The sequence below is a fragment of the Fusarium solani genome, assembly GCF_023522795.1.
Source record: "Fusarium solani strain SB1 chromosome Unknown bctg00000008, whole genome shotgun sequence".
Taxonomy (NCBI): domain Eukaryota; kingdom Fungi; phylum Ascomycota; class Sordariomycetes; order Hypocreales; family Nectriaceae; genus Fusarium; species Fusarium solani.
Window position 1 is genome coordinate 1,554,274 of NW_027072148.1, and position 452,338 is coordinate 2,006,611.

Consider the following 452,338-nt stretch of genomic DNA (forward strand, 5'->3'; position numbering starts at 1 on the left):
GTCGTCTCCATCTGCATCTTACATCATTTCAATTTCAAGAGGCAGGCTTCATACCTGACTCGAAACCCAGCATTAGAGTGTCGCAAAGGCCGTCGGAGTTTCAGTAGACAGAACCTCTATAAAACTGATTGAAGGGGTTCACAAACATCGTGTGTCAATCACGCGGTGAAAGGAGAGTTGAGATAGGTTGACAAGTGTAATAATTTGTTGTGGCCAGATATTAGGTCCGTATTGGTAGCTGATTTCACATGTTTCGTCATTGGATGTTTACTGAACAACATAAAACCTGCTACAAAGCCCAACCCATTTTTTCCCTTTTAAACCTCAACATGCCTCTATCGCGAAACATCCTGTCAACTTCTCTCATCGTCAACCGTGGCCTTAACCGTGGCCGTGCCATGACACCTGTGGCCGTGCATCATTGTGGCGCGACGTTCATGTCAATTGGGTGCCGTAATAAATTAATTACGACCAGGCCATTGGACAGTCTGCATTTTTCTCATCCACGTCCCTGGTCCTAAAGACAGCCTTGCCGATTGAGTGCATGGACTCTCCAATTCGTGCCTCGAGAGGTTCTGTCGTCTTGGAATTGTCGAATTGTGCCATGCTGGAGTCTCGGGATGCAGATCCCACCCTTGGGCACCCAATTCCTCAATCGCCAACTCCCTTCGCTCCACGGGCTGCCATCTGACCTGATTGCCGGGGACCTGACGGGAATGACCAATGGAAGAAGTGGTCAAATAAGCTCGCAGGAACTACAGTGCGTAGAGACGTCAAGCACAGTCCATTTCTGTGCGGCCGCCCACCAAAACCAGCCCTAGACGACGCAATTCGCACGGCTGCCTCGTTCTGGTATAGCCGGGCCTTAGTCATCATCCCAAGGCCCTCAGCCCATCCTTTGCTCGCCCAAACATCTCTGCAGTCATCACCCGAGCCGACCCCCCCAGCTTGCTCACAAACCTCTAAATCGCCCTTTCGACGACCCATCGCCACTCTTCCCCCAGGAAACCAACTCCTCCCGTCCACAATGTCCGCCTTCCTCCGTGTCGCTCGCGGCGTCCGCGCCGCCTCCGTCCGCCCTGCCGTCCAGCCCCTTGTGGCCCGCTCGGCCGTCGCCCACTTTACCACCTCGATGCCCCGACGAAGCGAGCACGCCGAGGAGACCTTTGAGGAGTTCTCCGCCAGGTAGGAACACCCTCGCGGCCTCAATTGAAAGGGATATCAAGTTCTGGAGGCTTCGCAATGGGGTCCTGAGCCCGGCTGCTTTTGCGTGGTTCGCGCCCATGGGCAAAAAAGATGCCGCAAGATGCCGCAAAATGGGCCAGAGCTCTCCCCACGCGATTTTTCCCGAATGCCTTCAATGCGGCCGCACATTGTCTCTGCTTGGTTCAATGGCTAAACCACGACGCTCTACAGGTTCGAGAAGGAGTTTGACGGTGTCCAGGACGTTTTCGAGCTTCAGGTAGGCCCGCCCCACGGGCTTTGAGCTTCGACGCTCTCCGTCCCGCTTCCGAAAATGTCGTATGACTTTTTGGCTTATCACCAAACCATAGCGCAACCTCAACAACGCCTTCGCCTACGATCTCGTCCCCGCTCCCTCGGTGATTGCCGCCGCCCTCAAGGCCGCCCGAAGGGTCAACGACTTTGGCACTGCCGTCCGTATCTTCGAAGGTATGCTTTTCGTCAATTGAAAGCCAACCTCGCCGTCCGCCCGACCGTCCGGATCCACTTGATTCGTATCAATTGACCAACATCAACTGCTGGACCCGGAGAACGACGAGCGAGACGGCGGACGCGAGTGCAGCCTACGACGAGTTTCGAGTTACTGACTTTCCACAGGCATCAAGTCCAAGGTCGAGAACAAGGGCCAGTACGAGCAGTACCTCGAGGAGCTCAAGCCCCTCCGGGAAGAGCTCGGCGTGCCGCTGAAGGAGGAGCTGTACCCCGAGGAGAAGTAGACGATGACTCGGTCTCAGAGTGTTTGAGCCCCGGGCAAGCCCCGATCAAACCGGGCAAGCCCCGCGTGTACATGTTAGCCGAGACGGAAGGGAAGAAATCCAGTACAAGAGGTAGACGGGGGAGTTTGGTTGCGGCAGCCCCAAATCGATTGTGTTATAGCCCCAGGCGCGACTTGGCGACTCTTGCTCTTTGCTAATCTCCTCCAATGTTGAGAGTATTCTGCATCTTTGTATTACATGGTGACTGAGAGTTGATGTTGTACTACCATGATCCACGGCTCACAACTTGAGTTGAGAACTCGGCTCTTCGGGATGTAGTTGCGTTAATTCGCTTACAACAACCACCTTGATCAGACCACTTTTATATCCAGTAGACCATATGCCTGTTGCTTTAATCTCACTGTCAAGTCTCACACAACTCAACGCTCAAGCTCGCCAAACGGTTAATCGTTCATTAACGGTTCTCGCTGAAATGATGTATATATACATCCCTGTATCCCTTTATCCTCAGTCCTATTTCTGACTTTCCTTTCCTGCCTGCCTTGCTACCCCAAATGCTATCGCATCGCTTCCAAAACAAAAGTGGTATTAACACAAAAAGAATCTTGCTCGGCTCCTCATCATCTACCGTGACCAGCCTGCATGTGCCTCTAACTCAATCATCCCCTCTCCGACGGTCGTCAACCTGCCTAGTCTTGGAGATGATTACCCCATCTTCCGTTCCTAGATTGCTGGCCCATGAACTGGGCTCCGGGTCCCATGAAGCCTTCATGACTCGGCGCTGTAGTTGGGCTTGTCCCTCTGCTAGCAGAACCGGTGAATCCACCTCGACCTGGTCGTGGGCTCATCATGGGTACGCGAGGGCTCCGTGGCACGCTAGTCCCCCGAGTCTGCGGACGCCCATTCCGCAATGTTCGTAGCTCTTCGTGGGCCAAGTTCAACAGGTGCTCTCTCTCATTGACCTGAGCTGTGAGTTGTTTGATTTGCTCCTTCATTGCTTCCCATTGCTGGCTGGCGTTGATTTCTTGGATCTTTCTAAAGTTATCGGATGCTTTTGTCCGCAAGTCTTCGTGCCGACTCTTGAGCTCCTTGTTCTCCGTCGCCAGTTCTGTGGCTTGGCCATCGACCTCTTGGTAGCGGTGTTGATAAAACTCGTTTGTTGTTTGAGCGTTGCTCAGCCTCTTCGTCAGAAGCTCCACTTGACCCTGTTCCTCTCTGAGCATGTCCTCCAGTTTCGACGCTTCAGGGCTTGCTGTCAAGTGCGCGATCTTGGATTCGAGTTCCTCGATGTGCTTCTGTAGCTTCTTTCTCTCCCTCTCCGCTGTCTCTGCTGCTGCCTTTGCATTGCTCTCAGCCTTTTGCTTTTCTTTCTCAAACATTGTTCGATCTTGGAGGGCAGTGCGATTTGATCTTTCGATTTTGTTGACTGTCCGTTTGTAATCCTTGAGTTCTTTATCAAGCCGGTTGACGACGGACTTGTAATCGACTTCGATCCCTCGCCCCAAAGCAATTTGACGCTTGTATTCGTCGTGCTGTTCATGGTCAGCCCCTGACATCACCTGTTTCTTGTGCGCAAACTTACCTTTTCTCTGATCGACTCCAACTGCGAGATGGGTATCTCGATCGTGGAGTCGTTCTCCTTTCTTCCTTGCCCCCGAGGCGTGATGCTTTCGAGGAATTGCCGCATTGCGAGGGTCAGAGGAGGATCTCGAGTGTCAACTGGCAACTCTGTAAGAGGGAGCACGCGTGATCGCTTGGAATACTCGTCCTCATCATCGTCATCCTAAGACGCTGTCAATGGCCATAGTCTTCTTGCTTGGTGTCATCACTTACATGCTTTCGCTTGAGGTTGTTTCCAGATGTCAACCTGTCCTCAGGCAAGGATTGCGATTGGGAGTTGGTCGCAAAAACGTCAAGTACGTCGTCTGGTATGCCTTGAGGCTCCCAGTTCACTGCATCAGTAATGCCATTTAGATAATTCGAAAAGATCTCTGCGACTTGATGAGGGTCACCGTAACCGCGTTCTGGATCTTCTAGATAGCGCCTTGCAAGGATGACACTCGCCAGCAATGAATTCTTGCTCTCTAGTGTCGACATGTCTTGCGATTTCCGAAGCGCGATGTGCTCGATCGTGTGTGTCGTCGTAAGCAACAGCACGAGCGGTGGTTTTCGGACGTTTTCTTTTGACAACTGCTTGGCCATGGATGAACTGCTGAAGCCATAATCGTATCCGATGACAACATCGAATTTGTATGGATCGAACTCCTCAGTAGTTAGGGCCAGAGTGATTCTCGTCACTGATGGATAGTCGCTTTGCTTTCCAATGCTCTCTGCTGAACATTCGATGCCCACAGCTTCGGTGACGGCAAAGATAAGCCGCAGGAGTTCAGCACTGCGTGCAACAATCAGGATTCCCGTCTCCTTTTCTCCAAGGGCGGACAACAGTTCAAACAAAAAGTTGAACTTGGGATTGGCATCGCAGCAGTACTTGGCTAGGTCGGGGGAAGGGAGTCGTTCCAGGGGGGTTCCGACGATGTCCTGAGGATAGTCGCAAATGTTCAATAGGCGATTGAAAAGCTTGTCAATCTTGTCCTTGAGAGCCTCGCTAGGTTCTTCATCTATGCCTTCGGTAAACATCGAGCCGAACTCGTGGATATCATTCTTGTGATCCACGATGATCGCCTCATAGTATGGTCGCCGACTTGCATGCATTGGGAGAGTAACGATATGAGGCGAGGCATTTTCATACCGATGAGAAGACTGTGATGAGACATCGGATTCTTGCTCGTCAGGAACCTGCCCCATAGTGATCTCCTGCCCTGGACTTTCATCGATCCTTGAAGACAGTGTGCCTTGGTTTGAGAAGTCTAACGTATGCGTCGACTCAACCGCATCGACCGACCTGATGATAGCAGCCGGAGAGATGGTTCCTGGAGGCATCATTTCGGGTTCCTGGGCAATCAAGGACTGTGAAAGAGAGCCTGCCGAATCGCCAAATGACATGTTTACTATTTCTTGCATTCGTTCGACCGCAGACTGGTTGGGGTTGGCCATGATAGACGCCGGCGAGATGGACGGAGCTGGTTCTTCTGGTGTATTGCCCAGAACTTCTGCTTTCCATGGTTCCACCGAGTAGGCCGGCTGAGATTGCATTGGTAACTCGGAGGAGCTCACCATGACTTCCGGGACCGCCGTGGTAACCATAGGGTCTTCATGGTTCGGCGCCCCTGAAGATGTGGGAGGCTCTGCTGACTCTTCGGCTTGTGTCAGAAATGAATCCTTGCCAAAGTCTATGTAGCGTTTCAACTCATCGACTGCCGAACTCTGTCGCCGGCTGGGTGAGGGCGGATCCATTGTGTCGGATTCTGGTTGAGATGGCAGTGAAGGCCCACCAGACAGCGAGCGTCGGATTATAGCTTGAATAGGACAGGTCGTAAACTCTTCGTCTTCTGAAGCCTGTGCTCTTTCCGGTTCTTCTTGAGCCACCTGCGATGCTTGAGGAGTTTGAGGTTTGTCGGGAGACCGTACCCGAATCCCTGGACTAGAAGCAGGCCGTTCGGGCTCAGAAGGTCGAGAGGCTTGGGGAGAGTATGAGCTTGGAAACTCAGAGGAATGGCGCAGCGGCCGTGGTTGGGTCAAGAAGACCTGCGAGTTGGATGTCACGTTCGAGGCCAATGGCTGTTCAAGGTTCGCGGCTTCAGTCAAGGGTTGGGCGTCCAGATTTGTCCGATCACTTTCTGTTAAAGCTTGGCTCTCCACTGAACCTGACTGCGACTGATCGGGTTGATGGGATGGAATTCCCGAGCTGGTTGTCACGGAGTCTGGGACAACCTCGATCTGCGATGGGGCCGGGGTGACTTGAGGCTGTGACAATGACAATGAACCTTGACTCTGTGCAGCCACAAGATGCTGGTCTTGGGTGGTTAACGACTGGTCCTGGGAGTCCGGAATAACCAGAGAGTTAATCGAGACTCGGGAACTCGGCGTGGGTTGTTGTCCTGGCGCGGATGCTTGGGATGACAATAGCGATCCCAAAGGCGGAATTGCACCGGCTTCGTTGCTTGGCTTGGAGAAATGATTGTCGCCAGAACCTTCAGGGACTGCAGTTGATTCGGGCTTAGGCACGTAATCGTTCCCAGTATCCGGGTCTTCTTCAGGACAAGAAACTTGTGACGCACCCTGGGATTCAGCGTGGTCAACTGGTGAATCTTGTCTGTCCAAAGAGTCGTCAATAACCCTAGGGCTACGATCTCGGTTCGACTGTTGCTCCTGTACGTCTTGGCTCTCTTCAAGGCTCTGCTTCTCCTGGGAAGCTCGACTGGTATAAGCGCATGAGCTGTCTACAGGAGACTGGGTGTCCTGGGATCTACCGACGTCGGTATTTGTGTTTCCTTGGTCCTCAATGTCCTGAGTGTCGTCGTCGTCTGCAGGCTCTGGGTCGTCTTGAACAATTTGATTGTCTTCAGAGCTATCCTGATCCTGGGCAAGTTCACGTTCAGGGGCGATCTGGTCGTCTCCGAGATCTTGGCTGTCGACTGCAGTATCGTGATCTACCTGGGGGTCTCGATCATCCAAAGTACTCTCGATGTAAGAAGAGTCCTGATTGTCGAGAGCACTATCAACGTGTGTGAGCGCGGAATCGCCAGGAATGCTGGTGGTTTCTTCGATATCGGAGATTGTCGAATCGTCGGAGATGTTTTCGAGGTCCAGCACGATAGGGGAGTTATCAGTATCCTCGTCGTCCTGGCAAGCCTCGTCGTCCTGATAGTCTTGGTCGTCCTGGTTGTCCTCTTCAAGCAGAGGGCTGTCTTCGCCCTGCTGGTCCTCCTCAATGGCCTCGTTGTTGTTGGACAGGCCGTCGTCCAGTGTGGATTGACTCTCCTGGAAGGTGCTGGGATGGCTCGGACTTTCCTCCTGGCTGGGTACAAACGAGTCTTCGAGTTCCAAACACTCGCAAGGTTCAGAGGATGTGGGAGCTTGGTGCTGTTCGGGCGCGAGAGATCCGAGTTCAGGAGACGCGGGAGCCCCTGACTGGTCAACCTCTTCAGGAACAGAGGGAGATTTAGGCTCTGCGCGAGTCCACAGGTGACCGGAAAGATCTTGCGAGTCGGGGATGGTACCTTGGCTTAATTGCGACGCAAATGCGGCCCGCTGGTCGCTCTCCTCAAGTTCAGATACCTTATGGGAACTGGTCTGGCTGTTGCTCACACTCTGGTACTCGGAGGCGTCAAAGTTGTCGGGCTTAGTGAAAACAATGGCAAGTCTTTGAGCTTGGAGTCGAGCAAGATCTTCCTCAGTTAGAGAATATGTGCTTTCCGCATCCAGATCAACAGATGAAGCTGAAACAATGGACGGGACGGGTTCTTCAGACCCTGCGACTGCTTGCTCAGCCCTGACCTTCTTCGTTGGTCGCGGGTTGGGGTCAAAAGAGTCAGACCGACGTCGGGTCAGGGGTGAAGCATTTGCGCGCTCTGATTCCGTGGTTTCTGTGGTTTCCACCGAGGATATGGGCTCTTGGGTCCCCTGACGAGCCTTCTTCTTGTCCTCCCACTCCTGAAGAGCGTCGTCGGTCACTTCTTCAATCTATAAGCTGTTAGTATAATGCGCCAACATATCAGCAACACTGCGGAGGAACAAACCCAACTTGGAGGGAAGCTTTCCCCTGTATGAATTTCGTCCTCCCACTGAACCAAGTATTCGGCTTGTCCTGCTTTGCCAACCCTCTCATCAAGAACTTCGCGGATGGTCCACCAGCCTTCTTCCTCAGTCACTCTTCGCTTTCTGGACTTGGTCTTGGATTTCTGTTTCGGCTTCGGTTTTGGTTTGAGTTGGGGGGTGTTTGATTTCTTGGGACGTCCGCGCGGTCGGGGCATGGGCACTATCGTACGGCGTCCGTGGGAGATTAGTCGCGCGATGGAGAGAGGACGACAGGAGCTGTGGTCGCTGTCGTATAAGCCGCAGCCCAGGGCGAAGCTGCGGCGGGAGTTGGTCGTCGATGGGGGTCTCGCGACGACCAGGCTCAGCGATCAACGCTGGGTGTAAGTCGGGAGGTTGCGCGCGCGCGGCGACGGGCGATGATAACGAGGCTGCCAACGAGAGCTCGGCTGGCGATCTGGGGGGAGACAGGCGATCCAGTCCCACCAATTGCACGTGATTACTGCTAGAGTTCGCTGAAGCTCAGGGTCCAGTAGGGGCGATGGGAGGCAGTGGGGGCAGACTTTAGCGGGTGGGTGGGTTGTAAGGGAGCTTGGTGTGGTGATGTTGGTGGTAGAGAGCTTGGTGAGCGTTGATCAGCGAAAGAACTGTGAATTTGCTTTGGTTGCACAGAAGATGTCTGTAGGATGAAAGAAAGAAAAGTTAAGCAGAGGTCTTTCTTTGAAAAGAACAGAGATTTTTTATTTACCCGAAATGGATTTCTCCTTCTCGATTGTTCCTCACCTTGAAAGTGCCGTGCAGTGCACACGACCCCACCTCCTCCCGCCAGATTAGGAGCTCGCTCTTGAGGGACAAAGAACAATCATTTGAATGCCGGCAACCGTGAGAGAACTAGCGCATTGGGATTAACCCATTAAGATCCCTGCTCTGAGTTACAAGACTCGGCTGCGTGGTAAAGAGGCGCCTCGGAGCCAATGGAGATGCAGTATGATTGTTTGCTTGGGTGCATATATATGCTGTTGACCGACGACTAAGGCAGCCCATCCCATGCGTTTGACGTTGGCGGTATGTTGAAAGCGGGAATCAAGATGGCACAGTGTGTCAAGTAGTGGAGATCTTCATCGGAGCTGCAGTTTCACCTAATGATATTTCTACGGGATGGAAGTGAAGGGGTTCTGTGTAACAGAGCTCTATACCTAGGTATGGGCATTCTTCAACACCAGTCTCTCCAGCTTAACTAGATGCCAGTAGTCAACTAACACCATACCTAACCAGGAATTCTACAACACCGCTAGATATCCACTTCTATTCAAGGTTATTCTTCAGGTCCCCAGGGTGGTAACCAGTGCGGCTGATCATGGAACGCTGTGCCTGCAGCCACTTAAAACTGATGGCCCGCCAACTCGCTGCACGTCCCCGTAGCGTATTACCGTACATTCTGCAGCACCTGACCCTGACCGGCCGGAGCACTCGCGCGCCAGCTTCAGCACGTACATTCACATTCATCCATTCACACGCATCCTAGGAGAGACATTTTGTCGCCGCCAATTTCTTGTTGCAGATTCGGCTATCTCGATAGTGACAGGTTATATTGCCAAGTAACCCTTGCACCTTCAGTCTTGAGCCCTAATTGAACACGACATTGGCCGTCATGTCGGCGTCCTTCTCCATCCAGCCCATAGGCCGCTTCGCTGGCGAAAGCCAGGCTGTTAAGAGACCCAAGGTATGCATCTGTGTCCCCCATCTACTCACTAGGCTTCCCATATACTCGCATCGTCATTCAAAACCAATTACATGCTCACGTTCGCTAGGAATTTGCCTGCTTCTCCTATGACGACAACCATGAGTTCCACCTGGACGCTTCATCCCTCAAGTACTACTACACGCCACAGCTTGGCGCAGACCTCTCAAAGGGTTTCGACACCTTTCAGAAGCAGGATGATAGCGGTGATGAGCACCTCGACAGCTTGCTCAAGACCATCATCGCCCATGAAAAGGAGACGGGCAAGAAGATTGATGCCCATCTAGTCACTTGGAGAGGCATGATGACCAAGGTTTGAGTCTCAGCTCAGTTTCTCGAAAGTCCCCTGAAAGCTAACAGCCTCGCAGATCATGGCAGCACCTTTTGAAGATAGGGACGGGTAAGTCCCTGTTTCGTCAGTGACACGCAGTTCTCTGATTGACTGGCACACAGCTTCGAGATGAATGCCACGCTATATCAAGTATGCCCAAGATGACGACCTCTTCCTTCCTGTCTAGTTCAATCCACTGACATGTATACCTCATCAAGGACTGCATGTAAGAAACATCGCCCGGCCTTTGGCTGAGGTAAACGCTGACCCAACAGCTTTATTGAGGAAAATCACGCCTACAAGGCCGCCTCAAGGGCCAACGAGGGAAACGGCAAACGCAGAAGAGGCCCCCCTCTGGAGGTGATGCAGTTCTGGGGTAAGAGCTCCACCATTATCAACAGTTCTTTTGATCCATTTGTTGATGACTGTGTAACAGGATACAAGTTTGAGACGCTCTCAACGCTGCCAAGTCCATGGGCAGAGACTTCTCGCGAATTTATCGAAAACCGCGAGAACGAAATCGTCAACAACAAAGCCCAGTACTGTTCCGTTGTCCGTACAGGTATCGGCAAGACAGTCATGTGCCTTGGTGGTGAAGTCGATGCCAGTATGTTTCTTCTAGTTCCTTCCAATTCCCTGGGCCGAACACTCACTTACCCCTGACAGTCTGGGACTCAAAGCCCGAAGAGCCGGGCAAGCCTATCAATTGGGTAGAGCTCAAGACGTCTGCAGAGATCCGAAACCCAGGCGACATGGAGGGCTTCAACCGCAAGCTCATGAAGTTCTGGATCCAGTCCTTCCTCCTCGGCGTCCCACGAATCGTCGTCGGTTTCCGTACCCGCGACGGTGTCCTGGTCAGCACCCAAGACATAGAGACGCACAGGATCCCCGAGACGGTCAACGCCCAGCCGAACCCCAAGTGGAACGCCGACATGTGCGTCAACTTTGCCGCCACTTTACTCGAGTGTATGTCCCTTTCATCCTGCACAGACAACGCGTTTGCCGAACTAACTTTGTTTGCTAGGGCTAACACAGAACATCAACGACGAGGGCGTCTGGAGAATACAGCGTCGGCCACAGTCGCCAACTATCGAGCTGTTCAAGGTGGAGGAGACGGGCCACGGGGATATCCTGTCTGACGAGTTCAAGAACTGGAGGATCAAACTGGCTCTTGGCCCTAGCGATGAAACGTAACACAGCATTGAGCGAGCTTTTGCATCTCAAACAAGCAAACACATCACACTGTAAGACCAGCCCCCTTTAATCAAAACCAAGCCTACACTTGCACACTACTTATTCTCGTGCGCATTACATCTCAAACTTGATGTTCAGAGTACAGATACTCGATTTGTGATTCTAGATACTGCCTATATCTATCTATCTACTTGCCAAATTCCCACACCAATGCCCATGCCAGTAGAAACAATCAAAGCCAAATATGCCTCCCTCCCATCCCATCCCAGGTCCAAGTCCAAGTCGAAATGCAATGCCTTCGTAACGCCTCCTAACCTTGGCTCCAAAATAGCAGAAAACCGACAACATTTGCAAGTGGCAGAAGTGAGAAATAATAGGCCAACCCAGTAAGGCCGTCAAAGATGTCATGAGCGCCATGCGAACCCAGGATCCCCCGAGCCATCGAAATGAAGATGAAAATGCAATCAATCATGAATCAGCCTCGATGCCTCGCTTTTCCCTTCTCAGTGCAATTCCCTACTTGGAAAGCACAGCCAAATGCAAAATGGGGAGTACAAGTACCGTCGTACAAACATCGTACAACCAATCGGGTAGAGCACGAACCGTGACCAAGTCGTTCGTGCTGTGCCATGGCGTTATCTCATGATTCCATAAGGTGTGTGTGGTTCTGTCTTAGACAGCGGGCCACCGGACGTGAAGATTGTCCACCCAGCGGGAGTAGAGGACATCAGACAACTGCTTGCAGTGCTCCATGCCAGCTTTGGCCTCTTGACCAGGATACTTGGACTCGATGGTCCCCTTCTCCTGGTTAAAGTTCTTCTCGTACATGCTAGGCGTATCAGCATGGCGGCGTCGGTGGCTTCGAAGATGAGGGTTGTTGGAGCTCATCATCAGTTTTGACGGGCTGCTCACAGGGGTGGAGCTCTTGACAATCACAGTACCCTGAGGAGTGCCGTCATCGGGGATCTTTTGGGCAGGCTGACGGAGGAAAGCAGCGCTCAGTTTGTTATCCTGGGATATGGACGACATCATGCTACTCATGAGATGGTAGGCTCCCTCGGGGTCAACCGCGTCCAGGGCTGCAAAGGCATCCGACAACTTGGCCAGCGCTTCTCGCTTCTGCATCGCAGAAGTTTGAGCATGCAGCTCGGCGAGTGAGGGCTCTACAGCCTTGGTGTATAGTCGACGTCCGAGAACGGCCTCCTTGCCGTACGGCTCAACAGGAGCCGCCATAGAGGGCGGGAGGTTCTCATCGCAAAAGACATCATCTGGAGAGGTGGGCCTGGTGTGGTCTGAGCCGCCGGAGGGCACTCTTCGGAAAAGACGCATAGTCGATCCCGAGTTTCCGAAGGACATGTCCGGCTGGAGTGGTTTCTTGGGGAGGAGGGATGATCGGGGCGAGCCACTGGACCGCATCGATGTGTTCTGGGCGAGAGATGGTGTCCGGCGGACAGTCGACTTTCGAACAGTGGCCGGGGCGGGTGAAGTTCCTCCCAGAGGTCCGTCCTTGACATCCAACTTCCGCATCGCCTCTTCGGCAGAGAAGATGGACGACGGCTTTCGGTGGTGCTTGGTTGAGGGCTTCTTGGGTGGCGGCGCGATCGACTTGACCGTGTCGAATACCCACTCCTGTTGCTCGTCCTTGGGGGTCATGGTCTGTAGAGTTTCCTGGTAGTAGATGGGATGCTTCTGTCTGTTTTGGTTGGCCTCCCACATCTGGCGACGGGCAATCAGCTCCTGGAGGGCCTCGACCTTTCCAGCGTTGCGGATGAACCGGTGCCGTAGCAACTCCCTGGCTGTGGGTCGACGGTCATAATCCTTGGTGAGACATTGCGCAATGAAATCTTTAAACTCCTTACTGAAGTTGCCTTCCAGGCGAGGGGGCGAGTTCTTTGGAATGTGGAAGAGAACCTTCATGGGGTGAATATGGCACAGAGGGGGCTCGCCATTGGCCATCTCCATTGCTGTGATGCCGAGGGACCAGATGTCGGCCTTGAAGCTGTAGCCATCTTGCTGAATGACCTCGGGGGCCATCCAGAAAGGTGTTCCGACAAAGGTGTTTCGCTGCGACTTGATGTTGGTCAGCTGAGCGGCGACGCCAAAGTCGGCCAGCTTGACTTTGCCTGTCTCGGAGAGAAGGACGTTGGCGGCCTTGATGTCTCGATGGATTTTGCCCTCATTGTGCAGGTACTGGATACCGAGGAGAAGTTCACGGCAGACAATGGCAATGTGTGTCTCACTAAAGTTGGCGGGTTTCAACTATGCCTTGTCAGTAGCTGAGCTTCCTAGTCGCAGATCGGGGGAGACATACGAGATCCAGGCAGGATCCGCCACCGAGATACTCCATGACAATCCATAGCTTGTGGCCTCGAAGAAAAGAACCTTTGTATTGGGTGACGTAGGAGCTGGCGCAAGTGCTCAGCACAGCGATCTCGGCTTGAATATCTTGAATATCATCGTCGTTTGATTCGAGGTCGATCTAGAGGGCGCGGTTGTTAGTCTGACTGGTGGACCCGGCAACCAAGGACAAGAAGGACTTACATGCTTGATGGCAACAGTCTCGCCTGTCGCCTTCTCGATTCCCTTGTAGACGACACCAAAGCTTCCCCCTGGAGGCGAAATGTCAGTAAATGCAAAAGAAAGAGCCGGCGCTTAAAGACTCACGGCCAAGCTCCTCAAGCACCTGATAATGCTCAGCAACTCCCTCGTCGGCCATTTTGCATTGACGTCATGCAATACCCAGACGTTTTTATCGGTTTCGGCGCGGCTAAGAAACGGGCAGGGGCGCAAGCGGATGAGACGACGTCGAAAGAGTCAGAGGATGAAGCTGAATCCGGAAGATGCGAGAGAATTGATTGATCTTGTCTTGAAGGAATGAATCGAGAACCGTCGAGGCGCAGAGCGAGTGCAGCAAAGCTGGATCCTCCGTTTATTAAAGTCTGCGGGCACTCGCAATGTTAATGTCAAGGTAGCGACGGTTGTCAAGGACAGCGGCGCCAGGGTCCCCGGGAAGCCTGAAGCTAAGGCCCTCAGCGCTGGTTTGTTTACAATTAGCCCGATTGGGACAGCTCGATAGCGACGGGCGGACAGCTGGGGCGGGGGAGATTGGCAAAGGACGAGGCGATTGCGAATGATAGAATGGATGAAGATTTGAATGTTCAAGCCGATATCTTGAATTCAAGTTCAACGTAGTGTTCCAGGGCTTTTGGAGCGAATGCAGCGTCGTGGAGTCTATATACAGTCGGCGCATACCTCCAAGACGGTCCTCCCCAGGGCCCTGGGTTGAATGGAGGCAAGGCCCCATGACCTGTGCCGCTTGTGCTCAGAGAATGGAACTCGACCCCCAGTCATTTTCGCTACAGGCTGGTGGGGCATCCCCTGGCGCATTGCCTAGCGCTATGGAGCGCCTAATGTCCGTCCACTGGAGTCCAGACAATGGGCCGAATATGGGCAAACAATGACCTTGACCAAGTTTTGCTTGCGATTTACGAATAATCCATGTATAACTTGAGCTATCTCGCATCAAATGTGTCTCTCGATTAATGCGCAATGTTCTTTCACCGTTATCTATCGGCAATTGCTTAACCACCTGGATGCACCTCCCTTAGTAGGGGAAGTATCCGTCTTCACATAAGGCTGAGGTAGGTTGGTCCTAACCTGAACCACAAGACCCAATTGCCCCTTCAACCGCTTACTGCGCCCAACAATTGAGACTTTTGATGTCAACAATTGCTCAAGAAAGAAAGGCAAGTCTCAGAAGGGAAATGGACGAGAACACCACCGAGAGACGGGTCCATCAATGGTCAGATCAAAAGAAATAATACTCTCATCACTACTTGTCGTGGCGGCCGTCATTCTGCGTTGCCCCAAGAAAAGAAATAACTTCTCACAAAAAGTAACCAAGAGGAGACGCCCAAAATGCAACTCATTTTCGTGCATCCCGTGCAACATAATTCTCATCCATATCATCATCATTCCGCACTCGGCTCGTCAGCTGTCGTATCCCCTTGCCAGTCACCGTCATCCACCGCGAGAAGGCGTCCGGGTCACCCTGATTCATGCAAGGTCCCCGGCCGAGTCGCGATGGGGTCCGACAGGTGCTGCAGCAGCCTCACCTCCAGCTCCCAGGCACAGCAGGGCCAGCTTCCCGTCAGTTGCGCACTCGTCAGCCTCAGGCACGCCAGGCTCGAATATGCCCAGCCCAGCCCTCGGTTGGCTGCCCGCTAGACTGTCTCAGCGCATGTTTTAGCGCTCTAGCAGGTTAAAGCACAGCTGTCGTGGGCGGGACGACCGCTAGCGCTTGCCAGCCACCCCGGAAAACTGGCAGATCTTGCCCGTTGCCGTGGCGACTGCTCCCCTCTGTTTTGTCACTGGCCAGACTTCTCGGTGAGGCCAGAGCTCAGGGCCAAGACTCCAGCGCCTCGGCCGCCTACCGACTTTTTGACAGGCGAACTCAAGCCTCATCCCATCTATCATTTCTTCCCACCACCCGACGCTTCTGTATTTTCTGTCTCTCATCCCATCCTAACTGGCGCTTCATCACAAGGCCATTGTCTCGTCGCTGCATTCCTCCCATCGGTTCGCGACGACGCTTGCAGCTGCTTCAAATTCCTCGCCGTCCTCGGTCACCGCGAGACCCTGTCCACATCGACGCTCATTGTTTCCCACTCTTTTTTTGGTGTCTTAGCAGTTTGTGTGTCTGGACCAGCTTTGTTTGACATGCCTGTGTCTGTCGCCCTGTAAAGCTTCACCTCTGACGCGCCTCGATCCTTCGAGACAAGCCTTTGCGCCTTGTATCCTGTCTAGCTCTTGGCCTCATCTCTAGTCCTTCATTCTTTCACGATGCCGCCGGCTCCACCACCGTTGCCGACGCGGTTTCCATGCTGGTGTCGAGCTGTTTACTCTTGGGGAGGAGAGGTTTGTGCCATTTAACTCTCGATCAATCTGCCGCTGACATTACGCCACAGTCGAAACGCGATCTGGGATTCATCGAGGGTGATCTGATAGAATGCTTGAATGCTGGTGACGGTTCATGGTGGGTGGGCAGATTATATCGAGATCGAAGAACCGTCGGATCGTTCCCATCCAACTTTGTCGAGCTCCTCCCCTCCGAATTCAGGCCAACCACCAAGTCTGTCCCTTCGCCAGCAAGCACATCCCCAAGCAACGCGCCCACCAAGTCGAGGACGTTTCGAAAGCCATTCGAGGCATACGCCAAGGCTCCTCACTACACCAGCGCGAAGCAGCCCGAGGTCTTCAAAGAGACTCCCAAACCCCGAGTACGACAAGATTCAGGTGCTTCTTTCGCACATAGCACGCACGAGGTTGGGAGGGATCCATCGCCTGTTCCTCCTCCTCAAGGTTACCATTCACGAGGACCATCGCCTGCCCCCCCTCATGGATACGATCAGAGGGCCCCATCGCCTGCTCCTCCCCGCGGTTACGATCCAAGAGCTCCATCTCCCGCTCCTCCTCACGGTTACGATCCAAGAGCTCCATCCCCTGCTCCTCCTCGTGGATATCATTCACGAGGCCCATCTCCTGCGCCTCCTCGTGGATACGACCCCAGAGCCCCTTCTCCTGCACCATCACACGGCTACGGTTCACGAGCTCCGTCACCAAATCCAATGCACGGCTACCACTCAAGAGGCCCTTCGCCTGCGCCTCCTCATGGCTATGGCGCAAGAGGTCCCTCTCCTGCTCCTCCGATGCATCATAGCCATGGCTACGGTAGCTCCAGAGGTCCATCACCCGTCCCATCCTTCCATCGAATTTCCAGCTATCAAAGTCAAGGACGGGATAACTCTCCGCCCCCTCCAGCACCGCCTCCTCATAGGCAAATGACGCGGGCTGGGTCGAAGGATCTTCAGAGGACTTCTCTTGAAATGTCTCGCCATGGATCTAATGCCTCATATAACCACTTTGCTGGCTCAAGGCAAAACTCGAATAATTCCTACAGACCACCACCTCCCAACATGAGTCATAGGTCGCGGAATTCCTTTGACGATAGGTCCTATAGGGCGTACACACCTGGCGCTATGTCTCCCGCTCCGCCATCACCCGCAGGGGGAATGACCCCCTCGCCCCTCAGAGAGGCTATGGATGGAGTAATAGAGCAATTGGGTGTCCTTGAAGGTAACTCGAGAAGGCCTGGAGATCGCGGCTCCCCAGAGCCAAATCACGACCCCTGGTCCCCGGAACAATTCGACATGGTTTCAACTCAGCGTTCTAGCAGGAAGACGCAAGAACGTTCCAGACCTAGAACATCAATGGGTATAGCGCAACAAGACGAAGGCTATGAAACGTGGAGCGGAGAATCTTCACAGGAGGTGTCCTATCAGAGCGGCTCCCGTGATGAGAAACTCAGCAGCTACGTCGAGCGCATGGAGAAACAGTTTCAACAGCTGCACCGCCAAAGTTCGAGAGTAGAGGACGATATCGACGACCTTCCGCCTCCGCCGCCCCCTAAGAATGTGCCTTTTGAACGGCCCAAGTCGTCGATGGGACGGTCTGCCGATCCACCTCGAAAGTTGAGAGCTCGCAAGTCAGCCTATGAGATCGGTCGAGGCGTTGCCCGTACCCTAACAACCAAGACGAATTCGACCAACGCCTCCTCCGGAAACCAGAGCAATAGCAGTTCTTCCACCCAGAGCAGTTCCAGGACTCTGTGGAGTGGAGCCTCAGCAGGCGCCTTCAGCTCAACCAGCGCGGGAAGTCTTGCTAGGTCCGGGAACCGTGCCCAGAGTGCTTTGGGACTGAGAGAGCCGGACAATGATAGACCCGACTCACCCTTTACTGGAGTCACTTACCACAGCAGTCATGCCAGTAACGCCCCTGCTCAGCAATTGCAACGGCCGCAGACTCAGGTTGGCTTCCATGACGATCCTGCCTTGGGACTTGGAGGACTTGTCCAGCCGAAACCTCCCAAGAGGAATATCTTCCGCAAGATTTTGGATACTGCAAAGACCGGCGTCGCCAGCAGTCGAGGTGGACTTGTGTCAGGTGGAATGGGCATCGACTCTCCAAAGTCATCCCCCTTTGCCCGTTCGATGCCACCAGGATCCTCTCCCATGGGTGGTTTGGGCAGCACGCCTTCTAGCAGAGACATTGCAACTGAAATGGGCTTGTCTGGTGGTGTCGATTGGGTCCAGGTCCGTCGTGATGTGAACCGTTCGAACTCGCTCAGCACAATAGAGTTGACTGAGCGTCGAGAACGATGCCAAATGATGGACCACCCGGCTCTGAACCCTGTCGATGAGCTCTACGAGAGTGTCGAGGGAGACGAAGGCGTAGATGGAGAGCCGGTTCCCGAGCCCATCAATTATGGAGCCATCAACCTATCTCAGGTCGACAAGAACTCACGCTTCATTAGCGGCCTTCCTCCTGCCATAACGGCTATCCAGCTGGCTACCACTTACGTCTGCCGCCCATATCGAAGCGACGTACAGCGCCTACGGGCCATCTTCACATGGGTATCTGAAAGGATCTGCTGGGAGGAAGATTTCGAAGGAGAAATCGATACACGGCGGGTGATCCAAGCCAAGAGAGGGTGTGCTGAGGAGTATGCTGTTTTGGTTATGGAAATGTGTTCTGCCGTTGGCATTCACTGTGAGGTCGTGCGAGGCTATCTCAAGACTCCTGGAGAGGTGTCTGAGATCAACATTATGCCTCGACCCAACCATTGGTGGAACGCTGTCATGGTGGACAACGAATGGCGTATGATCGATTGCTGCATCGCCAGCCCTTCATATCCCCGGCGAGGTCTTTACTCGAGCGCCAGCAACAGCTCGGCTGACTCTTGGTGGTTCCTTACCAGGCCACTCGAGATCTGCTGGACTCACATTCCCGAGCATCACAGCCAGCAGCACATCGTTCCCCCGGTTGCGCATGAGACACTTCTCAACTTGCCGTGTGCGTGCGCGCCCTTCTTCCGCAACGAGATCGAGATGGTCGACTATAACACAGCTCTGACCCGAATCGAGGACTTGGAAATGGTGCATATCAAGTTCAATGTTCCATCTGATGTCGAAGTCGCAGCTGAGGTGGAGGTGCGAGGTTACTCGCGAGACTCTGACGGAGATGTGTTTGAGAGCGGCGACATTGTCAAGAAGAGGGCTCTGGCTCAGGCAGAGTGGTTCAACGGAATCAAGCGATATACCATCAAGGCCCTGCTACCAGGAGACGAGGGACAGGGTACTCTGAAGATCTACGCGGGCAAGCGAGGATTGATGCACAGCATCAAGGACATCCCGCACCCGATGGCGTTCGCGTTGCCCATCGTTCACACGGGTGAAAATCCGCCTTACGAGTTTGTCACGAGGCATCCTACTCCCCATGCGCAACGACACGACATCTACGTGGTTCAGCCACAATGTCAACGACTGGCACTGAACAACACGTTTGTGTTTGCCATCAGACAACATCCAAGCTCGCTATCGAATGGATCTGCCCTGACGCCCTCATCAAACCCAGGAGGCACAAGCCCCGTCCCATTTGCCCGACCTGGTTCCGCGCTGAGCATCAACGCCTCGAGTGCTAGTGGCTCGACTCCAAGCTCAGCTACGGGAACTGTGGCTGGGAAGAAGCCTGCTAAGCTCGCGATTCAGACGCCTGGAGGAAAGATCCTGCGCCTTATGAGAAAGGAGGATCGTAGGGGCATTCATGTTGGAAGCGGAAGTCTCTCGGGCGGCGGGACCGCTAGCGACGGCGGCACCTGGGAGACAATCATCAAGTGTTCAGAGAAGGGTGTATGGAGAGGCCTCGTGCTGGCAGATCGCACAGCACGGTGGTGTGTATTCGCTGAATGGGTCTGCATGGGTTGAGCGCGCTCTGGATGGAAATATGCTTATGATGGATGAGCAAGGCAAGACATTGGTGGAGTTTGCGCGTTTCTTTTCTTCTGTTTTATTCTAATACCCGATGGGGATGTTGCATGCCCTGGCGCTGGGGACGTTATCGAATATCTTGAAGATTTTCAAGATAGTATAGAAACGAGCATGGGCCTTGATTTTGTTGGTTTTGTTTGCATTTGGGGGTTCTTGATGAAAAGTAACATTCATGTTTGACGGCATAATAACAACGTATCTTTCAGCCAATGTTTGAGTACCTGTACAATGAGATTTAAATGTAAATTTGAGATGATAGAATTGAAGTTTGCATTTTCCTTTGTTGAGATGAAGAGAAAGGTACCCCTGATGTTGAGGCTGAGGTCACAACTCAAGTCCGTACCTATGCATAGTCTAAAATAGTCTCCCCAGCTGCCATTGAAATCCGACCAATCAGGATGCCCCGCGACACGACGGGATCCAACCCGTCGCACTCGTGTTTCCCGTCCTTCACGCCCGAAAACCAACCACATTCAAAGTCGACGAGACACGAGGCCAAGAGATCGAACGAAATCGAGTCGCGAATCGCAAGCCGACACGGTCCGACGAATCGAGGCGACGCACGCACGCACGAGAAACCGGGAGCGGGAGCCCGAAGGAGCAGAGAGGAACCAAGTAGGAGCGAGAGAGCGCCATGTCATGAAGCAGAATCGCGCCGGCCTGCGCCCCGCGACGACGAGACATATATCGGATGCTGAGAGACGAGGACAACTCTGCATCACGGAGAGCGAGAGGCCATGAGCTACAGGCCCTATCACGGTCAGGGCCAGCAGGGCCAGCAGCAGCCGCTGCCGACACAGGGCATGAATTCATCTCCGTCATACGTCGGCGGCGGCGGCGGATATCAACAGTTTTCGAGTCCACAACAACAGCAGCAGTTCTACTCGATGCCTCAGCAACAGCAGCAGGGGCAGCAGTCATATATGCCGACACACGCCCAGCAGCAGATGGCGCAGTTTGGGGGGATGCCCACGGCGGCGTATCAGGGATATGAGACCAACAACCAGGCGTTTGGAGGGCATCAGATGCAAGCAGCTGCCGCGCAGTATACCCCTCCGCCTAATGTGTGGCAACAACAGCAGCAACAGTCGCCTGGGGGTCAGGGAATGATGTTTCAGCAACAATTTCAGCAGCCGCATCATCAGCAGATGTATCAGCGGCCTGTCGCTTCGCCGCAGCAGCAGCGCTTTCAGCAACAGAGCCAGGTTCCTTCACCGCGACAGAGGACACCATCAGTTCCCCAGAGCCAAGGATATCGATTGCCGCAACCCCAACAGCAGACCCAGCAGTACACGCAGCAACAGCAACAACATCTGCAACAACAGCAGCAGCAACAGCGCCAGCAATATCAGCACCAGCAACAGCGACAGACCCATGTCCAGCAGCAGGCTCATATACCCGTCTCCCAGCCGTCGCCGCAACCTGCTCGAAAGCAATCTCAGCCACAAATACAACAGCAGCGGCAGCAACCCGTTCAACAGCCACCACCTCAGTCTTTTCAGCAGCAGCCACAACAAACTACCCAGCGACCTGTCCAAGATGCTGCTCCTGAGCCTACTCCCCAGCCTGTGCAGCATCACCGACCTCCCCAACCTGAACCACAGCAAATGCACTATGTGAATTTGCAGGATATTCAACAACTACCACCTCTCCCTCCAGTCACGATGGGAAACCTACAGAGCTCTTCAAGACATGAGCCCCCAAAAGCTCAGCCGCCGCAACAGGACACTATCACTGTGACACCCATGGAAGTGATGCTGGGAAGTCCACAGTCTCAACATCTCCCTCCGCCTCAACCACAACCTCAAACACACCAACAAAGACCCGGCGCTGCCACACCTCGAATAAAACCCAGCCCTCTTTCATCCGTTGGCAACTCCCCGGCTCTGACTGCACGCTCTCCAAGCCTCACCAAGAAGTCGCCAGCCACCACACCAAAGGCTCGGCCGCCTGAAACTGTCCACATCATGGTGGCGGTGGCCGAGGAGTGCTTCGACAAGGCTCGCGCTTCCGTCCACGATGTCGCCATGTCTCTGAATGATACCCACGTAGAGGAGTACCAGAAACTGATATCCACGGGCCTGGCATGTTTGGAGGCATCATTACAGGGCGGTCGGCTATCCCCCCGTCAAGAGGCGAGGATGCGACTACGATACGCTGCTGTACTGTTAGAAGAGACGGAGAATTTGATGGAGGCTGAGACAGCGCTCGCCAAGGGTATCTCACTGTGTGAAAAGGTGAGTACAGCCTCAACGTCCCAACTTGGCACCACTAACCGATGTGACAGCACCGCATGTCTGATCTCAAGTATTGTATGCAGTATATCCAGTTGAAGCTATTATTCCAGCGAACCCACAAGGCTGCCCTAACTGCCGTCGATCGTCATATCGCGGACTGCGAGACGTGAGTTGTCTCAGATAGCCACCCATTTTCTAATCTTCGGTACTAAATAGTTCTTCAGATACAAGCACGTACACTGGGCGTATGCATTCAGGCTACTGAAGAATTCGTTCTACATGGAAGTCGGCCAGACCGCTGACGCCAGTGCCCTCGAAAACATCCGCTCCATCCAGGTCCTGGCCAACTCGCGCGGCGACAATGCCATCAGTGCCTTCGCTTCGCTCCTCGAAGGGCTCACTCTCCTCAAGGCATCCAAAGATGGCAACATCGAAAAGGTGCAGCAGTGCATCGCCCAGGCGGCCAAGTTCCAGTTCGACCCGTCGGTTCACATCATGCAGCTCGACATGCTCATGTTGCTCCTCGACCTCGCCTCGAGCATCAACCATCAGAGCCCAGATGTGACGACCCAGAAGATGCGGGCGGTGCAGAATCGACTAGACGAGTGCGGCGACTGGCATAACGTGAAGTCGGACTTTCTCATCCCCGTCAAGAAGCAGCCCTCGACGGCGCACACCATCAGCAGCGATACGGCCGCCATTATCCGTCACGGAGATGGAGATGCTGGGCCTGTGGATTACTTGGTGATGTCGTTCATGACCAAGATTGAGCTGACTTCTCTTGTGTAAGTTGATCCTTGGACAGTCCTGCTTGTGTATGGCTAACTAGTAGTCAGTTTCACCTTCAGCGGTTTGGCGAACTTGCACAAGACATCTCAATCTCAACATGTTCGTCGACCCGCCTCCGATTTCTGGCGAGAGGGCCTGAAGATTCTCGATTCTTGTACGTGACATTCACGTTGAAAGCAATGAGCGGGCGCTAATCTTGACAGGGGACAACACTACTGCCGGAATTCGCTATGGTCCTTCTGTGTCACTACAAGAGGCCATTCAACAACGCGAATGGCGCACGGAGGCCCAAGCATACCTCAACATCTTGCTCGGTCTGTTTACAGCTAGTCACTGCCAATGGGACAAGGTGAAACAATTCATCGTCAAGCTCGAGACTCTTATTACTCCATCCACGCAGGGCATCCTCAGGCTACTAGCCATCTATCTATCTGGTGTCTATCACCAGGGCACAGGAGACCTCCAGACCGCCCTCGACATCTTCCGAGCCCCTTCGTTCGACATTGCTCAGCGCGGGACCGGCGTCAAGGCGGCGCATCGAGAGCTGGCCATGCTTGCCGGGCTCAACAGACTTTGGATTATGCAGCACCACTCGCAGCGGGATGACCAAGAGACCCTTGACTTGATGGAGCAGCTGCAGCCCCTTTGCTCTAGCCATCACAATGTCGATCTCCGCACGGCTTGGCACAACGTCATGGCTGCCGTCACCACGGATCCTCCGCAGCAGCTCAACCAACAGAAGCAACACATTCAAGCCGCCATGGGCGGGTCCAAGTCCACTAACAATGTGCTGGGCGCCGCCGTGACGCTTGCCATCATGCGAAACCGGCTGTTCGAGAACGTCATTGGCGAGCAGGCTCTCAAGAGCGCGCTGGCGGCAGCCAAGCAGGCGCATCGCAGCGGCAACGTCCTATGGCAGAGTGTCGCAGACGGCATGCTCGCGCAGTCGTACGAGGTTCAGGGCCAGCATGAGGAAGCGGCTCGAGAATGGGAAAAGGCGACGATGGAGGCAGGACAGGCATTTTCAGGGCGTTGCTGAATAGGGAGGGGGGTAAGAAGAGGAGGTTCAAAATCCGGCGTTGGAGCATGGTATATGGCCGCATTTTTTAAGAGAGGAAGGAATTCATTTTGATGATTTGTATACCAATTCGGGGGAGGGGTCTTTTTAAGGAGGTCTGTACGATACCTGACCATGGAAGTCCATGGTCTCTTCCTTTTGGTGGTTTAAGGGGTAATTAGATGTACGACGCGAGGTCGTTTGTTTGACCGTAACAACGGTCTGGTCAATGGAGTCTACGACTCGGACGAGTCTTTAAAGCTCAGATGAGAGAATATTATGCAAGAGAGATTGCTTGTGAGGTTTGTGGAGAGAAGTGTGTTCACCGACGGAATCCAGGAGGCGGCTGGAAGCCAGGGGGAGGCATGAAGCCTGGAGGAGGAGCACCCGGAGCGCCAGGGGCACCTTGTGGAGGAGGTTGAAAACCGGGCGGAGGAGCGGCCGGGTATCCTTGGGGCGCGGGAGATCCTGAGGGAGGTCGGAAGCTGCCGGGGTGGAAGTCGGCCGGGTTGGTGAATCCGGCTTGTGATTGAGGCGGCCGAGCAGGTAGACCGGACGGCGCTGGGGGTAGAGGGCCTGAGCCGCGAGGAGGTGCTCCCGGAGGTGGGACAGCACCAGCGTTGTACGGTGATGGACCGCGCTGCGGAGGAGCGAAGCCACCAGGCATGCCCTGTGGAGGAGCACCCATAGGCATCCTACCCATCGAAGTCGGATCGAAGCCAGCTGGGGGCGCGGGAGCTGCGGCAGGTGGTGGTTGAAGGAACGCTTGAGGAACGGGCTGAGCTTCGGGGACAATGTTGCGCTTCTTGGCCTGGGCGGCCAACTCTCGCTCGGCCTCGTCACCGTGTCTCTCTCCCTTTCCATCCTTCTTGAAGGCGTATTGCACTGACACCTCCTTGCTCAGGATATACTGGCCGTGCAGGTTCGATATAGCAGCATCACTGCTCTCAAAGTCGGCAAAGCTGACAAAACCAAATCCCTTGCTAGCACCCGACTCCTCCCTCGCGACCTTGGGCAAGCTCAGCAGCGGACCGAAGCGGCTAAACGTGTCATAGAGGATCTTCTCGTCCACCATGGGATCCAGGTTTCCGACAAACAGCTCGGCGCCGACCTCTGCAGCGCGCTGCTTGTCGGCGCTGGCCTTGTTGACGCGCAGCGACTTTCCGTACAGCTTGACGCCGTTCATGACGTTGGCCGCGTACTCTGCGTCGGTGGGCGTGCGGAACTCGACGAAGCCGAAACCCTGGTGCGTCTGGGTGACGCGGTCGCGCGGCATGTGGATGTTGTGGATGGGTCCCATCTGGAGCATGATCTCGTACACCATGGCCGACGTCGCGCGCTCGTCGATGTTGCCGATGTAGACGGTCGCCTCCTTGTCCTGCTCCCTGGAGCGCGTGTTAGCTCGAAGACTGTGAAGCCTTGCGACTGGGGGACTTACCAATGCCTATTTTGCGCCATGATGACGGTTTGTAACGAGGAGCTTACTCCTTCGCGATTCGTATAATCCCTGGATAAAAGAGCGCAAAAGCAAGAAAATCCAGAGTTTTTGATGATGGTGGTGAAGCTTGGTGTCACCTCTAATCCTGGGGAGCTTTCCTCTGGGGGAAATTTTGGCCAGAGGTTGGCATCAGCCTTGTCACCAGCCACAAGCCACAGCGAGGCAAAGGTTTTCAAGGTGTGGCTTGCCGAAGTTGACCCGCCCTGTCCGAAGGAAGTTCGGAGGTGGAACATTTTTCCAGGACCCGGCCGAAATTTTTGGAGAGGGAGAGAACGTCAATCCAACGCCCGCCGCTTTGCGATCCATCAGCCTCGAGCGTCTTTAAACGATTTCCCTGCGCCCATTGGAGATTTATCTCGTCCCCGCTTCCTTCAGGTTTCTACTCTTCGTTTCGACTATAGTCCGCTTTCAAGATGTTTGCCCTCTCCGAAGAGTCCAAGGTATGCGATAGCTCGAGAGTATGGGTATGAATGGATCGCTAATGGAGTTGTGCAGGAGCGCATTGCCAAGCTCATTGACATTTCTCGCGTCGCCATTCACTAGTACGTTGATCCTTCTATGGTAACTTGCAATGTTCAATATGACTGACTTGTCCTCCAGTGGCTACCTTCCTCTGATCCTCTACCTCGGTACGAAGACGCTCGAATAACGAACTACATTCATCTCGACGACAAGACTAACACCCCTCGATAGGCTACACCCGCAGCGAGCCTCGACCCTCAGTCATCCGGTATGCCCAAATCCCCACGAACCGTTGATATCTGAATATCCAGCTAACATATCCCGACCAGCCTCCTCTCCCCTCTCTCCTAAGCGCAGAGCAAACACCATAAACAAACCTTACATTGTACATTATCTTTTAAAGAAGAAAGGGTCTGAAGCAGCAAACCACCAGCATTCACGGGCGTTGGGGTTATGTCGTGTATAATCGATGGCCGGGAAATCCGACGCATGCTTGGGAGGGGGAAGAGGGGTTGATTGTACGAAATGAAATCCATGTATCATGCTGAGAGAAGGACCCGAGAAGTCCAGGACGAGAAGAGAGAAAGAAAAACCACTCTTAATTCTTTTACTTCCAAGTTCTTCTTGTTAATCGGCGTCTTGGTTCATGAAGCCGAAACAAGGCGCCTTGTGACGTCGAAGCTCGGCATAGCTTCCGTGATAGCTCCGCTCCGGACCGCAGAAAAAAAAAGATTATGTCAACCACGTCTAGTATCAAAAACTTGCCATCTTCAACAACAACGCTCTCTCTCTTTTGGTCTTGTTCATAAAATGTGACAGTCTCTTGTAGATTAAACTTGTCCCCTACTATATGCCCGACCTCAACCATGCGGGTCTCTCCCCCGCGGCCATCGAGTCCATCGCCGGCCTCAGTGCCGGCACCGTCGCGACGTTGGTAGTGCATCCTCTCGACATTGTCAAGACTCGCATGCAAAGTAAGGCCCTTCCCTTGTACATACATGAATATTTGTAACTAACAAACTCTCTTCAGTCTACCGCAGCTCTGCGTCTTCTGCCGTTCGCCCTACGACAGTCTCGCTCCTCCGCTCCTTGACGTCTAACCCCAGACCCCTCGCCTCTCTCTACCGCGGTCTGACGCCCAACCTCGTCGGGAATGCTTCCAGCTGGGCCTCCTTCTTCTTCTTCAAGTCGCGCTTCGAGCGCGCCCTCGCCGCCTGGCACAGCCGACCCGGCGGTCACCCCTCGGCGGGAGACTACTTTATCGCGAGCGCCTTGGCCGGCGCATCGACGTCGGCCCTGACGAACCCCGTCTGGGTCCTCAAGACACGCATGGTATCCTCTGACCGCGGCGCACATGGCGCATACCCTTCCATGATCTCGGGCGCCCGCTCCATCCTCAGCACCGAGGGCATCCGAGGCCTGTACCGAGGACTGGGCGTCTCGCTGATAGGCGTGTCGCACGGGGCGGTGCAGTTCGCCGTGTACGAGCCGGCAAAGCGGTGGTACTACGCGCGGCGACAGGAGAGGCACGGCATCCCCAGGGACGCTCCCATGACGCCCGAGGCGACGGTCGTCCTGTCGAGCGCGGCGAAGCTCGTCGCCGGCGCCGTGACGTACCCTTACCAGGTGCTTCGGAGCCGGCTGCAGAACTACGAGGCTGACGAGAGGTTCGGACGGGGCATCAGGGGCGTCGTGGTGAGGATCTGGAAAGAGGACGGGCTGAGGGGGTTCTACCGCGGGTTGATGCCCGGGGTCGTGAGGGTTATGCCTGCGACATGGGTGACGTTTTTGGTGTATGAGAATGTCAAGTATTACTTGCCGCGATGGGTTTAAGGATATGGTATGGTTTGGTATCCATGGTATGGCGTTGGGAGGTCTGTACAATATGGCATGGGTTTGGTCAACTGAAATGTCGCTTCATTAGATATAGACTGGAAGAAGAACTGGCCGTTCTCGGGACGATTACAACGCTCATAAGTCACTACAATCTCATCATTCATTCATCAAGTAGCCCATCCCCTCAGCTCGTACTGCATCCGGACTGCTCCATGGCATCCTTCTCAGCCTGCCTCTCCTCCTCCTCCTCCCTCTTTCTCCTCTCCATCTCGCAGACGATGCACTCGTCGGCGGGGACGTAGCTCGTCTCGTGCTCAAACTTGGCCTCGCATGTGCCCTTGCGGCCGGCCCTGACTCGCTCGCACTCTTCGATCCACTTGTCGTCTCGGACGCGGCGCTGGCACTTTGTGCAGTCGTACTTGCGGTAGATAAGGGTGCACATGGCAGTGTTTGTCTGTTGTTGTTCTGTTTGTCGGGTTTGCTGCTGGGTGTGGTGGGATAGATATGTGTGGTGTAGATGATTGATGATATCTCGAGTCAGGGGAGGAGAGCTGTTCTTCGGAAAGGTATAGGGCTTGTTGGATGTGATTCAGATATTGGTGATACCTTCGGTATTTCTATTGTCTCTTTTCGGCAATTCATCTTGCGCGTTTGCATCGTCATGTTGGTTACACCATGGATGAAGACAGCTTGTCAGACATGGTGTAAATGTCAGCTGGGAATTGACGTTCTCGATAGCAGCCTTAATGAATACGAAACAACACAAACTAGACACACATATATATGAATAACCATTACCCATAATCAAGCACCAAATCACTGTCCATCTCCTATCCCAGTGATCGAGTGTCAGTCATGATGCTATTCCAACCCGAACTCGAACCAACTACCCTATAGCCCCACCCCCACAAACAATCATGACCACGACAACTCATGATATCAATGAAATAAAAACCAGCCAAAACTCGGTTGTTTTTTGCCATTGGCTCTTCTAGACAATATCAGACATTCGACAACATATTACACAGTCCCCAAGACCCTATCTTCTTTCAATAACTCACCGTGGCTTACACTGTCTAAGCCCTCATCCAGCCCCATCGCCATCATGACCAAGCACTTACAGACAACGCATTACACATCAACCACGTCAGTTGAAAAAAACCCCAGCTTTTTCCTTCTCCAGCCGAGAGCAAGCAACCCCTGAGATCCAGATTCACCTATAGACCACTTGACTCTTAACACCCCCCCCTCTTCACTGCTCCTCAAAATCCCGACGCCCAGCAGAGTCACACCACAGATTGCCTGAGTCTCTTCCGATCTTCTCCGCTTGCTCGCCCTTTTCTGCTACACCAGACGAACCCGTTACATCCGCATCGTAGCCGCCCCTTACCCTGCCACGCGATATACCCCAGGACTTTGAAAAAACGGCCGTAGAATTTTTCTCCGAATTGGACTTCCCCTCTTTTTCTTCTAGACCAGGACCCGGCTTGACACAATTCCCGCCTCCTCCAGCTTCAGCTCCTGCTAGCCCCAGGGTCTTTGCCGCACGGGGACGCACATGCCCCCTTGAGGCCCCGACTCGTGAGCCATGACGAGAATCAGTCCATTCACATCCATCATGTAAAGAAGAGAAATCGGAGTGAAAGCCCTCTCTCGGGTCCGAGTGCCCTTGCTGAGCTGGACGTCAGTGTAACGCACAGCACAGACCAGAGTAGAGGAGACGATGGATATCCCCAACCTCTCTTGCCCCGTCTCTGCTTATACGTGTCCCTCGACCAAGACGTTTTCGTCCGCCAGCTTCAGTCCAAGAGCCGCAAACTATCGCAGAGCTCGTCTTCAAGTCCCGCAGCAAGGTCACCCCAGCCAGTAAAGGGGGCTGGCAGCTGAAGAGCTCGCCCTCAGGCCCAAGGAGAGGCCCGTCTCAGGGGCTGCACGTAGGCGGCGAGAAACTTTTCTGCGCCGTTGATGCGATCCATGACGCAAACGGCATGGCAGGTAAGCGCCGACTTCGACGACTCTCTGCTCTAGAACTGTCCGCTTGGCCCAAGCAATCCCGGCAATGTTGAGTGAAGGACCTGCATGTCGTTGAGCGTCGTGCGTCGTCCTCTGTCCTGTACGAGCACGAGCGAGGAGCAAGGCATGTAGTCCCCATGCTCCAGTGCGGAATTCTCGCCTGCCCTTGACCTGGCCTGACTCTGTGAGCATCAACCAGGAACTCATCCGGCAGAGGTTGAAGGAGGAGAGATGGAGGGTCCCACTGTGAGCATGGTTGGATCAGCGGTTCAGGTTCCCTCAAGAGGAATGCGTGCTGGGATATCACGGCCTTGTGATGGAGGGCGCTCGCTCCCGATCGATGTGATGTGAGGTAGCGCCGAGCATCCATGATCGAGCATGGCCAAGCGAGAGAGCATGATCACTCACAGTTGCAATTCTTCGCATAGAGTAGGGCTAGGGACGAGAAGTAAGTAATCAACCGGGACGTTGAACGGTCCCAGTTCCCCATTCCCAAGAATAGCCGACAGACTTTCGGCAAAGGATGCTGTCACCGGATGGTCAGGCCCCCAAAGGGGCACCACACCGGATCGCAAGAGGCAGAGCTTGCGAATTGGGAGACGGGACGAGCCGAAATATTGATAGCTCAGGCCCAAAGTCAGCGGCCGGCCTCCCTCCGCCAGAACTCCCCGGATCCCGAGTGCTCGGGCGAGGACAACGGCTGTTCAGGTTCCTGGCCATTGCCGGCCCTCCCCCTGGAGCTGGAGATTCCAGGGGCACAAGACCTTGCCCTGCGATCCTGTTGACGGGGTATTCGAGGCTGGAAGAGGAAGGCCGAAGGGGACAAGCGAGGAGGACGTTGGGCTTCCACTCTATCCTACTCTGATCCCGACGAGATGGGCGGAACAAGACCAGGGTCGTGAGAATCGAGGTGTTTGAACCATGCGATTTCAAAAGAGACAAGAGGAGATATCGCATATCGCATTATCGCGGCTCGCATCACAGCCTCGGCGTGTGTGCGGTGCGGTGCGGTGCGTCGAGTCGAGGTGAGGCGCGGCCCGGGGCACGCCTATGCCTACCCAGGCTGGACTGGGCTGGGCTGGGCTGGGTTGAATAGTAGGTGCAGACGTAGACGCAGGGGACCGAGTGACCCTCGAGAGGGCGGGGACGACATTCTCTCGGTGGGCACGATGTCACCTCGACACCTGCTCAGACCCTGGCTCGATGGGGCCGACGTCTCCCACAAGCTCCAAAAACGCACCTCCACAATCGAATCTTGCATCCGGTCTTGGGGAGAGGCACCAGTGGCTCTGTTTGGCGCGAAGCCACAGCACCCATCGGCCGCCGCAGCGTTGGAACCGAAAAAGAAAGCAAACGACAAACCACCAAGACCAACAAGAGATCTGACAGAGACCATCGGAGTCTCAATCCGTGACCGAGCCGAGACGACGGAGGGAGTCTGCATCTTCTCCTTGTCTTCCTCTCTCTTCCCTTCCCTTCCCGTGGCTTGCCCGTCTGCACATGGCCTATTCCGGCCCTGGTACACACCATCAACCCCTTGCGTCCCGCACTTGGTCGCCCGACGTCCAAGAACCTTCATCTTGCATCACATCGACGTCGGGAAGCAAGCAAGGTCTGGTAAGGATGGACGACACCGACGCTTTTCGGGCACTCCCTCCCATGTCCCAGGAGCGGCCCGGCTTTCTCTCTCTGTCGCATCTCACAAACGAGGATGCGCATCTTGCAAAGAGACCAGGGGTACCTTTTCGGTGAGCGGCTGGACCCTTTGGGACAGGCCGGATGGGATATCATCCGCCTTCCGCTGTGACGGGGAAAAGATGAGCGCTCACAGAGACAAGAGAGCGTTGCACATCATCCCTGAGGCTGTGTCGCCTCTGCCTGGGATCGTTACCATGGAGTTGGGTCAAGCGCTGCGGTCCTATCGTGAGAGTTGGGCTTTTATCGCCCCATGGTCATGGTCCATCGCCCTGCCCGTCCAAACCGTGCCGCACTTTCGCCCTGCCAAGACCGCGTAAAGGTCCCTATGACATGGGAAAGCAGAAGATGAGGCTTTTCAGGATTTCCATCCTGTCTCGGTCAATTGGCTGACACGCTGTCGATGTCGAGCCGCTGGGAATAAAACCTGAATCGGGTCATCGCATCGCATCACAGGAGTGCGTGGAAGCCACCATCGCAGCATGCCTGATCCTCGATTCCTCGTCTTCTTTTCGTTTGAGCAAAAGACATACGCCCCTCCTTGCTCAATCCCCCCCAAGCATCTCCTGGGAATGTGAGAAGTGATAGAGGGAAAAGAGCTGAGCAGTAGTGACTGTAGCAGAATTTAGCAGCAGCATTAGTTCCCCCGTTGGTCGCGGTTGATGAGGATGAGAGAAGAGACGAGAAGGCTTCTTTGTCTTTTTATTGGCCTCTGATTTTTCCCCTAGAGGTGCTTCATCCATGGACCGGGGGCAATCAGCCATGACTTGGGGTGTTTGAATCGCGATTCGACCTTTTGTCCGTCTCGTTTGTGGTGGTGCAAAGGGAAGGAGATGGCGCATCCATGTCTCTGGGTGGGCTATGGTGTGCATCAGAGACACTCAGTTTTTTTCACCTGTTGTTTCTTTTTGTGCCGTGTGTTCGCTTGCTTGCTTGCGTTGAGGGCACGTGTGGGTTGGGGGAGAGATTCGCAAACGCACTCCCTCGTCACATGCGGTGGCAGGTCCTTTCCTCGACGCGACTCGTCATTCTTGTGTCTTGCCGTCTCTTTTCGGAGAGGGGATCTTGAATGTGGGTTGGTTGGTTGGTGGTGACCCATGATCGTCGATGAGATGCGGGGCAGGGGACGTACTCGAGAGAGATCTCGCAGCCGATTTGAGCGATGGGATGAGATGGCACTCGAGATGCATCATCCAAGGCAGCCCTCTTTGCTCTGTCAAAGCCGCTGCCAGATCCAGCAGCAACCCGTCGATGGTGGAGGAGGGGTTTGAACCCACCTTTCCAGTCAGTTTTTTTCAGCTGGTGATGGTTTCCTGCTGTTTGTCTTTCAAACGGAGCGAGCACGGACGAGTCTTGGACGGATCTCTCTATGAAACACTGCGCCGCGTCTGAGCGATGAGATCTATCATCTTTGGGGGCGACCCACCGGGTATTTCTTGGCCGGTGGTTGATAAGATTGGTGCACGTCGAGAATGAAGTACGTATCGCAATGCACACGGCAGCTGAGTCCTGGGTGCATGACAACGTCAGAATGCCTGTGCGTACCTGCTCCTCCGAGTAAAACGATCCGAGTAGTTGAACAAACGAACAAGTGGGCGAGCCGTCCGTCTCGTCGGGCCGTGGATAAGGTCTGTGTGGTTACAGTAGTGTCGCCCTCTCAGCGATCGATCTCCCCCTCTCCGCTCCGTCGGCCTGGGAGATTAGGTGCAACCAGAGACGGCGCCGTGAGAGGCAGAGGCAGCCAGCCCAAGCAGGGCCCCCGGCGTGGTCCGCCCCCCTCCATCCTCCGTCTGCCGTGCGCCTCGTGCCGCTCTGGAGGGACGAACCGTTCCCCTAGGGGCCGTCCTCTGTGGCTCAGGGTGGCCTCTCAGCGCCACGGAGGGAGGGGGAAGGGGGACGACAACCCGGCCAACGTCTGTGTGTAAGAGATGCAACCACGGAGCTGGGGGAAAATCTCCATCCTACCCAAGGAAAAACCAAATAATCCCCCAGGATGGGATTTGCAGTACGCTCAGACTCTGCAATCCATCCTGCTGGGTTCGCTGGCGCTGCCTAGCACACCCGTGGTTCCCCCTTTTTTGCTTTTTTGTTGTTTTCCCAAGTCTGGCTCTGTCTTGCTTTATCGATCGAATTGCAGCGGCACCAGACGACGCCATCGCCACAGGTCGGGTTCGTCCACGAGCCAACTCAAGGGAGGCTGGATCTTAGGGGCACGGGATGATTACAGGCGCCCAGATTTACGGGATATATCCCACGAACGAGGGGGAGAAGCGGCTCACCCATCCTCTAGCTTTGACTTTCGGAAGCGGTATGGAACAGGGTGGTGACCCAGCAGCGTGGGAAGGGGTGCTACACATCATTTCGACCCAAGCTGACGGTTCATGGGACCTGAAGTGGCGGTGGTGGTGGTTGGGCAACTACTCTGTAATACGGAGGAATACTCAGCAGATTTGCTCTACCATTCAGCATCAAAGTACCTCCACCCCCTGTTTGATCAGCTGAAATAGACTTCACGTGAATTGAAACTCAAATCGCAAACTATTGAAACAACCAGACAACGAGCACTCTCTCATCTCATCCCTTGCCGTGGCTTGACAAAATGTCCATGTCCTGCGGTATAGTGTCCGCAAGCGCACAGTTCTCCTCCTGCGAACTCATGTTCATCCATGACCATGGATCTCAACGGGTTGGGTTCACCTCAGCCCAGACCTTTTGGCATCCCGCGTCCTCTGTAAGGCGTCATCAGACCCCCCGTGCTAACCATTATCCCACGCTACCGACCCTTTTGTCCCCCCATCTCTTTTTTCGTTCAAAACCTCCCGCGCAAGCTGTCAAAATCCCACGTCGAGTCTTGTTTAGTGCCCGTTTCTCCCGACCACCGGTGCGACGACGGCGTCTGCCCCATGAGGGAGATAAGAAAATTTCCCAGTATTAAAAACGCTCGGGGCAAATCCGAAATAGCAGTACCAAAAGAAAAACTAAACGGCTCGCGAAAAAAAAAACTCACAAGGTTCTCCGTTCTGTGACAAGGCCAAAAAGCAAAAGCACGCGCGGGAACGGCCACACGGCCCCAGAGTTAGCCGCCCGTTCCCGCGCCCGCCGCCGCGCCAGACATAAAAAAGGGCGCTGATAATCATCCAAAGAGCTAGAGTGAAAAAAAGGAGGTGAGATTTGTCTTCAATTTCCAGATTAATTTCAATCAGACATGAAAATCATGTCAACCTTGCAAATGCGAAAAGAGAAAACAAAAGAGATACCATCTAAAGAGGCAAGAACCGCATTTGTGCAGCTGAATAGCCGCGCCGCGCAAGACAATTACGGTAGTTGGATACAAATCTGCCTAGCCTCGTTTCGGAAATGCTTGCTCGCACTTTTCCCATTCTAAAATTCAAGGTTTACGGACAGGGCTAATCATGGGGGGAGGGGGAGTGTTTTATGGCTTGCAAGGCCCTATGCGACCTATTATTTGTCCATCTCGAGCCCATCTCATCTCCATGCCAATCTCTTCGACCCGGTAGGGTGGGCCGCAAGGGGTGTATCGTGGCTCGCTCTTGTGATGAGAATGATCTCCGATTACGGTACGCAGTAAATTGATGGGAAGTAAGGGGACGAAACACACACCGTGGGGAAGGGGAGAAAAAGGAGGCGAGATGGGTAGGGGCTGGAGGAGAAACAGCATGACATGGCTGTCTGTGTTGCGTGTTTGGATATGACTTATCGTACAAGGCTACCTACCACCAGCCACAGATACGAATTGCGACATGTTGTTGTCTCTGGTCCCAAGACAAGGCACGACATGGATCTTATCCTAGACAATAGGGGTCGTGGGGAGACGACGGTGTACCAGAAGAGGCAAACCCGTTGACCGTGACGCGGAACTAGAGCAAGCCCCAAGCCGCCTGGTTGGGCCTGATGACGAGCTATCATGACGGGCTCTCTTCTCGCATCAACAAAAGGACCCAGTAGGTGAGCACTACTGACGTGGACGGCCAACCAGAGAAAAACAAGGACCAACGTTGTCTGAGACGAACCATGCCCCAACCGTGTGCCCTTGCAGAATCGGTATCCGATCCTGCGCTCTCAAGCAACACACAAAGAAAGCATTCAAACATGTCCTTGCTTTTGAGCGATACCGAGGGCTACCCTACAACTAAGCATAAACACCAAAAGAAATAGATTGTGTGGGGGGTCAGACAGGCTTTCACTGCAAGGTACCACTGCAACCTGGTCCAGTAAGAAAATAATCTCCCGCGCCTGATGGTCGTCCCCAAAACCCACGCTGAGAATCAAAGGTCACCCACTGCCAACTGGTTTCCTTTGCTTGCGTGCGGCAATTGCTACGCTGCCCACCGCAGGGTTACATTGCGCCTGGTGCCCATCTTTGGAATCTCCGAGCGAAGATCTCAGATTGGGGGGACCCAGGAAGAGGGGCGTCGGGAATGACACATCGCAACAGAACCAGCTGCTTGGGCTGTGCTAGCCGGGGTTGTTCAGCTCTTCTCTCTGCTGATAGGACGAGAGAAGCGAAAAAGGGCAGGGCGACTTGCAGCGGGTTTTGAGAAAGATGAGGCGGAAGCTGGGCCATGACGACGACGATGGCCACATGGGTACTGTTCCTGCGCGGTGAGATGAACAAGGTAATGAAATGCGATAGCAGCAGGCCTCTTTTCTCGGTCTCGGTACACCGTCATTCATCTCTGGTCAATCTGGCATCTCGTAGACCACACCGACAGCTCTTGGTGTGCCAATCCTTCGATTGCAACGTCCAGGGTTGCTTCCATCGTCGTAATGTCGTCTCGAGACCAGCCTAGGTCGACTTTAACCAGAGTTGGTTGGTTCAGGTTGTGTTTGTTAGTTGGGCGAATTGAGTTTCCCCCTAGGCTCAGCCCGTGCCCGCCCGTCTCCCCGCGTTGAGCTTCGCTGTAGTTGCAGTCACAGTTACAGTTGCACCGACCGTTTCGCGAGCCGTGGAACCTCTCCGTTTTCCATTCCGTCTTTGACGAGGGCCGGTTCCCAGCCACCGCGGCGCGGTATCACCCTGACTTACCCTAAAACCCCCCTTGCACATTGCACAATGGGACTCGTAATGGCTTTGACCAAGTCGGCCAATTGATGTCATAGAACCCATTGAACCATCGCCGATGCTCCGCTTCTACTCTCCCAGATAGCGTAATCGCTATCCATTCGCACTATGCCTCTTTACCTTGGACGCACAGCTGTGCAGGCTCAGGTGTGAGGCCCCCTACACCGGCGGTCGGATAACGCGCCCTCCGCTGCATGTTCTCTGGCAATGCTGGAGATCGTCATTGCAGGGCGACCTCACCTCTGCCAGCCCAGCCCAGCTACCTGCCCTGCTGGGGGTTTGGTCCCGACGCAGCGGTGGAAGAGCATGGACCAAAGAGCGGCCTCAACTCACGATGCTACCTTGCTAAACAAACACCCGGACGGTCCAAATTAATCCCGACCGCCGTCCCGCTCCCGGGGCTCTTCGCGCGCACTGCGGAGAGGAGAGGGGAAAGTTCCAGTCCCAATGGAAGCCATGGATGACTGCCCGAGCCGCTGGGCTGGCTGAGCTCTAGCACGGCGCTGAGGGCACCGGACGCTCCCTGCTTATCGCCGACGACAGCCACCAGAGCTGGTGCCCTGTGCGGTAAGACGTAGAGGCGGCGCACAGCGCACAGAGTGCACACGGCCAATGGAGAGAGAAAAAATATTCCTTGATGAGAGGCTCGGTCCCTGGGGACGAACACTCCTTCACGGGCGCGGGGAGGGCCGTCGGTGAACCGCATTCCAAGCCCTCGCTCAACGGTGTCGCGCCAATTGATTCTCTGCCCATCGGTTCCGTCCGAGCTCCCGCTAGAAATCCATGGCCCGGCCCTTTGCCCGCCGCTGTGCCGAAGCCTCGGAGTAGGTTTTGACGGGGCTCCAGTTCAACGGCCCAAGAACACCCGAAGCTCCGTCCGTCCACACTCTCCCACCAGCCCCGACCCATCCCAGCCTGGACCATCAATTGACCACTGCCCTTTCGCAGCATGTATGTATGCACTGCAAACGGCGCATCACACACAGTCACCGCACTGACGATGACCCAAGGACGTGTGGCTGGGAGCAATCGCGGGTTGGGGCTGAAAGCACGGAGCATCGGTGGGTTGGTTCTTCAACGTTTGCTGTAGAAGCAAACATTTTTTGACGCTGTTGAGGGAGGGGCCGGGACAAATGGCGCACATGTTGTTCTCGTGGAGGATCGTCCTGGCCTCTCAATTCGTCCTGTGTCAGTCATCTAGCAGAGCGAGCATGGTTGAGAGAATACCGGTCGTGTCGCGGATTCTACGCCATCGGCAGTTTGGCCGCCTGGCGTCACACTAATTCCGGTCCCGAGACATGCCAGACGAACATGTGAGCAAGAGTGTAAGTGAATGATCAGAGTCAGAGTCAGTCGGTCTCGGAGCGAGGGGATGGGTGGAAAGAAGATGGAAGAGAAAGAGAAGGAAAAAGAACCGACGAGCAAGGGTCCTCAACGGCCGAGCAAGCCGCCTCCGACTCTTGTTGACACTCATCATTCTCGTAGTTCTCGTCGTCTGGCGTTCTCCGCCGCATTTCTGGTCTGACTCTTGCTTCTGCCATGTACAGGAGCTCCATCGCCCCGGTCTGGCCCTCTCCATCTCCATCTCCAGCGCGCGCGGTGGACTCCTCGTTTCCCTGGCCGGCTCCTCAAGGATGCCTGCCTCGTAAACTGCCTGCCTGCCTGCCTGCTTCTCCATTGTTCTCGGCGTCTGACCTGTCTCTTTTCCTTGCTTCTCGACCAGGCACAAGGCAGATGAGCACATGGCTCGAGGCCACAATATGGAGCCTTGCCTGGCGCCTCAACTACCTAGGGGGGTATAATAGACCGGGGATCGTGACAATGAATGGAGACCAACGGCCAGCCGACGGACGAGTAGGCGTTCCTGCTCCTTCTTTATTCCCCTGCATGTGCTTGGTGCCTGCGTCGGGGCTGTCCAGGCACAACGACATTTGCCATGGAGTCGTCCACTCAGCGAATCCTAGATCTCGCCGAACGCCGGCCCGCAGCCCTAAACATCGGATCAGAATAATTGCCACGAGTCAGGAAAAGGAAACAAGCAGAAGCGAGATGGCGGAGAAGAATGATGGAAGAAGAAAAACCAAGGTGAAGAAGAAGGAAAAAAAGCTTCAAAGTGGGGTGAGACGAGCATGAGAGAGAGCTGTATTGAAGGTCCTGCGTTAGGTTGGCCGACGCACATTGGAGATGCACTCGGTCCCGTCGTGCATATTCAATGCGAGAGCGTGAGGCTCGGTTGTTGGGGAGAACAGGGGGCCTCGAGGCTGACATAATTATTGGACAGAGGCCGCAGCATTTCTGCAAGCGAGCGTCACTCAATTAATGATGCTCCATGCAAGCATGACGGGTGTGGGTGTGCCTGGCCTTTGACGACAAGGGTCTTTTCTGGGGCGTGAGAATCGAGGAGAAATGTCGGGATTTAAACCTCATACCGACCCCTCATTGGCTTCTGGCCCCGGGACTTGATGCTGGGCATTATCCCCACGCGGCCGTGCTGTTAGTCACGGGTTTGAATTGATGATGAAGCTCTGCCTCGGGATTGGTGAATGCCACTGAGGGGCTCTGCGAAACTCTTCAACTCGTGATACACCAAAAAAAATTTGACGTGCATGCAATCTGTGTAAGTAAGACGACTGCCATGCCATGCTCAAGTCAATATCCATCCCTCCATGCATACCGGCCTGTCTATGGCCGTATTCGCATTCTCCATGGTAATCTCTGCCGGCAACCACGGATGAATGACATGAGGGTGTAAGTATGGAGGCAAGTCAGTCAGTGGCAATGCAATGCCATGCCATGCAAATCATCGGAAATATTGGCTTGCCCACGTCGTGCAACCGTCATCTGCCCGCACTGAGATTGACGACTCCTGCCCTGCACCATCAGTCCTGGATCGTCAGGGCTGAATTATCGTCAGTCTCGTCTTCTCTCGGCTTTGTTCTGGGATCATGGTCAAGGTCATGAGAACCCCAAACATCCACAGGCTCCATCTCAGCTCGCCTCCATCACGTTTAATAAACGTCCCTGTCAACAACATGGCAAAGATTAGCGAATACGCCATCTGTAAATCTTCGAGACTTCAGAAAGAGGGCCGCTGATGCGGGCTCAACACGCCCTCTTCATGTCCTTGATCCGCCTTTTCAGTGAGAAGTCAATCTCGAAATGGCATCATGGTCATGTCCGGATGCACTTGGCACCACAGCAGCCGCCCCGGGGTGTTCGTGTTGACTGCGTGCCTCTTACCCCAAACAGGTACGGCTGTCATCATCATGGCCTTTTACCCAGGAAGTTTGACGGGGCCATGTAATTCCCGGCGGCAGCCCCAGAGAATAAAACGGAATGTTGAAACGGTGGTGATGGTGGACGAGTGGCAGCAGCAGCATCATCTGCGGCCGGCAAGGGCGTGTATGAGCCAAAAGCCGTTGCGAGAACCTCGTGTAAACCCCTTGAGCCGTCGTTTCTGTGACTGCGGCATGCGCAGAGCCGTCGTACCTTGCATGGGAAAAGCTTCAAAACAGCCTTGCTTGCATCCGGGCTGAGACGGCATGGCGCCATGCTCCGAACCACCTGTGCCTGTCTCAAGATTACAACTGGAACCCGAAGGGTCGCCGGCTGGAAAATTTTCTGCTCGAGATGCGTATAGATCGAATGATCCGGAAAATTGACCGCCCACTGTCACGATAACGGGCATAAGGCGGAGTCTGGAGAAGGTTCAGGAAAAGAAACGCCCGTCGACTCGGGCTGCGCTCGCCGGCCGGTCTGAACGGGCTTGCGTAGGGACGAGAGACGGCCCCCGCCGTCCCCGTTTTCGGCTCTCTCGTCCCCGGAGCCCTCCTCCACCAGAGTCCACAGAGACCCCTGGAAAACCAGCACCCCTGTCTACCACCCAGTTTCTCGAGCTCTCTTTGCCATGTTTGCCTCTGAACTGCCTGTTCCGCAATTTATCGTGGTTGACACATCTGGAGGGTCCTTGGGTTGCACTCAATTCATCATCGCGGTCTCGATCTCCTTCAGACCTCGCAAGTCCCCCCAGTTTTCGACGTCAAAGCTGGAGGGTAAACATGGCAATTCATTTCCAAGGGTTTGGGTCCATGTACCTGGTTGCTTTGCAAGTGGGACGGCCAATCAGCCGGGGGATCGCCCATTCTCCCAGAACTCTGGAACTCAGCACCGTCCAATTCGACCAGGGCCTATTCCCGCTTCCAATCGTGAGCCTTCGTAAGCTTGGACCCTTGGCATTGCGGCTGGTGGTCGCGCGCGCGCCTTGGAGAGCAAACATCCAAAATAGACTGGGCATTCTTTGCCGCCAAGCATACGAATCCGTACTCGTTCTTGTTGGTTCTATCCCACCACCATCCTGTGATTGATGACATGCCAGTACCCTTGGAGGCCATGATGACTGGACCAGACAAGCACACGGGGACAGAAAAGATCCCACGACGCCGACGAATAAAAGCTATCGTCTCAAGTTGCCTGTGTGAGTGGTGGTCCTCTTGCTCCTCAGGACCAGGTTCAGAGCAAGCCTCTGATAGGCTGGCCATCTCCAGCTTTCCCGCTCAGCGCGCAGAGTCGCATTCAAGATTCGCGGCAGTCAAGGACGGAGGGCGTCTAACCAGCGCGGCCTTGACCCCCCGCTCTGTCATTACCGCCCCTGTCAGGCCCTGGCCTCGCCCTTGCAAACACCCATGATGTGCCCCCCTTGCTGGCCCCCAGTCGGTTTCAAGGGCTGTCTTTCTCGTTTCCCCAACTAAGGCAATCACAACTGAGACGCCTTTATCACATTTCGTCCACGCCGAGAGGGTCTTGAGGTGACATCCCCCCCGTAGGCCACGTCCACACATCGCCTCTTGTGGCTGTTGTCGTGAGAGAAGCTGAGAAATCAAGTTCCCGGCTACGTACTCCCCTGGCCGGTGCCGAAGATTCAGGTTGAAGTCCTGATCCCCAGCGTTGGAACATCTCGGCGTCATCAGCATGGTGCTCCCCCTGGCACGCGCGCTGCATTTGGCAGCGGCAGTGAGCCGCGCTCTGATGACGATGAGATGCCTTTGACAGGCGCCTTGTTGACTCTGTGACACTTGCCGGCTCAAGAGGCGTTGCCGCTTTGATCCGACAGTGTCCCTTCCTGGCTCAAGCTTGTGCGTGTTGGTAAATGCTTGCCGGTTAGTTGGGAGCACCGGCCCTCAGGCACCCTGCCATTGTCCGTGAGTCTGAAGCCGCCTGCAGTCTGCCTCTAGTCCTTACCATGGTACTGGGTCACCCTCCAATTCATGTATCCTAGTGGGAGAGAACTCTCCAATCCCCCCGTTCCTCCCCAACGGCGAAATTGGGGGTCAAACCCGAACACCAAGGTTGATCTCGCCTCGCCATCAAACGTCGCGTCGAGGGGGACGCAGATCGATCAAGAACTTGCCCCCCAGGGCTCTCTCGATTGTCCATCTGGAGAGCTGCATCCCAGATCGGGACGGCCCTCACCAAGAAAAGCAGGGTCAGGGCTGAAGAGCGACTGCACATGTGACCAAGGGCCGCTCTACCCCACCATTTGTGACAGATCAAGCGAGCGTCGTCTTGCGACTCTCGAGCTCGCCCTGCCCACGCCTCTGTAATAACACAGGTAATAACTCTATGCCTGGCAGTGGTGATGGGTGAGAACCCCACGAGGCAGGTGAGCTATTCGGCAATTCATGCCTCATCCAGTGTTCCGCTAGAAGCGCCTGCGTTGGGCACCGTGGGATCCCTCGTGCCCTCTTTCGTTTTCCTCTCATTTCCTTCCATGACCTCTGTCTTTGGGTCCCCACCACCCCTTCGATATACAGCACAATCGAGATTTTGATGCGGCGAGATCCAGGACTGCCAATGGCTCCTTCAGAGGTGGAAATCGTCGCCTGGATCCAGGTTTGGGGTGTTGAGATGATGTATCACTTTTGCTTGGGGACAATTTGAGAGGGAGGGTGAGATTATCCCGAAATAGATTTCATGGACACCCCTCCCTCCCGCACCCCAGAATGAGAGTGAGCTGGGGTGTCTGGCTAGAAAGCCATGTTTCCTCACTTGCCATCGGCCGAGAAAACAACACCGTCTCCGCTGGGGGACACCGTTATGAAATTGATATGCAAGTTCGTCATCCGTCTATGAAACCGTGTCCCGTGATAGCGTGGTGATGCTGGAAGCCTGAGACGTCTTGACCAGGGTGACCCAGACTGGGGCAGGCCCGACGCTTTTTGGGTTCCGCCATGAGCCTTGATTCTGTCTGCTCCCATCACGACGCAGGCCGAAATGTGACAGATTCCAAAATCGACGAGAAAACAAGACTTGGCGGGGAGATGTGTTGGAGATGGACTTGACTTACGGAGGGCTGCGAAACCACCGTAGCTTGAACCGTTGGAGCGACTCCGTTCAGGTAATGAAATGGGTCGTCCATTGCCCGACAATGCCCGGTGGCCCAAACCCGAACGCCACACGCGGCGTCACAGGCCGACCGTTGAGAAGCCGTGAAAATCTCTCGGAACGGCGCGTTGAGCGGCAGTCTGGTGTCGTGGACTCCATTCGCAAGAGGAGAGCAGGCGGGGTCTGTCAGGTCCGCAAGACAAGGGACATGACCATTCGCATCTCAAAACGACCATCAGAAACAGCTCTGGACATGGTCTTGGCGCCCGCTATCCCGGTCACATGGACCAAATGCCATAATCCAGTAGTTGGTTGCGCCGCGGCTAATCATGGCCAACCTAGCTTGACCCGCGAGAAGACGGTCTCTATCGAGGGAATCTGAGAAGCAAAAGCGGGATGTCAGGGCAATACTGTGGGGGTTTCGCTCAACCAGGCGAGCCTTGCCGGACTCAGTACGTACTTGGTGGTGGTCGAGACACCATTCGAGAAAGAGAAGAGAAGTTGCCAGCTAGTTGAATCTGTCTCCGTGCACCTCCGCATCCCGCCGTCCGCCGGCCTCCTGAGCACACGGGGTTTCCACCTCCACCACAAGAACTGTGCCGCCTTGTCCCGTTCAGGGTCCTGTCTGAGGATGATGTTCTTTCCGGTCCTCAAGGCCGTCGGCTGTCTTGCACCGGGCCGCCCAGTGTCTCAATCGGAGTTGGCGGAGGCTCACCAACAGCAACTAGGACCCTGAAGCGGCCATGGCCATGTATGCCCACCAGGTTTGACGAGAATTCTGGTGCCGATGACTCGACTTCACTAGGTCGTCGAGTGCCGAACTGGTCGCGGCATCATCCTAGGAAGCTGCCAGGATGAGGAGGGTTGGCATGGTCTGCGAGACGTGACGTGCCCGATGACTTTTATCGTCTTGTGAGGATGCTATCTTTTCCGAAGAGAAGCCCTGCCCTGCCAGTCAGGCACCGTATGCTAGGAACTGGTGGGCGGCATCGCGTGCATATTGTCGTGCTCTCTATTGGGATGCATGAATACGCTTGGGGATTGGCCCGGGTCTCAGTGCACAAGAAAGGCATCTTGAATCTGTGATTGAACAAATCGGAGATGCATGATCCTAGCTCGTGGGCCGTGAACGCAATCGGAATACCCCTTGTCGCTGACCCTCCCAAGCTGGCCAAAAGCTGCTTGTCGTCTACGGATAATAGCACTGCGGAAGAGGGACACGGGGATGACACGCCCTGTGGCTAAGCCACGCCCCTACCCTGGTCGACCTGAGAGGCGCATTCACACAACAACTTGTTGGATCAAGAGGCCTGCTGCTCAAGGCCATATGAAAATCGCAGGACGATAAAGGGCAATTTCGAAGACGCAACGGACAGGAGCTGACGCCGGATATTGGACGGGCAAGAGAAGAATGGGCACGCGCACCGCAGCCGGCCAAGGGTCGGGCGACTCTTGCACTGGGAAGCGTCTTGTTGATGCTAGGATGGGCATGGCAACGAATCTCAGCCGCTTTCCAACAGGCGATGTTTGGCAATGTTTGTTTCTCCAGAGAATCGGCAGCGGATTCGAGGGAGCCAGGGGTTGTGCTGATTGTGGACGACCTGACCCAGTTGGAAACTGCTTGGCTGTTGTTGGTAGTTCAGCTTCAGCTTGGAAACCAAAGGATGAGGAAAGGAGCAAGAGACAAAAGAGCTAAGCCGAATACAGGGTAGGCTTCACTCGACGTAGGAGAGGCAGGTGCAGTCCATGCCTTGTGGGTGTCGCTCCCATCACAGGCACGCAGTAGGGCTGCGCGGCTGGCGGGAGCCCGGTGCACGACAAGACTGGACGGAAGTAGCGAACGGTGGATGCAATGGGGCACCGTTTACACCACACTACATCCCGTCATGAACCAACCCAACTCAACGTTTACAAGGCCGAGGGATTTCAACGCCATTGGCTCCAAGACCCAATTTGGGGCCAGCTTTCACAATGACCGACTCTGCCGTTTTGTCTTGACTTGTCTTACAACAGCCGACTCCAAGCCTCCAGCCTCTAGCGCTGCGGAGCCAACGCTGGTTCAACGCTTGACCGTTGTGTTTGCGTCCCTCCTGAGGAGCCAGCTCAGAGCGAACTCATCTAGCGCCGCTCCTCAGCAGTCAAACAGGAGTCAGGGGGCTCCCAGAGGCGCTTCCAGCGGCCGCGCTGACTTTGCCATCGTGTCTCAAGTCGAGCCCTCTCCTCTCTCCAAGCACACAACGGACGACGCCTCACAACGAGGATGGAGTCGACTCCACGACGATCCACCGCCCTACAGAGGCTGAGTGAGGCGGTCGTGCGGCGCAGGTATACGCAAGGGATTCGGCGTTTGGTGGCCTCACAAGAGACACCCGTAGTGAAAGCTCCAGCGGCCTCCTCCTGCCCCGGAACAAGTCCGCATAGCACAACAGCACAGTTAGCACAACGGCTCTGTCAGTCCAAAACGGTGCCGGGCCAGAACTTGCTCGACGCCGGGCGACGGGATCATCGGGCCCGCACCGCCAGCAGGGTCTGTCCACAGCGGAAGCCGCCGTCATCTTGTAGGCGACGGAGGTCAACCAGGCTCGAGAACACGGAGCCGTCAAGCGGATCCTCCACCAGGCCTTGCGGCGGAGGCGATTTCCGAAGCAGCTGCCGCCGGTGGATTCGTCAATGGGATTCATTGATGACTGATTGAGGCAATCAATACAAGTGAGACGCCTGCCGCGACTGTGTGTTGCCCTGTGGTTCATATCAGCGCCGAACAGGAGCGAGACATCTCTCATACGGACCTCTGGCCGAGACATACAAAACGGACCTTCGACCTGGACTGGACTGAACAGACAGCCATATCCATGGATGCGATACGGTACGGAGGCAGCTGCCAACGTATGCCGAAGCCAACAACCGGCACCAACAGCCGGGTGCTGAAGCTCAAGCCCAACACCGGCACAGTCCGGGCTGGGCGAGGCCTTGATGGAGAGGGAAGAAAAATTTCGAGATTGGATCCCAGGCTCAGGGATGGCCCTGGAAGCTCATTGTCCGTGACTGCCCTTGAGGCCACACCCCCCCTCCACCATCGCCCAAGCTTCAAGCTCCCCCAGCACCGGCGCCTTTTTTAGCGTCTCAAGACCCTTGTCAAGATCCCGCGTCTCAATGCCACACCCACGTCCCTAAACTCGACTTCACATCTTTGAGATGGAAAAGAAAGCATCTCCAGACATGCTATTTTATAAGGGCTCTGCGCTGTCAGCGCGGCAAAAGCACACAACTGGGGAGCATCTGGTTCGTTCTAATTCGCAGAGGATGAATGACTCGCAGAAACGGCCCTGCTGCTGATGTCTTGCGCTCTCCAGCCAGGCGGCCGCCAGAATCGCCGCAACTGAGCAGAAGCTGGGCATTGAGAGAAGAGAGAGGTCAATTCAGCACTCTCGAGGGACTTTCCGGGGGAGGCCCCCCTGCCGAGATTTCCTCCCCAATGTCTCATCTGCGGCTATGAGGTCGCCAGACTCACTATCAAAAAAGACACAGAAAACAGCTTCTCGCGGTCCAGTATGGATGGAGGAGCTAGACATGGGTCAGCCTGTCCTCTTTCTCCCAAGAGCCAAGCCCTCTTGGTGACATTCTCTCACCCCCTCCTTTTGATCAACTTGCAGCGACCCAGAAACTCCATGTCGACCCTGGCTTTGCCGTCTTGACTAGGCCGACCTCCCAACCCACCCCCTGGCCCACGCCCGCTGCTAGGTAGGTGTTGCCCACCAGTGGGGGGGTTTTTGGAGCTTACAGTCGACGACCCAGGCCAGAATTATGACGAGACCTGGATCACCTTTCTCTTACATCCCGGAGCCTGGTCGCAGAGGTACTAGACTCTGCAGACCCGCCTTGGAGAGGATCTCCGAGCTTTACCGCTCGATTGGCTCCAAGAGATTTGACCCTTGTCGCACATCAGTGTGCCTTTCACTCCCATGGGATATATGTACTTGTGTCTCTCCTCCGGACTTCTTAAACATCCAGTCGATCCCGTTTCATTCACGACCTCTTCCTCAGCCACTGCCAAAGATTCTTTACTACGCCATCGCCTCTCTGCTCTGCTCTCACATACACATACACATCTTCTACTCTTTGCTTTGGTTACAACTTGTTCAACATTTGGTCGCACATCAGCACTTGACAACCAGTCCATCTCGTCAACAACCAAAGGCTTCATACACCAACACAGTATCACCTAGCTGTGTCTCCCTCTGGGAACCAATTCGACATTTCAACCCGTCGGTCTTGCTATCGAGGCAAGACTGACTTATCCGGCAAACTGGCTCTCGCAGCTCAACCCACGGCCAACCCCAACTGGGGACGTTGGCCCCAGCAACTCCCTGGAGAGTACACCATGATGGAGTCCCCATCTATGCTCCCCTTTGACTCTCGAACCGCAACCACTGCCCCTCTCCAGCGACCCATCATGGCTCCCTACATGGTGCCCAACTCGTACAGCTCGGCCCAGATGAACAGCCTCACTGCGACTCACTACCAGGCGCCCAACCCTTACCAGTTCAGCGGCTACCAGGGCCCGCCTACTCCTCCCCATCACTCTTCCCCCTTCAAGGTGGAATACCACGACCGTCGCCCCATGGGACCCGACAGCGACAACGGACGAGTTCCCTCTTACCACCGGGGCGCCAAGTACTCATACGCTGAGCAAGCGCCCTCTCCTGCACGAAGCGACTCCCAGGCCTCCACTGCTCGGTCCTCGGTCAACAACCCGACACTCTGCTCCAAGACTATCACCTCCAACGAGACTATCAACCCTGATGACCAGGTCAACTTCGAGACCGAGGTGGATGAGTTGATGAAGGCCATCCAACGCAAGGGAGAGAAGGAGCTGGATGTCGCACAACAGCCACTCACCCCAGGCATGTCGCCTGTCTCGGAGGCTAGCCTTGAGAACAACGGCACCCCAGCCCCTGCGGATTCCAAGACATCCAAGAAGCGATACGTTTGCAACGGCCCCAACTGCAAGAAGAGCTTCACCCAGAAGACCCATCTTGACATCCACCGCCGCACACACACCGGCGACAAGCCCTATGTAAGTCTGAACCACACTTGTGCAACATGGTACAGGGCTAACTGACACATCTAGACGTGCGAATTCCCTGGATGCAAGCTCACCTTCTCGCAACTGGGCAACCTCAAGACCCATATGCGCCGCCACACTGGCGAGCGACCCTACTCCTGTGGCAAGTGCGGTCGCAAGTTTGCCCAGCGTGGCAATGTTCGCGCGCACGAGCAGACTCACCAAGGTCTCAAGCCCTTCATCTGCCGCCTGGATGACTGCAACAAGACGTTCTCTCAACTTGGCAACATGAAGGTGAGCGACCTCGCTGCTCTTCTGGAACATGGTCGATACTAATGCCTCTCACTGCAGACCCACCAGAACAACTTCCACAAGAAGACGTTGAAGAACCTCACCATGAGGTTCGCTCAGATCCTCAACTCTGGAGAGGAGGTCCCCGAGGCCGAGCGTGAGCTCTTTGAGTACTTTGCTACCCACTACAAGAACAGCAACAAGGGTATCAAGGGCCGTGGAAAGGCCCGCACTGTCGCTGAGCGCAAGACGAAGCCTTCCCAGTCCCCTCCCACCAACCCCAACACAGTCACACCTCAGTACCCTCTTCCTCAGATCCCTCCTACCCAGCAGATTCCCTCTCCTCATCAGCATCAGCCTCATGGCCTGTCTCACCCTGGCAGCCTTGCAGCCTACAGCATGAGCCGCGGCCACCCCAACGTCATCAACAACATGCCTCGTGAGTCTCACGCTGGCGGTTATGAGATGTACGACATGCAGGGAGGACACCACCACGTCCAACCCTCCAACAACAACGGCATGTTGTATGAGGAAGAGCATGCGCGTGAGATGGGCTTCAACGAGCGCATGTACTGAGTGAGGGAGACGACAGTACAAAGAAAGAACAAAAAAGACATAGAAAAACGACAATGATGCAGCTTGGACGACTTGACAGCATTACGCGATTCATTTGACGAAAACTACAACAGAACCAACAAGGGAGGCAAAACAGCGATTTTTTTTCCACATCAAAAACTTTTTAAAACGACAAGTGTTTCAAACGGAGTCAAAGGAACGGTCTCGGAAAGAGACCAACTCGGGGGTTGAAGTTTTGCTTTCTTGGTTGGTTGTCTGAACAGAACACATTGATTGATGCAGGGGTATTATCCCAGAGGTTGAGCCTTTTTGCCTTTTTGCGGCTTTGATACCAATCATTTTTTCTCATTTTCATTTCCTTGCACTTTTCTTGCCCTTTTCTGTACAAAAGGAGAGACATGCTTATTATCCTTTTAATTGTTGATATTTGGGATGGAGCTTTTGTTGGATTGGACTCATGCAAGGGAGCAGAACGTGTGGGTGGCTCTGTCTGCAGTTTCACCAAGAGACTCGTCCATTGGCTTCTTGGCCTGGACTTGGTGCTAGAGGAAAAAGCGGTCTCACCCGCAGGAGAGGTTTTCTGAACATTTTTTTTTCACACATTTTTTTTTCATGTCATTTTCTTGGCTGGGATGGGATGGGCTGGTGGAGGGCCCAGGCGGGTGTCTCGGGGTCCATGAGGGTTTGGGAAAAGGATTTGGGTTGCATCACTGGTTTCTAGACCATTCAAAGGAGCGTTGGTGCATGGGTATCGGAGTTTCTAGACTCTCCAGGATGGGAGCCTCTGGGTTGAATCAATCAATGGAATGGGATGGGACATGATGGGGGCGGGAAAAGGCGAGAGTAGTCCCGGGCAGGGCGAAATCGGAATCTCTAGGCGTCGGAACAGAGTAGATCTGATTGAAATTCTAGCAAACATGTTCAAAGCAAAACACGAGTCTCGCCCGAAACCAGTGACTGGATGTGAATATCTCTATGACAAGTGACAGAGTCAAACTTGACAGGGAATACTCGGGTCAGCTTTGGCATCTTGTCGCCCCCCAACTCGGGCTTGTCTCCAGCCCTTCGGGATCAAACAGCCGGGTCTCTACACCACCAGAACAAGAGCCGAGAGGAGGTCTTGCGCGATAGGTAGCCAACAGAGCTAGCGAGGCCATCACGGCATAGCCCATCCAGCAAAAAGAAATGCCGCAAGGTTCTTTGGCGGCCTGTCATGCAAGCCTCGTCCGGCCACATGACGGGATGGCATTCTTTAACGGGTGGACTACACCATTGTTGGAAGAAGAACGGAACGCTACCTTTTGCCATTTCAAGGGGAATAGGTAGGTAGCTCACGAGATACCGGGGACGGGGCCGGCAGAAGTGATGCCCAAACTCCCGGGATACGTGAGGGCCTGATGAATGGGGCACTCGTATGTAACCCTGGCTTAGCCTTGATTACAAGCTTCCCTCATGCTACGTGATAGAGATGAGATTGGATCCGTTCCCTCTCTCTGGGTATCCTCGGTACATGCAGTCTGGTGCTGACATACTGGCGGTTAAACCCCCGTGGGGGTTCAGAGACTGAGCAAGTTGGCCGACCTGGAGAGGGGTCGACTTTGAGAGCAAACGGGCTATCAAGAGGCTGAAGATCTTGGAAGGAGGGGGGAGGAGGCGCTTCTCACGAGGACTCCAAGTGGGAATGGAGGAGTGACGTGAGGATGTCGTCGTCGGCCTATCTTAGGTCTCCATCTCAAGCCACGGAGCCCCGGCCCCCGTTTGCTCTCTCTCTGGGCAAGGCCGCCAAGATACGCAGCAGCGCAAGGCTTCATCCCATGTAGTCTCTGTATCTAGCAGCTGCGGCCCTTCTGTTCCCGTGGACTCGGGGCTTGCTGCATTTCCCCTCTTTCAGCATGGCATGGCCCGGTGGCTGCTTGGGATCGACGACGCCCCCTCTCACTCTTGGTCCCCAAGATTTCACCGCCCCTGGCTGGCTCCTGGAGACCTTGCTTGCTGAAGAAACGCCATGGGGGGAATAGACCGTGGACGAAACTGATCGACCATGCAGACTACAGCCTCGCTTTTTGGGGGAGGGGGATGTGGCTGTCTCGTTGGGATCTGCGCTGCTCACCGCCGCAAGAAGAAGAGCAATGATGCAGTGGACGGGCCGTTACGCCGCTTCCTTCCTGACAAGTTCAGTCATGCTCTCTTCTCTGAATCTGGGGGTAAACAGATAGATGCAGGCCTGGGCATTCATGCGAGCCAGCAGCAGTTTGCCCTCTTCCTCTCCACAAAAGTCTGTGTTTATGCTGTGCACGCACGTACATTGGATGCGTATGTACTATGTACTGTAGATGCAAGATGGGGTTCTGCTCAAACGCGATCGATTGTATCCGTATGTAATGCGCCAGACTGGATACCGCCCCCATGTCTGCCCCCTCCGAGCTAGCAGACGTACAAAAGGCAGCAGTACATACACACGTACATACATACATGTAGCCCTGTCAAACGGAGTCGCAGGGCTGGCTGAGGCGGGGCGCGCGCGTTGGGCCATGGGCATGGGGGGCGAGGAGAGGAGACGATAGCTTAGGGACGGCGGAGTCTCATCTGAGGCGGGCTGCGCGAGGCAGAATGGACGAGACGATGGAGAGACGAGAATAATGGTAAGGTAAGATGTTGGTGGTGGGCATCTCACGCCCAGGAGGGAGCGGATGCGCCGAGGGGCCCTGTACGTCGAGACCTGAATCCTGCCTGAGACAGGCTTATCGACTTTGGGGGAGGCCTGGATCGCGGCATGACGAGAGCATCTTGCATACGCTTCATCTCCCGGGTGCAGTCCTCCTCCTCACCCCCATCCCAACAACTTGATGCAAGGGAGCTTGATGCTGCTGCCACATGGGAGATCTCTAGAGAGACGCCGACAGACTGGCCGAGCCGTGGTATAGGTATACAATTCTAACCTCCGTGCAGAGTAGAGACAAACAAGATGCTGTCACCGCTCTGGAGCTCGTAGGCCTCCTCGCCCTCGAGCTCCCAGTCGGCATCGTTGATCAGAACCAGGATGCCTGGGCGACTGTTTGCCACCTGATCAGCCGCAGAACTATCGAATAAGGACGCGTATAAAACGAGCGTGGTGTCCCTGGACCCAACGCGACGAGACGAAACCCAGCCGGCACTTGCAGCGCGTGTAAAAGGGGAGTGGGGATAGTGACTATATCAGGATGATGAAGGAGAGGAGACATACAGGTGGTTGTCCAGAACAAAGAGGTCCTTCCGAGAGTCCTGCATGACGTTCTGACATAAATGGTCTATCAGATATGCAATGTTTGCAGGCTTTCCCTCCTGGGTCACTGCAGGTATCGAAAGAGAATGGTGCCGCTTGTCGGAGAAGAGCATCTCGAGGCCGCCACTGAGGTCGACAAGGTTAGCTAGTGACCCTACTAACAAGGAAGGAAAAAGCAACGAGGCCAAGGAGATTACAGAAGAAAAAAAAAACAGAGTTATCCGCGGGGCAAAAACAAGGTGGGAGATGAGAGAGTGTTGGCTTCAGGGACAGGCTTCCCAAAGCCCGGTGGACACTCGTGAAATGACGGGTGCATAGGGGTGGCTCGACGAGACGAGAGGTGAAGCAGGGGAGAGTGACAGATCATAAAGGCGGAGGAGGAGTGAAGAGAAAAAAAGCTAGGTGAAACTGACGAGAACTCGACCGTGATGGCGAGGCTAGACTGTTCGGCCATGGTGGCGATAGTCTGGAAGAGACGGTCTTGGCCTTGTTGCTGTCACGGATTTGAACGAAGGGAAACGGCCGGGGGCGACCGTTGTGCCTGGTGTTTTTTACTTTTTCGTATTTGCTTTTGTCGCGTGGAAAAAAAGCCTTGCTCCCACGATGTGTTTTGGTGATGGGTGTGTGGTGTTGCAAGGTAAGATTGGGCAACAACGACGTCTCGGACCGTTTATTTCCGCCTGAACTAAATTTGAGGTTCCCTCAACGGTTCATTCAGCCAGGAAGAGAAAAAGAAAAGCGAGGTAGAATTAAAGAAAAAAACGTGGTGATTTTTTCAAGGTGCCCACTTGAGCCTCCATGAGAAGAAACGTTGGTTATTTGCTTTTCTGTCGTCGTTTGTGGTGGTTGCTTGAGGGAGAAGCCACTCAAAGGCAGAGAAAGAAGAATTACATAAGCAGGCACGGCCATTTTTTCACCCAACCTCAACCTCTGGTGTCTACAGCCAATCAGAATTCGAGGAGCTCACACTTTTCAGACTCATTCCTCGCAATACCACAAGACGCTTCTGATCAAGATGGGCACGAGGCCAGTGTCGGTCGAGTACCTGTCATCGGGGGCCAACAGACAGACGGCCGTTGCTGACTGGAGCCGGAGTGGGATCCTTGCGTTTGGAGCTGATATTAATGTTGCTTTGTGGCAGCCCTCGGTGAGTACATGAGTCACCTTGACGTTGAAAGGCACATCTCATTGATTTTCCCTCTTTAAGGCGTTCTATATAATGTACTATTGCTAATACTTGTATTAATACAGCTGGATCCTCCAAAAGGAGTCAGTACGCTCTTGAGCGGACACAAAACTACCGTCAAGGCTGTGGCTTTCCTCCCTGAAACAGATGAGGACGCCAACACATACCTCATAACAGGTTCAGACGATAAGACCTTGATTCTATGGAAGGCTTCTAAAGCTGGATACGACTTTAAGCCCATCCAGACCTCTTCTGAGCATGCCGGTGCCATCAACTGCATCACCGTTCTCAGAGTCGAGGGGTCTCAAAGATGGCTGATTGCAACTGGAAGTGCAGATGCCTCCATTAAGATTTGGAACGTTGAAAACGACCAGCTGGCGTTGCTTCAGACCATCAAGACTGCCCCTAAGTACTTTCCCCTCTGTCTTTCACTCAGCCATGTCGACCAAGATGGAGATGTCCTTGTCCTGGCGTCTGCTGGCACACGAGATATCGTCCAGATCCTTACGGCTGAGGCCAAGGCCGAACAAATCAAATTCGAGGTTCAGGCGACCTTGACGGGTCATGAGGGCTGGATACGATCTCTGAGCTTCGCCAAGGAGACATCCGCCCCTGAGAGTGATTTGCTTCTCGCCTCCGCTAGTCAGGACAAGTACATCCGTATCTGGAGGATACACCAGGGCAAAGAGCTACCCGCCATGGCAGCCAGCGGCTCCGACCCATCAAGCGACGCCTATCTCCCTGGAAAATCTCCCTCAAACAAGGCTCACCGGCTCAAGTCTGCCGGAAAGGACTTTTCCGTCACTTTCGAAGCTCTGCTCCTAGGACACGAGGACTGGATCTACAGTGCCCGTTGGAGGAGGCAGGATGACGGCAAGCTGCAACTCCTGTCCACATCGGCAGATAACTCGCTCGCAATCTGGGAGGCGGACCCGAGCTCTGGTATCTGGGTTAGCATGGCGAGACTCGGCGAGATTAGCAGAGAAAAGGGCGCCACCACAGCTACTGGAAGCACTGGCGGTTTTTGGACAGGTCTGTGGTCTCCCGATGGCAAGTCTGTTGCTTGTCTCGGCCGCACCGGTAGCTGGAGGCGCTGGGAATATGTCCCTGCAGAGGATTCTTGGCGACCTTGCATTGCCATTACAGGACACACAAGAGCCGTCACTGGTATTACATGGGCCAAGAATGGCGACTATCTCCTGTCGACGAGCTCAGACCAAACTACACGACTTCACACTCGCTGGAACAGGCCAGGGCAAGAGACATGGCACGAGATGTCTAGACCCCAGATCCACGGCTACGACCTCAACTGCATCGATTCCCTCGGAGCCTCTCAGTTCGTGTCAGGGGCTGACGAGAAGCTCATGCGAGTCTTTAGCGAACCCAAGGCTGTTGCTTCGATGCTTAACCGTCTCGCAGGCATCGGTGGCGGTGTTGATGTCCAGAGCATGCCGGACGCCGCCAACATGCCTGTGCTAGGCTTGTCCAACAAGGCCATTGACGCCGTGGAGGATGACCAAGAAATCCAGCCCATCGACGACCGTGATCGTGATGCCATGGATCCAGCCTCAGTGGTCAAGAAGTCATACCTAGAGATTGAGCATCCTCCTTTTGAGGAGACACTCTCTCGACACACCCTTTGGCCAGAGACGGAGAAGCTCTACGGCCACGGCTACGAGATCTCGTGTCTCGCTGCCAGCCATGACGGATCTCTCGTCGCCAGCGCATGCAAGGCTAGCTCTACCAACCACGCCGTCATCCGCCTTTTCGAGACAAACCGCTGGACTGAGCTCCGGCCGCCCCTGACAGCGCACTCCCTCACGGCCACTCGTCTCCGCTTTTCTGTCGACGACCAGTTCCTCCTGAGCGTCGGCCGTGACCGCCAGTGGGCCGTCTTCGAGCGCGCCCCTGAGGACGAAGCAGCATACAAGCTCCTCCAGATCAACCCCAAGGGTCACACCCGTATGATCCTCGACGCCGCGTGGGCGCCCGCCCCGTCTACAGCACCCGTCTTTGCGACGGCCGGTCGTGACAAGCAGGTCCGCATCTGGGCGGCCAAGCCTGGCGATGACGGCAAGCTTAAGTTTGCACAAGCGGCCGCCATCCCGTGTGCTTCACCCGTGACATCTGTCGACTTTATCCCCCAACTTGTCAACGGGAGGTTTGCCCTTGCGGTTGGCACGGAGCTTGGCCGACTCAACCTGTACTTGATCAAGGAGGACGGGACAGATGCTGTTGAGAAGCCTGCCTGCGAAGCGTAAGAACCCTTTAAACTCCCTCCAGAGATGTGATTGCTAACTTGACATCTTAGTTTCTGCTTGCCCAAGGCTGTGCTTCAGCTTGCCTTCCGACCTGTCGCTAGAGAGGGTTCAGATCGGGCGTACGAGCTGGCTATCGCAGGAGAGGACAGCTCGGTCAGAGTGTACGCCTTCTCTCAGGAGTATCTTCAAGTGCCTAGTGACTCGTAGCAATAGCAATAATTGTTGCAATGTCATAAACAAATCGTGACTCCTCGTGATCAGCTGTCGATCAGGGGCTCGCTTCGTCCAACATGTCCACCCTCCAGCATGTTCGCACTTTGTTGCATTTCAGGGGCAACTTCATGCCCACAGTCGCAAATTGCACAAGCAACTGGGTGTAATGTGTATTATCATTAAGCCATCTATTGGCCAAGGTGTTGTAGATCCGTATCCATGATATCGTAACGCCAAACAAACATCCGCCGAGCGGGATCTCCATGCATCGTAGTCTCCAAGGAACGCATTTCCATCTCCTCACAAGACACTCTCAAGTAATCAAGATATGTCCGCACTTATAGCTCCCTGACCACAGTCTCGGCCGCCTCCTTGGTCACGTCGGCCGCGGTCCCCGACAGCGCGCTCGCCGAAATGTCCCTAACAACCTCGTGCATGGCTTCGGCGACGTCAATGTGCTCCCCGTTGATGTAGTACCAGGCGCGGCCGAGCAGGAAGGAGATGTGGTGCGGCAGGTAGAGGCAGGCGGCGATAAAGGTCAGGCTGAAGAGGAGGAAGACGATGGAGCCTTGGGGGTGGTTAGTTCATGATGCACGCGCAAGAATGGACAGCACTAGGAGTCATGCTGATAGGGAACCTACTGAAAAAGAACTTCTCCCAGGGCGTAAACATGTAGACGCTAAAAGTCACCTCGAGCTGGTACTGCTTGAGGCTCAACCACTTTCGGAACGCTCCAAGAACCGCCATGATGTCGAATTGGAAAAGGAAGGTCGAAGTTTATTTGCGCGTGCGAGTATTTATTTGTACCAAGGATCGTCGTCGTCAAGCGATTAAAATTCAATTTGTAGTCGTTGTCGCGGTTTAAATGCTTTAAAGGTCGAGGAAATGAAATCCAGGAGAAAGGGAATCGAATGAGGAAGGGAAGGGCCTCCACTCACCGCACCGACGCTCCTGAAATTTGGTTGCCTCTCACGTCCTGCGGAAGGAACAGGGGTGGGTGTGTTAGTTTCCTTCCCCGTGCACGGCGGGTGGCAGTGGCCGCGGCTGTGGCTTGCCTCGTGGCACAGGCGACGACGGGAAGTTGTGTGACGCAGCCTTGTCCGCCCACAGTCAACGTCGACTCAAGACGAACCCCTCGCTTTGTTAGCCGTACACAACAACATTGTTGAGGAATTGGCCTCTCTCAATTCTCTAGATTGATTACTAAAGAGCTACGAAATGGAATCATCATGATGTTTAGCACTCTTCTCCGACCCCTCCGCTTGGGCGCCGCCCTCTCGCCCTTCGGATCACCCGTCCGTACATTTACCATTAAGTCTGCGCAGCTTGCCAAAGCTCTCCCTCCACGACCGAAGCCTCCACCAGAGTCCGAGATTGAAGAATCATACGTCAAAGGGAGCGGTCCAGGCGGCCAAAAGATTGTACAAACGCCCACTATGCAACACCCTTCTCTACTCCAGCCCATGGGCCTTACCAGTAATCCAGTAACAGATAGCTAATATGTCACCGCTCATGATAGAACAAAACGAATTCAGCAGTACAGCTTAAACATATCCCTACCGGAATCGTCGTAAAGTCGCAAGCAACTCGCTCTCGCGACCAGAACCGAAAGCACGCCCGCGAACTCCTAGCCCAACGGGTCGACGAATTCCACAACGGTGACCAGAGTCGATCAGCAATTGTGGGCAAGGTTAAGAAGAAGAAAGCAGATAGCGCTTCCAAGAAGAGCCGGAGGAAGTATAGGAAGCTTGAAGAGGAGAAGGCCGCTGTTGCTGCCGCCGAGAACTTGGCCACGCCTGATCCTATAGATGGGGAGGGCACGTCTGCACATCATGCCCAAGCCGTTGACCATGTCTCAGAGCTACATGATACTCGAGACAAATCAACATGACGACTGCTCATGAGTGCTCCCTTCATGATAATTGATATCTACTCGTCGAACATGGATCTGCTCACTAGCCGGACACAGCACCATCATGTCATCACCTCGTTTGATTTCAACATTTCTAAGCGGAAAGTAAAAAAGTATTTGTATGATCAACCTCGGCTTCTACCCCTAGGCACGCATTACACGCGCAACTACACTGAAGGGGCCATCACATCTCTTCATAGCAAGCGCAACGCCCACCTTCTTGACCATGTCAAAAACTTTTCGTAAATATGAGATTCGACCATGATGCGCGCCAACCACCCAAGGCTCTGCACCGGCCGCCACCTCCATGATCTTGTCGTCGTTGCGCGAGTGGGAGGTTTTTGTTTGTCGGTCGTTTTGCTGTCATACCAGTCAGTTTACTGTCCGACGCCGCTTCCGCGAAATACACACCTTAGAAGCACTTGCGGTGAACGATCGAGGGACCGCTCTCGTCGTACTCCTGCTTGGAGATCCACATTTGCTGGAAGGTGGACAGGGAAGCAAGAATGGAACCACCGATCCAGACGGAGTACTTTCGCTCGGGGGGAGCGATGATCTTGACCTTCATGGAAGAAGGAGCAAGAGCAGTAATCTCCTTCTGCATACGGTCGGAGAGACCAGGGTACATGGTGGTACCACCAGACTGTGCAAGAGTTAGAAATGACCACCGATACCAATATTGCAAAACATACCATGACAATGTTGCCGTAGAGATCCTTTCGGACATCGACATCACACTTCATGATGGAGTTGAAGGTGGTGACGTGGATGCCACCGCTCTCAAGACCCAGGACAGAAGGCTGGAACAGAGCCTCAGGAGCACGGAATCGCTCGTTGCCAATGGTGATGACCTGACCGTCGGGAAGCTCGTAGGACTTCTCGAGGCTGGAGCTCTGGGCGGCGGTCTGGATCTCCTGCTCAAAGTCGAGGGCGACGTAGCAGAGCTTCTCCTTGATGTCACGGACGATTTCTCGCTCGGCGGTGGTGGAGAAAGTGTAACCGCGCTCAGCAAGAATCTTCATGAGGTAGTCGGTAAGATCACGGCCAGCCATGTCGACACGGGCAATGGCGTGGGGAAGAGCGAAACCCTCGTAGATGGGGACAACGTGAGTGACACCATCACCAGAATCCAGGACGATACCGGTGGTACGACCGGAGGCGTACAGGGAGAGAACGGCCTGGATGGAGACGTAGAAGGCGGGGGCGTTGAAGGTCTCGAAGACAATCTGGGTCATCTTCTCACGGTTGGACTTGGGGTTGATGGGAGCCTCGGTGAGCAGGACGGGGTGCTCCTCGGGGGCGACACGCAGCTCGTTGTAGAAGGTGTGGTGCCAGATCTTCTCCATGTCGTCCCAGTTGGTGACAACACCGTGCTCAATGGGGTATCGCAGGGTCAGGATACCACGCTTGGACTGGGCCTCATCACCAACGTACGAGTCCTTCTGACCCATACCAATCATGATACTGATCTCCGTCAGTTGCTGGCCACGGGAGGCGGCAGGAGGCGTCGCAAATATCAAACTTACCCATGGTGACGGGGGCGACCGACAATGGAAGCTGTAGTGCGAGGTTAGCAGGGCTGTTCGTTTTTGCGTGGTGCATGCGCCCAAGGGATGCGATATCAGGCCTTTGGGCGTGGCACACTTGGGAAGTGGGGTACTCACGGAAAACAGCTCGGGGAGCATCATCACCGGCGAAACCGGCCTTGCACATACCCGAACTAGCATCGAGTCAGCTATCGAGAACATTACGGCTGCTTTGAGCGAGTCTCCATCCGCGAGTCCATATGCATCGACGTCGAGGCCGTTGTCGGGCATCGGACGATGCGGTGGCATCTGGGCCAGGGGGAGAGAGGAGGCGGGGAGGTAGGCGAGAGGTCGGTGAGACAGGCGGGACACGCGGGGAGCTTACCCATTGTCGATGACGAGGGCGGCAACTTCTTCTGTACACGAGAAACAAAGTCAGCGACGGTCCAGAGATGACTCCCGCGATGCTCGTGCCGGATTGAACAGGCGCGGCGATGCAGCGGCGCGAACGTGATGCGACGTACCCTCCATGGTTGTGGATTACGGTGTGTGTATGGGAAAGCTGTCCAGAAACGGGATTAGCTCAGGCTCAAAAGAAGGCTCAAAAGCAGGCAAAAAAGAAACAAGAAGACAAAAGCGAGTCAGTAGGCTGCAAGATCGGAAGGCTTACGAGAAAAAAAGAGACGTTGATGAGAGGAGACGGAGGTCGGGGGGTAGAAGAGATGAGGAGAAGTAGTGGTTTGAATGGAATGGGAGAGGGAAGAGGATGGGACGGAGAATGAATGGGGGAGGGGGAAAGGAGACAAGTATCGCCGGGCGACGCTGTCACAAGAAAGTTGTGGGCGGGCCCCGAAATGCTGAGGTGGACACTTTGGGGACAAGGGGGAGAGACCGCCTGCCAGAAGCGGGTAGAGGACCTGGGCAGACGAGGCACGGCAGCCCGCTGGAGCCCGCTGGAGAGCTGGGAGGAGGGCGGCAGAAAAACCACGACGGCCAGGGAGTTGCTTGCCGCTTTTACTGATTGGTTCGTGGCGGCCGTAGCGCAGGTAGGTAGTGAGTGCGCTGGCCAGGTTGATGTGCTCTCAGCAGGTTGATCCAATTGCCAGTGGTTGTGGTTGCAGTGGACGTCCGGTCAGGTTGTAGCGGTGGCTGGGGGAAGCTCCCGTCTTGCGGTCACCACCTTGGGGGGGCACTGACGAGATGATGAAATGGATCTGGACCTACCTTCGCTTATGTGACGGTGATTGTGAGATGGAGATGGCTTCTATTACCAATGTTTCCAACAGCCTCGCATATGCTCGTCGTTCCGAAACCTCAACGGCCCGCCTTCCGTGGCCGGATCACGGTTTTTATCTCTGCTCGTTTTGATGCACAAGGTGACGTCGTCAGCACAACCTCGCATCCACCGCCACGCGGGCTGGATGGCGACGTCAGCTAGGGAACTTTTTAATGCTGCAGCCTTTGAGGCTTCTCTCTACCTTTCTTGGCTTCTCTCCCGGCGAGCCACCCGGAGCCTCCATGCGCCTTTGAAGCAGCCGGCTATTTGCACCAAACGATTAGCCTCCTCTATCACTCATCCGTCTCGTCAAGGAACATGCCAGCCAGCCTCTATCAGGCATCCGGGGAAAGATTGCCATGGCACCATTCTTAGCAGTCAAGACCGACTCAGCACGGGGGACGCCCCTAGTCAGCCCCAGCCACCACAGCCTCGAGCATCATCATCTCGAGCCTTGTGCTGATGGATTCCATCAGATATCAACAGAGTCCCAGCACAGCACCGCTCAGGACTGAAAAGGAGGCTGGACTCCGCAGGCCAAGGTCGAACCGGTTCCCGGAGAGCTTCCTGTTTCCGCGTTCCCACTCCATAATTAGCACGAGCGGCTAATTAACTGCAACCGCTCCTGGTCCTCCTCCTCCTCCAGGCCCCCAGTTACGCGGAGGCAGCTGTCTTTCTAATCCATACCTACCAACTGATATCTCCGCTGACGAACTACAAGCCACCCGAGAGAACGATGGAAGACGCGTGGATCTCGCCGTTCAGCTAATAAGCTCACCCACCCGTTCCGACTGGTTCAAGCAGGCATCCGAATTCCACTCCTGGGGACTCCCTCCTGCGGACAACCACAGATTGCGCGCCTCCTATTTCTCGAGTCCATCCGATCGATGCCTTCCTCATCGTGGCGGACTTCCGCTTATCTCGGGTCCTCTCGCGCATCATATCCGCCGAATTGAGCTCCCAGCCTTTGCCTCGCGTGCCGCCTGTTGCCCTGGGACGGCCTGTGCGTGATCTCATCTCTGTAAACAGCTTCACCGTCGTTCCATTGCCTCGCCCCCTGAGCTAGAAGCCCTTCGTCTTCTCTTGAGGCCCAACAAATCTTCCATTCCTCATTATGACCCCTGCATCGCCCCCTGACCCAGCCAACCGGGGAAATCCACCCTGCTGGTGGCCAGTCAGCTAGGCCATAAGACGGAATAGCTTCGCTCCTAGACAACGGTAACTCCGCTGGCCTCGGCGTGCCTTTGCGGTTGCGAAAATTCCCACCAGGCTGCAGTTATCCTCCACGGCTAGGACTACCCATCAGCTACAGCCTCGGGGACCCTTTCGTATTTTCCAGGCAGATGAATTGCTACCTATGCGCTATGCGATAGACGCGCGTCAACCCAGCCACCTACAGTCCTTGGAGTACGTCGAGGGTTGTGTGCGTCTCCAAGGTTGTATTTGCCCTCGCTTCTTTTTTTCTCTTGTGCTCTCGTTTCTCGTTTTCGCTTTCAGCTCACTCGAGCTCGGGTGCAAAAGCAGCGATGAGGGGCAACATGGCCAAGGTGGGGCAATTTGGCTGAGCTGGAGGGGAAGCTATGATGAAATCTTTCCTTGCCACGTTGGACCACTATCCCCTGAATTGCGTTGGCTCCCAAAACACTGATACTATGAGAGCCCTGGGAGCCTGAAAGTAGTCTTTGAGCAACACGCAAGAGCTATCGTGAGGTTATTCAAGCACTATGCGGTGAAGATATCAAGCCGAGGATCCCCAGGACTATCGGGGGTCGGAGAATCGAATCTTCCTGAAGCAAGCATTTTGCGCCGACGCTAGTCCTTTTACGGAATAGAGTCTTCTTGAAGATTCCAGAATGGGCAAATTCTAATCATCACGGTTGGTCAAGTTGAAAATCCCAGCAAAGATATTAAACACCAAGAACTCTGCATTTACAAGCACAACTTTTTCAAAAGCAAAAACAAAACAAACGTCTATACATCAACACAATCATGGATGACAAGCGCCTCAACGAGCTCCTCAAATGGAGCATCGAGAACTCCGACACAACCAGGGCCGATCCCAATGCCCCGCGGCCCACCACCGACCTCACCCCAGAGCTCATGGCCTCGCTCATGGGCGGCCCCTCGGACGCCGACCTCATGAAGGCCTCGATGGAGATCATCACATCGAACGACACCGAGCAGGTCACCCTCGATGACAAGCTCATTGCCTTTGACAACTTTGAGCAACTCATCGAGAACCTCGACAACGCAAACAATATTGCCAACCTCAGCCTGTGGACCCCGCTGCTCGAACAGCTCAAGCACGACGAGCGCGAGGTGCGCAAGATGGCCGCCTGGTGCGTTGGCACCGCTGTGCAGAACAACGAGCGCACACAGGAACGGCTATTCGCCATGGGCGGCCTGCCCATGCTCGTGCATCTGGCCACCCACGAGGACGAGCATCACGAGGTTCGACGCAAGGCCGTGTATGCCCTCAGCTCGGCGGTGCGCAACTATCAGCCTGCCATGGACGTCTTTTCCGAGGAATTGACCAAGAAGGGCCACGCCACCGACAAGATTGACGCCGCGAACATGGAGGCTGTTGACGAGGTCGTCAACGGCCTACGGGAAAAGATCAAGAAGGCGGCGTAAAGGACGCCAGCTATATCCACACATGATGAACGAAATGCATTTGGGACGGAGTTAGGCGTTGCATTAGAGCATCTCGCGGACGGGTAGATGCGGATAGATGGAAAGGAAGGTCGGAAAAGTTCAGAATAGTTCAGGCAATTGAAAACCGGATTTTGATGCCCTTATGATACATTTGTCTTGGTACATGGTCTATACTACATATCAACCATTCGGAGATGATGCTTGCCTCATAATTCAACATCCAACAGTGACTCCTTTTGTCGTGACTTAGTGTGTGGCCTTGCCGTAGAAAGGCAAGCCCAAGGCCTCCAGGAGCAGACGACCTTGCCTGTCCGAGGTTCCCGTCGTCTTAATGAAGATATCACAACCGGGCATCAGTCGTGCAGGGTACATCTAAGCCACAGATTAGACCATCAGTCAGAATAAGGGTTTCTCTCAGACTTACATCGTAGTTGAACTCGATCTCGGGGAAATACGCCATCCAAGCGGGACGCAGGCCAAACGCCAGGTTGCCCGCACTATCACCTGTGGTCGCATTGATACCAGGCCAGTCCTTGATCTTGGGCAGAACCAGAGTGATGAGCTTGTCGAGGAACTCATAGGCCGCACCACCACGGAGCGTCACCTTGCAACCAGTCTTGTCGCCCTTTCGGACACCCCACTGAACAACACCGTGCTTGACCCGAGTCACCTCAGGAAAAGCTCCCGAGATAGCCTGGACAACTGCTCGGCAAACGTGAAGGTACTCCTTGTTCTGGGCACCGAGGGGTGCAAACGAGTTGATGGTGACAGACTCGATCTCGGGGATGTTGTGCCAGGCAATTGGGCGCTCGATTATGCCCAATCTTGAAGAGCCGCCACCACGAGGTCCTCGGCGAGGTCGGTTCTCATGATAAGGTGAGGAGCCGTCCCATTCTCTCAAGTTACCCTTGTTGGAGACCGGTGGCTCAGTACCGGGAGGTGTGTGTTGGTATGTGAGGGTCATCAGATCCGGGGCAATTGTGCTGTCATAGGTGTGCTTTAGCCGGGGAAAGTTGAAAGGTCCAGGGACGAAGTCTCGAGCAGTCGGGTCGGAGGATAGAGGCATCTGGACGGGGTGGAGAGGTCCTCGGTAGTACTTGGGAGGGTGGTACTGGTATCTATGGAGGGGCTCTTAGTACATATTCCGAAGCCGCGGGGAGCAATTGAGGCACGAACCGGTTACCAGGAAGCTTCCTGTCCCTAGAACTAGTCTTCTCCTTCTCATTGAAGGCCTTGAGAGCCGCCTCATCGGGAGGGGCTGTCGCAAAGGACGACGCAGAGTCAAGGTCTGAAAGAGCAGATGAGGGCTTCTCGGCCTCTGTCGAGGCGAACCGCCTCGCACAGAGGGGGACAGTTCGCAGAGGGATCTGCCTTCGCCCCAATGAGCTCGCCAAGCGAGCTCCTTCTCGGACCGTGGCCATGGTGTCGGATTCGGCAGGATGGAATTGCTTGTCGACAGAGGTGGGAGTTTGTCGCGTGGATTGGAAATTTCCATCTAAGCGGCTAGCCGCAGTTGAGCCACATGTGGCTTGGTTTGCGGGAGGTGTGGCTGGTGTGTGTAACTGTGGCGTCGCCTCTTAAACCACCTCAAGGTCATCAACGGCTGCTGGCCAGGACGGGCAATTGCTTTTCACTGATACGCGTATCTCCAGCCTATGATCAATCATCTCGCTTGTCTAATTTATTCCCAGCTGAATGGTGGTTCGACTCGAGAACGTTGGCCCGAAGAGCTTTGGCAGCTCAGCCTTTCCATCTTGAATGTATTGTCGCACCATGTGACTTGAATAATCTGATCCCTCACTCTTGATCATCTCACCACTTTTCCAGATACCGATCTGCCCTCATTGACCCAGATCTAGGAACACAGCAAAAATGCAGGTTCTAGATGGTCAGTTTACGAAGCCACCAATCGACTCGTTCTGGACCAAAGCTTACACCCGACTGTACTGTACGAAAACTAGAAGGGTCAAGTCTCCTGAGCCCTCGCTAGTGTTGGTGCAAGTGTCGGGCCGTAAGAAACCCGCAGTCCGAAACAGCTCAATCGCTCTCATTCGGATTCCCAAACTCCGAAAAAGATGCTGCAATTGGCATGGGGTTATCACGGAGCGGACCCAAGCAGTTGGGCGCGGGATGTCCGCGGGTCCGTCGACCCAATTTAACTCCATCTCTTTTTTTTTTACTCAACAATACAGACCGACACAGACCGATATGATAGATAGAACTGCTTGGAAACAGCCCGATTCGGACGGACCAAGTAACCGGCCGGCTCATTCCCCGTCCCCGTTAACAACCGGGCATGGTTTCTACGGCGGCCCGACCACAGGAAGAACCATACGTTTATCGGGTGAGCGACAAGAACCCGGGTGTGCTCGTAACACTTTTGGGCGCGTGTTCTATCCTTTGCTCTGCAACATGAAATGTATTACTTTCTTGAAAACGGGCAAGTTATGGTGCCGATAGTAAGAACAACGTCGGTAGCTGATCTTGGTGACCTCACTTGATGCTATTGAATGTAAAACTTCGTCTGAAGGTATTGACCTCAGGTTACTTCAGAGGATCACTAAAGATCATGCGCAGAAGCACGATAGCTCTCCATTCCAAGTTTTCATCATAGGTAACAATCAAATAGGACAAATACTATCATATTACGCCAAAGTCCCCGGTTGGTACTGATGGGAAAGGAAGATGACGAGAGAGTTGGAGGAAAGCCGTCCTTCTTATAGGTACTGTAGGTTCGAGGTTCTCATGATGATCCTGACTGTCACAACTTAGCTTTCCCAGTGGAAACATGGGGCTTGGAAACCGTAGAGAACCTCGGGAGGCTAACCATGAAAGCAATTCATGCGACCTTTTTGTCAGGGACAATGTGCAAACGCGTGCAATATATCAGTACGCCTACGTCACCAGTACTCGCAGAGGCCATTTAATACCTTTCCTGTAAGTTAAGCTCATCAAGACCCTCAGTTTCCTGGACTAAACGTGCCCATGCTTTTACCTACCTATTGGGTAGGTATGTACTGGGTACATGCTGGCCCAACCCACTGGCATCAAGAACCATACGTTTATCGGATGGGCCTGGGAAACCCTCAACGGGGATAAACACCCGCGGGGGCGGTCTGGTCTGGTGATGGATGCGCGGATCTCGATGGTACTCGTAACCTCTCGTTGTGTGTGATCTTGCCTTGGCGTGCACGTACCATCTACGACAACCCAAAGGATGGGGACTCCCGCTGAACCGATAATGAACCTGATTCTATCGCCAAATTCTGCGAGTACGCTGCAAGGCCAGGCCGTAGTGGTGTGTGCAAGGGGTGGATGCAACTTGGATGGTGGACGGAGTTGCCGCCTGCCTAGCAGGCTTCAGAATTTTCTTCTCTTTGTTGGGGACGTTTTATTCCGGTAAATTGGCACAAGACACTCTGCATACGTGTCACAGTTACGAATTATAGATCCATTCTTGCTCGATTCAACGTCTGAATGCTGCGTGACTATCCTATCCCGGCCCAGGTCACAAGTCAAGAGTCCATGGATGATGACTGTCATGGCCAGGGTTGCACGCCCAGGCGGTAATAAACTGGACCCTGAAGATTGAAAGAGGGGCAGGATGGATGTCAGAGGCTCTGAGGGGCACGCAAGATGATGACGGTGGAATCAAGCAGAGCCCTCCCAAGGCAGCGTGGGGTTGTGATTGATAGTGAACGGGTGACGAAGGACGTTGCGTGGGCGTTTGAGTTCTTGTTCTTGTTAGACAAGGCAGAAACTACGAGATGCTGCCTTGCTGACTGACAATCAAGCAAAACAAACACACACAATAGCATCATGAAAAGTCAAAAGGCGGATTGCTTACTTACACCGCCGTGTCGGTACAAAGATTTTAAAGATTCTTTCCCATGCATGATGCTACGTCAAACCCGGACGGTCAAATGTGATGGATGACTCCCGCGAAGAAATCATCCAAGCAAATCACCTGGCAGCTTCCACGTTGGACATTAGCTCGTCGGACCCTGCGAGGTGGCCGTTTGGGAGGTTACGGGTTCGCTTTCGCTTCCCGATCCCACGAGCGCTTGTCGGAATGGTCAGGATCGCCCATCCAATCCATTCATGGCCAGCGCCGTTGGATTGTATTGGCACGCAGAGAGAGAGCTAGCGCGCTTGTCGGATGCCCTGAGGCCCGGCACCGAGACCCTCGATGGAAATGACTGCGATTGCGCCCCTAACCCACAGGGGCACTGCACCTCTGACGGAACCTGAAGTGAGGTGTGGATGGCACAGGCCACACAGCCTAACAGGGGTCGCCTGGGCTGCTGTACCGACAGGGGCCGCCGTCCCGCCCCCGCCACTGGGTCCTGGTCCTCGAAACCCTTCTATTTTGGTAGGTCAACCGGGCAGGTACAGGTACCTTCCTAACTATTCGGCCACTGACGCTTCGCTCCGAACCCGAAACCACGGCCTTTTTTGAGGTAGAGCTTCCCCCTCTTGCTTCCCGTCGTCGGGTCTTTCAGCTCACGCTTCGTTTTCTCTGCTTTCTTCTGCTTTGAATAACTCTTCCAACCTCTTCCTCGCCCGTCTCCTCTCGTCTTCGAGCGACCAGTACATTGACCGACTCATCTATCGCACCTTCACTACATTAACCTATCCATCTCACCGCGCGCGTCGCACCGAGCCGCCTCCCGTCCCTCCTCAACCATCGCCTGCGACTGATGCGCCCCCGATAATGAAGGCTTGTGGCCTGTTGTTACCTCGCTGAACCTCACGAGGCACCCGATCTTCTCTCACAATCACACCCTTCTTTTCTACTACATCCAGCAACCATGAAGGAGTTCCCTCGGAAATTCCTCAGCTTGCGCGACAAGAATGGCGCAGGCCGTAGATCTAAGTTGGCAACACCAGCGCCGCCTGTACCAGCAACCTCTGACAACGCCAACAAGAACAAGGTATGCTCGAGATGCCCTCAATGGCCATGTCTCGCGGCGGTGGACTTGGTCACGACGTCAAGCATGCCCAAAGCCACGGGACAAATCCTTTTGGACTCATTTGCTGACCAGTTGCGGGACAGCCTCGTCCACTTTCTGCAGGCGCCTTCATGGCCATGTTCAAGACAGACAATGCCAAGCCAGGCGCCAAAGCAGATGCAGAGAAGGAAAAGGACACAGCACGAGTACGGAACTGCCCCTGCGATTATGAGAGCCGATTCATTAACATCAATCCGTTAGGTCGAGGAGATTCTACGACGGCTTGACGAGCTCAACATAACAAATGTCACCGCTGACCACATCAACGACATCATGGCCACCAAGTTCGCCGACCACGACCCGAAAAAGACGGTTGAATTCATCGACATGGAACAGAAGGCGGCAGCTGGCATCATCACCCCTTACGACCCAAGCGTGGAAATGGTTGGTGCCGAGAATCGCGGCAACGTAACGTGTTACTTGGACGCCCTGCTCTTCTCCATGTTTGCCAAGCTTGACGCTTTTGAGTGCATGCTCAAGAATGAGTTTCCCGAGGAAGACAACCGCAATAAGCTCGTCACTCTCTTGCGCATGTGGGTAAACATGCTGAGGACTGGAAAGCTAGTACACACAGATCTGGTAGGCTGAGGCGCATCCCATCCCGCATGTTTAAATTAGACTCGGCTAACTCGTGCAGACCAAGCTGATCCAGGACGCCTTGGCTGACTGTGGCTGGTCAGATGCTCGGATGCTAGAGCAACAAGATACTTCGGAAGCTTTTGCTTTCATCACAGAAACTCTACAGCTACCCCTCCTCTCATTGCAGGTCGACCTTTTCCACCAAGGCAAGAAGGATAAGGACGACCACAAGGTTGTCTACGAACGTCTCCTGAACCTTGCCGTACCCCCGGATCCCGAAGATAAGGGAATCAAGTTGGAGGATTGTCTCGAGGAGTACTTCAACGCCCAGGTCGACGTCAAGCGAGACAGCGAAGATGGGAAGAAGCTCGGCGTGGAAGATAGGAGCTACAGCGAGCCACCAACGTTGAAGCACAGGGATACGATTCGGATCATCACCGAGGAAAGGGGCGAACCATCAACACCTATCACTGCCTCCCCGACGACTATCACTCCCATCGAGAGGACACCCACCGCCGAGAAAGGACCGATTTTTGGGGGTCAAGACGTCAAGATCAAAGATGGCGATATTCCTGATGATGAGGAGGTGGGTGAAGTCACCACCATCGAAATAGCACAGGAGCGCAAGCCATCCGTTCGCGCAAGGTCAACAAGTGTTATCCAGCGTGTCGTTCTCGATGAGCAGGGTCGTCCATCTACCCCTGACAATATCACGGTACTCCAAAAGGCCATGAGAAAGGGCTCGACTGTGGTCAAGGCCGTAACAATCCCTGCGTGGCAATTTTTCAGACTTATTCGTGAGTTTGCCTCCCTGTTTCCCACGATACAAGCACTGACAAGCATGGTAGCATGGCATGCGTTGACAAGCTCTGAGCCCCGAAACAACGTTGACGTTGCCCTGACCTTTGACCAACGACCAGTTGTAGGCATCTGCCTCAAACGTTATGCCATGACCGAGTCGGGTCACCCCAAGCGCCATAACACCTTCATCGATATACCTGACAGCCTCAGGCTCCCGCACTTTATGCTCGCTGACGAGATCAAGACGGAGGAGGAATCGAATGTCCTTAACATGGAGTACAAGCTCGTTCTTCAATCCGTCATCTGCCATCGTGGTGATTCGTTACAAAGTGGACACTACATCGCGTTCGCCAGAGTTGCCCCCAAGCTCCTGAAGGATAACCGGCGGCATAATTTCGATCCTCCCCCGGATTACGAGGAGGCTCAGTGGGTCAAGTTCGATGACCTACAGATCGAGAACCGTGTCACCTACGTCGACGACATCAAGAGGGCCCTGAGAGAAGAGATGCCGTATCTGCTCTTTTATCAGATCGTACCAATGGTCGACATTGCCCCTCCTTCTGTCGACGACACCGAAACTGAGCCGCCATCATATAACGAGTCCAAGGTTAGCATCGAGCTGCCTCCCACACCAACCCGAAGCAACCAACTGGGAATCTCGGGCCAGGACGAGAGCTACTTTGACAATACTCCAACCATTGAGAGCTCTCAGCTATATCCCAGCAAGCCACCGAGCATTCGACTCTCTTCAGACAGCGAACGCCCCCCTAGAAGGAGTGGTGAGGGTGCAGATTTCCACCAGGGATCTCTCCTCGGAGATTCTCGTCGCCCTAGCGTGGTCTGGACGGACTCGACTTCTCCAACCCCCAACTCTCACTCTCCAGCCGTGACACCCAACGAAGAATCTACGGCATCCAGGTTGTCTCGCGCGGCATCGAGGTTCGCCAAGGTCAACAGGAGTCGACCAAGCAGCCAGAACGGCGACAACCGTATCAGCTTTTCAATGAGCCGCTTGGGAGGGCTCATGCGGCCAAGCAAGGAGCCTTTGGTGGACCCCAGGGCTGACCCCAAGGCAGATCTCAAGGTGGATTCCAATCCTCTTGGGATGTCCTCGGCCAATTCCACAGGTGTTTTGACCATGGAGCTATCCAAGGAGTCCAAGAGCAGCACCGATGGAGCTGATGCATCTGCTGAGCCAGAGGCCGAGCCTCATCACCATCACCATCACCACCAGCATGGTGGGAAGCATGGCCATAAGCGAATCAAGTCCAAGGATAAGATCAAGAACAAGAACAACCCTCAACCAGAGCGAGAATGCACGGTGATGTAATCGTCGTGCTTCTTGATGACGGCAAACGACCCCGAAAAACATGAAGCAACAAGACATCAACACACACACGAAATCACGACTTTTTTTGCAATGTTTGAATACACACGCATAGGAACAGGAGTTGTCGGCTTAAAAAAGGAAACAGTGCAAAGGCCTCGGATGTGAATGGTTGCCAGCGAGCGAGATGACGCACCGCCCTGGTGGACTGTAATGGAGTTGGACAAGGCGTAAAAGGGGAGGAAAATGAGCACCAGGGTACGTGATGACTGAACGGACGAAAGAAGAGCGGAATTGCATTTTTCTCTCTGTTTTCTTGTTTGGCCGAGGACCTACATAGCCTGGAAGGAAGAAAAAAAGCCAAAAGATTCTAGCAAGGCATTTTGGATGGACGTGGTATCACAGGACATCTGTCTGTACTCATCGAAGGTTACCCTGAGAGGGTTGGTATAATGACGCACACGCACACACACACACGCACACATAGAGACAGACGCAAAGGCAATGAGAGAGGCGAGACTACAAGAGGCTCATGATCAGTTAATATGACTACTTGAACATGTTTCATTCCTCGTGATTGACCATTTCCCATGCTTCCACATCACATCCTTCGAGAAACTCTGTAGCATCACGTTTGTCTATTTCCTTATACACAGTTACATGAACAGGGAGGCCGTTTCCCAATAGCCCTCCCCGTGGGTAGATGCCCCATCCATCATCATCAACAGTTTAACTTGAAAACCACCGCCGCGATGAGCGCCAATGAGGTTATTCAGCCAAACATTTTAAAAAATATCAAGAACAAGTGAGGATTCCCCAGCTTTGTTTTCCTCGCCCTCTGCTGTGCGTCGCAGAAACAAATGACCGGCGCAGAACACCCACGACAATAATATACACAGATGCCCGGGATCCCGTGTCCCCCGGGGGTTTGGAACAAGCTGCTCCAGAGGATCAGACGAGAGATATATATGCGAGAGATCCCCCTAGGGGACGAGAAACCATGGCATCATCGGAGGCGGAAAGGACGACTAATAAGACATCAAGGGGGGTGGTGAATCGGGGGAGAGGGGTCGTGGCGTTTTCCTGGGCCGGTCAACGGTGGGCTACACTAGATTATTCCACCGGATGAGAGCGAGTCGTGGCTGGTGTCATTGGGAGTGCCTGTCGTATCCCAGAGCTTAAAAGGGGATGTTGGGAGGAGGCTGAGATCCAAGAGCCTCCTGCTGTTCTTGAAGCTCCTCGGGAGCAGCCTCGATAGAGACACCCAGTCCAATCTTGGCTTGGCGCTGTAGCAAAAAGTCAGTATCATCCAAGACGCCTTAAGATTGGGAATACAAACCGTAAAGTGATCAATGTCAGCGGCAAAGGTCATCATAACAGGGGGAGCAACACGCTTCTCAAGGACGCAGCTGAGCTTGCCCTTGGAGTCGACCTGAGCTCGGAAAGTAGACATGCGGAAGTCGTACTTGGCGCCAATGGTGGTGACGCCCTCCTTCTGCAGACCACCACCCATCATGCCGCCGGGAGAAGGGACGAGGCCGAGGCTCAGATCAACACCAGCCTGGACCTTATCGGAGAGTCGTCGCCAGTAAGAAGTGTTGAGAGTTCCCATGGCAGCCTGGAGCTGAGCGGTGGCAATCCAGTCGTTAGACTTATAACGGGCAGCGTACGAAACAGCGCACTCGGGGCCCTGAGTGAGGGCAGGTCGCTGCCAGAGAGTCTCGAGACCAAGAGCGAGCTTGGGAGTGACGGACTGGAGGTAGCTACCAATGAAGATACCAGTGAGTCCGCCCTCGAGGTAGGAGGGGTTGAGCATCTTGAGGGATGCGCTAAAGTCGTTGCCGGTGTACTCGTGCTCGAACTGCGCCATATCCTGACCACCAGGCGAGATGGAGAGCTGAGACTTGGAGACAAGCTTGTCGGACCATCGCCAGTTGAATCGCCCGGAGAGAGCGCCCTCGTTGTCGAGGTTTCCTTGGCAGAAGACCTAATGATGGGTTAGCACCCCGCCTATACCAATTTGTCATCGCGGTTAGCTACCTTGCCTGTGCCGTACATGGCGGCAAAGGTGTAAGGATTGATGCGCTCGCCCAGAGCAAACTGGTGGGAGACCTGGAAGAGGGGAGCCATGCTGAAGATCTTGGTCAGATCGGCGCGGATGCCGGTGAACATGTAGTTGTTGAGGAAGACATCGCGCTGGACCTCTTTGGCGAGGCTCTCAATGGTTCCGGGGTTGGACAGGCCGAGCTTCGCCCTCCGCTCGCTGAAGGAATTGAGAGCATCTCCTAACACATTTGCGATTGGGTTGGAGAAGAGGACCGCCTTTATGGGGTCCAATGCGGCTGAGGAGGCCATGGTGAGAGATGTGCGCCGAGGCGAAGCCGGAGGCAAGGTCGGAGCCGGCAAGACAAAAAAGAGACTCGGCGACGAAGATATCGACGAGGGCGCAACCGTAATGCGGGGGCCGGAGGGGAGAGGAGCAGAGCAGAAGAGGTTGCTGAGATAACCTCGATCGCGATTAAGTCCCGAGGCCTCTGAACGCCAGGATCGTGATGACGAGCACAGATGGCTTTGGGTGGTGTTGGGGAGGATGGAGAATAATTTTCATCTGGCTCCGGACAGCTCTAGTGAGGAGCACGAGCCACCAATGATGTCGAGTCGGCTGCCCGCGCGGTTTTTGTGTGGCGGAGGCAAGAATCTTCCGTGCTCCGTTGGGTCAAGCCACGAGGGGCAGTCGAGTGTGGCTGGTGATACCGAGGTTTATCCACCATCACATCTGAGCTGATGAGGGGCCCTGGAATGGGAAGGCGCCAAGGCTCTGGCTCAGATCGGCCCTGGGCTGGGGGCAATGCCGTGTCTTTGGTTGGCGACACAAGGTACTCCACAAGTACTCTGTACTTCCCACCAAAGGTCCACATGCACGACTTTGCACCACGTATTCGTGAATGATGTCCTGGTCAGTGGGTACCGATACTTTGATCGCTACCTGCGTCTGTCAATGAGTCCCCTCAACGCCGTTCAACACCAACGACTGCCATTTTCAATTCTCTAATGCTTCTTTTCTTCTTACACTTTCGCCTTCTCCATTACAAATTCTCCCAATCACTTGTTCTTTTCCCTCCTTGCACGACGTTGTTGAATGAGAGCGGTCAAGGCTTTTTATCTCTCGAGCCGACCCCGCCGATAACGCCCGAATTCTCTATCTCTCCCTTCCTCCGCGAGCTCATCCGTCGTCTCTGAAGCCGTACCACAAAAGGACCCGTTAAACGATTCAAGGCGCCAGTTGCAGATCACTACAGGCTCATTGACGCACAAAAAATACATCACCTTTTATCGACCAGCATCTCGCCCGCTCCACCGGCTTCTTTGTACCATTGAGCATCGCATCGCATCTGCACAGCCAGGGAGCCTCTCTTCACCCGTTCGGTTCAACTCTCGCCGGGCAACATCGCTAGTGGTCGCAATACTGTTTCGGTTCCCGTGCCTCAGAAATCTTCACTGTTTTTAGTCATACGCCAGTAATTTAACCCTCACGGGGAACGTATCTCATTAGCCTAGAAGTACCTTTGCCGGGAAGCCCTGCAGGGATACTCGAACCGACATGGATACTCTCTTGTAGGTGGGATTTCTCTTCTTCTCTTCCGTTGTTATTGTCTTCCATCCGCCTTTAGAATTTGAGGGCTACCTTCATCTTGAGACTTTCATAGACTCCAGCCTCAAACTGTCTCATATGAGTCCCTAGTTGAGCCGCTTGCCACGTTCCTGAAGCATCTCACATCATCTTGGCTTGTCGGGCGTCACCACAGGCTTCTAACGGAATCACCTGTGATCCTTTGGTTCTCTCCGTGGTCATTTCGTAACTAACAGTAAAAAGAACCGCTGAGATTGCGGCCAACGCTCCTCGCTACCGCCGCAAAAGCTCAACCTTTATCGATGGCATCCACGACATTACCGAGGGCCAAGATCTGGCCCCGGCCCAACTCTACAGTACTATGTCGGGTCGGCTCTTTCACTCTGGTCGTATAGCCATTGTCATGGTTGGACCGCCCGCTCGTGGAAAGACGTAGGTTCTGGTCTTTCAAGTGTTGGTCGAAGCTGACGGTTCTTGCAGGCACATCTGCGTCTCCATGGCGCGGTATCTTGGATGGCTTGGTGTCAAAACTCGCATCTTTCATCTTGGTGACTATCGCCGGGCAACTGTCGGTCCTGAAGGAGAGATCCCTGACGACTATTTCTTCCCAAATGCGTCGCCGGCTTCGGTTATCCTGCGCCAGAAGATCTTGAAGAAATGCCGTGAAGACATCTACGGCTGGTTGAACCATGATAACGGACAAGTGGCCATTTATGACGCTGTCAATCCGACTGCCAACGGGCGACGTTCGCTTGCTAAGGAGTTTGCGAAGCATGATGTTCAGGTAGGGAAGACATGATGCGCACTCTTGGACATGAACTAACAGTTCATGGGATAGACCCTATTCATCGAGTCGTTCGTTGACGACGAACGCATTCTTCGCGAGAATGCTCGTAACGTCAAAATCTCGTCCCCTGACGTGAGTGTACATGTGTACCCAAGTTGAGTAAAGGGGGCTAACTTTGATTAATAGTTTGCGGGCATGGATCCAGATGAAGCTGCCAAGCTGTATCTTCAGAGGATCGAGATGAAGATACCCGTCTTTGAGACCATGGATGAGAAAGAGCTCAACTATGTCAAAATGATCAACGCCGGAACCAAGTTCTTCTACAACAATGTCAGCTTCAACTATCTCTCGCACCGAATCGTCTTCTACCTCACCAACCTGCACATCAAGTCGCGCAAGACCTTCTTTGCCCGAGCCGGCACCACAGCAGAGGAAGATTCGTACAAGGCCGATGCCCCCTTGTCACAGGAAGGGAGAGAGTATGCTGAGAAGATGTCTGAGGCACTCATACGGCATCGTGAACAAGAGCGTCAGACGACCATCGCCGAGGGAGGTGCAGATGTGCCGCTGCCGCCCCTGACGGTCTGGACGTCAACGCGCATGCGTACTGTTCAGACATCAGATGCCTTGAAGGAGAAGGGCTATCGAGTCCGGCAGCGTTCCCAGCTCAGTCAGATAAACCCTGGTGTGTGCGAGAAGATGTCGGAGCGAATGATCCGCCAAATCTACCCCGATGAAGTTGAGAAGCACGAACTGGACCCATACCACCACCGCTATCCTCGTGCAGAGGTAAGTTGTCTAGCGAAAGATGCTTCATGTTAGTTGATGAGGATACTAATTCGAACAGTCGTACCACGACCTCGCTGTCCGGCTGGAACCCATCATCCTGGAGCTGGAACGAGAGCAGCATGATCTTCTCATCATCGCACACGAATCTGTGCTCCGGGTTCTATACGCCTACCTGATGCACTGTTCAACTATGGATATCCCCATGATCAGGTTTCCCCGCGACGAGATCATCGAGATCATCCCGGCTGCGTACCAGAACGAGGCCAAGCGCATCCACATCCCCGGCCTGGACCCTCTCATCGTGCCCGGCTCGCCACAGGACATCAAGATCCCTGTTCCGAGCAGCGGCTACGCGAGCGGGCAGTTGACGCCGATTCCCAGCGGTATTGGCACCCCGGTTGAGCATAGCGAGCGGCTGCCCGAGAAGGTCATCAGCACGGTCAAGGACCTGGTCGCGGACAAGGTGAACGATGAGGACTAGTCTCTTGCAGTCCCCGTGCTTCGGTTGAGGGCGTTGAGGCATCGAGAGAACCAAAGACTGATGAATCCTCGGACCCAACCCCTCTCAACGGAGAAGGACTACGATGATCTGCGGCCAAGGACCGGGGGTCATTTTAGGAGTGAGCAGGTTGAATACTATCAAAGAAAGAAATGATGCATCACTGATCACATGATTCGACGAGGTCGCATCCCAGACGCTGGCCGGTTACATCCAAAAGCATGCATTTTGATATGACAAGTCGAGCCATGAACCTCGCCAGGTAGCCTTCATCCTTGCTCCTTGCTTCCCCAAGTCCTCGGTTCCAGGGAGCCCAATGATTTCAAAGCCAGGTCATGCTACGCTACGGGGTCTCTCGTTTTACTCGGGTTGCAGAACAACGTGGAAAGCAACATGGTGGGAGGCTGTCAAAGGTTGGGCGGGCGTGCGTGAGTGAGTAAGTGAATGAGTTGAGTGAGTTGGTGGAGGGTAGGTAGCAATGATTGTCTGTGAGCAGGGGCATAACCGAGATAGCTCAGCACATCATCATTCCTTGGCTACCTACCTACAGTATGTACTCATGAATCCCATCCCATAGTTGGTTATCTACGAATTTGTCTTCCATCACGATGAGTGATGAATCAATGCCTTGTCCCCCCTCTCGGCGGCAAAGTGCAGAAGCCACAAGCACAAGTACAAAAAGAGTCAAACATGTCGCAAACCCAAAAGCAAGCGCCCGGCCCGTCTCTTGTGTCTCAAACCAAACCAACGAGTCCAATAAACCCCATTGGTTGAGTCCTCTCTTTCTGCCAACAAAAAGAAATAAGAGAAAAAAGTTTCAAGGCAAAGGGGACGCATCAACGGGCGGCGTGGCACGACGTTACAAGCTGACACCAACAAGTGGCTGGCGCAAAAAGAAAGATACAACTCGAGTACACTCATCCAGAACTCGGCCGGCCACAGGCACAGAGGTATCAACCAGGTCGCGCGAGCACAGCGGCCTCCCGGTGCCTTGTGCCTGGGGTGGGCGGCCGGGGGATGGACGTGTTATTTGCCGGGAGATGCAGGTCGCTGGATTGGGGAAGCTTGTGTGCACAGGGGGGTCATGTCAAGGATGGGTGAGTGGGCGTTTAATTGTGCTTTGCTGTTCTGTCCTGTGCTGTCCTGTGCTGTAGGAAGGAGTAGGACTGATGGACGGACGATACAGGATGTGTCTTGTTGGCTGAGGCATTACTGTCTCCCAGTCAGTCAGTCTGTCTGTCTGTCAGAGTTCCAACAATGGATCTGTAGCAAGTCAGAATGATCGTCATCTGCCCGTGGTTAACGAGAGGTCATCAAGACGGCAGACTTGCCATATCTGGAAGTCGAGCTCAACTGTAATCGACACAGCAAGCACTATTCCAGGCTCAAACCTCCCCCCGTCAAGGTCTTGTCTTTCGTCACATCATGAACAACAGCCTAGAGGAACGGCCCTCTCCCCCAGCCGGGGAGCATGGAAAAACCTCCGGGGCCACCAGTGTCATATATGACAGGCAGCGGACCATGTCCACTGATTACCTGCATATTTCGGCCATCCGCCACCTAGTCCAGGTTGCAAAGATCTTCCCCTCCAATGACCAAAGTAACGCCCGTAGGTAGACCTCAGTTCTGCTTGCTTGCTTGCTCGCTCGCTTCCTAGGCTTCCTCCTCACTATGCCCTGTGCGCCGCATGGATCCCTCTCGTGTCCGTGACCGGGTTATCACGGATCAAGCTCCGCGGCGACAACCTCCGACATGGACGGCCGTGTTTTCGAGGTCAGGTCTGGTCTGCGAACATGAAGATCCAGAGGGTTACCTCAAGGGCAGGGGTCCGAGGCCATGGATGCGTGACAGCGACAGCGATCATCTGTACATGTATGTCCGTACACACAAGAAAGAGACCCTATGTTGTCCCGTAAACATAGATGCCTTACCACGGCTGTTGAGTTTGCTCAGCAACAGAAGCTACTGCCATCTTGGTCAACATGGATTCTCTGATCTCGCTTGTCCCCGGTCCCCAACAAATAGGCGCATACAGGTGCCGATATGTTAGTTCAACGTCTGGCAAGTATACTTACTATACCAGCTTTTGTCCGGCATGACGAGTTTTGTGCCATGTTCCACAGCCTGCAAGGGAACACCGTCATGGTGATACATCAAGTGAGGACAGACCAGAATCCATTAATTCCCTTGTCCCCCCCGTTGCATCGTAGGCGAGACACGCCCCATGTATAAGTTGGCTATATCGATCACACTCCAATCGTAGCAGTAGCCGAAGCATAGTCCATCGTGAAGACGCTGCTGCTGCTGCTGTCAGGTATCGCCGTGCGCCATTAATCAGGCACATCTGCCGCCGGCAGAGGCTCTCCGATGCAATCGAGTGAGGAAAACGAACGAGCCATCTCATGATCTCCCGGCCCGAGACTGGCCGCGACGCCGACAAAGACAACTCGGGCTGCCATTGCATGTAAGCTGGCCATGCCCAAGCGTTGGGCACGACGGTGCCGCACCGCGGACTGGACTGGACCGGTCCTGACTTGGTGAAGGACGACTCGCAGCCACAGCCTCTATCCGTAAAAACGCAGCCGAGTCAAAGAGGCAATCGCCCTCTCACGGAAGCCAGGGGTAGGTCGCCATAGCCCTCCAGTTGGGTTAGAGGGCATGGAGGGGTTGAGATGAGGACGGGGTGTCACGGATCTCAGCTGGGTTGGTGGCATGGAACCATCGGATCCGACGAGGACCCTTGCCTGTGACCGTGTGTGCGAGATGTTGCCAAGGAAACTTGGATGATTGACTGGGTTGGGTGAGAAACAGGAGGAGCAGAAAACAGGCTGAGGCGATCATGGCCTGATCCAGTCTCGCCAGACTGATGCCACGAATATCACATCGCAGCCGTTCTGAGCATGTCAACACCAGCGCCGTCCTCCCAACCCCAGTTTGGAACCTTAAAGATAGCATCAAAGCCCAAGCCGGCTGATCTACACCCGTGCATGCATCGGGCCATAGTAAGAGCTTCCTCCATGTGCACGATATCCACAGACAGGGGCAGGAAAAGGCCCATGGATCATGGACCATGCCGGGGCCGCCAGCCGGAAGCCGCGCGTCTGATGACCAGTCTCTGACAACACTTTCAGCCCCCAAGACTTTGATTGGGGTCGCACAAGGAGGATCAGGAATGGACCCGTGAGGCATGCCATGACCAACCGACTGCCTCTTTCACCTTGTCTCGCTCGGTGTCTTCATATAAGCTACCCAGGCTGTGGCCTGTAGCCTCGCAGATTCATCTAACACCGATGTCGTCGGTCGTTGCCACATTGCTAGTTCCCGTGCGGTGAGATGCGATGCGATGCTAGCGAACTGACAGGGGAACAGACATGCTTGTTGACGTAAGGCAGGCGGGAAACGGCGCTCGTGTTGGAGAGCCAGCTGATTTCAAGGCTGTGAATAGTGGCGGATTTCGAGGCTGTCGAAATGGGCTGATGATACACCAACACCCCCCATGTAAGCCATGTGCATAGCATGCCTGCTGTCGCTGTCCTTCTGACCTCTCGTCGGCTTAATGACGTTTCACAAAAGCACCGCAGCCGTCAGTAGGTTGCCAGTGAATGACGGGAAGTGCCGTATCCAGTCAGTACTGTAATACTGAATAGCAATGTCTCACGATCCATCACAGGTGTTGTAAGTCTGATCGCTCTGTAGTAAGATTGTAGGCTAGAGTCGACGTGGAAACCTTGGTTTAGCCTTTGTGGAAATACCAGCGGCAAATTCTCCTCGAGTCAATGTCGCGTTTCGGTGCTAGGAAGTTGAGAAGAGCCTTGGGCCACTCGAGTACTGTCCCCTCGCTGGCAGTACATGTTCTGCAACAAAAGAGTTTTGGTCCAGGAGGGGATGTCAACTTACATATTTGCTGAGGCAGAGCCGAACAGCGAAAACCGGGGGAATCCATGGCAGATTGGACGAATTAACCTTAACTTCCGAGTTGAAATAAGAAAGGCTAGGGATGGAGCCGTCCTAACATGTATGCTTCTGCTGGTTTCTGGGAGTTGCATAGCCAACAACGGGCTATGCACGATTGCAACTCTCCATGCGCGTCGCCTGCTAGGCCTAGTTCGATCTGCACGTTCTGATTACACAGCAATTCCTCAGCTTGTCAGGCAACGTTGCTGTGTTGGATCGTTGAACCAGGATCACCAAGATCGAGTCAGGTGACATGAACCAGAGTCGCCCTCGGATTGTCAATGGCTCAACGTCGTGCGCTTGAACAAAAGAGGCTCGGACGTTTGTAGCCAGGGACGCCTCTAAAGTCATGCTGACATGCTTGATGGCGTCAACTTTCTCCTCCATGCTTTCGAGCCGCAGCCGGGAAGCGGGAGTCTGATCTAGACCTTCCACTATCACACTCCGGTACCGCCGCAATGCCGCAGGCCGCGGCGCGGTATGTTTTAGCCCAACCCCAACTCTGGTGAGACGCGCTTGTTGAGCGGGGTGAATGACTGGAGACTCGAAAAAAAGGCCATGCCTCCCTCTCGGTGCACATGGAAGTCTAGGTTTCACGATGTCAATTGGACTCTGGGAATATCAATTGACCTCGGATCGAAGCAACCCAATTCTTGGAAGGACGAAGAAGTAGACTTGCCCTGAATTTCGTGTCAGTTGACTCCATGAAAACGGGACTGCCATGGGAGCTCCAACAGCAGCGGCAGGATGGGTATTACTGCTCTCTTCCCCAAGTAACGTCGGCCATTGATCTCGTCTTTCATGGTTGGATAACTCAGCGACAAGGACCCCTTTTTCTCTCGAGTTGATCAGATGGGCCGTGTGCTTTTGCGAACCTAAATTCGGCCATTGTTATTAGCGTTGCATATGAGGGGTCTCATGACCATCTGCATTCCACAAAGTCCACCCACTTAGGACTACTTTCGCCCACCATCTTGATGGCTCCCCTCATCTCGTCGCCAGCTTCCGCGACTGGTAGCCTGTGAGTGGTCTGCAGCCGCCCATAGGCCCTGTGGTCAGCGGTGTTCGCGACGGGGACGGTGCCAGGGGCTTTGGTGGCCTCTGGGCTTTTCCCTCGTTCCTTGTTAGCGTCCAGATGCATCGGGGGAGGATGAGATGGGCGTGATGGGATGGAGACGATCGCTCAGATGCTGGCCATCTACCGTGGCCGCATCGGCTTTTGGGTCAACAGGCTGTCAGGCGTCGCCGAAACGGGATGCCCGTCCATCACCAATCGCCATTTCCGACAGCTCGTCTCTCGTGGCCTCAAGCACATGCTCGTGGCAGACCCAACCCAAGAAGCAATGGCCATGCATATTTCACAAAATGACGTCCTCACCATGACGTCGGGCCCATCCATTGGCCACAACCAGATTACCATTGGCGTTGACACTACTTACCCTGTGTCCACCTTGACCACCACTTTGATCACGCCCCTCGACACCACCAACCACCATCCAACCACCAACCGCTGACGACTCTAGGGCTTTTTAAAAGGGAAGAGCACTTGCCCACTGATGTGAGACTGAACCAAAAATATCCGAGTCGCAGGTTGACAGGCCAAGAGCCTCCAGGTGAGATTTGTTGGGTTGATCCAGTGGTTCGATAATCCAGTCTTGACAGGAATCAGGCCGTCGAGCTCGACAGTCTCTCGCAGGCGACGGTGCCCGGGCTCAACACCCAAATTTGGGAACGTGTTTTGTGGAGGCACAATTAGGGCACAACAATTGCAAGTGAAGTGTCTCGTACCGGCGCGTTGGACTCCTGATTCCTGGATCTCGAGTTCCAGAGCTTCAGACGTCAGGGATCCACCCAGCCTCACCGTGCCACGGCCCCGCAGGTGCATGTGCTCTGTGCAAAGCGTCGTCCATCGTCATCTCGACTTCTGCATCAGGTGGGAACCCAACCGGCGGAGGAACCCAGTCCTTTCGGACCAGTCTGGCCGGCAGGGGAGGGCAGGGGCGGCTGTCGACTCTTACCGGTCGAGGGCCGACAGCCCCTGTCGCCAACGTTGCTTTTGATCGATAGACGCTGGCAACGCTGGGACTGGGTGAAGATCCAATCCCTGCGCATGCGTCACGGTTGTAGCGACCCGGGTTGCCAGCGAGCGAATATGCTTCGGCAATTAAATGTCTCGATCTCAAAAACGGTAGCTTGTTGGGGGTCCTGGGCGTCGACTTCATCAAATGGGAAGGTCTGGACCGTCCTGCACTGGTCGCACATGGATGAAGAGACAAGCTGAGGCGATGCGAGATGAGACGAAACGGCGAGAGGTAAGGAGAGGTGAGATAAAGTGAGGTGACGTGACGTGACCTTGGGGTGGTTGTTGACGCATTGAACATTGGTCGGGCCACATTTGGGATATCATGTGAACTTCTTTGCTTGCTGGTTGGTGTTGGGGTCCAATATCAAGAAACCGCTCTCCAAACTGTGAGCGAGAAGGCATGAAACTGCCGCGTATGAAGAGGGGGTGAAAAGCCTATGATTGGCCTCGACAACTTTAAAGATGACAACCGACAGCTCTCTACAGAGTCTTGCATGCTCCTACTGTATAATCCGCTTCCGCTGTCCGGGTCAGCATCTTTTTGAGTCGCGAAATGTGGCTCCTTCGGGATCCTCTCACACCGGTGCCAACAGCGGGTCAGTGCTCCATTGCCGAATCCACCAGGGACCCAGGAATGGCACAAGCGTCCTGCTGGCGAGAACGGCTGGGAATCGGGCCCAGCAGGCGAGAAGCTCTAAAATGGGTGTCACCTCTCTCGATGGGTGGATTTGTAGATCTCGTGTGTCTTGGCCGTCGGCGAGGAGCCCGAGCCGTGAGGCTGGATACCCTTGCCTGTTGCCACGGCCTGCAAAGAGGCGTGCCAGCCCGGTGGGATTGGTCTGTTGATGGCAACTAGCTGGTTGGTGAAGGAGTTGACGGAGGTCAGCTAACAACAAACACCTTCTAGGGCCGTGTATTCCATCAAGCCCTTAGTTGTATATAGCTCTCCTAGGTCGATCCGCCGCAGGTCGACGCTCCATGCAGCATAGGCTGACGGGATGGTCAGTTGCTGACCAAAACGATTACCGCTGTTGGGAGATCCAGGAACGGGTGGTTGGTGGTGTAATTCAGGATTGGTAGATTTGGATGAAATGCGGCGGATGTGCGCGGTTACCGTTCCGCCTCACGACTCGGGTTGGGCCATGCGGCGTCGTACCTGCCTTGCAGCTCGTAAGGTAGCCCGTGCCTGCCTTTCCTGCCTGCCTGCCTGACCTCTCTGGAAGTTACAACCTGAAAAGGTATTCCAAGTCCATGATTTGAGGCATGACTCCGAGGTGCCCCCTGAGGATGCGCTTGCCTCACTGTTACAGCTGTGCCTATCACGGATACACCCATGAGGCTTATCGAATAATTATTCCCAGTCGCCAAGTGCCAGGGTCGAAGGGGTTCCTTGTGGTTCATTCAAGGTTGAGGCGAGTCATCTGGAATTGGATCCAATATCTGTCCGTAGAAGGGCTGGCAAGCAAGGACACGACTCCCTGTCCGGTTCCATTCATACCCAGAGCCAGAGGTACCTGGCTCCGCTGCAGAGAGGACAGAGGTCTCGCCTGTTCGCCTGCCGGGTTTTAGCGCGATGCCCGTCTCAAAATGAGCACATGAGCAAGCCCAATCCTGCGGGTCCTCCTTGAATGGGCGCCGGATGCTCACAAGACGTCTATTTCATTGCCTTTGGGTTACCTTGGACGGCAACACCCCCGTTGCTCGAATTATCCGTGACTTTATAAACACAAGATTTCCTAGTTGTCGCTGAATCACCGTGTTGAATTCCTTGATGGAAACCTAATAGTGAAAGTGAGTAACTGAAGTTTTTTGTATATCACGAAGCTGCCAATAAAGCTGTCTCTATTTCCCCTCCCCCGCCATCCTGCTCGGCGCAACTGGGTGAGCTGCTGCTCTGCCTCCCGTCGCCACGAAATGTTCAGATTTCCCAATCACACATTTCTGCCTTTTCGAACAATTCGCATCCTCGCACTCAGCATGTTCCTGTCGTTGAATCAGAGACATGCCTAGATGGCGCTGAGACAACAAAAAAAAGTGAAGCTCGTGTTGCCTGTCTCTCCTGCGTTGATTTAACCCCTCACCAACAAAGATCCATCCATCCCCCTCCCTCCTCCCCCAAGCATTTCGCATCTCGCTCAACGCAAAAGCCCAGCGCCCAGCCCAAGCTAACAGGGAGCGTTCTTTTTTTGCTGCGTCTAGGTGCTCGTTGACGTCTGCCCATGCCGTCACTCTGTGTCGACTAGGCAGAAAAGTGCCCCGCATCGCCGTCCCCGTGCTCCTCTCTGCAGGACCACTCGCAGGTCAAGGCCCAGGTACACAGCTCCAGAGTACCACCCAGCAACGCTGTTTTTGGGTGTCATCCCAGGTTCCTGCCTGTCCTCGGCCAGGTTCCCAGGTTCACAGAGGCTAGCCAGGTCCCGCAGCAGCCTCTCGTCTCTTAGCCCAAGGCCCTCAAGGCCAAGCCCAATTCAGAACAGCTTCCCAGCCCAGCAGAGCTCAGCGCCCAGTCCGAACCAAAGGCCCAGTCCAGCCCAGCTCAGCTCATTCCACCAGACGTCGAACATTCCTCCTCTGCCATCACCTTCGATTGACCCTCACTCACTGTCTCTGGTTTGTCTCCCGGACTTCCAGACTCCGTCCGGCCTAGGTTTCCGTTCCAGGGCGCTATCACATCGCATCGCATCGCGTCCGTCGCCCCGTCTCCCGCCTCCGTACCTGGCCTGTCTGTCTGCCGCACCCTCCCGTGCCTCGACGCCGACATCTGCAAAACCATCCTCCAACGGACTCGATACATCTGGAAAACGAGAGCCTCACCGTGCCCAAGTTTCCCCATCCTGCCAACCAGCCAGCTAGCCACCTACGGAATCAGACACGTTCTGTTGTGCCCCTGCTGCCCGCTGCACCACCACAGCCGCCGCCGACAGCACCCGTACTGTACCGCCGCACCGCACCGCACGCACAGGAACACATCCCCAGCAGCAACCACCCTGCCTTGCGTCAAGCCGTCCTGATTACCTACGTCTTTACGTTCCTCGTCAACAGAGAAACCCCCTTGTCGTTTCTCCCGTCAGCCTGGGACCCGAATCTTTTCACGATCGTTCGTGCTAGCCGCCGTGACTAGAACCGGAGACCACCACCGCGACTACCACCACCAAAACCACACCTACCATCGTCATCATTGCTTGCATCGCCTGTAGTAAGTCGTCGTCTTTTTTTCCATGACAACTACTTCACCCGCCCTACCCATGCATTCATTCCTGTTTTAATTCCCTTCCGTTTGTATCTCGACCTCGGACTTTGTTCTCCCCCCGTTTGTCTCCTCCGTAACGCCTTGTTTTCTCCCGCTTCCTCGCCTGGCCTTAAGCAGCATTCTGTCGATGGGCTGTCACGAGCGTGCTCCATCCAGCACCCCGCCCCTCCAGACCCGCCTGGTGCCAGCCTCCATCCATGCCCATTCCACGACACACTCCCTAGAGCACTCCCCTAGAGCTTAGAGCACACGCCTGGTGGTCGTCTTTCCATCACCCTGCCCTGTCCACTGCCCGAGAGCTTGCTGCCCGTCATCTTGTCCAACTGCTGTTGGATGGAGGGCCTGTCCATCAAAATTGGGACACGGATTTCCAGCCTCTCAATGTTGGCAGCGACGGCGGCTCCCTCTCCATCTTTCACTGCATGTGCCTGGCATCGACATCGACAACCCTCCTAGCTCAGGCACAGCAGAAGCGCGAGCGACGAGGAGAACAAGAAAAAAAAACTCATGCCGCTTGATGCATGCAGTGGCATAGCGCATCCTGCCACACACACGCACACATTCACATCCCTCTTTCACTCTCTACCTACCTCCCTCCGCCTTGCCTTGTCTCCTTCTCAGGCTCACTCTCACACATTGACTGGGCTGGTCCCCGCGCTCAGTCATCCATCGTCCTTGGAGACCTGACCCAACCCGGCCTGGCCGTTGTCCCTCACCTTCGTCGCCACCTCTACCTCTGCCTCTCCCGTTTTAGTACCTCAATCCATCCTAGAGCCCCGTCCCCGACGTCCTCTCTTCCTCATTACCGGCAGCTTTTTATACCCCGTCCCTTGCCCACTTTCCTCGCGCCCACCGTTCCCTTCCCTCCCCTCCCTTCCCCTCCGCCCCGCTCCCCCTCCAGCCTGTCCCGTGCCACCAAAACACCACCGATTCTCCCCCTCGATTTTCTCTTTGTTTCCCCAGATACCCTTGGCTTTGCCATTTTCGTGCGCATCGTCCTCGTCTCCGTCGTGCACTCACCAACAAGTCTAGTCCGTTCCAGACAGCCGACAAGCCCCCTCGTCAGCCAGAGACCCCGTCGGTTGGTTTGCTTGACGTTGCAGAAATAATCCACGAGTCGCTCGTCCGCGCCCGTGCCGATACCTCGACCGAGACATTACTCGCCCATCGCCTTTCAGCTGTCCTCCACCGGCAGCCACTGTCTTGTCTGCGAGTCTAGCTTCGCACTCAACTAGAGACCTCTGCTCCCAGCGTCAATTCAACCAAGCTCTGGTGCTGGATCGTCGTTTTCCCCTGCTACGGCCTCTGTTCGGAATCTTTGCATCAATTCTCCTCATTTATTGAGATCTACAGGCGCTGTTGCCTCTGCTTCGCTCACACACGCGCCTTGATTTGGACAAACGACGCCGAAAATGTCGGCTCATCGGCCAAACGCCTTCAATAGCCTGCGGATGGGAGGTTAGTTTTGCAATCATGCTTTATATCCTCCCCGTTCGACTTTGTCATGATGGGTTTCGCTTCGACACTGACACAATTGCAGAGGTGATCCGTGAAAAGGTTCAAGATGGAGTGACGGGCGAGACCCGAGATCTGCAGTATACCCAGTGCAAAATTGTCGGAAATGGTTCCTTCGGTGTCGTTTTCCAGACCAAGCTTTCTCCATCGGGAGAGGACGCTGCCATCAAGCGTGTTCTTCAGGATAAGAGGTTCAAGGTACATGATGTCGGCATTTGGCACCTTGAGCTGTTGGCTGACTTATTTCTCAGAACCGTGAGCTCCAGATCATGCGCATTGTCCGTCACCCCAACATCGTCCAGCTCAAGGCCTTCTACTACTCCAATGGTGAACGTGTACGCATACCTGATCATCCCCTTCTTCACTCCCCGTCTAATTCCCTCGCAGAAAGACGAGGTCTACCTCAACCTGGTTCAAGAGTTCGTGCCCGAGACTGTCTACCGAGCCTCTCGATTTTTCAACAAGATGAAGACCACCATGCCTATCCTGGAGGTGAAGCTGTACATTTACCAGCTGTTCAGAGCTCTGGCGTACATCCACTCCCAGGGTATCTGCCACCGAGACATCAAGCCCCAGAACCTTCTCCTAGACCCCAACAGCGGAATCCTCAAGCTCTGCGATTTTGGAAGTGCAAAGATCCTAGTTGAGAACGAGCCAAATGTTTCATACATCTGCTCCCGATATTACCGCGCGCCCGAACTCATCTTCGGTGCAACTAACTATACCACAAAGATTGGTACGATTTTGAACAAAGTTTGCTAGATGGTTCGATTCGCTGACCTGAGTTGATAGATGTGTGGTCGACAGGCTGTGTCATGGCCGAGCTTATGCTTGGTCAGCCTCTTTTCCCCGGCGAGTCGGGCATCGACCAGCTTGTTGAAATCATCAAGGTTCTGGGCACACCTACTCGAGAACAGATCCGGACCATGAACCCCAACTACATGGAGCACAAGTTCCCCCAAATCAAGCCTCACCCGTTCAACAAGGTCTTCCGGAAGGCGGACGCTAATGCTATCGACCTCATCGCCCGCCTGCTGGAGTACACACCAACTGAGCGACAATCGGCAATCGACGCCATGGTTCATCCCTTCTTCGACGAGCTTCGAGACCCCAACACCAAGCTGCCCGACTCACGACACGGTACTGGTCAGCTCCGCGAGCTCCCCGCCCTCTTCGACTTCACCCGCCACGGTAAGAGCAGACGAAGTGTCATGATGAAAAATAGATGAGCTGACCCACTTTTAGAACTCTCCATCGCCCCTAGCCTGAACCACAAGTTGGTCCCCTCACACATCCAACCCGTGTTGGCATCTCAAGGTCTCGACATCGACAACTTCACGCCGTTGACGAAGCCGGAGATGATGGCCAAGCTCGACTGAGATGGCTCCGCGCCGAGGTGAGGGGTAGTTGGCATATGCCGTACCCTTCTCAGGCTCTCCGCGGCTCTGGAAGAGACCTGCCTCGTCCACTCCCAGTACCGAGCTGAGCGAGAGTGGTTGGGAGCATGGCCCAGGCAAAGACCGGGCCAGGGGCGAGCAGGCACTATATAGTCCCGAGGTTGACAGCGTCGGTCCTTGAAACAAACAAGGCACGGCATGCTGGGCGCCGAGGGCCAGACGAGAAGGTGTGTTCTGGGGAGCGTTGGAGTCTTTCCCGGCAGGGAGGGGATTGGGCGTTTTGTGTGCCCCCTTACGAACCCGCTTTCGGATTTGCCGTGAGGCTAGTCACCAAGAAGGAGGACCCCATTCCATTGATGATGCATATCGCAGGGAATCACATTTTTAGACCACATTTCGATGCATGACAGATGATGGCTGGTGCTCTTTTTTCATTGTACGCGTCTCACGGGATGAACCCAATGCTGCGGCTATGGCTATGGTTGGCTTTGGGAATGGCGGGGATAACATTTGTTGAATTCTTTTTTCTGGTACCGCGTTCTGGCACTGCCATGCATGGTTGTTTTGGAGGGTTCCTTTTCGAAAAACCTCGAGGCTCGCTGGAGGCGCTGGAGTGAAGTTAAAAGGCAAGGCTCGGCCTGGTTTGGCCCGCGGAGGACAAGGCCCGGCACACGAAGATGTTCCAGATGCCGCGACGAAGTTATCAATTGAAGTGAAACTGGCCGTTGACGGTCTTGTGGCATACTACTTTCGCTTTCTCGAAGACGTGGGCTTTGTGTTTTGGCACGTTGTTGTTTACTTGGTTGTCATGGGCGGTCCAAGACGATACAAAAGAAGACAGGACTGGCAATTGTGCTGATCAAAAGGGACATTGAAACGCAGTTGGAGGGAGGTCTGAGAGGATCGAAAAGTGGCATGGGCGCAAAAGAAGTAACTGGAGCTTATGAATCTAGACCTAAATGCGCAAGTTGATCAACTACTCTATTGGTTGTGGGGGTTGAATCTGGTCGAGTCTTGGTGAATGGCTGTTTGTCAATTAGACAATAAAGAAGGATGAAACCCCATGAGCTCATCAATTGTTTGATCTCGATAGCTCCGGTTGCCTTTTTCCTTTAGACTCTCAGGTGAGGTCAGTGCCTCAGGCATCAGTTGAATGCAGGTGCTAGCCTCGTGGCACCTGGAACGCGCCCCAATTCCACTAGCTCAACCATACATTTGCTGCAGGCACCTTTTCCCGAGCTTTTAGCAGTGACGCAGCCTCGCCCTCGAAACCTTTAACTTTCATCCACCACGATCGTCTCCAACAAGTCATTGGCAACACCGAGCTCTTGCATCATCCACATTCGAGAGCGCATCATGGCCGACTACGACAGGAGACCTCCTGGCGGACACCACAACCGCAAAAGAAGATACCGAGGTGAGCTAAACCAAGCTTCAATTCCAGTCCAGTTGGGTCTCTGTCGCGTCTTGTTGATGGGCTAACACGGGACTCTTCTGCTAGACGATGACGACCACTACGATCGCCGCCAGCAGCGCAGGCGTATAGACTCGGCGCCTTTGCCTGTGCGCGTTCGCAGACAGCTTCTGGGCATCGCAGACTCCCCCTGCGCCGATGGGCAGAGGAGGTGCAATCCATCGCTCACATGGTGGCCGACAACCACGACGACGAAAACCTTCGCAACATGTTTCTCGACCTGGTCGTCCAGCTTCTACTCGAGCAGCCTCTCAAGACTCCCTTCGTCGCCGCCGTCGTCCTCATCATCAACACCCTGAAATCCGAGTTTGTAGACGATGTCCTTGCTCGTCTGGCGGAGGTGACCCAGGACAAGATCGCACAGGGCGCGTGGCGAGATGTGAAGCTCCTTCTCAAGTTTTTGGCCTGCCTACAATCTTTGCTGGAAGGCGACGGCGTTTTCCCGCTTTTGGAGGAGCTCTTCAGCCGAGCTGCTGACCTTCAGACGGCCAGCTCAGATGATGTGAGTCGTGTGGAAGCCAGCACTGGATCGCGTTTGCTGACCCGACATGACTAGACCATTGGAACCGAGATTGTTAAGATCATCCTTCTAACCATTCCTTACATCATGGTGTCGGCCCCCGGTCAGTTCCAAACTAAGGCTGCGGAACTGATGGAGAAGACCGACATTATTGCTTCAGAGCCCCATGCGCTCCAGGCCCTCGTCGACCCCTACCATGCCCAAGGCAAAGAAGCGAGCCCTGGAGCGTCGTTGAGCGTGTGCATGTTGCTACAGAAGCAGCTGCAGGCCGAGGCGGGCAAGAACTGGGAGCTGGCATGTCTGCCCCGGCCGTGGCAGATGCCCTTGGAGGATATCGAGGCCCAGGACAAGCTGGCGAATGCGCCCAAGCACACCCTCCCTTCCATTTCCATCCCCGAAACCGTCATCGCGGGACCTCGGCCTCTGTTCCCCGAGATCTACTTTTCCGTCTACTCCGACCAGGACGTGCCATCTGTCCCTGCTGTTACCGACATTGCGGCATCCCTGATCAGGGACGGTCTCCTCGATACTATCAACATTCTCGACTTCAACCGAAATGTGACAGCTCGCTATCTGATGGACCTGGACTGCTACTTTGCTGAAGGCACCTTTGTCAAGCGCGCGACGCCGTTCGATGAGTTGAGGAACATTGCCCCAGGCAAGTCTACATGGAAGCCTGAGGATGTCGCCGTGGACACAGTCTTTTCCCAGCTGTTCCAGCTGCCAACACCAGAACGAAAGCTCGTCTACTACCACTCGGTCCTTACCGAGGCCTGTAAACTTGCACCAGCAGCCATTGCGCCCAGCCTGGGTAGAGCCATAAGATATCTCTACAAGAATAGCCCGCGCATGGACCTGGAGTTGAGCTACCGGTTCCTGGATTGGTTCTCTCACCATCTCAGCAACTTTGGCTTCACCTGGAAGTGGGCAGAGTGGGCAGAGGATACGGATCTGCCCGACTATCACCCCAGCAAGTGGTTCCTCAAGGGGGCCCTGGACAAGGAGGTGAGACTTAGCTTCGCCCAGCGAATCCAGAAGACACTGCCAGAACCCTACCTGCCCCTTGTTGGGCCTGAGAAGGAGAAGGATGTCCCGGATTTTAAGTTCAGTAACCCAGGTTAGTCTTCTGCCGTGATCTGTCACATAGCCGCCCGAGTAGTGGTCACTAACAGTTGCCAGAAACCCCATTCGCAAAGGAGGGTCAAGAGATTGGTGCGCTCCTGCGGCGCAAGGCCCCCGATGAGGACTTCCAGCCCATCATCGATAGCATCCAGTCACAGGCCACAGAGCGGGCGCTGGATCCCTTGGTCGCAAGCGTGGATGTGTTTGTTACGGCTGTCTGCTGGGTTGGCTCCAAGTCGTTGAGCCACGTGCTCGCCTGTATTGACAGGACAAAGGGTCGACTTCTGGAAGCCGGCAACGCCTCTGAGGCGGCGCGGGCTCAGATCATCTCGGCGGTTATGGCTTACTGGCACGCTCACCCAGGAATTGCTCTCTCTATCATCGAGAAGCTCCTCAACTACTCCATCCTTACCCCCTTTACCGTTGTCGACTGGGCTCTTGTTGCCAGTACACCATCCAACGGCACAAACGGGGGTGATGCCCTCGTTCAGCCTCACATCTTTGAGCTCGTCTCCAACACCATCTCCAAGGTCACAAGCCGCGCCCGACAGATTCTCGTCTCTCCTGAAACCGACGAGGAGACGCGGTCCAAGGAGGCCAAGACGACGCAGGATCTTTTCCGCGCTATGAACGACGCACTTGTCAGCTGGGCCGGTGGTAGCAAGGACGAGCTGATGGAGGAGGGTGATGGGTCGAGTGATCGCGAGGCCATGATCCGTCGGTGGGGACAGCGGTGGCTGCGCGTATTTAAGCGGATGGGTGCTATCGAGGAGGCGTTTGCTCTGGAGGCTGGTAAGACTGCCGCCAGCAAGAAGGACAAGATGGTGACGGATGAGGCGGAGAACTAGAGGGTTCAACTCCAGGGATTCGGAGCCAGGCCTCAGTAAGGGGTTCCGGAACGTGTACAAGTAGAAGAGGATGAAAAACAGGGGATTTCTATAATTTACCTGAGGGTTATCTGGGTAGGGAAGTGCGTTTTCAACGCTGAGATGCTAATCAAAGATTTGAATGTTTCTAAACGTAACGTAAATGATTGAGCTGTGTGGTGCCATCGTGAGACAATGCCCAAGACTTGGCCTTGTTCATTTGTCTACGTTCAGCTGAACAAGTGCTCGTTTATGGCACTGACATTGGAGTTATGTCTGCACTCCCCCAACTACTGCATACGCGGATGTGAAATACGCAAGACGAAGTGGTTGCAGCACACGTAGTTACTTAACTTACACTGTCTCAGATTGGTTGTGTAATTTGACCAGTGTCAATTCAGTGGTCACATGCAAAACACCATCAGTGAGAGTTGACATGTCCCAATCTTGACTGGCATTTCTATGTAACCTGTAGCAATAGTACTTACATGTCATTCGTCCTTACACATCGCGGCATCCAAGAGAAGGGTTCAAGAGCGCTTATGAGACGACTTGGCCCATGTGCCGCCAACGCCATGTATCTCTAAGTTTGCCAAAACAATTCTCCACCCCCGCAGACGCCAAAACAAAACCCAGGGTATCATTTTCATCCTCCCCGCCGCATGAAGAAGCCAAACACAAAGCAAAGATATCGTGAAAGCTAGGGTAGATCTACCAGAGGGAGAGGCCCCCGAGTGTTCATCAGACAAGGAGGTTGCGCTTAATGCGCTGCGGGAGAGCGACTCCGTCGACAGCGAGTTGCTGAGCAGTCTCAGACTTCTCACCCAACTTTTTGAGCTTCTCCATAAGATGACTATTATTGCGATGTTAGCCTTGCGATCTTGTCTGAGACGGGATGGGGGCGTCTCCGGAACCGGCTGACAAGGGACTTGAAGTTGCCAGTTGTCGGGACGGTAGGCTCTGGTGGGTCATTGGGGGATGATGATGGCGGCTGGGGTTGGTAGTGGGTAATAATAGCTGAAGTGGTGGTGGTAGTGAATGTAGAGGAGGTGGTAGCTGTGGTAGTGGTAGTGGTGGTGGTAGTAGGAGTGTTGGTAGCTGGTGGTGGGGGAGGGAACTCAACGAGTATAAGAAAGGGGGAAAGTAAGCATACTTGATGGGTAGATGGCCTCGAGTGCCCTCTGTCATGGCTAGGCTGACACGATCCATTTGGCTCCCGTGCTCTTGGAAGTGTCTTTGTATGCGTTGTTGACATTCTTGCACGTCGCCGCCACGGACGACATAGCCGCAGTCTTCTTCCTCGCAGACCCATGTCTCGTTGGGACCATGTGAGACGGTTGAAGGAATCTTGTCGGCTCGGATGACGATCTTGATGGGTTCCTGCGAGGCTTCACGAGGCACTTCGTCCTCGGATGAGGTGGCCTGGGCATCGACTTCCATATCCTCATCTCCATCTGAGAAGTAATGAGATCTCTTTGGCCGCGACTCATCCTCCTCTGACTCGCTGTCTATATCAGAGTGCAGCCGCTTCTTGGATCCGGTCGTCAGACGAAGACTGGATTTCTTGCCAGAAGGGCGGCCTGGTCTCCTGAGGCTCTTTCCTGCCGGAGAGGACCGCGGAGTGCTAGAAAGATCGTCTTCTAGGCCTGAAGTGACAAGTCCTTGTGCTTCAGGGAGGGGTTGCGTAGCCTTGCTAGGACGAGGACGACTGCCTCGAGGTACAAGGCGATAGGGCAAATCGGAAGGCTTCAAAGCGACGGGCACAAATGGTCTTTCAGCTGCGGCCTGTAACCAAGAATAGAACTCGTGACCGCTATACTTATCCTTGTCGAGGACCTGAAGGAGCGCTTGGGCATTGTAATGCAGGAGCTCTTCAACTGGAATCCTGTGGCATCCGCTCTCCCCGTTCTTGAAGGTCGGAAACTTGTACGAGAAGAACAGCTTGTTGAGAGTGGACAGCATTATCATGCCCTTCTTCCCCTTGCCGATCTGGTCGTACACCCACTCGACGCCATTCACAACACTCTGGAACGGTGTTATCTCGTCGTTACTGACTGGTCCTCCCACCTCGCTGCTCGCTGGGGCGACTGAAGGTGTGCGTGTCACCGATTGCACACTGGGAGGCTGTCTAATAGCAGGGGCACTTCTTTGTGGCTGGGATGGAGCTGGCAAGTCGACCACACTGCTGGTCTCCCGCAGGGTGATCGAACGTGACCGGGTAGATCGGTGTCTCGGTGGACTATCTTGGACATCCATAAGCTCAGGCGTGGCATTGCTCCGGGCGACTGAGGGAGCTGAGGAGCCTGATCGAGTCCTTGAAGACAATAGTGATGGGGCAACCAATGCTGCGGCCGGTTTGGCCTCGACAGAAGGTGATCGTGCAACCGGAGGCGGGTTCTTCAGGCGCTCTTCTGCCTTTTCCACGAGTTCCTAGAGGAGTTAGCCAACGACACAGACTTGTGATAGTTCATGGCTGTCTTACTGGGTAGTTGTCAACCAACCACTGGTAGAAGGGGTTGCTACCCCATTCAAATACATCGGGTTCCTCCTGCATGCACTGTGAAATCAAGAACGATGCGTGCTCGTCGCACCGCTCAATGACTTCTTCGAGGGTTGAGCCATCGCCGATCAGGGTAGCATACTAAAAAACGTCAGTGGAGGCGCAAAAGAATCATATGGGAGAGCCGAACCTCGTGAAAGACAGAGTGAAGCTCCTTCAATTGATCCTTCTTCCCCTTCTTTGCCTTTTTTGGCTTCTTGGCCTTGTATATGTCCATGATCCGGTAGTAAAGCAAAGCGGCCTCGCACATCTTGTTGTAGATGGGGGCGTATGCAGGCGAGGGGTTGATCTCGTACCAAGCACATCTGCCCTCGACCCAGATGACGGGATTGCCCTCTCCAGCCTCTCCGATCGAGTATCTGTTGCATTTTGGAACCTGAATCGGCATCGAGTGTCGAACCCTCATGATCACTAGGCGGCAGGTCAGCTAACGATGTGACGACATGGGACGGGGCAAGACCAACGGTGCGTTTTCTGCTCAGGTTCGTCGATGATCAGAGTGCCACGGATGATATAAGGTCCTCGGGTGCCGACGTGAAGCGCATTCTCAAGGGTGTGGCCATCTTTGTTGAGTACCACAGCGTCCTGAAGCTCAAAGACTGGCTCTGGGCCGTGTATCTTGTCCACTGGGGCGGTTCTGAGGACTGATGTCTCCTGACGCCAGAGGATGCGGTCCTCGTCAACCGTCTCGACACTGGACGTAGACGCCCGTCTCGGGCGTCCAACCATGATGACGATTGTTCTAAAGCTGCGGGAAGACCATCGACTAAGGAACACCCGGTTTGGTATTGACCGTTGTGCAGTACGAGACGGAAAGTGGGTGATGGATCTCGGATTCGACTTCGGCGTGCGTGCAAGAGGAAGAGGGGTTCGGCGAAATAATTGCGGGGTAGAGTTCGAAAAAAGGTGAATTTCTAGAGCTCAGTTGACGTAAATCGAGGCCGTAAACATGCAAACGCTGCAAGACAATGAAAGAAGTAAAATGCGGGTATGAAAGCAGAGCTCAATCGGGAGGTATAGAAACAGAAGCGACAGTCCAACAGACGCAAACGCGGTCGCCATGGTTGTCAGTGCAGACACACGGCAGTGGCGGGGCAATGGCCACTAAACGCCCTCCAAACTCACAGGGATCGCTCACTGTTCAGGGTTTAGTTCCCCACCGAGACGCGCCCTTTAAGTGCCTGCGCGCCAATAAAATCTTCCTGATACAGCGCCAGGGGATAAGCTTTCAGTGGGGGATACTGCCGATAAGAGCGACGGCCCGCCAATTTTTTTCTCTTGCGGTCCAGCTGCTCAACCCTTCAGCGCAAGGTGGACGGACTTTGGCCAATTCTTTCCCTCCACCGAGACTCCCTCCCTCTCTCTCTCTCTTCGTCTTCAACTTCTTTCCTTCAGTGCTCGTATGCGAAGTCTCTCAAAAGCGTTCAAGATGGCTACGGACGTTGTCCGGGAAGGCGTTCTCGGTATGTGCCCTTCTCATGTCATGTCAGACAAGACTTGATGCGCGCTCTGCTCCTCCACGACTTTGCTCAGGCATTAACCATGGTCGCTTCCTTACAGCCATCAACAAGCCTTGCGGAATCAGCTCGGCGCAAGTTATCCGCGAGTGCCAAAAGGTGTTCAATCCCTCCAAGTTCTTCAAGCCAATGATCGACGCCGAGATCGCCAAGCGCATGAACGAGTCCGGCCAGCAGTTCGCCCGTCGCAAGCAAATCAAGAAGGCCTCGCAGGTCAAGATGGGCCATGGAGGAACCCTCGATCCTCTTGCCACCGGCGTCCTCATTCTGGGCATTGGATCTGGCACCAAGGTTCTGTCTCAGTTCCTCGAATGCACCAAGACTTACGAGACCGTCATCCTCTTCGGCGCAAGCACCGACACCTACGATCGAGTTGGTCGCATCCTTACCAAGCGGCCCTACGATCACATCACCCGCGAAAAGGTTGAGAAGGAGCTTGCGAGCATGAAGGGTCCCCTCACCCAGATCCCACCTCTGTATTCTGCGCTCAAGATGAACGGCAAGCCCCTGTACGAGTACGCGCGAGAAGGCAAGCCTATCCCTCGAGAGATTGAAGGCAGAGAGGTCGAGATTAAGGACATTGAGCTTCTCGAATGGTACGAACCTGGCAAACACAGCCACCGATGGCCAACAGAGGAGGCCGAAGCCGCAGAGCGGAACCTGGCCGAGCAGGTCTGGAGGGTCAAGAAGCAGCAGGAGACCAACAAGAAGCTGAGCCCCGAGGAGAAGGAAGAAGACGACCAGGCGATAGCGGCGCATGAGTCTTTCAAGCGCAAGTTTGAGCAGCGTCAGGACGAGCTTATTAAGGACGCCCCGGCAAAGCGAGCGCGACACTCCAAGAACCCCCCCATGATGTCGGGCGCTCTGGGACAGCTACCACAGCCCATCTACAGTGAGAAGGGCACTCATCTGGTTCCTGATGCACCTGACGAGAACACTCCTCCTCCCTGGAGCGACGAGGGCCCCCCCGCCGCCAGGGTGCGGTTGACAGTGACCTCCGGTTTCTACATTCGAAGCTTCTGCCACGACCTGGGCGCCAAGATGGACTCGGCCGCTCTCATGGCTGAACTGTGTCGGTCTCGACAGAGCGACTTTTCCATCGGCGGTGCCAACTGTCTCGAGTTCGATGACCTTTCCAAGGGCGAGGAGGTATGGGCTCCTCAAGTCGCCAGCATGCTGGAGCAGTGGAGCAACAAGAACAAGGATAAGGCACCTGGCCCGTCTCCCGCTACCTCACAGAGACCTCAGAAGAGGAAGCATGAGCATAAGAGCTCCAGTCCTGGCCCTGACTCTCCCAAGCACAAGCACCAGAAGCACCACCACAAGGACAAGGCAGAGAAGCGACGGCACTCCAAGTCCCCCGAAAGATCCCGTTCATCTCCCAAGGCAGAAGCCACCGAGCCCAAGGGCGATGCTAAGCAGGCTAAGGAGCCCAAGCCTAGCAAGAAGGAAGCCGAGCCTACGAAGGAGGAAGCCAAGCCTAACAACGGTACCAAGTCTGACGATGAAAAGTCTTGGAATGGTATCGAAGATTGAGCTGTGGCAAGTGTCGTTGAAGAGTGATGAAACAGGGGCTTTGCGAGGAAGGGCAGGACTGGACTCTGCCCACCGGCGATAGGTACATTTGTGATGATTGATCTATATATAACGTGGTTGAACGATGGCCAGATCAGGGGCTGGCCAACTGCACCCAGTCACGGCTAGGGGCATCCATACCTTGGCGAAGGGGGTGCATGTCAACTTGCATCCAGGGCGAGCGATGGATAGACCTAGAAGGTTCCGAAGCGGGCATGTATTGTCTTTTTGGCGTTGTAGGTTTTCAGGTCGAGAAAAAGTCATGATAATTACTTCAAATTTTCCATCTCGAATCTGTTCTGAGGTGTGCTTGGTGAACCTGTCTAACATCTTTCATTCCACGCTTTTAAAACATGGGAGTACACATTACACTATTATCCATTCAGTTCAAATGTGATCTTTATGTATATTGATCTTGATATCGCTCATAGGCAAACCGATTGATGAGCAGGCAGTATCTGCCATGATGCTATCCAATTCATATGCTCATCACCAACTTTTAATACGCACTTGTATGTATATATATCACTAAACTACTGCCCACTCCTCTCTCCCACCAATCCTCCCAACTCCTCCCTTGCGCCGTGAATGTCCTCTACCCGGATACCGCTCCGGTCACACATCCCGCGGAAGATGCCCCCCTTCTTCCACAAGGCTAGCGGCGTGTCCAGCTCGGCGATGCGGCCGGCATCCATGACGCAGATGCGGTCGTAGCCGATGATGGTGCGCAGGCGATGGGCGATGCAGAGTAGTGTCTTGCCGTGGAAACCTGTCGCCATGGTGGCTTGGATCTTGTCGTCCGTCTCCATGTCGACCGAGGATGTTGCTTCGTCACACACGATGATCTGGGCACCACGGACGAGAGCACGGGCGAGAGCCATAAGCTGGCGCTGTCCGAGCGAGAAGTTGAGACCATCCTCTTCGACTGTCGTGTCGAGGTGGATGCGTGAGGGATCGTGGTTGCGTCGAGCTTCCTCGGGGGATGCAGCGTCGGCGGAGACGAGATCGGCTTGACGGAGAGCAGACCAGAGTTCGAGGTCGGTGTGTTCATGGAAGGGGTCGAGGTTGCTACGGACTGTTCCACGGAAGAGAGTTGGATCCTGTGGGATGATGGCGAGTCGAGAGCGTAGGTCGTGGAGACCGATTGTAGAGATGTCGAGGCCATCAATGGTGATCTTACCACCCGAGATCTCGACGAGTCGGAAGAGGGTGCTCATGATGGAACTCTTACCGGCACCAGTACGGCCGACGATACCAATACGCTCACCGCCCTGGACATGCATGGACAGTCCCGAGAGCACGAGCGGGAGACCGGCGCGGTATCGCATCTCGACATTGTCAAAGATGATCTCACCCTTTTCGGGCCACGACTTGCGGACTTCGACCGTGTGGAGAGGAGCCTCCTCCTCGAGCTCGGTGCCGTAGTAGTAGAGACGCTCCACGGCATTCATAGCGTTCTCGACCTCGGCGAGCTGGCGGACAGAGAACTGCATCATGCCGACGATGGATAGGATGTAACTGAGGACAAGACCGCCGGTGGAAGGGTTGATAGAGAATCGCGATGTGACGACGAGGATGGCAGTAACAAAGACCAAGAGAGTACCGATGAGATCAATGCGGATTGAGAGCCATCGCTGGTTGGCAAAGGTGATGTAGTAGGCACCGTTCATATCGTCGATGGACTGTCTTAGCTCTCGGATGAAGCGATCCTGAAGCCCATAGGCCCTGATGGAAGCAACGCCAGTGAGACCCTCGCCGAACTTGGCAAAAACGTGAGATCTCAGGACAGACTCGTATCGCTTCACCTCACGGGCCGAGGCACGGTAGTAGACGGCAGCCAGGACGAACGCGGTGTAGAGCGGCACAAGGGCGATGACAAAGTAGTAGTAGAAGGCGATGATGAGGATGAAGACGGACGTGATCATGCCCATGGTGAGGAAGAACATGCGGATGGCGTCTGAAAGGTTGTTGTCCATGACATCCACGTCACGCGAGAAGCGGTTGGTGATGCGGCCGAGGGGCGTCGTGTCGAAGAATGACATGGGAGCACGCAGAACTCGCGTCACGGCGATCCTGAGCATCACCTTACTAGACTTTGTGCCTAGAATCGACAACACAACAGAGAAGGCGAACATGAGGAGAGCCTGCGCGACACCAAGGGCGGCATAGATGGCGATGTACACACCCGTCGAGAGATCGTACTTATCAGAAGTCCAGTATGACAGCCACAGACTAGTCATGATGTTGGCACCCTGGGAGAGGATGAGCAGGAAGACGACAAGGGGAGCGTTGAAAAAGGTGCCTGAAGCCTTGACGTATGCACCGTAGACGGACCAAGGCACACTCGAGGTGGCCTTTTCCTCCTGGGTCATGAGCGCACCGCCCTTCTTCTTCTTGCTCTTTTTCTCGTCCTCAGTAGGCTCCTCCTGATCGGGCTTCTTGGCCTCCTCGCGCTTCTCCTCGATGGCGGTCGTCTCCATGAGGGCCTGGAACCCGCGGTGCTCCTTCATGAGCTTTTCAAACGTATCGACGGCTTGGATCTTGCCGTTTTCCATCCAGATGATGCGGTCACAGCGGCTAAGCACCCAGAGCTGGTGAGTGGCGAGGATACGGCACTTGTCCTTGAGTAGACCGAGGATGGCGTTGTCAAAGATGTGGCGGCCGACGTGGGCGTCGACGGCGCTTAGGGGATCATCCATGAGTACAATATCGGCGTCAAAGTAGATGGCTCGGGCGATGTTGAGACGCTGCTTCTGGCCTCCGGAAATGGTGATACCACGCTCGCCAATCTCGGTCTGATCTCCGTTAGGGAGCATGTCCAGATCGGCCTGGAGGGCACAACTATCGTTGAGGGTCAGTATATGGACACAGTAGGGTGGCTTGGCGGTTAAGACTTACGCTCGAACAACCTCATTATACCAATCCTTATCCAGGGGCTTTCCAAACACAATATTGTTCTGAAGTGTCGTGTTCTGAATCCAGGCATACTGAGGGCAAAAGGCTCTTGAGGCGCCAAAGGTCACATTACCCTCCGTCTTTCGCATGTCTCCAGCAAGGGCAGAGAGCAGCGAACTCTTGCCGCTACCAACCGATCCAATGACTGCAATGAGTTCGTTTCGCTTCACCTCAAAGTTGAGGTCGTGCAGCTTGAAGGGCTCTCGCTCCTCCACCAATGTGCTGGCCGTGTCGTCGCCTGAAGAGTCTACCTGAGGAGTCTTGGCGTTGGCGCCCTTCTTGTCCTTCTTGCCCTCCTCTGATTCATTCGAGTGAGTCTTTTCCCAGGTAAATGATGCTCCTTCCAGTCGGATCGCATCGTCGCCAGTCGTGTCAACCGTCATGTCCTCGAGCATCTCCTCTTGAAGCAAAAACTCCTGGATACGTTGCACGGATCCCCAAGCATCGACGACCTGACCAAGAACGAGGGGCAGCAAGTTGAGAGGGATTCGCAGAGAGTTGAACAAGGCCAAACTGCTGAAAACCTCGGCGGGCGAAAGTCCGTGATGGGTTAGAGAGTACGTTATGAAGGACAGCATGGAGGCGAAGATGGGCAGAGACATGCTCACGGCGTTGAGAGCATTTCGAATCGCGAGAAGAATCTGGATCGCGTAGATCTCCTTGTTCCTGAACTCGCCGAGGCGTTGAAGGAAGGCCTTTTCCCAGCCAAAGTACTTGACGAAGCGGACTGACTGCAAGATCTCCTGAGTGAGCGACACACGCTGATCCGTGATCTTGTTGATGGCCCGTCGACGGTGGAAGAGACTTCGAATCGCCTTAGTAAGGAAGGGCATTCCAATGACGAGCAGACCAAAACCAGCCAGGGCGCTGTAGGTGATGTTGACAAGGAGAAGGGCGAGGGTGACGAGACACAGGACGGGCGAAGTCCATGTCATGTGGAACAGAGCACAGGCCTGGTCGATTCGATAAGTATCGACACTCTGTAAGGCAGTGATGCGACCATTGCCCCAGCCGGTGCCATCAGAAGCGTCTGGCTTCCCCTTCTTAGCCTTCTTGGGCTTCTTCTCATCCTGTCCCTTCTCCTCGTTCTTTGCCCCTGGAGCGTCACCCTGAAGAGCACCGCCAGCCTTGGCTCGTCCGGAAATGACCATTGACTTCTCATAGATGAGTCCGATCAAGACACCTCGCGCCTGGCCGCCGACCGTCATACCCCTGTAGATGTAGTGGTTGGTTCCCAGACTCTGAGTGACTTGCATGAGCGTGATGCCAATAGCCAAACCGATACCTTTGCCAATATGAGGAGGAGGTCCGCCAGTCTTGTTCGCTTCATACGCATCGGCCGCGAACTGAATGAGATACCGGAGCGTAAAGGGACTGATGACCTGGATAATGCTGGTATAGAGCGCACAGATGCCGCCGATCCAAAACTCAATCTTGAACGTCTCGTGCATGGCCCAGAACAGAGGGTTCTTGTCACCCCTCTCAACCCTCTTCTGGAACGACTCCTTCATCTTCAGCGTCAGAGGCTCAACGGCTCGGTCTGGATTGACCGTCCAAATGTCGTTTTCCTCAAGGGGACGTCGATATCCGGCCTGTCTCAAGTCAGCTTTTCAGATCGTATCAGACGGGCCGCCCCGAACTCTGTGCTTAGCGGCTGATCACGATGCGACATTGCCAAAGTAAAAAACTTACCGTCATCAAAGGTGCCATCCATTGAAAGGTCAACATGCTGAAAAAACCGGCCTGGTATTCTCTGCTTGCCATTCGCTCTGGGGGCACGGGAGGTAATGAGCCCCATCGAAGGGGATTCAAGTTCTTGTGCCATGGTTTCTTCTCGGGGGGTCCAGGTTGTGTTGTTGCGCGTGTAGCTGTTGTTGCTGCAGAAGCAGCGGTTCTAACCTCCCGAAGTTCAGGGCCTCTTGACTCATCCTTGCTGGAATCATCGATTCGCTTTTCTTCATCAATATCCCTCTCTTCATTCTTGCCGATGCGATCCTCGTCAGAGTCGCCGGTCGGGTCAAGTTTCGTGGGTTCAAGAGCGGCAGCTTCAGCATCAGGTGCTTTGAGCTCCTTGTCCAGGGGGTCTGCCATATCCACGCAACACGAGACTGATGACGACTATGCGTGAACAGATCAAAGGTGAACTGTTACTCCCCAAGCACGACACTGCCCGCAGAGCAGCTCTTCCAATCGAGAAGAGTCACTTATATCCCGTCACTTAGACACTTGAAGGAATGGGCCATGAACGATAGATGTGGGTCGATTCAGGAAGAAGTTATTATCCAAGCCGCAGACTTAGTCGTCATATGGTATTAGCGACAGACAAGGGGCATGAGGATAAGAGAGTGGTCCAACTGGCTCTGTGGATATGCCAAGGAATAAGTGGGAGAGAGAAAGTCGAGGACAGGAAGAAGGATATGGAGGAACAAGAGAAGTCAACGACCAGGGGATTAGAAGAAGTATAGTCGAAATGTCAAGTCGTCAAAAGGGGGGGCGTGTGTGGGTGTGGGTAGAAACGAGGCGGATGCAACAATCCGCTGGTCAAAGTGCGATGGAAGCGAATTCCGAGATGGATTACAAAGCGGACTGCGACCTGAGGGACGAGAGCGGGCTCAACAAAGTCGGGATACGGCAATTGGCGAAGAGGCCTGATTCCGACGCCATTGGACGCGGAGATAAAGTCCAAAGGGCCGGGGTTGGGAGAGTCGGGATGTGGAGGAGGTCGATGACGGATGGATAAGTTGAAGGTGGGATAGCGACTGGGATGGTGAGTTTTGAGGTCTGGAACTCCAGAAACTATTCAGGAGAGAGCAATAGATCAGAGAAATGAACAAAGGAGGAGAAAGAGAGAAGAGACAGAGGAGACGAGCAAAGGTCATCATCAGGGCCTCATGCCAGACAAAACAACCACCAGCACCACCATCTCGGCTTTCGGACGACATCCTTGTCCCAAACTGCTATCCGCGTACAACACAGCTTGCAAAAGGTCAAGCAAATTTGCGGTTTGCGAAAACGAAAAAAATGGACTTGCAGCCTCCTCATTAGCCAGAACCGGTCGAGGGCTGTGTGGAGCTCTCCCGCGAAGCTACCAGGGCCGGGACATCCTGGTTGCCCGTGTTAGCAGGCCACATGGGAATGAGGGTGTCATGCTTGGTCATGTTAAAGGATGCGGTTGTATCGCAGAAACAGGCAGGACGAAGAGCTGTTGCCTGTCCCTCATGCGGGGGATCTGCTATCGTCACCAAGGCCTTAGCCATTCAGGATATGTCGGCTCGTCGGGGAGTGTGAATCGTCTCATCGCTTCCAATCCGCTTGGTAGGCAGACCTCGAACAGGGCTGAGAGCGGCGGGCCTGGTTCGAACTGAATGGTACCGAGGCCATGGCTTGCTTCTGGGGCCCAGACAAGACATCTGCATTACCAACCCAGTCTCGGCAGCGCCAAGCTGAGATTGAGTGGTGATTCAACATTGTACGGAGTAGGCAACTCTCTCACCGCGTCAATGCGAGTCCGGTGACTTCAACACGAGGTAACTCTCAGTAAACTCCATGACGAAAAGCCTCCGACACCCAACCACAAGCTCCGGCCCGCACGCGAGGGGAGAGCCTAGGCCAGGATGCAGGCGATCAATGGGAGAAGAAATGGGTTTGGCGCGTCTGCGTCTGATGCTCGGCTCCGAATCGGCAGGATGAGAAATCTAATCGACGGAGTTAGTCGGCAGGAATTAAGCACCGGTCGCCGGTCTCACGTGATGCGAACGACCTCCACATCCCGGCCCCACATTTTCCCGCCGCACCGATGGTCCGCAAAGAACTTCTCAAGCTGCAAGGCTGAGTTCAAGGCCCGTCATCAAATCCGCAGAATCGATCGGTGCGCGCGCATCAAAAGCTGACGACGACCCCCGCCGCTACCTGGCTCAATAAGCAAAGCAGTCGTCCGATACGGAGTCCGAGCTGCATTCGCATTCGTACTGCAAAGCTCAGCTAAGCAGCAACACATTGGTCGCAATGGCCCTCGACGAAGTCCCCCCGATTGCTATGCCAGGCAAAGTCCTAGGCCCGGTCACCAAGTTTGCGCCAGGCCCTGGCACCCACGTATACGAAGGCAATGTCGTCTCATCTTTGCTCGGCAAGGTCACCGTCACACAACCGGCCAAGGCAGCCGGTCCTGCCAAGCGACTGAACAAGATCACCGCCCCGACCACCGAAGAGCTTGCGACCGTCTCCGTGTCCCGCCACGGCCGTAAGCGCGAGGTCCTTCCCGATGTCGACAACATTGTACTTGCCCGTGTTCTGCGACTTATGCCTAAGCAGGCCATCGTGGTTATCCAGCAGGTCGGCGACACGGTGCTCGAGACTGAGTGGCAGGGCGTTATTCGAGTGCAGGATGTGAGGGCAACGGAGAAGGACAAGGTTAAGATTTATGAATCTTTTAAGCCGGGCGATATTGTCCGAGCCCAAGTGGTGAGTTTCTTGTCGGCTTGAAGTTGAGTTCTGGCTAATCAGTGTTAGATTTCCCTCGGTGACCAAGCAAACTACTATCTCTCGACAGCTTCCAACGAACTTGGTGTAGTCATGGCAATGAGTGAGGCGGGCAACGACATGGTTCCCTTGAGCTGGAAAGAGTATCAAGATCCTGAAACGGGCATAACCGAGCCCCGAAAGGTCGCAAAGCCCAGCTGAGCTTGCCGCCTTGTCACAGTGCCAGCCCTGAAGTCACTGGAATGTAACAAGCGCAACACGAAGGGGCTTGTCTCAGAATAATTTGCCCGAGATGCTTCACAGCCTTTTTTTCCCCTTGGACGTCAGGGGAAAATCGGGAAGGGGTCATTGAACGCAAGAGAGGGCGGTGAAAAAACTGCCTGATGGCGACCAAGTTCTGTGGATTGACTCGCCCGTCATCCCGTGGCGTAAAGCTTTTGGCAGAGCAACCAAGACCGGGTCAACGTTTACGATCTGGCCGATGCTCGGGATTCATGCCCCTGAAACTGTCAGATCTGGGCCATAGAGCCCTCGAGGAGTCTGTGATATTGGATGCCCTACATGCCATGTAGAACCATTGGATGTTGGTCTCAACTGCAAGATGCGCCAATGTGCGTCAAAGCCAAACAAGCTAATTAGAGATGGATAGAACAAAGAAGAATAAACGTTGAATTACCGCATGTGACCCATCAATTACCGCACTTGATCTAGATTCAACGTCCCATTCCTCGCGTGCTCGTAAAGTCTGGCGACTGAGGCGTGATTGGCCCTAGTGGCAGGTGATGATTTTCGTATCGGCCTACCGTTGGATTCCGGCTTCTAGTGAGCGATTCTAGGGCGGCGGCGCAATCCGGCTTGTGGCGGTTGAAAGTGACTTTGAAATATTGTTGATTTTGAATGAATGAGAATCAGTCAATCAATTGAATTAATTGCCCATGACACCGTGTCTATCCACTTGAAATGCCCTGCCACTCAAGATTCCATCTCAAAGAAACGCCATTTGTTTCAATAGGTCATCCCCTGCCACATCGGGGACCCTGATCAGCAACGTGCTAAGCTGTGCTAGGCTGTTAGTGACAGGCACGCGCCACTGAAGCTGCAGCTCAGCCGCCCAGGCTATCGCGTGTCTGGGGGGCGCTCAAAGCCACTGAACACGCAGACAGGGGAACCCCCAAAAATAGGGACAGGCTGTGGACGGGCCACTCGGGCACGGAACCTGTCTTGCCCGACTTATATTACTCCCTCGACATTTCCCGCCCTCACTGACGGGGAGTCTTTGCGATCAGCAATCTGTACCACGGCACTACACTACCTATACGTGCTCACGATATAATACCCCGATCTACGAATACTACGACCAATACCACGATATACACAGCCTTTTACATGCGCCAGCCATGTCCTCAACAATGGTCATGACCATGGCGGCACCGCCCATCGCTTCCGACGACTCCCCATGCTGCCCCGGCTGTGGCTACGCTCTTCCCCTCGATCACACCCAGGTCCAGCTCCTCGAGGCCCAGGCTCGCATCGTCGACCTCGAGAACCAGGTCCGCCTGCTCAACGAAAAGGCCTCGGCCGCCGTCGACCGGTGGGCAGACTACGAGGATGAGCTTACGAGACTCCGCTCCCAACTGGCCTCGTCCCCGACACAAAAACAACTTCCCGCCACACCCACGAATACTCGCATGTCCTTCCTCCAGAGCGGCACAAGTCGCCTCTCTGCTCTCCTATCCCCGCGAAAATCACATCCCGACCTTGGCAGTATCGAGACAAATCCCTCTCGCCCGCCCAACCAGCGATCTGCTAGTAGCGGGTCGCACCCCCAGCTACAACCTCCAACTTCCCCATCCGCTGAGGATCTGCTGGAGGCGCTGAGCCGAGAGCAGAATTTGCGCAAGGAGGCCGAGACTAAGGTCGCCGCCACGAGCCAGGAGGTGGAGGAGCTGAGCGCCGCCCTGTTCGAGCAGGCCAACGAGATGGTCGCCGAGGAGCGACGGGCACGTGCCAAGCTGGAGCAGCGGGTAGACGAGCTGGAGAGACGAGACATGGAGAAGCGGAGGAGGCTGGACAAGCTGGAGGGGGCCATGAATAGGATTGAGAGGGTGAGGCTGCTGCTCGCCGAGGCTGAGCAGGATGTTGAGTCGAGTAAGCAGACGGTCAAGGAGATCGAGGACCTTGAGAGGCAGCAGGAGGAGGAGAACAGGAGAATTGCCCAGCGGAGGACAGCTGGCTCGGTACCTGAAAGCATCAAAGTACCTGAAAGCGTCAAAGAGAACGGAGACGCAGATTCTACCCACACACACGAAACACAACAATGATGCCTAGGGGAGACGGGGCACTTTGACAGCTTGACACGGCTGTGAGGGCAATGCCTACGGAATCTTTTTTTAATATCGTGTCCTAACATCAAGGACGGGACTCGGGGGAAGGTTGGTTGGCCAAAGCCAGGCTGGCTGGGTGGCGTAATGAGGAATGGATCATGGTTTTTAAAGATGGCTGCGAAACACGGGATGGTTTACAGTGATTTTCTGGATACGGCGTTGGGCAGGAGCTGGAAAAGAAATCGGATAGGGAACGGCTTGTATGATTATCCACGGGAGAAGGCCGATATTTGCCTTGACTTACTTGAGCACTATATTAATACTTGACATTGTATTGCTACCTCTGAAGGAGATTGATGGTATCGTGATAACTGATAGCAAAGCATGGTAGCATTCCGGGCAGCCTATTACCCCTTGTGTAGGCTAACAACTCCTATGCATATCGACTTACCTACCCAGTTATAACCCACCTTCTACGGTTACAACTCCTCTTTGCATAGTTATAACTCAAGTTCTACGGTTATAACTCTTCTTTACATACTCATAACCCGTATTGCCCAGTTATAACTCATCTTCTCTAGTTATAACCACACATTGGGTCATAACCGCTCTTGTGTAGTTGTAACTCGCTACGATGTAAAATTCTTAGTGTATCATGGCCATTCCGGAACCATGGAACTGGTTTACTTGTCACACAGCCGTATAGACTATCATAAACTTAAACATGAACCGTCATCATAGCATCGTGGATCGTTGTGAATACCTCGTATTGAACAAATGCTATGTACTAACAAGAACCAGAAAGCTTCTGGGAAGAGACCAAACCTTTCGGTGAGCTAGGATGAATCCAAACTCCTCGGGATTTCTGCGCTGTCCTAAACATTGGCCGTCTCGGCTTGGCTGTGCAACATAATGGGCGTCATCGTACTAGAAACTCCTGTCGTGTCTCCATGCCCATGTCCAACTCTTACACAGAAACAAGAATCCCCCGCTCGTGACCATGCCGAGCACATTAGAAAAGTAGGTAAAAAAAGTGAGATATTACACCAATGTGCCTGAATGAACCAAGAAAGTTATCTCCAAGTGGTGCCCCTTTGAAAATGCCAACACCCTGACGCCGCTGAAAATGGATCGAGGAAGGCCCTCCTGTAACACCTGTGTTTTGGTGACCGAGAGCGATGGTGTGTGAACAGTCGCTCGCATGTACGCTTTTCTAAATTATCGAATACGCTGTGTCATGTCAACCTAGAACCGATTCATGCCGCCAGGTGAGCCACTGCCGTATGACGAATGCCTTCCACTGGAAGCAGGCATCTGTGGAGGTGGTAGGCTTGAGGGGTCGTCGGCTAGGAGGTCGTCGAGGAATGCGCTGGGGGCGCGCTGGCTTGGCGGCCGGTTCAGGTTCAAAGACGAGTTGCTGATGTCTCTCCGGGGGTTGACAGCTGGTGATTCGGGAGGAGTGGGGTTCAGGGTGTGGCGTGAAGGGTTTCCAAACTGGCCATGGGAGTCGGGACGCAGGTTGGTCAAGCTAATGGAGTGCTCATGGCTTCCACCAGGAGAACTGGTGCCTGCCGCATAGAAGCCCGAAGGCAGGAAGGCTGAGCCACGGTTTCCAGCGCCGCCATTGCCAGTTGCAGCAGCCGTGGGCGAGAAGAACAGGTTAGACGCGCTGGGGGTTGACGAGAGGACGGGCCCGCGGGTGGTACGTCGGACACCCCGGCCAGCTGAGAGAGACATGGTGGAACCAGTATCGGTGTACTTGTAGAATGGCGCTGGCGGAGCGGGAAAACCTTGCTTTGCGTTGGCATCGTGCTGGGCCTTGGCAGCTCGCTCAACAGATCGGTGAAGAAGAATGCCCACAATGAGTCGCCAGAGGAGAATGGCAGCGCCGAGGGCTCCAAGAATCGCGCCTACAGCAATGAAAACAGTTCCATCAGGAGCGCTCGAGTGCTGCATGAAAGGCGCGTTCTTGGTTGGCGGAACGGTCGCAGCCGGGTAGGTAGGGATGGGCTTGAGCTTTGTCAAAGTTGGCAATCCCGTCTCAACTGCATCCGAAATGGACTTGATCGATGTGATCTTGGACTGGATTGTGCTTGTCGGGTCGTCCTCAGTGGATGTAGGCTCCTCCTCCACGGTGGATGAAGGTTCCTCTTTGTCTTCGGTAGTTGAAGCCTTCTTGTCCTGTGTTGCTGTAGGCTTTGATTCCTCTTTAGTGCTCGCAGGCTCCTTCTCTTCGGTCGTTGACTGCGCGTTTTCCTCAGACTTGTTGTCTTGAGACTTGTTGTCAGTATTCGATTCTTTGGCGGATTCGGCGGCGGTCGCGCTGGGCTTGCTGGCTTCGCTATTCTTGTCGGCGTCCTTATTGTCGTCGTTCGTGTTGGTAGCTGCGGGAGCGGCGGCGGCACCGGAAGCGCCAGCAGCGCTTTCCTTATCCTTGTCGTCCTGAGCCATTACGATGGCGCCGAAAATCGAGACCGAAGTGAAGGCCGAGAGCAAGAGCTCTGGCCTGGGCAGATAGTTGGCAGGCCGCATAGTGGGCTGCTACGTGGGATGTCTTCTTAGGCGAGTATTGGAAAGAATGAAATATGAGGTGTCGAGAGTTGAATGCTGTTGAGTGTTTGAGTCGGCGCTGGATGTCCAGTCGATTCGCGCTGAGGATACGAGAAGCAGTCCCTCGAGACTCGAAAGGGCGACCGAGTCAAGTTGCGTATGGCCGAGGCGCTGAGGAATGCTGGAGGGATATCGAAGTCAAGGTGGGTTACGATTCGACGTGCCGCTGTGAAGCAGACAGGGCTATGCGAGACAACGACGTATTATCTTCCCTTTCGGACCCAAGAAGAGGGCGACGGCGTGCTGGACGTGTCGTCGGGTATGTGGGATGAGGGATGAATCGCGTCAATAACCCTGGCAGGGGGGCCACGAGAATGAGGGAGATGAGAAGCGAGAGGTGGGCAAATTAGCGGATCGAGGGGCCGTGAAAGTGGTTTCCAACAGGCCGAGAAAGAATACAAGAAAAGATGAAGAGAGACAAAAAAGAATGTATGTGGGCTGGCGAATGGGTATGCGTAACCAAGCGAATGGGTGAGACGCCTCTACCAAGGCCGCGTTAGCATTGTTTGACCGAGAAAAGATTGAGATGAAGTGATGGGATGGGGATGAATGGATGGATGGAGGAGCAGAAGCGAGAAGGAAACGGGGTCGCACGACATAGGCAGGCCAGGGACTAGGATTGGGGCTGTACCTTTCTTCCTTCCTCCTTCCCTTCCAGATGCCTGTCCAATTCTGGGCCGAGCGTTTGAGTGGGAGGAGGACGCGAGCATCAAAGGGGAGTAGCGCAACTGAAAGAGCAGCGGCCACTGCTTGAACGGGCCTAGATCGATTGATCATCTGGGGGTTTTATTCGTCAGCTCTCATTGAACTCCGCGTAAATCCAATGCGCGAACCTGTGAGGTTCAGGGGTGCCACCTTCGCAGCAACGCCATCCGCGCTCTGTTCTGTTGCGAATCCGCCTGATTTACAGCGCCTACGGACAGGGCTACGAATTATCGCGCCGTCCCTACCTCCCCAAAGCAGCCAGCCGCCAAGTTCCGTCGTGGTGGTCAGCTCTCAGCACCTTCAGCGCTTCTCAGCCGCCCTCGTGGCTGGCTTAGCCCACCTATTCCACCGCTTCTTTCGGCGCAGCCCGCCTGGTTGCTGGGGAAAGCAACCACAGGAGCGTCTTGGTTTACACACACCAACCTATGAGAGTTATCCCTCAACACCCGTTGCCTGGTTTACTTGTCGAGATCAACAACCACAATTGCCTTCTGATCCTGGCTCCCCTCACTATGTGTTCCCGACAACCAGACGTCCGGGAGTGGCGTGGCTTTCTGTAGCTTTCCATGTTGACGCGGCAGGTTGCAGCTAGAGCCGTTGAGCGCACGTAACGACGCAACGCAACGCACAAGCAAGATTCAGCAACGGCTATTGACAGCGGAGGCTGCATAAACCGAAACCTTCTGCAGATGCCTGTCATGAGGTATCAAGCACGTCACAAAACGACCTGCAGGGTTTTCATCAGTCAACCTGTGAATGTATTTTTAGCCAGCTTAGAGTGCAAAATAGACTCTGTGAACGACAAGATGGGATTGCTGACGCATGTCAAGTCAAAAATATCACTGGTCACTCAATTCTCCATCCATGTGCCAGCTCACATTTCAGGGTCCGGTTCGATCGACCTCGCACCGGCCAGCGGGGTAACTGACATGGCTCTCCTTGACTTCTCGTGTCTCCGCGTGAGCCGCTTTGTTGATGATTTGTGTTTTGCAGGAGACCCAAGGCCCCCACGTTGCCCTCACCACGCCTGGTGTCTCTGCAGCATTGAAGAGTGCACGGGCCATGCCCATGACGGACAGCGCACGTGACCTTCTGTCGGCGCTACAGCAAGGCCGGTCCCATGCGCGAGCCTCGTCATTGTCAGCCTCCAGTTCCGAGCATCGCCAACGAAGCATCATCGGCTGAACACGACCTACATCCCGAATCCACCTGTGAATCCTCGAGGCCCCTACGGGAACCTGCACCGATCAATCCGGACCCCCGCGATCAACACCTAGCCGTCAATATGGAGGAGGAGCGTCTCTGGAAGTTCAGAAAGCCTGAGTGGCTCAACAGCGTCTGGGCCCGTAACGCTGGTGTCTACGCTGCCGGAGCTATTGTACGTTGGTCCCGTGAAGCATAATGGGTGTTGTGCCCGCGATACTTTCATCAGCCTCGGCCTACACGTCGCGATACCCGCCCGCGCCGCTGCGCTCTTTCATGAGTTCCGGACCGCAAGGCTAACCACGTCCTGCCAGTTCTCCGTCGCATTCTACGTCATGCTCGACTCTGCCGTCTGGTCCAAGTCGCCCAAGAACGGCTCCGACGTCCATGTCAAGTTTGTCGACTGGCTGCCCTTTATCTTTTCCAGCCTGGGCATGCTCATCATCAACTCGGTCGAGAAGCAGCGCCTTAGCGCCGACTCCTTCAGCTATAGTGGATCCGGTGTCGCCTGGAAGGCTCGCGTTGTCCTCTTCCTAGGCTTCGCGGCTCTTGCTGGTGGAATGGCTGGTGGTGTCACTGTCTTTGTTCTCAAGTTTGTCGTTCCTAGCGTTGCCATGCCTGCGCTGGGCATGGGTATCGAGAACGTGGTTAGCAACGCTCTGGTTGGCGTCAGGTAAGTTTCACTCTGGTCGAGGTTTCTATGTTGCTAACCCCTCGCAGCTCTGTTGTTCTTTGGGTGAGCCAGAACATGGAGGACGAGTACTCGTACAACCTTTCTCTGTAAACACAGCCAGACAAGATTAGATGGAAAGAACGAGGGCCGTGTGGATGTCAGGGCGCATTGATGGGTTGAGCTACATTCCTAAGGATGGCTCTCGGTGTACGAATAAGAGCAGTTTCTCAAAGTATGAATGTGGAAGAATGAGCTGCAACGACGGGTATCACGGATAGGTGATGGCGGTCATGATCTGGGCACGAAGATTTTGGACCAAGAGATTATAGTTATTGGGAATTCATCGACTACCGTCGATTTACAGATTTAGGAGCTCGGTTTATAAGCGTTGTCAGGATTAGCATGAGTTTAGAGTTCGTTATGCACAACTGACAGCCTGTCAGGTTTGACGCTGGGTGAATGGAGTTGAATGGGCTACAGTGACATTCCATAGTATCAAAGGCCCGAATCGGAAGACAATTGAATGCTAGATGAACAAGAGATTGTCTGAATGCACTTGCTTCGACTCGAGGACTCGGCGGTTACCCAACTTCACTAGAGCAGAGCGTACCCCGGCGCATCCCCACACAAAGTCAACACACATAGAACCCGCATCTGACTACACATCACCTCTTGGACAACATAACAAACACAAAAGTCCTACATTCTGCATAATATTCACTCACACGTCATGTCTGACCGCTCACGCGCAGCAACAAACGGCAACGGCGTTTCGCGTACGCGGAATGGCACATCATCCTCTGCATCTGCATCAGTCCGTCGCAATCTGTTCCAGAGCCAGTTGACCCGGCGACCTACCGCAGGCTCGTCGTCCACGTCGGCCGAGACGCTGCACCTCGACGTCGACGTCCTGTCAGACACCTCTGAGATTGTCGTTCGTGACAAGCACGGCGAGATTGAGCTTGGAGACCCGCCGACACCGATGCTTGAGGACGATGATGATGTGCCGCTGGATCACCGGCAGGAAACTGAGAGTATGCTATTTACTTGCGACAGATTTGATGATTGAGGCTAACACTGACGGCAGAGGAGAGACAGCGACTGGCTGAAGCCGTCAAGCATCATCAGATTAATCGAAATACAGTCCCAGAGCAACCAGAAGGTACGCCAGCTCACCCCCAATCGTCACACCATGTGGCTCACCTCGCGTGCAGAACTCCTCGAAGCTGTCAAGACGAGTTTGAGAGCAAAAGTTGCGGCCCTCGCCGAAGACAATTGGATGTTTGAACCCGAAGAACAGCCACGCGGATAACCAAGTCTTTTTTTCACCGACCTTGCAACGCCTGCTGTCTATGGATGTTTCTCTAAAGACTCTATGGTACACAAACCGTCCACGAAAACCAACCCTCATCTAGTCCAGGCCCTCAGCAGCGGGAGCATCTGGCCGTTGCGTGACCTGTCTCCGCTTCGGCTGCTCCTGACCGCCGGCTCCGCCAAAGAAGCCACTCATCATATCCATTAGAGGGTTGCTCTGTCGGGGCTTAGCCAGACCAAAGTACATCTCCCCAACCATCTCGAGCGCCTCGCCCCACGTCCCGGCCTCGTTGATCTGCGTCGCGTACTTGGACACGAGCGCCCGGAAGAGCTCAGGCGCACCCCGTTGGACGGCAAGAAGGAGGAAGCCCAGGAAGTTGAGGAGAGGGATGCTGGGGAAGATGCGGATATCACCGGCGGCGCTCGACACGTCCTGGACGCCGATATTCGGGTTGTCGCTGGAGAGTGCGCTGGTAAAGATACGGTAGCAAGTGTTGGCAGCGCGGACGTTGCCAATAAGGAGGTAGGGGAGAACGGCACGACCAGCGAAAAGGGCTGCCGTGTGAGGCTCGCCCTCCTTGTACCACGTATACTCCATCTTTGTCAGAACCTCGGGCGAATCCTTGGTACCCAATATCAAATGTTTCTCCGCCTCGTACGTCTCATGTTCCTCGGCGTAGAGCGATCCGGCAACGTGATGAAGTTCTGGGTCTCCGGCGGGATACTCGCCGAACTTGGCTGACCACCTATTCGTCCGTCAGACATACTTGTTATCATCCAGAATACCGTAGCACTCACGCAATAATCTCGCCGACAAACTTCTTCCTCGTAGGCTCCTCGGCATCGAACAGCCGTAGGCACGTAAGCAGTCTCCCCTTGGAAGTAGCATCGGGCTTCAGTTCCGCCTGCTTGTAGACATCGACCAGCATGATGCACAGATCGCCTCCGCTGCCGCCCTGGCCGGCGCGAAGCAACGCCTGAGCCACATTCGAGAGGATATCGATGGCGGCGGGCCAGTTGGACGTCTTGATGTAGCGGGAGGCGGCGACACGGGTCTGCTGCTGAGCCTCGTAGTAGTCGCCCTCTTCGATCTTGGCCTGTAGCCGGGCTACTATGCGGTCGACCTTGCTAGCCATAGTGGGCGGTTCTTGAGGTGCGGGGCGGAGAGGAAGGCGGGAGGGTTGGTGATAATAATGGCGGGTGACGTCGCAGAAGGTGAGGCAGAGTGAAGCTTGGTGTGTCCAACGGAACTGGTGGAGGGGTTGACCAGCAGCCTACCTAAGAGCTAGGGTACCCCACATGGCTCGGTAGGCGTTCCACTTTCTGCGGGTCGTATATGATGTGGGTCTGTGACTTTCGCCTCCAAAATTGGCATGGTTGCGTCGCAAACGACGCGTCGATGGTGTAGTGGTAACATTCTGGCTTCCCATGCCTGAGCCGCGGGTTCGATTCCCGCTCGTCGCATTGCTCTATTTTTGCTTTTTTTCTGATTTTATTTTGCTCAAATATGTCGAAAATGGTGCTGTTGAACTTTTGATCGCTCCATGAACCATTGTGTCGACGTCGTCACTCCTTAAGGTGGAGCAACAGTTAGTGGGTATCCCGCCGCCCCACACGTGGCGCAACGCTTGGCTGACTAAGGCTAGGATCACGTGTATCACGGTACACTCCAAAAACAGACGCTCATTGCGAATTGGACCAATCAGCGCTGCCATTCTCACTCAAGCTGCTGGCTGGAACACCCATACGGGTTGTTCGTTTGTCGCTGGCAATTGACGAGTGATAATGAACCAGTGAAGGATTTACAGAAGTGTCTTCGTTCCAAATACCGCGTAAGTGCTTGGAGAATCGCAACGAGTTAGACAGGACGGCTGTAAGAGCAGTGCCATCTTGGTACTCAACCGAGAAGAGACGGCGACTGGTCAACTGGTACGCACTTTTGGAACCCCGATCTATTGGGAGGTCGCCGAGCCTCTTTCTTCTCCTGCGTGAACTGTTTGCCCGCTATCACTGCTGTTACTCTCTTTGTTGTCCCCTTGGCCCAGACTTGTGATCGAGGGAGGTCGCCTTAGGTAAGAACATTCACCGGTGCCTGCAAATGATCATAAAATCATGAGCATAATCTTACGTGAATAGATAGATATGTCTCTTCATCATTTAACACTGTATAGACACGCGCGGTACAAGATCGGGGTCATTTAAAAAACCTTCCACAACTGTCAATCTCCCTTTGTACGGTGCAGGACCACTCACGCTTGCAATGAAAACTACTCAACCACTGTACCAACTAAACTAAACTTCTAACAAGCACCTGCTGGTTTATCCTTTCCACACAAACTCCTGCTTTACTTGAGACATCAGAAGTCGAAGGGCCATGCCGTAGTCACCTCCATTTGGCGTCCTTAGCAAAGTGTGGATGTGGAACTTGGCCGGCTCTTTGTTGGTGAGGAAAACCCCCGAGTGGTGGTCAAATTCTATGACGACCACGGGGCTCTGGATGCGATAGTAGAATGGGTCATGCTCTGCCCAGCCTCCAATCCAGCAGAAGTAGGTTTCGCGAAACCATGACTTGATCTGGTCGAGTCGGTTCTGACGTGCTTTCTGTGGGAGGTAGAGAAGATACTCCTTGCTGATGGCCAGGATAATATCCTGCTGCGCTGGTGTCATGTCGGCTACTAGAATTCCCTCGTATGGAACGATACGATTGTCCCGGTAGGCGCCGCAAAGGTGTCTCTGATCGTCGTGATTCCAACGTCCCTCGGGCATCTTGGGGTCTTTCATGAGCGTGAATATCTGTGCTTTCTCCTTCTTCTCAGTCGAAAGACTAGTCATCAATTCTAGCCCCAGGCGCTCTTCGGTCTGTAGGATGCGTGTTCCCTTATATGGGCCTTCATCGATGAGATTGGGCTCGGCTCCAGTAAACCAGGGTGAGACGACAATCTGGGTTTTGTAAAGCAGAATGTTGAGGCAGAGATGGTGGCCGTAGAATGAGAAGCCCCAAGGTTTCTCAGTGCCAGGTTCACCAAAGAGGACAAAGTTGTAGGACCACTCATTCATGATGACCGGGACCTTGACAAGTTCACCTAGGAAGCCGTTGATGCGCATGGCTCCCAACGCCTTTTGGTATCCCTCAGGGGAAAGTGTTAGTTCTAAAATCCGCATGACCGCGGTGCGTTGCTCAGAAGAGACTTCATCGAGCCGAATGCCCTTGTCGCTGAGAAGAAACTCGGGATTGGACCAAGTGCGCCATTCGGGCGAGTCAATGTGATACCATGTCTTTTGGCGCTGCTTTTCATCAAGAAGTTGAACAAGCCCGTTCGCGGCATGGACGATATCTTTGATAGGAATACCGTCGTCTTGTAGGCCAAAGATTCCATGTCGAACATTGCCTGAATTGTGTTAGTTGACATGAGACGTTGGCAAAGCTGTCACCTGCCGTCATTTGTGACCCCTTTGAATGGCTCCTTGAATAACTCCAACCAGTGGCAGTAAAGAGCATGAAGCCATGGCGGTTGCTTGTTCTCTTTGAACGCTTTGGCGTATTCGTAAACATCTTGCTTCTGCATGGTTGTAAAGCGGGGGATGGTCAGATCCGGCAGATGTTCACGGAAGCTGCGGGCATCTTTGGGCGAGGAAGATTGGGATGCCATGACTGCTGTTAGACTCGTGATGATGATATATGGTAATTGTGTCGCTTCAGTTGGAGTTTAGATGAAAGAGAGAAGTGAGCTGAGGAGTAGTCAATGTCAACCTCGGGATATAGATAGCCGGAGCTCTTGCATGGACTTCTCGCCGGGTGCAATAACTAGGATAGACGGAAGACATATGGATGCCAATTGGTCAGCATAAGGAGCATCCCGGGCCCCAGAGAAGCACGGAAGGACACACAGTTAATCTAATTAGTATATAATTCCGAGGCCAATCTGGTTATACGGTTTGAATCAGCGCTGGTCTAGTGGCCCGAGACTCGATGCCGGTCACCCCCGAAACGTCCCCCGCATTTCCGGCCCCGCATTCCGATTGTCGGTGTAAGTGGTGCCGAAACCGGCATTGCTACAGGGCGCTTATTACAACTGACCCATGCATATCTAGATTTCGTCATTTAAGAGCTTGCAGTCCCCGTATCTCGGACTATTTTTCTTTTGAAACCTTTGGAGTTGATATCACAGACCTTAATCATGGCAGCAGCAGCTCTCCAGCGTGAGTCTCCTCTTGTGGTAGCTATCACCTTCTAACATCAACAGGCCTCGTGCGCTTCGTGCCTAAATCTAATCCTTCCAAGATTCTTATCGGTCAGCCCGCAGACAAGGACATTGATGTCGGCGCTGCGCTGCGTAAAGGCCGTGAGGTTGCCGTGAATGTCTGGTCAGGCTCTTCTGTTCTGGCGCCTGGAGATTCAACCGGCGCTACTGAGACCATTGAGCGTGTGCTTTCACCCCTTGCACAAAGCGAGGTTGGCACCGTTCGATGCATTGGCTTGAACGTATGTATTCCCGTCATACTTGAAGTTGAAGTCATAAGTTAATTGCCTCACCTCAGTATCGGAAACATGCCGCCGAGGTTGGCGTTGAACCTCCAACAATCCCAACAGTTTTCATGTACGTGACGTCTTGACCACTCTCATCAGAGCTGACATTTGCGCAGGAAACCCAGCACAACCATACTTGATCCCTGGCCAGCTCGGGGAATCATCCCCAGTGTCACCCAGGTTGACAACTCTGGCGACTACGAAGCAGAGCTGGCTGTGGTCATTGGCAAGGCAGCTAAGAACGTCAGCGAAGCGGATGCTCTAGACTATGTCCTCGGATACACTGCTGCCAACGACGTGTCTAGCCGTACTCAGCAGCTTAACCAGTCCCAATGGTCCTTTTCTAAGAGCTTTGATGGAGCCTGCCCGCTGGGTGAGTACTTTTTTGACGAGCAATGAGAACTTGACTAACTCTTTGAAGGCCCTACACTTGCCCTCAAGTCTTCGATTCCTGATCCTTCCAAACTGTACCTGCGGGGCATCAAGAACAATGAGGTCGTTCAAGAAAGCGGTATCGAGTAAGTTCCCCCAACGCCAATATGACACACATTGTTAACCAGGTTTCAGCGACCTGATCTTCAGCATCCCCCAAATCGTCAGCTGGCTATCTCAGAGCACGACACTGCCTCCAGGAACTGTCATCATCACTGGAACCCCTGCCGGCGTAGGAATGGGAAGGACGCCCAAGGATTCACTAAAGGGAGGCGATGAGTTTTCGGTGGAGATTCTGCCTCATATTGGTACGCTTACAAATGTCTTTGAGAACGAAAAAGATGGGCATATCGCGAGGTTGTAAGAGTGGTAGAGGTATGTCTCAGGTGTTGCGCGGGGCTGGTGGCAGGCTGCATAATGTGTCCCAAAGCTTGGCTATATGCAAACAAGGTAGACCTAGAAACACGCGTATTGAATCGAGCATCTGAATGACCTTGAGGACTCTCGTGTGATTGGAAGCACATCATGAACTCGTACAAGGAGGGTTTATACACCACGGAGAATAAGCAATCAATCCTCTGCCAGTATTTCTGAATGCGGTTGCATGACAGAACTCAGTCCTGAATAAGCTATCATCTATCATCCGTCAGCGTGAGCACTAATGTGCCATTTCGTCATAATTGCTAAGGACGAGGTGCCCAGCCATGCGCCGTATCACCTCGCCTTTTGGCTGGTGATATAAGAAGCCAGCGCATCACGAACGGCTGCTGCTGTGAAGACGATGAATGCTATGTGTGAGCCTCATTGACCGTTCCGTATCCTGCACAAAATGTCGAGCTCGTCCCAAATCCCTGAGACAATGAGGGCGTTGAGATTAGTAGAGGTAAGGTGCTCATCAACCAGCTTCTTGATATCCAATTCATAGAGCACAGTACAACAAAGACTATCAACTTCACGACAATGTCCCAGTCCCGACTCCAGGTCCAAGCGAAGTTCTAATCCGCGTTTCCGCCTCTGGCTTCTGCCACACAGATCTCATGGTATACCATGGAATAAGCCAAGAACCGCTGCCCTTTATCGGCTCCCACGAACCAGCGGGCACAATAGTCAGTCTCGGGCCCGATGTTCCAGACAGTTGGCATGTAGGAGATCGTGTGGGCGTCACCAACTTTCAAAAGCCATGCGATGCTTGTATGGGCTGTACATGGACCAAGAAGACTATCAAATCGCTGGATCCTCGCTTCTGCGAAAACAGGACCATGTGTGGCATCACTCGGGCCAACGGTGGTTTCGCCGAGTATATGACTGCTTCACATGATGCTGTTGTCCACTTGCCAGATGCTGTGTCTTTTGAACAGGCCGCCCCTTTAATGTGTGCCGGTGTAAGTTCACTTCACCGGGATCCAAGTCACTGTGCTAACAACCCCAGGCAACCGTTTGGCACGCCATTAACCAGGCCGAGCTACAAAAGGGGCAATCGGTAGCAATCATCGGCGTAGGCGGTCTCGGAGTCTTAGGCGTGCAGTTTGCAAAAGCCCAAGGCTACCGTGTGGTAGCCGTCGACAAGCACGAAATCGGACTGAAACTCGCCTCAGAAGTTCCAGCTCATCTCAAGCCCGATCTCATCGTCAACTTCGACAACGAAGACACAGTCCAAAAGATCTCAGACTTTACAGATGGCCTAGGTTTGAATGCTGCCATCGTCTGTACTGGCGATGATGCTGCAAACGATTGGGCAGCCCAACGTCTACAACCAAGGGGAGTCTGTGTGGCTGTTGGCTTCCCTGAGGGGGGGTTCAAATTTGATCCCATGAACCTCATGTTCAAGGAGATTGTAGTCAAGGGAACTATTTTCTGCAGCATGGACGAGGTCAGGGGCATGATGGATGCCGTTGTTGAGCATGGGGTTCTCAGCCACTTGACTTTGATACCCATGGAGGAAGCAGAGGACATACCGACCAAAGTAGCCGCGCATACTTTCACAGGTCGACCCGTTGTGACGATTGGAAATGAAGGTCAAAGTTGACCAATAGGCTAAAAAACGGTTGAGGGAATAGTTTCGTCCTCTTTGTTGTGCAGTGTCTCCCTAGCTTCGTTGCAGCTTTGAGGCACAAACATCCTGTCCCATCCCTTGGATATCTTCATTAGTCTGTTGCTTCTCTTAAGGTCACAAGTGCTCCATGGCCAATGATCTATGAACAAACAAGTTCATGAATGCCGTATTTCCATTGATCGTATACACAACGCCGTCAGTCAATGCGACTGCCAAGTCCAGGCTCCGGATGTAGTACATGCAACAATCCTTCCTTCTCACGTAGCATTTGCAGATGCTTCCCACTGCCCTCATCATTACATAACCCTCTTTAAAGGTTCCAGGCATTACCCGACGATCGTCGACCCTTCTCATACAGCCACTTGCTGTTCAGTCCAACACTCGTTCGCTTGCCTCCTGACGGGCTAGGAGAGGTAGGGTCAGAGAACGGAATGGTTGTGGAGCTGGCGCCAAATTGGCTCGCAGACCCGATAGAAGACCTCCTCCCGTTTCCAAAGTTCACACTCTTCTGGAAAAGAGGGCTTCCCAGTGGTGAGCCGGTCGACCCCTGGAGAGCAGGGCTACCCCGACCAGAGAGAGGTGAGCTGGTGTAGCTTCCCCGACTTCCAACAGAGCCAGCTATGGAGGGCGTGCGCGAGTATCGAGGCGGCGTACTAAACTGAGCATCGGGAGTCGGCGCGGCCGAGGAAGGCTCGAGGCCCAGCAGGGAGCGCTGAGCGGCTGTGAGGGGGATGTCGGAGAGATCGTCTTTCGGTCGGATCAAGGGGAGGCACGCGATGCCAATATTGATGAATGGGATGAGCTGGAGAATAAACCACGCCCAGCTCAGGTATATCCTGAAGGAGGTGGGAACGCTATAGGTTCAAGTCAGCTACAGTCAAGCCAGGGAGTTGTCAGGCAACCAACGCTTTAGAACCAATGTTTAGTCTAGCGAGAAGCTGCGCGGACCAAAAGCCTAGCAGCGCGATAACATTGTAGGCTATTTGGCGCACATTCTTCTCAGAAAAGGTGGTCGCATTGCGTCGCCTGGTGATTTCATCCAGTCGCGGGTGACGCCAAGTTCCGGGGCTGTCAGTCACAGGAGGGCCGCCGATGGTGGTCGTCTTGACAGGAGTGGCCATGATGAGGTAGGAGGGAGATTGGCAGAAGCAGCAAAGCTTGGAGTGTTTTGCGCGGGTGGTTCAACAAGCTTGATCGTGGATCTGATAGCGACCGTGATGCTCCCGAGGATAGTTCAGACAGTCAGCTCAGAACAATAAAACTGCCAGACGCACTTTCGTGTAGTGTACCTATTGGTTAGTATCCTCTTGATCCAGGCCGAGGCCGTTGTGAGGCCGGTTGCTCCCTTGTTCGTGGGCTTTGTTGACGTTGCTTGCTCAAAGAGAGTTGAGGGTGAACGGGCTCCCCGTTAAGGAAAACACGACAGAGAGCGACTGGCCTGGGCTAGCTTGGCTGTTGCAGCGACCAGCACGGGCCTTCACGCGCCACAGGTGCATTGTCACCTGCAGGCACTGGAAGGTTAAGCCACAGGGACCCAGTCACCAGCCACACGAGCTTCAGTGAATCACCGCGGTGGTCCTGACGCGCTTCAGCGCTCGCTGTGGCAGAGGCAGGCGCATCCGTGGTGCTAACTAAGGCGAGGCCCGAGGACAGGAGCTGCCAACTTCGCTTCTCCTTCTCACCACGTCAAGGGCTGAAAACCTCGCCCGAGCATAATCACAATCGCCCTCACCTCGCAAACGCCCTCGACGCGCAATCGACGATAAATTCATCGACGAGCCTCGCCTTTTCTACATCGTCGACTATTTCACCAACAACAAATTGCAGTTCGCGATGCGACGTTAGCCCCAACGAGACTCCCTTCAGCCTCATCTACCACCACCACTTTTCTCTCCATCATCGACCACCTTCCCCTCCTTCATCATGGCAGCATCGCCTGCCTCCCTCGCCGCCACGTCGGAGATGGACCCTCCAAGCTCCCCTGCTCATCCAGAGAGCAAGTCCTTCGTGTCTCGCGCAATGACCGAGGATGACGACACTCAGATGGCCAATGCCACTCCTGAACCGCAGGAAAAGTCCTCGCGCTCCAAGGGCAAAGGATCGCAGAATAAGGATACTGGGAATCAACCGCAAATCGGCAAGATCCGCCACTTGAAGAAGGAGGATGGCGAGCCTCTGTGGAGAGCCGACATTCAATACGACTTCCTCAAGGCCGTTTTTGACAATGAGCAAGCCGTCTTCACCAATTCGTACGAACCGGAGCGCCTCGGCAAACAGAACTTTGCCGATCTCTACATCGATACCATGTCCCGCAGCTCCAAGACCAGCAAGGTCCTTCGCGACAAGCTCCTTAGTGATAGAGAAGCCGCTAAGGGCATGGCCATGGTCTGCCTCCTCGTCAACATGGGCCGCATGAACACGACTCTCAACTGTGGGTGATGCACCGCCACCTGTACTTGCACCATGCTAATTCGCCTCCAGTCTTCCCGAAATGAGAGCTCAGCTCCGTACCTACCATGCCATTCCCTCCCTCCAGGCCCACCAGGATCCCCACGCCTATAAGCAACTCCAGGATGCGCCTCGCCTCAAGTCAATTCTAAAGGGTGGAGCGGAAGATCGCGACGAGCCCGGGACGCTTGATAAGATCAAGCAAAGAGACATCCCTCGCACAAACCCTGTCAACCTCATCTTCGTCATGTGCAACACAGCACAGAAGGTCGCTGAGTTACATTTCCCTCGCCAGCGCGAATTCCATGATCTCATCATGAAGACTCACTACACCAGTGAGTCACGAGCAAAGGCCTTTCTTTGGCTCATGTGGTTCTACCTTGAGTCCGATTTTACAGAGGAGGGTTGCGAAGAGAACCCTTTCGGCCCCGGTGTTGATTACGGCTTGGATGTCGCGAACCAAGGTGTGCCTCGACTAACACAAATGACGCCCGCTGAACAGGCAAAGGAGAACGTAGACACTGAGGAGGAGATGGAGTTCGGTCGGGCCAAACAGAAGATGCGCGCTAAGATCCTGGAGATGGATCAGGCCTATCTCAACGAGAGAGAAACCAAGCGAGGCAAAATGCGACCATCGTTTGCCGACGATGGGCCTGCGATACTTCCACGTATCAGACCTTCGAAGCACGAATCTGATATGGATAGTACCAGGTCAACGCCACCACCTCGAGCACTGGGTCGCGCCCTTAACTCTGGCCGGAGAGGTGCCCCACTGAAGTACCAGATATTTGAAGGCTCGTCACCGGCGCATCATGCCAACGAAGGTGTTGTCGCTCGAAAACCTCGTCCGCCGACAGCACACCAACTCGCTGTGGAACGAAATCGAAGCCAAAGGGTCGAGTATATACTTGATCGTGGTCTTCGCCGCCAACATCACAAGAGTCGTAAGTCGAGGCGCAAGGATGGTGCAATCTTCCGAGCATATCGACGACTTCAAGAGGTGGATGACCCCTTTGAAGACAGCGACGATGAGAATTCAGCTCCTCAAAACTTGGCCTACGGAGACAAGACGCCAGGACCGTTCCGCGAGAAGGGTGTGGGAGGGCTGTGCCTCCTATCCAAGGAAGAGGATGATTTCGGCGAGGAAGTCAGCGCCTATGCCGCCGCTTTGAGGCGATCAACACGACGTCTGTCTCGTTGGGCCCCTCGAGCAGCAGAGCTAGGAGTGATCCCTACCATCAAGCGACCCAAGCCAAAGAAGGCTGAGGACGATGACAAGGATGGAAATGGCGACGACCACGAAGATGGCAAGGGGCATGACGGCACCAACGGTGATGCCAATGGCGATGTGACTCTTGGTGACATGACACTCGGTGATATTACAGTGGGAGATGCCACAGTAGGAGATATCACAGTAGGGGACATGACAGCAGGAGATGTCACGATGGGCGATGTCACTATGGATGATGTCGAAGACCAGACAGTTCTCCATGAGGATGAGGAACGGGCTGACGACGACGCCGATGACGCTGACCGTACGGAGGTCATGGGTGACTCGGATATGGACTAAGCAGTGATGAACGAGAGGGAGGGAGTTTACCACGTGTAGCACTATAAAGACGGACTCAAACGGGACATGTTTGCAGGGACGGATACGGAATCAGGAGTTTATGCTTTGTTTGCTTGATGCGTCTATTACCAATCAATGGTCATAATGTGCAAATAGGTGCAACAGAACGCGAGGCAAGGTATGCGGTGAAGAGGGAAAAGAAAGGCGCTGTCTTTGTTTGACGGGCAGCATAGGTAGACCAATAGAACGAGTTCCTGACCAGACGGACTTCGAATAGACAGACAGCGAATACGCTATACAAATACGAAAACGAGGAGGCTGTATGGCGTTTATTGCGCCAAGGGCCGGGACGCAACCGAGAGCGGAGAATTATCGCTCGGAATGCGGAGGGTCCGGGGCAGGGCGAATGGGCTCATTCCGGGACGCGGGAAGCACGGGCGCCGAGCGGTGAGACGCGGCAGATTAGCTCTCGGAGCTGCAGGGTCCCGTCCTAAAATCCCCTTGTTTTGGGGGAGACGGCGTATTTCAATTCCTCGTCCCCAACGTGTCTGGTCAAGTCAATTGAGCCGTGGTGATCTCCTCTGAGCGCTCTCTCCCCGTGGACTCGTTCTTTCTCGTGTATTCGCCATGCCCAAGACGCAGCCTCAGTCCGGCATCAGCCGGCTCCTAGGCATTCTCGGCCTCCTGACCGCCCTCCTGGCGTCGGTTTTCTACGTGCTGGAGCAGAACCTCGAAAAGTTCTACATCTTTGATCTGCAGCACCTGGACGACGTGTCGAAGCGCGCGCTGGCTGAGCACGGCAACAACACCAGGGCCGTGGTGGAGTACATCGTTACCGAGCTCAACGAGAAGACTCCTGCGCATGTCAACCTCAATGAGGAGTGGGTGTTTAACAACGCTGGCGGTGCCATGGGCGCCATGTACATTATCCACGCCAGTGTGACCGAGTACCTCATCATCTTTGGTTTGTTCCCCTGATCTACCTAAAAACCCCTGACTAACAAACTCAGGCACCGCGATCGGCACCGAGGGCCACTCAGGCCGCCACACGGCCGACGATTACTTCCACATCCTCAGCGGCACCCAGCTTGCCTACGTGCCCGGCTCGTACGAGCCCGAGGTGTACCCTCCCGGCAGCATCCACCACCTCCGCCGTGGCGACGTGAAGCAGTACAAGATGCCCGAGAGCTGCTTCGCGCTCGAGTACGCCCGCGGCTGGATCCCCCCCATGCTCTTCTTTGGCTTCGCCGACGGCCTGTCGAGCACCCTCGACTTCCCCACGCTGTGGCACACGACGCGCATTACTGGCCGGGAGATGATTTCGAACCTGCTCAAGGGCAAGTTGTAAGCGGTTGGTTAATTGGGGTGTGTAATAGAGGGTTAAAAAGTGGGGGTTAGACGGATTGGAGCTGGATATAAAAGGATCATGTTTCGGGTATCTTGACGGATCACCTCGCAGCTATGTCATGAGCGAGAGCCATTGGATAGGCTTGGTGCTTTAGATCTCAGCAATCGACAATGTCTTTGCAGATAACGAATGCCCTGATGTATTGCCTAGATTGTGTCCTTTGTCCGTGACCTCATGACAGCAGACTTCCATCATGACACCTCCCAATTTTTAAGACGTCAACTGTTACTCCCTGCTCACACAGTTTGTTTCCCAGTCCGCAAGCTCCTTGATGTGGTCACTGTCATCAAGAATGCGTTATTCTGAGAAACACCGTTGAACTCTTTTGAACCTAAAAGCCCTTCGATGAGTCTTGTCAACAGGCTACACTCTATCACTCAGTGCACCGCCTTGAGAGCACTGTCCTCTATTCACCATTAACCCATGAACCCCAAATAGGTGAAAAGAGTCTATTGGTTCAATAGAAAACTATTTACTATTAAAGTGCTCAGAGAATAATTATTTGACTTCCTTTAGACAAGTCTACTCTCTTCCTAAGGATGTCCTATCATCTACATACTCTATTCGATTGCCAAAGCTCGCCGAAAACACTCTTCATTCTCCCAACAAGCACGACTGATCTCATCCTACACGACGAGCGAACCAATGCCGCTTGTTACCCCTGCCGGCAGTCAAGTTGAAAACATGGTTCGCGAGCCGGGCAAAGAGATCACGACCGACGCAGATCTCTCGGAGCGTGAGAAGGAGTCCCTTTATGATCTGCTAGAGCGCTGGGTCACCATGAGACCCAGCGGCGGGGCAACAGCCATCAGTATTACGACGACGTTCAAGGCCCAATTCTTCGAGGAATTCTTTAACAGGTAGACATCGGCATATGACTTTATCCCCTTGCCAATCCTAGCCGACAAGAAGAAGGAACAGATGTCTGTTCCGGTCGGAAAGCTCAACGACCACCTCCCCATTACCCCCATGAAGCGAAAGAAGGGACAGGCCGAGTAGCTGGATCCAGCTCGTGCGCGGGGCGCCACGGCGCTCCTGAGCATTCACCCTAACATCGGAGCGTACGACGTTGGTTTCCTCTGGCGGGGTGGCAACTTTTCTACCATCAACCAGAAGTACGTCGACCTGGATGAAGGCCTGACGATGAAGCTGGCAATCCGACGAGCCATCCTGAACTACGACCAGTGCGAGACTGCACGAATCGAGCAGTTCAACAAGACCCTGATCATCGCCTTCTGGAGACAGGGACGCAGGCGGTCCCCTTGGTGGGCGATACGTACCGAGTCAACGGCCGCATCAAGGTGGTCGAGCTGGCTCGGACCTCCTCTTGCAAATCTCTACCGACATGGGGAAGATTGCCAGAGACTGCGCGCGACTCCGGCAACTCCCAGTCAACTGTGATAGAGAGAATAACAGGTTGGCATCGATACCTACTTGCTCAGGAGGATGTTTACGGATTTATCTACCTAAACGGGGTCTGAAAAGTCTAAGAACTATCATAAAAATGTTGTAATAAGATCCAGAGTCAAGCCTGTAATGCTCCTCTTTTCTTCCTAATGATTAGCAAACCACTCTCCAGATTATCACATGTTTAGATAATAACCGCCATCTTGTCATGTTCCAACAGCCCCATTGAATAACCTCTGCAGAGATTAACATGGATCTACAGATGCTGTTTCTATGGAGCGGTTGCAACACCATATCTGTGGACCTCGGAAGCCGGTGATTCTAATGCAAGTCAAGTGTAACACTGCAAGTCAAGATAGGAAGGTTCGAAGCTGATTCCGCGTATAACACTTGCGCTTGTGCGTATGGTATCTAAAGACCGATGATATCCGCAGTCATGTTCAAGACCGATGGTGGTGAGACTTGAATAATGACCCTGGTTATCAACGCCAGCTAGGGCAGGAGCTGATTGAGGAATCCAATAGAGTACTTCGAGAATCATGTCGGATCGACCACCCGACCGGGATAGTTACGACCCTAAGCGCCCCAGTGGCTGGTCGTTGGGTGATTCTCGCAGCCGTGATGGTGGTCAATAGAAAAGAAGCTTAAATTAAGAAGCTCTCAAGGATGCTTCTAGCGCGCGGGAGACGCAGGGCTTAAGCGGGAATAGGAAGGTAACGTTGGTTGAGCGGTTGTGGATAGGGTCATTGCTTGGCATGCCAATCCTTCTCCCTATGCGATGGATGCTGGCCTTGGCTCGTGACCTTGAACTTTTGTAGCTTGTTGATAATCCTGCTGCTGTTGGGCCAGAGTTGACATCTACCCCATCTTGTTATCCAGTCCCTGTCTTTCCCATGATCCATGTTGCATGGAGAACCCTTGTCTTCACCACGTCAGGATCATCCTCTTTTCTCTGCCCAGACTCACAAAGGTCCTCGAGCCCGCCTATTTAAATGTCGAGCCAAGGCGCCAACGAAGGCCAAGCGATAGACTCCCGAGGCATAGGACAAAAACAGCCACTTCTCGGCCGCATGCTCGGGATATTGTCGCCTGCATGGTATGCCTTATCACGGGGGACAAGTAGTCGATAAAGAGCACAAGGATTAGAACTGCGTGTGCCAGGGTAGCTGCAACGTTGACCGGGAACTTTTGAACAAGAGGCTCCTGGCAATCACCAGTTGGATCGTCGGCCGTCCTGTCCGACCTCACACGGAACACATCTCCGTGCTTGGCTTTACTGAGATACGGGCACTGGGTGATATGGCAATGATGGTCGCAACCAACGAGATAAGCAACGTTCGATGCTTTCTCTAGAAGCCTGTTGGCCTTGTAAACGTAAGCCTCCGAGTTATGAGAGCTTCTCGATCAACTTCCTACCTTGACGACGATGTTTCTTATTACTGTATCTCGTGTAAGAGTAATATTTCACAGTATACTCTACAACCACATAGAAATTCCCTCGCAGTAATGATGGCAACGGCTTATATACCCTAGAAATGTGTAACTCAACCTAACATCACGAACGCCAAGCATACACTGTTGCACGGAGGCAAGGTAAAACATCCTTCCAACTCTGAGATCCTACCCTCCCTATCTAGCTCCCTCCTCCTATGACCCTCTCCGCATCGTCCATCACTCCCCACCGCGGGGTCTCCAATCTCAACCTTGCTCGGACTGGCTGGCCACTTAGAGTTCAGCAATTGATGTATCATGATCACGAGGATCTCGATAACATGGCCTTCATATCGACCTTCTTCTTTCACCACTGCCATCCTTGAACCGCCCCCGCAGATGGAGGCATTCCTTGTCCCATGCCCTGTAGCACTTGCCTTCCTGGTGGTGCTCTACACGATAGCCCTCTCGTTTGGGTCGGCGATTGAGACCTTGGGTCGCCTTCTGAGACTCGCACTTGTACGGGGTGGGACCTCGTCAGACCTCGAGGCACTGTGGTCACTTATAAAGGCCTTGCCCCGGCTGCAGCTCTGTTTCCTCGAGCCCCTGCTGTACTGAGTTTGTAGCACCCGGCCCCAAAGAATACCACAGTTGCATATCGTCAACAGGATTCAAAGTACATCCACAATGGCACCTGCTGGAGACAGCCTGGCAGAGCCCATCGCCGCCGCCGAGTTACGCGCCGAAGCTCTTGACGAGAAGCGGGCTTCCATCCAGATCGAGAAGAGCGCTTCCCTCACAGCTGATCCTCGCCTCGGCCATGTTTCGGCTGTTACCCCTGATGGGGAGTTGCCCAATGCTGAGGAGCTCGCGACCTTGAGACGAGTGTCCAACACGATTCCCGTCAAGCTGTTCAGCATTGCTTTCATTGAGCTTTGCGAGCGTTTCTCCTACTATGGATGCACCGTTGTGTGTAAGTGTGCCCACTTCCATCCCCTGATACAAGGGCCGCCTTAGATCCTCTGCTGATTCTTGGTGTTGTTTATATACTGAGATAAGACTGACATCTCCAAGTCACAAACTTTATCCAACAGCCTCTCCCTGAGGGCTCCTCGACCGGTTCCGACCCGGAGCAGCCCGGTGCCCTCGGCATGGGCCAGAGAGCCTCGACCGGAATCACCACCTTCAACCAGTTCTGGCAGTACTTCATGCCCCTTCTCGGTGCCTACGTTGCCGACCAGTACTGGGGCCGTTACAAGACCATCAGCTACGCCCTGGGCATCGACATTATCGGACACATCATTCTCATCATCTCTGCGGTTCCTCCTGTTATCAAGAACGATGGCGGTGCTCTTGGTGCCATGATCATTGCTATTATTGTGATCGGTTTCGGTACTGGTGGTTTCAAGCCAAATGTTAACCCCCTGATTGTGGAACAACTTGGTGAGCAGCACATGCACGTCAAGACTCTCAAGTCGGGTGAGCGTGTTATTGTTGATCCAGCTGTCACTATTGAGAGAATCTACGGTTGGTTTTACTTCTTCATCAATGTTGGAGCTTTGGTCGGACAGATTACTGTGAGTCAACATATCAACGACCCCTATTGTATCGTAGATAGCAATAGGGATGGCGGTGTTACCTCACGAACCAAGACTAACTCCTTGCCAGATGGTTTACGCCGAGAAGTATATCGGCTTCTGGCTCTCCTACACACTTCCCACCATCATGCTCTGCATCTGCCCCATCATCATGTTCTGGGGCCGTCATCGATACGAGCGCCGACCGCCGGGCGGCTCCGTCCTCGGACCTGCTCTCAAGGTCTGGGTCCTCGCTCAGAAGGGCCGCTGGTCCATCAACCCCTTTAAGACCTGGAAGAACATGCACGACGGAACTTTCTGGAGCAATGTCAAGCCTTCTCGCTTCACCAATGAGACTCGACCTCACTGGATGACTTTTGATGATGCTTGGGTTGATGAGTTGGCTCGTGGATTTGCTGCTTGTGCTGTGTTTATGTGGTATCCCATCTTTTGGCTCTGCTACAACCAAAGTAAGTTGAAGCTGTTCCCATTCAATGCTCCTTGTAACTAACGAGTTGCCAGTCAACAACAACCTCATCTCACAGGCCGCTCTCATGGAACGCCACGGCCTCCCCAACGACATTCTCTCCAACCTCAACCCGTTTGCTCTCCTGATCTTCATCGCCCTCAACGACTTCTTCATCTACCCCGCCCTTCGAAAGGCCGGTATCCGCTTCACCCCCATCAAGAAGATCACGGCCGGTTTCTTCTGCGGAGCATCAGCCATGATCTGGGCTGCTGTTGTTCAACACTACATCTACCAAAAGTCCGAGTGCGGCAAGTACGCATCTGGAAAGATCTGGAGCGAGGAGGAGGGTGAGATGGTGAGCTGTGCTATTGTCCCTATCAACGTCTGGGCACAGACAGGCTCATACGTTCTCATCGCTCTCTCCGAGGTGTTTGCGTCCATCACATCTCTCGAGTATGCCTTCTCCAAGGCTCCCAGGAACATGCGATCCATGGTCCAGGCTGTTGCCCTGTTCATGACTGCCTTCTCTGCCGCCCTCGGCCAGGCCCTCGTCGGTCTCGCTGCTGATCCCCTTCTCGTTTGGAACTACGCTGTTGTCGCAATCTTGGCCGTCATCGCTGGCACTTGCTTCTGGTTCCAGTTCCGAAGCCTCGATCATGTTGAGGATCAGCTCAACGTGCTGCCCGAGGGTCATGCCGGAGCTACCGCAGACGAGGAGACTCCTTACCAGAACAAGCGCATCGACGAATAGAGGAGGCAAACACGTGTCGCGTTCTTTACCACGATAGTTTATTTAGTTTGAGATACCACTTGTCAGATTGACGGCTTTCATGTCCAGTTGATACATCAATGAGGCCAAAATGTATAAGTCAAGTAGCGTCTTCAATAAATCTTCGTCCATATATATCCCTTTGATCACACAAGTGCAATCTTGAATCTTCACAGAAGCTCTAAAAAAGAGTCAAGTCACCTTCACCATTTGTGTGATTTTAGCCCTCCATGCGTGTAGCCTAACCTAAAGCCAAGAGATTACCTTCTTCAGCATTCGACGAAGTGCAGCCATGGATCTCTCTCTCTCTCTCTCTCTCTATAATGGTTGGGCCTGAGATGATATGAGCGATTAAGACCCATGACCCAAACTCCATCGTGAGGGAAAGATACTACACAGCTCAGCAAACCCACCCCCACGAGATCGAATAGTTTGGTGAGTTTTTGAACCTTCACCCGAGGTGAATGGGCAACCCGTCTTAGTAAGGACCGAAGGCATGCCTTTCCAGTAAAGGAACAAACGTTGGTAACGACCATACTTGATTCTAGGTATCTTATTGTACAAATCTTACAGTGACCACGCGTGACAACCATGCCTCAACCCAGCCGGTGACCCTTTCCACGAGATTTCCACGAGTCCGGGAGCGGTCCTCCTGTCTCTGCGCCGGTGCTGCTGCCAGTGGAAGGACCAGAAGGGCGGACAGCGGTGCCATACGTTCTCTTCGCGGTTCTAGGCGTCCGGACGATGGACTCAAGCCAGGCAGGCACTCGAAGAAGCACTGGACCGCCGCCAAACTCGGGGTAGATCCTGGTGAGAAAGTCGTACATATGGGCAGCAAGCAAACCCTCAAGCTGGATCATGGGCCTTCCTCCCAGCATGAGCATGCTGAAGGCAATCATGCAGAAGGGGACCGCTTGGGCGGGGACGGTGAAGAAAAAGTACTGAGCCTTCTGACCGCGTTGGTCCTGGGTCGCAGTATACACCATGGCGAGGATGAGGCCGGGCAGGAGCTCCAGATGGTCGAAGCCGAAGAGGTAATCCATCATCTGGCGACGTCGTTAACCTCGGGAACGGGCGCGACATGTATGTACGGTGATAATGAAAAAAGTGTATTTGCTATGATATAGAAATGTAGGGCGCTAGAAAACCACTCGAGTGAATTGGGAATCAAACGAGCCATCCATAAGACATCCCACCATGCCTACACCGCAGACCAACCCGGATTTGCGAATGATGGGCGGTCCGAAGTGTAGGGGTGATCTTCCTCATTTCCAGGAACCGTGATAGCTGTAGAGGCAAAGCACTATCCGGGCAGATATATGAGGGGGGTTTGACAGGCAGACAAAGAAGAGCAACAACAACGACGGAGCACGGGACGGGTAACAAGCGATGGCTTACCAGAATCCAGGAGCAGACAAGGAGAATGTACCAAATCAGGTCAACCTTGCGCGGGAAGCGAGCGTTCTCGGTCTCCAGCTGCGCGCAGTAGCTGTACAGATGATAGGCGTCAAAGAGCAGGCTCATTGGGAAACGTTCAAAGGCAATGAGGAAGCCCGTGATGGGGCGCCACAGATGAGGAGGCATCTGGAAGAGATAAGAAGGGTGATAGAACAGATAGTACGATGGTATCACGCCGAAAAAGCCGAGCAAGGTCAACACCACGGTGGCGGTAGTGAGATTCCTTGTAGACAGTTAGCAAGCCGCATGATGAAAGGTGAGTGGTGGTGTAGCTTACCGAGCTATGGCGGGCGTGGCCCAGTAGGCGGCGAGGACACGGTCAGACATGATGGGCAACTTTGCTCAATCGCGTCAAACTGAAACTGAAAAGTGAATAGCAAAAAAGTCAAGGAACTTTGACTCTCAATGATGAAAAGGAATGATAGTTCCAGCCGACGTTTTATGATGGAGAAGCACGGGACTTTGTAGCACCAGGCAACAAAGGTATCATCGTTGTTGCTTGCGTGTCATCTTCTCTGTTGGCTTGTTTGATGACCAAGGAAGAGTTTGGAAGGAAGAAGGCTGCAGACTCGTGAAGAAATTGCATTAAATGAGCAAAAGCTCCGTAGCGGGGCGGGAGTCGAGGGCCGATGTTTTGCCGAGTGCCTCGGCGCCAACCTTGACCGAGCTCCGGAGCCCTGAGGCTGGTGAGGGCTAGTGTTCAATGCGCCACAGACAGAGGGTGTCATGGATGCGGAACTGCTCGGACTTCTGGGTCCAACGCCAGCTCGTGTGAGCAAGTTCACATCCATATGGTCTGACGTCAAATTATTTCTTCTCAATTCTTTTTATTACCTTCCCATTGATTGGGCTGAGCTCTTGACTCTCGAGATATCAAAAGAAGGATTTCATTGACGCAATCCGACATCAATTCGCCAGGATGCGTGCTCACGATGCCATGCAGAGCGAAGAGGCCAACGACGCCGCGTGGGAGGCTGCCAAAGGAGCTGTCATGGGCGCAGCCAAGTGGGGAGCTGGTGCTGCCGTCCTGGGCGCTGCTGGCTACGTCTGGTCACCGTTGTATCGGTCCATGACGATTCAATTCAAGGTGTAAGGCAAATTCTCAAATACTTACCCTCCTCGCCAGCACTGACCACTTGCAAGGTATCTACAAATGTGCGGCATGGTGGTGGGAAGCATGATCGAGGCAGATGGGCGTCTCAGGCAATATGAGCATCAGGTGAGGATGCAGAGGAGATTGATGCGAGAAAGGGCCAAGTGGGAGAGGTATGAGGAGGAATTCATCAAGGGAGACGAGAAGTGAACGCATCCCGCCTCACAAAAAAAAAGCCTGACTGAAACTGCTCTGGGTATAACGGTGTACATATATCACGAAAGAGGATGACCATTGAGTCGTCCGTGTAAATCAAGTCTTTACTCTTTTTCATTTGCTCAGGCAGATCCCCTCAACTCCAACGCCAAAGATGCGACCGCTTCCATAGGTCTCCTGTCTAGTTCCATCTTAATTATCTTCTGGCTATGGCCGGAACCGCTTGGGGTCCATGTTGATCTTGCATAGTCGAACAACACATCCGCTGAGTTGGAGTAGCGTCTGTACACCCTCCAGGACCTTCATGTGCGTGAAGCCAATCTCCTTGATAAACTCCAGCTTCGAATGCTCGCTCAGTGTGGGTATCGTCTTGGTTACTCGGAACATGGTGCTAATGATGTCGTGACTCGAGTAACCTAGGTCCCAGAGCTCTCGGAGGGTGTCCAGCGCAGAATCCACGTTGCCTTCGTAGCATGCCTTGAGCATAGCTTGGACTTTGATCGGATGAGGCGAGTCAACGACCTTGAAGACGTTGTCTCCAGAGACGAACCCAAAACCGGCATATGTAGACTGTAGGTTGTTGATAGCTTGTCGCATATCTCCTTCGGCGCTGAAAACCAATGCTGCCAGACCATCATCGCTGTATTCGACCTTTTCCGCCTCGATAATTTGCATCAGCCGCTTCACGACCTGAGCATCCGTCAACTTGGCGTATCGCAGGATCGCGCATCGTGATTGTAGGGGCTCGATGATCTTGTTCGACTGGTTACAGGCAAAGGCGAATCGAGTCGTGTTGGAATAAATCTCCATGGTTCGTCGGAGTGCTTGTTGGGCGCCCGAGGTCATGCTGTCAGCTTCGTCGAGGATGACCAGCTTGTGGCGGCCAGCCGGTAGAGTGACCTTCTTCTGAGCGAACCCCTTGATTCGGTTTCGGACGACGTCAATACCTGAGCCATGTCAGCTACTTCCCATTAACGCACGGGTATAAAAAGTCGGACCTCGTTCGTCACTGGCGTTGAGCTCCAGCACGGCCTCCTTGTACGATTCACCCAACAGCTGTCGAGCCAGACACAGCACACTAGTCGTCTTTCCGATACCTGGCATACCCGAGATAATCACATGGGGCATGTTTCCTTCCTTTGCGATGATCTTTAGTCGCTCGATCGTTTCTGTGTTGCCGACAACATCGTCGAGAAAGATTGGTCGGTACTTTTCCACCCTGGCAACCATCAGTGAGCGATCAGCACCAGCATAGGAACTTGAGTAACATACCATGGTAGCTCATAAGATGAGTTTCCATTAGTGGAAGCTGTGAGAGCTGCCTTGGAGGCAGAATTGGACGACTCGCCACGTTCTTCGGGTTTTTGGGTCGGCATCTTGATGTGTCGAAGTCGTTGATGTGGTTCAGCTGAAGCTTGAAGTGATGCCAATCACTTTACGCGACTGGGAGAAAAGAGACGCGTCGTGGTTAAGGGACAGCAGGTGGTCCGTGCCAAGGCACCGAATGCAATGCCCCACTCCGGCCACCGCCTTTATCGTCGCTATGGCAAAATTTCCGCCAGCATCAACTTTTTTTGGAGGTCAAGCAGCGAAAGACGGCCAGAGATACCCCCAACCAGCGACCTTGAACGGACGATTGACGACGAATAAAAACCAGCGCGGAACTATTTGAGTATCAGCGACTCATCTCTCTCAATTCTTTCGACTATCAACAGCCATGGGTGTTGCGAAAAAGACTCGCAAGTTTGCGCAGGTGGGCAGTCCTTATCGATAAGCACCAAAATGTTCACAATCTCTAACTCTCAAGCGCAACAGGTGAAGCGAGTCATCGGCCGTCGCGATGACAGGTTAAAGGAAAACAAGGCCAAGGCCGAATTGGTCGCTGCCGCAAAGGCCAAGAAGACCATCAACGGCGAGCTCATCCGCGAGGCGCCCCAGATGCCCAGCAACATGTTCTTCCAGCACAACACGGCCCTCGTCCCGCCATACAACGTCCTCGTCGACACAAACTTTATCAACCACACGGTCCAGCGCAAGCTCTCGCTGCTTGATTCTATGATGGACTGCCTCTACGCAAAGTGTAACCCCATCATCACCTCGTGCGTCATGAGCGAACTCGAGGGTCTTGGCCAAAAGTTCCGTCTGGCGCTGCGGGTTGCGAGGGACGAGCGGTGGACGAGGCTGGAGTGCGATCACAAGGGCACGTATGCCGATGACTGTCTGGTGGACCGGGTGCAGAAGAACAGGATATACATTGTGGGAACAAACGATAAGGCGCTGAAGCAGCGGCTAAGGAAGATCCCCGGTGTGCCCATCATGAGCGTTGCGCGGGCCAAGTACGTGATAGAGAGGCTGCCAGGCGCACCAGACTCATAGGGCGGGGCAGATGGGAACATGTGCGTTACAACTTATGATGCATTGCATGGTGTATTTTTTCTGTTTTACGACTTGAGATTAGTTGCACTGGAGGTTTAGATAAAAAATAATGTTTTCAAAATGAGTCTCTTCAAGTGATTGTCCTTGGCATTGAGTGAGTGAGTGGTCGTAATCATCATTGAGGCGCCCATCAGCCTTACGCGTCGCAAGGATCCAGGGTAGTAACGTTAGGTGATGTCGACTAAAACCACACTTATATCTCACCTCGCCTCACAGCCTTAATCATCCCAGCAGCACAGAACCGGGTTGGATCGGTATAAAATCGCCTCACTGGCATTTTACACACACGCAGAGGTCATCCACGTTCACAGGAACATCCCCTAACTACCATGGAGCTGGACTCTAGCCCCAACGACAACGATCACTCATCAACCTCGGAAGCCCGTCAGAAGCGCACCCGCGTCCTCCTTTCGTGCGCACCATGCCGCGCCTCCAAGCTCAAGTGCGACCGCGAGCAGCCATGCAGCCAATGCGAAAAGAAGGGCCGCGCTGCGCAGTGTGCGTATGCGCCACGGCCTGAGAAGAAGCGCCCCGCAAAGGGCATGTCGGCACGGTTGAAGCGCCTCGAGGGCATGGTTCGCGAGATGATGGACGCCGAGGGCGGCGCGGGGCCGAAACCTGCGGGGGAAGCTAACGGCGCTCCGGTGACTGGGCCCGAGGTGCAGGGGCATGTCGTGAGAGGAGAGAAAGCGACAACGTATGTGGGAGCGACCCATTGTATGGCCATGTTGGAGGATGTAAGTTCATGAGCTGATGGTTGAGACTCCATGCTGACAAAGCTGTAGATTGAAGATCTCAAGAGTTACTTTGATCAACCGGAAGATCTAGAGGACGATCAAATCCTGGCCGATGAGATCGACGCAACTGAAGTGATCCTGAATACGAGAGCTGGTCCGAAGAATCGTGAAGAACTGCTGAGTCGTCTTCCAGAACGAAATGTAGCAGACCGACTCATCACGCGTTATTTCGCCTCGATGAGCCCTTCTCAACGTAGCTATCACCAATCACGCATCTGAATGAGAAAGCTTACATCCGATAGATATCGTTCATCGACCGACGTTTACGAGAGCTGTAAGTTCTGAAAGAAGGATGAATATATCGTCTCTGACAACCACAGTACACCAAATTCTGGCAAGACCCCAACCAGGCCTCGCTGCACTGGATCGCCCAGCTCTTCATGATGCTCAGCCTCGGCGTCTTCTTCAACAACTTTATGAACTCGAGCGAGGTAGAAGGCGACTCTCCTCTTCCGCCTCTGGACAGGATCCGTCACTACAAGGCTTGTGCCGGATGGGCCTTGGTCTGGGGAAAATACACGCAGCCTACTCCGGCAACTTTGCCGGCCTTTCTCCTCTATGTCGAGTCGCACTTCCTGTTTAACCGGGCGGCTCAGATGAACTGCTACGTCCTCTCAGGGGTGTGTGTTCGTCTTATGCTCAAGATGGGCCTCCATAGGGACCCAAGCAAGCTGGCTAATATCACCCCCTTCGAGGGTGAGATGCGCCGCCGCATGTGGAATATGGCTATCCAGGTCGAGCTTCTGGTCTCGTTTCACATGGGCCTTCCAAGCCTGTTGCAAGGCATCGAGACCGACACAACAGTACCTCGGAACCTGCAAGATGACGATTTTGACGAAGATACCATCGAGTTACCCCTGAGTCGACCGCCCACCGACTACACCACAATGACCTACCCGATCCACAAGACAAAGATCCTCCGAGTCTTTGGGCAGATTGCCCGTCAAGCCCATGCCCTGTCGCCGCCAAGTTACGCCGAAGTCCTCAAGCTTGATAACTTGCTGCAGGAGACATGGCGTAACGTCCCATCCTTCATGATGGTACGCCCGCTCGACGAGTGTGTTGGTGATCCACCTATGCTTCTCATCCATAGGTTCGGCCTGGCTGCTCTGTTCAACAAGTGCCGCTGTGTCCTGCACAGACGATATCTTGCCGAGGCAATCCCTCGACGCGAGCATGACTACTCGCGCAGGCAATGTCTCGAGGGCGCAATATCACTGCTCGAGTATCAAAACACCATCCGGGAGGCCTGTAAGCCGGGTCACGTCCTCAGCCAGAATGGATGGTTCGTATCGTCCTTGGCGGTGCATGACTTTCTGTTGGCTGCCATGTGTCTGTACCTCGTTATCAAGAACGATGCTTACTCCGAGTTTGGTGGTGAATATGACTGGATGTCACAGTCAAAGACAACGCCGACCAAGGAGGAGCTCCTGGGCATGATTAAGCGGTCTCACTTTATTTGGTCAGAAGTCGCGCAAGACGTGACAGAGGTCAAGAAGACAGCTGATACGCTGGCTACTATGCTGGCTAAACTTGGAGCCCCCGTCCAAGGCCCGGCAAGCGTTCCCGGCCCAGCGCCGCCAACCTTCAGTATCGGGCATGAATCATCCTCACTCGGCGCACCATCGGTGGACCCCAGCACTCTGGGGTCGATTGGGGATGATGCGGGCTTGTTGTCATCACTGGGGCTAGGTAGAGAAACTTGCGGAGAGCAGACACGGGGCAGACTGACTGACGCCGCATTAGGCTCTTCAACAGGATCCACGTCGGGGCAAACACCGTTATCTCTTGGCCTGACGGCCGATGCGGGAGCTGGCATGAACTTCCCAGGCATGGGGACCGAGGGGCTCGACTTTGACCCCTCATGGATGGAGACGGCGGCCAATAACATGGACTGGGTAAGTTGCGGAGCTGTGGCATGCTCATCACGAAGTTGGGGAAGACATGAGACTAATGACCGTGACAGCGTTATCTCGATATTTCACTTGCTCACAGCCATGATGCGGGGCGGAATGAGGACACCGGCCAGACGTGGATGGAACGACCACCCCCTTTGGAGCAGATAGATATGATGGGACCAGGATCGTGGATGCCCGACCCTTCTGCTGGGAGCGGTTGAGGTCGTCATAAGGCACAGTTGAGGTGTAAAAATAAACACTCGATGGAGTTGAGGCAGCTTCTCTTTCAGGACTGGCGCATCGGCAGCTATCTCCGCCCTCGACACCTCCCTCACAAGAGGGGCAGCCCCCGGATCCAGGTCGAGCTATCGCTTCGGGCCAGATGATGAAAAGGGTGGTGTGGCTCTCGGACCAGTCAGTATCTTGACCACCGGCCACAGGGAGACGCCCTGGCTAGGTCCGCTATCTGGGGAACCCGAGTCCGGGGAAATGAGCGGGCTGAAACCCCGCAAAGCATCATGAGATTGCTATTGGGGATCAAGGGGTATGGATGTAGATATCAGCATATACGGAGTAGGCCGGAACAGTCATACAATGAGAACTGCCTGATAAGGGAGTTGTTGATTTGGAGCTGATAACAACTTGCTGACCAACTTGTCTCAGTATTCATGTCTGTTTTTGTCTCATCTGAAACCCCGAGAAGCCAGTAGCGGCTCAACAAGATACAATCTTTGCGCAGTGAGGAAGGTTGCTTGAGTGTAGAGTGCAGGTTGAGACACTGCCGCTGATAAGAATTGACTTGAAGGAGACGTCCCGTCCAATGATTTGCGACGTCGGAGCATTCCATCACCGACAGGGGTTCATGACGTAGAGCCGAGTCTGACTGGGCCCAAATTATCAGTGCGCCGGATGCTCCGCGGAGACGCTCAAATAAAATGGGGTATCGGGAGGGCTTCCGCTGAGCTGGAGGTGACGCTCAAATCTTGTGAGAGAAGCAGAGTTTGAGAACGGAAACCCATCCGAGTGTGAGACGTGAGATCCTTGCGCTTTGAACAAGAACATGTGACCGGGCAGAGATGAGAGCCGGGCCTCCTGTTGTTCTCCTGAGAGGAGCTCCATTTGATTGAGCTTTGGATAGCGCCAGTTGAGATCTTCCAGAACAACGGGCTTGTTCTAGGGCCGCCCTGTAGCGCGGTAACAAGTGCTGGGCCAGGCGCCTAGACTGGATCTCGGTGGACATGCGCCCCGCGACAGGGCAGAGCCAGGTCTGATCTCACTGTCCACAGTCCACACGAGAACAGCCACAGTGACTTTCCGGCTATGTCTCCATAACTACATTCTCTTGTTGTAGCGCCTCAGCAACTTCATCACACGTTGCTGCAACCAGCGAGGCCGGTAAAGGCCCGAAGCCCAGGTGATTCAATCTGGGACCTCGGCTAGACGACAATGGGCGAACGGGTCATGATGACGGGAAATTGATGATGTACGCAGTACTCCGTACATGCGCCATAGCAAAACTGCGCGAGGTATCCGTAGAGGGGTGTCCTGTGGCACTCCGCTGCCCTTGCCTTCGCCTGACAGAGATATCTGACAGCAGCATCTGCTCAGGATGAGATTAGCGCCCCGAGGCAAGACAGCGACAGCCTCCTAGTTAGTGGGAACAACTCGTCCATCACGGTCTGGGCTTGGAGACAGCAAGCATCGTTTGGTTTTCACGTCTGGTGACCATGGCTCCATCGCCATCCCACGACGCCGCTATCAGTTGGTCGAGCAAATAGGCTCCGTCAAGTTGGACGTGTAGGTAAGTCGATGAGAAATTGAATCGTGGTAAAAATTTTTGACTGGAGAGTCGTGCGGTCAGCTCGAAACTTTTACATAATCCCAACGCTACTTTCGGCATTTTTCGACGGCCTCCACAGCCATCGTGGACAAGGCCCCGTGGGCTCGTGGGCTTGGGCTCGCGGGCTCAATTACCACCAGCTGGCAGCAATCCAAAGCTACCTAGCTGGGAATGTACCCGGACGGCCGGCGGCCAAACCAGCGGGAGCGTGCGTGCCTGGCAGAAGGCGTTTCTGCTAGGTCCCTCTGGGGAAGAGTTTGACAAAGCGTGCGTGTGGTGACCAGGCGGACGATATTCGTAAACGGTAAGTAGATGGCATTGTTTTCGGGTAAGTGATCCTAGTAGAGTTAGTGGCTCTGAAATAACCTTCCCTTGAATGCGCCGACTATCGAGGCGAGGCGAGGCGAGGCAAAGCGAGGTGAGGTTCAGAGACCGCCAAGTTGTCACTTGACGGTGCAGTAGTAGATGCTTTGTGATGCACCGGAGATTGGATATGAGGTGACAGGTAGAAGAGAGACAGAAGAGTCCACTGCAGAGGCGAATCGGAGTCACGGTCTCCAATCTCGTCTTGCTTCTCGTCCTCCTCCTCCTCGTGATATGCGCCGCACCTGCCTTGTCGCAGTGCAGTTCGGGCTGTCGGAGTGCAGCTGTTGAGCAAGAGCTCTGCATCTGCATCGTGCCTGCTCCCTTCCTGACCGAGCTTCAGCTTGTCTTCCCTCCAACCGACCAATTGCTGGTGCACATCTTCCCGTCGGCTGCAAGTCAGGCAAGGCACCGCGAGAGGTACATGAGACATCGGATCCTCTCTCCGACATTGACGGCATGGCATGGATGGCTTGCGGAGGTGGCATCGCGCAATATGTGCCAATCGTGGGGGAATCCTGTGCCTGTGCTAGGCAAGAGCGAGGACCACTGGTCATTTCACCAAGCTCTGCCGCTAGTGGAGGGGTTGCTTTAGTAAACAACGGGACGATGGAACCATTAACTCATCAACGGGGAACCCGTGGATGGTCTCGTGATGACCTGAGATGGGCAGGGGGCCAAAAGAGAAACAAATTTGTCCCAGGAGGCGGGACGAGTAAAAGGAATCAAGTAAAAGCTATGTAATAAGAACGGGATGGGCGTCTACCGACGAATGAGGGCGTCGCATATGGCCGATTCCGCAATCTGGGCCTGGGGCATCCCCATCGCTTGCTGCTCGTGCCATGACATGGGTGGCATTTGCACTGTCTTGTCGCGTCCTTCTTTTCGTGAATGATGACGACCACCTGAAAGAGTCTTGTGGTTACTCGCGGCGAGGACGGAGGCGGAGTTGTTTGCTTAATTCTTCGGCTGTCCACGGAGTTTTACACCACGCAGTTCTCCTGCAAGGCGGCGTTAATATTGACATCATGCTAAAGAAGATTCATCCTTGTCAACAGCGCCCTGAGACATCTGTTGACCGACTTACAGAGACAAAAAAGTGCAGTAAGACATGGCTAGGCGATAAGCCCAGGAATCTGGATCGGCGATTCAGAGACAAGCCCGAGCTACCGCGGTCGCCTGATTGGCCATCCCCGGACTTTTCTTCCTAGGTTGGCTCCATCTTCAGGGAGGGTCTTTTGGAGTTTTTACCATTTTGGCAACTTCAAGTCAAAGGGCAAGAGTGGACAAGAGTGGGAAATCATGGGTTGGAGCACTTACCCCCGAGAATGGAGTCTTTGATTCTGCATGACGCCGGCGAATAATTTTTGGTCACCAGAACCACAAGGCAGTTGTCTAGTGGCATCCAGCGAGCCCAACCCGTGGTCAATTGCTCAATAATGACCAGCAAAGAGGCTCAACCACGAGCAGTGGCCTTTTGCCCCGATTGGTCTAAGCCAACTTGGCCGATCGCTTATATCCACCAAGGTCGGCTCCAGAAGCTTTTTTTCTTTCCCAGTAGGACCAGGACCCGGGCCGGTTCCTTGGTCAGTCGGTCTGTGCTGGAATTTTCATCTCCTATTAGACAAGAGCTGGCATTGGCTCGAGTTTTCAGATTGGTCGTCAGTTAACGTAACGCACCTTCGAGCGGCGAAAACCAGCCTCTCGCACGCCAGATGCGAGGGTAAGGTAACTTGACACACAAAAAGGTTGGCAGCCACAGCACAGGCACAGCACAGGCATCCATCTCTTTTGTACTGTACCTACGTACAGTTGCAAGTGGACATCCATCCATGGGGACCAGGGAAGGGAATGCAGGTCTGGCGCGGGGGCGGCTGTAGGCGTCAACTGGGGTCGAAAAGGCACAATCGACCGTCATTATCTCTCCTGCTCGACCTCGACTCTTTTTATTTCCTCTTGAAGAGATTTCTCTCGTTTGTGTCGGCTAACGCGCAAATCCCAAGCCGTCTATGCCGAGAGGGTATGTACATGTAAGAGGTACTGATAAGGTGCCGGAGGAGACCCGGTCAGGGAGGCAGGTGACTGGCAGACCGAGTCGACAAAAGGGCAGCTCCCAAAGTACCCCCGTCACGAGATGGTACTTCTGGCTTGGCGGGAGATGCTGTGTAAACCGCCGGTCGGTTGAGGTACCGACCCTGTGGCAGGGTACCTCGTACTAGGAGCTTCATTTAAACATGGCGTCGTCTCCTGGCTCGTTCCTTATCAGTCGGTCGGCCACTTTGTTCGCCGAGTGTGGTCACTTTCCCATTGCGACCAACGATCCAGTTGTTATCTTTCCCCTCACCCTCCAATTCCCTTCCAAGGCATGGCCTGCAAACCCGCCTCCAGACTCTACAGTACCGAAGGTGTAGACTACATCCATGGAAGAGGCCCCCCAGTTCCACAAGCTTCTTCCCCGGGTCTCCATTCTTTCTACTCTTTTCCATTCCCCTCTTATTAGAAAAACTCTGATGCCCGTGCCAGGTCAGGTACTGTAGGTCGTCAGCCCCCAAGTGTCACAGCCGTCGAGACCAATTGCACCCCGCCTGGATAAGGAAAAAGGAAAGGCATTCTGCTTTTTGATTGATAACGAGCCGCCTTGTCCTATCGGAGCACCCACCGGCATAAGGTGAATTGTTCTTTAGGTGGCTAAGTACGTGGTACCGCCTCTTCAGCGCCGCAAGTCGGACCCCTCATCATCAAGGTTGTTTCGTCTGCTGGGTCATTCTTTTTCGGGAGCTACTTGCAGCACGTTGCCATTCTTCCCCTGCTCTGGCTCACACTCACAACCTTTCGGGCCTCATCGACGCCATCACGCTTTTGGCCCCCGGCCCCAGATCTGAGCCCTTTCACACGCCCTACCTGGACAGGCCAAGACTGGACTGGACAACCAAGACACCTTGGACGGGACGAGACGAGACAGGAAAAAGACGTGCCCACGACATCCATCGACCCTCGTGCGCTCGCGCTTGCGCTACAGCTTATACCCACCTTGTTCGTGCTGGCATGCTCGTTCGAGGGCCGCTGATATCCATACACCACTTGTTAGTCCCTCGTACGCCTCGCACCATCAACCGCACGCCATAAACCGGCACCACCCACCTGTCCTGCGCTGGCTGCTCCCTACACACACCGACTCACTCGATACCTGCTTGCCTGCCTGCCCGTGTATCTCATACTTACACAGAGCCCAATCTATTATCCTGCTCCTCAAATACCTAGCTGCCTGCAGCAAGATCGACCTCACCGGTGCAACGGATCCCCCTTGCTTTCCTCGACCTCGACCTGACTCGACCTGACCTTGACCCGCTGGTTTCCTCAGTTCATCTGCCGCTTCGTCTCGACTCTTCTCTTGCTGCACACGGGACCCTGATCTTAACCGTCGAGGGACCACGACTCCGCTCCTACTAGGACCTTTCAAGACCAAGTCTTTCAAGACTCCCCTCCTAGACGCCCTCCTAGACGTTCCCCAAATCCACCTTCACCCACAACTGCACGTCTTGCCAGGGTTCCCCTTCGCCCTCTGTTGGCCCCTTCGAAACCCACCCACGAACTAGGGCGCGCAGTGGACGCCTGGGCGCACACGCTGAGCGCAAGCCTGGCGCAACGCCGCGACGGAGCATCGTGACCTCGTTTTCTTTACTGGGGTTGTCGAGTCGTCGCCCTCCCGTCTTCTCTGCTTGTTCTCTCCCTCCCCCTCCCCTCTTTATTTTTCTCCCGTGCTCCCCACGATCTTGTCTGCTTTCTTTGCTCTTCGTCAGCAGACTCGACTCTACAACCGACCTCTGCGACTACTGCGGCATCCTGTCCACTGCTGATTCCGCATCTGCACCTGCATTGGCCTGTCTTGTCGCCCTCGGCGCACTCTGATCCACCACCATACGTTCATTTTACGTACAGCTTGTTGCCATCTGTGCCTGTCTCTTGGTCGTATGAACTCTCCTGGCCGTGTTTGCTTCGTCTCCCCCACCGGCCTTCCGAATCCCACCCCGACATCCTGCACCGGCTTGGCTCCATCCCCCCGGCTTCGCACTCGCCCGACTAATAAAGTCCTGCTGCCAACTCCGCTCCGTGCCCGGTGGCACCAGCCCTGAGAGAGTTCCGAACTGCGACTCTGCAATCCCTCCTCCTCTTTCTTCTTCTTGGACCCTGAGCGAAGCCTTGCTTTAGCATGCCCGCTCAACTAAACGGGTCTATGACCGCCAGCATCCCCATCCGAATACCCGGCGACCAGACCACCGTCCTCTGCAAGCAGCACAAGCACTCGCGATCATCATACTCGGAATCCTCCCCACTCGCAAATTCTCGAAACAATTCCCTAACCTTCCGCCCCGTCAAGAGGCTAATGTCGAATCCCGACAAGACTATTGCCGTCATCAATGCCAGCGGTCGGCAGGCTGCGTCGTTAATTCGCGTAGCCACCGCCGTTGGCTACCATGTGCGCGCACAGCTGAGGAATCTCGAGGGCGTCGTCGCCGCTGAGGTCTCTGGCAACCCCAACGTCACTGTCTTTGTCGGCGAACTCTACACGAGACACAGCCCTTCCGAGGCGAACCGCGACGTTACCAAGCATGGTCCTCTGGCCGGTGTCGGTGTCAACTACGAATTGATCGCGAACCTGTTCCGTGGCGCCCAGCTCGCCTTCATTAACACCACCTTTTACGGCGACGAGATCCAGATCGGAAAAGCGCTCGCCGATGCCGCTAAGCGCGCAGGGATCCAGCACTATGTATACTCGTCGATGCCCGACCATGCCGCCTACAACCCTGAGTGGCCATCACTACCTCTCTGGGCCGCCAAGCACGAGGTCGAGCAATACGTTCGAAAGCTGAGGCTTCCCTCAACCTTTGTGTACACCGGCATCTACAACAACAACTTTACATCACTCCAATACCCTTTGTTCTGCATGGAACTGCAGAGAGATGGGTCGTTCAGGTGGCAGGCGCCGTTCCATGAAGACGCCAAGCTGCCTTGGCTAGACGCTGAACACGACGTCGGCCCGGCTGTCCTTCAGATCTTCAAGGACGGACCTGCCAAGTGGCATGGAGAGCGTATAGCACTTGCATACGAATATCTCACTCCCGGGAAGTGTGCCGCCTCTTCTCGCGGGGTGTTGGTCGTCCTGTGCGCTATGTCCGAGGCCCCATCGAGATCAAGGTCCGAATCCCCGAGGGCTACCGGGAACAGCTTGTCGGATTGGAGCAGCTCTTTGATCCAAATCGCAAGGATGCCCGCAAGCAGCCCCCCTACTTTGGAGACCCCAAGGTGGAGATCAGCTGCCCAAGCGAAGCTCTGGAGCTCTGGGAAGGCCCTCGAGGAATGGAGGAATATGCACGGGAGATGTTCCCACTGGAAGAGGAGGCCAATGGCTTGACATGGATGCTAGATGACGACGGAAGCGATGACGAGGATGTGCAAGTCGCAGCGACCTCGGTTGAACAATTAAGAATCCACAACGGCGACGACGACAGTGACGACGATAATGACGATGGCCTAGTTATGCGAGGCGGCCGAGGGCGTAAGCGGGACGAGGAGGAGTGGTTGGCATAGCGGACATGCTGACCATGAATCAAGGTCTCAACCTTGGCGACAAAAAGAAACAGAAAAGCGCGAAAGACAAAAGGGAAAAAACGGTGATCTCCAGCCTCGACTAGAAGCCCGTTTCAGGGACAGGAGGCGGAGCGGACTGGCGGCATTGCATTTCGGCGGGAGTTGTGTCATTTGATTAAGGGGTCCAGAGCAAACTGTGTGTTTTCTGGAGAGGCGTCATTCAGGTGGTTGATCTGGGAACCTATACGACTTTTTATCATGACTTGGCTGGTGTCTCGAGTCAACGGATGACTTCGGAAAAAAAAACGAATCAGCGTCTGTCCCTCTCTTCGTATTCCCCGGTTGCCTCTGTGCCTGATGTTTCGTCTCCAGCATGTGTTATGAGGGTTCAATGTACTCACGACTGTATCACCACACTGATGTGCCGTCAAGGATTGGACATGCAGAGCAGGTTTGATGCAGGACAGGACAGGACAGGGCTTGTGATGAAAGAAGAGAGAAGGATAGCGCAGACAACAAACACGGAGGAAGAGGTTGGCACACATGGCTCATATACTTTGCTCCTCTGGCTTCCAGCTAACCAATTCGGAGCAACACTTCAACTCCATCCAATGCCTTGACAGCATGGACTTATCTCACCTTATCTGCCCTCCTCACCGGACAGGACACACCGAACAAGTCTGGATTTTGTCTTTTTTGACAGGCGAAGTGTAACATGATTATATAGGCGTCATGTCAACTCAATTGATCACCTCCCCGCATGCCCTCCATATCGTCCAGCCTCCCTCCCGCTGGCGCCGCGTGGGGCCGTTTGCCGAAGCGAACGCCGCGTGGGGGGATTTCTGGGGAGGACATGATGATCCCTTATCTGGGGGGATTTACGAAATGCTGAGGGAAAATAGAAAAAGGTGGTCTGGTCGTTATCTCTGTGGCGCCCCCTGGCCCCCCTGCCCGGACAGAGTTGAGCAATGAAGAAGCAGACGATTATCTTGGCACGACTCCTAGAGGCCGCCCTGTACAGCTCATCAAGCGGTTCATGTTGTTGGTGGTGTTGATGGCTTAAGAATTATGCTTTTCTATTTCCAACAGTTGAAGGCTGCCGTCCCCTGTCTGCCGGAGAAGCTGGAGTTTGCAGCCCTTATCGAGTTGGAGGGTTTCTCATTACCTACTCGGTCATCCAACAGCCGGCTCTGCCTTGACAAATCTCTTGCTACCTTGAGGGAACCTCCGACGGAGACTTTTCTCATCTTGTGGTGATGTTGGCACGGTGTTGGAGCAGTTCACTTCTACCCTGCACTTTTATATGGAGGCCAACCAAAGAAAAGCCAACTTTCCGGATGTGCGAGGAGTAATTGCTGACTGACCTGAGACCGGTGAGACAATGTTGGGTTACAGAAGGAGCAGATGGGTAACACAACAGGAGTAAATGGTCCTCTCTGGGCAGGCATACTCATGCGTCGTGGCTGTCCAGACACCCATCATGAGGGTGTCCAACTTGATCAGGGCAGCGGGCGCACTCCAGCTTCAAAACGGAAACGATTTGCCGGATTAACTACAAAGCAGGCCTCATGGACGAGTTGGATGAGCCCAATTACAAGGTTACGCTCTTCTTGATACAAGTTGGATGTTGTTCGAGAACCAACACGGCAGGTGCCCTCCATACCCCACACACCGAGTGACAAGTCAACACAACCAAAGCAACAGTTTGATATCGACTTGACAACGCATAACCGAGGCAAAAAGGTAATGACTGTATGTCCAGTCACGGAGACAAGGAAAAAAGCAAGGAGATGGTGCCAAAAGGGCAAAAAGGAATGCGTAATCTGGGAATCGAACCCAGGGCTCCCCGACGTTACTCGAATGGCAACGGAGAATTTTACCACTAAACCAATTACGCTGTTGTGGTGTTGTATGATGTCGGGCTCCGAATCGCTTGCTATGTGGAGCATGGTGTAGTATGGAGACAAGAATCACATCGCACCTAGCTTATCCTCCTCGAAAGATAATCAAGGCAGCCCAATAAGAATAAACAAAAGAACTCTGAAGTAATCTTTGTTTTACTATATTTTATATAAATTCATGTATTATACTTCAGATGAGTCATGCAAGCTCTTGATCTTCCGGTGCCTTTTTGTCTCTTGACCCGCGTGCATGTTCCCAAACCTGCTACCCAACACCGTTATCCATCCTACACTTGGGTTTGACATTCAAATATGTTAATCACTTCCACTGTGGAAACAACATGGTAACTTCTCAAACACACACAATCGTCTTTGGAACCTCAAGTCCCCCCATTGCCAAGGATATGTATCGACAGGATGGATGGGACCGGCCCTGCAGGCTGGAGATACAACATATCCTCACGCAAATCTTCCAACTGGCTTGTCGCAACAGACACCAACTCTTGTTCTACAGATTGTAAAAACTCTCATGTTTCTACCCGCATACCTATGCAATTGCCGTTGCGCTTGTTGCGCTGTTTGCTACAAAGCAAACGTGAGTGAGTGTGTCAGGCCTGGGGATCTCAAGGTATAAATACCCTTCGTCCCTCGCACTAGATCTTGAAGAACCACGCGTCTCTTAACACATTAACTAGATCCAAGGATCTATACTATATAACAAGAATGCCATAACACATACATTCTTTCCTCTCGAGATGTCATCTCCCACGGACTGGCCCGATCTTCGGGACCAGATTCTGCGTTCGACCCCCGATACTTCGAACGCTCCACTCTCCTGCACCATTTGTTATGAGAACATGGGACCCCCGTCTATAGATACTTCATTGCGAATGGCACCGCTATCAGGACGCACACCTCGCGCCGACACCATGAGATCCATGGCTCAACCCGTGTAAAGGGTCTTGGCATTTATTTTGACAGTTGCTACGTGCAGGACAACCTCGCCTCCCTGGCTCGATTCGCGCTCAGCTTGGCCATGATGCCGCCCAGTCGCACACGTTCATGCTACCAGGCCTCTGCGCCCATTGTACTCCCAAAGAGCCAGGCCTCATTGCTGCCGCCATTGCTGAGACGGCAACCAGGGCTTTATATATCACACCTCTGCCCTAGACGTCCCGTATAGCAGCCGCGAGGTCATATATATCTCCGACAACCCACTAGGCAATGGCGATAGTGGTGTTAACAGCCATGTGTCATCAGCAATCCCCAGCCATGGCGTCGCCGAGAGCACCGAGCATGTCGACCCAGGGCAAGGTTTTCTTGGGCATCTGCACCGCTTCATCTCTCCCTGTCGAGAGCGTCCCAGAGTTCACGCGCAGATTCTGCCTCGATCCCATGCTCCATCACCCCAAAGACGCCAAAGCGACAGCCGGGCAAGCGGTTTGCCATTTGTCTCCCCTGGGGACTTTTCGTCATGCCCCTTCAATATATACGTGCTAGGCTATCACCGGCAGGGAAACACCGTGGCCCAAATTCCCATCTGGTTGACGGGTGTCCGTGGGATGGAAGCAGAGTATCACTCAGAGCTCCTTGGAGCTCTAGAGATACTTGACCCAGCGCCCTAGAAGATCTGGCCGAACAGGCAGTGCGCTTATCGATCAACGCTTCTCGATACGAGACTCCTAAAGACCTGGAGTGTCATAGATGTAGACAACCCCCTACTTCGTTCGATGGCTCCGAGTCTTCATATAAAACGGACGACGGACGGACAACAGGCGATAGGCAACAGCCACCGGACAATGGCGCAATCATATTCAAGAACTGCAAGAACATCGGCCACAGAGCTGCAGATTGTACGAACGAACTTGTTCGGATCTACGGCGTATATAATCATCAGACCATGAGAAGCCAGGGTGCCCTGATAGTGTGTGTTACAGATGTCATCAAAGGGACCACTACATCACTATATATCAGAATGCAGAAAGCCCTACTGTGTTCTCTGCAAGGCTGCTAGCCATATATAGGATACATGCCGCAACTCCGTGCCAAAGTGCAACATTGCGGTTTCCCGTACCACAGGGTTGACTTTGACACCGAGCTCTTCCTCCACAGGATTAAGTCTTTCCTGACGAACTATATATTCTTGATGAGACGGACAGACAGTGATGGAACGGGAGTAGCCATGCGAGACGGGGTTACGCCAGCACCGGCCATCATCAACCTGGAAGCTGTCGACAGAACGGCGTGAGAGCAGCCTAGAGAATGGCCCATCCCATCAAAGTCAGCAGAGGCTGGGACAACCGCCTCGGTGTGGAGACGAAAGAGCAAGATTGGGATATCGAGCAGACGGAGGCCGGGAACCTCGCCCCATTTTGAGTGCTGATGGGCGGAAAGACGAAGACAAAGGGAAGAGACACATCCTTCTCAGCCTTCTGCTTTCAAAGTGGCTACCAGCTCGCCTGTGGCTAAAGCCCAAGAGCCTTTGCAGATGTCATAAACCCTAAGTGGAAGCGAGACGGCCATAGATTTCTTTATGAAGCTGTTCCAAAGGTCGCAAGCTCGGAGTTTAGTGAGCTGGGTGTCGTTTGAGGCAGCTATGACAGATCTGTACTTCTCCGTCTTTGCGAAGTATAGCTCCGTCTATACGTTTCAGCCGCCTGAATCCATGGCGATTCGCAAGCCAGTGACAATACATCGTCCGCACAATTTCTTGGGGAGGTAGACGTCGACGGGTTCAGTCGACACCTTGACCACCGACAGATAACGAAAAACAATCACGAGAGTTACGAATACAGCCGTCTGGCGAATATCATTGATGATATCTCATTGACAACATTTCATTAACCATAACCTTGATCTTATCCGGAACACCATCGTCCACTCGCAGCTTCTCTAGTCAGCTTGCTAGTTCTTATTAACGATGCACAACATGATCCCCACGGACCCCTCTGGCTCGGTGTCGGTGGCTGAGGCCGATGTAGACGTCGATGATCTCTTCTTTGTCGAGGTTGTGGGGGTGGGTGATGATTGCCTCTATGGATTTAAATCAAGCATTAGCCAAGATGATCTCAAGATTAATAAACAGTTCACGATTGACGGTGTACTTACGAGCCTTTGTTTCGCCTAGAAAGCTACGCAATTGGTATGTAGCGGCCACGACGAAGGCAGCGGATGCAGCCTGGATGCGCTCATCCGAGCGTTGGACCAAAGATCTACCGTCAGTTCTCACAAGGAAGCGGTCGAAGAAGCGATCGAGCTCCCGAAGATTGTCCATAATCTCGTCAAAAGCATGGGCGCGCTGATCCTCCTCAGATCCGTCGGCGGATTGATCGGTCGAGGAGCGACTGCTCCCAACAGAAGAGGTGCGACTGCTACCGGTGGAAGATCGACGACTGGCTTGGTCGCGTTGCTCGAGGACTTCGAGGATGTTTCTATGAGTACCCATGGTTGGGGCCTGCCAGCGGAAAAAAGCGACCTATGAAAATACATACCTAGTTTTCTTGGCTTGGTCGAGCAGCTTCTTCTCGAGGCTCTGGACGCGAGATTCCAGTTAGTGATTCTATCAGCGGGAGATCCAAGGTGCAGGCGCTGATAATCGCATCCATACCACATGCAAGTCATTATAAGTGACGACATCAGCAACGCCATTTCCGGTGATGGGCTGTTCCTCTTCTTCGACCGTCAGGCCCGTTAGCTTGCGCTTTGTCGCTCTAGGCGCGGCCATCATTGCTGTCAACGGTCGTGATCAATGATGGTTGTGATTTATGGGATCCGACAAAGCGAAAGTGTAGACTGCGGGGAGAAAGAAAGACAGATAGAACTCGGTCAAGGAAGATTTTAAACCCTCAGAGCCCGCTTGAGAAGAAATTTTCTTGAAGTCGCTTCGTTTCTATCACCGGTGGTTGACGGCTAGTGGCCAGTGTCAGGGTGGGTAACAAGACCATGAATTACCTCATGCAGATATCTCATACACGAGTGTAGCCTATACCCAGCATTTCAGGCTGAAGTACGATAATGGCAAGTTGTTCTGTCATTCTTCTCTCTTGAGATTATTGTTGCACAACACGAGAGGTCGAGAGAGGAGCTGGTGAGTGCAGCCTGATTAGTATTAAATGAGAAAGATTCAAGTCAGTATGCTTATATGAAAATGATATTGATTGTATGGGTAGCTGGGTAACTATGGATGATGCTTTCAAGGGTATTTCTCACACGGGTTGCAACGTTGACAGTCGATGCTCCATGTTCAGGTATAATAACCTCTGTCCACAAACTGACCTCAAGGGTACATGCATCAATATACTTAAGTCGAGGGTGACATTCACACTCCATATCCTCTGGAATGGGTATCAGAACATCTCAGTAAAAAATCTCCCCAACAATGATCGAGTCTTAATACCCAGGCCACATGGACCGAAAGGCTTAATGCTACATCATTGGCAACTTTATCGAAACCGTAGTTTAAATAGTAATGTGTTTAATTAAGTATATACAAGTTGAATGGTATCGAATTTTCTAGCCAATATCCCCAGAGAATGTCTACGTTATGCGTGATCCAAAGTCCTGACGTTGCAATGACCCAACCAATTAACTCCATGCTGAAAACAAGCCGACCCAGTAATGTATCCATCATTCATGTGTTATATATCCCATCATACTGTATTCAATATCAACCATAGATGTGGCTGTTGCCGGTAGGCAGAGGAGATGAGTTCCCTCCTGGCCTCTGCGCGGGCTCGGTACCGAAACTGGCCGGCGCCTCAGTTGCCAGTACTTGGCCTCCCCCCAGTGGCCGATCCTGGAATCTCGGGTCTAGCGAAGTGATGGGCTTGGATATCCTCATCACGCGCTTCAGCTCTTCCAGAGGAGAGGTCGGTGTAGGTCCCACCACCTGGACTTGGGGAGGCGGGCTGTTCTTCTTTGGGATCACGAGCTTGGACAGGGACGAGAAGGTCTTGGACTTGGGTGCCTCGGGAGCGGGGACTGGCTGTGCTGGCTGGAAGTCGGGCGACAGTGGAGCGGGAGAAGGGTTGCGGCTCCCGACGCGAGAGCTCGGTAGGCTGCTCGCGGCAGCTTCTGCGACGCGCTTGGGGTCGACGTTGGAATCCTCGGCCGCGTTGAGGTAGGTCTGGAGGGCGTACGAGTCGGGGACGTTGGGCTTCGCGCCCTGGCGAGGAGGAGGAGGAGGGAGGTGGCCATCGGGGGGTACGGCTAACAACTCGAGGCATGTAGGCGGGATGTGTGGGAAGGGCGGCGTTGGGTCCGTTGCTCTTGGAGTGCGGTGCGTAGTGGTAGTTGACATTGGCTCCGGCTCCTCGCCTCTCTTGGTCGACGGAATCGTAGTACTGGGCGTTGGTCAGACCGAGAGAGTTTGTGTGGCCGTGACCGAAGCTATGGTGGCTATGGTGGCTATGGCCTGTTGGGTGTCGCTTGTGGCCATGAACAAAGTATGAAGACTTCTGGATACCGATACCGTAGCCGGGGTGGTCATGCATCTGACGGTCGGGCTCAGGGGTCTCAATCTTGATAGCTTCTGCTTGGCGTCGAGATCGGCGACAGTAGATGAACATGATGCAGAGGAAACCGGCCAGGGCAAGACCGCATCCCACTGCGATACCGACGATGGTGCCGGTGGTCATGGCACCAACAGGGGCTCCTCCATCACCAGGGAGCGACTCGTCGGTGTTGGGGTCAGTAATGTTGACAGTTGATGCTGTAAAGATAGTTCCACTGAGACCAATCAGGTCTCCTTGGTCGGGCCGTTGCTTGCATCCAGCCTTCAAGGCAATCAGAACTGGGAGTGTGTTAGTTGCGAAGTGGTGGGCTAGTGGTTAAGGTTGACAACTCACAGTTGGCGAGATACTTCTGGCTGGAGGTTGACTTGAGACAGCTGATGCAGTCCTTGTAGCTGGAGCTCTCAATGATGGAGTTCTCGGCCTTGCAGTAGTCGAACTGGTTGTCCTTGTTGGCCTTCAACAGAGACGTCTCCAGGGCATCCTCAAGAGGTGCGCATGCACCGTCGATGTTGCAGGGGGAGTTGATGGTGCCAGACGCTACCGCATCGGGGTAAGAGTAGAGGCAGACGTCAAAGGCATAGCGAATGTTGTCTTGATGACAGTGTTAGTAAGTTCTCGACCAAAGATATCCTTCCGTCTCGACTTACACAAGAACCAGAACACATCACTCTCCTTCTCCCAAGTAGCATCGCTCTTCTGAAGACAATTGAGGCAGTTCTTGAACAAGATGCCCTTCCCTGATGAAGAAAACTCGTCGTCCTTGCACACGATATCAGAAGAGTTTGTTTTTGAGAGGCTCGAGTCTGATGAGGTAGAGTTGGATCCGACAGAGCAGAGAGCCGCACACTCAGAGTCGGGTGTGAACTGAAGGGCGTGGGTAGAGGAGAAGAGAAGAGCGGCAGTGCTCAGCCCAGAGAGGAATCCCCGCATGTTGAAAGGTTGGACAGTATTCGTCCACGGGAGAGGCTTGGCGGGTTTCGGGGGAGGCTGAGGCTTAGTAGAGGGCGGGTGAAGGCTGATCACGAGGCGACTCCAAGCATGGCAGGCCGAGCGACGGCAACCTCTCAACACCAAGAAACCACACGTCCGACAATAAGAGGAAAGAATCGACCTGCGATGTGAAAAAGGTGAAACGATCAAGGAGAAAAGTTGCCTCGAAAGCCAGCAAGGTCTATGCAGAATGAAGTGGAATAAATGGCCTCGAGTCGGGTCGTGTGGGCTTGATGATTGATTTATCAAGACAGAGAGAGACATGGTTTACACCAAAGTGTTGCGCATGGGCGGCTGGGAAAGGCGGGCAGATTGCCCAGGATCAGAGATGGGCTTGCCACATTTAGCCATCCAGCTCTCGCCTGCGCGGTGGACTGGATCTCGAACGGCCATATCATAGGACAGGTCATGGCAAGGGGAGGGAAATAAAGTGTACAAGTGAGTCGGCCGAGAATAGAAGCTTCAAGGGTGGCGTCGCCCAATGGCGTCCAATGTCTCGGACAGAGTCCTCCTTGCCGCCCAATCAGCGCCCTTGGACGACCGTCCTCAGCGGTTAAAGACTCATGGGCAGCAGGGATGGCGGTGGCGCCACAGGCAAATCAGAGCGACAGGACAGGTCCTGCAAACGCCGGCCCTTTGCGCGGCCATGCTTTTTTTCCATGGATGTTTCGTTTGCCCCTCCACTCGCCTACGATAATTGCCTGCCTCGAGTGTTGAAGCCTGTTTAATGCTGGTCTTGAATGTCATTTATCCTGGATTGCGGGGAACAGATATGCAACGTCATGATTCAAGATCTAAGAAATATTAGAAAATTTTTCAGTATCCCTTCTTTTGCGTCTCTTTGTCTGAAAAGACGCTTGTGTAACTTACTTTTACCATCAATTGATTCCCTTCTTGATCATCAAACTCGTGATCCTCTAAACGGCGCATGTTTCCCCGCTTCGACTAACTTAGTCCGTTTCGCGGACGCTGCCGGTTCTTCCAAGCGAGCCTCACAAGCGCCCAGATTGCCGCAGACGCGCAAAGACCCATAATAACCTTCTGCGGAAGCCGCCCGCCCAATGGAATCGTCCTGAGGAATGTGATAGTGACAAGAGCTGCATGCTCTAGACTCTCGGCTCCGTGGGTTTCTTTATTTAGCAACAAGACGATGTTGGTGTTTTCTGCAGAAGCGATCTTGCTTTTCGCTCTTGGTCGTAATGGGCTCATGGCTTGCCTTGGCATGTCGTTGTCGACTGACCAAAAGTATAATAGAGTCCCTGGCTTCCCCTCAGATCTATTGTTTCACAGATGATCATATCCTAGATGGCAGCACTTTTTCTCCCTCGGTTCTTTAAGCTTCCCAGCCTCATCCCAGTCCGAAAACTCACATGGCCTGTATGTGGGGCATCCCCGTCCAGTTGGCCCAAGTGTTCATGACTTGCCCATCGCTTGGAGCAAGAGATCGTTTGGGTCGGGTCATCTGGGAGCAAGTCCCGGGAGATTGTCCTCTGCCGTATTGTCACCGGAGCGAATCTTTCTACCAGCGTCTCGGAGATCTTACCTGTTTGTGTATATAGTTGTCTCCTTTTCGTCCTTTGGGTAAGTCGTCGGCTTTTCATGGGTTTTTGGAAGCTGCCTTGAACCCTGTCTGAGCTGCAGTCAGCTTTAAATGACTGATTTGGGCCTCGTTCTTTGTATGGGGACTCAAAGGGTTTGCCTGTAACTTTGAGATGCTGGTGATGATGATTTCTGGCCCGCCCAATCCCTCGCGGCCGCAAAATGGTAGGTGGGGTCACCGGCTGCCAGTTGCTCAACTCTAGGGTAGCTAGATTTTCAGGAGGAGTTGGTTCCGATCACCTCCCCCCTCATTGTCTCCAACATCATCTCCAGTGATATTTAAACCTTGGTTGATGTTGATCGTGAGAATAATAAAAAGGAAGCGATGGAAATGAAGTGATTCTTTTCCGGGGGCTACTGGATCAGTAGTTGCTGAGAGTATTGATGAGCGAAATCGCCAATAACTTAGCGAGTTGCCACAGAAGTGTTAATACTTTCAGATTAAGCATGCGATGGATACCAGTTAATCATTACAAACATTTAATGTGTCGCACCTGCTAAACATTACGAACGAGCAGATATTCCGCAAAGATGAGGATTGTGCACAGGCGAACTCTGAAACACGCCAGAAATTACATGCCCCCTAATAGGTAGCTGCTCTGATCCCCAAAAGGGGTCATCGTGGAGTTGCGCTTCCACAGAGTCAGCGAAACTGGATACTATGCGTATGAGACATGGCAGAGACGCAAGGAACCACAAACAGAAACAGTGCATTCAATTACTCAGAAGCAAAACCAGGAGTCAAATGCCGAATGGCGTGCAGCAGTTGGGGGCTGTTGGTACTCTCGTTACCATCCTGCTGGGACGGTCGCCAGTTGGGCCAACGGTTCCGACAGTCTGGGAGGTCCCGCAGACCACCCGTGAATACCTCCGACGGTTGGTTCGCTCCGAATTTGACATGGATCTACGGGTAGTAGATGCGAACTTTACTTCATGGTGATGAATTTACACTTTGCGCGTGCTTTCGACGTTTTTTTTGATGATGCGTTTGAGTATGGTGGCACTCAGGATGCAGTTATTCGCAACAGCGGGGATTGGATCATCATGGAATCCTTCCGCATCCCATGTTACAAAATGACCCGTTATGTTGGTCGCAGCAAATGATGTGTTTGCCAGTGAAACGTGGAATTATTACATGGAATTGTTCAACAGCAGATAAGTTGACTTGTTATGCTGGGCAAGTCTTTAGTAGAGGTCTTTGCCCTCATGTCCATCCACTTTTGGCCGTCCTGACAGGAGAGACCGCCTCAAAACAATCAAACAACCACGCAACCTCGGTCGCCGGGGCTCCACAGACGACTGCGCAGTATAACCAAGAACTACGGAGGAAGCAAACAACGGGAGTCTTTCGCACCCACAAGGCCACTCCAAACCCATTTCTCATGGCAATAACCTCTCCTGGCAAACAATGACAGGTGCGGACGGGATGGAAGACCAACCCCGCCGCCATCGCCAACCGAGAATCCCATAAGCACCAGCCATGCAGCTCTTTGCGCCATACCGTCGCTAAAGCAGACCTGAACGACTAGCGATACCTAAAACGAAGCAAACAAAGTACGGCGGTAAGGAGCATGGAGACGGCTTTATGAGTTCTGCTCGTCTATTGGAGTGAAGACCTCGAGTCACGCGTGGCGCCAGCCCCCCATTCAACACACCTGCGTGGATTTCTCACATCCCTGGAAAAACGCCTTGGAAGTCGCAACGAAGGCACCGTGGTCGCGCCGTTGATAGATCACATGGTCGTGGCCTCCTGTCAATGGTATGGAGGGATTCAGTCGAGCTAGCGGTCGAAGGAGGGCTTCGCTGAGCATCATGGCTCCAGATATAAGGCGAGAGGAGAGGATGACGATTTGCTGACCGTCAAGTGGGCGGGAAAATGAGACATCAAACGGTGGAATGTAACATTCATGTGCATGGGCCCCAGAGTCCAGAATGAGTGGAACTTCCGATGGATGCGAGTTAAGCATGGAGGGCATGGTGTTGACGAGGAGCATGCGCGGTGAGAGAGGGTCCTGGCGTGGTCAGAGATTATCACCACAGGGTGTCAAAGTCGTCTAACCGAATGACGGGCGCCGTTTGTCGCCGGTGCCGCGTGGCGGACCACCAATAAGCGACGGCAAACGCCGCCTCGCCTTGACGACGTTTGACGCTACGACGTGACGGATGAAACGAGGCCCGGGGGTGGTGGTCGTGATATTCCCGATTCGTCATAGTTGGGCTGTCGCAATGCGTCGAGGTACGGAGGAATATGTATGTGCCAGACCCCGGCAACAAGCGGTAGAGTGCCTTGCTTGTGAAGTCGCAACGTCCAATCGAGCGGATGAGTGAAGAAAAACCTGACGGCGTCGTTTTCAGGGGGGTAAGAGAAGAACTGATGATGTTGCTCTCAACCTTGTCATATCACTCTAGTCTATGGTGCGTAGAAAGAAGCGCACAGTTGGGTGGGAAAGGACATGATATGTTCTAGAATAACATGCCAAGGGCATTCTTCTTCTTAAAATGGACTTTGGGCAAGAGTCGTGATGCACAAAAAGCTTGGGTGGCTGGTGTTGAGGCGTTTCATGTGCAGGAACGGAGACTCTGTGCAGCCTTGGGAAGCGGATGACTTTCGCCAAGGTGGTGTTGCGGTCAGGAACGAGACAGAATGGTCCTCTCGGGAGAGATATCACTTTGTCCCTTCCATTCCTTTCACACAGGGCAAAGGTAAAAAATCTCGACATATGCAGCCACTATGCATCCGTGTTGAACCTGTGACTGGCCGAGCGACCTAGAGTAGTCCTATTGTCCGCCCGCATCTCTTGGAGATCACCACATGTTGGTTCGGGATCCCTGTAATTGGCCCTTGGCTCCACGTACCGTGGCCAATCAAAGGAGCCAGGATCTACATCAACGATTGAAATAGGAATAGCGCGTTCGGGAAATGCGGGAGGGTCAGACCCGGGCCCTGGTCGCGGGGTTCCTCAGCGCTTAACGCCCACTGTCAATTGGGCTGCTCGCACTGGCACATGCACCCGGTCGCTGGGACCGGGGGGGGGGGACCAGCAGCGGGCGCTGTGCAGAACCGACTGCAGCAAGGACCTATCCCTCTAGTGGACCTCGACCGATCATTCGGGCTGGAAGCCTCTCTTGGAACTTCAGAGTGAGGTATGGAGGGCGTGTATGGGTGTCTGTGTGTGGAGGAGAGGAGGGACGACGGCACTGTAGAGCGAGATCCTTCGCCAAGATCAGCTCACAACCCCATCCATCAAGCGCCAATCTCCCATCCCCAAGCGTCACCCAGCAGCCCAAGGGTAAGCTAGGCGGCTTGGACGGGTGCTAATGTGGTTTAGTCGGGTTGATAAGGCGTCGCGAGCACTCTACGTACTGTACTGCGTCAACGGTCTTGTCAAAGAGGGCCCCCCCCTCGGACCCTTCCAGCCCCCAAATCCTACCTGATATACCGGCGCGCGCCCTCGTCGTGTGCGCTAAATTAAGCGCTCCTACGATTGTTTCTTTCATCGTTCTTTGTTCTGCTCTCTTGGCTGTCGTGTTTTTACATGTTTGTCTACGGCTTCTCCTTCTCGGTGACTGTCTCCGTTAATCCTTTCTCAGGTGCATCGCCCGCTGAGCTCATTACGGCTCCGGGTGTGGGCATTTCAGGCGTTGCTTGGTAGGGAAGACCGTCGTGTGTGGCTGTTGCGGGGTTCAACCAGTCTCTCGGTATCGTATCGCCAACATGAGGATTGGGTGTCTGCAGTTTGCGCCCCAGGTGGGAGACGTCGATAACAACCTGAACCGCGCCGATGCCGTCTTGTCGCGCGCGAACCCCGAAGGCTTGGATCTCCTTGTCCTCCCCGAGCTGGCTTTCTCTGGTAATTTTTGTTTACGGAGGGGATCATGTCTGGCGAGCGGACGAGGCTGCCTCAACATGTTCCCCTTGCCCCCAGAAAGTTACCAGTCGCGTGCGTATACTAACACCATCCAAGGGTACAACTTCAAGTCATTACAAGACATCACACCGTTTCTCGAACCCTCCGGCTCCGGCATCACCTCTCTCTGGGCTAGGACCATCGCGCTCAAGTACAACTGCACCGTCACCGTTGGGTACCCGGAAAAGGTCGACGTCTCGCCCAAGTGGCCCACCGGCCCCGAGTACTACAACTCGCTGATCGTTGTCAACGGAGAGGGAGAGACCATTGCCAACTACCGAAAGTCGTTCCTGTATTACACCGATGAGACGTGGGCGCTAGAAGGGAAGGGGTTCTATGATGGCTTCATTCCTGGGCTCGGACGCACTAGCATCGGTATCTGTGAGTATTTCCCATGTTATTTTGATTTTGTTACTAACCATCTATAGGCATGGATATCAAGTTTGTTCTTCTCCTTACCATCACTTTGACTGCTTGCTAACCGTTAATAGCCCGTATAAATTCGAGGCACCATGGCATGCATTCGAGTTCGCCTTCCATGTCCTGGAAGTGGAGTCCAACCTGGTCATCATCTCCATGGCTTGGATGACCCGAGAAGAACCCCGCCTGTTTACTCGCATGCCAAACGAACCCGACATGGAAACTTTGACCTACTGGGTTACTCGACTGGAACCTCTCATTCGCTCTGACAATGAGGACGAGATTATTATTGTCTTTTGCAACCGTTCCGGCAACGAGGACGAGGCTATGTATGCCGGCACTAGTGCGGTTATCGGCATTCACGAGGGCGAGGTCAAGGTTTACGGTCTCCTGGGACGAGGAGAAAAAGAGCTGTTGGTTGTAGACACGAGTAACTCACCGTACGCGAAACTCGTCTATCGTCCAGATGCTGGTGGTTCGGGTATGGAGGCACCTGGAAAGTTGAAGCGAACCGACAACGACAACCGCGGCAACAACTCCAAATCCAACGACGACAACCAACCTTCGTCTTCCGGCAGTACAAAACCAAGTGGAGAGGAGAAGGATGCGGGAAACAGCGCGACTAGCCCGCAGGACTCGGTGAAGACGCTCCAGCGCCGAGCATCCTCATCAACACGATGCACGCTCCCTAAGGAGGAAGAGAAGATGCCACAGAAGAAGCGCCATATCCCCTCGTCCATCACGATTCCTTCTGCTGTCCCCGATCTGGTCAACACCACCTCTGCTCGCTCTCCATCATCGGCCTCTATCAATATTCCTACACCGTCTGCGCCGAGTCCAACTCCTATGGCCGTTCGCCCTCGACTTATCATTCCCGAATCACCTCCGATTCTTCCTCACCAATACCCGCCGGATCACCCTATGAGTGCCGCCTCACTCAAGTCTGAGAAGTCTGAGAGATCTGTTCGGTCTATTCGACCTCGGCTTATCATTCCTGAATCGCCCCCTATCCTCCCCTACCAGTATCCGGCCGACGTTCCCATCAGCGCTGCTTCGCTAAGGTCAGAAAGATCAGTTCGATCTTTGAACTCTAACTTCTCAGATGCATCTGGAACTACTGTGCGAAGCAACCCGCGGCCGCCAGAGGAGAGCACGCCGTATCCCGATAGCGCAAACCCCTTGAGCGGTTACCCGTCAAATGCGTTCCAGTCGGAGAGGAGGATATATGACGGCCATATGACGGTAGCCGGGCCAGATGATGGGGTTACGCCTTCTTTCAACTTTGATGACATGTCTCCTACATCGCCCCGTCGATTCTGGAGGCCATCGGATACTCCTCTTCGATCACCACTTTCAGCCGCATGGACGCCTGGTACTGCGATTGGCAGGAAACCAGAACCTTTCCCCTGGCCAGAGATTATCAAAAACGATACCCCCACTCTGGCTACCAAGGCGGCCAAAGAAACCAACAAGAAGGCTCTTAGTCCCAACGAGCTGAAAACTGCTACCCCACACTATGCGCACTCCAACGCCTCCTCGAACCGAACCCACAGGACGGCCATCTCGGAATTTTCCGAGTTGTCTAAGGGTGTGAAGAAGTCGAGCTCCAAGCCGGACGACAGCTTTGATAGGCCGTCATCCCCCAAATCACGAAATGCCAGCAGATCGGGAATGAGGGATAGAGCCGAATCGAGTCTTGAAGTTGGCGAGATTAGCACAACTATTACACAGCACCTGGAGGGCATCTCTCGACGCGCAGAATCGATGAGCAGACTTCGATCACGATCTGCGAACCGTACTCCTATGAATGATCGGTCTCACGCTTCAAAGTCGAGGAACGGCAGCAGGAGTCGTCCTGATTCTGCTAAGCACGACCGAAAAGAGCATCAGATGATTCCCGTTGCCGTAAGCCCGAGCATTCTCTGGAATGAGGTTCAGCACCCACCTCGGTCTTCCTCGCGACCAGGTTACCACTCGCGGAGCCAGTCTTTTAACAACATCAACGCTGTCCTCCATGCTGTCAATGGCGAACGGTCCCGAACACCAGTCGCCACTGACTCGTCTCAGCAAACCAAACGCAGGACAAGTCGAGGCCGAGCTCCGGAGCCCAAGGTCGCTCCAACCAACGCCATGTATGGCCCAGTCGTTGCGCCTGCTGAACGTGCCTCGTCAAGTGATTCGACTCGCAATCAAGTGTTGCATAGCAGAACTCGCACGAAAGATCGAAACTCTCGAACTAGAAAGAGTTCGTCTGGTCGACATGGACGAACGCCGTCCCAAACCGCCATGTCCCCTGAGATGGCCGCCGAGTTCGAGCGAGTTGAAGCTATCCTTTCCCCGAGTTGCCCTGTTCATGGGCGGTCATCTTCAAATGCTGCCCGGCATAGTGACTACGGCGCCCCAGCCAATAATCTCCAGCTACCTACAAAACTCTCTCCAACATCGCCTTCGGGCAAGTCAGACTCTGCTGCCTTTGCCGCCCGGGTCGAGCGTTTGCAACTCGCCGACTTGGGAGACAACATCGAGAGCTATTATTTGATGGGAACCGGCATCAGCACTGGGGAAAGCCTGCCGCCGAGAAGACTCTTCAGGTGTCTACGAAGACTGATACACCAGCGGCTAGCGATGCAGGCTCCCTTGCTGGGACGCTGCAGACGCTTTCGACTCCAGGCCGATCGCCTGCGACGCCTGCTGCTTATTTTAACCCTAGCACACCCAAGGCCATGGTCCTCAAGACCGATGACTCGGATGTGGACTACTTCCCCAACGGGCACTTGAACGGCGTTGCCCAAGCAGACCCTGTCAGAGTTTCATGAGACCTGATGCATGCTTGCCATTGTCCGTAACTTTGTTTTTGCATAATTGTTTCGTCACAGTCCTTTTTTGTTGTTGCTGGCTGCAGGATATGTGGGATCGTTTGGATGTTGGGTTGGAAAATGGGTAGATTCATGACAAGCGTTGATTTCGCTGCCCTCGCAAGAAGTCGGCAGTTCTGATACCAATCATGACAGCGATCATGGCATGTCCCGGGTGGAAACAGGGATCTTGGGTCGCATCTTGGCGCTGAAGATGTCTCTGATCCGTCTGGGATTTCATTTGTTGATACCAGTTGGACGGCGATCTTGGAGTTTTGCCAGCACACGTAGTAGATAGATAATGACACACGAAATTACACTAGATTTGCGCAGCTTAACTTTATCAAATTACATTAACGAAACTTGGATTAACCCTCCATAGCCTTCTTCTTGACCTGCTTCTCCTTCTCCATCCTCACCACCCCCTCAACAAACTGATTCGGGAGATCCAAGATCTTCTCTCGTTCACCCGCCAAGACTCTTCCAGCTGTGTCCAGGTAGACTTTAACAAATTGGTCCCACAGACCCTGGGCGACTGGGGACTCTTGCATTTGATAGGATAATCTAAAGCTGCGTAGAATAGATATGTGATTCTATAAAACTTCGGATGTTGAGTAATAGAGTCATTGCTAAGGTTTAGAGATGCACAAAATTAGGATCCATGGACCACAAGTCGAGCGCTCACAATACTGTAAAACTCAAAGAGCGAACAAACCTTCTCTCATGCAGGATCAGACAACAATTCCAACAAGAAAGCTCATTCCAATACACAAGTTGTGTCAAAGCCTACGCTCCCAGTGCTCTGTTGGCATCAACACTACCTTAGACAAGTCATGACGCATAGCTCGAATGGTCCAGGATACGATAATTTGATTCAAAGGTCATATCCATTATCTACATACCACTAAGCCAAGCACCTGTCTCTATCCCATAACACTGTTGAAACGAAAACAATCGCAAAGGATCTAATGAAGATTGGTTGCGAATATGGATGGGTTCAAGTGAAGGTAGACTCCCCACATCTAGCATGGTGCTTGAGATGAACTGAATATTCTTCTGAGATCATGATGTACTTGCAAAGGAAGGAAGAACCATTACAACGTGGCTGATAGCTACTCTTACGGGCGGCAAAAGTTGCGTATTCTAAAGAGAATCTACCTAATCCTCATTTGCATCGTCAATGGCACCGGGCAGAGTGGCTCAATGAGCTGGGGGAATGTGGTTCAAAGCGGAGTACGGAAGTACGGAGTGTTGACGGAGGGAGCCCGGATACCTCTCCTCCGGAAATGGTGTGGGCCTGGGGGCCGAGTGTTGGCCGTGTTGGCCGTGTTGGCCGTGGTCGCCGCCGGGATCTATCTACCAATCCGGTGACTGACGAGGAAGCCTGTCTGTTGGTAGTGGAGAGAAATGGGTATGTAAACAAGGACAGGCGAACAAACAAGTACGTATGATATACGCCTTGATGTGTAATGCTGTGAATTTCTTGTGCCTTGACCGCATTTAGAAATGCGGCGCAATTTGGCAATGGCAAAGTAGCTTTCACGTGCATCAATGATAGATCAGGCGAGGAACTATTATCGATAGTGAACAAGGGCTAAGCGAGTAAAAGGTCCTTTCGTTGCCATGGGTATTGGACGGTGAAGAATGGGATTCACGTGGGAGAGTTGCTGACCTATGGCAGGCAAGTCATTATGGCAATTACCACAGTGGCTGTTGGGTAATAAACAAACTATGTCACATCGTATGGTTCTCGGAAATACGGACCAAGTATCATACGACACAAATGTCTCATTGAGGCCAGCGCCGGGAAAACTCGAGCATATTTCGTGCGGTAGATACATTCTGCAACCACTTGTTGGCTGCACTATGCTCGAGTTGAGGTCTCTCGAGTGTGGACCCTCACTCAATCCTTCAGAGGAGGGAAAAAGCCGGTAGAGGGCGCTAGACAGGGGTCGGCCCCGGCGGGACAGGGCTGGGCGATCGATCATTGAGTGTCTAGCCGCCGGAGCTTGTGTGAAAAGGACAAGGGGGGGCTTGCAGTGAGCGGTGATGGCTCCTGTGAGTGGCTGGTTCCCCTCCTCGGTCGTGCTCTGGACCGTGCCGGCTTGGATGAAGGAAGCACACCGCGTCCGTCGCTCCCGGCCAATCCTGGACTTGAGAGGACTCATTCTTGACCTTGGACGACTGGGGTTTTGAGGGCCAAGAGAGGCGGAGGCTGGGAAAACCCTCTCGCCCCCAATCACGGCATGTCGTGGACGACGGCCGCTTCTTTCTCATCACCGCGCCATTTGAACTCATCACTCGCATCATTCACAATCACACGATCCCCCCTTTCAGTCAAGCTCTGCTGCGAACGGGAGTAAAAGAACTCTTGCCCCCCCGAGTTCCTGTAGCCGCGCTGCAACAGCAGATTCCCCCAGTATCGCCTCATCCGAGCGGCACCGGTCCAGGCACAAGAAGCGCCTGCTTCACTGCAGACCTGTCGGCATATGTCACATCACACACACGGGCGTCTGCACAGACATTGCGGAGCAGAAAGGCGCAGGAAAGAAGGGTCTATCGGGTTGATATAAGAGCCCCCGCCGATCGTCGTTCGGCCCCCAACTTCGTCCTACACAAAGTAAAACCTCGCCCACCACCTATCGCCTTGCCTATCGCCTGAGCTGGGCATGTAACACAGCGGACCCGTCCTCGCCGTAGGGCTCCGTCTTCTTTATTCTTCAGCCTCCGAGCCCTGTTTCGGATTGTCAAACCTTCTGCGACCACCATCTTGACCTCGTTCTTTCATAACGATGCGTGGCTCCAGCCTACTAGCAGTAGGCCTCGGCCTGCTCAGCCCTGCCGCCTCGCTCCTCGTCGCCTCCGACTCGCCTTGTGGGACGCTGTGCGGCAACGTGCTCTCCTCTACGACCAACAACGATATTGTCTGCCATGAGGACGACTACACTAGCGGATCTGGCATTGTGTTTCAGCAGTGCCTCGCTTGCGAGCAGACGAGCGACTACCGCACCTCTGATAATGAGACAGATCAACAGTACTACCTATGTGAGTTGTCGCACTTTGTTGCTCATGCTGTCGACATTACTGACCTAGGCCGGCGCATTCAGATAATCTCCGCTATGCAGTCTCTTACTGTCTGTTTGGAACCCCCGATAATAAGGATGTCATCAACACGCCCTGCATGACCTCGTACGAGACCTGTCATCCTAATTACTCGAGCATCCGCTAATATATCAATAGCAAAGCCTGTGGACCCTTCCATGATGCCATTGTGTACAAGAATCTCTCTTCCAAGGTCGACAAATATGAGTATTGCGATATCTGGCCCGTGGATGATACCCTCGACTTCAATGGATGCACGGAATGTCTGCAGGCTGGTGACAACCATTTCCTTGCCAATTGTACGTACCATGCTCTCATTCACTTGCTTCAAAGCTAATCATTCACAGTCATTACCGTCCTCCAAGCTGGATGCGAACAACAACCCTCTCCCGGCACGCTTGTGTCTACCGAAGGCAGCATCTTCTCAAAGGACAATGTCAACGTGACGGAACCGACACCCATGCAATCTGTGGACCCCGACTGGTTCAACGAAGGGCCCTTGACCCTCGACGCCAAGGTTGGAATCGCCTTTGCTGGATTTGCCGTGCTCCTTATGATCCTCGGCTTCGCCATTATCTGGCGGGGCCGGAGACGGAGAAGGGCCTTCCTCAACACGCTCAATAACAAGCCGCGCAAGTCTTGGCCAGGCCTTACCCCCATGTTTGGCACCACTCGCGACACCCCCATGAGCCAGAAGCCGTTGAGAGGCTGGGACGAGTCGCCGATCAGCGTTCGATCCGAGAAGCCGTTCCAGCAGCACGTGTCGCCTTTCGCCTCCCAGTACAGCAGCCCCGTGAGCGCAACAGAGTTGAAGCTCGCTCACTGGCCCGTGATGGCCCCCAATTCTTCGATCCCAGATCTGCCGCTGTCTGAGCAGCAGCAACAGCAACTGTACCAGCAACAAATGTACCAACACCAACTGTATGAGCAGCAGCAATTGTTTCAACATCAACAGCTGTATCAACAGCAACTATACCAACAACAACAGATGTACGAGCAGCAAAGGATGTATCAGCAGCAGCAGAACCAAAGCAGCCCACACATTGGTGTTGCTATGGGTGGTGATGAAGCTTCTGTCCACACCTCTGGCTCAAAGGGCAAGGGTAAACAAGAGGAGGAGTACGAGATGACCTCTGTGGAGAGTCCACAGGGAGCCATGGGAATCTATCAACACGAGTACACTCATCCGGGATATACCCAAACTGGATATCCTCAGCCTGGATACCCCCAACCTGGGTACCCTCAAACCGAGTATCCCCAGCCCGGACAGCCTCAGGCCGAGTACCCTCAGAACGGAGAGTCTAGCCGGGGACATCGCCGAGGGAAGGGGTCCTTTTCAGAAAGACTCAGCAACGTGGACGACCCTCACACATATGATGAGGATGATCCGCGAAGTGGTCGCACACCGCACCAAGACGGTAGCGATAGGTAGACATGATCAAGCGTCTTTTTGTTTTGTGTGTATGAGCCTGGCGTTTGGCGATGGAGATACCAATGTGTGTTAATGAGGGATGAAAGATCTGGATACCACCACTATGTGGACATTTATGGGATGAAGAGCCCAGACTTGAAGAATATAATGATATGAACTCGTGATGAAGCTTCCCAGATTGACAGTGAACATGGTGGTGATGGTGATTGGTGACTTGAATGGATTGAATCCTCTTCTTCGGCTTCAAGGAGAAAAGTGGCTAGTGACCGTGGCTAATGCGTATTGCACGTGCTCACCTGTGGCTAATGCATGTGGCTGGGAGCCAAGGTGACCTCATCCGGACTAGTGCTCAATTGCCGCCACACACCGGTCGCGCTTTCCTCCCGGCCCCACACAATCATTCTTCTCCAGCGAGCCAGAGGAAAAAAAATTTGGAAGCTTCCAACCACCACACCGGGCAAGACACCGAGGAGACCAACGACTTCACCCTTCCGTTCTTTCCCTCCTGTCAAGAAAGAAGCACCTGCCGCGCTCGGCCCGGTACATCTACAGATTCTACAAAAAGGGAATCAACATCTTTGATTGTCATTTGCTCTAATCATCATGTCCAAGGAAGTCGCGGTCGTGAAGAAGGGGTCGGAGGAGGATGAGTACACCATCAAGCCCCAGGCCACCACGCCTGCTCTTGACACGAGCTCGTGGCCGCTCCTGCTCAAGAACTACGACAAGCGTGAGTCTCCTCGTGACTCTCAGCTTCAGCATCATCTTGGCTGTCGCTGAGGGCTTCAATTGCTCCCTGTTTTTTTCTTCGCAAGACGTTCAAAACGCTAACGCATGATGTTTGAAAACTTCAACAGTCCTTGTGCGAACTGGTCACTTCACCCCGATCCCCAATGGCTGCTCGCCTCTGAAGCGCGACCTCAAGCAGTACATCAGCTCTGGTGTCATCAACCTCGACAAGCCTTCTAACCCTTCCTCCCACGAGGTTGTCGCTTGGGTCAAGCGCATTCTCCGGTACGCAAACTTTTCTCTCCGGATGGAGCACCCGCGTCAATGCGCGTTCCAGAAGCATTCGCTAACCTGTCGCGCGCAACAGATGTGAAAAGACTGGTCACAGTGGTACTCTCGATCCCAAGGTCACGGGCTGCCTGATTGTCTGCGTTGACCGCGCCACCCGTCTCGTCAAGTCCCAACAAGGTGCTGGAAAGGAGTACGTGGCTGTCATCCGCCTCCACGACAAGCTGCCCGGTGGCCAGGCTCAGTTCGCCCGCGCTCTCGAGACTCTCACCGGTGCGCTGTTCCAGCGTCCCCCCTTGATCTCTGCCGTCAAGCGTCAGCTCCGTATCCGAACCATCCACGAGAGCAAGCTCATCGAGTTCGACAATGACCGACACCTGGGTGTCTTCTGGGTCAGCTGCGAGGCTGGTACCTATATCCGAACCCTCTGCGTCCACCTGGGTCTTCTTCTCGGTGTCGGCGGCCACATGCAGGAGCTTCGACGTGTTCGCAGTGGTGCCATGGACGAGACCAAGGGCCTGGTCACTCTCCACGACGTTCTCGATGCTCAGTGGCAGATGGACAACACCCGTGATGAGTCGTACCTGCGCAAGGTCATCTCGCCTCTTGAGACTCTCCTGACCTCCTACAAGCGTCTGGTCGTCAAGGACAGCGCCGTCAACGCTGTGTGCTACGGTGCCAAGCTGATGCTTCCTGGTCTCCTGCGATACGGTTAGTGTTCACGTGAAATCATTTCTGGATCAGTAAACTAATAAAGTGTACAGAGGCTGCCATTGAGCACCACGAGGAGGTCGTCCTCATGACCACCAAGGGTGAGGCCATTGCCCTGGGTATTGCTCAGATGTCCACTGTCGAGATGTCGACCTGCGACCACGGTGTCGTTGCCAAGGTCAAGCGATGCATTATGGAGCGCGACCTGTACCCCCGCCGATGGGGTCTCGGCCCTGTTGCCCTTGAGAAGAAGAAGCTCAAGGCTGACGGCAAGCTCGACAAGTTCGGCCGCCCCAACGATGCCACTCCCGCCAAGTGGACTTCTGAGTACAAGGACTTCAGCGGCAACGACACCACTGCTGCTGCTGCCGCCGCCGCTCCTGCTACTCCCGCTAAGGAGAGCGAGGATACTCCCATGGCTGAGGCCGCTCCCTCGTCGCCTGCTGCTGAGGACAGCAAGGACAAGAAGCGCAAGAAGCACGAGGGCGAGACGGCAGAGGAGAAGGCTGAGCGGAAACGACGAAAGGCGGAGAAGAAGGCGGCCAAGGCTGCTAAGAAGGCTGCCAAGGGCGAGGCGATGGATGATGACAGCGATTAAAGGGATCCTGACCCTGGTCCTGGACGTGGGGACGGACCTGAGCCTGAGCCTGAAGCTGAACCCGAACCCTCATCCGGATCTTGATACCCGAGAAGCAGGGTCTGGGCTGTTGATATGGGGCGGTCTGAAAGCTGTACCATGCTGTCTGCCGTGTTTGCTGCTGGAGTGTTTCTTGTTTGAACTGTTTTGTCGTTCTGGGGACTTGGCGTTTGGTTCGAAAATCCTGGTTGGAGTAGATGAAAGGCCATCAATACAAAGGATGATCAAAGCAGAAAGCTCCGAGACAGACGGTGTGAGTGAGTGTGTGATTGTGTATGTGTGTGTGTGCCCATGTTGTACTGCTGTAGATGGATGGATTGTGGTTGTGTGAGGGCAGTGTTAGGGACGCAGGCACTGCCACGCATGATGGAGGCGAGTAGTTAGCGAACATGTAATATCTCGGTCGCTAAGGATCTGGTGGAGTTGGTTCTTCTGCATCTGCATCCATATCTGGCTCTACTATTAGAGTCTGTCCCGTGATATCCATGGCATAGATGTGAGCCCGAGCCGAAGGATCCACGGGTTTGAAACGCCGAGACGGTCTGGGCGATGCATGCGTTGGCGCTGAGGCGATGATGACATTTATACTGGGGACGACGATGAATGGATCGATTGAAGCTGAAACTGGCGCGTAGGGTTCCACCAGGAGCGACATTTTACGAGCCATGGAGGGCTCTGAGCTGTCCAAGTTCCACAATACGAGGAACTCTGTTGAGGCTCAGGCGACTGAAACTAGACGTTAGCTGCAGGTGTGTGAACCTGAGATGGTGAGAGGTGAGAGGTGAGAGATAAGGTGGGCGAAACGTGGGAAACATGTGGGAAACATTGGGCGAATCACGGACAGACGAGAGTTGCATCGCCCCTGTTTCACATGATGACTAGGAGGGCTAGAAGAGGCAATCAAGGATCTGTCTGCATGGCAGTATCTTTTGAAAGTGTCCGTTCTCTGTCTGCCTGGCATGACACAGCATGAAATCGCCCTGGCACATCCTGGTCGAGCGCTTACTTGGACACGCGCGACTGGAGCCACCCGACGCGCCGGGCTGGCCATGGTCCCTACACTGCCCTTGTCCCCTTGGTGTAATTAAACCAATGCAGGAAAGCGAAGAGGTCTTAAAATACCCTCATAAACTCAAGCTAGGCTACTTGGGGGGTTGCGAGAAGCGAGCTGAGCTGAGCGGTACGGTACGCATTGAAGCTATATCGAAAGCGTTCGAGGTGTTGGCTTGGCGAGATGATGGGGCCATTGGATGGGAGGTGTGAGCTGGACAGGTATAAAGATAAGAGAGAGTGTGTGGTGATGGTGTGTCTACTAGGAGGTTACCAGCAGTTTTTCTTCACACTTCCAACTTTTGCTTCATTCCTTTTTTTCTTCTCTCAAACTGTTGTTAGGTGTACCCAGCAGAGTCAACGACGACGACAAGACAAACAAAAACGTCAGAGACTTGCTGATCACCACCTAGTGGCACCCAGAGCTCCAGTGATCAACCCTCCATGACATCTGAGATTGTCAGGAACCTGGATTGAGGCTCAAAAACGTTCCCAACGACTTTATAACACCACTGGCTGGAAAAAACATTCTCTCCTCGTTTGAGCTTCTTAGACAGGATGCCCAACATGTCTACTGCTGCAACAACTAGTCCCTGGAGGACGATACTCTCCCTTTCTCTTTTACTCTCTCTTTTCAACCCCGTCACTTGTCTTCCTACAAAGATTCCTTCTCTTCACTATGCAACTACTCCTGTTCTTGGATCACCCCCTGAGCAACATATAAGACGAAGACAAGACGGCACTGCAACACTCGAGCCTAGGATAGGGGTTGACTTTCCCGACCCGTCCATTCTCAGGGATGGTGATGGACGCTGGGTCGCCTTTGCAACTAGCGGCAACGGACATCATATTCAGGTGGCCACTGCTGATGACCCCTTTGGCAAGTGGACTCACCTGGATCAAGATGCTCTTCCCACTGATGGCTGGACGAGTGGTCGCAACTACTGGGCCCCTGATGTCCGACAGCTGAGTGATGGCTCTTACATCATGTACTTTTCAGGAGAACTTCCTGAAGGAGGTCACTGTGTTGGTGCTGCACGCTCCAAGAAGAGCACTGGCCCTTATACGATGGACCCCAAGCCCATCGTGTGCCCTCGAGACGAAGGCGGAGCTATCGACCCGACTGGCTTCTTCGATGAGTCAACGGGTCGACGATATATCATCTACAAGGTCGACGGCAACGCTCTCGGAATCGGTCATCCTACTCCCCTCCGTCTCCAGCGCGTATCAGCCAAGGACGGCACAACACACATCGGCGACCCCGTAACGATCATGGACCGCATCGCTGAAGAAGACGGCCCCCTTGTCGAAGCGCCCAGCCTCGTCCGACTGCCCGACGGAGGCTACCTCCTCTTCTTCAGCAGCCACATGTACACTGACGACGCCTACGACGTCAAGTATGCCGTGTCGCAGAACGACATCAACGGGCCGTACGTCCGGGGCCCGGCGCCGTTCCTCAAGACGCCGGCGCTGGGTCTCCGGGGTCCCGGAGGCGGCACGAGTTCCGAGGACGGTGGGTTCATGGTGTTTCACGCGCGGTGTGAGGATCGCAAGCGATGCATGTATGCAGTTGGGTATGGGATCATGTGATGGGACGGGACGGAAAAAAGATACCACGGGATAGAACGGGAAGGCGTTTGGAATTGGTGTAACATTAGCTGTACTTGCCTATTCAGTTCGAATGGAAGGACTTCATGTTCAAAAATGGTAAAAAAGGGGCTTGGCCCTGCATCCTGCGATCTCATCAAGACCCAAACGGTCGACGCATCGACACCGCCCAGACGCAAAGACGGCCCAGGCGCTGAAAAGCACGGTCAGGCACAGGCAACGGGAGCACTAAGCGGTACCGTACGGTAGGGGTCCAGGCGCTGAAGAGCCATTGGCTGTAGGGCAAACCTTAAGCGCTCTGCGACACTGAGGCGCCTGCTCCCGGGCACGTGATTGGTCAAACGAGGCCATCTTCCCGCCTGGGCCCAGGCACCCAGTGCAGACTCGCCCTCAACACCATCACCATCACCATCCACTCTCAGACCTAGGCGCCCGTCCCCGTTTCCACCGGCAGCCATTCAAGTCTCTCATTGGCTGTGTCGTCGCAAACGGGCGTGATTGCAACCCATGGACACGGCTAAGCATGGCGGCTCTGCCCGTGCCAGAGCAAGAGTCACAATTTATCCTGTGGACTATTGTTTCTCTACTCTCTGGGGTCTGATGCTATTGGTGGCTTGCTCTGCCTGACCTGAGACCCTGTGGTCCTTTCATCCAGTGATGATGATGATATACATTCGGCATCTCGCTCGTCTTCTTGTCAAGTTTGCTTTGTCGTTTTCATTTGCTCTTCCCGTTGCTCGTTTGTTGCTCTGTGCTTGCTACGGCATACATCTATCTACAAGTATATACTGGAACGAGCGTGCTGTAGATCAAGAGTGGCCGGTACACTCCTCGGGCCTACAATTCGACCTCGACCGATCCTATTGTTTCAGTCCCTGGTCTTTCTCTCGTCCATTCACGACGTCCAAAAGCCGGCCTGGCCTCGACCGCATCCTTCGACCTCGAGGCCCCTATCAGGCTCAACAACCAACACTTGCACAGCCCCCAGCTTCATCTCGCAACAATGGCCCGCCATCATCAGCCCGCATCACTCACGATGCTTTTGCCTCTGTTGTTCTCAGCTCTGGCTCTGGCATTGCAGGTCGCCCCCAACTCGCCCTGTGCCCACTTCTGCCTCGACTCTGCAGACCTCGACCGCTCTGACCCAAGATCGTCCAATACCAATGGCGATGACATTGTCTGCAATGACGACGACTTCAAGAACAAGCCTGCAGGCCAAAAGTATCAGAGATGTCTTGCTTGTCTACAGGACAGCACCTTCAAGCGTGAAGATGAGAACGACCTGGATTGGTTCTTGTGTAAGTCAGCCTGCATGTCACTTCTCCATGCAGCTTCCATCTAATCTCGCAAACTCTTAGACAACATGCGTTACTCGTTCGACTACTGCGTCTTTGGCTACCCCAACGCTACAGATGTCGGCTCGGGCCCCTGCATTACCTCTGAGGCCTGCGGCCCTCTTGAGGATGCCCTAAAAGCGGGCATCACGGAGCCCGACGATGATAGGAAACAGTATGGCTACTGCGATACTGATGGCAAGGCAATGCTGGGTGATGCATATGCCAAGTGTCATGCCTGCGTCAAGGCTGATAGCACACACACCATCATCTCCAACTGTTGGTCCATCCTGTACCCTATTGAATCCTGCGATCTAACCCTAGTTCAGTCTTGGTTGCTCTTGAAGCTGGATGTCAGCAGCGACCCAAACCTGGCGCCACCCTCGGCCTCAATGACACCGTCTTCAGTGAGAGGACCATTGAGATGGTCAACCCATCTGCCCCTGTCGCCCCTGGGGATAACTACTCGCTCCCCAACACCTCCATCGCTGCCATCGCCATTGGTGGATTCGTCTTCCTACTCGCCATTGCCGGCTGCGTCTTCGTGCAGCGCCGTAAGCGTCAGAAGCGCTCTGTCCTTAACCGCCGCTCCTCCATGTCATTCCACTGCCAGGCCCGCTTGACACCCCGGGGGACGGGCTTCCGCAATATTGACAAGGAGTATGTCGGTCAGCCCTACATGGACGAGGCAAAGTCCCCATCCGGATCGTCCCTCTGGAACCCGCGCAATGCTATGACCAGCCTGCGCGGCGGCCACAAGCTGGATACCTTCGTTCCCCCCTCTCTCAACCTCCTCCTGTCCATACACCCGTTCACCAGAGCCCAGCCGACGATATCTCGCCGATGTCAGCCATCTCAAGCAGCTCTGCTGCGCCGCTGATGGCCGGCCAGTCTCGTCACCCTGTCACATCACCCAACGTGGACTCTCCTCTTTATAGCCCCGGCTTTACCATCACCACCCCTCGCTTGGGCCAAGACAGTAACAACCCCTGGCAGCAGCAACGTGCCGGAGGATCAGGAAGGAGTTTTCGCAAGAAGCAACGCTCCTCAACTACTCAGAGTCCCGTTGAGACGCGCAACATTCAGCTTGTATTTGACCCACCGCCCAAGAAGGCCACCAAATGAATGATTAGACAAGTCAATGGTGTTCTGGTGCTCAATTATCTTTACGGGGCTACTTTGATTTCTTAGCTAGGTGCCCATCGGGTGGATCTTTGTTTCATGGCTGCCATCTCGTTATTCCCCTTGTTTCTAAGCGTTGGCGTTGTTAGTGGTGACATCTCGAGCATACATAGGCAGTAACTATGCTCCAGTTGGAAATGTAAGAATAAGATACTGGATAATACCAAAAACCAATCACAAATGCAAGCTGGCGAACTCAAGAGTGTGGTCTGGCTTCAATGCCAGTTGTGTATATTTGCTTAACCATTTTCCCCTTCCGTGAGACCCCCATCCAAAACCTATGTAATCATGCCATCCCTCATTCATCCCCTGTTTAAAAAAAAAGACAACGCGTGCTGCAAATGAGTCGCTAGTCAAGAATACAGATGCCAGAAAACAAATCCACATGTTTAACCTTGATCATTCCTCTCCCCATCCAATGCCACGGGTATCTCCATGAGCTCGACACTATCAAGGCCGGGCTACATTATCGGCCGTCGTCAAACACATTCTTTTGTTCCTCTTTCCCCCTATAACATGTCATGAACCTTGATCCCACGGCGTCGAGCCGCGGCTAATCATCTCGCTCTGTAATCTCTCGTTTTGATCGTGGAACCAGGAAGCCCCTTCTTCCATCTCCGCCCTCATAGCGCGAAGTTCGCTGATCAGCTTCTGCGCGTCGCTCATGACGCGCTTGTGTGTGTTGGAAGCCCCTTGCTGAGGTGTGTCGTCATCGTCCTCTGCGGCACGCTTCCGTTTGTTATTAGCGGCTGTGCCGTCAAACTCGGTCGTGTCGATAGCTCCGTGTGAACTGGATAGGCGATGCCCCCCTTCGGAACGGGCGAGGTCGCTCACCGAGGCTCGACGCATGAAGCTGCTGCTAGGTGGCCCCATAGTACCAGTTCCTGAGTGTCTCTTCTTGCCGTACTGAATCTCGTTTGCTAGTGACTCTGGCATGGCTGTGCCGTCTGGCATCTGAACGATGCCCATGGCCTTGAGGCGCCAGCGTTCTGATACCTTGCTGACACGGCTGCTTGGCTCAGGGCTTGATCCGTTCCCTGACATCGATGGAGGTAGCGAGCGTCGGAAGGTGGAGGACCTATCACCAAGGAGCTGCTCTCGTAGAGCTCGCGTCTTGGATCCGCCCTTAGTGGTAGATGCCCTGGACAGCTTCGACTGCTGACTAGACACTGTGCCGTTCACAGATGGTGGTCCATTTACAATCTGCGCGATGACCTCCCGCTCGTTGCCAACCCCTGATAAGACACCACTGGCGAGGAGAGCATCCTCCTCCGACTGTCGACGTTTCCCTGGCTTCTTGTGCTTGAGGAGATCCATGAGCTCTTCCGGGCGGTGCCGGTTCAGCTCTGCAAGTTCAGCCTTTTCTCGCGCTGCTCGTCGAGCCTCGGCCTTTTGAGCCTTGAGTTGTGCTGCTCGCTGTGCTTCGTAGTACACTCTCATTTGCTCTCGGCCGCTGCGACGAAGTTGGCTAAGTCGTAGCTCGCGTGCCGTGTCCCTCCAGCGGTAAAAGTACCTGACTGAAAGGGTGTATCTGCGGAACTCGGTTGCCTTGGCAAGTGCCTGTTCTTCTTCTTCCTTTTGTCGTTCCCTTTCTTTGTCCTTAACAAACTTCCGGTATACGCCCTGCAGGATATTGTCCAGCATAAAGGCTTGGAAATCTCCAAGCATGCCTTCATCGCCAAGCACGTACCACTTCGTGAAGTCTCCAATGAGATCACGAGGCGGTTGTGGTGGAGCTGGAGGGGCTGGCGGAAGAGCTGGCGGTTGTGGTGTCTGGCTTGTTGGTTTGGGAGGTGAAGTAGTAGTAGGCTGAGAAGGAGTGATGCCTAGTGGTGAAGGCTGATAGGATGGGGTCGAAAAGGCGGGAAGCGACAGTTGAGGCGTTGATGTGATAGCTGGACTGGAGCTGAGAACACTTGATGCTGACTTATCCTGCTTGTCGGCCGAGGGCAGTGGTGTCCCAATGCCAAGTCCACTGATCGGTTTAGCCACGCTGCCCAACGGAGGTGGAGTAGGTTTCAAATGCTGAAAGGCGTCAACTGTTGGGCCAGAGGATGGAGGAACTGCATTGTTATCGGTCGTCTTTGTGGGTTCAACTGCAGGAGTTGTTGGAGCTTGAGGTAGCAGGCTCGCAGGCTTATCCACCTTGCTTGGAGGTGTTGGAGCATCATTTGATGGTACGGTAGGTTGAGGTGTGAAAGAAGGAAAGCTAGGAGCTTTAGGTGTTTGAGATTCAGACGTAGGCGGCCAGGCAAATGGGCTGCTCTGAGCGGGACCAGTAGAAGTCGACGGTGTAGTAGACGGGGCAAACGGATTTGACGTAGCCGTAGCTGTTGTTGTAGCAGCTGCTGGCTCCTGGGAGCTGGGTGTTGTACTACCAGGGGTGCTGATTAAGAATGACGGCAGAGTCGAGGTAGTAGCTGTTGCAAATGGGTTGGCAGCTGGCTTCGCAGGCTCTGCTGCCGGTGCTGGTGTCGGAGCAAAGGGGTTTTGCTGAGGCGTTGACTGCTGAAAGGGGGAGGCAGAGGCTGAAGCGTTCCCGTTGAGTAAAGTCCCTAAGCGAATACAACGTCAGAACCAGTGGTGTAGGCGTTTCTTTGCCAGATTTCCAGTGGTTCGTCTCGAGCCAACCGTGTCACCCCGAGATGGTCTCGCGGGTTATGGCGTTTAGAGTCTCCGGCGGAATGCCTGTCAAGTAGGGGCTCTCACACGCATGTGCAAGATGCAATGGGAGAGCCATGAAATGCAAAATCTTGGGTGTAAACTATATAAAAGGGTTGATGGGATCTTACCTGAGTTGCCGTTAACAGCATTGTTGCTACCCAAAACTCCATTCGGCTTAAAAGAGGAGAAGGGGTTTGTTGTCGTACTGTTAGGTTTTGATGGTTCAACAGGCTGTGCCTGTGCCGCTGGCTCCGGTTCATCCGTGACAAAGAGACTCCCCTCGCCATCTCCATTAGTCGTTGGCTTCGGGGCATCAGGGTCTTCGTGTATTGTCTGATGAATAAGGTCTGGTAGAGGCCTGGAGCCGCGCTTCTTCTCTACCAAACTCTCAGAGAACTGGTGTTGATAACGGTGATGGGGGAGACGTTTGCGGTTGTCCAGTTTGAGATATTGGCGGGTGATATCTGACGGGTCGTCTTCACATTTCCCAAACTCGAACTCGTGAAGCTCTGCAAACTCAATTGCTTCGTCTATAGTGTCGAACCGAAGGAACTTGTTGAGGACGGCGGCTGTGACGTCCTTGGCTGTCTCTCGAGGCCGGGCTAGCGATTTCTTGATTGTCGTCAAGATGGAGCGACGAAGCGGGGGGAAATGGATCTCTGCGAAACAAGCCATGGTGTATGAAACCTTTGGGTCTTCGACTATCCGGAAATACGAATGGTATGCTGCAGAGGCGGCCATTGAAGGTGCGTCCTTGATCGGTCCGTGAAAGTCTTGGGTATTTTGAAGAGCCTCGACGAGTGAGGCCGCCGTTCGAACCGCGTCAGAGTCTTTCCACAGGTTCGGCTTCCATTGTCGCTGTAGCGTCTCAATAATGTTCGAATCAAAGGCGTGGAAGATAAGGTAGTAAGCTCGGAACTCGGGTTCGTTCTCGCACCGGATGCCCTGGTCGTTACAGTCGTCATATGCGTCGCGGAGGGAAAGAAGAGCTTTTCCAAGTTGCTCAAGTTCTTGCTGCTCGACAAAGTCTTCTGGTGCATTGCCTTCCTGGGAGAGGAGGTGGAGTGCTGTGACGTGGAATCGCGCAATGTTCTCGAGTACGTAAACCTGTGTTTTCATCTCTTCAGGATTGAGCGATGAGAAAAAGGTAAAGTCTCGGCGAATTGCTCGTGTACGATCCCAGAGAAAGCCGTGCATGGCTGGTAGGTTGTCGTCGTTTCGTAACAGCTCGTCAATTAGGTAGTCCAACGTCCTCCGGAGAGCCGGCACCGATCGCACGTCCATGGGAAGAGGGGCTTCTTGACCGGCAGCTGAGCGCGCGAGCTTCTTGACCATGCGACGGGTGTTGGGAAATGTCGTCCTGGGGTTCTTTTCAGGTTGATGGACGTCCATTTCGTTGATGCGCTGGATCTTTTCGTACTCGGGGCACATGTCCTCGCAAATACCCTTGAAGTCAATGGCATCTTGAAGAGTCTTTCGCTTGTCCGGATCGTCGATCAGGCCAGCCTTTGTCAATGACGCGCGCGCCTTGCTGCGGTAGGCCTCGTACTTTTCACGAAACTTGGAGACCTCGGCCTTGTTCTTGGGGTTCCCGGGCTGCGACGGCCACGGCGGAGGAAAGATATTATCTTTTCGAAGCTGCTCGTAAACCTTTCTGGCTTGCGGATCGTTCGAGTGGTACGCTTTCGGGATTCCGTCAGTTTGCGATTCGGCGCTCGAGGACGAGGTTGGTCGCGATTCAGTATCACGCGTCGACGTGAAGGGATTGAATCCGTTGGTCTGCGCGTCCTTGGGCGCCTTCTTGAGGGGTTTGACGCCTTCAAAGTTCTTCTTCACGTCGCCGTTCTTCCTCTTCTGCTCCTCCCCCTTCCACTTCTTCTGCTTCCCGCTGTCGCTCATGTTGGCGTCTTTGTTCGACTTTCGCTTGCCCTCGTTGTCGCTCTTGTCGGCAGGTCGCAAGGCTCGCTTGTTTCGCTTGGACCGGTTCGAGTCGCCTGCATCATCAATACCAAATGAACTGTCTCTGGCCCCCGAGTTTGTCGCGAAAGGATTGAACGCTGGAGGCTGGCTCCGCGTCGGTTGGCCAAAGATGGAAGTCATCTGTGCTTGTGTTGATGATGCAACGGTCGTCGCACTCAACCAGCGAGTCGTTTGAACATGGGGAGAATTCTCAGCGCGCAAAGTGCGGAGTAGAAATCGAGGAACAAAGAGTCGCGATTGTCGGATGTTGATGCTGAATGAAGTTGAGCCTCTTTGGATGGATTGGATGGCAGCTAATTCCTATTCTGGGAAGCTCAGGGATCCACCCCTGCACGTGACCGTGATGGACCAGCCACCGGCTACCACTTTAGGTACAATTTGGGAACAAAGACCTCAAATTCAAATGAAAGAAACGTTCATTCATGTTCATTACTACCAAATGACTCCTTTTCCCTAGCCCAGTTCTTTTTTGGTATTCTCAGCCCGAAATGTCACTAATCTTAGATCACCTTATCCGACCTCGAATCCGAGCAGGACCCAGCCCCTTTCGAATCTCATCCAGCTGCTCGAGTCCTGTCTGGGCCTTGGTCTTCTTTGACGTCCTCTTTCCTGGCTTGGTGAAGTTTCCAAGGAAGTCATCCATAATATTATCAAAGTCGCCGCGGATTGGGCCCTGGACGGTGGACATGGTAGACACGGCCGACATGGACTGCATGTCGTCGTCAAGGTCCTCGTTGTACCGCTCCTCAATCTTGTCGAACCTGGCGTCCAGCAATGTCATTTGCTCAGTTCGCACCAGCGACGAAGATGTCATGGAGTAGCTTGACGCATCGGTCAGCGCACCCTTTCTCTTCTTGCGTCGGCCACCGTTTGTTGTGGTGGTCCAGTTGGACTGCAGCTCAGACGGCGCCGCTGGTGCGCGGCCGCTCTTCTGCTCTTTCTTGAACTGCTTGAAATCCTCAAGCCAGTCCTGTGAAGGGCCCTCTTCCGGGTGCTCTGTGGGCGCCTTGACAAGCTGGGGCACCTCATCGTTTTTGTACTCCTTGTTGGGCTTTGCTGTGGCATCCGACTCCCAACCATCGTCCTCATCAAACTGTGTATCCTCAAACTCGTAGTCATCTAGTTCTCGTCCATCCTTGGCGAGCTGCTGGAAAAGGTCGTCATCCTCTTCATCCACATAAGCCTCGTCGTCTAGAGCCTCGAGAACCTCTCGTAGTCGTGGGTCCATATCCGGCTGGAAGCCCTTGATGGAGTCTGGGATATCTTGCTGGGCTTCATATGTGACCCTAGTGAGGTTCTTTGAAGGCAGCATGTCCTCATCGAGAATATCGCCGGCCTCTTGCTCAATGTCCAGCTTCTTGAGCGCATCCTCAAGCGACTGCTTCTGCTTTCCCTTGCCCTTGTTGGCTGTCGCAGTTGACTCGACAAATACAACCTCGCCTCCTCCGGTGTTCAGGTCGCGCAGATGCTGCATGTAATCATACTCGGTATCATCGTAGTAGACGCCATAGCTGGCAGCCTCGCCTTCGTTTGCGCGGATGTTCTCGGCCTCGTAGCCCAGCTCAGAGGCCAAATCGTCTAGATCTTTCGACTTTGAAGAACCTTTCTTGGTCTGAGTAGGGTTGAGCACCATGGAAGGCGCATTTTCGTCGTGGATGAGCGGGTCATTTTGCGGCCGGTGGACGAGGGTGAAGTGCTGCGCCGACTTCTTGTCACTGGAGCATTTGGTCAGTAACTAAAATGTCAAAAATTCTCTCTGACGCCTAGACTTACATCCACTTTCGAGGCATCTTGGCGACTTGGAGCGACAAGATTTTGGGTGTGAGGCGGGTATTGGAGGGAGAGAAAGAATGGACGGCAGTGATTCGATGTTAGGCCGCGATCACACTCATCCAGGTGTGCAGAAATTCTAGCGGGGTGACGAAAAAATCCTTATCGGCAATACACAGTAATCCTTTCGTTAGCACTGTCTTCTGTGTGAGACTATGCGTGTTATGTACAGTGTGACCAGAGCGATTGCACGGACACCCTGAAAATTTGCCCCTCCATGGACAGTCATTATTCAGCGGGGCACAACCATCCAGTTCACTTCATGCCCTCACATTTCAAGCCATTCAACAACTCTACACAGCGACATACACCTCGATAGGTATATTGCGCCTTGGAGCAGCGATTCCTCGTACATAAGACACCAGAAGATATCCCAGATTTGACCAGACAACGCCGCCATCATGGTTCTGGCAAAGTCTAAAACCTCGGTGGGTTTGGGAAATGCCCTGATGAATGATCGCTTCGGCAAGGGCAAAGGCAGCGACAGGAAGAGGACCTCTGCCATCACCAGGACAAACCATGCCACCGGCGAGCAGTACCTCGTCAACGAGAAGCAGGATGCCGCCTGGGTCAAGATGCGATCCGTCACCGAGCAGGGTGCTCTCGACGAGTTCCTGGCTACTGCCGAGCTGGCCGGCACCGACTTTACTGCTGAGAAGACCAACAACGTCAAGATTATTCACACCGATCAAAGGAACCCTTACCTTCTCTCTGCCAACGAGGAGAGGGCCGTTCTTGGAAAGCACAAGCAGCACAGGGCTCGTCTTACAGTGCCTCGAAGACCCAAGTGGGATAGCACAACTACACCCGAGGAGTTGGACGTTAAAGAGCGAGAGAGTTTCCTTAACTGGAGACGTGGTCTGGCCGAGTTGCAGGAGAACAACGATCTTCTCATGACACCCTTTGAGCGAAATCTAGAGGTTTGGCGACAGCTGTGGCGAGTTATCGAGCGATCAGATTTGATCGTCCAGATTGTCGACGCCAGGAATCCCCTGCTCTTCCGATCCGAGGATCTTGAGAACTATGTCAAGGCTGTTGACCCCAAGAAGGAGAATCTGCTCCTCATCAACAAGGCTGATATGATGACGCTCAAGCAAAGGACAGCATGGGCAAAGCACCTGCGAGCGGCAGGCATCTCATACCGATTCTTCTCGGCGCAACTAGCCAACGAGTTGAACGAGGCGAGGGACTTGAGCGACTCAGAGGAGGAGGCTGGTCCTTCATCATCTGGCAAGGTTGAAGAGGAGGAGCCTGCCACCGAGGAGAAAGGAGAGGACAAGCAACAAGAGGGCGCTCCTCTGACGGAAGAGTCCGTGGCAAAGGTTGAGACAAGGACAGAGGAGGAGGTTGATACCCAGATTCTTACCGTGGAAGAGTTGGAAGACATCTTCCTCAGACACGCACCAACAGAAGAAGGTAAGTAAAGCACTATCAACTTCACAAGACCCTCAACTCACTCTTCAACAGGCGCAGATCACAAACTCCAAGTCGGTCTCGTCGGTTACCCCAACGTCGGTAAATCATCCACCATCAACGCCCTCATCGGCGCAAAGAAGGTCTCAGTCTCTTCCACCCCCGGAAAGACCAAGCACTTCCAGACCATCCACCTGAGCGACCGAGTCATCCTCTGCGATTGCCCCGGTCTCGTCTTCCCCAACTTTGCCACCACAAAGGCCGACCTCGTCTGCAACGGCGTCCTCCCCATCGACCAGCTCCGCGAGTTCCTGGGCCCTGTTGGCCTCGTCACACTGCGTGTGCCCCAGCCCTTCCTCGAGGCCATCTACGGAATCACAATCCGCACTCGTCCTATCGAGGAGGGCGGTACCGGTGTCCCAACCGCCGCTGAGCTCCTCCGAGCATACGCCCGCGCCCGTGGTTTCCAAACTCAGGGTCTTGGACAGCCCGATGAGTCCCGTGCCGCCCGGTACATCCTCAAGGACTACGTCAACGGCAAGCTGCTCTTCGTCTCGCCGCCCCCTGGAATCGAGGACGCGGCCGACTTCAACCGTGAGCTCTACGATGAGCAACACCTCCCTGAGAAGCGCCGTGCTGCCCTCACTGCCGCCATGGACCACCTCTCTGTCGCCGAGTCATCCAACAGCTCCCACTTCATCCCCATGGACGATGACTCCATCGACCTCGCCTCCACCGCCGATGTGCCCATCCCCGCCGGTCCCAAGTCCAAGCAGCTCGACAAGGGCTTCTTCGGCCCCTCGGGCTCCAAGGGCCATGTCACCAAGCCCTTCAACTACCAATACTCGGAGCAGGGCAAGGAGGATACCCTCGCCGGAAAGCATCTCTCAGGCCGCAAGGCTCGCGCCGTGGTCGCTCTAGAGAACGGTCTCGACCCCAAGGAGGTTCAGATGGCCTCAAGCAAGAAGCATTTCAAGGGAAACCCCAAGGGTGGAAAGGGCAAGCGTCGTCTCGCTCGGAGGGCCAACGATGACGATGATTAGACGTAACGGATAGAGATGGCATGAATGATGGATAGCATGAAACACGAGAGGCAAAGGAAAAGACGCATAAAAGGAGGGCTGGGTAAATGGGAACATTTGTTGGTCTGGTTTGAAAGGATCTGGCTAGGGATAGGTTTCAGAGACGGCATGACACGACACCATGTATGTCCTCACCATGATGGTCAGCTATGGAATATGAATTCATTTTTTCTTTTGTTTGAATAAATGTCAATGTTTGCGCTGCGTGTATGATCATAGTCGATCTCCCCAATCTAATGTCTAACCAAGGTCCATCGTGCTAAATCATGTCACCCTTGCCGCATCCCAAGACTTCGCCAACAGTTGATAATGAAGTTCAAAAGAGAGTAATGAAAAAAGGAAATCTGGGTATTGACTGTCTACACTGCTCCGCAGTTCGCCTCCCGATGAAAAGACCGTGCCGTTGAAAACAACAAAAATGAAAATGCTATGCCTTTGTATGCCGTTCTGCCATTGTTCTCCTAAACTCCACAAAGCGAGGTATCTCGATGCCGTTGGGGCGTATCTCCGGATTCTTCCATGGTATAAATGAGGGTATAAGTTAAAGAATAAGTAAGTGATTGGTTGGTGGTGGTGGTGGTGGTGGTGGTGGTAGTTGTTGTTGTTGTTGTTGTTGTTGTGTGGTGTCGGTTGTAATAATGCCAATGTTATCGAAGGTTTCCTCTTGAATCTCGACGGTCTTCGGCTCTTTTGAATAATCGCTTCGTGCCGCCTACTTTACCCAGCTCACCAAATTGACTGCTTGACGAGATCTTTCGTTCGCCGCTTGCAATTCTAACCTTCTCTTTCACGCTTTCGACCCATGCCTTGTTCTCCTCGCTCATCTCAACCTTCTTGCCCGAGGGTCCTGCAAGTCCCAGGAAAGAGCTTTCGTCCTCGCCCCAACTAAGTCGAGAACTGGATCTCGATCGGTTGGACTCTCCTGACGATGGACCATCCTCACCTTGTGCAGGTGGCACGACTGGTGTCCTGGGATGGAGCCTCGGGACCTCACTACTCATGGCTCCAACACTTCGTCGCGTCTTACGGACAGCGAGAGGTGACATGGGTGACATCTCAAGTGCCGAATGTGGTCGGCTTGTTGGACTCGATCCGAAGTTGGATCTTCGGGTGACAGGCACATCAGGGAGCACCTCGACCTTGGCATTGCCCGCGCCGGCGGATCGCCGTTTGTGATGGTTAGCATACTCCTTGAGGTACTCTCCAAGATCTGCCCAGCCACCACCGACGCGGACCATGACACGTTCGCCCTGCTCTCCAACGCAGCGGATGAATAGCTTGATCGGGGCTTCGCCAGTCGACCGAGAGAGATGGTAGACCTTGATCTCCTGCTGACCACGATTCCGGACCCTCGCATTCTTGGCCGGCGAGAGCGTAAACGAAGGTGTTCCTGCTCTAGAGGAAAGATTCGAAGCGCTCCTGCGGAATGGCTCTACAGAGGGTCTCTTTCGTACCCGCGGTAATTGCAAGTCTGGCGGGTTCAAGTTGACCTTGGGCAACTCAGTCGATAGCTTAATCTTTGCAGGAATAGACTCAATGATTTGGCTGATCTGTTGTTGCAGTTGCTGGTCGCCTGTGCTCCCTCGACGATCGAAAGGACCTGTATACTCGTAGATGGAAATTTCGTCGTCAAAGTCATCGGTAAACGAGTCATCGATCGCATTAATGGACAGGTTGAGGTCGTCGATACTCCGGTTGGGTCCCAACAGAGGACTGCCAAAGGGAGGCATAGACGATTCACGCGAATCAGCTACTCCCATAGGCGGAGAGCTAGGTGGGCTAGCTTGAATGTACTCGGCCTCCCGAATTCGAGTACGAGGAAGATCGGGAGAAGCGGATATTTCAGGGGGGTCACTGGACAAGCCATCGAAATGGCTTGACGACCGGCGAGTGACTGTAAGGTCTCGAGCAATACCGCTCCTTGGCCTGGCGAAAGGGATAGGGCGAAGAGGTGGCAGATCCGGGGACTCATCGAGGTCGAAATCCTGGGGGAAGTGACGGTTGGGTGTTTCGGGGGTATGGACCAACGAAGAGCTAAAGTTATGCTCAGTAGTCGGTGTGGGAGGTTGAGCTGCCCCCAAGGGAGATGACATCTCCCTCGTACCATCAAAGGTTCCAGTCAAATCTTGACTTGGCTCTGCAAACTCGCCGGTGATGTTGAAAGAAGGACTATCAGGGTCGCTCTCTGATGACACATCCTTCGTGATGGAGTCTGGCACAACTGTCTCGGCCTCGGATGCACCAGAGGCCATTCTGGACTTTTGGGGTTCAGCCACTGTTCCGTTCTTGCGCGGCAATAGCAGTGGAATGGGCGCGAGGCCCTCGTTGGCGTCTGCGGTGCTCTCTGCATCGCTAGAAGAGTCGTCGGCAACCAAGGTTTCGCCGTAAACGGTAGATTCGTCGACGTCGACAAGTTTCTTCAGTGGCGAAGGGGATCGAGGTGGTTGCAGCCGAGCCGAGGCGGCAGCCCATTCAGTCTCCCTAACCTTCCTCTCGCAGACTGTAACCCATTCAACGTAGCCCTGTTCCACAGCAGTCATGCGATCCAGCCAGTCGTCTGGGAGCGTATCGACCAATCCTTCCAAGCAATCGAGCATGTAATCGAGAGAACGGCCTGGGCGTGAAATCTGTTTCTCCAGCATCCCCTTCATGACCTCGAAATTATTCCTTGTTAATGTCGGTTCTCGTGGAGAGACCTTGTTATAGGTCTGCGGTGTCTGAGTCGAGGGCAACGAAATAGCGTTCCATCCCGACTTGAGAGCAACTTCAGCATCCTCAATGGCGATTAACAAAGGGGGAACCTGGCGAAGGACTGTGAGCCGCAAGCCCCAGGAATGCAACAACCGAGTCACTTTGGCCAAATTGGGCAGAGCCTGGACGACAATGGCGGTAATAACAGCGGTGAGATCCTCCATGCGGTTATAACTGGAACTGGACAGCTGCCCGACCCTGGTGAACTCGGTGAGGGGTGTGCCCGGCCTGGAAAGCGGTAGGATGTGGTTGTTGAGGACATGCGCCTTGATATCCTCGATTTCGAGATCGTCCAGATCGCGCTGGATCTCAACCAGCCTCCGCTCGTATTGGGTAACCTCTCGAGCCAGTAAGCTACCCATATAACCGTCGTTATCCCCATCAGGTACTGTAAGCTGCATGGATTTCCTCTTGCGCTCCTTCTCGCTGGGCATCTCGAACCCAGCAGAGCTAGATTCGGTGGGCCAGGGCCAATTTTGCAACTCGTCGACCCACGTCCAGATGGCTTTGGACGCAGAAGCTGTGCGCAAGAGAAAGTCGCGCTCTGTGGACGAGGAATTCGTCAGACATGCCCGAAGGGCACCGGTAGCGGTGTTGAGGGCATCGACGACGGTGCGCGGGCCCAGATTGGCCAGAATATCATCGGTGAGGCGATTCTTAGGGGGCGGCGAGGTAGCGGTGGGATGCCGCGCATGCCGGATGACTTGCGTGGGCGGATCGCTCATGGTTGTTGTCTAGCACAGACGGAGACTCGCGATGAGGCAATGGACCGAAGAATCATGGTCTGTCTTTCTAGGAGCCTGAAGACAGGTCGACGGGGAGGGCGCGAGCGACGTTTTTGATGCCCATGTCGAACAAAGACGCGCCGGGGGGTTACGTCGTCGATGGGGCCTTTCTGGATGTTCTGGCTGCTTCTTTGGCGACCGCGTTCGTTTGGGTGACTGATTAAGAACGAGAGACAAAGGATGCAAGGAGATGAGAGATGGGACTGCTGGCGTCAGGCAGAAAAAAAGACAAATGGATGTTGGGATCCACGGATGAAGAGGGGGACTGAGCGATGAAGTCTCGGTCTGCGGCTGGTCTTACAAACCAACCCGCCCTTGGCCGGAAAAAGCAAAGCCGAGACAGGCGAGCAAGGCCGAAAGGAGTGAAGAAGCGAGAGGAGGAACTCTCGACAAAGGTGATTGAGGTAAGCAAAGTAACCCAGAGGCGAAGCAATCGCCAGCGGGTGGCGGGCGGTAAAGAAAAGGCTGAAAGTTGTGTGGGCGGCAAGGGCCACGTCGCGGTCGCGTTTTGCGGTCCTTCGTTGGCACTTCGGCTGTGCGAATGGAGGTTTACCGTGGGAATTAGCGGCGCCCCCCAGTCCAAGCCAGTCAACTCGCGACAAGAGAAGGTTCGTGGGTCGTGGGTCGTGGTTCGTGTGACGAAAGAGAGGCAGCTACAGTTACACGTAGATCGGTCGACTCATCCAAATTGATACCAGAGTCCCGTGCGGCCCCGGTCCAAAGAGGTAGCTCTTGAGGAGATTGAGGTTGTTTTGGTCAGTGTATTCCGTCTTTGTGAGCCCTCAGGTGACGACGGCTCAACTGTCGGAATTAGAAAAAAAAAGGGACCCTTCGAAAAAGTGGATTGAAGCGGCGGATTCCGAAAGGCAAACGAGTGAGGCTGCAGGATGATGTGCAGCGCGCAGTTGATGGAGTCAAGTTGGCGAATAGGGGACGTGAGTAGAGAGAGAGCTTGAAGCTGTGACCACTTTGCTAGGCGTCGATGGTGAAGGGATAGAGGGAGCTCTCAGGGAAGGTGAGCAGGCAGCGATAGAAGGAACGACAATTGGCGGACGATGTACAGGATGCAAACAAAGAGCAGGAAAAGAAAAGCAAGCATAGTCGTTCGTGGTGGACGAGGCGACAGGTAAGAGAGAATGTTGTAGGTTGTAAGGATGGAGGAGGAGGGGAAGATGGGATGAGAAAGGGGAACTGACTCTAGCTACGTCTCTTTCGAGATAATCGAGAGGACCCTCGCCCCGTAATCCGACCTGCCAACCTGCCAGCCTAACAACCTTCTACACCTGGGTAACCAAGACAATTCAGCCCAGGTCCCTCGACGACTCAGGTTCCGTATTCTTCTTCTCATTCTCCGTATCCGTACAAGCGCTGCCTAAATCCCTGAGCAGTTCACCTGGGCCCTTGCCCATGACGACGGTCCATCAACCGCGATCGGCCCCCCGAAGCGAATATTGGCTTGATTGCCCTGTACGACCGGGCAAGGGGCTTCGAATTAGATCTCATCATTGTTTTTTTTTTTTTTTTCTTCCTTATCCATGTCCACCTGTCGGAAGCAATGTAACGATGCACCTGCCTCTTTTTCATTGACGGCTAAAATGATTCAATCTCTCTTCACAGAGTCACCTCCTGGTTGAGGTCTTCAACAAACTTGTCCCGTCTGCAGATGCATATGAGACTGAGGGGCAACCCAACGTCAACAACACCCAAGACAAAGAAAAAGGGGCAACAGCAATCAGAAACAACCTCATCTCTTCATCACCTGTCCCCTCTGCATCCGGAGCCTTTGTCTCTCCCGTCCTTCATGACATCGCCGCTTGCAGCGTTCCCCCTGTCTGCCAGTCATCATGACCATGTCAACAAACCATGCAAAACCCGCCACTATCCGTTCTTCTCTTCATGCTTCCTTTTCTCACCACACCCCGGCTCATAATTTCTTTTGGTCCTTTGCCTCCCGTGATCATAGCCACCGCTGTAGGCTCACCGTCCTGTCCGCTTCAAGCCTCATCCCGTGTTGTTTCCCACAAGGAACATCCCATCCCTGCCGCTACCGGAGCCCGATAGTCCCCCACTGGTCCCCCTGTGAGGCATGGCCTCCCCAGCTGAACACGAGAGACAGACAAACGCCACTGCTAGGAGCATGCCCATGGACTGTGGCTGAAAGACAGGGTGACGCGGTCGTGCCATCTGGTTGGCTGCGGGTCGTGGTTGTCTCGACATCGTCCTCCTCCATCTCTCAATGTCCACAAAGGTAAAGATAAAGACACCAGGCAGTTTAACCGTAGTCCCCTGGGTCACTGGAGAATAAGAATACGATCCAGCCTAATTAATTCAAACCTTTGCTCAACGCCCACGACACGTGCGTTCCGACGTAACTTCATCCACCTCAGTCATTCTCATCCCTTCACCATCATGACTTGACAAGATGACTTTCACCGTCACGATTCCCATTCCTAACCCTGTCTAGCCTGGATGGTGGCTCAAAGCTCTCATACCTCGTTTGAATCGTCGATTGCCACGAGGCGAGATGCGACCCGCTTCGGATCATCAGCTCACAAACTGCTCACCCCGGTTCAGTTCAGATCGAATCACCCCATGCCGCCCCATGGTTGTCTGTTGGACTCTGTTGTGACTCGTTCGATGGACCAGACTCACGTCACATCCCAGATTAGATACTCATCTCGAATGGATCTTGACTCTTGTTTATTCACTAGCTAATATGTACTGTGTAGATTGGCTGTTTGTGTAAATGGCGAGAGTCGAGGGCGCCAAGAGATATGGGTCATGATTCCTCTCAAACCAGGTGCGCCCTCTTCCTTCTCTTCGTCCTCTTTGCTTAGATCCTTCAAACTCCGAATGTGAATTCCCTTCATCAACCGTCATGCCAAGCGTTGCTTTTTGATGCCCAGGAACCAACCCAAACAAATCCCACCCAAATAAATCCGCCGTCCCATACCCAAACAGTTGCGCCACCTGGAGCCAGAGCCCGCGCTCAACGCCCCGAGTTCCAATATCGCCGGCTCTAATGCAGACATGTACACCAGGTAACACAATAAGAAACAAAATGCCAGACTCCATCCATAAATCATCTTCAAAAATGGGTCAAACAAGAAACAAATAGTTGCCAGAATCATGTTTACGCCTGGGCAGGAACTTCGCCCTGGACGCGGCCATCTGGCTGCCTGGCTGTGGCATCAGCCTCAGCGTTGATAGCCCAGTTCAGAGCTTGCTCAGCCGACATGGTAGGCTCCTCGACTCCTCGTCCAAGCACGCCAGCAATCAGGTTGTCATCCTGGTTGGTGACACCCTCAGGAGGGAACTGAAGCCATTGATCAACATCAAAGTCAGTCCCGGCCACGGCGTTCCAGTCAAACTCGTCGTGACCCTGCATGAAATCAAGATCCATGTTTCCGACATCCAACTGAATTTCCTCCGATGCGGCGCTGACGCTGGGCGTCAGGCCAGCAGGGGACTCCTCCAGTTCAGTCTGGGGCGGCGAGTTCGTAGAGAGCTCCAAGGCTGCAGCATTGACCGTGTTGGGTGGCATCATGGTCGGGGTCGGCTGTGGTCGAGGCTCCTTCGGCTTCTCATTAAAGAGAGACTCGGCGGCGGTCATGTAAGGCGCGTTCTCGGGCGGTGGCGTCTGAGCGCTGAATTCGACCGGCACTCGCTTCATCATAGCCAACGTTGAGGGGCCGACACTAGCATTAATATCGATAGCGGCCTTGCGTAGAGCAGCATCAAGGAAGCCCGTTGCGTAATCGGCAGCCGCGTACACTTCTCGAAGCTTTTCCATCACTCTCATGCATTGACGGAAACCTCGAGTGGCGCGCTCGCGAGCCTGTGGTGCGGGGTTCTTCATCTCGAGCAGATGAATAATCATGGCCGGGAGAATAACGGTAACACCGGTCGTGGGCAGGAATCGCTCCAAGCGGCACTGGTGAAGTTCCGTGGCCATTCGAGTAATGTGCATGGCGGCATCACGCACTCGCAGTCGTGACATGTCCTGGACCTGGCGTGATGTCGTGGGGGCCTGCAGAGGCGACGACGGCAGAAACTGAGGTCGATGCAGGGCCGAAATAGTCGTGTAGTAAACCATGTGGAGCAGCGTGCGCTGCACGGCAATGGTAGATCGTCCATCCTTGACATCCAAAGGAGTCAGAGTACGGTACTGGCAGCATGTTGGCAGGGACTCTGCCCATGCCATAAGCTCGTGGTCGACCTCGGTAACGCCCTCGACGTTATCTAGCTGCTTGTTAGGAAACAGCATCATGGTACTATTGGTCGTGTTCTCGGGCTTCATCTTGTCCCGGATCAAAACCGAGTACTGTGCCTTGAGCATGTGGCTGATGCACACGCAGAGCTGGGCCTTGGAGATACACATGATGGCCAGTTCTCGCTGCATGTCCAGATTGCGGACCAACGTGCAGCTAGCGGGGATGACGGTGTTGTCCTCGGCTAGGATCTCGATTTCAAAATCGCTCTCCTCGAGCATGGGGACGTCAAAGTCCTCGTCCTTGATTCGAGTGGGTCGTCGCATGCCCAGGGCAATAAGGCGGTCTCGCATGAAGCACGACCACCAGATTCGCTTCCACAGCTTCTGCTTGGCCGGGGCCATGCTCGTCGATCCAGGGTTACGGTGGAGGCCAATGGTGTGAGCCAGCGAGATAGCCACACCCATCCAGTGCCAAGTGTCTTTCTGATCATCAGGGGTCTCGTACCAATACGTCATCAGGAGCAGTGCCTGGACGAGAACAAGGCGGTCTGACTCGTAATCAAAATCGTAGAGAAGCTATTGGCAAATGAGCTCCAGTCCATTCAAATCAAAGTTTTCAATCCCGCGTGGTTTGTCACTCACCCTGGTCTTCTGGAAAAAGGACTTGCGGGCAGCCTTCCGTGTAGTGTAACCACCCTCACGAAGATACTTCATATCAACGAAAGCAGAGGCGGCAAACATGACCGCTTGGTAGAGGAAAAGACTGGTCTGGCCATTCTGACCGTCACGTGTGTTGATGATGCCGAGAAAGTTGTTCAGGTCCATGAGCGGCATATACGGGTGGACGTATTCGACGTAGGCCTGCAGGAGGGCATTCTGAAGCGGCAGGGTGGGCACAGACAGGGCGCCCTTGATCTGAAGATACTTGACATCCTCGGCGGCAATCTTGGTTGGTAGGGGGCGTAGAAAAGCAGGGAGCTGGGTGGTCGAATCCTGCTCCTCAAGCGAGCTGATGAACTGAGAAGTGCGCAGACTGTCAAAGACGGAAGGGGTTGTCATGAGGTTATTGGACCACACGGGACGCTGAGGGTTGCCATCATTGGAATGCAGCTTGTTTAGCAGAACAGGGTCGTGGCGGTACCCAGATCGTTGGTCTAAGGTCGCGTGGTCAGCCAGGGCGTCGACAAAACCGGACAATAGCACGTCCAAGATTTCATGTGATCAAGAGTTAGGCGGGGCGGGGTGCAGGAGAAAAGCGGGCCAGGGGCGGCTGAAAATGCGGAGATCGGAGGCTTCTCCAAAATTTTGCGGGCAGCCAATCAGAGACCCCAGGCCAGTGCGTGCGCACAAAAACCAGGGTTCTTGAGGTTGGGAGGCGTTCAAAACTTACAGATCATGTGAGGGACATGGTTGTCAAGTCCGGAATTGCTCAGGAAGCTGCTGGGCCCGTCAATGCTGCTCGTCGAGATTGCAGAGCCGCTGCTGGGACGCCGAAGATCGGCTGTGCTCATGCCCATGGGATTGCTGGCTGCGGTCTTGCAGCGCAATTGGGCTTCGGTGGAGACGGGCTGGCCCGCGGTGCTGGCGGTAAGAAGATTCTTCCTGCAGGACCCGTTAGCAATCAATGGCTGGATGGTTGCAAATTCCACCTCCTCCAAAGTGCCGCATTGCATGACGCCATCCGACGCTGCCGCTCCAGTAAACCGGAAGCCGGCAGCGAGGTCCGGGATGGAGCCGATCGGAAAACCATGGCCGGAAGGGATTGGGAATCCACTCACTTTCGTCTGCGGCTCTCTTGTACAACGCACTGCTCAAGAGTCAGTCACTGCTGGGAGATGAGGGCGGGTCAAGGCCCTCGATGGTCCAGAGATTCCGGAATCTCACTCACCTCGACATTATCCCAGCGACAGTTTCCACAAGGGGCTCCTTCGACCACGTCGCAGCGGACCTTTCGGGCACGGCAGGATACGCAGGCACGAGCAGCTCGTCGCTTGGTGACCTTTGTGGGCTGTTCCGAGTCGCCGGATGGCGAGGCTCGCTTCTTGTTGGTCTTATCGGTGACAGTCTTTGCTGATGTCGACGCCGGCGAGGGCGGAGCAGCCGAGCCTTCTGGTGTTTCCGTAGTCATGATGATGTGAGTTGGTGTTGCCAATGGGATGAGGTGAGATCGGTGTGTGAGATTGACCACACAATAAGCGAATGGGTCAAGAGGCCTGTCGTCGAGGTCGAGTCGTTCTTGAAGGGTGAACGATGTGTGGAATGTAAAGACACAGCTCTGTTATGCTAGATGCCTTGGTTGAATAGGGCCGAGTAGACAAACTCAGGGGAGACCTGAAAGCAGATGGTACACGTCGAACTTGTTGATCATTGAAGCATCCGGCGAAGCGGACGGTGAAAGATTAGAGCGGTAGAGTGGAGAGTGGAGATTGAAAAGATCAAATCGTCAAGCAGATATTCGTGACTGTCGTCGTGATTCAAATTGCGCTGGTTATCGTCGTGAGAGGCAGTGCCTTTGTCGTGCTGTTGTTCAGGTCAAGAGTGGAGAGTAAGAGTGAGACTCAAAGAGGCGATGAGGGCGAGGCTGCAAGCTGCTGGACAGGGACAGGATGAGGCTCAGCGGTCGACCACGATCCTTGGGATTTGGTTGGAGCAAACGCCCAAGTCCCCGTCGAAGAAGAGTGCAAGTTCGTGACAGTTGGAGAGGAACGAACACACAATGAGGAGTTCGAAGCCAAGGGAACGGAAATCCGGGGGCGGCAGGTGGGGGGGTGGATGGTTATTATATTCTGGTCGCTAGACTGGCTGAGGGCTCGTTACTCACGAAAGGGGGCAGAAGAAGTTTGGTCGATGAGAGCCAAAGCAGGGCCAAGCCCAGTGGAGGAGGGCGTGTGGGAGGCGTTGAGGGTCCATGGTAGGGTGCGGATGGCGTCTGGGAGACCAAAGAAAGGCAGAACAAGGCGCAAAGAGGGTGGACGTAGTGCCGGGGACCCATTACCACTCCACACAAGGAACCCGGATGATGGAGAGCGCTTTTCCTGGGCGAGGGCGGGTCTTCTCCGATTACGGTAAAGGGCCTTGCCAGGAAGACAAGTCTGGAGGTGGCACCGTGGCATCGGGGTGCGTGCGCGTGCGTCTGCGTGCGTCTTGGTTGTGGGGATTGCGTCGAGGGGGGAGGGATGGTGCGGCGGTGCTCACAGTGGCAGTTGAGACGCAGACGTTGACGAGCGCCATGAGTGATTACCACCAGTAATGCCAAGCCGACTCTGGGGAGGCAGAGGCAAATGTCAACCATTGACGACGTCGTATTCTGGAGATGGTTTTCCTTTTTCCTTCAGGTTCAGCCCAGACAGACAGACAGAAAGAGACTGAGGCAGGAGCGGAGGAATGGTGGGGTTACGTACCTGCCTACGCGAGGTGAGGTGCCTGACTTCCAGGCATTTTATTTCATTCAACTCCTCAGACTCTCCACCACACCTTGACCTTGATGAGACTCACTAATCCCTCTTGGAAGCCGACCCCAAGACTTGTGTGCTTTTTGCTCCTTCACGACAATGGATCTGTTGATTCGAGACTTGAGATAGAACCCTTGTGGGCGACCCCGGATAAATCCTTGTCCTGCCACCCATCACGCCTCTCCCCCTCTCTTTATCTTACTCCAGCAGCCACCACGTCCTTGCCCAGGCTTCTCGACCAGCTCTTGGCGGCTGGGCCAGATGCAGTTCACTTTCTTGGGTCATCTTGGTCTGGGGTGGGCGTTTCAATCCTTCCGGGTATGGGCGGACACGGCCGGGGAAATCTCTAGCTGCCACCTGGTTGGACAGACTCGAGGCTGTCGTCTCTCAAGGCCATCTCAAGGCCAAGCTCGAGCCCTGCAACAACTGATTGCCTGATCCTGGAATATCCGGGGCATTGGGGCTTGGTGTCGTCAACAACGCCTCCCCCTCCTCACGCTGGTCCCGGCTCCACGCGAGCATCAGGGCCATTGGCACACGGACACACACACAATGTGCGATCCCGCACGATATCGACGTTGACACGACGTACGACACGGCACGACGACACCAGGTCCAAGGGTCCGGGCATTGAAGAATCAGACCAAACTCTGGGGATCCGGGGTTGCCATGTGTTGACTTGTGCGGCGATGTACACGCCACCACGCTCCAAAATCTAACAATTTCCAGCACGACAAGACGGGCATAACGGCGCCCGCAATCCACATCACGCCGCCCTCGTGGCATCAGAGACGTGACAAGCAAAGAGGCAAGCGGTTGTTACGGTGCCCGCGCTAGACCCCGACGACATCGTACGGACCCTGTCATAAATCAACTTTGACCTAGAGGGACATGACAGTCTGCGTGCGTTACGCTGTCAAAGAGGAAAGGCAAGACATGTCCTCTTTGGTCGTGTTTGGAGCCTGCCCTTCTCCAAACATTACCCCGATGTCCAGGGAGGTACCCACTCGCTAAAAAAGACTCGCCGTCCCTCATCTTCATGATGATCCTCATTCACCTGGCCTGGAGGGCCTCCCCTCCCCACAGTCACCCAAAGCTTCATGAGCCAGTCTAACCAGCGGCTTTGAATCTTGACAGATCTCACTCGCTTGTCAGCGATGGCGAGATGGATGTCATGAACGGGCCCGGGCCTCTGCCTCAAGGACGCAAAGACCTGCCGTCCCCAGCTTCCGTCCCAGCTCGATTCGTCTCCGATCCTGGTTGCGGGCTCCGTGGCCAGGGTGGCTTTTCTTCGCAGGCCTTCCCCCCACAGTTTGTCATTGTAGTGTGGAGCGGCCAATCACCGACCCGGCTTGGAGACCTGAATCGAGTCAGCAGCCCCGTTGAGCTAGGGGGCGTGCCGGAAAGGTTGGCGCATCACGAGGCGCCGCAAACGCAGGACTGCGGGCTGTGGGGACAATACACGCAGCGTTTTGCAGCAATATTCTTTCCTTTTCTCGTCATTCATCTCATTCCGCGCTACCGTTACGGTGCGGTGCGGTGTGGTGCCCAATGCCGTTTCATTCTTGCACCGTCCCTGCAGCCCCTGTCAAAGTCAGTCGTTCCATCGGCATTGGAAGACGTCAAGTCAATGTCGACATCTCGTCCACGACACGCCGGTCTTCTGTGGATGCGGAGGTGGATACCACGCAGTGACATGGGTTCTCACGGTTCGCGGGCGGAGTGCCGTGGTCCATGCCAAGTTCCTCCCAGGTCCCGCTCTGAGAGCTAATATTGCTCCCATAGGCTGCCCTTTTCCTGGTCGATTTCATCAAAGCGTCCCCCTTCTCTCCACTTGGATGGAGCTCTGTCTTGATGATGATTCTTTCATTTTTGAAGGCGAACAACCACAAAGTCAAAGTGATATGACGCAAAAGCTGCAATGCGAGGATTCATGGCGCCTGTCCATTAGTCCGGTGCAGCCTTCACGGGCCAGGGGAAATCTTGGGTTGCAGGATTTGGAGCTGGGCCAATCACCAAGAGAGATCGAAGAGAGCGTCTAAATTCTCGACCAATAGCGGAGATTAGTCGGCAATGTTCGGCTACTCCGTCAACGAAGCCAAAAAAGACACAAATCCTTGGTGGGCGGCCAACATTTCGACTCTGGCGAATCACGAGGCCATGAAATCTCTGTCGCCAGCGCCGAGACCCCATTTCCACTTACAAGCACTGGCGTAAACACCATCCCAACGTCTGGGGGGCGTGAGATTTTGCAAAGAGGCAACGCTGTTCTGGTTCTGTCCAACGGTGCATGTCTCGACGGGACGCCCCGGGTTGGGCAGAACCTTAAGGGGCTTTGAAATGCGTTTGGTTGTCGACGATTGGACCAGCCTCTGCTCAGGGATTACTTCACATTCACTGTCCAAGAATGCCTCTTTTCGTCCCTGGCTTATCTAATCCCTACTGCAACAGCTGGCTGGAAACTCTGATGGATGCCAGGATTTGGTGTATCAACCTTGAGCCAATGATGGCTGCCTGCGTGTATCTGGGGAGTCGGACATGATGTGCGAGATGAAGCAGGCACGGCGTGCATTGCCTCCAAATTTGGCACCTTCCATGTTGGCCGGCCGGCTGGCTGCCCTGGCTGACGGTGGCTGATGAAATGGAAGGACACACACACACACGCAAAGCGAAAATTCCCTCTTCCCCACATCAGCTCCTCTTCACGATCCATCCATCTCACTCTACCCACGCCGCATATTTTTGCCTACTGCGTCGCCATCGCAGTGCAGCTCAGCGCAGCACATTGCCTCCGTCATCATAATAAGGTGACGCACCCCTCCTTCTCCTTTTGTCTGTTGCTACGCATCGCCGCCCCCCAATCCCCATTCCGCGGCCGGGCTCTGATCGAAGCCAAGGCCTCCGTTAGCTGGGCGGCCAGCTTCACCGCGCCGGGGATCGATCATGTGGAGGGGCGTTGGAGGTCTCGGTGGGTATTTCTCCCCGTCACCGCTTCAAAACTCGATGGAGCGAGCAAGGTGAGCATCCCAAAGAGGAATGAGCTAACATAGGTGAGACGGCTCGAGAAACAAGAAAACCTTCGCGAAAGGGATCCAAACACGATGCTTGGATGCAAGTCAATCACCGAACCCGGCTCCAGCAAGCTGCCAGCCCAGCCTCAGCGGAGCCTAGACCGCAGTGGGGCCGGGTCCCCGGTGCCTCCGGTCCTCTCTCCCTGAGGGACACACTGCGGGATGCTGGGAGATGCTGGAACCCAGAGATCTGCCCCCCATCGGCCACATACCGAGCCCGCCGGAAACCACTGAAGGCCGCTGGGGGCTGGGCGGGGCGGATACTGACGTCCGACTGGGTTCTGCCCGGGCGTGGCTTGGGCCAAGGTGAGAGCCCCTTGGGCGGATGGACATCAAAGTCCAAATAAAGCGGGTCCCGAGGCCTTTTCACCTTCCATACAGGCTCTCCTGCTTTTTCTCCATGGGGTGCGAGTGGATCGCGAGCCTCGCATGCAGTCTCGTGCCGGGCCAGGGCCTTGAACATGCAGGACTAGCCCAGACGTGACCGGGCCTGACAATTGAGCTCTTTCTTTCTGGACGGACCGGCTTTGGTCGGTGAGCATCGGTCTGGCTTAAGCGAGCTCCAGAGACCCTCAGAGGCGTGCAAGGCTGCTGCTGCTGCAACTCCCTGATGGTTCTTGGGCGCGCCAAAAGCCGTCATGGTGTTCTAAATTGGAAATTTTTGATTGACATCTATGCCGGTTTCCTGTCGGCAGGCGACTCTCAGCCGCGACTCTGTGCTACCTATGTACGACGCTCTCGATGCTTCCGCCATGCAGCTGCGAAGTCCCTGGGGAAGTTGGAGGAGGGGTGGCTGATCTCCCGCCAGTGGGCGTGCCACAACAGACTGACGTCCTACTTCTGCCTCCAAATGAACCATTCCGAGATTGACTGTTCCGTAGCTTCTTTTCATTGCAGCTCACCTCCGATCTGCGTACACACCAACGGACAAATTCGCGATGAAAGTACGCCAATATCAAAGCACAGATACTACGTACACGCAGTGGGATTGAAGGCCGGAGCACCTGGATGGACAGGGGTTTCCCGGTACTCGACTTGGTGTTCACTTCAGCCATGTCATGATGCTTCAGGAAATATTCAGGAAATCGGGATTCGGTCTTCTGTCTTCAATTTCGACATCCACAATCCGGAATGGACGGAACATCGAGATGTGAATGAAACCGTGTCCAGAGTCGATGTCAATCTCCACTATGGGGATTTCTCAGGCAGGCTCATGGGTCCCAGCCCAAGATCAGGAACAGGCGGAGCTGTCCAAAGCGTGAGGTGGAATCTCGAAGTCGGCGTCATGTCATGCGCAGGTCCATCCATCCATGATGGAATTTTCAAACGGTGGTCCGGCCAGTTTTCGCAATCCGACCCAATCGCCGATATTCAAGGGTCATGTTTTCCATGCTTACCTACTTGGCGGCAAAGGACTCGGCTCTTGTCGTAAACGTCGCTGGTCTCGCGGTTGCATGCCATGGAGACCAAAGGGAGGCACAGGAGGCACAGGGCATGACAGACATAGACAGACAGGAGGGCGCTATGCTGATATGACACCTTGAGCAATGCAACCACGAGCCTCGACGCCACCGTGCGCCCATCCACACATCCAGCATCCAACATCCAGTCTGCATCCCAAGAAACGTCACGGTCCAATCCCTTTGCTGCCGGTCTCTTGCCCTCCCGCGCCCTCCGGCGTCGAGCGCCGAAAACTGGGGCCCGGGCCCGAACGGGCTCCACTAGAGCCAACCCCATGCATACCCCATGCCCGAGGGAGCCATCATCACAAACCCCCAAGGCCGCCGTCGCCGCCGCTCAGATGCCGTGCAAGAAACGGCATCCAACAAGCAGAGATTCAACTCGACTACCCTTGCTCGATTCAAACATCCTCCACCCACCCTCGCCGCCGCCCAATGGCAGAGCCTTCGTTTGCCTTGACCAGAATATGTCTCATCCTCTCCCGCAGCCACGCGCCAATGCTGGCGCAGATTCGCTAGCTGCCGCCCCCGATGCACCCAACAGAAACCCCTGCTCGGCGTTGACCTCCCCCATCCCCGAGCTTCCAGGCGAGCTTCCGCTCGGCTACCGACGCACCGAGAAGGCCCCTCTACCAACTCCCGCCCATCCTACCACCTGGGAGAAATCAAAAACCATTGACCCCCAACCACCACCCTCGCTTGTGCTTGTGCGTCCATCTGGATGTCCGTCCATTGAGATCGAGATCCTCAGTTCTTGGGCCCCCGATCCTGCGTGGGAGTCCCGAGTCTTGGGGCTCACATGCCAAACTCTTGAAACCACCATTATCAAGGAGATCCCCATATCATCACCCAAACCTGGACATCACGCCAGCTTCGCCGTCCTCGCCAGCTTCCCTGTCTTGTCCCGGACATTAATGTGCGGAGGGGGATACTCACATGTCGTGATCCCTTCGCTAATCAGTCAGCTGTCCATCATCACTGGTCAAGCTTCCATGGACCTGTCACACACTCAATCCTCCCAAATCCTCAATCTGGCTCGTGGGACTCTAGCTCTGATACGACTACAATGAGAAAGACAGCATAACCCTCGTCGACATAGTCCCTTCATTGAAGTCAGTGAAGGTGGGTACTTGTTCATATCATTACCACCACCGTCCGAGTCAAAGAAGGTAGGAGACCACCTGTTCCTAGGTTAAAGATGTCACTCGGATCACCTCACCAAGTCCTCTCACCGATCAACATGGACAAGTACGAAAATGCGACACCATCATGACCGGCAACAAGACGACACACATACTGAGATAATACCGGAACACCAGCTTGCCAGCTAGGGCTTGTTGCAGCCAACCCTTGGTCAGGATTGGTGATGCCAATCACTACCTTTCTCCTACCTTCAGATGGTTCGACATCAGGGTAGGTATGCAGATGACTCTGGACTATGAGCCCACGAGGATCACTGCATTACAGAACGACCATGCATCTATCTACCCATGGCTTGCCAGCTGTCCCTGGAGCAACAATTATCACGACTACGACAAGCACGGCATGCACCACGTCACCAGGGACATCTCAACATCTTCAAGCCTCAGCCTAAAGACGAGTTTCAACAACTTATCAGTCACAAACAAGGCACGCCCGACATGTAACGGTGAATCCAACTCCTATTCAACAACAATCTCATCTACCAGTATGTACGCTCTCTTCCCACGTCTTGTTTTGGTCCGCCTCTATCCTGTCAGGCCCATGCCAGAGGAAAACAAAGATTAAATAGCCGTTAACGCATCAAGCAGATTATGAAAACGCAAAAACGCCCATCACTGGGGCCGCTCAACAGAATCCTCATGGCCACCGTCCAGAGCGTGTGGCATGACATGAGTAGGTATCAAGTTCACTGGCAAGGCAAACGAGAGTCCAGCCCCAGTGAATCCATGACACGGAAGTCCGGTCAAGGGCCATGGGTCGTGGTCAGCTCAAAACGCCCAAGTTTCAAAGTATCCGCAAGTGCGATCTCGACGACGAGCACTTCACAGTCGAGAAACACACCCGTCCAATCCAAACATCCTGCAAATCATACACAAGTGTGCACAAACAAGCTGGGACACGATCCATCTACAGATGGGTCTTGGCATCAGCGAAGCAGAGGGGGTCATAGATGTGCTTCTTGATGTAGGTGGTGAGGGCAACATCACCCCACTCCTCCCACTCAGCCCACTGGGAGTCAGGGAGCTCAGAGACACCACCACGTCGGGCAGCCTTCATCACCTCACGGGCGACGATGACGCTGGCGTCACGGACACGCTCAATGCGGGGGTAGATGAGACCCTTGTGGACCTCCTCAGCAGTCAGGGAACCAGCCAGAGCAGCGGCAGAGGTGTAGATCATCTCGTCAGTGACGCGAGAGGCCTTGGCCAGGATGGCACCGAGACCGATACCGGGGAACACGTAAACGTTGTTACCCTGGTTGGGGTAGTAGGTGGTGGGGTGAGACTCGTCACCGAACTTGGCCTTGACGGGGTTGAAGGGAGAGCCAGAGGCGAAGAGGACAGTGCCCTCAGTCCACTCAATGGCCTGCTCGAAGGTGCACTCAGCCTTGGTGAGGGGGTTGCTGAGAGGGAAGAGGATGGGGCGGCGGCCAAGACCACCAGCCTCGACGGAGGCCTTAAGGGAGCGGACAATGTCCTCGGTGAAGACACCGAAGGTGGCAGTCAGACCAACAAGAGCGCTGGGCTTGACGTACTCAATGACGTCCTGAAGAGTGCGGTACTGCTGGCCGTCGTTGTCGGTACGGGCAAAGTACTTCTTGTGCTCAGCAAGACGGTCACCACGGTCCTTAGTGACAAGACCCTTGGTGTCGACAAGCCAGAACTTGTCGCGGGCAGCCTCCTCGCTCAGGCCACGGCGAGTGTAGTACTCGACGAGCTGCTTAGCAACACCGACACCGGCGGAACCGGCACCCATGAAGACCAGGCGCTGCTCCTCCAGGGGAACGCCGGACTGCTCAACGGCACCAATGTAACTGTGTTGCTGTTAGTCCTGATGTCAAGTGAAATTGGGCCAAAGAGATTGCTACATACCCAGCCAGGACAACGGCGCCAGTTCCCTGGATGTCGTCGTTCTATAGGTTTGTTAGTCATTATTTTCTTTTCCTCTTGGTTCTCTATTCCACTTACGAAGCAACGGTACTGGTCGCGGTATCGGTCGAGGTAGCCAAAGGCCTTCTGAGACTCAAAGTCCTCGAACTGCACAACCATGTCGGGGAAGACTTCACGGACAGCCTCCATGAACTCGTCCATGAAAGCCTGCTGCTCCTCGTAGGCGGGGCGCTTCTGTCGCAGACCCAGGTAGAAGGGGTCCTTGAGGTTCTCCTCATTGTTGGTACCGCAGTCGAGGACGATGGGGAGGGTCTTCTGGGGGTGGATACCAGCAGCGCCGGTGTAAAGAGCGAGCTTGCCGATCTACAGCGAAACGTTAGCAGTGTCCTCGAGGTGCGCGAGCCACAGAGAATTCGACTTACCGAGATACCGACACCGTTGATGCCCAGGTCACCGAGACCAAGGATACGAGAACCGTCTGTCACGACGCAAATCTCGGGCTTTTGGCAGGGCCAGTTTCGGAGCATGGTCCGGATGGACTTGCGCTGCTTGATAGAGATATACAGGGCCTCGGGGCGAGTGTAGATGCTCGAGTACTGGAGGCAGACATCACCAATGGTGGGAGTGTAGACGAGGGGCATGAGGTCGCGGATGTTGTCGATGAGGAGGCGGTAGAAGAGGTCGGTGTTGGACTCCTTGATGGAGGAGAGGTAGAGGTACTTGTCGATGGGAGTCTGGCGGGTGTGGATCATCTTCATGGCTCGGGCGCACTGGGTCTCGAAGCTCTCCATGGTGTGGGGGAAGAGACCAGTGAGGTTCTTGGAGGCGCGCTCCTCGGGAGTGAAGGCGAGACCTGGAGGGGTTGAGGTCAGCGATGGATATTGGAAGGGACAGCGACATGATCCATTGTTGGGTCATGAGCTTGGGAGTGTATGCCATGGTGGGAGCAGAGCTCAACCAAGCTTCCAGTGAAGCTCGGGTGGGAAGCATCATGCAGCAACACCATGGCGATGTTGACAAGTGTTGATCAAAGGAATGGGGAAGCTTACCCTTGTTCCAGAGAGGCTCTCGCACAATCTGGTAACCGGCAGCATTCGTCTCATCGATGTACTGGGTAGGCCGGTCCTGCTGGATCTCGGCATAGTGGTCTTGGACATAGCCACGGTGTTGGTCGAGGGCAGTCATCTTGATCTGTTCTTCAATCTTGGAAAGGTCGACAGAGGACATGGGATTTGAATCTGTAAGTCTTCGCCTAGAAGGGGGACATGGGCCGGTTAGATATAGATGTCGACAGTGGGAGGAGCAGGAGGGAGGGGAGGGGGAGAAGGGGGGTTACACACGATGACGAGGTTGATGAGCGAGAGCGAGGCGTGGCAATGTCAGAGCTGGCGGTGCTATAGGGAGACGACGACGCCATGGACATGGACAGTAACGGATGGGGTGACGGGGACTGGGACGACGGGGAGTAGGATGAATAGGAGAGACGGGGGAGCGGCAGTCGAGGGCGACGATTATTAGTAGTCGCGGTGACAGCAGACGAGCGGGTGAGAGCAGACGATGTCGCGGATCGCAAGGGGCCACTAGCGAGGAAAAGTCGGTTTAAGACGTTTTGGGCGGATCCGGGTCCCGAAGGCGAGGCCACGGTCATGGTCGAGAGCGTCTGGCCCATGCGAGCGAGTTGGAGTCAGTCAGAGAAGAGGGACTCCAGGAGATACCGGAGTATGGGGGAGGGCAGCAGGGGTAAGCTCGGGGGTCGGGGGTCGGGGGTGGCTGTTGGTTGGTGCTGGGCAGGGTATGTATGTAGGTAGCTTTGTTGATGCAATGGATGAACGGATTTCAATGCAATGATGCTGTGGATGCCGATTCCGACGCTGGTTGATGCGAGAGTGTGTGCTGCTTGTCGCAAAGATCTGCCTGGAGCTGTCCTGTCTAGTCGAAAAGATGGCGAAAAGAACCGATCAAACTAGAGAGACGGCAACGGACGGACGAGAACAACTTTTTTTGGTCTTACACCCTGTAGGCTCTCTGTGTCCTTCACTTCTGGCGCCAACGGAAAAGTCTGCGGGACGACCGAGTGAGCTTAGCACATCCCTGCAACTTTGACTTCTTGGGCGGACGGGCGGAGTAACGTCAGAGGGGAAGGGAAGGAAAGCCAAGGGCGTGCAAGTGCAAGTGCAACATTTCCTCAAGGTGAGTGACTGAGTTGATTGATTGGATTGCATTGGGTTGGGTTTGGGAATTGGGATTGAAGTCGACGGATTGGTGGGACGCCGCCTGTGGGAATGGATGGGGAAACCGCATGGGGGAATTATTTCTTTGGGCATTGGGGCTGAATGGTGAGTGGATGGTGGGGCCGGTGGAGTCGCCCGCGCTTGCCTGGGATGACCGCGTGGGAATGGGACCTGGGAAGGAAGCATGGATGGATGGATGGACAGGGGTTGTTGATTGGGGTTATCGGTGTATCGGGGGCCAGGATATTGAGGTACCCGGGGCATGGGTACATGGGTGGGTACGTACCTGGTAGGTCTGATGGAACGAGACCCCTGCTGCGGAAGCTGCAGGTCGAGCTTCTGCGTTCTTTCCTCTTGGGGCTTGAGGTCACCCGCCGACGGCCTGGGGCAGCTGTACTTTTTTTTGTGTGTGGGCGAGCAAGAGCCGTTCTCTATGACTCTTGTGCTTGAAAGTGGCTTTTTTTTCCAAGGTGAATCACCTGAAAGATAGCAGAGTCGGGATGATAATGGCGGCGGCAGTGCTGCTGCAAAGTGGCCTGTGGAGAGCGTGTACGTGCGCTGCCTCACGATGCGCTGGGATGTAATATGATGCTGTCGTGTCGTGTCGTTGATCAGCGATATGTCCACTTTCTCTGTCCGCACACCGGGAAAAAAGGCGAAACCATGTGCGTGTCGGTTGACCGAAAGCACGCCAGGACTCAACGGCGCGGCGAAACGGACTGGACTCGACACCCCCAGATGTGATGGGATAGGTTGCCTTACCTTTTGGATCAACAGGCAGCTCTTTACAGCCTCGGGCGGGATATAACGGTCAAAACGTCCAAAAAGCGCCCCCGGGCGGCGGGTAAAAAGGGACGGACGGACTGCAAAGGGGGGATGGACCGTATGCTGCGGCGAGCGCTGGGCTGGCCTCGCGGAATGGAATGGAATGGCAACACGGGCTTGTTGACAATATGGTCCTTGATGGGGTGATGGTGGGGGTCACGTCACGTTGTCGGGGGACAAGAATCGACGTTTCTGGCCAGAACGGACTCTTTTGCTGGGTTGTCGATTTGTCTGTTTGATGTTGAATGATATTGCTGATAGGGCGGGAATGGGGGGGCGTAGGCGCGGAGGGAAGGAAAGGCAAGGCAATTTCCAAGGGGAAAAAAAAGACGGACGTTGCGATTCGTCTCAGTAGCTTTGGCTTTAATGGTATGTTTCAAAGCCCTAACATCAGTCATTATCCTACGATTTTTTCCCTATCTCATTATCGGTCACTCTTTTGGGCCCCTCAGCACCAATGGTTATCTTTTCGTTGGGGCTAGGGGTTGGAGTCATGCCGATGGGTGCCGTCTTCAAAGACACAGTACACAACGCAGCTATTCACGGGGAAGACAAAGAAAGTCACGGTGAACGGAGGACGGAAAACGGAGGTCCAGCACAGCAGCAGCCGACCTTCACGGCTCCGACTACGGGGGGTCTACTGCCGCTACCAAGTGGGTAACATGGGGAGCCGACTGGGGGGTTCCATGCCATGAGATGCTTTGTTGCATGTCGTGTCTTTTTGGAAAATGTCAGACATATTTGAGATTTCCGTTTGACAAGGGGTGGTTCAGCGATGCTTTGTAACATGTACGTAGCAGGACAGGAGACGGGGTGACTGGGACCAACAGGGCATTGTGGCTTGGCTGATCAGGATCGATGCCGGTTGGACAACGATTTCGAGGGATGGTTGATGGGGTTTGAAAGTGGTCTGAAGACAACGTCTTGACGAGATTGGAAGCCCCCCGAAAAAGTAAGAGGTCAAAGCCCCCTTAGAAATCAACTTCGGCCGAAAAGTCCCCGTCGTATTGTCATGCATCGTGGTCTTACGCTCAAGGCGTCATCGCAAGTTTTGGACCCTTTCGGATTGATGAAGAGTATTCGGGGCATCAAGTCCCGGTATGAATCCACAGAGAGAACCCGAAGATACCCACTCCGCGTTGCAAGAGCTCCTCCGGCCGACGGCGAACTACTACGTGCCGTTAGCCAAAAGTGTAATTAGATGGGGTCAGGTGAGACTTTTTTTCTCTCTCGCATTGTGTGATGAATCTGCAAATCTGTGAGAAATCTGTGAGATTTTCATGATCCTCCCTTGCCTGGGCTTCTAGACGCTGGGCTGCCGGGCTTAGAAATCGGGCACTAACTGGGGGGCGCTCCGCTCACCGGCACCAAATCTGTGGCCGCCGGGCTGCTACAGACCTCTTCTACCTGGCCTACGCCCCGTTGAGGGAAAACGTTTACGCAGTCACACGAGCTCGGTAGCGCTTGTTAAGCGCTTCTAGGCCCTGTTAGAAGAGTTCCATGTTGCATTACACGTCGTGTCTCAAACTGCATGCAACTCCGTATTATGCTAGAATCGATTCAAACTCGAGGTTGCCTCCTGTTGTGTCTCGACAAAGATCTGCACCAGGTCCGATCCAGGTGAGAGAAAGGTCAAGGTCCCAGGTGACGGCGGCGGCGGCTTGACGGCCTCCCACACATCCGTCAAACAGAACGCGGGCCAGTCAGAGGGGGCGCTTATGCCTCATTAGGCCAGGCGACATTGGATCCATCCCATCCACGGATGGATCTGTTTGCTCGTGGAGACGCTCTTCTTTTTTTGCTTTGGCCGTGGGGCCGGGACGACGGACGAGTAAACGGAGGCGACCACAACCCGCTGCCCGCCACATGCACTTACAACGGCGATATTACAGGTTGTGTTTTCCCATGCCTCATCTCATCAGCTAATCATCCCAAGGGATAAGAATCTCCTGAGCGGCCGCCTCGCAACACTTCTCACCGAGATATAGATAGAGGACAACAGCTTGAGCGATTTGAAATCACATCACCCGAGCCAAGGTTACGGCCCGACCCTTTCAGCCTGGCCTGGTCCCCCTTTGAAAGTTCACAAAAGGGGGTAGCGGTATCCGTAACAGAAAGGCGAAATACCAAGAACCATGTTCATCGAACCGTGCAGGACCTGCCAAGCCCTGACCGAGTGTCTGTCTGTGTCTGTCCTCTCCGGGGAGGGCGGTCGGTCGGCACGATGGCATCCCTTGCCGGGTCCGGGGTTCGGCGAGTCGTTGCGTCTCCGGTTTACTCGAGACACTGACTCTTTGAAGGTTCCGAAGGTTCGATGCTACAGAGAGAGAGATAGCAACAACGGCTTTGGGCTCCGTCCCCTCCGTGATCCAGCTAACATGGAGACAAAAGGGCGGGAGAAAAAGGAATACAGTCACGGTGAGAGCAAAGGCCCCACAGTCTAGGGCTGCTGGGCTGCATGCGCTGCCGTTCCTGTTGCTTGCTTCTGCTGAGATCCAATCCCATTACCATCTCGGCCCCCGCGCGCGCCATTGGCCATGCCTGTCGTTGTCGTCACCCGTTGTTGTTGCGTGCGTGCGCCAGGTGTGATACGGTCAGCAAGTATACTGTACTAGCCCATGCATTGTGCCTGCAGCGGTTTCTCTCCCGCAAGATTGACCACTGGAGCTTGCTGGGTACGGCTATCTTTAGGCGCGAGGTAGGGAGTACTTGCATACCGAGTCACCGAAGGTGAAATGATAATTGGGGAGGGAAATTGGAACGGGTGTGGTTGTGTGTGTCATGGCTTGCTTCCAGATCCTCAACGTTTGAATACTGATTACCAAACCTGTGAGCGGGCATCAACAACTGGTACATGTAGCACTGGAAGCAACCCCAATGTTTTTTGCCCTTGCCCTCAGGTTTAATTGGCATCAGTCATGGTTTTACAGATCAGGTAAACGGTCGCGCATCTCTCTCATCTATTAACCCAGTTGGTGAATAGCATCCGTACCTAACATTTGCAACCTGATACCCAAAAGCATACCTCTCATTTGTCGTTTCCCCGGTGGGAAGCACACACCGCGGACTTGAAAGGGCTCCACTTTCTTTGCGTCGGACGAAAACTAGGGAATGTCTCCCGACTTCCAGAATCGCCGTGGGGCTTCCGACTTTGCCCGAGCCCGCACACCCCCCGGCCGAGGGACAGCAAGCACGGCGATGCTAGCGCTGCCGCCCGTTTGCCAGCCCAGCGCTACGGGTCAGGCAGGAGAGCTGCCCCGGCTTGCAAGCTTCCATCCCGAGGAGAGGTGAGCAAGAGTGGGAGACAGAGAGAAAGACGTCTACTACATTAGTCTTGCTCCCCCGGAGCTGCAGGAAAGGACAGGGCCATCGCAGGTACAAGCTGTAAGTACTGCGCTAATTTGATGCAATTAGCGAGGTGAGGGCGGGTCGGGGCAGGTACATTGTGGATCCCAGAAAGGTGGATGTGGGTGTGGATCGGTCTGTGTGGGTCCGGCGGGGAAGGCGCGACCAGGGGCTTGCTCGGGTACGCCTAACCTCTAGAGGTTCAAGGTCTCGCGGGTCTCACCACGGAATCTCCAGGATGACCTGACTCCACCGAAAGGGCCGCCGGTCAACCCTGACTGCCTGACCTCTTTTTCACCTCAGCCCGTCCCCACCGGTGGCTACAGGTATCCTGGCTGGTTCCCCTTGGCTGTCCTGTTGTTGACTTTTTTGGTTGTCCCTGTTTGTTGTTCTGCTCTGGCTTGTTGTCTGATCGCGGCTGCTAAACTCCATGTCAATAGCCTCTGGTTGGCTTCTTGCAGCTCGACACTTGTCCCGATGCTTCCCTCTAGCTCAGGTCAACAGTCGTGACGGTCAGCCATGTCTAGCTCCCCTATTGGAGCCCACACCGTCACCCCGCATTTCGTGCACACCTTGGATCTTGTTGACTCGCCTGGATCGGCCTCTAGCAACTGTCAACAAAAAAAAATCAAGTCCAAATTTAGGGGACCTGTGTGTGGGTGAGACTCGGTGACTCGAACCCCAGCGCACAACATGCTTCACATGCACAGGCACACGAGGCAAGCCACGGAGGCATGGGTGAGACCTCTAGAGGCATTGGCATCATCCATTCATTCCGGACGAGCCTCGGGTTCCTGTGTCAGCTTTGTCATGTGGTTTTGGGTCGTTTCTGATATTGCATCCATTGCATTGCTACCCTGGACATTTTCGTCTCGATCATGCATCACGAGAATGGCAAGAAACAGCGAGCGAGATAGGACATCTCTCCGCCTCTCCGAGCATGTCACCTCTGCAGTTCTTCTTTCAGGTTGTACACATCGGTATCCCGGTGATTGCACCGACGTGGCGTCCTCATAATACGTAACTGAGCATGATTGGCAACCATTCACACGTTCAAAACAGTCATGCTGCGTAGGCGCTCAACCGAGAGGCTCGCCAAGCTTCAGACCTCAGGGCAGGCAATCCGACCGACGGCTAAACCAAGCACGTCACCGCGGTAGTTCGTCCGCTCCGCTGCCGGCAGCTTCAGGGCCCAGTCTCGGGCAGCTGCTCTACTGCTACTGTCCCGTCTACTGCCAGGATCTGGACATGCTCCTTGATGGATCCGATATCCAGTGTGGCTGCACCTACGTAAGCCACTGGTATCCGAGTCTCGCTCGAGGCTCGTCGGAAATTAACCATGCAATCCCACGCCAGAGCTGTGTCTGACTCTTCTGTCAACCCTCTTTGGTGCGCCTGCATCTTTGTTCAAGACCAGTGGCTGGGAACTTGGGTCGGCTCGGCTCAAGATGCCGACACCCTTCGACTCCCACCCTGGACCTCGAATCCTCCAGGCCCAGAGGCTAGCCCAGCCGTGAGAGCATCGTGATGGCCTCACCTACAGCTGGGACTCGGTTCGGTTTGCTTCGGTCCAGTACAGCTCTGTAATCACCGCTCAATGGGCCGCCGCCTCCATCTCCGTGTCTCTCATCATCACTAAGCCGCGTCAACAATTGCTTCTCGGAATAACTTTCCATGCACCTAATCGACAGCGTTGAACAAGCCCTGCGTCTGCTCCCCCTGTCCTCGACCTCACCCATCACATGGGGGTTTCAACCTCGAACCAGCTAGACATACGCCCAATGGTATTCTAGGTACAGCTTCACTCACACACCTCGAATCCATGTCCTGTCCTGCTCCTCCTCCTCCATCTCCAGATCCTCGTCCCTCAATTTTTCCGGTTCCCCGGGCTCCCCTCTCCACACTCGTCTCTAGCCTCCCCCGCCTCACGTGTCTCGACCCTTAAACTTCAGGTCCAGGGCGAGTCAATTGACGCGTGGTGTTGAGATCTACTACTACAATTGGCAATCCCATCCTCCTCCCCGCATTCATCTTCATGTCCTCCCCGAGCTAGAGCTCCTCTGACTCCCCGGACTCTCGCCGAACCCCCGAGGGGCGCCTGAAGAGTCAGAGTCACGGCCATCGTCTCTCTCTGCAGCGCCCACCTCACTTCACGGACAAGGACCGAGAGAGGACCACTGCGGCCGCGGCTCCGTGCTAAACGAGGCCCCAGACAGAGAGAGGATCTGGGGATGGGGAAGCTTGTTTGAGCGAGCCGTTTGTCCTAGCTCCAACCCACCCGCCAGAGGTGGAAAGCATCCGTTCCTCCAGATTTGACTGAGACTCCCCTCCCCACGTTTTGGACCTGAGCCTCGGAACCTGTCCTTGAAGGGCAACAGTCAGAGTCAAGCTTCAATGGGCAATGACACATGCGCCGATACCGGCAGCCAAGCAGCTCTGACCACAGCTTAAGCTCAAGCAAGCTCATAGCTATGACTGGGGAGCTTGCACTTGCTTGCACATGGGGTTCAGCTCATGTCATCCTCGGCACGGCATCTGTCGTATACTTGGACCTCCACCGTGGCAGATGTGATCGCTTGTGACTGTATCTTTCCTTGTAGAATTACATGTATGCTCCTCCCTATCCCATGAATGAGTGCCAATCACATCATGCATATGCAGTTCGCAGTTCGCGGGTGAACGGGCATCTTCCTCGACGCCCTCGCCTCGTTACTTTTTTGTTCCTCTCCATCTGACCTGAAAAATGAAATGCACGAATACGCCCGTATGTGTCGCGGTGTCCCCAGAGCCGCAAGTAGACAGTGGTAAATCCTCCCCATTCTCTGCTGTATGATCCCTGTCCTGTTCCTCAACTCACACCCCCTTTGTCCTTATTTGGTGTCGTCCTTGCCCGCCTCGGTCACCTTCCGGCTGGCCCTCTCGATCTTCTCCATAGCCTTGTCATCTAAGAGGCTCCACCATCGCCGTAGGCCCTCGGCGTACTTGACATCATCCGCGGTAAGTTCGACGGGCGGGCCCTTGACCTGCGGCTCCATCTCCACGCCCGCCTTTTCAAACACGGCCCATGCCGAGGCATCCCCCGCACGGAGCCCAAAGCCCCGGCCCTTCATCGACACCACCTGGAACCGCCGGAGGAGGACCACATCTCCGATGTGAACGGCCGGCATAGCGGCGAGGTGCGGCCGGAAGATGTGGGCCACACAAACCCCGGAGGGAGCCATCGATGGATCGGTGAGATTCAAGGTGAGCATGTAATCCCGGGGCCCGTGTTTCGGTCGGTGTGCCTTCTCCGGCGTCGCTGTCGCTATGGCCAGGATGTCAGTTGTCTTGTTCAGTGAGTGTCTGAGCGACTTGAGCGACAGGTAGTCGGGCATGGTCGTGCGCAGGCTCCTAAGCAGCTGCAGCTTGACTGTGCCGACATTTTCGTCCTCAGCCGCCGTAGCAGCGGATCCTGCAATTGATGGTGATTTGAGCGCTACTGAAGACGCCCCTGGTGTATCTCCTCGAAGCTGTAGGCTTCGAGAGGCTGACCGAGTCTCACGCTTAGGGGTCTCGCGCCTGTGATCCGGCGTCCGGCGGCTTCGTGTCTGTCGCGTCGAAGGGCTCGACGCCTTAATGAGGCGGATGCTGGGGTCATCCTCTACCCTCTGACGGGTCACTCTCAGTGATCCTGGCGAGCTGTTTTCTGCGCTAGCAATGCTCTGACTGTCGGCAGCCTTTCTCTTTCCTCTGCCCTTGCCTTCATCTGCCTGCGCTGATGCTCTCATCAACTGGAGGCTAGGATCATTCTGCTCCGCCCTGCTGCGCGTCACACGAACCGATCCCGTTGGGCTGCTGTGCTTGGCATGACCGTCCCCATGTGTCGGTGCGGCCGATCCTATGGCCAATAGAATACTGGGGTCAGGCTGTGAGAGGTCGGCATGGTCGGATGATTTGCTTGACCTATGGCGCCGGCTGCGCAGGGACTTGGTGACAGGGGCCGCTTCGGGCGCCCGCTGAGCGGTTCTCGATGGCGTTTCGTGAAGATCCTCGGTCTGCACAGTCTGGGGAGATGATTTGGGCACTGAAGCTGTGGGGGAGCATACGGCAGGGCTTGCAAGCTGAAGGGTGGTGTCTGGTCGAACGGGGGAGTGCTGAAGGATTTCGGCCATGATCTGATCCTCTGGGCCTGCATCATCTTCGTCGGCCGGCATGTCTTGGTTGGTCGTGGCCGTGGTGATGGTGACGGCCATCTCGACCTCAATTTCCTGCTGTGTCTCACCAGGAGTGGGAAGATGGGCGTCGTGGTGGTCGTTCGAGATGATGGATGTAGCCTGAGAAAGCAAGGGTGCTTCTCTGTTGGTGTCCTGAGAAGCCTGTGCGTGAGAAAACTGCGTTGGCGGGGGAGACATCTGGCCATGGGTTGCCAGCTGCCCATCGGCTGCCAGCTGCTCATCATTGCCAGCTTCTCCGGTACCCTCACCCTCACCGTGGCCCGTTTGGTCTACAGCACCTGTTGGCTGCTGCTGAGCCGCTGTTGTCAGCTCAGAAGAAGCATCCTGCATTGTGGCGTCAGGGGACTCGGCTGGACCCTGGCCTTGAGAATCTCGAGCTTCCACGACTGCTTCTCGATCGTCTGGGGCTGCACCCGTCTTCTCCCCGGCCAGGGCAACCCCCGCTGCGGGAGCGGTTGGCGATTTCGATGGCTCGACGCCATTTTCTGGGGTACCGCGTGGTTCTGCAAACGCTTCTTCCCCAGCTGGGGCCTCGACTGGGGTGACCTTGTCCTTGTCTTCCCCAAATGGTCCCTGTGCGCTCTCCGCAATCGTGCCATCGACTTCTTTGTTGACAACAGTAGTCGTGTCAGCAATCTCCAGAGATACGGTCGTTGGCTCCTCGGGCGCCTCATGCGTTTCATCGACATCCATGGCCTCAGCCTGTTCCTCGGTCGTGGCAGTGACAGGGTGAGCCTCGTCCGAATCGTTCATGCCCGTGGTTTTGTTTTCCGCATTGTCTTTCGATTCCTCAGCCAAGACGGGCGCATCGTCCATCTCCACGTCAGTCGATATTTCATTCCCCGGAGCCGCTTCGGGTTCTCCATCTTGTCCAGCCTGCGACCCTTGCGCTGCCATAGATTGCGGAGATTGAATCGACGGAGCCTGGTGCGCAGATTCCGCATCTGGGATCTCCTTATCATGAGACGCACTGTCATGATCTTGATCTTTACTTACGTCCGTTGCTGAGGGATGTGATGGTTCGGTGTCGACTTCCATCTCGCCGGTAGAAGGTTCAGCAGAACCTCGGGCATTATCTGGTTCCTTTGGTTTGCTGGGGGTAGTGGCTTCTACCTCGTCAACCTGATTTGCCTCCTCCAGATCCGCGCGTGGTGATTTCTCTGCTGGAGGCTCTGGCTGGGCGACTGACTCTGCCGCTACCTCCTCTTCGGGCTTTTCCTCCTTGGATTTCTCCTCTGGTGGGTTTTCTGGCTCCTCTGCTTGTTCGGGTTCCGGCTCTGGTTCAAGTTCTGACTTTGGTGCTGAATCTGGCTCTGGCTGCTCCTTTTGTTCGGGTCCGGACTCTTGTGCGAGCTCTGGTTTCTGCTTGGGCTCCGATTTTGACTCTGCCTCAGGTTCTCGTTCGAATTCCTGCTCCGGTTCCTTGTCCTGCTCCTGCTCCGGGTTCGATTGATCCTTATCTTCATCTTCTTCTTCAGAATCAGAGAGCAAGCTGATGAAAACAGGCTCTGCGGGAGGGGCGAATCGACCAGGAGGACCAGCTCGTGCGTCGCCGTCTTCTTCCTCTTCCTCTTCTCCCTCCTCATCGTAGGAGCCTTCCTCTCCCGAGTAATATTCGCCTTCTGCATCACCATCGCTCCCTTCGTACTCCTGGCCTTCTCCTTCGAACCCTTCTTCGTACATTTCCTCCTCATATTCATCGGGCTCTTCGTCCAACTCCCGCTCTTCCTGTCCATCAAGTTCCTCATCTTCATCCGCTTCGTCTTCCTCAGGGTTCATGATCTGTGCCTCTACGTCGTTGTTGTTTAGGCCTTCTTCTTCAGAGGATTGGACATCGTCATCGTCATCATGTGCGCGGTCGTAGTTCCGTAGATCGTAATCGTCGCCAGGTTCATCGCCTCCATCTCGGTAATGCTCTGCCTCACTCGAGGGTTCCTCGAGTGCCGGTTCCGGAGAGGCATCCGCGGCAGCGTCCTCGGCCAGATCCTCCCCTGAAGGTGAGAAGGGCCCAGGGCTTGCTTCTCTGCTGGGTGATGAACTCAAGATTTCAACTGGGTTGTCTACATCGCTTCTAGCGATTGCAGTAGAGAACGGCCCAGCTGAGACTTCAGGCGCCCACGCAGCCTGTGGTGATCGCGAGGGGGCGTCGAATACAGGATGTAGAGTCGACGCCGAATCAAAAGAAACTTGATGGTCTGTAGGCTGAGGGCTGATGTGCGATTCGTGCGCAGAAAGACTTGCATGAGAAACGGTGCTTTCACGGGGGAGATGAGTGGCATCCAGGAATTCTGCTGGGTAGTCCTCTGCCCTCGCGCCGCGACTAGGTGACTCTGGTGCTGCATCTTGGTCGTGGTCTGCAGGGAAAAGGCCTGGCGCAGATGGGAAGAGCACGGTCTGAGGCGCGAAGCCGAATGTGAGCCCAGTATCGATGTGGTTCGGCGAGTGACTGAGTAGGTCGGGGTGCGTCTCGGGATGGAGATGTTGATGACCCTCGGCGTCTCCTTGAAATTGCAAGGAGTGTCCCAATAGCGCATTGTCTGTCTCGATTGGCTTTGTTCTCGGGAGTGGTGTTGGAGTCGCCTGCGGAAAGCCAAAGGTAGGTCGCGACTCGGCCAAAACTTGGACACTAGCCATAGGCGTGAAGTCGACATCTATTGTCTGACATCCCTGATCAATCATGGGCGGCCGCGGCGGTGTGGGCATTGGCGTATCTTCAACTGCGCCATTCTGACCAAGGGAACCGTTCGTCTGGGGCGCGTCGTCTGCTTCCTGGGAAGCCTCATCGGGCTCGGGACTGGGAGACTGGCTGGTATATCTCCAAGCATTGGCGGGCAGACTGAACCTCGAGCGCTTCTTGGACTTGGCCTTTTTAGTGATTTCCTCATCGAAAATGTCCAAGCCACCCTCGAATAGCCCTCCGTATGAAACTCGAGCTCGCTTGAGAAAGGCGGGAGATGAGAACTCTTCCGGTTCTCGCTCAGGAGCATTTCGTTTGGCTGGGAGAGAGATGTTCGGGGATCGTGGTGAGGCTATCGCAAAATCGGTGTTGGATATGGTGATGTCAACAGGCGCAACGCTATCGGTCTGGCCGTTGGTGGCTTCGGGCTCCGTGACTGGTGTGTCGATGTTGATGACTTCCTCCTGCTCTGAATCAGGCCTGCGGATGCTTAGGATCAGGCGATTGTTGAATTCGAGTTGCCATTCGAGAGTGCTGCCAGCAACCTGCGTCTGCGTCTCGTTCCTCTCCCATTTAACTCCTTCCAAGCTTAAGCGGATCTCATCGCCACCTCCTAGCGAAGCATCCGAAATAGCCTTTGCTGAAGCGCCATGGAATCGAATGCGCACCTGTCCCTTTTCGCGTCGAAGTCGAAAGTCGCGCTCGGCTAGTAGAAATGCGATTGATTTGTTGAGAACGCTAAAAGGCCATGTAATGGTGATGGTACCGTCGACGACTCGTCTATTCTGATCAGAAACCTCGGGGTTCAGCTCGGCGATGGCGGTGAGTTGTCCATCGCGAAGGATCTCTGCTGGAGGTTGGTTGTCGGTCATGTTGGCTGAATCGCAAAGTCGATCGCGTCGGTGGGGAGCCGCGAGGTCATGGAAGGTGAGAGTAACGTTCTATCTCAGATCATGAGATTTCGCCTGAGACACGAAGCTAGTACAAGCCCTCAATATCGATGGCACATGGCGAAGCAGTTGTTTGCAGTCTCGCGATGCGTGTCTTTGTTGTTGATGATTGTTCGGTTGGTTGCGGTCACAAGTAAAGCCTAGGCAAGCTCCCAGCACAAAGAAGGTGGAATGAAGCTAAGCTCCCGTGGGGACTGTCCCAAAGTGGAAGGCGGTGGGGGCGGCACTAACATTTTTTACATCTCAAAACCACCTTATCTTGGCGCATTGACAGACCCGACCACTAACAATCGGCTTCGTTCCGTTCGGCGCCGCTCGAGAGCCGGGGCAACTCTGCTTACCATATCAATGGAAGGCGACCTTGAGTCGCGTAGGTTAGTTGCCGGCGTGGGCGAGCCGGAGCGAGTAAAGAGGCACCCACGCACAGCAAAGCACGATGTCGAAATAGTTCCACTCCCCACTCGACGTGTTTTTGGTTTGGTGCGTGAAGGAGGGCAATCATCGTCGGACGATTTCTCATCTTCCATATATAGACGGAGGCGAATTGATCTTGTCAACACTACCTCGACAAGCAAGAGCCGCTACCAACAGGACGCTGTGATCTGGTCTGTGTCTGTTAACAGCTGCTGCAACCATGGGCTCCTACCCTCCGGCGTCGTTCGACGTCCGCAAGATCGCCATCATTGGCGCTGGTCCGGCTGGCCTGTCGGCTGCCAAATACCTCACGGCGCAGGGGTCCTTTGACCATATTGTCGTCTTTGAGCAGCAGGATGAGGTCGGTGGCATCTGGAACTACAGCGGCCTCGCTCCAGGAACTTGCCCGGCTCCCCAGGAGGACCCCTTCTGTCCTCCCAGTGAGCCTATACGCTGGTGCGAGGGCGCCGCACCCATCTTCACCTCGCCCATGTACGAGCAGCTTCACGCCAATCTCCCCAATTCTGTGATGAGATTTTCCTGCCAGGCCTTCCCCGACGATGCCAGACTGTTTCCTGAACGGACCATGATCCAGGACTACCTGCTCAAGTACGCTGAGGACGTCAGGCCCCTGATTCGCTTCTGTCAGCGGATCAACCGGGTGACTTTGAAGCCGCAGGAGAATGGTCGAGACAGCTGGGAGGTTGAGGCGCAGTCGACAGTCGACGGCAACCTCACTGTTACAGAGTTTGACGCTGTCGTCGTCGCCAACGGCCACTACACGATCCCCTTCATCCCAAACATGAAGAACCTCGCCGAGTTCAACGAGGCATATCCCGGCGTCATCACCCACTCGAAGCAGTACCGCACTCCCCATCCTTTCAACGATGAAAAGGTCATTGTCGTTGGCAACGGCCCCTCCGGTCTGGACATTGCTCTGCAGATCAACCAGCAGTGTAGGAAGCCAGCCATCTTATCTGTGCGGCATCCTACTGCCCCGGACAGGCTAGCCCATTCAGGCTGCGAAGAAGCGGCTGAGATTGACGAGTTTTTGATCGAGGAGAAGGGGGTCCGCTTCAAGGATGGCCGGGTCGAGAGGGACGTTGACGCCATTGTCTTTTGCACTGGCTTTCTTTATGGCTTTCCTTTCCTCCCAGATCTCAACCACAAGCTCGTCACTACAGGACGAGGTGTTCACGGGTTGTACAAGCATGTATTTCACATCCAGCATCCTACTCTCGTTTTCCCTGGCCTCAACATGAAGGCAGCCCCGTGGCCGCTCTGTGAGAGCCAAGCAGCACTCTTCTCGGCGGTGTGGTCCAACAACCTCAACCTGCCTAGTGAAGATGCCATGGAAGCGTGGAGCCAGGCGCTAGAGCATGAGGAGGAGGGGGATGCATTGCATGTGTTTGGTCCCGATGGGGACGGTCACTATATCAATGAGCTGCATGACTGGGTCATGACAGCCCAGCGGCTGGGCAAGGAACCTCCGCGGTGGGATGATGAGCACATGTGGCAGCGCAGCGTCTTCCTCGAGGCCAAGGCGCGCTTCGAGCAGCTGGGCTGCACGGCGCAGACGCTCGAGGAGATTGGATTTCACTATCAGCCAGGGCCGTAGCCGTGGCAGGGTAAAGGAAACGAAACGGCTCGCAAGCAACGGAGAAGCCGAGAGAGAAAAGGACCGGATAGACTATTTCGCCATTTGTTAAGGCCAAGACGTTTTGCGTTTTACGATATAAGATCCGCTTCTCCAACCCATCCATCCTCGTCGTGCGCCTTCATTGAAGGGCGCAGACAACAAACAAGATGCATCCGCGAGCAGTGGTTGGCCCATCCCGCTCTACGCCCGATAAACCCCCCGGGGAAAAAGAACCAATTTATGGGGGAGTGCGAATGGTGCAGCGAAGCGATGTTGTGATGGTGGATAAGAATGACGGGGGTTGCTGTTGGATTTGTAATAGTTGGCGCGATGCCGCCATCGGGGGATACGATTAACAAGAGGATCCTATTGCCGAGACCTTCAAGGGTGGACTTGTACTTGAAGAAGAGAACGGCCCTCACCTCTCGTGATCTCTCATCATAATCGTATCACGGATCTCAGCTTCAACAGTCGCCAATCTATAGAGAACCTCAATCATGGCTCCCTCTGCAAGCATTGATACCACTGCTGCCGCTGCTGCTGCGGCACAGGCTGCGGCGACCCTCAAGGCCCTGCCTCACCCCAAGGACCTGTCGCACCACTACTCGCAGGTCACCAAGAACCGGGTCCAGAGCAGGATCAAGGCTTTTTACAGGTTCATCCAGACTCCTGGTATCAGCAACTTTTCTGGAGGTGAGTGTTTTGCGAGTGTTTTGCGAGTGTTTCTTCCCCGTGCCCGGCATCTCGGGGCGGAGCGGGGCCGGTATCATGCCGGAGCTTGGACCGTTACCTCCGACCAAACCTTTTTGTCTCTGTATTTCCGCAAACTGACATGATGCTTTGATAGGAATGCCCAATGTTAAATACTTTCCATACGATACACTAGAAGCCGACGTAGCAACCCCTGAGCGGTGGCAGCCCTCGCCAAACACTCCCGCCGAGGTTCAGCAGCAACTAGACCAGGCATCGTCCAACGGCCATTCCAATGGCAAGACCAACGGTTCAAAGAACGGAAACGCTCCCCAGGACCCTGACTACAAGGGAACCACAGCACACATCACTATTCCCAAGGTCCTCCACGAGCCGGACCGCACCAAGAAGATCGATCTCGCGACCGCTCTCCAATATGGCCTCGCTGCTGGCTACCCACCTCTGCTGTCCTTTGTCAAGCAGTTCACCAATGAAGTGCTGCACCCTAGCGTTCCTTATCATGGTGGCGCGGATGTGATCCTTAACAACGGCGGAACGGACGGTTTCTCCAAGGTGCTCCAGCTCCTGGTCGACCCCTGGTATGAGGGAGTCCACCCTGTGACTGAGCGGCCAGGCATGCTGTGCGAGACATTCGTTTTCGGAAACGTTCTTACACAGTCTCGGCCTCTTGGAGTTCAGGTTGTGCCTGTCGAGCTGGATCGTGAGGGTATGCTGGTGGAGGGACCGGGAGGTCTGCGGGATGTGCTTGATAACTGGGATCCTCGAAATGGCCGACGACCACACTTCCTCTACACGGTGACGTGAGTACTTGAAAACACTTGACCAGATTAATACTCAATTACTGACTTTTGATGATACAGCATGGGACACAACCCCACAAGTGGTGTCTTGGGAATCAAGAGGAGAAAGGAGATCTACGCCCTCGCCAGCAAATACGACATCATCATTGTGGAAGATGACCCTTACTGGTACCTTCAATTCCCTTCGGCCGCCGTTCACGAGGCTAGACTCAGGGGCCACGAGACACCTCGACATATCGAGACGCACACGCCGGCAAAGACGTCTGGCTACGAGTTTATCGACTCGCTCGTGCCTTCGTACTTGAGCATTGATGTTGACGGTCGTGTCATTCGCCTCGATACCTTTTCCAAGACGGTTGCCCCTGGTTGCCGATTGGGTTATGTTACGGCCCAGCCTGCTATCATCGAAAGAATCACTCGGTAAGCACTTGCAGTTCTCATCAACCTTGAGACACTACTAACACAGATGATAGAATCACCGAGGCTAGCACCAGCCAACCTTCAGGCTTTGTCCAAGCCTTTATCGCCCAGGTCCTCCTTGGCCCACACTCCTCTGCCCTGGCAGAGTTCGGCGCCCTCTCTGAGTCCGAAAAGGCCAACTTCAAGGGCTGGAAGCTCGACGGCTGGGTGCGCTGGCTCGAAGGTCTCCGTGGCGAGTACGAGCGCCGCATGACACGCATGTGCACAATCCTCGAGGACAACGCCTTCCAGCTGAAGCAGTCGACCCCTGAGAAACCAGACTCGGACTGGGACGTCATCACCAAGACAAAGCTCTTCGAGTTCGACTGGCCTCGCGGAGGCATGTTTGTCTGGCTACGCATTCACTTTGAGCAACACCCTCTCTTCAACGCCCGCGGCACCGACGTCCCCGTCATCAACGGGCCAGAGCTGGCAAAGGCGTTCCTCATCCACAGCACCCAGGCTCCCAACCTGGTGCTGGGCAGCCCTGGAGGCATGTTCAGCGCCACCCCTGAGATTCTGGCTGAGCACGGCTGGAAGTACGTGAGACTGTGCTTTGCTGCCGAGAGCGACGAGAATATTGATGCTGGCTCGTTGAGATTCTCCAAGTCGGTTCAGAACTTCTTTAGAATCACTGAGGTTGCTGAGATTGAAAAGTTGATTGCGGAGTTGTAAGCGGAAAAGGAAAATAACCTCAACTCGTAGAAGTACTTATGCCAAGATACTGAATACGATACTTAAGACATGCCAAAGCTGTTCAATGTGTGTATGTTGTGTGTTGAATGACTGACAACTCCATGTAAGGAAATGTCATCGGGAGATGTTGCTTGACTTATAACCTCACAACCCTAGTGTATCAACATGTCGTGTGTTAGGACAAAGTCACACTGGATCTCACATATCTCTCATCACATCACACCAATAATTCAGAAATGACGCAATTCACAACGCTCAATCGTTACAAACATCAAAGTACGGAACCAATGCCGAGTCTAGGCTGAAATTCATATCAAATCTCTGATTCATTTTTAAGAGCTCAACCTTCCAGAAGCCATTACGCCTCGATATCAAATCATGCCAGACCCGTCACCAATTTCCCTCCCAGCCTGCTGCACACCCAGCAAGTCGAGAATCTTAGTTCTGCTTCTTCTGAGCCTCCTGGGCGAACACGGAGGCGTAGGGGTTCAGGCGAAGCATGACCTGCTTGTTCTTGAGGGGGTTCTTCTTCTGGACAGCAGATCGTCGGGTGACGGCCTCGCCCTTGGGAGCGTTGAGGGAGCTCTGGATTTCGGAGCTGTTGATCAGGCGGGTGAGGTCGGCCTGGGAGACAACGTTGGAGGGGAGGAGGAAGTCACGCTTGTGGGTGGAGGCCTCGGTGGTGGAGCCGTAGATCTGGTCGAGGGCCTTGAAGGCGGCAGAGGTCCAGACGATGAATCGGCCGAGGTGACCACCAGGGGCGAGCTGGAGGAGGTTGAGGGCGGTGACGGGGGAGGTCTCGACACCGGGGATGTTGCGGAAAGCGGTGACGAGCTCCTTGCCGTCGGTCTCGGCATCGTAGATGACGAGAGGGCCACGTCGCTGGCGGTGGCGGCGGCCACGGAGCTTGCCCTTGCCAGCTCGGAGCTTCTTGGACTTCTTGACCTTCTCGACATCGGCACCAGCACCGACAGCCTTCAGGAGGCTGAGAGCGGCAGCGGTCTTGGCGACAGCGGCACCCTCGAAGAGGGCGGAGTCGACAACCAGGGGAACCTCAGGGACGGAGCTGACCTGGTGGCCACGGGCCTGGAGCAGGGGAACGGCAGCAGAGGCAGCCAGGGCGGAGCAGACAGCATATCGCCTAGTTCCGATGTTAGTTTCGCTCCTTCAACCATCTTTTCACTGAGAAAAACTCACTTCTGGCCCTGGTTGACCTTGATGTGCCACTTTCGCCAGATCTTGGTAGGGGCGAACATGCGACCGGAACGGCACATGTTACCGAAGGCGGCCTGACCAGCACGGTGGGTACCACCACCAGAGACACGGGGGATACGGGCGACGGCACGACCTGTGAGATATCCTGTTAGCAGCTGTTTCCCTCGTTGTCGTGGTGGTTTCCTGAAGCATCTCCTCTTCCCGTGGATGCTATCCATGCCCTGGCGCCCACAAAAATTCCCCTCCAATTCCTTCAAGTCGAAAAAAAAGTTCTTCACATACCAGTTCCCCAGGACTCAGCAGAGGTCTGGTGACCAGCCTTCTCGCTCACAGCATAGGGCTGTCGCTTGTTCTTGGCGATACCGGTGTGAACCTGCTGGACAATGTCCGGTCGGATCGGGCTGGTGAAGACGGCGGGAATGGCGTGGGTAGCTCCAGTGGGAGCACCATCTTTGCCGATGATGGAGACGGTAGGTCGCGAAGCCATTGTGAAGGTTGGGACTTGGACCTGGTGAGGTTAATTGAGTCAGTTGAGGTCTGGAAGGGAAGATGTTCAAGTCTCACCTTGTTCGTCGTGCGGCGTCGAAATTGGTGATGGAGTGGGAGGTTGCAATTCGGGCGCGATAAATTTCACATCGATTTTTTGGTGGGCGCCAGGCGGGACCCTAAGCCCCACCGACAACTCCGCCCTAGCGAGTGGCACGTGACCGCGGAGCTCCCCTGCTCTGCACTAACACAAACACCACAGTCCAACCCCACTAGAGAACGTGAAAATGGACATTATGCTTTAGTCTGTATCGACCTCTCATACAACTTCGAGGGGCCAGGATTCTACATAGGCCTTTTATCATATTTACAGAGTAACCGTGCAATTGCTTCATCTTATTATACGTACATGCATGTCGTCATTATGCCTAGTCTAGGTATTTTCAAGATGCAGATAGCCGCCCCGTCCCAAACCGTCCCCCCATAGTTCATCACTCCCATCTCTTCCACTCCTGAATCAACTTGTCCACCTGTTCATCCACCCACTCTTCATCGTTTCCTGACCTGTCCAATTTGGCCAACTTATCGTGAATCCTAGCCTCAATATCCATCCGCTCGATGACCTTGTTTTCTAGGTACTTGGGGTCATTCCAACGACAAGCCTTTTGGAAGATCTCCCTCATTCTGGGAGAGTAAAGTTGGCATGTTGCCACTGGTAACCTCTGAGGGTTCATATAGAAGTTGCGAGCAATCACGTTGTCGTCGTTGATCAATGGCCGGACGACCTCATCAAAACACTCGCCGCAGACAGAGAACTGACGGAGGAACTGCATGGTATGCCAGTACCCGTTGTGGATGGGTGTATCCTCCTGGCATTCACTGACGGCAGCCATTCTTTCCACCTCTTGAGCAAGACTCTTGAGATCTGGCTCCTCGTGTTCCAGACGGGCTTGATCCGAGGTGGTCTCCATGGCGTCGAAATACATGACGAACCGTTTCCGCTTCGGCTTGAATCGCATTGCGCAAAGGCCCCTTGTCGGCTCTGAACGGGAATCAAGGGGGATAAAGATGCCAGTAAGGTTAGGAAGCAAAGCCTGTATGATCCTGGCGCATTGGGGGCAAACGGTGAAATCGTAGACAAGCTGTCGCGTGTACGGATTGTAAAGCGTCAGCCAATTGCGAGTAGTTGTCCTATCACCGGGGCATGGAATGTTTTTAGTATCAGAGATGACGCTGGCAACATCATGGAACAACCGCAAGTCTGGCAAGTTGTTCTTCAGGGTGAGGAGCCAGGCTATGCGATACCAAGGGCCAACGCCAAAGTCACAGGCGATAGGCCTGTCTGTCGGGCGCAGCATGGGTTGGAAGGGGTTTCGGTACTCGGTTTTCGAAAAGACGGCACCGTAACAGTCCGGGCAGATATTGAAGTCTGTCCGTGGCAACGTGAGCCAGTCCACCATGCCTGCTACAGGATGTTTGCGCCGGCACTCGGGGAACGTGGTGACACCGGTCGCTTCTGTATGCTCCGAGTGTCGCCGAACGGCACCAACGGGCTTCTCCAGGTAAACACCGTCTCGATTAGGATCGAAAGCCGGTGGTTGCCATGGCTGCGACGAGAGAGGAGGGCGTACACTTGACGGTATGGCTGATGCAGGTCTCATCTCGAGGGGTGTCTCAGGGCCACCGATAGGGACAGGTATCGGGATCTCAGGCATAGAGACGATCGGGTCTACCTCGTAGCGAGATCGTGGCCTGCTGAATCGTTCAATGCTTCCCCGGGGATCAAGAGGATCAAATGGGTCGTCGTCCACGGGATAGGGGAGTTCGTTCTTGGGCCTCTCGGGGAGAGCATGCTCGCTTCTGACAATCGGCTCTCTGGGGATGGTTATTGGTTCCCTAGTGATAGGATCTCTAGCGATAGGCTCTCTAGTGATAGGATCTCTGGTGATTGGATCTCTAGTGATAGGATCTCTGGTGATTGGATCTCTGGCAACTGGGTCTCTTGTGATCGAATCTCTCGCGACTAAGTCTCCAGCAGTTGGGAAAGTTGCTGCAGCCCGCGGGTTTGGAGGCAAGTCATCTGAAGGGGCTGAGCTCGAGCCAGAGGGAATCGGGATTGGTATAGGCACCATAGGTAATCGAGGTCCAGACCTGGGGCCAGTAGGGGCGTCAACTTTTTCGAGTTTGGACTGTGAGTCGCGTTCGTCCTGAAGCACGACAGACTTTTTCCGCCGTGCGTGGAGTTCTCGTGGCCCCTTGGGATGCTCATCACCAGAGCGGTTGTCATCTCCACGGTCATCGCGACTATCGCGGCTGTCACGGCCGTCACGACGATCGTCACGACGGTCATCACGGCGGTCATCCCTACGCTCGTCTCGGCGTTCGTCACGTCGGTCATCGCGTCTGTCGTCTCGACGGTCATCTCGACGAGTTGCTGTCTCTCGAGAGGGGTATGTCGAAGCCCGGCTAAGGTCCTCTCGGTCTGCTCGCCCATATGAGGGCGACCTCTCCTTTTTGGTGGTCCTGGGTGGTACGTATTCGCTGCGGTAAGGAGTTTCACCAACCCTGTCTTTCGAAAGCGGTCGAGTTGGCTTCTCAGGTTCGACGTTTGAGCGCTTGGAGGTGGATGCAGTTGAAGAGGTGCGGGTATGAGTTCCATCATATCGTCGGTCATCTGGCAGATTGGTAGAATAGGTTGGTCGAGTTGGCGATCTGCGACTGGAACTCTGAGGCTGCGCATAACTATGATAGGCCTTCTCGCGGCCGCCTGCGCTATGCTTGATAACTTCAGGTGGAAGTGGTGGGTCGATTGGAATCTTTGGTGGTCGCACAGGAGGCTGATCTGGTCGGCTGCTTGCTGCAGCAGATGGGCGACTACGATACTTTTCGGGCAGCTGGTCGTCCCTAAATTCAGTTTCAAGTCGGGGCAGGTCTTGCCGACTTCGGCGCTTCTCCAATGGAGGCCTGCTGCGATCTCTGCTTGTTGGCGCACCGGTGTTGAGGTTGGTGTCGTATCGTCGACTTGCCCTCGTGTCCGCATGAGTATCGCTGGACGGTTTTTCGTTTCGCTCAACCCGTTCATTTCGTTCAGGTCGCTCGTTTCGTTCAATCCGCTCTGTTCGTTCGCCCCGCTCGGGCCTCTCAGTTCGTGCAGGCCTCTCGACTCGTTCTGGACGTTCAGCTCGTTCGGATCGCTCAACTCGCTCTGGCCTTTCAACTCGCTCAGATCTCCCAACCCGTTCAGGCTTTTCAATGCGCTCTGATCGCTCGGGTCGTTCTGGTCGCTCTGGTCTCTCGACACGCGCTGGTTTCTCAACACGCTCTTGTCGTGGTTGCACTGGCACTGTCTTCCGCTCTGTCTCCCCGCCTTCGGATCCACTCGACGAGCCTGTCAAGATGACGAAACGACGCTCTGGATTGTACTCATGAACTTCCATGATCAATGGGGCCTGGTCAATTTCTCCCCGAGACGGAGGTTCGTCCTCTGGGTTCTTGACATAGTATGACCCATGTTCTCTCTTGAGTGAGGCTGCCTCATCTTCAACAAAAGGTGGCGGCGGGCGGGCCCTTGGCGCACGCGACGACGAGTTAGAGGAATACGGTCGTGAGGATTGTTGGTAGGACGACTGATAGGACGAGGAATAAGACGACGTAGGTTTGGAGTAGGAACTAGCTTCGAACTGCGCGGATGATTGCCTGCAAAGACATGTAAGCGGGGAATCTGATTGTCTGGCGGAGAGGGCATACGGCTTTGGGCTCTTGGCCCGGGATGTTGTAAAGTACCCCGTCTGGAGGAGGTTCTGAATGTCAAAGGACTCGACCATGGTGCGTGTCTATTCGTTATTCGTGTGAACGGCAAGAAATCATTATAGTCTATCCAAGAAGAGAGGACAGGAAATGCGCCGGCGGGAATGAGAAGGTGGAAAGAGGGCAACTGGAGTTCGGGCTGGTTGCTGATGTTTTGTTTGCTCTGATCGGGCTGTTGTCTCGGTGTCGCACAGGCCGTGCTGGCACCCTCCAGGCGGCGCTCGATGATAGGAAGCAGCAGAGCAGTCGCAAGAAGCACTGCACACGACTCGGAGGCCCCTTCAACTTGGGAGGAGGTTTTTTACGGAACAAAAAGCCCAATAAGGAGGAGGCGGAATAAAGAGACGATCTGTTTGGTTTACGACGTCAGAAAGGTGAGCGAGAGCAAGCCCGAGACGTCTTGGGGCGCAGCTGGGCCCAACCTGCCTTCCTGCTTGAGGGATGACATAGCACAACGGCGAGGTACCTGATGCCACGCCCGACGGCCCAGCCAAGCACATGTACCTCGGAGTCGCTGGGCATCCACCCCTCCTCGTTCTTGGCCCTGTGAAGCCCGCCAATCGCCCCGCCAGGTTGCCCCTCCTACGTCTTGCTTTGCACGGCTGGTCCATGCCGATGGCTTTCACGGGAACAAACTAAGAAAAAATGTACCGATATTGGCGCCTGCATCATGTGTTTGTGTGATGTGCTCTGGGGAATACCCTGCTCGGCGAACCTCCAGAGCCTCTAGTGCAGCAATGCGCCATCGCACAGAGTTTTACGGCAGTTACAGAGTATTACCTATCACAGCAGCAATCATGTTCGGGCTGCAAGTACTTGAACTTCATTCCAGCGCTGATACTGCATGGCCGGGTGCACAATCATGTTCGGGGCTGGTACCCGCTGGACGGGAGCGAGTGTGTGGCATAACAGTCGTCACCGCTTCAACGGCCGTCCATCGATCATGGCGGGTGCTGGTAAACACGCCATAATTCCGCCAACAGGTTTTGAGTCTTAGCAGCGCATATACGGTGAGCTGACTTAGCAAATCGATGATATTCCCAGACAATCCCAGGTCATGAAATGTGACGGTACCGACAGAGATCTGCCCAGCGGTCAAGGATATTTACTTGTGTTGTGGGACCCATCCTCGCGAAATAAAAGAGTACTTATAACTCCTATCAAAGGCACTGCTACTTTACGTTGCAACAATTCACAAAAAATACGAACATGACAGAAATAGATACTGTAGTAGAAGGCAGTACTGTATAATTCCGTAATGTTATTTATACATTCCAAGTTGGAATCTAAGCCATAAGCTGATACTCAAGGTAGAGAGAGGTATGTACCAGTGTCTTCTTGACTCAAGCGCCATCATGAGGCCCTGCAAGCCATCTTCATGATGGTCCCACAGGAGACGATCCACAATCGGGCAGGACGGTGCAACTTCTGGAGGCTTCTTTGGAATGTGCATATGTATCTGTGAGGTCTTTGATGCTGTTTTATTCCCTGGGAGGCTTCCAAAGGATTCTACCGTAACTCGCCACAAGGCCATCATGACGAGTATCACTGAAATTGGCTTCGATAACATGATTCCAATCAGAAGAGAAAGCCACATGTGCCTAGGAGAAGGCTTGATTGCATCCTAGGACTTAAGACACTGCTAGGACATTATCAGCCATATTTCTACTCAATTCTGTGACACAGTCAGACATGCAGTCAAGGGCATATCAGCGGTACCGGGCGTCATATGTGACCACGAGGCCCAAGGCAACTTGAGACACTGGGCACCATGATATGGTACTTGGTAAATCACAAGGGTCCAAGCAGGCGGGCAGCAGGTTTTCAAACTATTCGCAAGGGCTAGATCGGAGACTGTAGACCTCAGTAGTATTTACGGTCCTCCTTCATCATGCTATAATCATGGGAACCTATAACTTGTCTCATCTTCAATGCCCCGATATCACTCTTAATGTTCTCCAGAGATTCATCGAGAGCAGCAATTTGACAAAAACGGTGAAAGTTGTGCTAGTTATTGGTCAGTCTGGCATGTCGTACAGCATATACAGGCAACCAGGCTCTTCACCATTCAACGATACAGCTCTTGGCGTCACAGGCAAAACACATTGGCGGCCTCATTCAGCTTCCTAAAAATAACAAGTCCTAGAATCCAAGCTGATTTGATACAGTGTGCAAACCGGGCGTTGCGCCAGCACGTAAAGGATAATTAGTGGTATCTTCCCTCACATTGCTCCATCCAGTCTTGACCCCATGAGTAAAGTCGTTCCGTACAGTGCCCAAGAATGAAAAGCCCCAACAGGTGCACATCCTAGTCCTCAAGAAGGTCTGCAATGTCCTTGTCCTCCTCTTCCTCGAGTCTCCGTTGCTCCTCGGCCTCAAGCAGGTTCTTGAGCATGGTCCTCTGCCTCACCCTGGCCTTCTGACCCCAGTCGGCACCCGTGCCATCGCCCTCCTCGTCAATCTCAGGTTCCTCCTCAACCAGGCCCCGCAGCTCATTGGGCGAGATCTGAGCCTTGCGCTGTTCCCTCTCGTCCTGCTCCTCCATCTTCTTGACGGCGCCCTTGGTGACAAACTTCATCATGTAGGGGCGGAGGAGCATGTAGCCACCGACAATGACGACGAGGCGGATCCAGGACTGCATCGTCATGTTGTTGAAGGTGTTTGAGAGGTTGTTGGAAGCGTTGGCTCCATACTGAAGGAATTGGGCGGCGAATTTGCCCAGGGGGTTGAGCTCAATGTCGTCTTGAGCGGGCTGCTCTTGCTGCTGGGCCAGGGGATCCATTGTGAAGGGTGTGTTGAAAATGAGGTCGTAAGTTGTAGATGTTGACGTGTCTTGAGATTTATCCCGATTTTAAGCTCCCAGACGTGACCCTGATGAAAGAAGATTGTTTTGATGTCGAGCTTAACTTTGATCAAGCCGAGAAGCTGAAGCTACCGTGTCGACAAGACAGCTCAGATGCGCCAAAATTGAGACTTCGGGTGTAGTCAAAAGGGAAGAGAAGCGTCGAAGCCTCACTTGCGATCGAGGCAATGAGGGATTAAGTGAGATTCGTGATGTTTGGGTGATGGTTGAGCTTAGATGAAGTGTTGGAGCATCAGGGTTTTATATGGCGCGCGAGTCGGGAGGTTTCTTTTTGGCTGGATTTCTCCGATGGAGCCGGCGCCCACTGGCCACATTGACTTGTTCTGGAACGGGGTGGCCAATTTGCCAACAATAAACACCGCAATTCAAGCGCTTTGTCCCTGGCTGATTACGGACACTCTTGAGTTATTTAATAAGTGGAATTGACATGGTTGCTGGACCGAGGCAGTCTTATTAGATGCTGTTGATCGTCGCGACAGCGTGTAAAGTGAAAGTTACAAGTTCCACCCATACATTCGCAACGAGGAATGTTTCTTGCACAACATGAACGCCAACACTACTGAATTATGTCACGAATTTTACCTCGAGCAAATAAAGGCATTCGAACCTCACTATCCACCCTTCAGCATGTCCTAAACTCACAAATACCTCTCTTACACGCATCTTGAAGCTGGTCATGATCCAATGCCAGATGCGCTCCACGTGACTTGATTAGTAGCTCTCACCTCTGACTGGATGCCTTGATCCCTGGGCCAGCGGCTGGTCGGCTCCACCAAAAGAGACTCGAGAGCGGGCAAGAGCGACCAGAGCTGCTGTCGAGAAATTTTCGAAGCCTCGTACCCGATCATCTCCTCCTCAGCAGCACCACCGCGTGTTCTGAATCCCCTCTTCTCCCCTCCTTCTCCCTTCTCCTCTCCATCTCCTTCTCGTCCTTTCGCAATTGGTCTTTATTATACCCAGAGCCGTCACAATGTCGACCGCCTTCCGATCTCTTGCGCCTTTCCTGCGCACCGCCCGCCACGGCCTCAAGGCGGCTCCCATCAACCCCCTCCAGTCCGCCCTCAAGAAGCAGAATGCCTCTGGCGTCCTCAACCTCTACCGCACATACGCCGTCTTTGAGCGATCAAAGCCCCATGTGAACATTGGTACCATTGGCCACGTCGATCACGGCAAGGTACGAATCTACTTGCAGCGCACCGCATCAATTGGTTGCGGAGAAAAAAACCTCGGCTGACCTGATAATTCCCAGACCACCCTCTCCGCTGCCATCACCAAGCGACAGGCCGAGAAGGGCCTCGCCAACTTCCTCGAGTATGGTGCCATTGACAAGGCTCCCGAGGAGCGAAAGCGTGGTATCACCATCTCCACTGCTCACATCGAGTACTCTACCGACAACCGCCACTACTCCCACGTCGACTGCCCTGGTCACGCCGATTACATCAAGAACATGATTACTGGTGCTGCCAACATGGACGGTGCTATTATTGTCGTCGCTGCCTCTGACGGTCAGATGCCCCAGACCCGTGAGCACTTGCTGCTCGCCCGTCAAGTCGGTGTCCAGAAGATTGTCGTCTTCGTCAACAAGGTCGATGCCATCGACGACCCCGAGATGCTTGAGCTCGTCGAGATGGAGATGCGTGAGCTCCTCAACACCTACGGCTTCGAGGGTGACGAGACCCCTGTCATCATGGGCTCTGCTCTCATGTCCCTCCAGAACCAGCGCCCTGAGATTGGTAGCCAGAAGATTGACGAGCTCCTTGCCGCCGTCGACGAGTGGATCCCTACCCCCGAGCGTGACCTTGACAAGCCCTTCCTCATGTCCGTTGAGGATGTCTTCTCCATTGCCGGCCGTGGTACCGTCGTCTCTGGCCGTGTCGAGCGTGGTGTCCTGAAGCGCGACCAGGAGATTGAGCTCGTCGGCAAGGGTAACGAGGTCATCAAGACCAAGGTCACCGACATTGAGACCTTCAAGAAGTCTTGCGAGCAGTCCCAGGCTGGTGATAACTCTGGTCTCCTCATCCGAGGTGTCCGCCGTGAGGATGTCCGCCGTGGTATGGTCGTCTGCGCCCCCGGCACTGTCAAGTCCCACACTCAGTTCCTTTCTTCCCTCTACGTCCTCACCAAGGAGGAGGGTGGCCGACACACTGGCTTCCAGGAGCACTACCGACCCCAGCTCTACCTCCGAACTGCTGATGAGTCCATCGACCTGACCTTCCCCGAGGGTACCGAGGACGCCAGCAGCAAGATGGTCATGCCCGGTGACAACACCGAGATGGTCGTCACCATGGGCCACCCCAACGCCATTGAGGTCGGTCAGCGATTCAACATCCGTGAGGGTGGCCGAACCGTCGCTACCGGTCTCTGCACCCGTATCCTCAAGTAAGGGAGAGGTGTTGTTATAGACAGGAGAGGAAAAATTTTGGGGTAGTGTACGAATTATGGCGCTCATGTGAAACCGGGCATTGTCTCCCACTTTGAGTCCAGTTTGGCTCTTGTATATCTAGGTACGGCCGGGGGGCTCAAAGATCTCCGCTCTGCTTCCTCCCGTTGTCTTGACGATTGTAATGTAGACAAAATTGGGGAGGCAGTAATAAGACATGTAAAACTAGCACTTGAATTTTTTCGTTGAAGTGATGGTTTTGTGAGTGAGGTGATGTTTCTCAAAATTGTTGTTTCGTGAACGAATCGTTCCGACCCGGCATTTCAAGCCAATGGGCACAGGGAGTTTAATCGATTTCATGTGTATTGATTCTCATCTTCACAATGAACCGACACGCTTCATAACCGTAATCCAGTCATGTTGGCAGACGAGGATAGTCCGGACACACCGACATGTGAGGTCCAATGCAATGGTATTCGTCTATCCTCGGAGGATGTTCGTCAGACGCACGATCTTCCTAAGGGACCCAAGCAAGCCATAAAACTCCTGTTCCAAGCGGCCGCCCTCCGAGTGCTTTTTTGTGCGCAAGGCCTTGACTTTCTGCCGAGAGTTCCCCCATCCACTACTTGTTCTCTCTCAACAACCCCCCCTTAACCGAGAAAACTTGGTGTCATGATGATCGTTTATCGGTACTGTAGAGACGATCGGTCAGTCTCTGTTCGTGCCTCTTATTGTCGGGACCCCTTGGGTAGGGGAATATCGTGTTCGTTCGAAACTCACCTTGTTGAAGCCAATGTCCTTGGCCTTCTCACGGAAGCACTGACGGCAGAGGTTGAGGTCGTACTTGCGGATAAGACCGGCCTTGTGCTTGCAGACGCGGCTACAGAGCGAGAGAATGTCAGCATATTTTCGTTCGAGGCGGGCATTGTCATCGAGGTTTCCCCCCGTCGCTTGGGGATTTTCGCGTCCGGGGAGGAAGGAGATAAATCGTACCAGCTGCGAGAGCCCTTGCCGTAGCTTCGGGGGCGCGAGTTCCAGACGCTTTCGTGAGACATGGTTGCGGTGCTTGGGGGGATGACCGAAAGCTGGAGTTTGCGGGATGGTTGAATTCGCGAGGGTTGAAATTCGGCGGGAAATTTTGTGTGAATTGAACGAGACGTACCGCGCACCGATTGGAGGGCTCCGCAGCCCCAGCCCAGACGAGGGTGAGCGTGGGGCATCCTGCACGTGATCAGAGCTGTGTCTTGTATCACGTGTTCCTTTCAAGGTGACGACAGCAGCGCTAGCGGCGGGAGCTCACCCTGCCTTAGCTCGTCCCGCTTACCTCACCGGTCCATTCACCTACAAGGGCCATTCCGTTGCAAGCTGGCATCTCGAGTGGATTTCCAAGCAACCACCGAGCAACAAAGCACATCTTACGATTGTGTTTTTGATCAGCTCTATTCTTCTTCATCCAATTTCTCCATCTCCTTCGTAAAAGTCAACTTCCTCGAGGCCTACCATCCACAATGGTCTTGATCAAGAGCTTCGTGCTCTCGGCCCTCGCCGCTACGGTGGCAGCCAAGTCGGCCGTTATCGAGCTCCTCCCCTCCAACTTCGACAAGGTCGTCCTCAAGTCCGGCAAGCCCACGCTCGTCGAGTTCTTTGCGCCGTGGTGCGGCCACTGCAAGAAGCTCGCCCCCGTCTGGGAGGAGCTTGCCTTTGCCTACGAGCACACCGACAAGGTCCAGATCGCCAAGGTCGACGCCGACGCCCAGCGCGAGCTCGGAAAGCGATTCGGCATCCAGGGCTTCCCGACCCTCAAGTTCTTTGATGGAAAGAGCGACAAGCCCCAGGAGTACAAGTCTGGCCGCGACCTCGAGAGCCTTACCGAGTTTATTGTTGAGAAGACTGGTGTCAAGCCCAAGAAGAAGCTTGAGCTGCCCAGCGAGGTTGCCATCTTGAACGATGGTTCGTTCGCCGAGACCATTGGTGGAGACAAGAACGTCCTGGTTGCCTTTACCGCTCCTTGGTGTGGCCGTAAGTGTTTCCTTGAGTGAATTGCTGGCGAACTCTGCTCATTCGTTTCTTTAGACTGCAAGAACCTTGCTCCCACCTGGGAGGATGTTGCGACCGACTTCGTCAACGACAAGAATGTTGTGATTGCCAAGGTTGATGCTGAGGCTCCCAACAGCAAGGCCGTCACCGAGCAGCAGGGCGTCAAGTCCTACCCCACCATCAAGTGGTTCCCTGCCGGCAGCAAGGAGGCTGTCGCCTACGAGGGCGGTCGCAGCGAGGAGGCCATCCTTGCCTGGGTCAACAAGCACGCTGGAACTCACCGTGTTCCCGGCGGTGGCCTGAATGCCATTGCTGGTACTGTTGAGTCTCTTGACACTCTTGTCGCCAAGATTGCCGGTGGCGCCGCTCTTGCTGAGGTTGCCGCCGAGGTCAAGAAGGAGGTCGAGGGCCTTACAGATGCTATTCAGCAGAAGTACGCCGAGTACTACGTCCGTGTGTTTGATAAGCTTGGCCAGAACAACGACTGGGCGTCCAAGGAGCTCACCCGACTGGATGGCATCTTGTCCAAGGGCGGGCTGGCCCCGACCAAACGAGACCAGATCCAGCAGAAGACCAACGTCCTCCGCAAGTTCCTCGAGAAGGCCGAGGAGAAGGTTGAGGAGAAGGTCGAGGAGGTCAAGGATGAGCTATAAAGGATTAGGAATGTGAACAACAAAAGGCAAGAGAAAGCGAGTACAAAATCATCAAAGGTTTATATAGTAGAGTCTTTGGTTACTTGATGTCATGACTGAAATAACGTAACAATGAGGCAGCTTCGTTCTATGCGTGAAGACCAACCACCTTTCGTGAAGGACAACCCAAACGCCCCGCAATTGGACAGTAAACGGCAGGGTACATTGCTCTTTACGACTTTGTCGAGCCTCCGTCCTTGGATTTGCTTTCTTGGAGGGCTGCTTCGAGGTTATCCAGCCTCCGAGACATCTCATCCACTTTGCAAGGTCAGCGTGGGGCAGAGTGCATGACTGCGGACAGAAGACTTACTCTTGGCAAAGATCTCTGAGGAGACGCCAGCAAACTTGTTGGACAGTGAGTTGAGGAGCTCCTCGACGGCGGCTGTGACATCGGCACGAGCATCATCCGAAGACTACAGGAGGGAGGATGGTCAGTGGCGTCGTCGAGACTTGGGTCATGGGGGCACTCTGCAGTCGGCGCTTTCTCTGATGCAGCTGGTCGTGTGTAACACGGCATGCGTCAAAGCTGCTGAATGGTGGGCGAGCAGAGTCTAGAGGACAATAGCACATACGTTCTCAGGCTTGAGGCCTGCAGGGGTCTCTGACTTGGGGTCGTTGCTAGCCATGATGCTCTCTGTTTTGGTTGCGACGAGAGTGGCACGAGAGTGGTCTATTCACAATTGCCTGTCGTCTCTAGGAGCGACCACGGAAAAAAGAGAGGATAGGAGAAAAAGACTGGGTTGTTTGTGTTGCAAGTGTGCGTCCTTTCCCCCCTTGGGTTGTAGCTTAGGTAGTCGTGGGATTGTTTGCTCAGTGGCTGTTGATAGAAATGGCCCGTATTCGTACTGTGTCCTCTGTACTGATGTGAATGGCCCCGGCGGATACGGCGTTTCTCGGCTTCCGCCAGTGGAGGGAGGTCGGGGGGGCAGGCGCATTGCAGGCACCTCAGGCCCACCTGGCACATTCCGTCATGAACGGATACGTACCACGCTCACAAATGGCCGTCTGCAAGTGAAGGCAGCTCACTCACACTCATATCATTGACATACATCTTGAAACACGCGCCATCACATCAACCATCAACAAACACTTGACTATTTTCTTGAGGGGCCGTTCAGCAGTCACCATCGCCCTTAGCAGACCTAGCATGTTGCAGCGGTAGTCGCGTGCCGCCGCGGGTCATCATGCCGCAAGCGCAGCATCCGATCGCCACGATCGCCTTTATCATATTTATTATCTGGCTCGTATTTCCTGAGGGCGACTACTCGAGCCAGTCTCTTACACTCTCCGACCTAGCCGCGGAGAGACTGGGCCGCTTTCACGATGCGCTCGACGTGTTGAACGCCTCGCGCTGGGGGGACTTTACCCTGCTCCGAAGAAGGGATCCAAGACTAAACCTTCCTACTTGAATCTTACGGGGTTCCGCGAGGAGGACAAGTTTGCTTGGAAAGACTTGAATCGATTCCGTGAGAGGAGCTTGGAATTCAGTCGACATGCCATACCGCCGGTCGGAGGCAAGAATCTTTGGGATGCTGGAGAGGGGGATGCAGTTTGGATGAATGCGTCAGGGACAGTCCACGGTGAGTGGGTGAAGCGCAAAGGTTCTGCGGCTAGAGGGTATGACAGCTATAACCTCACCAAAGTTGCTCCCGGGATGGATTGGATAGGCGACGAGGTCCCTTGGGCACGAAACATTACGGGCACCTCTGGACGAATGATGCTACGACTCGAAGGGAACAAGACGGTCAACGAGTATGAGCAACTACCAGCCCAAACCGACACACCTGTCGCCGGTGGTCTCATCCGGAGTGTCAAGGGCACAACGACTATCGAGGATATGTCGGGTTCGGGCCACGACTGGGAGATGAAGCTATGGGGTGTCCATTGGCCACGACAGGGTGTCATCTTAATGACAACCACAAGCGAAAAGTTCGAGGGTATCTTCGGTCTACCACACCTGGCACCGAGTAAAGACTTCTTTCAGTCCAGCCAGAGACTACTCAATCAGTCGATCGCCCGGACTATTGCAAGGAAGGAAGAAAATATCTATGTCGACCAGACGGTTCCATGGACATCGGATCTTGAGAATCCCATGTATACCACCAACCCATCACCACATTGCGAGTACATCATGTACGCCCAAGTCTACCCACCCAGTCGACAACACTTCAACCTGGACCCGAACGAGCCAACCAGAGACGCCATGGAGTCAATCATTGACGCAATTGAATCAGAGTTACAGTCACCGGTGGGCGCGCCGATTCCCAAGATTCCCAAGCTCCAGATATCCGCCGTCATTTACTCTCCAGACTGCGGGTTCTTCCTCGAGACTAAAGGACCCCCTGACTTTAGTCCCAGTGAGGCTCAACATCTTACCGGCATGAAGATGGAGGTGCAGATTTACCAGGTGAAGACGTGGATTCTAGTCTACGCCGTCATCGTCTTTGCGCAAGTCAATCTACTCAAGAACCAGATGCGCGAATCGTGTACTCCCTCAACTATGGGTCGCGTCAGCTTTTGGACCATTGCTACGATGATCATGGTTGACGGCATGACCTTTACTGCCGCTGCCACATGGGTTTCTTCAGCTGCTGCTACATTCTTGCCCACATTGGCGCTCCTGTTTGCCGCCTTCCTGTCCATGACCATCGGGGGCAGCTTCTTGGCCAAGATTCACGAAGTTCAGCTTCCCGAGGCACGTCCGCGTCGTGACCGAGACCAGACGTCAAGCACCTCCACCAGCAGCCCCGATAGCACGCCGGCCTCGGCCACCCCGAATCCCACCAGCACCGGCACCGGCTCACTCCTCCCGGCCCCCGTAACAGCAAGACAGCCGGCGATACGTCCGCCACCGTCTCAGCCCGTTATTGTCCCATCCGATCAGGACGTTGACGCCGAGATTGCCGCCTCCGCAACCCCAGTGCCTGGAGCTACAACCGCCGAACGCACACCCCCTCCTCCCCAATCATTCCAGAGCATCATCAGCCGCCTTATACTCACCTCCTTGTGTATCATCTTCTTGGCCATCTCCTCCTCAACTTGGTATCCCAGTCTCCGCTCCCTCTTCCTCAACCTTTGCATATTCTTGTACTTCTCGCTCTGGATCCCCCAGATCTACCGCAACACCCGCCGAAACTGTCGTCGCGCCCTCACATGGTCGTTTGTCCTCGGCCAGTCCATCCTCCGTCTCCTCCCTGTCGCCTACTTCTGGGCCAAGGAGGACAACTTTCTCTATGCCCGACCCGACCGTCATGCCTTTCTCGTCTTTTGCGCATGGCTCTGGATCCAGCTCATTATCCTCGCTGCCCAGGATGTCATCGGTCCACGCTTTGGTGTTCCAGCCGGTTGGGCCCCTGATGCCTGGGACTACCACCCTGTCCTCCGAGAAGACGGCCTCGAGGCTGGCGGCTTGCCCATTGGTCTTGTCGCTGACGACACCCCAGGTATCGAGCGGGCTCGCTCCGGCGACGACAGCGGTAAGAAGCGAAGCTCTACCCGGAGCATTGACTGCGCCATCTGCCGTGAGGTTCTCGAGGTCCCCGTGCTCACGGCCGAGGATGAGGATACAGGAGTGGCGGGCGTTTTTGCGCGCCGCTTATACATGGTTACGCCCTGTCGGCACATTTTCCATAGCGCATGTCTTGAGGGTTGGATGAGGTTCCGGCTTCAGTGCCCTATATGCCGAGAGGAGCTGCCACCACTATGATCACATGTGAATAATTGCTTGAATAGAATCGCTTGGCTTAACATGGCGTTGGTGGATATAATCTGTGTTGGGTACAATAAACATCAAATGTCTTTCTTGAGTATCCGTCTATTTGACATTGACTTCATACAGCGCTTGAACGCTTCAACTTTTTTACATTATGCATTGACATGTACAGAGTGCCCATATTCCACAGACCATTCATGTCCAGGTGGATTATATGGGGGATCTAATAATCTTATATGTAACCAATCGGTCTTTTATATCAAACGCTCACCATGTGAGCCGAGTCTGCCGGAACTTTGGATCGGGCAAGCCAGGCTGGAGACCGCGAGTGCCAACTTGCAACTCTGCAACTCGGGCACGCAAGTCAAAGTCGACCGAGCGTATCATTACACGCTTCTCTTCCGGGACTATTCGTGGAATAGGTCTCGCGCTGCCATCGCTCGGGAATGACTCTACCCCCATTGCAAGTGAGTCTGATTCCTCAAGTTTCATGACCCAGGTACTGATATGTGCCACCATCTCGCTGTCCCACATGCCCTCACGACGGGCGCTACTGCGCAGGAGCTGAATAGCTTGTCGTCGAGTCCCAGGGTCACGACACTTGGTTGCCACAACGAAAAGGGGGGCGATGATGCCCAGATCAGCGGCAAATCGGAGCTTGATGTGGGGAGCTGAGAATCCTCCGCTCGAGAAGAAGTCTTGGCTCTGCCAGTGCTGGTGCTGTTGGTGTTGACATTGCTCAGGGCTAGGGCAGTTTCGAAGGGCGGCACGTCGCTCCTCATCACTGATTATCTCGAAACCCAACTCGACCATGGTCCGGAACTGAGGCAGGAAAGCATCAAAATCCGACTCTTTGTCGCTGAACATCATCAGGTATAGTATTTGCCCGTTCGTTGCCAGCATCTTCAGGGCAGCAATACCAGCCTTCTCCTGGGGACTGACAGATGAGTTGTGCCGTGACTGGAATATGCTGTCAAAGGCACTGCACCAAGTCTCGATCTGACCCCTGAACTGGAGGCCATAATCTCTCCACGACTGAGGGAGTGTGCCCTTGAGGTCCGTTTTTATGGCGAATAACCCTTCGATATACCGCATTATTCTCGCATTCAACATGTCGCAGGCTATACGGGCTTCGAGGACCGAGGTGAATGTTTCGGGGATAGTCCAAGGCTCTTCATGCGGAGGAGAGCTAGGGCGACTCGAACCGGGGGACTGAGGTTGTGGGGGGAGCTGAGTCGAATACTAAAGGGTTGTGGGAAATGGAAGGCCATGTCGTAGGATTTTGCTTGTATTGCCAGGCGTGTAAAGATAGTGACGAGCTCCTCTTCGACGGGGTCTTCTGCGGCCGGTAATAGTCGTTCCCTTTGCTGAGCACGAAACGTGTTGAGTAAGGAGAGTCCTGTTTGTATCTGGTGGATTGCTTGTCTATGGTCTCCAATAAAGGAGTCGAAGCAGGCTAATAGCACATTTGCCATAATGAGAACCTTGTGTGATCTCTGGTCCTGGCTGTTTAGCTTGACGAGGGCATTGCACGCATCGGAATAACGCTTGATGGCCACCTGCCAGTGACTCCTGACCATCTCAGCACGAGCGTCAGCGCTCAACCCGGGACGAGCATGCGCATTTGGCTCGGCCGTCTGCTCAAGGGTCTGGTACAAGGCACCCAGGGCGATGACGGCGCACTTGATGGCATCTTCGGCGTGACATTCCTGCAAGACGCGGCGAGTCCAAAAGGAGTTGTCAAAGAAGCCTGACAGCTCGCTAGCCGTGTACGACCGGAAGATTTCGAAGTAGAAGCCCTCGTTTGACGGTAGTTGGAGACCCAAGGAAGGCTGGTAAGTGGTAGGAGATGCAGATGGTGTCCCGGGAGAGGCGGTCCTCAGTGTCGCTAATGACGTTCTTTGGCGGGCTCGACGAGGGGGCAGATGAAAGTCGTTGTGGAGCGGAACGATTGCGGTGCTCGGAGTAGCCTGAGTCTCCCCAGCTGGCATGGGCTTCGGTGCGATTCGGACCTCCTCGAAGGGGCGAGCGCTGCGGCTAGGGGGTGGGTAACCAGTGCAGACTTTGTTGCTTCGAACACAGTTTGTGCAGGCTGGACGAGCCTCGTCACACTTGACTCTTCGTTGCCTGTACAAGGACCGGTGTAAGACTCTGGTCACGATCGTGTCGAAGTGGCGAAGGGGTCAAGCGATGAGGGGGTGCGCGAGAGGGGGAGAGAGACGAACTTGCAGTTGGTACATCCTGTCTTCACCTTTGGCTTGCTGGTCCGGACACGTTTTGGCTTGAACTGTACGGGTGCTTTACCAGTTGATGAGGTCTTAGCAGAGTCTGAAGAAGCGGCAGCGGGTCCAGAAGAAGAGGCTGCCGCTGAAGCGGTACTGGAGGCAATATTTGCGTCGCCGCTGGTGACGGGAGTAACTGGGTTACTAGAGGCGGGAGAGATGTTGCTGCTGCTGCTTTCTATATACGGATTATCTATGGTGTTGAAGCTGCCGAAGGTGGAGAGGTCCAAAGAGTAACTTGAAGACGGCTGAGCCTCCAAAACAGGTGGAAGGGCCGGGGGGGCGTGGTTGCCGATGTTGAAGTTCCAGTTGGGTTTGGGTTTGGATTTGTCGACCCGGAGGAAGGCACAACCAGGGTCGGATCGATACCCCGACCTGAATCCGCTTCTGCTTCTTCTCCCTGTACCGCTTTCGCGGGTCGAGGCGATATGGATTCCTCTTTTATCCAGCTTTCGGCCATGGGTTCGATTCAACAAACAGCTACTACCCGGCTGACAAGACAAGACAAGACTCAGAGTGTTGGTTCGAACACCTAGCTTCGGATCGCCGGTTTCCCCCCACGATAGCTCCAGGGCCCAGCACGTTTTCTAGCGCAACTCGTTTCGGCCGAGATGGCTGGGAGCCAGGGGTCAAGAGCGAATAGTCGGAAAGATGGCCAGGGGCATCTGTGACAGGGAAGTTAAGATGGTGAAGGTGGAGGGAGTAAGATGAAGATGGGGGGGCCGAAGAGTGAGAAAAGAGACAGGTCAGGAGAGGACGGAAGGAGGAGGAGAAGTGGAAGAAGTCGTCACCAAAAGAATAAAACAAGTCGACGGCTCAACACAGACAAGTACAAGCACAAGGGAAGCCGGCTCACGGGCGCCTCCAGCCCTTTCTATAGCTCTGCCGGGTCATGGAATCCCGGGGGCAGATCAAGCGTCACAAGCGCGATGGGGCCAATATCACTCCTCTGGCTCGAGTTGCCGCAGCGGCTGTCGGAGACGCCAGAACCAAACACGGGCTCGAGGCAGAGAAACAAGCAAGACATGGAAGCACCAGACCAGACCAGACCAGACCAGATCAGAGCAGGAGGAACCTCCCCTAGCTAGCTAGACGGGATAGGGCAGACACCAAGAGATGGCCGCGTCTTCATCCTCGTCCTTCGCTGTTCGCTGTGGGGAGAGGAACAGCCCGGAGGATGGAAATGCAAGCAAGGCCCCCCCTCCCCCTCCCCAGCGTCAGAAGGGTCAGTCAATCAAGCACAAGATGGATCGTGGATCGTCGTGTGGATTCCTCTGGGCGCATCTCGCCTGCTCGCTATTCCCACCGTCAACCCAACCCACGCCGGGTCTGCCAAACTCGGAGTAGCATGGTCTGTGTAACCGTCACAAAGACGAGGGATGGCGGCGAGACAGGCGAGACAGGCGCTGCAAGACGCATTGCTAGACGCAAGCAACAGCCATGCTATGCCATGGCGAGTGCTCGGAGCGCGTACACACCTCTGCAGGGTGTTTGGTGACCATGCTATAGGTAGTTGCCTACTAACTACTTGACTTTCTAGGCGCAGGGCCACGCAACGAGCCAGGATGGATGCTTGGAGAAAGCTGTGATGCCTTTCCGCATGGGGATGCCATGGGATCGGATGAGTGGACGGATGGCATCCCGTCCATGGGACTGGAACCTTTTGACGGAGGCTCCCGTTTTCGTCCCCAGCATGTATGTAACTCAGCAGGAGAAGTCTCTCCTCCTCCACTCCGTAGCAGGCTAATAGGCTGTCTGTCCATGTCTGATGAGATCCATGGTGGATGGACATGCCTTCAGCGCATGTACCGCGCCCCGAGGCCGCTCTAGCGCATCTCGTTAGCGCGGGCTCGTGGGCTGGGCTCCATTGTTCGCCCCGGGCCTAGCAGTAGGGTTGCCTCCTTGTTGGCTTCCATCGAGGAACCCCCTGGCTTGGAGCCCGCGCGGGTCAGCACTGACACTTGACAGGGGCGCTTGGTGCGTTCCTAGTGTTGGTAGCACAAGGGGCAGTGGCGGCCATGATGGAGACGGAGCCCAGACGCTGGGCTGGGCTAATTAGGTAGGCCGGGCTGGACTGGCGCTGGTTCCATTGGAATCAGGAGGCGGCACGCTCGCTGCTTTTGTTAGGGGCGCTGTTAGCGCAGTGGCGGCGGGGAGGGGGTGAGGGCGCTCTTTGACGTCTACACCAGAGGCAATACAAGATGGTGGTTCGTCAGTCAAGGTTGGGGCATTTATTTCAGTGCTTAGCTCTGAGACAATGACCGAGAGAATCATTCTTTTTTCGAGTAAGCAACCATGTGCATTGATTAACTAACAACTCTTGCGATCCAAGATCAAGACTTGTTGGACTCTTGTTCACCCTTTCTAGAGACGCATAGTCTCGGCCCCAAGATCCATCTTGGCAGACTGGATGCCTCCGACATATCCCCGTCCGTTGAAGATTGTATGTTCCAGTTCGAGAAAGGTATCCTGCTCGGCGAATTCCAAGTTGGGACATCCATGGTATCCGTGGCCGTCTCCATTGGGGGGTTAATAGACCCCCAGCGCGGCTGCTGCCATGGGTGCCGTGGGTACCTACGTAATCCTCAAGGTGCAGTGGTGACGGCAGATGAACATACAGAATCTCTGTCGACAACAACTCCAGACCTCGCTATGGAAGGATTCTCGTTGGTGGAGTCGTAGACCATAGCCGCCTGTTTTTCAGTCACCGACTGTTTCCAATGGATGCTTCAAACATCATTGCTTGGCTTGCTTGTTTGCTCGACGCAGGGACTTGGCGGGCTAGAACTGGACCTGAGACTACAGCCACGATCCTACCAGGGCATCAACGGTCGAGAACGACGTACGTACACCATCAGGCAGCAGAGATTCATCGAGCTAAGGAAGAGATAGTCCGGGTAGGAAGGATCTGACAAGGTCGACGAGTTCTTTTTTTGAGCCCAGGCTTTCCAGATTTAGATGCGGGAGAGCCCTACGGCATACGAGTGTGGCTGTCTTGGATCACATCCATCCCATCAATGCCGCCATCCACGTCCCATCTCCTCGCTGCCAAGCCTCGAGTATGCACTGGACAAGGTAGTTGTCGGATACAATCCCGTACCGTATCCCTTGCCTCCATTAAGGTACTGTAGCTAGCCCTGCTGGGCAACACCAGACGTCATGCTCTGCGTGGCTGCAGTCGCGCGAGCGTCTCGTGTCTCATCACAGCTATCCTATCCCATCCTCCAGCTGCGCATGTATGCGCATGTATCTCATCTCGAGTTGACGCGAGCGGTAAAGCACGGCTACTTCCACTGACGGGACGAGACGAGACTCCTCCTGTCGTGTCGTGCTGCCAAGACGACATCCCCACTCTGTGTGTCCAGCCATCGAATCCTCCCCTCGTGGGTGGCCTGTAGGATCGAGGTCCAACGGGACGGCTTATTAACCCGTCCCCGTTCTTTGGCTTCCCTTTCATGCTTATTCGTGTTACGGGGAAGGCCAACGTCACACACATCAAGGCATTGGCAGGATCTGTCTTTACGCAGTCTGTCCGGAGATTACCGCAATCTCCATTCCTGCTACACACATACAGCTTCAGCCTTACGGTAATGAAGATCTTGGGACGACGGCACCAACCAACAACTAGACTAGATATGCCTCGCCGAAGCGGGACACACGGTCCGTCTTGGAAGCCGGGCCTTTCGATAGTTTGGGCGAACCCCTGACATGCCAGCCCTTCCCCCTCTCCACTCCACGTGTGCTTTGGTCGATCATGCCCTGGGCCGTTGAGTTAGTTACTTGTCGCCAGCGGCGTCTCTTTTTGATAATTCTTTTCACTGCCACGATCAACTGTTTTCCCATCTATCACTAACTAACACGAGCGCCCCTCCTTTCCAATTTTACATCATGTACCTGATCCTAGGACTGGGCCTCTGCCAAGTGCGTCGATCCAGAAGAGCTGCGCCGGCCTCCTCACATAAGTTCCTCACGAAGGAGCCAACATCAGGCGATGACGGGTTTCAGTCTCGGGGGTCCCCAGTGAACCCCTTGCGAATCCCACCGGCGGCCCAGCCCTACGTAGGTGGCTAACCCTCGTCCCTACCTACAGCGAAGCCCTTCCGGAAGGGAGGACCTGTCTTCCCGGCCGCCGTCGACAATGAGCTTGTTGAGACGGTCAGGGGTGGGCTTGAGTAGTGTAGCGTGCGTAAAAACTTAACCTCGCTGGAATTGCCAAGGCCCTTGACGTCCCTGAGACTTGGCGGCTTCGCTGATCACGATAGTACGGGTACGTGTGTCGACTCCGCAAGGTTCAGCCCTTTCGGCCATGCTCCAAACCATTCGGCTCCGAACAAATCGAGGCTAAGGATGGCGGCCGACAAAGTTCGGTCCAGGCAGAAACAGACAGGGCATTGCTTAAGCGAATGCGAACAACCCTAGGCCGTATGTGGGTAAAGATGTGTTATGAGTTCTCCCTTTTGGATATGCCCTTGTCATGTAGTCTCAGGCGAAGCTGGCTTCACAAGTCATGTCAGGACCAAATCCTCTTGGTTCCACTTGGAGATACGATATCCAAGCTGAACAACAGCTTCAAAGGGTACAGCTTCGTATGTTCAAACGCGCGTCCTCTAGGCAACTACACAACTTAAGTCATGACACGTTGCTGCAAATAGCATGCACAGCAGAGGAACTCGTGGTCCAAGAGCCGAGCTGTCATGTTCAATCTCCATATCGACTAGCAGGCATCACCCGCCTCAGCCGTCTCCAACAGCGAAATGAACGGACGCATAGCCGGGCCAGCTGTCCCGTTCCGGAAATGCCGTCCGCCTGCCCCCGTCCCATCAGCCAGCTGTCAGAATTGGACATGTCGTTCGTTCCCCGGCAGCTTGGTTCGGCAGTCTACCCTGAGTCCAAAGATAGAGGCGCCACGTGCCGGCTGAAACCGTCAGAACGTTGTCGTGACAGCATGTGTGTGTCCGTCATTGCGGGGGGTGATGATCGGAGCTGCAGTAGGATACAGTCGTCCCGGGTTGCTGGGATGGTGTTTGATTGATCCGTTCACGAGGTTGGTGTTCTAGATCTCACCAGAAGGATTCTAGGAAGCGCGCCGTTGCCATTATGCTTGCGTGCTAATACCCTTAATATTGACTACCGGGTGAGAGGGGAGCTGAAAGCTAGGCGAACATATTCGCCTACGTAGGAATGCGCCAGACGAGTGTGGTTCTCATTCATCAATGACATGACTATTCACTCGCCTGAGACGCATGTCATAGAAGCACTCGGGCCAGTATCTTGAAACAGCTCACAATGCTACCAAAGAGTGCCCCTTGCTAGCATACAGACAAAAATTCCACTATATCAGAACACATATTATGAGTTTTCATTCAATATGAAATAGTTACCCCGACTCTAGGGCGAAAGGCGAATAACGTTGGAGCGAGGAGCGAAGAGCGAAGAGCGAGCATATCACTTACCCTAGAGCGAAAATGGTACTTCTAGCCATGCCAAAGATGGCGGAGACTAAAAGTATCTTTAAATTGATGTCCTGACCAATCAGATGATGCTGACCCGCAAAAAAAGTTGTCCGAATTGCCCATCGACGCATCCTCAACTCCATATCGAAACTGCGACGACGTGAATAGACGCCAACATTTCCACTCCGATCTTTGCCAGAGGAACTGTCCAAGCTCAATTCGAACCATACAGACCATCGATACCAGATTCTATTGATTTGCCCACCATGTCGCAAGATCAAACTCAAACACTGCCCCCGCTGCCCCCGCGCAACGAATTCATCCACAACTCTGCTATTGCCGGAGTCATCGTCGCACCCCTCGCCATGCTTCTCCCGCCGCGAAAGATGGACTTTCGGTTCATGATCCTCGCTGGTGCCTTCTCTATCGCCTCCAACCAGCTCGTCTACGAGTACACTGGCTCATCAATCTACTCTCGGTTCGGCGGCCGCATGGGCTCACTCGTCGGAACCGATCTGCCCGAGGGCGCAAAGCGAACACAACAGCTCCTCCGAGAGCACCGCGAGAGAGAAGCGGCGGAGAAGCGCAAGGTTGAACAGGCACAAGAAGAGGAGAAGACGGGCGTGGCCAAGAAGCTCAACGACGTGTGGATGGGAGGCGAGGACAAGGACTGGCGGGAGAAGCGGGCAGAGGAGCACCGACAGAAGTTCGAGGAGGGCAAAGGAATTGGCGACATCATCATGGAGCAGGTTGCGGACGTCTGGAGCGGCAACTGGGGCAAGGGCTTCAAGAAGCAGGACGGGGAGGCAAGTTCGAGCGATGACGCCTCGCCGACAGAGAAGAAGTGATGGTATGAACATCCACGATTTTGAAGAGGGACGGCACTGAGAGATGCCCTGTGTACAAAAGCCACCTGTACTATATCACGACAATGAAGTAAAAAAGGGCGACAAAGGCCAGATTTTGGCATACGCGACAATGAGAAATTTAGGAACATACCTAGAGAACTATTGGCCATGTACGAAATACATGGCCTGTATTATAGCACACCAACTTGGCATTTGATACATGTTCGTGGCTCCTATACTGGCGTATGAATTGAATGGATAGTTCAGAAAAGACTCGGCAGCAGCAATGCTTGGAGGGATTCTGGCCTCCACCCTGGCCTCCTAGGAGATGGGGATGATTGAGGAATCTCACTCGAAGATTGCCCTCTCCTCCCCAAAGAGTGCCATCATATAACATTCTAAAATGACAAGAATCCGCCGAGGATAGGCCCATGGATAGTATACTACATATCCAAGTTGGTATACTCTGCACCCGATTACCACTCCTGGCATCACCACTCACCCAAATTGGAGTGTGTGATTTCTGACACTCGGCGCCCAAGCAAACTCAACTCATCTCACCTTCTCATGCTACAGCATTAGCTGTGCTGCAAGCTGCAGAAACACACATCGAATCGGACGGTTTCGGACGCAGGAATGGAACTTGGGTATACCGCCCGCTTATGAGTGAGATGACTTACAGAGCACGCCAAGGGACCTGCTGACAGCGCAGGATAGCACGTTCGATGCTCGAGAAGAATACCACTCAGTTCGTCAATGATTATCCCTCACGATAATAAATGCCAAGGTCTGATCCAGGCCTAAAGGGCGGCTACAACGGCACCCTAGGGCAAAATGTCCGTGAGGTTCCACCAGGGGCATGGAATACGGGGCAGTATTCGTCACCAGATTGTGGCTGGCTTTGAACGTCAGCTTCACCTCAGCCACCCCGACGCCCAATAGCTCCATTTGCAGAATGAATAGCCTGCGATCGTGAAGAAGCCAACGCCTGATTCTGCTAGGGCTGGTATGTGATGAGAAATCAGCGCGACTGGAAGTCAAATTTGAAGCTGTTGGTTAGTTCACCGCCAACATGAAACACGCTGGTCGCAGGATGAGGAGGTGTGATGCAGCGTATGGTGTTGGCTGCATACGCACTCCGACTCTGTGAGCAACTTTATCGATGGGTATTTATTTGATACCCTCTCGTCTATTGAACTCCTAAAGCAGTTGGAACGGCCGTGGCTGAAGGTAGTTTACTGCTCATGACTCAAATCTTGATCATGATCAAAGCGAAGCAGAGCAGAGCAAAGTGCAAGGCTCAAGTCACGGAACCCGAGGCTGTTCATCATCGCCACGGGATGACCAAGACACAGCTGCTGTTCTAAATCAGGAACATGGTGCACTAGGGAAGTGTCATGAGAGGCTCAACACACCTGAGAATGCCCTACAGGCGACTACAGTCCCGGGCGATCGTCTTGGCTACAAGGGTTGCAGCGCAGCTGGACTGGTTCTGGGCTCCATCCTGTCAGCACAGCCCCGGCACTGTACGTCACTGCACTGCGCCGTGAGTTGTTTCGTCATGGCACAAACAGCTGCTTTGTCGGTGTTGATGTATGTGTGTGTGTTGGGGATAAAGAAGGGGTTACCTAAGGTCCATCGCAGCGACCACAGCCATTGTTTATCCCTCTCGTTTCCCCTCTCCCTCTTTCTCCCACCACCAACACACTCGTTTTTCTTGGACCATCTCTCGTTTGCGACTGTAGAACGTGCAACGGCTCCATCCATCCAAAACGTCCCTTGGCCCGCTATTCTAACGCTTGTCAGCGCCGATCCGTCGAATCAGAACCCCCAGACAGACCCTGAGGTGCCTTGGTTTGGGGTCTGCGCCTCCACGCAATCCAGCTCCACGACCCGACGTAGCGCGCTACGTGCCAGCGTACCCTTGGAAGAGCGTCTTGAATAGATCCAGCCACCGAGCTTCGGATTTTTTTCCTTCTCATTCAACTTTTTCAACATTCAACTTGCCAAACATTTCTGAGTATTTTCGACATCTCTATCGACTTTATCCACGCGCCGCGAGACGCCAAACTGCTTAGCGACTCCATCTTGGCCCTGGCTCTGGTCCTACTCTGAAACCGCTTGTGGCAGCTGCCTCCTTTCTTTGCCGCCTAGCGGCTGACTTCTCGACTTCGCAACTTCGTCTTCCTCATCACCATGGCCGCTCAGGAATACTACAGTCAAGGCGGCCGTCCACAGCCTCCCTACGGCGCCGACTCGAACTCATCGCCTTACTACCAATCCCACGATACTCCCTCACCTGGGTCGACACCAGCACCGCCGTACCAGGCCGCGTACTCGGCACCACCCGATACTTCAATTTACCCTGCCGAATCCGCAGGTCACGTCCCTACCTCGAAACCGGCCCCTTACTCACCCAGCGATATATCGTACACACCGGCAGCCGCGTACGCTGCTCCTGGACAAAGCTCGAGCTCACGACCTCAAGGCCAAGGTCAAACTGAGCAGTCTCCATTTGACACAGTCTTTGACGACAACGCCTATCCGATGAACACAAATTCGAGACCGACGCCTTCCTCTAGCACAGGCGACATTGGTCAGCATGGTTTTTATCAGGATACGAGTTATCACGGCGGACCCGACCAGGCTCATGGACATGGACAAGGACAGGAGGCCATCCCGCTCCAAGATCGACCTGGAAAGGATGTCGATGCTGAGATGAACGACCACATCTATGATGCCCCTGGGCGGAACAGAAAGGGCAAGAAGGGCAAGGTTCGCCTGGGCGAGCTGGGCATGCTGGGCGCAAACAATAAGAGAATCCCTTGGGTCGTCTACATCTTTTCTGTGGTCCAGATTGCAGTCTTCATCGCCTGCATTGCTAGGAACGGTAAGTGCCTGTAACATTCCATGTGTTGTGATTCTTGACTAAACAGCTGCAGGTGTACTAACCGGGTCTCCCATTGCGACCAAGCCCGATTTCAACATCTTCATCGGCCCCTCGTATCCAGTCCTCATCAACATGGGAGCCCGATTTGCCCCCTGTATGCACAACGTCAAGGGCATCCAAGACCGAGAGATGCTCAAAACCTCGAGCGGCTTGCAGGATCCTGTCGTTTTCATGTGCCCGAACGCCACTAAGAACGACACTCTCTGCTCTCTCAAGACAGTTTGCGGCTTTGGTGGAACTGTCCCGAACCCCAAGTTCAACGGTGACATTGATCAGAGCCCACAGCCAAACCAGTGGTTCCGATTCATCACCTCTATCTTCCTCCACGCTGGTGTGGTTCATATTCTCTTCAACCTCCTGGTACAGCTCACCATCGGAAAGGACATGGAGAGGGCTATTGGACCTGTTCGATTCTTGCTGGTCTACATCAGTGCTGGAATCTTTGGCAATATCATGGGAGGAAACTACGCACCACCCGGCTACGCGTCTATGGGTGCCTCCGGCGCCATCTTTGGCATTATTGCTTTGACCCTTCTCGATCTTCTCTACTCCTGGAAGGACAGAAAGAGCCCGGTCAAGGATCTCCTTTTCATCTTCCTCGATATGGCGATCGCTTTTGTTTTGGGGCTCTTGCCTGGTCTGGACAACTTTGCTCATATTGGTGGTTTCTTGATGGGTCTCTCCCTCGGCGTCTGTGTTCTTCATTCTCCCAACTCACTGCGAAGACGGATAGGTCAGGAGCTTTCCTACTCAGCAGTGTCACCCAGCACTGGCGAGACGCCACCCCCCTTCTTTAAGAACCCTGTCGGTTTTTTCAAGGGACGAAAGCCTCTTTGGTGGGCTTGGTGGTTGATTCGTGCTGGATTTCTGGTCATGATCATCGTCGTTTTCATCGTTCTCCTCAACCGATTTTACACCAGCCATGAGGTTTGCAAGTGGTGCAAGCACATTAACTGTCTGGTAAGTTGCAGTTCTATCCGACTAAAGGCTATTCATTTGCTAATTTTTGCCTAGCCCGTCAAGGACTGGTGTGACTTGGGAAACTACGATGACCCGAAATGAGTTGTTAGAGCGTTGGATCTGCAACATGGCATTCTCAGCACCCATTCATTACCTATTTGGATACAGTTTATAGAAAGTTTTGGACAAAGGCGTGCTGGCTGAACTATCAACAAAGGAATGAATATCACGCATTGCACAGCACCGGCGTTGTCATTGCAGTTTACTTTTGAGGGAGCTGTCACAAACTCAGACGAGGCCAGCTCTCATTTTCGAGTTTGTTTTACGAAGTCATGATTCGTACAGTTCAGGGGACTCAACCAGTCACATTTGATCGGTGGTTTTCGGGACGGTGTTTGGGGTCGAGCTACCATCGTCCAGTCGACCGGCAGTGGGCAGGAAGAAGGATCAGGTACTTTCTCAGCCCGCTCGGGTCTTGACATGGATATGGGACATGGGTTGGGGATTTCATTACATGAGAATGCAGCTCTTGGCCCTCGCCGGGCTCAACAAACACGACGCAAAGGTCATGCGATACCCCGCAGGCTGTTGGCTGTATGACTAAAGAGTCACTCTACATTAATATCTAGTTACTTGGCGGTAGTATAAATGGCGTTTCTTGCCTCCTATTTCTTGTCCCTTTGTCCGTGATTCTCTCATCTCCTCGGGCTGCTTTTGAAGTGACCAAGTAACTACTATGTCTGTCTCTGCTATTTGATGCTCTACCCATCGACAAGTAAGTCTAGATCTCTTTGTTTTACCGTGTCGTTATTTCATGATGAATCCTTTTTTATGCATGGCTTAGCTGAATGTCCCGAGAGGGATGACGGATGCTTTTAGAATGGATGTCTGAATCTCTTGTTTCTTTCATTTTGACGAGGAGAGCTGGAATCGAAGTTCTGATGGCATGATGGAGCTGACTCGTCTGTGCAGATGTGAAACGGGGGCAAATGCATGATCTTGGGCACATCAAGTGGCTTGCTGGGTTTTTGTGGTAGGTAATGCGCGGTGAGGGGGTTGAGCCACGCCCCGAGTAGGTAGGTGAATTTTGAATAGTTTTGTAATTTTATTGAGAATTTGAAGCCAAATGTTCATTTTCATCCCTTCAATGTCGTCTCTTGGAAGTCTTGTCGTCTTCCTGTTTGAGCTACCCCAGATTCTAATGGGGCAGGGTCTCAGCCGAGATTCACACCTCAGGCTTTAAGAAAAAACGCCAGATCACGTGAAGTTCCCGACACGACCAAGGTGGGGCAAGTCACGTCACGCCCTTTTGGCAGTCGCGTTGACGCGGTTATGAGAGCTCGTAATCAATTAAAGTCGTGTCGTCGATTTCAAACCCAGAAACTGCATTGCCCCGTCCAACCGCTCAACGTCAACAAAGGAAGACGAGGGGACCAAATCTCGGGAACATCAATCACTCTCTGCCACACCCGATTTTGATGAAGCCGTGAATACTGAATCCATCTCCCCTTTCTTTGCCTTCCTTTTTCTTCACTTTTGCTTTCTCCCCCCTTTGATACCTACCATTCATCACCGTTGCCACCATGGCAAGCGCTGTCCTTCCCCAGAAGCGGGTGCTGGGCGAGACCCTCACTCGTCAGAATATCCCATCTTCCCCTTCATCGATCAAGAAGCGCAAGGTCGATGCCTTCCCGTCCTCGCCGGCCGCCGCCCGAGCCCCCAGCTCGCAGAACGACCACCGATCAAAAATGAACTCCAGCCAGCCCAAGAGTGCCTTTGAGTCTGAAGTTCTCGAGAAGCTGAGCCAAGACTTGTCGGACCGGAAAAAGAACAATACAGAAAAAGATCAGGCATGGGAGCGACCGCCTGTCGTCGACTTCGAGCCCGAGCGAGACAGTCTTTGTTTCCAGTCTATCGAGGCCGAAGAGGGGACATTGCACGGTGGAAGGACAACCGTCAAGCTCTTTGGCGTCAACGAAGCCGGCAATTCGATAATGCTGCATGTCACCGACTTCAAGCACTACCTGTATGTTCCTGCCCCTGTCAATTTCCAACCACAAGATTGCGCCGCCTTCAAGGCGTATTTGGAGACACAGGTGGCTCAGCACCAGCCGACCATCCATTCGGTTGCCTTTGCCATGAGAGAAAACATCTACGGATTCCAGGGAAACCAGTCCAAGCCATACCTCAAGGTCACGGTGACGGATCCCAAGTTCATTAACAAGGTTCGATCAACCATCCAACATGGCAATGCAAACTGGAAGCGCATGTGGAAGAACGACGGCGAGATCCAGACATTCGACAACATCCAATATGTGCTACGATTCATGGTGGATTGCAAGGTAAGCAGATGCACAACGTTGGTGAAAAACATATACTGATACTTCAGCAGGTCCGAGGAATGTCTTGGGTAGAAGCCCCGGCAAAGACCTTCAAGCTCCTTCCCGAGAACCTTCGCCAATCCAACTGTCAGATCGAGGCCGAAGTGAGCTATCTCGACCTCATCGCCCACGAGCCGGTCGGTGAATGGTCCAAGATGGCCCCCCTGCGAATCCTGTCCTTCGATATCGAGTGTGCTGGCCGAAAGGGCATCTTCCCGGAAGCAAACCACGACCCCGTCATCCAGATCGCCAATATTGTGACGAAATACGGAGAAAAGAAGCCCTTTGTCCGAAACGTGTTTTGTCTCCAAGAGACAAGTTCCATTGTGGCAACTCAGATTCTCGAGTTCGAGAAAGAGGAGAAGATGCTCAGCGAATGGCAAAAATTCCTGATCACGACGGACCCTGATATCATTACCGGCTACAACATTTCGAACTTCGATTTCCCCTACCTCCTGGATCGAGCAAGACATCTCAAGGTCAGCGGGTTTGAATACTGGACTCGAATCCCGAGCGTGGCGTCGAAGGCCAAGGAAACCAACTTTTCGAGCAAGCAAATGGGCAACAGAGACACAAAAGCCACCAACACGAACGGTCGACTGCAGCTGGATATGTTGCAGCTGATCCAGCGAGATCACCATCTTCGAAGTTACACCCTGAACTCGGTGTGCGCCAATTTCTTGGGCGAGCAGAAGGAAGATGTCCACCACACCATGATTACAGAGCTCTTCAACGGTACCCCCGAATCGAGACGGCGTCTGGCGCTGTACTGTTTGAAGGATGCCTATCTCCCACAAAGGTTGATGGATAAACTCTCGTGTCTGGAAAACTATACCGAAATGGCGAGAGTCACGGGTGTGCCGTTCAACTTCTTGCTATCTCGTGGTCAGCAAATCAAGTTCATCAGTCAGCTGTTCCGAAAGGCTCTGGAGCAGAAGCTCGTCATCCCCAACCTCAAATCCGAAGCGTCTGATGAGCAGTACGAAGGAGCCACAGTTATCGAGCCTACGAGAGGCTATTACGACGTTCCCATTGCCACACTGGATTTCGCTTCTCTGTACCCCAGTATCATGCAAGCTCACAACCTTTGCTATACTACCTTGGTGAGCAAGAAGGCGATTGAAGCGTTTGGTCTCAAGAAGGACGAGGACTACATCGTCACGCCAAACGGCGACACCTTTGTGACTGTGAAGCAGCGCAAGGGTTTGCTGGCGCAAATTCTCGAGGAATTGCTTGCTGCTCGAAAGCAGGCCAAGCGTGAATTGGCGGTTGAGAAGGATCCCTTCAAGAAGGCTGTGTTGAACGGTCGCCAGCTGGCTCTGAAGATCAGCGCAAACAGTGTGTACGGCTTGACAGGTGCGACAACAGGAAAGCTTCCCTGTCTGGAGATTGCCAGTAGCACAACGAGTTTTGGCCGTAAGATGATTGAGAAGACCAAAGAAGAGGTGGAAAACCGATACAACATCGCCAACGGTTACTCGCACGACGCTCAGGTTATTTACGGTGATACGGATTCGGTCATGATCAAGTTCGGCACCAAGGACCTGAAGGAAGCCATGAAGCTCGGCGAGGAGGCGTCGAAATACGTGTCGGACAAGTTTGTGAAGCCCATCAAGCTTGAGTTCGAGAAGGTGTACTTCCCATACCTGCTCATCAACAAGAAGCGTTATGCAGGTCTGTACTGGACGAAGCCAGAGAAGTACGACAAAATGGACACCAAGGGTATCGAGACGGTCCGACGTGACAACTGTCTGCTGGTGCAGACGGTGATTGAGAAGGTGCTGCGAATGATTCTGATCGACCAGGACGTCCAAGGCGCACAAGAGTAAGTTGTCACCCCTCCTCCGATCTGGGCTCCGAGATGGGTTAAGGTTATCACGGAGATATCAAACTGCGCGGGGCGAAAGCGGGATGCTAACGGAGAGATAATCTAGATATGTCAAGGAGACGATTGCGGATCTGCTGCAAAATAAAGTCGACATGTCGAAATTGGTCATTACCAAAGCGCTCACAAAGGACGATTATGCAGCAAAACAGGCCCACGTCGAGCTGGCTCAACGCATGAAGAAGCGCGACGCGGGCTCGGCCCCGGGACTCGGTGACCGAGTGGCCTACGTCATGGTCCGAGGCGCCGCCGGCGCCAAGAACTTCGAGAAATCGGAGGACCCCATCTACGTGCTGGAACACAATGTGCCGATAGATACGCGCTACTATCTGGACAACCAACTGGCCAAGCCACTGGGCCGTATCTTCGAGCCGATTCTCGGGGAGACTAAGGCACGCTCGCTTCTGACAGGAGACCATACGCGCACCATTTCGGTTGCGGCTCCCACCGTCGGTGGCCTCATGAAGTTTGCAAAGAAGACGCAGACCTGCATGGGCTGCAAGAAACCTCTGACAGGCAAGGAGGAGGCTCAGGGAGCGGTGTGCTCTAACTGCGCACCTCGCGTGGGAGAGCTCTACAAGAAGACGCTTGATCGAGTTTCGGACCTCGAGGTGCGTTTTGGGCGACTGTGGACCCAGTGCCAGCGCTGCCAGGGCAGTATGCACTGCGAGGTTATCTGCAGCAGCAAAGATTGCCCTATCTTTTACATGCGCATGAAGGCCAAAAAGGACCTGGAGGACGCGGGCCGTGAATTGTCTCGCTTCGATGCCGACCAAGCAGCCATCTGGTAACGAGGTTGCGAAGGAGGACGTGTGGGAGAAGAGAGTAATGATGATGAGATTGGCGACGGGGAGGGGATCTCTCTCTCCTCGTCCGTGTCGAGCTACCCCTTGTTTGATCTTTCTTTCTGTGGTATTACTATACGGATATAAGCAATTGTGGAGGAAAAGAGTGACTGGCAGAGAGGGATCTGTCGACCCGGGCGGCAAGACGAGGCCATGAGCCGGGATGCGAAATGAAAGAGAAAGCTGCTGGGACAGGCGCGGATGGATGGACGGATGGTACGCGCCCAGGTACAAGCATAGTGATTAGGCGCAAGGCACCAGGCGCAGGCGCAGGTATCGTGTTTTGATTTTGTTGTCGTTGAATGTACGTAAGGCGTTTCCGGGGGCTCGGGGCCGGGGCAGGATTGGAGCTGGAGCTGGACCAGGGCCCGACGTCATTGCAGATATCACCACATTTTTTATTATTTTTATATGTAGTATAGAGAATACAAGAGTGGCATTGCATTGTACGTTTTGAGCCTCGACGAAGGATTCTATGACATACGCAATGGAGCGTTGGAATATTACGAGGGACTACGAGTTTCGTCAAGAGTGGCGTAATCTTGGCACTATCCCATCAAGATGTTGCATGTTGTTGAAGCAACAGTGGAAACATTCATGATGCAGCTGTGGAAACATATCGTGAGCATTGGTGGAAGCATTCTGGAAGCGTATGCTTGCAAAGTAGTCGGTCACAAACGGGCCAGCAAGGGGCAACGTCTGTGTGTCCCGGACGGTAAGAGGTGAGGAGGTGAAGACAGGAGAAAAATGGCACGATGTCCATGAAGTCGGGTGCTTTCCAAGGGCTGCCCAATGCCTGTCCCCTTGAAAGATCGCCGGTCGAGGCCTCTGGGGTGTCGATGCGGCGTCTCGAGTGGTCGGACACAGAAGACATGACGGTCTGAACTCGGGAGAGGAGACCCCGGCCGTGGGCAGACCGACGGTGAAGCGTGAGGCGGTATAAACGCAGAGCAAATGAGGCACCGTTTCGAGAGGCGAGAATATCTCGGAAAACAGAGGAACAAGACGGAAAGAGTCGGAATCAGGGGTTTAGCCGGGATTGTTTTCCAGAGCCCCAGGGTGCGCAAGGGCCTTAGGGCCTGTCAAGGATGAGAGCCCGGGGGGGCGTGTAAGATGGTGGGTGAGATGCAGTGATGGGGGTTCGGGGATGGGATGCGAGACATCCGAAGGGTGGTCTGGGTAAAAGAGAAAGAGCGAGATCCATGGGGAAAACGTATTCATGATGGTGGTCGAATTTGCGGAATCGGGGGATTGCCGATGCCCTGGTGGTCGGTTGTCGAGTCCGGGGTGTCGACTAATACCCGGAGGAGATCCGAGGGCTTTAGGCGAGAACAACGAGATGCTGCGAGGGTGAGGGTGGCACATCGATAATCACAAGCTGAAATCAATGGAGGGCGCTGAAAAAAAGAGTGAATTTGTTGTCGGCCGATTATCTACCGTAGCGCAGATTCTTTCCTCTGTGGACTTCAATGTCCGGACGAGCGCTCCAACGGAGCTGCGAGAACGGAAACGGTGGCCAGCCGTGCTTTAGCCTCGGCCGACGAACTAGCATTGGGAGCGAGAGAGAGCCACCTAAAGGTGGCATCGCCTCACGGTGCACATCGCCCGAGAGGACGGAAGAAAGCGCCGGAGGTGAAACGTAGCGTGCGGACTCCAATCGGACCGGGGAATAACGTTGACAATTGACAACTATTCATGACTGTTACGGCAACGAGTCACGGACAGGAGAGCGTCGCAAGCGTCAGGGTCGGACTCGGAGAGCAGGGTCTTGGTCTCTCCCCCGGATTCATTTCATCCTGGCACCCCGCTGAGGAGAGGAGAGGCGATGGGAGGAGAGGCGAAAAAAGGCCGGTCACGGCGGCGGGTTGTGCCCAGCAGGCATGAATCGAAACGGACCAATCCGTTGTTCGGGAAGGCTTCGGTAGCTTCTGGTGGCCTGCCTTGCTGTATCGAGTTTTGAGGTCTTTGATAGTTGTCTTTGCCGTTATAGGTCAAAGAGAGCGCCAAAGGCAGCTGCCATTGGTTGGCTGTTAAGGTTGATGGCAATTGATTCTTCAAACCAGTTGGCAAGGCGGCCAATGAGCGGTCTCTGATAGTATCTGGTCTAAGGGTCTGGGGAGGAGTGCCCAGAATGCGCGTCGATGGGGCCACGGAGCTAGGGCCGTGAGGCTTGGGATGCTTGAGTTGCCCGGGGGTTTCGCTGTCTGCGGGAAGATGGAGGCGGTCGCCGAGCTTGGCAGGCTAAGGTGAGGCATCGTAATACTAACGACGTCGGTGGAATCTGGCCGAGGCCGGACATGATTCGATGCGCGGTATCCGTGCATCAGGGCACACATGGAGACCTCACTCGGTAGGTCCCAAAGAAGGCGGCTTTCCCCAGTGGCACGTCAGGGCCCGCACAGCGACATCAGTTACTGCAGGTTCGCATGGGAGCCGGGGCCCAGGGTAGCAGTAGCAGATGCAGACGCAGACGGGATTCCCGCGTGCTGCGCGGCCTCTGATTCGGTAGCACAGATATTTTATTTCCTTTCTGGGCTGTTCAGTCAAAGTTTGGGTTGAGAATTGGTAATGGATTGTTGATTTGGGGCTTGTCGGGTTTGGTCCCCGGGACTCAGCCCCATGCTGAGTCCTGCGTTCTTGTTCGGGTTTGATGGAGGCTGGCGTGTCTTGGGCGGCTGTTGTGGCGGCGGGAGACGGGGTTGTGTGAGGTAGATGCCTGTAAGCCCTCAACGGCGGGTAGACAGGCAGATGGTCGATGCACTTGGGGAGGACGACCAGGGGCATGCTGAGATTCACTCGCTACTGAGAGCCTCGAACGCGGGATGTCGTGATGATCTGGAGTAGTGTGGGGTGTTTGTTGGCTGAGGAGACAACGTCTTTTCCCCAGAACAGAAGCAGGAAGAGCGTCAGCCCAGCTCATACGTGCGCCAGAGCCAGAGCCAGACCCAGCTGAAGTGTATCAGTATCGATGATTGATGACGATGATTTCAATGACCCAAGAGGCGGCGATAAGATGTGCATACCCCCACCACGCGAGCAGCTGCGCGGCAGCGGCAAGCGTGGAGTGCACGCAAGGGTGGAGAAGGGGCTAGGAGCCAGTTGCCATCCGATGGACGGGGATCTTGATATTAGCTGGGATAATGAACGTTGGCTAATGAGAAACGGATCATGATGAATGAATGGCCAGAGCCTCGCGGAAGGCCAGATACTGTCTTGAGCGACAATGTTGGATGCTGGGATCATCGCTTTAGAAGGGATGTTCCGGATGAGAAGTGATACGACTCGGAGCTGCTGTGCTTACAGTACCGTCTGTACCTTCCACGACTTCTTGTCTACCTACTGTACGCACATTGTACCTGCCTCGTGAAGCAGAGATTGACAACGGAGAGGCAGGAGGGCTGGACCAACGTTTCCAAGCGAGTTTCGGAGCAAGCAGGAGCAATGCAGAATTGCGATGGCGGCGGCCGAGAAGCAAAGATGAGCGCAAACGCAGCCTGGAAGTAAAGGCTGCCCAAAGTTTGGTGGGGTTGTCTACCACGCCCACCCCCAGCCAGGCACGCCCCCAACGCAACGATGAAGCGCTCCTTCCACCCAGGCACTGGGTAAGGTAGCAAAGTAACTCATACCGAGACAGCCTAGCGTACCTGCCATGGATGGTGCATGGCTGCAATGCCCGAGTTAGGCACGACTTTTTTTTTTTTTTTTACTACCGCAGCGTGGGCAGGGACCAGAAGAGGGCGCGGACTGCAGGCCCGAATCATGGCGCACTTGCCAATTCTCGCTCGCTGACCTGAAGCTTTCATGTCACCGCCAACAGCAAAGTGGTCTGTTTGGTTCCCTTCACATCCCGTCCGCCTATCCATGCCCTCTATGGCCTGGGCCGCAACCAGACCAGACGACGCCGACCGAGGGCACGTCAACCCAGGGAGTGGAGGGCCGAGTACGGGGGAAGACCCCGGGAGGCGAAGGGGGGGGGCGTGCCTCTGGGGTTTATCGGGAACAAGACAGAGCCCAGAGATTAGGAGCGCCACGCAACGAGATGGGATACAGTAATGGCACTTTGTCTTGCGGAACGCAGGTGTGGAGTGAGTGTTTTTCTGTCACTGACTATCCTATCCTATCCAATCCAGTCAGGGCTCGCCGCTGGCAGAGTAAGCTTCCTTGTCGCATGTCGTATGCCTCTCCAGAGGTTAATCGGATGCGGATGCGGCTTGGGGCTTGCGGGTTGGGATGGAGCCCCATGGAGCCATCGACAACAGGAGGGAGGCTTGGAGATCTCTCCCCATCCGCTGTCCTCTCCAAGCATATAAACCTCGACTCCCATCCTCCTCCAGTCGGACCTTCTTACTCTCCATCTCCAGCTCCGGCATCAGACAGCTTCTTGGTTCTTATCTCGATCACCTCCCGCCATCTTTGAACCTTCCATCACGACTCGACTTTAAAGCCGACCTCCTCCACCACTTATCCAACACTTCCTTCACACAACGCAAATGCAGCTGAACACCATGTCTCACCTTCCCTCCGAGCCCGAGTTCGAGCAGGCTTACCACGGTAAGCATTTCTAGCACTGTCCTATCAGTATCAATCCTAATCATTCATACAGAGCTTGCCTCCGCCCTTGAGGGCAGCTCCCTCTTCACCCAGCACCCCGAGTACCGCACCGCCCTCGCTGTCGCCGCCATCCCCGAGCGTGTCATCCAGTTCCGTGTCACCTGGAACGACGACCAAGGCAACCTCCAAGTCAACCGTGGTTACCGTGTGCAGTACAACGGTGCTCTTGGCCCCTACAAGGGTGGTCTTCGATTCCACCCCTCGGTCAACCTGTCCATGTAAGTTGATCACCGCCAGGCTTCCTTGGCTGCATAGTTTACTGACACTCCCTTCAGCCTCAAGTTCCTCGGTTTCGAGCAGACATTCAAGAATGCCCTGACTGGCCGTAAGTAACCAACCTTTACGCTTATCTAGGCAACCTGCAACGTTCCTGCATATACAGCGGGGCGATGGAGGCTTTCTAGATGGCGCCGAGCCAAAGACAAAGTTGCTAACAACCTTCCTAGTTAACATGGGTGGTGGCAAGGGTGGTGCCGACTTCGACCCCAAGGGCAAGTCTGATGCTGAGATCCGACGATTCTGCCAGGCCTTCATGACCGAGCTGTCCAAGCACATTGGTGGCGAGACTGATGTTCCCGCTGGTGATATTGGTGTCGGTGGCCGAGAGATTGGCTACCTGTTCGGTGCCTACCGCAAGCTCCGCAACCGCTGGGAGGGTGTCCTCACCGGTAAGGGTCTTACCTGGGGTGGCAGCTTGATCCGCCCTGAGGCTACCGGCTACGGTCTCATCTACTACGTCAACCACATGCTCGAGCACGCCAACCGTGGCACTTTCGAGGGCAAGCGCGTCGCCATCTCCGGTTCCGGTAACGTCGCCCAGTACGCCGCTCTCAAGGTTATCGAGCTCGGCGGCACTGTCGTCTCCCTCTCCGACTCTCGCGGCGCTCTCATCGCCAAGGAGGGTTCTTTCACCCCTGAGCAGATCCACAACATTGCTGCTCTCAAGATCAAGCACCAGGCCCTGACTACCTTTGAGCACGAGGGTCAGTTCACCTGGATCGAGGGTGCCCGCCCTTGGGTCCACGTTGGCAAGGTCGACATTGCCCTTCCTTGCGCCACCCAGAACGAGGTCAGCCCCGAGGAGGCTCAGGCTCTGGTTGAGGCCGGTGCTTTCATCGTCGCTGAGGGTTCCAACATGGGCTGCACTGCCGCTGCCATCGACGTCTTCGAGGCCCACCGCAAGGCCAACGGCGCTCAGGCTATCTGGTACGCCCCCGGAAAGGCCTCCAACTGTGGTGGTGTCGCCGTCTCCGGTCTTGAGATGGCCCAGAACAGCCAGCGCATCCAGTGGACTTCGGAGCAGGTCGACGAGCGCCTCAAGCTCATCATGAAGGACGCCTTCTTCGCCGGTCTCGAGACCGCCCAGAAGTACGTCGAGGCCAAGGAGGGCGAGCTCCCCAGCTTGATCGCTGGCAGCAACATCGCCGGCTTCATCAAGGTCGCCGAGGCCATGCACGACCAGGGTGACTGGTTCTAAATGCAAGGTTTAAAAGAAAGCGGAGACGAGAGCGAGAGCCGCTGAGAGAGATTCCTTGAGACCAAACAGAAAGACCAACATACCCGAGCCGGCCTCACCAAAGGGTTTCTGGACATCTCATCAACTCCTCTCACACCCAGTTTTTGACTTTTTTGATCTGCACGGGAACGGTGTTGGACTACACTACACCACGCCTAGCTTCTGTAGGTTTCTTGTTCTTGGGAACTGTCTCGGGCATGCATTTGCGTAGGGCGTTGGCGGGGTTTCAAGAAGGGAATCCCCTGTTTTACTTGGTCTGGTTTTTTGATAGACATGATTTTGGGTCTGTTACAATTCGCTTATTCCCCCTTTTTAGCCCATGATAGTACGAAGAATGAAAGACGTACCTTTTTCTAAAGATTGTGTGTTTTGAATTGTGAATATGCTTGATCCCCCTTGACATGCTTCATAGTTGCCTATATAGGCAACCTAAAGCTTAGTCTAAAGTAAACCCTAAGGATAGTCCGGGTTAAATCTAAGCTTGTTTAGACTTCATCACCTTGTCGAAAAAGCATTATGTGTTGATGCAGAGATCTCTGGTTGATACGTGCTATGAGAAAATCTAGAGATTATCTCTGAGGGTGAGGTTGGGTTGGGGGAACCAGCATGTTTGTTGGTTGGATCTCAGGATGGCAAATCTCATGTCGCATGCCTGGGTCCCTTGTAGCTTGCAAGGTGTGAATGCAACAAAAACTCAGCCGCAACCCATCTGCCAGGGTGGCATCTCGGTGAAGGAGGGGGAGGGGCACGTCAGCAATTCTAACACCACCATCTCGTGATATCTACCGTGGTTTCGGGAGCCCGGGGTATATGGTGAGGTGAGAACTCACCAATCCTTGACCGAGAGCGGGGACTTACGGTGTGTGGTGTGCTTCTCTCAGCCTTGTCGGGGGCTTTTGACCTTTCTCCTCGGTGAAGTGACGATTTCACCGTGGATGTATGGATTGTACGTAATATCTCGGCCTGGTGTTGATGGCTGTTGGGAGGGTAGTGTTGAAGGTGTAATACGGCGTTGGGGGTTAAGGATGCCCGATAAAGGGGGCAGAAAATCATGAGGTTTTTTTTTTTTTTTTTGGATGTTCTAGATCGGTCATTGGCCGAGAGATGCTGCAAGAGACTCGCTTGGCGTAATAACGAGTGCATTTGCAGTGTTGAGAGTCTGATGTTGACAAAACATGAGATGGGGGATATATTGAAGAGTCTTGGCTAGATGCGGATAGTGGTGGCTACAAGTGGCATCGAAATTTCACATGCAAAAGCTTCCATCCTTCCCTTTCTTTTTCTTTTCTTTCCCCCAACCCATCCACACCCCCAAAGCCCTTGCTCATCCATCCCCCTAGCAAGACGGCATGTCGTCAGGTTTACCAGGGGATCCGTTTCAGTGGGTTCCGTGGTTCCCTAATTTTCGGCTTGCTTCAGGGGGGGCTGGTACAAACCCCACATTATTTTTAGGGCGCCGTCGAAGAGGGCCCCACCTTTGGAAAGAGCAACTCTTTCTCTTTTGGTATCCCCGGCCCGTGGGTTGTTCACCGGGTACGGAGCTATCAACGGACCGTGGGACCTCGGCTTGTGATGGCATCGATCGCGGGGGATAACTTCATATGTCGGAGACGACACGGCGTCTGTGGAGACTTGGACATGTAATCCATTGATGATTATATGAGAGTGGATGCTGGATGTTAATTGATTTGGTGATTTGATTGATACCATACATTCAACTTTAGTCTGTTGACCTTCAACATGGCTGGCCCTACTCCTCTACACGGCATCAAGGTCCTGGAGTTTGCCGGCCTCGCCCCAGGTAAGTTTACCAAAGACATCAAATCAGTAACCAACTAACATCCCCAAGGCCCCTTTGCCGGCATGCTCCTCGCCGACGCCGGCGCCTCAGTCCTCCGCATCGACCGGGCTCAGGGCACATCCGCCCGCGCCGTCCCGACGGAGGACATGCTCGCCCGGCACAAGGCCTCCATCACCGTGGACCTCAAGTCCCCGCGTGGTGTCGCCCTCGTTAAGCGCCTCGCTTCACAGGCAGACGTGATCATTGATCCTTTCCGCCCGGGTGTTCTTGAGAAGCTCGGACTCGGACCTGATGAGCTCTGTGCCTTGAACCCGAGACTCATCTATGGCCGCATGACGGGGTTTCGTCGGGATGGAAAGTATGCCCTCATGGCCGGCCACGACATCAACTATCTCGCCGTCTCGGGCGTTCTGGGCATGCTAGGCCGCGAGGGGGAGAAGCCACATCCGCCGTGGAACATTCTGGCCGACTTTGCCGGCGGCGGCGCAGCGCTGTTCCAAGGAGTATTGATGGCTATCATCGCAAGGCATTCTTCGGGGCGTGGTCAAGTTGTCGAGGCAAACATGGTCGACGGAAGTGCTTATCTGGCAACCTTTCCGAGGATGGCGCTCAAGACGCCACTGGGGGAACGAGGTCGTGGGAGAAACTTACTCGACGGGGGTTGTCCCTGGTACGATACATACGAGACTTCAGACGGCAAGTACATGTCAGTTGGAGCTTTGGAGCCGCAGTTCTTTGTGGCCCTGATCAAGGGGTTGGATCTCGAGGGTCAAGGATGGGAGTCGAAGCGGCACGACACGAGTCTCTGGCCTGAACTCGAAAGGTTGATGAGGGAAAAGTTCAAGAGCAAGAGCCGCGCAGAGTGGGAGGTTATCTTTGACGGTACAGATGCATGTTGCACACCTGTGTTGGAGTACAGCGAACTAGAGACAGACCCCAAGCGGGAGGGAGACCAGCGGCCAACGGTCACACTGCGAGAGACGCCTTGTCTTGCCGTCAAAGAAGGAGTTGGGCATACAGATGCAGTCAAGTTTGGGCAGGGGCCAGGGGTTCCAGGGGAAGGCTATGCACCAAAGTTCGTCGCGCCGGGAGAGGGAGGTGAGGACACTCTGAGAGGATGGATGGGATGGGAGAGTGGGAGGGAGTATGAGCTACATGAGGGAGGATTGGTGCTGAAGGAGACATCAAAACTATGATGATTCTCGTTAACGACTGACACATGAATGAGCGGCTACTGATGAACATATAGCCAACTATAGGGGAAATGATTATATATTCTACCTACATCTCGTCACTCTGCTGACGAGTCATCAGGCATAGTAATAACATTAGCAGCTAAGAGGCCAAGACAAAACCGTCGCACTCCGGCCAACGCAAATCCCCCATGTACTCCTGCTCCTTGATAACCCTCACAGCAACCAACCTCGCCTCCAAACCCCATCTGCCGTGTTGCATACATGGTCCAGGAAGCCATGCACCCCAATATAAGTCATTAAGCAGTCTACTCTAGGTCTCCTTCTGAAATGTCGTGGTATCGAAAAATAAAAGTGATGCTCGGGACGTCGTAAAAAAGGGGGGTAGGGTTTAGAGAACGACTGCTGTGCGGTGATCCCCTTGGAGCGTGCGGTTTATGGAGGAGGGTGTGTGCGTTGAGGGATACAGTCTGAGGGTGACGCCGGATCGAGAAGCGAATACGTGAGTAGCCTCGTTCATGAGTGGTGGCTTTACTGGACTTGGCTGACAATCTCGCTGGCCTTGGATAGAGACTCGACCATCTGCTGACACTCTTTTCTTCTCCGGATGGTAAAGTCGCTCTCCTTCAGGAGCTCATCCAGTGTGTCAGTTCGGTACATGTTCTCCAGCAGCTCCCGTTGCATCTCATCCTTGGTGAATCTATGAATGTCGTTAGACCATGCAGAGGACAGTTGCCGAGTTTGTTACTTACTGGACAAGGTTAAGCATAATGGCCTTGGGAACCATATCGATCATGGTCCGCTTGACAATGTTGTAGTAAGACGAAATCAGCAGCTCTGTCGACGAATTAGTAACTGCATCCACACGGAAGTGAGTTTGTCTCATCACGTACTGATAACTTCAACCTCAATGTTCTCCCGCTCCGACAGGGTGCCAGAAGCCTTGAGGGTGGGTGGAGGAGCCTCCATGGCGGCGGCCTTCTTCTTGTTCTTGGCTGCGAAGAAACTGCCAAAGAAGCCAGAGTTGCCGGATGACTCAGGCTCGGGAACTGTTGGGCTGGCAGCACGAGGAGTAGAAGCAAGGGGCTTGCCAGTCTTGGGGTCAACCTGGACAGGCTTGGAAGGGTTGTATCGCTCGTTGACCATAGCCATTGCCTATAAATTTGAGTCAGTGACGTTCTCGGATAGTCTTGTATCAAGAATCAACTTACGCGGTGGCCGTTCAAGAAGTCAGGGTGACCAGTGTTGATGTAAACCGACTCCATCGAGACCAGGTCTCGGACCAGCTTGTTGGTGGGCTCCATAGCCTTCTTGAAGAAGGCGATGACAACGCCGTGCATCTTCTCCTTGAGCGAAGGGTACCGGCGGTACAGCTGCTTGGCGAGAAGCTGCGACAGGATGCGCACCAACTCATCGTAGACGAGCGAGACACACTTCAAGCTGGGGTCCTCCAGGCGCTTGATCTGCTGCTTTACAATCAACTCGAAAGCAGTAGTGCCAACGAAGAGCGCCGGAGAAGAACCGGAAGAGTTGTACAGAATGGTACGGATATCAACATCCTTGACCACATCAAAGGGGTCGATGGCCTTGACGCCGTTGGAGTAGAGCTCGTGGAAGACGAAGCTGATACGGGCACCACCAGAAAGCTCGGTGCTGGACAGCTCAGTGTTGTTACCATCCAGAACTGTTCGCCACTCATTGGTAAACTCGGTGATGATGTTGAGAACGATGTTGGAGGTGTTGCCAAGCATCGAAGGGCCAAGGCTCTCAAGCTCGGCCGTGTACTTCTGCAGAGAGCTGGTGATGCGGGCCTTGATGTCGGGCAGTGTCTGCTTGATGTGCATCATGAGGATGAGGTTCAGCTTACGGGCCAGGTAAGGAGTTCCGCAGTATGAGCTCTTGTTACGATAGGCCTTATGGTTCTCGAAGAAGTTCTTCTCAGCCTCCAGCGCCTGGTTGATGGCCTTCTTGTTGTCAATGTCGCGCTGGCCTCGGTTGACCACGGGGACGTAGCCTAGTCGGAGAGGAATGACACGGTTCGACAGAATGTCGATAACGTCGGTTCCCTCGTCCATCAGATCGACCTTGGTGAGGACACCAATGGTCCGTTGACCCTCGGGGTCGACCTCTCGCGCAAGCTTCAGACCATCGGAATTGGCCAAATCTTGGTTGGCAGCGGTAACTGCAAGGATGATGGCGTTCGACTTTCCAATGTGCTTGAGCACCATCTCTCGGATCTGTCGCTCGATATCGCGGGGCTGGTCACCAACGGGCACCTTGGTCAAACCTGGCAGATCGACCAATGTCAAGGTGAGGACATTGGGAGAGTAGATGCGCAGGTTGATGGGAGCTGGAGAGATGCCGGCATTCCGTCCAACCTTGGCCTCTGTTTCCCGGTTGATCTCCTCTCGAATCTTAGTGAAGTCGTAGAACTTTTGACCAGGGACGTGGAGGAACTCTCCCCACTCGTCGGCGTTCGCTGCCTTGTCGTTGGATGTGTCGACGTCATCGGCCTTGACACCGTTGGATTGCGCAGGGCGGTTGATGAGCTGAAGGACGAGAGGTCGTCGGGTCACGATACCGGAGCCTCGGGGCAAGCTAGGATAGCTGTCAGTCTCCAAGCACCTCGCAGCACAGCACGGCAGAGGCGGTATGAGGCAACTCACAAGTCTCGACCGACGATGTTCTCCAGTACTGAACTCTTTCCACTTGACTGACTGCCCACGACGGCGATCTGGGGCAAGTCGATGGGGTTGTTGACGCCAACGGTCGCAAATACATCTTGAAGCTTGTTGACGAGCCTGAAGGTGCGAGGTTAGAGACAATCCACGGCCACCGAGGGGTTAGCGTAGCGGGGGGACTCACTGGATCAGAGCGGGATCTGAGATGCCGCCCGGCGTAGAGAGGTTGCCGCTCATGTTGTGTACTATGATTCTGACTCCTATATGCGTGGGATATGTGCAGGATCAAGTCGGATCGACGGTGACGGAGACGGTGACGGAGGGTGGAGGGGAGTAGTGGTTGACTTTCGGTAAGCGGTCGGGGTGGAGGGCTCCTGGAGCGTAGGTTGCGCAAACACAACTATAGGGGAATCGAATCGGTGTGGTCTCGGCGATTCCAAGGCTGGCTCAGGTGGAGCAGCCTGCGATGAACTGGATAGAAAACTGTCTTTGGCGGGCAAAGGCCGTGAAATATGGAAAATGCGTGGTGATGCTGGATAGAATAAGGAGGGACCAAGAAGACGACACCGAATTCACGAGCCTAAGCCCAAGGGCCCTAAGGTTGCGCCGCCCGCTGCCGGTGCTGCTGCCCTGGCTGGGCCGTCATTACGTCCCCTTCGAGCCACAGAGTGGCGCAGCAGCCTTGCCCAATCGATCGTTCCTGCCTGGTGGCTAGCAGGGGTCTAGCTTTTTCCCTGACAAGCGTGGCAGGCACGTGACATCACGTTGGCACCAGCTTCATCCAGCTGTGGCTTGAATCAGAAGGGTTGGAGGGGAATAATTCTGCAGCCTGGGCTGTAAACGTCACCGCGTGATGCGTTCCTGAGAGAAGAATATGGATGCCTCCGGTCGAGGTGCCACAGAGACGACGGCAATGACGAGGCCTTGCGAGACATATTTGTCAGTTGTTTTGTCTTGCTGGAGGCCTCGATACTTTGAGGCGGGAACCACTTTCATGGCGAGTCATTAGAGGCCAGAGGATTAATCTCGCTCAGGAGTGATACTGATAAGATAGAAATAACCGAGCTCAGGCATGGCAGTAATATCAATATCTACTTATCTAATACGAATTTCGTGCTCTTATGCCTCGTTAACCACGAGAATAAACAGAATTGCTAGAGTGTATATGAACATGTAAGCGAAATCAGAGACATGGAGATGCTCACCGCCGAAAGTCAAAGACCTTGGCATGACCCATATTGGAAGCCAATCAGGAATATGACAGCCAAGTGAGTTATCAAACTAACCATTCAGGGGTCAGGCTATCCTTATCAATTAGGGCGAACGCAAGTTCATGGCGTTGAGGGGAGCATCATGCGCGAGAGAGTTGGTGGGTCACAAGGGAACCCGCCAACTGCATGGGCCGAATACGACGAGGCATGCGACAGTTAGTAGTCATACAAGAAACCAACTACTTGGGTAGGCGAGCATATGTCATCTCTCTCCGAGTACTAAACTTGTCCGGAAGAAAGGCAGATGAAGTGTTTGGAACGAAAGATCACTCGTCTGGCTTGGCCGGCCAAGTCAGCTCCAGAGCTTATCCCAAGTCGAAACTCACCCGTTCGTATAGTCATATTGGCCTTCCTGCAGCTTCTACTTGAAAGATATTTCTCTCAGTCCTTGAAATCTCGATTTAGAGGTTCTGAACATCGAGTCGGGGGGCAGCTCGCTTCATCATCGGTTGCCAGAATCCCATGGTGTCGATGTGTGGGGAGCAAGGTCAAGACTCAACAAAGCTTCATGACATTTGAGCTCTTGTAAATATTTGCTCTTTTAAGAGTTTGACTTCCCAGGCAATGAGTACTTGTCGAAGTTGTCGTGTTCGGCCCAGTCTTCATCATTCTCTAGCAGGCTCTAGTCAGTCGCTTCCCCATATGGTAGTCCATCTCTCGGGAGCTCTAGGCACAGCCCTCTTCGAGTGAAAGGACGCAGAGTCTTCAAATTCATAGATTATAAAAACATGGCCGTGTAACATATATATCGCTGGTTGATGGGGAATGTGCAATTCGGGCTGGAATATCTGGTTAATGGTGACCCCTACATCCATCCCAATACGTCACCCTTTTCATGCCAACCTCTAGCATTGTTGTGATCAGCGTTGGGGAAAGGCCGATTTCCATGATGCAAGGCATTTATGTGTTGTAGCACCGCCGACTAAGGCACGGAATTCTTCACGGGGCTTTCCAGTCACCAAGGGGGACACAGCATTGTTGAGGTCAACACCCACGTGCCTCTTCTGGATGTGTTTTGTAACCAGGCGTCCGATCTTTGCCTGAGGATTGCACTCATTGGTCGGCATTGGCTGTATCGAATGACCACCCTCCTGAATATGGCTACTGAATGAGGCTGTTCAAGTTTATCTTGGAAACGTCGTCTGTAACAGTGCGAGCAGGCTAGATAGTATTCTCGCGGCAAGGCAACACATATAGCCTCATTCCCAAAATAGCTATTGGAACTTTCTCACGGCCATTGTATGTCATCTAATTTCTGGGCTCTTTGATGCAGTATTGACACTTGCTTCAAACCGAAGTCCTGGCCACAGTCAGGATAAAGATGAGCCGGTTGTCAAGGCTGCACTTTGGTGCTGAAGATCGCGACAAGAGCCCGCGTAGATCGTACGGCCAAGCATTCATTCTCTTCTTGTTCGTGTCTATGAATAATTCCAAGTAGATTGGGATATGGCAAAGAATACCATCGTGGTTGGTGAGAGTGTCTGAGGTCATCGATATAAGACCGGATTTGGTTGGGTCATTGCCCGTACCTCGGCCCCTGTCTGTCAAGATATGCCGCCTGGTTGGCAGTTTATAAGTGTGAACAAAATACCCGATCAAAGGAGAATCGTCTTCTAACTCCGTACCTAGATTGACACGGGATGGAATGCCGGAATGGTCCCAAGTGGATGACGAAATGCGCTGCCGCGTTATCGCTCGCATCTGATAACACCCAGCAAGCGATTTTGGCGAGGATACAACATCGCGCATGGCGCAGACTGAATATACATTCCTAGACAAATCGCTACTTATAGGTCAAACACATCGGTCCATAAGAGTGAAGGCATACAGTTGTTACTTGCAGGACATTTATCAGGACAGGCGAGGAACCTCTAGAAAAAGCAGGGTCCAGTGGTTGAAATGCTGTACTCCAGGGTAGGCGACTGGCACTGAGGGCCATGCATCATCACAAGTTGTACTGTAGCAAGTTTACCCGAGGCATTAAACCGATCCATGCCAGATCTTCGCTCAAGATAATCACCCCTACGCAGGCATCCACAGCTCATACCTGCATAATACCCAATCCAGAGTTACTGCGTTGGACAAGAATCTCGTCGTGTGACGATTCAAGTAGGTGGCCCCCAAATAGGTAGGCCTGGAGCCCCCAAGACGCTACTGGATCGTCACTGTCGGCCCCCCAGAAACGCCCCAGCAAGCGCCTGTTAGCGACAAGCCTCCTCTAATGAGGTGACCTCACGACACCTCAGGCCCCAGAAGGCGCACCTCATCGTCCATGCAACCCCATCCACGGAAGCTGCACGGACTGGACAACCTCGCCCCGACAACCACCTGGCATCATACCTACCTTGGCTGTGAACTCAGCTCACTCTCCAGCTCTCTAAGAAAGGCTTCTTCTCCCTCTCGTCTTTGTCTTGTTCCTCGGACGGCCCGTATTTCCCACACTCCTCATCCGTCACATGCGGCCGGATCCCTCCTTCAGCTTGAGCGCCGCCACCTCCACCTCCCGCTTCCAACTGCTATCACGACTCCACACATCATCGTTCGCAGCTGGTCCCGAGCCAGTTTTACGCCTCTACCACCCTTCCACTCGGATGCCGCATTCTTCTGACCAACGGTCAGCTTCTCGTTAACCCCAGCTTTTCTTACCGCGGTCTCCTGCCGCGGAGAGGCCGTCCTGGACTCCTCCGGCGAGCCCTCACGCCCCAGTCTCCCCGATCACACCTCCGACCACCCACACACGCCGCAACTTCCCTCGATCTCTTCCAGCACTGATATCTCTGCCCAAATCCCCAACATTACCACAGATTATAGCTTCAGCGCCCTCCACGGCGACAACACACACCACCCGAGTCGATCCCCAACCGGCATTGCGAATATAGGTTCTTCCGTTGCTGGCCTTGACAGGCTCTCGAGTCCCGTGCCGCCTCAGATCCTCGGACGACGCCCACGATCGCCGTCTTTCGACCCTCTTCTGGACCTCCAGACTGACTCTTGTCTCGAGTCTGAGGGCGTCTACGACACTATTGCCGAGCCCCCTTCTAAACGAAGACGAGGCAACGACAGGATGGGCGCGAGTGATACACTTGATCCGCACAATGGCGCTTCCCTAGGATTCTCCAACGGCTCGACCGCTCCGCAGTCCCAGCAGTCGGCTTCTACAGGAGTGACCAATGGCCACAAGGCTGCGCTGAATGGTTCAGCTGGGGACAAGAACAATGCTGCTGGCAGACCGAGCCAACGACCCCAAACATACTTTGGCCATGACCGTCAAGAAGTGACCCGGCTGTTGATACAGGCGTTGTCTGATATGGGATACCAAGCTGCCGCCGATAATGTGAGCCAGGAGAGTGGCTATGAGCTCGAGAGTCCCACTGTGGCCGGCTTTAGATCTGCCGTGCTCAGTGGCTCATGGCCCGTTGCAGAGGAGTTGCTTGCCGGTGCTTCATACGAGGCAGATGGCCAAGGGAATGGGCTCGTTCTGGCAGCCGGTGCCGACCGCAACGCCATGAGGTTCTGGCTAAGGCAGCAGAAGTTTCTGGAGCTGTTGGAGCAGAAGGATACCAGTCGGGGTCTCACAGTGCTTCGAGGAGAGCTGACTCCGCTCTCACACGACACCGCAAAGCTCCATTTTCTTTCAAGCTTGCTCATGTGCCGTTCTGTTGAGGACCTCATGGTAAGGGCAGAGTGGGATGGGGCTGGTGGCGAGTCTCGAAAGCGACTATTATCGCAGCTTTCCAGTGGGTTGCCTTTCCTAAGCATTACTAGACTCTAACTGACTTGCGCAGAATGTATATCTCCTTCGGTCATGTTACCTGAGAATCGCCTTGCAGTCCTCCTTGAACAAGTCAAGCAGAGCCAAATCGACACCTGTTTGTATCATACTGAGGCGTTGTCACCATCACTATACTCGGATCACCTCTGCGATAAACGAAACTTCCCCACAGAAGTGGCAGTGGAAGTGTCTGATCTCGACGGAGAGATCTGGCAGGTCCAGTTCTCGCATGATGGAACCAGGCTTGCTGCTTGTGGCAGCAGTGACTACGTTATGATATGGAGTGCCAAGACATTCGACGTGCTCAGCGTTCTTCGTGGCCACGAGGGTGGTGTTGGAAACATATCATTCAGCCCGGACGACTCCATGATTGTGTGTTGCTGCAGAGACGGCTATGCTCGGTTATGGAACACCCATGTGAGTAGTTGGAAGAAAGGCCCTTTTCTCGCATGGGATACTGACAGTTGATTTCTAGACCGGCACACTCATCAAGAAGTTCAGTCGATTTGAGGAACCCGTAAGTGGTTGTGTCTGGGACCGGAATAACCGGTCATTCGTTCTCGGAACACTTGATCCCAACTACAGCCTGCGGACCGTGAATGTGCATGATGACGAAGTGTACGAGTGGGGGAAGAAGCATCGTGTTCAGGACATATGCGGATCTCCAGATGGCCGCTGGCTTGTCGCCGTGGATCATCTGCAGACAATCCATGTCTACAATGCCTTGACGCGAGAGCTCGAGTTTGACATGGAACTCAAGGCACTTCTTACGTCGGTCAGCATTAGCGAGGACTCACGGCACCTGCTTGTCAACAAGAGCGATGGAGAGGCGCAACTCATCGACCTCTTCACGCGGAACTCGGTGCAAAAGTTCTTTGGCCACACCGGTGGCCAATTCCTGATCCGGAGTTCCTTCGGTGGACCGAACGAGAGTTTTGTCCTGAGTGGAAGCGAGGACGGCAACATCTTGATCTGGCACAAGAACACGGGCGCTCCGGTTGAGCGGCTACCCGGTCACCATCCTCGATGTAACGCTGTGACTTGGAATCCGACGGATCCGTTTGTGCTGGCGTCTTGCGGAGACGACGGCCGACTCAAGATGTGAGTGATATTCACGGCTAAGTTGCTACTTGGATATTTGGCTAACGGTGATATGATGTAGCTGGTCAAATAAGACACGTAGTATCGAACTACGGTCTCGTTTCCAACGAGATTCTAAAAACGGTTGGAGAGACAATGAAGGAGAAGATTAGGGCTTAGAACTCCTCTTCTTGGAGAACTCGTGTGTGGAAATGGGGACTAGCCATGGCTGACCGACTTAGCTTAACGATCAGTACTTGAGGCGGGCATGGCATGGCATGGCAGCTCGGTGTTTGAGTATGTTATTAGAAGGACGAACGGGTACATGGGGTGCTATGGATGGGGGGCGCCGTTTTCGTGCCGACATCGCTGACATCTATTCATCACTCGGGAGAACCAGGGGTTTCTTGTTTCTTGGGTTTTGTTGTTGTTTATGGCGTTGGAGCGATGGGTTGGTTCATGAGACGGGGTTGGCTTTGATCCAGCGTCTCTTTGTCTATGGTAGACTGGCTAGTGCAGAAATCCCACTTTGTTACGTACAGCAGCTCAGAAGCCGAGCTGACGTCGGTTACGTTGAGTGCGATTCAATCTCTGGCGAAATGTGGATGGCCGGTGCTGCAAGTCTGGCGTGATGTGGTGGGCGGTTAAAGTCAAGCCCTGTCTTCTCAGCTGAAAGTGACATTCTCCCCGCTGCCGGATACAGCAGGCCACAGCTCACAATGGCTGGCTGGTTTGCAAGGCGTGTCAGAAGAACAAAACTTGGGTGCTGCATACGGCCAGTTGTTGTTGAGGCAACCGACATGATGGTGTGGTGCGGTGGTGGTGTAGTCTACGGGCCGCAGAAAAGGCTATGCCGGCAAACCTTGACGGTTCCAAGCGACGGCGCAGTAGATAGGTAGTCTGGGACAAGGCCGGATGCGAGAAAAGAGACAAGACGAAGTGGAGTGACAGTTCTTTATTGATCCGGCATATTGGATGATGTCTAACAGACACAGCTTGGCGGTTGGCCCACTCGATTGCACGCGGCCCATGGTGGTGCGTGTAATGTATCGAGATGCGCTGCGTGTATGTTATTATCCCAAACCATTGGCAATGGTCTTCTTGCTCGACCAGACCAAGTCGGTGTGACCCCGGCCGGAGTTCGATCGCATCCTGGACACCGAGGCCGGCCTCATTCAGATCGAGACGAACATGCTAGGGTTGCCTGGGATCGAGGGAGGTGACCACATAGAGTTTGACCGTGCCGTGCGTGATACAGAGCGGCCCGCTGCCGACTCTGGTAGGTGGGGATCGACTTCCAGGAGGTGGAGGAGGGTGTGGACTGTGGAGGAGACGTACTGTAGCGAGAAATCTAGAAGCCGACTTGGAAGCGCTGGGTCAAGGCCCAGCATGGATGGTGCGTACCACTCTTTGTTGCATGGGCAGCTCCGGCTGATGGAGAAACCGAGCCTGGACAAGAACTGAGTTGTGACCATCAACAATCCATCGTCAGCTTGTCTTCTCGCAGTCAAAGAATGCCATGATAGGCAGATCCGGAGACGGGCTTGTTTGTGTACCAGACTCGGTACCTGCATGATCTGATACCATGACAGCACCGGGACCAGGGCCGGCGGGTCATGGCGAGATACAGCACGGGAAGGCACGCCATTTGTGCACAAGAGATCGAGCATCAGGCCCTTCGCCTTGGACCACATCCTCAGAGAGGTTGAAAGGTCCAGCTGGTGGAGCGAATTGGTTCCGCGCGGTTCCAGATAGTCCAACCCCTAGCCCGTCACGGACCATGATGTTGAAATGGACAAAGACATTCCAGAGAAGCGGTCAAGAACTTCTCGACCAGGGGCTTCCTACGAAAAAAGAGAGCTGCTCCATCGGCCGGGAGCGTCGGAGACGTTGATGTAGCGACGGCTCGCAATAGTCGAGACGGTGGCGAGAACTGGTCATGAAACGGACCGCGCTGCCGTCAGGCTTGGTGTCTGGTGGAGAGGCTGAGCTGGTATGCGCACTTGTTGATGCATCTTGCAGTCTCTGTCCGGAAGGATACCCAGTATGCAGAACCTTCCACAGCATCCCTCTTCAGTGATGACGCCTCATGCAGGGGGTCAGGTCAACCAAGCTTCTTTGTCCAACCTCAGCTCTTCCCTTGACGCTCTGTGCTATTTTCGCCTTGGAATTCCAGCTGGTCAGATAGGCACCGTCGGCTTGCGTTCCGACATGCAAAGACATGGCAGAGTCAACGGCAACGCCATATGTGTGCATGCGTGTGCATAGGCGCTGCGTGAGAAGCGACGCTCGTTGGCGATCGTCGATGAGAGATGCCATGCAATGCGACAATTACGTGAATGAACGGGGCCGAGCGACTGTCTCGGTGGGATTCATCATCAATCGTTCCAGGACCGTGGAGCACGTCGGTCGTCACCGGTCCGTGACTCCAGTCCAATGCATCTGCGATGCAGCCTCTTGTGATACCAAACTTCCAATCGGTGGGAATCTGCGGGGGCGGTTGTGCTGAGACAAGCAGAGTCAAAGAGCAAACTGTGAGGTTTCTTTTCTTTTTCTCCCACGGCGCGTATCTGTACCGTTGTGTTCCGGTTGCAACCAACGAGTGAAACAAGCAGACAAGTTCGCAAGGCTGTCGAGTCTGGTCTCGATACTTGTTGAGACCTCTGCCATTGAACCAACAACTAACTGCCTGTGGTAGACATTGGCCGATACAGGAGGTCCTTGATCCTTGGACAGGAGCCCCCTTGAGAGCAGACTTGAGAAAGGGACATATCCTCGGCCCAACAAGCAAGGGACTAGTATTCGTCCGTTGTTTCCGTAGATAGTCACCATATTCCTCCTTTTTCAAAGCCCGTGGAGAGTAGTATCAAAGTGTGTGGGGGGGGAACCAACGGTGACAAGGACCAGAAACCAGACGACATCCCGCTCAAGGGTCAGAGTGGTTAATCCTTGACTTCTTCCTTTGAACCCATGTCGATGTGCCCCGTGCATTATCGAGCCATCCAGCACTGAGGCCCTCGCCCCTGACGCTAACAGCTCCACGCGCAGAGGACGTGCGCCGCGAGGCCTTTTGAAGCATTCATCAGCGATTCATGAGAAGCAAGCAAAGGGCCGAAGCTGACGGTATTGCTGACGGGCTACGACAAGACCAACCAACCAGTCTTGGCCGGATAAATGGCCTCATGATGATCTCGACGAAAATACCGGCCGAGGACCCGTGAAGCAAAGACCCCTGCAGACCCCAAAGCCTTGACTACCGGGCTGCAAGGAGCCCCTGCTGGGATGACGGGATGGCGGTGGTTGTACGACATGTGCCCGAGCTGAGAGAGAAACAACCATTGAAGAGATCCTTCAGGCAAAAGGCGATACTCCGCGATGGAATGGAAACGTCTCGGTAGTCATTCTTGAGGATTTCCAAGCACCGCCGCGTCTCACTGTCGATCAGCGGGAGTTCGAGGAGATGATAACTCCTTCGGGACAGGAACGCATGAGAGAATACGTCAATGTCACCTTGAAATCTTAAAATTCCCCGAGGTTTTCGACATGTCTTGCCCCTTGCAAGACGTCGCCTGTAAACGTGAACCAGGAACGGCCGCCGAAGGATATGTTGGTGGTAAGTCATAGGTAGATTAGATGTGCGGGATCTTCGGCCAGAGACAATGATCGCCGAACCGAGGAGCTTGCCATGTTAGTGTGGTGTAGTGCAAATGACCTGTACTGTGTGTGGGAGGCCCAGGGTGAGGGTGAGGACGTGTTCGTATTGCCTGCCAACTGCAAGTTTATCTTGATCCCATATGTTCTATGCCGAGTACGTACACCAAGCGCAGCTGAGCTTGGGTTATTCGTCAAGGTTGTTGATCGAGGAGTCGAATTCCCCGGGGTCATGTCCGAGGAGGTAGACTGGTGATATCGTGTTTGGGAGCACCTGGGACCTGGTTTTTGGCGTCATCACAGGGATATGCATGGACGTCCGTGCTTACCCATGTCCTGCCTGGACAGGTCTGCCCCAGGAGCCTGGTGAGGTCTAAAGGTATCTGCAAAGGAGAGACAATACTCCGTATCAAGCGCGTAGATGTGAATCAGAGAGACATGGAGAAAAGTGCTGGTGCGGGCGTCGGCCGGTTATCAGTAGCATCGCCATTGCTGATTCGCCTGGCCAGTAGATCTTGAAGTTGACGCGGGATGAGCCGGCGCCGCGTGACAAAGGGAATCACTTTGGTGTGTGTGGTGCTCTCTGTCTTGCTAGTTGCGTGGCGCTGGGGAGGAATGCCATGTTTATCATGTCCGGCCACAATGTTCCTGGGAGAGCAAGGACCGTCATGGTGTTTCTCAAAATCTCGCAAAATCTATACCGCCTTTCCTGGCTATTACTTGATGGCGAGAGAAGGAGCTTGGAACATGTATGAGCCAAGGATGTGTAGCGAGCGCATCGTGATCCACCACAGGAGGCTATGGCCTGGCTGAGTCGCAACGACATCGTTTTGCGTGTAAGACCCCAGCCCAGCTCCTTGATCCTGGGGCAGCCATGCTTCGTCCATGAGGAGCAGGGGCATGCAAAGCCACGAGCAGAGGCACGGGCACGGGCATGGGCACGGGCACAAGCGCGATGATTCTCTGGAGGGTCTCGTCTCCATGATGTCGCCTTCGGAGGGTTTCGTCGGGGAGGGGACCTGCAGGGTTGTCAGGGTCGTTGGGTCCTGTCCTGTCGAGTTCTCTCAGTCTGTCATAGGGAAGCGATGAAACCTGCCATGGATGGCGCGCACGAGCGGTCTGGTCTGGCGGCCCAAGATTGTGTTGGATCCAATAGCCCATAGCCTGTCGACCCATGCACTCAGAAGTTGAGACGAAACAGCCAAAACAGCTGACACTAGGGTCAATTCCAGAAATGACAAACGAGAGGGAGCATCAACGGCGGTGACAGAGTTTCATGGCGGCGGCTGCTTCAGTGGCAAAAACGGTCCCTGGAAGAAAAAAAAAAGCTCACCAGGAAGAGTCGGTCGGCTCTTTGGCGCGGGCTCGTTGAAAAGAGAGCTCCAGGTCTAATGCGCCTTTTGCAGGGCAATCCTGCTAGAACGGCGCTGTCTGAGTCGTGTTCCCTGCAGGAAAGTGCAATGGATGGATGGACTGTTGCGGCTGGGAAGGACTGACCTCTGCACCTACCTTGTGGTGTACATACCAAGGAGGGAAAGGTAACTGGTACCTGGACCAGTACCTGCCCCCGTCCCGTCCGTTGACCAGTGCGTGCCCACCCATGGATGGATGATGGCAGCAGGCATGGACGCAACACGGCACGATGCGCGCCCACTGCGGCAACGTGCACATCCATCTCATCTGCAACTAAAAAGCTGTGCGTACATACGTACTTAGGGGCGGCACGCACTGAAAGCTGCAGCTTGGAGACCCTTTAATATGGATGGGATATTATACTTCCTTTTTCCTCATTCCATCTACCGTACCCCGTACTGACGACGAGAGACATGATGGACAAGACAGACAGACGTCCGAGTCAGCATCCTGGAACTGTATTAGTATAGCCTCTTGCGCAATGGCCCGAAGAGGAAATTCGGCGTATAGCCAACTTCATCTTCGGCTCCGTCTCTAGGTTGCAAAGATTACCTACGGACCAACCGCGTGGCTTGACAAGCCTAGGATGTGTCTGAGGTTGATTGAGACTCGACTTGAGCTTGAGGCACGGATAGACAGACAGAGCTGATCTCAATGATGCTGCTAATTTCGGGCCCGCAAACTGTTTGTTTGCTTGACTCTTCAGCATCGTCCATCCATCGGTCTTCATCTATCCGTCCTGCAGCGCTTTGTCCCCAGAAACCGTCCACTATCGGTGTACCTGAACTAGGCTGAACCTTGTAGCCAGTACGCGGACGGTCTTTGTCCCTTCCATTTCTGTTCGAGATGTAATTTCGCCTTTTCCCAGCGGGGGCAGCTTGTACCTACCTTAGTACCTGCCTTAGCACTTGTCTCCCCTGTCCTGGCACGCCGCCTAGCATCCTCGCCTCCCCCCTCAAGCCCTCAAGCAACGGTGGGCCCTGACTGCCCCTAGTGAACCTCGTGCCAGCCCAGTTCTGTCCAATCAGGCAAGCGCCTCGCATCATGGGTCCCCCTCCCCTTCGCCTCCCGCATCCGTCCCATCTCCAGCGGCCGGCCAAGGTCGGTTAAACAAAAGACCAGCAGCTGCAAGCCAACCCAAACCACCTTCATCGTCATCCATCCTTTTCGCTCGCTCGTTTTTTTCAGGTGTGGTCTACGTATTTTTTTTTGTCGTTTCTTTTCTTGCTTTCCTTTTCCGAGACAAGTCAAGACAAGCTTCGACGGGGAAGTGGGACGTTGGATGGTACAGTAGTTTAACTCGCCCGACCTGATCGACTAGCAGCCCGTGTCCGAACAGCTGCCGAATCTTCCATTTTCCGGCCGAGTCCCCTTGAGTTTGCTCTTCGTCGCCACCAGCATCATCTTTCGAACCTTTACATACCACGAGCAACGGCTCTTCTTCTTGTTTTTTTGTTTGGTTGGTGTTTTGGACACAGCCCGGCTTGTACTGCGTCTTGGGAGTTGCTCGACATCCATCGTTCGCCGTCGACCTCTAGCTCATGGTTGTGTACTCATGATGCGACTGTGATCAAGCCTCTTGACCTCTTGTCGCGCCTCTACTCGGATATCTCTACACCGCACACCTACGTCGAGCATTCTCAAGTCGCCGCCCACGATGGAAAACTTGGAGGGGTTGCTCATGGTCCCTCCGGACAGGGGCCAGATCCTTGGTAGAGCTGTCTGGAAGGTTTGTCTCTATCATATGCGCACGTTTGTTCCGCGCCCCTAATCGCCATACCACTCTAGCCGCGATACGTTGTCGTTGGAAGGCGCAACGCCGGAGCCGGCCATCCAGGTAGCCCCAGCTACTCGCAATTAGTATCCAACAGCCGCAATAATAGTCTTGGGAACAAGTCTCTCGCCAAACTACCTACCGAAGAATGTTGCATCTTCGTTTACAAGCACAAGGTATGTGGCTCCGGAAATGGCCATGGAAATCCCAAGCCAAACCTCCGTTTTATTGCCTGGCGCTGTAGACTGACCCCATTGGAATTCAGGAGGATACTGAACCAAGCCAACAATGGCCCATAAACTCTATTACCGACTGCCAGGTCCAGCAGATCGCCCACCGCAAACAGGGCCCTGTCCTTCCCACTCTCGTCATCTCTATCGCCGACAAGGAGAAAAAGCGACGGTCGAGCCGAGCTGCCGGCCTTATATCCTCCAGTAAAGAAGCCAGCGCAACGACACTCTGGTTCCGGACCCCTACAGACGACCACCACTTGAGCTTACACGAGTGGGCTCGCTTCATTCTCGCCAGAAAGTCTCCCATGAGCCCCATGAGCCCCGAGAGCCCAATGTCACCCCAATTTTCGAACCCGTTTTCGTCGAGACCCCGCGATACATCCGACTACTTCTCGCGGCCAACGAGTGGAAATCAGTCTGGCCGTTCTGATACCCGTGCTCTTCAGCATAAGAGCTCCTCTAACACCCACTCGACGGCTACTCGAGATCGGCCCCTTACATTCAGCTCCGAGTCGCCTAGCTTGCGATCTAAACGTAGTGACGTGTCTTCCCCTTCAAGCAGCAACTATCCAATTCAGCAGATGAACTTTCCAATACCTGGACAGCACTACACTACGGTCCTTCCCACCGACCTGCCATCTCCCGTTACCACAACGGGAGAATATCAAGGAGAGTTTATTGAGGGTTGGACATCAGCGCAAGGGCGATCATCCACGATGAGCTCGCCTATTCGAGGACGCAGCAGCATTGGCTCACAGCCGCCTCATCCTTCAACTGCCGCAACCGACTCGAGTTCTCCCCCTGGACCACGCGAGACCATCTTGGACAGGGCCTTCCAGATGCGATGCATCCCTGGCTCTGAACGAGAGGTGCCAGGCGAGGAGAAACTGAGTTCTTTGGCGCGGTTTGATGCGCTTATGCGGGAAGCTGACGAGAAGCGAAAACAGAGGGAAGAAGCCGAACGAGCCCAACAGATGGCGATGCGTAGTGCTTTCGAAGCGTCTGACAGCTCCAGCGAGGAGCAAGATAGTGATTCGGACGACTTGGATGAGGACGCATACGGCGGAGTACCGGAACGACGGGGACCGGCATTGATTCCGCCTACAACGCAACGAGCCCTGCAGTTTATCACTGGCCGTCACGAAGCGGCGCCACCTTCAACATCAGGTCGTCCCCCTGTGACCAGGACACAGATACCGCAATCGCCTCCGCTACGGCCGCATACAGCGCATGCCAAGAGTCGTCCAACTGCGAGCCAGAGGACCAACAGCACTCCCCAACTGACTCCTGGCATGGCCAATCTGGAGATATCAACAGGAACCCCCACCAAGGTATCCGATGATGGCGCGATACGGCCGAATGCAGACAAGCGTCTGTCCACTTCGAGCACCGCTACCAAAAGGTTGAGTTTCACCGAGTTCACCAAGAGGCTATCGAGCACCAGCAGCTTACTGCTCGTCCAGACGAACGCTAGTGGGGGGAGTTCCCGGGGAAGCAGCGAGATCGACATCCAGCCCTCGTCCCTACCCCGTGGGACGCTGAACCCGCGAGGGACAGGACCACCTCCTCGAGACCGAGACACAGATGATTATGGAGGGAGATGTCGATGGCGGAGCAGTGTCGGCGTTATCGGGAAGGACGGCACCTTTATCTAGACTCACCGGAAAGAGAAGTCAAAGGCAACACTAGTTTTCTGGCTCTCATGTCGTCTGCTGCCATGGCCATCACGAGACCTTGGCACAGAGGATGAGGGCTTATTGTTTACTTATCTATCGTGCCACGGCACGCAAGGGGGGAGGCACGGATGTTATTTTGGGCGGCTTTGCATGCTTTGTACGATTTTGATACCAGATGATGGCATCGTCACGACTCTTACGATGATGGAGTGGGAGAGGGGGAGGGGGTCCGTTAGGCACACGGTCCCCAGGCGTTTCTTTGTCGACGGACGACTATTTTGTCTCTGCTAGCATCACTCGGTGTTTTGGGTATTTCTTTTTGGCGGTCATGATGTGGCATGTGACGATGATGCACGCGGATTCTCACACGAGGGGGCTTACCATCCCATATGCTTCAGCTATGTATGTATCGACGCATGTCTATGATGGTGGACGACAGGATGGCGAGAGACGTTGCATTTGAGGCACAGAGGCCCTGACTCATGCTGTATGATAATAGGCACACGAATGAATATTCAATGCCCTAACTAATCAATCCAATGCCACATTAAAGGGATCGAGACTTGATGAGAGCACCTATTCTGAAGGCGACACAAACTCGGTATTTAACTACTCAAGCTCTATGGCATCAATCAACGTCGGCAAATCTTGGTCGAGCTTCCCTCAACTTTTATTATCGTCTAGTAATTCCAGACGCTGTGTCCTTTTTTCATCTTTCGTAAAATCGACTGTATCCATAACCGCCCTGGATCCTGGTATTCATAAAATCCTGCCTTGCGTCCTCTTCGCTGTTTTAATCCTGTCTTGCATTGTCTCTCATCTTACACCCTAACATGCCGTTCCGAGTCCCCTAATTTTTCCGTGACTTATCGGATGTACTGGGCAATGGCAGCCTGTTCTTCGGGGCCCAGTCGCTGGCCGATGAATCCTTCGACAGCACCACCATGTCGCTGGTTCGCTGCGATCATGTACTCATGCACCCACTTGGCGACGTCCTGAACCTCTGGGAAGTCGTCGCGGACGTGGGCCTTGCAAGTGTTGAGCGCTGTGAACGACATGCCAAAGCCAATGTCATCCACATCGGCCTCAGCGACAATCTCGTCACCCGTACCAGCAGCCACGGTGGGAGGGTTGGCGAGGAGCGTTAGGAGAATACGGCAGGTGTTGGCCCAGCCCTTCATGAACTTCTGCGCGAATGCCTGAGAGTCGCACAGGGTCTTGGTCAGGGACACAACAGCAACCTTGCGGTCGACAGGGCGAGCGAGCTTCTGCGTCTCAGCCAGCACAAAAACCGGGTAGACCTTGGTGAAGACACCCTCCTCGACCGAGTCGGACTGCTTGATGAAGTAATCAGTGCCGTAGCCCACCTCCAGACGGGCAGCGACGAGGTGGTAGAATCGTACGAAGCGCAACTTGAAAGAGTCCGCCGGGTTTCCTTGAAGCTTGGTGTAAACCAGGCGGAGAATGGTGCCAAAGTACTGGTCCAGAACAGAGCTATGAGGAAGTGTTAGTTTTCCTACTTCAGTCCTAGGGATAGGAGGGCACTTACGGCTCAAAGGTCTTGACGATGGAGTCGAGGATATCAAAAGCGAGCAGCTCCGACTTCTTACCGCTCAGAAGCTTCTGGAAAATGCCCAGGACGGGCTCAAGCTGGTTCTCAGCAATGATGGCTTGAGAGGCGCGGGGGATAACGGCAGACAGCAGACGAGTGCATGCGGGGACATTGCCTCGTGTCTCCCACAAGGTAGGGTTGAGCAGGGGGCCGAGAAGAGCCTTGTAGTTGTCCGAGATGGTCTCGGACGGGCTCGACTCGAGCAACTGGGCCAGAACCTGGAAGACGTATTGCATGAATTCTGGATAGCCTGTTAGTAGAAGACTCTCGTTGTTCAAATCACATCACTTACCCGTGACATCCTCAACCAGAATCTGGTGGAAGGGTCCCCACAGCTTCTCGTTGAAGAGAGCGGCATTGGTGGCTGCACAGTATCGGACGAGAGCGCCAATAGCCTCGAAGTGGTAGTAGTAGAAGCGAGGGTTACTAGGGTTCTGCTTCATGACATTGGTGATGAGAATGAGGTGAGTGAGCACATTCTCCAGCAAGGGGACGGCGCCATCCTTGATGACAATCAGGATTCTCATGACGCATCGCATCAAGAACTCGTTCTCCTGCAACTTGGCAGGGCTCGACTCCTTCTCAATGAGCTTGAACAGGTGGCCGAGGAGATCCTTGGCAAAGGGCTCAATGTCGGCGCGAGGGAACATGGCGTTACCAGCGTCGTCGGCAAGGAACAGAACACGCTCGACGGCAATGGCAGCGTAGGAGTAGACAACGTAGTTGTCCGAGTTCAGGTTCTGGATGAGAGGGCCCAGAGCAACTGTCCACTGCTCCTTGGACAGCTGGCTGCGGAAAGTGTAGAGGTACTTGATGGCGTCCACCTTTGAGATGGGCTCAACTCCCTCAGAGTTGATGAGATCCTGGGCAATGTGCTGCTCAAAGAACTCGACCACGTTGACAAGAGGGTTGACGGTCTTGACACCCTGAGCGGCGGTGACGGCGCCCTTGGCAGCGACGGACAGGAAGAGGTAGATGGCAGTGTCCTTGGCCTTCCAATCAGACTTGCCCTGGGCAAGATAGTGGTTGATATACTTGGACACCACCGTGGTGACGGGGGCCTCGAAGCGCTCCTGAAGCTTTCGCAGGAAGTCGGTAGCAGATCGTCGTCTCGAATCCGTGTCCGAACCCTCGAGATCCCTTCGAATAAACTCGATGGGCTCATCCTCAAAAAGCTCGATGTCGGACTCGCGCAGCGCCACGTTGGGCAGGATAACCTTTTCCACAATCTGAGTCAAGACATCCTCGTTGTTGAAGATTCCGGAATGCTCCTTTGTGGAGGCGACAGCGGTCAAAAAGTGCAGAGCCTTGCTGACAACAATGTCGTGCTTCGTCTCGGTGCCAGTCGACGACAGGAGGTTCCAGGCCTTCTCAATAAAGGGCTGGCAGTACTTGGAGAAGTCCTCATCAAACTTGACAGTGTAAAGCTCGAGGACCTCGCAGATATCAGCCTTGACGGTGTCTGCTATGCTCGTCTCGGTTTCGTCGTCGGTCTCCAAGAGTGGGTTGGAGTATGTGAGGTACTTGTGCAGCAGCTCAGAAATGCTGGCGAGGTTCTCCTCGAAGATGGGAGGCAGATCGTGGCAGGACATATCGTAGAGGATCTTGATCTGCAGGTCGAGAGCCTCGAACCAGCCTTGTAGAACATCCTTCTTGTCGCTGTTCTCGGTGATCTTCTTGTCGATTGTCTGCGATAGATGACGATTAGCAAAGTTGCAGGCGAAAGGTGAATCATGCTCAACTTACCACTAGAAGCTGAACAAAGGCCTGTCCAAATGTACTGATGACGTGGTTAATCTCCATGTAAAGCTCGTCGGTGCGGAACAAAGGTCGCCATCGGACAAAGATGGAGTGTGCGACTTCGAGAACGCCAACGTTGACCTTGGGGTCTGTGGCAGAGAACCGGCTGACAAGTTCCTGAGTAGAGAACACGTTAATACCATGGCTGTGGTAAAGGAACTGCAGAGGAGATTACCTGAGTAAGGGTCTCCCATCGCCTCCAGAAGTCAGAGTCTGCGATAACGCTAATAGCGTCACCAAGCTGGGCCTGGATGTTGGCAGGTGATGAGATCATGAGGCCGATCAGGCGCTCCTTGATGATCTGAACCTCATCTTGAGGCAGCTTGTAGTTGCCCTCCTCGTCCTACAGAAAAATTCGAGTTCAGCTCTTTGCGCATCGGCGGATGGGCTTTGTGTCCAGACGCACCACATAATTTGTTCGAATGAAGTTCTTGAAGGCGAGGGCGGCAGCGAGTCGCGTCTTGGAGGGTATGGAGTCGGAGTTGACGATGTTGAGGAGGCTGAGAGAGTATTGGGGCTTGGTAGCCTCCTGCTTGAGAGCCGTCTCGGCTGTTGGTGATTGTTTGTTAGCATTCGAAATCGCGGGGCAACGACGAGGTGGGACGGGCAACGGAGAGGTTACCTTTGCGGTGCTGAGACGGATCGAGGGTTGCATCAAGCAGCTGGGCGATGTGACCAATGTCGGCCGCCATGATGAGAGATAGGATGGAGAAGGGGCTTATAAGGAGAAAGACAGGGAAGGGGAAGCGAAGAGGCGGTGGTGATGGTGGAGGAAGATGTTTGGTTTTGGCTTGGACTGGAGGTTGCAAGCTGCGTTGTTGGCAAGCAGGCAGAGACGACTTGTATTTTTTTCCACGGTGACAGGCGGTATGCTGGGGCAACCAATGAGAAGCCTTAAAACAACCAGCTTTTAATGAGCTCCGGACCTCAAATGCGCTAAACAGCTCGGGCTCGGGGCAGACTTCAGTAGGTGTTAGCGGGTCGGTTGCCCTGTAAGCAACTGTTCAAGTGGGGCTGACCGTGAATGGGTGCCTCGACGACTGGGCGGGAAGTTGAAGCTCCCGCTGCAGGTGTCAATTGACTTCGCCCCTTACTCGTATCCCTCGATAGTCGCCTTGTACGGATGCACATTTTTATGAATGGACGTTAAGAACTGAGTTCAAATGAACGGTTCAGAGTTAAAGATAGACACCATGGGCCGTCGAGGCATTCGAGTCTTGGCATTGATCCATACCTACACAGATAAATAGGCGGTCAGGATTGTCGAAGTGGGCTGTTGGCAATAAATGTTGAGCGTAGGCTCGACCTGGAATTGAGTTTTGACAAGGAACTTGCCTGGCCAAGAGAGCCCAGGTATGTAGAGTACCTGGGGAAATCTTGAACCGTGATATATGTCATGCCTTTCTAGAGCTTTGACTTCTCAGGCAAGCGAAGCATGTCCAATCTACTTGCAAGTTTCAGTTCCTGGTTGAAAGAGGTTACAGTTATCGGCAGATGTCCCAATAAACTCGGGCATAGACAACCTCTTTATTCAGCCAGCCATGATACTCATTGTCTCAGCATGACCTTGCTATGATGCAGACGACTCTCGCACATTACCTTGGCACACTGGAAATCGCTGCGTTTCGCTGAACTATTTCGAATGAGTACAGACAATAGACTGTCGGGTCTCGGCTCTGGCAGGTCTATCAAACAAAACTCTGTCATTCCTTCAGTCGCCCACCTAGAACGAAAACAGCCCAGACTACAACCCTACTGGATCTCTCGCAACCGATCAACCCAAGACTGCAGGTACGCTGTGGCTGAGATGCTCTGCTCCGGCATAAGGGTCCCTCATGTCCCGGGATTGGCGTGATTGGCTCTGGTACCTTACTTCCACAGTTTGGGGGCTACAGGTGAGATCCCTGAGCTGTTCGCGTGCTCCCACCCCAAATGGCCACTGAGAAGCCATCCAGCAGCCACTAGGCGGCGCGAGGCGCGGCAGACCGGCCCGCGATTGGCCCGTCGCACGGCCCTCTGGGAACTGGACGAAGGAGGAAGTGACCTCCCACTCCACTCGCACGGGAAGCTGGCACTGTTGGATGGCTGGCTGCCCGGCTCAGAGTCAAGGTACATCGGCTGAGGTACCCTCGTCTGATCGGCGAGCCCTGCAGCTACCTCTGCCCATTGTCAATTGCAGGTCGTGTCAGAGTCTGCCGCACTGCACCGCACTTCATCCATCCTCCTTCCAGACCTCAGGTGCTCGCCCGTGCCCGGCGCAAACTCTCCTCCCATCCTGAACCTTTCATCAAACTCCAGCCTCTTCTGATTCCCTTCCCTTTGTCGTCTACCAGCCTCAAGGCGCCTCGAATATCACACTCGATGACCGATCGACCTTTACGCTAGTCCGCGCACCCCAGCTGCTTTCACTGCCTCCTCCGGCCTTCCGCTTTCTTGTCCCGCCGACCTGCCCGCCCGCTCGCTTCCGCCCCGCCGTGGTGCCATACCGGGCCTCCGTCCACCTCCGCGCCATCGCTTTCGTCGATTTCAACACCACACCTGCGCAAGGCTGCGACGTCATCCACGATTTCGTCTCTCCGCCCTTTAATGACCACATCCTCTTCTATAACCCTTCACAAGCTCTCACAGGCCCCGTGTAGGCCTAGGTAGCACATGTTTCGCCGGTGAGACTCGTCTGCACTGCCTGCCCATCTTGCACCTGCATACGACATCCGAGACGCCGTACTGTCCGTCGCACCCAGAACACAGGCTCTGGAGGCACCAGATCCAAGCTATCTTGACACTGGTGACCTTGTTGAGCTTATCAACCCGGCCGAAACTCTGCCCGCACCTGCCTCGCTCCATGTCCCTCGTTCATTGTCTTGATTCCTGATTTATACCGACCGGTCTACCTTGCCGATGACGACGACCCTAGCACATGGACGTCCGTTCTTCTGCTAACATGCTGCGCCGTCTAGCCTCTCTTAGCCATCCAAACCCCGAGGAGACTTCACAAGAGCACATGTCACCGCAGCCAGGAGATGGTCCACCGTCACCAGATACGTCCCGTCAGGGTGGCCTTGCCCACGTCCTGCGGGGCCTGACAAGCTCAAAGCTCTCCAAGTCGTCGCCATCAATAGCCTCGCCTTCATCCTCTACTGCGTTGCCGACCGCCGAGTTCGTTCATGCCCCTCTCGCGAACCTGCCTGTCCAACAACCTCGAGGCTTGTCTTCAAGTCACATGGAGTCATTCGAGCTTCTCAAGAACGGCTCTCCCAACGAGCGTATCGCTGCTGCCAACTCTTTGAAATATGCCATCGCCGAGTACCCTCTGAATCCCGTTTTGGATATATGGGATGCCGCCAAGGATCTTATCGATCCCGCAAAGCCCACCGCGGCTCGGGCAGCTGGCTGGGAGCTTCTGACGGAGTGTGTCAAGCATGATGCCTCTTCAGACCTTGAGCGGCAGGAGTACTTTGCAACCTTGACGGCTCCTGCAAACGCCGAAGATTTCCACCTGCAGTTGGCAGCTCTTGTAGACCTGACCCGCCGAGGCCGCGTCTTGACCGGATTTGATTACCAGTTGGTCCCTTTGCTGACTAGTTGGCTTTGGGAATCCTACAATGTGGTCCGCGCGGCTCGGAGAAGGGCGTCTCGGACTCCCAAGGGCTCTTCCAGGAGCCGTGCGGCGGTTTCGGGCGAAGAAAAGAACCTCGCTCAGTTATTCAGCTTTCTTATCGATGTGATCAAGTTCAGCTTCAACAATGCCGATGAACCTGCTGTGGCTGGTTTGGTCGATCGCTTGATGGCAATCTGCATGAGCACCAGCGTGGAAGACGACCTTAAGTCGAGTATCGCCGTTGTCGATGCTATCGTGACTTTTGGTTCCATTCCAGATGAGAAGCTCAAAGGTTGTATCCATGTGTTGAGCTCCATCTATTGCATCGTGGGAAGCCTGCAAAACCACTCGTGGCATACATTGTCCAATCTGCTAAAAAGTCACAATGGCCAGGCAACCGTCCGTATCCTCCTCGACATCTTGCGCAACAACCCTGGTGATGCGAAACAGGAGAAGGATATCAACCGAGAGATACGTGGCGCGTTGGCCGTGCTACAGAAGCTCATGACCAAAACCCCCGAGCAAGGTTATCCGGCTGTTCCCTTTGCCTTGCTTGTTGACGGTCTGACAACCATTGTGAGGTCCGCTACATCCATCAAGACCTTGACTGCAATTCTACAACTCATCAACGGTCTGTTCGACGATGGAGAGGGCCAGATGCATCGCCTTATTATTGACGAGGATTGGTCGGTGATCCTTGAGGCTGCCGCGGAATGTTCGAAACGAGTCACTCTCGAACCCCATGAGATAGACAGACTTCGCAACAACAGCAGAGACGAGAAGCCTGACGAGGGTCTAATCCGGGAACTTATAGTTCTCATCAAGCGACTCGATGTTCTCATCAATCAGAAATCTGGTCACTTTGTTCCCAGACCAACGGTCGTCACATTTCTCACTGAGGTTCATCAGTATCTCCCTGATGCAACTGCTTCCTCAGTCCTCGACTACTTTCAGCAATTCAGATGCTGCTCCCCCTCGGATCTGCAATGGGAAGACAATTTGGTTTTGGTCTTGAAGGGCTTCTTTGGAAATCGCGAACGATCCTCTCAAATCCGACTTCGGGCCCTCGAGACCATCATGGATGCGTATGAGGTTGTGGACTTGGTTGGCGACGACCCTGAACAGAGTTTTATTCCCCATCTTGCCAAGAGTGTCCTGCAAGATGTGGCCGAAGAGACGGACGTCCTGGTGCTCGAGGGTATCGTGTCCCTAATGGTTTCGGTCGCAGCATCCTGTGACATGGAGCTGTTCGAATACATCATCGACGCATTGCGGGGCATCGTTATTGGCGATCGACTCAAGTCTCCGATTTTGTCCACGGCTTCTCCCAACCCCCTCGCCCAGGCTCCCTCGGACGATGCTGTGTCTCCAGAACAATCTCCCTCGAACGTTGTGGCAAAAGGATATGCCAAAATGTTTGTACAGACAATGGACACTGACAGTGGGAAGAGCATAAGACTATATCATGCTCTAGTTAACATCGCCAAGTCAAGTCACTGCGACGCAGATGCGCGGCTGACAGCCATGAAGCTACTGTTCCGTCTGCGTGCCGACTGGGCGAACCGCATCTACATTACGAAGGTCCTCGAGACTAACTTTCTCGCTGCCTCTATATGCCGAACACCAGAGACTCTTGCAAAGAAGCAAGCCGAGGAAGCGGCCCAATCGGTGCGGTTGCTCAGCCGTGATCACGGGGGAGGATCACGAGCTTCTCGTGGTATATCTTTCAGCCAAGGGCAATCCCATGAAAGAGGCCTTCCCATTCGTTCCGCGAGCGTCGCCACTGGAAGCGTCCCAAGGAGCAGCGCGGGTCGGTATCATCAAATCTGGAGCCTCCCAGACCCCGAGGCTCTGCCTGATGCTGTCACGGGCACCATCAGCCCGGTCTTGGTTTCTCACACACCAGAATTGGAGGTGGACGAATCAACAGAAAAGTCTGAGAAGGAGGATGGCGATACCGGGACTTCTGTCATCAATATTGCGACCTGGCTCGAGGCCGTCCTTACTCTCCTACACGGGTGTGACTGGGAGGTCTACAGCTTCATTCTTGTTCACCTGCCGTCTCAATTGAGCAACCACGCCATCTTCTGCGACACTATCCCTCAAATCCAGGAGCTTCGAAGGCTCATTTGCGAGCAGATTCGGACAAACTCCTTTCAAGAGCCACCAAATGCTTCGGGCTTAAGACGTGCGGACGTGGCAATCTGTCTCTTCCACAGTCTGACCATGATTCTCAGCTACCATGATCACTTCCAGAAGGGAGACGAGGATGAGATCGTCAAGACGTTCGTCCATGGCATTGCTACCTGGGAACGAAGTGCCAAATGCTGTATCCACGCCCTATCTATATGCTGCCACGAGTTGCCCCTTTCGACGAGCAAGTCACTTGTGCAGCTCCTTGCCAAGATGTCAACTATCATCACTCAACCACACGTCTCGATCCATATTCTCGAGTTTCTGGCCTGTCTTAGCCGTCTACACAACGTGTATGTCAACTTCAGGGAAGAGGAGTACAAGATTGTGTTCGGCATCTGTATTCGATATCTACAATCGGTAAGAGACAAGAAGGATTCCAACAGGAGCAGCCACACGAGCGAGCCATCGACGCCGCTGAGTTCGTCTGACTCGGTGCACCCAAGTGCGACGGATGACCTGCCACAGTATGTGTATGCACTGGCATACCATGTTATCTTATTCTGGTTCTTGGCCCTCAAGCTCCCTGATCGAGCAAACATGGTGGGATGGTTGGTTCGGAACATGTACAGCGACGCGGAAGAGGGACATGCCGATAATGAACAGGCGCTCACCTCGATCGACTTCATGCAGAGGGTCACATACGCCGACATTGAAGAGTCCTCGCCGGACCCTCTCTTCACGGAGGCTCGGTTCGGCGAGATTATCAAAAAGAACTGGCTGGTAGGGTATAGTATCGTCACGGTGATGCAGGCCACGACCACGGGCTGGGCACAAATCGTGAAGAGACAGCCATCGGGCACTTCTGTCTTTACGGTTCGAGAAGCTTTTGATCCACCACCTCCCCATCAGACGGAAAGTTATGTCGACGTTAGCAGGGAGGGCCAGCCATCAACCAACACAATCTTGCCCAGCCACCTGCTCGTTCAGCTCATGTCATCGGTCCCTCAAGGTCACGATCTGGCGCGGCCCATCCCGCTACCCGATGATGACGTTGTTGATAGAGCTATTCGAGTCTTTGATCGAGGCTCTACTGTTGATGGTCACAAAGTTGGAGTCATTTATATCGGAGAAGGCCAGACGGACGAGGTCGAGATCCTTGCCAACGTGTCTGGAAGCAGCGACTACGTCGAGTTTCTGAACAACCTGGGAACGCTGACCAAGCTCAAGGGGGCTACGTTCAATACCCATGGTCTCGACCGCGAATTCGATTCCGATGGTCAGTACACGTTCTGCTGGCGTGATCGCGTCACCGAGATTGTATTCCATGTTACAACGCAGATGCCTACCAACCTGGAACATGACCCCCGATGCACTCTCAAGAAGCGTCATATCGGCAACGACTTTGTCAACATCGTCTTCAACGATTCCGGAGCGCCCTTTAAGTTCGACACGTTCCCCGGCGACTTCAACTTTGTACACATTGTTATCACACCCGCGTCGCGAGCATCGTTTATTGCTGCCAGGGACACGTCCAAGCACAGTCAACCTTTCTATCGTGTGCAAGTCATGAGCAAGCCGGGCTTCCCCGAAATCTCGCCCGCTTCTGAGACAAAGATGGTCTCTCTCAAGGCGCTGCCAGGCTTGATCCGTCTGCTTGCGCTAAACGCCTCCGTCTTCTCGCATGTCTGGGCAAACCGCGAGGGTGGAGAACATGTTAGCTCATGGCGGAGCCGTCTTCGTGCTATCAAGCGACTTCGTGAGAAGCACGCCCCGTCAAAGTCCGGGCAGCTGACACCCTCAGCATCGCAAAACTCATCGCTGGGAAGTCCAACACCACTGCACCAACAACAACTGCTGCAACAACAGGCCGAGGCCTCTTCACGGCCGGCTAGCACCGTTCGGGATAGCTTCACCAGTCTACGCCGTACCAGTGTCGCCACTTTCTTCACGAGCACGAGCGAACAGACCTCTCACCGGTCATCAATGCTGTCATCATCCACCACAACCAACGATACAGAGATTGGCACAGTCCATGGGCAGGACTCTATTGTTGACACGGTCGACTTCTCAAAATGGGCTTAAGTGAGGAAGCATTCACCAAGGATAGCTAAAGAATGAAAGAGGGGGAAACAGGGATTAAAAAAAAAAAAAGGAGTGCTGTGTGTATGATGATGATGGAGTCTATTTGATCCTTGTTCAAGGTGTGGGAGGCGTCTATCTATACGAGGGAATCACGGATACAAAAAGTTCTTGCTTGGGTTTTGATCATGCTGTTCGTTTGCTCGTTTGTTTATTCATTATTGTGCTCTCTGTCCAAAGTTTGGCTGCGTATATTTGTTTCTCTCCCCCTTTTTCTCAACAGCTTTTTGGCTTGAAATACCCTTGATCTGCATCCTGCTGTGGATAAACGATGGATGGATGGATCATTTGACTTGGCTTCCTTTGTCTACGAGATCTTGTTTGTTGTGTCGGTGAGGCGGCTACATGATTGATTACACTGCAAAGACAAAAACAAATGGCACCTCTGAGGACCTCGCGGTCCGGCAATTTCCCCTCCTCGGATTTAACATGTCTTCAAAACGTCTCTCGTCCGTTCAGGTGTGCTCGCTCCTTTGCATGGATGGGTATCCAGCCTAATCAGCCGATGAAAACCCTGTCATTTCCTGCCCTTTCTGTGTGACGCAGGCGGGAAGCTGTCGTGTAACCTGCATCCAGCGCGCTTTGGATATTGGGCCTGATGGGTCCGTCTGACCGGCGCTCACTGTCGGCGCTTCGTCCGTGTCCGCTTGTCGGACCGGGTACTCGGGGCTCAGGCTCAGTGACCGACCTCCTGCCCTCTCCTTCATCAGCCCCCTGCCGCCAATCCTGACTACTGAATCGTGGCAGCGGTCCGCCTACCCACACATGGCCCAGGGCTGATTTGTCCGCGGGGCTGGGGACGGCATGGGATGGAGGGCCATTGATAACCCAGCCAGCCAGCCATCCATGGTTACACAGCTGCGGCGTCTGCGGAATCCACCGGATGAATGCCCAGCCAGGAAAAAAACAGGATTGCTTGCTTGCGCCCAATCGAAAACATGGTCAGCCGGCACACAGTCATGGTGACACAAGGGAAAAGGGAGGGCATCTCTTTGGGGACACGACTCTCAACAAGGAAAGTCGTAGAGCCGCGAATCAGAACACGGGTCGCGGTTGTCTCGACTGGCAGGCAATCCTGCAGAGACAAACGTGGGGGCTTGGAAGAGACATCGAGGTCGATCACACTTGGCGTCTATTGCCATCATGGACCTCTGAAACTCGAGTGGCTAGTTCAAGAAAGGGGCTGAACCCGCTGCAAGCAACAGAAGAGTTGCGGGTGTGGTCAGTCTACCGGGAAGCTGTTTGGTGTTTGAAGTTGAGTAGGTATGGCTATCGAAATAACGGCACGGCAGCACATCGAGCTACGACGTGACCAGTCGGAGCTAAAAGCGACCCGAGACTGAGTTGTGTGATGTGATGCGGTATGGTGCGGTACGGTGCGATGCGGTGCGGTACGGTACGGTGCGGTATGGTATGGTATGGTAGGTGGTATAAAGCCAACGGGCTGCCGAAATGAGACCCGGGATGACGGTTGCAAACAACGGGCTGCGGCCATCCATCATCGCATGGCCAACTCGTGGATGCGAGTTTCGACCCAATCCTAGAGGACCAATATGACCTGTCAGCCAGCCATGCAGCGTGCCGCAGCGGGCTAAATCTCTGGACCGTCTAGACCGATAGATCCGTCAATGAGTTTTCTAAATTCGGTAATCCTTCCACGACTGCGGTGCCGCAAGGTGAACGACGAGGGATTCCCCGCATGGCGGGGACAGTTGGGCAACCCCAGGAGCAAATCAGCAGACTCAGCGAGTTTCCCTTCCTTGGCTTCGACCCTCAAAGTCAAGCCAGACCTGGGACCAGGGTTGCTTCAGTAACACAGCGCGGTGGCGTGCTGTCAAGCCTGTCTGCTGTCTGCCCGTCTGTCTTGTCTTGCTTGTCCCTTCTGTCTTTCGTGAGGCGAGCTGAATACCACTTTGTCAGCTCCACGCCAACAGACCAGTGCCTCGAAAGGGTTGCGATCTTCATGACCTTTCTTCTGCGGTTCCGGGCAGGCTGTCCAAGGGCAGAACCGCACGTCGTCGCTTGCAGACGCGCGCAGGTTGGGGATTGATTGCGTATGCATGATCCAGAAAAAAAGAGGGCCCTGGCGTATTCAAGTCTCTTGCCACTGAGGACAGGAGGCGGGCGTAGCGGACAGACAGGTGGACGGACAGAAGACAAAGACATGCGCAACAAGAGAGTCGTCGCTTACAGGCAGGTAGATGGACCGAAAGTTGCTTAGAGAAGTGTTGGCTTAGAACTGAAACTCGGACTTGAGCTTGACGGTGTCCTGCCTCCGATTCCTCCTGGCTTCCAGTGAGAGTCGCCTTCCATCAGATGAGGGCAGCGCCCTATCCCATTTCCTCATCATTGAAGCGGTCTGTCAGAAGCAAATCGCTAGGGTGGGAGCTTGTGAGCAGCGGCTGGCCGAGAGTGCTCAGCTTAGATCTTGCGCCAGACTTCTTTGTACTCTGCCCATTTCCGAAACCCTGTAGAGTATCATTGTTAGCCATCCTGCGATTCTCACCTCAGATATTGGTCCTTACCGAGAGATGACAAGACGTTCTCGTCAGACTTGATTCCATCTACAAACATCCCTACCATGCCCCTCTCAGTGAGTGATTGGCGACATGCCAGAAGCAATCTGATCATGACAGAGTCCCGGCGGTTCACCATGTCCGGATCGTCATCTGGTTTCCAGTCAGCGCAGGATACTTGCGTGGTAGCAGTATAACTTGCCTTTAATGCAAATGCATGAAACGCCTCCGATATCTTGCCCGACTGCAGCTGGCCATGGGATATCTGCAGCACATGGGCTGCCGTTGTTGGGGAAATATGTTATGGCTGCCGCAACCAAATTGTCCCCCTCAAGTCCAACGATGACATCGCTCAGATGACAACTGTCTATTGTCTTGGCGTACTGGTCGTACCACCCAAACCCAAACTTCCTCTCTGACTCCCTATTCGCCATGCCGATGATATGATGGGCGTCTGGGAGCTGGCATGGCCTGAAAGATAAACCCGCAGAAGCCAGGTCGGGGACTGGGGAATCCGCGAATCTCAAGCACCAGTCTGACACGGGTCGGCCTTTCCCAGGGGTAAGCTCGTTTAGTTTCCATCCTCGGTTCTCAAACCACTCGCTGTTGTTCACGGGATCAGGCAAGCCGTAAAGTAACCGTGGGAATGTGCTTCCAATCTGGATTCGACCGACGCCTCGGATCTTGTTGAGTTTGCTTAGAACTTCGTCGTGAAGCATGCGCCCAATTCCTCGACCTCGAAAGTCCTGGTGGGCAATAATGGCAGCAATGGACCCGATAAGTCGGTCGCCGCTGCTGTCCGCAAACGTGGTGAATGTTGCACAAAATCCGACAATTCTCCCGCTGCTGGGTTCCCGAATGATGTGGTGCATGGCGTACCCGTCGCGCTTCAATAGCGAACCAAGCACAGCGCGACTGAGGTGGAATTTTGGCGGCAGGGCCGCTAACCACAACATGTGCACTTCTGGAAGATCTCTGTCGTAATTCCAAGGTTGGATTGGCCACAGTGCTTGGGGCTCAGGATCGATGTCCATTGCTGGCTCTGTTGTATTTGTCAAGAGGGCCGCAATAGTTTCCAGGTCTGCTGTGGAATATCCAGGGCATTGCAGCACTGTCTGAAATCCGAGTTCGTGAATTCGATTGTGTCCATCTTCGGGAAGTTGACAGCACGCCACAAGGGCTGTTGGGCGCTCCTCGCACACTTCTCGAACTATTCCAGCCACTTCTAGCTGGAAAGCACCCTCATCCGAGGAAAAGCCAGCGAGCACAAAAATGACGACTCTGGCCCGTTTGATGAATGCCACATGAGTGCCCGTAATGCCACGGTCTTTGACATATGGTACGTGGCGAATCCATGGGTGCCTCCTCGCAAGTGCCCGGCCGAGGGGTTCGAATGGATCGCTCGTGCTAGTTAGATTCGTGTTTAGAGGAACAACGGCCGGAGTCAGCAGCAGAACCAGTTCCTCGTCAGCTAGAATATTCTGAATGGGGACCAGATCCTGGTGATCCCACAGCAAAGCAGCTGACGAGGTCTGACTTCGTGAACTTGAACTCGACATCGTCTGTGGCTGTATTCAGTTTGGCGATTTACATGGCCGATTCAAGCTGCAAGTTGCTGATGACAATGACTCCTTTGGCTGGGTGCGTTCCTCACAAGCCCCGAACCTCCTTGATCAGGGAGCCGGGTTGTCAGCGTCTCAAGAGGCTCAGGCGTGTTGAAGCGATATCGGGCGTGGTGGCAAGGTTGTGCACTTGGGTCTAAATCCAGATCCAGGTTTCGCAACTTGAGGAAGGACCTCTGAAAACAGTGTCTGGCAATGAAGAGCGACGGCGAAGCTCGCGTAAACTGAAAAAGACGTCTAAGTGGAGACAGTTCACTGAAGGGGTGAAAGAGAAGCTGCTGCCCAGGGAGTTGAAACTGGGCGGCGGGCGGTCTGCGAATGGAGTCTTTTGTGACGACAACGGCCTGTATGGCGTTGCTGGGGCCCTGTGGTTTTGACCGTCCAGACTGATGGAAGAGATCAGGAATGGGTTAGATTAGTGGGGGTAGTTGGGACGAAGGCTCCGGCATCGATTGGTATCAGCATCAGCCGCCTTGATGCGCCAGGGCTGCAGTGACTCTCCAGTTGCCAGGATGCGCAAGGATACCTGGCCCAGCAGCTCAGCCTCGGGCACGACCGGCTAGAGGTCAAGACGGGCGAGACTGTGGGCGGGATCCCAAGAATGATGGGATGGCGAGGATCCGTGCCGACGGGGAAGGCGACTGGGGAGTCAGGCTGCGCATGCGAGAGGCTGACCGAAGGTAACACGAAGATGCACGTCGGCAGAGCCGGCGAAGCCGTTTGGCAAGGATGGACGAGGTGGGCGTCAGACTCAGCGCGGCCCGAGTACTGCCATGACTCGAGGCGGCAGTTTCGATCATGAGAAGGGAGATGGGCCATGGATCGATCAAGATGCAAGCCGCAGGGGGAATGCCAGCCATTCTTTGCTGGCCAGCGGCTTGGAAATGGTCATTCATTCCACCTGGGCGCTTGCTTTGAAAAAGCGGGAGACGCCCGTTTCGTAGGTAGTCAATGGATGTCCCCTTTTGCCCTTCTGAACAGACATGGCAAGAGAAACCGTTGAGGGTCGTACCATGCGCCAATTGAAGCTCCAGAGCACCAGACTGCCATCCCAATCACCTCGATGACGAATCAACCGCGCCCAGGGATCGTATCTGCTGTCGAATGGGCATGATTTGGCCCTCCTGCAAGGCGGCTTGGCCGACCGGGGATATTCCCTTCCAGTGTAACGCCGGATGAGGTGGGTTGGGTTGCAAGCAGCAGCGGGTTTGGTCGGCCGATTGAGACATCGGTGACTGATCTAGGCGCGTGGTGGAAGCCCTGGCGAGATGAGAGGAGGAGGAAGTTTCGAGGGCGTCGATGGGGGATTGAAGAGGTTTACAAGAATGACGTTTCTTTGATCCGAGGTAGGAAGGACCAGGAGCCAGGGGAGAAGCGAGCAGCTAGAAGAGGTTAGGGTCCTCCCTTCCCCAGAGGCATGAGGAGGTTGACAGGAGGAAGGCACGGTATTCATAAGAGGGAAAGAACGGCTGTCAACGGTCAATGACGTGAACGTCTTTGCAGTTTTCAACGCTATCTGCAAGGTGCAACTCAATTTAGACTTCTGACGTAGCTAAAAGCTACTATTGTCGGCTCAAACGACTCCAAAGAGATAGGGATTGTCCCTGGCGTAACATCGACGATGGCCTAGCCTACGATCTCGGGAATGCTTGGCTCGACGACATGACTCCAAGAGAGAAGCGAGAATCCCCCCTGGCGGCACAGGAATGCCATGTCTCGAAAGCCCTTGCCACCCGGAAGTCGAAATAAGCTTCATCGCACTGATCTCCCCGTCTCACGAGGGTTGACAGAGTAACAATGGCACTGGAGTTGCCCTGGGAAAATTGCGGGTAACTGGGTGGGACTGGAGTCGTGCCTCTCAGCAATCAGGTCCGGGTAGTGACCAACTGCAACATCTGCCAAGCCTGCTTCGATGCTGGTTCTGGGCACCTGAAGGATCTTGAACGTTGACAAACCCCCTTTGTTTCTTTTTTCTCTCGTTGCCGGACTGATTTAGCTGAAACAAGGTCCGAGGTTGTCAGCATGTTGGTGACGGTTGGGTAGCCCGGCATATGTAATATACCGACGAAACAGCCCATATGTGATATCAATCAAAATTGCAGTATTAAGGACTAAATTAGGAAGCCCCCCTATGCAACAGGAGGCCAAGGTAACACAGAAATTTGGTTCCTGCTACCGTACGTACACAGTACGGAGCACAAACAGCGAGCTCAGGCCCCGCCCCGGGACACCCCCACTTCGTCCTCCGAAAACGCGTCTTCCTTTTCCGACGCGTCTCCCGGGGTGTCCCACCTAATTCACACTCCTCTTCTCCGTGTTCCGCGCCGACTCTTTACCAGCCGCTCCGATCCGGTGCCCCTTGTGTTCTTGCCGGTTGACCACCGACCTGGCAATTAACAGCGGGGCTCAGCTGTTTGTTTAGAAGTCACGGCTCGATCGTTGTGATGATGGAGACGGACACAGATCCCGCCTCGGCGGGCCATGATGAGCTCCGGCTCCTGGTTGGCGATGTCATTGAGGGTGAGATTATCACCCTTCTGCTCAACGTCTTCAAGACACATACTTACATTCAATTAGCCTCTAAATTGCCAGCCAAGTCCCGCACCACTAGCATCAAACCCACTGTCGCCAATCTCACTTCCCTCGCCTACGAATGGGGCGTCCTGCCAGACACGCTGGACGACCTCATCAATCTCATCACAACACCAAACCATCTTGACCAAGCAAGTCAAGCTGCCATTATCAGAAATCTCTACCCCATCTCCCCCGTATCGCGAGAGTCCACTCTACGAGTGGTATCATGCCTCGGTCATGGAAAGCTAAAGCCGTCCTTGACCCTGCAGGCTGCTCTTCTCAAGTGGCTCATCATGGTGCACCATAACCTTGAATCACCTCAAGCCCTCTCTCAAGCTTACCCTGTCCTCTTCAACCTTCTTGATGGTGCTGCTACTCGGTAAGTTTTCCATAACCACCAACAGTACACACTTGCTAACGTGCCCCGAGACCTCATCTCAGCCACCTTCTGGCCCTCATCACGCGGAGAAAGCACGTCAGGCCCTTTCGAATCCAGACTCTGTAAGTCGTAGACTTCTCTTGGATCTACAATTGTCTGACCCTACATAGACTCAGTCTCTCGCGGCAAACCGGAAACGACCCTTGCCTGATTGGTCTCCTGAGAGTGTTCAAAGACTACTATCCCGAAGTCATTGTTGGAGAAGCGGTTCGAGGGAAAGCCTCGTCCTTCAAGGTACATTCAAGAGTTCCCATTTTATCAACATTTCTAACACTCAGTTCAGCACCCTGATCTGCAATGGAGAGCAAGGCTGGACGAAATCCAGGAGGCGCATCAACAACTGGCCCAAGAAGGTACCTCAAGGCCTCGAGATGGTTTCCGAGTTCATCGCCCTATTGGCCGCGGTGCAAAGAACAAGCTCGTTCCTATGGTCCACACATCTCATGCGACAGAGGTATGCAACTTCAAATACTGTTGGCGACCATTGCTAACGTTATTAGGACTCGGTTACACTCGAGGAGATTGAAAGTGCTACCGACTTTGTGAAGAAGATTGACAAGCTGGAGCTGCCTAACCAAATGGTCGCCGTCCTCGTCGACCCCCTTCTTCAGAAGCTCATGCTACTACGACCCAGCGAGGAGTCTGATCAACGGATAGCCAACTGGCTTAACTCTATCCTTCAGGATGTCACGGAAGGATTTGAGAATGAGGAGATACTATTTGATATGATGGATATCTTGCGAGACTACGTGGTATCTGCCAAGGTTAGTCTATTGCCTCCTACGCCTCATTCAACCTATCTAATGTGATACAGAACCTCCCTCCACTTCTCCTGAACTTTTTTGCCCACTTTCTCCCTCTATGGAATGGTTCTGGGCGTAGTGATTCCATGTTGGAGATTCTATCATACGCCCCCTTACTAGACTTTCAAGGTGAGTTTGATCAACTATCTGATGATCTCTCACTAACACTCCCACAGAACTCTATCGGCACATCTTCCAACCGCTGGAAACAGCAATTCTTGACAACACCCCCGAGTCCCAGCTGGCTCTCCTCGCCCTTTACAAGAACCTCCTTCATCACTGGACAGTCATCCTCCAGTCCAGTGACCCCATCCCAGAAAACGCCAGCAAAATCATCACAGACTTGATCAGTCACGTCAACCCTCTGGCACTCACTCTCGTCCAGACACGCCCGACACTCTCTATCTACTCCGCCATCCTCGACTTTTATGAACAAAACGCTCGTCTCGTCGGCCACGAGACTCTCAAAAACTACATCCGCATCGAGTTGCCACCCTCGTTCCTCATCTACATTCTCTTCTTCAGCAGCTCTGTCGCCACCGTCTCGCGTATCTGCGCCATCCTCGCCTGCTACAAGAAGGGCTTTGAGTTAGCCATGCTGTCTAAGCCTCGCCGGGACAGAAGCCAACTAGTGGACTCGTCGTCATACAATAGAACTTTTGTCAACCTGTTCAACGGCTTCCTCATGGACATGTGCAACTGCTTCTGGCGCGGCCGTGCATTTGGCGATAGTGACGCCAACGCACATGGATGCATGGTTTCACGGCGTCTTATCCCCGTTCTGTCCACCTATGTCACTTCTGTGGACAAGACTTTGGCCCTCGCCTCACTCTTGTCACTATCACACTCGCCTGTTCTGTGCCTGCAGAGCATCAAGTGCGTGCGTGATGTCGAGGACGCTGAGATGGACACCGACGGGACCTTGCGGGCTAGGCACGAGGGACCAGTGACACAGCATAGCCTCGGACAACTGGCGGCTTCGGGGGGATACAGCTCTCGTGGCAGAACTATCGCATCAAGGTGTTGGAAACACTGAGCGCCAAGGAGCTCGCAGGCATCACAGACCTTCTGAAGAATACGATGACGGTTCTGAGAAAGCTGATGGATGGCGAGGGGGTCACAATGCCAACTGGATCTCAGGAAAGCCAAGTCAGGTAGTGTTGTCAGTACTGAGATGTCATTTCAAGTACCGCTAGATATTTTATGAATCAAGACTTGTCTAGTTGATGTGACCAAAGCCTTTATCCCCTTGGTTGAAATACAGGGTATCAAGTACACGTATCAGAGAATAGAACCCATGAGCCGCCATCCAAGTAAAGCCTCCATGCATGAAAATGTTGAAAAGTACCAAACGCCGTAGAAACCAGGGTTGAGGACTGTTTTCTTTCAAATCGAACGCCATGCATGAGCACCATATACCACCATCTCCGTCTTCCTTGTGTTCCCGCGCGCCTGAAATGCAGTTGAGTGCCACCCGTCCTTTTTGAACTCCAGGCAAAGACAAATGAAACTCGAGGTGATTGTTAAGAAACCCTCGATGCAGCTCTCTTAGTCATGTCGTGTCTAGACCTCACGCTGCTTGGACTCGTCACCGTAGCCACCGATCTGGATACCGCCGAAGCCGTACGTCTTGCCCTCGGGTGCGCGCTTCATATGGCTGCGGGGTCCTCGCTCCTTTCGATCATCTCGCAGCCAGCTCAGGACAAGCTCACCTAGGCGGCTGTTGCCGGAAGCGCCCACAGTACCGTCAATGGTGGAGAGCATCTTGTCAGCCTCGTCCCATTCCTTGACTGTGCCAAGGTGCATGTGGACGAGGTGACTGGGCCAGCCGGCGAGGTTGTCGAGAATGTGAGTAGCGTAGACGATGGTGCACTCTCGGATCTCGGTCTCACGCTTGAGCCAGCCGAGGAACTCGGCGCGGCTGAGGACGTCAAGGTCGACGGTGATCTCGTCGAGCAAGAGAATAGTCCAGGGTCGCACGAGACCCATGGCAAGCTGAACGCGACGACGCTCACCGTCAGAAACGGCGTGCATGCGCCAGTTGGTGTCAACATCGAGCATAGCTACGAGCTCATCTCGACGCTCGGGGTAAGCATCGCCACCGACGGAGCGGAGAAGCTCATTGACACCAATATCGTTGCGGACAATGGGGTTGAGGACCCATTCGAGGCCGAGATAAGTGACACCCTCGAGACTCTCCTTGAAGGGATCAACTCCGCAGATGGAGATGGTGTTGCTGGGTGAGAGACGCTTGCCGGCGAGCAGGCGAAGGAGGGTCGTCTTTCCAGCGCCGTTGGCACCAATCAGAAGAGTGCGTGAGCGCGGAGGCAGATCGAGGGTGATATTCTTGATTCCAGTTGAGTAGTCAGGAAACGTGTACGAGAGGTCGTTGACCTGGATGCGAGGAGGCTTGGGGGGAACAGCCATGATGGACAGTTGAGGAGATGAAGTGAGGATGTGATAAGGTATGAGAGGGTGATTGATGAGATGATAAGAGATAGGCTTAAGCGTAGAGGAGAATAAGAGAAAAAAATACAGTCTAGTTTCTACAAGATGCTCGTTTATGAATCGCCAGATGTTGTAAAGTCAAAGAAACAGAGATTTTCCCCTCCTCATGAAGCATCCAATCCATCCATTTCTTCCGAATGGCGGGGTCTTCAGGTCATGACCCCGCCGTCCTTCAGCGGTCTCACCGCCCAAATCCAGCACGTCATGCACCTAAAAGAGAGGCTCGGGGTCCACTGGAGTTGCCCCCATCCCACTATCCCGCCGGGGTTGGCCCATGCCTGCCCGTTGTCCAGCCACTTTACGCCAACCTTCGTTTCTGACGCGTATCAAGCTTCGGAACGCGTTTTCTTGCATTCAACTTTGACCACCAGTCAAAGGCGGCTGCGATAACCACAATATCGGGACACTGTGATATCCAGATTGATATCCAGATCTTCGATAGCAGCATTCTACAGCTTGAATATAGCCAATCTCTGCGCCATCGTCGTCGTCCTGTCAAAATGGTCGCCCTCGAAGAGGTAGAGGGCAGCCTCCTCCAGAAGCCATCGCAAGTCCTCCTACCAAGCTCCCATAACGACACCTCATCCTGGATCTCGACTAACATGATACTCCTATAGTGATGCCGCTCACCAAGTCCCTTCTCGAGTTCCCTCCGCGTACAAGCCTATGCAATCCTTTGCTCTCGACAAGCAGCGATCCTACCAGCAACAATATGGCGACATGTACTTCTTGCGCCTCACAAAGATCAAGCCCGCCGTCGATCAAGTCGCTGAGGCTGCATGGAGTGGTACATCTATCGGTGGCGAGACGGCTAAGCGAGTTGAGAGAGTTCTCGATGTCCGTCAGGGAGAGCTCTGCTGGGTGACGGGCACCGTGTATATGGAGATGCCCCTGAAGCCCAATATTCTCGAGGATGTGTCTAAGGATGTGTGATTCCCTTCCAATTGGCCTTGTTCTGACCCCCCAAGCTGACTTGTACCTATAGCGCTGGATTTCTGCCCCGATCTTGACGCCCAAATACTTTTCCGACGACGACCAGGTCATGCTGGAGGACGAGTCAGGTCGCATCAGGCTTGTTGGAGACTTGCTCAAGTCACTACACCTCGTCACGGGCTGCATCATCGGTGTTATGGGCACCGAAAACTCGAATGGCGAGCTCGAGATTATTGATGTCAAGTTCCCGGATCTAGCTCCCCAGCCAGAGCGCTGGAGCCTCACCAACGGAGCCGGCAAGAAGCCCAAGGGCGAGGATGAGGAGATGGCTGATGCCCCTGAAGGGAAGAAGGGTAACAACAAAGTCGCCATTGTGTCTGGCTTGTCCTTTTCTGGCACCGATGCTTCCTACGCTCTCGAGCTCGACCTGCTCCTCGAGTACTTGCTCGGCGAGGCACTCAGTCCTTCCAGTCAGGCCGACGTCTCGCATATCAGCCGCCTCATCATCGCCGGAAACTCCATCTCAACAACAGACCAAAAACCCCAGGCCGCAGATGAAGCCCAACCGGAGAAGAAAGCCCACAAGAAGTACGGCTACGACTCCAGCGCCTACAACCCACTCCCCTCTCAGCTCTTCGACGCTTTCCTTGCTGAACTCCTCCCTTCTATCCCTGTGACGATGCTTCCTGGCGCCCAAGACCCTGCCAATGCCAGTTACCCACAACAGCCTGTGCACCCAGCCATGTTCCCCAACTCGCGAGCATACGCCCGTGATCCATCTTCTGCGGCAACGAAGCCAGGCTGGTTCGATACGGTGACGAACCCTTGGGAGGCCGAGGTCGAAGGATGGCGTTTCCTAGGTACTGGCGGTCAGAACGTCGACGATGTCTTCAAGTACGTCGGCAGTGATGATCGCCTGGGTATGATGGAGGCCATGTGTCGATGGCGGTGCTGTGCCCCGACTGCGCCCGATACGCTGTGTAAGTGCTCGACATACAATCATTTGTTGTGCTCAACTGACAATTTACAGGGAGTTATCCTTTCCAGGAAGACGACCCCTTTGTCATGAAGATGTGCCCACACCTCTACTTTGCCGGATGCCAGCCCCAATTCTCAACCAAGGTGGCCCATGGCCCTGACGGTCAATCCGTAAGACTGATCACTGTGCCTTCATTTTCGACGACAAAGGAGATTGTGTTAGTGGACACAGAGACGCTTGAGGTGGAGAGAGTCAAGATATCAGCAAAGTAAACAGACATGAGCAGAATAGGAGTTAGGAGGTTTAGAAAATAGGTTGCAAAATACCCCGAATGCATAGACCAGTTGACCAAGCTACCTAAGCTCTCATCTTCATAAGCAACGTTGTCCCAGAATATCGCACCCTCGCCCAACCCAGTTCCCATTTTCAACGCCTGGTTCCTTAGGATGACCACCATGTTACACAATGCGCCCTTTGATGTGCCAATTGTCCTCAGTTCGGCTCAAACTCAGAGTCTTCGTCCCCTTCATCTTCAGAGTTCCCATCCGTCTCGTCTTCCACTACCCAATCGAAAGCCTCTTCGTCATCAGCCCCGAGGCCGTCATCCGCTGCACCATTTGCATTCTGGCCGTTCGTCTGGGCGACAGGCTCTTGCACGTGCTTTCTGCAGGCCTGCAAAACCTTGTACTCGAGCTCGGCCAGCTGCCGATTGCACCACCTGATACCCGCCATGCGAAAATATTGCATGCGGCGGTCACCTCTGAACAGGTCGAGCGGCTCTCTGCCGCCGCTTTGGCGGCTGAGCTGCTGCAGCTTTCGGTGCTTGGCGAATCGAAGGTACTGAAGGGGCAACGAGATCTCGCTCCTGACTGGACCCTCTCCCTCGTTGAGAAACTTGTTCCAGACCTTGATAACGATCTTCTCACAAGCGATACCTTTGAGAGCCTCGACAAGGGTCGAACCTTGCTGGAAGAAGTTGACAAAGGTGAAGGTGCCATTCTCATAGCGAGGGCTGATGACAATCTGCAGGGTGTGGACATTCATCTTGCTGGGGAACTTGGCGAATGTCTTGATGGCCTCGATCATGAACTCCTGAGTTTGGGCTGAGTGACGATTGTGATCGGCCTGGATAGTCAAGTACCGGAAGTCTTCCCCAAACTTGTCGACGTTGATGGTGCATTCCTCATGTTTTCTGGTTTTCAAAGCCCTTCCGGGGTGGTAGTCGCCTACTGCAGCCAGTTGCTGAGCCCCTACCATCTGGTGAGATGGACCAGGGGCATCACGAAGGCGGTACAGGAAAGTGTTCTCTCTGTAGAGGACGCCCGTCGCCTCTAGGTTGATTCTTCGGTTCACCCGGAGGATGCAAGTGTCGAGTCCTGGTCTCTCGCGCTCGTAAACACGCTTCCAGCCGTCGTAGACGGGAATGGGCTTGTGTGAGACGAGAATGTGGCGGTAAATACCCTCTCTAACCTCCGTGGGCATACCCATCAAGCTTGCCTTCTTGAACTTGGGCTTGAGCTTGAGGATGGGCCTGCGCTGGGACCTGGGTTGGAGCTTGGGCTTGGGCCTGGGTCTGGGTGGTGTCACACCCCCGGCGTACGCAGAGAAGATGAACGGAGGCGGCGCAACATCGTCTTCGTCAAGTGACTCTTCATTCTCAGATGCGGGCGTTGGAGCTGGAGCGGGCCACTCTGGGATGCTGGCCATCAAGATGGCATCGTGAATGTACTGGTCGCGAGGGATCCCGAATTCCTTTTTGAAGTCTTCTGGAAGGGGAGCCTCAGCTTCAACGGCAGCTTCCTGATCGGAATCAGAATCGGAATCCTGGGAGGGAGTCGACTGGCGCCGTCTCTTGGCTTGGCGGTTGTTGGGGGCTGCCTTTCTCTTGCGGCCTGTAGTAGACGAAGAGCCGTTCGCGGATGGCGTGGAGTTGCGGCTCGTCCGCTGTGAACTTGCCCGGCTTCGTATGGGCAGGTTCTCAGAGCGAACCGCTGTAGGCATGATTGGTTGTGAAGACCTGAGGGAGTTAGAAAGGGGTAGATGAGAGTTGAGGTTGTGTTGGTATGAGACGTACCAGACGTGGGAGGCTGAAAGAGTTGACTAGGACGTGGAATGGTGTAAGTTAGGAGAGGGGGTTGAAGGAATAGTGGAGTTGAAGAGGAGACAGATGATGAGTGAAGGTGTAGGCTGGGGATTGAGGAACTCTTGTTGAAGGCGGGAGGGTCTTATGGTGAAATGGAGATGAGGGTAGCCTAAGTGTGAGTACAGTGAGGAGAAAGAGAAAATGAATTTTAAGACAGAAAACTTGAAGAAATTGGGTAGGTCTGAAGACGATTGTGTCGTAGTGAATTGATTTGAAGATGTTGAGGACAGATGGATGAGGATGGGCAACGATGAACGAGTTTGGTTTGGGGAAGTGAAGGAAGTGAAGAGATTTAAGTCTGGGCAAGTATTCGGACTGATGAAAAGTAAGAAACTTCGAAGACTTCTATCGAGTTGGTTAAGATTTGGCACTTCAGGTGAAGAAATCATGATTCACTGCCCCTTAACGCTGGGCCAGAAGCGTATGCCTGCCAAGGGCCTGGAAATGGAGCACACACAGACAGCATTCAGTAGTACTGATATTGAATAACGGATAGATATTGTCTAGACTACGATGTTTTCGTCTTACCATGCAACCCCTTCCAGCAACCCCCCGAGACTGAAGCTGTTATCGCACACATCGATTGCAGACCGAAGTTACATCTGGAGTCCTTGATACTTCTACTACAGAATTCCTAAAATTCGAGGCATACAAATTTCTTCAAAAATCGCTGAGGGATATCCAAGGCTTCATTGACTTCACAGCTGCCAGGTCTTGGTTAATCCAAGTTATCACAACCCCAAACAAAGAGGCCTAAGCAGGTGACTCAACACTTCGGCCTAACCATTTTCTATCACTTGGGCCTCGCATAACTCATACTTGCATCCAGATAGAAAAGAAGTCCACGTATGCCGCGAGGAATAGACAACGTTCAAAGTTTGCCGCTATCCAACGTCCACGAGACTACCCAATCAGGCGACGACCAAACACTACGAAAGACTTTCAACGACAAGCCGATACATCTCGTTTACACCGCAAGATCCGGCTTCAACGGTTCTCAGGCGGTCAGATCTCACAAAAGTCAATCTTGTCTCGGTATACGACCCTGAGTCAGGCACATGAGCCACTACTCGACGGGCGCATTGCATCCCCTGATCTGGCCGTGATGCGCACCTGCATTCCTATTACCCTATAATTGACCTCTGATTACCCTATAAATTGTATCTCGTTCCTCTGAAGTGGTTGCAGCGATACGTTGTTGGGGTTCGACGTGACCTTTTCCGGGAGCTCGGCTCAAGCGGGGAAGTCGGGGTCACGATGGCTTCAGAGTGCCCATTGAGAGGAAACACGAAGCTATTACCCTATCAGAACGTCATGTGAGAAATGTGAATCAATCTCCCCGCTTCGAGTCAAAGTCAGCTTCTCGTCTGGTGACACAAAGAACACCTTCGAAGAATGAGGTCTCAGAAAGAGGACCCCTAAAACAGGGCATCAAAAGAGGGCCTGGAAATGCCCCAGAATCATCCCGAACATGCGACGTCTGCGCCTTTCCAATGTCAAGCGCATGTCAATCCTTCCAGGGCGCGCCAATCAAAAGGCGAGCAAACCATTGGCGAGCGCTAAAACGGGCAGAGTTACGCGGGTGTTGAGGCCCGTTCTATCCGTAAAAGTCGGATACTTTGTTCAAAAAAGAATTTTCTTATCATTTGGGTACTTATATAGTACTTGTCTGTACAAAGTCACTACTTGCCCCTGCTGATCAAACTAGAGCCGCCTGGATAGACTTTTTTATCCTTCGTTCTGTTGTAGTAACGGCTTCTTTCGGGTTTCAACTTCGGACGTGTCCGGCCGAGAGCGAAGATCAATACTGATATACACCATCCATCCACTATACAGATATATATCAACCTGCTCCCTTCACGACATTCGGCTTGCACTTTCAACACATTTTTAATTATCAACAACTACTTAAGTCATTCACAATGGGCTCTCTCGACGTCGACGCCAAACTCCCTTGGATCAAGACACCATGCATCCCAAGCCCCCAGCTATCAAAAGTAGCAGGCTGGTAAGTCCCCTTGGCCTCTAATCAGAAATACAACTCACTCTTTATTTAGCAACGTCTACCTCAAACTTGAAAACCTGCAGCCGTCAGGCTCCTTCAAGTCCCGCGGCATCGGCAACCTCATGACCCGGGCCGCCGCCTCGGCTCCGGGCCCGGTTCACTTTTACTGCTCGTCGGGCGGCAACGCCGGCCTTGCGTGCGCCACATCGGCCCTCTCGCTCGGCCAGCCTGCCACCATTGTCATCCCGCACATCACCTCTCAGCTCATGAAGGATAAGCTGCTGGAGCTCGGCGTCGAGGTTAAGCAGGTTGGCAAGAACTGGGCTGCCGCTGACAAGTATCTCCGCGAGGAGCTGCTGGCCAATGATCCTTCAGGAGTTTATGTGCCCCCGTTTGATCATCCTCATGTATGGGACGGAGCTTCAACCATCGTCGATGAACTACGGGAACAGCTCGACGTGCCCATCGATGGCATCGTGTGCAGTGTTGGAGGCGGAGGTCTAGTCAACGGCCTCATGCAGGGCGTCGAGGGTCATCAGTGGTCAACCACAAAGCCAACCGTGCTCGCGGTCGAGACTGTGGGCGCCGACAGCCTCAACGCCAGCGTCAAGGCCGGCGAGCACGTAACGTTGCCCGAGATGGCCTCGATAGCAACATCCCTGGGCGCCACGCGCGTGTCGGAGCAGACATGGAAGTGGAGCCAACACCCGAGCGGCACGATGAAGAGCCTTGTCGTTTCCGATGCTGATGCCGCCATCAGCTGCGTGCGGTTTGCAGATGATGGAAGACATCTCGTCGAGGTGGCATGCGGAGCAACTCTGGCGATTGCTTACCGTGGGGACTTGCGGATATTCCTTGGCAAAGGCTTGTCTGACGAGGAATGGAGCAAAAAGAATGTCGTCCTGGTGGTCTGCGGCGGATCCAATGTCACTCTGGGCATGCTGCAGACATACAAGGAAAAGTATCAAGCAGAGTCCTCCATCAAGGTGTAAAGCCTTCAGTTGACTCACGAGACAATAGATTGGGTGGACGCTCAGTTAGATACGACCTGGCGTTACAGCTCGGGCATATTCGAGGGGAAAAGAAATCGGACAAGGCAGATCGGAGTCGTTTAACCTTGTGATTTAGGTCTAGCGTTGAAATTATAACCCGCCTCTCGTACAACATATGCTTGAGCAATATGCTTAATATAGAGCCACGGCGGTAATCTCAGACACCTATGCACCGCATACGGAAACGTGTGAAGAGCGCAGCCTCAGCCAATATTGACTGGCGAAGCCTCCAACTCGTCGCAGGCTGCTGCAGGGCTGACGGCCACCCGCCAGGGCCCTCCTCAGCCGTTCAATAGTGGCGTCTGGTGGCGTTCCAGCAAGAGAGTCGTCGCCCGGACAAAGGCTCTAGGACTCGTGAACTGGTGACGCCGTAAGCAATTGGCGTTATGGGGGAGCGCCATCGAGGCATTTTGAAGTTTTGTCGAGGCGGAATTGAGGCGGCTGGAAATTGGTGGCTCAAAGAGCGGAGGACGAGTTTTTGGACGAGTATAAGAAGTTGAGGGATGGACGAGAGATGAGTGTATGCATCAGAAACTACAAGCCTCACTCAATTACACAAGATCAAAGAAACCTTCTGAATCTCTTGAAAATGTCCAAGACTCTTGCCGCTTCATTGGTCCTCCTGGCTGGCTCTGCCATGGCCATGACCCCAAACCCACAGACACAGAGCCTCAAGCCTCGCAGTGACTACTGCGGAACCGACCGTAAGAACTCCTTCTTGAAAATTCATTTAGAAAAAAATCCTAACACGTCCTGCAGAGTACAACATCGACTGGTACTGCGTCAACTCCGACACCTCCTGCTGTGTCGGCAGCGTCCAAGGCGTCTGCATGCCCACAGGCTACTCATGCTGCGACACTGGATTCTACTGCGAACCCGACGAGCAGTGCTACCTCGTCGGAAATGTGCAGTACTGCATCAAGGACGGAAACAAGGCCGAGGCGACGCGCACCGCCGAGTCGCACTCTGTTGGTGAGACCGAGGCCAGCAAGAGCAAGAACAAGGGTAGCAGCGACGACGATGATGATGATGAGGACAATTCTGCTGTGGCTTCCACAAGCAACAGGGTCTTGCTTCTCCTGCCCTTTTTGGGCGCCGTGGCTGCTTGGCTGTGAGGGATTCACTTATAATGAGGCGTTTGGAGTTGAGGGTTTCATGAGAATAATGAGGAGTCGTGAGCCGGGAAATAGTCATTAATTGATTACTATAATCTGTATATACATGTCAGCAATCTTTTCTCCGGGGTCAAATACCAACAGGCATACCTTCATTTGTGCTAGACACCATTTATCGTCTTCCTTTGCTTGTGCTCCCTCTTCCCTTGGCTGCCTCCTTATCCGCCTTGGCCTGATCAATAAAGTCCTTCATAATCTGGTGCAGATCCGGGTTCTTTCTAGCGAGCAGGAGGACATCATCTGTCGTCACAGTTGTGCGACCTGCGTGATTGCTAAACGTCTCCAAGTCGGTGGCCACATTTTCTAACGCCCGGCCTCATTAGCACCAAGTCCATATGGCTCACAAGGAGAAGACACACCTATCTGGGCCCAGACGAGCTCTGTGAGGGCGCCGATAAACTGCGGCGTAGCGTTGCGGTTGCGGATGAGTGACTGCTCATCAACAATCTGACCGACGGCGTACCACAGCGCGGCCTTGAGGCGCTGGAGGGTTGGTTAGCTACTGTTTCGAATGTCAACGGGTCTGTGATAATACCTCACGATCCTCATCGCCTGTTGTGTCAGCCATTTGATGTGTTGGTGACGTTTAATGTGAAACGGTGAAGTAATATGAAAAGGCTGGAGCGTGCCTAGACGCGTCGCGGGGTACAGGCGGTGCTTGTGAAAGTGCCTACGAATAAAGAGGCAAGAGGCGGGGTGTTTGCTTGGTTGCACAACAGCGAAATAAAGCCATATCCATGATACAAGGAGAAAATATTTGTGTATGATTGGAACTCTTTCAATTCTTTGAGAAGAGACTAGAAACAAAAGGTAGTGTAGCATTGATACTATCTTGTGTTGCGCTGGGAATCCCATCCAACTGGGCCTTGCGCAACATCGATAACCAAGCATCGGCCCATATTATCTATATAGAAGTTTAACCATGTTGGATAATACTTACCATTCATCTAATAAACGCAAGAGAATAGTTGAACTATGCACAAACACTGTTTCCGTTTGAAATTTGGAAAGGGCCATTGGCTTTGTCACAATATATCGTCCATTCAAAGGTACTTTGCCAAGTATCGGCTGTATTCCATTCACGACAAGCACAACACTTCAACCACCCCTCAAGCTCAATTCAAGTGCCACAATTCTCGCAAGTCCACAATCCCCTGTAAATCTTTACCCTTCATGTCAATAATAAAAGTCTGCTCCTGAAAGTTCCCGAACTCATTCGTCATCACATCCATGATCAGCGCTGGAGCTCTTGCATCATCAACTCCATCAAGGACCCAAAGACCCTTGATGGTGATCGACACGTGATTGCGCCTGCAAGTTGAAGCTTGGGTTCAACATTTTCCCAACGCATCTGTGGAAGTGTAAACTCTACAATAAAAGGTCCGACTTGGCGATAAAAGGTCGCAGCTGATCAGGAAACAAAGAAAGGTTGGCGAGATGCTTTTGCATGGCCTCCAGAATCTCGCAATTCGTCCAAGCCACAGTTGAGCCCATCACCCCACCCACGAGGATGGCTGTGTTTCACCTCCATCCAATAGGCTACTCCTAATATCCAACCCCACACTTCCTGACGCCATGGCTTAATGCACCAGCCACACAAACCTCGTCATCCTTTGACCAAAGCTCCCTCTCGCCACTCACAGCCATCCCATCCATGGATCCATCAAGCAACAGGAACAGCCATCCACACACTCGAATCAGATGCTTTCGGGTTTTCGGCCCAGAACGGCGCCTACGTAATGCTACTGTACTTTACCTTTGAACCGTCCCTGTAAATAAACTTGCGTTCGCCCGCTTACTGGTGTTAAAACCATTGCCGTTTGATCTCACCCAACCTTCACTCAGATTCACCAACTTGCATTGTACATTCACACAAAGTCGCGATAACCTCACCAACCATGGGCGCAAGTTCAGGCGTCACTCTCAAGTTCCTCCAGTGGTTCATCCGCGGAGTCCAGTTTGGCTGTGCTGCCCTCATTCTCGCCATCTACTCGTACTTTCTCGCCGCCCTCCACAACCACAAGCTCCCCATCAGCGACACGGTCCGCGCCGTCGAGGGAATCTCAGGCATTGCCGTGCTCTACACCCTCGCTGGTCTGCTCCTCCTCTGCTGCCTCGCAGGACGGACCCTCTCTTCTTTCATTGCCATTATTCTCGATGTCGCATTTATCGGCGCATTCATCTACGTTGCCGTCGCCAACAAGAATGGAGCCAGCAGCTGTGATGGCTATCTAGACACTCCATTCGGCAAAGGTAAAGCTAGCCAGACAGCCAAGGGAAGCGATGGCTTCACGGCCCTCCCTAGCTATCGCGTTGCTTGCAGACTTCAATCTGCTTGCTTGGCCGTTTCCATCATTGCAATGTATGTACCCCATCTCACCCCGTCCAATTCCACCATCTGACATCAGCACAGCTTCTTCTTCGTCTTCTCCATCCTCATGGAGGTAGCCCTCGCCCGCCACCATAACAAAGAGAAGCGCTTCGGCCCCAGCCCCGCCAACAACTACACCTCCGGCTACGGCAAGCGACCCGGCTTCTTCGCCCGTCTGTTCCGTCGCAAGACGGCCGCCGTCAACGACGACAACGAGCTTCCCGAGCACACCCACCCCGACCAGCTCAACGACAACGGCCGCCAGAGCCATGGAACCGAGCGAACCGCCGTCAACAGCTACCCCGACAGCACGTACAACAAGTACGACAGTAACGGTTACAGCTACCCCGACGCCAACCACGGCCGTCAGGACGGGTACGGGCAGATCCACTATCCGGAACCCGAGTACGGTGTCACGCAGCCGCCTCACAACAACAACCACAACAACACGAATTACCGATATGACGACGGTGTCTACGATCGTGCTTAAGAAATTGGGAATGTACGGATGAGAACAAAGGATCAACAGAGAATGAGATACCCGGAATGTTGCTCCCGGCTAAAGCAACCGGTCGCTTACGAACATTTCATATTCAGAACAGATAGATGATAGGACCTGATGAGCTAATAATGAATAATATTGTACGGTTCTTTACACTTCTAATGCTCCATTGACTTGGAATTCGTCCCACACGCAAACGTATTCAAGCCACTATGGCTTGTTACACCAGAATGTCCCAAATCAAGGATTCGAGTAGCCGTAGAGATGACGAAGCATAAGAATCTGGTAACATGGCAACCGGCTCAACAAGGTTCCACAACGGCATTGCGTTGCCCGATCATGACCTCTGACAGAACCTTGTTATAAAGTTATAACAAGGTGCTTACCGTTGCGGTTACTCCAAACCTAGAATTGTCCAGAGTTGGTGATGAGTGTGTATTGTCTGCCCTCCAACTACATAGAAGGTGGTCATGAGAGATGAGTAACACAAATTCGGGATTCGTGACAGCGATTTAAATATCCATATTGTAAAGGCTAGACTAGACTAAACCTACCCCAAATTTAAATCACGTTAGCTGAGTTGTCATGGTAAACCGCCGAGTTGACAAATTCTAAGAGGCATCAACCCAAAGACACAGTCAAAGAAGGCATTTTACTTGTGCTTGAATTCGCTGTATTCCTAGTTATACTCGCTGTTCGTGAGCAAAACATCGGCCTCGCAACTAACAGCTACATCACTTCATTCAACAACAACCATGTTCACCATCCCTCAACATGCTCCAACTCACTCATCCCATCGTCTGCCCCGGGATCTGGCCAGCTCAAATCCAGCTTTTCAAGCTCCCTCGAGAAAAAGTCCTGCTCCTCCCTCATCGCAGCCCTAATATCCGGCGCAATCTTATCCGGGTACCGCCGGATATTGAGCCAGTGCGTCAGACTCCTGAGGGCCTGCTCCAGCGGCAGGGCCGCATCCACCTCGGCGTCGACGTCGCTACCGGCGAGCCACTCGTCCCGGAGCTCCGGTCGGCAGTGCAGGTAGACCGCTGTGATGACCCTCATGTTGCTCTGTCGCCACTTACGGCCGCAGTATGGGACCTGGTTCTTGAAGAGCTTGAGCGTGTAGAGGCGCAGATCCGGCTGTGGCACCTTGAGCGACTTGCGGAGAATCGTCGACGACTTATACTGCACGAGAAGCAAGTTTCGGTGTGCTTTGTTCTTGCAGATCTTCTGCATCACTCTCAGGTAGTTGATGAGAGAGAAGAAGTTGCGGCGGGAAAAGTCCGTAATAGGTTCCATAGGGAGGGCGTTGATGGGGTATCCCAACTCGTCAACCTCGGGTCTTGTGGAAGACAGGTCATCACCCTTCAAATCTCCGTCCTCTTCTTGGGTTTGTTGCGAGGGTGGTGACCGCCGTCTCTTGATCGGCGGGGGCGCTGCTTCGTCTTCACTCTCTTCTAGATCGTCGTCATCTTGCTCCATGTCTGCAGCTGCCTTGTCTCTCGACTTTGATAATAAGTTGCAAAAGTGAAAGAAGCTTCTTCAATAGTCAGTAAACCAACCTTGTACTCAACAACAACAACTCTACTCACCTGTTTTCAGCTCGGTCCATCTTGCTGTCGACAACTTGCTGTACATCCTGATGAGCGAACAGCTTAAGAACGAGAGGAACGTAATTAGAGTCGAGAAGTAGTTGTGTCATGTACTCAAACTTGAGCACATCTGATACAATATTAGCAGTGAACACACGTATCAGCCAAGATAAACTTACGAGAAACCCGTAGCCACTTTAGTAGGAGGATGAGAATTCCAGTCATGGCTTTAGAGGTAATCTCTCGTGTCCTTGCAGCGTCGACTTCTTCCAGGGACAGTTCTGGAGTTGGGACCCTAGGCGCATTCTGTCCTGGCAATTCTTGTTGTTGCTGCTGTTGTTGCTGTTGCTGTCTGTTGCCTCCAGGGCCTCCGTTCATGCCAGGATTGTTGCCCCTACCCATTCCCGGCGGTCCTTGTTGTGGTTGTTGCGCGACGACCGCAGTCACATTAAGAAGAATCGGCCGCAGAAGCACAATAACCAAAGATTGAAGGTGAGGCAAAGCATCGCGCTAGAAACTGTCAGCTTGCTCAAAGTCGTCCATCTTCCCAAGACACTCACATAAAACCTCTCCACAGCAAGAAGTCGTTGCTTATCCTTTTCAGTCAAGGCTTCCGGCCGAGGGCCGTAGTCTATCTCAGGTTCAGCAACTGCTGGACGCTTGGCCTTCTCTTCCGCTTTTGTTTCCGCCCTGACTTCTTTCAATATTTCCTGCTCTTCCAGCGAAAGCTCGTTTAGGTCGAGATCCTCAATGTCGTCGTTGTCATCGTCATCGCCACTATCGTATCCACGCTCAAACTTGAGGAATCGCTCGCGCTCCTCCCATAGCTGACGGGTTGCCCGGGTCATCCTCACCCGCGTAGAGAACAGCTCTCCGGCCTCGAGGATGGACGCGGGAATATCACTGCCCTCCCATTTCCGGCCAACCAGAGCGTTTTGGAGACCAGCAGGACCCTTTCCGCCAGCACTGTTACTGGTGGCATCCAAAGGCGGGTACATGAATGGGAAGTTCTGGTTCGTTTGGTAATTCTGCTTCTTGCCGCCTTTCCCACCAACGCCTGGTGAGGGAGGTGGTGAGGGGGCTGGAGTTGCGATATGGACAGGCTGGTCCAGGATCGAGGTTCCTCCGCTCTGAACCTGTGGCGGTGCGGGTATAATGCCATTAGCACCATTATTCCTAGATACTTGGTTGGACAGTGGGGGTAATAAAGAGGTGTTATCTGCTTCCAGCGGGATGGCTGGTTGAGGGGGCACATAGGCCGGGTATTTAGAGGTAATCTCTTGGCGGAAGACGTGATAGTCTAGGGGCGAAGCAGTGATGGTGTCTTTACCAGCTGCCTTGTCGCCCATCTCGTTGGTAGCCTCCTTGATGGCCTTGAGCTCCTTGGACCCGCCGAACACAAGGAGGATAGACTTCCAGAAGAGGAGAAATATCTGCGGCATGTAAGTAAGGAGTCTGGTTTTACAGTAAGGATACATACATGAGTTTGGGGCATAGTGTTATGCTCGTCCCAACGGAGTTTCGATGTTGCTGTAAACATGTAATCAACCAACGAGGGCTTGAGTTCCACTAATAGCTGTTAGTTGCGGTACCACATATGTGAATAATAAACTCACATAGCTTTCCATGGGTGGAGGACATGTCCTCTGGATCGCTCAGAGTCTCTTGTATGGCAATATACATGATAGTCATGAGGTTCATCAACTCATCCTGGGCTTCTTGAACATTGTTATGTTGCCCGAGGGGTTCTCCGGACCTGAAAATTGCCAATCAGCTTGGAGCGGAATAACCAAGAAACTGGTATAGTCACCAATGCACTTCAAAGCTATTTCTGAGGGCTTCCCATATGACAGGCAAGCCCTCCAACGACGTTAAACACTCAACCCCGGCCTTGATGGCCTGGAGCTGGGATTTACTCGCGACAGACCGGCTATCACCGGGTGTCGCATTCGACATGGCAGTATCGTTCCAACGCCCCAGGACAAGGTACACCAGCTTCCCGATGGAAGCGTTCCGCAACGCAGCATCGTTGGACTGAACGCCCGCGATGGCGGCCTGGATGAAGCGCGCACGTGTGTCGTTGTCGGCGTCGTCCCACTCATCCTGGGCGCGGAACTCGTGCTGCCAATGCCACTTAAACGCTCGCTGGGCTGCACTCAGTCGTACCCACTGTGGTAGTTGATAATTGAACCACTCGTCGATCTCCTCGGCGTGCGGGCCCAGGTCGGTGTACTCAAAGTCGTAGGCGACGGGCTCTGAACGGTTGAACTCGGCGACGATATGGCGTAGTTGCTGTAGAGAGAGCGAGTCGGTCGGATTCGGGGGGCCGTTAGCCGGAGGAGGAGCCATGGGTGCCGCGGGGGGGGCTCCTTGCAAGGCGTTGCGCTGGAGGGGAGGTCTCGCCAGCGGCGGCGCGGGGACGGGTGGAAGCTCGTGTTGCTCGGTCTCTCCGGCCATATCTGTAACCTCTCCCGTATCGGTGACGTCTTCGGTAGGCGTGAGGGCCTGGGCCCCGTCTTGAGCGGCCCTCGAGGGCCAGAGGTTGCTCATGGTGTATGTTCGGACGTTGGATCTTGAGGCTGGTTCGAAACGATGCCCCACCAAGATTGTTCTCTATTCGGCTCTGGCTCTCAAGCCATCGTCACGGCACAGGGTTCGTTCTGGTCGTCGGCGAGTCTAGGGCTATTACAAGATGGATACTGTTTCCAAAGGCGAAGATGCTCGGTGTGGTAGTGGATGTGGACGTGGCAGGCTGGGGGATCCAATGCAAGCAGCTCACTTCAGCCTTGGGGATTTGGAGTTGCGCCGGCAGAGTTAATTGGTGGCCTGGGCGCCTAGAAATACAGGGTCCACCTCCCACCACAGACTGCGTCACAGTTGATCTGGACCGTGGTTGGCTTGTGCGACCAAGCCTCATTTTGTAGCTTGGAGTCTCAAATCTTTTTTAAACGACGGCCAAGGAATTGATCAAGGCTAGGCTTGGGTATAGTAGAATGCGATGGAATTACTCAGAACCCGCAGAGTCGTCATCAGAACCTCCTCCTTCTCCGTTGCCCGCTTGCTTCTGTTCCCTGGCCTTGGCTCTCTTTCTCAGCTTCTTTAGTCGGTTCAACCTCTTCTTCTTATCCTTGATATGTTCCTCCTTCTCTGTCAGTCTCTGTACCTCGGCCGCCTTCTTTTCTTCTTTGGCTTTCGACCTCTTCCTCAGTGATATCCGTTGCTTCTTGCCTGGCCGTCTTTTGCTCTTGCTCGCCTCATCTTCTGTCTTCTCACCAGACCTGGCCTTTCTCGTCACCGTGATGGTTGTAACTTTCCAAGGAAGTTCAAGCCCCCAGGCCTTATCGTGCGATCTTTCGAGCACCTGGTCCCCGCTCATGGCTGCGTATGAGTATTGTTGCTTCAGCTGTGTGGGCACATTCGTCACCAAGTAGTAGGACAGTGGTCGACCTCGGACGAATTCGCCTTCGCCTGTAGGTTCAACATCTTCCTCCAGGACAACCTTTTGCGCGGCAGGAGCGCTGCTGAAGAGACGGAATGCAAATTCCTCCTCGGCATCCTCCCCTGTCCCATCAGGAGAACCAGACCCCCCTGCTTCTTCGTCACCTGACCCTTTGAGTCCTGCGAGATGAGAATCCCCCATAATCAGATCGGCGGCCGGCTGGGCGAAGCTGTCGTCCAACCCCAGCGACTTTGCGATCTGCGCATTCAGCCTCGCCCGCAGCTCAGCGTCCTGAATACCATCATCACTCTCACTCCCATTGTCTGATCCATTCAGATCCTCTCTTCGAACCCTAAGAGGAAATTAGAAGCTGCATCTCTAGTCTCCCGTAAGGGAGGAAGAATGGAACGGTTACATACCTCTTTGCTTCTGGAAGGTCAAACATGGTTGTCGTCTCACAACCCCCCTTTCCCCTCAAACTATTGATGGAAAAGATGGAACGGGCTGAAGATGCTAGCGGGCTTACCAATAAACGCTACCGTCCACGTCGTATTCAACAGACCAGAGCTGAAAAAAAAAAAGAAGAAATGGTCCGTCTCCGGCGGTCCGCGGATCTTGAGCACGCGCGGCGTTGATGACGATCGGGACAAATCAGACTGGGCGCGAATGAGGCAAAAAGAACTGGGTCTCTCTCGTTCTCGTTCTGCACAGACGAAGAAATGAAGGGGGACAAGGGGTGACAAGAAAAGGTATGGCCACGACAACGCGAAAAGCAGCTGAAATCTCCAGTTTATCCGCTTTTCAGTGCGACGACGTCAAGACGAGAGACGATGGGCGATGCAACCCAAGAATTTCCTTTTGCTTATCTTATCGTGCCCGGCGCTGGAGTTGCCTGCCACAAGTCAGCACGGCGGCCCGCAGCGGACAAAAAGAACCAGTCAGTCTAGGACCTTGATATTGGGCATCTTTTTGGGACTCTTCCTCTTACACCACCTACGAGTGTGACAAGCCAAAAACAACATGAGATGAAGCTCAAATCTTACTCCAGCACATCATTCTTTCTCTAATATTTAGCCTCACACAGCGTATCATCGAAGCTATACTACATCTACGGCAAGCTCCGTATTGCTTCGATTCCGGTCTTTTCTTTCCACCACTAGCACGACCCGCTAACAGGACCTCATTCTCCTCCTCGGCCAATCAGCCCTCTCCTCCGTCCTCTCCCACAACGACCATCACGACACCATCCCACGGCGGGCCACCCCCTGGTTAGAGCCTCGACTTGGGACCGGGCTGCCGGGTGCCGCTATTCACGAATCTGGTAAATACCTCGCGACTACACGCTCGTGCGTGCTCCCACTGCCGCTCCAAGCAGGCTTCGGGCGGCTTGGATGGCCCAAGCCCCCGGGACCGACGGGGGAACCGACTGTCCATGACCCTCGGTGGCGCCCGCTCGTGATGGTGGTGACCGCCATGATGCGACGACACCAAGCAAGCTGTGACCTAGCCAGACATAAAGCAGCTGGCATCCCCGAGACTATCTGGGATGGATGGACCCTTTACCACCCCTTTGGTACTGTAGACTCCACCTGCTTCCGGGGGAGCCACGCAACATCAGACTCGATCCAGACTTGGCTTGGCCCTCGGCCCATCTTCACGATGTGCTGCCATGACTTTGTTGGTCGCAATCGGTCGTCTCATCGTAATTTCCAGCCCGTGTCTCATTTCCTGGCGGGTACCTCAACCGCCTCAGGCGAGTACTTCAACTCTCCAACCCCCAGACTCGAGTCTGCCTCGGAATACACCTTCACACAAGCGACGGATGTTTTCCATTTGATATGGTCGTGGACAACAAGAGACCAGTCTCAACGGCCAGTTGGAGCCCAACTCGACTACTTACCAACCACTATCAACGCCCAAGCAACTCACTAACTCCCCACGCACGGAAGAGCACCAGTCACATATCTTGATATAAATCATTCATTAAAGATTGTCAACTTCTGCGAATTACTTCATCAATACATAGGGGAACTTGTTCTCAGCAGCCATCGTCTGGTCCACGCGCCGCTTGACAAAACACAACAAAACGTCCATCTCAGAAAACATCTAATCAGAACCGACGATAATTCGCAAGCTCATCATACCAGGCAAGAAAGAACAAAACGCCTCTTCTTTTCGCCTTGTCCATACGTCCATCGTCCATCCTTTGGTCTCAGCCATGCAACAGTGTCTCGAATAATCGCATTCCCGAATCTTTGCTGGACAGCAAAAGACGCCGAGTTGTCGAATCTTGATCGTTCCGTTCCAAGTCATGGACCTCTAGTCGTCGACCATCTTGATGCATCGAAAACTCTTCACCCACCCGATCCGTCAGTGCCGCCTCCGATTATCCCGTCGTTTGAATGAGGAGTCGTCCGTCATGCCAACCAACTGTTTTACCGCCAGCTCGTCATCCTCCCATCAACCATCCATCCATCCGTCTACTTCCAGGTGTCCCGGAATTCTCAAAATCAGTGCAAGCCGCCCAATTCAGTTCAGTTTCCCAACACCGGCCGTCATAAAATAAAGAAAACTCCAAAAAGGTATTGTACAAGCTCACTGACATATGAACCAAGCGCTCGACAAAGCCAGTGGTGTTCATGTCTCATCGTCATGCCAACATCTTTTGTTGGCAGCTTTTGTATATCGTCAAATGCGAGCTTCGCCACTCGAGAGGACGAGCGCCTCAGGTCTAACTGGGGTTCCAGGAATACTGGTTCATGGCATCAAATGAGCCTCGCTGTCCACCGTTATAGACCGATGGAGGTTGCGATTGGCTCGACTCGGTCTTGACTGGCGAAGTGCCGGCCGTGTTGTTTTTATACTGGTCTTGGGGGAATGGGTACGGACGCGCTTCATTGCTGGCGTACGCGATGCTGTTGCTGTGCTCCCCCGCTGCCGTCGTCCAAGTGTTCGAGGGTGGATAGTAGTCCCTCGCTGGGACCGACGGCGGCGCAGACGACTCAGCGTTGTAGCCCGGTTGCGCCACATCGCTGGGGCTTGTGTGGACAGGTGCGTACGACCCGTATCGGTACTCAGGGGAAGCCTCGTTGTTCGCTATCGAGCCCGTGCTGCGTATCGATGGGTGGCTCATGTGACGGGGACTCTTAAGTGGTCGCGGATTGTCGACATAGCGAGGAATGTTCATTGCGTGCTCGTGACCACCGAGCGGCGCCGTGTGAATCGACAGTTGCGGAGGAGCTGTCGTTGACTGCATGTAGGTGTATTGAGACCGAACCGGTGGGTGCTCCGAGTCTGTGGCCACCATGGAGAGCGGGACGGAGGGCTCCATCGATGTTTGGATAGGCAACCCTTGTGGTTCGGCAGTAAAGTTGCTGGTCCCTGTAAGGGGTCCCATTGTCGCTGCTGGATAACTCTCAGGACCAGAAGACGGAACCTGTCCCATTGGCACCTGAGTCGGCGACGTCCAGGTTGGGTACGAACTACTGTTTGTCAGTACAGCTCTGATCCAGGTCTCCCCCTAGCAACTCGGGGCCGACTGTGTCGCGTCCGGCGTCCAGTTCCCCATAATCTGACTAGAGGGATCGTAGATGGGTCGACTCACTTGGATCGTATGGGCCCTAGCTGGGTGCCGGGCATTTTAGGCGCGCTAAAGGTAAACGCGGTTCGCGGTAGCTGTGTGTCGATGCCTCTGGCCTTTTCTTGGTGCTTCACACTCAACGGTCCTGCAACAACGCCCAGCCCAGTTTCCACAAGGGCTTGTCCACGAGATCCTGCGCTTGATCCCAGAAGAGGGATCTCCTTGCGGGCCTGAAAGTTGCGAGGGCTTCGGCCTCGCACCACGATGGGCGCCGTCGTGGATTCCGTCAATACAGCCTTGGTGCCGTTGGCCAAGGTTCCAACCACCTTCAAGTGCAATACAAAATGCTGCTGAAGTTCCTTTCGTCGACCGTTGTTTGCTGTCGCACTTGATTCTCTGTCAGCATCTCAACGTCGCTCGTGTACGATAAAACTTACATTCTAAACTGCAGTCGACGCCAGCCGATGGGGTACACGGCAAACTCTCCTTCCGCTTCTGTTCCATCTTCCTGGAAGGGAATCAGAGGGAGGGATTGGGGTTCTTGGTCAGGACTCTGGTTGGTCTCGGGCGAATTTGGTGGAGGTGTCTTCCAAGGGATAACAATCAACCGGACGGGGTTACCATCGACAGACTCGATGGCCGAGATGGTGACCTCGGTGCTGTTTACTGCCACAGTTTCTCCCGCCTCGGTGATGACAGAAAGCTGACCACGCGGAGTTACAAGGGAGCCGCTGATCTGGAAAAGGTTTCTCCGGTAGCAGGTCAGTTCCGGCTGTCGAAGCGAGCCGTCGGCTGTGCTGGTGGGCATCTCGGAAAGGAAGAACATGCCGTGGAGCTGAGCGGACAATTCGAGCTGCTGCACACGACCTTGCTGGTCGACGATGGTGTTCTTGTCCTGTGTCCTCTTAAAGGCCAAGAGCTTGTGCTCGTGGCTGGCGCTCATCTTGGAGTTGTCGTCGCGGAGATCCTGGACGATCTCCTGATACGCGGGTGGCTCCGTCTCGGAAAAGGACCTCTTCAGATTGGGGTAGCCGTGGTGAGAGACGATTTCCGGATGCGCTGACCTCTCGTACGCCTCCTGGTCGTCCGGAGGGTATCGACTGTAGGAGTACGGAGGCTGGTCCATCTCTGTGTGGTTGCTGCTGGTTCGTCCAGAGAGCGGCGAGGAAGTTGACGGCATGGAATCGGGGACCCGACCCGGGATGTGCACTGAGCCACCATAACTTGACCACATGCCCGAATGCCCCGGGTGGCCTCTCAGATCTGCCATAGTGGCCGGATATGCTGCTGCGGTTGTCATGGGAGCATAACCTGATCAACTCGCCGCCTCCTCAACCAGACCAGAATGTCTGGGCTAAACCCGTCGCTAGTAAGGCGGCCCAGAGAGCATAAAATTTGAGACAGGCCTGGGCGAACGGGCAATATGGTTGTCGGCAGAGAAGAAAGGGCACGCAGATTGTTCTTGGCACAGAGCAGAGTGCGATGGCGATGGGAGCGTGCGTGCGTGCGGTGTTGGAGGCGATGAAAGGGACGGGATCCAAGACACAGGGGAGTGAAGTCAAGGTTGCAGGTGCAAGTGTACTTGTATATGGGAGTGGATGGCGACCAGAGGAACGGCAGATGGTGGAGGGGAGTGTTTGGTAAAATGCCCGGCACTGTCTCCGGGGTGGAGACCGAGTTGGACGGGGGGAAGTTTCGAGGTCCAGGCACAGGGACTTGGGTCAGCACTCTCGACCACGGCCTCGCATCAAGCAAGCCCGGAGAGAGTTCTCAGTAGAGGAACTCAGAAGGGCCGGGCATGAGCGTCTGTGGGTTGGGGAGGCCACTCCAGCGCACGCGGCCGTTCTTGGAAGGAGGATGGATGGGGAGTGGAGGGGCGGATCTGAGAGAAACAATCACAGCCTGTTACGGTGGTCGAGGCAGATACCCTGCAAATACTCGGCAATGCTGGGGACGAGGTCTCTTAAGAGACGGTGATATCCCACGGGATGTGATGGTATGGCGACGGCGGCGATGAGGGTGATAGAGCAAGCAGGCAACGCGCGTGGGCAACGCAGTTAGTTAGTTGTTCAAGGATGAGCTTCGTCGGGCGCCCATCATGGGAGACGGCAGGTCTGATAAGGTGGATGCGTTGATGGAGCGTAATGGAGCTTAGACGAAGCTATGCCCCGGAGGTAGTCTAGCAGCAAGAGGGTCCAAGGGAACCGCAAAGTGCCGGGTACAGGCAGGCAGGTTAGCAGACCTAGAGGCAGACATGGAGACAGGCCTGCTCTGCTGCTAGGAGGCAAGGACCGATGAGCCCGGTGGCTCGCTCGCTCTGGGGGCCAGGGCCTTTGACGCGAGGTGAGAGAGAGACGACATCCCAGACACGCCCCAGTCCACCACAGTCCCTTCCCTTGCCATACCATCCCCTCGTCAGCGTCTACCGAGGGGTTCGAGAACACCCCTGCCCGTTGAGTCGAGCATCGAGACTCTTTGCAAGAGGCGGCCATGTACTGTTGACAAGCGGCAACGCTAAAGTCTGGATGAGAACATGCCATGTGTAACCCAGGGCCCGTGTACTGGCTACCCCGTCCATGGCGGTTGGGATTAGATGGAGAGAGGCCGACGAGCAATGGGTCGAGTGGAGACACGGGGGCCATCTCTCGAGGGCCGGAAGCCCCTCCTCCCTGAGGCAAGGCGCCCCATTCATGACCAATCCCGGACCCTGATGCCTGACCGGGGATGTTGATTTTGAAAGAAGAATCCTCCGAGCTCGAGTAAAGGCTGCTGGCCCGCAAATTTCTAGAAGACCGTTGGACAGAGTCGCCAATGGGGCAGCGCGAAAGAGCAGGGAGGCGAGGAAACAGAGCAAAATTCGGACTCGAAGAGTTTTGCTGTCGACAAGGGGTCTCGTCTTCTCTCGGCCATTGTTTCCCCCTATGTCCGCATCGCGATCTGCTGTCTTTTCTCAGAGCGAATGAATGCCTGAAGGCATTAACACGGGGCTATATCAGACAACGGGCCCTGCACCCCATGGTCCATGGTCCAGTCTGGGTAGCGTGCTATGCTAGACGATGCGCAAGCAACGTTGGATCGAGACCCGGTCACAAACCGGAGCAGGTATTTGCCTTGCAACGATCCGTTTTGGGATCGACTCGGGAGATGAGAAACTGGAGCACCTTCTCGGTCTGGCGAAGAGATGGCTTAGCTTATGCTTACCCGAAGCATTTTGGATGCGGCATTGGTGGGCGCCGGCTGACGGAGAAGAGGTGGAGACGACGGCGCGGCCCCATCATCAGCATAGCGCTGCAGTATGGCATCAGCCATCCGCTGCAGTGGCAGCAGGGACGGGCGCGCTACGTGGGTAGGTGCGTGCTGTACTGTGGCATTGCGGTAGCCCAGCAGCAGCACCTCCAGTACTGTATCGGAGGCACTGCAGCCATGACAGCAGCAGCAGCAGCCTGGAGAACCAGCACGAACCATAGGCCATCCCAGGGCCATCCTGGGCCTTCTGTAGGGCCATCCCATGCCATGGATGCCATCCAATCTGTTTGGAAGCTTGTCCGCAGCATCATCTGCGAGAGGTGACCTCCCAGCCTGGGCATGCTCGTGCCGCATTGTGGAATTGAATTTGGCCGATGGTGCGGAGAAGCTGGTTCCGGGTCGCAGCCTCGTGTTTGATGGAGATTCAGGACCACGGCACTGGCATATGGCGTATAGACCACAGGATCCGTTTGCTCATGGGCGAATGGACAAACAGAAGACGAGACTGCGGTTGGGCCGGGAGCTCGCTGCTGGGCCATGTGGCTTTGGCTCGGACCAGCACCACAATTTCTGGGATTTCCAATCCTTGCCTGTGAACGATGATGCTAATCATGACGATGAGCGCGGCTTACGACGAGCCCTCGGCGGGTGGATAGACGAAACAGGCGCCTTTCGTCACGACTCAGTAATTGCTGTCATAGTGCTCAAGCTCGCTGCGGCTCATGATGAATACACGCGAGGGGGAATAGCCCTTGGAACGAACGGGCGCCCTTTTCGAGATGGCTTCACCTCGCGCCGTTGCATCGATGTCTCGCGTTGTCGTTGGTTGGTTCGTGGGTGGAGAAGAATGCCAGGGCCGGCCAGGGCCAGCCCCCCCAAAGGAAAAAGTGAGACAAGGGCACGAGGGGAAGGAGCTTTGGAAGGAGGTTCAAGTGGAGTCGCGACCTTTGTTGGAGGAGGCAAGGAGACGTGCGAGGGGAAACCGCGACCAGGTCAGAGCCAGTCGCGAGCATGCAAGCATGCACTAAGACCGAATGAGCAAGAAGCGAACCAGGGAAAGGCAGGAGCGGCCGGGGCCGTGCCCCCTTCCCAACGGCCGCCCCCCTCAACGGTCGTCCCCCCACAGTGTCTCAGTACGGTGTGCCTAGCGCTTCCGGCACCGTCCAAAACAGCCCACCTCCCAACTTCGTTCTCGCGCCGCTCGGCCAAGGTCCAGGCTCTCTGCCCCAACAGGGCCTTGTCTTGTTCTGCGTCCGCCTCCTCCAGGTTTCGCATGCATGCAGGCATGATGAGGAAACCTAATCGGTCGCGGGTATGGCATCCGCATCGCGTGTTTTTGTCGTCAGCGTGCCTCCAGGGGGCGGCTGCGATAGCCCCAAGCTCCATTTCAGCGACTTCAGGACACCAGGGCAGATCCAAGTCGCCAGGGCCTCAAGCGCGCCAGCCTACCTTAGGCGAAGCGAAGTCTCAAAGTCCATCACCCACCAAGGTTTGGCCGATGGCGCGAAAGGGCGAAACGCTCACCTTGCTCGAGCAGGCCTCCTTTCATCCCGACAAGGACTCTCTGTCAAGACCAAACAAAAGACACCAAACCTGAAATGACCAATTCAGACAAGTCCAAACATCTTTTACCCAGGATACAAGACCACCAACCATGCCACTGCGCCAGAAGGGAAAATGAGGCCCTGCTATCTACCGGGGCACGACTCGAACAGCAACTCGTCGACGAGAGAGAGCAGGCAAGGGTGTGCATTCCTCCATCTCGACAAGACAAGCACACACTTTGCGCACGTCCACACACCCGCATCGCCTTCATATCCAGGTCCGAGTAGCACAGACTGAAGGAAGCCCACGGACACCGCAGATGCTAACTACGAACAAGCGACGAGGACGCAGATTCTCGCGCGCAGGTCATCACCCTCACATGCCGCCGGCGGTTCTCGATTGCGGGGATGGGTGGCCGGCTCTAGTCCTCATTCGCCGCTCAAGGTGTACGGCAAATGAATTCGCACCTCTTCACCCGCGATCATGGTTGCGGGTGTCCTTGGTTGAGACTTGCACATCGCCCGCAAACACGGCTGCCAAGCCCGCGCCCTGGAACCATAACCCAAAAACACAAGCCCCCCAAACCCAGACAAGGGATTGACTTTCACCGGTGGGCAGTCCCTCCTGACACACGCGCCCAGACGCCACTCCGACGGTAGTTCCTCGTCCCTATCTCGTCCCGCCGTCTATCCCTCGATGTAACCATCCCAGGTGGCCACGGCGATTTTTCTGAGATCTGGCAGTCCAGTGCGTCCGCCTGGCTTCGCAGCAGCAGCATTGAAATGGGATGCAGATGGCTTGCGTGCCCATTGATGCCGCTTGCCGTCTCACGGGCCACCCAGGGTCCTCTCCCAGGATTCCCCTTCGGGATGTGCCTGGACGCTCCACAATTGGCCATTGTGACGGACTCCCGTTTTGCCCGGTTTGGGGTCATGGTTGACAGCTTTAAGAGCGTATCCAGGACAAGGGCTGGTCGCATTGATTGATTATTCGGGGCCTGATGCGGACGAACTACCGCTCCATGTGCCCTCGAGGTCGAAGCAAGCTTGCAATTTCAACGCCCAAGCACCAGCACCCGTGCTCTGCACCGACCGATGACGAATGATGGATGGGCGCGGTGCAAACACTGCGCGGTGCGCGGGAGCGTCGCGGGATCCGCGACAAAGGGGCCGAGATTTGAGCGACTATTGTGACTTGTGGACTCTGGCCGAGATTATGTTTCGCACATCCATGGTCTTAGAACGCCGGCTTAAGATATATCAGCAAGCTTTTATGGGCACTACCACTGACGGCCAGTCCATGTCATTGGCTGCTGCGGAGGGTCGCTAAAACGGCGCTGCAGGTGTGCATATGCGTGAGGTGAGAGGTGTGCTGCTTTGAGCGCATCCATGTTCACACGCACGCCAGAAGCTGCACCAGGCCGGCTGTCCGCAGCTTGTGCGGCCACGCCAGAATTCAGAGCCGCACTAGATGGGATGGCTATCTTTGTCCGCCCGACGCAACGCGGTACGACATGGAGAGAGAAGGGAGCAAAGGTTGTTTGGAATGTTTCACGGCTGCGACCAACGATCAAGAGGTGCCGTCGGGGTGGACGGGAGGCTACGATGATGACTGGCTCCCCAACCGCAGCGTAACCGCAGACGTTGCAACGCGCCAGCAGATCGCGGCAGTTGAACGCCCACAGCCCACAGTGCCAGTGCCATGAGCCAGAGAGCGGAGTCGAGGCACTGGCTCCCTTGCAAGCCCGTCCAAGCAGGCAAGCCCAAGCCTTGCTGCTGCTGGCATTGGGTTTTAGTGCTTCTGCCCCCGTGGCTGCCGACGAGTCCCGCCCCTTGTTCCCTCAAGCACGCAAGCCCACTTTTGTCCGGGGTGAGGGACGAGAAGACTCCAACTGGCTTGGCTTGGGCCCGCCTCTCCGGCCGGTAGACCCTTTTCGGACGACGATCATCGCCCAGCAACCCTGACTGGGAGGCGCTTGACTCGCTTTGGGCAGTGGACTAATATTATCGACTTGGCTGTTATTCAACGCGAACGCCGATCGAAGGGGTTCAACCCGGCTCTTGTTAATGATGAGTTATGCCTGGATGAGGAATCAAACGCATCTCGGGGTCCCCTTTCCACATGCAGCAGGCAATCGACGCACATCGACCGACTAATTACCTTTCCCCTGAAATTGCGAGATGATGCAGATTGATGCGCATAACGTTATTTAACTCTGAGAGATGAGTCTGTGGCTGGGTTGCTCGCTCATGGAGAGTCAGAGTTCAGCCTTGCCGAGGGAGATGGATGGATGGATGGATGGATGGAGTGTTTGGTTTCTCTCTGGTTGTTGGTGGCCGATCGATCCCCTGCCAATTCCCGACGGCCTCAACCACCACCTGGCTACCTTAGCAAGTCTCAGGTAACTCGAGACAAGCGCTACTTTGTTACCCGCGTTGGTGGCTCTACGACATGGGACGATTTTCCGCCTCTATGTTTGGAACTAGCCAAATAAGCAACTTAGACTTTGGGACAAGCGCACCTCTGACGACACAACGGCTCAGTCTCTCTGGATTTCGCCCAGTGTCGGACGAACCAGGGCTTGGCAGAGGAAGAAGAAACAATAACAGCAGCAGGCAAGAAACAACAATGATGACAACCAAACATCCGAGTTGAAACGAAACGTTGGAGTTGTTTCTTTCCCCAGCCACCAATCGCGGCGTTTGTTGGGCCAGGCTAGCAAGCCCTTGAAGGCAGACTTAGCCTGGGGTTGCGGAGTCTCCAACGGTACCAGAATACTCAGCGATTCCAACTACGTATTATGCAATTCCACGGCCGCTGAGGAGCGAATCGCATCTTTTCATCCCAAGTGTCTCTGAGGGCATCAGCCCACACCAAGACCAATAGTCCCGATGAAAACTGCCCGTGTAGAATCAACCAAGCGTCATTTCCCCAACGTCTACGGTGCAGCTTTTGGGGAGGAGGGATGGTCCTTGTACTCTCGCCTGGCCCACCATCAGCGGTAGATTGTCGCGCCCCAAAGGATCCCTGCGAGGCTTTGCAGACGCACTATTATTATGGCTGGCACGAAAATACCTCGAACGGAACACTCTACTAGACTGACTCGTCGACGGTGCCTGATTCGTGTACCTTTGTTGGTGAGTTTCCTCTGTGCGTCGATGTGGTATCGACGACTCAGCCCTACCACTTTTAAAGGCACTTTGGTGATGCACTTGCGGCTCCCGACCTCGACGATCCAGGGGCATCTGACTGATTGACGATCAACGCAACGTGCCGGCAAGCATGGGGAACTCCCCCGGTGCTCCAGTGTCATGTCTAGACCTGTGAAGCTAGCAGAAAGCCGTTGTGCTTGCTCCAGTTCATTGCAGAGGAGGGCCACATGGGCGAGTGAGGCGTGCAACGGGGCGCCGCCAAACGCAAAGACCTCGACGGGACAGGACAGGACGCAGAGAAGCCAATATGCATGGCGCACGCGTGGCTACGGGCCCATCCTCCAAGGCTTGCAAGGGTGAATTCAACGGCGGTTTGCAAACAAGCCCGTCTTGGGAACGTGTGATGGTTTCACCACATTATCAAGGGCGCAGAATGTCTCTGCCGGCTGGAGGATCAGCTCGACTTGCCCTCGAGACTTGAGTGAGGCAGAGCGAGGAGGACAGCTAGCCAACGATGGCCGTTTCTCGACTGACTTCTGACAAGACGCATCTGGCTAACAAGCTCGTCACAAGCTGAATGTCATGGTCGGGTCTCTAACCGAACCGATCTACCCGTCCCGAGAGGCGACACAAGAGCTGGCTTGCGCCAGTTCTGCAACTGTCGGCCCAGACCGGCCGCTACCGCAAGTCAACAATTTCAACGTTGGCCAGAGATGCCAGCAACAGCAGCAACAACGACAACATGTGTGTGTATGTGTGCGTGTTTGCGTGTGTGTGGGAGAGAGCGGGGGTCTCTTTTTAGGTATGTGATAGCTGTGGGTTGGACATCTGCAAGCTCCTGAGCACAAGTTCCTCGTTGGATCAGAGTTCCGGCACAGTAAGCTGGCTGTGGGAGGCTGTATCAACGGCAGTTGTCGAGAAGAGACGAGTCATTCCCCTTTGCGGCAAACGGACGGAAGGACGACCCATCAGACGATCGCGCCATGTCGTCTCTTTCGCCACAACCGGCTCCTCGAGGACGAGAAAGGAGTACGGACTCAACATTACATGTCCCGATCCATCCATGGTCCTCTAGCCCGCCCCAACTCGTCGCTTCCCGAGTCCTGTCAAAGATGATGCTGGTCTAGGTTATCCCTACTTGGGCGCATAGTCTCTCTCGGAGGGCAACCCTCGGCGTCTCTGCAGACAGGCAAGACCAGGTGCGGTACCACGTGAACTATTCAAATACGACGGCAGACTATTGGAAGATGTTGTTGCTCCGGGGTTTGCCTCGCGTTCGCGAGAGATGCTGGACCAGTCGGTGTGCGTCTTGCACCAAGGTTGACAAGATGGTGTCGATGCCCTTGGCATCAAGCCGACGGGTGACTCTGGTGCTACCCTCCTTGCGTCCGGGCTCTAGGCCTCGTTAAAGTTTTGTGCTCTGACTTTGGCTTTCCAGACTTGCTGAGAGTAAAGGTACGGTTCGAATGGTTCAAACTGGCCACGTTGCCATGAACCGTTTCGTCATTCTTTGTGGGAGGAGAGCAGGTGAGCAGAACTCTAGGCGGGTCATACTCTGCGGCACGGCAGTTGTTTTTCAACCTTGTGCTTGGGGAGCGGTTCGACCGGCTAGCCAGTAAGCCAGCGCTGGGAATTCGGAGATCAACAAAGCCAAAGGTTCAATATCGCCGCCCAACGCCGATCAGCATGTGATGCCTGGCATCAAACATGGGTCTTCGAAGGGATGGTCCCCCGAGCAAAAGCAAAAGGGCGAGTCAGGCTGGGCTGGTGTTTGAAGTGATCGGCGAGTCTTGTCCAGGATCAGGTTGCTCTACCGAGTGAAAAGCCCGACTGGCGGTCTGGTGCTCGCTCGCACCCAGGCGAATGGGAGAACCCATGCACACCAAAGAGCGGTTTGAGAGGTGTAGTATCCACAGGATGATCAAGGCGTACGTACGTTCCACCCGGGCAAGAGTCTAGTCTACCGGATATGTCAAACGGTGCAGGGAGAGAGGGTCTTGTTGTTGCACAAGATGATGCCTCCTTGTTCAACGGCCGCAGCGTGCATCTCACTTTATTGTAAGTGGTGTTGCTCATCCGCGAGAGTTGAGCGGATGGGGTGTGGGAGGGTATAATACTGACATCCCGGACAGGCAGACATCGTCATTGTGGCAAGAATGATTCAGTTTCGAGAAGGATATGCAAAGAAAAAGCTCTTAGATTCATTCATTTATACATCATTCTTTGGATCTCGGAAGTGAGGAGATCCGGATTCGCTATACATACGCATAAGAAAACGGCTGTCTACAGTATGACATTTGAGTCACTCGGGTTGAATAAGGACTGCTGGGTCATCCAGGGAGGGCCCCTACTGGGCTTTCATTTCCCGGTTATTGGATTATCCAGTTGTCGCCCTCTTCGTCCGAGTCGCCTTCAACGAGGTCTTCCTCGTCTAGCAGGGCCATCTGCACGAAGCGACGAACCCAGGCCTCTTGGGCTGGGTCGAGGCCGACCTGGTTATTGTTGTTATTGTTATTGTTGACGGCCTGGTTCTGGACCGGTTGCTGCTGCTGCTGCTGCTGCTGCTGTTGGTTGTGATGAGCAGGTGGTTGGTGTTGTTGATGTTGCTGATTCGGTCGCTGACGTGCAGCACCTCCACGCCCTCTACCTCTCCCTCGGGGTGCCGGCGCCGCTGGCTGGTGTCTTCCACCGCCTCTTGCACCGCGTCCTCGACCCGCCGGGCCTCGAGGTGGGCCGTGGTGGCCGCGGCCCGCTGCTGGTTGTTGTGGTGCGTCAGGCGCAGCAGGAGGGACCGCCCGGCGGCCGTCTCTGGCATGGTTGTCGACTAGTCGGATAACGAGGGGACCTTCGCGAGCGACTTCGATGGCCTGACCTTGGGCGCCTAACTGAGCCTGCGGCTGGTTGGCGTCGGCGGCATTGCCCTGGTCCTCGTTGTCGCTGTCATCATCAGACTCGAACTCAACCACCTCGAGCGGTGCCGCCGGTTCCTGTGCCTGTGCCTGTGCAGGACCTCTTCCTCCGATGAAGCCAAGGCCCACGTCGTCGCCGTCGCCGCCCTCGAGTTCCCAGAGCCGCATGTAACACGAAGTGACCTTTCCGCCGGGCTGCTGGTTGTAGTGCTGATAGGGGTTGACGGGATCGAGCCATGACGAACACAGGTAGCAGAAGTGGGTGTCGCAGCGGGAGCAGATCATGTGGTTGCAGCCGTGAGTCTTTTGCGCGGGGGCGTTGCACGTCGGACAAGGACTCGTGTGAAGCTGGAGATACTCGAGAGAGGCCTTTTCCTCCTCACTGAGCTCGCCCTTGTCACGTCTTGGTGCGCAGCGGACGAATTCTCCGTGCCATGACTGGTAACACTGGCCGCAGAAGGCAAAGCCGCAGTCTTCACAGATGGCCAGGAGGTCGGCCCTGTTGAAGATGTCCTTCTTCTTTTTCTTCTTTGCGCTGTCGTCTCCCTCCTTTTCTTCGTCCTCTTTCTCAGACTCGGCATCAGACGTTTCGGCAAAGTCGAGACCTTCAGGCTTCTTGTGACGTTTAGATCGAGCAGCACCGTTACACCACTGGCGAGGACAGTAGATGGTGTTCTTGTCAGACTCGAGCTCGGTCTTGTACTTGAGCGTAACGTAGCGCTTGACCGTGTCCTCGGCGAGGCCAATCTGGAGAAGCTCGCTGGGGCTCACGGCGACCTTTGGTTTCTTGGTCTCTTTAGAGGCAGCACGCTCCTTGGCACAGTTTGGTGCTAAGCACCGTACAGTGGATAGATTGCCCTCTTTGATGGCGTCATTGTAGAACTCCTGAAGACATTGGATGCAGAAGATGTGACCGCAGTCGAGCATCTTGTGACACTTGGATCCCTTCTTGGGGTCTGTTGACAAGAGTTAGCATCAGAAGTCGCCAGCAAGCAAAGGTAAGTCAACTTACCAAGACAGACACCACAGTCAAAGGTTTCCCTTTCAAAGGCTGCCTTCTTGGATTTGATATCGTGGTCTAGCACGGCGAGCTTGTGCTCAGGGTCAACCTCGAGGGTTCCCTCGGCCGTGATGGTTCCAAAGACATCCTCAGCAGCACGCTGAATGTGATCAATGTAGGTAAAGGCAACCATGTCACGTCCGATCTCATCCCACAATCGCGGTCCATCGTCCTCGAGTCTCTTGATAGTCTCTTTCGTCAACCACTGCGGCGTCGTCGATATCTGCACTTTTGGCGGTGCATCTACAGGGTAGCCTTCGGGAAGACGGATCTGCAGCCGCAAGGAGGGGAGATACGAGACCTCAAGAGAATCCACCTCTGGCTGGCCATTCTCAGCGGCCTGGCCTGGGGTGTTCAGGCCCGGGTGAGCGGGCGCAGAGGCTGCTGGGAAGGTGACGGTGACGGGAGCGGCGGGCTCGACGGGGAGCTCAATCTCAAAGGCGAAGGGGTCCTTGGCGTCGGGGTGACGGATCTCGGGGTAGATGGCCTCGAGGGAGCCGAGCTCCATAAAACGGGGATCATCGCTCTCGTCCATGGTTGTTGATTGTGTGGTTGATATCAGGAGTGTTCATTATCCTGGATGAGGTGTGTGGTGATGTTGGTGAATGCAGAGAAAGGCTGAGCGCTCTCTGGGCAAGAGGTAAACAAACAGAGGTTTTTTAAGTTGATGTTTGGGGTATCCACGAGTAACCCCAACAGCTTTGCTCGGTCAAGCCTCCATTGTTTGTTCCTTTGACTCTTCTTTCAAAACTCAAACATTTATCGTGAAGCGGGGGGAAGAGAGGCTTTTGACATGGGGTGGGAGAAAAAAGTCCAAAAGGGGAAAATGGCGATAAGGAACAAAGGAGCGGAGACTGTTCTAGAAAAAGATGACTGTGCCCGGACAAGAATATCACAGACTATTTCTTTCCCATCCACTCAAGAACAGTTTATTCCGAGGCTTTGAAAAGAGGTTGGAAGTTGATGACTCTTTTCGCCGTCGTTGGATTCGCCCACTTTAGGCGGCAGATGATGGAGTACGCCACGGAACGCCACTTCCGGGGTGGGGGGATGTTATGCGCCACATATGCAAAACAAAGCACCAGCCACAACAAGCACGAGGCGTAACCCCTTGTCTGTATCATGTGCATCATCTTCATCATCTACAATTGCACTTTTGCTTTCAACCCTCTACGAACGACTTGTCCAAGCAGATGAGGCTTTTCCCTCCTTTTCCTTTTAAACTGTAAAAATTATGAAGCCTTGAAGTACCTCTCGCGATCCTCTACAGACGACCTCAGAGATTAGTTGCCGTCATGGAGGACATGACGCCCCTTGCCTCCCTCTCCGTCACCCACGTCTACTATGTAAGCCAGGACATGCACCCTCAATCTCCAAAACCTCCCCTAACTTTCCATGTCTTAGGACCCTCATGATAAACTCTCCCTCGTATGCGCGTACCTCGCCCTCCTCCCCCAAGCCCTCTGCGTCGTCTACGCCACCCTTGTCCTCTTCACACGCGAAGTAGAGGTTGCCCTTATGTTTGCGGGCCAGCTCGCCTGCGAGGCCATCAACTTTGCTCTCAAGCGGCTTATCAAGGAGGAGAGGCCGCGGCGCATACACGGCAAGGGGTACGGCATGCCCAGCTCGCACGCGCAGTTTGTCGCATTCTGGAGCGTCTCGCTCGCCCTGTTTCTGCTCGTGCGCCATCGACCGAGACCAGCAAAGGATCACCATCCTTGGAGTGTTCCTGAGAGGTTGGCTGTGAGCGTTGCGGGGGCTGTGATTGCTGCTGCTACTGCGTGGAGCAGGGTCTATCTCAACTATCATACTACGTGGCAGGTTCTCGTGGGGTGTGTTGCTGGTGTGATAAGTGCGGTTGGGTGGTTCGTCATTGTTGCTGTGGTGCGACAGATGGGCTTGTTGAGCTGGGCTCTGGACACGAAACTAGCGAGGGCTTTCCGAGTAAGAGATCTGGTAGTGGAAGAGGACATGTGTCAGGCTGGGTGGGAGAAGTGGGAGGAGAGGAGAATAGCTGCTTCATCTGACAAGAAGACGAGGTAGGTTTGTAAGGACATGAATCATAATACACATTTGATAAGTCGTACAAGTAGTAGTTGGTTCAATGCCTCGAGGCCTGTCCTTGAGAACTGCCTGGGTTTCTAACTACCTGGTCTTTTCTAACACCCCCTCAGCAAAACTCACCAAGGGGGTTATAGTTTAACCCTCCTGGTTTATAACAAGAAGGCAATTGGATATCTAAGAAGGCCCCAAACAATGCAATGCCTGGCTTTAAGAAAAAAAAAAAAGGAGAAGAAAGTGTCAGAAAAAGCCGCCCACCCGCCCAATCATGAATAAAAAAAGATGGTCATGTCCCGTCCTATCCGGTCCCTTGTAACACACACCCAAAACAAGTCGCAGTTATCCGTTTTGACACGCGTCATCAGATCCACTGATCTTTTCTCATCTCTGGTCCAGCTCTTGAGCCCTGACGGCTATGCATTCCGCGAGAACTCACGGATGAAGATTTCGGGTTATGGGAGAAGGGACCAGGTTTTTGCCTCTGCGGGCTGTACACAGCTGAGCTGAGAGTTGGCTGGTCGTCTTGAGTCTTGTTGTCCTTGGCGCTCAGAGGAACAGGAGGCAACTCCTTCTCAAAGTTGTCCTTGACCTGGAACGTTGTGCCCTCGCCTGGCACATCAACGATGGCAATGGCTAGAGGGCTTGTCTTTCTTGGGAAGAAGGTCACAGTGCTGTTTGGGCAGTCAAGGTTGTGCACCTTGTCCGCGTCTTCTTGGACTGGCGCCTTTGAGGGGCGCATGTCGTTGATGTTTGACAGGCGCAAGCCGATCTGGACAGTAGCAGTTGATACCATCGAGGAGCCACGCCGGCGTGGGGCGTCCTCGGGGACGTGGATGGCCGGTGGTGCAAGGAGGCCATCAGCCAGGTTCGCCGATGTCGAGGCCTTCTTGGCTGATGCAGGAGAGTAGGTTGTCGTAGGTAGTAGTAGTACAGGTGACTTGGGCTGCTCTTCCTTGGGGAAGATGCTGTACATGCTCTTTTTGAAGTTCTTGAGGGAGGGTTTTGATGAGGTCCGAGCAGGTCCCGGCTTGGATGAGAGGATTTGCGATTGACGCATACTTCCAAGTCGCAAGGGTCTGGGGAACGCATGGTTGAGGATGTCTTTCCGAGCTCCCATGACCTTGCCCTCGTCTCTAGCCTCTGCGAGCAATGTCTCCCTGCTGTTCTCTTTTCGGATTTGTTTTGGGAGTTGAAGAGGTCGGGGCATGGCAGAACTGGGGGTTGATGGTTCCAGCTCTTGTCCTTCAAGATCTGACTTGAAGCCTTTGTTCACATCGTCCTCTTCGTAGCTTCCGCTCGGGGATTTGCTCGATCGCAGGAAGAGATAGAGACATCCCGTCAAAAGGCCTGAAAGGTTGGCCACGACGGATACCACCATGGATAGTTGCATTGTTTCGGGGCCTGCTGATTGAGGATCTTCGAACGAAGTGTTGTAGAAGAAGGTTATCAGGAGTGTCTGTTGTCATTAGTTTTAAACACGCTGTAGAGAAGGAGAAGTACTCACGTAGGAGAGCAGCGCAATCACCATGTAGTAGACCATGCGCGAAGCCTCATCCCTCACCGCAAAGCTCATCCTGGAACCGGTATGAAGCTTGAAAGAGATGACACCACATTGAAGGAGTATCGACAGGACGATGGTGGTGAGAAGCCCGAAGCAGCCGAGATTGTATCGATGGAGGTACCAGAAGAGCCCAGCAAAGCAAAAGTTTGGAGGCTGAACCGCAAAGGTGATGGAAAATGTCACGAGCAGGAAAAGCCCGATGATGACGAGACAAGCAACAACGTTCCATCGTCCTCGTGCTGGGAATATGTTTGGCTTCGTAACTCGGATCGCCAGTTCGAGACCGAATATTAGCTGGATGAAGGGGGTGATGAACAGAGCTGCAGTTGTGTTAGTTGATGCATTGTCAGTCATCTGCCATCGTTGACTTGCCTGGTAGCATAAACTGAGAGATTGACCGGCATCCAAGAATCATGAGAGACTGGAAACCTTTGGACTGAGCTACCGCGTAGACAATCCCTTGAACCACGATACCGCAGGATAGAACGAAGGGGTGTACATCGCGGCGCTTGATGAGTCGAAACCAAGAGGTCCTGGTAAACTTGTAAGAGTGTGTAAATTTCCTTTGGGGCATTCATATTTACCTCCACGTCCATGTCGCATCGGTCCGCTTTGCCGTCTTCCATGACTCCCAGAATATGCTAGCAGCGGTCGCAAACGCCGCCAACACATTGAAGCTCGCCAGAACGACGATCGATGTCCGAACTGATGCGGCCGCGGCGAGCTTGAGCTGGTTGTCCCAGGCTGAGGTCGAGTTTGCCTGGAACTGAAAGCCCGCTGTGTCCAACTCACTGCCGTCCTCGGCCCTCGGTGTGATCCAGTTGACGCTATCCATAATGTCTTTGTTGCAATTGCCGGTAGTTTAGGAGAAGGACAGGCTTCAAGCCTTAGCAGTGCCGGCACTGCGTAGTTGTTCGGGGGCATGGGATTAGGTAGACATGCCGCCTTTGCCAGAAGAAAGATAGTAGACAGGTAGGAGAGGGGTCACGCAAAAAGTAAAAACGAGCGATCAAAGGAGCACACGACAATGGCCGCTACAGTCAAGTAGTGACCTCTTGCCGCAGACTGGAATCGTCTGGACAAGGCGAGGCTGCGAAAAGAGTGAATTGATACACCAAGAAAGGAGAGAAAAGGAAGGCTCCTGGCCTACACCAACAACTCAATGTACAGAGAACAGTATGAAGGTTCAGCCCAATATCATCCAGACTAAGGCAAAGAGGCGATGCAAATCTTGATATCTCTGTCCCATCGGAGGCGCATCAAGCCGACTCAAGGGCCCAGACTGGTCCTCGACCACCCCGGCGACGAGAAGAAGGGGACCCCTGAGAAGCAGAATCTCAGCAGGAGCAAGGGTTTTGGGTGCGCCATGACGGCGTTTGGTAACATCGTGGATGGAGTCCCTTGTAGCTCTAGATGGGGGAGCTCAAGCCAAGCCCTCGGTATAGAGGAATGTCCTGCATTAGGGTGACAGGAGGCTCCTGTTGGAGATGGGGGTATTGTTTCACCTGGGGCATGTCGAGTTTTTTTTGAGCGATTATGTGTGATTATGTGGCAATTCTGCACTCGCAAAAGAATTGCTTCTCTTGAAGCTTTTCAGGAGTCTTGATGAAAGACTTGATCAAGTTGTCATGATCATCGAGTCAGGTTCCTTCCGTTGGAGCGCAGGTTAAAGCGACGAAATTGGCCAAGGTGCAGACCAAAAGACGCCATCAAAGCCCAAGGCGACCCCGAAAGCACGCATCTCGTCGCTTAGCATAGCTAGTATGGAGCCGAACAAAGCCGGCCGAGAGGCTGAAGCATTGCTGGAACAAGGTCGAGTTTCGTCGTGTTGTAGAAGGAGGAGTTGAAGTCGTCGGGGACTGTGCGCTAGTCTGTATCAAGACTAGCGCGCACCCCCTGACGGGCAGCGATAAAACACTAGAAACGGCAGGGGATGAGACGCTATTACTACACGAACAACACTCGCTTGGGGGGAGGTCTGAGATCCGGATGGCAGGTAACACGGATCCAGCCAGTGCCGACACTGGACGCGGGGTGAACGAACATGGTCCAAGCTGCTAAAAGCTCTTCAACAGTTACAGGTTACAGGTGTGTCTTGTTCCTAGGTCCACTGAGCTGAACCACTGACTGCCTGTAGCTGCAGTGTGCACGGCCAGACCAACAAACACGAGAAGACGAAGAGAGAAAAGAAGTGCTCTGTGCGGTGGCTGGCGTTCTCGATTTCTTGTTTCAACATGTCGACAAGGGCCTTTGAAACTCTCGGCCGTGTAAGCGAGGACGGGCATTTTGTTCGATTTGGGTCAAGATTCGCCAAGTTTGTCCAAGAGGCCGCTCTGCTGTTAGCGAGATCTTGTCTGCTGGCTGTCAGCGGGGTGGCGATGCCATTTGACAGCTTCACCAGGGTGTCAAAGTCGTCCTTCAGTTGGAGTCTCCCAACGAGGCATGCTTGGTATCTTGAAATTAACCCTCAAAACAATATCATGCACAATGCTATAATTGGCGTCAATAGTCCATATACTTGAAAGCGAAAAAGAAACAAAGTGAGGCTTGCTCGCCACAGACTCAACCTCCAGGCTTCCATTCCCAGCCTCCCGGTCCCGCGCAATCAATGTGAGACTGCCCGCATCAAGCTCTATCGCCCACGCGAACCCAATTGCGGAAAACGCTGCATGCACTAGAAGGTGCGCATGGACAGCAACGAGTCAAGTCGAGTCAAGTCGAGTCAAGCCCGCGATATCAAAGTCCTTGTCCAGGCGTTGACTGTTGAGTCCGGATGGAACTGGCACCGTAATGGTACGCGAGGCATGAACCAATAGCCAACTAATAGATACGAGAACAATGAAGGCGAACCAACAACTTGTATCTCCTGAAACCAGCTGCAAAAGACATCACAGCAATCTTACTCTCTATTCTCCTGCTTCAATTCAGTGATATCATCTCCCACGTGCAGCTGACGGGCATACACGTCCGTGAGCCGCTGTAGTGTGGATGGATTTCAGAGGCACAGCACAACTTCGCTGAGCTTGGCAACCCGCATTCTTTAACAAGAAGACATCTCAAGCTCTCAAGCTCTGGCTTCCCGGCGGCACGACGGGAGCTACGGAGGTAAAACCCGGAGCGTGGATACCCCCCTTTCCAACGGTATGGTATCGTTTCGGCGCGGTTCCGCTGCTGCAAGAATTCTGAGGACAGACAGAAAGCTCCAATACAGCTACCACCGCGGAATGCTCCGGATCTCACGTGAAACGGGCTTCAGGACGGACAAAGTCTCTTGCGAGTTTTGATATCCTCTTGTCTGTAACAAAGTGACAAGCCTAGGACGTCCTCCCTGGTCCGGAAAGCAACAGCGGGTACTCCCGGCGAAGGAAGAAAGGACAAGCAGCCACGCCGTCATGACATCAGAGTAGAAGAGAGAAGAATGAAGAAGGTGCAACGTGAGAAACCAAGATTTTGAGCTTACTCCAACGCCCGAAAGAGGAGCAAAAGAGGCAACAGGATCAAAAAGTCCGGAGGCAATGCTCCGTGTAGACTGAGCACAAGCAAGAGTTAGATCTCGATGTCGGGCATGGTGGGGGATGTATTCAGCCGGCGGCGCAAGGCAGAAAAACTGCAGAAAAAACGATCGTGGCTGGAGAAGATGCAAGCCAGAAAGCAAGACAAATCAGTCGTGTGAGCCAACTAGACACGCAGTACAGTAAGAGAAATTGGCTGAATGCTCAAACGTCTTCATCCACGTCATGGCAACTCTTCCATACGTCACCGCCACATCTTGAAAACCCCCGCCATTTGTGGCGCCGCCAGACAAGAGAGCTCCAGCAAAGTGGCACGTAGTATGGAACAGAAGGTTCAGAACACCGGGCAGAAAGTGGGCCATGAAGATCAACAGCCACAAGAAGGAAAGGAAGTCGATCATCAATACTCGAAGAATATGGCATTCTGTACACGTCTAAACCGCAATTCGTGTACTTTCTTACAAACTGCAAGGGGCAAGATTGCGTGTTGGACTGCAACTACCCCGCAACGCGAGAGACGCGACTTGTTGCAAGTTTTGATGACGTTTGAGTGATGTTGCTACAACTCTGACGTCAACCGAGCTTGTTGCAAGCAGCCATCACAAGCCAAACACAATCCAGAGCAGGACCCCGTATGGAGCCTCAATTTCTGCTGTTGCCCGTACGTAACTACCTATGTAGTAAGAAATCAACAAAAAAGTCTATGACGACATTTTCCCACGTTCACCCCGGTTGCTTCACATGGATCTGTTTGCTGCTCTCTTTGACAGTGGAGGCAGGACCAACCAAAGATCGTGTGCGTGTCAAACGGGGAAATGTGCAAGCGCGATGACGAGAGGAGAGGGAGCTCCTTCCTCTCTGCCTGAGGTCCGGGGCATTCTCTCAGAGAGTGAATCATGATCTATATAAACCTCCTCCTGCCACCTCCAAGCTTCGATCCTTCTTCTCTCATCATCACACACACACTCTCAAGCACAAAGCAACACAACAACTTTCAACCAACCTTCAAAACCAAACCCAACCACAACCTATCACAATGGATTCCATCAAGCAGGGCGCCAACTACGTCGCTGAGAAGGCTCAGGAGGCTACCTCTGGTGCCTCCAAGGAGACCAACAAGCAGGTCGCCAAGGACTCTGATGCCGGCCTCGGCACCCGGTAAGTCACTCGACTCTCTCATCCTCTACCAACAGACGACTAACACATCTGCAGTGCCTCTGCTGCCAAGGACGCTATTGGCGACAAGGCCCAAGAGAAGAAGCACGAGGGCAAGGGCGAGGCCCACAAGGAGGCCATCTAAGCTCAACCACATCTCGACAAACAACCACCACAAGTTGAACGGAGGAGATATGGAACTGTCCTGAGGAGGATTCGGGCTGACTCCCCATCGTTTTGGAGCAGCACCGCGACTGGCATTCAGATACCCTACATTCAGTAGCCCCTCAATCGACCTAATAACGACATGAACATGTGCCTGCTTGTGATATGATGATTGTTCCTCCTCTTTCATGGATGGCTACCTGATTAGAAGCCTTTTATGCCTGCAAGATGACTGTTGAAACTATGTTTTGTGCCACTTCTTTGAGCTGCCTCGGGCAGTTCAAAGACTCTCCTGTGAACTCACAGGCTCTTCTTGCTCTGTCGTACACTTAGTGCGTTGGAGATGTCCTTTGCCGAGTACCAGATGACCCAGAGAGGGGATCCACACCCAGAGCGTGTTGAAGAAGACAAGGTACACCCAGAGGTACATGAAGTTGCTCGTGTCGAGGTTTAGGTTACCAATGAGCCACTCGGGGCAGAAGGTCATGAAGCCTAGCAAGTCACCGTTAATCACCGAACAAGCTCTCTCTACGAAGCCATTCAAACTCACCTCCATACAGCTCGCAGGTCGCCAGGATAATCATCCAGATGCTGACCTTGGGGTCTCGCTTGGCAAGGCAATAGCAGATATACACAGCCAACGGTCCATCGAAAAACACCGTCAGCAACTCCAAGCTCACGACGCCCAAGTCAACACCCGCCCATCGCTTATCCGCCTTGGCATACACCATCCACAGCTGCGCAAACGGATTACTACCCCCCGACTGCGCGCCATACACGCGGTCGCTATAACCCAAGAACCCAGCAGGCGTGGGAAAATATCCGGTCGTCGACTCGGAGATCTGCTCGTGCGAGAAGAAGCAGTGGTAGAGGAAGCTGCCCTCGAGGAGGAAGTGGCATAGCGCGTCGGCGAGGTGCCAGATGAAGAGAAAGCGGAGTGTTCCCGTGGACGACGAGGGGAGGAAGCGCAGGGACGCGAGGTAGGCGGCCGCGACGATGGCGAGGGTCGAGAGGAGGGAGATGATTGTCGTTTGGTCGAAGAGGTCGGGTGGGAGGGACGAGGTCCACGACTCGGCGGAGGGGGCTTCTGCGGCCATTGTGATGGGATTGCGGCTTCAATTGGGTGCTCCCGACGTGGTAGATAGCGTTGGAAGGGTTTACACGAGACAATTGAGTCGTGTTTGGATGGGAGCGGTGTCGAGATGATGCTCGACGGGGAGTTAATTTCACAGCCGTTGTGGGGTGCAACTGTTACACCTGCATATAAGCAGCGGCCTGTGCATGCACCCTCTCCACCATCCAACGATAGATGATATTCACATCTATCAAGACTCTTCTAGTAATGCCTCTTACTTGGATTCACGGTAGAATACACAATCATTGCTGTATTTGTCCTTGCGTTTGTAATTCTTGGTCCTATAGTACAGAATACCCATTTCCCTGGTCCGCTGATCCCTGTATGTATATGCACATTTCATAACCCATACTCATGCATCCAGCCATTCATATCCCTCCATAGGTAACCCATCATTTGTCCCATTCCTTGAAGCTCTTTTGCTTCTGTCTCGTGTTCCAACCGAGCTTCCCACTGATGCTATTCACCCAGTCCTCGCTCCGCCGTCCCTCAGACTGCACCGAGGCGAACGGATACCGACTCGCGCTGATGGTGACGTAGTCGCCCGGCTTGAGCTCAATACGCTCTCGGCCGTCAAAGCTGGCCCACGACGCCGTCCGCGCATTGTACGGCACTCCGATACGCAGCACGATCGTGTCAGGGAGGATTATGGGTCGGAACGACAGCGTGTGCGCGCAGATGGACGTGACAAGCATCACGGGGTTCTCCGGGTGGCAGAGCGAGCCGCCGGCCGCCAGGTTATACGCCGTCGAGCCCGTGGGCGTCGACACGCAGATGCCGTCGGCGAGCACCGAGGTGAAGTGCTCATCGTCGCCAAAGATCTCGGTGTACGACATGGCTAGAATATACGTCAATGATACAACATCTCCTGCAGGGGCGGTGCGGGTTATGGGATTCTCACTTGGATTGGGCCCTCGGTCCACCACCACCTCGTTCAGAATCTCAAACGTCCCATCCGGTCGATGCGTGTGCTCGTCTTCTCTCTCCTCTCCGATTAGTTCTTCCACGAGGTCGCGCTGTCGGTGCAGCTCTTCCTCATCTTCCTCTCCGACCCCGTCTTCGAGCTCTGGCCGCTTCCGTGGCTGGCTCCTCATGACGGTGCCCTCGAACCGCAGCCGTAGGCTCACTGTGACGCCCTTACTAAAGGCTGATGTGAGTGTCCGCTGGTAGTCCTCAAAATCAAACTTGGTCAAAAAGCCCAAACTCCCCAGCGCAAAGCTCAGCACGGGGGGCACAATGCGCTGGAACAGCCAGCTAGCATAGAGCACCGTACCGTCGCCGCCGAGCGAAATGACAAAGTCAAACGTGTGCGGTCGTGTCCGACACATGTGCTCGTCCCAGTACCGCAGACGCTTGTGGAGCATCTCGCGCGCCGCCTCCTCGTCCATCTCTCCCAGCCCGGCGTATCCCTTGCTCAAATCATCGATGAGCCCCTTAACGTCAAATCTCTTGTTTGTCTTGAGTTTGTCCTGAACGTAGACGGTATATGCGGTCTCCCGGTCGTGGTGAAGCAGCCAGTGCGTCAGCTCGCGCGTCTTGGGGATCAGGTCCTGGTCGTAGATCTTTGTGAGGAGGAAGATGGATTTAACGCGGAACCGGATGCGCATGCTGCTCAGACGACGACTCAGCTCCCGCACGCCCCAGGCCATGTCGCTGAGCTGCTGCTTGGTGAGCAGCCGGCTGCGCACGTCGTCGTAGTCCGTGAGGTCCAGGTTGGAGAGGCTCTTTGTCATCTGCTGCGTCCAGGCCTGCTGGTCAGCCTGTCCACCGCCTAGGTGATCCATGCTATCGGGTTCTTCGACAACGGCTCGGCACTTCTTGTTGGACTTTGGGTCGACCAAGACATCGAGGCTCTGGTCCCTGGGATCAACCTGATCGCCATCATAGGTGGTGTGACTTGTGGTGAGGCTGATGTCCGGCACGTTGCCCATGTACCCAGTCGAGGCCTGTCCCGTCGAGTATTCCGAGTCGGGCTCGCTGGCAGAGCTGGCTGCATCCTTTGCTCGGCGTTGGCTATCGAGGAACTGGTGAACGAGGCATTCGTCGCGGCGGGTGGGACGGCGGATCATGGGCTGCCTCATCTCAGAGGCGACCATGGAGCTCTTTCGACGATAGGGGTTTCCCGGATCAAAGACGACCTGCAAGCGACGTCAGGAGGAGCCGTCGAGCACTGCAAGGAGGAAGAGAGGCGTTACCTCGACGGCGTTGCCATCGTCATCAGAGCTCCCGCCAGAGCTACAGCTCTCTTCAAAGGTGATGTGCTTTCCTGCGCGCTCGCCCATGGCTGCGTGCGTATGTCAATGAGTAGTCACAATTCAGCACGGCACAAGCACACCCTGTATCTACTCTCGTCTGATATCGCCTGTCGCGTCGCGTGTTGTAGGTTCCCAGTAGATGACGTTGTGAGCCGGGTCTTGATGGCGGGGCAGATGGGCCCACTTGATCGCCGCCAGGAGAGAAGCAAGATTGCCGCAAGAGGAAGTTGGATGTGAATGAAAAACTCTCGTGGGATGAGACGCCGGTTTTCGATTGCGTTTCGATGGTAGAGCAAGGTTTTTGTGCGAGATGTTGATGTAGATGCAGCTGGTCAAGGTTGGAGGAGGAAGGGAAGCCTCTTGCTAGAAGCGGCCGACTTGGCAAGCTCAGATCATCGAGGCCCGTTCGCCCAATGAAGGGATGTTTTCACCGAGGGTAAGTCTTTGGCTGCTGCCGCAATGGATGATTCTTTCAAGTGGGGTTTGGGTTCTCAAAAGTCTTTGCTAGAGCTACCGTGACTGATTGTGCCGCATCTACATCACGACCATGATCTCTGTAGTTTGCCATTGGCTACTTGAGTCGGCCGACTGTAGGTAGACAGCCTTGTCTCTTTTCTCCGTGAGCAGAGCCCCTCTCATGTCTGGCTTAGTGAAGCTGACTCAACCTGTAAGCCATATTATCAAGACTACGAAGGATTCACCAGAAGTTAAGCAGTCAAGTAGGCATGGCGTCTCCCATGCTTAGCGCTGTGTTATCTCAACCTCCGTCGAGTGGTGTTCAAGTCGGCTACCCTGGAGCTGCCACGACGTCGAGCTCTCCCTCCGTTTTGACTGTAATAACACTGCGGCTTCGTCTTTACACAAACTTGCCGTGATGATTTTGCTTATTTGTCCCTATAGTCTGGTAATTTTAACCATACCCGTGAGTGATAAGTAAATATCCAGGTCTGTTCAATGGTGAAAAGATTTGATATTTGACACTCCTCGCACATCTCATTGATATCTGTATTTCCTAGTATACTAGCAACCCTAGATCAAGAAAAAGAGCCCCAAGGCATGCTAGAGGAGTATAAACAATTGCTCTCCATCCCACAAGCAAGCCTCTATGATAAGACACTGGCTCTCCAAAATGTTGTCGTTGTGACATGTGCCTCGGTCTTCGAAACTCAACCCACTTGGCTGCACCACTGTACATACCCTATACTATGCCCCCTCAACGGCCCCGAAAGCCACAAACTCTGGACAGATACTCGGCGATTTGGACTGGGCTTCACCATTCCGAGTTCACATCGGTTATCATAGATCAGCACCGTAGATTACACCGTGAACAGAGCCTCTGTCATGTTTCGACAAAGGCAAATCGGTAAAAAGGCCAACCAACAAAACTGTGGAACTCAAGCCCTCGCCCTTGGTTGGCCAAGACGTCTTCCTACCGGATCGAAATGTTTGTCACGATCATCACCACTACATCTACACAGCAGAGATACGGATATCACAACGCCGTAAACCGCACACGTCTCGAGAACGCAGCAAACCAGAAAGCCCGCTCGAGACCTCAGCCACAATGGCCGACCAAGCCAAGAAGCACTTGATCGTCGTAGGAGCCTGCTACTTGGACACGATCCTCAGGAACGCACCACCAACCGTGTCTACGAGGGCCGCCATGGCGTCTACTAACTCACCTCTCCAGTGTCCCCTTCTTCCCGTCCGAAGACTCCAAGCTGCGCGCCACCAGCCTCAGCATCCGACGTGGGGGCAACTGCCCAAATTCCCTCGAGGTCCTCGAGCAGTTGCTCGTTGACCATGATGCCCTCCAGCTGCATCTGGTATCACCCCTGCCCAATGCCTCGTCATCTGCAACACGACGCATCATCTCGTCCTTTGGTCCAGAGTCCAACATCAACTTCCACCACTGCATCTACCGTGACGCCAGTACCGAGGCGGCTAGCAGTTATATCATCCGCAGCGAGGAGTCAGGTAGCCGTACCCTTGTCAACTATAATGACCTACCAGAGATGACCCGGGACGAGTTTGAGCCCATCGCGCGGAGCTTCAATCCGGGCCAGGAGACGTGGTGGCACTTTGAGGTGGGATCCATGAGCACCAACTTCGTCCGCCTGCTGGCCTTGGGCTGACATGGAGGAAACAGGGCCGAATCCCTGACACGACTCTGAAGTGCATCCGTCTCCTGCGTAACGTGCTACCAAGCGCGCAGATAAGTGTCGAGGTAGAGAAGCCGGGCCGCGAAGGTTTGTCGGAGCTGGCGGCCGAGGCAGACGTTGTCTTTTACTCGCGGAGCTGGGCCGAGGTATGAGCAAACCCACAATCGTCCGTCTGTTTGTCGTGAGCCGGCACCGCCTGACAATGCCATGGATGCATAGAGTCGAGGACACCAGTCCCCGGAGGCCTGCCTGAGAGCTGAGGGACACCGCAAGGCGTACGTGGAATCCGAGATTGTGTATGCCTGCCTGCTTGGGCTTCGTTGGCTGACCATGATGCATACCTAGGTCGCTGGCACTGTGTACGTGGGGTGCAGGCGGAGCCGCTGGTCTGTCTCGGTCTGCAGGCGAGTGTTTTCGCTGCCCTGTCCAGGGCGAAGCCGGAGGAGACATATGCGTGGCCGAGTGCGTCGTCCCGCCCTGCCCATCTTCCCCATGTCATGTCCCAAGATGCCCCTCCCTGGCATAGCACAAGAGTACAGTAGCGGGAACTGCAACAACTGACCATTGCCCGAGATATAGTGCGGTGGGAGCCGGGGACACCTTCATAGCTGGAATGCTGTACGGGCTGCTATGCCACCCCGGCGACTGGAGCCCCGGGGGAGAAGCTGGGTTTCGCCGTCCGACTGGCCACACTGAAAGTGCAGCGAGAGGGGTTCGCTGGGCTTGGGGCAGACATGCTGGGGACTTGGATGCGGTCGAGTGCCAGATTGGTCCCCTCTGCCGTCTAGCGGCTCAGTCGGTAAACATGATGATGCTCATCTGCTTGACGACGATCGAGGCACCACACGCTCAACCCTTGGTGCAAGGGTGGGCCGGGATAGAAGGCGGAAGGTCAAGGGATGATGCCGAGGGCGCTAGGTCAACAAGAGCAAAGGAAAAAACGACCAAGACAGACAGACAGGCGACAGATGGCTTACAGCGGCTGCGACTCGACTGTGCGAGATTAAGTGGGAGGAAGAGAGTGTGAGCGAGCCTGGGCCTGGAAGGGGGGCTGACGGTGGACGGATGGGGGAGAAGGGAGGGGGAGAAAGGCGGTGAAAATGGGATAAGGCTCCTCTGCCTGTAGTGGGTGCCAGACAAGAGTGGTGACAAGGGGCAGCAGGCGTTAGCATCGAGTTGTGTGCACTATCGACATCTTTCTCCAGGTCCACAAGACCACCATGTCTGTCTCAATCTTTGCTCTGTTGGGTGCCGTGGTGATGCAGGTGGATGCAAAGGTTCTGCTGCTAAAAGTAGGGGCCGGGAAAATGCTGCAAGACACGACCTTTGGCCACGCGGATGCGCCGGGGGGGCTTCTGCATGAAGACAACTAGTCTGGGAGCCGTCTCTGGTTGAGCACATCACCATGGGCGATACCCAGGACGGTGGCCAACGTCTGTTGCTAATGCATCCTAGAGGAGCAAGCGGCGTCGTCATGCCATGAGGAGAGGTCGCCAAGAGGCAGGTTGGCCAAGGTGATGAGCCATGAATCGCTGTCTGGCTGGTTGCTGCCGGGCTTGGCTCTCCCAACTCACATCGCAGCATCATCGGGGAACGGGGGACAAGCTTGAGACGTGTCAGATGGGACGGGAGGAAACGTGAGAGGGAGTCAGTGGCTGCCCGCCTGACAGGGCCGGCGCCATGCTCGTAAGGGTTGGGCCGCGAAGGGATCGAGACGCTCTCACGGTAGACCTAAACGAGGTACGGATACAGTACATCCAGTACCGGCAGTGGACTGCTAGAAAGGGGCGCGAGGTTGACCAGGAATATCGGATCATATTGACTTGCGACCAAGAGAAACGTAAACGGTGGTGCAACATCCGGTTGGTAGAACAAAGGGTATCAGAAAAAAAAGAAAGGACCGCAACCGAGTCAACAGCCGGTCAAACCAAACTAGGCTCGACGGGGAGAACAGGCAGGCCAAAAGCTGTGGGAGGATTCCTTGAAGGGGCGATAATTGGTATGTGGAGCCATCACCGATCGAGAGGGAGCTGAAGGCGAGTAGAAAGTCAACAGAGGACAAAGCTTCAGATCCATCCCTGGCTGCACATGGCTCCCATCTCGGTAAGAGAGTGCTGGATGACGCTGGTCCGTCTGCAAAGTGAGTGCATTCTCCAAGGCCCCCTTGACAGCAAAGAAATAGGGGTGCTTGCTAGCCAAGGTTCGAGAGGGGTGGCTGCAGCGCTAAAGCCCTTGAGCGTGCCCAGTCAGAGTTGGACGGCGCCCAGGTCAGACGCCGTGAGATTAGCAAGGGGCGTTCGCTGGCAAACAAGACCGAGCGAGGGTTGCGGACTCGGAGACCCAGGCCTCCCAGCATCCGTGGCGTGGCTGAACTCTGGCCCGCCCTCGACGTCCCGATCGGTGGGGCTCTCGGACGGAGCAGCGGGCGGCTGCTGGAGACATCTCGGCCGCCCGGGGCTCCATAGCAATTGTCAGAACTACGCCGCAGGCGTTGACCATGCACTGGACGGGACTGGACTGGACGTCTCGTCCCTGGTCGCACAGTACCTAGCGTTGGCGACTGATCATCCCCAAAGTAAATGTCTCACATCGTTTGAGCAACACAAGCAGGCCCTGGCTGACTTTACGTCGTGAACAACCCTCGTTTTGTCACAAGCGTGTGCTCATGGGCAAAGACCCCGGTCATGATCTTGCTTGTTGTAGTTATCATAGGCTTCCTTGTTGATTGTGAACCTGATGATAGAGGCGGTGGAGTCTCGTACTTCGCAGTGCAGGACGGATAGAGGCGCTTTGGTTCCGTTGTGAATGGTACAGTGCAGTAGCCGACCTACCTATGGATAAAGGTCCCCGCCAGAACTCGTTCCTAGTTTCGAATCTTGATATCGAAATCCGCGCATTCATTTTGGTCAAGTCAAATGATGCCAAGATGGCTCTGGCGGGACGTCATCTCAAAGCCAGGGTGACGCGTTCCAGGAAACGGTTGTGGCGGCTCATGCAGCAGTCGTACTCGCGACTCGACTGTGATGTGTGTTGGCGCGTGCCCAGATCGTCAGCGTCTTGATCAAAGTAAAATTGGCCGGCTCCTAGGTGGAAGCCTGTCAACTTGTCTCATGCTGCTTCGAGGCTTGGAGCTTGGTGAGATTGGGTTGCGACGGGGACGCTGGGGTCCAATCAAAAGGGGTAGTTCGCAAAAGCAAAGTGTAGCGGGCTCGGCTCCTTTGGCTGGTCGAGGTTTCGGAGTCGACCTGCTCTGGTCTGCTCCGCTCAGACAGGGTCCGGCCATCGTGGCAGGCCTCTTTGCCGTAATTGACGGCGCACCGTCCATGGGCCGCATTCCGCCCGTGGCGGTACCGCGCGGCCCCACCGAGCACCACCAGATTGGCATTGACATCAATACAAGATGTGGGGGTCGAGGAGGAATCTGCAGGCGGGCTGTAAAAGTCGGCAGCCCAAGACATCCATTGATTGATTGACATTGGAAGTGGATGAGAAGAGCCGCCCGTTGTCCATGCCAATAGGGTTAACCATCATATGTGAGGATATCAGATGAGAGAAGCCCCTGGTATGAGAGGGACAAGTTTCATGAAATATTGGACAATACCCGTACCTCGTACCAAAATGTCTGGACCTGGCCAAGTTAGCAACGCTTTCCTCAACCGCTCGATTGGCCATGCTGGGCCATGCTGGGCCATGCTGAGCCATGTTGCAGCCGAGTCCTGTGGGTGGTGATCCGTTCCACTGGAGGCCAGCCAGGCGGGACCCAAAATACGCCAAACACCTTCGCTGCCTTTTGCGTTGAGTGATTCAGACTTTTTTCCCTAAAGCACCACTCGTCGGGGCCACACCAGACCAGGGGTCGAAGCCCCAACCCGTCCATCACCGTCGGCCAACCTCATCATCAGAGTCCTTCTTGGTCTTGACAAGTCTGACGCCAATATCAATCGTGGTCGATACTGCCAGTAAGAGCAGGTCCTGTCGACGAGTCATGGAGGAGTGTGGGTGTAACGAATGACTGTGTGCAGGGTCATCGTCTTAAAGAAGGCACCTGCATGATCATAAACCTCCCGCATGCTGTGGCAGATGGATGGTGCTCAGTCCTGGCGGCGAAGCCGGGGCCATCGGAACCTCTGGCGGCGAATCTTGCTTGCTTGCATCCATTGCAAGAGGGAGGAGGCGTGCCCAAACACTCGGCCGCACGCCACAGTAGCCGACAGAAATACCAGTGGATCCTTGGTGGAGAGGTCCCCATAGGATGAATCAATATTTATGTCGACTGGCTTCTGATGTGGGGTGTTTGTGGCAGCCTCCGCGGCATGGGTCTTACATCGTTTAGCCCTAGCGGCGGGTAGGATGGAGTTGGGGCCTTGAACGTGTGCGCTGCCGGTTATAGAACCCATTCTACCCCGGCCTGCATGTCCAGATGATGCCAAAGAGACCGTGCTTCTGCACAAGGGCCAGTCACCACGCCAATTGCCCGCTCCCCTCAGCGCTGGACCCATGGCAGCGGTTTTGCAAGGTGGCTTCCGCCACACGTTTGGAGTCTAGCGTAAGGGCACGGCGCATCCCAGGCCCAGGTGCAAGGTCCCTGGGTCTGATCATCTCCGAACCAGTGCCCCTTGGTGTTGAGGCGGCAGCTGTGGGATGTTGGCAGCATTATCTTTTTGAGGTGCTGTCGAGTCCGAGTTACGTGTCCATGACCCTGTCTCACCCACTTGGTGAGTGCTGTGACTTACTTCCGAGACTTGCGTGCACAAGGTCGTGGGAAGTTTGAGCAAATGTGAATATGGCTGGGATGAGCAAGTTGATCGTCAGTGATGGGGTCGCGGCTTCGACGAATTCTTCTTTTTCTGTTCCTTGGCGGGACCCAGGCGCCGAGGCATGCTGATCCCTGGCGGCTTTAGCACTCCCATTCCACGCCTCCCCTGTCGTAGTTTCAAGCCTCCACGCTCTCCTCGAGTTAGCGCAGGGTGGGCCGTCCGCCGCCTCCAGATCCTGGCTTGTCCCCCAGAGCAGAGAGTGCATGGATCTTGCTGAGCCACCAATGAACTTAGAGTCGAAGCCAACTGAGCTTGTGATGGACACAATCATGCTCCGATGCGCCAAGCGAAACGTTGACCAGTTGATGTGGTGGCTTGGTTGGAGTAATGCCTTTTTAGATTGCCGCCTCCATTCATGGGAAACGAGACGCAGGCTGACATACCTCCGATTTTCCATCCTCTGCAACAATACATGGGACCAACATTGAAGCAAACACACAAGAATCCTTCCAGTTCGGTTCGGGCTTCAGCTTGACGATGTAATGCGTTTGGACTGGAGATGACAAGGTCTCGTGTGTATGGCCTGTTTCTGCATGACGTGGGAAACCTAGCGAGTTTGCTTCTCCTGTCTCGTCTATCCACAGACACTGGACTGATTGCCGATCGTGAAAGTGAGCCTTCCTCTCGGGTGGGCTACGCATTCGGTAATGAGAGGACGATTCCCATTGTGCGGTTTTGGGGTAGCAAATAGAATACGTAGTAACAGGGGTGTGCCCAACAAAGCCCATGGGCTCTTTGGGAAGAGGGGGTATCAAAAAAGCCTTCAGCCTTGATGGGCCTGGCGCGGGATTGCTTTAGACCCAAGGAGCGCAAGCAACCGTGTTGCTTGTGAGCGCGCAATCGTGAACATTCGACGAGCTTGCGGATCCAGACCTGAAGCCGGGTTGATTATTGCTTAGAAAGGTGACCTTGCTACCGACAGCTCAGCCGGGATAAGCCACCGGGCCGTGGTCAGTGTGGTACTGTAGTCATCACTGGTTGATGATGACGAAGATGCGATCAGCATTGCCCAGGTCGTCGAGACAGCAAGGTGAACGAGACGGGGCTTATTGACGCGACGTGTTATCTGTGACAGCGAGGCAAAGAGTACAGCACCCGACCCTCAAGTTCACGGGCGAGGATCGCCGGAGGCTGACATTCGTTGTATATCCGGATAAACACGCAGGTGAGACGGCTCGATGTCTGCAAGGTCCGTTCTTGGATGGTGTGCACACAAGGATAAGGTCAACCAACTCAACACAGGACTGGGCCGATGAGCAAGCAAGGCGGTGGGTGGACGATCGGTCGCAAAAAGGTATTTGGATGACGCAGCTGGTTGGCCAGGGCAATGGTTTGAAGCCCTCGTCAGCCGCGATAGGCAGATGTGATTCGAGACAAGGCGCCGGGCATAAATGCGTGGAGCTGATGATGTGGTGCTTGCTTCTCCAAGGATCATTGCTGAGAAGCGAGCTTGCGCCAGGCCCAGTGAGTGTGGTTGTGCGCGAAAGCTTCTCAGTTGCCCATGAAAAACCATCACATGGTGGCTGCACTTTCGTGACTCGAGTGACACACAAACACTGCAAGGAGACGCTGGGCCGGTGATCAGCAAAGAAGGACCCCGTGGGTACAACGTTGTGCCCATGTAGCCCCGCCATACCGAAGCCAAAGGCCCCTGGGGGACGAGAGTGTTGGGATGAGAGACCATTGGACTCCGGCCGAGGGCGAGTGCTGACACCATTCCCCAGCCGGCGCCTCAGCCAGCGCGCAGGTCAATGCGTGACCCAGCACTGTTTTCCTCTGGTGTCAAGCAAGTCACGGGGCGAGAGACGGTGGCACCCTTCCATTTCCAGCGGGCCACGGCGAGTTCGCGCCTCAGCCCGGAGCCCATCCCTAAGCCCGGCGACCTGCAAGTTACGGAGGGCGGTACGTACTGTAATTAGTGCAGGATCAGCGTAACGCTGTCAAGTGGGCTGGTGAATTGGTGGTGAGCCCCGACGCAATGAGCTGAGCTGAGATTGCCTGAACATTCCCTTCCTTGTTTGGTTCGGACTCGGAGAGTTGTAGGTGCTGTGGAGAGCACAGTATCCGGCTTGTCAGCGGCAAGCAAGGGCAGATGGCATCGTGAAATGTGAGAATGAGGCGGAGTTCGGAGAGCAATCTCAGCGAGGCAGCCGTGAGAGGATCCTCCTGAGTATGTTCGTGATGTGATACAATCCATCCGACGGGATGACATGGCGGCAGCAATGTTCCCGTTCAGCCCCCATGTCCTCTAGCGCTGCAATGCTGCCTGTGGTGAACTGAGGTCCTCGTCTCTGAGGCAGCACCTGTATCCGTAACTTGTTACGAGTTCCGGTGCCCGGCGAGCTGCGCTAGGTGTGAACGGGCGTCAAATGGTTTGCTGTGCTGTAAAGGTGCACTCGCGACTTGACTACGCGTAGAGATCGGCTCGTATCCCTACGAGCAGAGTAATAATAGCTAAGACCTGATTATTGACGCGCAGGCAAGGAAGGGCTCACCGGGGTCTGGGAAAGTCAAAGATCCATCGAAGCGTCCTGCTCCCTCCGAATGGAGGAGTCGCTGAGTGCTTTCATTCTCTTCCCCACCAAGCAAAACTCGCAAACGCCGCGGCACGTCTTTGGTGGCGCAACATAACAGCCCCTGTAAGATGTCTGATTCAGTGGACGATCAGGACACTTCAGAAGCAGGCTGGCATCCCTCAGGGCCTACGGGGCCCTCTCGACCCGCCAAAGGACGGTTGATCCCACCCAATCCTTAGCAGGTCTGCTTGGCGGGCTAGCCAGTGTGGAAGGTCCGTCGTCAGCAACCATACAGTAAGGCGTCCGAGTTATTCAAGGGGCCCTGGTCGCAAGAGCTGAATGGGCAGCGTCCGGTGAGAGCACGGGGGTACAAGGCCTGTACCGTTCTTGACCAACTCGTTCAGTTCCACGGCCGTGATGGTCAGCAATGGAACTTTCAGAGTGGGGATCGTCCGAGTGACGACTCGCCAAGCAGGTTGTTGTGAACTGTGGGAGGGAAGAGGGGCGACAAGTGAGGGGAGACGAGAAAAGCGGCAGAGCATGGAAAAGCCGAAACTATGGCGGCGTGAGATTATCGTCGCAGCATCTCTGCGGGTCTTGAATCTGTGCTTGTGGGCAATGCTGGGGCATGTTGAATTCTCACTTTGCTTCTCCCCCATCGTCAACAAGGGGCGGCGACGAAATTGACAGAAATCCGTTTGTGACAAATGTTTCGGCGTGCATGCAGCTGCTGCTCCCGCCTTGTTTGCTCCGTTGGGGTGCCGTGGTACGCGTGTGTGGAATGAATGATTAGTGCCTTGCTGTGAAGGCTATCAGCCTCTGTCCAGGCTCGTCGTCGGGTTGATTATTTCGGCCAGTCATGGGCGAGCCATGCATCAACAATCACCCTGGCTTCGTCAAAGCACCAGAGCCTTCAGCACCGCATCGTCGGGCTTGCGAGCGTGCATAGGCACTTGGCTCGCCCCGATTAAGTTGCCGGGATGATGTCTCGGTCCTGAACTGAATCGCCAGACAACGACGTGGCGGACCATCATAGAGCGCTGGAGCCCTGCTGGAGCCTCGAGTCCCGCTGGCAGGCTGCCTGTCGTGTGAAGAGCGCAAGCAAGGCCGTTGTGAAGTCTGGGCTGTCGCACAGGGGCCATTGAGACCAGCGGACCCTGCGAAGTTAATGTGGTAGGACGGGCAGGCATCCAGGATGGCGGCCTGCATGTGCTTGCCTAGGCTGGTAATCTGTTGCAGCTTCCACAGCCCCTGAGTGGAGGATGGAGAAAGACCTGGCGCTCGGCCCTGGATGGATGGAGAAAGGATGACCGCCCTGGGGCTTGATGTGGGATGGAATTGGCAATGGCAGAGACAAACTGGGGACACGGGGAAAAGAAGGGAACCAGGGCCTGGAATCTCGGTGCTCAGAGAAGTGCTCGTGACTTGTCGAGGCTGCTGCTGCGAGGTGGAGGGCCAGGTAGCGTGGACATTTCCCGGGCGCTCAGGCCGCCAGGCCGCCAGACCTACCAGCACCAAGCCCTGGATGCCTTAGCTCCTGCCTGCCTGGCCCTTGGATGCCTCACCACTCAGGCACCCTCTCAATGGAAATGGCTCCGTGACCGTGGCCCCGTCTCTCCCGGTATTCCCGCGCTCCAGTTTTGACTCTAGCCTCGCGAGCCTCCATGACTCTTCCTCATGCCTCTGTGCCCTTAGCTCAGGGCGTTCTCCGCAGCCAAACCCGCCCTAACGTCGCCGATACCTTGTGCAGCGAAGCAAATTGCGCAGACAGCAGGGTCTCTGGAACCCGCTTCCACTGAGCGCGGCCTCGACTGTCCCCGTGGCCTGGCTCTGGCACCGGTTCTGGCTCTGCTCTGGCACCTTTGCCACCCACCTGGCCTGGCGACCTAGACGCCTGGAAAAAGGCTCCCACCAACAGACCCGACAGCGTCCCACACCGCCCAGCGCACCGAGAAAGGCATCATCTGCTCCAGGGCGACCACACACGCAAATATCTGTAGCCACACTAACGCCAACTTTGCCGGCGTTGGGTGGTTTGCTTTCCATGGCCGACACTGCGACGCATGTCGGCATCGGGCTGGCCCTGCACGCAGCGCAGCGCCAGCCACGCGTTTTGTTCCCAAGGAATCGCCGTTCCCACTCTTTGACGGTTCCACCTTTCGCTCCTCAACTTCGATGGCCCTGTAGAATTCCCTATTGAGCTACCTACCTGATGCTTGTGATGGTCGACGCGGCGCCCCTCGCTGGAGTTGCCCTGCGCCATCACTGCCCTTGACGACACCCCTCGTCTCGTCTCGTCTGATTGAAACTTCCACGACCGTGACCATCACGGCCAAGCCCCGGCGCCAAACTACCGTCCATCTAAACCCACCGGAAAGAAACTTCATTGCTTGTCACAGCTGCCCTCGAACCATGCTGACCGTCTCTCCGGAGTACCGCCAGTGGCCGCCCCAGAGACATGAGCAATGCAGGAGCAACAGACAACGGATGGGAAGCATCGAAATGTGAGCAGTTCGTCTTGCTGGTGTCTCGCTTACCGTGGTAGTGGCTTTCCCCGAGGAACGACCAGAAACCCGTCGCAAACATCTGCCATCTCGAAGCGCCTGCCGATCAGATATTATTGTTTCTCCTACGGCAACGCCTCAGGCTTGACACACCTTGCTTCAACTTGCACGGGTTGCTCACAATCGCGTCAGGAAATGGAGCATCAAGGTGTCACAGCGGGGGTGGTCATAGTACCAGGCCCAAAGCATGCCAATCCTTCCAAGCGGTGATGCACATCCCGCCTGAGTGAGATTCAAAACCCCTTCCCGGTGGCACTTTTAGCAACAAGGAAATGTCTGTCCCATGCTCTGGGCTTGGGCACCTTCCTGGCTCCGGTCCCCCCAGCCCAGGCCCCAGAGGCGCATCTGCATTGTGGCGCCGCGAGCTTCAACCCTTGATGCACTCCCTTGAAGTGGCCCACACCCTCGGCCTGAGACTGGCTGGGTTCACTTATGTCGTCTTTTATTACGACGCCAGCCCGTGGGCCCAAATCTTCTCCATCCCTTCTATTGCCCACGGCTTGAAGCAACTTGCATCCCTAGCGGCAGGGGTGGTTTGCCAGAGTCCAGACGACCCGATGGTGCCCACTTGCTGGAGGGACCTGCAAGCCAGCTAAGCCGCTTGAGCTCGCTCATGGGTCTGCGACACAGTCGCAGCGGGAGAGCCCATCAGCGCCATCACCACCACCCTGTTTTCTCGTTTCTCGCCTTGCCGGTACGCCAAATTTGGCGTGGTACTGTACTGACTTTGTCGACTTTGACCCCACCGAGTGAGCAAGCCTTGCTGGTCCGACACCCCAGCACAGCACATCGCACACCCACCCACCCTTCTCGTCCAAGCCCTCCACTGTTCGACTCCTCCGTGCTGCATACGTCCCTATCCCCAGAACACCGGCCTGATTCTCGCTCTCCGGCACTACTTCCCGCCCACCCTCCTCCGACTGTGGAATCCGCCCGTTGAGGCACCCCCTGCGCGCCCCGTATGACGCAGGCCACCCGCCGCAGCTGCCATGCCTGACTGACAATCCTAGCACCCGGACTAGCAGAGCGAAGGACAATTCTGATGAGGAACCTAGCACCCACCCCCGGCGCGCCTCGCGCTGATTCGACGCTTGTTGTAATTCCACGGTTTGCGGCCATCGTGTTGGTGTCAAACCGCCCATGCTTCTTTATTGCCTTGTGCCCCGGCCCACTCCCAGATCCATGGCGAGTTGATCTTGGTAGACTGCTAGGCTCGATTTATCCTTTCAAGCCATCGATTGCCCCATGTTTCGTTACTCCCTTGAGCCCCCTGGGGACTGGACCTCCACTCCACGATACATAACCCAAGCCGAGCCCTTCTTCAGATCTTCCAAGTCTATCATACACACGACAAAGCTATCACCGACCATAGCACACAGCTCTCAACTCTACCTCATCTCAACCATTACGATCTACCTACCAGTTCTCACTCGATTACTTGAACACCGAAGATGATGCACCCACTCTTCGGTATGCAACCGGCAGGCTCTCTGCCCGTCACATATCCCTACGATGCCATGGTTGACGACCACTCTCGGCAAATGGCTTGCTCTCAGGCTGCACGAAGATTCTCTCGAGGCTCCAATGGACAACGGTCAGGAGGTGCCATGAGGGTAGTCAAGCCCACCAGTGCTAGCAACAGCCCCCGTTCGTCTGGTGTTATGGCTCGCCGGAAGACCCTGATGAACGATGGCAACTCGCAACGCCGAAGACAGCAAGTCCTGGACCAGCTCTCGATGTTCTATGGCACGGAGCAACAGCAACCTGCCCAGCGATCTTCACGCCCTGTCAGCTGGCATCCCAGTTCCTATGGCCAACAACCACAGGCTCAAGCCCAGCCCATGTATGCTCTCACCTCGAGCAACATGTATGCCAACCAGCAGGATACATATGGCTACCCCCATGTTTCCCCCATGCTGGCATCAACCTCCTGCGACACATCCCCCCTAGCTTTCTCACACCTCTCACTACCATACCAGACTGCCGATAACCTGCCATACTACCCTTACCAGGGAACCTCGATGGCTCAGCAGTCACCGGCCTCTTGCTCGGGCATGGACACACGTCAGGTTTCTACGGAAGCCTCTGCACCCAACGACAACACGGCCTATGGTAATGGATGGGACTGGAACAGCTTCATCATGCATGGCTTTAACGCTACAACCCCACCCACACCCGAGACTCTTCCCCAGGCCGAACTCTCTCAACCGGCTGTGTCTGATGACATCCCCTACCAGGCGCTTGAGGAGCCTCTGGAGGAGGAGGGTGAAATTCTTGTTGGCATGGGCCTTTACGACGCCCCCGACAAGTATGAGGAAGATCCTCAGCTCAACAACTATCGATCCACGGTTTCTTCCCTGCTTGGATCAACATTCAGAGGGAACGAGCCCCGAGGCAAGGGCCTTAAGCTCGAGGAGACTTGGGAGCCTCCCAAGTCCGATGAGGAGGATGAGGACGACGACGAGGAAGTGGACGCTTCTAAGACGAGCTCAGTCTGATGACATGAGCCACCAACGAACTTGACTGCAACTTTTGCATGAATTACGACCTGGGAAATGTACAATAAAACAAGGTGTTATCACAGGCCCGGGAAACGGCCTTTTGGGACGGTAGACGGAAAACTATGGATCTCTGAACGGACATGGCGCAAACGAATGTTGTACTTTTTTTGGGGGAAAGGGGCATGGGAACAAGCGCTGAATTTTTTGAGGCTCATAGAATCAGGCGAGGATACCCGTGCGAGATAGCACAGACAACTAGGAAGGCACAGCCGGCCGTGCCGTGCTAGTAGCCGAAACAAACAAACAAATAAAGAAATCAACAAACAAAAAAACATGGTCCCAAAATGAGAAAAGTCTAAGAAAAAACCGCATCCCTCTCTGACCTGCACCAAGGTTCCGGTGTTGACGCCTACCTTTGACCGTCGGCGGCGGTGATGCATGCAGTTACTGTAAAAGCAAAAAGTAAGAGACCGTTGTCTCGAACAGAGTGCCGGCGGCACTAAAAAGGTACAGGGAAGCTAGAGCCTCTCTGATCCCTGTTAGACATGTGGCACACGCCGTGTGACGTCCTTCTATTGGCTGTACAGCGCCGATCGATCAACCCCGGCCCCGCCCGTTCTCCCAGCCCTGCGTGGGTATGTGCGCCGTCCCGTTGTGCCCCGCCGCTCCTTACATCATAATCGGGAAGGAGGCTGGAGAGCAAGGTGAGATTGGGAAGAGGCGCTAGCCGCCGTGGCGCTGCATGTGGCTGGGCGGCCCCTGACGTGGCTGGTGAGGTCTCATCCTAAAGCCGACTCGAGCCATGCTGAGCTGGCCAGTGGCCGTTATCGGAATTGACATTGAATGACCCCGCCAACAGACTCTGAAGCACGTAGCCAAAAATTTTGGCGGGGTAGATTCTTGAGCTTGGAGTCATCACAAACCATAACACGGTACAGGAAAAATATCAAGATGGCACAGCAGTGAGTATTCTCTTTGGTGTATGAGCTTAAAAAACTGATAATGGCTTTTTCGAGCTCTGGACGACCAGGAAGCTCAATGGATATCTGGTATCTTGATGTTGACATTCTGCAGCCTGCCGAACCCTCGGGACCGCCAAGAAGCTCTCCGAGGGCGTCAACCTCGCGACCCCGATCTCGCTCGACGTCAGTGACGAGAAGGCCCTCGATGCCGAAGTTGCCAAGCATGACCTTGTCATCAGCTTGATCCCTTACACTTTCCACGCCCTCGTCATCAAGTCTGCCATCCGCAACAAGAAGAATGTGGTCACCACCAGCTACGTCTCTCCCGCCATGATGGAGCTCGACGAGGAGGCCAAGGCTGCTGGTATCACCGTCATGAACGAGATTGGCGTAAGTTTTACCCAGAGCCATCAATGCATACGAGAATTGACACTGACTGTTTCTTTAGGTTGACCCTGGTGGTATGTTTTCATCAAGATCTGATGACTTTTTACTTTGGAACAGCCTGTAATCACCATACATAGTTGACCACCTGTACGCCGTCAAGACGATCGAGGAGGTCCACGCCGAGGGTGGAAAGATTCTGTCTTTCCTCAGCTACTGCGGTGGTCTCCCTGCCCCTGAGGTTTCTGGCAACCCCCTCGGATACAAGTTCTCTTGGTCTTCCCGCGGTGTCCTCCTCGCCCTGCGAAACGCCGCCCGATACTACCAGGACGGCAAGATCGCCGATGTTGCCTCCAAGGACCTGATGGGCACCACCAAGCCCTACTTCATCTACCCCGGCTTCGCCTTCGTCGCCTACCCTAACCGAGACTCTCCCCCTACAAGGAGCGCTACAACATCCCCGAGGCTGAGACCATCATCCGAGGTACTCTCCGATACCAGGGATTCCCTCAGCTCATCCGAGTCCTAGTCCAAATTGGCTTCCTTGACGATACTGCTCAGGAGGCTCTCTCTCAGCCCATTGCCTGGAACGAGGCCACCAAGATCATTGTCGGTGCCAAGTCCTCCAGCGCTGCCGACCTTGAGGAGGCCATCGTCTCCAAGGCCACCTTTGACTCCCCTGAGGATCAGAAGCGTATCCTGAGCGGTCTCCGCTGGATCGGTCTCTTCTCTGACGAGAAGATCACCCCCCCGCGGTAACCCCCTGGACACCGTCTGCGCTACCCTCGAGAAGAAGATGCAGTTCGAGGAGGGTGAGCGTGATCTCGTCATGCTCCAGCACAAGTTCGAGATTGAGCACAAGGACGGCTCCCGCGAGACCCGCACCTCTACTCTCGTTGAGTACGGTGACCCCAAGGGCTACTCCGTCATGGCTCGCCTCGTGGGTGTGGCCGCTGTCAAGCAGGTTCTCAACGGTACCCTGTCTGAGAAGGGTATCCTGGCTCCCATGAACGGCAAGATCAACAACCCTATCCTGAAGGAGCTCAAGGAGGAGTATGGCATCTTCTGTGTTGAGGAGACTGTCTCCTAAATGGGAAAATGATATGGACTTGTACTGCAAAATGGCTCCGGAAATGAGAATATGACACCGATAGAATGTGGAATGAATAAAACGAACCACAAATTAGACGTCCCATAAACTGGAATGTGCATAATATGTTGTGTGATAATAAACATTTGGGTTGCTGATAGCTGTGATGTTGTAACCCACTGTCAAGCGCTGGAAAATTATTCCACACTGCCAAATCGTAAATCTAAGATTTCTCATCTCAACAACAAGCACCATCAAATCCTGTAAATCGCCAAAGCCTAAGACGAAAACAATTCTCTCAAAGAAAGCTACGATCACAGTTGTTCTCATGGTTCAATACGTCTTCACGCCGTGGCGCGACCGCTATGAACTTTTGCTGGTTCGCGAACAGCTCTACGCCTCATTTGACGGAATCAGCACCACCACCCAGGACCCAGAGCAAAAGCCAGAAGATGCTGGTCAGCAGGAGCATTCGGGAATCATTCGGCCTCGTCAAAATACAGATGACAAAGAGGCAAGGAGGAAACAGCATCAGGCGGTTGCGCGGGTCTCGATGTGGATGCAGCGAGGAAACTGTCCTCACATGGTCGAGTCGACAGCCCTCTTGATGGCAGCCATGTTGAGTGATGGAGAAGCAGCTGCAGGGGAGAATGCAGCCTCATCAGCATATGCTATACGAGCAGCATACTCGGCGGCCTTTAGTCGGTGAGTCTTTACACATGAGATGTTTTGAACAGAGCTCACGTGAAGTCTAGGTTCGTTACCGGTCTTCTCGATGGCCACCAGGACAAGCAGCGCAAGCAGAGCATGTACTCGATCGCAAAGACGATAGGTTTACCAGCCACTTTTGTCGAGCTCCGACATCAGTCAACGCACGAGCAGTTGCCCTCGTTGGCAAAGCTACGCACAGCGGCAAAGAAGGCACTGGCGTGGATCTGGGACTACTACTGGAAGCACCTCGGCGACGACACGGGCGATCCATGCCGGCAGATGGTGCTGCGATATCTGCGCGAGGGAGACGAAGCCAAGTTGGGCATCATGATTGGCGAGTTTGAGCGGTGGCCGAGGGAGCGCGTGATGAAGACGGTGGACGAGGTTAGGAGCAGTCTACCAGGGAACCAGGTGTTTCTCAAGTGCGCGGAACTGAGCCAGCGGTTGAAGGATTTGGATGGACAGAAGGGCGCTCAGGACACCGGAGCTGCAGATATACCCATGAAGGATACTGAAGCTCATGAGTCTGCCGCAGGTGATGGAGAGGCGGCAGAGGTTGACCAAGATTTTGGATGGACACAGTTTGAGGGTCCTTGGAAGCCCAAGCCCATTGGCATTGTCTAGACTTGCTTCCAGCATAAAATATTTGATACCCCAACTTGATATCATGACGAGTCCCTCCAAAGCTCGCCATGCGGTGTTTCTCGATGTCTTGAATGCCGATATCACGTGCCGCATCCCCATCGGGGCAACGTCATGATGTTGGAGACATGATGCCTCGCTAGCCCTGGCCAAGATTACAAAGCCTAACATCCCATTCGGCATCGTCCTCTTACACTGCAACCTTGACTCTTTCCTCTGCATTTACACACCTATGTATAGACTCGCGGCCAGACGACCGTTTCTCAACAAGAAATTTGGAATCATCTCCACAGCGGTAGGTCAATTGCTCTCCACTTTGTAGAGCTGGAGAAGCTGAGTTGACGTAGCTTGCTGCATCCCGCGCCATGCATATCCAGTCGATTCCCATGTGTATGTAACGCTTCTCGTCTGGTTATGGGATTATCTGGCATTGAGGGGATAGAAGATACTGACTCTCACAGGGGAGGGGAGCCACAACAATTACGCCTACTTGGTGGTCGATGACAAATCCAAGGATGCTGTGATTATCGACCCTGCCAACCCTCCGGAGTACGTGGGACTCATGAAGCCTTTCTGAATTGGCTCGCTAATGGTCCATTTCGATAGAGTTGCTCCGGTTCTGAAGGATGCTATCCAGGCGGGCAAGATTAACCTGACGGCCATCGTCAACACTCATCAGTGAGTGCCGGACAACCCCTCCTTGTGCAGCAAACTGACCCCGCAGCCATTGGGACCATGCGGGAGGTAACAAGAAGCTGGTAAGGTGCCATATCGAGCTGTACTCATGAACTTTCACTAATCTTGTCAAGCTCGCCGAACTTGGAACCCCCAAGCTGGACATTATCGGAGGCAAGGACTGTGAGGGTGTCACCAAGACACCTGGCCACGGCGAGACCTTTAAGCTGGGTGACATCACTGTGAAGGGTGTTCACACGCCCTGCCATACCCAGGACAGCATTTGTTTCTTCATGGAGGACGGCAACGAAAAGGCTGTTTTCACAGGAGATACTCTTTTCATCGGCGGCAAGTTCTCATATTCCCCGTGTGTGGATGAGACTAACCTGGTTAGGTTGCGGAAGATTCTTCGAAGGCTCTGCGGCGGAGATGCACGAGGCTCTGAACAAGCGCCTCGCCGCTCTGCCAGATGACACATTGGTCTATGTGAGAAGTCAGGCAGATGATTGGGTTGGTCAAGTTCTAACATCGATGCAGCCTGGACACGAGTACACCAAGTCGAACGTCAAGTTTGCGGCCTCTGTATCGCAGCGAGATGCGGTGCAAAAGCTCCACTCGTATGCCGAGAACAACAAGGTGACGACTGGAAAGTTTACCATTGGAGATGAAAAGGTTAGGATATTGCTTCCGAGACCTAACAGGCTGGCTAACAAGGAGCTATAGGAGCATAATGTGTTTATGAGAGTCGAGGTTTGTCAAGACGTAGGTTGACTTTGAGCCAAGCTGACTGGACTGCATCAGGATCCCGAAATCCAGAAGGTGACGGGTGAGACTGAGCCCGTGGCTGTTATGACAAAGTTGCGAGAGATGAAGAACAACTTTAAGTGAGTAAGTATCTCTTTAACATCTTCAAGTTTGACAGACTCAATTGACCATTCCAGGGCTCCCGAGTCAAAGATGTAGGCAGTCATGGGGTTTGGGTGGTTGGGAGTTGAGGCAATAGGAGAACACATGCATGATGAAGCGAATGGAGCGTGCATACCGAGCAGAGATACTCGTGATAGTTGATTGAAATTGAAAAAAGTTGAAGTCTATGTTTTGCATGTCTCCAGGGATCGCGAGGCATCCGTCTCTGACAACGGCGTCGCTTGCTACCCACTGGAACCACATCGTTTGAAGAGTCGAAGTGGCGGGTTTTCATCTTGCTTCACTGTCCACACTTGCTCGCTGTAGTACATTCAAAGCGGCAAGCTCTAGCATTTTTAGAAGCGGTGGGAGGATATTCCTTCGAGGGTGATTGGAATCGAAGGTAGCAAGACTAGATTCGCGCCTCGGCTGTGGACCATTACAAACCTTGAGGCTATCGCGGTACTGATTCCCATAAAGGGACACGAATGGCCTTTGTCCGGCGTCGAGGCGTTGAAGTCTTGGAGTCTTGGATTGTGGAAGAATGTCGAGGAGGAAAGGTTGGGAGCTGGCGAGAAAAACTGATAAAGAAGTGTCGTGAATGCGGCCCGTACAGTATTAGAAATCCGAAAACACTGTCCTTCTACACTGTCCACCGGGCGGCGCCAACCACCCGCCGTCACCACCAAGATGACCAACACTAGCAACCGTGAACTGCGTCGCAAGCCGCCAACATTCTTTCCCCCACGAATTACGGCAATATCGCACATGGTACGATACTCTACATCACACAACACACGAAAAAGAGAAAAAGGTCTAACAAGGTCTCAGCCTCCGAAGCGCAAAGCAGCCGCCAGCGGTGGTGCCGCGCCCAAGGCCCGCCAGTCCAAGCTCGCAAAGGAGCACAACGTCACCCCGCAGGAGGAGGGCGAGATCCGTGAGGCGTTTAGCCTCTTTGCGGAACCCATGGACGGCGAGAAGCATGGAGTTCTCCCCATTGACGATGTCAAGTCTGCGCTGATGTAAGTCTCGAAAGGGTTGCAATGCCCAACTCTTGCTAATGCAATGTTTGTGGCGTAGAGCACTCGGTGTACCGGCCTCGTCTCCCGAAGAACTCAAAGAGTTCATCTCCATCCTCGACCCCGAATCCGACGGCTACGCGACCTTCGAACCCTTCTTCGCCATCTGCGCGCTCAAATTCCACACTCGGGAGCACAACTCTGACGCCCACCGCGCCGAGGTGGAAGAGGCTTTCCGACTCTTCACAAACGGGCAGGACGGACCGATCACACTGGCGCACCTCCGCCGTGTAGCCGCGGTCCTGAAGGAGGATGTCGACGAGGAGTTGCTCAAGGATATGATTCTAGAGGCAAATGGCGGCGTGGGCGTTGCCAGAGGCGTGGGCGTCGACGAGTTTGACGGGGTCATGAAGAGCGCCGGAGTCTGGAGGTGACATGACGTCTCGACACGTGCCTTTTCACGATACGAATTACGAAGATACGAAACTAACTATTACTACTATACGGGCGTTTGAGGAGTCGATAGTATAAGGGGGAGCAAAGTTCAGGGATCAAGTATTGGCCATACAATGGCTTGACGCAAGAATTGGACAGGACGGTCAGTGGAGTCGAGTCTAGTGTCAAGGTAAGCCAGCCTTAAGGCCTGACGACGAGATCCATGTGGTTAACTCAGATACCCCTGCAAAGATGGCGGAAATTGAACAAAGGGGCGGACAACCCTTCATATCATGACAAGCCTGTTTTAGCCCTTGGAAGCCATCATGGCGTGCACTCATACGGAACAAAGGGAAAGGGGTTTGTGTATGACGAGCTCTGGTTCTCTCGCCTTGATCGATTTGAATAGTAACCAGGGGATGTTAAATCCTTCTAGACGAATTTCCCTGGCCGTAATAGTATATGATTTCCCGCCTACTTCTGAAACGCCATGACAAATGCAATTCCTCCCCCGCCCGTGACGACGGGATGTGTGTCAAGGCTGAAGCCGACACACTTGATGTGTTCCCAAACTGAAGATCTCAAAAAAGAAAATTAAACAAACAATGAAGTGAATATCAAAGGCCGTAATATTCGTAACTCATTGAGGTGACTGAACCGTCACCTCGGGCTGCTCGGCCGGCGCAGCATCACCCGACTCGTCCTGGGTGGCCGCTTGTCGGGCGGCTTCCTCACGGCGGCGGGAGTCGAGAACGGCCTTGAGCTCCGGGGGAGGGTTGAAGCCGAGGTGGTCGGCGTGCCTCTTGTAAAAGTATGCGTCGGGCTTGGGGCGCAGCTCCGGGGGAAGCTCCTCCATGACACAGGCGAGGATGCCCTCGACCGAGTTCTGCTTGGAGGCGTCGCGGTGCCAGATGGTGATGAGGTGCGAGTTGAAACGAACCGAGAGACCGACGCCGCAGAGCTGATCATCTGTAGTGGGTTTCGGTTAGCGCTAGTTGGTGTATCTGGAGTACGTGGATAGACATACCCTCGTCAAGGACGCTCTGGAGCTTCTCGCCGATGGCTAGCAGCTGAACACGGGTCCAGACATCAGGCCCAATGCTCTTGGGCACACGAAAGGTCCAGCTACCACCGAGAATATTGCGGCGATCCTCCCAGACGGGGCGGAAGCCAGACTTGAAGAGGTACAGGGACTCGCGCATCTTGATGTTCTCGATGGGGGTGTTGTTGGCGTATCGCCAAAAGTCCTGAACCGACTCGATCTGGGTGCCGAGCTGCTCGAGCTTGGCGTGGTACTGGTCCTTGCCGTCGGCCGAGGGCTGACCGTCCTTGGCCTGGCGGTCAAAGTAGACGTTCCAGTAGTGCTGCGTGGGCAGGGCGCGCATCGTCTTGAGAAAGTTGCGCTTGGCGTCGTCTCGCTGCTCGGCGGGGGAGCCTCCGCCGTTCTCGGTCTCCTGGGGGCCGGCGAGGCCGCGGGTGAAGAGGGGGAGACGGGCAGACATTTTGACTGAAGGTAGAGAGAAGGGTGAGGGAGAGAGAGAGAGAAAGGTAAGGAAAAACGAGTGTAAGAAATGCGGCCTTGTTTGAGGTTTAAGGCGATGTAGATGGCAAGGTCGGGAATGGATGCTACGCTACCTTGTCTGAGTGAAGGAGGGGCACGTCAGGTTGACCTGGGACAGAAGCGGAATAGCGCCCCCTTGTCTGCCTAAGCACCAGCTTGCCGCAGATACTGCCAAGTCGGGAAAGGGCAGGCAGAGACAAGAGATTCTAAGGCCTAGGATATGGCAGGTAAGCACAAGTGAGACTTGGGCTTGGACGTGGTTGAGCTGATTGCGACAAGGATAGCTTTGGTGGGGATGAGCTCGCGACTGAAGCAACAAGGTGCTTCAAAATCCACAGTTTGAACCAAGTGCCGGCAGTAGTAGCAGTAGCAGCACCAACAACTTTGGGGGCTAAAAACAATGGTTGATACAAAAACAAGAGGATGTGCAACATCTGAGCCGAACCATCCACGGCCTGACCTGACTTGACACGAGACATGACTTGCGGGGTCAAAGCGACAACGAATGGGAGACGTCAAGATGGAGCAGAGAGGCAATAGCGTGATTCATTGGCTGTAGCTGTCAAGTCTAGATCCTCTCAGACAAAGAAATTGCAGGCGAATCGTTCCAAGTCTGCCCAGTCGACGCTGAAACTCGGGGTGGGTTGATTTCCTGCACGCAGTCGTCACCGTCGTGTGAATATAGGCCAGGGGGTCCGTCCAATCACATCAACCCTGTCAGCTGGCCTGTTACTGTATAATCGCTAGTGTTGTTGCCCCTTGCAATTGTTGGGCTGCCGGTGATATTGTCAAGGGAGAATATGTATCAACGACGAGGTTGAGTCTCGGACTTGACGTGATGTTAATTTAAACTTGAGTTTTTATATAGCCCAGCAACGTTTACTGTAGCAAAGGGTAAAGTTTCTTTGACCGCCGGCAAGTGCCTGGCCTAGTTACAAAAAAGAAGCTCGGTGTCGGTATTCCCCGAAATGCATGGCATCCTCAGTCTCGGTAGATGCCAACGATGCGACCTATCGTGCTGGTGTCCATTCTCCTGAGCGGCCCAAGATCGATATTCAGCTCCCAGCGAAACTAGCCCGTCGCCTTTGATGCCCATCACAAAAGATGTTGCATCATGTCCAGGTGCTGTCTGACTTGATGCTCTCTGGCCCAGTGCTCCCCTCACCCTTCATCTCTGAAAGCTCCTTTTGGAGACTGGAGATGGTTGCCCGGTCCTCGGCCTGTGCTGCTCGTGTCTCGTCCAAGACCTTTCTGGTGGTTTTCAAGTCTCTCCCTGTCTTTCCCACGAGCTCAATCAGTCTCCGAAAGAGTGATAGCATGTCGCGGTCGACTCCCGAGCAATGCTGCAGTCCCTCTAGCAGACCCAAAATGTTGTCATTGGTCGTGTCGATCGAATTCTCCAGTACGCTGACATTTTTCTTGACCGCCTGGCCTACGCTTGTCAACTCCGTCATCCGTGGGAGGAGGTAACCGATGTCGCCCACATGCTTCTCTGTGGTTTTGTCGAGAGACTGCACCTTGCCCTCCATGGTAGCTAGGCGTTCCTGAACTGTGAACAGAGTTAGCTACGCATTCCGTCGACGTAAATTCGCAGCACTTACTGTCTAGAAACTGTCCATTGCTTGGAACGGTCAGTGAAGCAGGTGCCTCGTTCGCATGTTGATGCTCGGTTTCGTCTCCTGAATCCTGTGCCACCATGTCGCTACCTTCGATCGATATGTCCTCACCGTCGAGCGGCATGCATCTCGCCTTCGGAGTGTGGAAGGTCTCACCCTCGGAGTCATCGTCGAAATCTGCTCCCCGTTTCTGGCTTCTCTGCTGATAGCCTTCCCGAGGGGCAATGATCAAGGCATCTCTCTGAGACTGACGAAATGCGACGTCGCGATCGTAGATGCTTGTAGCTCGATCAGCCCGTGAGATGATGACTTCGTTCCGGGGGGTAGGTCCCCAGTACCCAGCCCAGGGTGTTTTCTGTGCCTTGGGCATGATTGCAGCGTGTTCCACTGGTCTGAGATGAGCGGGAGCGGGAGCGGGAGCGGGAGCGGGAGCGGGTTGATGTGAGGGAGGATGAGAAATGGTGTACGGGGTTGGAAGAGACGTAAGAGAGAGGATGAAAAAGAAGGAATGACTAGGGAGGAGAGAGAGGAAGAGGAAGAGATGAAAGGAAATGGGACCTAGATTCCTTCCTTATACTTTAATGGTTCCCATTAGTAAATCATCATCGTGGTCTAGTAATCGTACCTAACTCTTATGATGATGCTGTCAAGCGAGGAGGTTTTAGCTCATGGGGATGATGGCAGAGGGCAGATGCATTATCTGGTTCACTAAAAACACTATTGAGTACATTCTCTGTCACCCGTGAAAAGTGCCTGGGGTATGGATTGATAGTAGGTGTTGAATAGAGCACTTGTCGTCGAGGAGTAACCCAATGATGTATCACGGACTCACCACAATGCGAGCCATATGAATAGAGTATTGATGGCATAGTTCGAGGCTCTCGTTATGTGGTGGATAGTCCTGGCTACCCAAACCTAGGTAGGGAAGGGATTTCAACCACTCGGCGCGTTGTTCGAGGACTACAGACACGTCGAAGTCAACAAGGCCATTCTCAATCATCCGATAACGGCGAATCACCAGATAGATCTTATTAGTTGAGACCCTTGGTCGAACATGTGGCTCGCTCTGCCTCAGTCGACTTAGTTCTCACTCCTTGCCCATTCTGTTGACTCTGGCATCTGGACCAGCATCATTCTGGCAAAGACTCCTAGTGGGATTTTTTAGATCTAAGCAAACCATCGTGGGATTCCGGACAAGCCCTTACACTTATAGGCATCCGGAGAGAATCACCCGAGTTCCAGACGATAGAGCCAGGGTTCTCGCAGGCAACGAACTCGCACCTAAAAACTCCGAGGTTAAGATTTTGACCTGCCCGGCGTGAGGCATTCTATGATAGCTTCGTAGATATCGTCAATCCAGGGCTTATTGTTCCCGGCTCAGTCCTTCCAGCCTTTTGGCAGATACCTTTCACTCTTGTCCTTGACTCTAAGGGGGCGCCGTCCATGACGATTTCGGATGGAAACTTAAGAGATCTGGCTCAGCTGGTATCTCGTACCATCTTTGAAGAGGTTGTAAATGCAGTCGTGTCTGATGAGGTCGGTTTCGTATTCGTCTTTAATCACATGGGCCTTGGAGGAAGTCAAGTCCCTTCGGTGGTCCCACTGGGAGACATTTGAAGGGGAAAATTGTATCAAAAAAGAATAACACTACCATATATGTTATAGGCATACTATTATAGAACGTAACGTCGCTTTCTCCATATATAAATTCCCGGTATTGCGCGAGTATGGGCTTAGTGAGTCTAGCGGAATAAAGTGAAGCAGTGTAGTGAATCAGAAAGGTAAAGAATAAATATGACTATCAGAATTATGGCATAAAAGCTGAGTTGTTTTGTTTTTGTAGGGAGATGAGCTCTGGCTGTAACAAACCCTCTGCAGAGACAAATGGAGGATATCACCATACCGATAGGGTAGCAACACCTATCTAGCAACTCTGAACTAGAAGACTGCAGGTTTCTTCAAGCCAGATCATTTGAAAGGTGCCTAGAAGTACGTCGACTTCTAATAATACTTACTACCTACGGAAGTCTATGGCTAATCACTACCGACTTGTGTTGCCACTACTTGGACCTGAACCTTCTATCATGACGATCTGATACTGAGACTTCTGCCATATCCACACTCCCTGCATCTTAACTCTGGATCTATTACACACATAAACTACGGGCTGCTCCGAATAACCCGACGGAAGGATGGAAATTTTGTAGACCGCCCCCGCGGGTCTCGGGGGGATAACACGATCGGATGATTCCATGACAAGAGGCGGCTCGGCATCGATCCCTGCCCACCCGGCCGGACTCTCTTAGCGAGGGCAACCCGACCCGGGGGCTCGGAGGGTGGACCTTGGGAACTACCGGGATTGCCGTGACCCACGGCTTGGCATGTCATGGAGAAGGGCCGTCGGAGTTTTGTGCGGGATAGAATGTCTGAAGGGAGTGGTTACTGGTAGATCGGTCAATATCAGTTTGCTAATCGGCAACTTGATCGGGTGTAAGGTATCAAGCTTATTCACAAGACGCCTGTAGAATATAGCGAGTGAAAGTCACTACTCTCTGCTTCAACTCTTCATCACTACCGGCCCATTTCAACTCTGTACGTTAACTTCGGCCGTCTTTCACCCGACAAGCATCTCCCTGGCGAACTGCGGGATATCGATCCATCCCCAATGCCATTTCGTGATGCCAGCTGAGTGAAATGCAGTCCCCAAGTGACATTTGCAACCCTCTGATCGAATCCTCAGCTGTAGGATCAACGGTAAGAATAGAGCCACCAATCAAGTCGCCCCAGTCGTATGTACAACTGCCAAATCGAGGAGCAAGGCGACGGAGCCTTCTCTCGCTACCCCGCAAAAATTACCTGTTTGTGAAAGGGTTTCATTGGAAATGTCACGAGTGGTCAGGGACCTGTAGGGTAGAAGAGATGTGGTACCTTATGGGATGACCAAGTGTGTGGTACCGTCTGACATCCTGCGAGTATCTCGTTGGTGCGGATCAGATTCATCAGATAGCACCTTGTTGATAGGTCCATTTTAACCTTGTGTTGAAGCTTTAATAACTAGACAGTACGAGGAGAAAGCCAAGGAATTTCCATGTGAGTTTCTTGCCGTTATTTCTATGTCAGCAAGACCCACGGCTTGGACCCAGCTGAAGGAATGATTTCAGGGGCACACCTTGATCCATCATCATCAAGTGAGAATCTACAGATGACAACGAACCGTGGCGTGATCGGGTAAAATATACGTCATATTCATTCTGAAACATCGTCTCGCAAGGTGATTGCCTGCCTTACCCGCACCGGCCTATTCAACCGAGATGGACCGGGGTGGGTGAGGATCCCCGTCACGGGTCTCGGAGCGTCGGCGGCGCGGTGGACGGGGTTCATAATTTTACGGATACGGGAACCACGGAGGAGGCACCCATCAGAGTATCCCGCGTGAGCTGGTATGGTACGCCTTGTCGTGGAAAAGTCGTGGGAAACTTCCATCAATCAGATCAGCTCTTGGTTATGTCCATGGGGTCTCTGAGGCCTCACGAGAAACTGATGAAGAAGAATCGATGTTGTGTCGAAGACCTATATAAGAGTCCATTACTGTGGTCCTTCTGTTTCTAAACCATCTCACAAACAAGTCCATCGCTTGCAACTCTCTGCTTGATCTCGACCTGTACAATCCCAAGTCTATCCACCATGAAGGCTTCAATTCTTGTTGTCGCGGCCTCGAGCCTCCTCCCCTCGGCCATGGCCTGCCTTGGATACACTGGCGGAGTTCCTAAGCCCACTGATCACATCTCCAAGAGCAAAGTCATCGAGGTCAAGGCCGGTGAGGTCTTTGACGGCAAGTGGGCCAAGTATGACCGTGGATCAGGAGCCTGCAAGGGCCAGAATGAGGGCGGTGAGTGAACAGTAACACTCATCTACAAGACATATGTGAAGCCAATATGCTTCTAGGTGATAAGGACGCCGTGTTCCTGCTCCATGAGGGCGCTACTTTGAAGAATGTCATCATTGGCAAGGACCAAGCTGAGGGTGTTCACTGCAAGGGACACTGTACCCTTGAGTTTGTCTGGTTCGAAGATGTTTGCGAGGATGCCATTTCCATTGTACGTTTACCATCTCCAAAGATAGCCTCATGGATCCTAACAACCCCCTAGAAGGAAGACAAGGCTGGCAAAGAATCCTGGATCATCGGCGGAGGCGCCTACCACGCCTCAGACAAGGTAGTCCAGCACAACGGCTGCGGCACGGTCAACATCATCAACTTCTACGTCGAGGACTACGGCAAGCTGTACCGATCCTGCGGCAACTGCAAGAAGCAGTGCAAGCGCAACGTCTACATCGAGGGCGTCACGGCCAAGAACGGCGGCGAGCTTGCGGGCATCAACGCCAACTACGGCGACACGGCCACCCTCAAGAACGTCTGCTCCGACGCTAAGCAGAAGTGCACCATGTACAATGGTTGTGCTGGTGGCTGCGAGCCCAAGAAGGTTGGAGCTTGCCCCGCTTAAGTGGTTTGTTGATGAAAGGGATACATTGGGTTAGTTTAGGCTTGATGCGTCTTTTAATTCTCGTCCATAAGCTTGTTAGATACTTAGAGATGAGACTACGGTTTCTAAGCAAGTAGAAATGGACTTTACTTGACAAGGACCTGCTTCATGTTGATTGTCTTGGGGCATACATAGCTAACAAGCCCCCCTTAACTCTCAAACTGGCCTTTTTGCCATCAAGAAAATTGGCATGGGCTATAAAACCATTTCTGACAAGTAAACGAGAGATTGAATGGTGTGGTAGGATACTCTTTCTTTGTGTTTGGCAAACTCACACTACGATGTGATCTAATAGCAAAGCAGTCACTGTCAACCCCCCGCTCAACACATTCCATTTGCCCTTGTCTATCAAGCAAGCCTGCAGCAATGTCTAGCAAATAACCAGAGCCAACTATATTCCTGACAAACTTACACAGTTCGGTACCATTATGTCAGCTTGATTCTACTGCTATAAAGTCACAGTGTCTCCTCTTCGTTTTTGCCATTCACCCTGCCTCCCTTAGTCTGCTTCTCCAATCCACCCCCTTCTATAACAAGAATTGTTTCTGATCGAAGACTACATTATATATATATACAGGGGCATACAGTCAGGCATTCACCGTCGCTTCCGCTTATCCGCTCCAGTGACAGTGGCCATGTTTCTGAGAAAAGATGAAGGGCAATTGCAGGCCTAAGAACTGGCTCCAGGCATCCCTATCGATGATACTCCCGCTCGGTCGTTGATGGCATCGAGTTGAACGAATAACGTTGAGGTGAACAAACTGTGCCGAGACCAACGAAGTGCACCAAGATGGATGTGGTGGCATGTTGCCCGAACAGAGAGAGAATCAAGGTCGTTAGTCGACCTGCCACTCAGTTCCGCTTCCAAACCAGTCTCGGTATTCGACGGACGAAGAGTCGAGAGGTTCAATCAATTTTCACAACGACTTCGACCAGGAGCTGGTCTTCATCGGTGATAAAGACTGCGACAACAAGAGCCCCCTGGTCATGGAATTTCTGGATGACTTGAGACCTGTTTTCCCACATATTTCCCTGATGGCTCTCTCTGTATCAATACGACTAGGCTACACGGTACGGATACTGATCCAAGCAGGCATTTGCTTTCATAGCAAGTGCTCGATGAGAACAAAGAGAACGCAACCGGCGGGCATGACGGCAGGTTTGCACAGTTGATGGAAGCCAAAAGACTGTATATATATATACGGCTTCACCATTCAAGCATGTGGCAACATTCCCTGTCATTTGTCAGCTTGCCCTGCTGCGTCGTTCTGATTGGAATTGTCGAGGCCCCCGAAGCCTGGTACAGCTTCTAGACGATCTTTACCCACGCAACTACCAATAGAGGAGACGGGTGACTTTTTCATGGTGGATTTCCTCCAATATCCTATATAAACTTTCGGGGATAGGGAAACTGTTGACAGCCGGTGAAAAGCCGGCTTCGTGTTGGCTGAATGCGAGCTCTCACCGTACTCCTTGTCTCGATTACGACCATCACCGTCACGACCATCACCATCTCCGGTTGGCGGCCCTCCTTTATATCCCGACCTCGGATCGCTTGTCGTCGCTTTCTGTTAAACATATACGCTCTGTCAACCATGGATCAAGTGGAAAGTCATGTGGATATGTATAGCGAGTCAAGACGTATTCCGTTGCGTAAGCAACCTGCAACCCTGCAAGTGACTTTCCAGGACCTTGGCATCAGCCCAGCACTTCAGCTTTGCCATGAGTTCTTGGACTTGGTCGAAAAAGCTCGCCTTTTGCTTGTTCTGGTTCACAAAGAGTGCGGCACTCTTTCACCGCGAAACCAACATGGACATCACGCAGTGTGAAGGATAGCAACCGGATATCTTCTCCCCGGAGAAACAGCCAGACGAATCAACTGGTTTTGAAGATTCTTATATATACATTTTTCTTCCTTAGAATCATTGCGGGTTCCCCATGAGATCAATACCCCCCAAAGACAGGCTGGGCCTGAGGAGTGGCTTGGGCCTGAGCATGCGACTATTCGATTTCACCCCCTTTCACCCTCCTCAACAGCAGTAGATATAGCCGTTCCCAGATTTCATCGCCATGACCTCTCAACCATGATCTGTGTCGCAATGTGGGCCCTCAACTTTCGCGTCGGGACGGGAGGGAGTCCTCAACATGGAGCGGTGCTTTCTCAAGGCTGAGAGTGATGAGAGACATGGGAATCCACGCCGTCATCCGATCTGTATATATTCTGCGTCTCGGCTCCCTCACCTTTCTGGGGGACTATATGCAGACAACGGTCCATCCCAATTCTTTCGCCATGGTCAACTCATCGAGGAAGGAGTAATATGACCACATCGTCTGTATATATATATAGTAGACGCTTTTGACGGCAGGGATCTGGAATGGCTTGATGATGGCCTTGGGAGGATAAAGACAGAGAGCACACAGAAGACCAACAAGGATACCTCTTCTTCGTGTCACACGGCTCTAGAAGCAACGCGGACCGTCAGCCTGCACCACCTCACCTCGACAGTGATCAGAAACCAGTACAGCTTTTGCCTACCCTCCTAGTTCTTACCTCTATCTTATGCGGGATATATATAACGGTGTTTGGTGAGTGGTCCAAGCCACTTGGGCGGATAGTCGAAGAGGGCCGATTGGGGTTTCCCTTTGCGTCTATGCTACTTTTGGAAGATTCCATTGCCGACAAGCACAAAATGGCTACCAATGAGCCTACAATGCAGTCACATTTCCAGAGTTGCGAAGTACGGGATCTGCTGCAGGCTACCTTGAACACCCAACAAACCGTCTTGAATCACTACCACCAAACATCATCCTGAAACATCTTCTAGCCTTCCCCCGTGTAGCTCTTCCATTATCGCGTCTCTTTATATATATGGTTAAAGGCATGATTAGCCGAGTCCTTCAAGAACAAGACCCAAGGAACAGATATCCCACTGAGCAAAAGGGGAACCAAACACCCTACAAGCTTCTATATATGAACTACCATTTTCAAGATTGATGGCCAATTCACTATCAAAGACAAAGACAAAAGTTGGGAGAGCAGCCTTCCTCAAGTTTGACGTTGTAGGATGCGGCGGCAGCTTTGTCAAAAAGCTGTACGAGAATTGGATCAGATACACCCATTTCCGCAAAGCGATCCACCGTGTTGGCCTTAAGTAAAGTCACAGTGCCTTTTGGTCTTGTCAAATCCACATCATTTGCCACCTTTGGAGAATGGATAGCGAGAGGCGTTGCCGAGGTGCATTGAGCATGGTGTATATAATCAACAGACTTGACGGGGACGAGGTACCCGAAGTTGAGACAATCTACGTCACGTCTGCTGACGGCAACTACTGAGATATTGTCGACTTCCAAGGAATCGTAACCCCATCTCATGGAGGGGGATTGATTATTTTATCATCGGCAGTAGATCCCCGCGACAACGATAGCAGGCATTGGAGAGAATCATACCCCTTCTCTCTCCATATCAGGACCAACCGCGTGAACAGCCCATTCTCAGCTTGTTTCTGGTTTGAGTTAAGTCTCTGTGGCATTTTAAACAACAAGGGCGACGTGAAGAGTGGACAGCAATGGGAGAGGCCAAAGTAGAAGGGGTTTGGTGAGATGATATATAGGACAACAACGACGACGAAAAATGCACCGAGGCGAAGTGAGGCTCGACGGAAGAGAAGGCGATATTAAAAGGAGAAGATGAGACTTTAGATGAATCTCTTCTTCTTTCCTGCTCTTTGCGTTTGAGTCAAGATGAGGCTCTCTATGCACTTCTTCAACCGGTTATGAGCGCAAGACGCTGCGCGTTCCCGCGGCCAACCTGAGGCCGCTTGCATTGTGCGCAACCCCGACAAAGGAGGCAGGCTATATCAAACGTGTCCCCCATTTACCACAACCGTACGTGGCATCGGATGGGGATCTCGTCCAGGGTTCTAAAAAGGGTGCCGGCATCAATAGCAAGACCAACTTGAGATGAAAGAAAAAGAGTTGGCAGAAAGAAGGCAGTCGACAACCCAAGACAGACTGCCGTGCGTGTTGCCGGTCAGACTGTTTAACTCGGATCACCCCTTCTCAGGGAGCTGGGCGCGTCGGCTTCTATGAATCAGGCACCAATCCAACTCAATCCTCTTGGTTGAAGATGGAAAAGACTAAAGATGGCATAACCTAAGCCAGTGAGCGCGTTGATAAAGACATATTGATGACTGTATATGTAACTTCTCATAATCAATACAGGATCAACTACACGGGATTATTTTGGCAGTATGAATGATCCAGGAGCTGGGTACACAGCAATAGAAACCTAGTCAAGACATATCATGAGTAATTAAAGATAACATACAACGCATAGAGACCCTCATATTGGAGCACGAGGTTAAATATATAAACAAATGAATCTTTTAGACATGAGCCTATGAAACCTAAAACCTACATGAGATATTCAACCGAATCCAATCCAAGCCAAGCCAATCAGTCAATCGTCATACAAGCCAACGCTCCCAAAACACCGTGCTCCTGCCAATGCTATGCCTCTTCTTAGTCCATTTCAAAAGTTCTCCCTCAAGCCCAGTGGCATCCTGGCGCTGTCCTCGTCCTTGAACCTCGACAGGTCGCCTCCAATCAGCTTCCTCAAGTTGCCCATGTCCTGGAGATAGCGCTGCATCTCCTCCTGCAGCTCGTCCTCGTCTCCGTACGCCGTGCTCTCCGAGTCATAATCGTCTTCGTCGTAATCGGATCCGTTCTCCTTGTCCTGCTCGTCCAACTCGCGGTCCGTCTTGACCTCGACGGCAGGGATAGGGTTCTTGAGACTTTCGATGGCCAGCTTCAGGTGCAACTTCAAAGCCTCGTTTTCGGTCTGGAGCTTCTTGATCTTGCTCTCTGCCACCATGCTGCGCTCCTCCATCATACGCTGCATGGTAGTAACCCGGGTCTGATACTCCTCCAGCTTCTCCTCGGCTTCCTTGGCGTTCTTTTCTCGTTGTCTCGAGTCCGAGACGGAAAGCTGAAGAACGCGAATCTCTTCCGCCATGGCGGCAATCTGGGCATCTCTTTCGGCTGAGGACATATGGTCCTGGTTGACCACGGCCCTGGTGCGGATACGCTTGGCCTGATCGGCGTATCGGAGGGTTGAGAGAGTCTCTTCGTAGTCTGAGGGAGCAATACAAGCAATCATGGCCGTCTTGCTGTTTCCGCCCAGCGAGTCCTTCAGAAGCCATGTGAGGATAGAGTCTCGGTATGGGACCACGTCCTTGCGCTTGCCGCCTCGGTGCGCCTTCGGGTCTGCCAGAGCAGCAATAACTCGTCCAAGAGTCGTGAGGGACTTGTTGATGTTGCTACCCTCGCGAAGCCGGGCACCAGTAGCTTCAGTCGCCTTGGCACGTTCACTACCAGCGAGATCCACCAGTCGAATACGAGAGCTTCGTTCCGTCGTCTCATCAGTCTCCATATCGTGGTGAATCTGCTTGAGCATGATTGTAAAGACGGCATGACTTCGACTACTGGTGTCGTTCATCTTGGTGCTTGCTACCGTACGCGAAGCATCACCCATCTTCATGTAACGCAGAATCTCGTTGATGTTTCGCACAGGCACTTCGGTGAGATCCTTGACGTATGGGCCGTCGGTGGGCGACTCTCGGATCTTGAGATAGTTGGGTGCCTTGTTCGGCACGGCAGGGACCAAAAGGTCGCGAACGTGCTCGTTGTAGACCTCAAAGTACGAAACTCGGACGTTGTAGGCAACGTTAGAGTTTTCGCTGTGAGCAGCGTCGATGCGCTCGAAAAGGTCCTCGCAGGTTCGAGGAATAAGTCCAGGATGATCGGGGGTGCCCATCATGGTGTAACTCTTCCCCGATCCAGTCTGTCCGTAGGCAAAAATGCATGTGTGGTAACCCTCAAAGTTGTGGTCGAGAAAGTCCTCGCCCAGGCTGTTGTAGACATCCTCCTGAGTGGCATAGTGCTTGTCGTTTGTGTCGTGACTCCAGAAAGAGTTGTCAAAAGTGAACTTCTTGTCCTCGATTACCTTTCGGGTCTTGAGCTTGGCGGCAGCGGGATCTTGGTCGTCGGGTGCGAATAGAGTCGTGAGCTGAGTGATGGGGTCCATCTCAATGAGACATCTTGCTTGGCGCTCGAGTTCTGCCAAAGTCAGTGATCGTGTGTCGTTGGAGAGTATCACCAGTCTCACCTCTCTTGAGGAAGGCCCTCACTCGGACAACAACTTTGACATTGCCTCCTCCGTCCATCCTGGCGAGCATGGGCAACGCCCCATCGCGGGACCGCAGTGAAGGCGTTGAAGCCGAAGAGTGCACTGTCCGAGCCTCAGAGGGCGAAGCAGGCATCAGGCGATGATCATAAGCCATCGTCAAAAGAGTCTGGTTGACGGTGTCGATGCTGTCGTGAAGTCGTTGGCGGAGGATGTGCTACATCACATATGCCTCTCTCCTTCCTCAGTTTCTTTTGTGCGATTTGTTTACTGCTGTCATGGGCGTTGCTAGGGTGAGCTGCAGGGGGGCTGGCATCGCTCTTGCCGTCTTTAACTGGTGCAACTGGGCTGGAGCTTGGGCCAATGGCCCACCGCCACCCGGCAGGGCTAAGCTTTGTCGAGATTAGCGTACCAGCCTCAGCAGCTGATGAGTGACAGAAATAGCAGCGTAACGCAGCGAACAGTTAATTCTGTCGCCCCTACAGCAAATCACCTTCCTCCGCTGCAAGTCACTCTTGCACGCGGGGAGGCGCAAACGCGTTCGGGGAAGGAAAGCTTCAGCCACTTTAGCTCACTAACCATTTTCCCGGACTTGGAGCGCGACTCCTCCCAGTAGACGACCATCTCCAGACTCTTCTTCTTTCACCATCAACGCCAGACTACCAACACGTTCTGACTGCGTTGTTGATCCCATTTTAACCAGGTCGCTCTCCCTCGCGTTATTTTTGCACAATTTTTCTCGTCCCTCTCTCTCTCTCAATTCCTCTTCTCGACAACTTGTTGCATCCACCATGGCGCGCACCAAGGAAGACGTTGTCGCGACATCGCCTCGCGTCGCCAAGTCTGCTGCCGGCGTTAGCAAAGATACTGAAACCCCAGTGAAGCGCGGCCGCGGTAGGCCCCGCAGCGCCGTTCCCAAGCCCGCCTACGTCCCCAGCGGTCGTCCTCGTGGCCGTCCCAAGGGAAGCACCAAGGCCTCGAGCGCGAAGAAGGCTGCTCTCGGAGAAGCAGTTGGCCTCACCAAGAAGAATACCGCATCAACTGATGCCCCCGGCGCTAAGCGAGGACGTGGTCGACCTCGCAAGGTTGCCCAACCCGAAGCCGAAGGCGAATCTACAACCCCCAAGTCTGGCAAGAAGCGTGGCCGGCCAAGCAAAAATGCCACCGAGAGCCCGGCTGCCCAGGATGTGGCTGAGGACGACAACGAGGAGTCCAAGCCCGTTGAGGCTGCTGAGCCCGTTGAGGCTGCTGAGCCCGTGGAGGATGGTAAGCCTTGACCTCGGCGCTCAGTGATGAAGTAACCCATGCTAAGGCGCAGCAGCCAACGCCGATGATGAATCGGATGGTGACGTTCCCACAGCTGGCCAAGAGGAGTCGGCCGACAAGGAGGTCCGTCCATCACCATGGCTATCCGGTCTTAAGAAGATGTTTCGCTGATGATCGCAGTTGCCGGATGATGACTTGTCCAACTAGAGTGCTGGACGTAGACGTCTGCGCAGAGGATAGCATGGGCCATGTCTATTCTTAGGACGGATTATACGCTATATAAATGCCAGGCTGCTTGGTTCTGGCACCAAGCTGTGATGCTGGGCAATGTAATGGTATCAGGTTTATGGGCGGCATGGGGGATTACTGGTTTTACTTGGCAGAGGAGTTTAGTGTTATTTATTGATCCGCGCTGGGAAAAGCCGGCTCTTTTCACTACTTCGTTGTTTCCTTTGTACTCGATGCGTGATCAAATCTTCTTCCACGTCTCGTACTCATCTTTGAGATGCTCCTTGAGCTTTTGGAACTGGTTCCCAAAGTTACGAGCACACCTCCAGCACTTCATATCCCACTTTAGATACGCCTCCTCCTTTGTGTTTCGCCGTGGATCATCAGCTGCCAGCGGAAAGTCATCGACGTTGACCAGAAACGGCGTGTTGAACGAATTGTAATGCTTCCGGTGCCTCAGCGCCTCCGAGTACATCTCGCGCGACAAGACGTGCACGTGCAGATGCCGCATGCTGGGCACGGCGTGGACCCCGGAGATGACTTCTGCATCCCAGTCCCGTCCCGCCGGAAGCTCCCCGCTCTCGCCGGGCTCTGCGTCTCCATTGAGGACGGCCTGTCGTTGTGCGTCGCTGCGGCTCTCCGGCCCGAGTCGGCGTTGCAGCTCCTTCACTACCAGAGCCCTGAGGCGCGCCGTCTCGGCCTTTACGCTAGCCAGAAACTCGGGGTCGTCGAATGCTTCAAAAGGATGCAGGAGGTTGCGCTTTGTTGAGCGTGGGAGGAGGAGGGTGTGAATCATCGCCTTGGGATAGCGATCGTTTATGGCGACGAATGAGTCGTTGTGATAGATGACACGCGAAGACGGATACGAGGCTGGATCTTCAAGATAGGCACCCAAGCCCATGCGGTCTCTGAAAGGGTTTCCTCCTCGCGACATTCTAGGCGGCGGAGCGGACAGGGGCGCCTTTCGCTTCGGCGTCATGAGTTCCGTGACTGTGAAGCGTGAGAAGGTGAGAAAGCGATGTGAATGGGTGTTTGCGTACAGGCATTGCGAGCTGATACGGGCGCTTTCCCTTCAATCTCTTCCTTGGTTATGGCCTCTTCGGGCTCAGAGTCCGGATGCGACATGGTTGTTGTAGCGAGATTTGAGGCAAGTTGATGGTTTATAGGTAGGGGATGAAGTTGAGGTGAGGTTGTCATGGGTGCTCATGACAGCCTGTCTACGGAGGCCCACAAGGGCTAGTTGCTGCCTCCAGGAAGGAAAGCCATTTGCTACATAGGTGGTCTTGTCTGCTGATGACCAATTTTAAATGGAAAATAAGAAGGAAAGAGTAAATTTCCAAATGAAATAAACATTTATACAAGTGAACATAAAAGTCACTGACAAGGAATTCAAGCTGGGATGGTGTTTATGGTCGTCCGTAGTGCCCCGCGGTGCAAGGCTTCTACCACGATGCTCATGACTCCTTATTCTCGCTGATGAGCGAGCGCACTCTTGCAACATGGACGCGAGATACAACAGACACGAAAATCAAGATCCAGGCCGAAAATTCAGACATGGAAGCACATATCCATCTCATGGAGCCTTCTTACTACCTCTCTCAGCATCCATGCATGACCTTCACGTTACTCTCACTTCAAAACTCATCAACAGGCATGCCAACCTAGTTAAAGTCATTGCTTTTCCTCTCATGTATGATAACCTCACAAACTTCAAAAACCCAAGCAAATACCCCGTCTAAGCATCCAACCCATCAAGCTCAATCATCTTCCTCACAAGCGTAATCACCTCCTCATCCTTGAAACTCAGCTCAGGATTCTCAACCTTCTTGGCAATCAACTCGTCAACCATGCCCCTCAGTCTCGCCAGCAACACTCCGATACGTGCCCAGCCTCTGAGTCGTAGCCATCCGTCCACGAGAAGTCCTCTGCCTAGGGTGTCGAGTTCGATGGGGCCTGAGAAGAGAAGGAGAGTGTAGGCGTTGAATGCTGCAGCCGTGTCAGTATGTGCCAACCCAAAGGTCATGATTAATACGTACGCGTCAGATCCCGGATAAAGATCTTGCTCGTCGAAATGAGGCTAAAGTACGCCATATACGCCGCGTTACCCGAGAAGCCCTGGCTTCCAAACAGAGTGCTGCTAGGATGCACAAATACCCGCCCGTTCTCCTGGTTGAAGTACTTGATGGATCTCGCCTCGGGATCTAACTCAACAGCACCCGACATGGAGCTGGCAAACTTCTTATCGGGGTACTGGATCCGTGCGATCTGGGGGGTAAAGGCTGCTGCCACGAGGGCTCGTAGAAGTTGAGGCGAATCAGAGCCAACACCGCGGCCATGGGCTTCGCTCGTGGCTTCTGAAGGGGGCACGATGCCAATCTCTCCAAGGGCCGTGTAATACTGTGCTTTCGTGTTGGAGATATCAGACAAGGTCTGGAAGTTGAGGAAGTGCTCCTCGCACCAAGACCGGACATGGCGCTGAGGCATACGGTCTTGCATCATGGCATCCCACTCCTGGAAAGCATGGAGATCCGTCAAGAGATCGCCATCACCGGTGTAGAATATCATTCGAGCTTCCTTGGCCTCGTCTCTCTTCTCTTGTGGCGACACGAACGGACTTCTTGTGCTCAAGATCGCAGCGATCGTCACACAATCATCCAAGCAGCCAAAGATGGCACCGAATACCATCAGCTTTCCGCATCTCAGGTCAGCGGGCAACATGGCCAGTTGCTGACCCATAGCAGTCAACTCATCACCATCAAGGGCTCCCATGCGCCGCAAGAGCTTCATGGCGCCATCAATAGCCGTGGCATCAGGAGGCGTAGGTGATCGCCCAAGGAATCCAGCAACATCTTTCATGCCCATGGCACGGACTGAAAGACACAGCTGCTCCAAGGGAACACGGCGAATCTCAGGCTCTGGCCGTTCAGGCATCTGCTGCTCCAAGTTCTGTGTAAAGAGTTTGTAACATTGGCCCTCCTGGACACGACCAGCTCGACCGCGTCGCTGCTTACAGGCTGCGCGCGAAGCCCACGTCTCCTCAAGCTTTCGCATATTGCTCTGCGCATCAAAGCTGGTCTCCTTGACTTTACCGCTATCAATCACCACAACGATGTCGTCAATGGTGATGGATGTCTCTGCCACGTTGGTGGCCACGACAACTTTGCGCTTCCCAGGTGGAGCGTTGGCAAACACTCGCTTCTGCTCGCGAGTCTCGAGCGAGGCGTGCAGAGGCAGAACGTGGAGGGAGCTTATGGCCTTCAGAGCGCGACAAGACTGGTTGATCTCACCAACTCCGGGGGAGGAAGATCAGAATACCACCCGTCTTCTTCTCATACGACAGCTCGTAGTCGATGGCTTTGACAGCGTCCACAAGAAGGCCGTAGTTGATACGATGTCCCAGCTTCTGGATGACCTTGCCCATGGCCTCATCGCCGATGAATCCATCATCAGACTTGTCGGTTCCATATCCAGTCATCCGGATCACATCATCCAGATAGAACTCGTCCACAGGGAATGTTCGACCTTCAATCTCAACCGTGCCCACGTTGAGGCCCTCAGACGCAAAGTAGTTTTTAAACGTGGCTGCATCCAGTGTAGCGGACATGAGAATGAGCTTCAACATATCCTTCTTAGCCTTCATGACATCGCGGATGAGGTTTAGCAAGAAGTCAGTGTCAAGACTTCGCTCGTGGACCTCGTCGATCACGACGTGACTGACATCTGCCAGAGACGCCACCACGTCCTCAACCCGACCTCCTGAAGTCTGGAGTCGTCGAAGCAAGACACCAGTGGTAACAAAGGTGATTCGAGTATCCTTGGATCTTCGCGACTCGCCACGAATAGCATAACCGACCTCATCTCCAACACGTGAGCATCGCTCTTCCGCAACTCGATCCGCAAGTCCAAGTGCCGAGATTCGTCGAGGCTGGGTGACAATCATGTTGGCACAACCGCCCAGTCCATTGGCATACAGGTCGTCCAAGACGAACTGCATAGACTGCGTAGATTTACCCGAACCCGTTTCTCCGCTGATGATGGTGACATGGTTACTCTTCACGGTGCCAATGATGGCTTCCCGCATCTTCCATGCTGGCAGCCTCTGACGCTTCGATAGCATGTCCTTCCACGAAGATGACTCCTGTCGTCGCAGCCATTGCTCTCTGTTCCGGTCATCCTTGATCCACTTGATCATCTTAGGGGCACGGGAAGGTCGCTTCTTCTGGGAAATAGCTGCAACGGGCTTGAACTCGGCCGCAGCTGAAGAGACTGCAGAAATGTCCACAATCTTTCCGGGGTTTTCAATGATGCCGTTGATGTTCTGCTGAACCCAGTCCATAACCAGATAGATCTTCATCGGCTCATCGCGCAACGACTCTTCGATATGCTCGAGGGCTTTGCGGATGATGCTGAGCTTGATGTAAGAAGGCAGGTTGGCAACGATGGACAGGATCAAGTTCGCGGGATATGTGGCTGGCCGTCGGACTTGCAGAGATGCCTCCACGGTTTGCTGTCCATTCTTGACCGAATCCAGCTTGATTCGAATGACGTTGTCTCCGTCACGCTCGAAGCCATCACCATACATGGCCTCGAGACTTCCAACCTCTTCTTCCCACTGCTCTTCGGGAGAGCCTAGGTCCAAGAAGTCGGCATCGTCAGTAGACTGGGAATCGCTGGAGAAAAGCAGATTTTGCAGCGTCTCGGCAGCCTTGCCCTCGTCGCCACCTTGCTCGTCAAGTACTCTCGTAGCCAGCTCGAGAGAATACCCCGACTGAGCAAGACGCTTGATGATTCCCTCTCTCCTCAAGTTAGTTGTACCGACAGACACACCAGCAGAGTAGCTTTCCGGCAGCGCCCATCTAGGGAGATCATCTTCGGGAACGTGGATGAGTAGCCACTCAAGCGTCTCTTCTCGGTCCTTGCAATACTCGACCGCTTCCTCAACATGGCTTCGTCGAAAGCCAAGCTTGACCAGTTCCGCGACAATGGCGTCCTTCTGAGCCTTCGACATGTGAACATCGTTGGGATTCCACTTGACTCCAGTCCGTAGAAGAGTCTCCAGCTGTGCCCTCGTCTTCTTGCCCATCTCGACCTTGGGAGCAGTACTCCATCCTTTCATAATATTTGACGATCGTCCAGATCCATTGCCGGCGTTGCTCATGAGGATCAGTCCAGCCGCTCCAGGCATGGCCGCCGCCTTGGCCTTGGCTGCTTCGATCTCCTTCCTCTTCTTTTCCGCCGCAGCCTTGGCTTCCTGTCGTTCTTGGAGCGCCTTGAAGGGATCCGCCTCGTACATCCAAGCCTTGCCCTCTTTCACGTCCGAGGTCTTGAGAGCCTGGAAGTCCTTCCAGAGCGATTTGTGATCCGGTGGAAGAACCGTGTGCTTGTTCTGCATGCTGCACACTCTAAAGAGAGCATATGTAGCCGCTGCATGCTTTGCCTCGATAGCTGTCGGTCTCATAATCAGATGCTTATGAGTTGCGGGGATCTTGAAGGGCTCAAGCTTGATCATCTGCTGCGTCTTGGGGTCCTTTGCGCTCAGGGTGACCCAGACGGAGAAACCATCTGGTGTCTTTCTGGTGTCATATTCCGGTCGCTCCCATCGCTGCTTTTGGCAGTATTCGCTCAGCAAGTTGACTGGTAGTTTTCCTGTCCATGAGGAGCCACCGATGAGCTGCTTCACTGTCGGTTTAGGAGGACCCAAGGATGGAGCCTCTGGAGTCGAGGTGCCCGCCTTCTGACCTTTCTTACCCTTGCCTTGCTCCTTAGGCGCGGCAGAGGGAAGCGGGTTGGACAGATCGATCCCCGCGTTGGCCTTGGCCTTGCCCTTTTTCACCATGATGAAGGCTGGGAATATGGGGGTGTTGTTGAAGAAGGAATAATATCAAGCTGGAGGCGATTGGTGGAGCTCTACGCGAAGTGACCAACCATCCTAATCAAGTTGCTTGGATTGGTTGAAAGAGCAAGCAAATAAATGCTGTTAGTGGGCACGAAGGATTAATATGGACTCGATATCACCAATAACAGATTTATCTGTACTTATATCAAGAAGAGACGGCGAAATATGCTGAGGTTGTCCAAAGAAGCCAGATTTTGAGGTCAACCCAAGTCTGTCACTGCCTAATTGTCCAGAAAAATTGTTCGACGAGCTCACACTGTGCAAGACCACATAGTTGTGTTGTGTGATACAGTGCGATAGTCATGATGGTTTCTGGCCCCACCATACCTTTAAAATCGTTTCTGACCGTCTTCAAGAGGAATGAATTCGCAAGCAATCAGATCCAAGTTGAGCCCACTACGTAGACGTACCTTGTAAAAGCGATTAACCAAAGACATTGATATCATTGTACACATAAACCAGCATCACATGTCATCACTTCAAAGCCATGCGGATCATAGAATGAGGGGCAAACACTCCTTATTTTTGTTGACTACGGGTTTGGCTACTGTTGAACCAGACACACCACCACTTGGTAGTGAATCAGCCGCAGTTTTCAAGCTTCATCTCGGAATCTCCCGATGCACTAGCACGGGGTTCCACCTCCATTCGCATCAATCATACATGATGCTGCCAGACTCCTTCGGCGCCGTGTTGCGCGAGTCTTGTGGGCCTGGACAACACCCTTCATGATGCCCTTCTGCCTCCACTTCGACTCGTCCGCCTTGGCCACTTCTCCGGCACTCCTCTCGAGATGCGAAGCGCCTCCGCTGTCTTCGCTCTCTCTCACTTTCTTCCTCTCTCAGGCTGGAGCTTTCAAGCTACCATAGGGCCTGTATTCTGCGGGGATGGGATTTTCCCTCGCATAAACCTTCCAGATACATTAAAAAGACGCGGTTGGGTTGGGGTGTGTGATATCATAGGGGTGGGGGGTAAGATGACAGTCTGGTAGAACTGTACTGGGTAAGGGGTCGTGATGCTACTATAATGCTAGGGTTGAAGACTGCTCCACGTTTCGGATATCCAGTCGGAAGTCATCAAAAGGCATGCATTGTCCTCTCAGAACGCTGCTGCAAGGTCAGGCCCTACATGTCCATCGCGTCGCTGCCCTTGCCAAAATCGAAGCCGCCAGATGGGGCAGCACCGTTGGCGCCGAAGCCGAAAGTGCCGTTGGGGCCGGCGGGCTGCGAGGCCATACCCTCATCAGCGTTCTCCTCATCGTCAGAGAAGTACTTCTCAATGATGTTGTAGGCCTTCATGTAAATCTCCTCGTTGGCGTTGTTCTGGCAGTCGTGGATCTTCTCCATACCACCACACTCCTCAATGAAGAGGGCGTAACGGTTGATGGAGTCACCGCTCTCGCCAGCAGCCTGCTTGTCGAGGTCGCCAATCTTAAGAATGTTCTCAAGACCATCGAGAGCAACCTGGATGATCTTGTTGTCGGGGCAGGCGAGGAGATCGCAGAGAGGCTTGATGCAGCCCTGAGCGACGAGGTATCGGATCTGCTCAGGCTTCTGCAGACCTCCAGAAGTGGCGTTGCTGATGGCCCAGCAAGCCTCCTTGCGGGTCTTCAAGTCACCGTTCTGGAGAAGGTGGATCAGAGGAGGAATGATGTTGGCATCGATAACGGCCTGGATCTGGGACGAGTTGCCGGCGGTAATGTTGGAGATGGTCCAGCAAGCCTCCTTGCGGATACCGTCCTTGGTGGAGCTGAGCAGAGAAAGAAGGCAGGGCAGAGCACCGCAGTTGATGATGACCTGAGTCTGGACATCGTCACCGGTGACAATGTTTCCGACGGAGCGCAGCGCAGGGGTCTGGACAGAGGTGGAAGCGTGCATGAGCAGCTCCACGAGTCGGCGGGGGATGCCGGCCTCGATAACGGCCTGGATCTTGTCGTTGGATCCATCAGACAGGTAAGAGATGGCCCAGCAAGCATCGATCAACACCTCGTCGTCGAGAGAGTAGACCAGCTTGGAAAGGACGGGGAGGGCAGGGGCAATCTAAGGGCACATGTCAGCTTGCGTTCATATGGTTCGATGTTTGGTCACTTACGGTGCTCCAGTCGGGCTGAGGGGTCTTGCCACGGCAGAAGTTGCTCAGAGTCCAGGTCGCGTTACGGAGCATGCTGAGCTTGCGGCTATCGCCGAGGAGGTTAAGGAGAGGCTTCAGGGCGCCACAGCTGAGGACGTAGTCGCGGCAATGAGGGCTGTCACCGGCAATGTTGCCGAGGGCCCAGACGGCCTGTTCCCGCACATCGGGCTCAGGGCTGGCGAGAAGCTCGACGAAGATGGGGACAGCGCCGGCCTCGATAACAACCTGTGTCTGGGTGGCGGAGCCGGAGGCAATGTTGGTCAGAGCCCAGGCAGCCTCGAACTGAACAAGGGTATGGGGGGATCGCAGGAACTCGACGAAGCGGCTGACAACACCGGTCTTGATGACCTCCTCGATCGGGGGGTTGCGCTCCTTGGAGAGCAGCTTTCGGAACTTAGTGGTGGCTTGGATCTGCGCATCGATCTGGTCCGAGAAGACGCCAGCGACCATCTGAGGAAGGTCCTCGTTCAGCTAAGAGGAGGGGTCAGCAAGGGGTCTCTTGGCGACGATTCAGGCTAGGATTGTGAAAGCTGAAGGGCACGCAAAGGTGGTAGGGCCATGGAGCGGGACGTGAGCGTCATGGCAGACGTGGTCGACCTCTGCTCAGGTCACCGAGCCATACGCAATGTGGGGTTCCATGAGATGGGCTATTTTCCCCCACATCACAGGCGGGAGGGACGGGGCGAAGCGAAAGACGAGATTTGCAAGCCCGCCTTCAGACGACGCCCGAAGTAGACGACGCATAGATGAAACGGAAGATGAAGCACATACCTGAGACTCGGTGGGAGCGGACTCATCGTCGCTGTCGGGGGCGGCGCCGAGGGAAGCGCCAGGGCGGTTCTCACCGGTTCCAATACCTCGTCGCTTGGCCAAGTTCTCCTCACGCTTCGCCTTTCGGATCTCAACCTGCTGCTCCTCGCGGCGACGACGGAGCTCCTCAGGCTTGAAGGTGTTCTTGGCCTTGAACTGAGTGCGGCGATGCTCGGGGATGTATCGCTCAGCCATGGTGACTGGTATTGTTTTGGTACGAGGGGGGGCGTTGGTAGGTGAACAGCAGCAGCAAATTCTTGTGCGGGGGGAAGCGCAAAAGATGTACGAGAAGGAGGGAGCTCAGCGTTTAAATGAAAATAGGCCGGCTCAATAAGGTTCCTCGCTTGGGTAAGATGGCGGGAAGAGTCGAGAGATGTGAGGAGGAAAGGGAAAAGGAGGAGGAGGAAGATTTTGTTGTTGATGGAGAAGGTGAAAGAGGAAGGCTCAAGTTGGGTTGGTCGGCCGGGGACTAGGAGGGCGTTGAAATGATTGACCCAGCAGGCGAGTCTTTCTTTGGGCGACGGGCAACAGTCACCACTGACTTCCAGGAGAGCTAGGCCCAAAAAGAAGCCGCTACCGCCTGTGCCAAAATAAAGGGCCCCGGTCGGGTGATTTCAGCCTCAGGTCTCAGGCAGAAACTTGGGCGCCATGGAAAGCGTCCAGAATCATCCACGCACGCATGGATGGATGGATGGATCCCTTCCTTCACCCACTCGCAGCCCAGGCAAATAACCTCTTCTCCTCACTGAAAGGCGGTGGGTGATGGGTGGTGCCTGAAGTTGACGCATCAGGTACTTGGCAAACACTGCTGCATCAACAATTCGTATACAGTATCTACAGGCTTGAATTTTGCTCCTGACTCTACTGTCCCTCCCTCCCAGGCTGTGCCAAATTTATCCCATTCACATGAAAGCAAAGCAATTTGCCACAAAATTAAGATGAACAGTCAAATCACATGCATAGTCACGTGCTGTCGCGACACAAAGACATGGAGGGGCAAGCCTCTCTACGCGTCTGGTCCCTTTCATGTACGCTCAGACGCCATGGACCACCGCGTCTCATTGACCCTCTCCCTATCACACGACGACGTCACATCTCAGCTGTGACTATACGCGACCGCGTAAAGCTGCAAACAATCAGGGATCCTCTTACTCACCTCACTGCCATTTGCCTCGTGATGTAGGGATTGCCTCGCATCTCCTTCATCAGCTACAATGTCGCCGCCACCCTTACTTCCGGGCTATGTCTCGATTCGTAATATCCTTGACGGCCAGATCCGCCAAAATTCCATGGTCAATGTCGTTGGTGTTATCGTCGATTGTCGTGCTCCTGTTCCAACGAGAGGCACTGGTGAGCCGCTCTGCCATCACCATCTCTTCCTACCACGCTAACACGCGCTCAGACTGGAAATGCCAACTTCGCCTCTATGACTCTTCAGTTGAACAAGACACTGAATCTTCAATCTGTCTCAACATTTTCCGTCCTAGCAATGAGATGCCAAAAGCTGGCTGTGGCGATGTCATACTCATTCGCTCAGCCAAAGTGCGTGCCACCACATACCACGGGCAGCATCCTCACTGACAGGCTTCTCAGGTTCAAAAGTATCAAATGGACATGCCTTCGCTCATAACCAACTGGAAAACGGCCATCTCATTATACCAAGCCTCTAAGATTCCCAAGCCCCCGGCCGATGCCTCCGTCGCACTTCATAATCCTATCAAATCCAAGGACCGCCTTCCTGATAACAAGGAGAATGCCTTCGTCTCTCAAATGTACCACAGCATCGACAAAGACCGCCTCCCCACACAAGTCGAATTTGAGAGTATGGTGCTTACATCGACAAATGTCAAAGACAAGTTCAACCTCCTCGAAAATGTCAAGGATGGCATGTTCTGCGACATGGTGGTCCAAGTTGTCAAGCCGCCCTACGACATGGGCGATAAGGTGACGCTTTGGGTTGCCGACTATACTAAGAATGAATCATTTTATGAGTTCAGCTACACTGGGGATCTCCCTGGGGGACGGGATGGCGATCCGTATGGCTACACCGACAAGTTCATGGACACCTCTTCCACTCCCAGTTCCAACTGGACAGGACCTTTCGGTAAGCGATGCGTCCAAGTCACATGTTGGGAGCCTCACGCCACTGTAATTCGTGAGACCAACATCAAAGTTGGCCAATGGGTGTCTATCCGGAACGTGCAGATCAAATTAGGACGCAACAACGCCAACTTGGAGGGTTTTTTGAGAGAAGACCGCGGTGTCAACGGACCAAAACTCAACATCTGCCCACTGACACTAGATGATCCCGAGAACATCAATCCTCATATGAAGGACGCCCTCCGAAGGAAGCGAGACTATGAACGCCTCAAGAAAACTCAGATCAAGGACATGGCCGAGGCAGGCAAGGCAGGCCAAAAACGCAAGTCAGAGTTATCCACCGAGTCGGAACCCAAAAAGAAGAATTCCAGGTCGAAACGGAAAGCAAAACGTGCACAGGCTCAGCTGAGCCAGAAGAAGGACGAACAACCCATTGAGATATCAGACCTGAACTCCCGAGGTAATATCAGGCTTCATCTAAAATCACGCCCAGATCTGCTAACTTGCATCAATAGTCAAGTGTGAAAATATGGATAAGCCCTCCAGCTTCGTGGCTGAAATGACCGAACCTGTGTATTACCAGACAACCATTGACGGACAGGATGTGAAGCTCCAACTGCCCTTTGTAAACACCAACTACCGCTCCAATGTCAGAGTCGTCAACTTTTCCCTTCGAACCTCGTGGATTTCGCTCGCCCCAAGAAAGAGAGAGAATTTGACATCCTCTCGGACGATGGAGAGGAATCCCTCTCTGGCAGCGGCTCAGAAGAAGAAGAGGATGCGGATCAGAGCACATTGGACGACTTTGCAGTCAAGCGCAACTGGGAATGGCGCTTTTATCTGGAACTTGAAGATGCGGCTGTCCCTGAGAAGAAGAGCAAGCAGAGGATGTGGGTTGCGGTCGACAACCACGCTGCTCAGTGTCTTCTCAGTCTGGATGCGTCCAACTTGAGGCACGAGACAAAGGATCTTCAGATGCTTCGTGATCGACTCTTCACACTCTGGGGAGAACTGGAAGAGCGCAAGAGTCTGGCCCAGGCTAAGAAGAGGGAAGCGCAAGAAGCTGCTCGAAAGGGGAAGCCCCCGAGTGACAGCGACGATGAGGATGAGCAGCCTCGCAAGGCCAAGAACTCGGATAAGACACCAGTGTCTAGTCGGCCGTTTTCATGCTGTATTCGACAGTACGGTGTCAAAGTTTTGGAGTCCGACCCAGGCAAGGCCGACGCGGGAGAAGGCAAGCGTTGGCAGAGAATGTACAATCTCTTTGGAACACGGATAGCAGGCTAGGAGTCTGACGATACTGTTTTGGTTCACGGACGGAGAAATGGGCAAGCCAGAGAGTTTGGGCCGTGGAGTTTTGCATTTCGGCGGCGCTCATAGGTACATGTAGGTATTTCCTCTACCCAGATAACACCAGGGGGAAAAGGGCGTCAAGGAAAATTGTCTGAATAAAAAAAGGTGTAATGACAAAACGTTTTGACTTGGGTTTCTTTTCTTTCGCACACACAACAATCTCTAGACGCCGCGAGCTTTCCTTCGGTCACATACCCAGACTCCAAACCCTGACGACACACGTGTAGGAGACCAAGAGGGTTACACCTTGATAGAGACACAGAAAACAATAGAAAAAAGGGAGGTCATGTTTGAGACAGTGAACCTACAGACGCAACTTAATGAAAAGTCCAGAAATCCCCGCCTGAAAAAAGAGCATCGTGTCCACCGTTTACACATTTGCAGAAGCTAAAAAACAAAAACAAAAAAGACAGCCTCGCCTTTTAATCCCCGAGAACTTCATCATCTGATTCGTGAGCTGGTCGTTCCTCTTCATGTTCGTCGTCGTCGTCGATGGGATCCTCCTCAAGGAGGCCCTTGCGCCGGAGATCCTCCCGCGAGCCCTCCTCGGGTGGAGGCGTGTCGTCAAATATGTCGTCCGAGTCAGAGTCGTCGTCCCCGATGGTGACGATGGGCTCGCTGAGCTGCGGCTTCTGGGTCTTGGAGACGGCGGCGGTGGAGGGGGGTTGGACGCTGGCGGCCTTCTTTCTCGTGCGCTCAGCGAGCTTCTCCTCGTCGAGGTAGGCGACGACTTCTTTGAAGTTGTGGCCGAGTTTGTGTTGGTTGCGGAGTAGACGTCTCCGTAGCTTACCGGCATGAGCGCCACGGCTGTCTACGAGTCTCGCTGTGATGGCGAGGACGTACTTGGCCGTGAGCTCACAGAGCGCCTTTTCGGCCTTGAGCTCAGCGGCGAACCGCTCTTCCTCAGACAGGCTCTCATCCTCATCATCCTCGTCTTCATCTTCGTCATCAGCCACGGGATCTTCATCCTCAGCTGGCTCGTTCAGCGTCTTATCCTTCTTTGACTTCTTGGCGTATTGTCGCTCGGCACCGTCAAAGATGGCCACCAGTTCGGGCACGAGGCCTGACTCAATCTCCTGAATCAGTGACTTGTACTTTTCGCCACCCGTCGCCGCCTCTGACTCGGAGCTTGACGAAGGACGGAAGTGCTCGATCGTTGGTCGAAGGCTTGCAAAAGTGAGGTGAAGATCGCAAAGACTTCCGGTAGCAAATAGTCGAAGTTGGTCGATGGCAGCCCGAGATGAGAGTGTCTCGATGAGATGTCTACGGAAGGTTTGCCGTAGCACGGATAGGCGATCGAGATCAGCGTCTGCGATATTCACGCCCGACGAAAGCAGCTTGGAGAATGCCCGGGCCTTCCACATAAAGTAGAACTGGCAGCTCTTGATGGCAAACGAGACCACCTCGTCCTCGAGATCATCGAGGTCCTCGTCATCCAAGGGCTCGTACTTGCCCCGGTGCACGATGTTAGCCAGAATCTGGATGACTGGTGATACAGGTGACTCCTCAGTGCCACCTTCAGCTTCCAGAACGTCGATGCAATCCGAGATGCTCGCCAACTTGCTGATCTTGAGAAGAACTGTTGACAACTCCTTGAGAGGTGCTTCAGCGAGGTTTCCTCGAGATGAGATTTCGCAAGTCTTGTCAAAGTTATGAAGAGCAGTGACGACAGTTTCCCAAAGGTTCGACAGCTTGCCGTCAGTCAGCTCCTCGAGTTCGTCGTACTGTCGTGAATGCAGCAAAGCCGTGGCCGCCTCGGACAAGACTCTCTTATCGTCGTGTCTGTTAAACTGCGTGCTGACCTCATCGAGCAGGCTCTCGTATTTGCTGGTATCCTGTCGCAGTTGCTGGAAAACGTCTAGGTTGAGGAAATGAGCCAGACGAAGAACAATCGCTGCCGTATCTGGTTCGGCGCCAAACTTGCTAAGGAGCTTGGGGATGAGGCTAACAAGCTCCAGCGCAATGTCCTCGGAGCTCAACCCATCAGTTGGCTGCAGCTTCTTTCTCCCCTTGTCGTGCTCGCTAGCCTGGGCAAGGCTTGACTTGACTGCTGAACTCAAAACATCCAAGAGAATCGCCTCTTCAGTTGCCGCAGGAGCGACAGCCTTCTTGAATGCCCTCTCTGCATCATTGCCCCTGGACTTTGACCTTGAGCTGGTCGTGTGGTCGTAGAGGAGGTAGCCTGCCAATATCCTCCAGTCCTTGATCTCTTCGACTCTCTCATAGAGAACCTGCGATGCCAACGAGATTCTGGTGTCGGGGATTGTTGCCTCCAAAAGATCCACAGCGACATCTAGCCTCAGGCTCTGTGCGGCTTGATGGTGTTCCTCAATCTGACTGTCGTATATAGCGAGCGTCTCGGCGAGGCACTTGAGATCAGCCCAGTCGGCGCGAGGTGCGTCAAAGGGATCCTGTGGTCTTCCATCCTCATATTTTCCTGCGGGTATCTCATCCATCACCTCTGAGCCACCAAGGTCTTCCAGCTTTGAGTCGAGGGCTTCATCAACGCACGCTACAAAGAATCCGACCACTGCTTTTCGGATTCTGAACTCATTGTCAAAGATGAGCTTTCCAATGGCATCAATCTCTTCGGCCTCCAGCATGCCCTTGGCACGAAGAACATCAATCAAGCCAATTGCCGCCACGCGAACAAAGACCTCAGAATCCTTGCAGGCCATCTCTATGAGCCTAGGTCGGAATCTGTCAATAAAGTGGCCAAGCTGAGACGCGTCTCGCTTGAAAACCTTGGTGAGCTGCTTCAGAACCTCGTGTCGAGTCGGCGCATTGGTATCTGACAGCATCCAGCCAAGGTAACGGAGGTAACTTGGCTCAAGAAAGACGTTTGGCAAGCCCAGGATCCAGTTTCCGAGTGCCTCGACGCACTCAGTTCGGATCTTGGGATCAACATCTCGGTAACGATGAACAAAAACTGTGTCAAAGAAGGACTGGATCGCTTCACTGCAGATCTTGCGGTTGCTGTTGTTCTTGTCCAACTCCTTCTGATGGTCCGCTGCCATCACCTTACTCTTGGCTTTCTTGGCCTTCTGCAAGCGAATCCCAACGTGGCTGATTCTGTCGTCCAGTCTGTCCGCCACCCTCACCAGTCCCGTCAGGGCGGCTAGTGATATGGTAGTAGCGGTGTGACGGAAAGGTCGGAGAGACGATGAAGACATGCTGGCCAGCCAGGCGTGGAGATTATCGATTAGACTCTCATCTTGATAAATGAGGTTGGCCTCGTGGAGGGCCAGGAGGAGCTCCTCGAAAAAGCTCACTAGGATGTCGCGGAAAGACCGCGTAAACTTGGTTCTGGAGATTAGAGGATAATCTGTGATTTGTTGCTGTCATCCTGTCAGTGCCACTTCTGAAGCCTCAGGCGCGTTACAACGGTACCTCTTGGTAGACACTCTGAAGATCAATCAGGCGGTTGGGGATGTTCTCGGGGTCCCGAATGTCGTCCTCGTTGACCTCTTGATCGCAGCCGGCGCATTGCAGGATGCAATTCACGAGGTCCGTCATGGCTGCAGCTTCATCTTCGCGGTATTTGTGCACCCATTCTGTGACGACCGACTCGACGGATTCTCCTCCAGTGCCAAAGAGATCGGCTAGAGAAAAGTTAGCATCGAAAAAGCGCGCATCAAGCCGAGAGTGCGCCTACCGAAAAGGCCGGTTCCCTTCTCAGCCGCCTCCTCAATGCGAACCGTCTTCTTGGGCCTGCTGGGAAGGCTCTTGGCGGCGTGGGTAGCTCGCGCAGGTCGCGAGGGCTGGGATCCATTGATCTTAGGCTTTTTGGAGGATGGCTTCTTTGCGCGACTTGTTTGCGACGACTTCTTTCTGGAGCGCGGCGCAGGGTGGTCTTCGTCGCTCTCATTGTCGGGCTCGTCGCTCATCTCCTCATCGGAATCAGGCGCTTCATTCTCGGCATCCTCGTCGTCATCGTCATCATCTGCATCGTCTCGCTTGCGCTTCGCGTTGGAGGATTGAGTGGCGGGCTCGGGTGTGAACTTGGCGGGTGCTCTCACGACGCGTCCCGAACGACGACGCGTTGTGCCGTCGGGATCGGGGGTCGGGGTGAGGGTCGCGTTATTGTCCATGGTCTCTCGTAGAGGCAGTCGCGAGGCTGACATTGAGTATATGGACTTTGCAGTCTTGAACCCTCGATGCGGGGGCGACAATGGTGTTGCTGGCCACTTGGCGCGTCGAATGTCGCGTGGATGACGGCGCAAGCTATTTTGGAAAGTGGGCGGCTTCTGGTGCTGGATGATGGCGGATGAACGTCGGCGAGGGGAGGTGGCCGCCTAACGAGAGAGAGAGAGCTGTCTGAGCCACCTGAGCCACCTCAAGCCACCCCTGTTGAGGCCCAAGCTCCGCTCTAGAGCTCGCAGCCCCAAAACAAGCGGGGCCCCAGCCACAATCCACGCACTCTTATCAAGGCTTGTTTGTTTCAACTTGAGAGGAAATGCTTCTACTATTCATGATCAAGATGGAGATATTTTATATCAGATGAAATTGGCCCTTCATTCGTTCCTTCTCGTTCCTTAAATCACATACATCACCAATATGGTTCCAAAATGGAATCGCCTTTCCCTCCGTCCTCTTCCTCCCCCGGTGATGGCCGCATCGTCGTTGGTCTCTTGCCTGCTGGTGGGAGCGGTCTCCAAGCAATGACTTATCAGTATCCACTGAAACTGATCTCGCCTGCGCCTTCACCAACCCAACCAAGCATCTTGGTCTTTCTTTTGTCATATGGAGGCGGCCTTGTTGCTGGGGACAGTGTCAACTTGACCATCCATGTCCGACAGAAAGCGAAACTCAGCATCGCTACACAGGGACATACCAAGGTCTTCAAATCTCCCTCAGCAGATGTGACCACGCGGCAGAATTTGAATGTCACTATCGACGATGATGCCGCTATGTGTCTTCTTCCGGACCCTGTCCAGCCGTTCGAGGACAGTGTGTATGCGCAAACACAGATATTCCGACTCAAGAGCCGGGCTTCGCTCTGCCTTCTGGACTGGGTGACTCAAGGTCGTGCAGCCCGCGGAGAAAACTGGAGTTTCCATAAATGGTCTGGGCGCAACGAGATCTGGCTCTGCGATCAACCCGACGCCTCTACCGAAAGGCTTTTGGTGCGAGACTCGATCATTCTCTCGAGAGAAGCGAGCAAGTCTGTTGGTCGATCACTCCCAGACATGATGCAGAACTTGGCGATATCCGGGACTCTCATCTTGCGTGGAAGCAAGATGGAGTCCTTGGGAGAGTTCTTCATGAGCGAGTTTGCCGCACTTCCTCGAATTGGAGCCAGGGATTTCCGTTCGCCAGAGGCGAAGGCGGCGGGCGAGCAAAACCTCTCAGACCATGAGCGTTGGCGCTTGCAGAGACTCGAGAAGGAAACTCAAGGCGGCATCCTTTGGTCTGCAGCACACGTCCGAAGCTGTGTGGTCGTCAAGTTCGGCGCGAAAACTGTGGAAGCTGGGAGAGATTGGATCGGAGCAATGATCATCAAGGAAGGGAGCATTGCCGACCAATTCGGTGACCAGGCTCTTATGTGTCTTCGATAGGGTCGGTTGGTCACTGATAAGTCAGGGCATTGTGAGTTTCATTCACGTTGTCAATGAGCACATGAACAACATGGCTTTCATGATAATGTTACATACAATCAACATCGACATATCCCAAAGACAAGAAATCACAGTACACGCTCGCCTATCAGATATCCAATAACATTCATCTCATCCTCCCCCCACGGCTCCCGCTACAGCGCCTATCCCTTCTCCCGTGATTTCAGCAAATTTGGACAATGCCTTGATCTGCCACAGCTTGAGCATGGCCAAGACCGCCATGTTTGCCCAGTCGGATCCCATCTGCCCAGACGCCCCGCGGCCAACGAAGCAGAACCAGCCGGAGGACTTTGAATATTCAAACTTGGCCGACTGACTAAAGATGGCGAGTGCCTCTTCTTCCATGCCTTGGCGCACAAGCTTGAAGCCCTTACCCGCTTCTCTACCGAGAATACCACTGATCTCCTTCTTCTCGGCCTTGACCCATAGGAAAGTGTTGCCGCCAACGTCAAACTTGATCTTGCTTGGGTCTGAAGACTTCATCTCAGTGAACCGCCCGTCTGCCCAGTTGACATTGATCCTGCTGCCGGTGAAGCCCACCCCCTTAGCTCCAGCAATCAGCATCTGATTCATGCCGTTCATTCGAAAGAGTTGCATCTTGTGGTGAGCACCGAAGCTGATGTCGGCGCGGTATTGTACATCGCCAGGGTGTCTTCCGATAGTCATAGTCTTTTGGCTGCTGCTCCCGTCGAGGAAGATCATAAAGTCGGAAGCGAAGAGACCAAACGGCCTGTCTGGTGCCATCTGGTGAGACTGTGGTGGTGCGTTCGGGGGAGGATAGCTTTGAGGACGCGGTTGTGGGCTGTGCTGCGCGTAGCCACTGGGAGGCGGGCCACTTGAGCTCTGGGGACGTTGCCCGTACATCGGTTGCCCTGGAGGGGGCTGTCCGTATCCTTGAGGGTTCTGGGTATACGGCGGAGGATTCGGCGGTGCGAGGTTCTGGCCATAACTTTGACCGTATGCTGGGTTGCCATAAGCTTGTTGGCCATAGGTTTGGCCACTGTTATTCGGACCACCTTGTCCGCCATCCCAGCCTGGGGATCCGTAGTAGACGGGAACTTGACCAGGAGCTGGCTTGCCTTGGCCAGAATAGTCCCATCCTTGGCCAGGGCCGTAATAAGAGCCCGAGTGTTTAGACTCGCTTGCTCCCATGGTGGTAGTGTATATGAGATAGTGTCGCTTGTTGTTGAGGTAGCCTGTAGATAGGTAGGTAGGTATGTATGGAACTTTAAACTTGGGCTCAACCAAAATTTTGATAGAGAGACAACAGCCAACATGACGACTGGGCTCTGCAGTTTATATAGACCAATATCATCTGCAATAGAGCAGAGGCTCATCAACCAGGCCGCTCCATCGGTGCAATACTAACCACTTGGTGTCGGAGGCTGACATCACAGGCTGACCAATGGAACCCCAGACGCACTTCCGAATCTGGCATAACCGAGCGCTGGAAGGGATCAGGGCGATCAGCAGCCCCGTAGCTGCAGGTTCAAGAGCTACTAGTGGTGACTCGAGATAGAGAGATTTTCATCGAAAGCCGCGAGCTTGTCGTACAATTACGAGGGTGGCTTTTTCAGCAGCTGCGGCAGGGCTATGGTGTGGTTGCTGACCAAGAAACTGCCATTCCAGATGCCCAGAATGGTGGTTTGTTTCAAGAATCAGACCTTCTACTAAGGATTACTAATACGATAAGCCAAAGAGTTGAGGTTGTTGATTAGTATGTAGTCTTCAGTGCAGAAGTCCGATCTCTCAGCACACTGAGGTTATCTCCAGCCCAAAATGAAGGGCCATATGACTGCGAGCCCGTTCCTGCCTGAGTTGTGGCTGGTGCCTGTGACGTTTCGCGCCAAAGTATGCTTAACCAGGATGGGCTTAGCGCATTGTCCAAAGGCGGTGACCAGTCGCGACGGCAGAATTGCCATCCCCCACTTGTCCCGCACCCCACTTTGAACTTGGCATTCGAGATCCATCCAAATTTTTGTAGAGCTTCTTCTATGAGTAACCTGCTTGCGACGACAACTTCATCTCCCAATTACGCCATCCCCCTCAGTCAACGAAGCATCAGGGCATGAATCGCGGAAGGGCACCTGCCCGGGGCACCCGGAGAGGAGCTGCGGCCGCTGGCCAACGCGCCCCAGCTGCCACTGGCGAGAGCAGCGCAGGCCCTTCAACTGCCCCAGCAGCATCTACCGCAGCTTCGGGGACCACGACTCCAGCCATTCGAAGTGCATCAACCCGCGGCGCCGCCGTTGCTCGAGCGACCAGAGGTGCCACCGTCGGTCGATTTCGTCCCAAAAACATTCGTCGAGATGAGGCAGAACGCGAGGAGCTGGCTCGCCAGGAAGAGCAAAAGGCTCGTGAGAGAGAGGCAGATGAGCGCAGAGCTCGAGGACGCTCACGGTTCAGGAGCAAGAGGAGTCGTGGTGATGCCATGGGCAGAGGTGGCTTCGGACGAATAATTTCCGGCGCCAGTGGCCCCTTCTCGTCGGGCGTAGCAGGTAAGGCGCAGATGCGAATCTTCTTACACAATTGATGGCCCTCTAACAATTTCAGGCTCTTCCGGAGGTGGAGGCTGGTTCGGCGGAGGAGGAGGAGGAGGCAGCTTTGGCGGCGGCGGCTTCGGACGAGGCTTCAAGTCAGAATCCAAGCCTGGCTTTGCTCAGGCCGATGGGTCACGGTTCCGCGAGGCACGAATCAACGCCGATAAGCTCCACGTTCACACACCCGAAGAGGAACTCGACAGCGAGGACGAAGCCATGATGAACGTCCTGAGTACCCGCGCCCCCAGTGTCCTACCCATGGGTATCTACCGAAAAGAACACAAGGAAGAGGGTGTTGTGGTGGCAACAACGGCCGAGCTGGAGGCTGCCGAAAATGCCCAGAATGCGCCAGCTGCGGCTGGCGAGGAGGAGAGTCTCTGGGTGGACGACGACGCAGGAGAGGCCCAGGCGGTCGAGCAAGGAGAAGAGGGTACCTGGACAGACTCAAAACCAATCATCAAAAAGGAACCAGGAGACGACTCTATCGACATGCATATTAAGGTTAAGCCAGCCGAGGAGAAGAAGCCAGCCGATGAGGCACCAGCAGCCAAGCCCAAGTCCAAGAAGGCAACAGCTCAAGAGTTGGAAGACAAGTTCGCCGATCTCGACCTAGCGCTTCTACGCAGCGAACTCGGCTCTATCGAGATTACAGAGGGCGAGGGCGAGGACGGCAAGAAGGCGGCACCGAGCAACAAGGACGGCCGCTTGTATCTCTTCCGATTCCCTCCTATCATGCCCCCGTTGAAGCAGGTCGCCCAGCCCAAACCCGTCAGCAAGGTAAAGCCCGAGCCCACTGAGGCTAACGTCCTCGAATCGACGCCAGCCGCTACTGACGCGAACCCCGTGGATCTCACACTGGAGGATCTGGTTTCATCCGGTCTCAACAACGGTGCCGACGACCCGGAGAACAAGCATGGCTTCATGCCGAGCCTCATGACACAGGGCGGCATGATAGGCCAGCTCAAGGTGCGCAAGTCGGGTCGCACGACTCTAGACTGGGGTGGCCTCCTTCTTGACATGGGCTCCAGTCCAGACCCGGGCTTCCTGACAACTGCCGTCATCGTGGAGGAGAACGACGAGAAGCCCCGCCCCGGCGTCGTCGGAGGTGAGAGCTTTGGCATGGGCAAGATCATGGGCCGGTTCGGCCTCGCCCCCTTCTGGGATGAGGAGGAAGACTGGGAAGTCTCTCCCGAGGACCTCAAGATCACATAATATATAGCGGCTCAGCCATGACGGAAGCGGACGAGAGATATGACCCTTATTGGCAGCGCGGGAGGGGCAACAGGTATCGCATAAAGCATTACGTGTAACTATGCTTTCAGATCATGGATATCAAAGAGCAAGCAGACCCAAACAAAAAAGAGAAACAGATACCCAACACTACTATGTCATGCAGTGTATCGCATTTTCGCAGGCCTCGCCCTGTCATGCAATGCAATAGTACACGGGCCTCTTCGGCAATCGCGAAACCCGCACACTTCTCCAACAACGATTGTGTCAGAAGGCAACGGCATGAAAGAGAGGGGTTCAAACACGGATCCCAATGCCGTAATGTGCCGGATAAGGAACGAATGTTTGGGGATGAGGCAGTAGCCTGGTCAAGAATCAAGTTACTCGTTGGTGAATGGTTGCATGTACCAAAGTATGTGTCACGAGAAAAGGCCTTTGTGACTCTGCTCCGACGAGGTTTGTGAGTCTTGTTTGATGCAGTCATGAATACATTAAGAGTTAGAAAACGTGCCAGCATTGTCAAAATGCGTCCTGCCAGTGGCCGTCGTGGGCCCCAGCTTTTGGTAGCCATGGATCTCCCTCCACAGGAGGACCAATATCATACAAAGTAAAAACCCATTTGGTATCGTGTGCCTTCGCGCAATCCAGCTTCGAGGCCTTTTTTCTCCAACGCCTTGACCCATTTTCCCCAGCCATCTAAAGAGATCCCCCGCAAAGATTGTTGTCGTAGTGAGACAGTCAGTGTACAAGGGAAGTAAGTGTATGCCGGTTGGCGGCATGTGTCGTATCGTGAAACCCATCATCTCCTGCCTCCGATTCCGTATCGGTCTATATCCTGGCTTTGCGCTTCGAGGTCGTGTATTTGTTCAAACGAATTGTTCGGTGAAGAAATTTGCGCCGAGGCGTGCCAGGGTGAAGGTGGCGGCGACCGGTTGCCCTGGATGACCAAGATCTCGCTCTTAACGATGCTAACTTGGCCGGGCGACAGAGGGCCGTTGGGTACTCCCCTGTGAGGGGGTAAAGGAATGTTGATATCGTTCGGGATGTTTCGTATCGTATCGTGTTTCGGCTCGACGTTCACCAACGAGACATCGTTGGGGCCGAAACCTGGCATGACACCAGGCTTGGATCGGTTTGCGTTGGATCGCATCGCAGCGGAATGGCCTGTGCCATAGGTGTTCCCAGTGGACTCGAAGCCTCTTATCTTCATAGCCCGGAGAAGGGGTCGAATGGTGGCCAAGCTGGATGCGATGATGGCGACGCCTGGTTCGATAAGCGTCCAGACCATAGCATCAGTGCCAGCAACTACAAGATGATTAGCTAGTGTCCAGAACACAGTCGGGGGTCGCGTACAAAGGATGTCGTCGGTGTCGGTGAGATCGGCGAGAAATCGTAGACGGACGAGCGTTGCGATACTTGCACTTGAGAGGATTAGAAGAGTTACTTAAAGTGGTAGCTGGTATAACTTACAAAATACCAAGGCCCAGAATGACAATAACGGTCGCCTTGGCTGTCTTGGTCATCTTGACAGTCCATAGCATAGGAATAGGTAGGATTGCCTGTGCCATGTCAATATGTCTAGTCCTCACTAGGTAGATATAAAGTCCAACCTACGTAGAGCCAGTCAGACACGATAGTCATAGCACTTATGGCGTATGCGGCTGAGACGATCTGGTCTGCAGAAACACAATGACCACCGGTAATTCTAAAGTCCCATTGTTTCTCGACGGGACTGCACTGGAACATGTTCCAGAAGAAGATGACTGTGCTCCAGATGGTGATGATGGCCAAACTGATCCAGATGATCCACGTGTACACCGGTTTGACCGACAGTCGCAGGAGGAAGACACCAATGCTCAGCTTGATGAACATCATGTCGAGGACATAAGTCGCGGTCGCCAAAGCTTGCCACTGATACAATAAGCATTCGTCATGAATAGATACTCCGGTTGCAAGTTGCCTACCTTGAGAGCATTGACCTCAGCCGCATCGTCTTTAATAGCTTCATTGTGTCGGCCGAGTCCTTCTTTTACTCCTTCGAGGATAAAAGCGCAAGAGACAGTAAAAATTCCCTGTGGAATGGTGAGAAACTGCTCGACGGGATGCCTAGGACAGGAAATGTTGCAGCATACCTGAGCAATGAGCATGAGCCAGTCATCCAGTTGGTAACTCTTCATCAAGAAGGCTCTTGTATAGCTACGGAGGCCGACAGAGAGCCAGCTCAGGGCCATAAAGACAATGACGGTGCTAACCAAAGCAACCGAGTTGTCCTCGGAAAGGTCGATGTGCTGGTTGGCAGCCATGGCGCTCCAGCGTCACGAGTGCAGATCGATTTCGAGCATGGCACAGCCTTTGGGCGTCAAAGAGGGTGTAGAGAGAGAGGGTGTAGAGAGGGAACGGAAAAGATAAAAAGAAACATCAAGAGGCAGGACATGGGTGATACCAAAGGGGGGGGACCGGGTGATATCCCCGAGAGATATATCTCACTCGTGCAAAACACCAACTAGCTCCGAGGTACATAACTGATCTAGGCACAAGCAGTGCGGGTGATTCACACCTAGCAACGGCGACCCAACCCAGAGTTGCTCTGCATGATGCATGGGTGTAAGCCCGTGCCTGCAAGGTACGGACGGTGCCACCAGCCGGAGAGAGGATGTGAGCCGGCGTTTGTTTGGGCACACACTCGCTCAAGACCGTTTGAGGCATGCTTACGGTGCTGCATCTGGGGGGCACGGGGGTAAAAGTCCCATGCAGGAAGCAAAGATCATTACGCGGTTCCTGGGCCGGTTCCTCCATCGAGTTCCAAGTGGAACCCGTCAACGCCTCGTTTGGTGAAGAAATAGGCGAGGGCAGGGGATGGAGTGACAGGGGACATTTGTTCTGGTAGCATACGTAGTAGCCTGTCGGTGACAAGCTTTGTCGCGATGCGCCAAATTGTGCTAGCTGGTCTTGGGTTGGATGGCGGATAGCGAAGCCGGGAAGGAGGTTGCTTTCATCTGTTGAGACAAAGGGGCATTGTTCGACGCGGGAGACTATCGAGGGCTACTCCCAGTTAAAGACACGCCATACTTGAGCGCAGATTATACATACGCTGAGGATAACCTGCGAACTTCTTGTTCAAGCTTCACCCCGTCAGCGGGCAGCATCAACTGTCCGGGTGGCCGAGAAAGGATAACCAGATCGGTGGGTTCGCCTTGCGCATGGACTCAAAGACCAAGGCAAATCATGCGACATGCCAGACAGTTGAGGCTTTGCGGGGCCATCTGTTCCTGGCTAGCAAAACGTCCAGACATTCATCCTTCAGCTAACGTTAGTGAAAGGCAGATTCATGATACATCTCCAAGACTCCTCCCCAGTCTCTAGACCTATTCGGGACTCATCCGTGATGGCGCGAACCCGAAGATATGGAAAGGCATCCATGCTGTCGAAGGTTCCGTGCTAGGGCGTTGAGCAGCCACCGTTTCGGTCTCAGCTCTAGGGAGACCGAGCGTGGGATCCTTGTCAAGTGCCCGGTCTCGTCCTGGGGGCTCAGAACGATTGATACCCTTGTTGGATAACTCCTCCGTCAGGTCGAAACGATAGTCACTCGTCTGGGCTTGCTGCATGAGGATTCGGCAGCAATACCCCGTCGTCAATCTCCTTTGGGTTTGCGCTTATTGCAAGCGCGCAAACGACGAGGCAAAGGCCATCAAGAGAGCAAGCAAGCAAGCAACCGCGGGGACATGGCCCTGGAGGGTTCCATTGGCAGCGGGAAGATGGACAGGGGCCAAAAACCATCCTGTTTTGTGTGGTATCATGAGTTGCATTTGGCCGCCGTCAAATCCTTCTTCGGGTAGCATTAGAACCTGTCGCTGCGGAACCCTGGTTCCATGTGTCAGCGACACGCGAGCACACGGTCCAAGTTGCGAGGTGCGGCTGTGATTCGGGAATATTCAGAATATTTCTCCGTTGAGGTGATAATCCATGGCCGGTTTCCGGATGCAGACACGTGCATCCCTTGTCCCGCGAACCCATGCCCCGCGTCTTCTGGGCCGTGTGCGACGTCAGGTCAGACAGGATGTTAATTGTAGGGGTGGCTTAGCTGTTTGGCGGAGGCTCACCCGATGGTTCCGTGAACGGTCCATGGTTTCCGTTCTGTTGGTTCATATTCACACCATTCTGCTGGTATAATTGAGCGCGGGCCACTTTCACCCAACAGTTGGCGACTCCAGTTTTTTCGCTGGCGAACAAACTTGGTGTTTATCGGAAGACATCGTCTATGGTGGTAGATGATTAGTCCAAGTCAACCGGAATAAGGTGTCGCAAGGTATGTAAGTGGAAATAGAAGACGGGAAGACGGAAGGACGGAACACGTTCATCCGCTGTTCCGTGAGCGGCTCATGGAAGGAACCTGAGTTCCATGACGGGCGGGAGGAGCTCCTTCCTTCCCGCTGATACTGGAGCTTGCGACACAGCAGTCAGTCGCTCTTGCCAAAAAGCTGACGTGCGATCTGCCAAACCAGAGGGACCTGACAAAGTGGAAAGAGCGTCCGATTGGCGAATGGGAAGAGCGGAGCATCACCACAAACCAGACCCCTCACTCTTCTCATCAACAACCGTTCGATGCAAGCTTCACCCTGACTCTTACTTCAACCCCCACGCGAATGGCCTCAGCGCAATTGTGAATCCCACGAGGTTTCTATCAAACACTTACGATCTGACGTTGACGCCATCCTTGGCCAAGTCTTGATTCCTCCCACCCGTCTCCACAAGTCTCAGCCTCTGTGGTCGCCCTGATATCCCGCTCCGCTTCACAGCTCCAATTGTCTCGCCCCAAGTTTACCAAGATGGCGGAGCTTGCTAAGGATCAGTCCCTGGGACTCACTTACACGTCCCACAAGTACGGCGAGCACAGCCGCCAGAAGCTGGGCGTGTGGCGCTTCAAGGACCGCCCTGACCAGGAAACGGGCTACTGGGTGGTGTATGATGCCATGTGGAATCTGCAATTGTGTCGACGTGCTGATTGATATGCCCACAGGTTCATCCATGGAGGCGGCTGGCGTGACCCTCGAAACACCGAGGACGATTTTGCGGAATCCATCAAGCGCACTGTTATATCCGGTGCTGTCGCGCTGGAGGATATCAAGGGTTTCATCAGCATTGACTACCGGCTGTCACCTCACCCTGAGTTCCCTCATGACTCTGCCAATAAGGCTGAGGCCCGTGATGCCAAACACCCTGACCACATTGAAGATATCTGGTCAGCTCTTAACTTCCTGCAGGGCAAGTACAAGTTGGCAGACGACTACATCTTGGTCGGTCACTCTGCCGGCGCAACGATTGCCTTCCAACTACTGATGGGAGATGATGTCCTCGCTTCCCATGCGCAGGCACCGCTTCCCGTCGCCATCATCGGTGTTTCTGGCATCTTTGACCTGGTCGGTCTCAACGAGAGGTTCGGTGGCAACTATGCCGGTTTCATTTCCTCTGCATTCGGTGAAGACCAGACTGCCTGGAACAAGGCGTCCCCGGCGCGATTCGGCTCCAGCTTCAAGGATAGATGGACGGGTGGAAAGCTGACCGTCCTTGCGTGGTCGCCTGAGGACACTCTCATCGATGGACCTGAGATCGACAACATGGCAGCTCTTCTGACCAAGCAGGGGCTCGATGTGCAGGTGCTCAAGGATCTCAGGGGCGAGCATGACTTTGTCTGGCAAGACGGCAGCCAGATCGCCCGACTCATTATCACGGCTTTGCACCAGTTGCGCAGACTATAAAAAACTACTTCATCTGAAGCAGTTTTCAATTTAGACATTAACTAATTGCTTTTGGTTAACTGTTACACTTTCCAATTTGTTTATTCCGTCGATGACCCTGACTTCCATTCCCTCTTTCCAAGCATACTCGATCTTTTCTTGTTTCCCCTCTTCTTTCCTCTCTTCTTCGGTCTCATATCTTGGCGAAGAGAACCCAGCCGCTCGAGGCAATCCGAGAAGCCATGACCATGGAGGCTCCCATCAAGAGCACAGTTCCGCCCCAAACCTGGGCCCAGACAAAGTCGCCGCCAGATTTGTCGATGATGGCACCAGCAGTCGGTGCACCAGCCAAACTAGCAAAGGCGCAAATTGTTTGAACCATACCAAACCTTGTACCCATTTTTCGAGGATCCTTGGTCAGGCTGGCGTTGGCTCCCACAAAGGTGCCCTGACATGCGCCGTTCGCGAATCCGAAAAAGACGGAAAAGACGTACATTCCCGTAACGGTTTTTACGCCTATCCAGGCATAGACCATTCCTCCGAGTACGACGATACCGATGAGAAAGGTATTAATGGGCCCCAGGACGTTGTCTGCGAGATAGCCAACAATAGGTCGTGCAGGGATGCTCAGGGCGTTGATGATGAGCAAAAGGCTGACTGCTTCGACAGATGTGAAGCCGATGACATTACGGGCATAGACATTAATCTGTAGATCATGTCAGCAGATTTAAACAAGGTATTGGGCGAGGACAACCGGTGAGTGGCTTACATAGAAGAAGCCAAAGTACAGGGCATAGAAGTTAAGAAAGGCACCAAGGGAGAAGAACAGATATGGAAGTTCTCTGAATGCCTCCCACTCTACCAACGGTCCGGACCTCCTTGGGGGCAAGTAAGGCTTCAATATAATGTTTGCAAGGGTGGCCATGACAAGAGCGACGAATGCAGCACACCGGACGGCCCAGGGGAAACCAATCTGAGGGATGAGGTACTGCAGAGTGGCAGGGAAGACAATGGCTCCAACACCGGTGCCCATAGCGGCTACTGCTAGGGCAAATGCTTTCTTGGTTTTGAAATAGGAGCTGACGACGGAGACGGCAGGCATAAAGATGAGGGCGAGGCCAATGCCGGTACAGACACCCTGGGCGAGGAATATTTGCCAGTACTCGGTACAGAGACTTGTCATGAAGGATCCTAGCACAGCCAAGATACTCCCCACGACAACTGTCTCTCGTGTATACCCCGCGTCAGCGAGACGGCCAGCCGGACCGCAAAAGGCAAAGGTCAGAAAGGTCTGGCATGAACCGATCCACGAGATCTGGGACGATGGGAGACCCAATGTCTCCTCGTAATGCAACTGGTATACTCCAAAGGTGGCTGGGTAACCCCAGGCGAGGCAGTTGATGAGCAAGCCGGCAAACACCTGGGACCAGGCTTGGAAACCCCCGTCGGGAGGGTTGAAGTTGTCCGGGTCAAAGACTGGAGGCGGGGGAGCGTTTGTGTTTGAGATTGTGGGATTGAGGACCTGAGGCTCTCCGGAAGCATCGACGGATGACTGCCCGTAGGCCGGAGTCTTCTCTACATCTCTGGCAAACATTGTCGTCGACACAATGGGGCAATGGACATGGGGAGGAGCGTGTTCCAATTCAGATGCTACTGTTAATAGACACTGCGTGGGGGGACGGCAGGATCTCGATTCTGGGGTCAGCGAGGCTCCTATATACAGCCAGGCATTATTAATTCGCCCAGCCGGAATTGGGTTTCCTTTCCCTACTATCAGCTGGATAAAGGATTTTCTCCCTCTGCCATCCATCTTCGGCCGATATCGCGCCCCACACAGGATGAACCGCTCCGATCGGGCCCTCGGCGCTCCGTGCTGTAGGCATTGTCATTTGCTGAAGCCCGGCCATCGTGGGGTCCTCTCTAGTTGACTAGGTTGTTGTAGGGCGCCCTGTCGACGACATGTAGATAGTGGAGGGGGAAGAAGGGAAAAGAGGCGTCGTAGGGTGTACGTGACAGGACGATGGATGGTTATTCCCGGTCCAGGTGACCTCGGTGTTGGAGGTGGATTCCCTCTTTTTTTTTTACCCCAACAAAAGGAGGCCCCCTAGATGCATGATGATGGGCAGTGTACAACATCCAGAATACGGGAAACGCCAAGAGTCGGAGGTGAGGTGAGAAGTTGCTATCAATTGACTGTTCAATTGCGGGTCAATTAGACCTTTTCTCCTCCGATATTCAACGGCCGAAAAAGGGTGGAGATTTGTGACTCAGAAGAGCCGAACGAACCTCCAGGGTAAGTACCGGCCGGCCCCGATGGCTCCGCACCGACGGCCGGGACGCCCAAACACCTCCGGCGACGGATGTCCGCGGCTTTGGGGCAGAACGTGGGGCCAATGAAAGGTCTCCGTCACGGGTGGTCGCGGCCATCGGCGCCGGAGTGGAAGCGCACACAAAAAAAATCAATAAACAAATAAAGGCGCCTACGAAATGCAAGACGCGCGCCCACTATGTCCCCTGCAAGCCCTCTATCATTCACCGCATTTGTCGCAACGCGCAGGTGGTGCGCGCGCTGCGCAGAGAGTCCACTGTTGCGACCGATAAAACGGTTGACGTTTCGGGATGAGAGTTCCGACGCCGAACGGCGCTGATATCGCCACCCGTAGATGATCAACAAGAAAAAGAGTAGCATCATCGCGATCGCCATTCTCCACGCTACATAAAAACCACCAAAAAACCACCATTAATTTTTTGCACTTTTGGACTTGTCTTGTTTATTATGTCCACCTCTTGTGTCGCGAAACCACCCATGAAGAAGAATTACCCCTCCATCGCGAGCGCGGGGTAAACAAAGACACGCACAAAAAAAAACATGACGTAAAAAAGCAATGACCTGGCATCTCACGTGATGCGACCTTACCGGGATCTTGAACCAATCGGCTCTTGGTTCATCCCCGCATCGTGCGGGCGGGTGGGGCGGGAGCGGGACGCTAGCGCCCGATTCGAGGGGGAGAGGGGAGGGATTTGATGGTGGGGTGTAGGTTAAGGCGATTGACCGGTTCTTTGAAATTCAAAATAAGAGAACCGTTGAGATAACGCATGTGAAGGGAAGGTTTGAAATGCGATGCGATGCGATGCAATATGCAAAATAGGGTGGAATTGGGCTGCAATACCGTTGAGGGGGTTACTGCGCGGTTGATGCGACCGCGTTCAAGCTTGAGATGGTGTTGGCAGGGGGTCCGAGAAACAAGTTTGCAGTGCTTCTGTCGCAAAATGCCCTCGCCTGCGACACCACCGTCGTCAAAATCCAGCAACCACGTTTATCTGTATCGCTCCGGAAGACGGGGAAAGCGGTCGCGTACTGTTGCGACGGCCATACCCGAGTTTTTGGATGCCCAGGTCGTGGGCGCCACATAAAACGGTGCGACCACATTCCCACCCCGTCCCTCACCATCACGTATAAACGCCCAGCAAATGAATAATTGAACATGTTGCGTAGGAATGCATACTACAGCAAGCTATAGAAAATCGCAATAGAACAAGGAAATCAGAAACAGCCACTCCCTATCGCCTTCGCCGACCCCGAGTCCGTCCGTCCTTTTGCGCGGCTAGTAGACAATTTCCATAGTTAGCATCCAGACGGGCTTCCTTTTTTTCGTCTGTCTCCCTCTTCGGGCTCTCCCCCGATTTCATTTGTCTTGCGCTTTCACATACACACTCGATGATAACCCTTCCATATTTCCGTTCCTACCCTTCCTTCTATCCCTTGGGAGATTTTCCAATCCACACGCCGAGCTCGCCTCCAAACCTCCCTTCCTCACGCCCTTCCATTTTTGATCGCCCGCCTTGTGGAAGGCCGCGGAAACTCGGACAGCGAGCCATCCGTCATTGCCAGGCCTTCCAGAGCAAGAGCACAAAGCAGATGAAACGAAAAGAGAAGTAACAAAAGACACTCGACAACTCCCACATCTCCCCCTCCCCCCCAAACGCCATATAAGGAGTGTAATGGCCGGCAGGCCGTCGTTATTACATCCTCCTGAAAACCATCATGAGTGCCGCCCTCTCGCCTGCGAACCATAGTAACAACAAGATAAAAAGAAAAACAAAAAAAGGAGGAAGATGAGATAATGCGCATGATATACTGCGATGGTGTTTTTGTCCTTGATGCGATACGATGTTTACAATCCATTGTTGTGAAGTGAGACAAGTTTGGTTGCGAGTCTGACATGACCGCGCAGATAGTTGATCAAGGTCGAGTGTACATGCTCAAGATTTCGACAATGCGTGTTTCTTGTGCAAAATGACACATACCAAGTCAACATCTAAAAATTCGCGAAGGAGGCGCCCGTCACCCCTACCGCTTGCGCTTCTTCGACTTGTCCGCTGTCATTGTTGCGGCGGCGATAGGGGCAGCGGGTAATAGAGCGGGCTGGACAACGGCAGGAACCTCTTCCTTCTTGATGGGTACTCCCATGTGGCGACCGTATCGACCCTTCCGGCCGTTGCCTTCGTCCTCGCTGATACACTGATCCGCAGAAAGTCCTGCGTCGCGGCAACGTCCGCAGGGTCTCTGTCGGTCACAGCCCTTCTTGCTCTTCCTGCAGCGCTGGCAGCGCGGCTTGGTGGAGAGGTCGGGCTGTTCCTCCTCGCCAGGAACAGGCGGGGCTTGTCCAGTCGAGACGACGGACTGCTTTCGTGACGGAGGCATAGATGCCGGGGACATTGGGCCGGCAGGGACAGCCGGTAGCTTCTTGGTCTTGGAGCCGTTGGAAGCGCGACCGCCCTTGGAGCCCTTGGTCGACGATGTCTTGGAGATGGAGGTAGAGCTCTTGTGCTTGGTAGGAGCCTTAGCGGTCTTTACAGGCTTACTCTTGCTGCTATTGGAGAGCAGAGAATCATCTGCGCCATCCTCATAGTCGGCATCGTCACCGCTGACTTCGGCGCTCTCAGGAGGCGGCATGAAGTGCGCCTCAGTAGTCTGATAGACCTTACCGATAGCGCCAGCAGGATCGAGCTTTTGGCGGCGAGCAGGGGGCAGCTCAGCCTCGCTATCGCTCTCTCCATCACTGGTAGCACCAGTCGAGGAAGCAATTTCAGCTCTTCCGCTAAATGTATCATCGAGGGTCGAGGCAGAAGTGCGGCCCTGGGAGATATTGGAGATCTCGCCAAGGCGCATCAGCTGGATGGCGACGTCTTTGTCTTCTTCAGACATGCAGCTGCCAACGGTCGGGTCAGGGGTAGGGAGGACACCCATTCCGCTGCCATTGCTGGCATAGCCGATGCTATTGCGGTTGCGACGGCTGTCAGGGCCTGGTGTCGAGTACATGTTGGAGTGTGAGTGGCCATTGCTATAACCCTGGGGTGACTGCATGGGGCGGGCGTTCGTGAAGGGGTTCTGGTGAGGCTGCACAAAAGGCATCGCCTGACGGTGAGGCTCAACACGACGAGCAGGAGAGACGGACGGGTTCGATGTCGCCGCCGGCATCTGAGGTGGTGCAAACAGGGGCAGTTCCTGTGAACCGACGCTGTCAGTCTCTTGAAGCCGCCTTGACAAAATGGCGGTCTCCACTTACCGAGCTTTCGAACTTGGCCCTCTTTCGACGTCCACCCTCGACAATGTTCTCGACGCTGATGTCGGTCGTGGGCAGCTGGTCTTTATTCTTGCCAGACGTCGAAGTAGGCTCATCACTGCTGCTGTATCCGTTTATGCTGTCGCTGTGGAGTTCAACATGACTCCTGGCGGCGGACCCCCGATTCTTGGAGGAGCGAGAGCGACCCTTCTTTCCATTTGTGCTGGCAGAAGCACTTCTTCGGCCGCGAGCAACATTGGGAGAAGGACTCCGTCTCCGCGATGACCGCGAGCTGGGTCTGGAGATATCTTGCGCAAAGCGCTGGGCTTGGGGAGCGGGATAAGCGCTGTCACCATAGTAGGGGTGGCCGCCGACCGAGGCGTTGTGGTAATGATGAGCATAGGCGGCCGGGTTGACCGGAGGCTCTTCAATGACCCTAACGTAAACGACCATATTATTGCGGAAGTTTTCATATCGAGCAATGAGGGTGTTGCGGTGTTCATCCTCAAAACTGACTCCCTTTGACCCGGTCGGACCCGAGTACAAACCGTAGAAATTCTTGACGGTCGTCACAATCGAGTCTGTAGTATCGTGAGGGTATATTTGTACTCGCATGGGCAGGCGCGCACGATATTGGGGAGATTCTGGAAACAACAGCTCGAATGCGACGTTCTTGGGGGTCGCCGTCTGCTGGGGTGAGACACTGCCTCCATTCGAGGACGCCCCCGAGCCACCGGCAGCGGTGTTCAGCGGCGACATGGAAGCCATTGTGCCGGTGCGAGTGATGTAGGAGTGTGTCGATGGAGATGGACGAGGTTGATAGGGAGGAAGAGGTGAGGGTTGTGGTTGGGGACGGCGGTTGCGGGCTTTGCCTGGGATAGACTAGGCCAGGCCCTGTTCACGGCAGGATCGCTCAACAGGACGCTCGACAATCTGGTCTGTGGCCGAGGGCCAGAGAACAGAAGCGATGCGAGTATGTGAAGACGATGCCGGGCTATGGATGGGAGATCAAAAGGGGATCACCATCCAGGGCGTGGGCGGTAAGCGCCGAGTCTTGTGTGCGGTGGTATTCCAGGGCTCGACTTGCGGTGCGGATGACGACGATGGGACGGAGGGTGTTCGTTGAAACGACAGCGACGGCGAGTTGGGCGACCTAGGGAGAGGACTGAGGCGGATTAGCAGCTGGTCGAGGCCTGGACAACAGGTGAAGCAGCTGAGATGGTGTCGGGAAGTGATCCTCACGGAGAGAACGACTGCCGGGCGGACTGGCGCTGGTTGGGACGGGGAGGACGGATGGAGGAGAGCGGTCATGGGCCTGGGGGCTCAGGACGGAAGAGGGGAGATTCGGGGCCTCGAGATTGGGTCTCGATGGGGATCGCGCATGATGATACAGGCGATGGGACTCACCAGAGACGACCAGAGTCGGGTTGGGATGGTTGTGGCGGCGTTGAACACTTGGGAAGAGGGTGTGCATGAGGAAAAGAGGAGCCAGGCGAGAGAGTTGAACGATTTTGTCGCTGCCGAACTGGGCTCACTAACACGGGCTGGCTGGCCCCAGGTCCCCTTCCAAGGCAGTTGGAGATAACGTCCCCTGAAGGAGGCCTGGAGAGGAGGCCGCTAGACCGCTGGAAGGGGCCATCTACAGCGTGTCAGGGCCTGTAATGGCAGCACACTGGACACCCACCTTCAGGGAGGTCGGCTCCAGCGCTGAGATTGGACCAGGGTCGGCTTGCCCTGAATCCATTGACGTGAGGGACCCGTCTATTGAGGTGCCTGACCGCAACGGGGGATTATGAGCGCGGGCTTGAATGTATGGCTGTTGCCATTGTTTGAATTCTCCGAAGATGGCATTTAGGCTTCAGAAACGTCCTCCACGCTGTTATACCGCGTGTTGCATATTGCTTCAGGGGGCGCATTCTTCTTGACTATGACGGCCGACGCGGGAACTGGAACCTTGAAAAGCGGGTGATGCAGCGCGCAACCACAGGGGAAGGATATCTCTTTGCGCGCGCGCACACATATTGTCTGCGCTCTTGGAATAGATGAAAATGGCATCTATCAGATGTTTCTACTCTTTCTAAACTTCCATGCGCTTCCTCCTCGAGCTCTTGCGGGCGGGCGGGCGGCATACGTATCTGAGAGGTTGCAAGGGCCCGGTAGTCATATGTCGATCCCCGGCAAGCAAGGCGCATACTTTATACGGTGATGATGAGCCTACGTATCTCGGTCATGGTTTGTCGCAAGACGGAACCTTGAGACACAAGGTTCAGGCACGGCTCTCGGGAGCGGAGTAGAGGCAATGCGCCCGCTCTTGCGCTGTTGCTTCAACTCGAGTGTGTGCGCTGTGCTGCGCTGCGCCTTTGGGTATGAGTCTTTTGCTCTCCATCCAATATGGATCGCGACGTCGAAACTGACTGACTTGTCCAGTCAAGCTAAGGTAGCCAACCCTCCAGTTGACTTGTCCGTTTCAGCGGAGCCCTTTGGGGACTTGGCTTCCTTTCCCTCCCGAACCTCCGGCCTCCGTTGGAGCGTCATGCTGCGACTGACCCATCTATCTGCTCCTCTCCCACCGTCCACTCGCGATCCATCCGCTACTAGCGACATCTCCATTGCTCCAAAGGCGACCCTAGTTGGGCTAGGCGCTGGCGCCCAGCGGCCAACAACAATGGCCTCGCCCCCAAGAGAATCCAGCCCAGCCCCTCACGCTCGTGCTGTCCTCTGACAGCTCTCTTTGTCTGGCCGCCTCGAGTGACCCTCACCTCCCATCCGAATGTAGGTGTGGGTATTGATGGATCCGTAGGGTCAAGTAGGAAAATAACGAACCTGTGGTCCCGGCTAGCTTGAGAACAAAGGAAAATCTGTGAATGGCACACGCTCGGCGACATGGCAGCCAGCAGTTGTTGAGCGCCGCTCCAGACCTGCAGGCGCACGCACACACACACACACGCACACACACACATCCATATTCTCTCTCCCGCTCCCTCCTCCCAATGGGGAGTATCAACTGCGCCCGGAGCTTGGCGGGGGTCCAGTGCGACTCTAATTCAGGGCTTTTTGAGCATCTTCCGGCGCAAACTCGACGGCGCAGATTTGACCATAAATCAACCTGTAACTCGGCGGCTCGTAGACCCAATGGTGACTCTACGCGCGAGAACGAACGGATTGGGCGGCAGCCGGCTCTCAGCAGGAGCACAATGAGAAGCTGAGAGCTATTGATCGAGGGCTCAGACAGCTCTGAGCTGGTGGTTGCAATAAGCCATTGACAGCCAATCGCGCTGCTGTCATGGCCGGCCAAGCTCGGGGCCTGTCCTGATCATGCGTCGAGTTGAACCAGACGCGCAGCAATTACCCTTCCCTTTACCGCCGCGGGCAAACAGAGGCTTGCTGAATCTTGAAATAGAATTCAGGGGGTAAAACTAGGGCTGAACTGTACGTGCTTGCTTTATGCCATCTTGTGTCTTGGTTATTCCGGGTAAGTTGGCAAAGACGTTGAGGCCGTGTTCCTGTTGTGGGATTTTAGTGTGCCGGTTTTTTTGGACCCCCAAACTTGGCCAGCGCAAGGGGTGTTCATCCGGTTCAACCAGCAATTTGTTGAAGAACAAACCGTTAAGCATAATAGATATGCGCTGTATTGGTCTGCTAATAAGAGACTTGAATCAGAGCGACCTTGATTCAACCAAAAGGGGTTTTGCGCCGACCCGCCGTGGATCTGGAATTGCCTTCATCTTCTCGAAGGACAATGAACCTAGATTGTCGACCCTTGAGACAATGAAATCCAACTGCCAAGGGGCCCAGCAAGCCTCGCCTTGCGCATGGTTCTCCAGGGGTGCTAGGAATAGCAGAGAGAGACCCTGTTCGTCTTCTAGATCCATTCCCTCATCTCAAGTTGAGCATTGCATTCATTGCGCGCTCGCTGTCACATAACCCCTACCCTGGGGTTCAGCAACCAACTTGTCATGATAACCCTCGCTCGACGCCTGGACCCGGGCGATCAATTTCCTTGTCCATCGAGGAAGCCGCTGGGGGTTTCATCTTGATCGGGCCAGGCAGCGTTGAGACGGCTGGCTCGTGGCGCACAAGGTAGAGAGGCAAAAATGGGATCGAGGATTGGAGCTTGGCCACACGTTCTGGCTTGTTTTGTTTCAGCGTGAGGCCAGAATCCATCCATCCGCGCACGCCGTGGATGGGACCATGCGATCGATAGTTAGCACCCGGCCACTCTCTCGGCCTGGAGAACTGCATTCTCTGGTTATCGAGTTTCCTCTTCTTTTGTCTCTCCCGTTCGCGCGCTCTGGAAGGCAGGTAGTTCTCCAGCTCATGGACAGACCCCTGTCAACCGTGGGCCTGCAAGACCCGGACGGCATCGGCGGGCGATGCATAACCTCAACTGGCATCATGGGACCCGTGACCAGCCTAGCCCAAGCTACGACCGTACTGTGCATGCCACGGACGGGGCCATCCGGACCCTTGCCACGCGATGCGATTCACAGATGCGCAATGCGATGGACAGACAACTGCAGTGGTGTCCCCTTTGCGCCCTTCTCGCAGGTTGAGCTGCGACTCTCTGCAAGAAGCCAACCCTCACCCGAGGATCGCGCTACTCAGCAGACAATGCGCCCATCATGTTTGCGCGTTCCCATGGATGATGGGGTTCAGGTTGCATCCAAGGGAAGGATGCGATGCGCCCATCGACCATCAAGCATGACGCTTGCGCGCACGCTGTCACCGCCCCGCCCTATCCACGTTTGGATGCGCTGGCGCAAAAAACGCTGGTCAACAACAAAAACAAGATGCGACAGAAAAAAGATGGAGAGCTCCGTTGGCCGAATCAGCGTCCGTCGCAGCCCAGCCGTGACTGAAGGAGCGCGTTGTGGTCTGGTCTCCTCTCCTCATCTCCCTTTGTCTCGCCTCGCACTCTGTTCTGCGTCAAGTTCTGCCAGCTTGCGCGCCTAGGCTGGAACTATCCGTGGCAAGCGAGATAGATAATAACTTCATGATCTCCAGTCTCCAGTCCGCTCCGACCGGGCCCCGGCTGATTTGCGATATGGATATGGACGGCCCATCAGTGGTGGATGGCATGGCATGTCGAGGACGCACAGAAGTTACGGTGTGTGCATCTGTGGCATATGCATGGCCCTTGTGCGCCTGTCCAAGAATGTGATGGAGCTCGGCATTTGGCTGTTATTATAGGGACTCTCGCCAGACCTCATCATGGTCTCGGGTGTTTAAAGTCGAATTGCGCCCAGCCTCTTTCGCGAGATTGCGTCTCTCGCCTCATCTCTCGTCACAGCGCAGACTCGTCTGGCATGTGGCGGTCGCTAGATTTCCACGCCATGCAGTTCGGTGCGGTGCGGTGCCTGCGCAGGTACTTATCAATGGATGGATGCGCCCAGTGAACTCGCCGCCACTGGCACCCGTTGGTCCCCGTCGCAGAATGCTGGGCGGGCACAGATTTGATCCAAAAGGCGCATATTGAACTGGTGATTACGATCGCCTTATTTGACAAGAAGCCGAGTTAGGCATCGAGTCCGGTACAAGGCGTATTCGCGACAATCGACATGAGCTATCCGAGGCTGTGGCATTCTGCCCAGTCCTTGTCCATCAAGGGACAGAACATTTGACTATTCGCCACTCTCGTGCTCCAGGGTTAGAGATCCATTGCGACAGACCACATGGAGCTGGCACACCCTTTTAAACCCGCCTGTTCCTGATTCCGTGTTTCCCGCTAGTTGAGCATGAATTTCTGGAGCTAATAAAGCTTTCATTGACCTTGATAGCGTTCAGCTACTGTCAGAAGGCAATGCGCAATGCCGTGTTGGCTCATTGAATCCTCATGTCTCAGCTTCCCAATCTATCAAGGGCGTACACAGCCCCTCCCGTGGCATGGATGGGTCGGGATATGCGACAGCGAGCAGATCGGGGAAACTGGGGGACGAGAGCGCGCCATCACTGTTGAATAGGATGTCGGCCGGATGATTCTGATGATGTTGCACCATCGCGCGGTTGGAAAGGTGAGATATGGTGGCGTAGAGCTGGGTTTAGTGCTGCTTGCGTGGCGGATTGTCTGAGGAGGGGCGATGCCATCCACCATTTCATGACGGGTGGACAGATCAGGGCGCTTATCGCAGTTTGTGCGAATTCCTCGCTTGTCGCTCTCAGCTGACTGTGCCGTGAATTGGGTCGAATAAAGAGAGGTCCAGCGCTTCTTGAATCACTGCCGAGGTTGGATTGCGCAGATATAAAGTCCCCGCAGAGACCGGATGAAACATTCAAGCTCGAATTCCTGAGCTCTCTTTTCTTGCAAAGCTGAGCGTATTTCGCCATTTGGCGGCCACCTAGTTCCCGCGCATGCAAATCAGATGTCTCGGTGGCCTTCAGAGACACTGCGGAGTCCGAGTTCCTTCCAAAACCGGCTTGCGACGAGGTTTCGGTAGCATCGTGACGTGCTGGATATCTCGAGGATTTGGAAGATGCCGTCAAGTTTGAGGCGTGCGCAGGTCACGTGAGAGCGTGGTTAGATCGTGAAAATGCCCTGGTCATACGACGCGGTTGGTGCTGACCGACATTCAATGTCAACAGTGAAGCATTGCTCCACGCTTAAAATTCTCAAGAGCTCTAAAGTTGTTATGTGAATAAAGGACACCGATGTCGATATTTTTCATCTGTCTTGCCTCCTGAAATATGTCTCATAGAGCTTGTCACCGACGTCAACGTCTTGAAGGCCTTTTGAAGTGAGACGCGACAAGAAACGGGATTACCCCGATAAGGCTTAACCCCGCCCAGATAGGCTTGGCGCGAACAGCTCGTCCCGAAATATCCATCGCCGTGACGACAGGAAGAACATAATGCACGGGCCAGCCTACGACCCGAACACAAGCACCGCGCTTCTGGGCCAAGCTGACAGAGCTTCCCTCCCTGCGCTAAGGCGCCTAAAATAATGTCGTGCCTGGGCGCCGCCGCATAAATAAACAAACAAAATCTCATCTCAGGCAAAGAGTGGGGAGTCCCAGGCGGCACACCAATCAGAGCCTCTGTTGTCAGCGACCTCTCAGCGGCCCAAGGCTCCTACACCGTTGCCCGTTGCCCGTTGCACGGCTACGGGTCTTGGATGCTTTTACCCAGATCCAACTTCTCGGGGCGCCTTTATTATCATGCCCTCGCCTCAACTTGTCTTTGTCTGTAATCTCTTCCTCACCACATGGTCGAGCACCTCTTTTGGATCCTCTCCCTGGTCAACTAATCGGTCGCCGATCTCGACGGTAGACTTCATCGTCCCATCCGAGTCAAACCTACCCTGTCTAATCTCCCGGTTCAAGCCCCTTGGGTGCCCGAGCCCCTAATCTCGCGAACAGCCGCCGGCCCCAAGCCACTACCTTTCTTCTTTCCTCTCAAGGAAAAAACAACAAACCACGACTTGTTCCGCTCAGCTTGACTTCAGTTCATCACCATCAGTTCGTGGTTGAGGCGGCCTGACAGCAACGCGATTGTCGACTTGCGAAGTAGCTGATATCAAAGCTCAGTTCAAGCAAGGGAGAACAAAACCGCCCGCATTATCTGAACTTTATCACCATTCGAGGAACGGTACTGCATTTTACATGAACTCTCGACGCGCCAGCAGCAACTCCAACGACCGTCGGCTTCTTTGGCTCTAGAAGCCTGACCCAATCAACAACACCAAGCGCGTGTAAATCACGCCGAACCAGTTCCCCCATATATCCAACATCCTCTTTTAATCATCAACATGGACGCCAGGGTATGTTTTGATGCTCACGATTTTGTCCTTGGCTTTGCAGCGAGTTGGGTTGTGGCCCAACAGCCACTCTCCCTTGCATACCAATGCGGGCCTGGGCAGCTTATGTGAGTTCCATGCTAACGTTGCACCTCGACAGCCGTTCCGCCCTCGAGGCAACGAAAACGCACCCGATCTTCACCAACGGCACAAGTCAACCGGAAACTTGGCCACGATGGCCTCCGCGGTAGCAGGTGGCCTTCGCGGTCCCGCTAAGCGAGCTGCGTTTGGCGACGTCACGAACCTCAGCAAACAGACCGGCCACACACGCGACGAGAACAAAATCAAGATTCACACTTCCAACGGCACTACCCAAGGCCACGTAGCTGTTGCCATCAACAAGGAAAACGTCAACTACAGCAAGGGTGGATTTTCGCATCCCGCGCAAAGGCCCAGCTCCCACGCACCCACTTCCAGACCTGCTCTCGAGAATAAGGCTTCCGACGCGAACAAGAAGCTCGGGCGCGGCGCCCAGGAGGCTGCAGGCCAAGGCTACACCAAGAAGCCCGTTCATGTAGTGTCCAAGGCTTCAACACTGTCATCGGCCCAAAACGCACCCGCCCTTCAGCCGCGTCACCACAAGAGTCAGCCCCAGCTCAAACAAAAACAACAACCCAACCTCCGACGCACTCAAAGCAAGCAGCTCGAAAAGGTCGCGCCCAAGCCTGATGCTGTCGAGACGGGTTACAAGAACACAAACGCTGTGTCAATGCCCCTACAAGAAGAATATCCCTACGATCACGCCGCCTATCTTGATTCTCTCTACCTCCCTATCGAAACTGGTGTTGACCTAGACGCGCTGCCGAAGGAAGAGTTCCACGAGGCTGCCACCAAGCTTCCTGAGATCACCGAGGAGGAGCCTGTGGTTCCTGTCTTGTCTGAGGGTCCCGCCCCTGCCATGTCAGAGGCTGAGGAGTGCTGGGACGAAGAAGAAGAGGATTTTGATGACCAAGACCAAGCATACACAACGGCGCATTCTTTCCGTTCTCGCGATCTGACCGCTGGAGGAGCTACAACAATAGTGCCGCCGCGAGTGACTGCCCGCGTACAGCGTGAACTAGAGGAAGCTCGTGAAGAGGTCGAGCGCAACCGCACTGACGACGAGATCGAGGAGGAGCTTTGGGACGTCAGCATGGTTGCAGAGTACGGCGAGGAGATCTTCGAGTACATGCGGGAGCTGGAGGTATGTGACAAGGATTCGCGTCGCGAAGCGAGCGAACTAACCATTTGTGTAGATGAAGATGCTCCCCGACCCTCACTACATGGACATTCAGACAGAGATCCAGTGGTCAATGCGATCAGTCCTTATGGACTGGCTTGTGCAGGTGCACACACGGTTTTGCCTGCTTCCCGAGACCTTGTTCCTCACCGTCAACTACATCGATCGTTTCCTTTCATCCAAGATCGTGTCTATCGGCAAGCTTCAGCTGGTCGGTGCCACCGCTATCTTCGTGGCCGCCAAGTATGAAGAGATTAACAGTCCATCGCTTGACGAGATTGTGTACATGGTTGACAATGGATATTCTGCCGAGGAGGTCCTCAAGGCGGAGCGATTCATGCTCAGCATGCTGAGCTTTGAGCTGGGCTGGCCCGGCCCGATGAGCTTCTTGCGACGTGTGAGCAAGGCTGACGACTACGACCTCGACACGCGAACTCTCGCCAAGTACTTCCTAGAGCTCACCATCATGGACGAGCGTTTCGTTGCCACACCGCCAAGCTTCCTCGCCGCCGGAGCACACTGCCTTTCTCGACTCATTCTCAAGAAGGGTGACTGGGTAAGCTGAGATGGTCTCTCATCTTGGAAGTTGAAGCTAATATGTAATCAGACTAAGCAGCATGTCCACTACTCGGGGTACACCTGGAGTCAGCTGAAGCCGTTGGTTACCATGATCATTGAGTGCTGCGATCAGCCTCACCTGCACCACGCGACAGTCTTTACGAAATACACAGACCGGCGGTACAAGGAGGCATCTTTGATGGTGCAGGCAGCCCTGGAGGCGGGATTCACGCTCCCTCACCAGCTGCACCCCGTCCGAAGGGAACAGCCGCATGAAGCTTATCACGATAGCAGCGATGATTTGCAGTACAATCCTCACGGCCATCTCGTCCCTATCGAAGGGTGAATGTCGGCTACGGGGGAGAGGTCGGCACGTTGCGGTTGAGTACGGTAATGTGCACTGCAATGTGTGAGCAGCGTTCTGCGTGGCGTCTGCACGACCTTATCGCGGCTCTTGTTCTCGATCCCATGGCAGCGATTGTGCCTCGGCGCAAACGTCGGCGTTGATGTTGAGAAAGTGTCGCAATTGCCATTGCCGTTGCTTCGGCCGCTGTTTCTTGTTGTTGCCATTCGGCGCTCACCGTCGGAGCGATGCCGGCCCGGGTTCGTCTTGACCGTCCACGCCTCGAGACCCGGGCCGGGAAGCGGAGCCTTCACGACGCTCTCCCCCAGCTTTGACAAGCCCCATTCCCCAGCCTTGGTCGCTCTCGGGCTTTTTTGTTTTTGCGTTAATCTCCTTCTCGAAGAAGGTGGTTCTTCTTGACAGCGACTTTTTAATAATACCAGGCTGGGGCTGGGCTTGATTCGCGACACCAACGACACGGAAGAGGAAGACGATCCACAAGCTCCCCGACCTGACCCACCTTGGCTTCTCTCATGCCTACCGTTAGCCCTGTCTCAACCCCGGACTCTCGGGAATGTAAGGGAGAAAGGTTGGGTGAGACGGCGAGGGGAGAGGGATCGAGGGAATCTTTATGAAAGGACAACACTGTATAACGACTCTGGATGACTGTTACGAGTACCACGACTTGCGATCTTTGCGTTTAGTCACTTTTTTCTTCTTTTTTTCTACTTACCGACCGGTTGGCTGGTTTAATATGCTTCGGAATTCGGCGTTGCGGGAGAGGGACCTGTCCTCCCACACCCACACTGGTGCAAGGTGTCGCAGAGTTGCAGCAGCATGTGGGAGATGACACTGGTGACCCGGGAGATGGACAACGGATCATGGATCGGGGAGGGAGGCGGCGGCGCATGGAAGGATTGTGTTAAGGGACCGTGGGGGTGAAATCGGTTTTTTTGAGTGGTGGCCTTGGCTCTGCGTCCCCGGAAAAGGCGGGCGACAAGAAGCAGCAGCACACACGCACACAAGGACCGCGATAGATGGGATCAATTGGGCTTGGGATCATGGTTGGTGAAGGGGCAAGATGGCCGTCGTGATCTCGGCCGATTTGGTCATCACCACCAAAAAGACCGGAAAACACCAAACCACTGGTCTGGTCTGGCGCCCAGGTTGCATTTACAACATACGTAATTTAGATTCATTAGAGGCCCTGGACGCGTGTATGATATCTAATCCTCAATTCTACTGCTGAATGAGCTGAATCCTACCTGAAGCATCTTGAGTTGATGGTGTTGTGGCGTTTCAATGGCTGACTACTATCTACAGATTGATATCATCAAAGACCTTGTCTCACATGGCAATGTCGAGATGGCACATCATCCCGCACACCACAACGTTCAGCTTTTGGAGGCGGGCGTCAAGGATGGCCCGCATTGTAGGAGCCGGCCGGTTCCCTCCACTCTCACTCGGCTGTGAAACCCGACCCGACGGTGAGAGATGGAGAGTCTGTAAGAGGTCGAGGCCATGTTACCGGTCCGATCCAGAAGGGAAAAACGTTGCTTTTTCCCAATCTATCGTGCCTGTCCCATCTCGCAGATTATGCTACCATCCCACGAGATTATATGTGTATCACGTCTTAAAAACGATCTGATCAATAAAAACAAGGTCAGTTTCAAAGATTCTAGACCAAATGAGCCTCCCCCTTCGACCCCGGGAAAGCTCCTCCAAACCCCGAGATTTCCCCACAAAGGAGATTCTCGTAATCTATTGTCATGGCTGCGCACGTACTCTCTGATTGCTCGCGCACGAGCTTTCTTCGCGTGGGTTGGTGGTGGTGGCCACAGGGGTTCGATGGGTGAAGATCTGATTCCAGGGGGGACCAGCAAAGATTCGCTAGCCGGGAATTTCCGGCACTCCGGACGGCCAAGGGGCCCCGGAGGTACTCGGCGCAAGTAGACTGGTGTACCTCTTCCTCTGACCCTGCGTACATACGTGACGCTAAACTCCCCGCAAAAAAAGGCAGAGAGGAACGACCAAAAGGTGAGAAGTGTGAGAGAAAGCTGGTGTGGATACGGCAGGGCAAAAAAAGAGCGCGGCCGGCAGCACCTGTGATAGGTGCGCGAGCGGTACTTCCGGTACTTGCGACCTTGTACCGGGTCTACAAGCACGGGGTGGTTACAGTCAAAGACGGGAGCCCACGGTGAGAGTCGGCCTTCTCTCGCTTTTCACCTTGGATGAAAATGGTGAAAGCGAGGCACCTCGTGACCTGGGGAGATCCATATTTGTGAAATGACCAGGTCGCCAGATGCCGCTAGAAAATCCCAACTAGGACATGTGACGTGTGGGAGATGGGCGAACAAGACTCGACTATCTTTCTGGAAACATGGGCATCGACAACCCACGCCAAGCACAGACGACAAACAAACCCTCCGCGCCCCCGGATCTGGAGAACGGGAGCGAGGGAAAGGTGAGGGAGCAGGTGAATGAGAAAAGTTGAGGAATGGGGGTCAGGGGATCACCGTTGGCCGCCTGCTCCACGTTCTCTCTCGCTCGCAATCTACATGGCAATGCGCTACGGCCCAGCGGAACCGCGACAGTACAGCAAGCACCAGCACCATTTTTGACGCCCATGGGGATTGCTCCATATCCGCACGTCAGAAGGTCAAGGCTGGGCTGGGGGACCCGGAGGGGTCGAGGACCCTGTCTCAGCCGCGCGGGCGCAGGCGCGCAAGTCCCGTAGTAGGTAGTTCCGGGCCTTCGAGTTGAGTCGAGTAGGATATTTTCTTCTTTTTTCACTCAAGCTGTGCGACGTCGACAGCTGCGCGACAAGGAGACTGGCAGCATGCGAGAGAGGTGGTTAGGTGCCGCTGCGGAAACGCGCCAGCAAATAAACGGCCTGGACCTTACTGAATGAAGCAGTAGGCGCTCCTCCGAACTCCGGCTGGGCGGGTCCGTCCCCTGGGGTCCGTCCCCACCTGCGTATGCCACCCCGGGTCGGAGGGGGGTCGAGGGGTGGGAGGTATTCCCGGTGCTGAGGAAGACGAGGCTTGGAGTCGAGCAGACAGGCCTGTCCCGTCCAGTGGAGGGGCTTCATCTCGGTCTGGATCTGCTGGATCTGTGTGTATTCCGGACCGCGCGCTGCAGAGCCCGTATGCGGGTGATTTGAGTGGTTGATATTGGACTGTGGGTTAGCCTTTTTTTGAGGCTCAAGGTACGGGAGCAGCCTCCTTCTCCTGCTGGGCTACGTACCCAGGTGCCGCCGGGATGTGCAAGCCAAGAGAGGTCCACTGCAAGATGAGATGTGTGAGTGTACACCCTTTTGCGTTTGGACATGTACCACAAGGTACCACCGCATCTTGCGTGTGTTGTCAGTCACAGTTCAGTGGGTGCCCTCAGACGACGGCGGACGGGCTTGTCTCCCTTTGCACGTGGAGATGGCTTGGGGTTTAGTGAGGGCGGTCCCTGAGAGATGGTGACCTCTGTCGACGCCGCGTGTCATGTACGGCGTGGCCATTGTCTCGAAAGGGGCAACTCCTACACAAAGGAAGCAATATTAAAAAAGGACAACTCTCTTGCCGGTCGGCCAGACCCTCAATATCTCTCAAGAAAAGAAAGGAAACCAGAAAAACTGCGCGCCTCCAGCGGCTCAACTTATGTCCGTCCGCTGGTCCGGTGTTCGCTGACCGCCCACGCCCCACGTCTCCTTCTGTTCTCACAAACCCGGGCGGGCAGGTAGTCCGCGCTTCCAGCTTCCAGCTTCAGCGGCGTTCAAGTTACTGGAGGTTAGGTCCCCAGTGGCAGCTGCAGCGCAGCGTGGGCGGTCCAGTCCACGGACGGGGACGGGGACAGACAGGCGACACCGAAGGTACCTGGGCCCATGTACCCTTGTACCCCCGTACCCCCGTGCCTTTCCATCGTTCCTTCCACCTCCCACACCCCCGGACCAACCACCGGCCTGATAGCAAATTTATGCCAAAATCTTGCTGGTCTCCTCCATCGTCGAAATTCCCAATTGACGCATCTCGTTCCTCTTCTTCCTCTTCCCCTTCGCTACATCGAATTGTCTCCGACATCCCCCCTGCCGCTGACTTTCGACTGTCTAGGGAATCATAATCCCCCTTCTCTTTCCTCTTTTTTCCCTGCTTTGTGTGCGCTTTGCGTCGTGCTATAGAGAATTCCCTCTTTGAAGCCGGTTCTCGGACCACCCGCCTCACAGCGAAAACGAAATCGTCCTCCTTAGATCCCAAAGGAAGAACCCCCCGGTCTTGATCTTTTGATTATCGGTCCGCCTTGTCCGACTCTTCAATTGCTAGATACGCGATTCGAATCCCCTCGATACCCCATCCTTTACCCCTCCGATCGAATCATATACAACCATGTCCAAGCTCGCCGTGGCCACTGAGGCCGTCAAGGAGACCCTCGTTGGGACGCACGAGCCTGAGCAGCTCTCGGCCCACTCCAAGGCGCGCTTCATCAAGCATGCTGTCAAGGATGCCGAGAGTGGTGATCTCTTCCTGGGCCCCGATGAGTTCATCAACGCCGTTGCGCCCAAGGGCGAGGATTTCGTGAGTCACCACCACCATCTTCAGCCTGGGCTTCTTTGGGGTCTGGGTGTTTGCTTCCTGGGTTTGGCTAACCTCCAAATAGCACAAGATCTCCCGCGACCAGTACTCCATCCTCTTCAGCGTTGCTGACGCCAAGGGCGCCGGCAAGGTGAGCCTGGCCGACTGGGGTGTCTTTGAGAACCTCCTCAACAAGCCCGATGCCGAGTACCAAATCGCCTTCCGCCTCTTCGACGTTGAGCGCACCGGCTCCGTCAAGTATGACGACTTCCGCACCCTGTACGAGCTCAACAAGGGCCCCGAGAACATCGCCTTCGACTGGGACTCAGACTGGGCCAAGATCTACATTGGCAGCAAGAAGCACCGCCACCCTCTCGACTACCAGCAATTCTCCCAGATGCTCCGTGGCCTCCAGGGCGAGCGCGTCCGACAAGCCTTCCACCAGCTCGACAAGGACGGCGATGGCTTCATCAACGGCGAAGAGTTTGAGCGCATCATCCGAGAGACGGCCCGCCACAAGCTGTCCGACCACATCCTCGACAACCTCCACACCCTGTGCAACCTCTCGATCGGCGCCAAGATCTCTTATGCCAATGTGCGCGCCTTCCAGAATGTCATTGGTGGTATGGATCTCGTAGAGCTCATCCTGCGCCGAGCCATCAACAAGAGCGGCGACGGCAAGATCACCCGCCCCGAGTTTCTCAACGAGGCTGCCAAGCTCACCCGCTTCTCTCTTCACTCCCATGGAGGCCGACATCCTCTTCCACTTTGCTGGTCTCGATGAGCCTTCTGGCCGCCTCGGCCTTTCCGACTTCGCCAAGGTTCTGGACCCCTCATGGCGCAACCCCATTTATGACGCTGTTGAGGCTACCAAGGCCAAGCTTGCTAGTGGCAGTATCCTGTTCGGAGTTCTGAGCTCAGCCTATAGCTTTGCCCTTGGTAGTGTTGCTGGTGCCTTTGGTGCCTTCATGGTGTACCCCATTGATTTGGTCAAGACCCGACTCCAGAACCAGCGAAGTGCTCAGCCCGGCCAGCGGCTGTACAAGAACTCGATCGACTGCTTCCAGAAGGTTATCCGTAACGAGGGTGTTCGTGGTCTCTACTCGGTGTCCTGCCCCAGCTGGTCGGTGTCGCTCCCGAGAAGGCCATCAAGCTGACGGTCAACGACCTGGCCCGAAAGATGCTCACTGACAAGAACGGCCACATTCCCCTGTGGGCCGAGATGGTTGCTGGTGGTTCCGCTGGTGGTTGCCAAGTTGTGAGTTTCGTCCTGTGACATGAGCGTGATGAATGTTGGCTAACCAGTTTCGCAAGGTCTTCACGAACCCTCTCGAGATCGTCAAGATTCGTCTCCAGGTCCAGGGTGAGGTTGCCAAGACTGTCGAGGGCACCCCCAAGCGATCGGCCATGTGGATTGTGCGCAACCTGGGTCTCGTCGGTCTGTACAAGGGTGCTTCGGCTTGTCTGCTCCGTGATGTTCCCTTCTCGGCCATCTACTTCCCCACATACAGCCACCTGAAGAAGGACTTCTTCGGCGAGTCTCCCACCAACAAGCTCGGCGTCATGCAGCTCCTGACTGCTGGTGCCATCGCCGGTATGCCCGCTGCGTACCTGACGACTCCCTGCGACGTCATCAAGACCCGACTTCAGGTCGAGGCCCGCAAGGGCGAGGCGACATACAACGGCCTGCGACACGCTGCCAAGACCATCTGGAAGGAGGAGGGCTTCACTGCCTTCTTCAAGGGTGGTCCCGCTCGTATCTTCCGATCTTCGCCTCAGTTCGGTTTCACTCTTGCCGCGTATGAGTTCCTCCACACGATGCTGCCCATGCCTGGCACCCAGCCCGAGAAGATTCCCACTGGTCTGGAGGCCGTTTCCAAGGGCAGCCTGGACACTAGTCCTTATGGCCGCAGCCGCAACGCCCTCAAGGTCATCCTCGACCTGGATGAGGACTTTGGCAAGGTGAAGCTGCCCAATGAGAAGGGCTGGCGATCGCTGCCCAAGATCATGGGCGGTGGTGGTGCTCAGTAAAGAGACGAAATGATGAAGAAAAATGACCAAAAAATGACAAGGAAAAAAAAAAAAAAAAAAGGTCGAGACCAAGGTGAAGTCAAGGTCAAGAAGGAGATGCAGAAACCAAGTCGAGGAGATCCAAGGTATCTTGTCGGTGGCTGCTCGGCTATTGCGCCTCCAACGGCCAAGGCTCGGGCTTCAATGTCCGACCCCAGGCCGCCCCGTTCGGTTCATGGACCCGCGGCTATCGTTGGTTGGTGTTCGGCAACGTGGAGACCCCAGACCGGGGTATCCGAGGGAAGAGAACCCATCCATTCTTTTTGATATATTTTCTTGGATTATTCTAAAAAAGACAAGACGAAGAAAGAAAGAAGGAGGACGTTCAATCGGGGATCGACCGAATAAACTGGCGAGAGCGGAACACAAAAATACAACTGATATCCGAGTCCCCTGGCAGAGCGGGCGAGGGGGGAGCGTCTGCTACTTTTGCATCAGACTCGGCGTTCTGGGGCATTTAAAGGGCATGATGGGTGTCTTTTTTTTTTCTTTCTTTTCTCTTTTTTTTTTTCTGTTTCTCCTGTTGTTTATTACACCTGTTATGTGCTATTGTGACTATATCTCTGCGCGATTCTGTAGAAAATGATGAAGAAGTTTACATGTTAGAGTTGTGGTCCTTGTGCGATATTCCATGGTGTGACCTATGTGACTATACAATGCTAGGCTTTTTGTTGAGTCTTGTATTTGATTCTTCATTGAGACAATTGTTTGATCAACACCAATTGAAGCTGTCCAAGTTGATGTGTCTCAGACATTCAAGCTGAAGTTGGTATCGCTTCGGCTATTGAAGACCGACGACCAGACTGGATTTACCCAGAAATCAGCATCCGTTATCTATGGCCACGCTGGCAAGACAATATCCCTCCCCGCTATCTCTCATGTAGCGCACGCTTCTACAATATTAGAGACCGACAATGAGATGGTAGTTCTTGGCGAGGATTACAGGACGACCGACACATGAGGTGAGATGGGATCGAGAGCGATGGGTTTGGTTTCAAATTTTGGATTAATATAGACTACTTCTCCCCGTCCTCTAACTTTCCCTGTAACCTATATCTGCAAGAGCGAGCCTAAACAGAGGAATTGACCCCCCCGACACCCTCTAACACCATCCCAATTGAGGCCATCATCCTTGTCCAGGGCACTCCTCAGTATTGACAACTCCACTTTCATTCTCATAGAACCAAAGGGAGTGTTAGGTACAGTAGCAAAGAACGCAGTTCCACTCGATGTCATCTCTGAAATGTCATTCGATGTGGTGACTGATCTTAAGTCGTACCCATAGTCGCAGCAAGGCTCTCCAGGCGAATAACCTCTGGCTATTGGTGCAATAAAGACGGAGGAAGTCGGGAACGCATCTGTAACTCCCCATCTACCTCTCTGCTTATTGGGCGAGGGACTGTCGGGCAGAGAGGCGATGGGGTTCGGTTGAGATCCGGGCGCTCAAAGTAGAGGCGAAGGCAGGGCGGGGACATCAGCGACGAAGACTGGAGCACAGCGTCGCCGGCAAATCGAAGTAGAGACGAGGCCGAGATTAAGAGACCAGCGGTGATACTTGCCCTTGGGGGGAGGAGAGGCTGGGAACGACTGTCAGCCCTGGGGCGCGAGGTCGGGCTGAACAGTTTGGGCGTAGATGCTGGTAGTCGTGGTGAAGACTCAACTATTAAAGTCTTCTGAAACCTTGAAGGACTGAGGCGCGAGATGACTGTCTTTGAGGGCTCTAGGCAGTCAAACCTAGCTCCAGCCAGGCTTCGTTTTCGAGCTGCAACTCCAAGAGTTGCACGGTTGATCCAGTGACTTTGTGAACTCGAGCACTTCTCTTCCTACGAAGAAGAGAGAGTGTCAAGCTCGGTGACAAAGAATACCGTCTTCAACATAAGATGTGCTGCGTTAGACCCAGCTCCGTCAAAACACTGTGACAACTCTGAATCGTCTGGTGAAAGTTCTGGATGTGGGTTTCTGCGCGGCGATGCAACCAAAGCTGGAAACCAAGTGTCTACCTATAGACACAAGTTCTACCGGCTGTTGTGAGGTTGCTAGAAATTTTGAAATTGTGTGCTTCCTGGAAAACCAGGATGCCAGGCATGGTTGGCATCGAGCACCAGTCCCCGACATAATGTCGGCATGTATGTGATGGAAGCACCCTTGGGTGCCCTGCGTCATGCTAAAACTGACAGAGCCAGTAAGCAATTTGCGTCATCAAAGGGCAGGTGTTGGTGTTTCACTTGGTGGTGCCGTAGAGAGCGACTGCTCCTCACCAAGTGACCCTGCACCTTGTCCCTGCTACTACCAATTGAATGGCGGCGGGGAGTTTAATTGTTCATGTGCTTTCAAGTTGGTAACAATCCCTCGGGGAGAGGTGCCGTGTTCTTCCGGTTCAGGTTGATCGTAGTTGGTATGGAACAGAAGGCATCTCTGAGGAACCCGATTCCGAGATGGAGCGGTCTGAAGTATCAAGGATAGGTCGTATCTCCACTGCACAGGAGACTCTTGTCGATTAGCCGTATTCTCGGTCGGCCTGCGTATGAGCGTGTTTGGTCGTCAACCACTAGGACGGGATGAGAGGGACGCAGGTGAGAGCTTTGGCGCATCGTCGACCAATCCGAATGTTGTTGGACGGATTTGAAGAAGAGAATACTGAGACGGCACCCAGTAGTAACTAGGAACCGCCTCCGTTGGGTTAGAGTTGATGGAGAAGATGTTGTTTGGAGCCCCGGAGGGCTCGCAGGAGGATGAAGAGAAGAGAAGGAAGGGATCGATCTAGGGGGGTAGACGGTCATTAAATAGACAAAACAGATATAAGGTTCGGAGAGTGACTCACTTTGAAAATGGCCAGGTGGCCACAGAAACACCGAGAGGATTCGTTGGTGAGGCTGCAAAGTTGAAGGTTGTTGGGGAGGACTTTAACCTTCGATGGCTGCCGCTGTAGAAGGCCCGTACAATTCTAACCATGTTGTGGCCAAGGTGTTTTAAGGCATTAGGTTTCAGTGCTGTCATGTGTTGATAATTGTGTTCTTTGTTATTGTGGCCGATGCCCTCTTTTCGAGAGAGGTGTCATTATGATAGAAGAGTATGCGGCAATAGTTGCTAACTCGGAGGTCAGTTCTTGTTGCACAGCAAAGGGGGCTTGTATAGGTAAGGCTCTTACACTTTCAACGAGCTATCAACTCTTGTAGGTTACGGTGCTTTTCGGCATTGGGTTATGGTGCCGTCGTTGATGTGACAGTGGTGTTGTTTGCTCTTGTGCCTGGCACTCTCTTCGACTGAGAAACGAAATATAACCATCACCAAAAAAGGAGTAGAATCGGTAACTATAATTAGACCGCTTGTTTCGTGGGAAAGGGGGCGTCTCGAAAGGTTATTGAAGATGTAGGTGTGCATCGCTATGCGGTTGTGTGCGTCGAAGGGCATTCTTCTCTTGTCATCAAAGACACAATTATCAATACATGACGGCATCAAAACCCAATACCGTATGGTGAGCGTCGAAGGGCATCGAAGTCGGAACGCCTGGGCGGTCATCGTCATGGAACGGGTAGGGTTCGCCAGTGGGTGGGTATGGGATAGTGATGGGGATGAAACTGAAATCCCCAAGGCCAACAACCTCCCAAAAGTGTATCAACATTGTGAACTTGGTGACGCTTCTAAAAGAAGCCATCAGCCACAATAGCAAAGAACACAGTTTTTGAAACATGCTGGTATTAAACCCCAATACCGAAAAACACCATAGTCCCCGAGGACAATAGTCTCCCAAGAGTAGATCGACATGCGCTGAAAGTAGGCATGGTCGTAGACAGGACCGAGAATCTGCTCCATCGCCTGGTATGTATCCTTGAAGATCGCATCGATGAACTCCTTCTAATGAACTCCTTCTTCTTGTCAACCTTGTCGACACTCAGGGTCATGATGCCGTTGTTGTTCTGGCTCATGAGCTGAACGAGGCCAGGTCCATGCTCAGGGAGATATCCAGACTCAACGAGGGAGGCAAGGCACAATCGAGTGCGGTGTTTTTGATGCCGTCATGTATTGATAATTGTATTGTTCGCTGCTGGGGCTGGCGTGGACGCTTCTGCAAAGCTCATGAGATGTTTGACGGTTGCGGTCTTGTGGCTCAGTTATCCCATCGAGGGCCGGGTTTCAACTATAACAAAAAACACATTATCAACACATCATAGCATCATATCCCAATGCTAACACAGTGGCCTTGTTTGGCTGTTGCGTTCAGGGACAGGTATGATGGATTTATCGTGTCGTTGATTGTGCTTCTCTCGGCCAGTTCCCTTGACATGCCCTTTGGGTGGTGAATGAGGTCAAGCAACTTCCAGTTGTTGTTCGGTTGTCCTCCGAGGGAAGGAGTCATGATATGTGCCCCATGGAGCTGTTCATCCCCATGTAGAGGAAAGGTAGCAAAGCTCAAAAGAGGAGAAACCTTTCACGGGGCTACCTGCCCAAAGAAGGGGGAAGCCGTTAAAGGTGAAGGAATCGCGGTGGATGCGGCAAGATGAGAGTAGCAAGGACCATGTGCTTCCTGCTCGGCCTTAGCAGCACCGGAACTGACCTTGCTGTTAGCTACTTCAGCATCTCGCTTCGGCGACGGCGTTAGGATCGTGTACTTGGTGTGCGATGGACGCCCACACACACACGTGCAATCAGCCGCCATGGTTGTCTGGCGAAACGACACCCGAACCTCCATTGGACGCGAGCTAGACGGGCCTTGTCGCCTCATGCCCTCTCGGAGCATTGCATCTCGTCGCTGCACCTTCTCCGGGCTCCAATTCTCCGACAACGAGTCTTCGGTCAAAGAGATGGCACTAGGTGGAGGTTGTTCGGCTCGAGACTAGACTTGGGCTTGGTTGATCAACTAGGGCACTCCCTGGTGCACTCTTCTGGCTTATGATAGCATCGGTTCGCCTTGAGGGACAACGGTTTCCGGGGAGTGACTCCATCTGGGGAGTGATATAGCTCGGCGGACTGAGGTTCGTGCATTCGCAAGGATGCTGGCGTAATGGTGATCAATGCCATAATGAAACACAGACCAAGGAGTCGTGTTCGCATGCGAGTGTTCGGCAGACAAAGTTTCGTAAAGCCTAGCCAAGGCCCCGAGGAGTCAGGTTCTGAAGTGGAGAAATATGTTGTGCGGGTGAAAGGCAAGTGTTGGGAGAAGTAGCTCAATGTCAGTGAGGTTGGCCGAGTTATGATGCATCGGCAACACAGGCACGTGCCATGTATCACATACTCAAATCTTGCTATGACGCACAAGTTGAAGATTTTATGATGATATGCGTAGCCTAGCCCATGTGCTGAATATATCTTACCTAAATCTACTCTCTCGAGGTTTAGATGGGATGGGATGAGATGGGATGCGTGCGCGGATATTAATGATTTCAAGCACCATGGTAACTCCCAGGCGATTCATGCCATATACCCTACGGTCAATTACATGAGTATCAAGGTGATTTTTTTTTTATTTTTTTATTTTTATTTTTATTTATTTTTTATATTTTTTATTTAATTTTTTTTTTTTTTTAGAAATCCGCCTTCTTAGTAGCACCATTGCTCAGTTCTTAAAAAATTCCAGGGCTTGGTCACTCTCCTTTGTCCAAGCCACGAGGCACAAGCCCAAACCCCCAAGCCCCTTACACCGAGGACACCCATATCAGGGACTTTACTTTATACCTGATCAAAAGATTGTTCGTCAAAGTAGAATGGTAATCGTGTTATTCTAGCAATTGATCGGGGACTTAATGGGCGTTGATGTAGCCAGGAAGTTATCATGAGAGTCATGATGTCGGAAGTCTGGCGCCACGCCCTGTGGAACTCTTGCTTGAATCTATCGGATAGCTTGCCGTCCTTTGAATCTCTTCTGTATCGAAATGGATATCTGTCTGACCGGGCAAATTGGATCATGTTCCGCGAGCCCATCGACTTATCTCTGCACCTAAGAATAGCCTCTAAACTGGCTTCTTGCAAGACTTCACATGGCAAAAGAAGAAGATTGTTTGTTGAAATGTTTGATCTGATTATAATCTATAACTATACTAGTCTTGTAGATTGTCTTTCCATCCTGTATTTGCGCCCGTTCAACGAACGCTGTGGGAATCTCTTGTGAAAGTGTCAAATTCCCATTTTCCCAAAAACGCCGGCCAATAACAAAATCTAAACAGTCTTCATCATTCGTTATTGCTTTTTTGTTCGCCCTGTTGTCCAAAGTATACCCAAATTTACAAAACACGCGACGTGAAGCGAAAAAAGTCGAACGAATGAATCAAAGTAGAGTACACCTAGTAGTGCACGTTGGCTAACCGCTGGACCCAGCCGGCTTGTTGCTGAGGCACAAAGTCGGGGATCTTGGCGTCGGGTTCGCTCATCATGGCCATCTTGAGCCACTGGACGTAGTCCTCGAAGCCGGTGGTGCTGCCCGTGATGCGGACCTTCTTGACACCGCGGACGCCCTCAAACTTGCGGAGGTTGCGGTAGCCGACGCCGAGGAACATGGCCTGGACGACGTCGATGGAGAGCTCGTCGAGCCCGCTGAATGCTTCTGTCACGGCGTCGGCCTCGTAGGGGAGGTCGACGTCCAGGCGGACCTGGGTGTGGAAGCGGCGGATGCGGGGGATGATGGAAGACTCCTTGACGGGGCCGTACCAGGCGCGCAGGCGGGGGAATGAGGTGAGGAGTGTCGGGTGGGCGAGGAAGGTATTTGAGCCGTAGAGGAGGTCGGTGGCCTCGTCGTGGATCTGGCGGTTGGTGCGGAGGAGAGAGGCGTGCACCTTGGAATCGGGACCGGGGCGACAGCACTTTGTGTAGGGTGTTGTGCGGAGGAGCTGGTCGTAGATTTCTAGGCGGATCTCGACGGGGAGATCAAGGAAGCCAGTCTGATGGGGTTGTTCTGAGGGTTGTTGCTGAATTGTGGCAGCCATGATGGTGGTTGTAGTGTTGGTGTAAGTGGTGATGGTTGATGTGGATATTGATCCGACTAGTGGGCTTTCCCCAGACTTATGAACAAGTTGGAAAAGTTGGATTGATGGTGATGATGATGAAAGATAGCACGTGCAGCTTTTGGCGTGATGCTGATCTTAGAGCTGAATGTCGATCCTTGGAGGATGGTAGATGTTGAGTGGTTGTCAATTGGTTGGAATGTCCCAAGCAAGAGATGGATTGTAGATTTGCAACAGATTGTTGATGAGATACAAGATGGGGAAGAAGTGAGATTCAGGGCGGGACGAGGCTCGCTTCATATACAAAATCAAGATTGACTCTTTTGTATGAGTCTACTGTACCAGACCTGTCGACCGGACACGCCCTCTCCGAGAAATGGACGAGGTTCGATAGCGACCAACAGGGACTAGGGTGAGTCAAACGAGTCGAGTCGAGTGGCCAGGGATCGGGACGGGACGGTACATGATCATGATACCTACACGTTCATCAAAGGACAAGGGTGTGCCAAGCTAGAGGATTGGCTCCTCAAGGTTGATCCATTGCCAGCATGCAGTGGCTTCCGGGACGGTGTCTCACCGAGCGCCAGTCGCACACCCTCAAGACGCTATCAGGAATAGCACTGCGACCTGGTTGAAAGCTGAAGTCTTTCAAAGGCTGGCTGGAATGACAGATTTGGTACTGTACACAACCTACGCCCGTTTTGCCCGTTAACCTTTGAGCGGCGCGTAAAGACGCTCATCCCGGCGTCAGATAAGCTGACTCGCGGTGGGTTGTCGTGCGACCGTGGATGATTGGGTCGATCAGTAAAAAGAGATAAAGGGCCGTAGAAGAAAAAACATGATGGAAGTAACAGCAAATAGCAAATGCTGCCCTGAATTGCGCAACATGGGTGGATATCCGCCCATGGGGGGCGTGTACGATCATGACCTGTTTCTTAAGACCCTGGGGCCTGGAACTGACGATGCCGAATGCCGGGCCCTGGGTCAAAGGGAATAGAACGGGCTGTTTTTGCTATCTCTGTGATCCATTAATTGCCCAGAACAGCAGTGTGGACATCGACAACTCTGTTTGTTAGACACGCCAGTGATACGGGTCAGGCTGTGTGGACGTCGGCAGCCGCCTGGCTGCGCTGCGCTTCCTGCATGGATGGTTGCATCTCGCAGTCATGCTGCAGCCATATCTGTCTGCTGCACACACACGCAACGCGGCGCAATCCAAGGCCAAGGTGAGGTGAGGTAGCCTTCGTAAGGTGACAAGTACCGTCCCGGTGCCGAGCAAAGGCCGTCCCGGAACGGCCGCCAGGGGCAGGCCAGGCCCAGCCAGCCCAGCCCAGCCCTGTCGATGAAGGCATACCCACTCTCTTCTGACAGGGTGTGCTATCGGGCTGGCTCCCCTTGACCAAAGCTCTAATCTAGCCTCCGTCTCCCGTTGGGCGCCGACAGGTGAAGCAGACACAAGTGAGGTGAGGTGAGAGGTTAGGTGTGTCGGTGAAGAATTAAATCATGCTGTTTCTGTTAATTGACAATAATCCATGGGTGATGAAACCTGGTTCTGTCTGTTCATCGTCATGACGTCGAAGAAAAAAAAAGGGGGTCCCGCCTTGACGGAGGCCCAAGGCCGTGTCGCATCAAAACAAACGTATCGCGCGAGCTCGTATCCTGATTCTATTCCCATCAGCCTCTCTCTCGGTCTGTTCCCGTGATTCTATTCCAAGTTGACGTGTATCATTCAATTGAGAAGCGGGGCGGAGATAGTTCGGAAACAGCACGGCATGGCGATACCGGCAGAAAACCTTTTTAAAGAGTCACATCCGTTCCAGAAACGAAAGCAAAAAAGTCCACTTCGGATCCGAGTATCATCAGTCTCTTTTTCAGTGTGAAAGTGAAACGGTGACGACCAGAAAAGAAAATAACCCGTGACGGTCGCCAGTTCGTCCGGCCTGTTCCGATGCTGCGAGCCCCCCACTCTTTTTCCCTGGTCCCCTTTTGCTTCTGGCGTGCTTTTGTCGTGGCTGGCCTGATCGAACTTGCGGCTCTGAGCACACCGCTGGCGACCGGCGACAAGCTCAAGGTGAAGGAATTTCGAAGATTGGAAAGGGGGGCGTGTGAGTCTCAAAACAGGGATCCACAGCGGTGAGGGTATACCGAACAACGACAGGGCGCCTCGGACAATTCCCGTGGTGTGCATTTTCGTCCTTGTCTATGCTTTTGCTTGTTGGGTTTATTAGCCTGGGTCCAAGCAAATATTTTGTTCCAGAAGCCATGGATTCGAATTTGATACCCGTGTCTTGCTCTAGTCGAAATCACATCGGGCTTGAGCTGACCGGATCTTTCCCGTATGGCTGCCCAGCCGTATTATTCCATCATCAAGGCTGAGATTGAAGGCAGAATGTCCATTTGCTGCGTCTGCATCATTTCTCGCTTCGCACAGGCATGGTAGATCTTGTATTACCGCTTTCCTGCTCTACCCGATCTTTTATGCATCATGACAACACATTCAATTTATTGATGCTTTCACGACGTCAAAAGCATGTGCAACAAACACACAACATCCAAGATTTGGCAAAACAGCCCCCTTTCGATTTGGCAGGACCCCCACCTGATCGATCGACAAGTTCTGATTGGACCATGCAGCCACAGCTCGGCACCTGCGCCAGCCACAGCTGCAGGCACTTTCCGGGCTTCTGGCAGGTCAGCCTCAGGGCCCTAACTTCCACTTCCCGCGGCGGCGCCACGTCGAGTTTGCCCCCTTTACCATAAAGGGAAAGGCGGGTAGCGATGGTGCAAGGGAAGGGGGAAAATAAGGTACGTACCGCGATTGCATCAGCTGCGGCGTCCAGCACATGAGCTCTCCTTTAACCAGTCACACGATCTTCCACGAGCAACATCATCACCAACGACTCGACGTCGCCGTCTCTCTCTCCGCTCTTTCAATCCCTCTCTTTGTATCTTTATCTGTTCTTATCCGGTCTCCGCCTTTCTTTCCTTTCTTACCCCGGTCTCTCATCGCGTCTCTACCCCCCGTAGAAAGCAAACAATAAAACAAGACCAGACCATGGCCGACGGGTTGCTCACCTTTCTCTCGGGCGTCTTCGGCTGGGTCTACTTCCTCGCCTGGAGCGCCTCCTTCTATCCCCAGGCCTTGCTCAACTGGCGTCGTCGCTCCACCAGCGGCACCACTGTCGACTTTCCCTTCATCAACGTGCTCGGTGAGTGCCCAACCGCGCGCCCGTCTACCATCCCATCCCACGCGCCCTCTACCTCTTATCCTCCCCCCATGGCATGATTGTCATCTCACGCCCCCCGGCCCGCGGCTCTGTTGCCCTGCCGCCCCGGCACCCTGGGCCCGATCACCGCCACGTTCATGACCCCCGTTGGTCTCCTAGCCAGGGGATCCTCACTCAGCTCTGCAACCCCTCCGACGTCGCTTCAAGTTTGCTGACCACGATGATTCTGTCACAGGCTTCCTCGCGTACTTTGTCTCCAACCTGGCCTTCTACTACTCCCCTGAGATCCGTGCCCAGTATGCTGCCCGTCACCGCGGCCTCGAGCCCACCGTCCAGTTCAACGACATCACGTTTGCTCTCCACGCTCTGATCCTGTCCATCATCACCGTCTCCCAGTACCTGTTCTCCTCCCTGTGGAACTTTACCCCAAGCCCCGGGAATCGCCCCAGCCGCTTCATCCTTGGGGTAGCCGCCGGCTGTATCACAGGGGTCGTCCTGACGTGTGTCATTGTTACCGCCTCGGCTGGAGACGATCCTCTCTACGATTGGGTCGCCTTGGACATTGTGTATGCCATCGGCTATGTCAAGCTTATCGTGACTTTGATCAAGTACACGCCCCAGATTGTCGCCAACTACAACAACCAGAGCACCGAGGGCTGGAGCATCTCGCAGATCCTGCTCGATCTGACGGGTGGCGTCCTGAGCGTCAGTCAGCAGGCCATTGACAGCTACCAGCAGCGTGACTGGAGCGGCATCACGGGCAACCCGGTCAAGTTTGCGCTCGGCAACATCAGCATGATCTACGACAGCATCTTCATCACCCAGCACTACGTGTTATATCGCAACAAGCCCCATCATGCGCATGCGGAAGGCGAGAGGTTACTGGATGACGAGGAGCGGAGGGTGTAGTAAGCTTCTCTGTTGATTCGATCATTTACCTATGATAGAAGATACCATTTACACGGGCGTATTGTCAGACATGCCCAACCATTATTTAACCTGTCATTTGAGCGTTTGGGTACCCTCCCAATAAGATTTACATACATGGATGTATCAGTTACAACGGCAACCTGGAAAGCGGTGGCGCATAGGCGGTATCTAGATTTGGGCGGTATAACAGTCAAGTTTTAGCAAATGAATTAATCATATTTAATGCCAAGACGCGTAATCCCGCAGCTGAAGCAATTCAGCTTGCCTCTTGTGCCTGGCTGAACCAGTTTCGTTTGATGGTGTTGTACTTGGCCAGCCAATAGCAAGGCAAGGGCTTACACCCTCCCCCAACACATGTAACTTGTCAATTCCCATGGCAGGCCTCATGCCAATTGGCAATGGCTATTCTCATGCTGATCCCCATGTTTTCGGTCACAATATTGATGTTGGGGTAAGCTGTCATCAAAGCCAGGTCATGAGGCTGTCCTCATTGGGAAGGTAATTTGATCTAGAAGAAGCTGAATGTTATGTCCATCTAGATCCAGCCTTTTCCTTCGCTCGCTAATATTTTGTTTTGTTTGAGAGGAGCCTCCATGTGACGTATCACCCGGACATGACCGTCATGAAGGTAAGTCGCTTATCTCGTGTTGGAAGGCCTCGTGTACAATTCACCAACCACTTTCTTAACCTATCAAATGCCTTCCTCCCCTTGTTCCTTCACAGCATACCCAGACGAAAGGATGTGCCCGCTTATCTGGTACAACAATACAGTCAAGGAGGTGTCGCTGACAAGCTGCAAGAGTTGTATGGATCAGGTGTCTCGCCGGTGCGATCTCTCAAAGGGCATGTCGTGACTTTTCTCGCCGAGCTCATGGAGCCTTTTTGACCAAGCCACCAGGACTCGCAGCATGCCATTCTTGGAATGTGATTTCCTAAACTTGCAGTTTAACTTATGCACGGGATGAAGCTTCTTTCATCGAGTGCCCGCGGATGGATGTTCTCTCACTAACCCCTACACAAAAAGGAAGCAAGACCAAACCCTGGGATCGAATCAGGACCAGCCACCCCCGAACGGCCTACTTGACATAGCCACGCAGGCGAGACTAAGCTATGCTACCGATTGTACCAGTTTGGATTTTTGTTATATGGTGAGTAGATGTTGTATGATATATGGGCTTTTCACTGAATTTTACACGCAAATCGACTCTGCAAATTGTCAAAACTTAGTGGGTCTCTTGACCCTTGTCGCGACTTCCTGGTTGGCCGTCTATTTATAGCCAGAAACCTCTTTGCGGGTTAACGAATCAAGAGCCTTGAAATAGAAGCAAGCAAGGGTTCGTAGACCCACCAGGTTTTGCCAATTTGTAGGTGCCTTTGGCGGGTTATCAATAGCGAGGTTTTGAACGCGATAATTAAAAAATTGACATTACATGCTGTTTATGTACTGAACTTTTATTATTTATTTAATCGTGCGGTTTCCCTAGTCGCTTTTTCGTCCACTGTCGGTTCAAATGTCTCCAGAAATGACAGCCTAGACATATGCGTGCGAGGAATTGAACCACATGGACAAAGACAAGGATGACGGGATCTTGACTTCTCTAGTGGGTATGATCGTGCGTGCTAGAGCGCGTTTGTGAAAGATGCGATATGGAGTGAGAGGTGAATGGTTGTCAAACAATACTTCTCGATACGATAGTCAATTATTCCCAGCATAGTCTATATTCACGTTGAATACGGTCACAGAGGCGGTCTCTTCTACTGGCAAGAGAACAAGGTCAACTAAACACAAAATAGATTCGAAATAAATGCTAATATATGGCTATTTCAGCAACCAGATTGTCGTCTGTGCTGTAGATCTTTCCTCTCCAAAACCATTACCCTGCAAACGCACTCACGGGCTGGCGTAGAGCTGTTGCAAAACTCGAGCTAGCCCCAGGGAGGAATCTTGTTCCTCGCCTCTGCCTGTCCCCAAGTCAAGAACAACTCCAGACCCCGTCGCCCCAGGAGTGAAATGACTCGTCAGTCTGGTAGAACGAGGCGCCGAGGAACAAAGAAGGCATGTGTGGTAACGCCTGATCAATATCAAGCATTCACATGCCGCTGTCCAGATTGCTGCATGAAAACAGCTATCCGGCCAAGTTTGTTCCTCGTTCTTGTGCCTCGTTCTTGTCCAGTCGACCTCTCAAATTCTTTCCGTAGAGGAGCGTGGAATCGCCTCACCTCATGCGTGTGCCTGTCGTCAACCCTCCGTCACATTCGCAAACCTTCAAACAGGTCTCGGTCCCATACCCCCCTCTTCAAAACACGTTCTCCTCTTCAAGGCACATTCCCTTCCCCAAGACACATCCTTCTTTTCAAGAAACATCCCTCTCTCCAAGGAGCATCCCCCTTTTTCCATCTTCCACCGTCGTCCTTTCAATCATGACGTAGCCCCATGCAGAAAAGGGCCAAAAAGCACAAAATGAGCCGTCTGTCGCAAACCGATCCGATCGAAGAAGGGTACCCGATACCCTTCCGCCGAATTCAGATTTCGTTGCTATCGTAGCCCCCATTCTGAGTAGATGAATTTCAACGTACTTCAGGCGCCATGGCCGCCAAGTTGCTCCAATCGTTGTCCAAAACGCACAAAGATGACATTGGGACTACACCCAACCGTGACAAACACCACCATCAAGACGATGACTAGTGAGAAGAAGACAAAGTCTTGCCCAAGTGCAGGATGAAAAGTCATGGCTGAACAGGCCAGAACACCAGGACCAGTATCTCAGTCCTGCAACAACGCCGTTGTGAAGCGTATTGCTTGGACACTCGCAGTTCCTAGATGACAAGCTCAGATCGAAATAGGTAGGAAACAACCACGAGCTCGATTCCAAATGTGTAGGATCTGGGAGAGTCATACGTAAGTTGCGAGAATGACGATTGGTCGGTCTTCATCGGGCTGCCATAGTGCCCAATCCATCTGGTCATCCGCAGCCGTGTTGTTGGTAACACTATAGCATTCTGACCAGATGGGAGGAGAAAAGAGGCTTGTTTGCCACTTTGCACATGGACAGCCGTGGTCCTTTCCTCCATGCCTCTTCGTCTTCGGTACTGCCTCGCCAAGGGATGAAGGTCGAAGCTGGTCGACGTTCCCCTTATATCATGGCAGTCCATGACCTCGTCCAGGCCAGTTGTTGGCGTCCAACTTGGGTCGGTTTCCTCTGGTATTTCCCGCTCTTAGTCGCCATCCTCCTCTTCCTTGGGTTGTCCGATGGTCGATTGTCGTCCGTCGATGGTTGTCCAAACAAACCAACCGCCGACAAAAAGCCCAACACATGGAGCAGTCACCTTTCCATACGCAAGACCTTCCCACAACACTGACTCCTCTAACGCATCAAACGCCAAAAATGGCCAGTTCAGACCGTCAAGCCAAGAATGTGGTCGAAAAGTCAAGCAAGAGCTCCTCATCCCTTCTGGCAGATCCTAGATTGCCCCTGAAGCCAAGGGCTAAAGATGCCTAGTTCGATTGCCATTATAAGGATTGCCGTTATGTACAGCAATCCTTTATACAAAAATCGTGTAGATTGCGTTGTTGTTGTCCCCGGGTTTGTGTGTCCTGATCGCAGTTCCAATGTGACGAGCCCAAGAACTGTAGATGTGTCGATCGAAGATCCCGGGAAATGCCATCGCAAAAAAAGGATTTTGTCTGTGAGAGCGAGATGAGATGCTGTTGATGTGCTAGACTGTAAACGACCCGTAAAGGGGCTCACAGCATGCGATATGTGATGCCAAGGGAGTGTGGGTTGTAAAATGCCAAGTTGTAAAGATGCCGATCCCACTCTCCATTGTGTTGGGAGAATGTGTGGTGCTGACTGAG

The 452,338-nt window shown here is 54.0% G+C and overlaps 132 protein-coding genes across 132 annotated transcripts; 75 read left to right on the plus strand and 57 right to left on the minus strand.

The window, feature by feature from the left end:
- Positions 1–1,027: 1,027 nt before the first annotated feature.
- MRS44_012545 (uncharacterized protein) lies at positions 1,028–1,958 on the plus strand (the record flags this gene model as incomplete). Its single annotated transcript, XM_046276118.2, has 4 exons — positions 1,028–1,185; positions 1,417–1,462; positions 1,554–1,671; positions 1,840–1,958. 4 exons carry the CDS (start codon positions 1,028–1,030, stop codon positions 1,956–1,958), a joined length of 441 nt encoding a protein of 146 aa, XP_046133002.1.
- Positions 1,959–2,647: 689 nt separating this feature from the next.
- Positions 2,648–7,831, minus strand: MRS44_012546 (uncharacterized protein; the record flags this gene model as incomplete). Its single annotated transcript, XM_046276117.2, has 4 exons — positions 2,648–3,490; positions 3,541–3,741; positions 3,792–7,541; positions 7,598–7,831. The coding sequence occupies 4 exons, from the start codon at positions 7,829–7,831 to the stop codon at positions 2,648–2,650; spliced, it is 5,028 nt and encodes a 1,675-aa protein (XP_046133001.2).
- A 1,433-nt stretch (positions 7,832–9,264) lies between these two features.
- On the plus strand, positions 9,265–10,879 carry MRS44_012547 (uncharacterized protein; the record flags this gene model as incomplete). The annotated part of the gene is made up of 7 exons (XM_065618831.1): positions 9,265–9,336; positions 9,425–9,667; positions 9,723–9,754; positions 9,961–10,061; positions 10,122–10,292; positions 10,352–10,651; positions 10,710–10,879. The coding sequence occupies 7 exons, from the start codon at positions 9,265–9,267 to the stop codon at positions 10,877–10,879; spliced, it is 1,089 nt and encodes a 362-aa protein (XP_065474903.1).
- A 672-nt stretch (positions 10,880–11,551) lies between these two features.
- MRS44_012548 (uncharacterized protein) lies at positions 11,552–13,595 on the minus strand (the record flags this gene model as incomplete). Its single annotated transcript, XM_046269443.2, has 4 exons — positions 11,552–13,138; positions 13,191–13,358; positions 13,421–13,488; positions 13,544–13,595. The coding sequence occupies 4 exons, from the start codon at positions 13,593–13,595 to the stop codon at positions 11,552–11,554; spliced, it is 1,875 nt and encodes a 624-aa protein (XP_046132999.1).
- Positions 13,596–15,721: 2,126 nt separating this feature from the next.
- On the plus strand, positions 15,722–19,701 carry MRS44_012549 (uncharacterized protein; the record flags this gene model as incomplete). Its single annotated transcript, XM_065618832.1, has 2 exons — positions 15,722–15,796; positions 15,847–19,701. The coding sequence occupies 2 exons, from the start codon at positions 15,722–15,724 to the stop codon at positions 19,699–19,701; spliced, it is 3,930 nt and encodes a 1,309-aa protein (XP_065474904.1).
- Positions 19,702–20,501: 800 nt separating this feature from the next.
- MRS44_012550 (uncharacterized protein) lies at positions 20,502–23,829 on the plus strand (the record flags this gene model as incomplete). Its single annotated transcript, XM_046270932.2, has 5 exons — positions 20,502–22,001; positions 22,052–22,167; positions 22,226–22,786; positions 22,838–22,944; positions 22,994–23,829. 5 exons carry the CDS (start codon positions 20,502–20,504, stop codon positions 23,827–23,829), a joined length of 3,120 nt encoding a protein of 1,039 aa, XP_046132998.2.
- A 340-nt stretch (positions 23,830–24,169) lies between these two features.
- On the minus strand, positions 24,170–25,578 carry MRS44_012551 (uncharacterized protein; the record flags this gene model as incomplete). The annotated part of the gene is made up of 2 exons (XM_046269442.2): positions 24,170–25,232; positions 25,286–25,578. 2 exons carry the CDS (start codon positions 25,576–25,578, stop codon positions 24,170–24,172), a joined length of 1,356 nt encoding a protein of 451 aa, XP_046132997.2.
- A 180-nt stretch (positions 25,579–25,758) lies between these two features.
- Positions 25,759–27,640, plus strand: MRS44_012552 (uncharacterized protein; the record flags this gene model as incomplete). Its single annotated transcript, XM_065618833.1, has 7 exons — positions 25,759–25,785; positions 25,841–25,887; positions 25,946–25,974; positions 26,039–26,075; positions 26,211–26,325; positions 26,637–26,781; positions 26,838–27,640. The coding sequence occupies 7 exons, from the start codon at positions 25,759–25,761 to the stop codon at positions 27,638–27,640; spliced, it is 1,203 nt and encodes a 400-aa protein (XP_065474905.1).
- A 187-nt stretch (positions 27,641–27,827) lies between these two features.
- On the minus strand, positions 27,828–28,085 carry MRS44_012553 (uncharacterized protein; the record flags this gene model as incomplete). The annotated part of the gene is made up of 1 exon (XM_046276114.2): positions 27,828–28,085. One exon carries the CDS (start codon positions 28,083–28,085, stop codon positions 27,828–27,830), a length of 258 nt encoding a protein of 85 aa, XP_046132994.1.
- A 2,740-nt stretch (positions 28,086–30,825) lies between these two features.
- Positions 30,826–31,671, plus strand: MRS44_012554 (uncharacterized protein; the record flags this gene model as incomplete). Its single annotated transcript, XM_046269440.2, has 1 exon — positions 30,826–31,671. The coding sequence occupies one exon, from the start codon at positions 30,826–30,828 to the stop codon at positions 31,669–31,671; it is 846 nt and encodes a 281-aa protein (XP_046132993.2).
- Positions 31,672–42,858: 11,187 nt separating this feature from the next.
- Positions 42,859–43,197, plus strand: MRS44_012555 (uncharacterized protein; the record flags this gene model as incomplete). Its single annotated transcript, XM_065618834.1, has 1 exon — positions 42,859–43,197. The coding sequence occupies one exon, from the start codon at positions 42,859–42,861 to the stop codon at positions 43,195–43,197; it is 339 nt and encodes a 112-aa protein (XP_065474906.1).
- A 1,504-nt stretch (positions 43,198–44,701) lies between these two features.
- On the plus strand, positions 44,702–45,118 carry MRS44_012556 (uncharacterized protein; the record flags this gene model as incomplete). The annotated part of the gene is made up of 1 exon (XM_065618835.1): positions 44,702–45,118. The coding sequence occupies one exon, from the start codon at positions 44,702–44,704 to the stop codon at positions 45,116–45,118; it is 417 nt and encodes a 138-aa protein (XP_065474907.1).
- A 2,078-nt stretch (positions 45,119–47,196) lies between these two features.
- Positions 47,197–48,747, plus strand: MRS44_012557 (uncharacterized protein; the record flags this gene model as incomplete). The annotated part of the gene is made up of 3 exons (XM_046278514.2): positions 47,197–47,892; positions 47,947–48,174; positions 48,232–48,747. The coding sequence occupies 3 exons, from the start codon at positions 47,197–47,199 to the stop codon at positions 48,745–48,747; spliced, it is 1,440 nt and encodes a 479-aa protein (XP_046132992.2).
- Positions 48,748–53,024: 4,277 nt separating this feature from the next.
- On the plus strand, positions 53,025–55,663 carry MRS44_012558 (uncharacterized protein; the record flags this gene model as incomplete). Its single annotated transcript, XM_046269439.2, has 3 exons — positions 53,025–53,156; positions 53,261–55,452; positions 55,507–55,663. The coding sequence occupies 3 exons, from the start codon at positions 53,025–53,027 to the stop codon at positions 55,661–55,663; spliced, it is 2,481 nt and encodes an 826-aa protein (XP_046132990.2).
- A 344-nt stretch (positions 55,664–56,007) lies between these two features.
- On the minus strand, positions 56,008–56,416 carry MRS44_012559 (uncharacterized protein; the record flags this gene model as incomplete). Its single annotated transcript, XM_046281122.1, has 2 exons — positions 56,008–56,237; positions 56,311–56,416. 2 exons carry the CDS (start codon positions 56,414–56,416, stop codon positions 56,008–56,010), a joined length of 336 nt encoding a protein of 111 aa, XP_046132989.1.
- A 482-nt stretch (positions 56,417–56,898) lies between these two features.
- Positions 56,899–57,560, plus strand: MRS44_012560 (uncharacterized protein; the record flags this gene model as incomplete). Its single annotated transcript, XM_065618836.1, has 2 exons — positions 56,899–57,145; positions 57,208–57,560. 2 exons carry the CDS (start codon positions 56,899–56,901, stop codon positions 57,558–57,560), a joined length of 600 nt encoding a protein of 199 aa, XP_065474908.1.
- Positions 57,561–57,993: 433 nt separating this feature from the next.
- Positions 57,994–59,638, minus strand: MRS44_012561 (uncharacterized protein; the record flags this gene model as incomplete). The annotated part of the gene is made up of 6 exons (XM_065618837.1): positions 57,994–58,224; positions 58,274–59,045; positions 59,108–59,138; positions 59,246–59,301; positions 59,493–59,523; positions 59,632–59,638. 6 exons carry the CDS (start codon positions 59,636–59,638, stop codon positions 57,994–57,996), a joined length of 1,128 nt encoding a protein of 375 aa, XP_065474909.1.
- A 2,734-nt stretch (positions 59,639–62,372) lies between these two features.
- Positions 62,373–63,017, plus strand: MRS44_012562 (uncharacterized protein; the record flags this gene model as incomplete). The annotated part of the gene is made up of 1 exon (XM_046276111.2): positions 62,373–63,017. One exon carries the CDS (start codon positions 62,373–62,375, stop codon positions 63,015–63,017), a length of 645 nt encoding a protein of 214 aa, XP_046132986.1.
- A 267-nt stretch (positions 63,018–63,284) lies between these two features.
- MRS44_012563 (mitochondrial 54S ribosomal protein uL5m) lies at positions 63,285–64,459 on the minus strand (the record flags this gene model as incomplete). The annotated part of the gene is made up of 3 exons (XM_046269437.2): positions 63,285–63,410; positions 63,463–64,156; positions 64,215–64,459. The coding sequence occupies 3 exons, from the start codon at positions 64,457–64,459 to the stop codon at positions 63,285–63,287; spliced, it is 1,065 nt and encodes a 354-aa protein (XP_046132985.1).
- Positions 64,460–67,849: 3,390 nt separating this feature from the next.
- MRS44_012564 (uncharacterized protein) lies at positions 67,850–70,760 on the plus strand (the record flags this gene model as incomplete). The annotated part of the gene is made up of 4 exons (XM_065618838.1): positions 67,850–67,972; positions 68,095–68,196; positions 68,252–68,629; positions 68,688–70,760. The coding sequence occupies 4 exons, from the start codon at positions 67,850–67,852 to the stop codon at positions 70,758–70,760; spliced, it is 2,676 nt and encodes an 891-aa protein (XP_065474910.1).
- A 1,175-nt stretch (positions 70,761–71,935) lies between these two features.
- MRS44_012565 (uncharacterized protein) lies at positions 71,936–73,112 on the minus strand (the record flags this gene model as incomplete). The annotated part of the gene is made up of 3 exons (XM_046269436.2): positions 71,936–72,043; positions 72,097–72,744; positions 72,798–73,112. 3 exons carry the CDS (start codon positions 73,110–73,112, stop codon positions 71,936–71,938), a joined length of 1,071 nt encoding a protein of 356 aa, XP_046132983.1.
- A 1,246-nt stretch (positions 73,113–74,358) lies between these two features.
- MRS44_012566 (uncharacterized protein) lies at positions 74,359–76,445 on the plus strand (the record flags this gene model as incomplete). The annotated part of the gene is made up of 6 exons (XM_046269435.2): positions 74,359–74,372; positions 74,632–74,820; positions 74,869–75,172; positions 75,227–75,307; positions 75,362–75,964; positions 76,023–76,445. 6 exons carry the CDS (start codon positions 74,359–74,361, stop codon positions 76,443–76,445), a joined length of 1,614 nt encoding a protein of 537 aa, XP_046132982.1.
- Positions 76,446–81,586: 5,141 nt separating this feature from the next.
- On the plus strand, positions 81,587–81,931 carry MRS44_012567 (uncharacterized protein; the record flags this gene model as incomplete). Its single annotated transcript, XM_065618839.1, has 1 exon — positions 81,587–81,931. The coding sequence occupies one exon, from the start codon at positions 81,587–81,589 to the stop codon at positions 81,929–81,931; it is 345 nt and encodes a 114-aa protein (XP_065474911.1).
- Positions 81,932–87,223: 5,292 nt separating this feature from the next.
- On the plus strand, positions 87,224–88,644 carry MRS44_012568 (uncharacterized protein; the record flags this gene model as incomplete). The annotated part of the gene is made up of 5 exons (XM_046283562.2): positions 87,224–87,463; positions 87,517–87,600; positions 87,653–88,001; positions 88,058–88,456; positions 88,511–88,644. 5 exons carry the CDS (start codon positions 87,224–87,226, stop codon positions 88,642–88,644), a joined length of 1,206 nt encoding a protein of 401 aa, XP_046132981.1.
- Positions 88,645–90,018: 1,374 nt separating this feature from the next.
- Positions 90,019–92,626, plus strand: MRS44_012569 (uncharacterized protein; the record flags this gene model as incomplete). Its single annotated transcript, XM_065618840.1, has 4 exons — positions 90,019–90,079; positions 90,193–90,638; positions 90,693–91,773; positions 91,836–92,626. 4 exons carry the CDS (start codon positions 90,019–90,021, stop codon positions 92,624–92,626), a joined length of 2,379 nt encoding a protein of 792 aa, XP_065474912.1.
- Positions 92,627–93,385: 759 nt separating this feature from the next.
- On the minus strand, positions 93,386–95,933 carry MRS44_012570 (uncharacterized protein; the record flags this gene model as incomplete). Its single annotated transcript, XM_046276109.2, has 5 exons — positions 93,386–93,497; positions 93,798–95,074; positions 95,127–95,285; positions 95,335–95,615; positions 95,669–95,933. 5 exons carry the CDS (start codon positions 95,931–95,933, stop codon positions 93,386–93,388), a joined length of 2,094 nt encoding a protein of 697 aa, XP_046132979.2.
- Positions 95,934–96,633: 700 nt separating this feature from the next.
- On the plus strand, positions 96,634–98,257 carry MRS44_012571 (uncharacterized protein; the record flags this gene model as incomplete). Its single annotated transcript, XM_065618841.1, has 2 exons — positions 96,634–96,667; positions 96,738–98,257. The coding sequence occupies 2 exons, from the start codon at positions 96,634–96,636 to the stop codon at positions 98,255–98,257; spliced, it is 1,554 nt and encodes a 517-aa protein (XP_065474913.1).
- Positions 98,258–98,829: 572 nt separating this feature from the next.
- MRS44_012572 (uncharacterized protein) lies at positions 98,830–104,409 on the minus strand (the record flags this gene model as incomplete). The annotated part of the gene is made up of 5 exons (XM_046270912.2): positions 98,830–101,137; positions 101,195–102,843; positions 102,944–103,369; positions 103,830–104,047; positions 104,304–104,409. 5 exons carry the CDS (start codon positions 104,407–104,409, stop codon positions 98,830–98,832), a joined length of 4,707 nt encoding a protein of 1,568 aa, XP_046132977.2.
- An 847-nt stretch (positions 104,410–105,256) lies between these two features.
- MRS44_012573 (uncharacterized protein) lies at positions 105,257–105,931 on the plus strand (the record flags this gene model as incomplete). The annotated part of the gene is made up of 2 exons (XM_046269434.2): positions 105,257–105,712; positions 105,761–105,931. The coding sequence occupies 2 exons, from the start codon at positions 105,257–105,259 to the stop codon at positions 105,929–105,931; spliced, it is 627 nt and encodes a 208-aa protein (XP_046132976.2).
- A 1,196-nt stretch (positions 105,932–107,127) lies between these two features.
- On the plus strand, positions 107,128–108,051 carry MRS44_012574 (uncharacterized protein; the record flags this gene model as incomplete). Its single annotated transcript, XM_046276108.2, has 1 exon — positions 107,128–108,051. One exon carries the CDS (start codon positions 107,128–107,130, stop codon positions 108,049–108,051), a length of 924 nt encoding a protein of 307 aa, XP_046132975.2.
- Positions 108,052–109,299: 1,248 nt separating this feature from the next.
- MRS44_012575 (uncharacterized protein) lies at positions 109,300–110,586 on the minus strand (the record flags this gene model as incomplete). Its single annotated transcript, XM_046269433.2, has 1 exon — positions 109,300–110,586. The coding sequence occupies one exon, from the start codon at positions 110,584–110,586 to the stop codon at positions 109,300–109,302; it is 1,287 nt and encodes a 428-aa protein (XP_046132974.2).
- A 2,068-nt stretch (positions 110,587–112,654) lies between these two features.
- On the plus strand, positions 112,655–113,356 carry MRS44_012576 (uncharacterized protein; the record flags this gene model as incomplete). Its single annotated transcript, XM_046281121.1, has 3 exons — positions 112,655–112,747; positions 112,887–113,245; positions 113,293–113,356. 3 exons carry the CDS (start codon positions 112,655–112,657, stop codon positions 113,354–113,356), a joined length of 516 nt encoding a protein of 171 aa, XP_046132973.1.
- A 619-nt stretch (positions 113,357–113,975) lies between these two features.
- On the plus strand, positions 113,976–114,557 carry MRS44_012577 (uncharacterized protein; the record flags this gene model as incomplete). Its single annotated transcript, XM_046269432.2, has 3 exons — positions 113,976–114,279; positions 114,333–114,407; positions 114,460–114,557. The coding sequence occupies 3 exons, from the start codon at positions 113,976–113,978 to the stop codon at positions 114,555–114,557; spliced, it is 477 nt and encodes a 158-aa protein (XP_046132972.1).
- A 99-nt stretch (positions 114,558–114,656) lies between these two features.
- MRS44_012578 (uncharacterized protein) lies at positions 114,657–115,695 on the minus strand (the record flags this gene model as incomplete). Its single annotated transcript, XM_046269431.2, has 2 exons — positions 114,657–115,305; positions 115,358–115,695. The coding sequence occupies 2 exons, from the start codon at positions 115,693–115,695 to the stop codon at positions 114,657–114,659; spliced, it is 987 nt and encodes a 328-aa protein (XP_046132971.2).
- Positions 115,696–116,878: 1,183 nt separating this feature from the next.
- MRS44_012579 (uncharacterized protein) lies at positions 116,879–118,112 on the minus strand (the record flags this gene model as incomplete). Its single annotated transcript, XM_065618842.1, has 2 exons — positions 116,879–117,948; positions 118,040–118,112. The coding sequence occupies 2 exons, from the start codon at positions 118,110–118,112 to the stop codon at positions 116,879–116,881; spliced, it is 1,143 nt and encodes a 380-aa protein (XP_065474914.1).
- Positions 118,113–118,737: 625 nt separating this feature from the next.
- MRS44_012580 (uncharacterized protein) lies at positions 118,738–121,545 on the plus strand (the record flags this gene model as incomplete). Its single annotated transcript, XM_065618843.1, has 8 exons — positions 118,738–118,759; positions 118,804–119,042; positions 119,099–119,157; positions 119,204–119,460; positions 119,509–119,605; positions 119,655–119,879; positions 120,445–120,901; positions 120,949–121,545. 8 exons carry the CDS (start codon positions 118,738–118,740, stop codon positions 121,543–121,545), a joined length of 1,953 nt encoding a protein of 650 aa, XP_065474915.1.
- Positions 121,546–121,882: 337 nt separating this feature from the next.
- On the minus strand, positions 121,883–122,693 carry MRS44_012581 (uncharacterized protein; the record flags this gene model as incomplete). Its single annotated transcript, XM_065618844.1, has 2 exons — positions 121,883–122,426; positions 122,521–122,693. 2 exons carry the CDS (start codon positions 122,691–122,693, stop codon positions 121,883–121,885), a joined length of 717 nt encoding a protein of 238 aa, XP_065474916.1.
- An 802-nt stretch (positions 122,694–123,495) lies between these two features.
- On the plus strand, positions 123,496–125,590 carry MRS44_012582 (uncharacterized protein; the record flags this gene model as incomplete). Its single annotated transcript, XM_065618845.1, has 2 exons — positions 123,496–124,007; positions 124,054–125,590. The coding sequence occupies 2 exons, from the start codon at positions 123,496–123,498 to the stop codon at positions 125,588–125,590; spliced, it is 2,049 nt and encodes a 682-aa protein (XP_065474917.1).
- Positions 125,591–126,217: 627 nt separating this feature from the next.
- Positions 126,218–126,938, plus strand: MRS44_012583 (uncharacterized protein; the record flags this gene model as incomplete). The annotated part of the gene is made up of 2 exons (XM_046278513.2): positions 126,218–126,554; positions 126,601–126,938. 2 exons carry the CDS (start codon positions 126,218–126,220, stop codon positions 126,936–126,938), a joined length of 675 nt encoding a protein of 224 aa, XP_046132966.2.
- A 744-nt stretch (positions 126,939–127,682) lies between these two features.
- On the plus strand, positions 127,683–128,399 carry MRS44_012584 (uncharacterized protein; the record flags this gene model as incomplete). The annotated part of the gene is made up of 3 exons (XM_065618846.1): positions 127,683–127,858; positions 127,900–127,921; positions 127,998–128,399. 3 exons carry the CDS (start codon positions 127,683–127,685, stop codon positions 128,397–128,399), a joined length of 600 nt encoding a protein of 199 aa, XP_065474918.1.
- Positions 128,400–130,523: 2,124 nt separating this feature from the next.
- MRS44_012585 (uncharacterized protein) lies at positions 130,524–132,633 on the plus strand (the record flags this gene model as incomplete). Its single annotated transcript, XM_046270910.2, has 4 exons — positions 130,524–130,809; positions 130,911–131,413; positions 131,505–131,883; positions 131,936–132,633. The coding sequence occupies 4 exons, from the start codon at positions 130,524–130,526 to the stop codon at positions 132,631–132,633; spliced, it is 1,866 nt and encodes a 621-aa protein (XP_046132964.1).
- Positions 132,634–133,247: 614 nt separating this feature from the next.
- Positions 133,248–134,436, minus strand: MRS44_012586 (uncharacterized protein; the record flags this gene model as incomplete). The annotated part of the gene is made up of 3 exons (XM_046276105.2): positions 133,248–133,697; positions 134,050–134,332; positions 134,387–134,436. The coding sequence occupies 3 exons, from the start codon at positions 134,434–134,436 to the stop codon at positions 133,248–133,250; spliced, it is 783 nt and encodes a 260-aa protein (XP_046132963.2).
- A 592-nt stretch (positions 134,437–135,028) lies between these two features.
- On the plus strand, positions 135,029–135,412 carry MRS44_012587 (uncharacterized protein; the record flags this gene model as incomplete). The annotated part of the gene is made up of 2 exons (XM_046276104.2): positions 135,029–135,198; positions 135,253–135,412. 2 exons carry the CDS (start codon positions 135,029–135,031, stop codon positions 135,410–135,412), a joined length of 330 nt encoding a protein of 109 aa, XP_046132962.1.
- Positions 135,413–135,625: 213 nt separating this feature from the next.
- MRS44_012588 (uncharacterized protein) lies at positions 135,626–136,794 on the minus strand (the record flags this gene model as incomplete). The annotated part of the gene is made up of 3 exons (XM_046284045.2): positions 135,626–136,365; positions 136,417–136,637; positions 136,691–136,794. 3 exons carry the CDS (start codon positions 136,792–136,794, stop codon positions 135,626–135,628), a joined length of 1,065 nt encoding a protein of 354 aa, XP_046132961.1.
- A 406-nt stretch (positions 136,795–137,200) lies between these two features.
- On the plus strand, positions 137,201–137,794 carry MRS44_012589 (uncharacterized protein; the record flags this gene model as incomplete). The annotated part of the gene is made up of 1 exon (XM_046276103.2): positions 137,201–137,794. One exon carries the CDS (start codon positions 137,201–137,203, stop codon positions 137,792–137,794), a length of 594 nt encoding a protein of 197 aa, XP_046132960.2.
- Positions 137,795–138,183: 389 nt separating this feature from the next.
- On the plus strand, positions 138,184–140,770 carry MRS44_012590 (uncharacterized protein; the record flags this gene model as incomplete). The annotated part of the gene is made up of 5 exons (XM_065618847.1): positions 138,184–138,591; positions 138,640–138,844; positions 138,894–138,925; positions 138,972–140,549; positions 140,618–140,770. The coding sequence occupies 5 exons, from the start codon at positions 138,184–138,186 to the stop codon at positions 140,768–140,770; spliced, it is 2,376 nt and encodes a 791-aa protein (XP_065474919.1).
- A 2,004-nt stretch (positions 140,771–142,774) lies between these two features.
- On the minus strand, positions 142,775–143,185 carry MRS44_012591 (uncharacterized protein; the record flags this gene model as incomplete). The annotated part of the gene is made up of 1 exon (XM_065618848.1): positions 142,775–143,185. One exon carries the CDS (start codon positions 143,183–143,185, stop codon positions 142,775–142,777), a length of 411 nt encoding a protein of 136 aa, XP_065474920.1.
- A 3,777-nt stretch (positions 143,186–146,962) lies between these two features.
- Positions 146,963–148,341, plus strand: MRS44_012592 (uncharacterized protein; the record flags this gene model as incomplete). The annotated part of the gene is made up of 2 exons (XM_065618849.1): positions 146,963–147,842; positions 147,881–148,341. 2 exons carry the CDS (start codon positions 146,963–146,965, stop codon positions 148,339–148,341), a joined length of 1,341 nt encoding a protein of 446 aa, XP_065474921.1.
- A 3,173-nt stretch (positions 148,342–151,514) lies between these two features.
- MRS44_012593 (uncharacterized protein) lies at positions 151,515–151,867 on the plus strand (the record flags this gene model as incomplete). The annotated part of the gene is made up of 2 exons (XM_065618850.1): positions 151,515–151,682; positions 151,757–151,867. 2 exons carry the CDS (start codon positions 151,515–151,517, stop codon positions 151,865–151,867), a joined length of 279 nt encoding a protein of 92 aa, XP_065474922.1.
- A 1,024-nt stretch (positions 151,868–152,891) lies between these two features.
- On the minus strand, positions 152,892–153,966 carry MRS44_012594 (uncharacterized protein; the record flags this gene model as incomplete). The annotated part of the gene is made up of 5 exons (XM_046269428.2): positions 152,892–152,987; positions 153,187–153,275; positions 153,351–153,673; positions 153,734–153,774; positions 153,850–153,966. The coding sequence occupies 5 exons, from the start codon at positions 153,964–153,966 to the stop codon at positions 152,892–152,894; spliced, it is 666 nt and encodes a 221-aa protein (XP_046132956.2).
- A 942-nt stretch (positions 153,967–154,908) lies between these two features.
- On the minus strand, positions 154,909–156,685 carry MRS44_012595 (uncharacterized protein; the record flags this gene model as incomplete). Its single annotated transcript, XM_065618851.1, has 4 exons — positions 154,909–155,406; positions 155,456–156,033; positions 156,089–156,346; positions 156,403–156,685. The coding sequence occupies 4 exons, from the start codon at positions 156,683–156,685 to the stop codon at positions 154,909–154,911; spliced, it is 1,617 nt and encodes a 538-aa protein (XP_065474923.1).
- Positions 156,686–162,059: 5,374 nt separating this feature from the next.
- Positions 162,060–165,488, plus strand: MRS44_012596 (uncharacterized protein; the record flags this gene model as incomplete). Its single annotated transcript, XM_065618852.1, has 5 exons — positions 162,060–162,195; positions 162,310–162,633; positions 162,681–162,693; positions 162,744–165,156; positions 165,228–165,488. 5 exons carry the CDS (start codon positions 162,060–162,062, stop codon positions 165,486–165,488), a joined length of 3,147 nt encoding a protein of 1,048 aa, XP_065474924.1.
- A 2,831-nt stretch (positions 165,489–168,319) lies between these two features.
- Positions 168,320–170,061, plus strand: MRS44_012597 (uncharacterized protein; the record flags this gene model as incomplete). The annotated part of the gene is made up of 4 exons (XM_065618853.1): positions 168,320–168,572; positions 168,653–168,716; positions 168,768–168,928; positions 168,977–170,061. The coding sequence occupies 4 exons, from the start codon at positions 168,320–168,322 to the stop codon at positions 170,059–170,061; spliced, it is 1,563 nt and encodes a 520-aa protein (XP_065474925.1).
- Positions 170,062–170,664: 603 nt separating this feature from the next.
- On the plus strand, positions 170,665–172,387 carry MRS44_012598 (uncharacterized protein; the record flags this gene model as incomplete). The annotated part of the gene is made up of 4 exons (XM_046269426.2): positions 170,665–170,791; positions 170,919–171,075; positions 171,158–171,789; positions 171,843–172,387. 4 exons carry the CDS (start codon positions 170,665–170,667, stop codon positions 172,385–172,387), a joined length of 1,461 nt encoding a protein of 486 aa, XP_046132952.1.
- A 1,656-nt stretch (positions 172,388–174,043) lies between these two features.
- MRS44_012599 (uncharacterized protein) lies at positions 174,044–177,543 on the plus strand (the record flags this gene model as incomplete). The annotated part of the gene is made up of 6 exons (XM_065618854.1): positions 174,044–175,050; positions 175,153–175,324; positions 175,893–176,382; positions 176,443–176,697; positions 176,748–177,190; positions 177,238–177,543. 6 exons carry the CDS (start codon positions 174,044–174,046, stop codon positions 177,541–177,543), a joined length of 2,673 nt encoding a protein of 890 aa, XP_065474926.1.
- Positions 177,544–178,119: 576 nt separating this feature from the next.
- On the minus strand, positions 178,120–184,034 carry MRS44_012600 (uncharacterized protein; the record flags this gene model as incomplete). Its single annotated transcript, XM_046276100.2, has 4 exons — positions 178,120–180,155; positions 180,393–182,497; positions 182,754–183,959; positions 184,018–184,034. 4 exons carry the CDS (start codon positions 184,032–184,034, stop codon positions 178,120–178,122), a joined length of 5,364 nt encoding a protein of 1,787 aa, XP_046132949.2.
- A 441-nt stretch (positions 184,035–184,475) lies between these two features.
- MRS44_012601 (uncharacterized protein) lies at positions 184,476–186,530 on the plus strand (the record flags this gene model as incomplete). Its single annotated transcript, XM_046272104.2, has 2 exons — positions 184,476–185,490; positions 185,542–186,530. 2 exons carry the CDS (start codon positions 184,476–184,478, stop codon positions 186,528–186,530), a joined length of 2,004 nt encoding a protein of 667 aa, XP_046132947.1.
- Positions 186,531–187,216: 686 nt separating this feature from the next.
- MRS44_012602 (uncharacterized protein) lies at positions 187,217–190,045 on the minus strand (the record flags this gene model as incomplete). Its single annotated transcript, XM_046270920.2, has 1 exon — positions 187,217–190,045. One exon carries the CDS (start codon positions 190,043–190,045, stop codon positions 187,217–187,219), a length of 2,829 nt encoding a protein of 942 aa, XP_046132946.2.
- A 3,193-nt stretch (positions 190,046–193,238) lies between these two features.
- MRS44_012603 (uncharacterized protein) lies at positions 193,239–196,446 on the minus strand (the record flags this gene model as incomplete). Its single annotated transcript, XM_065618855.1, has 4 exons — positions 193,239–194,894; positions 194,961–195,472; positions 195,709–196,102; positions 196,207–196,446. 4 exons carry the CDS (start codon positions 196,444–196,446, stop codon positions 193,239–193,241), a joined length of 2,802 nt encoding a protein of 933 aa, XP_065474927.1.
- Positions 196,447–202,576: 6,130 nt separating this feature from the next.
- Positions 202,577–203,371, plus strand: MRS44_012604 (uncharacterized protein; the record flags this gene model as incomplete). Its single annotated transcript, XM_046273806.2, has 1 exon — positions 202,577–203,371. One exon carries the CDS (start codon positions 202,577–202,579, stop codon positions 203,369–203,371), a length of 795 nt encoding a protein of 264 aa, XP_046132942.2.
- Positions 203,372–204,410: 1,039 nt separating this feature from the next.
- Positions 204,411–206,620, minus strand: MRS44_012605 (uncharacterized protein; the record flags this gene model as incomplete). The annotated part of the gene is made up of 5 exons (XM_046273805.2): positions 204,411–205,317; positions 205,376–205,416; positions 205,472–205,756; positions 205,816–206,246; positions 206,443–206,620. The coding sequence occupies 5 exons, from the start codon at positions 206,618–206,620 to the stop codon at positions 204,411–204,413; spliced, it is 1,842 nt and encodes a 613-aa protein (XP_046132941.2).
- Positions 206,621–214,664: 8,044 nt separating this feature from the next.
- MRS44_012606 (uncharacterized protein) lies at positions 214,665–219,557 on the minus strand (the record flags this gene model as incomplete). The annotated part of the gene is made up of 1 exon (XM_065618856.1): positions 214,665–219,557. The coding sequence occupies one exon, from the start codon at positions 219,555–219,557 to the stop codon at positions 214,665–214,667; it is 4,893 nt and encodes a 1,630-aa protein (XP_065474928.1).
- Positions 219,558–220,269: 712 nt separating this feature from the next.
- MRS44_012607 (uncharacterized protein) lies at positions 220,270–221,667 on the plus strand (the record flags this gene model as incomplete). Its single annotated transcript, XM_046269420.2, has 1 exon — positions 220,270–221,667. One exon carries the CDS (start codon positions 220,270–220,272, stop codon positions 221,665–221,667), a length of 1,398 nt encoding a protein of 465 aa, XP_046132939.2.
- Positions 221,668–222,185: 518 nt separating this feature from the next.
- Positions 222,186–224,333, plus strand: MRS44_012608 (uncharacterized protein; the record flags this gene model as incomplete). The annotated part of the gene is made up of 4 exons (XM_046269421.2): positions 222,186–222,381; positions 222,536–223,199; positions 223,260–223,619; positions 223,673–224,333. 4 exons carry the CDS (start codon positions 222,186–222,188, stop codon positions 224,331–224,333), a joined length of 1,881 nt encoding a protein of 626 aa, XP_046132938.2.
- Positions 224,334–224,792: 459 nt separating this feature from the next.
- Positions 224,793–226,056, minus strand: MRS44_012609 (60S ribosomal protein uL4; the record flags this gene model as incomplete). The annotated part of the gene is made up of 3 exons (XM_046276097.2): positions 224,793–225,495; positions 225,552–225,702; positions 225,852–226,056. The coding sequence occupies 3 exons, from the start codon at positions 226,054–226,056 to the stop codon at positions 224,793–224,795; spliced, it is 1,059 nt and encodes a 352-aa protein (XP_046132937.2).
- A 490-nt stretch (positions 226,057–226,546) lies between these two features.
- On the minus strand, positions 226,547–229,879 carry MRS44_012610 (uncharacterized protein; the record flags this gene model as incomplete). The annotated part of the gene is made up of 2 exons (XM_046276096.2): positions 226,547–229,751; positions 229,803–229,879. 2 exons carry the CDS (start codon positions 229,877–229,879, stop codon positions 226,547–226,549), a joined length of 3,282 nt encoding a protein of 1,093 aa, XP_046132936.2.
- Positions 229,880–232,170: 2,291 nt separating this feature from the next.
- Positions 232,171–232,644, minus strand: MRS44_012611 (uncharacterized protein; the record flags this gene model as incomplete). The annotated part of the gene is made up of 1 exon (XM_046269419.2): positions 232,171–232,644. The coding sequence occupies one exon, from the start codon at positions 232,642–232,644 to the stop codon at positions 232,171–232,173; it is 474 nt and encodes a 157-aa protein (XP_046132934.1).
- A 1,051-nt stretch (positions 232,645–233,695) lies between these two features.
- MRS44_012612 (uncharacterized protein) lies at positions 233,696–235,108 on the plus strand (the record flags this gene model as incomplete). The annotated part of the gene is made up of 2 exons (XM_046269417.2): positions 233,696–233,899; positions 233,975–235,108. The coding sequence occupies 2 exons, from the start codon at positions 233,696–233,698 to the stop codon at positions 235,106–235,108; spliced, it is 1,338 nt and encodes a 445-aa protein (XP_046132933.1).
- A 705-nt stretch (positions 235,109–235,813) lies between these two features.
- Positions 235,814–236,477, minus strand: MRS44_012613 (uncharacterized protein; the record flags this gene model as incomplete). The annotated part of the gene is made up of 2 exons (XM_065618857.1): positions 235,814–236,326; positions 236,430–236,477. The coding sequence occupies 2 exons, from the start codon at positions 236,475–236,477 to the stop codon at positions 235,814–235,816; spliced, it is 561 nt and encodes a 186-aa protein (XP_065474929.1).
- A 136-nt stretch (positions 236,478–236,613) lies between these two features.
- On the plus strand, positions 236,614–237,795 carry MRS44_012614 (uncharacterized protein; the record flags this gene model as incomplete). The annotated part of the gene is made up of 2 exons (XM_046276095.2): positions 236,614–237,124; positions 237,179–237,795. The coding sequence occupies 2 exons, from the start codon at positions 236,614–236,616 to the stop codon at positions 237,793–237,795; spliced, it is 1,128 nt and encodes a 375-aa protein (XP_046132931.2).
- A 211-nt stretch (positions 237,796–238,006) lies between these two features.
- On the minus strand, positions 238,007–238,460 carry MRS44_012615 (uncharacterized protein; the record flags this gene model as incomplete). Its single annotated transcript, XM_046276094.2, has 3 exons — positions 238,007–238,092; positions 238,145–238,247; positions 238,407–238,460. 3 exons carry the CDS (start codon positions 238,458–238,460, stop codon positions 238,007–238,009), a joined length of 243 nt encoding a protein of 80 aa, XP_046132930.1.
- Positions 238,461–239,018: 558 nt separating this feature from the next.
- On the plus strand, positions 239,019–241,540 carry MRS44_012616 (uncharacterized protein; the record flags this gene model as incomplete). Its single annotated transcript, XM_065618858.1, has 2 exons — positions 239,019–239,168; positions 239,225–241,540. The coding sequence occupies 2 exons, from the start codon at positions 239,019–239,021 to the stop codon at positions 241,538–241,540; spliced, it is 2,466 nt and encodes an 821-aa protein (XP_065474930.1).
- A 273-nt stretch (positions 241,541–241,813) lies between these two features.
- MRS44_012617 (uncharacterized protein) lies at positions 241,814–245,247 on the minus strand (the record flags this gene model as incomplete). The annotated part of the gene is made up of 4 exons (XM_065618859.1): positions 241,814–242,596; positions 242,674–243,673; positions 243,772–244,228; positions 245,151–245,247. The coding sequence occupies 4 exons, from the start codon at positions 245,245–245,247 to the stop codon at positions 241,814–241,816; spliced, it is 2,337 nt and encodes a 778-aa protein (XP_065474931.1).
- A 4,300-nt stretch (positions 245,248–249,547) lies between these two features.
- MRS44_012618 (uncharacterized protein) lies at positions 249,548–250,129 on the plus strand (the record flags this gene model as incomplete). Its single annotated transcript, XM_046276091.2, has 1 exon — positions 249,548–250,129. One exon carries the CDS (start codon positions 249,548–249,550, stop codon positions 250,127–250,129), a length of 582 nt encoding a protein of 193 aa, XP_046132927.2.
- Positions 250,130–252,325: 2,196 nt separating this feature from the next.
- On the plus strand, positions 252,326–254,141 carry MRS44_012619 (uncharacterized protein; the record flags this gene model as incomplete). Its single annotated transcript, XM_046269416.2, has 3 exons — positions 252,326–253,019; positions 253,072–254,039; positions 254,094–254,141. 3 exons carry the CDS (start codon positions 252,326–252,328, stop codon positions 254,139–254,141), a joined length of 1,710 nt encoding a protein of 569 aa, XP_046132926.2.
- Positions 254,142–255,622: 1,481 nt separating this feature from the next.
- MRS44_012620 (uncharacterized protein) lies at positions 255,623–259,096 on the plus strand (the record flags this gene model as incomplete). The annotated part of the gene is made up of 3 exons (XM_046269415.2): positions 255,623–256,381; positions 256,432–258,245; positions 258,355–259,096. 3 exons carry the CDS (start codon positions 255,623–255,625, stop codon positions 259,094–259,096), a joined length of 3,315 nt encoding a protein of 1,104 aa, XP_046132925.1.
- A 4,559-nt stretch (positions 259,097–263,655) lies between these two features.
- On the plus strand, positions 263,656–265,238 carry MRS44_012621 (uncharacterized protein; the record flags this gene model as incomplete). The annotated part of the gene is made up of 4 exons (XM_046269414.2): positions 263,656–263,701; positions 263,754–263,979; positions 264,037–264,086; positions 264,208–265,238. 4 exons carry the CDS (start codon positions 263,656–263,658, stop codon positions 265,236–265,238), a joined length of 1,353 nt encoding a protein of 450 aa, XP_046132923.2.
- A 1,779-nt stretch (positions 265,239–267,017) lies between these two features.
- On the plus strand, positions 267,018–268,274 carry MRS44_012622 (uncharacterized protein; the record flags this gene model as incomplete). Its single annotated transcript, XM_046272716.2, has 2 exons — positions 267,018–267,078; positions 267,127–268,274. 2 exons carry the CDS (start codon positions 267,018–267,020, stop codon positions 268,272–268,274), a joined length of 1,209 nt encoding a protein of 402 aa, XP_046132922.1.
- Positions 268,275–268,802: 528 nt separating this feature from the next.
- Positions 268,803–271,189, minus strand: MRS44_012623 (uncharacterized protein; the record flags this gene model as incomplete). The annotated part of the gene is made up of 6 exons (XM_046276090.2): positions 268,803–268,971; positions 269,024–269,108; positions 269,165–269,426; positions 269,483–270,869; positions 270,938–271,072; positions 271,137–271,189. The coding sequence occupies 6 exons, from the start codon at positions 271,187–271,189 to the stop codon at positions 268,803–268,805; spliced, it is 2,091 nt and encodes a 696-aa protein (XP_046132921.1).
- A 3,490-nt stretch (positions 271,190–274,679) lies between these two features.
- Positions 274,680–277,100, plus strand: MRS44_012624 (uncharacterized protein; the record flags this gene model as incomplete). The annotated part of the gene is made up of 4 exons (XM_065618860.1): positions 274,680–274,773; positions 274,860–275,960; positions 276,009–276,412; positions 276,471–277,100. 4 exons carry the CDS (start codon positions 274,680–274,682, stop codon positions 277,098–277,100), a joined length of 2,229 nt encoding a protein of 742 aa, XP_065474932.1.
- A 6,696-nt stretch (positions 277,101–283,796) lies between these two features.
- MRS44_012625 (uncharacterized protein) lies at positions 283,797–285,801 on the plus strand (the record flags this gene model as incomplete). The annotated part of the gene is made up of 3 exons (XM_065618861.1): positions 283,797–283,868; positions 283,928–284,089; positions 284,158–285,801. 3 exons carry the CDS (start codon positions 283,797–283,799, stop codon positions 285,799–285,801), a joined length of 1,878 nt encoding a protein of 625 aa, XP_065474933.1.
- An 887-nt stretch (positions 285,802–286,688) lies between these two features.
- MRS44_012626 (uncharacterized protein) lies at positions 286,689–289,926 on the minus strand (the record flags this gene model as incomplete). The annotated part of the gene is made up of 7 exons (XM_046276088.2): positions 286,689–287,316; positions 287,372–287,675; positions 287,727–289,122; positions 289,181–289,351; positions 289,410–289,577; positions 289,641–289,783; positions 289,857–289,926. The coding sequence occupies 7 exons, from the start codon at positions 289,924–289,926 to the stop codon at positions 286,689–286,691; spliced, it is 2,880 nt and encodes a 959-aa protein (XP_046132917.2).
- A 950-nt stretch (positions 289,927–290,876) lies between these two features.
- On the plus strand, positions 290,877–291,873 carry MRS44_012627 (uncharacterized protein; the record flags this gene model as incomplete). Its single annotated transcript, XM_065618862.1, has 4 exons — positions 290,877–291,025; positions 291,116–291,343; positions 291,414–291,472; positions 291,533–291,873. 4 exons carry the CDS (start codon positions 290,877–290,879, stop codon positions 291,871–291,873), a joined length of 777 nt encoding a protein of 258 aa, XP_065474934.1.
- A 302-nt stretch (positions 291,874–292,175) lies between these two features.
- Positions 292,176–297,050, plus strand: MRS44_012628 (uncharacterized protein; the record flags this gene model as incomplete). The annotated part of the gene is made up of 1 exon (XM_065618863.1): positions 292,176–297,050. One exon carries the CDS (start codon positions 292,176–292,178, stop codon positions 297,048–297,050), a length of 4,875 nt encoding a protein of 1,624 aa, XP_065474935.1.
- A 2,737-nt stretch (positions 297,051–299,787) lies between these two features.
- On the minus strand, positions 299,788–301,182 carry MRS44_012629 (uncharacterized protein; the record flags this gene model as incomplete). The annotated part of the gene is made up of 1 exon (XM_046269410.2): positions 299,788–301,182. One exon carries the CDS (start codon positions 301,180–301,182, stop codon positions 299,788–299,790), a length of 1,395 nt encoding a protein of 464 aa, XP_046132915.1.
- Positions 301,183–303,692: 2,510 nt separating this feature from the next.
- MRS44_012630 (uncharacterized protein) lies at positions 303,693–306,097 on the plus strand (the record flags this gene model as incomplete). The annotated part of the gene is made up of 7 exons (XM_065618864.1): positions 303,693–304,198; positions 304,249–304,320; positions 304,369–304,492; positions 304,542–304,712; positions 304,759–305,022; positions 305,073–305,190; positions 305,238–306,097. The coding sequence occupies 7 exons, from the start codon at positions 303,693–303,695 to the stop codon at positions 306,095–306,097; spliced, it is 2,115 nt and encodes a 704-aa protein (XP_065474936.1).
- A 527-nt stretch (positions 306,098–306,624) lies between these two features.
- Positions 306,625–307,488, minus strand: MRS44_012631 (uncharacterized protein; the record flags this gene model as incomplete). The annotated part of the gene is made up of 1 exon (XM_046269412.2): positions 306,625–307,488. One exon carries the CDS (start codon positions 307,486–307,488, stop codon positions 306,625–306,627), a length of 864 nt encoding a protein of 287 aa, XP_046132913.2.
- Positions 307,489–308,069: 581 nt separating this feature from the next.
- MRS44_012632 (uncharacterized protein) lies at positions 308,070–309,753 on the plus strand (the record flags this gene model as incomplete). Its single annotated transcript, XM_065618865.1, has 4 exons — positions 308,070–308,087; positions 308,263–308,496; positions 308,555–309,482; positions 309,533–309,753. The coding sequence occupies 4 exons, from the start codon at positions 308,070–308,072 to the stop codon at positions 309,751–309,753; spliced, it is 1,401 nt and encodes a 466-aa protein (XP_065474937.1).
- A 220-nt stretch (positions 309,754–309,973) lies between these two features.
- On the minus strand, positions 309,974–311,482 carry MRS44_012633 (uncharacterized protein; the record flags this gene model as incomplete). Its single annotated transcript, XM_046280054.2, has 1 exon — positions 309,974–311,482. The coding sequence occupies one exon, from the start codon at positions 311,480–311,482 to the stop codon at positions 309,974–309,976; it is 1,509 nt and encodes a 502-aa protein (XP_046132911.2).
- Positions 311,483–313,546: 2,064 nt separating this feature from the next.
- MRS44_012634 (uncharacterized protein) lies at positions 313,547–314,621 on the plus strand (the record flags this gene model as incomplete). The annotated part of the gene is made up of 2 exons (XM_046269408.2): positions 313,547–313,632; positions 313,682–314,621. 2 exons carry the CDS (start codon positions 313,547–313,549, stop codon positions 314,619–314,621), a joined length of 1,026 nt encoding a protein of 341 aa, XP_046132910.2.
- Positions 314,622–315,270: 649 nt separating this feature from the next.
- Positions 315,271–315,796, plus strand: MRS44_012635 (uncharacterized protein; the record flags this gene model as incomplete). Its single annotated transcript, XM_046281116.2, has 2 exons — positions 315,271–315,385; positions 315,441–315,796. The coding sequence occupies 2 exons, from the start codon at positions 315,271–315,273 to the stop codon at positions 315,794–315,796; spliced, it is 471 nt and encodes a 156-aa protein (XP_046132909.2).
- Positions 315,797–315,968: 172 nt separating this feature from the next.
- MRS44_012636 (uncharacterized protein) lies at positions 315,969–316,424 on the minus strand (the record flags this gene model as incomplete). The annotated part of the gene is made up of 3 exons (XM_046269409.2): positions 315,969–316,159; positions 316,216–316,339; positions 316,392–316,424. 3 exons carry the CDS (start codon positions 316,422–316,424, stop codon positions 315,969–315,971), a joined length of 348 nt encoding a protein of 115 aa, XP_046132908.2.
- A 1,330-nt stretch (positions 316,425–317,754) lies between these two features.
- Positions 317,755–318,717, plus strand: MRS44_012637 (uncharacterized protein; the record flags this gene model as incomplete). Its single annotated transcript, XM_046276086.2, has 2 exons — positions 317,755–318,218; positions 318,270–318,717. 2 exons carry the CDS (start codon positions 317,755–317,757, stop codon positions 318,715–318,717), a joined length of 912 nt encoding a protein of 303 aa, XP_046132907.1.
- Positions 318,718–319,488: 771 nt separating this feature from the next.
- MRS44_012638 (uncharacterized protein) lies at positions 319,489–322,868 on the minus strand (the record flags this gene model as incomplete). Its single annotated transcript, XM_046276085.2, has 7 exons — positions 319,489–320,263; positions 320,319–320,448; positions 320,498–320,828; positions 320,879–321,751; positions 321,799–321,887; positions 321,935–322,074; positions 322,129–322,868. The coding sequence occupies 7 exons, from the start codon at positions 322,866–322,868 to the stop codon at positions 319,489–319,491; spliced, it is 3,078 nt and encodes a 1,025-aa protein (XP_046132906.2).
- Positions 322,869–323,322: 454 nt separating this feature from the next.
- Positions 323,323–324,202, minus strand: MRS44_012639 (uncharacterized protein; the record flags this gene model as incomplete). Its single annotated transcript, XM_046276084.2, has 2 exons — positions 323,323–324,109; positions 324,177–324,202. 2 exons carry the CDS (start codon positions 324,200–324,202, stop codon positions 323,323–323,325), a joined length of 813 nt encoding a protein of 270 aa, XP_046132905.1.
- A 2,286-nt stretch (positions 324,203–326,488) lies between these two features.
- MRS44_012640 (uncharacterized protein) lies at positions 326,489–328,607 on the minus strand (the record flags this gene model as incomplete). Its single annotated transcript, XM_065618866.1, has 3 exons — positions 326,489–327,242; positions 327,362–327,724; positions 327,775–328,607. 3 exons carry the CDS (start codon positions 328,605–328,607, stop codon positions 326,489–326,491), a joined length of 1,950 nt encoding a protein of 649 aa, XP_065474938.1.
- Positions 328,608–330,675: 2,068 nt separating this feature from the next.
- On the minus strand, positions 330,676–331,122 carry MRS44_012641 (uncharacterized protein; the record flags this gene model as incomplete). Its single annotated transcript, XM_065618867.1, has 1 exon — positions 330,676–331,122. One exon carries the CDS (start codon positions 331,120–331,122, stop codon positions 330,676–330,678), a length of 447 nt encoding a protein of 148 aa, XP_065474939.1.
- A 6,527-nt stretch (positions 331,123–337,649) lies between these two features.
- MRS44_012642 (uncharacterized protein) lies at positions 337,650–339,784 on the minus strand (the record flags this gene model as incomplete). Its single annotated transcript, XM_046269407.2, has 2 exons — positions 337,650–339,145; positions 339,202–339,784. The coding sequence occupies 2 exons, from the start codon at positions 339,782–339,784 to the stop codon at positions 337,650–337,652; spliced, it is 2,079 nt and encodes a 692-aa protein (XP_046132900.2).
- A 760-nt stretch (positions 339,785–340,544) lies between these two features.
- On the plus strand, positions 340,545–341,292 carry MRS44_012643 (uncharacterized protein; the record flags this gene model as incomplete). The annotated part of the gene is made up of 2 exons (XM_046284044.2): positions 340,545–340,595; positions 340,654–341,292. The coding sequence occupies 2 exons, from the start codon at positions 340,545–340,547 to the stop codon at positions 341,290–341,292; spliced, it is 690 nt and encodes a 229-aa protein (XP_046132899.2).
- Positions 341,293–341,671: 379 nt separating this feature from the next.
- On the minus strand, positions 341,672–343,706 carry MRS44_012644 (uncharacterized protein; the record flags this gene model as incomplete). The annotated part of the gene is made up of 4 exons (XM_065618868.1): positions 341,672–342,766; positions 342,815–343,191; positions 343,301–343,404; positions 343,456–343,706. The coding sequence occupies 4 exons, from the start codon at positions 343,704–343,706 to the stop codon at positions 341,672–341,674; spliced, it is 1,827 nt and encodes a 608-aa protein (XP_065474940.1).
- Positions 343,707–347,419: 3,713 nt separating this feature from the next.
- On the plus strand, positions 347,420–347,683 carry MRS44_012645 (uncharacterized protein; the record flags this gene model as incomplete). The annotated part of the gene is made up of 2 exons (XM_046281115.1): positions 347,420–347,541; positions 347,596–347,683. The coding sequence occupies 2 exons, from the start codon at positions 347,420–347,422 to the stop codon at positions 347,681–347,683; spliced, it is 210 nt and encodes a 69-aa protein (XP_046132897.1).
- A 300-nt stretch (positions 347,684–347,983) lies between these two features.
- MRS44_012646 (uncharacterized protein) lies at positions 347,984–348,800 on the minus strand (the record flags this gene model as incomplete). The annotated part of the gene is made up of 2 exons (XM_046281114.2): positions 347,984–348,195; positions 348,254–348,800. 2 exons carry the CDS (start codon positions 348,798–348,800, stop codon positions 347,984–347,986), a joined length of 759 nt encoding a protein of 252 aa, XP_046132896.2.
- A 430-nt stretch (positions 348,801–349,230) lies between these two features.
- MRS44_012647 (uncharacterized protein) lies at positions 349,231–351,120 on the minus strand (the record flags this gene model as incomplete). The annotated part of the gene is made up of 2 exons (XM_065618869.1): positions 349,231–350,976; positions 351,034–351,120. The coding sequence occupies 2 exons, from the start codon at positions 351,118–351,120 to the stop codon at positions 349,231–349,233; spliced, it is 1,833 nt and encodes a 610-aa protein (XP_065474941.1).
- A 1,537-nt stretch (positions 351,121–352,657) lies between these two features.
- MRS44_012648 (uncharacterized protein) lies at positions 352,658–353,228 on the plus strand (the record flags this gene model as incomplete). The annotated part of the gene is made up of 2 exons (XM_046273801.2): positions 352,658–352,740; positions 352,784–353,228. The coding sequence occupies 2 exons, from the start codon at positions 352,658–352,660 to the stop codon at positions 353,226–353,228; spliced, it is 528 nt and encodes a 175-aa protein (XP_046132894.2).
- An 11,375-nt stretch (positions 353,229–364,603) lies between these two features.
- MRS44_012649 (uncharacterized protein) lies at positions 364,604–365,650 on the plus strand (the record flags this gene model as incomplete). Its single annotated transcript, XM_046269405.2, has 1 exon — positions 364,604–365,650. One exon carries the CDS (start codon positions 364,604–364,606, stop codon positions 365,648–365,650), a length of 1,047 nt encoding a protein of 348 aa, XP_046132892.1.
- A 640-nt stretch (positions 365,651–366,290) lies between these two features.
- MRS44_012650 (uncharacterized protein) lies at positions 366,291–367,758 on the plus strand (the record flags this gene model as incomplete). The annotated part of the gene is made up of 5 exons (XM_065618870.1): positions 366,291–366,357; positions 366,728–367,005; positions 367,064–367,076; positions 367,140–367,408; positions 367,465–367,758. The coding sequence occupies 5 exons, from the start codon at positions 366,291–366,293 to the stop codon at positions 367,756–367,758; spliced, it is 921 nt and encodes a 306-aa protein (XP_065474942.1).
- A 37-nt stretch (positions 367,759–367,795) lies between these two features.
- MRS44_012651 (uncharacterized protein) lies at positions 367,796–368,089 on the plus strand (the record flags this gene model as incomplete). The annotated part of the gene is made up of 1 exon (XM_065618871.1): positions 367,796–368,089. One exon carries the CDS (start codon positions 367,796–367,798, stop codon positions 368,087–368,089), a length of 294 nt encoding a protein of 97 aa, XP_065474943.1.
- Positions 368,090–368,417: 328 nt separating this feature from the next.
- Positions 368,418–369,424, plus strand: MRS44_012652 (uncharacterized protein; the record flags this gene model as incomplete). Its single annotated transcript, XM_046284043.2, has 2 exons — positions 368,418–368,794; positions 368,845–369,424. The coding sequence occupies 2 exons, from the start codon at positions 368,418–368,420 to the stop codon at positions 369,422–369,424; spliced, it is 957 nt and encodes a 318-aa protein (XP_046132890.2).
- A 250-nt stretch (positions 369,425–369,674) lies between these two features.
- Positions 369,675–371,080, plus strand: MRS44_012653 (uncharacterized protein; the record flags this gene model as incomplete). The annotated part of the gene is made up of 10 exons (XM_065618872.1): positions 369,675–369,737; positions 369,790–369,832; positions 369,904–369,991; positions 370,049–370,120; positions 370,167–370,200; positions 370,252–370,486; positions 370,533–370,789; positions 370,841–370,867; positions 370,919–371,001; positions 371,059–371,080. 10 exons carry the CDS (start codon positions 369,675–369,677, stop codon positions 371,078–371,080), a joined length of 924 nt encoding a protein of 307 aa, XP_065474944.1.
- A 633-nt stretch (positions 371,081–371,713) lies between these two features.
- Positions 371,714–372,476, plus strand: MRS44_012654 (uncharacterized protein; the record flags this gene model as incomplete). Its single annotated transcript, XM_046269404.2, has 3 exons — positions 371,714–371,794; positions 371,855–372,045; positions 372,104–372,476. 3 exons carry the CDS (start codon positions 371,714–371,716, stop codon positions 372,474–372,476), a joined length of 645 nt encoding a protein of 214 aa, XP_046132888.2.
- A 641-nt stretch (positions 372,477–373,117) lies between these two features.
- MRS44_012655 (uncharacterized protein) lies at positions 373,118–373,979 on the minus strand (the record flags this gene model as incomplete). The annotated part of the gene is made up of 2 exons (XM_046269403.2): positions 373,118–373,446; positions 373,505–373,979. 2 exons carry the CDS (start codon positions 373,977–373,979, stop codon positions 373,118–373,120), a joined length of 804 nt encoding a protein of 267 aa, XP_046132887.1.
- Positions 373,980–375,150: 1,171 nt separating this feature from the next.
- On the minus strand, positions 375,151–376,024 carry MRS44_012656 (uncharacterized protein; the record flags this gene model as incomplete). The annotated part of the gene is made up of 2 exons (XM_046273800.2): positions 375,151–375,587; positions 375,640–376,024. The coding sequence occupies 2 exons, from the start codon at positions 376,022–376,024 to the stop codon at positions 375,151–375,153; spliced, it is 822 nt and encodes a 273-aa protein (XP_046132886.2).
- Positions 376,025–379,338: 3,314 nt separating this feature from the next.
- On the plus strand, positions 379,339–380,156 carry MRS44_012657 (uncharacterized protein; the record flags this gene model as incomplete). Its single annotated transcript, XM_046278512.2, has 3 exons — positions 379,339–379,543; positions 379,600–379,751; positions 379,803–380,156. The coding sequence occupies 3 exons, from the start codon at positions 379,339–379,341 to the stop codon at positions 380,154–380,156; spliced, it is 711 nt and encodes a 236-aa protein (XP_046132885.2).
- A 4,570-nt stretch (positions 380,157–384,726) lies between these two features.
- MRS44_012658 (uncharacterized protein) lies at positions 384,727–387,073 on the minus strand (the record flags this gene model as incomplete). The annotated part of the gene is made up of 4 exons (XM_046278511.2): positions 384,727–386,312; positions 386,362–386,548; positions 386,601–386,803; positions 386,959–387,073. The coding sequence occupies 4 exons, from the start codon at positions 387,071–387,073 to the stop codon at positions 384,727–384,729; spliced, it is 2,091 nt and encodes a 696-aa protein (XP_046132884.2).
- A 97-nt stretch (positions 387,074–387,170) lies between these two features.
- MRS44_012659 (uncharacterized protein) lies at positions 387,171–387,852 on the plus strand (the record flags this gene model as incomplete). Its single annotated transcript, XM_046276083.2, has 3 exons — positions 387,171–387,645; positions 387,701–387,768; positions 387,826–387,852. 3 exons carry the CDS (start codon positions 387,171–387,173, stop codon positions 387,850–387,852), a joined length of 570 nt encoding a protein of 189 aa, XP_046132883.2.
- Positions 387,853–388,114: 262 nt separating this feature from the next.
- MRS44_012660 (uncharacterized protein) lies at positions 388,115–388,998 on the minus strand (the record flags this gene model as incomplete). Its single annotated transcript, XM_046276082.2, has 2 exons — positions 388,115–388,863; positions 388,914–388,998. The coding sequence occupies 2 exons, from the start codon at positions 388,996–388,998 to the stop codon at positions 388,115–388,117; spliced, it is 834 nt and encodes a 277-aa protein (XP_046132882.2).
- Positions 388,999–389,608: 610 nt separating this feature from the next.
- On the minus strand, positions 389,609–393,709 carry MRS44_012661 (uncharacterized protein; the record flags this gene model as incomplete). The annotated part of the gene is made up of 3 exons (XM_065618873.1): positions 389,609–389,859; positions 389,910–391,120; positions 391,161–393,709. The coding sequence occupies 3 exons, from the start codon at positions 393,707–393,709 to the stop codon at positions 389,609–389,611; spliced, it is 4,011 nt and encodes a 1,336-aa protein (XP_065474945.1).
- A 1,184-nt stretch (positions 393,710–394,893) lies between these two features.
- Positions 394,894–396,904, minus strand: MRS44_012662 (uncharacterized protein; the record flags this gene model as incomplete). The annotated part of the gene is made up of 3 exons (XM_046269402.2): positions 394,894–395,808; positions 395,861–396,370; positions 396,671–396,904. The coding sequence occupies 3 exons, from the start codon at positions 396,902–396,904 to the stop codon at positions 394,894–394,896; spliced, it is 1,659 nt and encodes a 552-aa protein (XP_046132880.1).
- A 1,019-nt stretch (positions 396,905–397,923) lies between these two features.
- On the plus strand, positions 397,924–400,096 carry MRS44_012663 (uncharacterized protein; the record flags this gene model as incomplete). The annotated part of the gene is made up of 5 exons (XM_065618874.1): positions 397,924–398,059; positions 398,112–398,251; positions 398,303–399,269; positions 399,325–399,413; positions 399,464–400,096. The coding sequence occupies 5 exons, from the start codon at positions 397,924–397,926 to the stop codon at positions 400,094–400,096; spliced, it is 1,965 nt and encodes a 654-aa protein (XP_065474946.1).
- Positions 400,097–400,584: 488 nt separating this feature from the next.
- MRS44_012664 (uncharacterized protein) lies at positions 400,585–404,286 on the minus strand (the record flags this gene model as incomplete). Its single annotated transcript, XM_046273798.2, has 3 exons — positions 400,585–403,500; positions 403,553–403,764; positions 403,818–404,286. The coding sequence occupies 3 exons, from the start codon at positions 404,284–404,286 to the stop codon at positions 400,585–400,587; spliced, it is 3,597 nt and encodes a 1,198-aa protein (XP_046132878.2).
- A 444-nt stretch (positions 404,287–404,730) lies between these two features.
- MRS44_012665 (uncharacterized protein) lies at positions 404,731–405,720 on the plus strand (the record flags this gene model as incomplete). Its single annotated transcript, XM_046269399.2, has 1 exon — positions 404,731–405,720. The coding sequence occupies one exon, from the start codon at positions 404,731–404,733 to the stop codon at positions 405,718–405,720; it is 990 nt and encodes a 329-aa protein (XP_046132877.1).
- A 171-nt stretch (positions 405,721–405,891) lies between these two features.
- MRS44_012666 (uncharacterized protein) lies at positions 405,892–406,932 on the minus strand (the record flags this gene model as incomplete). Its single annotated transcript, XM_046269400.2, has 1 exon — positions 405,892–406,932. The coding sequence occupies one exon, from the start codon at positions 406,930–406,932 to the stop codon at positions 405,892–405,894; it is 1,041 nt and encodes a 346-aa protein (XP_046132876.1).
- A 916-nt stretch (positions 406,933–407,848) lies between these two features.
- MRS44_012667 (uncharacterized protein) lies at positions 407,849–409,532 on the plus strand (the record flags this gene model as incomplete). The annotated part of the gene is made up of 2 exons (XM_046281113.1): positions 407,849–408,278; positions 408,334–409,532. The coding sequence occupies 2 exons, from the start codon at positions 407,849–407,851 to the stop codon at positions 409,530–409,532; spliced, it is 1,629 nt and encodes a 542-aa protein (XP_046132875.1).
- An 817-nt stretch (positions 409,533–410,349) lies between these two features.
- MRS44_012668 (uncharacterized protein) lies at positions 410,350–411,853 on the minus strand (the record flags this gene model as incomplete). Its single annotated transcript, XM_046279460.2, has 6 exons — positions 410,350–410,855; positions 410,904–410,971; positions 411,021–411,109; positions 411,165–411,461; positions 411,515–411,622; positions 411,683–411,853. 6 exons carry the CDS (start codon positions 411,851–411,853, stop codon positions 410,350–410,352), a joined length of 1,239 nt encoding a protein of 412 aa, XP_046132874.2.
- Positions 411,854–414,376: 2,523 nt separating this feature from the next.
- MRS44_012669 (uncharacterized protein) lies at positions 414,377–415,306 on the plus strand (the record flags this gene model as incomplete). The annotated part of the gene is made up of 2 exons (XM_046269398.2): positions 414,377–414,510; positions 414,568–415,306. 2 exons carry the CDS (start codon positions 414,377–414,379, stop codon positions 415,304–415,306), a joined length of 873 nt encoding a protein of 290 aa, XP_046132873.2.
- Positions 415,307–415,478: 172 nt separating this feature from the next.
- MRS44_012670 (uncharacterized protein) lies at positions 415,479–416,879 on the minus strand (the record flags this gene model as incomplete). Its single annotated transcript, XM_046276080.2, has 2 exons — positions 415,479–415,991; positions 416,055–416,879. 2 exons carry the CDS (start codon positions 416,877–416,879, stop codon positions 415,479–415,481), a joined length of 1,338 nt encoding a protein of 445 aa, XP_046132872.1.
- Positions 416,880–419,636: 2,757 nt separating this feature from the next.
- On the minus strand, positions 419,637–421,620 carry MRS44_012671 (uncharacterized protein; the record flags this gene model as incomplete). Its single annotated transcript, XM_046269396.2, has 2 exons — positions 419,637–420,794; positions 420,856–421,620. 2 exons carry the CDS (start codon positions 421,618–421,620, stop codon positions 419,637–419,639), a joined length of 1,923 nt encoding a protein of 640 aa, XP_046132871.1.
- A 385-nt stretch (positions 421,621–422,005) lies between these two features.
- Positions 422,006–422,326, minus strand: MRS44_012672 (uncharacterized protein; the record flags this gene model as incomplete). The annotated part of the gene is made up of 1 exon (XM_065618875.1): positions 422,006–422,326. One exon carries the CDS (start codon positions 422,324–422,326, stop codon positions 422,006–422,008), a length of 321 nt encoding a protein of 106 aa, XP_065474947.1.
- Positions 422,327–428,593: 6,267 nt separating this feature from the next.
- On the plus strand, positions 428,594–430,764 carry MRS44_012673 (uncharacterized protein; the record flags this gene model as incomplete). Its single annotated transcript, XM_046269393.2, has 4 exons — positions 428,594–428,605; positions 428,742–429,824; positions 429,877–430,416; positions 430,468–430,764. 4 exons carry the CDS (start codon positions 428,594–428,596, stop codon positions 430,762–430,764), a joined length of 1,932 nt encoding a protein of 643 aa, XP_046132868.2.
- Positions 430,765–435,134: 4,370 nt separating this feature from the next.
- Positions 435,135–437,351, plus strand: MRS44_012674 (uncharacterized protein; the record flags this gene model as incomplete). The annotated part of the gene is made up of 5 exons (XM_065618876.1): positions 435,135–435,323; positions 435,406–435,915; positions 435,959–436,390; positions 436,441–436,578; positions 436,626–437,351. The coding sequence occupies 5 exons, from the start codon at positions 435,135–435,137 to the stop codon at positions 437,349–437,351; spliced, it is 1,995 nt and encodes a 664-aa protein (XP_065474948.1).
- A 6,317-nt stretch (positions 437,352–443,668) lies between these two features.
- MRS44_012675 (uncharacterized protein) lies at positions 443,669–444,307 on the minus strand (the record flags this gene model as incomplete). The annotated part of the gene is made up of 1 exon (XM_046276077.2): positions 443,669–444,307. The coding sequence occupies one exon, from the start codon at positions 444,305–444,307 to the stop codon at positions 443,669–443,671; it is 639 nt and encodes a 212-aa protein (XP_046132864.1).
- Positions 444,308–447,380: 3,073 nt separating this feature from the next.
- On the plus strand, positions 447,381–448,461 carry MRS44_012676 (uncharacterized protein; the record flags this gene model as incomplete). Its single annotated transcript, XM_046269391.2, has 2 exons — positions 447,381–447,534; positions 447,788–448,461. The coding sequence occupies 2 exons, from the start codon at positions 447,381–447,383 to the stop codon at positions 448,459–448,461; spliced, it is 828 nt and encodes a 275-aa protein (XP_046132863.2).
- Between the last annotated feature and the right edge of the window lie 3,877 nt (positions 448,462–452,338).